The sequence below is a fragment of the Lissotriton helveticus genome, chromosome 7, assembly GCF_964261635.1.
Source record: "Lissotriton helveticus chromosome 7, aLisHel1.1, whole genome shotgun sequence".
Taxonomy (NCBI): domain Eukaryota; kingdom Metazoa; phylum Chordata; class Amphibia; order Caudata; family Salamandridae; genus Lissotriton; species Lissotriton helveticus.
The window spans coordinates 159,938,736-160,515,451 of NC_136068.1; the positions used below are offsets into that span (position 1 = coordinate 159,938,736).

Sequence of the window (576,716 nt, forward strand, 5' to 3'; positions counted from 1 at the left end):
ATTTAGTTAGTGGCAAGCAACAAGTAATGACTCTTGGATTCAAAGACAGGATAAAAGATTGAACCTGAGTAGCAGAAGCCTTGCCGAAAAAAAAGGGGGCCCAGGAGAGCAACAAAGCTAAAGTGGGCAGCAAACGACATAATATATTTTCATGGAACATTGCAGGGTAGCTTTGCCATTATTATTACCTGGGTCCTAGAATCCCTACTATTTACGGGGTTTCAGGAGTTTGCAATTCCCACCAAACGTTTCTGCAATTATGGCCAGCCTGCTGATGGGCTACTGATTTATACGAATGCATCTTTAAAACCCAAAATACTCCAGATCACTCAATACCCGATAACGTGCGTGTGGTACTTATTGAGAACTGACCAAAATTGTCCAGTTTAATTCTGACTGATAAATGACTCTTCTACTGACGAACTGTCATTTGGCCATGATCATCACCAGAGATTAAAACCTGCATTTGATGGCCTCTCAAATGGAGGACAGACACTTAGAACAAATTGATCTTTAACCCCTTCGGGGCTGATGACGAGCTGAGCTCGTCATGAGCGTAACGTGCCATGCGCTGATGACGAGCTGAGCTCGTCATGTAACGCGGTAATTTGAAAAACGCAGCGCGCAGCTGGAAAACCGCTAGCGCGCATGCGGTTAATGAAACATAACACACAGTTTACCAGCATTTCAAAGTCTTGACAGTGAAGGTGAAAGACTATTGGAGTTCTTGAAAGGGTATAACATAAGGTCTTTAAATGTATGCACCAATTCAGATACCCTCTGCCAATAGATGCCCATCTCCATTAATAGACAGGCGTTTTTGGATTATAGGTTTATTCTGTTGCCTTTATATACGCGAATTTGTGATTTTGTCATTGAGAAAAAGCTGTAAAGTGATCACTTCCCAAAGGTAATCCTTTTCAACCATACTTCTAACATACTAGACGACTTAAGAGTTGTAGGATATTTGTAATGGTTGATCCAAATGAAAAGCATAAAATGGAGGTCAAAGAAAGGTATTTTAAATGGTGAGGGGGTTGGAAAATCGACCTTGTCATGTCCTGCAAAACCTTGGATGGGGTTGTAATTTGCCCAGAAGTGAAGTGGTAAAAGACTGTTGCATTTATATAGCCAACTTCATCTCCTAGCGGAGTTCCTCTTTCAATAAGGCCATTACTCATAATAAAATTCACCCCTGTATTGATGGGACCTTAGATGCAAATGTAAAGCAAGGATTCTCCAATTCAGATGATTAGCAAAAGCCCGCTTGACATGTGAGACCTCGCCCCAGATAGGAGTTAAAAAAAAAAAAAGCTTATCGCAAACTAGTGTGGAAAGCATAGAATTATCACAGAGAGGAACAATAGAAAAAGGTACAATTAATGAGCAAAAAACGTGGCCTAAGGTGTATTTGGACGTTCATCGGTAATCTAGGTCGAGTTAACACACTGGGTCATTCAAATAATGTTGGAAAAAAACAAAAGGATTGCATATATAAATATGTTGTTTATGAATAACATGAGACCGGAAGAGTGTGAATTCCTTCCTACAAGGCCAAACAGTAGTGCTATACTTAAAACTGAGTGGGACATAACTCAAATCTGGAGAAGCTTTTAAAGAACAGCTTTATTCAAATATAATATTACATGGTGGGCAAGGATTTTGATGCGAGTCTATTCCGCAGTTTTTCAATCCACCCTGAACCCATACTCATGAAAGGGATCAATATTGCATCCACTCTACAAGAAGGGTGACCAGTATTTTATGATCAATTAGAGATTAATTGCTCTCTTGAATGTTGAAGCCAAGGTATACGCAAATATATTATTGAGTTAACTTTGGTTGTGGATGAGCGACACAGCACAAAAACCATTCTATCAAACAGGGTTTAGATCCCAATGTAGCACCATGAACAATATCATGGCAATGTCACTGCTAAATAACAATATGGCCCACATCATGGGGTATGACTTTATGCCTGTTCTGTTGACTACAGTTCCGTCTTTGATGGAATGAATCAAGGACTGCCATGGAGCAGCACTATTAAACACAAGGACTACTCCATCAAAAGTAGGCATAAACTAAATGTAGATCATCTAAAATGTGGATGACCCAATCATAATTGACCAGGGTCAGCTTAGCAAAAGCTCGATAAGTACATTGAAAAGGACCATCTGTCGGATAACCCTGGTAAAGAAAGATCATGCTTTATGGGATAAGGCCAAACATTGTCTTACAACCAGGTGTTATTTCCAATCAAAGGGATCTCTCTCTCTTCTAGCTAATCAACAGAGTGCCTTCCATCTGTCTGTTTGTCAAAGGCTTTGGCTTCATGACTTTCGTTGTGATGTCAGCCAAGCCAGACGTGCCACCTAGGATGGGCTGGGGAAACTTTGTTTGACCATGCTTTATGATCTCTTCTTCTGTCCTCAGACTGGAGCACTTTGCCACATGTTAGTGCTTATAGAAGTGCAAGGAATAGTCCTCCTTTACAGTAACCAGTCAGGCACAAATTAAAGGGAGAATGCGCCAGACCATCGATTACAGATCCTGTCAACTCTGAACATTCATCAAAATATAGAAAAGACCCCAAAAAAAGCATAGATCAAGTGTGGTCCTCTTGTTAGAATAAATTCGCCAATGTCAAGGGGCCAGTTTCAGAAATCTTTAGCATTCCTCAACAAGCTTAACAGGAGTCAATTTATTTTCATCCGGAAGAGCCTTCCAGTTGGTTAAACAAGTTATCTGTTTTATCAGCGATGCAAATGCTGCAGTCTGTCATGAGCAATATAAGGGCTTACTCATCAAAACGGACCCTAACCTCACGGAGATGGCGTCATCAGATGCAGGTCCTGCAGCACAAGGTCTCTTTTTGGTGAAGTTTTTGTCAAAGAAATATCCCCATACGTAAATTTCTTTATGTCAATTGATGAGGCTCAAATTTCTTTCAGGAAAATGTTCAGACAACATGCTTTTGCCTGGACTGGTAGAAGAGGAGTCTGTTTCTGGCGGTCATTTCACATTCAAAAACAGGGTGCTGTTCAATTGTAGTTACAAGAGACAGCTTAGGTATCAGTCTACCAGATTTACCTTCTTAACGCAAAGAGGTGGAGGATTTAGTTAAGGGTCCTACAGAGGACAAATAAGAGCTAACTGTAGCTCCAGTAGGTATCCAGCAGAATGGGAGGCAAACATCACTTCAATAAAACGGGCCATGTATTTCAACAGATCACTGAGTTTTACAGACAGCAAGGGGGTACTACATTGAATTATTCATCACTCAAAGCCAGTCTCTTTTTCCAAACTCGTTTCTTCCTTCACAAACAGATCACTCTCTGATTCATAAAAAAAACAATGTGTGATGTTCTGCAACACAGTACTATAGAACCCACTGTTCTGGCTCATTCTGGTTTTGAAAAAAATAATAATTTGAAGAACGAAAAAAAATGCCCAGTCATAAATCTAACCAATTTCAACAGTTTGTTATTTACCCTTATTTCAAGATGGAAATTATCAACCATCTCAGGGACAGTTCAATATTGCAACAAGTTCATTCATCTGGGCCTGAAAGAAGTTTATTTGTCAGTTCCGATATCAACCTAGGACATTTTTCCAATTAATTTGGTAGGACCAAACTTTTCGTTTTACCTCTCTTTAATTTGGTTTGTCTTCACCAAGTTGGTGTTCCACAATCTACTCAAACAGGTGGTTTCTCATCTCAGATCTCTGGGCGCATGTCATGTTATTTATTTATATAAATCAATAAAGGCTAGCTAGTTTAAGGGAAATATTAGGGAGACTCTGGTACGTCAGCAGTGACAATATGTGGGAAAAACACTGTTTTCCTTTGAAAGCCCTCACCCACCGACCTAGTCGGTGGCATGCTTCATCATCGGGCCCACCACAGTGGCACCGAATGTGCCCCGGGTGTGCTTCAACGCCAGGTGACTGCGGAGCTGGTATGTTGCTGAGTGTGCAGTGAAGGGGTGTGAAGGTGAGAAATTAAAATGCTATCCAGGAGGTCCCAGCACCCGAGGGTATTAGCAATATTTAATGAACTGGGCCTCTGTTAGCAGGTTAAAAAGGCAATAGGACGTTTTAAGGGAGAGTTACAATGACCTCCAGCGTCCAGTGTGGTCTACATGTTTCTGCCAGTGCCTTTGTTGTAAGCTGGCTTTCCTCAGGACCAAAAAGGGGTGAAAAGTGCAAATAATAATAAACTATATTAAGTGAGTGTTGTTATTTTCTCTATGTGTCGCGCACGCTAAGGCGCTGTAGCTGTTAGAGGGGGATTCCCTCAAGCTTTTTCTGTTATTTCAATGTAAAAAGCCTCATGGGTCGCCTGGCAGAGAAAGAGACCGAGTAGTTCGGTCTGGTTCCTCCTAGGACCTATTCATCCATCCGCGGCGCCCGAAATGCACTGCATTTCACTTAATATAGTTTATTATTACTTAATATAGTTTATTATTATTTGCACTTTTCACCCCTTTTTGGTCCTGAGGAAAGCCAGCTTACAACAAAGGCACTGGCAGAAACATGTAGACCACACTGGACGCTGGAGGTCATTGTAACTCTCCCTTAAAACGTCCTATTGCCTTTTTAACCTGCTAACAGAGGCCCAGTTCATTAAATATTGCTAATACCCTCGGGTGCTGGGACCTCCTGGATAGCATTTTAATTTCTCACCTTCACACCCCTTCACTGCACACTCAGCAACATACCAGCTCCGCAGTCACCTGGCGTTGAAGCACACCCGGGGCACATTCGGTGCCACTGTGGTGGGCCCGATGATGAAGCATGCCACCGACTAGGTCGGTGGGTGAGGGCTTTCAAAGGAAAACAGTGTTTTTCCCACATATTGTCACTGCTGACGTACCAGAGTCTCCCTAATATTTCCCTTAAACTAGCTAGCCTTTATTGATTTATATATATAAACTGGGGATACAGGCTAGCTTATCTAGTCCTCTCTCTCTTGTTGATCTGTATAATAATGTTATTTATTTAGACAACATCTTGACCATGCACTAAGAGAAGTCAGTTCTGCTCAGATGGCTCCAGTATTCCAATAGTCTACATCATGCAGTTCAATCCTTAGAATACTTGGGCTCTCAAATCAATTCAATTTCATCCTATCTTCAACTCTCAATATCAAAACTATTAGTGATTCACAGGAATTATCTCACTTCACAACCCTGTCCCACATTTCTTTGACACATTTGACCAGAACTGAGGGATTACTGGTGTCTAGATTTTCTAACCCCACACCATTATCAAGTACAACAACATCTGAAGATCTGACATCGAAGAAAAATCTTATTTAGACATGATTCAGTTGGATTTAGAAACAAAGGAGGAAGCTTCTTGGTGGCTGGAAAACCTTCAAACTTTGAACAGCAGAGCAATTTTCAGTCCTATTCAAGAATTGCTATTAGAATCAGATTAAACATTTGGGACGGTGAGTGGCATGCTGCAGTCAATTCTAAACTGGAGGTGCAAGGTTTCAGAAAGAGTCTGCAATGTATATTTATTCTTTAGAGCTGCTTGCTGGCTCCTTTACAATTCAAACATTCACAAAAGATTGGGTTCAATGTTCTCTCTTCCTTTGAAAACAGCATATAACTGCTATAAAATATTTCAATCTCCTAGTAGGGGCCCAATCAACAATTCTAGCAGAGTAAGTCGAACACCTCTAGAAGTATTGTCTTCATCACGTTTCAGTCACTGCAAAATACAGTCCAGGAACTACGAATTTGGTGGTAGATTAGTAATCAAATCATCTTAGAGATTCCAACGATTGTTGGATCCATCCGTAGTGCTTAAGAATTTCTGCATCTAGTCTGCTGCTTCAGGGAAAGCTAATGTACGGAATCTGCTAGGAGTGGCCATTAAAAATATAAACATAGATATAAGCACATAGCTTTCTTTGCAGAAAGATGTTAAACTGATCACTCAAAAAACATCTTTAATTATTGGGTTAACTTTATTGCCTTAAAGGATTACCAAGTCTTTTGGTCCTGGTCTTTAAGCATTTTCCTACGTGGGTCCCACAATTTCTGTTATAAGTCAGTGTTCCTCATTTTTTCCACGTAATGAGAAAATACAATATTTTCTGAATGTCTTCTACATATCGGGAAATGTTTTGTACTTCACGTCTTTTAAAAAATATATATATATTTGCACTATCATTTTTCACATGTTTTGACTTGTGTGAGCATCTTTTGTGCGAGGGAGCCACCAACAAAGCTGTGGAAGCATGTTGTATAGCTTATCAACAAGTGATCTACTTTAACTTTACACAAATCTTTAGTTAGTTTATTTTTAGATGCAATGTAGATATTGCACGGGCAGGTGACAGTCCGTGATTGTGTCACTATATATGGGATAAAGTACCACTCGCCATACGTGATAAGGATATTGGAAGTCACTGAGGAGTTCCATGACCGAAGGCAGAGTTTCTTCATATGGTTATGGAGCTACTTGGTGACTTGTAAAATCCTTATAATGTACAGCAGGGGGTACGTTATTCTTGGTAATAATCTTTTTAACAAACCACAAAAAATCTTGGTGCATAGCTCTGGCATATGAATGAGAGAGTATGCTTGCAAAGATAAATAAAAATAGAATTCCTCATTCAAAATTAAAGACACGAACAAAAGTGTTAGATGTCTGATGCAAAAATATATTAGAATAAGTGTAGGAGGTTGGTGTAGGAGCTCGGAATATGTAGAAACATAAAGGAACATTTGAACTTTTCTATAATTACTTAAGGAGTGCAAAAAATCATGTTGCCATGAAATATCTCCTTTCTGCTTGTCACTGTGCAGGTAGAAACACATAGTAAAAGATATAAAAGTCAGGCTTCCTTTTTTGAACAGCAGCTTTAATTATCCTCTGTGACCTCACTCTGGCTCTGTCAGCAGGCACTTTCACTTCCAAAATTAACTGTGAAAAGTTATTGTAGTTCACCGGCTAGTCATTTCTTTATAACAGGCAACTGGGGGTGTTACAAGCTGCTTATCATAAAGAATGTAGTGACCACTTTTTACACAGGGATTGCAGAATGTTATGTATTCTGAAATCACCTAGTAAGAATTCAAACTCAGTCATGAAGTTCTTCTTAGTAAGGAAGAAAAAAGTTGGTATCGGTATTCAGAATGGTCACATGCCCTCTCAACAGTACACCAAAACGGAATACTCAGAGTGAAAAAGAATAAGTATTGCAAGAGTTGACTGTTTTGAGTTCTATTAGAGTTATGAAGCTTGCAGGAACCACAAACTTAAAAACAACACCAACATGCCTGATAAAAAAAAGAGAAATGGATCATCTGCTGGTATAGAGTAAATATGAAAAGTTGAAATATAAATAACAATCAGAATAATTTATCCACTGAAATAAACTGATCTGAAAAGCTTGATTATTCACTCTCATTTAGGTAGCGACAGAGCAGAAGTACATGCAAAACAATGTAAACAAATATCTTTGAAAAATATGTTGCATATCTCATTTCCACTGAAACAAAACAATTTAACTTCATAAAAGGCAACAATTTTCCAATATTCCCGCATTAACACCCAGACCACTTAGCTCGTCAGCATTGGGTGGTTAAATATTTTCACATTCAAAGTGTCCTCTCATTTCAAGTATTAAGATAATTAACATAATGAAAATGCTTTCAACTGCTGGTGTAATAAAACGTTTAACACTAAGATATAATTTTATACCAACAAAAGCCTCTTCAACCTGCACTGTGTCAAGGTACGACAGTCATAGTGTAACACATACAGGCAGTGATGCAGACCATTTAAAAATTTAATCTGCAATTTTATCAAAAAGAGGGATATGTTTTGTGAGCAGACTGGAAGGAGCTTCATTTGAGAAGCTGTGAAAGAAATAAAAAAAATAAGGCTTTATAATGAATTTTGGCTGTGTCTCTGTATATGTGTGTGTGATATCCTCCACCAGAAGGCTGTTAGCTGTCTCTGATACTTTTGCCTTCGGTACCAGGGTAAAAGTTTTCACAAGAAAATTCCTGAAACATTTAAGAAAAAAGTGCTTCATGCGATCACAAAACAACTTTGGCCCATGGCTACAACAGCTCTGTCTCGTCATCTTCAGATCCCGATGGTCCTTGCCGAACCTCCTCATACCACTTATTGGTTAGGCTTTTCATTTGAATCCTTCCATGATGTAGATCCTGAAGCAGAAAGTTACAAAAATTAAAGAAGGAACATTGTTAGCAGCACAGATCGTTGAAACCAGTTAAACAGAAAAAAATAGTTGTGGCAAATCCATTAAATTCTCTTAGCAATGTGTGGTATTAGTAATATCCGCTTTAATCAATCAAGGCGCAAATACATTTAATTTATCTGACTTTATCAATTAGTTTTTAGTAGCAGAAGCAGTATTTGAACTTGTAAAGGGTGTGTATACCACTAGGATGTCCTCTGGACTTAATCCAAGCTTCAATATTGGAAAGAGAGAGGGAAAAAATAACAGTGCTCAGCAAATAGTCATTTTGAGAAGTTTGGAATTGTTGATAGATCTATTTACGTTGACTATAAGCTTTGTTTTGTTGCTTGGTATGATAAGTACCCATCATCTTAATGTCTGTTTCACAATACGAACAGTGTCAGTGTAAAGTCTGGCATAAGAGATTCTCGTGGAGCTGGTGAGTGTTAGTTGCTGAATTTGATGATTAGCAGTAGTCGGCCAAAACATGTTGTATAGCTTATCAACAAGTGATCTACTTTAACTTTACACAAATCTTTAGTTAGTTTATTTTTGGATGCAATGTAGATATTGCACGGGCAGGTGACAGTCCGTGATTGTGTCACTATATATGGGATAAAGTACCACTCGCCATACGTGATAAGGATATTGGAAGTCACTGAGGAGTTCCATGACCGAAGGCAGAGTTTCTTCATATGGTTATGGAGCTACTTGGTGACTTGTAAAATCCTTATAATGTACAGCAGGGGGTACGTTATTCTTGGTAATAATCTTTTCAACACAAACCACAAAAAATCTTGGTGCATAGCTCTGGCATATGAATGAGAGAGTATGCTTGCAAAGATAAATAAAAATAGAATTCCTCATTCAAAATTAAAGACACGAACAAAAGTGTTAGATATCTGATGCAAAAATATATTAGAATAAGTGTAGGAGGTTGGTGTAGGAGCTCGGAATATGTAGAAACATAAAGGAACATTTGAACTTTTCTATAATTACTTAAGGAGTGCAAAAAATCATGTTGCCATGAAATATCTCCTTTCTGCTTGTCACTATGCAGGTAGAAACACATAGTAAAAGATATAAAAGTCAGGCTTCCTATTTTGAACGGTAACTGCAAACACAACAATGATGGACAGAATGTGGATCAATGTCACACATTCACCCCAGTCCAAAGATCTGGGCCCAAATCCATCGTTTTTCCACTCCACACCACCCTGGGTTAGACAATGGCGATATGCAAATCAGCGCTGACCCTGTGCCCCATGGGAACAGTCCAGTCCGAACTACAAAAGCCATGTCCTTCCCAGAACGGAAACAAGCATCCGAGGACCGGCCCGGTTTCGAGGTAACACCTCTCTTCAGCCCGGCTAGCTTGATTCCAGTGGTGTGGAGTGCCTGGGACTCACGTCTGAGCATCCCCAGTACACTTAGAGCGGTAACTGCAAACACAACAATGATGGACAGAATGTGGATCAATGTCACACATTCACCCCAGTCCAAAGATCTGGGCCCAAATCCATCGTTTTTCCACTCCACACCACCCTGGGTTAGACAATGGCGATATGCAAATCAGCGCTGACCCTGTGCCCCATGGGAACAGTCCAGTCCAAACTACAAAAGCCATGTCCTTCCCAGAACGGAAACAAGCATCCGAGGACCGGCCCGGTTTCGAGGTAACACCTCTCTTCAGCCCGGCTAGCTTGATTCCAGTGGTGTGGAGTGCCTGGGACTCACGTCTGAGCATCCCCAGTACACTTAGAGCGGTAACTGCAAACACAACAATGATGGACAGAATGTGGATCAATGTCACACATTCACCCCAGTCCAAAGATCTGGGCCCAAATCCATCGTTTTTCCACTCCACACCACCCTGGGTTAGACAATGGCGATATGCAAATCAGCGCTGACCCTGTGCCCCATGGGAACAGTCCAGTCCGAACTACAAAAGCCATGTCCTTCCCAGAACGGAAACAAGCATCCGAGGACCGGCCCGGTTTCGAGGTAACACCTCTCTTCAGCCCGGCTAGCTTGATTCCAGTGGTGTGGAGTGCCTGGGACTCACGTCTGAGCATCCCCAGTACACTTAGAGCGGTAACTGCAAACACAACAATGATGGACAGAATGTGGATCAATGTCACACATTCACCCCAGTCCAAAGATCTGGGCCCAAATCCATCGTTTTTCCACTCCACACCACCCTGGGTTAGACAATGGCGATATGCAAATCAGCGCTGACCCTGTGCCCCATGGGAACAGTCCAGTCCGAACTACAAAAGCCATGTCCTTCCCAGAACGGAAACAAGCATCCGAGGACCGGCCCGGTTTCGAGGTAACACCTCTCTTCAGCCCGGCTAGCTTGATTCCAGTGGTGTGGAGTGCCTGGGACTCACGTCTGAGCATCCCCAGTACACTTAGAGCGGTAACTGCAAACACAACAATGATGGACAGAATGTGGATCAATGTCACACATTCACCCCAGTCCAAAGATCTGGGCCCAAATCCATCGTTTTTCCACTCCACACCACCCTGGGTTAGACAATGGCGATATGCAAATCAGCGCTGACCCTGTGCCCCATGGGAACAGTCCAGTCCGAACTACAAAAGCCATGTCCTTCCCAGAACGGAAACAAGCATCCGAGGACCGGCCCGGTTTCGAGGTAACACCTCTCTTCAGCCCGGCTAGCTTGATTCCAGTGGTGTGGAGTGCCTGGGACTCACGTCTGAGCATCCCCAGTACACTTAGAGCGGTAACTGCAAACACAACAATGATGGACAGAATGTGGATCAATGTCACACATTCACCCCAGTCCAAAGATCTGGGCCCAAATCCATCGTTTTTCCACTCCACACCACCCTGGGTTAGACAATGGCGATATGCAAATCAGCGCTGACCCTGTGCCCCATGGGAACAGTCCAGTTCGAACTACAAAAGCCATGTCCTTCCCAGAACGGAAACAAGCATCCGAGAACCGGCCCGGTTTCGAGGTAACACCTCTCTTCAGCCCGGCTAGCTTGATTCCAGTGGTGTGGAGTGCCTGGGACTCACGTCTGAGCATCCCCAGTACACTTAGAGCGATAACTGCAAACACAACAATGATGGACAGAATGTGGATCAATGTCACACATTCACCCCAGTCCAAAGATCTGGGCCCAAATCCATCGTTTTTCCACTCCACACCACCCTGGGTTAGACAATGGCGATATGCAAATCAGCGCTGACCCTGTGCCCCATGGGAACAGTCCAGTCCGAACTACAAAAGCCATGTCCTTCCCAGAACGGAAACAAGCATCCGAGGACCGGCCCGGTTTCGAGGTAACACCTCTCTTCAGCCCGGCTAGCTTGAACAGCAGCTTTAATTATCCTCTGTGACCTCACTCTGGCTCTGTCAACAGGCACTTTCACTTCCAAACTTAACTGTGATAAGTTATTGTAGTTCACCGGCTAGTCATTTCTTTATAACAGGCAACTGGGGGTGTTACAAGCTGCTTATCATAAAGAATGTAGTGACCACTTTTTACACAGGGATTGCAGAATGTTATGTATTCTGAAATCACCTAGTAAGAATTCAAACTCAGTCATGAAGTTCTTCTTAGTAAGGAAGAAAAAGGTTGGTATCGGTATTCATATAGAATAAAGAGAATTTCCTGTCAAATGTATGTCTACGGCTTTTGGTACATGGATTGCAAAACACTTAATTAAGCTCAATTGCACTTGAGTTCGTGAACAAGGTTGTGATATGGATAACTGAATCAAAAAGAAGACATGTTTAGAAAGCTGGCATCCCCAAAAAATAAGAGCGGTGTGCATGCGTATATACATTTATTTACAGCAAGGGAGGCAGTGAATGCAGTCTTGTGGCTGGTAAGAAAGGAAGGGTGGTTATTAGTGAGGCATTCAACTTATTTTTCTTCTTTAATGCAGTTTGCTTTTGTCACGTCATAGGCAAAAGTTGATAGCCCACATTTCTGGACACCTTCGGTAAGACAAAAGTTTACAACTAACAAATCTTTTATAGACCTGTCGCCAAATATGTGAATAAAAACAGCTTTGCAAATATAAAAACCATATGAGCTGGATCTTGAGCACTCAAAAGGGCCAGATGTATGAAGCCTTTTTCCCGTTCGCAAACGGGCCGATTCTCAGAATCGGCCCGTTTGCGAACGGGAAACAGCCTTTTGGATGTATCATCCCAAAAGGCCCTTGCAAAATAGGTAATCACAAAATTTGCGATTCCCTATTTTGCGAATGCATTTAAGGAATCGCAAATTGTGATTCCTTAAATGCAATTCTGGAAGCACCCTAGTTGTTCGAGTTTGCCTTAGGAAATCACAAAATTACGAATTCCTTGAAAAATACACTTTTTTAGCATTTTTCAAAGTGCCATGTGGCGTACATACATGTCCCTAGGGCATGTATGTGTGCCACATGTGCACACATGCATGTTTCAGGGGTACAACAGGGAATCCTTCTGGCACCATTGAAATTGCATTCGCAATTTGCGAGTACCTATTGGGTACTCGCAAATTGCTTATGTCTTTCCATTCATTCCTATGGGCCTCTAGGCCTGTAGGAATGAATGGGAAGGTATTACTTCATTGCGAATCGCATTTTGCGATTTGCAATTAAGATATCTGTAGGAATCACAATTATTATTGCGAAACCTGCACACATTGCATTTTGCGAGTCCTTAATAGCGAATGGCTTAAATTCGCTATTAAGAACTCGCAAACTGCAAAGATGATACAACTGCCCCAAAGTACTTTCGATATTGAAGCACGTGTTCTTCAAAAATTGCATTCCAAAGGAACCTACCTAAATGGTTGGGAGATCTGAATACCATAAGGAGCATTAGACAGAATGGAACGTAATCTTACATATACATTCTATACTTCTCTGCAAAATGAAGAACCTACCTCTTGGGTGAGCCGCCTCGTGAAGAAGGGGTTCAGATATCTGGCATCCAACCACATAAATCCTTTCAGATCCTGTCGCTTGATGAACTGGGCTTCATACTCCTCCTCCGTGAGTTCAGACAAATGTTCGGATTCAATGGTATTTCCCTATAAAATATTCAAACTTTATCAATGAGCTGCTTTATGAAACATGTACTATTCCTCAATTTCACAGTTGTAATAGAGACCTGTTGTGAAACTCAGAATTCAACAATGTACAAAATAGGCACTTATCCATAGATTGAAAGACTCTCTTGAGGTAAACCTCGAAGCATAAAATGCAATTAAAACACAAACATGAGCAAATCCAAAATGATGGTATTGGCGGCCAGCCCTGGCTTTGCCAATGTTTTTAAAAAATATTTTTGTGAATCTTTACCACAAAAACATTTTTAAAAATGGATGACTGGGCATGCACATGCAAAGGCAGCCATATATATTTTCTTAATTACGTTTTAGAGCAACATTCAAAGATTGCTGCACACATGCAGGCATCTTTGAATGCATTTTGGAATAAAGTTTTAAAAAACATCCCAAGATAGCCACATATACTTTTATGCATGCATGAGCAAACGTGGGCATGCCAACTTGAAATGGCTTAAAAGTCAATTCACATACATGGCGAGACAAGCAGCGCACGTGGGGAAGCAGTGCACTGTACTCAGTGGCGAGGACCGAGCAGCAGTATATGGAGAGCTGTCTGGACCTTGTAAAGTTTAAAATAAGTTAACAAAAAAAAAAGAAACGTGCAAAAAAATTAAAGTACACAATGACCACAAGTCCCTGCCACTGAACGGGACCTTTTTCTTTGTTACTGACAACTTTGTGCTTCAGTGGAATGCCGTCACTCATAGAGTAGGAAACCAATAGCAGAGGTGGTTGACTCATTGATCATTGTTGTATGGTTTGGTGAGCAGAAGCAAATTGTGAATTACAGTTGAGAAGGCCAATGAATGAATGGGGCTGGCTGAAACTGTATAAGAAGCTGTATGATGTATTTTGTATAAAATCAAATAGTCTTGGCTAATGCCAGACATAAGAAGATACAAACAGTGGCATGGACTGTTGGAAAAAGGATCTTGAGCAAGACCGTAATTAAAAAAATAAACTTTTGTCAATATTCTTTTTCTGTTAATACCTCACTGTTCACTAATTATTCACTCTCCAAATATAAATTGTATGGTCGGATGTTGTAAATGGAATGCATGGTTTATGCAAAGTCTTAAGAGCTGAGAGTTTACCCCTCGTGCGGATGCCTTTTGTGCTTTAATTGGAGCAGTGTGTGCTTAAGCCTTAATAAAGTTTTACCACAAAATAGAAATGGGTCCTCTTTTCCCATATGTTGTGGCAACATGTAGGAAAAGATACACTGAGTTTGACGTTGCCAGGGAGGAGGCCCGGGAAAATAGCCAAGTGTGGTGCCAGAATGTGTATTGTTACAACAATGGCACCAACAAAAGGTTTGTTGCAAAAGATTGCTCTCTTTCCAACATTCAGAAACAGGCTGAGTTGAAAACATTTCAATGTCTTCACCACAGTTTTTGCAACAGTTTAAATGGTGGTAAATATGTTAAGGTTTGTAGTTTCCACATCCTTGGAGTTTGTGAGGGAAAGTAGTATGAAACCCGTGGATGAAACCAGAAAGCTATGAATTTCTGAAAACTTGATACAATTCTGAATTTAGTAAAATGTCATCTGCGCAGATTGCGCAAGGTTTTTACAAAGAAACAAATCGCTGCATTAAAACAGTAGTGAAAATAAATTGAAAATTATAAACATAAATGGCAAGATTTTCACTTATAGTTTCTTGCACTGAAGGCTGGTGGATAAAAGATATATACTAGTACACCTGTTTGACTCGTCCGGTCACAGGTATATACAGGTTTTGTCAGTTGTCGAAATAATCTGCAATACCCAGAGGCATAAACTAATCTGCAATTTACGATGATTTTTCATTGTGTAACAACTACCTTTTTGCACAGGGGAAAAAAACATGAATAAACAAGCATTGGCAAAGCCAAGAGGTGTGGCCTTGGCAAGTATCTAAGCATTCAATGTTTTTATTTATTTCCTGACAACATATGCAATATTCAAAAAATATTTCGCAAATATATAAAAAAAAATATAAAAATATAGGCATGACCTAACAGTCCAGGCACAACAGTCAAAGCAGTAAAGTTAACTCCTTTTCAGACACATATCAGGAAATATGCCATTACTCACAGTGCAAGGCAGCTACCTGCTCAAAACCAAGCATTCCTGTATATATGTAAGTATTTTTAATATGAGTGTTTTAAAAAATAAAAGGCTGTAAAAACAGCTAAAGCGGTCTCTAGGTGAGACCAAATAAAATGGCTATGAAGAAAGGCTACTCATTTTCGTAATGCACGAAAGAGTCTGAGTTTGGGTATATGTGTTATTCGTTGCACTTCAGATTAGGGGTAATCCATTATGCCATACTATTTTGAGAGTGTTTTTTTGTGCACACTGACTAACAATTGGAAACCAAAAATAGAGAGACATGCAATAACAATGGAACCCCAGGTGTGTGGGCAGGCCTACTGAATAGGACAGGAAAGCCATGTGAAGAGATGAAATGATGATTGCCTGACCCCATTTCTTTTTATCCAGAATGTACTCACTTGCAATGCTATATAGCGAGGCCTGAACCTGATGGGTATCAGAGTATTTTACATAAGAACAGTTCCAAATCACTAGAACCTTTATTACAGTACATTTTTCTGAAAATAAGTTACATGTTACAAGGAAACAAAATAGGCAGTTTGCTTTCTGTATTTTGGGCCAAATGTGGGCTGGGAACTGTAGGATAAGGACGCAGACACAAGCCTTGCAAAAATCAAACGATGGTTTAAATCACATTATTGTCTCACATTTATGTAAGGCTAAGTTACAGCAACTGCAAGGAATAACCACATTCCTCACTCACTTCTCCTGATACCAAAACTGAAACCCACTTGTTTAGGGAGGTCTTTAGACTGAGTCAGGAAAAGGAGTGTCGAAACATCAAGAATTTTGATTCAAACTTACATTTATTCTTGGGATGGGTGTAGCTGCTTTACCTGGGCATGGAGTCGGCCAAAGCCCATGGACAATTAACCCCAGGCATTTCTGAAAACTAGATATCTTGTAGAATGCAGGGTGGTGAGGCTTGCATGGATCTCACTACTTTTTCTTCCCAGAATGCCATGCGAACGCCAAACGTATTGCATTCATGTGAGGTAAAGATTTGAAATCTGCAGGGCACAACACAATTCCTACCACAGGGGAATCATATTCGTCTGTGTGGGTGAACCTAAGGCCCTGGGCATGGTATTCCCAAAAAGTACACAGGATATATCAAGGACTTTTCTATGAACCTAATTTGATTATTCAGATATATCGAACAGTGATAATTGGAGATAGGTCGTCCGGCACCAAGAAAACACTACCAGTCCCAGACAATTCTGAAAAATGGAGACCAAGAGGAATTCAGAGTGTGTGGCTTGTGTGGATCCCAATTAGTTTTCTTTTTTCATCAGAATTTCCTGCAAGCATCATAGATATGCCTAAAAGCAACCACTCCCCTCTCATTGTTCATGGGAGATGATTGCAATATTTTGGCCAGGTAGTCAACAGGCACCAGGGAAGTGATTCCAACCCCTGACATTTCGGAAAAGCACAGACTAGAGGAATCCACAATGACGTGACCCACAAGGATCCCAGTGCGTCAATGTATGTCACTGTAAACAAAGAAATAACGTAAATTACCACAATAGGAAAAATTAAACGTACAAAAATAATTCTGCCTGAAGATAAAAGTGTAGCACTGCCTTTTAAAAAGAAAGCAGAATATGCTACTGGTACATTTACATTGGAAAAGAGTGGGGATTGATTCTACCAAGAACTCTAGATGCTGCCCTATCTCATAACTCTCAGAAAAGAGTCTATCAAGCAGTTTCATTTTGAATAAGAGGATCAAAAAGGTTGTGATAGAACCACTATTCATAACTATATTCTGGAGCGGAGCGCGAGTACTATTGTTAATTATTTGAGCCCTTGTTGGAGGTAAGTCTACTTAAAAGTATATTTTTCTTATCTATCACAGTTGTCGGTCTCTCTTTCTCCCTCTCTCTTAAACTCAAATTGTAGAATAGAATAACAAGCTCACGCCAACCTCACAGGTGCATATCCTAAGGTATCCATCTGGAGATCTTGTGAGAGCACATCTTCAGATCCATAACATCTTCCTTTGAGGTAATTGAAAAATGTGGAAGAATTCGATGCAAAAATTGGATAAGCACCTCCCTCTTCTGGAGTCCATGAGGTGACACCTATTTGAAGGAGCATGTCCATGTCATCTTCAAATGTAGGTAAGAAGAAGTCTCTGGAGATTGACCGTACCTCAACATCGATCTAAAGCATATCAATCTTCCTGACGGTGAGCTATAGAAAGTATTAACATTGAGATCTTACTGGTTGACCAGGAGCAGTTGTTACTATGACATTTTGCTTACTCTAAGCAGGTGTCTGACCGGGACCTTTGGGGCAAAACGTATTGCAAATCAAATATTTTGTGAGAAGACAGTGCATCGTAGAGTGACGAAATGTATAGTTGAATAAATTGTTATAAATTGTAGTGGCACTATGTACAGTACAGCGGAGTGGTGTGTCGGAGTGTGTTGGAAAGGGTCATAGAATGGAGTAGAGTGTTGCACAACGGGGTATGGGTATAGAGAGTTGTGCAGTGTAGGGGCACAGAGTGGAGCACAGTGTTGTATAACGGCAAAGTGTAGTAGAGTCTTGCAGAGTAGAGTGGAGTACATTCTGGTACATTGGGGTGTAGAGTTGAGTGTTGTACAGTGCCATAGAGCAGATAGAGTGTTGAGCAGGAGAGTGGCATTGTATAGAGTGGAGATGCTGTTCTAGAGTACAGAGGCATGGAATCGAATACAGTGGAGTGGTGTAGAATACAATGGAGTAAATGTTGTAGCGTGGTGTGGTATGTGGTTAGTGGATTGGACTGCTGAATGTTGGACAGAGTGGTAAAATGGAGTAGAGTACAGTGTCAGAGTGAATTAAAGTGTTGTACAGTGGAGTGGGGTCGAGTAGAATGCAGTACAGGATGATACAGTGTAGTGGGATAGACTGTCGTACAGTTGAGCGGCACAGAGTAGCGTACAGTAGAGTGCCATAGAGTCCAGTAGTGGAGTAGTATCTGATAAAAAAGTATATTAACTGGATGGAAGTGGCGTAAAGGGAGTGCAGTGGCGTAGATTGGAGTGGCATACAGTGAAGTGAGGTACAGCAGAGTGGCATACAGTACAATAGCGTACAGTGAGTGTGGTAGAGTGTAGTAGCGTAGAGTAGAATAGCGTTTAGTGGAGTGGCGAGAGTGGAGCTGGGTACAGTGGAACAGCATAGAGTGGAGTAGTGTAGAGTGAACTAGTATACAGTGCAGTGGGGTAGACTAGAGTGGCAGAGTGGCGTGGCAGATTAGAATGGAGTAGAATACCGTATATTAGAGTGATGCAGAGTGGCACAGAAGAACAAGTTACTTACCTTCGGTAACAATATATCTGTAAGAAACATTAGTTATTTATAGATTCCTTACCTTAGAATTACCCCCAGGCATCAGACTAGATCAGGAAAGTTTTTCGTCAGCAGTACCTCTGCACATCGGAAGGTGGCGTCAGTCGGCTCCGCGTTCGTCGTTGACATCGTGTCGCCGGGATGACTTCACTGTAGCTACTTAGACGCTGACATCAGTTCTATACATTACTTTACGCGCCAGAAACGCATAGCCATGCAAGACACTGACCACTGGTGCACAAAACTAGGGCCCTGAAATGATGACCTTAATCCTAGAAATCAGTTTGCAGAACGGGGAGGATGGGTGGGGTGGTAACAAATCTATAACTAACTAATGTGTCTTACAGATATATCGTTACCGAAGGTAAGTAACTTGTTCATCTGAAAGAAACACATTAGTTATAGATTTCTTACCTTAGAATAGATACGCCAGCAATACCAATCCCGGAAGTGGGTCTGTAAACCAAGATCACATCAAGTCCTGGAGAACAGAACGGCCAAAGAAGCCATCTCTACGGACTTGACTGTCAAGACAGTAGTGCTTCGTAAAAGTGTGCACTGAAGCCCATGTAGCCGCCTGACAGATGATATGCAGAGGAACGCCTCGTCCCAGAGCAGTGGTTGTTGCTTTTGCCCTGGTGGAATGGGTACGCAGCCCCACTGGAGGCTCCTTCTTTGCCAAAGAATAGGAGACTTTGATACACAAAACGAGCCACTGGGAGATAGTTCATTTGTGTACGACCTGACCTTTCTTGCGCCCACGTACCCAACAAAGAGCTGGTCATCCACCCGCTACTGTTTGGTGCGATCCAAATAAAAGGAAAGCGCATGTTTTGGGTCCAGACGGTGGAGCCTCTCTTCCTCCTTTGAAGGATGCGGAGGCGGAAAGAAGGTGGGCTAGGTGATAGTCTGCCCAATGTGGAATGCAGTGACTACCTAGGTTAGAAAGGAAGGACGAGTCATGAGGACAACTTTGTCCGGATGCACAGAGAGAAAAGTAGGCTTAGAAGAAAGCGCCTGGAGCTTACTCACCCGTCTGGCAGAGGGGATGGCCACCAGGAAAGCAGTTTTGAGAGTTAAGAGTCTCAGAGGGCAGTTGTGAAGCGACTCAAAAGGAGCATACATTAAATAAGTTAAAACTAGGTTCAAGTCCCACTGAGGCATAACGAAAGGAATAAGGAGGAAAGAGATGAGTTATGCCTTTCAAGAAATTATTTACCACCGGGGACTTGAAAAGGGAAGACTGATCTGGGAGCCGAGAAAGGCAGAGAAGGCAGAGAGATAGCCCTTGACAGTGCCCAGAGGAGAGCCCTGTTGGGCCAAAGAAAGAAGGAACAAAAGAACCTCTGAAACAGGGGCAGAGAGAGGATCCACAGCCTTTGCTGTGTACCATGCCACAAATTTGTTCCACCGGCAGGCGTATACCGTCTTAGTGGAGGGACGTCTGGCTGCCAGAATTACATCGCATACGTCGGGAGGCAGGTTGAATGACGTCAACTGCCGCCGCTAAATCTCCACGCAAATAGGTGGAGGCTGGACAGGTTTGGGTGGAGGACTGTTCCCTGTTGCTGCGACAGAAGATCCTCCCGAAGAGGCAGACGGGTTGGAGGATCGATGGCCTTGTTGAGCAGCTCAGGATACCAAACACTCTGTGCCCAATCCGGAGCTACAAGAATGACTTGGGCCCGGTCGTGCCTTATCTTCTTCAGCACTCTGGGCAGAAGTGGTATAGGCGGAAAGGCGTACAAGAGACCGCAAATACACTTGCGACGAAAAGCGTCGCCTAGCAAGAGCCGCCTTGGAAATTACAACGCACAGAATTGCTGATGTGCGTTCTCTTCGGTGGCGAATAGATCTAACCAAGGCTCTCCCCACTGTTGAAAGAGACCTTGCACCACCTCCGAGTGAAGACGCCATTCGTGATCCATCATGCACCTGCAACTGAGTTTGTTGGCCCTGGCATTCAGTGAACCTGCCTGGTGTTGAACCATCAGGGATATGCCCTGATGTTCCAGCCATTTCCAGAGGCGTAGAGCCCCCTGGTATAGGGTCCACGACCCCACCCCGCCCTGTTTGTTGCAGTACCACATGGCAGTGGTGTTGTCTGTGAACACCTGCACTACTCTTCCCCGGACAGAGGGATGGAATGCTTTGAGTGCAAGATGAATCGCCGAAGCGCCGAAGCGCCAGAAGGTTGATATGGAGCTCGGACTCCGCCGGAGACCAGAGGCCTCTGATCTCTGCCTCTCCCATGTGGCCGCCCCATCCCAGAAGGGACGCGTCCATCACCACTGTGTGGTCTGGCTGGGGAAGGGAGAGGGATCTGCTGTTGACCCAATCCTGGTTCGTGAGCCACCACTGCAATTGTCGTGCAGTGCCCTCCGAGATCTAAACACAATCTGACAGATTCCCCTGATGCTGCGCCCACAGGAACTTCAGGTCCCATTGCAGAGCCCGCATATGCCACCTGGCATGATCGACTAGCAGGATGCAGGAGGCCATGAGGCCCAGCAGCCTCAGGGCCATTCTGACAGAAACCCGGGATGGAGGCTGAAAGATCGGAATCATAGCCTAAATATCCCAGACTCGCTGTTCGGGAGGATAGATCCAAAACCGAGTCATGTCCAGAACCGCTCCAATGAAGAGGAGCTTTTGAGAGGGAATCAGGTGTGACTTTCGCACATTGATGGAGAACCCCAGCGAATGCAGGTGGTCAGCCGTAGCCTGGATGTGGGAGACGACTGCTGGGTGAAGACTGAATCTCTTGATCTGCGCAGATGAGCTGCGACCACCGCCATCACTTTTGTGAACACCCGAGGGGCGCTGGTAAGGCCAAAGGGGAGCACGGTACACTGAAAATGCTCGTGGCCTACCGTGAACCGCAGATAACGTCGGTGGGCTGGCAGAACGGGGATGTGAAAATAAGCATCCTGCAAGTCCAACGCTACCATCCAGTCTTCTTGCTCGAGGGCAGACAAGACCTGAGCAAGCATCAAAATCTTGAACTTCTCCTTCCGGAGGAAGCGGTTGACGTTCCTGAGATCCAAGATTGGACGCAGGCCCTTGTCCATCTTCGGGACCAGAAAGGAACGCGCTCGATAGCTCCCTTGGCCAAAAGAGCCATAATTTCCTGCTGGAGAAGGGCCAAATGGTCCTACGACATGTAGTGGTATTGTGGTGGCATGGCTGGAGGGGTAGCCTCAAAGGTAGGGAGTAGCCCCTTCGGATTATATGCAAAACCCACCTGTCCGACGTGATGGTGCGCCAGTGGAGGAGGTGATGGCGAATCCTGCCGCCTACTGGCATTTGATGGGCCTGAAATGTCGAACTAGGAAGGTTAGGAGGCTGCTGCAGAGGGGCGGTTGGTGGACTGGCCCGTCCGCTGGCCCCCGGAACCACGACTGTTGTTCCCATGTCCCCGGCCACGCAAAGGTTGGGTAACTTGCTGCGGCTTGTGGCTCTGGGTGGGACGTAGCGGGGCACCCCTTCCGTAGCCACGAAAGGGCCGAAAAGCAGACTGCGCACGGCGGGTGGAGAGGCTCAAGGACTTGGCTGTAGCCCGTGAGTCCTAGAAATGCATTGTCTGCTTTGTCTCGAAAAAGGCGACAGCCATCAAGGGGCCTGTCCATCAAGGTGTTCTGGCCAATCCCCGAAAAGCCAGTCAATCTCATCCAGGCGTAGCAACGAACTGCTACTGATGTTGAAATGGTCCTGCCAGAGAGTGGGCGGTGTCCAGCCCGCAACGGCTGGTAAACTTCACTGCATCCCTCCCGACAGGCAACAGCATGGGAGGGTACAGTCCGGGCATCCTCCAGACACTGAGACAGAACCTGCGCAACCGTATCCCACACAGAGTGGGAATAACGGCCCATGAGACATGCAGTGTTTACCGACCGCAGTCCTAAGCTGGCGGAAGAGAAAATCTTCTTCCCAAGATGGTCCGGCTTCTTGGATTCCCTTTCCGGTGGAGCGGTAGAGAATGTGCTCTCGGAAGGGGAGGCTTGGACCACCAAGCTCTCCGGGGTGGGGCGTTGGGAGAGGAAATTATGCAAATTCACGACTGTTTGATATACCTGCCTCTGTACTAAACTAGCTTCACTGGACTCAGAAACAGGAAGTTAATATTAGTTGTACACGTAAGCCAAGAGCCCGGGCCACTGATGATATTACCCACCTTGACTGTCTTCCAATGAAATATAACGTGGCCAGAATGACATGCAAAGCAAGATGTTGTATAACGTAAAAATCACCTTTAAAGAATATGTGCCTTCCTGATGAATCACGTGGGGATGGGCTCCATTATCCAATCCTCAACTCTGCAAAAGCAAGTCTGGTGGAATCGCAATGGGTGCTCCTTTGTGGAGACTGTGGAGGGCACAATGAGTGGATCTGCGATTTGAAAGTGATATTACTTGGAGGAAATACCTGAAAATGATGCTGTTCTTCGAGTAGTGCTAAGAAGCCATCCTACAGGCTGAGCTAGAGATGCTGGTCTTGTCTAGTTGTAACATGTGCATTTCATCTGCGCCCCCAACACTTATGTAGCATTTTGTGTCATGTCCGCAACACACACATAACACGATATAACAAGTAATATAACATTACATAATTTTGACTTTTCCTACAGTGTACATGTTCTTATTTCTCAGGTGAACACTGGTTCAGAAATGTGCACAAACCGTCTGCTTGTCAGCCACTAGATGTTAGGGATTATTTGCCACCAATGAGCACCCTAGATGTGAAATGATCCCCAAGGCGGTTCCAAACCTGTTAAACCACTCCGTCAAGGCACGTAACAACAATACATTAGGGTGTTTTACCTGGTTAAATCAAAGGTGCTACGTGTTTACTATTCAGAAGGGTAGTTATATCAAATGAAAGTCTGAGAAATATAGTCTATACTCTTTATCCAATATTAGAACATTGGACTGTTGAGCGCTCCATGGAAGACAATGGCGTAGCTCCGGGCTTAAAATGGCCGGTATAAGACTGGAGCATCAACTTTCCAATGTTTGTTCAACCCCCTTGGGCTCTTTGAGTTCTTTGTTTTACAAATTAGAACATTCTGCCCTCTAGGGGCGGAATGTTTAAATAGCCTTAGAGACCTCCGTAGCGGGCTCTACGGGTCATTAAAGGCCCACTCCCTTGTTAAAGGCCCAAGCTGAGCTGGAGCAGGCCTTTAATGGCCAGTCTAAGGCTATATTCGAACATTAGAATGTTGAGCGCCCCATTGAAGACCATGGTGCTGGTCCGGCCTTATAATGGCCGGTATAAGCCTGGAACTCCAACATTACAATATTTGTCTTCATTTTTCTTCCCTTTTTATTTTAGAACATTCTACCCCTAGTGGGTATAATGTTCCAATAGCCTTATAGCCTTTCTGCCTCGGGCTATAGTGGTTGTTAAAGGCCTTCCCCCTGTTATGGGCCCTCGTCTGCGGCTCGGGTCCCTAACTCGGTTTAGGGCACTTAACAACCAGCCCTCGGCAGCGGGATATAATTTCATGCTTCTAGCAAAATGTATGTTGCAGCCATTCAACAATATTTGAAAATATGAAAGAACACTTTAGGTGGCTGTATCTAAATACGTCACATTTTGCATGTTTGCCTAGCACGACCCCAGGAAGCTTTACCCAGAATGAATGCAGTTATTATCCATAGCTTCATCCATTCATAAATTGACTCAGAACCCAAAACAAAAATGTGTACGCCAAACACGACATTATGGCTCCCTCGGGGTCTGGTCAAGTACGTTTTTGTAGTGCAGAGAGTTACAAATAATTCTTTAGACAGAAGTATCATGTCATATGCGGCGCTCTGAATTGCCTTTGGGTTCTTCTGTCATTTCCGTTCCATCAGCAGAGTCTAGCTTGCTGCTGAGAGATTACGTTTGTGATCGTGAATTAATATTTTCTACCACCGGCTACTCCAAGAGAATAAAAATAACCATCCCTATCAAAACCTGAGTTAAAAGCATACTGACCTCACAGTGAGCTAGTCCAAATAGTGAGCATGCAACTACGTTGATCACTGTCCCATTCAGCATTGCTCTGCACGTAGGATAACTTAAACAACCAACCTGGTTCGCTGTTTACGTGGTCACATCTGGTGATCATTTGATAATATTAAGCGACAGGTATGGCTGCAGGGTAAAAAGTAGGACCAGTTTGACCGGACCTTTGCTAGATTTGCATGCGCTCACTGACAACATAAATAAGGACCAGCTAGATGTATTTGTGTGCATTTATTGTATGTGATACATGCATATGCATTTATTTTTTGTTGATTTACTGATAATCTGGGTTGCAATAGCCAGCCATGATGGACCCTCGCAGGACCTCCCAGAGTTATGACGAAATACATCAGGGCAATCAAATTTGGAACAATGACTCAAGTCAACACAAAGTGGCCCCACAGTGTATGGAGAGAGCAACTTCAAGGCTAAATACTCTTTAGCAGTGTAAGCTCAATATTTCTGCCATTCCCAGGCCACCCAGTGGGTGCAGCCAGGCATTCAAGGTGAAGTCACTGCTCTTGCCCATCCCTCCACTTGGCCGGCCTGCCTTCGATTAATTTGCAGCTTCACCTCCTGGAATAGGCGAGGTCTCGCCGTGTGTAGAATGCTGCTGGCCGGCTCATACTGCGTGTGTAGTGCAGACCGAGGACAGTAGATCTGGGCTGTGTGTTCTGTTCAGCAGCAGCAGCGAAGCATAGCATTTCTTGGGCTCATATAGGCAAGGAAGGTACTAAGGACGATTTTGCCAGCTGAGCTACCAGAGTCCTGAGCCTCCATCACAGACCGCAGTGAGGCGAGGAGTTAGAAGCATGGTCAGAAAGAGACTTCCAGACCCCATGCAGAGCAGGCTTGGTGCCAGTGCCAGGGATGCAATTAGACTCCAACAGAGGTAGAGCAAAACATTCTATTGGATCTGTCAGCAGAATTTGATACCATGCCCAACCCTATTCTTCTACATCGTTTAGAGAACATTGTAGTCGGAGACTGGCGCTGGCTGGGATTCGATACTTCTTAGAAAATAGGAGAGGCAGTTTGGATGGCTCCCTACTCTTCCACCTCCAAAGTTCTTAATTTTAGGGTACCCCAGGGCTCTGCTTTGAGGCTTGCTTTGTTTAATATCTGCATGTCCCTTTGGATTCTTGATGGAGTCTTTTGGAGTGAAGATAATCTCTTAAGTAGATGACACGCAGTTGCTCCTGTCCTTTGAGAATGGGGTCTTCGCTGCAAAGGAAGCCTTCAAGGGATTTTTGGGGGCTGTGTTTAAGTGGATGGGGCTGTTCTTAAGTGGATGTGGGCCAGCAATCTTCAATGGAATTCAGATAAGACAGATCTTGCTTCTTGGATTCCCCTATCCTCAGCCTAGGGAAGATTGTTGGCCGACTCTCATGACTCACCTTCCCCGGGCTACAGTAGGCAGAAATTTGTGAGTCAAGATAGTCCAGCAACTGTCCTTTGAGCTGCAGGCGGACTCTTTGGAGGGCTCAATTTTGTGCTGGTTCTCTACTTCCAGGAATTCAGTTTGTTTTCTTCTGCCATTTCAGCCTCAGAAAATGGAAATCTAATTACATCTAGAGTAGACTCTGCAACGTTCTTTATTTGGGCCTACAAGGTCGCCTGCTCAATCGGCTACAGGTAGTCCAGAATGCATCTGCACAGGTGCTGTTCAGGATCCCTCGTCGTACTCTGATCCCTCCCTACTTGACTGCTCTTCATTGGGTACAGTTCAAGGAAAGGATTATGTTTAATAACACTGGTATTGGCACACCAACCCTTTCATGGCTGTGGTCCAAGGTATTTAAACAATAGACTTATGCACTACTGACCCTTGCGGGCTCTTCGCTCTGCTGATGTGATACTGTTACACAACCCGAAGATCAAATGTGTGACAAATAAGGGGGGCTCTTCCAACATCCAACCCCACTCTGTGCAAGGCCATCCCCCGGTGTCAAAAGGTATTTGCAAAAGGGGGGGGGGGGGCACGGGCCTCCCCGAGCCATAAGGAACCCAGGGGACTCCAACCTTTAAGGGGAGCCGGCATTGCTCAGCTACTGCTGCATACCAGTGGGAGCTTTTTTAAATCTCCCGCCCAGTGGGAACAGACTTGCCTTCCTGCGCTTTTGTTTTTATTTTACTGTGGACTCGCGAATCATCTGCGAATTTGATGCAAAAAACCCACGCGATACCCACCATCAGCCCTAGGACTGCCTTTTGATGTGGTAGATGGTAACTCCCTGAATACCTCCCATTATAATAAGCAAGTACCAAACGGTTGTATTCGTTGATATCATTAGCTATATCAATGTCATCAGTGATAGTATAAATGATGTCATTGAACAATTCATGATTGATGTGATATGTGAAGTCATAAGCAGTGCATGGCGGGGGCGCTAGTTTTAGTCCGTTCGCTGAACTACAACAAGCGAATTTCAGTGCTGGTTCATGGCCAAAAATGTAACGTTGTGACTGACAATGTCACCTAACTATAAATTCCCTTTAACATTTATTTTATGGTGTGAAAAAATAAATATGTATGGCACACACGCATATTCTTGGAAGATCCTAGCTATATTAAACACACGGCAGAACAGTGCACTATTTCATCATGAATAAAATATCATCAGGAAAGAATCTGTTAGCGATGTCATCACACTGGAAACTTAGAGTGATTACATACGTAGACTGGTGCAAACTTATAGGTAGAGAGTAAAAAAAGACTATGTTCCAACTGCTCAAGGTCCTTCATTCGGTTCCTTACTGTAGCTAAGGTCCCATGGGCCTGTAACAGCTGGAGTGCATTAATAAAGTTAAAATACAAATTCCAGGACATTATGTTGATACAATTGCTAAACTAGTAAGCATGCATAAACAAAATACATTTTGATAGGATAGAAGCGGAGTAAGATGCTTGTGCTTACAGCTTGAAGTTCAGGCAGTTCTGTCAAAGGCATCAAGTGTATGCAAGGTCATATATAACTTACACTACAGCAGTTATTGCTGAGCTCCACAAATATTATCAGAAACGCTATTTTAGCAAGAAAGAGCCAACATAAAATCCTAGACCTTTCAACATATGATGGTTCATTTGTGACATTTCAAACATTAAACCTTTGTCAGAAGATGATGAGCTTGTTGGATCAGACCATTTTTACAGGTCGGCCCCCGGATTTTGCCTTCTGTTGCTGAACCCTTTTTTGTTGGCATTAGCACTTTTTCCCTGTTAACCAGCGTAAGTAAGCAAAACTTTATACAATATTTGAAGAAAATCACAGAAGTATACATAATGAAATACACAGAAAATATGCTCTGAATCACTTCCACTACAAATTACAAATAGCAGGCATAAAAGGAGCAAGTAGTAGACTGTGAAAATCTAAAAACAAATTCACAGCATAAAATCAAGCTAAAAATGGGGTTAACCGGCGGTTAAATGCTTGCGGTCTCTCCCCTAAACACTGTACAACTGGCCTACATCTGGTATATTTACTTGCAAGTCTCTAGTGAATGGTGCTACCTGTCTTCAGGGCCTGTAAATTAAATGCTACTAGTTGGCAGGAGAACTCATTGTGCCATCCACTAAAGTAGCCTTTTAAAACAAGCCTCAAGCCTGCCACTGCAGCCTGTAGTGCAGTTTTAAACTGGAATTTTGACCTGCCAAAATAAATCTTTTGCCAAGCCTAAACCTTCCTTGTTAATACCTATAAGTAACCCTTAACTTAGACCCTAAAGGCTCATAGGGCAGGGAGCCCTGTATTTAGAAAGTAGGACACGTGTACTTAAGTTTCACATGTCCTAGCAGTGAAAACTCACAAAATCTTTTTCACTGTAGTAAGGCCTATCTCTCCCATTGACTAATACTGGGTTACCTTATTACATTTAATAAGTGCTAACTTTGGATTTGGAGCAGGTAGACAAATGATGTTTACACTCTAATTATAATTTAAAATTCTCTTTATTATTAACATCGGATTTTATGTTACAATTTTGAAAACACCACTTTTAGAACACTGGTATTTTTTTGTCGCAACCATCTGTGACATCTGCCAGTGTCCTGGGTCACAAGACTGCGAGTGGCTATTCTGTTGGGGTTTCCTTCCAGACTGTCACAAAAACGGGGGTGAGGCGAGGACTGGATGGGCCATCCTGATGGGTTGACTGAGGAAGGGCTGTACCCAGATCCACTTACACTTCAAAGGACTTTGTCTTCTGCACACACAAAGGAACATGACACCAGATCTGCCCTGCGCTTTGTCACCCCAGACAGTTTGAAGCCTTGACAGGGGAAGAACCTTTCAAAACCAAATGTGTGGGTACATCAGGGAGTCTCCTCCCCACATACACAAAGGCTGGCACCCGATATAAATATTGGACCTCCAGTGTCACTCTTCAGAACTCTCCTGGGCTTGTGGAAGTTACAGAGAAGGACTGCCATGATGCCTGGGACAGTCTTAAATCTGGAAAGGGAGACTGGGCCTGCTTACCTTCGTCCCAGGCTAACCAGAGTGACTCCCAGGGTCAGTTGGCTAACCTGTAAAAATAGTAAATTGATACTTGTATAGCGCACTACTCACCCGCAAGGGTCTCAAGGCGCTTGTACGAATACCGCTGTGGAACCCATCCTGGCTTTCCCTGTGAGGTGTCCACTCCTGGGCACCCCCAAGGTGGAGGCCAGGCATCTTTAGCGTTGTGGGGGCTGTTGTGGAGATTAAGCAAGCTATTGACCAGAGTTGCAGAGTGGGACTCCATGATTGAAATAGGCACCGAGGCGAGAATTATCAGGTCCGTGGAATTTTTGAGCCCAAGACCCGCCGAGGCGGGGAATTGAACCCTGGTCCCGGGCTAGACCTCTGCATCAGGGTCTGCCGCTCTAACCATTGAGCCACACTTCTCCAACCTGTGTGAGCTAAAAGGAAATAACAAGCTTCAGAGGTCTTCCTGCAACTACCCAGCTGATCGGCTGCAGCTGGATCTGCCTGAGCTCTGCTGGAGTGAGTCCCTGATTCCCAAGAAGTACCACCCCAGATCATGGACCCTTCAAAGTGTACTTCTGTGCAGGAAAAGGTGAAAATCCTGAAGTATGGGCTTCTCACAACGCCCGACTGGCTCTTCGCAAACCTGCGACGACTACCTGTGACACTCTCCCTGCTCCATTCGCCCTCATCCAATGCGCATAAAAGTGTTTGCACCGGATTTTGAAGGTAACCTTTCAGCGGCGCTAACCTGGACCCTGGATTCAACCCACGCTCCATCACAGTCGGCCTAAACTTGTGACATTCCCAGGGCTTGTGCAACTAGATGACCAAGAGTAGGGCTTTTTGGTTTTAGGCGCTATTTTTACCTAAACCTTTAAAATTGAATATCTCCTGTTATACTGATTGGATTTTAGTCGTTCTGGTATTATTTTATTTATTTAAATGTATTCTTGTCTTCTAAATTGTTTGGGATTTATGTTGTGTTTACACTTTCCGTTTAATTGTGCTGCATTCATATTTTACACATTGCCTCTGAGTTAAGCTTGACTGATGTTGTGCCAGGCTACCAGAGGGGTGAGCACAGGTTAATTTAGTGACTTTTGTGGTTCATCCTGACCAGGATTGTGGTTGTTGTCAGAGTGAGGCCCACTCCGCCCTCTCCCCCGCCCCTCAACCCATAACCCAATTTCTCAAAGAGCCTCATATTGAGTGGCATGGAAAATGAGCCAGATTTTACCCAACCCAAGATGTTACTGATAAGTCTGGATGTAAGGACATCTGTGTGTGAGACCCAAGAGATATGCATTGTTCCAGCAGTTCTATAAATTCAGGAAGGGAAAGTAAATTCTATGATGAAAGAATATGGTTTATTAAATAATGCAGAAATATTGAGTTGCTGCTATACACTCCACAGGATCACTATATTTTCTTCATCCACCAGACAGCTCTGCCTTTGGAAAGATACAATTATACAATTTTTACTATAGAAATGTTCACCATGTATAGATAAGAAAATGAAGCCATAAATACAAACCATTTTTTCAGTTTTGCTGAGGTTAATATCCTTCTTGCTTCGCCGACGAGCTTTGGAATCTTCAATATCAATCAATCGTATCAGTGGCATTGTTCCTCCTCCCAAAAGCAATATTGTGAAGAGCACAATGATTATTGTGGTTGTCCCAATGAGCTGTCGTTTTTCTATTGGCTCCAAACCCAAATGGAGGCTCAAGGCATATGGAATGGCTCCACGCAAACCTAATGAGAACCAAGATTATTGATGTCAGGGAGAGCAATGCACCAACAATACTGAAGCATGACAAAGAGAATACTGACAGTATAATCACTTCCAAATGCACTTCATTTGAGGGGAATAATTTGACATATTAATGAAGATGATTAGCTGCTTGCACTTAGTGACAAACCTACCTTTTTTCACTACCGTCAAGTTCCAAGTGAGATGAGCCCCAAGAGCCAAGCGAGATTAGACACAAATATGTGTGCCTTTGCCGACATGAGCATGATGTTAGCTAGATAAGCATGTATATCCATGACCTTACATTTATTTGGGACTATACCTAAAGCACATTGAATAGACAACTGCCAAGTGTCCCCACAGGCGCCAAGTCATTAGTGACAACCAAAAGGAGTACTAAAAGTTTAGCCACCAAAACTTTACATTTTAGAGTCTTTCATTGTGCTTTTTCTTAAGATGTATGGGCCATTAGTGTGAAAATACAAAGAGTTGTTTGGTAAAAGTTGGGAGCAGGTATGACATATGACATTTAGTGGCTATGAATGCCAATATATTTCTGAAAAACACTGCTCTACAGAAAACAAAAAAACACTTAATATTCCAGAAAGGTAACAAATTGATCAGTTTAGTAAAATATGGGTTAGATAAGCACAGGACGTTGGTAACGAAATCTGATGCAAAGTTCTGTAATGTGATTTTCATCATGACCAGGAACCAAAGGATGTTTTCTGTACTCGTGAGAAATCCAATAAGTAATCTAAACATGACCCTCATCTATTTATAGTTACAAATACAGAGGAACAAAGAACATCATACCAAAAGTGGGGGGGCGGAGCTAGCCTGCGACGAAGATGGCCGGCTAAGCCTAAGCCATCGGCTCCTCCGTCTTGGCATTATCCTGGTAATTTATCCTGTGTGTAGCAGTGATTTTTCCGAACCCCATAGACACGTTTGAGCTCCGTGTCTGGTGGGGAACGATCGTGGGGATTTTTGAGCCCCGCGGACGTCGAGGATCGTCCCTGGTCGACCCGGCGGGCTGGAAGCCGCGCGGAGGAGTGCTGAGGCCTGGGCCTCACCGGGGCCGAGGCGCAATTGGACACGCACCTAACGCCCGCGCGGAGAGTGAGAGGGCAGCAGAGGCGAGAGTCGCTGGGAAGGTGGTGACGGAGCGGTGCTACGTTCATCGGAGCGGCGGGAGAGCATCGCGGAGAGCCACGCGGCCAGTGGAAAGCTCCCCGGAATCGGCGCAGAGTGAAGTAGGTGGTGAGCGGCGTGACCTCCCGGCTGCATCTGGTCCTGCGGGCCAAACACAGACACATTTCCCGGGGATCCTCCCGAGCGGAACATACCGCCTACCCCTGCCGCCTTTGCCTGCCGTGTCAGCCCCTGAAGGAACCAGCCGGCGTGGGGAGACCGAGGGCGGAAACGGGAACATCGGAGGCCGGCAGGGCCGCAGCGGGACCGCTCAGTCATCCGCGCGGCCAGGGAGGAGCGCCCGGCGCCAGTGGAGGGGTGCTGCAGGGGAGAGAGACGCTACCTCCCGGCTTCTGTCGGGCCTGCGGGCCGCACACTTGGACAGTACCCGGCGATCCCCTGGCAGCGTACGCCACTATAGCCTGCCATAACACACACTGGGGGATCCTGTCAGTGCAAGAGGTGAGATAGAGGGGCGCCATCACAGAAGACAGAGGCCGATATACTACTGCAGGTCCCAGAAGCCGTTATTCATGAGGCCGGTCGTCGTGCAGAGGCAGGGCTGAGAGTGAGGCCTGCACAGGGGCTGACTCCTCGGGGCATATTGAGAGCCGCGCGGTGTGTGGTGCCCCCACACATTGGATGTTCCACTGCTCACGGACCTGCCACAGCAACAGGGTCTGCGTGGGCTGTGCTGGGGCCAATCCCATCGCTTAGACAGTAAATTTACTTGGAGTGGGAATCGACGAGCGGGACGGAGGAGTACCTGGGGGACTGCAAGTGCCGAGCCTGCCGCCATTTCTCTCTGGGCACCAGTCCGCTCGCACTTGAAGGCGGAACGCTAATAAGGCAAAATGGGGCGCCCTGACCGATCGCAACCCAAACTCAGTTTTGAGCAGCACAAGAAACCTAAAGCTCTGGATCCCCCCTCTGGCGACATGACTAGAGGAGCAGAGGGCTCGTGGATGGTGGCACAACGGATACAGATATTCGTAGTATTCTCCTGACGATGGAAAAGAACTTGCAAGGTGGCCTCACCTCACTAGGTGTAAAGATGGATGCTCTTACTTATAGAATGGACCGGATGGCAGAGCGGCTGGACAAACATGCGGAGCGCTTAGATATGACAGAACGCAGAATAGTAGAAGTGGAGGAATCGCAGACAACGCTCGACTCGGAACACAAGCAGCTGGGCAAGGTGGTCCAGCTCCAACAGGACAAGACCGAGGATCTTGAAGCGCGGTCGCGCAGATACAACATACGCATCACAAGTCTGCCGGAGAATACACAAACGGGCAATATGGAACTTTTTATTGAGTCGTTGTTGAAAAAACTACTGGGAGACACTGTTGTTTCCGCCTATGTTTGTAATAGAACGTGCCCACCGCACTCTGGGCCCGAGACCCAAACCTGGGGCGCCGCCGCGACCCATCGTGGCCAAACTCTTAAACTATAGGGATCGAGACACTGCTTTGCGATTGGCAAGGGAAAAGCAGCCGTTGCAATACGAGGGCAGCACGCTGTCTTTGTTCCCTGATTGCGCGGCCCGGGTGCAGGAGGCTAGGCGCCAATTTGTCCCCATGAAACGGCAGCAGCGAGAACTTGGTATAGATTACATGTGCTCTATCCAGCGAAGTTAAGGGTCAACAGACAGGGACGTTTAACTATATTCACGGACCCGAAGGCATTGCTGAGAGCTATGAAGACCTGGCGTAAAGATAAACAGAGACCGACGAGGGACGGAGCTGCTGAGGCGGAGACTGGGAAATCTCTGGAAGAACAGGATTGAGTGGGCCGACTTTCAACTGGTGAGGTGCCTGATCTTTGAGAACTGTTTCACTTAAGAACTATTATGGGACTCCCACTGGCGCTGCTGAGACTCTTTACATGTTTGATAGCCTTTATGGGCTTTGTCAGAACTCACGAATCAGCGTAGAAAGCGTAATTCGCAGTATGCTACCTTAATACATGAGTAGACGGGGGGCTAGGCACAGAGGCGACAGCAATGTTGGATATCATTATAAATTTGCTATGTGCATGCTACCTTTGCCCCGAAGTGTGAACCGCATCTCTCTACACTACTCTTCTTACTGGGGAACTTTTGTGTTGTTCTGCTTTACTCTTTGTCTTCTATTCTGGGAGATAGGAGTGGGGATGGAGGGGAGGGGGGGTTACAGTAGTTCAGTTTTGAGGGAAGGGGGGTGGTATGGGATGGGACAGTAAGGGGCGCGGCCTAGTTGGGGATGGGCAAGCGTGGGTAGGGGGACTGTACGACATTTTCTATTGCATGCTTTTGCTAAGGGTGGGGCTTTGGTTATTGTTTTACTTGATGTTGTATCATTCAGATGAGTACGCAATGCAGTGCTTGGAGTGGAACATGACAGAGGACTGGTACGTTATCAGGTGTGCGAACTATTTATTGATTCCCAACGATACCTCTGCTAGTACTGTAAAGAGGTCCCTTTACTATGTCTGCACACCCCAGAAACAATGATACATACCCCACGCACTGTGCACCCCCCCCCTCTGATGGAGCAGACACACGATGGTGACAATATTACTTTTCTGACTTGGAATGTCAGGGGTTTAAACGACCACAGAAAAGTTAGACGTGTACTTCAATACCTAATGCGTCATGCGATTGACATAGCGATACTCCAAGAGACCCACCTCAGACCGGACAGCCCGACGCTGCGTTATAGAGGTTTTCATGGTCACATACACGCGGCTGGTTTCACGTCCAGCGCCAGAGGAGTGCTAAACTGGGTGAACCCACGATCCTCTATACAATTCACGCAGACAGACACTGATTCGGAAGAGAGATATACCATTACTAAATGTACGGGGAAGGGGATGACATTTCATGTAATCAATGTGTATGGCCCCAACTATGACTGCCCTACGTTTTATGTGGCGCTTGCCAATAAGATCAGGGATCTGAGGGGGGGCATGTCCTGTGGGGGGGCGATTTTAACTTGACTCTTCTACCAACACTGGGTCTCTCTCATGGACCCTGTAGGCGTCCTTCAATGTCGTCATGTGCTCTTAGCACAGAGATGACCAGACTGGACTTGCTAGACGTCTGGAGGTCCAAACACCCGACTCAGGGGGGGTACACACATTACTCCTCACAATATGACATACACACGCGCATTGACTATTGGCTCCTCTCCACACATCTCCTCTCCAATGTACGGGCGTGCGCAATTCTACCGCGCACATATTCTGATCATTCCCCAGTGCTGATTACTCTGCGGGCACCCGCGCGTCACCCCCCCTTTCTCATGGCGCTTTCCCCCTTATGCGCTTTTAGATGACGCGTTCCGCGAAGAGCTAGCTACGGACATAGAGGACTTTTTTAATCGGAATGAGGGCACGGCAGATTCCTTTTTTACTGTGTGGGAATCCTTTAAAGCATATTTGCGCGGAGTTATTATATCTAAACATGCAGGGGTTCTTAGATCTATCAGGGATAGTCTAATGTTACTGGAGAATAGACTGAAAGGTATTGAAGCTCGTCTTACTCGGAATCGGGACGAGGATCTGACACAAGAATTAGCACAGACGCTTTGGGAATACCACGAGGAGGCGGACACCGAGGTGAAATATCTTGCCAAGTATGCCGTCGCTCGCTTGTACGGTGAGGGTGAGCGTCCTGGCACAGTGTTGGCTGGAATGGCTAAGCAACGCCGGCAGCGCATGTCTGCTCCCACTATGTACTCGCCTCTTACGGGTGCGGAATTAACCGATGATCAGGTTGCGGATATGTTTCGAGGATAATATGCCAAACTTTACGCATCTAGGGGTCCGGTGTCTGAGGAACAAATACTAGACTATATCACGCATATACAACTTCCATGGTTAACGAACACACACCGGGATTTCCTGGCACGTCCGTTCGAGAGGGAAGAAGTAGTATGGGCACTAACATCCATGAAGGTAGGTAGCGCCCCGGGTAGCGACGGATTCCCGGCCTCTTTTTACAAAGCTTTCTCAGAGTTATTGATTCCGAAGTTATTGAAACTTGTTGAACAAATGGCGGAGAGTGGGGAAATGCCCCCCACTATGAGGGAAGCAATTATTGTGACTTTACTGATGCCCGGTAAGCCACCAGAGACTGTGCATCTTACCGCCCACTGTCACTGTTGAATGTTGACGCAAAAATCTTTGCGAAAATTATCGCCAATCGTATCAGTCCCCTTATACCTACACTTGATGTACAATCTGCATACGGTCTTCGCCGCCTTTCAACACACTAGACAGGAGGTCCCAGCAGTGGCGGTCTTCCTGGATACGGAAAAGGCGTTCGCTTCCGTGGAGTGGCCATTCCTCCGTGAGCTCTTGCAGCGTATGGGGGTTGGTGATCTTTTTATATGGCTTATAAATACTCTCTATTCATCACCCACTGCAAGGGTCCGCATTGGAGCGTTGACAACTGAGCCCCTATCCATAGGGCGCGGCACCAGACAGGGTTGCCCCCTCTCTCCATTGCTGTATGCTTTAGTTGCAGAGCCCCTAGCTTGCGCATTGCGAGAGTATCATGGGCATCACGGCATCAATTTCCCCGGATATAATTTGATTGTGTCCAGATATGCGGACGATACATTACTTTACGTGCGCGACCCCGAAGCTAATCTCTCGAGAGTACTGAGAGAAGGAGTACTGTTCAGCTCTCTCTCTGGTATACACGTTAACTGGGGTAAAACAGTGATGCTTCCTCTCACGCCAGCTACATCCAGGGTTGAATCGGAGTATCCTATTCAATGGACCACGGACTCGGTTCGTTACCTGGGCATACGGATGCAGAAGTGGTTCTTAGGGAGAACTATGGAGTGGCAGATTCTAAACTGGAGGAGGATGTAGAAAAATGGATCAGCCTTCCCCTCTCCCTTATGGGTCGTATCTCCTTATTAAAAATAGTGGTACTGCCCCGTAATATTCCGATGGTACTATCGAATACCTTTTTTAAACACCTACATTCCATAATACTGCGACTGGTTTGGGCTGGCAAGCAGCCCAGAGTGGCCTGGGACATCCTAACCCGTCCTTACGAGGATGGGGGACTGCAAGCTCCAGATCTGGAGTTATACTATCGTTCCGCCCAAGGGGCCAATGCTTACAGCTGGATACACGGACCAATCGATGCTCCGCACGTCCGTATCGAACGGATAGTAGCAGACCCCACACCATTGCCTGCTTTATTGGCCCAACCTCGAGATCGACGTACGGGACTATTGGACTCGCTGAACGCTGTCACACATGCCTGGCACCATCTAAAGGATGCGCAGGCTTGCTCGCTGTTATATTGCCCAAGTGCCAAGCTGGATTGGTGCTCATGGCTGGGCCCATGTAGGGATCGAGGAGTGTTGTTGGCCCTTATGAAACTAAATATATGTACAATGAGGGATCTGTTTTTCAATGGCGCAGCCCGACAATGGGACGATATAGACGTAGGGGAAGGACTTATTGTTCCCCCCTTGTCGCGTTTCCAGTTCCACAGGGTGAGGCTAGCTCTCAGAGAGTTACTGGGCGAGGATATGTTGGAACCCCCTACAGTGTCGGTTTATGAATATATTGTCACGGCTAAATCTCCGTTGCGACTTATATCACGGCTTTACCACGATACATTGGCAGAGAAGAAGTCGCATTACGCTAAGCCCAGGCTGGCGTGGCAAATAGATTTAGAGACTGATCTCCCCGAGGATAAATGGAGGTACTGTTGCGCAGGCGTTAGGAGAATTTCCCTTAATGGACGTCATAGGTTATTACATTTTGAATTCCTCAATAGGGTATACTACACCCCTGAGCGTTTAAAGAGGTATGGCTTGCGTGATTCCTCCCGGTGTGAAAGGTGCCGGGCGCAAATTGCGAATTTTTTGCACCTGGCATGGCTATGCCCTAGGATTGCGGAATTCTGGGGAGCGGTATTCACAGAGATAAATAGGGTGACTGATTTGGCATTGTCCCCCTCCCAATTGCTCGTGCTACTGGGGTACTCTAAGGACATTGTACCAGATAAGAAAACAAGTTACTTACCTGTAACTTTGGTTCCCCAGTATTGGTAACTTTCATAGATTCCCATGCTTTGTATCATTCCCCGTCGTCGGAATGGGAGCCTCGGTAGTATAAAAACTATAGAAACAAAAGAGAAACCTAGGCCTAGGCCTCATCTCATTTTGTATTCTATCCACCTCTTTTTGTGAAAAAGAGACCAAACTTTTGCCAGGACCAATCAGAGCAGCCTCACCCTCTAGAACCTTCCTGAGAGAGCTCAGAGCCTCAGATTTTCATAGCCGTTGTGCAAACTGCCACTAACTCTGTAAAAGGATGAGCTTTCCCAGGGGAGGTGGGCGGGCGCATGGGAATCTATGAAAGTTACCAATACTGGGGAACCAAAGTTACAGGTAAGTAACTTCTTTTCTTGCCCCAGTATTGGAACTTTCATAGATTCCCATGCTTTGTATCAGAATAGCTAGCAGTAAAGAACCCAGAACACATTTTGTAACTACATGGCATCACATAACCATAGAAAGAATACATGAAGTATAGTAAACCAAACAAAATGTGCTCACCAGGATGGAGGGATCGTAGGGAAAGCTCACCTCTCAATGAAACAGATTCCGCAGGACTGCCTGCCCCACAGCCGCATCATCTCGTCCTGCAGACTCCAGGCAGTAGTGTTTCGTGAAGGTATGAGTACTGCTCCACGTTGTTGCCCTGCAGATGTCCTTAATGGCAACTCCTGAAAAGAGAGCCACCGATGAAGCCATGGACCTCGTGGAATGAGCACGGACTCTGCCGTCCAGTGGCTTGCCCGCTTCCTGATGACAGAACTGAATCGCACTGGAGATCCAGCGTGAAATGCCACTCTTTGTCAAAGGCAACCCTTTACGAGGTGCGCTGTAGGACACAAACATCTGAGTCGACTTCCGAAAGGGACGTGTGCGCTCCAAGTAAAACTTTAAGCACCGTTGAACGTCCAAAGAATGGAGCGTACGCTCCGCTGGTGTAGAAGGATGTGGAAAGAAGGTTTTCAGAATCACTGGTTCGTTCAAGTGGAACTCAGATGGCACTTTCGGGATGAATTTGGGATTTGTCCGAAGAACCAGGCCTTGCTTTGTAAATTGAAGGAATGGATGTACTATGGATAGCGCCTGAAGTTCACCCACTCGCCTTGCTGACGTGAGGGCTAGAAGGAGGGCTAGCTTCCAAGATAGGAACTTCAAGTCCGCTTTGTGTACAGGCTCAAACGGAGCCTTCATGAGTTGCGCCAAGACGAGATTGAGCTGCCACACCGGAGGAGGAGGGCGGACTGGCGGATACATCCTGAATAAACCTTTTAAGAATTGTTTAACAACCCTAGAGGACCATAAGGAAGGACCTGAGGAACTGCGCCGGTACCTTGATATGGCCGCCAGATGCACCTTGACCGATGAATGTGCCAAGCCAGACTTAGTCAGATACAGCAAATACGGCAACAACTGATGAGGTTGGGAAGTGTAAGGATGGAGACCTTCCCGTTGACACCACAAGCAGAATCTCTTCCACTTCGCCGTGTAAGTCTCATTGGTACTTGGTGCTCGGGCTTGAGCCAAGACCTCTCTGCATTCTCGAGACAATGCTAGATGACTGAATTCTCTGTGTTCAGGAGCCACGCTGTCAAGTGGAGGGATCTCGGATCCTGGTGGAAAACTTGCCCCTGACTCCTGGACAAGAGGGACGGAAAGGGCTGCAATTGAATCGGAGGCGCTTGGGAGAGCCGCAGTAGTTCCGTGTACCAGAATTGCCTGGGCCACGCCGGAGCAATTAGAATCATCCTGCAGGGTTCCGCCTTCATTTTCTTGAGAACTCGAGGAATGAGGGGAATGGGAGGAAAAGCGTAAAAGAACGCGCTGTACCATGCCATCGAAAGAGCGTTCCCTAGGGACCCCTGATGGTGAACCTTGCTTGTGTAGAACCGGCATTTGGCGTTCTCCGGCGAAGCAAAGAGGTCGATGGCCGGCGTCCCCCAAACTGAGAATACTTCGTCGAGAATGGATTGATTCAACTCCCACTCGTGAGTCACTTCCGTCTGGCGACTTAAGGCGTCCGCCTTGACATTGAGAGTTCCCGCCAAGTGCTCGGCTCTCAGAGTGATGTTGTTGTGAATCGCGAAATCCCAAATCCGTTGAGCTTCTGCGGACAGAGTCTGTGATTTGGTGCCTCCTTGTTTGTTTACATAGTGCATGGCCGTCGTATTGTCCGTCCGGACCAGCACTGAACGGTTGCCTACTCTGGGTAGAAAAGCTTGTAAGGCCAACCGAATGGCTGTCAGCTCCAGGAAATTGATGTGGCATTGGCGCTGTTTTGGACTCCAATGGCCACTGACTTGAAGCTCTCGGAGCACTGCACCCCAGCCTTCCAACGAGGCGTCCGTGGTCATGATCATGGGTGAAGGAGAAATCCTGAACGTTAGGCCTTGAGCGAGATTGCTTTTCCGAAGCCACCATTCGCTCGCTGTTCTCATTGCTGATGTGACGAGAACCCTGTCGTTGAACGACCCCTCTGCTTGGCGCCATTGCTTGTCCAGCTCCTCCTGTAGAGCCTGCAATGCGGTATTAATGGTATGCAGGATGACATCGATCCGAGAAGGGATTTGTATTGGCGGACCGACAGGACCTTGCTGTTGCAGAGTAGTTGGGCAGAAACCATCAATTTTTGTTGTCGCTCTTCTGAGGGACGAGCCGTACAATGCGTGGTGTCCAGCACGGACCCCAGGAACCTGGCAGTCTGGGAAGGCAGGAGGACTGACTTGTGTTCGTTCAACTGAAGGCCCAGGCAGCGGAACAAATGGAGGCAAGTCGACACGGCTTGCGAAGCTTCCTGGAACGATGGTGCTTTGACGAGCCAGTCGTCCAAGTAAGGGAAAACTTCGAGAGATTGTCGTCGAAGAAAAGCAGCCACCGGTGCCAGTACCTTGGTGAACACTCTCGGTGCCGACCGAAGGCCGAATGGAAGCACTTTGAACTGGAAATGGCTCTTTCCCACTGTAAAGCGAAGGTATTGTCTGTGAGCTGGGTGTATTGGAATATGGAAATATGCGTCTTCTAAATCCAGCGACGCCAAGTAGTCGCCCGGATTTAAGAGAGGAAGAATTTCCTGGAGAGTGACCATCCTGAAGGAGAGCTTTACGAGATAGGTGTTGAGCTCCCGAAGATCGAGGATGGGACGCCAAGTGTCTTTCGTCTTCCGCACTAGGAAGAATCTTGAATAGAACCCCCGGCCCCTCTGAGAGAGCGGGACCGGTTCTATCGCTCCTTTGAGGAACAACTGGTGGGCTTCTAGATGTAGTAATCCTAGATGTCCTGAGCGGATGGCGCCCGGAGCTCGTGTTGGAGGAAAGTTGTGAAACTCCAACGTATGGCCACTCTTCACGATGTTGAGGACCCATTGGTCCGATGTTATTGACATCCAACTGTCCAGACAAAGGGATATCCTGCCCCCCACTGATGTGATCGGGAGGGGAGGAACAGTAGGTAGAGCCGGGAGGCCGCTATTGTCGTTTGGTGTTGTCACGACCCTGACGCTGCTGACGGCCTCGCGGAGGGTTGCGAGAGAAAGATGCTGATTGCCCTTGTCGTTGATTCGAGTATTGGGGTTTATATGACTGGGAAGACTGCGAGGAATAACGTTGTTGGTTTCCTCTGTAAGACGCAAATCCTCTACCTTGTGCGCCCCTAAAGGGGACCTTGCGATAGGTGAGAGAGCCCAAGGACTTGGCTGTGTCTGTGTCCTTCTTTATATTCTGTAGGGTATCATCCACATGTTTCCCGAACAGCATCTCCCCATCAAATGGGAGGTCTAGGACTCTGTTCTGGACCTCCTGACGAAACCAGGTGGCCTTCAGCCAACCCTGACGCCGCAGCACAGCAGAGCCGGCCAAGGCCCGGAAGGCCGTGGAAGCAATATCCATTGCACAATCGATCACTTCTGCAGAAGATTTCTCTCCTTCTGCCAGTACCTTCTTGGCGTCCTCCTTAGCGTGTTCAGGTAATAGGTCCACGAAGGGTTCCATGTCACACCACATCTGGCGGTCGTAACGGCCTAAGATGGCAAGGGCATTTGCCGCTCGAACCAGCAAGCTGGCCATAGAGGAAAACCGTTTTCCAACATTATCCAGACGTCTGCCCTCCTTGTCAGGAGGAGTGGTCAACGGTGTGGACGGATTCTTTGATTTACTTTGTGCCGCCTGAGAAATCACCGAGTCAGGCTTCGGTTGACCAATAAGGCAAGCTGGACTGCCTTCCGGAGCTTTATATTTCTTCTCCAGTCTGGGAAGCACTGGAATCACCGTGGCCGGACTCTGCATGATCTTCATGCCTTCCTCCCATACATGCTCAATAATGGGAATAGATTTTACAGACCGTTGGTATTGTTCCTTAAAGTCATACAGGAAACATTCCGATTCCTCTCTTGAAACAAGTAGGCCAAATCTCTTAGCAGCCCGCTCCATCAGATGATGAAAACCTCCAATATCCACCGGAGGGGAGATGGAAGAGTCGCGACCAGCAGCATTTGGGTCTTGCGGGTCATTGTCCCCCTGATCCGGGTCAGGGTCCTGTAAAGGATCTATCAAGGGATCCACTGGAACAACCTCCTCATCCGAAGAGGTATCCTGATGGACATCGGGAACTGGTGCGGGATCTGGTGTGGGAACCAGGGTCAGCGGTGTCACCTGCGGTGGAGGGGAGGGTACCACCGGAACAGTAGTAGCTGGCGGTGGTGGGGAGGGTACCACCGGAACACTAGTAGCCGGCTGCACATGCGGCTGTACTGGAAGTGGAAAAGCCGTAGTTTGTCCAGAAGGTTCTGATGGAAACCTCTTACGGTAATCCTGAAGCATGTCCTGAAGATCCGAAATGAGAGAGGAGGGCATGGCTACCATGCCTTGACCCAAACTCGGTGGAAGTCGCTCTCCCACAACATAAGGCTGTAATTGTTGGCCCCCTGCCTGGTCGAAATACTCCTCTGTGTCCGTCTCCTGTAACTTAACGTTCAGGTCAGAAGGACTATAGGCAGGTCCATAAGTGCCATCATCCTGAAACTCATCCTCATCAGACTCATCATCCAAAAGCATTGTTGGTAGATGGGAAGAGACTCGTCGTGGAGATGTCATCTCCGGCGTGATTTTCATTCTCTGAACCGGAAAATGCAATTTTTGGCCCGTCGACGGTCTCGTCGACGACGCCGTCGTCGTCGGAGCATCCGGCAATGTAATCGTCGACGGCACCACAGTCTTCGTCGACACAATCTTCGTCGTCGATGGGACCACCGTCGACGGTCTCGTCGACGAACTCGTCGTCATTATCATCGTCGTCGACGTGGAAGCTGTCGTCGTCGAAGTCGTCGACGTAGTCTTCGTCGTCATTGCGGCCGTCGTCAGCGGCTTACTAGTCGTCGTCGACGTGGAAGCCATCATCGTCGACGAGCTCGGAACCTTGAACGTCGACGAAGTCGTCGTCGTGGACACCGCTACCGTCGACGAGCCCGTCGACGGAGCCACAGAAACAGCGGGAACTTTAGCCAAAGTCACAGTCGTCGACGTACCTGGTGTTTTCGTCGTCGACGGACGCTGTTTTTTCTCCGGCCCAGATCCTGAAGAGCCAGTAGAATGTTTGTCACTGGGCTTGATCTTTTTGGACGGAGGAGAAAGGATCACAACCTCCTTTTTGTCCTTAAAGGCAGGTACCACTGCCGTAGCCTGTCCCTGCCTCTCCTTTACACTTCCGTGAGGAGATTGAAGGGGACCAGCCCTCTCAGACCTGTCAGAGATCTTGTGAGGGGCTTGAAGAGGGGGCTTAGATGTCGAAGAACCAGGGGGAGACCTACCCCTCTTCCTTGATCTTTGCGAGGAAGCAGCAGACACGGAATCCTCCTCATCCGAAGAGAGCACCTCCTTGCATGTCTTCATCTTCTGAAGCCAGGTCAGAAGCCGGCCTTCTCTGTCCCGAAGAGTCTTGTTCGAGAAAGTCCTGCAGATCTTGCAGTCTGTGGCCTTGTGGTCGGGATATAAGCAATAAATGCAATTATCATGCTTGTCCTCCACAAACAGATGTTTTTTGCCACAAGAGGCACAGGACCTGAATAAGGCCTTCTTCTCCCTGTCAGACATGTCGAATTTGAAGTAGAAACTTGAAGAAAGAAGTAGAAAATAGTGAAAACTGAGCAGAGCTCAGTGGAGACTCCCTAGCACAACGTGCGGTAGAAAAATCTGAGGCTCTGAGCTCTCTCAGGAAGGTTCTAGAGGGTGAGGCTGCTCTGATTCGTCCTGGCAAAAGTTTGGTCTCTTTTTCACAAAAAGAGGTGGATAGAATACAAAATGAGATGAGGCCTAGGCCTAGGTTTCTCTTTTGTTTCTATAGTTTTTATACTACCGAGGCTCCCATTCCGACGACGGGGAATGATACAAAGCATGGGAATCTATGAAAGTTCCAATACTGGGGCAAACGTAGATTGGTAGACCTGGGTTGCTTGGTAGCAAAACGATGTGTGGCGCTCACATGGATGAGAGGTCCGACCCCTACATTGTCCAGGTGGTCCCGGGACATTATGTACTGCTGTACGCAGACGGGACTTTACAGCGAGCTATTTCCCCCCCCCCCCGTAACAGGCCGAAAAATTACTGGTCACTTTACATGGAGAGGAGACCTGCGATGGAGGACAGAGACACTGGTGCTGCGGATTCGGACCCGGAGACGGCACACACGACACAGACTACGTAGATGGGACATTCCTTGAAACCTGATGGACTTATACCTCGCTATGTAAGGGTGCGGCGCAGGTCAGCTTGCCTATGAGGCGATTGCCCAAAGTGCACGGTGCGCGATGCGGGGGCGGGGGGGGTGGTATCTTCTTGATTTCTTTTTGATTAATTGTTTGTACCCCACAGGTATCGGGGAGATGTGAAGTGCGGAGAGTGGCTATTTCCACACAATGATGATGCTCAATGATGGGATTGATAAGGCACACGGACCGTACTGTATTGTTTCTCACTCTGCCGTAACTGATTATCTAAACTTTGTCAATGTTTGTACTCTTGATTGTTCCTTTCTCATTGAAATGTCAATAAACAAATAAAAAAAAAAGATTTTTTTTTTTTAAACATCATACCAAAAGCAAGACTCGAGCCACATCATACTCACAAAGCTTCAAAGGTTAGACATAGAACACATGGCATCTCCCTCCTGAAGGGACCAAACTCAAGAAAGCACACATGATAACATATCACTGTGTTGCATGCACACATATAAAACAGACAAAACACTACAATCCTGTATACACCACAAACAGCAAATGAGAACTAAGACTCATGATGACTGGGAACATACATCACACTGATTGGGAACACAGGGCAATTTAAGCCACACTACAGATGAACCAGTCAGAAAAGAGTGACCCACATAAAATACACCGAGGTAAATAGATCCCTCACCAGAGTATTGTGCAACCCATTAGCAGGCACAAGAATGTATGTGAATCTAGCCACCCAAAGCTAAGACGCAGAGTATTAGAGGCACAGAGTAAAATAAAAGGAACTCACACACAAAAACCACCCCTGTGCTCAACTCAACTTTTGCACTGTATTGGTAACATTCTGGTATGGAACAGTGATAAGCAGTCAAATCAAGATGACAAATAGATCTGTGATGCAGACTTCCTATTCTGCTACACTGTGGCATAACCAACATTTCTTCATACCTGCAAAGCTGAACCGGATATATAGATACACTCTCAGAAAAACAAATACATCACTTTGTAGTATTCCTGGGTTATGATTCTTTCTCTATGTTACCATGTCGTAGCTGCTCAGCCTGTGTGTCTGTGTTCTTTATGGAATGTTGGTGAATGGGCCATGAGTGGAATGCCTGAGTGACTGGATGAGTGATGACAGTTGGTGGATGGAGCTGTTGATGAGGACTTACTGAGGATTTATACTCCCTGTTTATTTACCTGAATAAACCTACCTGGATTACATCTTACAAGCGTGGTCTTGATTACTACACACTTGTCCTTCCGATTGACAAACACCAGTTAGAACATTACATACAAGGAGACACACATGATAATATTATTTTCAGGAAAGAAGCATATATATAAAAAAAAGAGTGTTTGAACTGGTCTATTAGACAAACACAACGTATTCCTTTTACAAGTAGATCTTGTATACTAGTGTATTTTGCTTTACTTACCACTAAACCACATGATGAACATCATTTTTGGATTTATTTTATGATCACGGAAAAAGTTTATAAGGAAGGAAAGTGGAAAAATGTTCACTGCTCTGCCCAAAAGAACCAGTACCTGAAACAGCAAAAGATTTAAATTTTTACCTAAAACAGAAAAAATAGACTGCATTTCTGTATTTCACATTTCTTAAGATGGAATTCATCCTTCCAAAATATTAATTCGTTTAGGTTGGCTAAACTAGGAAAAACAAAACCTCATAATAAAGTAGTAATTGACAACGTAAACTGAAATCATTTTCACTTATTAAACAAATTATGAAACTCTTTGACCATGCAAAAGTGGCAAGGTTACAGTTGTTCACTTCCTTAAAAGACCAATGTCTAAAAATAAACTGTGAAAAAACACCATAACTGGTAAAGTATCATGAGGACTTAGGGACAGATTCATAAAATTAACTGAAAAGTAGGTATACAAATAGAACCTGTGCTCACCAATCGCAGACACTGAGCCCTTGAAACACTCTTTGCAAAATTTTGTGAAGACAGATTACAACTACCACAAGGGGAAAACCACCTTATTTGAGTTGACTTCCAGGTGTGGGAACACGAGCAGTGCTTGAAATGGAAAAATACAAGAGCTGGTACCACGTACCAGAGTACCTGCTTCTTCCTGAAAAGTGTCAGTACTCTCCAATTAAAAGTACTCTCCCTTTCCCAAAGAAAAAGTGTTGGTACCCAGTATCGGCCCATTGAAAGCACTGAACACAGGTATTCCGAGTGAATGTGAGGAAATGGCCACACTGAAAATGTTGTGAAGACCCAGAAAGCCGTAACCTTATAAGTATTCTCAAATAATTGCAATTCATTTACCACCTAAACTGGACTTCTAGACGCACACCAAAACTTAGGTTTAAGTAGACTACTTACAGGTGAATGACACCATTTTACAACATGGGAATGCGGGAGGTGCCGATTTCGAAAAGACAACATGTGCAGGGATAGATTTCCCTCACCGTTTCTTTGAGACTTTGTCATAAGACAAAGAGGCAATACAATATATGGAATAGCTCTTTAATCTAATCCCGCCACCAGCAGTAAAAGATGAAAACAGAAAGATAATATGTCTTCAGTGGCAGTGTGAAACAACTACCCCCAGAGCAGATACCCTCTCCTATTGCTGACTCAGGTCCTCCCTTGATTTCCTTTCTTGGTCTCTTCTACTTTCCTCGAGGTTCCTCTTACAAGCCGTCTCAACAATCTGATTATCTGGCCTCTCCTCCTTTCAATTATCTATTATCTGTTCTCTTCTTCTCCTTTTCCTTCCTGCCCTTGTCATTCAGATTATGCTTTCCATGGTGCCTAAAGTGAGTTTTTGCGGTTCCATCGTTATTATTATGCACTTACCTGTTAAACTCTGTTAAAGTGCTCCCCTTTTCAATCAGACGGTAGACCTTCTCAACATTTTTTTTACTTTTTCTACTGTGAGCAGTCGAGAGCTCCTTCAGGTGCTGCTCTAACTTCGATTGCATGATTAAAAATGAGTGCTGCTTTCTTGTGTCCCCAGCTTCCCTGCCCCAATGCTTACCAGGCACCTTCAGACACATTAGTGACAACATTCTCAATTCTTCAACGACCCCTAGTTGAGATGTGGATGGCATCCGTTCAGACACAATGTAATTTTGATACTTGACATGGCAGCCATTTTAGCGGCCAGTCTCCTTGGCAGCCAACCAGTCTTGCTCACTGGATGGCGATCAGGATGTGATGTACTCGCCTAATTGGCTTAAAAAAAACAAAAATTGGCAAAGCCAACAGGTCTCGCATACGCAAGAGCTAGTGCCAATGTGTTTTACCATGTTGAACACAATGAAGTCTGTATAACAACTCTCCAACCCGTCCCTCAGGTTTTCTCCAGTCCAGGGTTAACATACCTGTTTTGTATGTGTTAGGCATTATAATATATTTAATATTGGTTGGTTGCCTTTATATATATTTTTTTATATTGTAGAGCTTCTTAGTACCTTGCTCTATATTGCGCTCCTTCTTGTGCATGTTTCCTTAAAGGGTTTAGCGCAAGATCCTCCCGTCAACAGATGCCTCAAGTGCATCTCGCCTGGGGTCTGTTTGTTGCCTGAACGAAGCGTGTTTCTTCCCGAGTTTAACTGCTTCCAGCATCTTTTATCTGTGTCAAGCAGCAGCCCCCACAGTACAGGTGCCTTACTGCTATACGAAACTATAAGAGGACTGTGACCTTATAGTACATATGTTTCATTACCTCTTACTGCTGCTGCTAGGAACAGAACAAAGGATACTGCATCTTATACATTAAATAAAAGCTTGCACTTTCTTTTCAGTGAAGCTAGAAAAATACCCATTGTCCATCCTTCAGACAATATACACGCATAAGGTGAGGGAAAATGGATGTGAACCTAAGATTCTAGGAAATTTTGTCCAATTCCAAGGAGTGAGACTGAGAAGGCACAAACAAGAAGGAAGGCTGCAAAAAATCACAGGTCTACACCTACGACTGACTGGTATTCTTCGTATTTGTTCAACCAGTCATTAGTTTGGTCACTTTGATATATTGTTCAAGGATCTAAACTTCTGAATCGGCAGCCATGTATGTCCATGAACCAAGTAAAATGTTTTAATTCAAACCTGGACATAGTGCACAGGAACACACCATCCCATGCATAGGGTGGTGCTCATATCATGCAGTACTTTAACCACAACGTATTTATTTCTGCTGGGGTATAGGTACACTAAATAACCTACCTGAAGAGCAGGTGGTTCTGCACATGCCCACACCCACCGCAACAAGGGCAGCACGCCACGGCAGACAGCGCTGTAATGTCTTATCCTACTTTCAATGTCATAATGGAAGAAGAACTTTGGACTCTGCCTGATCCTCAGTGTGCTTATGTCATCTGATTCACAATTCCTTATCTAGGTACATTCGCTTTGCTGGTGTTTGTTATTTACCCAAGCTACATCCGAAGTAGATAATGTTTCCAAGTGTCGTCCAACACACTTAATTTAGTTTTTTTTGTCATTTTAAAGAAACTTTTCCCCAGAATACTCAGAACCAGTTTGTAAAAGAAGGCTAGTGAAAGATTTTGTATCTCATGTCTAACTAGAAAAAACCAATAGAAGGACTGCTTATATGATGTTTACTTACTCATGAAATTCTCCCTGTCCACTCTCAACATCATTTGATGACAATAAAGAAAAGAAAATCTGTCTGCCACAAATGTACTTACATCTATGCCAATCCATCGACCCCCACATGATAATTATTTCAAACCTATTGTCACACACTAGTGTTTTTCGTCAGCTCTTTGTAGGATAGTACCGTTGTAGATGTTATATTGTGCTGATAATTGCTTTGTCATCCTCATTTATGTATTTTTTTAAATACAACTCTATGTTAGCCTTTAAACTTGAATTCTTGTTAGCAGTGCAATAAGTCAGTGGAAGCATTTTCCTAAAATCGTATGCCTACTGTCCAGACTTTGGTCAGCTAGATATCGAGGTGGTTGTTCGTCCTACGGAGTCTATAAAGTCCTAATTAAGTGCCCCAGAAAATGGTTTGTAAAATTCCAAACTGTGCGACAGGGCTGCCAATAGGCTATCGCGGATAACCAATACAGGGAAAGCAGTAGAAAGTAGAAAGGTGATAAACCTGAGAGCTCACCTGTAGTAAAAGTGTCCCTCATAACTCCAATGCCACTGTGAAGAGCTTTAAACTACACAAAATACAGGCATGTGCACATCTTAACTTTGATATTATAAATCTTTTACCAAAAATGGAAATGGTAAGACATGTTATTGTCTTCGGCTTGGTTTTATTTTTCATTCTGTCCGTCTGTAGTGCCTGTAATAATATTCATACTATGGGTGTGGATGCTCAAATGAGCTCCCTGCATCCATGACTGTCTTAGAATGGTTTCATCTGGAGTGTCCCGTTGCCATGGTGTGCCTGGCTAGGGCAGATAAGAGAGCTAGTGTGTGTCCTTGCTCAAGATGGGGTGTCACTTTACCTTCAACTTATCAATCTACTACTACAAGTCTTATCTTTTTTATCTAACACAGAACCGACAGAGGATCTGCAGTCGCCAGTGTGTTTGTACAGCATGTGGCTTCTCCTGTGGATTTCAACACAATCCAATGATATTCTAGTAGGCATCACCCACAGTAGTAATGGATCTTTTATGTTATCCTGGCTCATGTCATGTTGCACTGTGCTTTTTTACACTTCACTTGTATATCTGTAGTTTTCGCACTTTAAACTCAACATCCCCCTTTCTATTTATTTTTATGTACATGTATGAGGACTCTTTTTAAGTGTGATGTGAAAAACACATTTTAGTATGCAAGGCAGGGTGGCTCAGCTTGGCCTAGTGAAAGAAATATATAAGCACCTGCAAACAGCAGTCCGAATACCTCAACAAAGATAAAGCAATGGGCCTCCCCTCCCCTTGGCTACAGTTTATATCCGCAGCTCTGCTGCTCTCTTGGAAGTGTTAGATGGAATCATAAAAGTGTAATTAGGGAGTATGGAGCCAAAGAGCTGCAGAATAAACACAGCCATGATATCATGTCTTCTGAAACGGGGACGCTGACTCAGCTTTAGAAAATGCGTTCCTGTTGGAGATAATGTGGCCCGCAGTGAACATCTGCGAAGCTATTTATTTGTCGTGGGTTGTCTGGGAGTAATTAAGCCTATAGAACGCGAACCGTTCTGCGGCATCATTAGAAACAACTTCTCAGAGTTTGTTTAGAAATGAGGACTGCTTTCAGAACCATACCTAGACAACAGACTTATACAGAAAGATGGCACGCATCCCCTACAATCAATGCTATTTAAATGGAAATCAAGACAGAGAAAACAAATACAGCATTTGTTTTTCTTTTCTGATACTTCTATACAACACAAAAACTCTGTTCTATTCAATGTTTAACTTTCTATTCAGCTTTAGCATGGCGATTATGGCATAATTGTTTTGGTAAGTTTTCGAAACAACCTTATTCTGATCAAACAGAGATGGGCGGCTGAACAGAGAATACTGAATCTCAAAGAGCTTCCATTCTAAAAGTAAGGCTTTTCCAAAGCATTTATAGTGAGCCGCGCACACACATCTCGATAAACTTCAACACGAGTCCCATCCCCAACCTTAAACTACAAGGCGACACAGAATTTTCACCAGAGATAAACAACTGTGCTATAGAAACAAAAAACATCCAAATGTCAAACCTCAAAGTTTATTCACAGTAGCCACCATTAGACACGAAATAGAGGACATTTAGAGAAACATATTCGAGTATACATGAAAGGGATGTGATTATATATATATATTTTTTTTTTTTAGTGTTTTATATTGCGCGTTCTAGACCCGAACTGAATCAAGTATCAGAGCGCTTTACATAGCACCAGTTACGTTACATTACATGAGGACAAGCATTCATTTTAGGCACGGGGAGATTAAGTGATTTGGCCAGAATAACAGGAGGTTTTTTTGGCGTCGTTACCGAGACTCGAACCCAGATCCCCAGGTCCGAGGTCGAGCGCCCTAGCCGTTAGGCCAACTCTTCTCCCCCTTTTATTCATCATACATAAAGTGGATAGCTTCTTCAATTAAAATGACATAATTTTACTGATAAAAAGGACCTTTAGCCAAGCCCGAACAATTATCTAGGTCCAGAGTTTCAATTCCTGCCTTTATAGTGGCCAAGACGCACAGATATGGATTGTTAGAAATGTTGGGTCTCTAGCTGGCAACGGTTAAGGGGGATACACTACTGAAATAACCCCTGCTCACACTCTTTGTAGCTTGGCATGAGCAGTCAGGCTTATCACAGAGACTGTGTAAAGCATGTGCACATAACCAACAGTAATACAGTGAAAACACTACCACACCAGTTTTAGAAAAATAACCAATATTTATCTGTGCGAACAAGACCAAAATGATAAAAAGGCAACATAAAGTAATCCAAAATATGCACTTTGCAAGAATAACTCTAAAATGCAGTTCCTTAAAGCCGGTAGCTCTGTCCGGGGCTACTCTGGTGCTGAAAACAACAGAATCCAACAGTTCTGACCAACTGAGTCGGTTTGGACCGGCAATAATGTCAGCAGACTCGTAAACAGTACCTTTGGTTCCAGCTGACGCGTGGGTGCGGGCTGGTCGTGGCAACCGTCGCAGTTGTGATGTGAAGTGTAGCAGTGCAGCGTGTGGTGCCCTCAAGTCGCGGTGCAGGCAATGGCTCGGTGACTGTCGTCCAGCAGTGTCAGTGAAACCAGGGCTGCGGTGAGGAGTGAGGGAGTGCTTGTGGCAGTGCTGACAGGTCACGGTGCAAGCGACAGTGCCGGTTGATGTGAGCCGGCGTCGGTCGGCTCAGACTGGGATGGGGCGGTGCGTCATGTGACTTAAGAGAGGTGCCCACAAACCACGGTGTGGTCACGGTCTGCGTCGTCGTCAGTAAGAACAGGGCAGCGGAGTGATGCGAGGCAGTGCGGAGTGTAGTGCTCACAGGTCAAGTTGCGAGCAGCGGCTCAGTGGCGGAGGTGAGACCAGTGTTTGTTGTGCAAAGTGCGGCCTTCAGGACACAGAGTCTGCAGTGGTGTCGGCTGCTTTCCCCATCTGTGGTAACTGAAACCCGCGGTACCCAGAGGTAAGTGAAGTCTTTGCAGTCCCTGAGACTTCATGAACAGGAGGCATGCTTTATTTCAAGACCTTGGAGATACTCAGCAACAAGTGAAAAAAGTTCAGTCCAGTCCTTTCACTGCCCAAGGCAGAAAGCAGCACCTGCAGGCCAACCCAGCAAAGCAACACAGCAAAGGGGCAGTACTCCTGGCAGTTCTTCCCGCTCTTCTTCCTGGGAGGTTCCTTGATCCAAACTAGTTGTAAAGTTCTGGGGTCTGGGGCCCAATATTTATACTGCATTTTTCTTGGTTCTCTTGGGCAGAGTGTCTGTGCTCAGTCCAAACCATTTTGGTCTTTTCTGGCCCAGGTTCCCGGCCGGAGGTGGAGACAGCATTGTCCAAGGCAGACCAGGCCCATTTAGGGGCAAGGAAATCTCCCGCCACTACTCTAAATGCGGCCCAGGACTAATCAGCCCAGCCCTGACTCATCCAGGAAAGGCACGACACACCTCGACCTTCTCAGTGGCTGTCTGAAGAGAATGCACATCCTCAACCCCTGTCACTCCAAAGCCAGACAGTCAGTCCGCAACCTAGCAGAGGCACACAGGATGGCTAAGCGAGAAAATACATACTTTCTAAAAGTGGTATTTTCAAACATAGAAAATAAAAATCATCTTTCATAAAAGATGCTTTTCTACATTCTGAGTTCAAGCATACTAAATTCCATTTTTGTCTATCTTGTCCCAATGGGAAGATATACTGGTAAAATGATACAGAGTATTCCCCATTCTATCCTATGGGACAGATTCCCTTTCAACAGAGAAAAACGAATTACATTGTAGTTCACCATCAGGACATGTCACACACACCAGGACATTTCCTACCTTTCATATACACTGCACCCTGCCCATAGGAGTAGCTTGGGTCGACCTTAGGGGCGACTCACGTGTAATAAGAGGGAAGGTTAGGGCTTGGCAAGTGGGTGGACTTGCCAAGTGGGCAAGGCTATAAAAACTGCGCGCAGTGGCAGGTCTGAGAACCCTTTGAAAGGCTGTTCGTGTAGGTGGCACAATCCGTGCCGCAGGCCCACTAGCAGAATCTGATGTACAGGCCTTGGCACTCTCAGTGCACTTTATTAGGGACTTACCAGTAAATCAAATATGCCAATCATGGAAACACAAATCCATAATCCAATTTACAATAGGAGCACTTGCACTTTACCACTGAACAGCAGTGAAAAAGTGCGCAGAGACACTAAACCAGCAAAAACAGAGTCAAAACCGGAAGGTCAGAAAGCAAAAAGACAGGGGAAACATGGCAAAAGATGCCAGGTCTAACAAGGATTCAGCCTTCTGTAGAATGATTGAGATATTATCTCTGTTACGAGCTAAGGCAATGACATAAGGGGCTACAAAGTGGCCACAGAGATACAAGTAGTTGAAAACTAATTTATGAGACGCTTACTCTCGGTACCTCAATCTTTGACCTTTTATTTTGCATGAAGAACTAGGGCTAGGTTACATCTCCGATTTGTTAACATTACGACTCTTGCTTAGATGGACCTCACTATGGCTAAATACAGAGCTGTGACTGAACCAGGCCATAATAAAGGAGTATATGAAACTTGAGAGGGCCGGTTAGTGTCTCTTAGCTTAGTTAAATCAAATCCTCATTTGCAGATTTGGGTCACCCTGATTTATACTGGTTGCCAGAAAGGACTGTCAGTGGGGACATATTGTGAGTCAATTGACAATTCATATCGGCAGTACAAGTAAAGAGAGAAAGGATGGAGATGAGTAAAGCATCTGTGAGAGCATATGCTACTTATAGTGTTTACACATTCTCTTTATCCCTTCCTACTAATAAGATTCAATTTAAATCTATTGCACTGCAGAGCCTCTGGCTGGAATTAAGTTGTAAATCTAGGGCCGTGCAGTTATGATCTCTTTTTAGACCAAGATACCATGCAGGGTTTTGTGAACACTATAGATTTATTCGAAAACAGTATCTTATACCTCTGCTGAGAGGGCAGCAATTTATTCAAGCTAGACCTGCACTAACCTTTTTACAACTGCTGCCTAATGAAGTCTTGTGTTAATGTTGCCAATTTCTTAGAAGGTGCTGTAAGACTTCGACAGAAATGAGAATTATAGCCACAACGAAATTAGAGAATTCTTTGTCACAAATGGAGAATGACTTATAGATTTAAAACAAGATTTAAGTAAATTTTTGTTATTGTCTATTTGAGTATATTTATGAAGGAAGTGCTAACATGAATCATGGACGGTATTATGTTACTATGGAATGAGAAATATTGTACTATTTTACTCTGCAAATGATTTTCTTTTAAATGGGTGTATCTTTTATGGTTTTAAGTAACCAGAAAAATAATTTTGATGATGATGATTGAGATAGGTGATCCAAAAAATGTAGAATCCTCATATGTTCAGCTACTGATAGAATATAGATCTACTGCTTGCCTGATCGCAGAGCCTACAGTCCCTCATGATTACCAGACTGCCCCTGATGCTTATGGCACAGTGCAGACAATGTTGGGGGCAATAAAGATACTGCTCCAAACAAAGAGACCTATGGGCAGCCTTCTAGGAATGCCTGTCACTTGAGCAGAAGAACTAAACATATTTGGAAGGCCTACAACACCCGGCCAGATAGGCTCTGCTGGAACATCAAGAACATATGGCATGACTTGCATCTTCATGACCATTCTTTTCTCAAATTCTCAGTCATCTCACCACACTGAAACACACATCTCATAATTGTAAAGAAGGGATCAAAACGTTGGAGGTCATATTTTGTATGTTGATAGCAAGCAGAAAAATAAGCATGTTAGGTGGTCTACATTTGGCAATGGAGGGTGGGCAACTGATTTGCATGGAGTAGGGAAAGGGGAGGATTCAGATATGAAAGTGACAATTAACCAGATACATTTCAATTCCCATGGTGGAAGGCGAAAGAGTAATAGGAATCACCATTTCACAGTAGTCACTAAAAGACATCGATAGTATTATCTTCCATTGCTTCAGGTTTGTAAATTATATGTAGGGTCAAAATGCTGATAAACATTTAAGTTCAAAGAGACAAGTGATTGGGTCAAGTGGGTGAGAAAATCAGGAACTAGGATGCACTTAATGTGGATGTAGGAACGGAGAATGAAGTAAGTTGTGGTTCTCCGTGTGCTGGAATTGCCTACCTGTTGTCAAATTGCTTACCAACAATCCTTCCAAAACTTATTTCTGGATCAGTTTCTAAGTTGCCATGTACCAACAGACATGTTTTGTTTATTTTCCAACTTGTCTGTAATACTGCTGACTATTTGAAAGGGCATAAATAAGTGTACAATAACATTACCCATACTGTATATTTATGTCACCTTTTCCGAACTTTCTGTGATATTCCAGGTTTGATAACGGGTAAGGGGTCATCATTGCATGTGTGCCTGTATTTGGAGCATGTCTAAGGGCATGCCTAAGGGCATGTCTGTGTGTCACATGGCATAGGTGTGCATGCACAGCTGAATTCGGTATTTTACCACCCAATTGGATTGGGTGGTAAAATACCGAATTCTGAAGGCCTGTAGCACTGTAAACAGTGCTACCTACATCTGGGTTTTACAGAATCGGTAAAATTACCGATTCGGTATTTTACAGAATCGGTAAATTTACCAAATCTGTAAAATATTGCCACCTACATCTCGAAAACCAATTACTGGTCGGTAACGGCCGAAATCGGCCGTTACCGACCGGTAATTGGCGACCTACATCTGGCCCTAAATGTTAAAAGGAATCCATATTTCAGCCCATCAGCGGTATTAGTTGTGATGTGCTTCTTTCAGCCAGTCTAACCACTAATATGACTTTACTGTTCTCAAAAATGTCACAGTACTGGAGAGATCCAGAAATCTTTCTTTGCTATTCTGGATATACATTAAATTGAGTATGAGAATGATTGAGAACTGAAGGAGTCTCGTGATTAATAACGATGGGAGATATTCAAGTATTATTCAATATAAGCATTAGGAATCATGAACGTGGTTTTATTCATAACAAAACCATTTGAATAAATAAAAAAAGGTCTGCATGCTAATACAGACTGAGTTACTCTGGCTATCATAGGCGGGAGTGGGTATTAACACAAGCCTTGGCATTGTTTAAGCGAATTTCATGATCTAGAATTAAGTCAGCCTAACTTTAATAAAAGTGAGTCTAGCCATTATCAATAATTCACCCGATGTGAGTAGTTAGGAAAATGAATTGTGACCCTCAAAAAATTCATAAATTGGGGCGTGCAATAAAAGAAATTCCTAATCCATATTAATGAGCACAACTGTAGCTAACTTAAACAGGGACAAATAAAAATAAAAAAGTGAACAGTACTAGTGCTACCCTAAGAATATTATTAATACTGGGGCTGGCACACAGGGTGCCATCAAAAAGGAGAACCAACCTTTGCTGGAGGTACCGAATGCCTAGAGATGCAAAAATGCTTCTGTGGTTTCAGGAACTCAGCAGATTTAGTTGTTAATAAGGCAGAGAGACATTCAGCAGTACCCAAAACGGAGTTCTTCATAGTATTAAACATTAAATATGCTTCGGTTTGTACATTACTAAAAGTGGCTCTGGACATTCTCAGCAGCTGATTTACTATTAATAACACTCATCCTATATTTTATCAGCAAGTGAATGGGTATTGGCATTATGCTGCGTTAGTTAGCACTTCATCAGCAGCTGAATCATTGCAAAATTTAATAAAACTAAACATTAACAGCGTGGGGATTCAGTGGTCTGAGGCCTCATCAGGATGCTGTAGATTATACGTGGTTACCAGTGAGTGTCACATTCTACGATTAATTACTGAGACACTGTCGGAACCGAGAATCGTAATTTAGGTCAGGACTCCCATAGAAGGTGAGGTGCATGACTGGTGCAAGCAAATTTGATAATCCACAGGTGGATCTGAACAGAAAAATGCGTCCTGAGCATTTTCATAGCAATGGAATAAGGCAGCACACACTATGACTAAAAACAAAGAAACAATAGTACGAGAAGCATGCACACCTCAAAATAGTACAACATGGCTCTAAGGTGTATTACTGAAGCAAACCTCATGCCAAGCCCATGTAATTTCACCAAGAATCTTTTGCAGTGCATGAGAAGACACCTCACACAAGCACTTTTAAATGTGTTTCTCTCTTACATTCAACCCTCTCCAACCCATTCTAGCCCCTGCTGTTTTATTTATGTGGTGGCAGCTCTGTTCCAGACAGGCCAACCTCATCTCCTTGCCCATTTTTACCTGCAACTGTTGCTGCCAAATGTTAATACTGTGGCAATTAGATTGTCACAACCGGTCACAATCAACTCCTTGTATAGTCCCCTCGCATGCATGTCAACTTCGCCAGTGCACAGGGGAATTGCTACAGAAGCGTTAAGAGATGGGAATCAAAACACGACCTAAATGTTTTGCACATTTTCTTCAGGTAGAGGTTCTGGGCCTACACTGGCAGTCATCTCAGGGCAACACAGAACCAAGCACTCTGGTGGAGTTTGGAAATACTCCTACATATGCCCATATAGGAAAGATTGGAACCACAGTGGTAAAGATGCACTGAGTATACATTTTGTCCGGTTTTAAGTTTAACAATAAGGGAATTGACCCTGTGGTGGACCTTTGCAACACCAAGTACAAAATCAACAATTGTGAGCGGCAGGGTACTGAATTTGGTATCTCACTCATTTGTACTCCAATAAGTATTGCTGGGTCTCTTCACTCTGTGCAGGACTCTTGAATAGACATTCTTTAACTCCACAAACAGGATCATCTTCATGAGCTTTAAGGCTCCTGTTAACCAATTACATAACAGGATTGCTTTATACTTTACTGAACAAGGCATTTGAGCTTATGTTGGGTTCTATAGCTCAGTAATCCGTACATCCCAGCTTCCACTCCTTTTACCTTCTTTTGTACTGATAAAGACCTCTGCAAGCTCTGAAAAGACTGAAGCATTTTTAACTAAGACTGAATTGAATATATATGAAAAAAAGGAGTACCTGTCTAGTTCAACATGTACTGTAAGATGTGAGGTAATGGACCAATTCAATCTAAATATCACTTGTATCTTGTTTTTACCAGATTTACATGACTAGTGAATCACCTCAAACACAATAAAATGTCCTCTCTTCCCTTACTGCATAGAGAATAGTATATGTTACAACGCTAATCATCCTTTCTGACCATAAGTGTGTATTGTTTTCAACCATGTACTCATATCTTGTTATTTGCTAGATTTTCTACTACATTATGGACTTGTTTAAAATTATGAAAATGAGTTTGCAACCTTACATAAGAACAAGAGATTTATATTTATCATCTATTCAAATAACTTGCAAAAACAGTATTTCAAACAATCATTCTTTACTCAGAATGATATAAATGAGAGCCAAAAATTAACACATAAAAAATGCCACTGTTCTCATAGGACGATTGGGTTGTTACTAATTGTTAAAATACATACCAATGTTAGCAACATCCTATATGTTTTTTTGTCAAAGGTGTTTTTATTAAGGATGTAAAGAAAGAACAGAAAAAGGAAAAAAACATGCGACAATCCCGCACGAATTCCCACGCAGGGGGCAGTCATAGAAGCAAATGACAAAGAGGCATGTAGCATGGAAAGTCACCTACATTTAGTCCGTAAGGCTCAGTCCGTAGGAGGCGCATGAGACACCCCCAAGCAGAGATATAGAGTCCCCACAGAGTCGGGAACCGAGTCAGGGTATGTGGCTTTGCGAATGCAGAAATCAGTGAAAAGGTGAGCATTCTAGATTGCGTTAGACCTCTTATTGCCTCAGCTATTGGCAGGGTGTCACAAAACACAAACCAGGAAACACCCCCCCCCCTCCAACTCCCTCCCCCCCCAGTGGTGGTGGCAACATCCGCGCTTATTCATTCATCCAGTTACCACACTCAGACCTGAAACAAATGGAGAGCCCGTACCGTGGATGGGCATACTGCTGATGGCAATCTTTTAGAAACAAAGCGGACCAAAGGGCCCCAGCGGAACATGAAGTTCTTGAAATTACCCAAGAAGATATCCGCCATGCGTTCCATGCTCAACAGCTTCCATAATCTCGCATGCCACTGGGAAGTCGCCGGGGCCTCTGGTTTCTTCCAAGCCGCTGCTAGAGTGAGCTTGGCAGCTCCAATACACAGCCATAGTATCTTTTTGTCAGCCCTAGTCTGATGTTCGAGATCTGGGTCCCGAAGGCCCAGCAGAATATGAGCCATCGAGTCCGCAATCGGGTACCCCAGAAGCTCCTTGATATGGGATAGGATCTCCTCCCAATATGGGCGGATGATCGGGCAGTCCCACCAGATGTGGCGGAAGTCGCCCAAAAGGCCGCACCCCCTCCAGCATCTATCCGAAGAGTTCGGGAAGATCCGATGCAACTTGGCGGGGTACAAGTACCAGTCCATGAGAGTCTTAATATGTGCTTCCCGGAGTTCCGCCGAATGATTGAGTGCAGCGATGTCGCGCCATAGGTGCGACCATTCCACATCCGAAATATCGCGCCCGAGGAGTTCCTCCCAGAGTCCCATATAGCGCGGCCTTGGCGCTACGGCGGAAGAGAGAAGAAGGTTATAAATGAATGAGATGACGCCCTCCATAGTGGATGTCCGGGAGAGGAAAGCCTCGAATGGGGTGGGCGGACTCGTGGCCGCCTCACCGACCGCGGGTGACGTATCCCAATGGAGCAGCTGGATGTAGTGGAACCGTTCAGATATTGGGACACCGTAGTCCCTCATGCAGTTTTCAAAGGTGAGTGGGGTACAGCCATGACACAAGTGCGTGAGCGCATGGCAGCCCCCTTCCCTCCAAGCAACGAAGGGGCCCTCCCGCAGGGCTGGTGGAAAAGCTGGGTTGAAGTGTATAGGCGTGAAGGGGGACGGGAATGATGTCCATCGTTCATCACCAGATACCGTATCCCACACTTTCAAGGTAGTGCTAGTGGGAGTACTAATGTACGCGTTCTTGGGCCTATCCCCCTTGGGTCTCCACACTAGGTCCCATATCGTTCTCCCCGCCACACTCCTGTCCATATGCAGCCAATGTTTCTCCGAGGTCTGTTGGGACCATTCCACTAAAAACACGTAGCTGCGCTGCCTTGTAGTATAAGTGCATATCGGGGAGGCCCACTCCACCCTCCTTCCGCGACCGACGGAGAGTGGTGAAAGAAAAACACGCCCGTCCCCCCTGCCAAATGATACGAAGCATTTGCATTTTGAGACGACGGAAGAAGTTCCTCTCCAGTGGGATAGGAAGTGCCTGAAAAAGGTATAAGAACTTGGGGAGGAGGGTCATCTTGAGCTCGTGGATTCTCTCCAACCATGATATGTACATCGGGATCCATCGGCTGAGGTCGCCCTGTACCTTTGCCAGTAGCGGGGGAAAGTTCGCGGAGTACAATTTCCCTATCGTGGGAGTCAAATGGATCTCCAAGTACAGGATAGAGTTGGAAGCCCACGACAGCGGCGTGAGCGGCCGCAGTCGGTCCACCTCTGCCAAGGGAAGCGTGAGATTGAGAATATAGGACTTATCACAGTTAATCCTAAAGCCTGCCTCCTCCTCGTAGCGCGACAAAGCGTCCTGGACGTGCGGAAGGGATTGCGCTGGGTCCACAAGGGAAAGGAGAACGTCATCAGCGAACAAGGTAATCTTGTGTTGCTCCCCCGTGAAGGGAATGCCATGAATCTCCTGGTGCTCCCGTATGGCTAATGCTAACGGCTCAATGCTCAGGGCGAAGAGCAGGGGGGAGAGGGGGCAGCCCTGCCTGGTGCCTCGTGAATGCGAGAAAAATGCCGACAGGTGGCCATTAACCGCTACTCTAGAGCGGGGGCTGCTATAGTTTGCCCGGACCATCGATAGGAGTTTAGCTGAGAAGCCAAAGGCCGACAGGGTGTGGAACAAGAAGCCCCAGTCCACCCGGTCGAAGGCCTTTTCTGCATCAAGGCCCTCCAGGACCGCCGGAATCTTGAATCTATTAGCCTTCTCTATTAGGTGTATCACCCTTCTGGTATTATCGTGAGTCTGGCATCCCTTAATGAACCCAGACTGGTCAGGGTGAATGAGTGCTGGCATCAGGTCATGGAGCCTATTCGCAATGATGGAGGAATACAGCTTGGCATCAAGATTGAGAAGGGCTATTGGTCTATATGAGGAGCATTTAGATGGGTCCTTCCCCGGGTTGGGAATAACCGAAATTAAGGCCTCAGCCATGGATCCCGACGTTTCCCTGGCCTCAGCCATGCCATTAAAAAGGTGCACCAGAAAGTCGCCTAACTCTGTGGCAAAGGCCTGATAGAAAAGAGCCGTATAGCCATCCGTCCCAGGCGCATTATGGGGTTTCAAAGCCTTAATGGCTCCCAAGACCTCTTCTCTAGTGAAAGGGGCCGCGAGTAACTCATTCCACTCTGTGAAGACCTGGGGGAGTGGGAGGGCGCTTAGGAAGCCTCGTTGTTTCTCGGGGTCAAGGGCATCTCCCGCATAGAGCGAGGCGTAGAAGTCACCGAAAAGGTCAGCCTTGTCCTTGTCGCAGTGCTGCACAGTCCCTGTTGTATCTCGGATACCCCCTATGTATTCCTTCACTCTTTTGTCTCGGAGTTGTCGAGCTAAGTGTTTCCCTACTTTGTTCCCTTGGGAATAGGAGAGGTGGCGCAATTTCAGCAGGGTAAACTCCGCTCTGTTATTATAGTGAGCCCTCAGTTTCCCCCTGACTGCCGTCAGAGGGCGAAGTGTCAGCCTGGTAGGGTTTTGTTTATGTGCCTGTTCAAGAGCGAAGAGCTCCCTTTCCAATTCCTCACGTTCCTTCCTCCGCAATTTATTAAGGTTAGCATTGAGGGCTAAGCAGGTGCCCCTCAGAGTCGCCTTAAAGGAGTCCCACGTGTTAAATACTGACATATCTTGCACTGGGTTGAGAACAAAGAACTCACGAATGGCCTTGCGTAGTTCCTTACATGAGGACTCATCTCGGACAAGAGAGGCCGGGAAGTACCACTTGCATTGGCCGTCACCCCCTGCCGACCAGTGGAGGCAAAGAGCGAGCAAGCTGTGTTCAGAAACCGAAAGCGGGAAGATTCTGGCTTCGCGGACGTCTCCTCTAAGGAATCGACTTAAAAAAATAAGAGTGGTGGACATGGGAGAAGAAGGTAAAGTCCCGAGAATGGGGATGGACAAAACGCCAGCCGTCCACTAGTCCCATGTCACCGATCAGCCGCTGCGTCTCAGCGGAGAACAGACCAGTATCGGACCTCTGGTGGTGAGAGCTATCCAACTCCCTATTCCAGACCAGATTAAAGTCCCCCATCACAAATAGGGCCCTCTCGACAAAGTCCTCCAACTTTTGCAACAGGTACTGAATATATCCATTTTGGCCCACATTCGGAGCATACAAAACTAAAAACTTGCACAATTTGCCATGAAGCAGGCCTTTAACCATGAGCCAGCGGCCCTCCTTATCGCCACGCACACCCAAGGGCTGGAAGTGGAGGACAGAGCGGAAGAGAAGGGCCACTCCTCTATGCTTGGTGGGGGCAGACGATCTGTAAATAAGGGGAAACTGCTTATGTTTAAGGCGGGTCTCGTCCCTGCGCGCTAGGTGGGTCTCCTGAAGGCCCACCACATCTAACTGATGATCATTTATATATGTCCAGACTTTCTGGCGTTTCTGTGGGGAATTCAAACCCTTCACATTCCAAGTTTCTATAGTGATCGGCATTACAAAGCAGTGACCCCCTCTCTCTCCACCAGCAGGCACATACCAAGTGGCTCAACTCCCTCCCTCCAGCCACGCTATCGTCCGGATTGCAGTAGTGCACAACAATAAGCACCCTTACACAGAATAGGATCCAGGACTTCGTACCTCGTCCAACAACATGGTCCCCTCCTCATCCTTCCCCCAGCCTCCCCACCCCCCACAATCCGACCCCCCGCAGCCATGACTCCAGCCCACGTCTCCTCCCCCACCCGCACCAGGACAACAGCACCACGCAGTCATCAAAGCAGCAGTCTCGTCACAGCCGTCCCTCAGTGCCCCAGAACTCCACCCTAGTCGGTCAGAACGCATACGCCCATCATACTGCAAACTGGAAACTGTATACACCCACACACCTTGGCCACCACCACTGCCCCCCCAACCCCCAATCCCCCTCCCCCCAACAAACCACCCAAGCCCCCTCCCCCTTCCCCGACCCAAGAGACTTAACAGCAAAACATCACGGCTAAACAAAGCAATGAAGAGTCTCAAAAAGAAGCAAACAGTGCAGATCTGAGGGATTGATAGTCCCAAATTATGGACGACCGTTGATACCCTCAGAGAACAGTTATTGTCCCCCTAGAACTCCGGACGGGGGTGTCTTCCCAAAAGTACATAAATACCCACGGTACCTGAAAGGGAGTTGCCCCTCCGACGCCAGCCCATCTTCCTCCCCGGGCTCAGGCCGCTCCAGAGCTATCTTGCGAAGGCATCACCGTCACCGTTGCCACAGAGGCAACAGCTGCACCCCTCTCCTGCAGGCTGACCGATGGGTCCGGTCCCCCCGATGTAGCAGGCCGACCTATTCTTCGCCAGGATGGGGAGCGCCGTCGCCGTCTCGATGGAGAGTCCCCTCCACTCGGGGCAGGGGCATCATCATTCAGGCCCAGGAGGTCTTTAGCATCCTTCAGGGATCTGACTTGAACCAACCTATTCTGCCATCTGAAGATAAGGCAAAAAGGATGGCCCCAGGACTAGGCCACATTCTGGTCGCGCAAGAAGGCCGTCACTGGCCTAAAGTCCCACCTCTTCTGGAGCGTCGAGGCCGCCAGGTCCTGGAACAGTTGGGGACGATGGTCCCGAAATTGCACAGAAGAAATCACTCGGGCTTTCCGAAGAATGCGCTCCTTCAGTTGGAAGTCGTGGACGCACACCAGGATGTCAGGTGGTGGAGCCCCCGTGCCCCTCGGCAGACCAACTCTATGGACCCAGTCCATACGGATTTCATGAAGGTCATCCTCTCCCAGGATCTGTAGGAAGCAGCCCCGTAAGATCTCCAGCTTCACCGTCCCAGGGCACGGCTCGGATGCGGATGTTGTTCAGGCGGGATCTATTCTCCAAGTCCTCTGCGTGGGCCTGGAGGTCCAGATTCTGCTCTGTGAGCCGGAGTACATCTTACTGGAGTTGGTGCACTTCGCCGGCCATCCCTAGATCATGATCCTCCAGTGTGGCCACTCGCTCGCCAATGCCATCTACATCCCTCCTCACCTCACGGAGATCGGAAGCGAGCTGGGAGCGGAGTTCGGAGATGTCCTCCTTTATGGCAGAAGAAAGTTCCAACATGAAAGCCTTAGTGGCGGGTGCGTCATCGTCCTTTTGTCTGGGCGAGGCACTGGGACCCGGCGATGCTGTCTGCTGGGCCCCCCTCGGCGGGCCGTCCCTGCCTGGCTTTTCCTTACGGGGTTTGGAGGACATCGCGCCGTCCCTGTCGTACCACTCCAGCCAGGCAGAGTGTCAGATCAGCCGATTCCTTGCTGCTGGTGCAGATCCCCCAGAGCCGCCACGGGGCGTCGCTTTTTTCCCAGTCTCAAGGTAGCACAGTGGGGTCCTCAAGGCAACCCTCCGCCGCCCAAGCGATCCCGCCCAGGCGATCGCGGCTACCGTCTGCAGGAGGGGGGGGGGGCACCACAGGCCACCGCCCGCAGGACCCAGGTGGCGATGCTGTGGCTCACGCAGGTGGCGGTATGAAGCTAGCCCCGGGGGCAGGGGGGCGCCAAGGGCAACACAGGGGCCCCCAGCCGACTCTCTCTCCAACAGTTCGCACTCTGGGTCTATAAGGGGGAGGCCTCGCCAGGCCGGGGAACCCCCGGCTCGATTAGTGCGGAAGTCCGGGTCGCGACAAGGCCCATCTCCACCTGGCCCCTCACGCACATTCCGCCGGTCCTCTCGCAGTGGTCTCACCCTCCGATGAGCCCCGCGTCCTAGCTGCGTCTTCGATGGGGCCCTCTCAAGGTACAAATCGGCACTCCGGCCCCCCCAGATTCCTCCACGCAACCGGAGGCGCCGCACCAAGCGCCCGAGTCACCGCCACCACCTTCAGATGCGGTGAAAAGGACCTCTCTCAGATAGGCCCCCGGGGAGCGGGTCGCTTAGGCCTATAATCGGGCCAGGCCGCTTGTGGGGTTTATGCTCCAAGTTGCTCACAGTTCTCAGGAGGCGGCCCAAGGTGGTAGATGCCCCTGGGGGGGGGGGGCGGTCTTCCGTTCCACTCTCTGCACTCAGCAGACTCCAAGCGGCAACGCCCAGCGGGGGGCTCCAGCAGTGTCCCGCCCCGCCGCCACCTCTCCGTACAGGCCTCAAAGCCTCGGGCTCAGGTAGAGTCTGCCTCCATCTCCTCTCGTCCTCGGCTGCAGAGCCGGTCCTCCAGGCGGGGCGCCCCAGCCGCGGCCGGCACGGCACCAGCGCCGCACCCCCTCCGTCCGAATCCAACAGCCACGGAACCACACCAGGCACTGGTAGCAGAACCCAGGCGGCAAAGCCGGGCAGATGCTCCCACCGCCGCACCACGCGCCCAATAGACAGGCCGCAGCACCGATCTCCACGCTCCGAGCACCGGGAGAGATCGGAGAATCGCCAATCGGGTCCCCGCTGCAGCGCGCAGCTTCCTCAAGTCGTCCCACAGGAGGGCAAGGCCCAGGGAGGTGCTTCACAATGCTATTAGGGCCAAGGCGTCGGAGGGACTCGGAGACACGTCCTACTCCGCCGCCATCTTGGCCACGCCCCCAACAACCTATATTTTAATATGTGTTATGGGCACAACTGCAACACAGTTGTGCCCAAGCAATAGATCATGGTTCGTTTTATTTTTAACACTGAGAAAAGATAAATTGTTTCATAATTCTACATATAGTTGTAATGGCAATAATGGTAGCGGATCACAGTGAAGACATTCAAACCATGTGCTACTTTTTAAAAATGTTTTCCGGTAAATAACTTAGTAGTGGTTGCAGTAACAGTCTCATAAATAGTTTAGGCAAACGACATTAACATTTCTATCTGAAAAACATTCGTAGGACATTTTTTAAATTTCAGTGAACTACATTTGCTTTAGCCAAACAAGGTAATAGACATACTTTTATAAAATCTATGATTCTACATGTTAATGTTTGTTATTTTAAACTTGTTTAACTTGAGAAAAATACTCACAATGCACCAGATGACAAAGGAAATTTCAAACTTATGGGGAAAGCTAAAAATCGAGAGGCCGAGAAATGCGAACACACAAGTTTCTGGAGAGAAAAACACAGATAAACATTGTTTATTATACATATAATCACTGGTGTATAGAGGTTGCACAGACTTATATAACATCAACTTCAACAAACTCTTTGGTGGACTCGGGCTGTCCTATGCATGAATATGTGTGATGAACAAAGTCCACAAATAGAAGCTAAATATTAGGCAGCTAAAGCAAAATAGGAAGTAGTGGAACATTGTACTTGATGAGGATAAATGATCAAGACGACAGGGGAAACTAAAAGGTAAATGTCAGACTTCAGAAGGCACATCTAGAATCAATATGGACATTACAATGCTCCATCTAATTATTTTATTTTGTGTGCAGCAGTGCAGAGTCTGTGTATATATTTTTCTGAGTATAAATAAAATGTATAAATAAAATTGATCAGTAGTCACAATGCGACTGTGGAAGTGTCACTTCTTCTAAGGTTGACCACGTGGCAGCAATGCTTTCATTTTTTTAAAAATAAATTGGCTAAAAAAGTAAATATGTAAATAATATTATTCCACCTACGTAGGGTTACACCACTTCTGGAGAGGATTGCGTCGTTTATGAAATAATGCACTATTTCAAGATAAGCCATTACATCCAGAAATATTGATGGTCTAAGGTAATAAACATCTTTATATAGCTTTTGATTCTTTATTTGTAGAGTGCAAATGCTGCTCAGATGTAAAGTTGTACAAAAGGGGGTGGTGATGGACGGAGCATCTGAACCAATCAAACACTCACACCCAGTCAAAAGATCTGGGTTTAATCCATCACCGTTCTTTAGCCCACTCTGCCACCCCAGTTCAGACATGGCCATATGCAAATCAGTCGGACCCTGTGCCTCATGGGAAACAGTCCAGCCCGAACTGCCAAGCCATGCCTTCCCGGACCGGAAACAAGCTTCCCAGGACCGGTTTCTGGCATTAAAGCCGTCTTCAGCCAGGCTTGCCTGAATCCAGTGGCAAAGCAAGCAAGGGACTCACGTCTGAGCATACCCTGCCACACTTATGGCGGCCAAAAGCGGTACAAAAGGGGGTGGTGATGGACGGAGCATCTGAACCAATCAAACACTCACACCCAGTCAAAAGATCTGGGTTTAATCCATCACCGTTCTTTAGCCCACTCTGCCACCCCAGTTCAGACATGGCCATATGCAAATCAGTCTGACCCTGTGCCTCATGGGAACAGTCCTGTGGCAAAGCGAGCAAGGGACTCACGTCTGAGCATACCCTGCCAAACTTGTGGATTCAAGCAAGCCGGGTAGAAGACGGCTGTAATGCCAGAAACCGGTCCTCGGAAGCTTGTTTCCGGTCCAGGGAAGGCATGGCTTGGCAGTTCGGGCTGGACTGTTCCCATGAGGCACAGGGTCAGACTGATTTGCATATGGCCATGTCTGAACTGGGGTGGCAGAGTGGGCTAAAGAACGGTGATGGATTAAACCCAGATCTTTTGACTGGGTGTGAGTGTTTGATTGGTTCAGATGCTCCGTCCATCACCATCCCCTTTTGTACCGCTTTGGCCGCCATAAGTGTGGCAGGGTATGCTCAGACGTGAGTCCCTTGCTCACTTTGCCACTAGATTCAAGCAAGCCGGGCTGAAGACGGCTGTAATGCCAGAAACCGGCCCTCAGAAGCTTGTTTCTGGTCCAGGGAAGGCATGGCTTGGCAGTTCGGGCTGGACTGTTCCCATGAGGCACAGGGTCAGACTGATTTGCATATGGCCATGTCTGAACTGGGGTGGCAGAGTGGGCTAAAGAACGGTGATGGATTAAACCCAGATCTTTTGACTGGGTGTGAGTGTTTGATTGGTTCAGATGCTCCGTCCATCACCACCCCCTTTTGTACCGCTTTGGCCGCCATAAGTGTGGCAGGGTATGTTCAGACGTGAGTCCCTTGCTCACTTTGCCGCTGGATTCAAGCAAGCTGGGCTGAAGACGGCTGTAATGCCAGAAACCGGTCCTGGGAAGCTTGTTTCCGGTCCAGGGAAGGCATGGCTTGGCAGTTCGGCAGGACTGTTCCCATGAGGCACAGGGTCAGACTGATTTGCATATGGCCATGTCTGAACTGGGGTGGCAGAGTGGGCTAAAGAACGTGATGGATTAAACCCAGATCTTTTGACTGGGTGTGAGTGTTTGATTGGTTCAGATGCTCCGTCCATCACCACCCCCTTTTGTACCGCTTTGGCCGCCATAAGTGTGGCAGGGTATGCTCAGACGTGAGTCCCTTGCTCATTTTGCCACTGGATTCAAGCAAGCCGGGCTGAAGACGGCTGTAATGCCAGAAACCGGTCCTGGGAAGCTTGTTTCCGGTCCAGGAAAGGCATGGCTTGGCAGTTCGGCAGGACTGTTCCCATGAGGCACAGGGTCAGACTGATTTGCATATGGCCATGTCTGAACTGGGGTGGCAGAGTGGGCTAAAGAACGGTGATGGATTAAACCCAGATCTTTTGACTGGGTGTGAGTGTTTGATTGGTTCAGATGCTCCGTCCATCACCACCCCCTTTTGTACCGCTTTGGCCGCCATAAGTGTGGCAGGGTATGCTCAGACTTGAGTCCCTTGCTCACTTTGCCACTGGATTCAAGCAAGCCGGGCTGAAGACGGCTGTAATGCCAGAAACCGGTCCTCGGAAGCTTGTTTCCGGTCCAGGGAAGGCATGGCTTGGCAGTTCGGGCTGGACTGTTCCCATGAGGCACAGGGTCAGACTGATTTGCATAAGGCCATGTCTGAACTGGGGTGGCAGAGTGGGCTAAAGAACGGTGATGGATTAAACCCAGATCTTTTGACTGGGTGTGAGTGTTTGATTGGTTCAGATGCTCCGTCCATCACCACCCCCTTTTGTACCAGATGTAAAGTTGAACATGTTTGTGGCACAGGACAAATCATGCATTTCTGGGACATTACGCCATGGCTAAAAATCAAGAGAAATATCATCCATCAAATATGTTGTGACTGGCGATGTAATGGCTATCAAATGGATTATGCCAAAGAAAGTGTTCATCAGAATTAATTTAGTAGGAAAATGCATCCATCAGAAATACTACCAAGTAATTTCCGGCACATTGGAATTTCTGTGCACTTAAATGTTACAGTGTCGATTGAACAGTGAAGAGAAACAACTTGCTGTTGGCAGTAAAAACTACCTAACAAATAAAACAAAACAGGCCATACAGAGCTACCAGGATTACAACCATTCAGTTACTATTCCTAGAGACGCAGAGCAAGTAAAGTGTGCTAAACAACATAATTCTCTCAATCTCACCCATCAATATCTTAATCGCTGTGTTCCAGTCTCATACACAGTGTCTTCAGTACAGCACTCAGACTGAGGTCATTGTTGCCTCATTACCAGTAACAGTCAATAGATGTTTAATACTGAGAGTCCAGTAGCAGATCCAAGGAGACTGAAGCTATGTTATCAGGTTTTTGCCTCCATGCACTGCAATCTGTCCCTAGCCCACTGACTCTGAGTTCAGTCGTATCCCGAGAGCAGTCTCAGCCTCTTGTTAGGCTACACTCCTACTCCCAAACAAGTTGTTGCGGATAGCCATCTCCATCATGCGAACTTAAGGTTGAAAGCAGTTTTTCATTGCTAAACCAACTTTTCAAAACTGGTGGAGTTGCTCCTGTTTACACTGTTGAGACATCTGTGCTCTTAACCACTCTCAGGCATCATGCCTATCAAATTTACTCCCTCCCTCAAACTTACTCTTTCACTCATGTTAAGACTCTCTTACTCACTTTCTGACTTATCACTAACACTCTTAAGCTTTCACATGCACTCTTTGCCTTTAACCTACTAGCTCTATCGAGTCTTGAAGACAACTGGTTTGTTTATTCCCCTTCAAGTGTAGGATTTTACATCAACAGAGCTCAGAATCCATCAAAACAGGCATCTAGGATAACAGATTTTTTATCAGACATACAAGGACACAATTGTACCCTATGGAAGGGGCTGAGCTCAGGTTTTGCCTCACCTGCCCATGTTGCCTAGAAAAAGAACACATTTCTTCCCTTCAGTGACACTTTCTGGTCAATACTCTCATGTAATCACAGATTCGTCACCGTTTGAATCCTCCCATTGGAGGAAGGTGACACCTTTGGAATATTCATCCACTCTGCACGGCCTCCTAATGTGATGACACAAAGCCGCCACCCCTGCGTGCTGATGTCAGTTTATCACCATTTTTTCCACACCACTGGATGAAGAGAGGCTGACAACAGTGCCCACAGAAAGACTTTGCTGGACCGAAAACAGAACAAACAGGAGTACATCCGACTCCCGAGTAGTTCTCCCCAGTTAGTTTGAACAAAGGGATTCCTTTTGGCCTAGCATAAGATCTGTAAGGGAGCACCAATCAGACCCAAGAATAAAGCAGTCCATCGCAATGCCCACTTTCGCTAAGCATACATTTTTATGGAGATAACGCACACCTGGACAAATAATCACCTTGTTGTCAATATTCTGTAATGGTAAGGCAACACACTAAATGCTAAATAACCGTTGCTATTGCTGTAAGGTGCATACCCTGTTTGAATATTAAAAGAAACAGGAGTACATCTGACAATTTAGTCCGAAGCGGATCAATGTGTCAGTTCTTGCACAAGAAGATGCTCTTTCCCAAACACATGGGTGTGATTAGCATATCCTTTCACTAGAGAGGCCCCCCTCATATATATATAGGTTTCTCTCCTGTTCTGTCCCTGATTGTGGACATAGGGCATAGACCATCCATATTGACTACTGGATGGTCCACTGGAGTATTTTTTGTGATATATAAGTTCTTGCACAAGGCCACAAGCTCAATTTGATAACCCAAATAGACAGATTTGTTGATAGGACAGCAAGCCACCACGATCACATTCATAACTTCTGGTAACGAATCAAGTCCACACAGAAAATCTGCCCAATATCCACGCATGGCGGCATATAGTGCAAAGGTTTGAGTGCAGGACTCTGCTTTTCTATTGGAGCAACAGATCCTCTCAAAGAGGGAACTGCCGTGGAGAGCATATGCTCTGTTTCAGCAAATTGGAATACCAGACAATCCAGGTCCAATGCGGGGCTAACAGCAATAGCTGCAAACTGTCCATGTTGAATTTCTTCAGGACCCAAAGGTTCAGGGGCATCAGAAGGAAAGCTCAGAGAAGGCCCAAATTCCACCATAAGCAGAACATGTTCCAGAGAAAACTTCAGAACCTCAAAACCCCAAGACACAAAAGGCAAAACAATCTTTGTTATCGCTCTGAACCAGAACCAGACGTCACCTGCAAGTTTGTCTGCCCTAATGCTAACGGAATGCATCAGGTCACTGGCCGTCAAGAAAATCCCAAGAGGGACCAGCCACCAGCAAACGGAGGCCTTTCAGCCAGAGAATACAGATCCCAACATATCCATGCTTCTGGCAATATAACATGGTCATGTCTGTCAGGATCAGAACAGATATGTCCTTGAATACAGAGCTTTGAGGCTTAGAAGACTGGCATACAGGTCTAGAAGACTGATGTAATGCTGCTGCTACATCAAAGATTAGAGCCCTAGAATCTCCATATCATCAAGGTGACAGCCACAGCTCAGAGATGATGCATCTGTCACAACTGTGAGCTCTGGAAGGGGCAAGAAACAGTCTTCCACACACCGGATTGGCATTCACCAATGAAGATCTTTGGCTACTTCATCCAAGACAAGCCTATTGTTTGACAGGCACCACCAGTGTTGGGTCCACTGAGGCCAAACATTCCACTGCAGAGCCCACACGTAGCAACAAGCATGAGGCACTAACAGTAATCCCGTGGCCAAAGGACCGATAAGCTTCAGAACCACCCATGCCTGAAACATTGGGGTTCCAGAAAGAATGTCCTGCACTCAATGCTGCAGTGGAAATGCCATCTCTGACACTGTATACAGGGTGGTCCCTATGAAGGGAATCAGCGCTACAGGTTGACGGAGATTCTGTGGTTTGTTGATGGAAAATCCCAGAGTGAAAAGTAATAAAAAAGACGTACGCAGGTGGACCTACACCAGCTACTAGGATGGTGCTTTCAGGTACGACATTGTGTGTATCACCAACGTGCTGACGATGACTGCAAGCACTTGCATAACTTTCCTGAATACATGTGGGACAGCAGGATGGGGACATGAAAATATGTGTCATCCAAGAACACCATAAAGCCCCCTGGATCCTGTGGCAACAGAACTTGGTCCAGTGTAAGTACTTCAAACCTGTCCTTCGGCATTCACACGCCTGAGGCTTAAGATAGGTCTCAATCCCCAGTCTACCTTGGGACGCAGAAAGTAAATGGAACTAACATACTCTGTTCATCTGTCATCATTTGAATTGCACAGTTGGTCTTGAAGGAACAAATGGGCATTGAGGAACAGTTCTCATCTGGGTCTTGTCCTATTTAGTGAAATCCTCTCATGTAGTTAAAATAGAGGTCTCAGTTTCTAGCATGGTTAGCCTCTCACAAGGGTTTCCACAGAACTCTAATCTGTCCCTGCTCTTCTTTAACTCTATGTGACAGCACTTGGAGAGATCCTCAAATTATCTGGTATACACTATCACCAACATGCAAATTGTACCCAGATTTATCTGAAGATGTCCTTCCTGAGTGGCATCTACCTACCCGCCAACAACCAGGTCCAAAAAACCATAAGTGGATGTCAAAGCAACATCTAAAACTAAACCCCACCAATTCCATCTAATCTCATAAAATAAATGTGTCCTTCTTGTCCAAGCTTGGATTGACTAATGTTATCACCTAGACATCAAACATGACATTGTAAATAATGCCAAAACCAGATGTGTATTTCCAAAAATCCACTGTAACTATGAAGACAAATCTCTGCTAGGGCCATGAACACATAGCTAATGTTGGACATCAGGCATTTCAATCCTGATAGAGACTTAAAGCCTCTAGTGTAGGCACGAGTTATCCTCAAAGTGGGCTACAAAAATGCCCCTGTACCTGGTCTATCATCAATTCAGCTGTCCGCCCTTAGATCTGTGCTTCACATGGCCACCTGATTTGTTTCTGGGTAAAAGAGACATGACTACACCTCCCGTGTCCTTTTAACAATTCAATAGCTCCCCATTCAAGCAAGAGCACAATGTAAGATTGATTGTTTCACTCACACATATATATGTCCACACCTGCCTACATGTCTGATAAACTGAAAAACTCAGCTTGCCAATAGGGGCAAAGGAATTTAGAAATCGTCCTAGTTGAGCCATCCACTTCCAAGCAAGAGCGCTCCTATCCTACTATGGCAGTGCAACAAGAATCTGGAACAAACAGTCCAGCTCTACACATGTAGGTGTACTTACTTATATAGCGCAAACCTGTCACCCAAAGGGCATCCTGGCGCTTGCTTAGGGAACCCGTCCTGGTATTCCGTGAGAAACCTAGGCAGGGTGTCCACAAGGTGAAAGCCAGGCATCCCGCCGCGAGGGGCCGTAGTGGAGATTAAGCAAGCTATTGCCCAGAGTTGCAGAGTGTGACCCCGTGATTCGAGTAGGCACCGGAGCGAGAATTGTCAAGTCCGTGGAATTTTTTAGCCCGAGACCCGCCGAGGCGGGGAATCGAACCCTGGTCCACGGTTGATCTCAGCTTCCGGGTCTGCCGCCTCTAACCACTGAGCCACGCTTCTCCACCTATGACCCCAGCTCGTGCTACCTTTTAGTGGAATGCAAATCTCTCATATTCCAAAGGCACTTTGGTTAATGACTGTTCCAATCTACATAACCTAAGCTGCACTGCAGTAACCTGACTGTACTGATTATGTTCATACAGTTTCTAATGCTCAATAGTCTTTCGTTACAATCTTCCATTCTCATGTAAAGTGTTCTAATGCCCTGGTTTATGCGGTATAAAACTGCAAAAACAAATCCAAAATAAATCCATAAATAAAAAAGTGCAGAAAACCTGGTTGTTCAACTAAACCCAGACACGGTAAAGAGGACAAGTCTTCAGTACTGATGTCTGATGGCGAGGCACATTTTACAGTGCTTTAACCGAGTTTTTATGATGGTTTGTGTTCAGAAAGGCTATCCCTCATAAAAGAATATTTACCATTCACATGTCAATTTGCTAAAATAGATTAAAAAAGAAGAAGGGAAGTACCATACCTGTGTACAGGTATATTGCTAGAGTGAAAAGACCAGTCCCCCTTTACCATGTGTAAAAGCAAAACACTATAACATCAGTGGAAACTCAAAATGTCTCTGTACATGTAGAAAGATTCTATACCAAAAACCAGGTAAAGAGAAGTGGGAGGCAGAAGCAATCTAGGCCTGATAACAGGCAAGATGCCACAACAGAATTTTGCGTTAGAGTACCTGCTGAAGTCCTAAGTAACCCTGGGCATAGTTCACGTACTAGCGCTACGCGTAGGTACGCGAAGTGCATAGTGCACTGTGCAAAATGCTGTTCGCACTGATTGAACAGTGCCAGATGCTTGTCGCTCTGTGCAATCAGTGCAAACCGCATCTTGCACAGTGCAAGCAGTCGTTTTCTGCCACTCGAGTAGATTTCTACTCGAGCGGCAGCTTTCTCAACGCACACTAGTAGTTTCTCATCACTAACGGTCGCAAGCATACGAGACCACTCGCAATGAGAAACCTGACCTCCCCGCGTTGAGAATCTCACCGGGAGGTTTATTTTCCACGCTCGCGATCGCCAACTTGATGTTGCTGATCGCGAACGAGTAAAAAGTCTCACCGGGATGTCTTTTGGCTTGCTCGTGGTCACCAACTTGCCGTTGAGGACCGCAAGCAAGCAAAAAATGACCGCTGGACTACACTACGCGTGTTTGCACTGTGCTACGTGCAATTCGTGTAGTGCAAAGTAGCTCAAACTTTGCAAACTATGCAAGCGTAGTGCAGTACTTCACCCAGGGTTAGTCCTAAGGCATCGATGCTGAAGTTTAGCCCTCGCTCACATACTGGCCAGTGCTGCTATAACTATGAGAAACACATCCAGCGACATACAGGATCACTTTTTGGGACTGCTCTTGCCAAGTCTCAAAGTAGAAAAAATCTCTTGGCTTAACCTTTCTATGAAAGCTGAACAGTCACACATAGCAAATGCACACATTTACATTTTTTCAGCTCCAGCAAGAAGCACATTTATTATAAGAGCACATTATTAGCAAAGGAACTGGCTTACAGAATAACACAGCACTATTTCCTAAACCCTGTTTGGGTTGGTTTAGTAATTTTACTTGCCTTCACCGTTTCAGACAAAGAGTGCAATGACAACTTTGGAAACAACTGTGCGCCTGCATCTACAAACGGTACTGATTACTTTTTAAACATTCTTTTACCAATTCTGAAACACCATTCTTGAAATTCGAGGTTGCCATATGCCGGCATGTTTTCTAAACAAAGGAGGTGATATCCTGTCCCAGCCAGCCACACTGCATGGTTTTTAAACTTCCAGGGCTTTTCAACCGCATTGCCTTATACCAAGCTCTATTTTTCCAAGTCTGATAAGGTCTCTACATTTAATGAAACTCCATACAATGTTTTTTATATATATTGAGACTCTGTCCACATCAATGTTTTTGCCCTTTATCCTCATATCTTACAGCTAATCATCCTTTGCCAAAACCCTAGAAGACCCTTGACATGCAATGCAATACACCAACCATAACCCACTTTAATTAAAGCTATTTTTTCTTATATTTAATAACATTTTGTACCACTGTCATGGGTTTTACGATTACCTACTTCTTTTGTCCAGAACTATGTGTACAATATTTGACCTTCTTTCTGGAAGCAGGACTATAAACAGAACAATTCCCTATCATCCCACTCCGTTCCAGGTGAGGTTTCTTCCGGACCCTAACACCCCCATTAGACTTTAACTTAGAAATGTCACTGACTTGCCATACACCAAACTAATTAAATCCATATATATAAAATATGTTTTCAACAAAGCACACGTCGTTCAACAGTACTGTTCTTGCGACAACAGACGAATTCTACTATTCAGTGTTCAGGAATTTGAACTAAGACCATTTACATAGGTAATGGCAATGCACGGGCTAAAAGCCGATAAACTTTACATGCCTGTACCTTATTCCTGTCTCCTACATTGGGGACACATTCCAAGAAGACACCAGAGCTTTGTACAACAGGAGCCAATAAAGCTCAAAACAACGGTGCTGTCTTCTTTAGGTAAGTGCTAAAACCCGAGGTTCGTCTGAAAAGGCTAGAAGTGTGAGAAAAACTTGGTGACTGACTGGAGACTGGAGTGTCTACCTGAGAATTCACAAGCAGTTCCTGTGACTAGTTAAATCTGTGCCATGATCAAGAAACACACATTACATCTATAGTAGACTTGCAAACAAATACATAATATACAATATAGAAATAGGTGTTTCCACTCTCCAATGAGGCTACCGCAAGAGAAGATCATTTAGACAGTGATACACCACCCCTGCTACAGGACCATTGAAAAATAATTCTGTAAAATGTGAGGGCGGGATAGAGTGGGACACATCTTCATAATACATATTTCCTATTTCAGTGAAATGCGTTGCTGCCCTGAAACTGATTTTCCACAACGTAGGCTACAATATGTTGAGAATTCACTTTACTATGTTGAGCCATTGCCTTTAAAGGCAGATAGAAGCAGCTTCGAGCAAAGATAAGATAAAAGTAGATGGCTTCCAAAAAAGCTTCCACCTCTTTCATTGCTACGTTAGTTCTTGTTCGTGAATCAGGGTAATTCAGTACTGTGAGTAAAACATAAGTAGCACTGATGATGCTTGCAAGCACAGGAAGTGGCAGTCCAGCCTTCTCACCTTATCAACGTAAACATGCTTGAAAGATGTCCACTTGGGCATGTTGCTCCTTTCTGTTGCCCTTCCAGACATAAAGCTAGCATAACTGTTATCGCAACAACCTCAAAATATGTGGAATCCACTTGGAATCCAGTTTATTTACCATGAATTGAAAAAGGATTTGCTCTGTCCTTCCAGTTACAAACATGATGAGTAAAATCACATACAGAAGTCATAGGACCAAACACCTACTTTCTTATCAACAATACTTTCCACCTTACATGCGGCCATGTTGGTCACATTCACAAGATGCACTCCTAGAACAGCCGCAGCAACTACCCGAAACAGAGAGGCATGACTAGCATTCAAATTACAACCCTGCTTCTTAAAGAAAGTCATTCATGAACTGCAGAGGTTAACATTAAGCAGTGCCAAGAAGCCAAGTAATTGGCAAAAGCTGTGGGGCAGCGTTACTCTTATTGTCTTTGGCTTGTAAACATTACATCGGGAAAGAAAACATCCAATTTACGGAATATGAAATGCAAATAGCTTTGACAGATTTTCTCTGTACAGTTGTCTTCTGTCAGAACGACCATGATCTCGGTGTCTTGTCCTTAAATAGCAGTCACGCTCCTAGCAAAGCTTCGTATGATCAAACAAAACCCTTGTGAACAAATCATGTTGTGTTTCCAGTCTCTCTACACAAATAAATGCCTTCATATGCAACGCCTTCTGGAGTACTTCACAGAGGGGGCATTATAAAAGTACAAACTCTGTTAACAGATTGGCACAATAAAACAAAGGCGTAAGAAATCCAGTAAATGAACACCTTGAGTTGTGAAGCATTCTCAGATGACATTGGCATCACATGGATAGCTTGTGCGATTAGTGGACTAACAATATTTTCCATTGCGTTGACACCCCATATATGGTACACATCCAAGCCCTCTCAGCAGCTATAGACTCACATCTTTAAAAATGCCCAGTGACAGTGGCATCACATTTGGCAAAGAGGCTAAAGAGACAATCAGCCCAGTAACTGAACTTCGAAGGGCTGCTATATTTGTCCAAGGCACTTTAAATTAAATAGATTGTGAGCATGAGGCTTCTACGACCATTGCGCTCCTTCGTTCAAGCTTGGCCATGATACATACCGCACATGAATGCCACTGATCGCAGTGTTTGCTGCATGAGGATCTGGGTCACAGGAGAGAGGTTGTGATGTGTGTAGTGAGACATCACAATGCCGGAAAACAGAATGGCCATGATACCTGTTGAGACAGAGAACATTTAACAAAATTCGCATCAGCTCAAAGAGAGTTACAATCCAAAGAATAACAAATTGACAGTCAAACAGTAGTTACAGGTATCTGAAAAAATCGGAAACTGATGTGTTGTATTGTTCATTTTATTTCCATTGTACAAGATACTGTAAATAGGCATTGTCTCTTTAAGTACATTTAATTATATTTTAAGTGCGGGTGTTTGCTATGTTTACTTTTGTAAATCTCCTTCAGTTCCAACTGCTGTGTCCAAGGTTCTGGATTGTGCAGAACAGACAGAGGAGCTGGGCAGAAGGAGAGAGAGGACGTGTACCAGGACCTGTACCGATGGTGTTTCTACTTCACAATAAATACTCCTTTAAGAATGTCGTGTTGCGAAAAGTACTTTACAGAAACATTTCTTCGTTTTCAGAACATATTTTCTTCTGGTCATTTATTTGGTTTTCCTGCTAGCACCAGAAAATATTTTTTTTTTAGATCTCTCTCTAGTCTGACATACTTTAAATTTCTATATATATTGTTACTGATTCTTAAAAATATACATACAGGAGGCTTTGGGTTCAACCCATAGTGATATCACTCTCTCACTTTATGTTACTGTTATTTGGTGTATCATTCTGCCTCCTATGCATTGCAATACCTGATGGACTACTTTACTACTATTGAGGCAACGCTCACAGAGTGAACATGCCCAGGTGCTCCTCCCCCCAACTGACGGGCGCTCTCAGGAAAGCATTCCATGCTGCTTATGACCTTACTCTCCTGGCCCAATCGGAGGCTTTTAGGACAAGGGCCCAGTCTGTCTCAACTTTCAGCAGAATTCAAAGCAGGAAAAGGCAGTGGTGGAACACAAAGGTGACGTGCTATCACAACCAAAATGAGTCTCCATGGTGATTTTCCAGCAGGACATTCAAGTGCTGGGTACAGTTGACTTTGCGCATTAATGCCTGTGGTGAGTATCTGTAACCAGGGAATAACTCTCTGGTCCAGGACAAGGACAGCCATTATTATGTCAAGAACAACCACAAAATGTCACAGTTGGGTAACGCTATGCCAGGAGGATTAAGAATTAGGTGAAGTATATCCACAATGTATCAAGGATGAACACCATCATGCCAGGGCCACAAATTTAACATTAATGGCTACTAAAATGTTAGAATTGGTTTGCACAGTTCTGACAGAATCTCTGCTCAACTCCAGGTAGTTGTGGCACAAGCAGCAAACAACCCTAGAGAAATCTGTGTTAGGTTAGTAATAATAATTGCAAAGTCAAGAAAACAAAACCATATCCCCAAATCGATTTAGGAAAACACAGAAAACTTTAATGAACAAAAAGACACATATAATTAAAATTGAAAAAGGTGAACCAGCCATGTGAACTTTTAGAGTTTTAAGCCAAAAGCAAATATTCTCTGAAATGTCAGCCAAAATCTTCTAGTGGAGCAAGGTCACAAGCTGTAGCAGGTTAGGTTCCAACAAAAATGGATAAGTCATTATTGAGCGCCTGGTACAGCTGTTGCCTTTGGCACCAAAAGCTTCAAGTAAAACAAAGTTAAATTCCGTGGCCCCCAAGGGTGGTTCAAGGGTTAGACATACTGTCCGCAATGCCACGTTTCAAGGTGTTACCGTCAACTTAAGCCACTATTTTGGAAGTCAAAATAATCGAGTTAGGCAAGGCTAGAAGCTGTAGCCAGGCATGGCCCCAATGAGGCACTCGTACCTTACCTGCATGGTTCTGCTGAACCTGGTTTGACTGGAGGAAGAAGTTCAGTACCATTTTTGTTTTCTACTGTATAGGGTACAACCTTCCTGGGCAACCCTCAGCTCTTTGTCACAGCCCTCCACTGGTGGAAAAAATGACTAAGGGCCTGATTACAACTTCAGCAGTATGGGAACCGCCGTCGCTTTTCGGCACTCCGACCACCCCCATCCTTGGCGGTCGGACCACCAGATTATGAAGTAAGCAGGAACAATGACTCCAAACCGCCGATATCCGAGCTCCTGCAGTGGTGGCGGGAGAGGCAGAGGTGGCCCATGGAGGCGGTGCAGGCATTTTCCCAGTCCTCCAAATTATGACCTGCTTTTTCACCCACCTTTTCCTGGTGGGGACACCGGCATGCCAGAGTCAGCGGAAAGACAGGTTATGAGGGGAAAAACTGCCTCCAGGGCAAATGTAAGTGGTGCTCATATTTTGACCTCCAATGCATTCGGATTGGGTGCACGCACTGTTTCTCTTGCACAGCGTAAAACAAGGAAGCAGTGCACCCGACTGGCTTGAGGCAGGGTCGCATGGCCGGCAAAGGCTTCAGGCTCATTACCAGAGCCGAAGCATACTGACGCCATGACTCCTCCGCCCACAAACCATCAGCCACGCGATAAAGTCATAATACGACGGGCGGGATTTAGTCACCTTGGTGGCGTTTTCTGAACCACCACTAGGGCGAGCTGGCGCTAAAACTGCCAAAGTCTTAATCGGCCCCTTAGTCTCACTTTTCTCCAACTGTTGGGAGAATTACTTCTGGTCGGTTCTCTATCCCGTGGCTCCTCAGGTCATGCTTATACATACGTCTCTCTACAGCCAGGTCTCCTAAAAGGTCCAGCACTCTGTGGTTAGTAGGCTCCTTTTAGAATCTAGAGCCTGTCTTTATTTTGTTCCCCTGATGCAGACAAACAGATGGCCAAGCACTTGAGCCCCGGAGAGCAGTTCCAGTTCCTGTGTAATAGCAGAAGTCAAGAGTCCTTAAAGTAAATCGTCTCCTTCCAACAGGAGTCTTCTTCCAGCAGGGACTACTCCACCAGGTGGAGTCTTCCCAGGTCAAGGAATGTATTGATGAGATGGTGTGTAAGGTGCTAGGTTGAACATATGTACTAGCCAGTTATAGCAGAATTTCTCCCATCAAGTTCAAAATATTAATTTTCAGTACCCTCCGTATTGCATTTGCCTTACTGTAAAAAGTCCCAGAAGACCATATGGCAGGAGCCGTTGTGACAATGCAGTGCTTTCTACCAAGTTAAGGAAGACATTTGTTGATTTGAAATGCAAATGACATAGTGGCATATCAGGTACGAGGAAGAAGATCAATTCATATTTTTGGGAGACTGGTGATGGATGCCAATATTGAGAGATGGGTGAGTCGATGTCAAGTGCATGGCAATAGTTATAAAAACAGCTTGGGTGTGTCATGGCCTGTTGTGTTTGTTGAAAGGGGCTGAACGGCCATGGAAGAAAGTGGCAATTGACGTTATGGGTCCATATGCCTTTTTATATCGGGAAATGTCTGATTTGGTTCTCCTAGATTATATAGTCCTGGCCCCTTGATATGCGTCTTTAAAAAAAAATTGTTGTCCAGAAATTTTTGTATCATTGGATAAGTAATTTAGTTTGGGTAGACATTGCTAATCTGGGCCAATTTTTTCTGGACGGCATTTAAAAAAAATGGTGGATATGTTACTGTGATGATGTAATATTTCAGGAACAATGAGATTTATATACTTCATTTTGGTGTCAAAACATAGGTTTTGGAGGTCAAGTAGTCTTATAGAGACAGAAAGTAACACCTCAGAGCAACGCTTCCACCATTTTCTAAAATGGCAGCTATAATAGAGGAAGACGAGACATATCTAGAAATAAAACAAATAATAATGTTTTTTGATATTTTTATGTATACACCAACCAATGTTTATGATCTGAATATGGAAAAAAAATCATCACTCCTGTTTTAGACACATTATCATAGTTCCCTTTATTTATTTGTATCGGCAATCACTTGTTGTACATTTGCAGAATGTTGATCATTGGAGAAGAGCATATCGACAGGAACATCTTTTTGTAGCACAGGTTTTAAAAGTACATGTACGTGTAAGTTCTGTGGGTAAAGGCTTTAGAAAGGTTATAGGTTTTAGCACCCCATCAATATATTCCCAAACAAATTCACAAACTTCGATACATATGCATGATCCAAACATTTACACATCTTCTGATCAAGTATAACGCTCATTTTATATGTCCGCGCACAGATTATGACGTCAATGGGAGTTCCCTTAGCTGGGTTGATCTCCCTGTACCCAAGATCGTCAAATATGTGAGAGTCAGAACTCATTTTCCAGTCACGCACAATGTATTTTTCTACATCTTTAAAGTCACATTCTTCTTCTGTCTCAGCAAATCATTTTAGAAAATTAACAGGTTCAGAAGTTAAAGCTCAAATCTTTGTTCCGATTTTGCTCATATGTCATCACCCGTAAGAATATGTGCCTTGCTAAGAACACTGGGCATCTCTGGGTCAAATTTCTTGTACAGAATATGAAGTGGGATTAAGTGTCTTTTCTCCCTGTTCCATAATCTATCCATAACTTTGACAATCCTTGACTTATGAACATTGCAACAAATCTAAGTAGCACAATAATAACATCTGTGTCATTTGACAGTAAAATGACTCGGTTGGAACCATTTTGAAGAGTCCACTCAACATGAGGCACAACACGAAGGTCAGCTTCCTCCACTTTACTGTTAAATTCTTGAACATTATGGCCTGTATTGTTTTCAAAAGTATTTGTGCTGTCAATACCGTGTTTATTAAGATAGTTGCGAAACTTTTTGCTTTTTAATTATCTTTATATAACTTCACATATTATATATAGTTTGTATGATGGTTGTTAATGTTTTTAAAATGTAGTTTGTAATTTTATGTTATTTAACATTTTAATGTAAATGTTAATAGTAACTTATAGTGTCATAGCAGGTTGTGAAGTTTGCAGGGGTACAGGGTGGGAAGTTAGGTATGATGAATTCATAATTTTAATCAATGATAATTATTTAATGGATAAGTATGTAAATAGTGTACATTCTTTTCTTATATTGTATGTGCAGGTTGTTGGGTTTGGGAAGGTAATTACATAATTGATTAATAATTAATTGATTTATTGTTAATTATTTAATTGAAAATTATGTAAATTGTGTAGTTATAAATATGTCTATTTTTTTGTCGTTAATTTCTGTTTTATGCTTTGGTCTATAAACCGTTTACAGTACAAAAAAATTGGGTGATTTTTGCATACTCTATAAACAAAATTTGATTTGAATGCGGATGCAAATTAGCACATTCCAGAAACACAGCCAATCAATGCATCCATTTACCTTGTAAGGTAGTATAGAGACAAGGCATACCATTTCTGAGATCACATCAATAGATAGAATAAATACATATTTTATTTGAAGCCTGATGAGCCACAGGCACACATCTCTTGCATACTATAACATCTACAAAATGTTAAATGCACTAGTGTAATTATATTTTTAAGTTATATTTTAGGTGTGGGTTGTTGGGTTTGTAGGCGTATAGGGTGGGATATTATTACGCAACAATTAGTTAACAATGAATTGATAATTTATTATTAATTATTTAGTTGATAATTATGTAAATATTAGCCAATTAAAAAAAGAAAATATAAATGTAATATTTTTAATAATAGTGTTACACTATATATGAGAACATAAACATGCACATATATGTTTGTGTGTTTGTTTATATAAGTATAGATTTATATAAAGTTTGAAATATGATTATGAATATGCAATTTATATAATAATCTTACAAGTTAAAATATTTAATATTTACTATTTCTAATTATATATTAAAAAATTACTTTTCTGTATACATTTATTCGATATAAGTGTAAAACGATATTTTTTATATTATTGTACTTAAATTTATAAGTATAGGGAGACAATATTTTTAACATCAATATTTAGATGCTCAATATTTCTGTAGGTCGATATTTGTGGTTTAGAAATGTCATAGATCCAAAGGAGTCCTATGAACTTGAAGTGAAGTCATTATTCTGCTGGAGGTAAACTTTATATGTGACTTCTCGTTGTACAGGTTGACTCCCGATGCAATGACTGTTAAGTCACAGTTTGAAATGTTGAGGGGCTGGAAACCCATGATGTACTTACTTGTACGTAGGTGGTTGATCCACCAGGAAGAGAGGAGCATGACATTTGTCACGGATGAAGAGATAAAAGAAAATGTGAATTAGTAGCATGTTCGGTTGAAGAGGTAGTGTGCGAGAGACATGGGTGAAGTTGTGAGGAGTCTGCTCGGTCAAGAGTGTGGGTCATTGGGTGAGGAGTGAGAAACCTGGGTTCAGTGGAAAAGGGTGTGCAAGGTGGTCAGTCTCTCAAGAATAGGTGAACCAATGAAGTTGGTGGTGAGTGTCCAGCATGATCGGATTTGGAATTTGTTGGGGGTTTCCTTGTGCTGTGATTGTGTAACCAGTTGCCGGTCAGACAGAAGGTGGTGGTGTGTTCGTGGATAACCTGTTCCTATGGGTTGCAGACAAGGAGTTATGGTTGGATGATGATGGGTACTGAGGAGAAGGGTGGGTGCATGTGAATCTACAGCCCTACAAGCCACAAACAGATGCTTACAAGGTACGTAACAGATTCCATTGGTGATATGGGTGCTGTAGATACACCTTTACAGACTGTAAATCAGTTCTCCCATAAGCAGTGGCTAACAGGAGAATGTTGCAGAAGAACTGCAAAAGGGTCCACAAGAGAGCCTGGCCAACCTTTGCTTTTTGGTGTGCCAAGACATCCACACAGTAGTGCTTGGTGAATTTGGGTGGCGTGGACCACGTTGCTGCTTTACGTACATCAGTTATGGGGATGTTGCCATGGAAGGCCAAAGAAGTTTCCTTTTTGCAGGTAGAATGGGGGCTGGGTGAAGCAGGCAATTGCTGTTTGACTTTAGCTTAGCACGTTTGACAGCACTTGACAAGCCATCTTACTATTATACAACTTAGAGCATGCACAGCATTTGTGTGGATTAGTGAAGGCGACAAACAGTTGTTTACTTTGGTGAAATGGCTTTGCTCTGACAGTGTAATACATGAGGGCCCTATTGACATCTGGTGTATGGATGCCCTGCAGGCTACAGAGTCTGGCTGTGGAAGAACACTTGAAGCTCAATGTCTGTTAAAGGTGAATGGAGATACCACTTTGGGCAGGAGCTTTGGGTTAGTCTGAAGGATGACTTGGTCGTTGTGTACTTGGAAAAGGGTTCTTCTAAGTTAAGAGCTTAAAGATTGTTGCACGCCTTAAAGATGTAATGGCAAAGAGGAAGGCAACATTCCATAAGAGAAACTGGAGAGGCAGGTGTGGAGGGGCTCAAAAGGAGGGCAGATGAGCTGAGTGAGGACTATGTTCAGGTTCCACACAGGGTCCAGTAGGACCTTGTGTGGAATAACTTGTTTGAGCCTGTCCATGAAGCTTTGATGACGGGCACTCTGAATACAGAAGAGTGTTCCCTGTTTCTTAAGAGGAGGCTAATAGAAGCGTAGACAAGGTCTGCCGTTTGAAGATGAAGCAAGTAACAGACTATGTCTTGTGCTGTTGGTGTCAGTGGTTCAATGTGTTTGGGAAGGTATTAGTGGGCAAACCTTTTCTAACTGCCCTCCTAACAGGCCTTCTTGGTGGGCCTATGGGCCTCTTTTAGGATGGACAATCATTCTGGAAGCAGTTTGAGACAACCAAACTCTAGGACTTCTGGAGCAAAATTGCAAGATTGAGCAGCCTGGGGTTAGGATGTCTGATCGAACCTAGGTTCTGCGTTAAAAGGTCTGGCCAGTTGTGCAGTTTCACATGATGAACTACATGTAGGTCAAAAAAGATGGTGAACCAGGGTTGTCTGGTCTAGCTGGGAGTCACACAGGTTATAGTGAGGGAGGTTTGCCAAAGCTTCCGAACCAGGTACAGAAGGAGTGGGAGAGGCAGAAAAGCATAGACCAATATTCCTGCCTAGTTCATCTATAGTGATTTGCCCCTGGACTGTGATTGTGGGTACCTGGAGGCGAAGCTTTGCTATTTGGTGTTTTCAACAGTTGTGGAAACGTCTAGGTCAGGGAACCCCCAACAACGGAAGAACTGCAGTAGGACTTGGGGGTGTAGTTCACACTCCTGAACTTATTGCCGCATCCTGCTGGGCAGGCCCGCAAAGTTGTTGCCCACTCACAGAAGGTACTCAGCTAGTAGGTGTATGTTTTGGTGGAGTGCCCAATGCCAATTGCTCCGTGCTAGCCGAGACAGCTGCAGAGAATGTGTACCCCCTTGGTTCTGGATGTAAAACGTGGCCGTCATGTTGTCTGTCCTGATGAGGACTACTTTGAGTTGGACCTGGCAGAGAAAGTTCTTGAGTGCTAGCTAAATGGCCAGCAACTCTAAGCAGTTCATGTGGAAGCCGTGTTGATGAGGATGCCACATGCCCTGAACAGTCATGTCTTGCAGATTAACCCCCCAGCAGGTGAGGGATGCATCTGTTGTGATGGTCACCTGCGGAACTGGGTCTAGAAAGCACAGGCCCTGCCACCAATTGTTGCTGTTCCACCACTGCAAAGAGTGACAGTTGTTGACTAACACCAACACTAGATCTTCACACTGAGACTCTGCTTGTGACCGTCATGCTGCCAGCATTCTTGTAGTGGGTGCATGTGTAACCTAGCATGGGGAACAATGGTGATACAGGAGTCATCATGCCAAGGAAAAGCATGGCAGTTGTGACCATTGCATGGTGATCTGACTACAAAAGAGGCAGCAACTGCTGGATTTCTTAGACCCTTGCCTAGCTGCATAAGCTTCCCTGATGATCGTGTTGTGAACCGCTCCCAAGAATGGCGGGATCTAAAGGGATTAAAGATGGGACATGATAGTGTCAATGGTGAACTCCAGATTGTGTAATAGATTAATGGTGGCTTGAGTGTGTGGGAAGCACTGTTGTCTGTATGAGCTCTTGATCAGCCAGCCCTCCAAGTAAAGGAGCACATGTATGCTGCTCAGTTTGAGATGAGCGGTGCCACAGCAAGGCACTTTGTAAACACCCTGAGCTGTAGTCATCCCAAAGGGAAGGAAAGTAAAATTACAACTGTCTAGGGCACAATGCTTTTAAGTAAATGTATTTATGGATGCAATTTAAATCACTGTATGCTGGTGTTACCCATCGTTCTGGTAATTAATATAAGATTTGAAAAGGGCTTCCAGGATGCCATCAGGACCAGGAACTCCCTTTAGCTTGCACTTTTCTAGTGTCAGCTTTGTACACTTGGTACTGATTTACTTAGCCCTTCATTGTAATCGGTAGTATTACTGAAAATAGCTAATATGAGAGTGTTTATGTTACCAACTTAATTTGAGTAATAAAAACAAGTGATAAAGTTCTGCTATTCTAGAATGCCACTCCAATGTTCATGGCAGGATCATCTTTAACCTCTAAGTGATTGATAAAGTGCCAAACCCTGCTTTGATCCTGAGGCCTGGCGCGCCCACGGCCTATCAAACTGCGTTCTCTTTGCATCCCACAGCATATTTTTAAGATTTTTTTTAATGTGACAGCTCAGTTAAAATCTCTATCTTGTGGTGCTTTGATAACACAATCTCTTCAATGCTCTTAAATACTGTTTCTGTTGCTTTAGGGTGTTTTAGAGGATCTTTGGATTTGATAAGGCGATGAGTCAGGACTTAAAATGTATCTTCTTGTTTTTTGCGAACTTCACACTTAAACAGTGGGTCACTAAAGGCCAGAGTATCAGGGGAAATAAAGAATCCTGAGAATTGTCTAAGATGTCTTGTATGTCTAAAATATTCGCAGAGGCTTGCGTCTCTTTTAAATATTTCTTGGATAAATGCTACTCCATGTTAACCTTTTACCTGAAGCACGTACTCCAGAACACCAATGGGAACAAAGTTATTGACTCCTTCAATGCAAAAGTCAACTATTGGGAAATTATAATTGTAAATTTCTCTCCTTTTAATTATTTTTAAAGGTTTACAGACTGAAATTAATTGAGGCAAGACAAGTGTGTAGCTAGTCCAATACAGCCCATCTTCCTGGAGAACAATATGTGAAAGCACAGGAGGAAAAAAAAATTTGCAACTGAAAAGCTGAAAAGTAGAACTATTCAAACAAATTAAACTGAAGTGGTTATGTGACTTAAATATTATTTTTATACGGTCTTCCTTAACACCCATCCCCCCATATAGCTTTAAATGGAGTGATACTGGAGAGGGATGCATGGTTATTCTCAAGCAAGTTCTGGTTAAAGTCACTAGTGATGACCACCTTGAAACTTGGATGAGAATATATTATTTTCAATCTCTTAGCAAAACGTTTAAAGAACATTTTTAACCAGTATTAGCCAAATGTAAATAAACAATCAGTAAAATAATATTTTTTTCTTTGATGGGGGCATTTATCCCATATAATAGCTTGAAACGTTGATTACACCTGCCTAAGAAAAATATACTGGTTTTAAAGCTTGAGTAGCTACTTCCAGGTGGACCTTGTTTAGGGACTTTAATTAAAGGCAAAACATTTTCCTGATAGCCTCTAATGTCGAAAGATTGGGTCCTCCACGTTTCTTGTGATCATAATATGTCCCGTTTTGAAAAGCAGATGACCTTTCAGTCTTGTAACAGTTTTTTAAGACCTGCTGGGTTCCATGATAATAGGGAGCACATCGGTTGGGGACATCGAGAGGGTGGGTGAGTCCACTTGTCAGGTATATGCTTTTGGATGATCCCTTAGTGTTGCTGCAGGAATCCAAGTGCCTCAGTCATCATCCAACTTGATGGCTTAAAGAATGTTAAACAGCGGTGCCTGTGGTCGACTTTTCCTACAATAATACGTATCTGTTGACTAGTTCTCATTTACCGACCAGAACAGCCTTACGAGCACATCAATGAGGAAAGCGGGCCGTGCATTAGGCACACATTGAGGGGCTCAGTCACAAAGACAGTAGAATACGTTCAGCCCCTTTTTTGTATGTTTATCTCATAGTAGATCATGAGTTTTAATGAACAGCGAAAATAGACAAGAACCCCGCGTAATAAGAATATATTTTTTTTAAAACTGATTATTGACCTGTACAGATCTGTAATTGAGGGAGCAATTGGACTGTTGAAAGGATCATACTTTTAATTTCCAAAACAGATTGTTGTTGGTGCTACACCAGCTTGTGTGAATATCAATGGATTACTTACATGCTATTCTGCACTAGTAACCATACATGGCTTACAATGTTAATTAAAAATGTAAACAGACAAAAAATGTGAGAACATGTACAATCCCTTTATAAAACTGTCACTCAGCATAGGCAAAGGGTGAGAATCTAAAGGCACACCATATGAGACGCAAATGAAGTACATTCGGTTGCATTTAAATCTGTCAGAAGCTACAACTAACACTTGGGTTTTATACTTACCCGAGGCTACTGCATTAGTAAATTGTGAACCAAGATTCTGAGATTTACTTTACAATACTCTTCTTGCCAGGTAGACCTGGAATGTCGCTAGCTGATCTACGGGGATGAAGGGGTAAGTTAGGCGCCCCGTGTGTTCTGTCAGAGTACAAAGCAGTGCTCAAAAGAAGTGGCCTCACATCTCAAGGATGCATAGGGCATTTCCAGAGCCACCAACTTGAAGAACTAGGATCCTCGTTTTTCTTCTTGAAGAGCCTGTGTGCCCAGTAAAAGTGAGAAAGAACAATTCTGGTTGTAGGTGGGCCAAGGGAGGAAATAGTCAGAGGACAAACCAAAAACAAGAAGGGTGATACTTGCGCCAATCTCTTCTTTGAAGCCTCAAAGCACCCCTCTTAAGCCTGATGTCCTGACAGTTGTTTCAGGAGCAGCTAGGAGACTCTAGAGACACTTCTTATACCTACATCAGCCAGCGGGAGCTTTCATCTAGCCTACTTGTAAGGTGTGCCAACAGTGAGACTTTAGCAGAAGAATGAAGTTTAAGTTAAAGTGGGCCGACAGTGACTGTATATAAACTAATTAGTATGATAAAAAAGCGCTTTGTTTTATTGGAACACGACTATGTGAATTTCTTCGTACTCTCAAAGGATTATGTTCTCAGAAGGTATCAGTGATTGCTGGTCACTGGTGATTACCTGCTTATTAACCTACTTTGTAAGTAAGCACCAAGTAAAATGGAGAGCAGGTACACCTTCATGCAATGGTAGGCGATACCAATGAACATCTGCTATTTGCGGAAAGGGTTAGTCCGGGGTGATCTGTGACTCAACGTTTATCCTGCAGGAAGTACACAACTAAAAACAGTACATCTTCAAGGATGCACATTTTTAAAAGTTAACGTTTAAAATAGCTCAATCATTTACAGCATCCTCTGAAGCCTTATGTTAGTAATCTGACGTTCATACATTTGAAATGAGTTGGATGCTTTGTGTTTTAGATATTTTTATATTCACTTCTCATTTAAAATATATTTTCCCAGTATTCGCAACAAAAAGATAACTGCAATTATGAAGCTGGGGTTAATGTTTTTATTTCTCAACAGAATGTGTTCGTGAAGAAGTTCTAAAGAAGATTTGGTTTTACAAGCCCTGCATGAACTACTGCCGAAGTCGTCCATGCTGGATGTGCCAACAATGGTATTAACGGTATTACTCTAAGTAGTTAACTAAAAATACACTGGCAAAGCTAATGGGTCTCACCTACGCAGTTCATTATCTTTGTCAAGGTTTTTTTTAGCTATATTGCACAACAGCACACTTGCTGTGAAGTATGCTCAAAGATAAAAAAAAAAAACCTTGACCCAGCCAGCGCTGGCATGCCATATCGCTTTTTAATTGCTGGCGCAAGGCATGCATACCCTTGTATTGCACACCTCTCTGCCTCCCGCCAGCAGTGTAATAAAGTGCTAAGATGCGGCCAGCGCTGGCTGCATCATAGCACCATTTTCTTTTTATTTTGAGCAACGCTAGTGTGCAGGAAGCTGAAAACATTGACAAAGGCAATACATTGCATACATAAAAATGGCTTACACCTGATTGCATATTTAATTTACTTATAAGTCCCTTGTAAAGTGGTCCAGGGACTATCAATTAAATGTTTGGTGCAGACCTGCAGCACTTATTGTGCCATCCACTTAAGTAGTCCTTTAAAACATGTCTCAGGCCTGCCATTGCCACTTGCCAGACGTTTTTAACTGCTAATTTGACTTGGCAATATAACACCCTAGCCAAGTCTACAACTCCCTTTTTATTACATATAAGTCACCCAAAAGATAGGGCAGGGTACATTGTAATTAAGAAGTTGGACATGTATTTTTACGTTTGACATTTCTTGATAGCGTAAAACTTGCATATTCGTTTTTCAGTACTGTGAGGTCCACCTCTCCCTTAGGATAACATTAGGTTATCTTATTACATTTAATAAGTGCTAGGATTTGATTGGGAGCCAGTAGGAAGGTCAAGTTTGGTGTCTGAGGAATTGTAATTTAAGGTCAAATATATTATTACTGGCATTTTATGTCACTAAAAACAAGATAACAAAACAAAAAACCTGCCAACAACAAACCCACCCCTAGACCCAACCACTCTCCAAAACTCTAGAAAAGGAATAAGCAAGAGTCTATTGGCATTGCTACAAGTACAAAAGGACTGAAAGATGTGTGTAAGTAGTAAGAAGCGTCATTTGTATTAATGCGAATTGAGGAATTATAGGCATCAGGCTTGGAGTCTTGTAAGATTTTCAGGACCATGATCCTCTTAGGGCATGTCAATTCCTTGTAGTCCGAGGCAAAGGAGTTCAACATTAGGTGCCATTGTTTTGCGAACTCCTTGCCATTGCCGTTGGGTCCACTTAAAAGTTTTTCCATGCCCAGTAGCAACTATAGCCTTTCAATCCAAAGTAAATCTGTAGGAGGTTGATTGCTTGGCAGCAAGAAGTGCATGATCAAACTCCCTTTCCTCACCTATATGGGATTTATCTCATCAGCACGATGTTCCAAAATAGTAACCTTGGATATCTAGCTAAGTCCTACGCTGTGATCTGCATGATAAAAGTGAGAACTAAGTCACAAAATGGGAATAATTTTGGGCAGGACAACAACAAGTCTAGCAATGTACCCTGCTCCCGCCACCTCGACAGCAGTACAAGTCTCGTCCTGCTTTGATTTTAGCTAACGAACAGGTGTGTAGTGCCAATGGCATAAAATCTTTGCTGGCATTTCCCTACCCTCTATGTGATGGGTGACGCTATGCATGTGGAGAAGTATTATGTTCCATTGATCTTCGTCTAGTGTTATATGCATGTCTCTTTCCCAGGAACGGAGGAAGAGGAATTTGTTAGTATGCCCTTGGTGTTTAGCGGAGCATAAATCTAGGACGTGGCGTAGGTGTCGCCAGAGCAATGGAGTAGGTAGTTCTCAAATGGGGTGAGAGCTTGGTAGCAACCTGCCGGATGCCCAGGGAAAGTAGCCAATGTTTTCATTGAAGATAACAAAACTGCTCCTCCTCTAAGAGGCCATTGTTCACCTTAAGCTGTCCAAAAGATTTGATGGAGTCTTCCTCAAAAACATCACGCATTGTTTTACAACCTACATGCAACCAGGCCTGGAGAAAAGTATTCAATCCAACAGAGAGGGGTAATGGGCGATAGAAAGGACGTGAGCCCTTTTTTTCTATCATCACTCTGTCTCAGTCCTCCAGGGTAGCCCTTGTGATGGATGATCTTTAAAGGTTACCCGTTCTCCAAGGCCTGCATTTTCATGGACTATCCCATAGGGGTACAGCCATATCATAATCATCCATACACCACACTTTTTCAGTTTCTCGCCTGATGCAGTGGATGAGAAAACAAAGGTGTGCTACAGCGTAGTAGTGCGATAGGTTTGGGACGCCCATTCCCCCCCACCCCTCCGCGGTTTGAGAGTGCACTGTTGCCTAGACAGATGCCCGGCTTTCCCTTCCCAAAAACATCTGTAACTAACTGACTGAAGCTTTGCTATGTAATCATTAGGGATCAAGAGAGTCAGGGTCTGAAAGATGTAGAGGATCTTGGGGAGGATAGCCATCTTGATATTTGTACCCGGCCCAGAACAGACAGCATTTTATGTTTTCAGCTACCAGGCTCAGCTTTCACCAACCTTTTCGAGTGCTGATGGTTCATGGCTAATGGACAGGACAGGATAGGGGCCAGCGCCAATCTCAAGTCGTCAATGTGGGTCTCAGCACAGAGAAAGAAGAATGTCTGCTTAAAGCAGACTCAGAGGAGTGCCGGAGTAGAGAGATGAAGAATTGTAATTTTAAATCCCCATTAATGGTAAAGTTCTAACCATTTGGTGCCTGCAGCCTGTTCCTAGGTCACATAACTAGCTATAGTTGGTAGTTGGCCTTTGTGTATTCCTTCTCTTCTAGACAGCATCACAATAGAGGGTCTGAATGTTGGCAGGATGGGCCTTCTCTGACTGGATAGGGGGTGGAGCTGTCACATACCCTACTTGCACTTCAAAGGCACTGGCTCAGCTCACATACAAATGACTTCACACTAACCTATTGTACCCCCAGACAGATTGGGATCAGGGCAGAAAGGCAGGAAATTCCAGAAACCTCTATAGGGTGGAAACTCCAGAAGCTTCTCCCTCTTCTACCTGGCCACTAGGAATAAAGGACCAAATCCTCTACAAGTCAGACTAAGAAAATACTCTCCTGGCAGACCCCTCCGATCAGCTACATGTAACTATGTCCAAGAATATAAATTCAAAAGATTCCAACAAGGAGGACGCACCTTTACTGCAAAAGCAGCTCAGATATGGAATAAACTGCCAGCCCTATTAAGATCTCAAACTGACCTGCTGAAGATCAGAAAGTCTTTGAAAACCTGGCTCTTACCTCACTAACAGTAGGGCTCGGCCCCTTCAGACTTACCTCAGCCGCTTCATTCATATGGAGGTCTAATTAGTGCCAGGATACCATTTTGGTCACAGTGCACTTTACAAATACTAAATACAAATACTGTACACTCAGATCTACTCCTAAGATAACTACTGTACCTGTTAAATACTCAGGAGAAGGACTGCTCTGCTGTCCTGCTGCCTAAGTGAGATGGACTGGAACGGTACCTTGAGCCCAGGACCACCAGAATGACTCTAGGGGCTAGTTGGCTGGCCCCTGATCAGAGACTCAGGGACAGAAAAGGCTCCAACCATCTTGAACCCTGCACCTGGACTCTTCATGCTGTGAGTTCTAACTCCTAAAGTGGTGCCTCTACAGTCCAGGACTCTTGAAAGTGGAGATAATGGGGGTCATCATCGGAATCAACGCAGCGCAATGCAACTTGATGCAAACCTTGCATTATAGCCTTCGCAGCTCCTCATCGGAACCGACACAGCATGAAGCAACTCAAAGGAACCTCGCATCGCTCCTTGGAACAGCCGCTGCACAGTGCAAAATAGCCCACATCAAGGATCTAAGACACAATTCTCTGCGTGCCTAACCTCTTCCTTTTATGCAGCCCATGCTCCATCGTGGTTGGCCTGAACTTGTAACTTTGATCCTGTCCAAAGCGACCAGATAACCACAGTTGGGGCTTTGTTCTTTTGAGCATGAGTCTTACCTTAAACATTAAAATTGCATATCTCTGGTAATACTGATTGGATTGTTGATGTTATGGTCTTATTGTATTTATTAAAATATACTTCATTTTTCTTAATTGATGTGGGGTTTTCACCTGGGATTGCATTATCACTTTATTACTGTTTGTGTCTGCTTAATTACTTTATGCATTGCCTCCAAGTTAAGCCTGACAGCTTCTGTGCCAAACTACCATAGGGTTAAGCATAGGTTAATTTAGTGTTTTTAGTGGTTCACCCTGATGGGGATTGTGGCTGTTGCTTGAGAAGGGTTCACACCCTCCTCAACCGACAACCCAATTTCTCACATTATGCCACTGATCTATGCAGACACAATGACTATACACTGATCAATACGTTGTACGCACCTGTTTCCACTAGAAGACAAATAGCAAAGGGCGGTAAAAACAAGTTTCGTTATGCCATTGCCTAGGGCCTTTTCAAATGCTGCTTAAGATAGAACACAAAAGAAATAAAAGTCAGAACAACAAGTCACGTCGAGACAGGCAGGCAACAATGGAAGGTCACAGATATACTCAGTAAGTGTCAAGAAAGAATTACCATTTACCCGAGGTGAAGCATGATACTCACATAGAAACTACGCTACAGTTCATTACTATTCTTAAATTATAAGGAAATAACTTTAACAATTGGGAAATAATCCCGGTGTTGCTTAACAAACCCGCTGAGACTGAAATACGGCAATACATAAAAGGGTTTAACATCTGGCAGGGCAAACACGACGACTGCGAAGTAAACACCCGGGGTGAATCAGCGACAGCGGTAAATCTACACCTCAACCTAAAGCAACAGTTGCGCCTTGTTCTTAATCAGAAGACATTCAGAAAGGGAAAAAAAATGACACAAGCACGTCACACCTGATTCTCGTTACTCAACGATAAAAAGATCTCAATTATTCCTTGTCAAAGGATGACGATTTTGGAAGACACTCAGAAGTCACTGGGGAGAAAATGTAATCAAAGTAGCATACAGAGTAGTAATTGGTGAGCACTTCCCATCTCCACGCAGGAGTTGCTTGTTTCAAACAGTGTCTTGCAGCAGAGATGAAAACATTCTCAGTGACTGACATGGACATCCAATCTGCTAAACAAGACGGGAGGACACTTGGCCGGGTGGGTACCGGCATCTTTTGCCCTGATAACACTTCAAGGGTTTAAAATCAAAAAGTCCTTGGAGATTTGACAAAGAACAATAAGAACAGCAATTCACAGAATAAATGTTCCACGAGACGGCATAACTTCGTCATGCACGTGGACGGTCCCAGTCCTGTCAAGTATCACGCATCAGTTGTGATACTAACGCATTTCAGTGAGGTAATCCGCATTACCGCACTGAAATGCTTTGTCACGCATATTCATAGTGTCTCAGATGTTACTGCAAACTAATAAATGGGGCAGGAATCAGCGCGCCAGCAGCGCGTCATGCTCACGCAGCTCTCCCAGGCTTGGGGCTCCGTTCGCAGCGAGCTAAGGCTACTCAGCAGTCAGGCTCACACTCCATGTGCTACAATGTTTCAAAATCGCAATTTCCCCGTGGTGCGACTCTGGCTGTCAGCCTGACGTCACGGGGCCCAGTCAGGTTACGTGCCGGCGGGTGCCGCGGGGGACCGTCGTCACATCCTGATTTCTGAGCGGGGAGTCGGAAATCAATTTGTAGAGGGAGGTAGACAGCTGGTTGATGAATTTGGCGCGCTGCCCCGCCCGCAAGCAGTGGTTCTCGCAGCTTCCTGCTGCATCTCGCATCGGCCCGAGCCGGGCCACAGTGTGCTCTCAGCTGCTACACCCTCCCAAATTTAAGTGTTGCCGCAGCTGAGGGAAGGAGTCAGTCACCCGCGATGCAGCGGCCTCCAGGACTGTTTGGCACTGACTGGGCGGTCCCGCTCGGGTCTCACTGGACATCCTGGACGACACTTCTCCCTTAGGAAACGTGAGTGATAAAACAAAAACAAGCATTGGAAATGCAATAGGTCTCGCATTAGGAACGTTTGAGCTATTGGTCTTATAAATGACATTGTTTTTATTTATGTGTTGTTTTTTAAAATAGCTAAATTAATAGCTTTGTCATTTACAATGCCAATAGTTATATCTTTCGCAAATGTGACACCTATAGCATTTGTAATGCAACATGTTTGTATTTTCGTGACTTAGATGTAGGATGCAGCGTATCCAAAATGCGGCGGCCAGAGCCTTAGTAGGACTTCCTCGGTTCTGTTCCATCGCCGATACCATCCGGAGACTTCATTGGCTCCCTATGGCAGAACGGATTCAGTTTAAGACGTTGTGTCTTTCTTTTAAGATTCTGAAATTTGCCACACCCAATCTGCTCTGCAACTTGTTGACCCCGTATGTTCCTCCCCGTGCACTGCGTTCTCTCGGACAGCACCTGGTCACGGTTCCCCGGGTGAAACGCTGTCGAGCGGGAGGATGCTCCTTCCGCTACATGGCATCTAAATTGTGGAACTCGTTACCGGTCCACATACGGGATCTGGAATGTCTGCTGGACTTCAGGAAGGCTGTTAAAACACACCCTTTTCCTCTAAAATAGCTTATTCTGGCTGTTCTATGTTGAGCTTCCCGCCATAGCAATCTGTTCTTTTTCCGTTGCTGGAAGCGCCGGGACGTCCCTTTGCTGGGGCAGCTGAGCGCTATACAAGTTGCTATAACATAACATAACATAACATAAATAACAATGGTTTTTGATTTTTTTTAAATAATTCATACTTAAATAATTTATTTAATTTGTAATGGCAATAGCTTAAACTTTTGTAAATAACTTTTGTGAAGATTATGTTCAGTGTTTTTTACTGTGATGAAAATTCAAGAACAGAAGTGAAATATTAACATCTTTTTGTGATTTGTAATAAAGCTTGAAAACAGCTTGAAACATTGAAAGAACATATTTGAACCAGTGATGCTGTGGTGGTGCTGAGTGATGCTGTTGTTGCGCTGAGTTATGCTGTGGTTGCGCTGAGTGATGCTGTGGTTGCGCTGAGTGATGCTGTGGTTGCGCTGAGTGACGCTGTGGTTGCGCTGAGTGACGCTGTGGTTGCGCTGAGTGATGCTGTGGTTGCGCTGAGTGATGCTGTGGTTGCGTTGAGTGATGCTGTGGTGGTGCTGAGTGATGCTGGGGTGGCACTGAGTGATGCTGGGGTGGCGCTGAGTGATAATGTGGTGGTGCTGAGTGATAATGTGGTGGTGCTGAGTGATTTTGGGGTAGCGCTGAGTGATGATGTGGTGATGCTGAGTGGTGCTGTGGTGGTGCTGAGTGATGCTGGGGTGATGCTGAGTGATGATGTGGTGATGGTGACTGGTGCTGAGTGATGCTGGGGTGGTGCTGATTGATGCTGTGGTGGTGCTGAGTGATGCTGTGGTGGTGCTGAGTGATGCTGTGGTGTTGCTGAGTGGTGCTGTGGTGGTGCTGAGTGGTGCTGTGGTGGTTCTGTGGTGGCGCTGAGTGGTGCTGTGGTGGTTGTGAGAAGTTGGCCTGATGTATGATGTCTCCAGTTCTGGGGGCACCTTATATCAGTCCAAACAATCCCTTATGGTGGTGGTTGTAAGTCAAACTTATAGACAAGCTATCCTGGGGGTAGCATGGACTAAGCAGCCTTAAAGGCTTAACTTCAGAGGGCGAGTGAAGCAAGCTGTTTTACCATATACAGTCCTGTAATACCAAATGAAAGGACACCACACAAGTTATATATTATCAAAATATATGTATTTATTCTTAGAATAATCCCCACTACTCTTTATGAGCAATGAAGCACAAGCGCTTAAATAAAAGCACAGTATAACATAGACAAGTTGCACGTTTTGGATGAGGCCGGTGGCCACTCAAACCATATATCAATAAAGTGGTATAACAATCACTAATCGATCTAGGGTAAGGCCTAGGGCCTTGGGAATCGCTTGGACTACGATGCACTAACAGCAGTTAGGGCGGGAGTAGCCCGCGGGATTCGGGTGCAGTGCAGAAAGCACAGGCATGCACCAATGCAAAGTCAATGGTGCATAAAAGTTATCGAGTTACAGTTTTAAGAGTCTTCCGACTGGACTAGAAGGACAAAACTTTAGACTTAGACACTAGAGGTGTAAAACACTACAGGAGCACCGGCGTTCAAGAGTTACCTCACCCACAGGAAGCGGGTGCACAGGTGCAAAGGTGTGTCGGGTTTCGTCACGAAGATCTAGGGTGCCTGGAGATGAAGATGCTGCAGGCGTCCAGAAGAGAAGTGTCCGGTGCGATCCAAGGGTGGATCGAAGTTGTAGAGTACCTGAAAGCAGAGGGGACAGAGTCTGGGTCACTAGCCAGTGACCAGGTAGGAACCAGGAAGGAACCAGGCAATGTCGGGCGCAATCAGGTCGATGTTGTGTAGCTTCTCTCCGCTGCCACGTGGTCTCTGGGGCACCGAGGATGTCCTGGAGTGAATCACAAGCTGTCCCACGAAGGCTCTTGCTGTTGGCGGTGTCGGCTTCAAGATCGGAGTCAACAAGCCTTGGCAAAGGCAACCCACGCAAGATTCGAAGATGGCTTAACACTCGGAGCAGCAAGGTCTGAGCGGGTGCTCCTTTTCAGGGGAGCGAGTGCCAGTCTGGAGCAACCAGACTAGCTGTGTAAATTCAAGGTTTCGTCGGTACTGGGGCCACTAGCCAACAGGCAAGCGACCGGACCAACGCATCGAGCAGGAAAATGCAAAAGGGCCCCACGCAGCACTCGTCGAGTGTGGATGGGTGAGCTTCGGTGCACAAGCTGCTCGGGGCTGGAGCTTCTCAGACTCCAATGCACAGCTTCGAGGAGGCCTCGAATGCTGCAAGGTCAGCGCTTCGTAGTTTCTCCAAGATGGCCGCTCCCACGCTTCAGGTCGCCTCCACGGGTCTCAGCTCTGCAGGGACTGTGGATCGGGCTGTTAGAAGGCAGGCACGCTGGGTCTTGTCGATCTCTGTCGCTTGAATTCCGGCGGGAACTGCAAAAAAAAAAACATCGAGGTGCTGGATGGTGCCTGTTTGCACAGGGTGGTCATTGCTTGACCACAAGGGAGATTCTTCAGTCTTCCACAAGGAGTGGGATGTCGAAGGGTCCAGAGTTTCGTTTCATAAGTTTCAGTCAGGATAATCTGATGTGCATTGAAAGTTTGAAAGTTTAGTTTATTGTTCAGTTAATAAAAACTCACAATATTAACGTACAAATATTAAAAGTCAGTACTTCTTTTAAAACAAAAGGGAGCGGGGCTCCAGTCTATAAAGCATAAAAGTCTCAGATTAGGGTTCGGCTAGGTTTGCGTGGCCATAATGCTTCCTGTTTTCAAGGAGAGGATAAGCAGATGTACTTATTTTATGTTGTTTGGCCACTACTCTGAGTGATCCCTCTGTTTTTTTCATTTAGTCTTGTGGCCACTATGTGGAAGTATTTTGTTGTTCTACAATTCAGCTGAGTTTATTCTGGGTTAAAACAAAGCATCACGGCCTGCCTGCAACTCCTTATGCCCTTCTGGTTCCATGAGGCCCGGAGTAGAGAGCGCCTTATATCCCGGAGGTTAGTGCAGATGCAGATTATGTGTATGAGGTCCTCCTTCCCTGAAAGGCAGAGACGACAGGGATTTGCAGGATTTTCCCTTGTCCATGGTGCAAGGTGCGGAGCTATAGGGATTTTGCCCAGGTGCATGTTAATGAACTTGTTTTTTGTCTGCTGTCTAAGGCCCGTTGTTAGATACTCTTGTGGTTTTAGTGCACTGTAGGCTTTCAGCACGACCCATCCGTGCGCTCTCTTGGCTAAGGTGGCTTTGTCCTCAATTAATGAGACCATCTTGGTGACTTTCGACACCACTTTTTTGAAGGTGCCCAGGTCGGTTGCCGACTCCCATAGAGCTATTAGTCCTAAGGTCTTCAATGATTCCTCTAAATAGGTCCTTGCAGGTGAGTTGTCTCTGCCGATCAGTGCAGTCCAAAGATGGGCGTTTAGAGAGCCCTGATCGGCGTCTCTAATTTTCCACCAGCTTTTTATATATGCGCCTCTTCTCTCCACCGCTTGTTTCTGCAGGCCGAATTCAAGGCGGATTTGTGTGGGAGATGAGTGGGTGGGAAGATGAAATATTGCCCTGTATGCCCGGATGATGGTGTTGTCTAGTATTGTTGCATCCTTGCCTCTCATGGACTCACTGCCGTAGGTGAGCATGGGCTGTAAGCGAGCTCTTAGTACCTGTAGGAGAGGGCCCAATGACCGATCGGGGAGTACTTTCTGCAGAGGTTTTATCGATAGGTGAAATGTCGTGCCCTTTCGACGTATGGCCTCTAGTTGGTGTTTAGAGGAGCCATTACCGTCTATTATGACTCCTAGGTATTTGTAAGAGGCGACCTGGTCTAGCCTTTGCCCATCCAGGAACCATGCAGATTTCCGTTTTTTGTGATAGTTCATTGTCATGACTTTTGTTTTGTTTAAATTAATTGTTAATGAATTAGTTTTTGAAAATTCATTGGTTTGGTCGAGTAGATGTTGCAGACCGACGGGGGACCGGCTGATAAGGACTAGGTCGTCTGCGTAGAGGAGGTTTGAGAGCGTGATGGTGCCTAATCTGGGAGCGTGGGATTTTACTGTCTCTAATTCGCCAGGGAGGTCTGCAAGAAAGAGGTTGAACAACATGGGGGCTAGGACGCAGCCCTGTTTCAGACGCTTGCTGGTCTTGATTTGTCTCGAGAGGTGCGTGCCGGGTCCCAGTTTGATCCTGACCCAGGTGTCAGTATGTAGCATTACCAGCTGCTGTAGAAGTGGGCCTGGAATTCCCCATCTGTCCAATTTCTGCCACAGTTTGTGCCGAGCTACATGATCGAACGCGGCACTGTAGTCGATGAAGCACATAAAGAGGGAGCTCTTGGAGGCCTTTACTGCATCGGACAAAAGGGTTAGCGCCATGATGTTGGTCGTGGTGCCCTGACCGCTGCGGAATCCAGTTTGGGTTGCTGGGATGATGTTGTTTGCTGTTGCTCAAGATGTTAAATCCTCCAAGATGAGGCCCGCATAGTATTTTGCCTCTGTGTCAATTAAGGCTATTAGACGATAGCTTCTTGGGTCGTTCCTGGCGCCCTTTTTGTAGATCGGACTTATTATCGAGCCACTCCAGGATGTTGGTATTTTTACTGTTTCCCTTATTGCGTGGAATACTGGTGTCAGGATGTTGCTCCAGAAGGTAGGGTCTTGCTTGTATAGTATTGGCGGGATCCTGTTGGGACCGGGGGCCCCCTCGAGTTTCCCCTTTAGAATTAGTTTTCTTAGCCGGTTAGGTGTGTCCAGGAAGGAATTATCTTCTCCAGTTGCGGGTGGGTCGAATGTTGGTGGTGGGCCTTTGGCTTCAGTTGGAGTTTTGTCCTGGGTTGAGATCGACCTGTAAGCTTGGTTCTCTTTGTGGTTGGGTATGCCGAAGTTGTCAGAGCCCTGACACGCTCCTTCTGACCTGTCTCCCCCTGTTGTTTTGACCGTTGCTGTATCAGCTGTATTAAAGTGGTCTGATAAGTAGATAGCCCAGTCGGATTCTGATATGTTGGAGTTGATACCTTTATGACCTGACTGTTGGAGGCTGTGGATGATCTTCCAAAAGCCAAAGCTGTTCTTCGGTTTGGAGTTATAGAGGATTTTAATCCAGAGGTCCTCATTCAGTTGCCTTTTTCTTTCCCAGGTCTTCTTTTTTAACAGTGCTTTTAGTTTACGTAGGTTCATTTGGATATCCTCAGTGTTGGGGAGTATTCGGAGTTGTTTGAAAGTCTTTTTTATTTCTCGCTTTATGGTTTTTATCTCTGTGGTTGATAGTTTGCCATGTATGAACCCGGTGGTAGTGTTATCTTTTTGAATTTTTAACTCTGTAGCGTGTTTGGCTCCTAATTCCGTTACAAAGTCTACCCAAGCCTCAAATGGGTTATTATTTGAACTGGATGTCTGGTGTATGATTGTTTTTGCACTGTTTGATAACTTCTCAGGTTCAGTTGGGTTGCATCTTATTCTTCTATAGTTGATTGTGTGTTCTGTGGCAATGTATCTTCTTTCGAATACTTCGTTCACGCAGGTCAGTCCGAGATTGGCTTCTAGCGGAAAATGATCGCTTTGGGCACTTTCTCCTATCTTGAACGAGTTTATTTTCTCGCACAGTGGGAGTGACACGAGCATGTAATCAAGGTGTGAGGAAGTGCTTGGGGAGAAGTATGTTGGTGCTGGGGAGATATCCTCTATGAAGCGTCCGTTAAGCACTCTTAGGTTTAGTTGTTCAAGTTCCTTTATCAACTGGGTTGCGATTTTGGTGTGTTTGTGTCGGGAGGGGATGGATTGGCTTGGGATTTTCCAGATGGTGTCCATTTCCGTTGTCATATCGTCCTTAGTTTTGTCTCCATAAAGGGTAACGTTGAAATCTCCTGCCACTAGTGTGTTCTCCATGTCCCCTTCAACCATGAGCTTTGTCAATTCTTTGACAAGTTCCCTTGACCCAGTTTTCTTGTGCTTCGGATGTATGTATGTATTTATAACTTGTAACTGTTGAATGGCCTGGTTGTTTTTAACTGTAAAATATATAAGCTGTATTTCATTTGGTGAAGTAATGTTTGCTTTTTTTGCTTTCATTGTGCCAATAGTTGATATTGAGGCAAGTATTGCCAGACCACCCGAACTTCGACCATATTGAGAGCCTCTAGTTGCCGGATGGGTCAGGGTTGTGTAGCCTTGTAAGGAAATATCATTTGTTTCCCAGGTTTCCTGAAGGAGGATCAGGTCAAAACATTTTAGATAATTTAATGTGTCAGGGTCCTCCAGTTTGTCTGAAAGGCCGTTGATGTTCCAGCTACATATTTTGATGTTAGTGTGAGGAACCACAGTGTCGGGGATTGAGGCTGGCGCTGTTTGTCAGTTGAAGTCACCTCTAGGTATAGTACGTGTAATTGTTAAGCTGCTTGATAGTGGTTGCTGAGAGATGAGGTTGTGAGAAAACAATGAGTGTTTTTCCAGTCCTGGAGAGTAGCTAAGTGCTCCTTTAAGTATTGATTTTGCCAGTTGGGGGCGTTCTTGTTTGCTTTCTTCAAGTAGCAGAGTAGGATAGGCTAACCTTTTACCTGCTTCGAGCTTGATTCCCCACTGTGAAAATCTGGGAGATTCGTTCATGATTAAATTTGCTACCTCACTTGTTGTCCATGTGGTCTTTGTTGTTTCGTTTCCTTGTGGGTGAGGAGCTGGTTGAAACTCAAGTGTTATCAGATCAGAAGTTTTTATGTTTTTTAGTTTGTCTATTGAGTTGATTAACTTTAAAATGTTGCCCCTGTTTAGGGTGTCCACTCTCCCCCTGGATATAAATTCGGGAATGAATAAAATTATATCCGAGCCATGTTCCCCGGGAGGCGATGTTTGCTGGTGTATTTGTTGCTCGATATGGGTGTTCCCGTCCGTCTGGTGGATATGAAAAGCTACTGATCTGCAACTGGGAATCAGCCCCTCCGATTTCTCCTTCATCTGGCTACTTGCTGTATTGGCATCACTTGTTGTTCGGGAATTTTTTATTACTTCGCTAAATGTGGTCTCAGTTTTGTCGCAGGTGCATTTTTTGGAGAGATTTTTTAATGTGGGTTCTATTTGGATTGGTTTGGGCTCCTCTCGGGCCTGCTTACTGGCTTCCGAAATTGATTGCGTTGTTGCTGCTTGGCAGAGACGTTGCCCTTTTGGTTCCAGATCTAGATGGCTTCGGGTCGCTGGATTGTCTATTTGACCGTCAGGGTTCAGCTCTAGGTAGAAGCTGGGAGCCTCTTTTGAGGGTGTAGGGGTTCCTGTTCCTACTGCTGTTGACGTCAATGTGTTCAATGAGTTTGTAGGTGATGGTGAGGAGTTTATGAGTTCCCTTTGGTGCTTACGGTCGCCAAGCGACTCCCTGTCCCTCGGTGTGGTAAGAGGACTATTTTCGTCTCTGCTGTCCGCTTCTGCTATTTTCTTGTTCCGGCCCTTTCTTTTTTGTTTACGTCGGGCCCGGGCGTTTGATGGGTTCTCCGGAGGCTTGGTTTGTCCTCTTGTGAGGGTGTTCTTGGGAGGTTCTTCAGATGTACTTGAAATAGTTAGAGGCTGACACCACTGCGTGATGGTTTTTTGGGGGTCTTTGCTATTTCCTGATGCCCTTTTGTTAGAGGGGGTGTCGGGACTTGCCTCTGTTGGTGAGAGTTTTGTTTTAATTAATTCTGTATCGTTCTTTTCTGGCCTGTCATTTGTTGAAAGAGGCCTGGTGGTGTTTCTTTTAATGTCCTCTAGGAGGTTGCCCAGCATCGTGGGTAGAGATGATAATTTGTCGATGATTGGCAAGCAGATGCAATTGGCTCTTTCAGTTTGAATTAGTTTAGCTGAATCTTGTCCTCTTTTTATGAGGTCGTTAAGGTCGGCAAGTTTTCTATCAATCCCCATAGTGGTCTCTGCTAGCCTTTGTAGGACTGTCAGTTGAAGATCAAGCTTATCGGATTAGTACTGAAGTGCCGTTGATGATAGCTGTATTGTATTGAGTAGGGTCGCCCAAAAGGAGTTGACGGAGTCTCTGCTCCCCTCTATGGGCGGATGGGAGTTTTCTTCGCTGTTGCTGTTGGAAGGTTCCGTGACGTTGTATGCTGCCACTAATTCGCTCCATTCTTGGGATACCAGGAAGGTCATGTCCCTGTCTGGGGAACTTTGGTCCCCTCTTCCAGTGGTTGGTGAGGAATTTACGGGGTCGGGTTTTGGTCCCAGTATGTCACGAGCCTCAGTGTGGCCGTGAATTATTTGTTCTATGTTTTGGTGTGCGTCGGGTTCTTGATTTATTGCTGCTTCTGCCACCGCCTGCCGAGGGTGTGGAGAAGGAGTGGTTGAAGGTAAATGATAGTATTTTTTGGTGTTGTGAAGCCCCAGGGGCCCGTCCAGCTCTAGGGCGTGTTTTCTTGATATGTCCCACGTTAATGGAGGACTCGTTTGTTTTGTTTCCTCAATGCGTCCTGCAGTAAATCCCTCGGTGGGTCCCTCTACCGAGGGGGCTAGGCTGGTGACGTTTTCTGATGACTCTTGCCTTCTGGTGTCTTGTGCCCAGCGGTCCCCAACGCCTACCTTGCCTCCGGTGAGGTCCATTCTCTCCCTTGGTGTCGGTACCTTGTGTATTTCTACTGCTGTGTGGTTTTTAATTTGAGGCGAAACATTGTTAATACTGGCAGGTTGCAGTGGAGATTGAAGGCCTATGATGGAGTCGTTTGTGGAGTAGATGGCATTACCTGGGTTTTTAAAAAAAGCGAATTTTGTGTACATTTTCGGCTGAAAGTTGTGTTTTGATTTCGTTTGCTGTCCCTCTAAGTTAATTAGTTGGTGGATGTTTTTCCCTTTGCTGCTTCTGGGTTGTTCCGGTAGTGGAATAGAACTCCGGTCAGAGTCTTTGTCGGGTGATGGACCGTCAGTTCTGCTGATTTTGGTTTCGTTAATGCTAATTTCCGGGCTAATTTCCGGCAAGATAGTGTTACTAAATATTTTGTCTCTTTCTGTGGTGTGGTTGGATGTTCGCTTATTCTTTTCCTGTGACACTGAACTCGTGGTTGTGTTGTTTCTCTTTCGTTTGGCTGGTTGCTTTGTTGGAGGTCTTCTTTCTCTTCCCGACCTCATGGTGGTCCACTGAATCCCTTTCTGTGGCTCTTGTTGTCTCTCTGTGCCTCCGTATCTCCGCGTCTATGTTCCTCGCGGTAGTAGTGCTGCTCGCTGTTGTAGTGCTGCTCGCTGCTGTGGCCGCTGTCTTGATGCTCAGTTGCGTTGCGCTGCCGTGATTCGCAGCAACACGACTTCTCTCTGTTTGCCACACCCCAGTGCAGCCACTCACGGGCTAGGGGCTAGGGGCTGCGGGCTATGTCTCGCGTGTTACAGGCTGTCCGCGAGCGGCTGTGGGCTATCTCGCCGCGCTCGGCTTCGGAGAGGGCCCTCTGCCTGCCCACCCACCTTCGCTTTGCCTTCGCTTCTTGATGCTCCCGCTGCCCGCCTCTCACCTCTGGTCACCCTTTTCCGCAACCGCTGCCGCTGGCACAGGTGACAACAAGAATACAACAGCAAGAGTAGCAGCTGGTGGGTCTGGCCGCCTCTGTCGCCTCTGCCGCTAGATGTCCACTGATTGTCAGGGAGACTGCTGTCACTGCAACGTTCGCCGGGGCTCCGAGTCCTCTGACCCCTCTCTCCTGACTCTCGGCGCTCAGCGCTCGGCACGGCGCGGCATGGCCTCAGCTCCTCAACTCCTCACACGTGTGGTGAGGAGCGGCACAGACAGCAAGCACTTTCGGCACCCCGCACCTGACTCTCGGCTCGGCTCGGCTCGGCTCCTTGGCACCTCGCGGTGCGATGCAGAGCAGCTTAGGCTTTCGGTATTTTCAAGTCCGGGAGTCCCGAGAGTCTTGCATAGTCCGCCTCAATGATCCACTTGTTTCTTCTCGGGCGGTTACACCCCCGCTTCGTAGCCCTGTGGCTCTGCTCGCCTGCTCGCTTGTTAGCAGGCTTAAGCTCCGTCCACAGCCCGTCCTTGGTCCTCGGTCCTCTGCTGCTCTCTTGTCTCTCTGGCTTCTCTCTTCTTGGCACAGCTCCTACTTTTAAGTCGAATCAAGGGGCTGGATTACCTACTAGGTCCCTCCTATGGGTGGGACCTGGGAAGGGGGTGGTTACACCCCTTTCCCTTTGTCCAGGTCCGCGCCAGGACTGGGGCAGGATGGCCCCAGAACCGGTTTGAGTGGAATCTGCCCGGGGACACCTTGTGCGCCCCAGGCAGTGTCTAGTTTCATTCAACCCTCCCTGCTACAATCCACTATCTCCTGTCTGGGGTGGTGTGACACCTCCCTGTGACAGGAAACCCTTTGTCCAGGCGTCCTCTGCCGAGTTTCGGTCAGCAGCAGGAGGCCAGACATGTGTCTGTGGCAGCAGCATCCATTTTGTGATGCTGGGGCTCTGGTTAGGATTAACCGCGTTTTCAGTAAGTAACATGCCTGCACCCTCTAGAAGGGTGGGATGCTATCCCCATTACCAGGACTGGCAAGGGGATAGTATTCCAATGTGTATGACACCAAACACGACATGTTTTGATAAAGCCAAACCAGAGTTGCAATAACCGTAAGGATTATAATGCACTTAAGAGTATATGGTATGGCAGTATCACTGGAACAGCATTAAGGAATTGGTCCCAACACTGCAGACAGGCTCAGCTCATGCTAGAGCACCATCTCACATAAAACCATGCACTCTGCCTCCAGGACTGTCAAGGCCTGTCATAGGAGTGACTGATAGGTATAGATGTGTCCAGATATAGGTTTAGACATAGGTATACTACATCTAAGCAAGGGGTGAGTACACCACCTTGCCCCAGCTGTGGGAACAGCCAGTTGTGTCGATTTAAGTACCAGCCAGGGGTGGCAAAAGATATGCTGCAGCCCCTGGTAGGCCTTGGATGCACCTATGCCCTTGGCACCTAGTGTGCACTGGATAGGGGCTGACAAGGTGTCCAGTACCAAATTGGTTATATACCTACGGTACATGGAGTCCATTTAAAGTGAGAGCAGATAGCCTGGGGCCCTGATTAGCAGGAACCCAGACCAACTAAGTCTAAAACCAGCTAAACACAAGGCAAAAAATCTGGGGTAACCATAGTCAGGTATCCACCTTCCTACATAGCCGCCCCCCCCCCCCACCCCCACGAAAGGAGATAAGGCTATCCTTGACCAGGTAAGCCTATATTGCCTAAGTGGCCATATAAGGAAGTACCTGCACTAGCATGGTTACCCCCTGTCTCATGGTCCACTAAGCAATCCCTCACCCTAGGGGTATCAGAGGGTCTCCACCATAGGGAATCACTACCTTGGGTGTGTTTTGGCAAAGTAAAAGGCTGGTGCTGAGATGGAGTACTGAAGTGAGGCTCCACTAAGGTAGTGCTCAGCTTCCTCCAATCATCTTCCACCATGTGTGCCTTTCTTTCCTTGACTGAGTTGCACTGTGCTCTCAGGGTCGAACTCTGGCTGCCTACAGCTGGAGGCTGGGTCCCTTCTGTTGGCTTACTGGAGGGACAGGTCAGGTTTGGGGCCTTGGGGTCTCAGGTTTGGCTGTGCCCAACAGTGTCCATTTGGGGGAGGTCCCTAACTAGTTGTAAGGGGGAACTTTTAAAGTTTTTACCTTGCTAGGGCTGCTAGCTTTGGTACCCCTAATCTGCTGATGGGGGTGCTTTATTTGACAGGGGGCCCTTTGGGGCTCACTGACCTCCTTGACCTCTGTAGCCCTGGCTGACTGAGGCAGGGTAGAGAGGGGCAGGTTACCTGCTCCAGACTGGGTCCCACCTTGGAAGGGTCCACTGACATCAGGGGCTCTGCCAGGCTAGGCCTGACTACCTCTGGGGCAGTTTCTTCACAAGGGGTAAGATCAGTTCCCTGAGGAGGCTGATCCTTTCCTAATGTCTGGTGGGAGGGAGATTTCTCTTCCTCCTCAATGCTCTCTGTTTGTGTGGAGTGATCCATAGTTTCAGGCTTCACAACACATGAATCAGTTTGAGTTTGGGCTGTGGCCATCACAGCCCCACCAACTTTTTCAGGAAGGGACTCAGTTTGGGTATGGGCTGTTGCCATAACAGCTCTGCTAACCTGTTCAGGAAGGAATTCTGCTGAAGATGGGACTGAGTCTAGCACAGCCCTACCAACCTTTTCAGGAAGGACATCTTGGATTGGGGCTGTGGCCATCATAGCCCCACTAACCTTTCCATGGATATTTACCATTTTAGAATGGGTTTGTTGTTCAACCTCAGCCCAGGCTGAGATTTCCAAATCATTCCCCAGTAGACAATCTACAGGCAAGTTTGCTGACACTGCCACTCTCTTTGGGCCAGTGCCACCTCCCCATCTGAGATTTACTATTGCCATGGGATGATTTTTCTGAACTCCATCAATGTTAGTCACCTGATATGTGGCACCAGGTAAAAGTTGCCTTGAGGGGACTAGGTTCTCAGTCACCATAGTGATACTAGCCCCTGTGTTTCTGTAGGCCTCAACTTTTTGACCATTGATGGTGGGCTCCTGTCTATACTTGCTCAATGTGTTTGGGCAATCAGTGAAATTGGCAAACCCCATGCCATTTTCATAGACAAGAGTATCTGGAATAGGGGACCTGGTTATGCCAGAATCCACCTGAGCTCCAAAAGTAAACCCATCCAAATTCTTGGGGGTGCTCCCACCACCTGGGGGATTACTGCTGACAGTAACAGGAGGTGTTGGAGTTTTACTTGGAGGTATGTTTTCCTTATTGTTATTCCTGGGACAACTGCTATCAGTTGTCCAGTGGCCAGGCTGTTTACAGACATGGCAATAAGGTTTCTTCTGGTCAGAGGAAGTGTTTTGGGACCCACCCCCACCCTTGGAGTTTTGGGGCCCTGTGGGAGACTTTTCTTAAGATTTATCCCCACCCTTTTCTTGAGCCTTGGAAGTATCCTTCTTTTGGTCATTACCCCGATTCTTAGGCCTAATCCTGGTTCTGACCCATTTGTCTGCCCTCTTACCCAATTCTTGTGGAGAGGTCAGATCTGAGTCCACCAGGTGCTGGTATAAAAGCTGGTTCTGACAATTACTTAGGATCTGCTCCCTCATAATCAAATTATACAATCCTGTATAGTCATGTACTTTGCTGCCATGTAGCCAACCTTCCAGAGCCTTAGTAGCACAATCTACAAAATCAGTCCAGTCCCGAGTCTGAGCTCTTTGGGTGTCTCTGAACAACAACCTGTATTGTTCAGTGGTTAAGCCAAACCCATCAATAAGAGCACTCTTCAGGACTGTATAGTTTTTAGCATCCTCAGCTCTAACAGTGAGGAGCTTATCGCTCCCTTTCTCAGAAAAGGAGAGCCACAAGATTGCTGCCCGCTGATCTTGGGGGACCTGCTGTACCATGCAGGCCCTCTCCAGAGCAGTTATCCATTTGTGGATATCATCCCCATCTCTGTAGGGGGGCACAATCTTACTCAGGTTTCTATGGTCATAGGACCTGTCTTTATCCTTTGGGATATTGCTGCCACCAGTGGGGATCTCCCCACTTAACTTTTGCTCTCTTGCAAAAGCTAGTCTAGCTTGGGCCAGGGCTAATTCCTATCTTTCTATTTGGAGATTCACTGCTCTCATCCTGGCCTTATGCTCTCTTCTTTGAGGGGAAGTCATTCCTCTCTGTGATTCTCTTGAGGCACTAGAAATGTGAGAATCCCTGGAAGGGCTTCTCTCTCTCCTATTGCCTGGGAGAATCCGGTTATGTACTCTGGGGAGGTGCTGGCCCTCTCCATTTCCATGTAGGTCCCAGTTGGCTTGGCTAAGCCTTACCACTGGTACCTGGGTATCCCATAGACCATGATCTGACTCTTCACCTTCTGATTCAGGGTCTATCTCTTCATTTTCTACTTCTGGGGAGGTGTTCTCAGTATCTAGGGGGTTCACTCCATCTCCTGATCCTGAGGGAGCTACTCTAGCTTTCTCAAGGTCATCCTTTTCTAGGATGGCTATCATGATAGGAATGGTAGGGTTGTGACCCTTTCTCAGCTTCCTTGCAGTGCACAAGGCACTCAGGTCCCTGTGGCTGAATTTGTCATAGTTGGAGGTTGCCTGTGGAGGGTCAACCGTCACAGGTAGAGAGCCTGTAGCTTCCCCTGTGCCAGACATGACTCTAGTGTGGTGTAAGTGATGCACCTTCCTACACTAAGTGTTTCCCTACTGTACCTTGCTAGTGAGTTGTAGTCAGGGTGTGCTAAGCCCTTCTACCTACAACTACTAAGTTCAGAAGAACTTAAATATGCTAAGCTTTTATTTATATGTACCTATGGTACTTAATGTGATCTTTCAATTTGATATAAGATTGTAAAGGTAAAACAACAGCAAAGCTCGAATCCGTACCGCTGCTCACCAATGTGAGAAGTTGGCCTGATGTATGATGTCTCCAGTTCTGGGGGCACCTTATATCAGTCCAAACAAATCCTTATGGTGGTGGTTGTAAGTCAACCTTATAGACAAGCTATCCTAGGGGTAGCATGGAATAAGCACCCTTAAAGGCTTAACTTCAGAGGGCGAGTGAAGCGAGCTGTTTTACCATATACAATCCTGTAATACCAAATGAAAGGACACCACACAAGTTATATATTATCAAAATATATGTATTTATTCTTAGAATAATCCCCACTACTCTTTATGAGCAATGAAGCACAAGCGTTTAAATAAAAGCACAGTATAACATAGACAAGTTGCACGTTTTGGATGAGGCCGGTGGCCACTCAAACCATATATCAATAAAGTGGTATAACAATCACTAATCGATCGGGGGTAAGGCCTAGGGCCTTGGGAATCGCTTGGACTACGATGCACTAACAGCAATTAGGGCGGGAGTAGCCCGCGGAATTCGGGTGCAGTACAGAAAGCACAGGCATGCACCAATGCAAAGTCAATGGTGCGTAAAAGTTATCGAGTTACAGTTTTAAGAGTCTTCCGACTGGACTAGAAGGACAAAACTTTAGACTTAGACACTAGAGGGGTAAAACACTACAGGAGCACCGGTGTTCAAGAGTTACCTCACCCACAGGAAGCGGGTGCACAGGTGCAAAGGTGTGTCGGGTATCGTCACGAAGATCTAGGGTGCCTGGAGATGAAGATGCTGCAGGCGTCCAGAAGAGAAGTGTCCGGTGCGATCCAAGGGTGGATCGAAGTTGTAGAGTACCTGAAAGCAGAGGGGACAGAGTCTGGGTCACTAGCCAGTGACCAGGTAGGAACCAGGAAGGAACCAGGCAATGTCGGGCGCAATCAGGTCGATGTCGTGTAGCTTCTCTCCGCTGCCACATGGTCTCTGGGGCACAGAGGATGTCCTGGAGTGAATCACGAGCTGTCCCACGAAGGCTCTTGCTGTTGGCGGTGTCGGCTTCAAGATCGGAATCAACAAGCTTTGGCAAAGGCAACCCGCGCAGGATTCGAAGATGGCTTAACACTCGGACCAGCAAGGTCTGAGCGGGTGCTCCTTTTCAGGGGAGCGAGTGCCAGTCTGGAGCAACCAGACTAGCTGTGTAAATTCAAGGTTTCGTCGGTACTGGGGCCACTAGCCAACAGGCAAGCGACCGGACCAACGCGTCGAGCAGGAAAATGCAAAAGGGCCCCACGCAGCACTCGTCGAGTGTGGAGGGGTGAGCTTCGGTGCACAAGCTACTCGGGGCTGGAGCTTCTCAGACTCCAATGCACAGCTTCGAGGGGGCCTCGGATGCTGCACGGTCAGCGCTTCGTAGTTATTCCAAGATGGCCGCTCCCACGCTTCAGGTCGTCTCCACGGGTCTCAGCTCTGCAGGGACTGTGGATCTGGCTGTTAGAAGGCAGGCACGCTCGGTCTTGTCGATCTCTGTCGCTCGAGTTCCGGCGGGAACTGCAACAAAGCAAACGTCGAGGTGCTGGATGGTGCCTGTTTGCACAGGGTGGTCACTCCTTGACCACAAGGGAGATTCTTCAGTCTTCCACGAGGAGTGGGATGTCGAAGGGTCCAGAGTTTCGTTTCATAAGTTTCAGTCAGGATAATCTGATGTGCATTGGCACAGCTCCTACTTTTAAATCGAATCAAGGGGCTGGATTACCTGCTAGGTCCCTCCTATGGGTGGGACCTGGGAAGGGGGTGGTTACACCCCTTTCCCTTTGTCCAGTTTCGCGCCAGGACTGGGGCAGGATGTCCCCAGAACCGGTTTGACTGGAATCTGCCCAGGGACACCTTGTGCGCCCCAGGCAGTGTCTAGTTTCATTCAACCCTCCCTGCTACAATCCACTATCTCCTGTCTGGGCTGGTGTGACACCTGCCTGTGACAGGAAACCCTTTGTCCAGGCGTCCTCTGCCGAGTTTCGGTCAGCAGCAGGAGACCAGACATGTGTCTGTGGCAGCAGCATCCATTTTGTGATGCTGGGGCTCTGGTTAGGATTAACCGCGTTTTCAGTAAGTAACATGCCTGCACCCTCTAGAAGGGTGGGATGCTATCCCCATTACCAGGACTGGCAAGGGGATAGTATTCCAATGTGTATGACACCAAACACGACATGTTTTGATAAAGCCAAACCAGAGTTGCAATAACCGTAAGGATTATAATGCACTTAAGAGTATATGGTATGGCAGTATCATTGGAACAGCATTAAGGAATTGGTCCCAACACTGCAGACAGGCTCAGCTCATGCTAGAGCACCATCTCACATAAAACCATGCACTCTGCCTCCAGGACTGTCAAGGCCTGTCATAGGAGTGACTGATAGGTATAGATGTGTCCAGATATAGGTTTAGACATAGGTACACTACATCTAAGCAAGGGGTGGGTACACCACCTTGCCCCAGCTGTGGGAACAGCCAGTTGTGTCGATTTAAGTACCAGCCAGGGGTGGCAAAAGATATGCTGCAGCCCCTGGTAGGCCTTGGATGCACCTATGCCCTTGGCACCTAGTGTGCACTGGATAGGGGCTGACAAGGTGTCCAGTACCAAATTGGTTATGTACCTAGGGTACATGGAGTCCATTTAAAGAGAGAGCAGATAGCCTGGGGCCCCGATTAGCAGGAACCCAGGCCAACTAAGTCGAAAACCAGCTAAACACAAGGCAAAAAATCTGGGGTAACCATAGTCAGGTACCCACCTTCCTACAGTGGTGCTGAGTGGTGCTGTGGTGGTGCTGAGTGATGCTGTGGTGGTGCTGAGTTGTGCTGTGGTGGTGCTGAGTTGTGCTGTGGTGGTGCTGAGTGGTGCTGTGGTGGTGCTGAGTGATGCTGTGGTGGTGCTGAGTGATGCTGTGGTGGTGCTGAGTGGTAGATGGGGAGAGGGAGAAAAAGGAGAGGAGGGAGAGGGTAAAGAGAGGGAGAGAGGAGAGAGAGGGGGAGAGAGGAGAGAGAGAGGAGGAGAGAGAGAGAGAGGAGAGAGAGACGGAGACGGGGGGAGAGGAGAGGGAAGAGAGGGAGAGAGGGAGAGGGAAGTGAGGGAAAGGGAGAGAGGGAAAGGGAGAGAGGGTAGAGGGAGGGTAAGAAGAGAGGGGGAGGACGAGAGCGAAGGACGGAGGGGAGAGAGAGGGGAGGGAGAGAGGGGGAGAGAGAGGAGAGCAGGAAGAGGGGGAGAATGGGAGAGGGAGAAAAAGGAGAGCAGGGGGAAGGTAAAGAGTGGAAGAGAGGAGAGAGAGGGGGAGAGAGGAGAGAGGAGAGAGAGGAGGAGAGAGGAGAGAGAGAGGGAGAGGAAGAGGGTGAGAGGAGAGAGGAGAGAGAGAGGGAGAGGGTGAGAGAGGAGAGAAGAGAGAGGGAGAGGGAAGTGAGGGAAAGGGAGAGAGGTAGACGGAGAGAGGGAGAGTGAGAGAGTGAGGGGAGGGAGAGAGAGGGAGGACGAGAGGGAATGAGGGAGAGGAGAGGGAGTGGAGTGAGAGAGGGAGAGAGAGAGAGGAGAGCAGGGAGAGGGATAGAGGAGGAGAGAGTGAGAACCATGTTATCGACTCCAGCACCATGAAATACCAGGAAGACAAGTTTGGTTTAGGAGCTTGATGGATAATAAAAAAAAACAAGCAAATAAATGGAAGCACTCCTCATGGAAACGGGGAACCTTACAGGCTAGATTTTAATTGGGGTCAGGAACTGTGAATTAAGGGGATTCCGACACGCAACATTACACTGTAGAAATTATGAATACAACGTAACTGGGTGTAGGCAGAGAAATTAGGTCAAACAAATGATATTCCGGAATACACTTCAGTCTTAAATCCGAAAATTTACCATGCAGGTAGTATACTGTAAATAAACATTTAGGATAATGCTAAGTTTGGCAGGCACATTTTTTCTGAGCAGCCGAGTGCTTTGCAGTGGCATGCTCAGTGTGAGGCAGTACAATTTACACAGCGACTACAACAAGCATAGGGGTGTATTAGTCAAACAAAGGTGCAAGCACAGGGTGAGGGGGCAACGCAGGGGGGAGGATTACAAACGCCACGGGAGAGGGGACCAATTGGAGTGCGGCGGAGGAATTTAAGGGCTGGGAATGCGTGGGGGGAAGGGGCGCAACACGGTGAAATGGAGCAAGCTGTCCACGCGCACATGCACGCAAGCTTGCAGCCAGGGAAAACAGGGGTAGCAATTTGAAAAAAAGACCATTATGCTGCTTATATGGAGGGCTCTGGCTATCCAATCCGAGCATGCTGACTCCACCCGCATTTGTATTGGAATGCATGATTCTTACAGCCCTTTAAAACCTATCGTTTAGATGTTTGTTTAAAGGGACCTTTACCAATCAAGTTTGAAATAATGCAGTACGCGTGGTACTTTCAAACTGACAAATCATATGGCCAGGTCTTTTGTACAATATGGTTTAATGCATATACAGTCGAAAAAGTCTTGTAGACATTGTATTCAAGTTAAAATTACCTCTGTTTAAATGCACGCGCGGCACTGCATCCCCAGATGTTGATCGGAAATGATTTTTCGGCATGGCGTATGTTCAGCCCTCAGTTCCCTGCACAACAGTAGCGGAAGAAAGGAATGCTGCACTGAACTTTCCATGATAGCTAGCCCTGCAGTGTGTTTAAGACATTAACAGGGTGTTCATGTAACATATGATTCTCTGCTAAATTTTACATCGCGGCTGGCATTGCATCGTATGTGTGACGTTAACGTGACATGTAATACTGGTGAGCAATAGAAGGGAGCTGGTAAAGGAATTATCAGTAATATGCTCCTGCTCCTAGATTCACCTAATGGGCAACAATACTGGATGCGTGAAGTCGTGGTGCGGTAATGAAATACCCATTCCCGACCCTGATACAGCATATATGTAGCTGTAATATATAGTTATCATGGAGGTGATGGTGCAATCGGAAAATGGCTGCGAGGAAGACGGCCTCATGCTTTGTTAATATAGCGCTTTTATAGCCAACAATAGACTCATTCATTACGGAGAAGAGGGGCTGCGCGGCAAAAAAAAAGAAGTATTGGGCAGGCTGGTGGCCTGAGAAGCGTCCGTGAAGCAGGGGGCGGGGAGCCAGCCCTTTGATGTAGCTCACGGCCTGGCGGCCGTGAAAACAAGAAGCCATCAACACACGCGGTTATCGTGACTGTGAACAAATTCGGCCCAGCCAAGTAAACAGAGTCAGACAAGTCATTGGGCGACATTGCTCGTTTAGCTATAGAAAGTATTTCAAACATGCACCGTCTGCCTGTGTCAATGTTGCAGCCAATCAAACCCTAAACTCGGCCTGAAGGTGGCTTTCATAAACGCACAAACTTAAAATTTCGCTCACAGACACTGCTTGGAGCTGAATTCAACTGGCTCGGTGAAAGTCATTCTTTGAAGCTGAAACTCTTACCTCCAAAGTTAGCTTGAAAGTTGCAGTTAGCCATAATCAATTACAAAATGTAATCAAAATTGAAGAACGTGGGTGAAAGTACGGCTGGCCCACCGCTCGATGTTGTTTGGGAGGAGGGAGGGGTGAAAGTGAAACTACGGCCGGCAGGCCGTGGCAGTGAATAATTAGGGGAGGAGAGGCAGAGCGCCCGCTGGGGGAAGCTTGTGGGAGGGAGGCTGGTGGCTTTGATGTGCACGCGCTTTATGTCAATGCGCTTGCGCATTGAGCTTGCTTTTCACGGGCACTGGATGAAATCGCCAGTTTGGTTAACCTCTGGATAAGCCCCTATATTCTCGCAAGCGCATTGACAGGCGAGACCTGAAAAGTTTAGCATTTACTCTTTCATTTGTGATAAGTGCTGCACCATGTGTTGGTCGTTTGTTTTCTTAGTGCTAAATGTCAATACCAGCTTCAGTGAGGTAATGGTATCTCTCACTTCGCTCGTTTTTAATAAAATTAAGAATATGCCTTTAAATTATACCACACTTTCCTGTGCGTGGTGCTGGGCCGATCGGGATCATTGAGCCGCACTGTGACAAAGTTGTGGTGGCAATTAGCAGTGCTCGCACCACAGGGATTATTTAAAACATGTGAGCCCTGCCACCTGTGACCCTCCCGATCCCGAACCATAGACCATGAAGGCTGTGGAGCCCTGAGCACTCAGTTGTGCAGCTTTGGTGCTTAGCTATGTTTGAATCATGCCCAGCCCGCAGCGACATCACATTCTGGTAGTGGTGCCGGAGCTGGTGTTCCCTCCTGGTTGTGGCAAAATCATGGCAGCGCTGCTCAAACTGCCGCCTGGCTGCAGTGAATTAAAAATCGTAATCCTGATCATGACCATCCCCTCCACTCCCCCGTGAAGTGAGAGGGAATGACTGTGCAGGCCAGGACTGGAGTCTGAGGAAGCAGGCGGGACTCGGAATCTGAAGTAAATCAGATAAACACTGTGTTACCTACCTGCTTTTTTTGTGTAAACGGCAGCTGATCTTACCTATAATATGTGTTTTTAGTGTAAGCGGCAGCGCGTTATCAGCCGCCTGCAGTGTTGCTGAAGTTCTGCCCTGGGCATGGTTGCAGGCTCGAGGCTGCCTGTAGGCCACAACCAAGTGTGTGCTGCCTCACAGAGCCTGAGGCTGCCTTGCCCAACAAGCCCAGGTCGCATGCTGCTGTCTGCCGCCAACGTTTTAATTTCAGCCAACAGCACCAACTAAACAAGTTACTATAGGGTGCTTTTACTAACTTGTAATTTTGACAAGGAAGCAGTAAATTGTTAACATGAAATTAAACACAATTCACGCATTACTAGTGTGAACCAACGCACAAATATTTGTGCAGTTCTCTGCATTGCTTTGCTAAAGAGTCCAATCAAAGGAGATTATTATGCACACCCGAAAGCACGGGTTGAGATGTCAGACTCTTGGGGGTGGTTCTGGTTCCCCTTAACAGTAGCATTAGAAACTATATAAAGTGAAACTCTGAAAGGAACCCAAAGTTTTCTAAGTATGTGCATTCATGCTTTGCCTTCCCTGAACACTACTTCCAAGAATAACTGCAACATTTAAATCATTAAAGTGCTGATTCTATTATGGGAAGTGTTTCATCCAACATTTGGTTTACGAACATTTTAACAGAACAAAACTGAAAACGTTTTTATTACAACATGGTATCTATGTTAGTGTGCATTTCCACTTGAACTCAACTGTCCGGAATTACGATGACAGTTGACGTATGTTTATATATTTTTTTCTTCATGTGGTATTGTGAAGTTTGTGTTTTAAAACCGTGCCCCTCAGTCCACACCCATGGCTCTTCTTCTTTCGTTCCAGAGGTAGGTGCAAGTTACATTTTGCGAGTACCTATTGCTTTAGGTATTTTAGGGCTGTAGATTACTAATTGGACGAATAAAACTGTCTTGTATTGTATTGTATATTGCTCTTATATAGCGCAGACTGCCACCCTACGAGTATTCTGGCGCTTTGGAAAAAAACCTAATCTGATGGAAACGGCAGATAGAGAGGCTGGGTAGTGGTAGTGTATACTCTTCCTTGTGCACATAGTTTAGTCTTGCTCTAGCTGGTTGTAACCTATGTGAGCTTCAGCCTCACTCGCCTGATGCTTGCCCGATGCGGAGTGTCAGTGACTACTGTCTAATCAGGTTACAAGGCCACTTTCATTTCTGGTGCTATATAGCAATTTTAAGATCCTCTTAAGAGTTTACTGTTGCTCAAATAGGTGTAATTTCTGATAATTAAATGTTTCCCTGGTCTTCATTGCTTGCTTTTGCTTGCGAGAAAGTGTCACTAATAGTCATTGAAATGTCACTCATAATTACACTAAAATTATGAAAATGTCACACATAGCAATCTGAAACCTTGGCAGCTATGTGGACGGCTGCTGTTGAAGTTGGGTTTCTGGTTGGCAGAGGTATGCACTCTGACAAGCAATAACCCCAACCCTAGTCAGGGTAAGTAAAAAAACACATCCTAAATTAACCCGTACCCAACCAGAAAGGTCTGCGCAACCTCACACATAAGTGGCCATACAGTGTGTGTCTCTCATCCAATATTTAGACTACGCTTCACACTATCCAACCACATTCAGTCCGTTTACATGCATTGATTCCTTGTCCCAATGCTGGCCCTTGTTCGTACATACTTATTGCAAATTCACACCCACCTTTTATACTGTTCGGGTTTTGCAGGAATACATGTATTTTTATAAGTGACAATAAAGCTCTCCGTAAACTTATACTGCTGGGGCATCACATTATATTTGACATGGGACAATATCAGTGTGTTGGCTGTAAGTGGTGTATGATTGTAGGATTGCTTTTTGTGCTTCTGGTAGTATATAATATGAAGTCTCCAAAGAAAAACGATTTAACTTTTACAGCTGAACAAAAGTACCTTGATCCAGACTACGTCAAAGAAGATGCTGAAGCGATGCGGTCATCCTTGCAATGGTAGCAATGCAGTGGTCCTGGTCTGCGCAACAGTGGTAAAGCGTCGGCTCAGATGAGTGCAGGGGCTGCAATGCTGAGTTCCCATTTGCGTCAACGAGGCTGTCATCTTCAGAGATCCACAGACCTCGAGCTGGGGTGGGCGTCGCGCACAGCTGGTTCTGAAGGTGATGAACCAACTCCGATTTTCACAGCAGAGACAATGCGTCGGTTCTGGTCATGCAACAGAGGCAATGCGCTCGTTCTGACCCACGCTACATGCCGATGCGCCCATTCTGGAGAGAATGCGTGGAGTTTGTTGAAGCAAGCACATTGGCCTCACTTCCAAGGGTCCAGATCTGGGATGGCACCACTTGGGAGGGCAGACTCACAGATGGCAGAGTGCAGGTGGAGCCGCAGAAGAGTTGGAAGTGTTTTGTGTCCCTGAGACCTCAGATCAGCAGGCACGCCAGCAAGGTATTAGAGTCACCATGGGTTCAAGTGATGCAGGTCCAGTCCTTCTCATCCAGGCAGGGGAACAGCAGGTGGCAGGCAGCAGAGCAAGGCAGGAGTCCAGCAAAGCAGCAGTCTAGCAGGGTTGAAGTCCTTCAACAGCACAGCAGTCCTTCTTCCTGTCGAACAAGTTACTTACCTTCAGTAACGCTTTTTCTGGTAGATACAATATCTGCCTGTGGATTCCTCACCTTGTGAATATCCCCCTTGCGTCAGCAACATTCGGAATTTTTTCTTCGTAGCACGCCGGCGTGGACTACGTCACAGGAGCACGGCATCGCGCGCGACTCCGTCTGACGTCACCGACTCCTTATAAGACCCACGTCGGCGTGATGACGTCAGATCCGCCCTTTTTTCCGTGCCTTCGAGGCACCCGGACGGACCAACGACAGCAAATATGCATATATACAATGTACACAGTACATACAAACCAAAATAGCACACAGTGCATAGCAAAGGCATCAAAACCCAAAATATATACAAACAATACAACCAGGTATAGCAGAGTGGACAACGGGGAGGCGGGTGGGCATGTGAGGAATCCACAGGCAGATATTGTATCTACCAGAAAAAGCGTTACCGAAGGTAAGTAACTTGTTCTTCTGATAGATACATCTGCCGTGTGGATTCCTCACCTTGTGAATAGAGTCCCACAGCAGTCCCCACTCCCGGAGGAGGGTGACCACTCTGCTATACCAGGAAATCTTGGAGAACAGAGCGCGCGAAGTGGCCGTCCCTCCTCACCTCGGAATCCAAGCAGTAATGCTTCGCGAAAGTGTGGAGGGAGGCCCAAGTCGCAGCCCTGCAAATTTCCTCAACAGTAACACCTCTAGACAAAGCAGATGTTGCGGACTTTGCTCTAGTTGAATGTGCTCTAATACCCTCAGGGGGGTCCTTACCCGCCAGGGAGTAGCAAATCTTGATGCACAGGATTATCCACCTGGAAAGTGTGCGCTTGTGCACCGCTCTGCCCTTCTTGCAACCAGCAAAACCAACAAACAGCTGGTCATCCATCCGGAAGTCTTTTGTTCTGTCCAGAAAAAAAGACACCGCCCTCTTAGGGTCCAGACGGTGTAGTCTCTCTTCCTCCTTAGACGGGTGAGGGGGAGGATAGAAGGTAGGAAGGGTAATGGATTGTCCTAGATGGAAGGGAGTTACCACCTTAGGCAGAAAAGCAGCCCTGGTCCTAAGAACCAGTCTTTCAGCATGAATGATCAGGAATGGGGGTTTGGAACTAAGCCTGAAGCTCACTCACCCTCCTTGCCGAGGTGATTGCCACTAAGAAGACCGTCTTGAAAGACAAAAGCCTCATGGGACACTTGTGTAAAGGTTCTAAGGGAGAACCCATCAAATAGGTTAACACAAGATTCAAATCCCAATGAAGAACAACAAAAGGAGTAGGAGGGAATCTATTAGTGAGTCCCTTCAAATATCTTAAAACCACTGGAGACTTAAAAAGAGAAGGCTGATCCGGCAAACAGAGAAAAGCCGACAAAGCCGAAAGATACCCCTTGACCGTGGCAACAGCAAATCCTTGCTGCGCCAAAGAAAGAGCAAACTGCAAAATGTCAGACAAATGAGCCTTCAAAGGGTCAACATCTCTCTCCCTACACCAAGAGACAAATTTAGACCACCTATACGAATAAATGGACTTAGTGGAGTCACGCCTGGCAGAAAGAATGACATCCACCACATCGTGAGGGAGAGAAAAAGAATTCAAGTTGCCCCGTTCAATCTCCAGGCATGAAGGTGTAATGTCTGGAGGTGGGGGTGTAGAACCTGCCCCTCCATCTGAGAGAGGAGGTCTGCCCTGAGAGGGAGACGGAGCGGCGGGTGAGAGGAGAGGTGGAGAAGGTCTGTGTACCACACCCTTCTTGGCCAATCCGGGGCGACCAATATAACTTGGGCCCGGTCCTGGCGAATCTTCCTCAGAACCCGAGGAATCAAGGGTATGGGAGGAAACACGTAAAAGAGATGAACCTTCCAACTCAACTGAAACGCGTCCCCCAAAGCTCCTTGCATCGGAAACTGGAGACTGCAGAATGACAGGCAGTGAGCATTCTCGCGAGTGGCGAACAGGTCCACCCGAGGAATCCCCCACATCTGAAAGATGTCGTGAACCACCTCCGGATGGAGCCTCCACTCGTGGTTGGCAGAGAACTGCTGACTGAGACTGTCTGCACGAACGTTCAGAACTCCGGCCAGATGATTTGCCATCAGACAAATCTGATGGTCCTGAACCCAGGACCAGAGACGCAGAGCCTCTCTGCAGAGACACTGCGACCCAACTCCTCCCCGTTTGTTGATGTACCACATCACGGTCGTGTTGTCCGTCAGGACTTGAACTGACTGACCGCGAAGGGAAGGGAGGAAGGCCTTGAGCGCCAAACGTATCGCCCGCAATTCTAGAAGGTTGATATGAAGCAACCTTTCCTCTGGAGACCAAAGCCCTTTGACCTCCAGGTCCCCCAGATGAGCACCCCACCCGAGAGTGGATGCATCCGTTATCATTGTGGCCACTGATGGAGGAAGTTGAAAAGGCTTTCCTTGAGACAGATTGCCTTCCACGCCCCACCAAGACAGATCCGCTGCAGTTTCTCTGGAGATCCTCACTGACTCCCTGAGATCTCCGCTGTGCTGATACCACTGCCTGCGGAGGCACCGCTTGAGTGCCCTCATGTGCCAGCGTGCATGGTTGACCAACAGAATACAAGAAGCCATCAGACCGAGCAGACGAAGGACCTTCAGGACTGGAACAACCGCTCCATTGTAGAATAAAGGAATCATTTCCTGTATGTCGTGAATCCTTTGAGGTGGAGGGAATGCACGACATACAGTAATGTCCAGTACTGCACCTATGAACAGGTTGCGCTGGGAGGGTACCAGGTGAGACTTGGGTACATTTATCGAAAAACCCAACCTGTGCAACAACTGAGTTGTCTCTTGCAGATGATGAAACACATTCTCCGGCGACTCTGCTTTGATCAGCCAATCGTCCAGATAGGGGAACACAGGTATCCCCGATCTTCTGAGATGCGCAGCCACCACTGCCATCACCTTGGTGAAAACTCGAGGCGCAGTAGTAAGTCCAAAAGGAAGGACCGCAAACTGGTAGTGTTGCGATCCCACCGTAAAACGGAGATACTTCCTGTGCGACTTCAGGATTGGGATGTGAAAATACGCATCCTGCAAGTCGATCGACACCATCCAGTCTTCTTCCATCAGCGCCTGAAGAACCTGTGCAAGTGTGAGCATTTTGAACTTCTCCTGTTTGAGATAGAGGTTCAAAATCCTGAGGTCCAGGATTGGCCGAAATCTGGCATCCTTCTTGGGTATCAGGAAATACCGGGAGTAGCACCCCTGACCCCTTTCCTGCTCTGGAACCACCTCTATCGCACCTTTTCGGAACAGTGCCAGGACTTCTTCCTGCAGGAGAAGCAGGTGGTCCTCTGAACAATAACCTTGGCAAGGAGGGTAATTGGGAGGGAACTCCTGAAAAGGAAGTGCATACCCATTCTCTACGAGATTGAGAACCCAAAGATCTGATGTAACCGATTCCCAATCCCGTAGAAAATGAGTAAACCGACCCCCTACCGGACCCACATGATCCAGAATGGTGGATCTAGGGCTGCTTTGCTGATGTAGGTGGGGGTTGGGTATTATTGGAGGAAGTAGAGACTTGACGACCACGTCCACGACCCTTCTGTCTACCCCTATAAGACTTGCACAGAGGGTTTTGTTGCTGCTGCTGTTGTTGCTGGCCTTGTCTGAAGGGACGAAAAGAGGATCTACCAAACCCTCTAAACTTCTTAGTGGTAGAACCTCTTGTCTGGAGACCCAAAGATCTTGCAGTAGCACGGCTATCTTTGAATCTTTCCAAAGCCACATCCGCCTTCTTCCCAAAAAGGCCTGTCCCATCAAAAGGCAAGTCCAACAATGTGGATTGTACATCTGAAGAGAAATCGGAGGATTTCAGCCATGCTGCCCTTCTGGTGGCAACAGTAGAGCCCATAATCCTGGCAACAGAGTCTGCTGTGTCCATGCCACTCTGAATTACCAAGCGGGCTGCAGCTTGAGTATCAGAGACCACTTCATTAAAGTTTTTTCTATCATCCTCTGGAAGCTTAGATGACAACTGCTTCACAGAGTCCATCAATGCATGAACATATCTCCCCAAAAGGCAAGTAGCATTAGTAGATTTTAGAGCCATGCTACCCGAGGAGAAAATCTTCTTTGCAGACTGATCCAACTTTTTAGAGTCCTTGTCTGCTGGCACCTGAGGAAAAGAACCTGCAGACCTGTTGGAACAAGCGGCCTGTACCACTAGACTCTCTGGTGAAGGATGTGAAGAGAGAAACTCGGGGTCACCAGGTGCCACCCTGTAGCGTCTTGCCACAGACCTTGAAACAGCAGGAGCAGTCAACGGTCTCTTCCAGACCTCCATTATCGGTTCAGTTAAAGCCTCAGTAAATGGAAGTGTAGGCTCTATAATGGAAGAAGGAGAGTGTAAAACCTCTGTGAGGATGTTAGGTTTGTACTCAACAGTATGTAAGGTCAGATTGAGTAGATCTGCAGCCTTTCTAATAACAACATGGTAGGGTGCCACGTCCTTAGATGGTGCATCAGAAACAGATGGTAAACCCCACTCAGGAGATAGTTCCAGACCACAAGCACTATGTAGGTCTTCAAAACAGTCCCCTTGATCTAGAAGTTCACCTTCTTCAACATCAGAATCTTCATACCTCTTTTCCTCCAAGAGACGCTGAGCCCTGCGTCTCGACCATTCCATACGAACCTAAGTCGACGGATCCGGTAACGACTCCGACGGAGCCGGATGCGACGTCGAACGAGGAGCCGGGGCAGTTGGAGCATGAGACTCACGGACCGGCGTGGCACCTCGATCCAAATTACGAGGTCGATCCGGAGTCGGCGAAGCCGTATGCGGAGTCGATGACCTCGGTGGAGCCGTACCGAGCCAAGGTGTGTAAGGCGCCCGCATAAACGGCATAAAAGGAGCTGGGGCGTAACTTTGAGGAATGCCCAAGTTGAAAGACAATGGACCCATGGGACCAGCCGGTGCACCAGTGGGGTACATTGCTCTCGAATAAACTCCAAACATCGCATTAAGGAAATGCGCGGGGTCCTGTCCTGGACCAGGAAAGGGAGGGTACGAACCTACTGGTTGACCTGAAGGAGGTTGCTCCGACATCGGTTCATTCTGACCCTCTTGATCCACAGGGACCACCACCGGAGTCGGAGCTCGAGGAACTTCCTCTTCATCTTTGTGCTCGGAAGAATGGTGTGACTCCGGATTCGGTTCTTGTTCCGGAATCGGGGAACCTCCAAGAGACTGCAAGGGAGAAGGAGATACGAAGTCCTTGTGATGTTTACGAGACTTCTTCTTCGAATCCGAAGACTCCTTCCCAGAATGATGTCTGGAGCTGTGCTTTCTCCTCTTGTGCTTCCTCTTTGAAGAGCTCGACCTCGCTCTGAACCTTGACCTCGAAGCCGACTTCGATCTTGACTTCGAATGCGACTTCTGTCTCGACTTCGAGCGTCTCGACGTCGACCTCGAAGATCTCCCAGTCTCTCTACCCTTTACCTTTGCAAGAAGAAGTTTTGCTTCACGTTCTCGTAACGCCTTAGGATTCATCTTGAAGCAGGATCGACAGTTTTTAACATCGTGGTCCGATCCAAGACACCATAAGCAATCATTATGAGGATCAGTGATCGACATCATACGAGCGCAAGACCCACATTGCTTGAATCCAGTCTTCCTCGACGACATCCTCGACGAAGAAGGAGAAAATAAAGATGAAATAGGAATACTATAACTAGTAGAAGATACAAAGTATCGCAGAAGATCCCAGAAACCGTTAGCGTCGACGACGCGGAAAAAAGGGAACTGACGTCATCACGCCGACGTGGGTCTTATAAGGAGTCGGTGACGTCAGACGGAGTCGCGTTCGATGCCATGCTCCTGTGACGTCATCCACGCCGGCGTGCTACGAAGAAAAAATTCCGAATGTTGCTGACGCAAGGGGGATATTCACAAGGTGAGGAATCCACACGGCAGATGTATCTATCAGAAAGGGTCTTCTCAGGTTCAGTAGTGTACTGTCGTCATGGTGTCAGAGGTTCAATACTAATACCCAGTTGTGCCATTGAAGTGGGGGAAGACATTAAAGAAGGGTCTTTGAAGTGCACAGACGTACTCCCTTTCTGTCCTGGCTCCAGACTCACTGCAGCGGGGTATGCAGCCCCTTCTCTGTATACGTGACACAGCCTATTCCAGTGTAAATGTGAGGCTATGCCCAGCTGTCTACAGTAAATACACAAAGCTCAGCTGTCAGTCAACCCAGACTGAACAGTGACGGGCAACAGGCACCAAATGGCTAACGTAAGAAAATGCCAGCTTTCTAAAAGTGGCATTTTCACAATTGCAATTTAAAATCCAACTTCACTATAAGTTGTGATGTTTATTTGTGATTGCAGAGATCCCAGACCGGGGGGCCTGATCTCTTCCCAGTTGGAAATTACACTTATAAAATTTAATAAGGTAATGACAATGTTATCCAACGGGCGAGATAGGCCTTGCAGTGCTGAAAAGCAATTTTGGGAGTTTTCATAAATAAGACATGTAAAACTTAAAAGTACATGTCCTGCCTTTTAAATACACTGCACCCCACCCTGTGGGTTATACAGGCCCTACCTTAGGGGTTGCTTGTATGTATAAAAAGGGATGGCTTGGGTCTTGCAAAAGGGATGTTTTGCCAGGTCAGCATGGCAGTGTAAACTGCACATACAGGCTTTGCAGTGGCAGGTCTGAGACATGGTTTAAGGACTTCTTAACTGGGTGGCCCAATCAGTGCTACAAGCCTGCAAGTAGCATTTAATTTTCATTTAACATGCCCTGGGTACAAGGGGGCACCACTTTACTGGGGACTTTTAAGTAAATTAAATATACCCTGGGATGAATGAAACAATACTACCATGTATAGGGGAGATAGCACAAGTGCATAGAGTCCTAAAGCCAACAAAAACGAGGTCAGAAAAGTGTAGAAGGTAGGCAAAATCTTGGGGATGGGGGTACTGCCTTTAGGATGTCAGGTCTAACAGCTGCTTTCTCCAAGACCAAAAAGAGGTTTGTTTAAGACTTCCCTAAACTTAGCGCATGGTACCAGGCACTTCTCGATCTGGAATGTGGTATGCTGGAAAGCTGCAAGCATCTAGAATACCAGGGTATTGAAGGGGTAAACTTCTGGGATGAAAGGTGGGTACTCTGTTGCAAAGAGTTCAAGCAGGGCCCTGGTAGGCAGAGTATCTGTATCTGTGACAGATTGGGTCTGAGTATTCGGACCATTCCTGGTCCCTGGAAGGGGAATGATGCACCAAGTGCAGGGGGGCTCCTTGATCAGACGCTAGAATTCCGAATAATAGTTGGTCTCCCATGGAGGACTAGGCCTCTTTCTAGCAGAATCACAGACTCAACTGGAAAAGCCAATATACCTGGGGTGCATTGTGAGTTATAAGACGGATCTATTTGGTCTGCACCTCCCCTTTTAGACGCTAGTAGAACCTTCGGACTTGTAAAAAGCTTACGGTGGATGTCAAACGTAAGGTACAAGAGCTACGGTGTGCTGCGATGCTGAATTTAGGGGTTCATACTGAGAGCACAGCTACCAAGGATATATCAACAAGTTGAAGTACATAAAGAGTTTCTGGCACATGAAATTGGGTAGCTCGTTAGTCATGACTAAGGGCTGGGTGGATGGGTAAGCGATAGCAAAACACACCAAAAATAGAGCTCTGACCACACGCTATTGAGTCACACTGACCATGAGATCCAAGCTCCCTAAAATATGCTGCTATGCTGAGCACCTCCACAATTGTGCTCCATAATGAGGAGCGATAACTACCAGGTGAGACCACTACAGACAGGCAGATTATTAGGGTAACAATGTCCGGATGGAACATTCAAGTGGAGCCCAACAGCAGCCCTTTGAACTTTGCGAACAGAGGTTGTGTGGCTCAAAAGAAGGAAGAGCTGTTTAACAACAAGTTAAAAAGTGCTTCAGTGCATAAATAAAAGAATCTATTCTATAGGCGGGCATGCAGGATACAAGCACACGACAAAAAGTGAATGATCTTAAGGGAACATCAATAGAAGCCAACGGTTTGCGTTTGAAATAGGATCACTGCAGCCAGCAACAAATTAAGGCATTTCCAAAGTCCGGAACAAAACAAAAGGGACTAAAAACTGAACTCATTCATTTGGACGCTCTCTTTATATACTGTCTTACAAAGTGATAATTCCACCCAACCAGATTTCAGAGGGCTATACAGAGAAGGAGCGAAACACGAGCCATTAAGTCAACCGTGCATGGACTGACTACGGCACATACCAGACTGTTGCACTCTACAGCAGTCTACAACATTCTGAGAGATAAAGGGACTGTCAAAAGGGATTACAAAACATGTGGCAAACAACTTGAAGTACAAAATCAAAAGGATTTGCTTTGCACAGCACCTGTAAGAAACACATTAACAGTAGAGATCACATATTCAAGCAGCATTAAGAAATAGAAATGGGGCAGAAGTGGCAGGGATTGAGAAAAGTTGTAACAACAGCAAAGGGAAAGTAAATAAATACTACCATGGTTCAGCATCAGCAAGTTGTTCTTTCGAGGCAAGTACCAGGAAAATATGGATATAGTGGGGAAGTCATACTTCATACGTTAAAAGGTACAAAGTTATCAATGTGATAGTGAGCATGTGCGGTCTGAGGGTTAGTGAGAAACCACAAGGAGTAAACGGAAGGCGCTAAAGGGATCATAGCCATTTAGGCGCCTTGACATCTTCACTCTGCCCAATACAAAGATCAGATGAGAGATGTACCACAAATGTGGAGATCCCTGGGGCCACAGGCACCACTGCAGGGCCCTCATGTGTCAACATGCGTGCACTATCAGGAGAATGCAGGTAGCTAGCAGACCTTGGTCGGAATCTCAGGAGCCTCAAAACTAGAACTCTCACGCTTTCTTAAAAGGACCACAGCATTTTCTGGATTTCTGCAATCCTCTCTCTCTAAGTTGTATAAAAGGTGCAGAGGAGGGTGGTGTCCAGTACTGACCCAACGAATTGGAGCAGTTGGGAGGGCCTCAGGTGAGATTTGGGCATGTTGATCGAAAAAGCCAAGGTCCAAAAGCAGAGCTACTGCTGACTGTAGATTTGGAGAAACCACCTCCGGCGATCCAGCTTTGATCAGCCAGTTGTCCAGGTACAGGAAGAGAACTAAGGCTACTAGCAGATGGCAAGCCAGAAACTTCAAAGGGATTTGCTCCTGCATCATCCTCTTGAAAGTAAAGGTTCAGGGGATCAGAGTCCCAACCAAACAGGTTGTGGTTCCGTTGCCTGTATTCCACGTTTTACAGTGGTCTTTGAGCCTCCTTTCTAGACCTTTTAAGTGAAAGAAGTTCCAAAGATGGAGGAGGCGGCGTCAATGGTTCTGGATGTAACTCCGGATAACGCTCTGGTAAAGGTGAAGGCAGCGTCAAGTGTTTTTTTTGGCGTCTCTGTCCACAGCGTTGAAGACGAAACAGAGTACATGAAGGGTTAGGCCAGCATTATAGCACCTGCCCCGCGCCAAATGGTGCCATTGGCATAAACACTGACATGCCAAGTGTGGCTCTAGGTCCTAAGGGTACTCCAGATGCATTTGAAACTCTAGTGAAGATGCCAAACATCGCGTTGACATACGCTGCAAGGTCCTTACCCGGCATTGAAATCTCTGGGAAGAAAGTCTGCAGCACTGGGCAACCTGGAACAGACGTTGACGGCACCGATAGCTTCAACAGCAACTGCGTGGGCAGACTGAGGGTTGGGTCCTCCAGTGAAACAGGCTCAGAGAAGGCAGGAACAGGTTAAGGAAACTCCACTGTGACTAACTCCCCAGCTCAGAGGATAAAGATCCTGTTGGTGTCCAGGGCTGTTTAGGTCACTAACCTCGAGTTGCAGGAGTGTAAATCGTGGTCGGAGCCTAGACACCATAAGCAGATGGTACGGGGATCTGTGACAGACATTTGTCCCTCGCAGTCCCTATAGAGACTGAAGAATGAATGTTTAGAGGAAGACACAGCAATGCACTAAGGAAATTTGTTTGTGAGATAAACATAGCTCTCAAAGACGACAAGCTACGGATCCAAGTCAAAGGTGTGGGATAAAAGGAACTGATGTTGTTGTAACGGGGTGAGCGATATACGTCTTCAGTGACGTCATGTGATGCCACTTTTGTCCTTGATACCAAGCCAGCGCTCCGGACTAGCGATTTAAGAGCTTTGAAGTTTCTGGATCTAGTTGGACGACTGGGATTATTCTATAGGTGAGAAATCTATAGGTAGAAGTATCTACCAGAAGCATACAGATGTACAGCCATGATTTGAAAAATCCTATTTTGTGCACATTGGGGGGAGGAGCTTCGCGCGATTCCAAGATGGACGCGTGAGCTAAGGGCTCCCGATACCCCTTCCGCCTCCCGCGACTATCCTGTGCAAGATCCTGATTTTGACGATGGGTGCTCTTTATTGAAGCCCTGCTGATGCCAGCGTTCTTTTCAGAAATCGATTTGGCCGTCGGATACTGGACCTGCTGCGCTTTGAACTTTGAGGCCTATATCGTATGCCAGCCGGGGGCTTGAGTCCCCGAGGTACCCAGGTGGCAATCGAACAACAACGGCGGATAAGCCACGCCCGCTGCCCCTGGTGTACTTTCGGTTTCGTTTCTTCTCTTTGTTGTGAACGCTCACTTCCAGATCCGAGTTCCGATTCTGCTATCGCTGCCAGCCTGCTGCTTATGCTGCGCCCTTATCCACTCGCAGTTCAGAGCCTGCCACGACGAAGTTCGCTTTGCCTTGATTCTACAATTCCCGTTGGAGCTCCTTCCACGACATGACGGGAAGAACAGTCGTTGAGAGGGGCGGCAATAGAGGCTCGTCCCGAGGGGGGGTCACCCAATCTCAGACCATTGATCGATTTACTCGACCACGGGGCTCCCCGGGCGGATTGAGTGGTGCCCTGGAAGAAGCTGGGGATGGTGCTCCTGATGACGAGGAGCCAACGTTGAAGGACGTTATGGGCGCTATTGCGAGTGTCCAATCCGCCATGGGTCAGCAATATGAAACACTAGCGGCTAAGATTGATACGGTGGCGATTGATGTCACCCTCATCAGAGCGGACCTTGGGAAAACGAATGAGCGTGTCAAATCTCTCGATCTCAAGACTGCTAGTTTGACCACGGATGTCTCGGACCTTCAGACCACGGTCCGCCATCTTAGGACTACTTGTGACCTGTTTGCCAATCGGTTGGAAGATTTCGAGGGCCGGGCCAGGCGCAATAACATCCGCATTGTGGGTGTCCCGGAGAATTCTGCCGACATGCCTGTTGATATCCTGGTGGAGGACCTCGTGTTGAAGCATCTGGTGCCGAAAGGCCTCAGTAAATTCTTCGCTGTGGAGCGCGCCCACCGTGTTCCGGGTGGCAAGCCAAAGTCGGGAGCCGCTCCGCGGCCCATAATTGCTAGACTTTTCAACTTTCGTGATAGGGACGCTATCCTGCAAGCTTCGCGCACCAATGGGCCCACTAAATTTGAGAACGTTTCAATTAGTTTTTACCCTGACTTTACTCAGGCAGTTCAGAAACAGAGGATGGGCTTTACGGGTGTGAAAAGACGACTCAGGGACCTGGGACTGAAATATGCTATGCTCTTCCCGGCCCGCCTGAGAATCGAACATGCTGATCGTGCATTCTTCTTTGACCGCCCTGAGGTGGTTAGTGACTGGTTAGACACTTTGTCGACGCATCATGAGGGCCCGGAGGACTCGAGAGGCGCTGAGGGAGGCGTGGAGGGCCAGGAGCAGTGAGTCTACATCGGCGAGCCATCATCCGCTGCAGTGGCTTAGAGACTTTGTTTCAAGCATTGTGTGAATGCCCGGGGGTGGGGGGGGTTCGGGGATCTTCCTCCTCTGGGGACTTTTTCTCTCTTTCTGTAGGTTAGTTCAATGGGGCGACAGGCACACTGCAAGTTGGGGTGGCTATTAGGTCAACCGCAGGGGTGCAGGGAGGGGGGTTTGAATTTGATGGGTTCCTTGGGGGTGGTGGTGGGGTTCTTTTCTCTTTGTTGGTTTCGAGGCTGTGCTTTGCTTTACAATTGCTTTCATGTGTCTGTTTCGGGATGGGAGGGGTGGTCGGTCTTCTTCCGGGATGGGGGGTAGGGGACTCAGGGTGTTGAGCTGGAATGTTAACGGTCTTGGGGATAGGATAAAACGTGGGATTGTGCTACAATATTTGAAGAGACAAACCCCAGATGTGGTCTTGCTTCAGGAGACCCATTTGGTGGGCAATACATGTCATGCATTGGACAGAAGAGGCTATCGTTTGGTGGCACATTCCGGCTTTACTTCGGGATCAAGAGGGGTTGGTATCCTGGTCAGGAATTCCCTTCCCCTGGAGATAGATAGCACGGTGCTGGATGACAGGGGCCGCTATGCTGGCATTACGGGGAGATGGGAGGGGAAATTGATTTCCATACTGTCTATTTATGTCCCGCCTGGGCTGCAATCTACCACATTCACCGACTTGGGTGAGGTTGTCCTTGGTTTGCCCGATGGCTTGTTGGTGTTGGGTGGGGATTTTAACTCTGTGGCGAATGGAGAGAGTGATCGTAGCCCCCCCAGGCTCCTCCCTGCCTCGCAGTTATGGTTGGGGAAATTCTTGGATGCCTTTGGTTTGGCCGACTGCTGGAGGCAGCTGCACCCCGGCCGGCTTCAGTACACTTTCCACTCGGGGGCTCATGGCAGTCTCTCGAGAATTGACTATTTCCTCGTGCCGGTGGTGCAGTTGCTCTCTGTGCGTGAAATTAAACACTTGGCTAGAGGGATCTCAGACCACTCCCCGATATGGCTCCACTTGGATATCTGTTTGGGGAATGGGGGCCGAATTGCCCCGATAAATCCATGGCATTTTCAGGACCCTAAGATCAGAGCAGAGGTGGTCAAATGCATGAATTTTTATTTTGCTGAAAATGAGGGATCGGTGTCTTCCCCAGTCTCCTTATGGGAGGCCTATAAAACTGTTATCCGTGGTCAGACTTTATCCCTAATTGCTGACAAGAAGCGGCGCACACAAGAGGAGGTGGTAAGATTGGAGTCTGAGATTACTGTGTTGGAGGAGCGGTTGGAAGCTGAGGTTACGCCTGAGACGCTGCATGTTTTGGCTCTTAAGCAATCTGATTACAGAGCCTTGGTTACTACCTCGGCTGAGGCACTGCATCGTATGCAACAGGGGCGTCTGTACGACGTGGGTGACAAAGCGGGGAAGTTGATCGCATGGCTGGATAAGCGAGACAGACTGAATCGTGTGGTGCCTGTGGTTGAGAGAGTTGATGGAGTGCGAGTCGTGGACCCGGTTGAGATAGTTGAGGTGTTTGCCCAGCACTTTCGGGTTGTGTATGCGCCGGTTTCGGGCTTGCCGGAGGAGGACTCGCGCTTGCTACTTCGTGATCTTGAGCTGCCCAGTCTCTCGGAATCAGATGGGGTTTTAATGGAGGCTGATTTCTCCATCGATGAGGTTGCGCTCGCTATTCGCTCTCTTCGTTCAGGAAAGGCTTCGGGCCCTAACGGCATACCGGTCGAGCTGTATAAGCTATGCCCGGATAAAATGGCGCCGTATCTGCTGCGTATGTTTGCGGCGTCGCGTGACCTCGGCTGTCTTCCTAGAGACCAGAGGCTGGCCTCTATTGTGGTCATTCATAAAGACGGCAAACCCCGTGAGTGCTGTTCCTCGTATCGCCCGATTTCGCTTTTGAACGCGGAACCCAAGATATTGGCGAAACTACTGGCAAACCGACTAGCCACGGTGATTAGCGGACTGGTTCACCCTGATCAGTCCGGTTTTATCCCCCAGCGTAATACTGCACTCAATCTTCGTCGACTGCATGGCGTCATAGCGAGGGCGGGATCTCTTGGTGAGCCGGCCATCTTGGTTTCTCTTGATGCTTCGATGGCTTTTGATACGGTTGAGTGGCCATATTTGTGGGCTACTCTCGCCAAGTTTGGTTTTGGCCCGAAATTTATTGCATGGGTTAAACTCCTGTATGAGCAACCGTTGGCGCAGGTGGTGGTAAATGGTAGAGCTTCAAGGCCCTTCACTCTTGGGCGAGGCACGAGGCAGGGATGTCCTTTGTCACCGCTGTTGTTCGCCCTCGCGCTCGAGCCGCTGGCCGCCTGGCTCCGGTGGGAACCCTCCTTGAAGGGTATTCGGTGGTCCCCTGATTTTGAAGACCGTGTTTCATTATATGCCGACGACATTTTGTTGTATTTGACGTTCCCCCGTAAGTCATTGGGAGTCCTCTTTGATGTCCTGCGTTCCTTTGGACGTAACTCCGGGTTGGTTATCAATTGGTCCAAATCCTGTATTTTCCCGCTTACCGGTGACCCTCTCTCTTTGCCCCGAGTGTGCCCGATCCCGGTCCGCACCGAGGGTTTTAAGTATTTGGGTATTTATATTTCACTTGACCCTGTGTTGCGCTATGATCGGAATCTGTTGCCTCCACTCGCCCGACTTCGGTCGGACGTCGCGGCTTGGTGTAATCTGCCCTTATCCCCCCTGGGACGGGCGGCCCTGTTTAAAATGATGTCTCTTCCCCGGTTCTTATATGCTGTGCAAAATACACTTGATCTAGTGCCGGCTAGCTATTTCCGCGAAATTGAGGGCCTCCAAAGGAAGCTGGTATGGGCTGGCCGACCTCGTATTGCGTTGGCTAAGCTCACGTTACCCTGGTACGATGGGGGCATTGCGTTACCTGATATACGACGGTATTATTGGGCATCTCAACTGAGTGCTGTGAATCATGCTATGTATGGTCCAGTTCCGAATCCTGCTTACGAAATGGACCGGTGGCTCTTGCCCGGGGGAAACTATTACAGGGCGTTCTATTCTCGGGGTGCTAGGAAGAACTTGACAGGACCCACTGGAGTGGCGGTGCGGGTATGGGGCAGCGTGACCGCGGCTACCGGATGGACAGATAGGCTGACCAGAGCGACCCCTCTATTTGCCGCGGAGAGGCTGGGTGAGTTGTGGACCTCAAAAGGGTTTGATAGATGGGACCTCATCGGGATCAGTAAGTTGGATGACCTCTGGGTTAAGGACAGGGTTAAGTCCTTTGCTGAATTGCAACAGGAATATGGTTTGACTGATTGGGAGTTTTTCCGGTACCTTCAGGTTCGTCATGCCATTGGGTCGGTTTTTCCGGCTGGGTCTGCCATCCCGGAGAGCTCCCCCCTGGAAGACAGGGTGCTGGACGGACATGTGCCGGACAGCACTATCTCTCTTATATATAAGAAACTTATTAATACTCGGTCGGATTTGCTTCTTCATCTGCGTACTTCCTGGACTGATGACGGTCTGGAGCTGGATGATGAGGATTGGCAGGCCGCGATATCCTCTCCTAAGGAGGTTGCGATTCAGGCGCGTCTGCGACTCGTTCAGCTGAAAATTCTACACCGGGTCTATGTCACGGGTCCCAGACTGATGCATATGGGTTTTTCAGAGGATGGATTGTGTCGGCGGGGCTGTGGTATGCTTGCTACCTTCCTCCATATTATATGGGAGTGTCCGGAGGTTGTATTTTTTGGGAATGGAGTGTATGCGGTGATGAGTGAAGTTACGCATGTTCAGTTGCTGCCTGAAGCCCGGCGTTGTCTTTTGAATGTATGGGAGCCGACTGATTGTAATGTTGCTCAGACTCAATGGGTGACACTGGGGAACATGGTTGCAAAGAGGGACATTGCACAATTGTGGGGATCTCAGAGGGCTCCATCAGTCTCCGGGTGGGAAGATAGTATGGACTGGTGCATGTTCAAGGAAAAGATTGTGTATGTCTCCCGTGGCAGGCCCAAAAAATGGGGTAGGATATGGGGCCAATGGAACTCGTTCCATGGGGATGTCTGCGACCCCCCTTTCACTGATCCCCCTGATACTCCTTGTTCCCCTTAGCTGTGTGTTTCGGCTCTTTCCCGTGCTGTATTTTTGTTAGACCACTGGCGCTGGGTCCCCCCTCTCCCCCCTCCCTTTTTCTTTTATCCTCTGAAGATTCTCCTGTCTTTCCCTATTGTTCTAGGTCTGACTCGCCCCGCATCTTATGAAACGGACGTAACAACTCGGGCATAGCCTTGTCTTTTTCTTCTTCGTTTGTTTAGTTGTTTTAAAAAATGAAACCTCTTTATATCCTGTCGTTTTGTGATTGATCGATGTCATGCACCATGGCTGCCGGACCCCTGGTTGTCGGCTGATGAGCTGTGTACCTTAACGTTGTTTTGAGATGCTGCACCGGCCGGCCCAGAGGGTTGTAGGCACATCTTTGTTTCTATTTGTCTCTTGCAAATAAAGGTTTTAAAAAAAAAAAAATTGATTATACATTGAATAAAAGAAAGCCTGCAAAGCAAAAAAATAAATAAAAAATATTTTGTGCACATTAGAGGCAATACGCATGAAGTTTCTAAAACTGCTCTTTTCTTTGTGTATCTAAGCTTTTCTTTATGAGTTAGTATTCTGCATATTGACCTCTTTCAACAGTTAGTAAATAAAATGCTGTTTGCCTAAAATTAACAACAAATAACACTTCTCTGAAGAGTGATACAAGTCCTTATTATCTCAAATATTATCTTAATAGGTAAAAAATGCTGAAGTTACTCAAATTACAAAAATAAAACCTAGATGACAGACGATAAATTCAACAACACCTACCTGCTTTAAGATTTCTCACAACTGTGACTTGTGAATTTATACAAAAATGGCCAACTGGGAGCTTTGCAAATCTCTTTTTAAAAGGGATCTACCCATCAAACTTATATTTTTAGGACATAAAAGGCTGATCCCGCCTTCGAATAAGTCTTTCAAGCAGAGAAACACTTTCTGGTCAAAACAGACACTCAACAGCTCAACACAGGATTAAACACGTTTTTTAAATGTAAATTAAGATGATGAGGTATTCTTACGGAGATAAAAACACAGAGTAAGGATTTCATTGTTGAATATGAGAGACAAAACATCAAGCTATCAAAAAAGAGCAAGATAGTAATCATATTGGAACAATGAGGTCTGATAAAACCTTATAGGCTAACATAAGACAGGAATACCCACTGCTTGGAGTATAGTGCAGTTTCCCTTTTGTGAGTTTCCATCTGCGAGTATCTGGTAATCTGTTTACATCTGCCTCAGCCTCATACAAATTTGGTGAATGTGCACGGGCTTAGGCCTGTCACTTGACGTGAGAGATGTCCTGGACCAGGAGAGGTGCACAAAGTGGGGAGAAAATGTGGCCTAACAGGCTATGGCGGTCGATCTCAAATCAGGGGAACCGGGTTCGAGTCTCTGCAATGACGCTCACCATCTTGTGATTCTGGGCAAATCACTCAATCTCCCTGTGCCTAACAAAAATGAATGTGTTCTTGTGTAACGTAACTGGAGCTCGTGTAAAGCTCTCTAATACCCGATACCTTCAGTTCAAGTTTGCGCTATATAAACCTCTGGGAAAAAAAGTGGACTACCGTCTGTCAGGTGTGTAGCATGTACAGCAGTGGTGTCAATGCACCATGTTTTGTAAATCAGTAGCTGTGACCAGACCTTTTTCATCTGTGTCACAGGAGAGGAAGCCTACTGGCCACGCATGTAAAGTTCTGTTACTATGTCCTAACCTAGGTCCTAGCACCAACAACCCAGCGCATATTTACGTGTGTATATATATATGTAACCTTGTTGGTGCATTTGTGTGTATAAGTTAACCATAGAAATGTGGGTCTGTGGGCTTCATTTTGAAAGCTCCTGGCCTGTCCATTAGCACAAGATGGGGCTTCTTTTTCCTGTCTGTAGAAGTGTATTGCTGGCATTTCTAAAACGTCAGCCAGCTTTATGAGGTAGTTATTGACAGAACTGGTTTCAATAACTGAATATATCCTATAGAAGGCTTCTTGTTCACTCATGATCGGGTAGCTTATTTGTCTATTGTACTTTGCTGCCTCTGATTCAATGGCTGTGAGCTTCTTGTTGTGTTTTTATAGTCTGTGGAGAATTTCGGTTTCACTGTTGCATTTCATTGGTTGGTTGCATCGTTCCATTGCAGAAGTGTGGGAACTATTTATTAAGCCTAGGCGTAGTTCGCGAAGTGCAAAATAATACCTCAGCCCCGCTACGCGGAGCTCCGTGAGCACCTCAGTGTGTTAAATACTGTTTGCAGTGATTTTCAGTGCCAGGTGCTTGTCCGTACTGTGCAATCATCGCAAACAGCACCATGCACAGAGCAAGCGGGCGCTGCTTCCTTTATGCCGCTCCAATAGATTTGTACTCGAGTGGCAGCTTTCTCAACGCGAACGGACGGTTTCTCAATGCGAGCATATGCGACCACTCCAAATGAGAAATCTGAAACTCATGTTGAGAAATCTCGCCGGGAGGTTGATTTTCCTCGCACACGCTCACCAACTTGACGTTGATGAACGCGAGAGAGGAAAAAAACTCCGCCCTGCAGCAGAGTTTTTCGGAACTCTGCGAGCTCCGCGTAACAGGGAGTGTGGAAAACTCTGCAAACACGGCAAGCGGAGCGGAGTTCACCGCCCAGACTTACTATTTATCCCCATCATCTCTGATTTAGCACTCAATGGAAGTGCATGTCCTGTGGCTTCTTTCATTCTCTCTCTTTCACTCCCTTCCCAATCGAACTGGAGCTCTTTATATTGCCCCCCCAGTCAACTTTTCTCCTCACCCTAAAACCAAGCAGTACTGCAGCTCAGTATCACACCCTCTCTCGCTCTATTTCCTCTTGCATCGCCCCTCTCCCACCGTTTATCGTTCTAGGATTTGCCAATGATAGATGCTTTTAAAATTGTGCCTGCCTCGCAAAGCAAAAATGGAAGTCAGTCATCTTGGAAGAGTATTTTTTATACTTCCAAGATGACCACCAGGCTGACAAGCGACATTAGGGAGGCTGCATTAGGAGTGTATTTTTTATATTTCCATGAAGGCGACACACTGAGTGCTGCAATATGGTATGCCATAACATTAAGGCTATCTTGGAAACATAAAAAACAACATTCCAAAACAGCCGTCTCATGATGGCTGCCATGTTGCACTTACGTGATGTCTGTCTAAGAAGCATAGAAAATACACTTTGAAGATTGGCTTTGCCAACCAATGCCAGCTCAATTTAATAAGCACTGGCAAAGACAAAAGCATTTTTTTTTAGATCAATTGGTTTTGCCAATGCTTGATTTTATTTACTATCCATTTTAATTATTCCTTCTCCTGCATTTTTCATTTGTTGTCACAGTTTGCTTGTCTCATGACAATCTGTAATGACTATAAATTGCGGGCCTACAGGAGGAGCTTTAACCAAGTTATACATTGGACTGTAATTAAGTACTAGACTGCATTGTTATGTTGACTGTGCATTGCCGATTGTCTGCCAATGCTTTGACTTCTTGGTGCAGAGGGCTGGAAGAGTGTTGTTAGTTTGCTCATTAGTGTACCTTGTGATGGTGTTTGAGTCTATTTCATTCCAGGTCTCTCTATCCTGGTGTTTAAGCGCCTCTGTTTCAGTGTGTTCAAGCCTTTCTGTTCCTTTGATCAACATAGCTTTTTCCTGACTAAGTGTCTGTGACGCCCTCTCTCAATGTGAGCATCTCCCAGTGTCAGGATCCCCCCTCCACTAATATCAATGTATGGGGGGGGCTCTATCCCATTGAACACACTAAAGGTGATGGGCGGATGCTTGCAATAAGTGTAATAACTGCCAATTGCTCGGGGAAGCATTCCAAGCCTTTTTTCTTTTGCCCCCCATGCCACCGCAGATTAGACCTAGCTATATGCATATCAGTCATGGCCCGGCTTCAAAAGGAACAGTCCACCCCAAACTGTCAAGCCAGGTCCTCTCTGAACTGGAACACAAGCAACCTAAGACAGGTTTTGCCTCAGTCCAAACTGAGGTGGCATGGTGTGTAGAATAATGATGAATAGAGATGCGGTCCTGAGTAATTACCAGTGCCATAGATTCATTCAAGCATTCTATCCATAATTTTCTGTACACTTTAGTGTCTCTATCCTATTGACCATGTCAGTTTGCGTTTCGCTCTTTGCCAGAGTCTATAACAATTTCTCCCTATTGTTATGTCTGTTTTCCGGTCCCAGCATCCAAGAATCCCTACGCTGGTGTCCACGTTTCCTGTTCCATGATCTGTGATGATGAACATATATTCTTGATTCAGTGTCAATGCAGTTTCTCAGTACCAAAGTAATACCTAACGCTTTCTTAAGAAAATGGAATATAAACATAACAGATCATATAGGAAAAAAGAATAGACAGTGAAATTTGAAAGGGCAAAGAATAACCGCGGAAACCTTACAATGACTTACAACACTATCAATATCAAAGAGACACACCAGGTAAAGGCCAGTCCCTAACAATTAAGCCACATGCTCTCAAATAGAAAACATCAAGCCATTTTATCTAATGACGGCCTCCAAATACCTGTTCATTTGCACGTGGTATTCAGTCTACAAAATGCACACAGTAAAACGCAACTGAATATCCTGAAACCATCAAAGCATAATTTTACATTGGTGTGCTAACAGCACGTTTTCATTGTCCGGCTTACCTGAGAGCGAGATTCCCTCCGACAATCCATATGGAAGATATGCGAAAATTATCATCATGCCAAATTCCAAGGAAGGTGTTTTTCTTAAATCAATGTGCTTCAAAACGTAAAGGAATGTTAAGGAAAATGTGATTTTTCGAGGCTTCAGCTATTTTTAACTAGCAATCATTTTTTTAACTAGCAAAACCGGCCTTCACCCCCCCCACACACAACGTGTTGAGTTCTGTTGTACTAAAAAACCCAATTCTGTCTGTTAGACCAAAGCATTTCGTTAATTTTGAAGACAAGAGCAAAAGTAAAAGTTTTCCCTCGATTGATAGGACACGAGAGCGTGCCATGGCATTATAAGCAGGTCCGAGCCACATTTAATCCAACTTTCGAGGATGAAGTAAAATTATGCAACTGCACTGGCCTACAGTTATTAATACTGAGGTGGACCTCTGACACTTTTGATAATTCTACAGATGCGCGTAATATGCAATTCAAATTCATCCTCCAGAGCAGAGAGTGTGAGTTGAGTCCTGCTGAGTTTCACTGACACCTCCTTTGAGGGTCGATATGGGAAGAAACATGTCAACCTCTAACTGCGGGTAGATCTTTCCCACTTTTTAGGTCAAGCAAACAGCTAAGCTGTCTCTTTGAGACCTGCTCTAATTGGTCTGTGGGCATCAAGTCCATCCCCTTTTTTCATGTTGCTTTTCATTTGTTTATGTCAGTGTCCTTCAAAAATCCATGCTTGCTAGTGGTCAGTCCTGCCTCTTTGTCCCTCCTTTCTCTCTTCTGTTCATCCCAAAGAGTAGGGGCTTAGTACTGTCTCATTCCACTATGGTTCTTTATCTGTTCTTTGGGGGACAATTTTTTTGCTCGGATTCCTGCTCTGTTACTGTTTGTCTGTGTTCAACTTCAGCTCCCTGCCTGCTTACATTTAAATATAGGACTGTTACTCCCATCCCCTCCTAATGCGTTACTGCTGCCTCCCCTCCGTGCTTCCCACTCTGTTACTTGATTTTATTTAAGTTTACTTAGGCTTTTTGCACTTTTAGATATTTGCCGTCAGTTGGGCTTTTTTTGGTAGGATAGTTTAGTTTGTGCTTCCTTTTAAAGTGGGATTGGGCTTGTTTTTTTTCCTGGCTGCCTCTGCTCACTTCTCATTTGCCTGTCCACTTAATTATTCCTGTGCTCTCCACCCCCACCCCTCCGACAATAGTGTTTGTGTGGGCCCCAATCACCCCTCCAAAATTGATCGATACTCTTTAGTTATTTTTTTATGCATTTTAGGGTGAAGATGTGCCCACAATCATTTACAGGATGTGGAAATGACACTGAGGCTTGAACACGGATCCCCAGCTCCGAAGTCTGCAGCTCTGGCTGCTGAGCCACATTCTCTTGCTCTGTAGGCTGCTTGCAGTAGCAGCAGCTCGCGCTGCTGACTTTTTGTTTCATTTCGTAGTGCTTTCCACAAGCACCAGTTACATTACATAATTACAGTTTCGTATTCTTTGTAGACACAGGAAGATTAATCGGCATCTCAGGACATTACTTAAATGTCTTTGACAGAGCTGCAGATTAATCTCCCTGTGTCTACAAAAAATATGAATATGTCATTGTATAATGTAACTGGTGATTGTGGCAAGCGCTATGAAAGTGAAGGCTTTGCTATCACTCACTAATGCTGCTTGTTTGAAATGGTGACCAGCAGCACTTTCCACAAGCTTAGTAACATTACACAATGACATTCATATTTTTTGTAGACAAGGTGAGTGGTGCCCTAATTGTATTTCTATCTGCGCCCCCATTCTGCACATATCCCCGTTCACCCTGTGCTCCTCCGATGCACTAGAGCCTGTGCTCACCAAATGCAAAACAACTGGCTCTCCCCTGACCACAACGTTTATTCATCTTGCAGTCAACATCACCAATGCTCTTCTGAGGCACATCAGTCAATGCTACCCAGGGATGCATCCTCCAGTACTCATCTGAGATGCATGCTTGCCAGTGCTCTCCTGATGCACGTCACCATGGGCTTCTCACTTGAGCACCAGTTTGCTCCTCCTCTTACCATTACCTTTCGTCCTCTGCTGCACGCAATACTTTGGCTACAAAGAATAGTGTGTGCTTGATGACATGTGGGTGTTGGACTCAGCACATATTTTAGGCTTAATTCAGTTTTGTGTCTGAATCTTTGTGCGAAAGGCAAGTGCCTCCTTGTTCACGCACTAAACAAAAACTAAAGCTTGTTAGGTTTACGTTGGGTATGGCTCGCTTATTACTACTGCGAAATTACCTTGCAACTTGGCTGCCAGTCATCAGATCGCCTTCCTTCATCATTCGTCCATTGTAAAGTCTACAAGGAGAAAAAGTCACTCTTCAGGTCTGTTCACAGGCACAGCCCTGGTAAATTGGTTTTGTGTATGTTATATAGATTTATGGTAAAACATAAATAAAAATAAAAAACAGTCACTGACTCTTCCACTCTGTTCACAGGCACAGCCCAGCTGAACTTGTAGCATGTTTGTGAGTGCTATATACATACGTTTTGGATACACCGCCATGCACTCAATATTTATATCGGGCGTTTAATCAGAAATATGGCCTTGAATACATTTCTCTCAATCACTGTATATCACTGCGGGGAGTAAGACACGCATTTCTCAGTAAAGGGTCCACTGAAATTCTGGGCCTCAGAGTAGTGCCAAAAGCCAAGCGAAAGACAAAGTTAGGACCTGCAGTCCTGTTTAGTGTGGAGAGGGAGCACTGGATTAACGGAAACCTAGGAATACCACATGTTTCTTCTAAAGTAGGCATTCTGGGAAGACAACGGTGAAGTACTTAAGGTAAGGGCACTCCATCAGATACCTGCTCTTCACACCATGTACATGAGGGGTTCTACGGGTGGGCCTTACGCCTCAAAGTATTTGAAAGCCCATCCATGGTGAATGTGTTCCTCTTGGAAGTTGTTTGGATTGTCCATGATCTAACACGAGCCAGGGAACTATCCAATAACAGTCACATATACTGGGGCACCTAATATCTGACTACAAAAACAGCCGTCATCTACCTAAAGTGCTTAATTTGAGCCAGTGGTTGCAGGTGGGGTCCACCGGGACTCAGTTTTGGGGAATAGCTCTCATCAGACTTTGATCCAGAGCGAGAGAAAGAAAACAACACACAAAAGGAGGAAAGAAGAGGAAGACAAAGATGTAAAACAGTGAAAGCGCACATGGAAACAAACCTGCTCAAGTAAGACTTAAAAGGCAGGGAGTATCAATGGAATAAAGAGGCATGAGAGGGAATAAAGACCACGCAACCTTGGCATTTGGCACTGTGACAGTGGGCTTCTGAGTGAAACCGTGGACCCTGGCACTTATTTTTATTTCACATAAATTACTGCCACTTCACCTAGACTCTCATTCCATGATGACTTCACACAACAGAGACGTTGCTTTTCACAGGGCTACCGTATTCACCACATGATCATCCAACCCCACATGAGGATCAGTGACAAAGTCAAAACAACATGCTAGGGGCCAGCATCCCAATATTTAGGCCAATCCTGATTTGGGATTCCGAGCTGTGGGAAAACACTATATTACTGATTTTTTTCCAAGCAGTTTCGCAATGGAACATTTGAAAAGGGGAGCGGGCTAGGACAGAGGGAAACCTGCAAGAATAAGTGGACAAACACTAAATACCAAGGTTAATCCATCTATTCCCTAGTGCAAAAGGTATTGATACTTCAGCACCCTGTAATCACTGTACCCTACAGTACAGGAAGCCTGGGTGATGAATTACCGATGTGGTCTTCCTGCACCAATCATGTTGAGTGTCTAAGACTCTTTAAACCAGATTTGCCACATCCCAGTACTTGAACTTCTTCTCCCAATCTGCTATGTGTTCTTCAATAACATTTATTGTCTAGCTCTGATCTAATGACTAAACCTAAAAACTGGTCATGTTGTGACTTATTTGAGAAGAGAAAAGGAACTAGAAACAATCCTCATAAATTTACCAGGCTCCTTTTTAGGTTTCCGATCAACAGCTGATAGGGTTTTGAAGAAATTTCAGAAGATGGCGCTCTACCTAAAGTGTACGTTACACTATGTGGGGAAATGAATTCAATTGTGTGGTGCGTTAAGGGCGAACGGAATGACCCTAAAACCGTTCTTAGACAATCCAAAGATTACCATAAACTGTAAAACAGCAAAGCTCTCGCAACCACAAAAACAGTGTGACACATGAAATTACAAGTGGTAATACAGTAGCAGAAAGCAGCAGATCTCTATATCCAAGTTCTTTTTCAAAAGATGTTTAATTGGATCCACAATCAGCCGACACGTGTTTCATCGTGTTAAAGTGGAGTCAACACGACTCTTCAGGGCTGGTAAAGAGACCTAGGCATCTAAGTTCGATGCCCAACTGAAAATAGGTCGTTAGAGATATCCTGTAAAGAATATTGACAGTTATGTCAATATATTCAATATGCAGAGAACCCCAGTTCCGGGTCTATAGCTGTGTATCACACAGCTGTGTGGTTATATTAGGAAAATGTTGCTCGTTTGCTCCAAGCTGAAAACTAAACACGTGTGGGTGTCTAGCCGTACCGGGAGGGGATCCGAAATTTTAAGGTTTCAAAAATTATTAGTTCCTGTAACTCGGTATCCCTCCTCTGTGTGTTCCCGGTCGCCGTGTTCCAAAGACGGACAGTCCGTCTTTGGAACACGGCGACCGGGAACACACAGAGGAGGGATACCGAGTTACAGGAACTAATAATTTTTGAAACCTTAAAATTTCGGATCCCCTCCCGGTACGGCTAGACACCCACACGTGTTTAGTTTTCAGCTTGGAGCAAACGAGCAACATTTTCCTAATATAACCACACAGCTGTGTGATACACAGCTATAGACCCGGAACTGGGGTTCTCTGCATATTGAATATATTGACATACCTGTCAATATTCTTTACAGGATATCTCTAACGACCTATTTTCAGTTGGGCATCGAACTTAGATGCCTAGGTCTCTTTACCAGCCCTGAAGAGTCGTGTTGACTCCACTTTAACACGATGAAACACGTGTCGGCTGATTGTGGATCCAATTAAACATCTTTTGAAAAAGAACTTGGATATAGAGATCTGCTGCTTTCTGTTACTGTATTACCACTTGTAATTTCATGTGTCACACTGTTTTTGTGGTTGCGAGAGCTTTGCTGTTTTCCTTTTTAGGTTTCGACCTGGCGAAACGTTTCGCGCAAGGCGAAATCTTTTGTTTAGAGTATGTGGCTTGGGAATCCGCCCTCTGTTCCATTGGCTAGCTCCATAAATGGAGGCTAGCCATTGGAACAGACATCTGTCCGTCATGGCCGGAGCAGATTCGTGGGCGTTCCGGCCATTTTTACTCATCCCGCCCCCTTGCGATCGTCATGCGGCGGAGGGCGGTGTTTTAAAAAAAAAAATTTACAGCTTTGTTTTTAACCATTTCGGGTGTGTCCTTTGCAGGGGTGGGTTGCGCGATGTCCCGCTCTCCGTTCCCGCCCCCCCTCAAACTGTCCGTGTGCCTGTTCCTGCCCCCCCTCCCGCTGTTCGTGTCCCCGTTCCCGCCCCACCTCCCGCTGTCCGTTCCTGCCCCCCCTCCCGCTGTCCGTGTGCCCGTAGGTGCTTGTTTTAAACAGCAGTTTGCTAAATACTCTAGGAAGAATCTCAGTCATGCATCAAGCACCTAACTCCTCCGAAGCACCAAACACTCAACAGGGGCACCTATACACCAGCTGGGTGGCACAATGTAGGCTGCGCAGCAGGCTCCCCCTCTTCACCTCAGAGCCGCCCCCTGCAGTAGAGAGGTAAACACACCTCTCCTCTATCGGCACGGGCGGCCATGAGTTGTTGCACGCGTCACACACGGGCTGTAATGTGTACTTGACTCGCTCTGTGCAACAAATGCCTGTGGTGTCATGTGAGCTCCTGTTTAAAGGAAACCTGTGTCATCCTCCTCCTCCACTTTGCTTCATCTTACGGAGCACCCATGAGCTGGCTAAGATATTTCCTGCCTCGGTGCGGATTTCCGTTCTGGCAGATTAGCAACATCCGTCCGAGCACAGTTCTAAAGGCTCTCGAGTGACTGATTCGGGCATTAGATATGATCGTGTTAGACTGAGCTCCCCGACGCCAGCCGTCAGATGAGTGTGCGCCCTTTTCAGGTTGTCTCACTCTAGCGCTTTCTACAGGCTCAGGGCGGATGGAGGGTGTCCCTTCATAAATTTTCCTCTAGCGAGTCTCACTCGAGCGCTTGTTTTTTAAGCTCAGGAAAAAAACACAGTCGGCTCCTTCTGATCTGGCAGTCGGTGGCCGTACTAATGTGATTGCAGCTTCCTTGTTTGTGAGGAAAAGGTGCAAACGTTGTTGCTCCGTTCTTTTACCTTCCAACGAGGAGCCTGTCGTTTTCCACTCCCTGTTGTTTCTTCCGGTTTGAAGGTTATGAAACCCTGCGCTAACAGGCAGCAAGGCAGAGCTTGTGCGTTATACCTACCGTAATTGCGCCAATAAGGAAAGGGGCATGAAAGACATTGGATTGTGAATTAAAGCCATCCATATCTCTCCCAAAGTTCAAGTCGACCGGTGCATTGTTTAGTCATTTAAATGAAAAAAAATGTTGTGTTTTATTTTTCAGTTTTTAACTTCTCAAATGTATTTTTCCGATTTGGTTCACTGAGGTGGGTCAATAGATACCAGCTGCAGGCTCCGCAACATTTTAGATTTAATTCTGTCATTTCTACCTGCAGTGGCACAGCTTAAAATGACAGATCCTTTGCGAAATATACCGAGGTGTCCCTAAGATTCCCGTATGTCACTTACTTAGGTCTTGCGTACACACCAACATTTGAAAGCAGGGAACATGAATATTTTGAATACAATTGACTTGTTTTTTAAATCTCTACCTCTAGTGAACCATTCACTCTCCCCCAGCACCCTCCCCTCCCTCACAGACACACACACCAAGGTGCATGTAGGCAGAGTGCGGGCTATAGGCAAAACGCAGAGCCTGAAAAAAATGTATGAAATGGGACCACTTTCCGACAAGAAACTTCGGCCTCGAAGCTGAGGAACGGGGTTCGAGTCTCTGCACGGACACCCAACAACCTCACCTGTGATTCTGGGCAAATCATTTAATCTCTCCGTGCAGAACACAATGAATGGGTCCCTCTTTAACGCAACGGGTGCTCATATAAAGTGCTCTGATACCTTTGAGTTGAGTTCACGCTATATAAAACTCCCTCCATCCCCAAGAAAGACTGACAGAATGGGTGGGAATAGAAGGAGTGGTTGCGAGAAAGATGGAAGAAGGGGCGAAGGTAAAGTTTGAGAGGGCAAGGGATGAGAGAGTGAGGGGCAAGAAAATAGGAAAGACTGGGAGGGGAGAGATGTAGGAGGGGGAGGAGAAAGGAGATACGGTGAAGTGACAGGCAATGGGGGGTGAGAGCGTGTCTGTGTGCAGACACTGGGGAAGTGATTGAACAGCTATTGGTGTATTTACTTAACAGTCGTATATAGCGCCTATGCACCAACAGTTGCTAGGAGGCTTTACATATAACCCTGGAGTTACACACAATTACAAAAGACATGCCTGGAAACAAGCAAGCAAGTTGGGAGGTGGAACACAGACCAGGTCGTGGCTTCTGAGTGGGGAGAACATTTGTTGAACAATGGCAGTACCTACACAACTACTACTAATTAGCACACTGCAAGTGCGACAATTCAGTCTATTCCAGGCCCCCAAAGATATAAAAAATAGCTTGGGCAGCAGGTATTTGTTGTTTTTAAAGCGTACTGAATTAATAAACATTTGCTGTTTGCTCATCTCTAATTTATACAAACAGCATCATAATGTGGTGGCTGTCATAAGTGCCAGTGTCGGCAATTACATGTCGGTGCAGACAATTAAATGCTGGTGCCAAACATTAAGTGCCGTTGCCGAGCACCGGAAACCACTGGCTCAAATTACGCACTGGGGAACAGATGTGCTTCTAGGTGCTTCCCCGAAGCAGAGAAGGTGGGCTCAATTCTGGAGCCGAGAGGTGAAGTGTCCAAGCAACAGTAGGGCTGCACAGCGTCCCTCGAGTATACCAAGACACCCTCACCGCAGCACAGCACAGAGTGACAGTCATTGTTACTGCACTGGAGAGACCTCACTGCAGAACTGTAGAGCCTGACCCTCACTGCAGGGCTGAACAGCATCCCTCCAGTATACCAAGACACCCCCACAGCAGCACTGCACAGAGGGACCGCCATTATTACTGCACTGGAGAGACCTCACTGTAGAGCGTGACCCTCACTGCAGGGCTGCACAGAACAGCCCTCCGTGCAGTACTACACAAAGAAGTGCTTAATGGAGAAATGCACAGAATAATCCTCATTACCACACTACAAACAGTACCCCCCTCAGCAGCACTGCACTAGAGGGCAACACTGCAAGGTGATAATCATTACATCACTGCCCAGACCGACTCTAATTACAGCACTGCACACTGTGGCCTCCTCTGCAGCACTGCACACTGTGGCCTCCTCTGCAGCACTGCACACTGTCATCTCCTCTGCAGCACTGCACACTGTGGCCTCCTCTGCAGCACTGCACACTGTGGCCTCCTCTGCAGCACTGCACACTGTCTCCTCCTCTGCAGCACTGCACACTGTGGCCTCCTCTGCAGCACTGCACACTGTCTCCTCCTCTGCAGCACTGCACACTGTGGCCTCCTCTGCAGCACTGCACACTGTCTCCTCCTCTGCAGCACTGCACACTGTGGCCTCCTCTGCAGCACTGCACACGGTCTCCTCCTCTGCAGCACTGCACACTGTGGCCTCCTCTGCAGCACTGCACATTGTCTTCTCCTCTGCAGCACTGCACACTGTGGCCACCTCTGCAGCACTGCATATTCACCCTCACTGCAGAAATGTGTGTGTGTGGCTGGCTCTGGGTGTGTGTGTGTGTGGCTGGCTCTGGGTGTGTTTGTGTGGCTCTGGGTGTGTGTGTGTGTGTGCTAGTAATTGCTGTCTGCTGAGCTCGTCCGTAGGGTACAATAGGTCTCACATTTGCGAGAGATTAAGCTAATGGCAATGTAAATGACAATGCCATTTATTTATCTGTTTTCAAAACCAACACATAAATACAAATTTTGTCATTTACATTTACAATGCCAATAGCTCAAACTTTTCCAAAGGCGAAACCATTGCATTGTAAATGCTTGTTTATTCAGTGAACTAGCAGCCCGCCCCAGCGTTGCCCAGGGCAGAAGGGGGCTGGGGGCAGCATTTCAGGCTTGCGTGCACTCCCGCCCGGCCCCCGCCCACCACAACATTTCCACTCCTCCCCGCGCTTCACTCAGCCGCACACGTTCCGCCTCCTCCCAGCGCTCCCGCGCTTCACCTACCTCAGCCCGACTTCACCGCTCCTCGTTCCGCCTCCTCGCATCAGCCCGACTTCACCGCTCCTCGTTCCGCCTCCTCCCATCAGCCCGACTTCACCGCTCCTCGTTCCGCCTCCTCCCATTGCTTCTCTGAGCCGCACACGTTCCGCTCCTCCCCGCGCTTCATGTATCTCAGCCCGACTTCACCGCTGCTGTCCGCCGCTCCTCCCCGCGCTAGATGATGTCAGCACGCACATCCACGTTGTTAGCGCACACGGCCGGCGCTATTTTATTGTTTATTTTTTAAATAACGTTTATTTTTATTTTTTGTATAGCCTATGTCCATCTACAGGACCCCCCCTTTCCAACGCTGTATTGGGTGTTGCGATTGGTGGTGTACTTTTCGAGTTTACCTGGCTCAAAGGACACAGTTCTCTCTTTATAATAGTAGTATAGATAAATTAAAGCAGAAAATTGTGAAATCAAAAATATTCATTGACTCAATTAAACTACCACTCTTCGACAAATCCTGAACATATCCACCATCACCAAGGACCTGCCCAACCCTTGCACGCAACTGCACCTTGGCCCTTTATCCCATTTGCTAAAATACACTACTAGTCTTCACACCCAGATTTGACACATTTTTTAATCAAGTGTCAACTCTTATGTTCCCAGGCAAGACCATGTACAAAGCCATCACCCATCAGCTTCAACATCATAAAATGATTAACACTTATTTGATGACTGCTAAGTGGGCTTTGGCCAACTTAATATATTTATGACTAAGGGGAGAAAGGAAACTGAAAATTATTCTCCCTCAATTCTTAGAACCCTTACACACAACTGTTTCAGATATACATAAAATGTGCAGGACAAAAAGGAGAATTAGTGAACTGAGTCCAATCATACTTGCATGGTAGCTAGATCTTAACCTACTCAAAGAGCTCACCTTTACCTCCGATTCGCCATCAAGTATCTGATTTTCAGAATTCTATTAACCTTTCTAACAAATTGACCCTGAAAATGGGCATAACTGTACCAAGTAATTGACACCTCACATTTGCATCTGCAGCAAATAGTCATGACTGCCAAAAAAGGAAAATAAATGATAGGATATTTGGGGAAGCTTGGTTGACATTGGGCCAATGCATGTCAGCATGCCTGTTTTACACAGTGAAGGACTTTGTTATTTTAAGTGAACTTTGTATTTTTCTAGGGCCTTTTCCAAGTAGTCCACACTGAACAGAGATAGTGCCTTAAGTAATGTTTGAACTCCCAAATATTACAAAAGGAAGAAAAAAGAGAAGGGCAGGAGTCGAGCAAATGCTCACTTCATGTTAAGTATTTTTTAAGGATGTACTTACACCTGTAATGTGTACTAGAGAGTCAAAGATATGTGGTTATTAGGACAATAATTCATAAATCATCAGATATTTTAAGACTGCCCTCGGAGGAGGAGCTTGGCGGGCATCCGAGATGGCCGCGTGAGCACAGCGCTCCCCGGACCCCCGCCGCTCCCGGCATAATATCCTGCATAAATCCTGATTTTTCACGAGGATTTGTATAGAGGACGTTGGGCTGATCTACCTGGACCTTTCAGAAATTTATTTTGACACCGGGTGCCTGAGTTACGGTGATTCGAACTTTTGGGCTCCGCCCTTGAGGTGCGCCCGGGACTGGGTGAGGTTCAGTGGCCGTCTTGGAGTTGAACAACAACGGCAGGGGGATTGGACTTGTGGGTCCCCTTCTTAAGTTTCGGTTTCGATTCTGCCTCTGACTGGGGCATCGGCGAGAGGGTCGGGCCAGAGCTGGGTCCAGGGCACGAGTCGGCTGTCGGGCCTTTGGCTGGACTATTCTCCTATTTGGCTGCCCCTTTCCTGGTGGTACCTTTGTTGCGGTCCTTTGGTCCCGAGGCCTCCCTTTCTGGTGCCCGGTCCGTTGACCCTGGTGAATCTCCTTGTGACGCATCTCCAAAATGGCGGGCAGAGGGGACCGGGAGACGCGGAAGACGAAGACACCTCTGCGCGGGGGTCCGGTCCAATCTAACGTCATGGACCGTTATACCCACTCTAAGGGGTCCCCCGGGGCTGCCCTGCCCGGTCCCAGTGCGTCTGACCACGTCGTGGATGCGTCGACGGAGCCTTCCTTGCAGGACATCATGGGCGCCATTTCTGGCATGAGGGAGTCGATAGGCCAACAATATGAAACCTTGGCCCACAAAATTGACACCGTGGCCATCGATGTGAACTTAATTCGAGCCGATCTCTCGAAAACGAACGAAAAGGTGAAGTCATTGGACATCAAATCATCCAGCCTCACGGCGGACGTCTCTGAGATACAGACGGAGATTGGCAATCTCCGTAGGGTGAACGATTTCATGACCCGGCGCTTGGAAGATTTTGAGAACAGGGCACGTCGCTGTAATGTTCGCGTGGTTGGTGTTCCGGAGAATCCAGAACCCCACTCGGTTGATCTCCTGGTTGAAGACCTGATCCAAAACCACCTTTCTCCATCTGGCCTTAGTAAATTTTTTACAGTGGAGCGTGCACATCGTGTTCCGGGGGGCCAGGGTAAGCCAGGTGCCCCGCCGAGACCTATTGTTGCAAAACTTTTCCACTATAGGGATCGGGACGCTATCCTGCAGGCATCACGGTGAAGGGCCCGGTGGCCTTTGAGAATGCCACGGTGAACTTTTATCCGGACTTTTCCCAACAGGTCCAGAAGCAGCGGATGGGATTTCGTGGTGCCAAGAAGCGTCTTAGGGACATGGGGATGCGCTACGCTATGCTTTTTCCGACCAGGCTGCGGGTTGAGTATAATGACCGAACTTTCTTCTTTGATCGGCCGGATGCTGTGAATGACTGGCTGGACTCCTTGCCTGGCCGACCTCCTGAGACTGAGTCCGATATCCACCCGGGCGGTGCTGAAGGTGGTGTAGAGAGCTGAACATTTCGTCTTTGCCTGGTGCCTTGTTTTGAATAACTCTTTCCAGGAGTGTATGCCTACGTTCCTCTATTGTTTATATGATTTGATGTATGTTCTTTTCTCGTTATTGGTCTTGATCGGGGTGGCGGGTGGGACGGAGCCTTTCCTCCTCCGGGGTCTTTGTGTAGAATAGGGGTTCTTGGGCGACAGGCACACTGCAGGTTGGGGTGGCTTTTTAGCTTTTTGCAGGGGTGCAGGGTGGGGGGTGTTTTCTTGTTATTTGGGGGGTGGGTGGTTGGGAAGTTCGTTGTTTGTGTGTTCTGTTCTCAAGGCGACTTTATCCTGTATTTGAAGATGTTTCTTGTGTCATGCTCATTGGTGGGGGGTTTTGGCTTTGCTGGGTGGGATGGGGGGTAGCGAGTTGAGATTTGTTTCGTGGAACGTTAACGGTCTGGGGGATCGTATCAAAAGGAGTGTGGTGTTGAAATGTATATGACGTTTATCTCCTGATATTGTTTTCCTGCAGGAGACTCATTTGGTAGGCAATGTTTGTCATGCGATGAATAGGTGGGGCTATCGCCTCGTAGCACATTCGGGGTTTACCTCGGGTTCTAGGGGTGTGGGTATCCTTGTTCGGGCTTCCCTCCCCCTAGCTATTGATGATGTGATTCAGGATGATCGGGGGCGATATGCTGTCCTTGTGGGTCGCTATGAGGGTCGTGCCCTCTCCCTATTTACTGTTTACGTGCCCCCCGGCTTGCAGACTTCTACCTTTTCCGATTTGGGCCGTGTGTTGTTGGACCTCCCTGATAGTACTCTCTTTCTGGCTGGTGATTTTAATTCGGTGTTCTCCGGTCTCCACGATCGCCACCCCCCTAGAGATACTCCTGCGGCCCAACAGTGGTTGGGTGGGTTTTTGGATACCTTTGGCTTGGTGGATTGCTGGAGGCTTTTGCATCCTACTCAGCTTCAATACACCTTTCACTCTGGGGCCCATGGGAGTCTGTCTAGACTGGATTATTTCCTGATGCTTGCGGCTCAGTCGCCAGCGGTGCGTGAGATTGTACACCTGCCCAGGGGTATTTCTGACCACTCTCCGCTCTGGCTCCGTTTTGAGGTTGGAGTGGAGGCAGTGGGCCGGGTGGCTCCCATCAATCCGTGGTACCTTACCTCCCCCGAGACCCGCAGCCTTTTGCTTCAGTCTTTGGACGCATATTTTCTGGATAACGAGGGATCGGTTTCCTCAGCGGTGTCCCTGTGGGAGGCCTTTAAGACGGTGATTCGTGGGCAGGCCCTCTCCCTTTTTGTTGAAGCTAAGAGGGCGAGGAATGGGGAGGTGGTGGACCTTGAGGGAGAGATTTCTGCATTGGAGGATGCTTTGGAATCGGGTGTCACGTCTGCGAAACTCCACGCCCTGGGTCTGAAACAATTTGCCTATAAATCTATGGTCACGGATGCTGCTAAAGTGATGTTTCGGGAGCAACAGGGTCGTTTGTATGATGTGGGGGACAAAGCGGGTAAATTGCTGGCATGGCTGGATAAGAAGGAGAGAGCTAATCGTGTGGTGCCCGTGATTCAGTCTTCGAGTGGTGAGAGTGTGACGGACCCGATTGGAATAGTTGACTGTTTTGCTGAGTACTTCCGTGTGGTATATACCCCTGTGTCTGTGAGGGATGTGGCTGACTCTCGCCTTCTATTGCGTGATATAGCTCTGCCCAGTGTCTCCGATTTGGATCGTGTGGCGTTGGATTCCCCCTTTACTGTTGATGAGATAGCTACTGCCATCCGTTCACTCCGTTCGGGCAAAGCATTGGGCCCGAACGGGTTGCCAATTGAACTGTACAAGTTGCGTCCCGACAGAGTGGCGCCATATCTTCGCGCCATGTTTCTGGAGTCCCGGGAACGGGGTATTCTCCCATGTGATCAGCGACTGGCCACGATAGTTGTCATCCCCAAGGATGGTAAACCGCGGGACCTTTGTTCATCCTATAGGCCCATATCCCTGCTGAATGTTGAGCCCAAGGTATTGGCGAAACTCCTGGCGTCCCGCCTCCTGACGGTCATTAGTGGCTTGGTCCATCCAGATCAATCCGGATTTATCCCGCATCGCAACACGGCTCTTAACCTACGTCGTCTTCACGGTGCGATTGCGAGGGCGGGGCTTCTGACGGAGCCGGCCATTTTGGCATCGTTGGATGCCTCAATGGCTTTTGACACTGTGGAATTGCCTTATCTTTGGGCGGCTCTTGAGAAATTTGGTTTCGGACCTGAGTTTATTGGTTGGATTAAGTTATTATATGCTGAACCTCTGGCGCAAGTAGTGGTAAATGGTAGAGTTTCGACCCCTTTCACCCTTGGCAGGGGTACCCGTCAGGGCTGCCCCTTGTCTCCGTTGCTTTTTGCACTCGCCTTGGAACCATTAGCTGCATGGCTTCGGTGGGAGCCTTCGCTCAAGGGGATTCGCTGGTCACCGGACTTTGAGGACCGCGTCTCGCTTTACGCGGACGACATTCTTTTATATCTCACCTCCCCGCGTAAATCTCTGACTGTTTTATTTGATGTTCTCACTTCATTTGGTGCCAACTCAGGCCTCGTTATTAACTGGGCCAAGTCCTGCGTGTATGTTCTTTCGGGTGTTTTACCCCCATTGCCGAGCAGACTTCCTATCCAGGTGGTCCAGTCTGGCTTCAAATCTTTAGGGATTTTCATTACGCTGGACCCCTCGCTCCGATTTGAGCGTAATCTCCTCCCCCCGTTGCTTAGATTGCGACTGGACGTGGCCCGTTGGCGTAAGCTTCCTTTGTCTCCTCTGGGCAGGGCGGCTCTGTTTAAAATGATGTCCTTGCCGCGGTTCCTCTATGCGCTCCAGAATTCCTATGACGACATCCCCAAGACCTATTTCCGAGAGATCGAGAGTCTTCAAAGGCAATTGATTTGGGACGGGCGTCCACGTATTGCCCTCGCGAAACTCACCATCCCTTGGTACGACGGGGGCATGGCGCTCCCCGATATCAAGCGATATTATTGGGCTTCCCAGTTGTCTGCTATTAATCACGCGATGTTTTCACCGGGTCGAAATCCTGCATTCGAGATGGATAGACTCCAGCTGCCGGGTGGGGACTTTAATAGAGTGCTTTATTCTCGATCAGCCGGGCGCCATCTTGTGGGCCCGTCTAGGATTGCAGTAACTGTGTGGCGAGCCGCGAATGTGAGTTTGGGATGGGAGGATCGAATGACACTGGCGACGCCGCTTTATGCCTCGGAACGTTTGGGGTGTCTCTGGTCTACTAAGGGCTTCGACCGCTGGGATATGATTGGGATATGTAAGGTGGGTGATGTCTGTTCGAAAGGTAGTGTGAAGTCGTTCCAGGCCCTCCAGGCGGAATACGGTTTGAATGGTAGGGAATTTTTTCGTTATCTGCAGGTCCGACACGCCCTCGCCTCAGTCTTGACTCCTGATGAGGCCCTGCCCGAGTCTTCCCCCCTCGAAGATCGTGTCCTTGATGGGCACCTGCCTGATAGCACTATTTCCCTGATCTATAAGAAGCTGATCAATAATCGGGCGGACTTATTGGTCCGACTTCGGGAGATTTGGGTCGGCGATGGGTTGGAACTGGACGACGAGGATTGGCAATCGGCACTCTCTTCTCCCAAGGAGGTAGCCATTCCTGCCCGTCTCCGTTTGGTTCAACTTAAAATCCTTCATCGAGTGTATGTCACTGGTCCGCGTCTGGTGACAATGGGCTTTTCCCTGGATGGGTTATGTAAGCGTGGTTGTGGGTCGAGTGCTACTTTTTTACACATTCTTTGGGAGTGCCCAGTTGTGGCGGCCTACTGGACTGCCGTGCTTGAGGTGATGACTGCTGTGACTGGTGTTGCCCTGCGGCCGGAGCCACGACGGTGTCTGTTGAATGTGTGGGAGCCCACTGACTACTCTGTAGCCCAGACCAGATGGGCTAACTTGGGTTACATGATTGCGAAACGGGATATTGCGCAACTTTGGGGCGCATCCAGGCTCCCTGAGGTCTCGAAATGGGAGGACAACATGGACTGGTCCATGTTTCTTGAGAAGACTGTATATGTGGCCAGGGGCAGACCCAACGCGTGGACGAAGATTTGGGGCCAGTGGAATGAATATCGTGGGGATATCTGTACCCCTCCCCTTGTAGGCACTACTGATGTTGTCCTATCTCCCTAGGCGAGCGTTCCCGGAACCGTTTCATACTGTTTTGTGAATTGCCTATTCTCCCCGCTGCTCCCCCCCCCCCCCCGACCTTGTTGGAGCCTCAGGGCTCTTGGTATGTTCTCCTGAGTGTTGACCATCCCATCCGTTCTTTGGGCTGACCTTGATTACTGTGCATTCGCCTTTTTAGTGTTTGTTTTTCTTTTTGTATAAAACAAAAATTCAATATGCTCTGTGATATGTTGGGAGTAATGCTTGGTACTTGATTTGTGCCTGACCACGGGAGTACATTTCTAATTTATTCCTTGTGCCTTATTATTAGCGGCCAGCCCGTGAGGTTGTAGGCCCATTCTTGTATTTTTCTATGCTTGCTCAAATAAAGGTTTTTGAACAAAAAAAAAAAAAACAAAAAAAAAAGACTGCCCTCACTCGCTATGTAGTGGCATGCTTCATCATAGGGCCGCTATCAACACTCAAGTGCGGGACCAACACACTCCGCCATCTATACAATGAATAAAACAGCCATTGCTAAAATCATTTTTTAATGATCCAAAATTAAAGGCAATCAAGCAATAGGTATATAACATTCAATTTAACTATCAACCATATAAGGGCACAACCCATCAGTATTTTTGAATAAATCGTATTGAACAATGTATTGTTCATACTGGGTTTACAAGTATTCTCAATCACAAGATTTCATTACATATGTTTTGATCAGGAACAGAACATTTATGGATAATTATGCTCAATCCCCAACCCATTAAGCAATGGGGCAATGGAGCTTTTATTTATTAAATAATAAAAATCCGCCTTTATCTTTGCTTGTAGATTTAATTTCATGTTTTAGGTTGGTAACACTGACAGACACTTTGAACAAGTGTTCTTAAGGTTGTAGCAGTTGCAGATCCTCCAAAGAATAAAGCATGTCAGCAAACAATTGCAGATATTCCTAGGAATAAAGCATTCTGGCTAACAAAATAAACCTTTTCCAATTTTTGTGTGTATCCAAGCAAATATATATATATTAAGCACATGCTATTGCTGATAGATTCCATCTTAATAACTGAAGGTCCAGCCTTGGTGCTTGCATCACAGAATTTGATGAGAGATAAAATAATGTTGGCAAGCTATAGTTTTCAAAACCCTTCCAGTTACATCTGTCATCAGCAGAATAATCTTCCCCTCAATAGCTTTTAACAAGGTTTAGGAGGACTAACATCCTTATTTTCAATTACCAAACCTTCTAAGTGCATCGATTGCTATTTGAATTTTTTTGACATCACAATAGAAAGATTGAGATCCCATGACAAATTATATAAAAACAGAATATTAAGTTACTTACCTTCAGGAACTCCTTATCTAGTAGAGAATCTATCTAGCCACAGAAACCATACCTTAGACTATTCCACAGGTTTCAGACTGGATCTGGAAATTGTTCCCGAGCAGTCATGTTTGCGTGCCTGTATGTGGTGCTGATCGCGTTCACGTCAGCGTAGTCTTTACCCTACGTGACAAGCCGGCGCCATACCAGCGCGCTGACCTCAGTTTTGTGTCTACTTTCTGCAGCAGAAGCAAGCAGCCAAACTGAGGTAATCTGACCAGTGTGTTAAAGTGAGGTCCTCATGGACCTTTTTAGAAGACACCCACAATTTGCAGAGTGGGAAGGATGGGACGGTTGGTCAGGAATCTCCAGCTAGAGTCTCTACCAGATAAGGCTTTACTGAGGGTAAGTAACTTGTCCATCTGATAGAGACTTTTAGCCACGGATTCCTTACCTAAGAATAGATACCCAGAGGAGGGTCTGCGAACAGGTTAAGCAAGAAAGTTCTGCAGGACAGAATGGGAGAAATGCCCATCATGCTGGACCTGACTGTCAAGGCAGTAGTGCTTGGTAACCGTGCAGTGATTCCAACGTGGCTGTCTGGTAGCTATCCAGTACGGGGACTCTGCAAGGTAGCACAGTGTTCGCAGCCCTGGCTCTGGTAGAATGAGTTCTCAAGCCATCATGGTTATGCTTCTTGGTCAATGCGTAGTAGATCTTGATGCGGAGTACAATTCGTCTGGAGATGGTTCGTTTGTGCACTGCTTTCCCTATTTTAGCTCCAGCAAACCCAACAAAGAGTTGATCATCCACCGGATAGCTTTAGTGTGGTTGGGGGTCAATGTAAAAATAAAACCTTCTTTTGGGATCTAGATGGTAAAGTCTCTCCTCTTTCTTGCAAGGGTAAGGTGGAGCAAAGAAGGTTGGAGGTGTAATGTTCTGACCCATGTGGAAGGGTGTTAGCAGTTTTAAAAGAAGCAAAGGTATGAAGGACCAGTTTATCTGGTAAAAAGTTAGTGTACAGTGGAGGTTAACTGAGAGGGCCTGTAGTTTGCTAGCAATCGCAGCCAATATTATGAACACCAAGAAGACTGTTTTGATGGTAAGATGTCTTGCAGGACAGCTGTACATGGACTCAAAGGGTGAACATATAAGAAAAGTGAGGATTACATTTATGTCCCACTGGGGCATAAGAAACGGGGGCATAATAAACGGAAAAGGGGAAAACAAATGATGAAGGCCGAAAAGGTACCCTCTTAACTGTGCCCAAAGCAAGGCATTGCTGAGAGGAAGACAATGCAAACAAAAGGATTTTGGACAAGGAGTTCAGTACACCAAACCACAAATTTGTCTCATCAGCAGTTGTATACAGTCCTTGTCAAGGGATACCTGGCTGCCAAGATGACGTCACATACTTTGAGAGGCAGACTGAATACTCTAAGCTTGTTGCTGCCCAATCCCCATGCATGCTGATGGAGAATGTGCAGGTTCAAGTGCAGAACCCTGTACTGTTACTGCGAGAAGAAATACTCCTGAAGAGGCAGCCTGATCAGAGAACAGAGAATCATGTTCAAGAATGCGGGATACCATAAGCCCAATTCAGAGCCACCATGATGACTTGGGCCAGGTCGGTCCTGATCTTCTTCAGAACTCTGGGCAGGAGTGATATCCGCGGGAAGGCATACAGGCGTCACGTCCACCAATTGAGAAGAAATGAGTCTCCGAGCGACAGCCGCTTTGGAAATTACACAATGCAATAGTGCTGCCATTGCACATTCTTGACGGTGGTGAAGAGATCCAATGTTTTCCCCAATCATTCAAAAGGCCTTTGGTCACCACCAGGTGAAGACGCCTCTTGTGATCGGTGAGGCATCACCGGCTGAGTGCATCCACCCTGGTGTTTAGGAAATCCTGCCAGGTGCTGTACGACCAGGAAAATGTCCTTAAGTTACAGCCATGTCCAGAGGCATAGAGCCTCCTTGATCAGGGTCCAAGACCCAAATCTGCCCTGTTTGTTGCAGTACCACATGGCAGTGGTGTTGTCTTTGAACATCTGAGCCAGCCTCCCCTTGACAGTTGGGAAGAAGGCTGGCAATGCCAGCATATCGCTCTCAACTCCATCATGTTGATGTGGAGCTGAGCCTCCGCCACAGACCAGGGTTCCTCTTATCACCTCTGATCCCAACTCAGAAGTGACTCATCTGTTACTACTGTAACTTCCCGGTGGAGAAGAAAGAGGGGCCTGCTGCTGACCTGATGTCAGTTCCTCAGCAACCACTGCAGATCTTTTGCAGTTCCCTCCGATATCTGTACTAGATAGGAATGATTTCCCTGATGCTGAATCCACTGGAACTTGAGATCCTAGTGCAGATTCTGCATATGCCAAGGGGAATGCCTTACCAACAGGATGCTGAAGGCCTTGAAGTCCAGGATAGAGGCTGAAACACCAGAATCATAGCCTGAATATTCTAGACTTGCCGCTCTGGAGGACAGTCACAGAAAAGTACTGTGTCTACAATGGCTCCAATGTAAGGGAGCGTCTGAGAGCCATAGTCTTGAGGTGGGTGTCGACTGCCTGAAGTGAGCTTGGTTTTAACAGTCAGTCGTTGAGGCAGGGGGAAGATTAGAACCATTAAACTCGGCAGATGGACTGAAGCCACCCCCATCATTTTGTAAACACCAGGGGGTGCTGGTAAGTCCGAATGGCAGCAAAGAGAACTGGACATGCTCTTCACCCATCATGAACTGCAGGTAATGTGTGTGGGCTGGCAAAACATGAATATGGACATTTGCGTCCTGCAAAGCCAGCGAATCCAGCCAGTTTCTGAGATCCATGGTAGATAGGACCTGAGCTGGAGTGAGCATTTTGAACTTTTCCTTTTTCAAGAAGTAGTTGAGAAGGTCTAGGACTGGACAAAGGCATCCATCATTTTTTGGCACCAGAAAGTAGCAGGAATAGCACCACAAACTACTTTTGATGTTGGCACCCTTTCAGTGGCTCCTTTGTGTGGCCTGTACTTGCTGTCAAAAGCGCAAAAGTTAGTATTCCATTAGCCCATCGGAGGACAGTGACAAGGCTGGCTGAGTTTCTGTAAAAGGAAGGGCATAACAGCGCTGAACAATCTGGAGCAGCCTTTTGTCTGATGTTATTTTTTGCCACCGGGGCAGGTGATGACTGGTTCTGCTGTCAACCGGCTCTTCATGATGTTGTAAGGCCATATTAAAGGTGCTTTGAGGCAGTGGTTATCAGGTGCTGTGGTGGACAGGGTAAACATCTGCCCATGGATCCCACGAAGTCTATGGGAGGCCACAAATGGACTGGGGAGTCTGGTGGCCGTGGTGGCTCGGGTTGAAAGCATGTGATTGCTAGGCCCAGCTGCAGCCATGAAGCAAGGGTAAGGAGGAATGCAGTTGTCGCAGTGCCATGGAATACCCCAAAAACTTAGCGGTTGCTCTGTTATCCTTTAAACGTTCAAGCGCCAAATCCGCCTTGTCACCAAACAGGCGAGTGCAATCGAAGGGCATGTCCATAAGGAATGCTTGGACATCCCCGAAAATCCAGTCGATCTTAGCAAGGTGTGGTATCTAAGCAACACTAAGAAGCAATGGCTATGCCCAGCGAGTCTATCATATTCAGTCTGCAGTGCAGTTTGCAATGTCCATCATATTCAGTGCAGTTTGCAGTGTCTCTGTCATCAGCAATCGCTTGGGAAATTATGGTTCGGGCCTCATCTGAGACCGGGAGCAGTACTTGCGCAACCAAATCCCATACTTCTGGGAGTGTCGCCCCAAAGAAACACACAGTGTTCCCAAAACGCTGAGCAAGGCTGGTGGAAGAGAAAATCCTCTTTTCAAAGGTATCTAGCCACTTAGATTCCATATACGGAGGTACGGCAGGGAATGCATCAGGGTTAACTTTGGACCTAGAGGTCTGGACCACAGGCTCTCAGGGGTGATGTGCTGGGTGAGGAAGGCGGGTCCCCGAGAACGGGGTGATGGTAGTGGGCAATGGTCCTGAATACAGGATTCCTTGAGCAAGACTTGGCCTAAGCCCTAAACAGGACATCAGTGAGGGCTTCATTAAAGGAATTTAGGGGTTCTGAGGAAGATGACCAAGGTTGAAGCAACTCTATCAAGACGTTGGACTTGTCCAGGACCTCAGCAGCCTTCTGCACCACCATTACAAAGGAGGCTCCTTTCTCGGTATCTAGAGTAGGAGGGGAGAGGAGACCAGTATTTGGAGTCGGTGACCATGCAGATCTACGACCAGAGGAGTCACAGAGATCATGTGACTCAAAAAACGCCTTCGAAGAAAAACAGTCCAAGCCAAACACTAGATGGCAGGAGTATCTACAAAATGTGCATCTACATGCACACATGCTACAAAAATTAATTTAGACCTCTAGCTTATATGACTATCAGGTTAGAGCATTGGTGATAGCAATAAGAATACCATTTATGAAAGCTAATACAAAGCTACTACTAACTGAAAATACCACAAGTTCTCAGATGTTCTTCTGTTCAAACCAATCATGCCTTCAAGTTCAGTTTTTCCATTATTTGCACACCTGAGTTATTCAAAATCAAATTCACTTTCCCACGGGAAATGGAACACGAGGCATAACTTAAATTCATTTTCGGATTTTGATGGAGACTGAACAGGACATCTGAACGGTTGTACTTATTGCTGCACTCGTGTGGAGTTCCACCACTGTTGTAAAAGTAAACCCTTAGTAATAGAATAAGACTGTGGGGGGCTGGTTATGTATGCATTGGTAGTTATTCAGAATTTTTCAAGCAGCCCTGTGGGGAGTAAGTTAATTACCCAAGGATATGCTTGTGCCTCCAAGTGCTTTAATTTCTTTCCATGTACTTGGTCCCGTAAAGATGATTGTTTGAGGTATACTATTACTCGTTTGCCTGTTTCTTGATTTTCCTATGTTGAGGCCAAGAAAACAATAACTCCTTTGATGGATGCACTACTAGGACAGAAAATAATACAACTATGGTCATTCAGGAGCAAGAACAACTCCCTGACTTCTGTCTGGCTCTGCAGCCAAACGGAACAACAGCAATGCACTCAGCAGACTTTGTGTGCGCTGCCACCAACTAAGATTCCTTTTCAGATAATCATGCAAATGGATACTGAGATAGCAATCGAACGTGCAGGTGCACAGTAAAAAGTCAAGAATGATGCGCTGGAGAAAAATGTGCTAAAGCCATTGTTTTATAAACAAATAGAAAAGTGAGCAGCTTGATATAATTTAGCTTTTTCATTAATATCTTGAGAAGGGCCAATGAAAGAGATGGGTCAGCAGGCAAAAAGAAAAGGCCAAGAATGAATGATTGTGAAAAAAAGCTATATAGGGTTTAAAAATGCATATAATGTAGATTCCTACAGATTTTGGCTTCTTTTGCAAACGGTGATAACTCAGACCTTCCCCTATGACTTGTCTATCTGTACCTAGATCCCTGAACACTGCTGTCCTTAAAATGGAGGGTCCACTCAAACACTGGATGTGGTCTTGATAAGTTTATTGGTCAAGATGATCTGAAGTCAGAAACCTCTTGTGCAGGCAGAAGTATAGAGTTCTCAACTGCATGTGCCTTTAGGGCAGATGGTGGTAAGAGAGGGGTTTTAAAATTAACAAGTTTAGCGCAAGCAGTTAAGAGCAAATATTGAAACAAACCAGACAACCAAACTTTGAATACATTTTCATTTAAATTGTCCATGGTCAGGAACTTTTCTAGACTAGACGCAAAAATCATTAGAGACTCTTATCTATACCATTCATGAAACCCAAAACAGCTCACCCTGCTACTTTGTCATCAGCAAGCCCTGGTAAAGTGATAAGGAAATATACTCTGACTTAAGAGACAATGACAAAACAAATCAGAGATCAGCGCAGTTCGCACAAGCAGAACACATACAGAATACATTTATCAAAGTAGAAGTTCTTAAGGAAACTGAATAGCCAACACGTTCTGAAGGATAAATCTTAAAGCTCGACTGGATTACCAAAGGAACACCTCAAGTACCAAATCAAGAACAAAGTATGAATTTGCAATCCAAGAACGTAGAACAAAACTTGACAAGTCAATGTATTTATCCATTGAGCCATCTTATTTGTATGTTGATAAACATATTAGGAGAAAGACGAAAAACGCACTCCAGGATCATTATACTGCAATCTGGAGGAAATTGAGACTAGCATTTATACACCCTAAATACAAACCCAAATCTAGATCTGAACCTGCCAAGGCACGATTACAAAACTGCACTCATTCTGCTTAAGGAAACATTAAAAATAGGATTACTCTTATTATAGAGTTAATATATCAATTTATGAAAGGAAATAAAACACCACAAAGGATATCAGAGCTGAAATAAGTCCAGTTAGGGTTCCCAGGGCTGCAGAGCCAAAGAACATCTTCAGAAAGTACGTCAAAGCCTGAAGAAAGGTTTGCCATCCACTTACATCAGACTCACTTGTTAATCCTTCAGCAGTGCTGAAAACAAAAGAAATATGTTATAAATAATAATTTGAAGAGTACTTTTTCAAAGAGTACTGAGCCTCCGCAAATTTTGAGCAAAACACATAGGTATATTTTTACTTATGGTATAACAAAATATACTTGGGGTTATACATAAAGAAAACCATCCCCTTATCTTTGGAATGTGTTATTTCCAAGCCAATTGCACAGTAAAGATATAGTAATGACCAACAAATGTAATGCTATTCACAGTGGATAGTCTGCTACTTTCAGTCTTTACATTCCCTTTCATTAACAGCCCACTGAAACACAACAAAGAACTATCGCCTGAGTTAAAACATTAAGGAAAAAGATGGGTGAGGAAAAAGGGGAAGAACAAAAAGGAACGAGAGATAGGAGAAGGGGAAGTAGAGCTAGAGGTGCAGGATAAGGAGAGCAGAAGAGGAGGGATAGAGAGGAGAGCTAAAATACTGAAAAGAAGGTTCATATATAAGATCAGAGGCATTTAGAAATATGGCAAACCCCCTTGGAAAGGGAGATACATGCAGAAAAACTTAAATTTCGATTGTCAATGTCCCAAAGAAAAACATTAAGATGCATCACCATACAATTGCTACCTACTAAAGAGTTTATACTGTTCTCGTTTAACTGTCAGACTGTCTCCAAAGAGGTTAAATTAGAAATCAGAGGGGAGAAGTTTCCTCTATTGTGGTAGATATAGGACCCTTTGCTTATGTAAAGCCTGGAGAACAGTGAATGAAATGCTGCTAGTGGAAAATTAATCAAATGGCATAACTTCCTCCAAGAAGCTATGCCTTAACTTGTAGAATTTTAAGTGTGATTAAATTGCTGAGAGAAATCTATGTGAATGACACCAAGCCTTTTAAAAATAGTCCCGCAGGGCTCTCTTTCAGCAACTGATGTGGTGTTGGTCTGAAAATAGGTTGACAAAATAGGCTGTCAGAAAACTGGGTTGACAGTGAGTTTTAGCTCCCAACCATGAGAAGCATCATAAAGTCTCACGAGTTATTCTACATGGGCATTTATGGCATTCACCTAACTGCAACTACAGAGATGTCTTGGCTATACAGTCACTAACAAACGCCAATGGCATGTCAGTACAAATTTACCGACTGAGAAGCTCACTACTTTTTCTGCTATGTCATATAGTGGTGTTGTCTGAGTTAAGGTATATACAAGCAGATGGACAGTTATCTTTGAAACTAGCTCATACAATGGCCTGCTTGCTCTTATATACACTTTAATGGTCTATCCGATCAGAATTCTGCAAAAGCATGTATATTTAGCATCATTTATTAATCTACCCCAAAACTGGTTCTACCCCAAAATCAGAAAAATAATGATGTCATGAGAATGCACACTTGCATCATCAAAATCTCTGAAAGTGTACCACATATTCATAACAACCACTGCACTGAAACATTTTTTGTGATTAAAGTCCATTGCGTAACACTCTCCTTCTGTCTCTCTAAAGGAGTCACATATCCTAGGACCACAGTGAGTACAATGAGACTTCAGATCCCACTGCAAAGCCCCAATATGACATGTGGTGAAGTGAACAAGCAGGATACACAAGCCCAATACGCCAACAAGTGTCAGAGCTGCTCTCACCGAGGTCCAGGACTGAGGCCGAAACATCGGGAATGCCCTAGACTGGTTGCGGAAGAGAAAAGGCCCTGAACCTCACTGTGTCCAAGATAGCTCCGATAAAATGGAGCTTTTACGTAGAAGTCAGGAATTGCATCAGCTCATTTATCCAGAACTTCAATGATGTCAGGAGGTTCTCAGTTGTCTGGAGGTGGTCTTCTACTGACTGGGGAGCACCTTCCATCAACAGCCAGTTACAAAGGTAGGGTAAAACTGGTATCCAAAAACCTCCAAAGCATGTGCAGCGACCGCAGCCATCACTTCTGTGCACACTGTAGACTGTGCCTATAAAGCCGAAGAGGGGAGCACGGCAAACACGAAACGCTTTTGCCCCACATTGAACCGCTGGTAATGTCTGCCGTCCAGCTGGACGGGCACCTGAACGTAAAAGTGTGGCAGGTCTAGGGCTACTATCCATTTACTAGATCCAGGACAGACAGAACCTGGGCAAGCGTGAGCTTTCTAAATTTTCCTTCCGTAGGAAGATATTTAGAGAGCGAAGATCTGAAATAGAACAAAGGCCTCTGTCATTCTTTGGCAGACTGATATAGCAGTAGTAACAACCTGCCCCAATTCCAAGACTGGAACCCTCTTAATGGCCCTTTTTAACTGTTGGGTTCGCACCTGCTGCAGTAAAATGGATATGTGCTCCTCTGAGAGCTGCTCTCATTTGGGCAGAAGCTGTGGAGGGTAGGAAAGAAACAGAAGGGCACAGTGCTGCTGGACAATATGGAAGACGTATATATAGGATGTCATGGGCTGCCACCACAGAAGAAAATGCCAATTCCTGCGGCTGTATGCTGCTAGCGGCAAATCAAACTGGCTTGGAAGCTGATGCTGCAGGGGAGAGGGACTGTGGGAAGTTCGGTGCCGCTGGTGGCCTGCACAATGTCTGCCTGAACCCCGGCAATGAAAGGGCTGAGGTGACTGCAGCAGAGATGGGGGACTTGGGGTTGTCTATACGCCAAACCTCTTGATTAGCTCGGAAGGAACAAAAGCAAAGAGGGAACTATCTCTACTGGTCAAAAGGTCACCATGGCCCATTTTCCCCTGAGGCGCTCGAGGGCGGAATTAGTCCTTTCGCCAAATATGCATGATCCATCGAATGGCAGGTCCATGATGGAGGCCTGTACATCTACAGAGAAGCCTCTGGATCACCTTCATGAGTGGAAATAGAACATTAAACTAGTGCTGGCTGCTTGCCCTAAGCAATCGGTACCGTCCAAACCAGCACGAATCGCATAGTTAGTGGCATTCTGAACATCTTGAATACTTTGAGCCAACAAGACAAACTCTTATGTGCCACCATCAAGATCTCGCCGACCATCTCCAGTAGGTAGCTTTCATTAACCAACCTCTAGGCTAAGCTGGCCTAAGAGAACAAATGTTTCGCAAACAACTTAATACTGTTTGTTTGGAAAACAAATTAGGACTCACCTTGCTGATGGAACCATCAAATTCGAAGGGTTAGATTGCTGAATAAGAAAATGAGGTTCACGCCTTTCTGTGACCCCTGGCTATCTGCCTGTTAAATATTGGGCAAAAAGGATCGAGTACAAGTTCCCTAAGGGTGTCAGTTACGGCTTCATTGAATGGTATTTTGGCTCAGAAGAGTTTGGCCTAAGCTGAAGGACATCAGTAAGCACATCAATAGAGGGGTGATGTAAATTCTGAGGAAACATTCCTCACAAGAATTAGTCGTAACCCAAAAATCAGAGGCCCACATTGAGTGGGCATGCTGCCAACATCTGCTTATGATTTTCACGGCATATCAGAAAGCTAGTAGTCTTGGGTGGAGATATCATTCCCTTGCTCCCTGGAATTGGTTTGAAAAATCTGTCAAACCGTCAAGAACCGCAAGAGGTCCGGATCCGTGTTCAAAGGAAATGAAAGGAACTGACGTCTGTGTGGGGTTCTTCTGTGAAGCTCAACTTCAAGAATGGGACAAGACAAATTCTGAGTACTATGGTGCCACCTCGCAGCTTGAAGAATCAATGCTGTGAAAAATGTCCCGACCCAGTCTGGCATCTGGAGGACGTTCTATAAGTGAAAAGTACCCATTAGAACTATAATTATGCAAAACATGACGCAGCATTGCATACTTCCAGTGGTTCTGTCTTTATATACGAGTCTGTGAACACTTTTGATTAAATGTTCAGGGTCTCTCAGGACAAAATCATATCAAGTTGATAATTAAAGGAATGGTTCTCAAAAATCTAACTGAAGATTGGCCAGATGCAGTATTCCTTATTGTGGGCACCTTCATCTTAACCTTTTCTCAGCAGATACAAATTGATAACCTAACAATCCAGCAGGACTTTTACTTCAATGTTCCAAAACCGGACAATCCAAAACAGTAGAATTATTTAACAGGTAACCAACTGCTATCATTCCTCCATCTATTAAATTTGCACTGTTTTCCATCTGACCAGCCAATGAATTATATTGATCGCTCCAAGCAGAGGGATCCTGTGGTAAATTACAGTATTACCCAATTGGACTTTTTCCTTCAGGTAGAGTGCTACCGTTTTCTTTTGTCACTCATCACATTTGTTCATACAAGTACTAAAAACAACAATTTCTGTGCTAGGGGCTGCAATGGGTGTGTCTCAAAAGGAAATACTCTAATGGTCCTTTAACTTGTGTGGCCTTATTTCCAGTCTGAAAAACTCAAATGCCACATATTGTCAATGGTAGCACTTGGTCTAATGTTGATTCTACCTGAGGGCACATTACTTCTACTGTTTTGGAATCAGCCTTTGAATCCAAGGTAAGAACTTAACCATTGAGCTTTAGCTGGTTCACTAATGTTTCGAGAAAGAAACGAGCTAAGGCAGAGAGTTATAACAATCATGGGATTACTCTTTTTCTCATTTGCAGGTCTGGCACACCAAAAGGCTTTGTATGTTTATCATTTATCCCAATGTATAAGACTATGCAGCCCAGAAGGACGATGTATCTGTGTAATCAAGGATGTTGAACATATAAAACATATTCCCTGAAAAATATTTCAACAGTGCAATTTGTGCTGCGGTCCAATGTTATCCTTAGTTTTCCACTGGTCACTGCTAAAAATAAAGTTATTTAAAGAGAGTCCACTTAATGGAGCACCAGGCCCAGAGGTGCCTCCAACTCCCCAATTTAAAGGGGGTATTGCTTTTTGGTCTAAAATCATCTTGGCACTGTTATACAGATCTTGTTTGAATGCCTTCAACATCTCTGAATCTTCAAAAGGTTTGATCATATGTCTCTTTATAAACAGGTATTGGCAAAGGCAAAAGGTCTCACTTTTGGGTCCCAATAGTCCTTTTTGGTGATGCTAAGCAACATCGGTAAAAAGCAAAGCTTTTTCTTGCGCAGGTTAGTATCACCAAAACAGCTTGTGCTGTCTGGTATACTCAACTTAAAAGGGGGACAATTATTTCCCTAGTACCTATCACATGATAACCCTTCTAAAAGCCAAAGTATAATTTTATGCATACATGCTTCTGAAGACTAACAAGAAAGGTTGGACATAAATAAATGTGGTATGCATATTGTATTGGTTTTAAAGGGAAATTTGATTATGTTTGTAAGAACCTTCTTTGTTCATGGCTGTGCAAGTGTGGCATCCCACCAACTCTAATCAAAGGCCCTATGTGGATACTTGGCTTCAGCCTAATTTGGGGGTCTATGAATTATATATCACTTAAAATTCCTACTAACCATGGCATGAAACTGGGATGTGTTCTTGCCTCCAGTTAGTTAGTCAATTTTTTTGCAGAGTTTCATATAGCGCGAACTTGACCCGACTCGGGTATCAGAGCGATTTACATAGCACCAGTTACGTTACATGAGGACACACATTCATTTTTGTTAGGCACGGGGAGATTAAGTGATTTGCCCAGAATCACAGGAGGTTTAGCGTCATTACCGAGACTCTAACCCAGTTCCTAAGGTCTGAGGTCAAGCGCCCTAGCCGTTAGGCCAACTCCTCTCCCCATCAGATACCTCAAAGCTGTAAGCATATCACCACCACAATTACACTGAATTTCATTCTCATTCTTGCAGTAAGAAAGCGCGCTACTCAATCTCAGTTCCATTGGCCTTCGTAAGGATAATTTCAATTGTGTCCATAAACTGGTAGTCATTGGAGATAAAACAAACATAATGTTCTTTGGGCAAGAGCCACATCTGTTCCACAGCTGATAATTTAAAAGAAAGATTGTCATCTTACACCTATTTTGGAGTATGGGTGAACTCACAAGTAAGCATTAAATACCATCATGCTAAATTGAAAAGCGGAGCTTCTGTTCCTAGATTTTGGAAGAATACATTGTCAACTCTCCAGCTATTTAGCTGAAAGTATACTGAAAGGTATCCAAACTAGTTGGGACTCACCTAATGTCCCCTATTTAGGTACTTTTTCGTTTTGTCGCACTCATCGAGTCTATGTTGGCTAAAATTAGAATTGGTTTGACCAACCTAACGTTAGCGTTAATATTGTGACAGAGCTAGATTTGTCCCTCCAGCCACATTATAAACAGATATTTGGGGGTTACTCTACCGTCTCTACCTGCCCCTAGAATGACTACTTTATGAAAACTCTGGCAATGCTAAATTGAACTCTGTCTAGGTCCCCCATTTCAAATTATTTGGTTTTTAAACACATTACCTAAAGGAGGTTTCATCTATCCTCGAAAGTTGAAAATACCGCTTCACTACACAATTTTAATGAAGCTAAATACAATCTAGCAAGCTAAAGGATCAAAAAGTACAGGACTACCCTCCTCACACCACTCTCAAAACTTGCTTGGTATAAATTCCTTGTATTAAGCTGACGCTGACACTGCTGATGGAATTTAGAAAAGGGATGGGCAAAGGAATTTTGGCTCCGTGGCTGCAGGAGGCACAATTTACTTCATAGTCTGTGTCTTTGCCCACATTTCCTGAACAAATGTGGTCATTTACTAAAGCCTTTTCCTGCTATTAATGTTCACTTAATCTGCAATGCTAGTAGTAATTGCCTGATTAGCCTTTCTTCTCAGCTATTATGAAGGGAAACAACAGACTACCTTTTTTAAGACAGAGAAAAGAGGAGGCCAAAAAAAGAAACCTCCAAAGTGCAATTGACAGACAACATTCAGATACTAAATGTTTATACCCGACAGTTTTGTAGAATTTACAAAATAACAAAGTGGATCATTGATTGGGGAGATTACTCTTCACATGGGCAAAGAAGCATGGACTTTGAATCAAACTGTCCTTAGGGGAAACAGATAACTTCTGAGAGATCCCAGACAAAATTTAGTCAAAAGCACCCGCTCACAAATATTTTTCACAAGAGATAGATAAAGTTTGGGCCCCTGGTCAATTTGCTGTTTAAAAAGCACATTTTGGTTACTCCACATTGAGATCCAGAGTAGTAATGGAGCGAGCTCAACCTAGTCTTCAACATATGTCTGGCCCAGCTACTCATGTATGAAATAATGTGGACTACTTGGTCCGAATCCCACCAAATGCCTACAAAACTGCTTCTCCTGTTGTATATTAATACAATTGGCAAATCCCCATTTAGTAAGAACTGAACTGGTAAGCATTTCAGTTTGTAAATCTCTTAAATGGGAAGAACAGGTTTACTGCCAACAGTGAGTGAAACATCATACAGGGCCCCAAGGGGCTGGTGAAAGTGGAGACAGAAATTGGAGATGCAAGGTAGGAAACTGCTTCGGGAGTAAAATGGGACTCTCAGGTAAGAAAACTCAGAAACCTTGGAAGGAATATGCTACTTACCAGTATGCATCTGTTCTTGGCATAGAGGGCTGCAGAGTGGTACATTTATGAATAGATCGCCATCTGGTGTTGGGCTCGGATGATTGCACTTTGTTTTTCTTCTGGAGAAGTCTTTGTCGTCATAGGTGACTCCTCCTCTCGGTGTTAGTGCGCATGGGCATCGGCTCCATCCTTAGATTGTTTTGCCATAGTAGGGTTAGATGGAGTAGTGTAGTGTAGTACATAAAGATATGCCCATGTAAATGTATCTAAATAAGATAATGTTGGGACAGACACAGGTTTCCGGGGAGGCAGGGAGGGCATGTACCACTCTGCAGCCCTCTATGCCAAGAACAGATGCATACTGGTAAGTAGCATATTCCGTTCGAGGCATATGGGCTGCAGATGGTACATTTATGAATAGATTGTACAGCAGTTACCTCCCTAGCGGTGGTCACCAGTGTCTGTCGCAACTGTCTGAAATAGAGTTTTTAATACAGCTTGGCCCACTCTGGCTTGTTATGCAGCCTGTACATCAACACAGTAGTGCTTTGTGAATGTATGTGGTGTAGACCAAGTTGCTGCTCTACATATGTCATCTAGGGGAATGTTCCCTAAGAATGCCATAGATGCTCCTAGTTTTCTTGTGGAATGAGCTCTAGGAGGAACAGTTAATGTTCTCTTTGCTTTAATGTAACATATTTGTATACATCTTACAATCCATCTTGCGATGCCTGCTTTAGAGATAGGATTGCCCTTATGTGTTGGGGAAAATGCTACAAATAGTTGTTTAGTTTTCCTGAAGTCTTGTGTTTTTTCTATGTAGTACAAAATGGCTCTTTTAACATCTAGTGTATGTAGAGCCCTTTCTGCCACCGTCTGTGGCTTTGGAAAGAAGACTGGTAATTCCACTGGCTGATTGATGTGGAATGCTGAAATTACTTTAGGCAAGAACTTTGGGTTTGTTCTAAGAACCACTTTATTCTGGTGTATCTGTAGGAATGGTTCTTGTATTGTTAATGCCTGTAACTCGCTTACTCTTCTGAGTGAGGTAATGGCTATAAGGAATGCCACCTTCCATGTAAGGAATTGTATTTCGCACCTATGCATAGGTTCGAAGGGTGGCCCCATTAGTCTGGTGAGTACTACGTTGAGGTTCCAGACTGGGGAAGGTGGTAATCTTGGTGGAATGACTCTTTTAAGACCTTCCATGAATGCTTTTATCGCTGGTACTCTGAACAGTGATATGCGCTGCCTGTTTTGTAGGTATGCTGCTATAGCTGCTAGATGTACTCTGATAGATGTGTACGCTAGATTACATTGCTGTAAGTGTAACAAGTAGCAAATAATCTCCCTTGTTGATACGTCTAGAGGGTTGATATTGTTATTAGTACAGTGTATAGCAAACCTCTTCCACTTAGCTGCATAGCATGCTCTGGTGGTTGGACGTCTCGCTTGTTTAATTATTTCCATGCAATTTGGGGGGAGATCTAAGTACCCAAATTCTAGGATTTCAGGAGCCAGATCGCTAAGTTCAATTGAGTTGGATCTGGGTGCATTATTTCTCCATGGTTCTGTGTAAGGTGCATGGGTAGAATTCGTAGCTTTTGATGTGGCACTTGTGAGAGTTGCAGAAGCGTGGTGAACCACGGCTGTCTTGCCCACGTGGGTGCTACTAGTATCATGGTCATTGAATGTTGTTGCAGTTTCCTGACCACTAATGGGATTAGTGGGAGAGGGGGAAAAGCGTATGCAAATTTGTTGGACCAATTTATCCATAACGCATTGCCCTGCGACAGGTGATGTGGGTACCTGGACGCGAAGCTTTGGCATTTTGCGTTCTGATGAGTGGCAAATAGGTCTATCTCTGGTTGTCCCCATCTTTGGAAGAATGGCTGCAGTATTTGTTGGTGCAGTTCCCATTCGTGTATTTGTTCCGACTGTCTGCTTAAGATGTCTGCTATCTGGTTTTGAACTCCTGGTAGGTGTTCGGCTAACAGATAGATGTTTTGAGGAATGGCCCATCTCCAAATTTCCTGTGCTAGTCTGGATAATTGGAGAGAGTGCGTCCCCCCCTGTTTTTGAATATAATACATTGCTGTCATGTTGTCTGTTCTGATCAGGACTGCTTTGTGGATAACATGTATCTGAAAGGCTTTCAATGCTAGAAACACTGCCAGTAGTTCTAGATAGTTGATGTGCAGTGATCTTTCCTGCACACTCCACCTTCCTTGTACTGTGTATTTGTCCATATGTGCTCCCCATCCGGTGAGCGATGCGTCTGCTGTTATTGTCACCTGTGGAATTGGCTCTAGGAACGACCGCCCCTTAGTAATGTTTGTTCTGTTCCACCACTTCAGAGAGCGGTGTGTGCGGTCGTCTACCAACACCAGATCCGTAATCTGTCCTTGAGCCTGATTCCACTGTGTCGCTAAGCATTCTTGTAGCGGACGCATTTGTAGTTTTGCATATGGTATTAGCAGTATGCAGGATGACATCATGCCTAATAGCTGCATGAACACTCTTGCTGTTAGTGAGTGTTGTGGCTGAAATCTCTGAATGATTGTAAGCATTGCTTGGACTCTGATTGGGTTGGGGTACACTTTGGCTTTTTCTGTGTCTATGGTAGCCCCCAGATATTGTTGAACTTTGTTTGGTTGTAGGTGTGACTTTGTGTAGTTCACCGTGAACCCTAGCTGGTGTAGTAGCTGAATTGTCTTTTGTGTGTGTTGCAGACACTCCTCTTGCGACCTGGCTTTTATTAGCCAGTCGTCCAAGTATGGGAAGACATGAATTTGTTGTCTTCTTAGGTGAGCTGCTACCACTGCCAGGCATTTTGTGAACACCCTTGGTGCCGTCGTGACACCAAATGGGAGGACTTTGAACTGATAATGTTGTCCTTCTACCACAAACCTGAGGTATTTCCTGTGGGCTTTGTGAATAGGGATATGAAAGTAAGCGTCTTTTAGATCCAGTGTAGAAAGAAAGTCCCCTTTCTTCAGTAAAGGAAGTACTTGTTGGAGCGTGACCATGTGGAAATGTTCCGAATTTATGTATGCATTGAGAGGTCTTAGGTCCAGTATTGGCCTTAGAGACCCGTCCTTTTTGGGGATTAGGAAGTATAGGGAGTATACTCCTGTTCCCTGTTGGTGCTGTGGAACCTTCTCTATGGCATGCTTTTCTAGCAGTGATATTACTTCCTGTTTTAACAGTGTCAGGTGATCTTGTTTCATTGGACGCTGTTTGGGGGGGATGTTTGGTGGGGTAGCTGTGAGTTCTAGGCAATAACCATGTTGGATAATTTGTCTTACCCACTTGTCTGATGTGATGTTTTCCCAGACAGGTAGGAATTGTGATAGGCGTCCCCCTACCGGTGTTATATGGTCTGGGGGAAGCTCTATGAAGTCACTGTTTTGGGGTTGGAGAGTTGCGGTTGTTGTTGTTTCCGCGACCTCTACCCTTGTTGTTGTTACCCCTGTATCCACCTCTAGAATTACCTCTGGGTGATGTAGGTGTAAAAGAGGTTTGCTGTTGGTTTGTACCTGTACTTTTGGATCCTCCTCTATAGGTGGATCTACGAAAGGAACCTCTTTGTGTCGGCTGTTGCAATGCTCCCATTGATTTAGCCGTTTCTGTATCCTTTTTCATTTTTTCTAGGGCCTCATCTGTCCCTGTGCCAAAAAGTGTTTTCCCATCAAAAGGTTGGTTAAGTAACGAGGTTTGTACCTCTTGTTTGAATCCTGACACTCTGAGCCATGCATGTCTCCTTAACATGATGCTTGTATTTGTCGACCTTGCCGCAGTTTCTGCCGCGTCTAGGGCGCACTTTATTGAAGTGTTAGTAATTAACTTCCCTTCTTGTATAAGTTGATCAGCTCTCTTTTGATGTTCTTTAGGGAGATGTTTGATGAGTGTTTCTAACTCATCATAATGCGCTCTGTCATACCTTGCAAGTAGTGCTTGCGTATTAGCTATGCGCCAACTGTTTGCCGCTTGAGATGCTACTCTCTTGCCAGAGGCATCTATTAGTTTAGACTCTTTGTCAGGAGGTGGCGCTTCTCCTGTAGATAAAGAGTTTGCTCTCTTGCGAGCGTTTGTGACCACTAGTGAGTCTAGAGGAATTTGTCCCTTAATGTATATTGGGTCTTTTGGAGCTGCCCTATATTTTTTATCAATTCTTGGGTTCAATACCCTAGCCCTCACTGGGTCTTTGAATATCTCTGATGTATGACTGAGAAGGCCTTTTAGCATTGGTAGTGTTCCTGATGTTTTTTGTGCAGTAGGTAGTGTCTCTAATAAGAAGTCCTGTACTAGAGGTTCTGTATGTAGGTCTACCTTATGAAATGTTGCTGCTCTAGTAATGAGTTGTGCAAACCCAGTATTGTCATCAGGAGGTGAAGGTTTTGAGGGATATGACTCAAGGTCGGTATCATTACCTGATCCCACATTATACTCCTCCCATGGGTCTGCCTCCTCTGGGATTGTGTCCTCATCATCCCCAGGGTGTCCCCCCTCCCCTGTGTCACTCTCTCCATCCGTTGTAGGTGTAGATGGACGTGTGGGAGGAATATCTGGCCTATTGTGAGGAAGAGGCGAAGATGGTGTGTGAGGTTTGGGAGAAGGGGGAGGAGTTGTATTCGTCCCCATTGTTCTCTTCTTTGGATGAGCCTTGACGTCCAAATGTTCATGTTTCCTCTTTTTAGGTAGTTCTGTGACTACCTTGCCAGTCTTTGGGTCAATAAACAAAGTCTTTTGTTTAGGATCCGTTCCGTGTTCCTGTGTCGGTACCGCAGTTTTCGGTTCCGAAAGGTGTTTTTTCTTTGAAATGTCCATTTGTATTTTCGGTGCCGAAGTTTTGTTCGGATCCGACTTCTTCGGTATCGAAGATGTCCCCGGTGTCGAGGGTGTTTTCGGCGCCGAAGCGTGCTTCGGTGTCGACATGGACTGCTTCGACTTCGAGCTTTCCTTTACCTGGTGCTTCGGTGTCGATGTGGTCGGTTTATCGGAACCGGAACCACTATGATGGGGGACCGAGTGTTTCGGTTTCTGTTTCGTTGCCGGGCTCGAAGGCGGGGCATTGGAAACTTTTTTCGGTTGTCTGACCGGGCTCGAGGGCGGGGTCGACACCGTGCGGGGTCTGTTTTTCGGTAAAGGGACGTCGTCACTCACGGTTTGTTGGACGTCGATTTCCTCGACGTCGGACTCGTCCGCTTCTGACCCCGCCTCGTCGGCCTCTTCTTCCTCCTCTTCTGGGTGCTGGTCCTCGAACAGCTCCGGGATTGCTTGTGACTGCATTCTCGATACCTCGTGTCTTCGGGCTCGACGGTTTCTAATCGTCGACTTTGACGAGAACGCTGCACAGGCCTCACAGTCCCTGGATTCGTGTTCAGGGGACAAGCAGAGGTTGCACACTTCGTGTAGGTCCTTGTGTGGGAACTTAGCACCACACGTTGGACATTTTTTGAATGGAGTCCTTTCCATGGACCCCGGGCTGGACTACGTCGAGTTTCTCGTAGTCGTCGTCCTTCGAATCGCGTCGGTATGGAGTGAAGTCGCGTTCGATAACGATACCGTCGATTTGGAAAGGAATACGCGCCGGTTATAACCTTCTTTGTTGAAGTCGGTCCGGAGCGCTTCGATCCTCATCCGAACCCGATGGTGGAAAAAAACAATCTAAGGATGGAGCCGATGCCCATGCGCACTAACACCGAGAGGAGGAGTCACCTATGACGACAAAGACTTCTCCAGAAGAAAAACAAAGTGCAATCATCCGAGCCCAACACCAGATGGCGATCTATTCATAAATGTACCATCTGCAGCCCATATGCCTCGAACATAGGTTTGCCCTTAATGGAGATTGGTCTAACTTTGAGAGTATCCTTTGCAACCACATACTCTGTGAGAGCGAGCAACATAAAAAAAACAATGACACTTCCAAACATCAGCACAGCCCAATTGCAAAAACCTTTATTTGAGTTCAAACGTGGAACAAGAAGGAGTAGTTTCTTACCTGTAACTCTAGTTCTGTAGTAGGGGTATCTTTGTTATAGTCATAATCTTTGAATAGTCCTGCCCATGTGCGTGGACCCCGGAGCAATCAAAATTGTCTCTTAAGTTGTCCTCTTCTGCAGTCCTGCATAGACACTTAAAACAAAATCAAAGATACATCTTTCAACCTGACATTAGCAAAGCTACATTGGCCAGCACTTCATCCTGAAGTGAAAAAGGATAGCCAAATAATATTGAAATTTACACATTTTGCAGAGTTTCACACATAGAGAAACTCCACTTCACAAAAATCCTTTGTAATGATAGAGAGGAAGGGTTGGACAGACAAGCCCCATAGGCTGCCGTTATGTGTCTGGAAAAGGGATACCGTGCCTTTAACCGCATGCGCGCTAGCGGTTTTCCCGCTGCGCGCTGCGATTTAAAAAAAAACCACATTACATGACGAGCTCAGCTCGTCATCAGCGTAGCGCAGGTTACGCGAACGCCGAAGGGGTTAAGGAACCCTCTAGAGACCCTCGGTATCCCATGATGCACAGCCAAAGGCAAGTTACTTTCAGTTCTTTTTGAAGGTGTATAAAGCCAGGCCTGTAGCATTCAGGATATCAACGTTTCATCCACCGGGGAGGAGGGTGGGTCGCTTATGACTATAACAGAGATACTCCTACTACAGAACTCGAGTTACAGGTAAGAAACTACTCCTTCTGTAGTAGGGGATCTCTGTGTATAGTCATAATCTGTGAATAGAATCGCAAGCCCATCCCAAACAATCCAAACCCAGTAGTGGAAAAACATATAGAATCACTACTGAGCAAATAAATTCCTCAGCGAAGCCTGCCCAACTTGCGCATCTGTCCTGGCATCAGAGTCCACGTAGTAATGCTTGGCAAAGGTATGGACAGACTTCCAAGTAGCAGCCCTACAGATGTCTGCAATGGGAACATTACGCAGCAAAGCCGCTTTGCCTCTGGTCGAGTGAGCCGTAGGCTTACCCCCTAGAGTCTTGGTAGCTTTCTGGTAACACAGTTGTATACAGGACACAATCCACCTAGCTATGGACTGTTCGGAGGAGGCAAGACCAGTCCTGACCGATCCGTAATTAACAAACAACTGATCTGATCTATGATTCTCCTTGGTCTTCTCTAAGTAGAATTTTAACACCCGTCTCACATCAAGTGAATGACGGGACCTCTCCGCCGGAGAGGAAGGATGTTGAAAGAACGTTGGCAAAGTGATCGTCTGATTGACATGGAAATCAGATATCACCTTAGGGAGAAACTTCGGGTGAGTCCTCATGACAACCTTGGATGCATGAAATACAGTATAGGGCTCTTGGCAACACAGAGCCTGGATCTCACGCACCCTGCGAGCCCATGTTATAGCTACAAGGAAAGCTGCCTTCCAGGATAAATGCTGTAAAGAAGCCTTATGAATAGGCTCAAAAGGCTCCTTCATCAATCTAGACAGCACCACATTCAGCTCCCACGGAGGAGAAGGACGCCTAATGGGAGGAAAAACATTCTTCAAACCTTCCAGAAAATCTTTGATGACAGGGATTTGGAAAAAGGAAGTTTGTGAAGGGCATTTCTTATACGCAGTTAAAGCTGGGAGGTGAACCTTAATAGAATGAAAATTAAGGCCAGATCTCTTCCATTTGTATGCGTAGGAAGTCCTCATAGATGGTCTCTTTGCCTCTTTTAGTATCCCCATGCAGTTCTGTGGAAGATTTAAATGTCCATACTGCACTAGCTCAGGGGCCATGCTGCCAAACTCAACGACGAGAGGTTGGGATGCACCATCTGCCCTCCGAACTTCGTGAGAAGGTCCGGCCGATATGGAAGCCGAAGATGGGGCAGGAGAGACCGGTGAAGGAGGTCGGTGAACCACCACTGCCAAGGCCATTCCGGAGCAATGAGGATCATCCGGGCCCTGGATTGGGACAGCTTGATCAGCACTGCTGGGATCAGGGGAATGAGCGGAAAAGCGTATAGAAAGCTGTTAGACCAGTTGATCCACAGTGCATTCCCCAGAGTCCCCGGTTGGTAAAACTTGGAGGCGAAGTCTCGTCATTTGCTGTTGTCGGCGGTGGCGAACAGATCGAATTCTGGAGTGCCCCATCTTGCGAAGATGTTTCTTAACACCTCGTTGTTTAAGACCCACTCGTGATTTTCTTGAACGAGCCTGCTTAGCGTGTCTGCCTGAGCATTCTGCACACCTGGCAGATGGGTAGCCGTTACCGTCAGTCCCCTACCCAACAGCCAGTGCCAGATCGCTTGCGCTTCCTGAGACAGTGTGCAGGATGTCGAGCCCCCCTCCTTGTTGAGGTAATACATTGTTGTTGTGTTGTCCATCTGCACAAGCAAGCTGGCCCGGAAGGATGGGTGAAAAGCTTTCAGCGCCAGATGAACAGCTCTGAGTTCCAGAAATTGATGAGATACATGTATTCTGTCTGAGACCACGTGCCTTGGATCTGAAGGTGGTCCGAATGCGCACCCTAGCCCTGGAGAGGCGCATCTATTACATGGTCTGGGTGGGTATGTCCTTGTGGAACGGAACCCCCATGAGGAGATTCCCTGTTGAACACCACCACTTCAGGGATTGTAGAGCGTGTTGAGATAGTTGGATCCTGTCCTCCCAGCTCCCTCGTTTCTGGTCCCATTGATCCTCCAGACATTCCTGTAGCGGCCTCATGTGGAGGTGTGCATGTGAGGTGAGAAAGATACAAGAGGCATCGACCCCAGGAGAGAGGACACCGTCCTCACCGTCGGTGATGGAACGGACATGAAAGTCTGAGCCTTCCGAAGGATCAATAAGCGTCGCTCCTCCGAAGGACACACGCTTGGCTTGAGAGTATCGAAGGAGGCTCCCAATATTGCAGACACTGAACAGGAGTCGGGACAGACATGGACATGTTGATGTGCAGACCCAGTTGGTTCAACAGAACGGCCGTCCTATTAAAATGTAGCTGCGCTTCCTGGAACATGGGTGCCTTGATCAGCCAGTCGTCCGGGTACAGGAGCGGTCATAGGGCAGTCGAGCTTGCTGCCTTCATGGAAGTGGCTGCTGTACTGCAGACCTTCCTCCCCGCCGAGTCCAGTCTGCGGCTTTCTTTGTCTGGTGGTACCGTGGACGACAGAGCCATAGAGTGTTGTTTCTTAGCCACCAACACTATAACCGAATCCGGAGAAGGATCAGTTCGGAGGAATGCGGGATCCGAGTCCGGGGGCCTGTATTTCTTCTGAAGTCGTGATGGAGCTGACTTCACAGAGGCAGGCGTCAGGAACAGTTCCATAGCTGGTTCCTCCAAACTGGGCACTAGAGGAAGCAAGGGACGAGAGAGTTGCTTCCGTTGCAGTGTCTCGAAGATGACAAAAGTGGAAGGGGTAGGCGCAGCCAGCGCGATCCCTAGTTTAGCCGCTCCCCTTAACAGCACATCTTGAAAGGTGGCAATGTCATCGACTGGTGACACCCTCGTAGGAGGAGAGTCTGACAAGGTCGGCGAATATCTTCCACCACTAGAGGAATCGTGTCCCTAGTGTACCTGGACCGTGATCTCTCACGGCGGTGACGATGTTGAGACCTGGTAGAAGATCTGCGCCTGCTACGAAAAGTGATGCCCCATCCGGGAGCGAGATCTCGGCCTTCTGGGCAGAGGCGGAATCACCGGCACATGTGGTTGAGGCTGAGGCGGTGGTGGTGGCTTAGGCGGAGCCAGAGGCTGGGGCGGAGGAGGCGGAGGCGTTGGCATCCGAGGCCATGGAGGCGACAGACGAGGGACCACAGGCTGGGCCATTTCCGGAGACCTAGATGGTGAATAGGTCCTGGAGTATTCTGAGTCCGCGGAACGAATCACTCTCCACCTCTAAAGCTGGCATTTTGACAAAAAGAGGTGGCTTAGTTGCTCAAAAAAGACAGCAAATGGAAGATAAAGGACCAGACGTCGAGTGAAACACTGAAACTGTCAAAAAAGCTCCAAAAATTGAAGTTATACCAATAAAGGTAGAGCTCAATGCTCCAGGGTCCTGCTAGCAGGAGCCGGAAAGAAGAACTGAAAGTAACTTGCCTTTGGCTGTGCATCATGGGATACCGAGGGTCTCTACAGGGTTCCTTAAAGGCACGGTATCCTTTTTCCAGACACATAATGGCACCTTATGGGGCTTGTCTGTCCAACCCTTCCTCTCTTTCATGACAAAGGATTTTTGTGAAGGGGAGTTTCTCTATGTGTGAAACTCTGCAAAATGTGTAAATTTCAATATTATTTGACTATCCTTTTTCACTTCAGGATGAAGTGCTGGCCAATGTAGCCTTGTTAATGTCAGGCTGCATTATTTGTCTTTGATTTTCTCTTAAGTGTCTATGTAGGACTGCAGAAAAGGACAACTTAACAGACTATTTTGATTGCTCCGGGGTCCACGCACATGGGCGGGACTATTCACAGATTATGAGTATACACAGAGATCCCCTACTACAGAACTTAACACAACATACAATCTGGTGTTTAGCTCATGTGGTTTCCTATTATCCTGACAACAGATGCAGTGTCTGCCCAACAAAAGACATTGACTTGAGTTTGAGGTTTCTGTGGGACCACAGCAAGCATGCGAATTGCAATTTGGAGAAAGCCATTTATATATGCCATTTATATGATCACCTGCCATAGTCTTCAGTAAACAGGACTGACCACAAGGAAGGTTAGAGTAAGAATTGGTGAACAAGAAGCAACATTCAACATCAAACCACCAATCAAATGACCTGCCATTTTTCTAGAAACACAACGCAATGAAAATCATATAAAATATGCGATACTAGAGAAGCTGACTGACAATACGGATCAGAGGACAGCTAAAATACAGCTTCTATGAAAATAAGATGGATGTATAAATTCAGAACACATGTTAGTGGCATAAATGTAGATATGGCCTGGTCTCAATTAGGCCCTGATGCTGATGACAAACTGTCCACAAGGAAATAACAATATAAGATACTGCTATCTCAATTAGTAAGAACCGCGGTGACAAATGTACATCCTTATTGATTTAAATCATTGACTGACATTTCTTCCATAGTTTTTAAGTGGCCATATGGTTTTACAAATAAATATTGACTAGTACAACATAGTATTGGAAATGTAGCTCTTGCATAAAATCATTGATTTAACGCAATGTAAAAATACCAATGACTTAGGGACAGTCTGAATCCATATTAACATGTTTTTAGAAATGATAAATATTTAGTAATTTTGTCTTCATTAAATAAAAAGTATAATCTTACTATTTTGGGAGGTCAATCAACGATACATGACTTTTCAAAACCTTTAGTGGCCCTGCAAACCATAATATTCAGCTGGCAGCCTTTAAGTCAGCCTAAGTTCTGAGTAAGCTACACATAAAGATGCCGACACTTCTGCATTATCGAGAGTGTCCTGCATGCTTAAGTGTCTGATATAGTGACAGTTGAATCCAAAGAGACAGTGTCATAACAAATGCCTTTGGGGGGTTTCTAGCCAACATTCAGAAATAGGAAAGCTACCAGTGTAAATGCACAACCTGGGTAACCCCTCTTGATAAGGTAAGCAAGGTTTTCTATTTCTTGACCACACCAAGGCATGTAGTCAGCACAATATTCTTGTATTGGTTTTCCCAAGGTTTGACGTAGAGGATTACCTCAAAAGTGCACTCCCTGGAGCCCTCACATAGCTTAGGGTAAGCCACACACATATTGCTATATTATAGTATTGGGCGACTATAGTGTGATCCCATTGCAAATGTTTGCTGTGTGGACCTGCATTTCGGATGTACATTGATTCATACGGACACTCACAGTCATCACCGTAATGATCTGGGCAGCCCCCTGAGCGATTTTAGATTGGAGACAAACAAGTTTACCCAACTGTGCTATTGTTAGCCAAAAACGACGTCTATCTTTCCACGCAATTTCTGTCTGAAAAGTATATTTAGCAAAACCAATATTGTTTTCTGTAAACCCATTGGTTCAAATATATCCCTACTTCCATACAGGAATTAGGGAAAGAAATAGCAGTGTAGGAGTTGATGACTTCAGGGATCCATGGTCCTGACGAAAGCCACATACCATATGCGGCTTGAAGTGGTTGGTTGAAACAAGCTAATGAAATGATGAGTGGAACAAATGACATTCCCAATAAGTATCTGCATCTTTTTTTATCTTACTCTGGGAAACCCCAATAAAACACCTTTTTTTTACCTACAGCAATTTTAACAGTTTACAAGTAGCACTCTAACATATAGTACTACTCAACAGAATCATACATCTTTTGTTAATAATTTGACAAGTGTTCCTCATAAAAGCTCCCCACCTTGCAGTCCATCCAGCTAGAACTGGATATCTTGGCTGGGTGAGGCGCAGACCTTATTATGAGACCAGCCACCTCAGTGGGTGAGGGTCTGGCATCCCAATAACAAATGTCACCACAGCATAGGTCAATTGGGTCTCTAATTAAACAATAAACCTTTCTTGAAATCTCCTTGATCATAGGGCTTGCTATATGGTAGTATTCAGTTAGCCAAATATTTCGACCAGGGCACTAAATTGTTAAATGTCACTGATCGTTTTAATATTATATTTTCCAATCGAAAGTTCTCTTTTTTTATTCATTTTTGATATTTTAAATACTGAATTATGAAGTATGGTTTTGGGATGATAATTTTGCAATGATTTTAAGTAACTAAGCAATAAATTAATTCATTAATTTATGACGGTGCATAATACTTACAAATTTTATAGGGGAGAAGGTATTGTGCCCTTGAGAAAAAATAGAATGGAGCCAAATAGGGTATTTTACAGTAAACATCTTCACTTTAGTTTTAAAGACAGGGGCCTTCCCCAGTTTGGGCCTCACCCTCTGCACCATCCCCCAAAGCAGATGTGGTGTAGTGGCATTAGGACTGAAAGCCAGGTTGAACTGACACAGCAAACCACACTCTATCTTCCCTTATGCACTGCTCTAGGGAGGAAAGAAAGCATCACTTCAATGGAACTATGTAATGTCTGAAAAGGGGAACAATCTCCAGAGTGGCCTACACACCAATTATGGAATCACAGACACAAAAAACATTCAAGAGGTTGAGACAATTTCCAGTTTTCTTACACTGTCCAGGCCAAATCTTGTTGAAACCTAAAGTTCACATTGTGCTTTCTGTCTCAACATACCGTGAAACCCCTGAGGTTATCTTGAGTCCCCCAAATAATCCAAGGCACAGTTAAGTAGCCTGAACCATTTAATGGCCGTAGACATTTATTGTGGTATCCTCGATGAAGGAGAACCCAGGTTAATAGGGATAAGGGGAAAATTATTCTCAACACAAAAACGGAATACACGAACAAGCAAAACAAGTTCCTATGTTTGATAAAAGAGGGAGCAATGGTTAAAAAAAGTCATTACTAATGTCAGACATTAACAATCTCAGAAACATCTAACAATCCAAAATAGTGTAGAAGGTAACCTCACATGATCAATGAATGGACTTAGAACCACTGATCCAAACAAAAGAACTGTAAAAAATATGATATACTTCCATTATGAAAGCAAATGGCGAGCAGATTATAATCAGAATGGTTCAAAAAGGGGATCTATACAAAACTAGGGGCCATTCTGATCACCAGCCTTGTAAATAGGTACATTTGTTTGTGAGCTTATTGCAGAACTAGCACAAGATCACCTCCCTAGAACTCAGATGGTACATTGCCTGGGGCTGTGCATTTTACTGGCAGCCTGAGTTGTACGTGTCATAATGTCTCCATGCACAAAGAGAGCTCTGCAGCTGTCCTGTCATTTTTGCCACCTCCTTAAGCAGCTTTTGATAATCTCTAGGGTTTAGAAGCACGAGGTCAAGTGAGACTGTAACATAGGGACATTTAAGAGCTGCTCCTCAAGGTAGGATTCCATAGACCAGCACCAGCTGGTTTGCCGGTTCAGTATATTTACCGGCATTAACAAAGTCAGCATCTCTGACTGGCAGCACCCCTGAGCACAAAGGACAAAGATTTCTGCACCCTAGCAAAATATAGGTTAAAATAAACTTCTGTTACACGAGCCCATGCCCTGCTTACCCTGCTCACGTCCTCCAGACCAACCATATTATGAAAGCCAGTGTGGAACTTGGAGAGAGAGAAGAAACAAAGTTAGAAACCTGCAGAGCACGCCAATGCAGTGCCTAAGTTATTTTTTCTTGGTAGATCAGGCATGGTGACTGTGACAGAATGGAGGACACCTCCAGCAGTTAGTGGCAAGCCTCACTTCCCATGTGTGGAGGGCTTTTGTCAGGGCTCCAGCACAAACATTCGGCAGTGGAGAGGTCTGGGGGTGGAAACGCAGAGAATGTCCATCATTAAATCAGAACCATTGTAAACTAAGGACATGGAAGTCCAACTTATGCCAAGCATTAACCCCATCATTCCATGGGCAGCAATACTAACAGTGAATACTGCTATACCACAAGACGACCACCATATACCATAAATTGCCATCATACGTCAAAGCTAGCAATACCAAGGGTAGTCTCCACTGTGTCATGGAAGGTGACTTATGCATAAAATTACAGCAATCTGCCTGGGCTAGCAATTTACCAGAGCTGTACACCATCTTTCCATTGATGCCTTTGTCATCCCCAAAATTACCATCAATATGCCAGGGCCAGATCTTAGGCATGCACATGCTCAAACACACACAAAATTAGGTATGTGCACACTCAGGACGACCCAGTTACTTCTGACAGGACATGACTCGTTTCCATTGAAACCTGAGAAACAGGGATCTTAGGGCCCACTACTCACTGCAAAGTACAAAAATCACTCTACTTTGATAGATTCTTCAAGGGGTCAGCTAACAAAATGCTGCACGGCACGATAGTGAATGACCTCCTGTGATTTAACAAAGAGAAGCAATGGCTTCTCTGCACTGGTGCTACCCCTGTCACAAATGGGGGCTGGCGGCTCTCTAACTAAGTCTTAAAAAATCAGTTATGTGATTTTCAGTACTTAATTCCAGGTGGCCTTCTGGGCAGGTCACTCTGCCTGAAAGTGCCTAAGGTGAAATCTCACCCTAAGTGCAAATATGCTGTAATTCACACTTCGCCAAGGTATGTTAATGATGGTGCTAAGCAGAAGGGGAAATAAAACATTAATTTGGGTGTGTAGAACATCATTACACAACTGCTGTGTTCTTTTCTTTTTACATAACAGGCGTGCATTGAATGATTTAGAGCCCCAAAGCAAGTCAGTGTGATCTATGCATTCTAGGCCAATAAGACCACTCAAAAACACGCTAGAACACAAGCTTCACTGCATGATGTCAGTAAGAGGCTCCAGATACCGCACAACGGGGATGGTCGAAGTTCTCATTGGTTGCAAGTGCTCTGTACTTCAACAGAATCGCTTTAAACCTTTGCTCTCACTCCATGCCTGCCTGTCACAGCCATAATAGTTCAATCTCCCTCTTGCCTCCCACTACGCTTGTCTCCCGCTTAGTCTTTATGTGGGTCCAGCAGTTGTCCACTTCCATTCCTTTAAACCCATAAAAATAAGTCTGAAAAGTGAAATAAAATAAAAGCAGCGCACGCCCTGTGTATCTCCAGTGCTTCATTGCCTCCGCTCAGACTGATTCAGCAGCAGACACCTAGGTGCAGCCGTGGCTTTCCCACAGTCCTCGAGGTGGGAGGTAAAGGGGCGAGGACAGCCATCAGGCATTACTAGCAGCCAGAGGAGAGAGCGCAGCCATTACTGATCTGTTAATTATAGTTCTCTCACTTTGAAGTCACAGAAAGAAAAGTAAACAAGCACCCTCGAGGAAACAGATTTGAATTCACACACAGCAAATGTGAGGAGATAACAATAATTACAGCTCTGTTTACAGAAACGGAAGTGGGAGCTCGGAGACAATGAAAACATCTAGCACTCTTGTGAATGCTCTAAGACAAAGGAAAAAGTAGACCCTTTTACAGTTGCTATAAAGGGACAAGTGGAAGGCTTCAAGTAATGTGGTGCTGCTCCATGGGGGTGAACAACCCACAAAAAGGAGGGACAAATAGGAAAGATCACCCACTTGGAAGCAAGATTTTTTTAAAGAACACAAACAAACAAATGAAAAGCACTGGATGGACCTGAAGCCCACATACTATATACAACATTACTTGAAGATCGACCTAAAAAGAATGGGCTCCCCCCATACTCCTTGGTAGGTGACTAGATCATAGAAGGACGAGAACATGATTTTAGTATTCTCAATGACATAAAACTTCAAATGGAAAGAGTTTCCGATTAACAAACACACGTAAACCATTGAAGCACTGAGAATATCAGTCAAGCTGCACAACTTTGAAAAAGAGCTGCCAGGAAAAAAAACACTCAGATCTATATTGAAATGCACAAAATGCCTCAATGAAAATCTAAATATCTTGGTGGTTTCTATTTTTAGAAAATATTCATTTGCACTTATTTACTGACTGACAAAATTCAACTACCTAATAAAAATAAAGGAGTTTTAAATATTTCAATATTTGTAAAAATGAAAAAGCAATCAACGGAATTAACAAAATAAAATTGTCCTTTCATTTTCATGACAAATTCATTACTGCTACCAATTTTAATATAGATTCTTAAGAAAACAAACACAACTTACTTTGTTAGGACAATTGAGACGGCATCATTTAAAATACTTTCTCCAAACACCAACATGTTCAGTACAGGGTCAACATTTAGGGCATTAAAAATGGCAATAGTTGCAACTGGATCCACAGCTGAGATTAATGATCCAAATGCAAAGCTAAAGAAAAGGATGAAAAACATGCTTATCATGTGCAGCATTAATATGGGTGACTTCTTCATGTGTCACAAACATCATACATGATTCAATATTATTCCTGGTACAGGTTTAAGAAAATAAGATCAAAGTTTGCAAAATCTGAAAATATGTAGCATATTTATATTAAGACACAAGTATGTGTATTTAAGAGGGAACAATGTTTTTTTCTGGAAAAATCACTGTAAAATATACAAAAGTGAAATCTTATAACTGGATACGTTTTTATCCTTCCCATTTATTATTTGGTGGAAGCTCTTTTGGCAGAAAATGCAGCGAAGTTCCTGTCAAGCTTTCCATCCGGAAATGTTCCATCTGTCTGTCTGTCTGTCTCTCCGGGGATAGGAGGAAGACAGACAGAACATTTCCGGACGGAATGCTTGACAGGAATTCTGCGTACTTGGTTATCATACTTTTGCGCTACGATGAAATACACTTGGTCTGAATAAAATTCACCATATTGGGATAACGCAATGATGACTAGATGAAACTGTAAGAGATATTTTCCAATTTGAGCTGTGCCTCATCGTCGCCATATCGACCCAATATGTCTTCCAACCCTGGAGCTGCCTGGGTTATCACTACAGCCACCCTCCGATCTCTCACTTGGGTCTCACCTTCGCCATAGCAACTCGATACGTCTTCCAACCATGGAGTGGCCTGGGTGATTACTACAGTTACCTCCAGACCATTGACTTCTGTGGGTGTTCAACTTATTAGGTTTGGATCCCGTTCTTTTCTTGAGTTGCGGATTGGAAATTCCCTTCTATCCTAAACAGGATCAAATAGGAGTATATCGTTCTTTGTGAACGGCGACCGTTTTTAGACAACAAGCTCTTTCAACTTTTGCAGATACACTACATTTACATATGATACTTTGTTTGCCCAGAGGAAGTTCCCTATATGGGAATGAAACACGTTGGCTGGATTGTCTAAAGTCATTTTTTGGCTGCCAGAGCATTGCCATCCCAATGCACTGTCAAACATTAAGAATGATTTATGCAATATTTAGACTACGTTGAGGCTAGCAAAACAGAAAATTGTCCAATCACAGCAGTATATTCAAGAAGACCATTGAGGCTCATTTTTGTCTTTTTTATCCATACGGTAATTAGCCTTCTTTAATATGTATACTATCCAGCACATATTTTCAAAAACATTCAATTCTTAATCTCCATTTAACTTCACTGTTAACCTAAACCTCTGGGTTGCAGCTGCTTAGTTCCACAAAGTATAGTGCATTGTAATGGCATTTATATAGCTCTTACTACCCTACACTTTACGGTGAGTAGTACACTGCTCTGGAGCCCAAGGCTAGTGGTTAATCAAAGGGTTATTGTTTGTTCCTGTGATTAGTCTTGTGATTAAGGAAACCATTCATGCATTTGCTTCATAGTCCGTGTGGTAGACTAAATTAATAGGAGTTAGGTATGATCATTAGTGGGGACTATGTGAGCTCCAGGAAAGTTTAGTGAGATGAAGAGATAAGGTTCTCGTGAATAGGTACTTTCAGATTGCTGGATTATGGTTTCAAAGAAGGAGATGTTGTGATCTATAAAAAGAGGTGTGAGCAATTTGCAGAAATACAATAAAGAGATTAAGGCAGATGGGTATGCAACTTTAGAGGAGGCATGTCCTGCAGAATTATGATACAAATATCACATTGTGCTGTATTCAAATAATTAAAAAAAAGATTCTTGCTATCACAAAATATTATCAGCAAATAAACACATCAATATAAGTTTCCATACTTTGTAATATTTTTGTTTATTATAACTGCTTACCTTTCTGTCATGCTGAGTTTGTAAATGACATCAGCCTAGAATTAAAAAAAAACATATCCTAGAGATAAGGCAAACAACACCAAGTACATAAACACATATTTTTAAAATGTTCACTGCTTTATGCAGGGGCTTTAGAACTTTTTAGTTCAAGTTTGTGAGAGCATGCGTTCTCGCTTGCAAGACTCTTGTGTCTAATAATGGGGTTGGAACCTGCCCATAATTTACCATTTGTTGGAATCATTGTTGCTCTTTTTTGCTGCCTTCTCATTGGGCAGCCACGTGTGACTTCCGTGGTGCACAGGCCAAGTACGGATTAATTAGCTTTGATTAGTGTCCCTCCGCCTGCCATCTGCTCACGCCGTGATTGATGCACTATTTAACCATTTTTTATATAATGTGTGCTCAGTGTTTTATTTGTCTAGTGAATGGGTATTTTGCGCTCGCCAATTACACAGATTTAAATTAGCTTGCTGTTGTTCAAAATTTTCACTGCACAGGTAAATAAATTAAATCAGACTTGACTATTTGTTTAAGATCCATGCAGTGAGCTAGGTTACTCATTACTCCCCGTTGAGCACTGACTGGATCAGATCACCCCTCTCCTTCTTTCGCTCTGGATCCCCTTGCTTCGGTCTGTGCTCGCCCTCCCTTCCCCTTTCTGTGCCTGCTTTGTCTGCTTCCCAGCTCTGCGGGCTAGAACCCCTTAGACGTCTTGCATAATAACATCAATTATGAGCTGTTTGTTGCTTGTCACTATTGTCTGTCAGAGCTAGCGAGAAGTTATTAGCACTGGTGCCAGTTCCATCCTGTGCCATTGAGCTCCCTTTGTTGTAGACGAATCTAGGACCCTAGTTAATATTCCCGATGTATGCCCTTATGTGGTTATATCAAATCATATCCTTGTATAGGCATAAGAATCATACCCATATTAAGACATAGCCAATGCAGTCCAAATACGGCAAGGCTACTCCCATAGACTCCTAGAAAGCACAACGCGTTCTTAGATAAACCAAGCCTCCAGCAGCCCGGAAATTCCCCCTGCTTCTGTATTGATTTGTCCTAGAACTCCTGGAGTCCTGAAAGAACTCCGAGTTCTTAGTGACGTCTTATGTCCAACCTTACGTCACACTCGGCACCTTCCAGGTATAACTATACCAGCACCTGCCCTACCAAAACACACGGTCGTTTGGAGCAGATCGGCTATCTACTTGCCCGACGCCCTCCTGTAGCGAGTGCCGAAGGAATCCGACCCTCCCGATGACGCACTGAGAGAGACGCTGTCTTTTCTCCTGCCGAGAAATCCAGCTCCAGTGTTTCCCTGTCACCCTTGCGGGTTGCTGGGAGATCGAGTCCTGAGAGAGAGATACAAGACCTCCTTCATTCTATAACCAAGGTACGGAGCTGATTAGACCTTAGAGAATTCTTGATTTAGATTCTTGGCAGAAACTATCTTAACTCAAACAACATCTCACTTACTCCTTCCCATGTACTAGGCTTAGGTTAGGTACACCGGGGTAGCCGTATCTTTGAAGCACCAGTTGAGTATGTTTAGTCATCTTTTATCATTGTATGTATTTTATCCATTTTAAACACTGTATGACTTAGAAACCATACTATGCTTTTACAGTATTATTTAATAATACTCCTTTTACTGTACGCACTTTACTTTATGACAAGTATTGCGATTTTAGCAATTCACTTCTTTTGCATGAGAAAGAAGACTGTTCAATAAATAACCTCTTTTATTGAAAACGCCCGTCTCTCTGTTTCTCTGCACTTCTGGTGAAACTAAGCATGCACGATTGACTGAGTAAAATAGCTATCTATTGTTTCCGCGACTGGAGATATACTCCTTATTCTTGGGGGAGCAAAGTTGTCATGTTTATGCGGTTGTCAGAAACTAATCCCTTCTTGTGAATTCGAGAAAGTTTCTAGTGACCTCTGAGCTAGCTGGCATTCATAATTAAGTCTAACATATTCAATAGAGACCTAGTCAACCTAAGTCCTACGTCTAAAGTATCGTTTATTTTATTCCAATGCGCAGAGCCTACTGGGAATATAGGAACTACACTACATGGCGCCCAACGTTTGGTAAGGCGATAATTTAACGCTAGATACTAGAATAACTCAGTCATGCTTTTCACACAGACCCCTTTTTCCCGTAAAAACTCCAATAGACGTCTGGAGTGGGTGAAAGGTTAATATCTGCCAAAGCTTAGTAGGAGGAGAATCCTATGTATTAGTTTTTGGTTTAGTCAACGTTGAAGGATACAGTGTTCCAAAATATTGTGCACCTAATCTTTGTTTCCTTGAAACTTGTTCTGCAAACTTTCAGTCAGTAAAATGATGGGAAGTGAAGACGGAAGAGATGCTTTGGCAACTCAACTTTTAGCAGAGGACACAAGTCTCCAGCAAAATGACCCGGATGCAATAATCATCCCGATAAATATAAGAAGAAGTGTAACTTACAAACTTATAAATAATGGAGTATCATCAAGAGGTGGTACTGTCATATTTGTGGGAGAGGCACATGAAGATCGGCAGACAGAGGTATTCTATTCATGGATAACTTTTCCAGCAGCAAATGCTGTGACACACGAGTTCCACTACTACAAAGCAGAGGAACCTCCAACGGAATATGTACCTTTCGAGGACGTTGAAATTCCACTAACTTACCAGGAGCATCAGCTCTGGTTTAATGGCGCCCTAAAACATCAAAATCACATTACCAGGCTCGGTCCACTAGGTAGACCAGGAGCGACATGGCCGGTTCTAGCCAGCTATACACCACATCCTGACATTGAAGAAATGTCAGACAGAGAACTTTTAGTTCAGCTAAAACAATTAATTAAAATAAATACACAATTGGTCCAATATGTCATGCGGACTTTAACAGTCCAACCAACAATAAAAATTCCACAGCACACCCCTCACCAGGGGAACACAAATAAAATTACACCACAGACTATACAATCAGTCATTGGCAAATTACCTGCAAAACGGGAACAAATTCCGTTCTGGTTAGCTCAGAAAATTACTCAAATAGAGGCAGTATTTCCTGATAGTACACCTCATGAAAAACACAGAATTCTGACAATCTGTCTACCAATGGGGATCACACCACATGTGGAGGACTGTGACACTTGGGGAACAGTCTTTGCTTCAATATACACAAAAACACATGGTGTTCCGTCTATGGCGGTTATACCAGACGTACTAAGACAGATTCAAAATGGATACGGTTCGGAGCCTGCTTTAAATCTAGGTATGAAATTACTGAAAGACTTTAAGCAAGTCCCGGCTATTAGCCAACATAAAAGGAGAAGCAGCATCTGTGGCGATCCGCCAAAAATGAAAAGAAACAGAAATAACAGACCAACCTTTTGAACTTGCCAGAATAATTGAAAAGTGCTATGAAGAATTAGGTAGAGATAGTTTGGTTGGGAAACCACTAAAACCAGAACTAACTGAAAATCCTGAAAAAACCTTTATTAAGAATAATCTCAATACTGCAAAAAAGAAGTGGGAGGGTAATCAACAAATTACTCCCAGAGACAAACAGTTTCAATCCAGAGGAAGGTCCCCCCAACGGAGAGATAGATCTCCAGAATGGGGGGGGCAGGACTCCACAACGGGAGCCCTCTGAAAAAAGATACAACCTTAGAAATAGGGACAATTTAAGAAAACATGACAGATATCAAGATAATGATACACGTCTCTCTCGATCTTTTCAGACTTCCTCACAGAAATCGGAAAGAAGAGGACGGTCAGAACATAAAGAAGAGCGCGTCAAGTCCAAAGACAAGGAACCTGCTCATCAAAGTAAAAAATTACAATTTCCCAAAAAGAAGGTAGCTAGTATTAAAATAAAACATGCCGAGGATTCTGAGGACACAACTCAAGAACGGAGAGTGGGCCCAGACAATGCTAGACAGTGCAGCAGAAGTGACCATAGCTCGCAAGATCCTGATGAATCTTCTGGAGACAGTGAGCACGAATGAATACATTCAGGTGGAAACTGCAGACACCAGAGTTAGTGTACCCCATAAATTATATGAAATAACATTACGTATAGAAGGGGACAAAACTAGGAAAATAAGAGGTCTCTTTTGGGAGAATCTATCTAAAGGCTATGATATCCTTCTAGCAGAGAAAGACTGGCCACTAGAGTTTGTCAGAGAGTGCCCACATGGCGAAGAAATGATTATGCCTGCCTTCTCAAATCACATTCCAATTCATAAAAAATACACATATGCTAGAAAATGGGCAGTGGCCCAGGCCCCTGCATTATATAAAAATCATGTAGGATGGGATGAGGACTTTCCTCACCATAAAATTCAGTTAAAAAATCAACCTACTGCACAGAGGCAGTATCCTGTTAAGCAAGAAGCTAAAAAACAAGTCAGGGAGATCTTAGATCAACTTGAATACCAGAGGGTGATTGAAACATGCCCCTCACAAATGAACAATCCTTTGTTTCCTGCCTCCAAACCAGACGATTCATTTTGGACTACAGACACCTAAACTCTTGTTGCAAAACATTTTCAGTACAAAATTCACACAGTGCAGCACTAATGAATAACATCGAGCGCAAAAAATATAAAACAACATTAGATATTTCAAATGGTTTCTTCTGTCAAAACATTGCACCAGAAAGCAGGTATTTGACCGCTTTCTCCAGTATGGGGGCTCAAGTGCAATTTTGTCGTATCCCCCAGGGATTCAAGACCAGCCCAGGATTATTTTCAGCCAGGGTAACAGAGTTACTACAAATGTATGATGATGAGGCATTATCTTATGTCGATGACATCTATCTTACAGACGATGACCTGGAGACACACTTAAAAAGAGTGAACACCATTATACTTGGGGTCGCATCTGAAGGGTACAAATTCAACTTTAAAAAATCACGAATTACCCACCTCACTGTCCTATTTTTAGGATATGAGTTATCAAGTGAAGCCAAAAGCCTAGCAGACAACTTCTTAGAGAAGTGTGCAGTACTCCAAGCTCCAAAAACGCTGAAGAACTTACAATCAATTCTAGGTTTCCTGAATTTCGGAAGAACTTATATTCTAAACTACGCAGAGAGGGTTAAACCTCTCTACGAATTATTAAAACCTGATTTCAAACCAATTAATTGGACACAGAAACACACAGAAATTTTACGATCAATACAAACAGACATGTTAACTAAAGCAAAACTGCAAACACGCGCAAACGAACGCAACCTTGTAATCCGAGTCATCCCAGGAAGATGCGGATTTTAAGTACCTGACCTCTAATGAGGCAGAAACGGCACCAATAGCTTATAAATCACATTTGTACACACAAGCTGAAATGAAAATTCTGACTGCGGTGCAAACTGCTGTAGCAAATGAAAGAGCCCTCGCACAAGGTAAACGTATAATAATCGTTACACTGGTACCTGCCCTAGAGGCAGTAACAAAAGCCAGCATTCCGAATGCTAAAGCTTTACATCCGTGATGGATACAATGGGTTAATTCTCTTGCTGCATCAGACGTAGTATACGAATCAAAACGGGCCGACTGCCTTTATTGTAGCCTTTCTTAAATAACACATCAAGCCTATTGCCTTGACCACTGGCTTGCCACCGTAACAAACATAGCCATGCTTTACTGAGCATAAACGTTCTCACAAGACAAGAAGTGCAATCAAAACACTTGTTTTCAGTGGAAGCACATACCTCTGCCCAATCAAATGCTGCACTCAAGACAACCAACATGAGCTGAGATGTCTCTCAGTTGACTCCTGAAAGGTCTTTTTATGTTATCATATAGACCAGACACAAAAATGGAAGGTGCTTGGAAAACAATATCTATATGGTTGGCCCAGAAAGGGGCACCAAGCTATTTGGACGAGTCAAGGGACACATTAACAATTATGCAAAATGCTTAGAGTGAACATATTTAAATGTATGATTTTAGGTCTCAAGCTTGAATGCATCTTACCTGTCCTAAAAAAAAGATTCCTCCTCCAACAACAGAAGCTGATATTGCAGTTCCAAATACAGCAAATAGAGTAATAGAACCTATATTTTGAAAGAAGTTACCCTGTAAAGAAAAGCAAAACACATTTTGAGACTATGGAACATACTAATATCTGAAACAAGAACAAATTTGAACTTATGACAGATTTTACATCACTGCTATCTTGCCTACCCATCCTGGTTGCTTCTTTATCCACACAAAATATGAACTCATTTGTATTACTGGAGTGACTTCTGGTGTGCACCCCAGCTGGACACTGCTACCTGCACTGTTGCAATTCACCACCTACTTATGCATTATACATCTTCAGCGCAGTGGAAAACGTCCATCCATGTTCCTGTAGACCACACTTCAGCAGTGACCTGCGTAAAGTGATCCCCTGCGCTCTGGGCGAACCCTACAAAATCTCTATGAAAATAATGAATAAAATAATGCTAATTAAAAAAAAAACGTAAAGAGGTATCTATACACATTAACTATTAACTGACACATTTGGAATAAGCGGAGGACCAAGTTTTGCTTACTATCTGGGAGATGTTAACATTGTAAGATCTATGCCGATGAATCGCACATTTCTAAGTTCGTCAATTCAAGAAATATTAAATAGCACCCAAGTAGAAACTTTAAACAGGAGCTATTGGCGTTGGCAATGTGGTTTTGTCATGTTGTACACAAGTGTGTCGGCTGTTCAGCATGGCTAAATATTTGTGGCGTTGAGTGTCGTAGAGTTGAGCAGAGTAGAGTCGGTGTTTCAGTGGCAGAGAGTCTCATATAAGTGCAGTGTTGTAGCGAGGAATAGGGTAGAGTGGGTTGGAGTGAATTAGGGTAGAGTGGGTTGGAGTGAATTGACGTAGTGGGTTGGAGTGAATTGAGGTAGTGGGGTGGATTGGACAGCAGAAGATGGGGTTGATTGGATTAGGGCAGAGTGGGTTGGACTGGGTGGACTGGATGGGCTAGATTGGATGGGGTTGATTGAATGGTGTGAGGTGGATTGGGTTGGGGTGAGATGGGGTGGATTAGGGTGGGGTGAATTGAACTGGTGTATGGTGGATTGAATTAGAGTAGGTTAGTTTGAGTGGTGTGAACTAGAGTGAAGGGGTAGATTGGACTGGACTGAAGAGGATGGACTGGATTGGGGTGGATTGGACTCGAGTGGGGTGGATCGGATTGGACTGTGGTGGATCGGATTGGACTGTGGTGGATCGGAATGGACGGTGGTGGATTGGAGTGGGCGGATTTGAGTGGGGCAGATTGGAGTGGGGCAGATTGGATTGGGGCAGATTGGATTGGGGCAGATTGTTTTGGATTGGAGTGGGACGGATTGTTTTGGATCAGAATGGGGCAGACTGATTTGGATCGGAGTGGGGCAGACTGATTTGGATTGGAGTGGGGCAGAGTGTTTTAGAGTGGGGCAGGTTGTTTTAGAGTGGGGCAGGTTGTTTTGGATTGGAGCGGGGCAGACTGGAGCGCGGAAGACTGGATTTCGTAAGGTTGTTTTGGATTGGAGTGAGGCAGATTATTCTGGACTGGAGTGGGGCGAATTGGACTGGGGCAGATTGGAGTGGGGTGGGTTGAGTTGGGAGTATTGGAGTAGATTGGACCAGGGTGACTGGTTTGGATTGGAATGGGGTGGACTGGATTGGTCTTGGGTGGACTGGAGTGTATTGGAATGGGACATAGTGGGGTGTACAGCATGATGTGTTAAAGCATTATTTCAGAAATTACACATAAGAAAAAATACAATATCACTTTGTAATAACATAATACTCATCTTCTGAAAACAGCGCCCACGATAAAAAAAAAAAGAGAACATTAGTGCAAAGGGGAAAAGAAGACTTGGCAAAATAAAAGAAAGTTGACTGTAGAAAACAAATCTTTGAAACCCATGTCTAACAAAATTAATGTGTCCGTATGTAATGCAACTGGTGCTCATGTAAAGCACTGATACCTTAGGGTCAAGTTTGCGCCATATAAAACTAAAAAAAAGAAAAATTACTAGGGTGCACATTTTGTTTTTTTGTGGTTCAGTGTTTTTTATGCTTAAAAGTGAATGTATGTATCGGTGAATATAATTGTTAAAACTAGCTCATAAAGTACAACTGTTCTATATTCAGGCAATTAAGATATTCAATTTACTCCTAGAGTGAGGTCACATTTTACCATAAATCTAAGCTAATTCTTTGTTCGGCTGATTTATTTTGCCCTTTGTTTATAAATTTCATGCTGTAACTTTTGGTCTTTCATTTTCCAAAGCTGTCATTACAGAATGGATTACTTTGCTGCAGTGTAAAATGCATCCCTATGATACGAAATCTCTCTAGTAAAGCAGTCCACTGACTCCTGCTGTGCCTTCAGTGAAGGATTAAAGAGATTAAAAATGATGACGCGGTTTCTTATACAGATACAAGTTGATAGATGGAATGCTTGAAATAATCTCAGCCACTGGCAATCGCTCTGGCCACATCCAATCCATAGTTTTTCCCCCACCAGAGTTTGGACCTAACCAGATGCAAATCAGATTTCACCCTGCTCCTCATGGGAACAGTCCAGCCTGAACGGCGAGGCCACGTGGCATGATGGACAAAATACAATGGAGGGAAGCAGCCTGAGTGGCTACAATTGATTACCAGTGACAAAAATTAAATCAAGCATTACATTCATCTACTTGTTGTTTTTGGATTTGACGTCCTGAGTGTGCCAGGTATGCCCAGAGGTGGGTCCCGAGCTCACTGTGCCACTGGAACCAAGGTTCAGGCTGGACTGTTCCCATGAGGTACAGGGTCAGAACTGATTTGTATATGGCTGGGTCCAAACTGTGGTGGTAGGGTGGGCGAAAAACAATGGATAGGGATGCAGCGCAAGCAATTACCAGAGGCCGCGATTAATTCAAGGATTCCATCCATTACCTTGTGGTTTTTGCTATGTTTTATGACAACAATGTAAACACCAATATCTCACTCGCATAATTCTTATATGGACAAAAATGAAAGATATTCATAGCTACATTCAAAACCGATTAACACTACTGCTTTGAAAGAGAAGGTGTGGATCAATGTCCAAACATAGACATCGAATGATTATTGACTTACTGATGGTGCACTATGTAGTATTCTCTTTATATCTATTTTATGTCTGTACCTTGGAACCTAGAATATTTAGATGATGAATATTCTTGAAGTGATCAGTTGCTGCCTGGTAGCTGATGGTTAGGGTGTTTATGAATAAACCTTGTTATAACCTCCATCGTACTTATACATTTATTTACAACTTTTCATTGGCGACGAGGACAGGATGGATTGAAAGAAAAGAAGAAGAACACCTTAACATCAAGCTAAGTGGATTGACATATTTGTTGAGCTAAATTTTTAGACTTTATGGAAAATCGGTTTGAAAATTAACATTTTTAAAATTTACAAGAGGAGTTGGAGAACTACGTTTATTATTATCGTTTTCTATTTTGACTTTGAGCTTCCCCAGCGGCTGACGTTTTGAACGGGAGGTTAAAGATCTTCCCCAGCGGCAGTTGGTTAAATCTGAGGAAGCATTTTAAAGGTCGAAAGAGAGGTTACGATAATTTTGTTGTGGCAAACTCTATATCATTCCTTCTCCAGCGGCTGTAAAGAGCAAAGAGAAGTTTTTTTTTCATTTTTATTTAAAAAAAAATATCGTAATGGTGACTTCTCCCGCGGCAGTGTTGGGAAGGAATGGAAGTGAAGGAGTAACATTGCGGTATTATCGGAAAGATGAAAATTGTGTGGAGTTAAAGTGGAAGAAACATTGGTTTCTGTTACCGTTTACCTCTTGTTTTGAACTCGAAAATCTGCGAGTCGAGCTCTTCTCTGGTCGGTGTTTCTTCAGGAATGATGACGTCGTAGAACGTGAAACGTGAGATGGCGAAGGGCACGCACGAGACATCGTGAGATCTGGAGCGCCTGCTTTTCTTCGCGCATTCTAGGAAAAGTCATTTTTGAACTGCCTGAACCTGTCGTTTCTTTCATGTGTGTGGATTAACATTTGCGCGGCAGTCATTGTTTCAAAGTTGAAGAAATCTAATGGAAGTGATCAACCAAGAAGGAAAATTGTTGTGGTATTTTGGGAATAAGTTAATATTTTTTTTTTATTTTTTATTTCTTCGTGCTGTATGATTGTTTGCTCTCTTTTCAATTAAAGGAGAAGTATATATATATATATGTAATACAAACTAGAGTGTGATCTCTTATATATATATAGCTAAGGAAGATATCTATTTGATCTGGATTATAGGCATTTTGAGACAAAAAGTTATTAGCTATCTAGTGCTGTGCATTTAATTTTTGTATAAACTTAAAAATGCAGAATGTAACAACTCCATCGTTTTTTTTGAGTGATCCGGGAGAACCAAAGGTAAAATGGAGTAAATGGAAAAAGATTTTTGCACACTATGCAAGGGTTTGTGGCGCAAATTTAAGCGCAGAAAGAAAATATTCCTTGTTAATGCATTGTCTAGGTGGGGAGGGGCAAGAAGTTCTTGAAAATTTGCCTGCTTTGTCTCATCAAGAAGAGAGAGGTTTGGATGAATATGAGGTATGTTTGTTACAACTTGACAAACATTATTTACCTCGTGTAAGTACTATAATGGAAAGATATCATTTTGGTAGAAGGGAACAAGGTAAAGACGAGTCAGTTGAGGAGTATTTAACTGCGTTAAGAAAATTATCTTCTACTTGCAAGTTTGGTCCTGCAAATGAGGAACGTTTAAGGGATCAGCTTGCGTTGAAATGTAGAGAGGATAAAATTAGAGAAGAATTGTGGATCAAGGATGAACCACCTCTAGAGGAGGTTGTAAGTATAGCCAAGAGGGTTGAACACATGATCAAATGTGTTGATGAATTAAAGAATGACAAAGGGAGGTCTGAGGAGAAAGTAGAAAAGTTAGAAGTGAAGGAAGATGTTTCACAGATAAAGGAGGTAAAAGAAAGTAAGATCTCGGTAAATGATAAAAGTAAAGAGGAGACTTCTTTGTCAACTGTAACATGTTTTAGATGTGGAAAATCTGGTCATAAAGCTAATTCAAAGTTCTGTCCGGCAATGAGTTTTCTCTGTCATGGGTGTGGGAAAAAAGGTCATTTTGTAAAATTTTGCAAATCTAAGGGGAAAAAAAATACTTAATAAAGAAATAAAAGAAATTATATGTCAAGTGAAGGACAAAAATGAAAAGGATTATCCAACTGGAATAGTTAAGATTGAAGGTATTGAACTTGAAATGAAATTTGACTCTTGTGCACGTATAACAATTGTATCAAAAGAGTTTTATGAAAAATGTTTAAAGATGAAAAATAAGTTAATAAAGATGGATGTAAGTGCAGGAGGGTATGGTGGTGCCCCTATAAGCATGATGGGTTATTTCAATGCTTGCATTGAATTTAAGGAAAGGATTATTGTTGGAAAAGTGTATGTTTCCAAAGTTGGTGATTGTTTAATTGGGTGGCCGCATCAACGTTTACTGGGGGTTATACTGAATCCGAATTCTAATCCACAGATTAAAATTCAGGAAATTGTATCAAAAAATTACTCTTTTATGGAAGAGTTTCCAAAACTTTTTCAATCAGAATTGGGTTGTCTTAAAGGCTATAAACATTGTATAAAGTTAAGAAAGGATGCTGTACCAGTGGTTGCTAAAGTTAGGAGGATTCCAATAGCTATTCAGGAAAAAGTTGAACAGGAATTGAGGAAATTACAAGAACAAGATATAATTACTTCTGTTGAGGCAACTGAATGGTTGGCTCCAATTGTTGTCGCTAATAAACCTAATGGCGATATAAGATTATGTTGTTATTTAAGGTCACTCAATAAGGAAGTTGTAGTGGACAAATTCCCTTTGCCTAATATAGATGAATTATTATCGTCTTTAGGTGATGCTAGAATATTTACAACTCTTGATCTTGCTCAGGCATATCATCAAATTGAGTTGACGCAGGATTCACAAGACCTTACGGCTTTTATCACTCCGATGGGTGCATTCAAGTATAAGAGAATGCCGTTTGGTCTTGTGTCTGCTGCGTCAGTTCTCCAACGTGTTATGGCATCCATTTTGAAAGGTATAAAATCTGTGAAATGCTATCAAGATGATTTGTTGATCTATGGTGTGAATCAAGAAGAGCATGATAGAATTTTGAGGACAGTTCTTAAAAGACTAGAAAATGCTGGTTTGACTTTAAAATATGAGAAATGTACATTTTCTGTCACTGAAGTGAATTATTTAGGTCATTGTATATCAGCGGTTGGTATTTCACCAAAGAAAGAATTGGTTGATACCATTTAAAATCTGGTCTCACCAAAAAATAAGGAGGAGGTTGTTTCTTTTCTTGGTATGGTGGAATATTATGGAAAGTTCATTAAAAATTTAGCAAGTAAATCCGGTGGTTTAAGAGATCTTTTAGGAAAAAACAAAGAATTTAAGTGGTCGGATGAATGTCAAAGGGAGTTTGATGATATAAAGAAAGATTTAGTTGCTGCTCCAGATTTGCAAGCAGTTGTTCCGTTTGAGGAGACTTATGTAATTACTGATGCAAGTTCAAAGGGATTGGGAGCAATTTTGAAACAAAGAAAAAATGGACAAGAGAAGCTTATTGCCTGTGCTTCAAGGAGTTTGAGAGGTGCAGAACTGAACTATTCGGTCATTGAGAAAGAAGCCTTGGCTATATTGTGGGCTTTAAGGAAGTTCAGGAATTTTCTGTGGGGTCTAAAATTTTAAGTTTGTACCGATCATAAACCCCTAAGAGAGATTTTCATGGTGAAAGGTTTGGATAATGTTTCTTCAAGAATCAGAAAATGGGTTATTAGTCTACACGAATTCAGTTTTGACATGAACTATATACCAGGTGTAGAGAATGTATCTGCGGATTGTCTTTCACGTTTGGTTGATGACTCTCAAGGTGTTGTTTATGAGGAAGTCGACTGTGAAGGTGAGGTAAATGTATGTGAAATTACTTCAGGTGTTATACTTAAAGAGGAATGGTTGGAAGAGAGTAGTAAAGATTGTGAGATAAAAAGTGTAATTTCTTCAGTTACATGTAATTCTGATTTTGAAAAAGATTTATCTAAAGTGTGGCATTTGATTAAAAATGAGTTGTCTGTGGAGAATGGTATCCTTTTAAGGGGCTCAAAGTTGATTCCACCGATCTCTTTGAGGAAAAGGTTGATTGAAGAGGCTCATCAAGGTCATATGGGAATTGTAAAAACTAAGGAAAGGATTTGTTGTTCTTTTTGGTGGCCAGGGATGGATTTGGAAATTGAAAGGGAGTTGAGGGAATGTTTACAATGTAAAATAAGTGATAAATCTTAGTTTCTCGCACTGCTCCCATGATTTGTCGTAATCTTCCTAATGGACCTTGGGAAGACATTGCCATGGATATTGTGGGTCCACTTTCGGGTGAACATCGAACTCCTTATTTGATTGTTGTGATTGATCTTTACTCAAGATGGGTTGAGATTTCTTCTGTTTCAGAGGTAACATCTTCATGTGTCATAGACTTTTTTAAAGAAATTTTCAAAAGAGAAGGTTTTCCGAAAACTCTTTTGTCAGATAATGGTCCTCAGTTTTGCTCAGGTATGATGTCAGATTTTTTGTTATCGTGTGGAATACAACATAAAAGATCATCGGTTTATCACCCAGAGACCGATGGAACCGTGGAAAGGTTTAATAGGGTGATAAAGGAAAATATTCAACTTTCTAGGGTTAATGCGTTAGATTAGGAAGGAAGAATTACAAAAGTGTATTATGGCGCATAGGTTTTCTCCTCAGATGACTACCATGAAAACGCCATTTGAATTATTCAAAGGAAAAACTCCTAATACTAGTTTGAGTCCGGCATGGATGTTCTGGGGCAAAGGGGTTAAGGATAATAGTATTGGTGATTGGAGACTTAGAGAGTTAAAATTGCGTTTAAAAAATAAGTTGTGTTTTGATGAAAGAAAAAGGGTAAAAGAAGGAAAAGTTGCAGTTGGAGATGAAGTAAAGGTCAGAGCACCAGTAGGTTCTTTGTCCTGGTCTAAATACTCTTCTCCCATGAAGGTTATCAAATGTTTTAGTAATTCTCTGAAATTGGAAAATGGAAAGATTTGGAATTTAAATCGTGTTGCTATTGTTAAAAAATGCAATCCTAATATGAATTCTAGTGTACAACATTCTATCTCTTCTAATAGTTCTGTGGTATCTCGAAATAGATCTAGCACACGTGTAAAGAAAATTCCATCTTATCTTAAGGATTATGCTTTATGAAAGTTTCATTACATGTTCTTGTGCTATGTACATTACTCTGCATTAAGTTTTATTCTGTTATACTGATACTTGCTTTGTGAAGCTGTTTTTATTTGTATTTTATTTGCAAGTTCTATCTTGTTATAACAAAGAAGATGTGTAGTATTCTCTTTATATGTATTGTATGTCTGTACCTTGGAACCTAGAATGTTTAGATGATGAATATTCTTGAAGTGATCAGTTGCTGCCTGGTAGCTGATGGTTAGGGTGTTTATGAATAAACCTTGTTTTAACCTCCATTGTACTTATACATTTATTTACAACTTTTCACACTATACAATTATTCTCTCTAGAGGATATAAAAATGTACTTACCAACTGAAGCTAAAACTTGAAATTGATTATTTTTTAGCAAACTGTTCCGGTAAAGGCCATCATATAGGTATACTTTCTAACTTTGAGGACCATTTTCCAACCTTCTTGTTTTAACCTACCACTGACTTTGGAAATTTGAAAACCAAACATGCATTTAGGTTGTTTGTACCTGTACTGTATCATTGATAATTAACCTACAGCTGATTTGTCACTTCAATAAACGTGTGCTGTGTATCCAAATATTTTTGGAGAAGCTCAATAGAGTATCCATGACTACTAGGGCCATGAGTGTAGCCAGTCACCATGCAGACTTATAAGAACAACCTGACATCTCACAAACTCTCCTCTGGTCTGTACTCACTACATATAAGTGTTGGAGGAGTGACAGAACCTGACAGAACTTACCAGAGGGTTTTATGTAGGCGTGAGCAGAACTCATGAAATTTGACTCCCTGGAATTACGCAGAGTTACATAAAAACTTTGCGAGTTTATTCGGAGTTCCGCCAACGACGGATATACGCACGCTGCTCTGCTGGCATTGTGATTTAGAGCTGGGAGCGCATTCCACGCTGAAAAGTCAGTGCAAACTGCACCACACGGCGCAGCTACTTACGTTCATTTTGCTGCTGCTCGAGTAGATTTTCTTTAAAAGGACGTTATAGGTGTCTATCGGAAGAACAAGTTACTTACCTTCGGTAATGCTCTTTTGGTAGAAACTATCTAGCCACAGATTCCCCATTGATCCTCCCATTCTGCCCGTTCTGTGATTGGAATTTATCCATTTAGATGATCCCAAGTCTAAGAATATGCACATTGGTCACAATCAATTTTCTCCTGGGGCTCTGTATTCGGGGGTGCAGACTGCTCCACAACCAACTGACGTCAGTACACAGAGGTGGCACCTATATAGGATCCAGACATCACTTCCGGTCCTAAACAGCGCCAGCGCCAGCGTAGAGCTGCACAGCTCCACCTGATGGCCCGCCGAGTTACTGCTGAAATGTTTCCGTATCCAGTCTGACACCCAGGAAATTTTCAAAAGGTGAGAAATGTGCAGCTAGAAAAGTGAATGCATTAAGCTTGACAGTCCTTTTCAATATATTGCTCTAACTATCATTAAATGGACACAAGGTAAGCAGGATCTATAAACTATTTATGAAAACGAACTCCACAATTATTAAAACAGTAAAACAGAAACAAAATGGAACTAGGTGGGAGCAAAACATAACTACCAAGTTCTCAGGACTCCTGGACAAATACATGGAAATCAACTAATACTGCTAAACTGCTCCACCATATTCAAATGTAAATTTTGAAGTATGCACTACTCCTTATGGATTTCCAATAAGCTTTTCAATGTGGGTATGATCTGTAAGAATAATTGCTGGAACTATATTGATGCAAACAGAGATACTGAACACATTCTTTAATTGCAAACTTACACAGGTGTTTCAGAAAGATATTGAGCTGACTAGCAATACCATTTTCAGAGTAGTAATCAGCTAAACATTATTAATGTATCTATTGGAGTTATGAGTCTAAATCCCCTACCGACCTGCAACGTCCGGGTGCTATCCCTCCTTGATGTACTGTCCAACTTGGGTTTTAAGTGCATCTTGTGAATGAAAAAGCTCTGAAAAAAGTATTCTACGACATGTGGTATGCCTGGGTTTGCTTCACAAGGAGCAAAGACAACACAGTATTTACTAAAGCCTTTGACTTGGTCTTAACTCAGCAAGACAGCTTTGGTCTAAGCTCTCAATATATAAAAGTGGAAGCCCGCTTAAATCTAATACTAGAAGAAACTAGCTATTCAAACTCAGCATGTCTGCAATTGTTTTATCCAAGTCAGACTTACCTTTTCCTACAGATGGATAGGCAAAGCTTCCACAGTTTCGACCCTTTCTCCATGTGCACCCTATGCTTCTCACTTCTCATCATATATCCTTCTTTTTCATTATTTTGACTCTTGGGTCACTGATTCTCCACTGCGAGTAACTAAAAACCCTACTTAACTAGAAAAAGTATTCTACGTGACAAACCAAAACTCACACATCTAATGGTCAATCTAATTATAACCAGTCTTAACTGTAATGACCTGATTAAATTATTGTGGTGCCCATGTTTTGTGATTCCTTGCTTTTTACTTTTATATACTTCAATATTTGAACTAAAACCCTTTTTTTTTAACAAGCTTGGCAGAACCAATAGTACCCACCTATGTCACTGGGAAACAAAAATGCTGGGCATGTCAAAACTTATACTTTCTTGTTTTTCCAATTGGCAAAAAAAACCATTGCAAAATGGCCACTGTGTGTACGCGCATAAGCACAGTGGTTCTCTTATTTTTCTTTCTGCTTTATCAATAACCATTTCAGGGTGGAGGCCATGCATGCAATTTCCATGCACTGTGACTGTTTTGCAATGCTAGTAATTTCATAAGATAAAACATTACACAATGACCAACGCATACACGCACCTAATGAAAGCCATCTTGCATTTGTTTAAAAAACATTTAAAAAATGGCCACCTGACACTGTATCAGTGGTGGACGGCAGCGCTGGAGGTGGGTGGGAGTGGAAGGAGTAGTTTCTGTCCTGTAACTCCAGTTCTGTAGTAGGGGTATCTCTGTTATAGTCATAATCTAGTGAATAGTCCCGCCCATGTGCGAGGACCACGGCAATCAAAAATAATCTCTTAAGTTGTCAGAAAATTGCAGAACTGCAAAGACACTTAAGAGAAAATTTAAAGACAAATAATGCAGCCTATATCCACAGGCTACACTGTCCAGTACTTCAACTAGAAAACTCCACCAAAAATCCACAAACAGCAAAGCCTGTCCAGATTTCCCTTGCTTTAACTGCAAAACCCCTCAGAAATGATAGAGAGGAAGGCATGGACAGACAAGCCCCATAGGCTGCCATTATGTGGCTTAAATAGGATACTGTGCCTTTAAGAGAACCTTCCAGAACTTTCTCCCAGTATCCCAGAATGCATAGCAGGTCCAACTTACTTTCAGTTCTTTTTGAAGGCGTAATACGCCAGACCTGTCGCATTCCTTAAAGGAACATTTCTCTCCACCGGGGAGGCGGGAGGGCGCTTATGACTATAACAGAGATACCCCTACTACAGAACTGGAGTTACAGGACAGAAACTACTCCTTCTGTAGTAGGGGATCTCTGTGTATAGTCATAATCTAGTGAATAGAATGGCAAGCCCATCCCCACACCAAAGCGGCGGTGGAGAAAAGATAATTAACACCACTATTGTGCGAACAGATTTCGCAGTGAAGCCTGTCCAACCTGAGCGTCTGCTCTGGCATCAGTGTCCAGGCAGTAATGCTTAGCAAAGGTATGAACCGACTTCCAAGTGGCCGCCTTGCAGATTTCTGCAATCGGAACATTACGGAGCAAGGCTGTCGTGGCAGCTTTGCCCCTGGTGGAATGAGCCTTAGGCTTACCTCCTAAGGTCTTATTAGCTTTTTGGTAACATAGCTGTATGCAGGACACAATCCACCTAGAGATAGACTGCTTAGAGGTCGCAAGACCCGTCCTGACTGATCCATAATTGATAAACAATTGGTCAGACCTACGAATATCTTTGGTCTTATCCAGATAAAATTTCAATACCCTCCTAACATCCAGGGAATGTAACGACCTTTCCGCTGGAGACGAAGGATTCTGAAAAAACGTAGGCAAAGTTATGGTCTGGTTAACATGAAAATCAGAAATAACCTTGGGAAGAAATTTAGGGTGAGAACGCATAACAACCTTAGCAGCATGAAATACAGTATAAGGTTCTTGGCAACACAACGCCGATGTAATGGCCACGAGGAACGCCGCCTTCCAGGACAGGTGCTGCAACGAAGCCTTATGAATAGGTTCAAAAGGTTCCTTCATCAATCTGGACAGCACCACATTCAATTCCCATGAAGACGAAGGAAGCCTGACAGGAGGGAAAACTTTCTTCAAGCCTTCCAAAAAGTCTTTGATCACAGGGATCTGGAAGAAGGAAGTCTGTGAAGGGCATTTCCTGTAGGCAGTCAAAGCAGCAAGATGAACCTTAATAGAATGGACATTAAGGCCAGACTGCGCCAACTGATGAGTATAAGGAAGGATGACATCTTCCTTACATGTCGTCGGGTCATAGTTCTTGGATTTGCACCAGATACAAAACCTCTTCCACTTGTACGCATAAGAAGTCCTAGTGGAAGGTCTCTTAGACTCCTTCAGTATGTCCATACAATCTGCAGGAAGATTCAAATGGCCATGCTGCCAAACTCAAAGACGAGAGGTTGGGGTGCAACATCAGCCCCCCGAACTTCGTGAGAAGGTCCGGCCTGCACGGCAGCCGCATGTGAGGAAGGAGAGACCGGTGAAGCAGGTCCGTGAACCACCACTGTCTGGGCCATTCCGGGGCAATCAGTATCATCCGCGCCCTGGACTGGGACAGCTTGATGAGAACCGTCGGAATCAGGGGAATGGGTGGAAAAGCGTACAGAAAGCTGTTCGACCAGTTGATCCATAATGCATTCCCCAGCGTCCCCGGCTGGTAGTACCTGGAGGCGAAGTCTCGGCATTTGCTGTTTTCGGCGGTAGGGAACAGATCTACGTCTGGAGTCCCCCACCTTGCGAAGACTTCTCCTAGTACTTCGTCGTTTATGACCCATTCGTGGTTTTCCTGAATCAGTCTGCCCAGTGCGTCTGCCTGAACATTCTGCACACCTGGCAGATGGGTAGCCGTTATCGTCAGCCCTCGAGCCAGAAGCCAGTGCCAGATCGCCTGCGCCTCCTGCGACAGGGTGCGCGATCTCGAGCCCCCCTGCTTGTTGAGGTAATACATCGTGGTCGTATTGTCCGTCTGTACAAGCAGAGAGTCGGTCTGGAAGGACGGGTGAAAAGCCTTCAGTGCCAAGTGAACAGCTCTGAGTTCCAGGAAATTGATGTGGTACGTGGACTCCGTCGGGGACCACGTTCCCTGTATCTGTAAGTCTCCGGAGTGCGCTCCCCAGCCCTGGAGAGAAGCATCCGTCACGATAGTCTGAGTGGGAATGTCCTTGTGGAAGGGAACCCCTCTGAGGAGATTCTCCGCTGAACACCACCACTTCAGAGACTGAATAGCATGCAGAGACAGTCGTATCTTGTCGTCCCAAGATCCTCTCTTCTGATCCCACCGATCCTCCAAGCACTCCTGCAGCGGTCTCATGTGCAGCCGCGCATGTGGCGTCAGGAAGATGCAAGAGGCCATCGATCCCAGTAGAGAAGACACCGTCCTCACTGTCGTGGACGGAGAGGTCATAAGAGCCTGAGCCTTCCGAAGCAGTGATAACCGTCGCTCTTCCGAAGGAGACACGCTTGCCGACAGTGTATCGATGGAGGCCCCCCAAGTACTGAATGCACTGGACCGGAGTCGGGACAGACTTGGATATGTTGATGTGCAACCCCAGCTTGTTCATTAAAACGCACGTCTTCTGGAAGTGTGCTTGCGCTTCCGTGAAGGAGGAGGCCTTGATCAACCAGTCGTCCAGGTACGAGTAGACAAACACCTTGTTCTTTCTTAGGTGTGCGGCTACCACTGCCATGCACTTTGAGAATGTCCTCGGCGCAGACTTCAGTCCGAATGGCAGTACTGTGTATTGATAGTGATTGGCGCCGACTTGGAACGGCAGGAACTTCCTGTGTTTGTGTGCAATGGGCACATGGAAGTACGCATCCTGGAGGTCTATGGCACACAGCCAGTCTCCCCGTTGCAGCTGAGGATAAATCTGATGCAATGACAGCATGCGAAATTTTTCTCTGCGAATCCATTTGTTCGCTTGTCGCAAATCCAGAATGGGCCTGAACTCGTTCTTGTCCTTTTTTCGAACCAGAAAGAACCTGGAGTACAGACCTCTTCCTCTTTGAGACAGAAGTACGTCTTCTATCGCCCTTTTCCTTAACAGGATATCGGCCTCCGCCTGGAGCTCTCGCAGTTGATACTGTGAGCCGACCGGAGGAATCGATGGAGGCGGGCTGGTGAACCGAAGACTGTATCCATTGCAAAAAATATTCAGCACCCACTTGTCCTGAGTAATTTTTCTCCACTCTGCCAGAAAAAATTGGATGCTTCCCCCCACCGGAGCGGGTAACAGTTGTAGGGGAAGTAAGTGCTCAGGGCCTAGACCCGGCCTGGCCCTTAGTCGCTGGGGCCGACTGATGGCCGCCTCTGCCTCTCTGGCGCTTCTGGAATGGTCTTCTGAACTGCTGCTGTTGTTGTTGCTGCTGTTGTCCAGAAGACTGGCCACGCCCTCTGCCTTGACCACCGAACCGACGTTGGAACGGACGGTACGACTTCTTGGTCTCCTTGGGCTTCTCCAAACCCACCGCTGTGAGCGTTTCGGCCTCCGCCTTCATGCGGGCCATTTCATCATCAGCGTGCTTCCCGAACAGGGTTTCGCCAGAGAATGGCAGATTGGCAACCCTTTGCTGAGCGTCCGGTTTCAGAGACGTAAGGCGGAGCCATGCATGTCGTCGCTGGTTAATTCCGTGGCAGAAACCATGCGCCGCCAGTAGAGAAGAGTCGGCTGCAGCGCTGATGACTTGATTCGCCACCAACATCCCTTCGTTTAGCACCTCTTGGAAGTCTTCCCGCTTGTCCCGTGGTAGGAGATCCACAAACTGTTGAAGGGATTCCAAGAGGGCTCTGTCATACCGACCCAACAAGGCAGTGGCACTAGCTGCCTTCATTGAGGTCGCCAAGGTCCCACAAACTCTTCTCCCAGACGAATCCAACCACCTAGATTCCTTATCTGGTGGAACTGTGGAGGAAGGTGTGGTGGCATCCTGTTTGCGCGCCGCCGTCACAATCACCGAGTCTGGAGGGGGCTCCATCCTTAGAAAGGCCGGGTCCGAGTCCGGAGCCCGGTACTTCTTCTGCAGTCTGGAAGGTGCCGCCTTAGTCACCGCTGGAGTGAGGAAAAGATCCATGGCCGGTTCTTCCAGACCCGGCACCAGTGGCAGTAACGGCCGAGACAAATGCTTCTGGTGGAGCGTCTCGAAGATGACTGATGTCTTGGGAGTGGGCACCGTCAAAGTAATGCCCAATTTCGCCGCACCACGTAACAGTACGTCCTGGAAGGACACCAGATCATCGATCGGTGAAACCCTCGTGTCCGGCGAATCCGACAAGGTCGGGGAGTAGTCCCTGGTCCCAGACGACCGGGTCCGTGAACGAGACCTGTGTCTCCTGTGGCGCCGTCTAGATCGTGTGGAAGACCTGTGACGCGAACGTTCCCTTCTCCGGAGCGGGAGCGCGACCTCCCAGCACGTGGGCGCTCCACCGGTTTCCGTGGAGGCGTCTTCCGTGGCCTATCCTGGGGCTTCGGAGTAGGCGTACCCTTAGGAGGTGTCGGAAGCAGAGGCAGCGACACCGACCTCGGTGGCCTATGAGGAGGGACCGACGGCGGAGGTTGCCCCGCAGGGGGTAGCGGAGGAAGGGAAGGGAGCGGCGGATTAGCCGGAGGGGCCTCCTTCGGTAGAGGTGGAGGGGTTGCAGGCCTTGGCGGTGTATATACCACCGAGTACACCGTGCCCGTTGACTTCTTTGAGGGAGGGGCCTGTGATCCAGACCCTCCAGAGCGTGAGCGACGTCTCCGACGTCCTTCACCAGATCCAGCGTGACTTTTGGCGCCAGAATCCCTCCTGCGCCGCTTAGAGGAGGTTGAGATCCTCGGTGACGCTGATCTCTTCCTGCTCGACGTCGAGCGTCGTTTTCCAGGCGTGGAACGGCGATCCCTCGAATCCGGCGTCGAACGCCGTCTCCTCGACGTCGAGTGTTTCTTCCTCGACGACGAGCGTCGCCCCCTCGACGACGAGCGGTCAGACCTCGATGGCGAGCGTCGACTCTTCCTCCTCGATGACCGTTTCCTCACAGTCCTCGACGCCGAGGATCCCCCCGACGGCGAACTGGTCGACGGCGACCGGCGGTGTCGCTTCGACGGCGAGCGCCTGTGCCTTCGTCGACGGCGATGCCTCGACTTTGACACCGACGTCGACGACGCCGTCGGCGGTGACCTCGACAGCAGCCTAGCCAGGCCTCTCGACGTCGATCTTCCACGCTGTCTCGACCCGGAGCCCCGGGGAGAAGGGGAACACACCGTCGTCATCCCTCTCGACGTCCTCGTCGATGCTATCGACATCGACGGAGACCGGGACCTTTTGCTGGTCTTCCTGCCTCTGGGGAGCCCCCCAGAGGCCTCAGCAGGGGCAGAGGGAGCCTTCCCAGCCTGCCCAGACCCACCTGCAGCCTGCAGTCGCCTCTCTTCCAGGCCTTGGAGCCTAATTTTTAGCCTTTCCCTCAGGGTCCTTGTAGAAAAGGTCTGGCAGATGTCACAATCTTCAGGGACATGCTCTTCAGGGAGGCAAAGAATGCAGACGTCGTGTGGATCAGTCTTGGCCTTCTTCCTTCCACATGCTGGGCACTTGTCGAAATAAGCAGGCATTTTAGATCCCTAAAAGCCTGAACAAACACACAGAAGTGAAAAGGAATTACCAAGAATCAACTGAGAACACTTTTAAATCCAAAAAGTGAACAAAAAAACTCCAATAAACCCTTGAAAAGGGAGAGCTCAATGCACCAGGGTCCTGTAAGCAGGAGCCGGAAAAAAGAACTGAAAGTAAGTTAGACCTGCTATGCATTCTGGGATACTGGGAGAAAGTTCTGGAAGGTTCTCTTAAAGGCACAGTATCCTATTTAAGCCACATAATGGCAGCCTATGGGGCTTGTCTGTCCATGCCTTCCTCTCTATCATTTCTGAGGGGTTTTGCAGTTAAAGCTAGGGAAATCTGGACAGGCTTTGCTGTTTGTGGATTTTTGGTGGAATTTTCTAGTTGAAGTACTGGACAGTGTAGCCTGTGGATATAGGCTGCATTATTTGTCTTTACATTTTCTCTTAAGTGTCTTTGCAGTTCTGCAATTTTCTGACAACTTAAGAGATTATTTTTGATTGCCGGGGTCCTCGCACATGGGCGGGACTATTCACTAGATTATGACTATACACAGAGATCCCCTACTACAGAAGCAGAGGTTACGTGTCTTTGATTCAGATAATGAAGACTTCCTATTAAACAAAGGCATGAAACTAATGAAGAAGGCAACCTACAAATCTTCCCACGACAGGCCGCATTATTCAATAGAGCTTAACAAAAAATAGTTTACTATGCAACCCCACTTGTATTCTTGTATTGAAGTTGTGCAATAAATACAAACAGCAGTGGGCATGATCTCATTATGGGGTTGGAGTCTTTTTGTGCTCACGGACAATTAGCAGAGAAAAGATCAGGAGTAAGTGTGAAAATTAGAGGATTCTCTTTGGCAGGCACAAATAGCGGAACGTGAAAATTTAACTTTTCTGTAATTCAAGATCATTTCAATCACTTGGCAACATGAACGTTTAGGGAATACAATCCAGAACAGGGTAGCTGCCTAGATGCCTAAAGCTTGATATAGAAGCAGATATTAGCATTGGCATCAAAAATTAAACACCATCTCCATATCCACAATATTCACTAGGAGCCCTTTACAGTCAGATACTCACTATTTGAAAGTGTGCTTCCTTACCCAGGATGTATTTTATTTAACCAAAACGAACTGCACCATAACACTATATCAGCTGTTAATCAATTATGTTGTCTGTCTAATGGTTGGACAACACTCTCATTCTAGTTTAACCTAAGTAAAGAGAAGTCTTAGCTACAGCACTAGCCAAAAAGACACAAGCAGGGAACTAAGAAACCTAACACCTACAATTGACTGAGTTTCAAATCACCCCGTCTACATGATATCATGTATCAACGCAACAAGACTAAGTGTAAGATCTCGGATAATGTGGCCTCTAAAGGCTGCAAAAAAAATTAAAAAGCAAAAAAAGGGAAAATTAAGCAGCCAAATAATACTCAAAAGATCCCAATGAAGAAAGAAAAACCTTCTGAACCACATAACAAATCACTTTCTGGAGAACCTAACGGTCGGATACCTTGAAAGGAATAAATACAAAACGCAAATCTTCAAAGCCAAATTCACCTTCATAAGAACAGACACAGACCAAACCAAAACCAAACGAACAAAGCTATTTCAATTGGTTAAGCCTGTTACTGTTCTACCCTCGCTGTGGAACATACAAACGTCCAAAGTAAATGTATGTGGCACTCCGCTTTCTTCCAAGAGAAAGTGAAATAGATCAAACGTTACCTCCATCCATAAACAATTACAAAGAAATCTAAGTCATCCTGGGCCTCGTTTTGAGAAATAACCCATTCATATCTGATCAATCCCATTTCAAAGACCAAACTAATTTCATTTCTCTGAACTTATCCTCTCTTCTCTACTCAAAGAGATCAATTGGCTGGTGGTAGCCTATTAGCTGAAACTTACCAAACTCCTTAATAAATATAACCAGCAAAACCAAAATACATTTGAACTTTATCTTGGACACACTTACCTTGTGTAGTGAATATCCAGATTCAAAGATAATGGGAGGTAGCAAAAGTAGAAAAAACATGTTTGGCCGAAACATTTCTTCCTCCTAAAACATAGAACAGAAAGAATTCTTAGAGTACAAGAATTAACTGTTCTTTACGATCTACAAAAGCCATTTTATACTGCATTAAACATAAAGCAAAGTGACTGGTCAAAAATTAGGTCGCTAATGATATTACCTATAACATTGGTTTTTAGGAGGAAAATTATTAAGCAAAAATATGAAAAAGATTAAACTAACATTGTCAAATAATTTGCAAGCATCCCATTCCAATGCACTCCATTAAGTCACAGATATAATTTTCATTTATTAAGTTTGATTTTCTGGTGAACGAGTTACTTACCGTTAGTAACGCTTTGTCTGGTAGAGATTATCGAACCGCAGATTCCTCACATTAAAATAATCACCAGGCACCAGATTGAATCTGGAAAATCTTAAACAGTACCTCGGTGTACCGTTAGGTGACATTGATAAGCTCTGCAGTGGTGTCATCTGCGTGGGCAGTGACGTCCCGGTGCCTATATAAGCACCAACCCAACATCAATTTCTTTCGTGACTATTTACACGCAAAAAAGCGGGACAACATAAAACCAATACGTGACCAGTGTGCAGATTCCAAAGGAAGCTTTAGGGTAAGGAGCCCTGTTCGGAAGGATGAGAGGGTCGATGAGGAATCTGTGATTAGAAGATAGAGTCTGCAACAGGGAAAGTGTTAAAGAAGGTAAGTAACTTGTTCTTTTGATAAACACATCTAACAGCAAACTCCTCACCTCAGAATAGATACCCTAGCAACATCTCCCAGGAGGTGGGTCTGGAAAGTGGCTCAAACTAAAAAGTCCTGGTGGACCGACTGAGCAAAATGCCCGGCTCAACGGATCTGACAATCCAAGCAGTAGTGCTTCATGAATGTATGAAGTGACACCCACGTAGTGACGTGGCAGATGTCCGGTACAGGTACCCCGCGTGCCAATACAGTATCAGCGGCCATAGACATGGTGAAATGGGCCCGCAAACCCTCAGGAGGGTGGTTTGTAGCTAGTGCACAATAGCTCTTATTGCTCAGTGAAATCCATCAAGAGATGGTCCACTTCTGCACAGCCTTGCCTTTTTTCATTCCAGTGAACTTGATGAAGAGCCGAGTGTACACCTGATGGTCTTTGACGTGATCAGTGTAGAACAAACAAGCTCTCTACAGGTCCAGGTGATGGAGTCTCTCCTCTTCCTTCGAAGGATGAGGCAAGGCTAAAAAGGTAGGCAGAGTGATGCTAAAAAGGTAGGCAGAGTGATGCTCTGGCCACCATGAAAGGGGGTAACAACCTTAGGAAGGGAGAAGACAAACTTCCAAAGGACTAGTTTGTCAGGGAAAAAGCTAGTCTAAGGAGGGTGGAAAGACAGAGCTTGATGCTCACTGACCCTCCTGGTTGATGTAATGAGCACTTAAATGACTGTTTTGTGAGTCAAGAGCCACAGAGGACAGCTGTGTACTGTCCTGAAAGGAGAAAACTTCAGAAATATGAGGGCCAGGTGGGGTCCCACTGGAGCATCAGAAAGGCAGTAGGAGGAAACAAGTGCTGTAAACTTTTCAGGAACAGAGTCAAAATAGGTGACTTGAACAGACAAGGTAGGTGCGGCAACTGCAGGAAATGCAAAATGGCTGACACGTAACCCGTAACAGTGCCCCGGGCAAGTCCTTGCTGGGCTAGAGATAAAACGAACAGCAACACCTCCAACAGTGACGCAGAAAGGGGGTTCACATGACGAGAGGTACACCAGGCCACAAACTTATCCCAATGGCAGGAGTATAACATTTTAGTGGAGGGACATCTGGCTGTTAAGATGACATCAGAGACCTCAGGAGTAAGACTGAAAACTCTCAACTACTGCCACTCAATCTCCATGCACAGATCCCTGCCCTCCTGCTGCGGCAGGAGAGCCTCCCGAATGGGTATCCTGGTTAGAGGAATAATGCTCATACTCAGGGAGTTCGGGACATCATACTGTCCCACCCCAATCCAGTCACCAAGATGGCCAGTGGGATGCAGGAGGGCAGCAGATTCAGTGAGTCTCGCCGAAATCCAGCATTGAGGCTGAACCATCAGGATCATAGTCCGAATATCGTGGACTCTCTGCTCTGGGTGGTAGGCATGAAAATGACCTATAAGCAGAATTACTCAGACGAAAGGGAGTGTCTGAGAAAGAGTCAAGTGCAACTTTGGCATGCTGATAGTAAACCCCACTGAGTGCAAAAGGTTTGCCATAGTCTGGAGGTGGATGTCAATTGCAAGAAGCGAGCCAACACTCAACAGCCAGTCATCGAGATAGGGGAAGACTGGAACCCCATCCCTATGCCCCGAGCTCTAAAAATGAACTGCAACCACCACATCACTTTCATGAACACTCAAGGAACACTGGTGAGTACGAAGTTGAAAACAACAAACTGAACATGCTCTTGGCCAGAGGTGAACTGCAGATAATGGCTGTGGGCTCGCCAGGCATAGATTGTGAAAATAAGAATCCCGAAAATCCAACGTTACCATACAGTCTCGAGGGTCCAGGCTAGACAAGACCTGAGCCAGGGTGTGTATCTTGAATTTCTCTTTCCGTAGAAAGGTGTTGAGAGGGAACAAATCTGGGATAGGACGAAGTCCTTCGTCCTTTTTCAGCACCAGAAAGTATCAGAAATAGCATTCACAACCTACTTTTGATGCAGGAACCCTCTCAATTGGTCCTTTGGCCAAAACAGCTTGCTCTTCGCGGAGAAGGGAGAGGCAGCACTCTGAGGGTGTTCACAAATGGGAGGGCGTACCCCTTTGACACAACTGGAAGCAACCACTTGTCAGAGGTAAATGCAGACCATTGGGGCAGGTGGTGCCTGATCCTGCCACAAATGAGACATCTGTGATGGATGGAGGGTGTATTAAACAGGCTTAAAAGCTGCGGCTTGGGGTGTGGTACTGGACAGCTCGCCGGGCCTGGCACCAGCATTTTCTGTGGGATCCACAGCCCCTTCCATGAAAGTACTGGACAGGTTGCTGTACCAGTGGGAGCAAACACCCGTAGGTGCCCCAACGATGTCCACGGTAGGAGCGGAAGGTCTGCTGCTGAGGCCGGGCAGACAGAGAAATCTCAAGAGACCTGGTGGTGACCTGGCTCTTTCTCATAATAGCTTGAGCGGCGTGTCTGCTTTGTCACCAAATAGGCAGAAAAGACAGAAGGGCATGTTAATCAGGTATGCCTGGACATCGCCCAAGAACCCAGTGGACCGCAACCAGGCATGACAACTCAGTGCCACCGTAGATGCCATAGTATTCTACCTAGGGAGTCTGTTGTCCCCAGCCTGCACCCGATGATCATCCAAAAGGGCCTGGTTGAGGATAGTGTGTCCCTTCTCGAGAAGCAAGGGAAGCAGCTGTGCAACAGAGTCCCACCCTCCATGGGAGTAACGGCCCAAGAGGCATGCAGTGTTCACCGAATGCAAGGTTAGGCTGGTGGATGAAAAGAATGTACTTCCCACAGGTATCTAGCCTCTTGGGTTCTTGAATTGGATTCCCTGGCCGGTGGGGTGGAAGGGAAAGCATTTGGGTTGACCTCAGATGTTGAGGTGGGTCTCCTAGGATAGGCAATGGTGTCACACAATCCTGCAGTGCACAGGATCACAGGTGGAAGGTTTGGCCTAGGCCCTGAGGAGAACATTGGTGAGGGCTTCATTGAAGGGGAGCAAGAGCTCACCCAAAACCAGCTCCTGTGTGAAACAACTCAGTCAGGAGGTCTTGACCTTAATCGCCAGCAGCTGTAGGTCAAGGACCTCCACTGCCCAGTGGCATCACAGTGGCAAAGGATGCACCTTTTTTGGGAACTGGGCCAGAAGGGGAAGCATGTCAGACTTTGGGGTAGTTTCTAAACTATTGGCATCACAAAGCTCCTCGTACCAGTTTTCAGTTTGATATGGGTCCTTCTCTATTGGACCAAACTCTTCCTACTCATCTGCCCCTTTAGGGAGGGAGAGACTATCTAGTGGCGGGAAGTCCAGGGCTTGGGTAGAGCCTGATCTGTGCCGCCAATTACGTCGAACAGCGCCAGCTCTGAGTCAGGGATGAGGATAGGCTCTTCGTTGAGTGGCGCCAGAGGGGAGGGAGTTGGGGTGGAGAAGCCTGTGCAGGCGTCGGTCTGGATCTGGGGACAAATCCATAGTGCCGGGCTGGAGTCGGGGCAGACCCCCAAGCGATAACCCAGCAGGGGTACCTTGTGGCTCCGTGGGGCCCGAAGACACCCCGAGGGAGATGATGAACCAAAGATGGTATTCATAGTGTTGTAAAATTCTTTGAACTTGCCAAGTGTCACTGTGGGCAACTCAGAATAAAGTGGCGTGGGTCTTGATGTCGGCTTCGCAGGTGGAGTGAGGTCTAGCTGCATAGTGTTTGGGTGGCAAATCCAAAGAACACTTCAGATTCTTTTTGCGTTGCGTTTCTTGGACCTACAATACTTGGAGGAAGAGATCTTACCATGCAAAGATGAACATCTGAAGGAACGGCTCAGAGAGCAGGCCGAGATCTTCCATGGGAACAGGGCTGGGAACAGTGTGGAGCTTTCTTCTGCCATGCTGCCAGGAGCTTCATTGCTCACTCGAGAATCACCTTGGGATGCATCGACCTGCACTTGGCTCAGGCCTTGGAGTGGTGACCTGAACCCCGGCACCAGAAATAAACCAAGTGGAGAACAGAAACAGACATCTGCCTGTGACATAGCTCTCCGGATCCACACAGTTGGTGTGGAAAGGAACTGATGTCAGAGTGCCGGGATGGCACTTATATGGCACCATGACATCACTTCTGACACGGGTGATGCCAAAGGGGAGCCAATCAACGCTACCCACCGGCACCTAGAGGTACTGCTCAAGATGTTCAAGATTCTTTCTGACATCTACAGAATATTCTAAGACAAATAATCTACAGCTAGGTGTTTCTATCAGAAAAACCTTTTACTCAGTGCAAGCAGGTAAAGAGGAACAGACAGGTCAGGCAGGTTTATCATGATGGTCAAGAACCATTTCACTTTAGACAGCAACTCAATCAAGGTTGTGCTTTCCGATGAATTCTGCGATTTGAAATCACGACAGTGATTTAAAGGTAGTACATTCAATTCAGAATTGAAGTGCTCGCCGGAAGACTGTGTTTGTTAGGAAGTGACAAGAGAGCTTGTGTTCCCCTGACGGTTCACTGGTTGTGGCTAGACAACAGGAGGAGAGTAATGGTAACAAGAGGTTTCAGTCTTGATGTCTCAATTATCACTTACGTCAGCAACACAATATAGCCTTAAAGCCTGCCGTAGAGGGCTATACAGGCTATTAAAGGCCCTCTCCAGCGTTAAAGGCCCAAGCCGAAGGCAAGGGCCTTTAACAAGGGAGAGGAACTTTAATAGCCGGTACAGCCCAGCTACGAAGGGCTGTAAGGCTATTAGAACATTCTGCCACTAGAGGGCTGAATGTTCTAATAAAAAAAAACAAAGCCTTATGGGAGCGTGAGGGGATTGGAATCCCCTCTGGCTCCCTGAAGCCTTTGTTCACAGCCAGAACTGTGAACAAAGAAACATTGGAATGTTGGAGCTCCAGGCTTATACCAGCCATTATAAGACCGGCGCACTCCATTGTTTTCAATGGAGCTCCCAACTTTCCAATGTTTTAATTGTATTTAAGTGTTATACACTATGGAATACGACCCGGAATCCCGATTCTCCCTTTCACCAGCCACTGAACTCTTTTGATCTGATATGATGTGCTGCCCATAAAACCCAACACCGACTTAACATTTCTGAAAAACACAATACCAAGTTCATAAATTGAATCGCAAACATATGTTCTTGGAAAAGAACACCAAAAAACAATCACCACCTTAACTAAAAAAAATGTATTATAATTGTTGGAAAGTGAATTATTATGTGGTATGGCTGGGTAGCCTTAGTATGTAATATAACAATACCCCAAAGATGGTCCTTGGGTTCACACTAGTAAGTCCTTAGCTCTGTCCTGGTAGAAAAAGAGCAGTCAGGCTTTACTAGAGGAACATGTGTTAAGCATTGATGAGTACCAACACGGACGATAAGTAACTGACACAATTCGAGAGAAATCCGACACCAATTTATAAAAATATGTGTATTATTATCTTAATTTAGGCACCAAAATGAACGGAATAGCATACATATCACAGGAGGTCGAGATATTTTGAGCAATATTAAAACAATGCAGTAAAATACATGGATAAGATATTATCGCAGTCAATGGCAAAAACAACTGGTGATGTGGAACCCTTACAGGGTTAAGGTCATGCAGGCCTCAGACCAGGCCACAACAGTCGGATCAATTTTGCCTAGCTCGTGGAGTCGGGTGCAGAGTTGTTCTGGCTATCCTTGGTGCTGAACGGGAGTCGCGCTGGTGCGGATTTGACCTCTTACACAGTGTTGAAAGAAACATAATGCAAAAATACAACCGATACACAGCTGCTGACATCGTTTAATAGCTGCACGGTGTTCCCTGTAGATGCAGCGTCGAATGTGCGTATTGGTTACAGGAATGGTGATCAACAAGCCTTGGCAGTTGTAAGCACAGCAAAAAGGTACTAGAACTTTACTAGATCCGGGGGAGGGACATAGCTGCCTGAAACTTCAGGGAAGGCGAGACTACAACTCTCACAATGCACTGGACTACCTGGATTTGGTCGATCCAATGGAGGGCCCGATAGTCAGCAATTCTTTGGAACCCAGCAAGTGTTTTTACCTGCAGATTGCATGGGACTAGTTCCAATAGTCCTGGAAAGTCTGAGGGTGCTTCTGGCTTCCACAGGGGTTCCTCTATTCGAGAGTGCAGAGTTTTAGCCAAGGGCAAGGGTCATTCACTCAGTTCTAAGTCCGTTGACACAGGAACAGCGAATCCTTCTTTAGCTTTGGTACTGTGGGCTGTTGTCGGTGACTTGGGTCTCCTCTTGGTTCTTTCGTGATGCAAGTTGTTCAGATCTGAGGATCTGGTGTCAGGGGAGTCCCTTAATTCACAGATTTAAGGGAGTCAGAGATGTGGGAACTAGTAGCCAATGGGCTGCTAGTCCGCCCTGGAGGTGATCACATCCAGGGGTGTAGGTCACCTTTTCTACCCAGGACCCTCCATTCTGCCACTCCTAACGATGGCAGCAACCAACCTGTTGTGTACAGACAAGCGCTCACCCTGGAGGTGTGGCCAGCATTCTGGGGGTGTACACCTCCTTGCATGGCTAAATTCCTGCCTTCCCAGGTGCAACTGTGCCTGGGGCAGAGGGAGGGCTGGTTCCTTTCCTGTCGCCTTTGAAGTGCACTACCTTGATGTACCACTTCACTAGCTTGCGTGGGGTGTAGGGAGGCATGAGCTCCTTCCTGCCCAAGTCTTTGTTCTTGACTTCTGGGAGCACTCACACTGTCGAGCAGGAGGTCAGAATCGTGTTTTGGTGGCAGCAGGTGCGGAAAAGCATGGGCTGGCCAGCCAGAACACAGTACAGGTGGTGCAACCAGGTGGGCAACATCTAAGGTTGTCACCTGGGAGCATGCCACGTCACCCTGGGAGGGTCAGAGGTGAAAAGGTTTGTTGCTTGATACCAAACATGACATATTTCAGCAGTACCATAGGTGCTGCCAACTTCGAGAATCCCCTGAATCCCCTGTTATCCTATGGCCCGCTGACACTTACAGTAGTTTCCAATGGGGAATAACACTATAAGGACATATAGGCTTGCCCTTATATGTCCTCACCTTTAATACACTGCGCCTTGCCTCCTGGGCTGAGGAGGCCTACCTTAAGGGTGCCTGGCATATATTAAAGATGGTGCATTTGACTGTGCCACACATCATGAGGGCACAGTCGAGTTGAGCAGTTTGAACTGCTCCTGCATTCTTCAATGAGGCAGGCCTGTAAGCCTTCCTGTAGCCCTAGGAACCCCTTTACCACCCATGCCATGGGTACCACTGGTACTATGAACTAGGCACTTATAAGTGTGAATTGGGATTACTAATTCACACATAACAGTTTTAGGGCGAGAGCACTGGCACTGGAGTCTGGTTAGCAGGCTTCAGTGCCCCAAAAAAGTCGAAAACAAGCATCCAGCAGTTCAAATTGTAGCAAAAGGTGTGGGGGGGAGGTACCTCAAAGAGCCTTGTTTCTTACACTAATTGAAATACATTTTTGAAAATACACCTTAAAATTCCTCTTTTTGATTTTATGTACATATATATGTATGTTTGTATATGTATATATATCTATACATATATATACATATATATTCCTTACCAATATGATTTAAATAACCCTTGGAGAAACAAGCACTGGCGTTGCCAATAGGTTTCGCATTTGGAAAGTTGGAGCTATTGGTTTTGTAAATGACATTTTATATTTATATATTGTTATTGACAATGCCAATAACGATATATAAATATAAAATGTCATTTACAAAACCAATAGCTCCAACTTTCCAAATGCGAAACCTATTGGCAACGCCAGTGCTTGTTAATGCTTGTTTCAGTAGTTTCAGCTCTCTCCAAGAGTGCATGTTGTCTCCCTTCCTCCACCTAGCGCTATGTTCCTCTCTCCCATATATGCCTTTACCGAGGGCAATGTACGCACGAAGGTCTGTAAATGTACAAAAATGAAACACTATCAGTTTTGAAAATTTGTCCCCACTGTGATTCGTGTGTCAAGGATGTCTCAGTGTTACATAAACAGCCCCTCTCTGCTAACCCTTCACAGACTGCGGTGCCCCCTGGGCCCACCTCCATGTAATGAAGAAATACCCTCCCCCTCTTTCAAATGAGCCAGGGTGAGGCTGTAAGCCGGTCACTTTAGGCTGCAGAAGTGGCACTACCAGAAGCCCCCCGCCACACACGAGAGCACCCTGGTATTCTCACAGCGGGATGTTATTTGTCACAGAGAACACGGCTCCATGCTGGCGCCGCTCGGATAACAATCCGCAGTGACAGCACTAAAAGCGTTGTGTGTGTTTGTGCTGGGAGGCGGCGGGCTGGGGGCGGGAGGAGTGTTTCACCAGTGGATGGCTGGGGAAGCTTTAGTAAGCACAGTAAATGGGAGGCATGTCGCAGAGAGCGCACACCAGCCATCTCAAAATGAAGACACGACCAGGAGGAAGCAGCTTTAATGAAACTTTAAACTGGCAGCAGCAAATGCGTCTCAAAGCACACAAAACATGCTGCATTCTAAACAAATAATTAAATTAAAAAAACATATTGCCAACCGATGAAATAAAGGAAGCAAAAAACAGATGAAGCACTGTGTCCGGAGGAGTGTTTCACCAGTGGACGGCTGGGGAAGCTTCAGTAAGCGCGAAAGTGAAAGCATTTTGCTCGCGCTTGGAGATGAATGCCAAAGAAAAACAAGCCGAGCCACAGAAATGAAAGGAGCCTCAGCCATTGTTAAAGATAAACGCGTGGCAGGCGGATTAGGGAGATGTGCGGAGGGAAGCCGGATGGGGGTGGGAGAGCCTGGTGGGGAGCCACGTGACTCACATGCACTGTGGAAAAACCGCAGTGGTTTGACGAGTCGATCGAGCACTTGAATTTTCGCCTATTACATTCGCAAGCGAATGATAATAGGCGAAACCTAAAAAACAACACCACAATAACATTTTACCTGAAGGGGACACCCATATTTATAAAATAATACACATATCTAACACATCTGGCCTAAAAAGATGGCCTGTCAGAGGTAAACTTGCAAAACTCTAATGGTCTCAGGATAATCCTGCAACACCCTGGGATGCCACAGACCCAAAATACCATTGTGGAGCGTGCCACCATTGACGCATTACTGGTGCATGTCTTAGAGTACATCTTTTACCAGAAAGAATCAGGGGTGCTGTGCTGTAAGCAGCAGAGCGCTGGAGAGAGAGGTGTAGAAGGCGGCTTTATGGGGAAAATGTTTGACGCAGGTGAACAGTGTGCGCAGACAAATTGAGGGTGATCTGACTGACTTAGAAAGCAAATTGGCACACCTGGACAAACAGATCACGCAGCTTTCCCATAATATGGAGGAGGTCACTGTAGGGAAAAGACAGTTAGGAGACACGTGGCCGAGGATAGATAAATGTGTTCACATGCAATACGAACAAAGCCTGTTCCGGGAAGACGACACATCCGGGAAGCTGCTGGCCTGGCTGCTATAGAGAGACAACCCACACAGACATTTCGTCGCTACGCACGAAAGGAAGCCTGGATGCCATAGATAAAGAAGGCATAAAAGCAGCTAGCTCGACATATCCGCAGCTGGGGTTTGCCCATACGGGGGTGGGGCTCCCATCTGAGGGGAACTGAAGTGCTACCTCTCCGAGGTGAAGCTGTTTTGCCTTCACAATAGAGTAGCACCAGTCCTTAGAGAAACCACTAGAGCTGGAAGAACTTAAAGAGGCGTTCACATAACAGCCCCGGGGCAGAACTCGGAGTACGGATGGGCTACCTCTGGAGGTGCATCACGTACTGCCTCTCTATACTGCGGATGCTGCTGACAGGGTTCCTGGAAGCAAAAGAGAGAGAGGGGCGCTGCTGCCATCTACGAGAGAGAGAGTGATGGTCCTCTTCCCGTAAGAGGGCAGGGACCCATCGGCGCTGGTCTCCTAGAGGTAATGTTGATGCTAAATATCAATCTCAAATTACTGTGCAAGGTCCTGGCCACCAGACTCTTGAAGGTGGTAAGGAATTTGGTGCAGCTAACCCAACGGGATTTACTTCAACTAAGATACATAATATTCAGTGCCTCAACCATGTGATACTTGAGCTACCATCCTCAGTCTATGCCTATATAATCCTGGATTTTGATTGCACATTAGATACAGGTGGTGGGCAATACCTGGGGGAGGTTCTCCGTAGCCTGGGCTTCAGAGTGGAGTTCATTCAGTAGGTGCAGACTCTATACACGAATCCTATGGCTAGAGTGCGCACAGACTGCATGGTCTTCAATTCCTGGAGGCTCGGCAGAGTTACCAAGTAGGGGTGTGCTAGCCTGAAGACGAGACTAGCGCCCAGGGGAATCAGACTGGCGGAATCATCACATGTTGAGTCGATGTACGTGGATGGCACTGTGGTTGTACCTGCAGGTCCCAGCGCTGTCCACCCCCCTCCTGCTGGAAGAGCTGGAAACTTTTGCTCGATGTCAGGGTAGTGCACCAATAAGGTCAAATCAAGATCATTCTACCTTGGGCGATTGAGACGCCCTGAGGCAGATCTCTCCCAAGGATTAGGACTGCAGGGGGAAAAGCAAACATTCTAATACCTGGCGGACCAATTGACCTTAATGAGGGGGAAAATGCAGATTGGCCTTGACAGCTCTGTTGCACTCTGGACAAGTTTGCCTCTCTCAGTGGTGGGTCGAGTGGTGCTGGCCAAAATTGTGTTCTTCCCTCGCTGCCTGTATGTGCTGCAGCACGTACTGTGCCCTGTGCCAAGTACTACGTTACCCCACTTGATCAGAAAACTGGGAACCCTGGTGTGTGCTGGTAACCATAGCTGAGCGCAACTAGGAATTTTGAAGCTCCACTGGCTAGAAGGTTGGCTTGGACTTCCAGACCTGATTCCATAATATACGGTTGCCCAACTCCAGCATGCTGTGAGCAGGTGTGATGACGGAACAAGCTGGGAATGTCCTTCTAGCAGGCACCCACGGCGGACACACCCTACAGGAGCTCTTCATGATGGGAGAGGAAGCCCCCAAGGATTTCCCACACATCCTCCACTTAATGGTGGGCGTGTGGCATAGGGTGTAGCATAGACTCTTCCGGAGGCCTCCATTTGTAGAAGGCCTGCCCCTGAAGTCACGGAGACAGTTTTATCCACTACTAAAAGACATTTACAAAGCAAGCTAGCTAGAGGGGGGGCTGCCTAAAAGTGGGAGACCTATATTTGACTAAGAGATTAATTTTGATCATGCAAGTGAAGGAACAGTTTGTTTGGAGTCTGGCCAAGTTTCTACACAAGATTAGTCCACACAGCCCGAGGGATCTTGCAATCTGTCCCAGATGAGCGAGAGGGAAAAACACCCAATTGCCAAATTTTCAGGATGCCGGCGCCTGATACTCTACTTACATGCAGCGCTGGTAGCGGACAGAATTAGTGCGACGGACCAAGCTAGGGACATATGGAACGCAGACTTTAGAGATGATCCAACTGTGACTGAATGGAAGAAAGCATGTGAACAGGTTAAATTGGTATCCCTAAACGCGAGCTTTAAGCTCATACAATTCCACTATCTGCACAGCACATAAATGACAACCTACAAACTGACCAGGTGTCAAGTATACACTGTAAAGAACCAAAGGACCAGGAAGTGGCGGAGGATCTACTACACTGAGGGGTTATTGTGGGCAGGATCACTGAGACATCTAGAGACCCTGCTGGGACTATCCGCAGTGACTCGCCTGAATGATTAAGATGGGAAAGTATATGAAAGTGCAAGCATGGGGGAGAAAACAGTGGCTGAAACTAGGAAGCTGTGGGAAGTGTTAGGCGCTTTTGCTTATATGGCATCATTAATGTGGGAGTGGAGGGTACAAGGCACTACAGATCTATAAGATTGTCGCATATATGTAAAAATATCAATAAACATGTTTAAGAAACATTTTATATATATACATATATATACATACACACATTATATATATATATATATATATATATATATATCTCAAGTGGGTGGTTCCTTTTTCCCCCGTACGGCGCTTCACAGTGGGTGCGTAGCTCTTGCGGTTGAACCCTGCCGCTTCCAATTCCAACAACTTTTTTTAACGGTAGCCGAAACGCGTTGGTTTAAGTCTGTGCTGAATATGGAATAAACAAATTTGTCTGAACAGAAAGTGGCTGGAGTTGCGGCTCATTCGTTTTTTTCGTTAAAAAAACGATGTTGGAAATATATTTATCTATATATATAACAACGAATGTATGTCTGTCTGTCTGTTTGTCCTTTATGCATTACTATACCATTCATCCGATCGCCATGAAACTTTGGGAAGTTGTTCAGTACACTCCCGCGATGGTTTCTGGCAAAAAATAAAAAAATACATTTAAAAATGTGGTAAAAGTTGTTGAGTACACTCCTGCGAAGGTTTCTGGCAAAACAATTGTTAAATATCGCCCCCCCCGGCCCCTCATAATCTTTCCAATACTGAAAATTTACAGTTTCCGGTGCGACTCGCTTCTGCAATGACCATCAACAAAGCACCAGGACAATCGCTGCAAGTGTGTGGACTAGATTTGGAGAATCCGTGCTTTGCTTCTCACATGGACAACTGTATGCGGCCAGCTTACGCGTCGGAAAACCTTCTGATTTATTTGTGTATGCACCAGACGGAAAATCTAAAAATACTTTGTATCCACAAGCACTCGAATAAATGAACAGAATTAAAACAACACTTTAAAATATTTTCCATATTAAAATGAATAAGTTTCAATAAAAATGACACAATGTAAATTGAATGTTATCGTAACAAGTCTCCTTAAATTTCCTTTCTTCTGAGATCGTAGCAACGCACGACGGGTAAGCTAATATATATATCTATATCAGACACACACGTTCTCCAAGAACGGAGTCCAGGCCAGCATTAGTGTTCAAAACCGGATTTATTCCAAAGCTTTCACTCGACGCGTTTCGGGAATAGCCTTCCCTTTCTCACGAGAGATAGATAGATATATATATATATATATATATATATATATATATATATATATATATATATATATATATATATATATATATATATATATATATATATATATATATATATATATATATATATATATATATATATATATATATATATATATATATATATATATATATATATATAATTGCACCTCCATTTTACCGGGGGCCTCCGGACCTGCAGGGCGAACTCAGGCCAGGAATGGAGGTCCTGGAAGAAAGCGGTTATGCCACAGAAAGAAAAGAGTCCAACAGCGTCTTGTGAGGCAGCAGACTTTATTCGTCTTCCATCGTGTGCAACAGAGCTCAAATATCCTTACGCGTTTCGGCGTTCCCTGACGCCTTGATCACAGGTGAGCTTGTTATCCAATCCCAGTGGTCACGTACATGAGGCAGGAGTACTACTTCACGTTCCATAATGCACCATTCAGTTAATTTTCAACGTGCACTGAAAGTTACATTTGTGCTTGATAGCGTCATTTATTATCATGCTGCACTGTTTTTTTCTGTTTGGTGCCGAGTATAATTGCAAAGTGCAAGAGTGTTGCTTCACGATGATACCATTAGCGCTGACCTCTGCGTTGTTCCCCGAGAGAAGGGTGGTCTTCTCTCATCTCCCTTTCTCGCCACACTGTCAAATCGCTACGGAAGTCCAAAGAGCTGGCAGACAGTGACGAGCGGTCCATGCCCCCTCAAGCCATATTCAAAATTGCACCTCCATTTTACCGGGGGCCTCCGGTCCTGCAGGGCGAACTCAGGCCAGGAATGGAGATCCTGGAAGAAAGCGGTTATGCCACAGAAAGAAAAGAGTCCAACAGCGTCTTGTGAGGCAGCAGACTTTATTCATCTTCCATCGTGTGCAACAGAGCAATATATATATATGACACATCTGAAACTTAAACGTGCTGGCAGCTGTAAATTCTGAAAGAGTAATCATTCTTTCCAACAGATGCGCCTATATAAGTAGGAATAGCGATCCATCATCCCTGGAACAGTTATACACCGTAGGCCTCAGAAGTGAAGAGAGGCAAGTATTAATCTGTAACTTTCAACAGATGCTAAATAATAGTACTTCAGTGTGGGAAAATGCAGTCAGCCTTACCTGTGAGGTTATCCACTTCTAATAAGGACTGAATTTGAGATACGCTTGTGCCAAAACCATTGGTTGTAGGCAGGATGATGCAATGTGCGCCTATTACCATGAGTTGAATATGTTCGTTAAATCTAAAAGGTGTCCAATACGTCAAGCTGAATATAGGATTGATCAATTGGAGAATGCTACCACAGCGCATATGGCTGATAGGGGAAGACAGCACCTAAGCGCTATCAAAAGAGGAAGCCTCAAGAGGAATAATAGGCAGCATGCCCTCTTCAGAGAAAAGGTGAACTGGCAAGCACCTTTTTCTTTTAAATAGTCTCATGTCATAACAATTGTTTTATGTGTGATGTAACACTTAAATAAGCTTTGGCATAAAAAGTACTGTAACTTTAAAGTCAAAATGTCCTTTATAAAAGCTGTAAATCAAAGAAAGCCTTTTTACTATGTCTATGACTATGCACTTGAGCACCTATATAAATGTATGCATTTGGAGACGTAGGTCATGTGACCAAGACCACGGACGTGGTCGAAACGCGTCGTCCTATCTGCCAAGAAAAATAAAAATTTAACTTACTGCAACTGCTGTGGGCTCGCCTGAATTCCATTGTGTTTGGAATCCTTGGATCAGAATATATTAGCGGCGGCGTCCGCTGGCGAAGCCCCGACTCGTCTGGAAGGGGTCTCCATTTCCGCCCACCTCGCATCTGGCTTCCTTGTCGTACCGAGTACCCGCCGGGCAGCCACAAACACATGAGGTCAAAAGAAACGAAAACCGGAAAGAACGGCATTCTTCAAGCATCCAGGTCGCAACTGTGAAGCCACAAGTGCGGAGCGTCCTTTGGACGATTACTGTATTTTGCGGCATCATCGGCGCGCCTGAATCAGACGAAGCGCCAGGTAAAAACTGACCCAGAACTGAAACAGGAACGCGGAAGCCGAGCACAAGGGCAATTCCGCCTGACCTGTCTGCATCCAGGAAGAGAACAACGACCGGAGTGTGTGGCATCCCAGAGTTCGTGTGAGCCAGGCGGCTCTAGACGCGAGCAGCATAAGACAGTACAGAGTGCAAACAAGCACTGCACAAACCAAACGGAAACCTTCTAAAACAATGTCAGAATATGTTAAAGGACGGGAGGAATCGGCGAAAGCGATTTTTTCAAAAGCACAGAGAAACCCCCAACAAACAGGGGCAGCAACTACAAGTGCACCAACATCCAATTTGCGCCAAAAAGGAAATAACCTGGAGCGCCTGAGGCGCAGGGAGATTAGCAGATGGTGGGAGGCGACGTCACTGGCTAACTACTTGGAGGTGAACCGCATCCCAAGAGGACTACGTATCTTTGTCACCCCCACATTGGCAAGACCAAGTCAAAAGGTACTACAGGACTGGGTAGAAAACACAACAGCATGCTCCAAACGCATGTTAGAGAACCTAATTAACAATGCATGGGAAGAACAGAAACTTCTCATTACTCAAATACAAGATGTCCTAGATGACCTGAAACAAGAGAAAGACCAATAGGAAGTAACAAGAATAATCAAAAATGTGGAGGACAAAATGCTGGCCTTCGAGAAAGATGTGGTAGCCAGAAAGCAAAGAAAATTCTTGCGAGATGAACGTGATTATGCAGCAGGGCGCATTCTAACTTTCGCCAGAAAATATGATAAAGTCAGAACAGATCTCAAAAAGGATAAAACTTTGGAATTACTCGAACCAAACAAAGACGGATCAGCAACTGATGCAAGTTCTGACCAGGACTCACTGGACAGTGTAACATCGGGAACCCCAGAGCAGCAGTCTTTTTCTCGGGAGCACCTCCTAATACAAAAAGAGAGAGAACATTCTGGGAGAGGGCGGCCGAAAGGAAAAGGAGCAGCAAACGCAAGCAAAACTGGAGAAGAAACACAAGGCGCAGGCAGCTTAAGAACAACTGGCATGGGAACCAGAGGCCAGACAGCGAAAAGACAATGATGGAGTCCAACACCCAGAAACTCACGGTAATAAATCTCAGTAATAGAACATTGTCTAATGCTGAACAAGAAGTACTTGAACTAGGCCTATCATTCTGCCCAGACAAAGGCATAGACTATGCACAAGTAAGGGTTGATTTGTATAAATTCGAGCGGAAATTAAAACTGTGTAAAATGCAAGCTTGCAAAAAGAAAAGAATAGAATCCACCGCACAGCCCACCCCCACTCAAAGAACAGGCATAAATATTAGGGATGTCCCGGCACTGCAAGCAATTACCGACTTAGCTGCACAAATACCACATGACACTGCCAGCTATGACATAGACCCATTAGATCCCATGATGTCAAGAGACATCCCAGACAATCTAGGGGTGGAGACAGGGGAAACCCCCCACACTAACTTTAGAGGTAAATCCAAATACATCCCGGTACTACCCAGGGACAACATAGACATCTTCAGTGAATTAGTCGCCAACGACCTACTCACCCTGATAGGGAATTCACCTAAGAGTAAGAATCTGACCAAGGCCCAATGGGAAGCGATCAATGACCTTCAGAAAGATAGTAACACAATCATAAAACCCTCAGACAAGGGGGGTAACATTGTCTTACTGACGAAAGAGATGTATCTCAAAGAAGCCAACCGCCAACTGACTGACCCTACCTGTTACACTAATATAGATAGGAAATACCTCCTTTCACTGAAAGATACCTACCATGACAAACTTAAAACCTGGCATGAACAGGGGCTCCTGAGCTGGGACGAAAAACAATTCCTCACCAACAATACACCAACCACACCCACCCTGTACCTCCTACCCAAAATCCACAAAAATGACACCAACCCACCAGGACGACCCATAGTGTCCTCAAAGAATAGTCTGATGGAAAAAACAGTATTTTTGTGGATCATTTCTTATTTCCGTATGTTAAGGGTCTCAACTCATACTTACAGGATACGACAGATTTTTTACAAAAAATCAGAAACACGACAATGGGGAGGGTGATTGGCTTGTTTGCTTAGACGTGGAAGCATTATATACGAGCATAAGACATGAAGATGGGATCAAAGCCTGCAAATATTTCCTTAGGGACCGCGAAGTGGAGTATCTCCAACATACAATGATGTTACTTGACATGATTTCTGTATGTCTCAAAGAGAATGTATTTATGTTTGAAAATGCGCACTATAAACAACTACAGGGAACTTCCATGGGCACCTGCTTTGCCCCCAGCTACGCCAATCTCTTGGTAGGCTGGTGGGAGAAGCAGGTGCTCTGGAACGACCACACAGAAAAATGGGCACTGAACGTCAAACAATGGCTGCGCTATATAGACAACATTTTCTTTGTGTGGATTGGATCAGAAAACAAATTGAATCTATTTATTGATTGTATCAATGTTAACAATGTGAACCTGCGTTTTACCAGACACTACAGCCAATCCCAGATTGATTTCCTCGATCTCAGACTCAACATAGAAGGAGGGAAAATCAGTACCAATCTTTTCCGAAAAGCCACAGCAGGGAATTCCATCCTGCACTCTACGAGTGCACATCCTCCTAGTTTCAGATGGGGTATCCCCTACAGCGAGTTCCTCAGAGCAAAAAGGAACAGTAGCTCTGAGGGGGCATACAAACAGACCGTTAGTGAAATGAAACTCAGATTTAAAGAAAGAGGATACTCCAGCAAAGCATTGCACCAAGCAGAGAGAAGAGTAGAAACCCAAAATAGGGAGCAGGCACTGGGAGGTAACACCACCCACACCAACGACACACAAGGACAAAACACCAAACAAATTAGATTCATCACAAAATTTTGTAGCCATTCCAACCAGATACGCAACATCCTCAGAAATAGGTGGGACATCCTCAGGCAAGACCCTATTCTAAGAAATGAGATAGGGGCAAGACCTTCAGTTACATATGAAAGAAATGAGTCCCTAAAAGATATGCTGGTACAAAGCCACTTCCAGAACAAAAAGCCGAATTGGTTTCAAATAACCAAAGGCTTTTACAAATGTGGAAATTGCAAGGCGTGCAAACACAGCTCCAATGTCAAGGAGGTCACCCTAGAAAGAACTAAAACCACATGGAAAATTCCAACTCTCATTAATTGCAACACTGAGTATGTAATTTACGTGATCGCATGCCCTTGTGGCTTATGGTACATTGGGTCAACCACATTTGCTGTTAAGAAACGCATTCTCGAGCACTGGCGAGCGATTACAAACAGAGATAACAGCTATAGCACAGCCAGACACTTCGCTAGGGAACATGATGCAGACTGGACCAAAGCAAAATTCTTTGCCTTGGACAGTATCAGCGTGAATCCAAGAGGTGGCAATCGCCTAGCAGCACTGAGAAAGCGTGAATCGCACTTTATATTAAAGGCAGGCACCAAATTTCCTTTTGGTTTGAATCAGGATGAGGAGATGTACAGTCATCTGTAGAATACCTATGTTCTTAGTACTGATACACTTTTTATGCATCGCATGAAACTTACCGATTTCTCCTCCACTCCTTTCTTTTAATCAAACACACCCCTCACCTCTCCCTCACTGCACACCTTTTAAACTTAGGTACTGTTTTCTAAACTAGCATATCAAAAACTGAAATGTGTTTTATCAATATGTTCCTAAGTACTAATGATTTGTCTCTAATTTCGCAGGATCACACCACCTGCATGGGGCTGCGCAAATTTCACCATTCCTGGCAAACATAAGAGCACTGGAGTCATGGACAACAGTCCAAACTCTTAGTCACTGCAATGAATTAAGATATCCGGGTACTACACCGGCACTTTAAGGTACTATACCTGAACCATATTGCACCCCCTATTGATGCAAACGACCGATGGAACTACTCATGTTTGTGAATCAACAAATATGATGATTGAAAAAATGTACTGAACATATAAATACATTCAAACAGCACCTTTTTCTTTTAAATAGTCTCATGTCATAACAATTGTTCTATGTGTGATGTAACACTCAACTAAGCTTTGGCATAAAAAAGTACTGTAACTTTAAAGTCAAAATGTCCTTTATAAAAGCTGTAAATCAAAGAAAGCCTTTTTACTATGTCTATGACTATTCACTTGAGCACCTATATAAATGTATGCATTTGGAGACGTAGGTCATGTGACCAAGACCACGGACGTGGTCGAAACGCGTCATCCTATCTGCCAAGAAAAATTAAAATTGAACTTACTGCAACTGCTGTGGGCTCGCCTGAATATCCCTTGTGTTTGGAATCCTTGGATCAGAATATATATATATATATATATATATATATATATATTACCTACTGGCGGTCGCCAGTAGGTATATATAGTTAGGATTTTTTCTCTATGGGATTTTTGAAAATTCTATGTCTAATAACTTTGGCGTTTGTGGACGGAATTGGCTGAAATTTTCAGGAAAATGGCACATTTTGTTTCTGAGCAGCCCCTGAAAATTTGGGGGGGGTTCGTCAAGGGGGGGCCGAGAAAAAAGGGGGGTCCCAAAACGCGTTTTTCCCATGTTAATTTCCATAGGGCGGTTGGCCTCACTTTTAGCCCGAACGGCTGAATGGATTTGCACGAAACTTGGCACAATTGTAGGGACTGGTAGCCCGATGTGCCTTTTGTAGGTCTCAATATATGTGCTCCAGTGGATTTTGAGAAATTAACGTTTAAAAAAAGATATATATCTGTAACAGCGGACCGGGCAGCGCTCCAGGACGCGTACTTTTCGCGCAACGGAGCTTTGTGAAGCGAAGCTGATTGGTTCTCCGGCGTCTGTCAACATTCCAAACAGTCCGTAGCGGCCGCCATCTTGTCTCTCGGTAGGATCGAGAGACAAGAGGAGGCCAAAGCGAAGGGGCAAATGACCATAAGGGGGCATAGTACATTGTCGCTGACCCCCTAGGTTTGATGTGGAGGTTTTAAAAGGGCCCCGCGGGGCAAAAAAAAAAAAAATAATAATAATCGAACGGCTGAATGGATTTGCACGAAACTTGGCAAAATTGTAGGGACTGGTAGCCCGATGTGCCTTTGCTAGGTCTCAATATATGTGCTCCAGTGGATTTTGAGAAATTAACGTTCAAAAAAAGATATATATCTGTAACAGCGCTCCGCTTCGCGTACTTTTCGCGTTACGGAGGTTTGCGAAGCTGATTTGTTTTTCGGCGTCTGTAAACATTCCAAACAGTCCGTAGCGGCCACCATCTTGTCTCTCGGTAGGATCGAGAGACAAGAGGAGGCCAAAGCGAAGGGGCAAATGACCATAAGGGGGCATAGTAGATCGTCCCTGACCCCCTAGGTTTGATGTGGAGGCTTTGAAAGGGTCTCGCAGGGCAAAAAAAAATATACCGTTTTTTTTAGTTTTTTTGCGTGGAGTGCGCCCGGTTCGCGAACCGGGAAGCGTTCTGGGGAGCGTACTTTCTTGAAAATTAGTGAAAAAAGTTAGAGTAAAATAATAATTGTGAGTGATCAGATGTAGGGTAGCTCTGAGAAGAGCTTTTGGGTTTATGGTACATTTAGGTACTTATAAGTAGGTACCAATGCACAGTCTTAAATTCAGAGTGAAAACTCTGTTGCCCTCATCTGAGAAGTGAACTCCATCTCCTCTGTAGATATCTTGCATGTAGTAACGCAAGTTATTGTTGTACAGGGAGCCCATTCCATGGTCTCTCATGTAAGCTGAAACAGATTTGTTTACATGCTTCCTCGATTTCTCAATTTGTGGACAAAATTGGTTCGACCACCTCCATTTCTGTCTTTGGCATATATTTGAATATACCAAGGCAGTCTGAGGAAAAAGTGCCATCAATTGCTCAAAGGTGTCCTTTAAAAGCATTTCCAGACCTACCCCAGTCAAAGTGCCCAAATCATTACCTCCACAGTGCACAATTAACAGGTCAGGTTTTGGCAAATGCATAAAGGTTTTCACCAATGGTATCAATTGGTGACATTTTAATCCTCTGTGGCCAAACCACTTAATTTCCACATCTTGTAAATTGAGGTTAGGTAAATTCCTGTTTTCAGCGTACCTTTGAGCCCAATAGATGTAACTATGTCCAACAATCCAGACAGAAAACATGGTGAGAGAAGGTTCTGCTGCAGTCAGATGAAGTGTGGCAATGAAATGGCAGTTGAAAAAATGAGAGTGTAAAATGAAAAAACTGAGGAGTTTCTGTGTTAATGAAGCAGTAAGAGTGATTGGTGGATTTTGATTGCTGAAAACAGAAAGTTAGTGTGCATGGATGAGTTCGTTGAAAGATGTATTTTGAGTGGCGAAGAAAAAATCATTAAATGAAAGAATGCTCTGGATATGCAGGTGCACTGAGAGTTCAGAGTTCAATTGCAACATTGTTGTGTGAGAGGTCTTGCAAGAGGTGGTTGCTATGCAGAAAAAGCAGAGAGGGGGCAGAGGGGGGAAGGGTTTTGCTTTGAAAAAAAGTGAGGGAAGAGTTTTCTTTGGGTGACATGAGAGATATGTGTGAGGAATTACAGCATTTCTGTGCTTTTGATAGCTGCAGACTCTGGAGTGCATACCTTTTGCTCTGCTGAAGACAAATTGGTGTGTTTCTGAGACTGTTTTGAAACTCAAAGTATTTGCTAAGGTGAGAAAAGATTTCTTTAATTTAGATAGAAAATAGTGTGCTTTAAGGAGAAAATTATGAAGAAAGTTGTGTTTTTCAAATGTTGCTTTGTCTCAAGTGTTTCACAAATAGATTTTGTTTCTTTGAGAAATTGTAATTGGAGAAAATGTGAAGTATTAGTACTGACAGGGCTTTTATGTGCATAGGAGCTGTGGAGTGTTTTCAAATTATGACTGGTAAATCGTTTTTGAGAAAAAGCAATGGTTTTAATATTGATGAGAAGGACATAATGGTGTCTGCTTCTTTATAAGGTAATTGAGAGTCTCTGATGTTATTTTTCCCATTTCAATGTAAGAAGTTTGTCTGTGGAGCAAATTGCTTGTAAATATGCTCCCACCTGTGCATGGCAAATTTAGATTTTGAATGTTTCCGTTACATAGGCATGTTAAAGGTGACTGAAACATGCTGCAAAGGCAATCAAAAAATGCTTTTATGTGTCTTAAGGACATTTTAAGTCATTTCCCCATGTGCAGTGTTTTCAAATTATGAGTTGAAAATCGTTTTTGAGGTAAAGGAATGTTTTCAAAATTTATGTGCGCCATATGACCCCAAATTTCTTTTTCAGGGGTGCAGCAGGGTGTTCTTGAGACACCCCTGCACCGTCGGAAAAATTCGTAATTTGCGATGAGGTAATTGCTAATCGCAAATTGCACCTTCATTCCTATGGGCCTCCTGCTGCATGGAAATGAATGGGTAATTTGTAATTAGCAAATAGGTCATCGCAAACTAGGAATGGTAAAGAATCGCTATTTCTTCCTTAAAGTTCGCTATTTAGGAAATGCAAAAAACTTTGATGATACATATGGCGGTTCATCTCTAACAAGATAAGAAGCATAGGGATAGATTTATGATGACTGGCGCATCACCAGGGATGTGTTAGTCATTCTGTGCCGCTGTTCCGTCACCTATGGTGTGCTGCATTTACAATGCGGCGCATCATGGGGCAAAAACAGCACAGATGCGTGACGTATTTGTGCCGTAAAGTTGGCGCATTGCTGGAGTTGTAACGCAAGTGTGATGAAGCTCCAGTAAGGCTGAGGGGTGGCCCTGTCGCAGGGTTTCTGTTCTGACACAGAACTGTGGACAGAGGATTGGAACCTCGGCGAATTAGGGTGTCCCAAAACTCACCTTAGTAATCAAAACCCCTTAGCAAGCTAGGTACAGTGTCACATTGGATATAACAAACTCTCAATGTTTAGACAATCCAGAATATGAACTTATAGTACCTCAGGATACGTGGAACTCATGAACAGTCGGTCGTTATATATTTCTTAGAAACCAGAACATGGAGTTAAGAAGAACACATGTGTATTTGAAATGTTTATTTACTAATGCCGTCTTCTCAGGCGTAGTATCTTAGATTATACAAGTACACATATTATCAGTAGCAAAATTACCAGCATAGTCAATAGTACATAAAAAGCGAATGGTGACAGTATGTTAACATGCTGTAAATGAATAAGAGTTAGCAACACTTATAAGCAGCCGCGGGCCGTGGAGGGAGTTACGGTGGGGCAGGGAGGCGGGGAGGGGGAGGGGCAGGGTGGAGAGGGTCCACCCTGCCCCTCCCCCTCCCCGCCTCCCTGCCCCACCGTAACTCCCTCCACGGCCCGCGGCTGCTTATATCTCACCCTCCCTAATACACATAATATATTATTTGCTAAGAAGGTCTCTTTGTGTTGGTTTAGGGCGTGCCGATACTTTAGTGTCTTAGATTTGAAGGAATCACATCAGCATACACCAGCTCTCTCTTCATGTGAACCGCATCAAGTGTTGTGTATGTGTGTTCGGCAAAGCAATATAAAACCCGCCTCATGCTCAGAATTGGGAGAAGCTGCACTTATGTTATGAGTATGAAGTCGTGGAGATCAGACCAGATAACAATTCTGTTTCGTGTTGTTCTTGAAACTTCAGCACTCGCTGTACAGATATAGTTTAAGAAGTAAAGCAGATAGTAGAGCAATAACATATTATTCTCATGTAAATCACGATGAACTATTAGGTTGAAAGCTAAAGCAAAAACTAAGTGTCGTGTGCAGAAGTTGCAAAAAAGGAAAAAATGGCGTTTAAACCGGTAATGAGTCCATGCTAACTTAACACGGTGTAAAGATATCCAGGACCTAGATGACACCTCCCCATGATCCGGAAACGAACTGAATAAGATAATAGAAGTGCCATCTCATGAGAGCAGATTGCAACTTTATATGTGGACGGTCCGCAAGGTAAAACATTAAAAACTAGGAAAATTTAATGCTAAAGAAAAATAAAACAGCCAAGTACTTTATCGAGTCTTAAGCCAATAGGCAAGCTAAATAATAAAAACTTGACAAATAAGTTAATGAATTGTCAATGAAATGCTAGTACTCGGCATATCAAACATGAAAAAGGTCTATGACATAACTGTGTATGCAAAATAAGCTGCAACAGCCTCCAATAGGAAGTTACCGTCTTCATCCGAAAAGAGTTCAGCCATCCAATTTAAAAGCGGAAAAGAACATAAGTGCTCTCCCAGCACCGGATCCTCTATCAACATCAGAGGACAGCTCGGTGGGTTTTCAAGAAAGCTCTGTTCCAAGAAAGACTGTGTTGCCGCCAGTAAATTCCAGGGACCAATTAGTCCATGCATCAATGCCACAGCCATAATCCTTTCGCCAGGACAAACCAACTCGTGAGTAATGATAGGAGTCATCAGCTGATTAAAGTCGACGTCAGGAGAAACCGGTCCGCAGAGACACAAATCAATGGCCCAATCGAAATCACAGGTCAGGCAGTGAAATACAGGCTGGACACAGGTGAAGTAGGAGAATCGAAAAGATAATCCATATGCCGTGCTTAATATCGCCAACGGCATTGTGCCATAATATTCTAGCATGCGATTGCGGAACAGTGTCAGCAGCTGCAGGGCGGGAGCTTGCACAGGAGGGACATCCATATTTAAAAATGTAAAAAAGCACAAGAGCGTCCGCTGGTAATGCAAGTAAAAATGGGAATCCACGAAGCAGAGTGGAAAAAATAGAATGAAAGAAAGCAGGGATGACTCCAAAGATTTTCTCAAATGAAGTCACGAGACCACTGGTAACAAAGGGCGCCAGGCCCTTTGTGGAGGACGCGTTAGAGATAGTCCGAACCATCTTGCTGAAATGGAAAGGCGAATCTGTATTTAAAAGGGTCTGCACCTCTGTACGGGTGTTCGCTGTGTGAAGCACGAAAGTTTCACGGGCCGAACTCAAGGCCACCTCTCTCTGAGACAAAAGAGCTCTTATTCTTGCCATGCCGTTGAAATGTGCTCCCAAGGTTGGTATTTGTGGCCAGATTGAAAACTCCCTATGTTCATGTGTGGGAGGAAATAGAACATTTCTGCAGCAAATAATCCGTTCATTTACTGTTACGATAAAATGAATACTTTTAATTAACCCAGAACAATCTTCATTATTGAGCATCAAATAACTACCATTTTCCAAGAACTTGAACGTGGGGATGATAGCAGGAACTGGTGTGCCTTGCAACACGCAAGCCATATTTGGTCGGTGTTTGTTGCATGAACCGTGTAACTGTATGTGCCTACACATTAGTGAATGATCTGGCGTCTCAGTGCATTCCTCTCCATTCAGATAAAGTTCTTGATCATCTTTGAAAATCTGTATGTGTATGGAAGCGACCAGACCTCATGAAGAAAACCACTACCTAAAGGTTAATAACGACCTATTGGTATATATTTCATACAATTTGAAAACTTATATAAAGCAAAAGGCAGCGTTATTAAACCGTGGATAAGGCACGTTGCCAAAGCAGTCAACCTTTTGGATTTATACTGGAAATGTTAAAGGAAGAATTACGGAGTAGGGCCTGTAAATCTTTAATGGACAACGAGTAAAATTACTCCAACCATCATATTCCTCTAACTCCGGGATAGTAGGGGTGTTTAATTTTTTAGAAGTAGCCAATCCAAAGCATTTGGTCTGGGAAATTGTTTCATTCACAAACAACATATGATTTGGGATGAGACATGCACGGTGGAAAGCCTCAGTGCCTTGTACCTGCCAGGTTCGTGAACCCCAAACTGATGTAGATCCTGGATATTTTTACTCTGTGTTACGTTAGCATGGTCTCATTACTGGTTTAAACGCCATTTTTCCTTTTTTGTAACTTCTGCACACGACACTTAGTTGTTGCTTTAGCTTTCAGCCTACCTGCGTCAAGATCTATGCCTGCTTCAAGCAGGCGCAGGGTTTTGATGTAGCTTTGTCCTATCTGATTGTAAATGCGGCACACCGTGGGTGGCAGAGCAGCGGTGCACGTTAACTGGTGCATCCCTGGGGATGTGCTAGTTAATATAAATCTGCCCCTTTACATTTAATTATGTGCAGGGGACACAGAGTAGGTGAGGTTTATCCAAGGTTAAGAAGAGATGAGTCCTGTTCAGTGAAAAATTGGAGATAGGCTTCAGTATATTATATACTTAAGTAGTGTGTTAAGTTTTTGATGACTGTTATTAATTTACTGTTGGGTAATAGTGGTTAATAACATTTTTTATTATATTTTACCACAGATTCAACTGCAGATTATTTCAAGATTTTAGGATGCCTAGCAAAGAAAGAGTAAGAAAGGCTGCAAAACGTCAAAGACAGCAGGACCATGGAATAATGCAGCAGTCCTCTAACAAAAAGATTTGTCAAGTCACCAAGAAAGCACCGGGTAAGAGTCCAAAAACAGTCATAAGAAATATGTGTAGTAAAAAAAATATTACTACAGAAAATGTTTCAGTCCAGAAAAGGAGAAAGAATTCAAATGGTAAGGAAAGGCCAATGAGAAATGTTACTGCTAGAGTAAGAGATAACTCTATGCATGAAAGTAGAAGGAAACAACAGTTTAGGGATATTCGTAAACGAATGTTCCGCAACAGGATAATTGGGAATTTGTTAAAAAATATTAAGAAAGGTCAGCAGAAAGTGGTTTTTTATAAGAGAAAAAAAATAGTTGAGAAAGTTATTGATCAGGCATTTGAAATTAAACGTACGTTATTTATTTTGACAATCAATAGAATTAGGAAGCTAAACAAGGTAATTTATGATTTCAAAAGAAATAGTAGATGGAAGAGAATAGTTAATCGTAGTAATTTTTGTGAAGTTTTTTCTGGAGAATGGATGCATAGTTCAAGCTCTGAGGCATTTTTTAATGAGGAGAGTTATTTCCAGGATAATGATTTGGTGCATGCAGTTGACACCAGTGGTCGAGCTTATGAAGTGAAAGATGGTTGTCCAGTTGAAAAAGAAAAAGTTGTGAGAACAGAGATAGAAGAGGTGTTAGGTAATGAGGTTTTAGGGAGATATCCTAAGGGTCCTGTGTACACCTGGAAGTGTAGTAGTATTTGCAGTGTACGACAGGATTCCATCAATTTGCTTTGTGATTTTATACGGTCATTTAATAAGAAAAGTTTGAAGCAGAAAATTAAGTTGTTGCAAGAATTAGATCCTTGCAGAGTGAGAGAAGTGATAGGTTTGCTTGGTCATTCACTGGCTTGTCTTTCCAGGAGAGTATGCCAGAGTGTTTTTCATCATTTCAGGATGCTAGCAGTGCATCATAATAAAGTGAGGAAATTAGTTAGAATGTTGTATTATGCTAAGAGTCCAGCAATTATGCTTAAACAATTATGTGCTGCTCTTTTGCATGGTTCTGAAATAGATGTGAAGAATATATGTGAAGAAATTGAGTTTTGTTACTTTGGAAGTAAAGAGGAGAATGTTGAAATTGACCAAGAAGAAGAGAGTAATGTGGAAGATAGTGTACAGGTTTCCAGTACAGATAATTTCCAGAGGGAAATTGCGACGTTTGAGGTGAAATCAAGTGAGAGGCCAAATTTCACTTGTGTGTGTTGTCGACGCACTTATTATAAGAATCAGACTAAGTTAGTGGATTTATATGGAAAAAGGGAAAGGGAAAATAATAGTGAATGGAAGGATTTTACAACATACTTGATGGTAGAAAATTGTTTTGATTTGGGATTGGATCAACGTGTGTGTACTTATTGTTGTAACAAATTAAATCAAAACCAGATGAGAGCAGTTCATAATAATCTGGAATTGGTTGAGATTCCTTCTGAATTGAAGGATTTAAATACTTATGAATCTATTTTGATTCAAAGTATCCATCCCTTTCAGGCTATTGTAAGAATGGAGCCAAAGACAGGGAAATTGCCTCCATCAGATTTACAGAGAGGATTAAAGGGAAGAGTTGTTTATTTGCCTCTAGATTTGAAGAAAAACATTAACACAATTGGAGTAGAAAAAGTGGAAGAGGAACCTCTTGTTATCTTAGTTAATGGGGTTCCGACAAAGAATAAGAAAATATGGCAAGATTTAGTAGATGTTAGGAAAGTGAAAAGGGCAACATTGTATTTGAAAAAAAATAATAAATACTATAAAAATGTATATGTTGCAGAAGAGGAAGTAAGTGAGGAAGAGGATAGCGATTTGTGTGCTGGTCAAATTGAGAAAGTAGAACCCTGTACTAGTGAAGAAATATATGAACATTATAGTGTTCATCCTTTGCATTCCAAGGAAGTCATGGGGAATGCTATTGAGTTGTTTCAAATGAAACAAGCGAAAGGGAGTCCCATTAGTGTTTGGGAGGAAAGTTTGGAAGCTCGGTGTTTCCCACAGCTTTTTCCAACAGGTCAGAGAGGAAGATATGATGAGCGACCTCATCAAATTCCTGCTTCTGAATACCGGACTTTGCGATTGTATGCAGGAGATCCTAGGTTTCGACAATGCATTCCTTATTTGTTTCATCTCCTGTTTGAAAGCGATCTGTCTGGACTGTCATATGCAGTGAACCACATCTTGAAAAGTGGTATACACATGCAAAACATCTCGGCAAGTGACTTTATGGATAAAGTCAATGTCCAAGACAGTATTTTGGATTCTCACCTGATTAATCTCATGGCGTGTCAGCGTGCTACTAATGAGTACTGGTACCGTCGTCATGGTGATTTAAAATGTATGCTGAGGAACTTAGGAACTCCCACATGGTTCCTCACTTTGAGCTGTGCTGAGTATGGCTGGGAAGACTTACTTTAATTTCTACGAGAGGCAAATGCTAACGTACAAAACATCGAATTCAAGACACCCGGAGAACTGTGCTCTTTGGATCCAGTCAATGTATGTAGGTACTTCAATCATAGATTTGAAGGTATGATGTCTTTCATCATGAATAAGAAGAATCCACCTCTTGGAGAGGTGTTGGATTTCTTCTGGAGGAAGGAGTACCAAGCAAGAGGTGCTCCTCATATACATATGTTGCTGTGGATCAAGGATGCACCTAAATTTGGAACGGATGCAGAAGACTCAGTGATGAGTTTCATAGAACAGTATTCTACGTGTGCTGTTCCAAACGCAAAGGAGAAAAAAAGCCTAAGAGAAAAAGTTCTACGTTTCCAAAGCCATCGATGTGGAAAGTACTGTCGTCGTAAATTCCGGAACAAAGACAAGTTCTACACCAAATGTCTTTTCGGCTTTCCACGACTGGTGATTTCTAAAGGAAGAGTGAACAGTTTGATGTCTTCGCTGCGACATAATGTGATGAAGAAATCACCTAAAAACACATACAATTTGAAGAGGAACGAAGAGTCTAAGTACATCAACGACTACAACCCGGTGATTTTGTCCATGTGGAATGCTAACATGGATATACAGTTTGTGGCTGATAACTGTATGGCTGTGGCTCGGTATGTGACATCTTACATCACCAAAAAAGAGAAGACAGAATTGAAGGATATGTGGGAGGACATTTCCCATGAAAAGAGCCTCAGCAAGAAGTTGTACAGTTTCAGTCTGAAGATGTTGTCGCATCGAGAAATCGGAGCTTACGAATGTTCTGATCGGTTGTCTTCAGCAAGTCTCTATGCCAAGTCCAGGAGTATCGTTTGGGCGAGTGTTGGTCTTGCTGCAACGCGTAATCGAGTTCTGAAACCTGTGCGGGAAATTGAGTATTTGGCGGAAAAGGAGCCAAACAGTACCGACATTTTGAAGAGCAACATGTTGGATACATACTATCCAAATCGAAGCAGTCATCTCGAGAATGTTTGTCTGTATGAGGTTCTGCAAAATTACATATTCAAGAGGAACATCAAAGAAGATACTGAGAAAGGAGTGTATGCTGTAATAGGAAGTGAGGGATGTCTGGTCAAGCAAAGAAAATGCCACTTGATAAACCATCGAAAATTGAGTGGCGAATCTCCTGAAAAAAAGGAGTTTTTCTATTTAGCACTTTTGCAACTTTTTAAGCCTTGGCGTGCAGAAGTGGAACTGCTTGGAGATTTCCTTTGTTACGAAGACTCATTCAATGCTGCCAAGGAGACCATAGAATGTCCTGCTTTTCCTAAATATGTAGAAATGTTGAATGTGGAAATTGAGCAGGAAGCAACGATTGCAGCCGAGATTGCCAGAGACAGTTCTCAGGACAGTCAGAGTTCTGCTTCATTGAGTCAGGATCCACTAGGAGGACCTCTTATCGAAAATGAAGCTGCCACTGCTATGAATGAAGTGGAAAGAGCCATGGCACATGCTCAGGAGGATGCGGTTAACTTAGAAGAGTTGGAAAGACAACTCAACGTTGAGCAGAGGAAAATATATGACGAACTTACCATGCAAATTGATCATGGATTACGTCATGACAAGAAAGAGTGCTCATGTACGTCGTTGAAGCCTGTCCGACTGTATGTGAGTGGAGAAGCGGGAACTGGAAAAAGTTTCCTTATTAAAGCAATTTCGTGTTATTTGCAGGAAAGGACAGAGTCATCGCTGTCTTGTGTTGTCACCGCTCCAACTGGACTGGCAGCACATAACATTAAAGGGATTACTTTACATCGTTTACTGATGCTGCCAGTGGAGCATGACAACAAATTAGAATATCACAAGCTATCTGGAGATGCTTGTTTTGAAGTTTCAAGAGTCTTGAGGAAAATGAAACTTCTTATCATTGATGAAGTAAGCATGGTTTCCAATGTCATGCTTGCCTTTGTGCATTTGAGAATGCAAGAAGTTCTCAAAACAGAGTATGATGTGTTATTTGGTGGCAAACACATCATTGTTTTCGGAGATCTTCTGCAGCTGACACCAGTGAAAGGGCAACCTGTGTTCAAAATGCTCACGCATGAAGATACCAGGAAGTGCTTAGGGAGCATTGGCAACGTCAATATATGGTTAAACTTCAATTATGCTGAACTGCATGAAAATATGCGTCAGGCAAAGGATGAAGTTTACAAGACTATTCTACAAGATGTTAGAATTGGGAAAGTGACCGAGCATGGGAAAGAAGCTTTACATGCACGATTACTGACAAATTTATATCCAGACGAAGATGTTGTGCCTGAGAATATTTTTCAGAAAGTTACTGAGAAAAAATCTGGAATATGTTTGATGCCAACTCTTGCAGAATGTGCCAAATTCAACAACAAAATGTTGCATTTAGAAAAGCAAGAGATTGTGAAACTGTAAGCTATTGACAGAGTAGAGCATATGGGATCAACAATTATTTTGTCTGAGAATCTGAAAACAAAATTGGATTCATTAGAGAAGAGTATATCTAAAACTGCGGGTTTTGAAAAGACTCTGAATGTGTGCTTGAACTGCCGTATAATTTTAAGAAGGAATTTACATGTTGAAAGAGGTCTGGTAAATGGATCAATGGGTAATGTTGTTGATTTTGTGAAATACAGAAATAGAGATGGAATTGAATTTTTAAAAGTTAAATTTGATGGCATTGAGGAAGTACAGCTAATTGCTCGTTGTTCTGCTAGATTTTTGCTTGTAAAAGACTTATATGTTCGTCGTAAGCAGTTTCCTGTTTGCTTGGCATATGCGGTGACAATCCATAAATCGCAAGGTTTAAGTGTAGACTGTGCATTGGTGAATATTGGCAGTTCTGTGTTCAAGGAGGGTATGGCATATGTGGCATTGTCACGAGTTAGGACTTTATTGGGATTGTACTTGATTGAGTGTGATGTCACAAACATTTGTGCGGATCTAGATTGTGTTAAGGAATACAATAGGTTGAGAAGAGAGTATGCGCCACATTTGCCTCAGTATCCTTTGTTTGAGAAACGTGTGGTAGGCCGGAAACGAAGAAATGTGACCAATACTGGGGAGGTTGTAGCAAAAAGACGAAAAGTCGATGAACCTGAAATTATAAGCAGAAACAAAAAGGATTCTGTTGAAGATGTTGTTGGTTTTCAATTTGAAAACAGTTCTGGTGTCAACTGCTATGCTAATGTAGTGGTTAATGTTTTGTTTTCTCTAGAAAATGTAAAAGAAGAGATTGTGGTCAATTCTGATCAAAGATTTTGCAGTTTGTTAAATTCTGTGTTAGAGAAATGTAGCACTGATAGAACAAACATAGAAAGTGCGTCTGAAATTCAAAATCTGTTAGACAGATGTTCAGGCCAAACACAATTCTCTCAAAATAGTCAGCAAGATTGTCAGGAGTTTTTAATGTATATGCTTGATGTATTGCATGATGAAGGTGTAGATGTAGATCACCTGTTTGGGCTTTCTTATCAATGGCAGCATGACTGCGAGAACTGTAGGGTATCAAGTACTACTAGTGTAGACTCAGAAAGATTTATATATTTAACTTTGCCAGACAGTAAATCAGTCTCTTTTAATAAGCTAGTAAAAGCAGCTGATCACAATATGGAGTGTAGGCAATGTAAATCTGAAATGATGTCCACATTATTTATACGAACATATGGCCAGTATGTCATTTTAATGTTCCAACGATGTAGGCCTGATGGAACAAAATTGACAACTTTAATTAAAAATTTTGTGGCTTCACAGTTGTCAATATCAGGAAGGACTTTTGTAACTGTAGCAATTATATATCATGATGGTCCTTCAATAACATCAGGACATTATACAGCTTATTTAAAGTGTAGAAATGGCTGGTCATTCTGCAATGATTCTGTTTTAATTTTCCAAAAAAAATTGCCATATGACCTTAAAAACTCTTACCTGGTGTTTTTAAAACCAAAATTTTAGGGAAAGAATCTCGGGATGTGCTCTGAGGAATTTCAAGAAGTTCTCATGGCTCCTACACTATTTGGCCTTGAGGATAAGTGTAGTACAGAGACATAACTTTTTACCATAACACTGGACGTCATTGAGAAATACGTGCACTTTGAATGAGTTCAGAAAAACTATTTCTTTTTATAAGCTAATTGAAGCAGCCAATCAAAACATGGAGTAGAGGGAATGTAAGTCTGCAATGCTGTCTACTGTTTTACATTGCTTTGTGATTAAAAGTGATGTAGAGAATTAAATAATTGTACTAGTCATAAAGGTAGTGTAAGTCTGCTTCATAGTAAGCAGTATCAGTGTGATAGGAAATGTAGAACATGATTGAGCAAGAAGGGGAAGATATTACTAGTCCAGGATTGTGTAAATGATCTTCAACATTTTAATTCTGAAAGTTGCGGAAATGCGAAAAGACGGGATTGGCTTACAAGAAATCCAAGAGTTATAAATGGCTTTGACAAGATTTGGCCTTGTGGAAACTTGTGGTAGAGAGCAAGAAGTCATTTATTGTATGTAACATGTTTTTGAAAACGATGGAGGTTTTCTTTCAGAAAGTGGCGGGTTGAAAGTAATAACAGCACAACAGAGTGTAAGCTGTTCATAGGACATCCTTGGCCGTCATGGAAAGTAAGTTAACTTTAAGGAGTTCTGAATTCTGATTTGTTATGTTGTATGGGTTTTTTAAACACAATCATTTTGATTGTGTTTTTTTTTCCCCGCTGTTATATGATGAATACCTTCAAGTCACTGTTTTTAGTGAAATTTGATACATTCTGAGAACAGCAAAAATAAACCATTTAACATGTATAATTAATTCTGTTCTGTTTGCATTTATGATGTACATGTAGAACTGTGTAGGAGGCATGGAGAAGGTGAGGCTTCTGTAAGTGTCAAAGTTGTTGCATACAGTGAACACATTCACACATCGGTCCACTCTTCCTTGGATGTGGTGGAGGTGGTGGGGAAGCACCAGCTGAAGCTACTAAAGAAGCCATTGCTCACTGGTAACAAAGGGTCTTTCTCTCACAATGATGAAAGTCAGAGTGAGGAAAGAAAGAGGGATTTTCATCATTTGGGAAAAACAATAGTTCTCAACCAATGAAAAGTGTTCATTTTAGATTATATGACCTAGTCTTACATCATTAGGAAACCAAAAGTGAAATGAACCAATGAAAAGTGTTATTACCAAGTCACATGACCTGCTGTGTTTATGTTACACGCTTTGCAGGGCCTTCCGGTTTGCTTCCAGAAACCTTTGCTTTGCGACTCGGTAAGCGTACCAGTTCGCTAACGTAGTACGTCATATGACGTATCACGCGACAACGCGAAACGTCATGCGGACGGGAGGCGTCACGATGTTGTTTTCTAACGCTGCAGTTGCGGTAAAGAAACGTTTACTGGCTCGCGGTCTATTTCGCGGCATCAAGGTCAGCTAACGGGAAGCTTCCCGATTCGCGAAGTGGGAACGAAGAAATTTTTTTTTTTTTTTTAAAGTTATTAATAAACATATAAAATATATTTTGGGATTTAAAGAAGAATACATTTTACAGCTACAGATATTTGCTATTAAAAAACCATTGAAATTCACTGAAAAAACCATAGGTTATAGATTATATATAGTTAGGAATTAGCATTTACAAAACCTTGAAAATTCACTGAAAAAACCATAGGTTATAGACCATATATAGTTAGGAATTAGCATTTAAAAAACCTTATTTTACTCACACAAAACCATTGAAATTCCATATATAGTTAGTTGCACTAACTATATATCGCGCACCCGCAATCCACTGCTGATGATGTCACATATTACATCATTCATGACATGGTCAGTGACATCACTGATGACATCACTGATGACATCTCAAATGACATCACTGATGACAACATCCAGTGATTATGTGTTTCTGTAAAGTTTAAATATGTTTTACATATTGAAGAATGAGTGGATGTATAAGTGTCTGAATGAAGGTTTTAGTAGGTGCGTGATTGACTGTATGAGTGAGTGATTAAATGCGTCTTACTAAATGCACGGGTTAGTGACTAAACTGTCTGAAAGTGTGCATCAGTATGTCTGTTGTTGTGCAAGCTGCTGCATGTGTTGATCAGTAGCTATATAAGTAGCTATATGGGTTATTGATTGGTTGCACAAGTATTTGTATGGGAGACTGAGTGTGTGTATGGCTGGCTGGGAGGTGTGTGACTCTGTGCAGATCAATGTGTACTTGTATCAGTGATTCTATAAGAGAGTAAGTATGTGTTAGTATATGTTTGAAAATGTAAGGTACTCTATGTTTAACTGTGTAGATTAGAAAATGGAAGTGTGATTGATTCTTTACAGGACTGACTAGGTGTGTGAGTAACTCCATGGATGAGTGGCAGAGTGTGAGTGTCTGTATAGGTGTATGAGTGCATATGATAGTGTTGTAAAGATGAGTGATTGTATGTATGAATGATTGTATGGGTGAATGAGTGAATGTGTGTGTAGACGTAGGAATCAGTGAGTGCGTATGTAGTAACTAGTATTGGTGTGTCAATGGTTTCAAAAATTATACTCTGTATTTAACACTGGGTTGTAACAGAGGTTATATTAAAGTGTGAGGAGATGCATTGTATTGTCACATTAATGATATCATCATTGATGTGACCATTGATGTCAAATGAGATATCATCAGTGATGTCATTTGAGATGTCATCAGTGATGTCATCAGTGATGTCACTGACCATGTCATGAATGATGTAATATGTGACATCATCAGCAGTGGATTGCGGGTGCGCGATATATAGTTAGTGCAACTAACTATATATGGAATTTCAATGGTTTTGTGTGAGTAAAATAAGGTTTTTTAAATGCTAATTCCTAACTATATATGGTCTATAACCTATGGTTTTTTCAGTGAATATATATATATATATATATATATACATATATATGAATGACACATCTGAAACTTAAATGTGCTGGCAGCTGTAAATTCTGAAAGAGTAATCATTTTTTCCAACAGATGCGCCTATATAAGTAGGAATAGCGATCCATCATCCCTCGAACAGGTATACACTGTAGGCCTCAGAAGTGAAGAGAGGCAAGTATTAATCTGTAACTTTCAACAGATGCTACATAATAGTACTTCAGTGTGGGAAAATGCAGTCAGCCTTACCTGTGAGGTTATCCACTTCTAATAAGGACTGAATTTGAGATACGCTTGTGCCAAAACCATTGGTTGTAGGCAGGATGATGCAATGTGCGCCTATTACCATGAGTTGAATATGTTCGTTAAAACTAAAAGGTGTCCAATACGTCAAGCTGAATATAGGATTGATCAATTGGAGAATACTACCACAGCGCATATGGCTGATAGGGGAAGACAGCACCTAAGCGCTATCAAAAGAGGAAGCCTCAAGAGGAATAATAGGAAGCATGCCCTCTTCAGAGAAAAGGTGAACTGGCAAGTGCCTTTCACTCTTCATTGCATATATATATATATGCAGCTTCCCACCCAGCCCTACAGAAATAGTAGACACAAACTGCTGTTGGTATTTTACAACATACACAAGTGTTATTGGATAATAAGTGCATCAGAATGATGTATTTATTTGGTAAATTCATCAGTCATAATATAAAACGAAAGGAACATTAGAAAAATCCAAAGCATAGTTCAACACACGTCCCTACATTGCCTATGCAATTAATCTAGACACTACCTAATATCTAAGGGTGTTTTCAGCCTGATGACCATTATATTATCTGATCAAATATTAGAACTCCCTAAATAGGTCTATGCCTAGCCGTGTAAGTATCCCTGTATACCTTCTAAAGCCAATGGATCCCAAAACCTTGCATCCCTTTATATTTTCCTCTCCAATAATTTTCTGTAGGGAGGGTGAATTGCTCTGGAACACTAGCAATAGCTTTGCTGCACAAACACACAGAATACAGGAAAACGCAGCCTTTTCTATTCCCTTTCAAGACTAATTTGAACATGGTAGGATGGCCTTGTAGCTGTAATCACTGTTTGTAGCCCTGATCACTACACGTAGCTCTGCAGTACTCAAAGAGCAGAACATTTTCTGAACATAGCTCTGAAAATAATATGGCAATCTTTTACAGATGTTCAGCATGTCCACTAGGAGTATTAGAGACAGACAGACAGACAGACAGACAGACAGACAGAGAGACAGAGAGACAGACAGACAGACACATACACACACACACACACACACACGTTCATGCTGGCCTGGCTTCTATTTAACATGCATATAATGTGGGGGAAAACTGCCACACACAACAGAGGTATGGGGCAAAAGGACAAGTTTAGAGCCAGCTGAAGATACTGAAGAATAAACACAGAGGTCATAGTTAACTAGGATTGTTAAGACTGGAAGAGGCGAAGGCAAATCAGCCATTGGGGCATATGAGTCAGTCACAAATCACAATCAGAAAATGGAGTAGGAAACACTATTATGGATCAAACATACAAAATGTTAACGAGGCATCATCACACAATAAAAGCAGCAGAATATCCAACAAGGATCAGTTATATGAAAGAGTCTGAGAGGACCAGTGAGTATCAGGCACACAGGGATGGAGCTGAGAAGAAATGGGAGAGGGGCATAAATGGGTGATATGGTTGCTGAGTGTCTACAGCCACCTGAGACTCCAGGCATGTTCTGCTCTCTTCGTGTCTGAAAAGACTAGGTTGAAATCACGTGCAGCCATTTCTTGTGATGAGCACAATATAGATTTGAGTTCTTTTTTACAATTGTTAATAATAATCAAGGTTATACTTATAGCTGCTGGTGGATTGATTGAGAGACCAGTTGAAAACGGCCATCCAATGCTTCAAAACTTCTCCCAGATTTCCAAAAACATTTTAACTTGGGATCCGAGTCTGACAAGACTCATATGAAATGACGATATCAATAGCTGCCAGGTGCTTCAAAATAACAGAAGCAGCAGTTCCCAATCGCCCTAAACTTTTGCCCTAAACAATATCCGGTGAGATTAGAGCCATTAGAGTAAACTAAATGTGGTTTTACTAACTTTCTACTGTTCAGTCACTATCAAGCCTCTTGGGCAAGCGCCTGAAAAGTGTACCACTGTCAAAATAAAATATGTCTTCAACTCAATAAAGTCTTTAATATTGCACAATCAAAAATACGAAGTCTAGCAAGGTGCAAACACTTACACTACTACATATAAGGTAAAGAAGTAGAAACGGACATCTTCTCCATCACCACAATATGGAGCTTCCACCATCCTTCAAAACAACTAAATGATGCTGCCAGCATAACTCAAAAGTCAACAATCGATCTCTATATCTCTAGCAGATAAACCAGTGATGAAAAACAGGATTGCCATATTTTCATGGCACTGAAACAAAGAATATAGCTATCAGCACTCAGGCAGCTGCATGGATTGAAGGACAGTTGATTTAGCTTAATTCACAAAGATTGCTTTAATAACAAGCATTTGCAATGCATAAGGTCTCGCATTAGGAAAGTTTGAGCTATTGGTATTGTAAATGACACATTTTTAGGGCTCGGCCTACGCCCACGAAGTGGGTGGAGTTTCGAGCTCCTAATGTTAAAGAGAAAAAAAAGTATCTCTCTAGGGCTCTGGCCAGACACATTCCAGACACATTCCTTATTGTTTTCTGGCATCTGCCTAGTGATTCGTCTTCGCTGTGCTGTGTATTTAGTAGCGTTGAGGTGATAGGCTGTATGTAATGTACGCGTAGCCGATGTGGCATATTGTGTGCGCGAACGAGCACGGCAGAGTGATTAATCTTACTTATGAGCTGTCAGAGTGCCCGTGTAATGCAATCCAGATGGTGTGCGCGCGTTCACCATCTAGCAGTGCGTTTGTAGATTAGCTGAGTCAGACCGTCTTCACATAGTTTCTAAAAACGTTAGACAAATGTGGGCTTATATACCAGCGACGTGCATCATTCCTTTGGGACGTAAATACACTCTAAAAGCGCCTGTGGTCCAGCGGACACCCACAGCAAATATACGGCTGACTACAGATGAAGACAAGACGTCTAAAGCCAGCTTTTTTGTTTTGTTTTCAAGGAGGGTTTTAAAGGGTATGCAGGGAGTCTCTGATTAATTGATATGCCCAGACAGCCAAGACAGCCGCTAGTCCTGGCTCCGTGCCTAGAACACGCAGATAACCCCCCCCCCCCCGGAGCACTCACCTTCCACTTGCCCACCCGCCCACAGACTGCTGCTCCCTTACTCTCCCTCCAGCCCCCCCCCCCCTCACCGTGTAGCTGTCTCAGTACAGCCGTGTTGCTGAGAGGTCGAGGCCAGGCCAGACTGCAAGACCGGCCACAGTTCGGATCAGCAACGGGAGAGCAGCGGGAGAGCTGCGGGAGAGCAGGCGGACGTGGCGGAGGTGGTGGCTGTTTTTTTGAGCACCTCGTCCTCGCACTCACACTCGCACCTATGTTCCGTGCGGTCCAGTCCGACCGATGCTGTGTGGTACTTAGGTCCTTTCACGGACCTACGGGTGCGATTACGGAGCAGGCTGCAGCCTCCTTGCAACTGTAAAGATGGGGTTCTGGCGTCTCGAACAACAAAAGTTCTGTGAGACTAAAGGCGCCTTCGAGGTACCGAGCTGCCGGTAATGCTGTGCTGATAGTGCCGGTTAGTTGCTTTGTTGGCTCGAGGTATTTAAATCGGCAGATGGAGATGAGCGGAGAGCCGGCGGCCGACCGGCAGCCTGCTTTCCTTCTCCTTTCTCGCTACGGTGGCTATTCCGCTTCCCTCTGTGGCAGCAGCACCGCACTCTCCTCGAGGCAATGGCGTTTCTGGCGTGCTGTCAATTTCTGCTCTCTGGCTCCCTGTATCGATTCACTCTCAATCTGGCATCCATCCAGGGCCGAGTACTGGTGTCATGCTAGTATTTGTTATAAAAGTCCTGGCAACGTCCCAAAATAACATCGTCATCTTCAGCACAAACAAATGCCCTTGAATCCCATATGTTTCAGCAAACACATTTGCTCAATCGTTTCTTACACGCATTCTCGTTTTGTGAAGCCCACCTAAATCATGTGTATCGTAATATTAGCTAAAACAATTAATTACCATAACAGCATCAGTCATCCGAGATATAAAAAGCACAACGTGATTAGAAGCATTCGGTGTAACAGCCTTATAGACCAGTTATTCTTAGCCTGTGGTCCGCAGGCCCCTGGAGGTTTAAAAACATACGTTTGAGAGTCCGCAGCTCTTTAAAAAATGAAATAACCGCAAAAAAATGAAGTATAAGTAAATACAAAAGGAAAATTGAATATGCTAACACGCTCTGTAAACGCGGAGGAATCTGATGATGCTAAAAATGAAGTTGGTATCCGTATCTTGATTGTGGGAGCAGCGCAGGTACAGCAGCACATGGAATCTACTATGGCCGCCGGGTGACTCAAAGGAAGCACTATCAGATGACCACAAAAAGAGAGGACGCATTGGAGCACAAACAGCAAAATGTTATGCTAAGGAACAACAGATTGTTTGCTCTTTTAGAAACTAAACTTGTTAGGCATTCCAACCTTCCGATTCAAATTCCAAGTTATGCATGTTTTGGTTTGTGAATTATATCAGATTACAAAATGTGTGTATTTGTTTGATGCAGCCTTGCGTCTGTGTTTTGTCTATTGTTCTGACGTTCGTATCAGTGAAAACTCTTAGGTCGAAGCCCCTGGCTAAGAGTAGTGATTCACTGGGGGCCCACGGAAGACAACAGTATAAGAACCGCTGTAGACTATTGTTCAACGTGCTGATTCTAGGCAGTTAGAACCACTGTTGGAATTCAAAACCCGCTCCAAGTCAGACCAAGCAGCAGACTATCACAGCAACAAAAGATTTGAAGAAAAGTTGTTTTCTCAACCGTTACAAAGAACAGATTCCTCTTGCCTTGCAGGGGCGATGCCCGCAGCACAACCGCACTAACAAAGTATATATACAGCATGAAGCTCTGACAAAAATGTGAACTTAATACTTCAGTACCAAGAGTAGGAGCACTGAAAATCGGCAATAATGACCAAACTTGCACGTTATTTCAAACTAAAATAGTGAGAGTGACAGCATGAGAGACAGCAGAGTGAGAGTGACAGCATGAGAGACAGCAGAGTGAGCGTGACAGCATGAGTGAGCGTGACAGCATGAGTGAGAGTGACAGCATGAGTGAGAGTGACAGCATGAGTGAGAGTGACAGCATGAGTGAGTGACAGCATGAGTGACAGCATGAGTGACAGCAGAGTGAGAGTGACAGCAGAGTGAGAGTGACAGGAGAGTGACAGCAGAGTGAGAGTGACAGCATGAGTGACAGCATGAGAGGCAGCAGAGTGAGAGAGACAGCAGAGTGAGAGTGACAGCATGAGTGACAGCATGAGTGAGAGTGCCAGCTTGAAACAGCAGAGTGAGAGTGACAGCATGAGTGACAGCAGAGTGAGAGTGACAGCATGAGTGAGAGTGACAGCATGAGAGGCATGAGTGACAGCATGAGAGGCATGAGTGACAGCATGAGTGAGAGTGACAGCATGAGTGGGAGTGACAGCATGAGTGAGAGTGACAGCATGAGTGAGAGTGACAGCATGAGTGGGAGTGACAGCATGAGTGAGTGACAGCATGAGTGACAGCATGAGTGACAGCAGAGTGAGAGTGACAGCAGAGTGAGAGTGACAGCATGAGACAGGAGAGAGAGTGACAGCATGAGAGGCAGCAGAGTGAGAGAGACAGCAGAGTGAGAGTGACAGCATGAGTGACAGCATGAGTGAGAGTGACAGCATGAGTGAGAGTGACAGCATCTGTTTTGTCTATTGTTCTGACGTTCGTATCAGTGAAAACTCTTAGGTCGAAGCCCCTGGCTAAGAGTAGTGATTCACTGGGGGCCCACGGAAGACAACAGTATAAGAACCGCTGTAGACTATTGTTCAACGTGCTGATTCTAGGCAGTTATAACCACTGTTGGAATTCAAAACCCGCTCCAAGTCAGACCAAGCAGCAGACTATCACAGCAACAAAAGATTTGAAGAAAAGTTGTTTTCTCAACCGTTACAAAGAACAGATTCCTCTTGCCTTGCAGGGGCGATGCCCGCAGCACAACCGCACTAACAAAGTATATATACAGCATGAAGCTCTGACAAAAATGTGAACTTAATACTTCAGTACCAAGAGTAGGAGCACTGAAAATCGGCAATAATGACCAAACTTGCACGTTATTTCAAACTAAAATAGTGAGAGTGACAGCATGAGAGACAGCAGAGTGAGAGTGACAGCATGAGAGACAGCAGAGTGAGCGTGACAGCATGAGTGAGCGTGACAGCATGAGTGAGAGTGACAGCATGAGTGAGAGTGACAGCATGAGTGAGAGTGACAGCATGAGTGAGTGACAGCATGAGTGACAGCATGAGTGACAGCAGAGTGAGAGTGACAGCAGAGTGAGAGTAACAGGAGAGTGACAGCAGAGTGAGAGTGACAGCATGAGTGACAGCATGAGAGGCAGCAGAGTGAGAGAGACAGCAGAGTGAGAGTGACAGCATGAGTGACAGCATGAGTGAGAGTGCCAGCTTGAAACAGCAGAGTGAGAGTGACAGCATGAGTGACAGCAGAGTGACAGCATGAGTGAGAGTGACAGCATGAGAGGCATGAGTGACAGCATGAGTGAGAGTGACAGCATGAGTGGGAGTGACAGCATGAGTGAGTGACAGCATGAGTGACAGCATGAGTGACAGCAGAGTGAGAGTGACAGCAGAGTGAGAGTGACAGCATGAGACAGGAGAGAGAGTGACAGCATGAGAGGCAGCAGAGTGAGAGAGACAGCAGAGTGAGAGTGACAGCATGAGTGACAGCATGAGTGAGAGTGACAGCATGAGTGAGAGTGACAGCATGAGAGGCATGAGTGACAGCAGAGTGAGAGTGACAGCATGAGAGGCATGAGTGACAGCAGAGTGAGAGTGACAGCAGAGTGAGAGTGACAGCAGAGTGAGAGTGACAGCAGAGTGAGAGTGACCGCATGAGAGACAGCGACCGCATGAGAGACAGCAGAGTGAGAGTGACAGCAGAGTGAGAGTGACAGCAGAGTGAGAGTGACAGCAGAGTGAGAGTGACAGCAGAGTGAGAGTGACAGCAGAGTGAGAGTGACAGCAGAGTGAGTGACCGCATGAGAGACAGCAGAGTGAGAGTGACAGCATGAGAGACATGAGTGACAGCAGAGTGAGTGACAGCAGAGTGAGAGTGACAGCAGAGTGAGAGTGACAGCATGAGAGACAGCAAAGTGAGGGTGACAGCATGAGAGACAGCAAAGTGAGAGTGACAGCATGAGTGACAGCAGAGTGAGAGTGACAGCATGAGTGACAGCAGAGTGAAATTGACAGCAGAGTGAGAGTGACAGCAGAGTGAGAGTGCCAGCTTGAGACAGCAGAGTGAGAGTGACAGCATGAGTGACAGCAGAGTGAGAGTGACAGCATGAGACATCCAATCCAACCCACATAATTCCACTACACACCACATGCATACACTCCATAACACATGGCTAAAAGACATTGCCATTTACAATGCCATTAGCTCAAACTCAAATAAATCCGAGCCCGATTGCATTCCTAATGCTTGTTTATATATGTGTTGGTTTTGAAAATAGCAAAAATAATAGCTTTGTCATTTACAATGCCAATAGTTATAACTTGTGACACCTATAGCATTTGTAATGCAATATGTGTTGTATTCACATGACTTAGATGTATTGATATTACAAATAACAATGGCTTTGAATTTTTTTAATAATTAATACTTAAATAAAAGTTATTGTAATTTATAATAGCAATAGCTTAAACTTTTGTAAATAACTTTTGTGAAGAATATGTTCAGTGTATTTTATTGTGACGAAAATCCAAGAACAGAAGTGAAATACTAACCTCTTTTTGTGACATTTGTAATAAAGCTTGAAACATTGAGAGATCATATTTGACCCAGTTGTTGTTGAATGGTTGCACAGATTGATGCTGTGGTGGCGCTGAGTGATGTTGTGGTGGCGACTAGTGATGCTGTGGCATTCAATGATCCTGTGGTAGCGCATAGTGATGTTGTTGTGCCCCTTAGTGATGCTGTGGTGGTGCTGAGTGATGCTGTGGTGATGCGATAGATAGAGTGAGTGGGATAGATAGATAGAGTGAGGGCGATAGATTGATAGAGGGAGGGCGATATATAGGAGTGAGGGCGATAGATAGCTAGACAGATAGATAGAGTGATGGCGATCAGTATCTAAATAAATAGATAGAATGAGGGCGATAGATAGATAGATAGAGTGAGGGCGATAGGTAGATAGATAGATAGAGTGAGGGTGATAGATAGATAGCGTGAGGGCGATAGATAGAGTGAGGGCGATAGATAGAGTGAGGGCGATAGATAGAGTGAGGGCGATAGATAGAGTGAGGGCGATAGATTGATAGATTGATAGATAGAGTGAGGGCGATTAGATAGATAGAGTGAGGGCAATAGATAGATAGAGTTAGGGCGATAGATAGATAGAGTGAGGGCGATAGATAGAGTGAGGGCGATAGAGTGAGGGCGATAGATAGAGTGAGGGCGATAGATAGAGTGAAGGCGATAGATAGATAGAGTGAGGGCGATAGATAGATAGAGTGAGGGCGATAGATAGAGTGAGGGCGATAGAGTGAGGGCGATAGATAGAGTGAGGGCGATAGATAGAGTGAGGGCGATTAGATAGATAGAGTGAGGCGGATAGATAGAGTGAGGGCGATAGATAGACAGAGTGAGGGCGATAGATAGATAGATAGACAGATAGAGTGAGGACGATAGATAGATAGATAGTTGTGTGTGGTTGTGGTTGTGTGTGCGTGGTTGTGTGTTGTGTGTTATGCTTTGTTTTGCTATGTTTTGTTATGCTATGCTATGTTTTGTTGTGTTTGGTATGCTATGCTATGTTTTGCTAGGCTATGATATGTTTTGTTTTGTTATGCTATGTTTTGTTTTGTTTTGTTATGCTGTGTTTTGTTAAGCTATGCTATGTTTTGTTATGTTATGCTATGTTTTGTTATGTTTTGTTAAGCTATGCTATGCTTGATTAGGCTATGCTATGCTTGGTTAGGCTATGCTCTATGCTTGGTTAGGCTATGCTCTATGCTTGGTTAGGCTATGCTCTATGCTTGGTTAGGCTATGCTCTATGCTTGGTTAGGCTATGCTCTATGCTTGGTTAGGCTATGCTCTATGCTTGGTTAGGTTATGCTCTATGCTCTATGCTTGGTTAGGTTATGCTCTATGCTTGGTTAGGTTATGCTCTATGCTTGGTTAGGTTATGCTCTATGCTTGGTTAGGTTATGCTCTATGCTTGGTTAGGTTATGCTCCATGCTTGGTTAGGTTAGGCGCTATGCTTGGTTAGGTTAGGTTATGCGCTATGCGCTATGGTATGCGCTATGTTATGCGCTATGCGCTATGTTATGCGCTATGCGCTATGTTATGCGCTATGTTATGCGCTATGCGCTATGTTATGCGCTATGCGCTATGCTATGCGCTATGTTATGCGCTATGTTATGCGCTATGTTATGCGCTATGTTATGCGCTATTTTATGCGCTATGTTATGCGCTATGCGTTATGTTATGCGCTATGTTATGCGCTATGCGTTATGTTATGCGCTAAGTTATGCGCTATGTTATGCGCTATGTTATGCACTATGCGCTATGTTGTGCGCTATGTTATGCGCTATGCGCTATGTTATGCGCTATGTTATGCGCTGTGTTATGCGCTATGTTATGCGCTATGTTATGCGCTATGTTATGCGCTATGCGCTATGTTATGTGCTATGTTATGCGCTATGCGCTATGTTATGCGCTATGTTATGCGCTATGTTATGCGCTATGTTGTGCGCTATGTTATGCGCTATGCGCTATATGCGCTATGCTATGCGCTATGTTATGCGCTATGTTATGCGCTGTGTTATGCGCTATGTTATGCACTATGTTATGCGCTATGCTATGCGCTATGTTATGCGCTATGTTATGCGCTATGTTATGCGCTATGTTATGCGCTATGCGCTATGTTGTGCGCTATCTTATGCGCTATGCGCTATATGCGCTACGCTATGCGCTATGTTATGCGCTATGTTATGCGCTATGCTATGCGCTATGCTATGCACTATGTTATGCGCTATGTTATGCGCTATGTTATGCGCTATGCTATGCAATGCGCTATGCGCTATGTTATGCGCTATGCGCTATGTTATGCGCTATGCGCTATGTTATGCGCTATGCACTATGTTATGCGCTATGCACTATGTGTTGCGCTATGTTATGCACTATGTTATGCGCTGTGCGCTATGTTATGCGCTATGTTATGCGTTATGCACTATGTTATGCGCTATGTTATGCGCTATGCTATGCGCTATGTTATGCGCTATGCTATGCGCTATGCTATGCGCTATGTTATGCGCTATGTTATGCGCTATGCGCTATGTTATGCGCTATGCTATGCGCTATGTTATGCGCTATGTTATGTGCTGTGCGCTGCGCTATGTTATGCGCTATGTAATGCGCTATGTTATGCGCTATGCGCTATGTTATGCGCTATGCTATGCGCTGTTATGCGCTATGTTATGCGATATGCGCTATGTTATGCGCTATGCTATGTGCTATGTTATGCGCTATGCGCTATACTATGCGCTATGTTATGCGCTATGTAATGCGCTATGTAATGCGCTATGTAATGCGCTATGTAATGCGCTATGTTACGCGCTATGCTATGCGCTATGTTATGCGCTATGCTATGCGCTATGTTATGCGCTATGTTATGCGCTATGTTACGCGCTATGTTACGCGCTATGTTATGCGCTATGTTACGCGCTATGTTATGCGCTATGCTATGCGCTATGTTATGCGCTATGCGCTATGTTATGCGCTATGCTATGCACTGTTATGCGCTATGCTATGCGCTGTTATGCGCTATGTTATGCGCTATGCTATGCGCTATGTTATGCGATATGCGCTATGCTATGCGCTATGTTATGCGCTATGCGCTATGTTATGCGCTATGTTATGCGCTATGTTATGCGCTATGTTATGCGCTATGCGCTATGTTATGCGCTATGTTATGCGCTATGTTATGCGCTATGTTATGCGCTATGTTATGCGCTATGCGCTATGTCATGCGCTATGTTATGCGCTATGTTATGCGCTATGTTATGCGCTATGTTATGCGCTATGCTATGCGCTATGCTATGCGCTATGTTATGCGCTATGTTATGCGTTATATTATGCGCTATGCTATGCGCTATGCGCTATGTTATGCGCTATGTTATGCGCTATGTTATGCGCTATGTTATGCGCTATGTTCTGCGCTATGTTCTGCGCTATGCGCTATGTTATGCGCTATGTTATGCGCTATGTTATGCGCTATGTTATGCGCTATGTGTTGCGCTATGCGCTATGTTATGCGCTATGTTATGCGCTATGTTATGCGCTATGTTGCGCTATTTTATGCGCTATGTTATGCGCTATGTTGCGCTATGTTATGCGCTATGTTGCGCTATGTTATGCTGTGTTTTGCTATCCTATGCTTTGCTGTGTTTTGCTATCCTATGCTTTGCTGTGTTTTGCTATCCTATGCTTTGCTGTGTTATGCTTTGCTGTGTTTTGCTATGCTATGTTTTGTTGTTTTACTATGATATGCTATGTTTTGCTATGCTATGTTTTGTTTTGCTATCCTATGCTTTGTTTTGCTGTTTTGTTATGTTCTGCTGTTTTGTTCTGCTGTTTTGTTGTGTTATGTTATGCTATGCTATGTTTTGTTTTGTTATGCTATTCTATGTTTTGCTATGCTATACTATTCTATGTTTTGCTATGCTATGTTTTGTTTTAAGTTATGTCATGCTATGTTTTGCTATGCTATCCTATGCTTTGTTTTGCTATGTTTTGTTATGTTCTGCTGTTTTGTTCTGCTGTTTTGTTGTGTTATGTTATGCTATGCTATGGTTTGTTTTGTTTTACTATGCTATGTTTTGTTTTGCTATTCTTTGTTATGTTATGCTATGTTTTGTTTTGTTATGCTATTCTATGTTATGCTATGGTTTGTTTTGTTATGCTATTCTATGTTTTTCTGTGTTATGCTATGTTTTGTTATGCTATGTTTTGTTATGCTATATTTTGTTATGCTATGTTTTGTTATGCTATGTTTTGTTATGCTATGTTTTGTTCTGCTATGGTTTGTTCTGCTATGGTTTGTTGTGTTATGTTATGCTATGTTTTGTTGTTTTACTATGATATGCTATGTTTTGCTATGCTATGTTTTGTTTTACTATCCTATGCTTTGTTTTGCTATGTTTTGTTATGTTCTGCTGTTTTGTTCTGCTGTTTTGTTGTGTTATGTTATGCTATGCTATGTTTTGTTTTGTTTTACTATGCTATATTTTGTTTTGCTATTCTTTGTTATGTTATGCTATGGTTTGTTTTGTTTTACTATGCTATGTTTTGTTTTGCTATTCTTTGTTATGTTATGGTTTGCTTTGTTATGCTATTCTATGTTTTGCTGTGTTATGCTATGTTTTGTTATGCTATGTTTTGTTATGCTATGTTTTGTTATGCTATGATTTGTTATGCTATGTTTTGTTCTGCTATGTTTTGTTGTGTTATGTTATGCTATGTTTTGTTGTTTTACTATGATATGCTTTGTTTTGCTTTGTTTTGTTATGCTATGGTGTTTTGTTGTGTTTTGTTATGCTATGCTTTGTTGTGCTATGGTTTGTTCTGCTATGGTTTGTTGTGTTATGTTATGCTATGTTTTGTTGTTTTACTATGATATGCTATGTTTTGCTATGCTATGTTTTGTTTTACTATCCTATGCTTTGTTTTGCTATGTTTTATGTTCTGCTGTTTTGTTCTGCTGTTTTGTTGTGTTATGTTATGCTATGCTATGTTTTGTTTTGTTTTACTATGCTATATTTTGTTTTGCTATTCTTTGTTATGTTATGCTATGGTTTGTTTTGTTTTACTATGCTATGTTTTGTTTTGCTATTCTTTGTTATGTTATGGTTTGCTTTGTTATGCTATTCTATGTTTTGCTGTGTTATGCTATGTTTTGTTATGCTATGTTTTGTTATGCTATGTTTTGTTATGCTATGATTTGTTATGCTATGTTTTGTTCTGCTATGTTTTGTTGTGTTATGTTATGCTATGTTTTGTTGTTTTACTATGATATGCTTTGTTTTGCTTTGTTTTGTTATGCTATGGTGTTTTGTTGTGTTTTGTTATGCTATGCTTTGTTGTGTTTTGCTATGCTATGTTTTGTTGTGTTTTGCTATCCTATGCTTTGTTTTGTTATGCTGTGCTTTTGCTATCCTATGCTTTTGTTTGTTATGCTATGCTATGCTGTGTTTCGTTATGCTATGCTATGTTTTGTTATGCTATGCTGGTAAGGGTATGTGAGGGTGTGTGTGTGAGTGTGTGTGAGGGTGAGTGAGGGGGGTGAGGGTGTGTGAGGGTGAGGGGGTGTGAGGGTGGGGGGGTGTGAGGGTGAGGGTGAGGGGGTGTGAGGGTGAGGGGGTGTGAGGGTGAGGGTGTGTGAGGGTGTGTGAGGGTGTGTGAGGGTGAGTGAGGGTGTGTGAGGGGTGTGAGGGTGAGTGTGTGAGGGTGAGAGGGGTGTGAGGGTGTGAGGGGTGTGAGGGGTGTGAGGGTGAGGGGTGTGAGGGTGAGGCAGTGTGAGGGTGAGGGGGTGTGAGGGTGAGTGAGGGTGAGGGGGTGTGAGGGGGTGTGAGGGTGAGAGGGTGTGTGAGGGTGAGAGGGTGAGTGAGGGTGAGGGTGTGTGAGTGAGGGGGTGTGAGGGGTCACAGGGAGTGAGGGCGAGTGAGGGGGGTGAGGGCATGAGGGTATGAGGGTGAGTGTCTCCAATGAATGTCGCTGCTTCGCCTTCTTTGAAAATGTTCAGTGCTGCAAATAGAGCATGCCGCCCTAATTATCACAGCATGAGGCCCCAAAGTGATAATTATCACAGCATGCAGAGAGGCGCCCCACGCTGCTGGAGCACTCAACTGTGCATTAATTATAGTTGAGTGCTCCAGAAGCCTGAGGCGCGTGTTGACATGCTGTGATAAGTGAGTCTCATGCTGTGATAATTGTTGCGGCGCCTGAGGAAGTGGAGACTCCTGCTGGGATAATTGGTCTTGTGGGCCTCGGGAAGTAGAGTTTCATGCTGGGATAATTGGTCTGGCGGCGCTTGCGGTGCCTGACGTCCAACAAACGTGCACAAGCTGCTCAACCTTGAAGTGCGTTCACAGACCTGGGTCGGCTCGTGCCCAGGTCTGTATCGGGCTCGTTCACAGCTGTTACTCCCTTGACAGGGATGAAGGCGGCTATAAGTCTCTTTGGCGGCAGCGCTTCGCGCTGCAACGCCAGCGAGACCTAAAAAGTTGACTCAGTTGCTCTGCGAATGCATGTATCCATGAGCCATGTGTTCCTGACTGTTTTCCATGGTTCTTTATTAATGGAAATCAGTGCTTTTGACACATAGGTAGGGATAGCCACTTTCATTATACCTTCATGTACAACACACACATTTGAAATTGTCAACGGTGAAGCTAAGGCAAATTTGACTTCCTACCAAAAAAGGAAAGTTGACCTGGATGCAAGTTCAAAGTCACACGTTTGATGGAAAACGACGCATACTCTATTATCTAACATGTTACCTTTGACACACTCCTGTATCTACAGTTTGCAAAAGGATTTTGTGATTGACTGTACACATCTTCCAAGGTTTCAGATTAGGACAGATATTTCCACTGACATTCTGTTTAAATCCACTGTCACTGCTTCCGATCTGAGTAACTAACATTAATCCTGTTTGGGTTTGAAACGTGTCACAATAACACTATAGTACTAAAACCCTTTCAATAACTGCAAATAAAGTTGGAATATTTGATACTTCATATACTGTTATTTATCCCGCAAAAAATAAATACTGAGATCGGAATATAGAATATAGAAGACTACAAAATCAATCAAATATTGTAAAGTTGAAATAAATTGAGCTAAATAAATGTATTTTATATTAATTGAAACAGGGAAAACAAGTCAGGGGATATTGCTTACCACTAAACTCTCCATTTAATATACAGATTACACCCTAGTGGGTTCCACTGCAAGGGACATAGACTTCTAATCGCCTACATGGAGAACTTCCTTGATATAGTACAGAACCGGATGCCTTCAACACTCCTCAAACTCAGTGCATCTTAGATGGAATTATTATTTCTATCTTCTTTCTACTCTCACTCTGCCATTCATCACTCGCTTTCTCTTGTTTCTCAATTATAGCTTCTACTTAATTTATAAACTATTGCAAATCCCTTTATATAACTTTAACCATTAATGAACTTCATGCTGTTCGGCCGTAGACGTCACCTTTGACTCAAATTGCACATCACTGAAGAGGCCAGCAATGCTAAATCATGACATAGTTTGCTATTGTTCTTGTTAAGAGAGGATATTTTCTAGCAAGTTTCATTAGACTGCCCCTTTCAGTGGGGAAAAAACTTGCACTTGCAAGGAATGATTTCATACTTCAAGGGCTTTTGAGGCAACATCGGTCATTTAGGAGGTATCCCATGCTTATGTCGGGAGCAACTATTAATTGAGGGGGCACTTTCATGAAAATGTTGAGCTAAGATTATTTTTAATAGGGACAACTGCAAGTGTATTTGCAGCAGTGATGTGGTCTCCTCGATTCATGCTTGAAACACACCTAGGATAGGCATTTTGGATTTTTAGAGTTGTTGATTACTTGGTAAGCTGATGTAAAAGCAATTGACAATCTGTATGTGACAACAAGAAGGAAGATGAAGTCTGTAACCGCATGGGGTAGCCCGGGTGGAGACAATCTAACATAATGTTCTCATAGTTCAGAAGGGAACAAGATGGAGGAAAATGGATATTGGAAGATGCTTTCCACCTGCTTATAACAGCTGAACCATGACTCTCCACCTAAACTGCATCAGAGTTTGATTTTGCAGAGGCAGGGAGCATCCACAGCAAATCGAAGTAAGCCCCTATATTTGACTCTTGTGGGATTATAAGGAGGCATTTTTTTTAATAGCACGCATTTGGCCACTGCCCTTCAAGGCATTTGTTAGCAAGGTAGAGATTCTAGGAGCCAGTGCACGTTTTTGAGATGTGCCGCAATATGCAGTTTTATTCCGGCCAAGTATCAACCTTTGAGCTCCAATTTCAATCGTTTAAAGCCTTTTATTATACTATGTAGGTAGACAATAGTATACAGTGCTATGGTAGGCATCTTGAGACAACTAAGGAACCAATGATTTTGTTGTGGGACTGAGTGGGAATGATCAGAAGAGCATTCTTTATGAGCTTGAGTTGGTGAAATGAGGTTTGGAAAAGGGCTCCCATTTGTGAGTTGAGGCAGGGTCAGTATTCAAATTGTGCTTTTGTTTTGTTGGGTATGGGCTTTCCAAAGAAGAAGGGCAATGAACACAAGGTACATGTTTTTGAATAGGTTTGCAGGGAACAGCACCAGAAGTTCGTTTTTTATGATATGATGCTTACTTGGGGACAATCACATTTATAAGCTTATTTTGTATTTAATGCAATAAGGATGGAGAATAATTGGGAATCTTATTTAGGAAGAAAATTCATGTTTATTTTGGGCAATCTCGTTTTATTTGACAATCACAAGCAACATTTATTACATTTGTGACAATCTTATACCAGGTGGTTAAAATCAAATGCTTATACGGAGACCGTAACATGATTATATTTTAGGAAAACTCAATAATTTATTTGGGGACACCAACATTCTTCTCTGTGGGGATCGATCTGATCTGATTCATTTGAAAATGTTGTTATCTATCTGAGAATAATGATATGCTTGTTCGTGGCAAGTGCATAGTTTTTCTTCAATCAGGCTAATTGGGTTTAATTTTACAGTTGTTGTGGGGGCATATATATATATGCTTATTTTTGCGAATAGCATACTTTCTTGAGACAATAATGGATATTAAGGGTCAAATGGCTCCATATACTAATACCTATTTGTTCATTCAATACTGATCATCATTAAAGACTGCATGCCTTCCTTTGAACACAACCTAACAACAGAAAAGCTCTTGACATAGAACATTTCAATAGACCGTTTTAAGCTTTAAGTTAATGCAAACTGTAAATGATAGTATGACCGGGTGACTTCTTTCCCCTTGAAACAAGCAACACCAACGCTACATAATCAACAACAGCTTAATGGGATGTTTTTCACCGAGCAAGGTGTGGCCAAGTGAATCTTCAAAATAATCAATGTTTGAACAATGGCAGAACTCTCTGTATTTAAAACGTTGAGTTCCTCAAGGTTGTTCAATTTGTTCAACTGGAAATCAGCCATCAGACAATTCAGGTGCTGCTTTCGCACGCGAGCTCCATTAATGTTTTACAATATTCATACAATGATGTTCCAAGGTAAACAAGCTTCTTATACTAAGAGTAAATGAGCAATGTAATAATCTCGAAAAACAGTTAATTACAGCTTTGAATCTGTGCATTTATTTAGATCTAAAACTGGTACAGCTACTACTGCTATAGCAGTGAGTGAATGCCTCTTCGTGCGTTTAAGCTACACAACATTTTTCCTTTTTAACTGTGCCCACTGTCCCAATTATTGAGGGCATGTTTTACAGCATACACCATAGGTCGATCTCAAAAGGTAGGAGGATAGAACCTAAGTGAAGGATCTCTTTTCATGTGTCATCTTTCTAAAGCTAAGTAGCAATAAAAACACTAAGGTGAAGAGTCATTTACATTTTGTGTATAACGAGTATGGGCAGAGAACACAGTGCAGCACTGAAATTTACTCATCATGTCACAACGCTCAAACACAATGTTCTCCGGTCGATCATTTTATGATTGTTACAGATCCTGCTCTCTGTAGACAAATAGCAACCAGAAATATTTCATATATGTGCAGTTGATAGTCAGAACTTTCATTTTAAACTACTATACATTTTTAGATGGTGGAAGCTCAGAGGTGTAAAAACTCAATGATCCTTAACATAGTCAAAAACGAATTTTGAACAGCTTCTCAATCCCCAATAAATTAGCCTCACGACAAAAATATAAATAAAGGACCTTTAACTCGAATACTGAAAAGCACTCGATAACGTCTGCATAAGGGATGAAACAAAAGACAAAAATACTACTTCATTTAGTCAATAAACAGTATACAGATAAAAGAATATGAAAAACATGCAAATTATAACGTAAACCTCATTTCAATGAACTGCAGATTCTGATGGCAGAGATGGAAATGATACCAATGTGTGGAATTAATGCAGCTACATATCGGAAAAAGTCAAAATATTTAATTTAAAAAATCACATTTGGATACAGATTGGATCTTAATTACTTGCGAGTTATGTTATAGGGATTCAAATGCAAAGTGTTTCATTACAAGCTAATTACAGGGATTCACATGTGAGCAATGTGACATAATTAGTGGGTTTTAATGCTCCATTGTGTTCTGTTTTTAGCAAGTATTATATAGAAGTGTTTATGTAACTCTACATAAATAGATGCTAATAATGTCCCTATCCTATTTTGTTAGGTGATAGTCTACTTCATTATTCATCATTTTAATTATTTTTGAAGATTTACAGGTCTTGCCAATCCCCACTTGCCCAATTAATTGTGCTTCGTGTGCATTAATTCCCCTTCTAAACAGAAATAGCCAAGAGGATGTAACCTCACGAGTGACTTTCTAAACCCTCCCAAGGTGTTTAAAGAAATAAGGGCGTCTGAAAAACATCCTGGTACCACAGAATAAAAGGCAAATAAATGCCATGCATGCTAGCGCTAAAAATGCAATACTGCCCTAATTAGACACTGACCGTTTTATCTGCTTTGATGAATGGGTGAATGCCTGGGGCATCACCTTTCCCTTTCATATTTGGCCATCAGACTCAGAACAGTGCACGATGCTCACCGATTTGCCCAAATATGGTATTACCATTGAAGAGGATTTGTTTACATGAGAAATTTGCATACCTATCTGAACAATAACAAGGTTTGTAGGAGTGGCTAGATCATCTGCAGTGAATAAAAAACATTGCCTTTTTTCTACACCTACAAAGCCACACGATCTACAAAAGAGACGTGGGGAGGAGAACAGTTAACAGGCTGTTTTAATAGGCTGCTAGACCTGCGAAGCTAAACATAAACAATGAACCAAACTTACTTGTAACTTGCTTGGAAACTGAATGCTAGACTGTGATACCCTGGACTTGAACCGGACCGGTCTTTTTGTCTGGATTTATGCCTAAATCTCGCCCTGGAAACTTTGTATGGCATCATTCACCCTCCTCTACAACTGTAGCTGACTTCTTAATGCATGTGAGAAAACTACCATATTCATCAAAAGGTGTGCATGCCACCTTTGACTGAAGGTTCACAATCACCTACCAATTAATCTTTACCTGGAACTCTACCACAAACTTTTTCTTACTTTATTCAGCCATGAAAAGGAAAAAGCACTAAAACGACGGTGGATTTTAGTAACACGTCAGTGTGGTTTGTGTTAAAGCGAAATATAAGCCCCGATTACGAGTTTGGTGGTTCGAACCCCATAAGACGGCAGGCATTACAATCCTACTGCTGGGCTGGCGGTTTTGTGGCAGTGATGCCACGGTGGCAGCTTGCTTCGTCTCAAAGAAAGAGCTTGAATCACATGCCTCTACAGTGCACCAAGTTGTGCATGATACACCGTGTACGCACGACAGTGCAAACAGAAGGGGGCATAACATTTGCCCCCATGCACAGTCGCCAATGGGCAAAATTGCCCTGCTTGGTGCCCCTTTCCTGCCTTTCTGCCAACCTTTTCATGGCAGGGTGCCCGCCATGGAAAGTCGGTGGGAATGCAAGTCGTAATCAGCACGGGGTGTCGGCATCGGCACCTCCTCCATGGACCGCTGCTTTCCCTACCGCCGCGGGATCCATAATCCTGGTGGTGGCAGTGGTCTTATGGTGGTCCGACTGCCGTGCTCATAGTCGGTACAAAAGGGGGTGGTGGTGATGGACGGAGCATCTGAATCAATCAAACACTCACACCCAGTCAAAAGATCTGGGTTTAATCCATCACCGTTCTTTAGCCCACTCTGCCACCCCAGTTCAGACATGGCTATATGCAAATCAGTCTGACCCTGTGCCTCATGGGAACAGTCCAGGGAAGACATGGCTTGGCAGTTCGGGCTGGACTGTTCCCATGAGGCACAGGGTCAGACTGATTTGCATATAGCCATGTCTGAACTGGGGTGGCAGAGTGGGCTAAAGAACGGTGATGGATTAAACCCAGATCTTTTGACTGGCTTCCGAGGACCGGTTTCTGGCATTACAGCAATCTTCAGCCCGGCTTGCTTGAATCCAGTGGCAAAGTGAGCAAGGGACTCACATCTGAGCATACCCTGCCACACTTATGGCGGCCAAAAGCGGTACAAAAGGGGGTGGTGATGGTGCTCATAGTCGGGCTGTCGGACTGTCGAGAAGACGGTAGTCTTGGGACCGCCATACTCAAAATCAGCCCCATACTTTTGTAAATTACACATATGCAAAATAATCTATGCCACACACATATAGTAAAGATAAACGAAGTGCAGCATAGTGTTAAAAAAACAAAAGAAAGATATATTCATTGCTTCCCTCAGCTTAAATGATGCCACCAAGAAATCAGAAAGACAGTCTGTTTGAAAAGCAGAAAACAAAAGCACGGCAGGAAATGGGCGATGTTCTGCACGAGACGACAAAACATGTCACCCTCCATAACATCCTTTCTGAAGAGTATCTCAAGTCGCAGTCACCAATCTGGATCCGTTAACATTTTCTTAGAAATGTGTCACTGGCATCAGGTGGCGCTGTGAGACTCTAATCATCAGTGCCATCATTGTCACCAATTTTTGTACACGTCCAAAAAAGAGGCTTAGGACACAGATGGCAGAGCCAAATCAAAATACAAATAATAATACCTACAAATGAGAAATGTAAGACTAATCATTAGAAGCAAGATATGTATTCAAACCTTTGTTAACATTGATTCCTTGCATAAACCACGGCTGCCTTCGAAAAACGGCGAGCTGAGGACCAAGGTCAAGATATGAAACAATTAAGTCGGCTCTGCAGTATTGCGACCCTGCTTTTGTATTAAACAGTATTTTGAAAAGGAGCTCAGAGGTCTCAGCTAGCTGTTAGGAAAATAAACAGAATCTGAAGAAGCAGCTTTTCATCTAATACAATAGATGAACTGATTCTGCGAGGCTTACCTGCGAGCTCATAGAAATGATGGACATGCAGACACTTCTAGCCTTACCCAGTTTACGTCACTGCTAACATCACCCTGCCTTTAAACTATATTCGTGCGAACTTAGTGGTTAAGTTCTCTTTTGCAGTCTTATCTGTAGTAACATGGGCTACTGGTTGACTGCGGTGTGAGCCCTGTTCAACCTGCAACCACAATCCTCGTCCTCTGCAGCTTCGAAAGCACCCAGGCTCCCAGCCTCTCCCAGCCAAACATGATGCTGCATGAGCAGCGTCGTGATTGGTCCGAGCGGCCTGTTTGACTGCTCAGGCAGTGCCTGGGCATGTTCTCCACAGGGTTGTGCAACACAGCCCTGTGGACAACATGCTAAATGTGCATGATTCTTTGGACGGCCCAAGATACGTAGAGCCCAAAAGCTGAATTTAAGCTTGCAGGCCACACCCAGGGTCCAGGCCCTGAAGAGCACCACTTGGGGGTCAGGAACTCACAGCAGCTGGGTCCAGGAGCTGGTTGGTGACACTGTTATGTCCTTGAGGCTTAGCTCAGGAGGCCAGACCACTAGCCCTTGGAGTCACTCTGATAGCCCTGGGTTCAAGATAAAGTTACAGGTACAGGTCTATCTCCCGAGGCAAGAAGAAATCATGGCAGTAGCTCCTTCACAGTAGCTTTCTAGCAGAGTGGCAGTACTTTCAGCAGCAGTCCTTCTTCCTAGCAGAGTATCCAATTGTCCAGAAGGGTACTGCAATTGTGATGTCTGAGGTCCAGAATTTATACACAGTTGTGCCCTTTAAGTGAGAAGAAGCTTCTAGAGGCAGGCCTTTGAGGGGCACATATGCCCTGCTTCCTGGTCCTTGCTCCAAACTAACTACAGGGGGTATTCTGCCTTTTGTGTGGAGACAGGACACAGCCCATTCAAGTGTAAGTGGGGCTGGGCCATGCTTCTCCCACCGATCGTGGCGGTGAAGGCCCAATGCCCGTTCAGTCACATCTAAGCTCCCTATTGTGCATGGCTGTCTAGGAGAAATTCACAAAGCCCAACAGTCAGCTACACCCAGTCATGGGACTCAAAAACAATCTGCAGGCACAAAATGGCTAAGGCAAGAAAATGCCAACTTTCTAAAGTGTCAATTTAAAAATTGCAATTTAAAATTTGACTTTACCATAAATTAGGATTTTACATTGTCGTTCCAGAGAACCCAAACATAAAGTGGTTACCTATTCCCATTTGGAAATTAAACTTATACTATGTAATCATGCAATTCCAATGTTATCCTATGGGAGAGGTATGCCTTGCTTTAGTGACAATCGAATTTAAGAGTTTTTCACTATCAGAACATGTAAAACTTATAAGCACACATCCTACTTTTTAAATACATTGCACCCTGCCTGTTGGACTGTACAGGGGTTACCCCTGGGTGACTTATATGTATTAAAAAGGAAGGTTTGGGCCTGGCAAGAGGTTCATTTTAGCAGGTCAAATTGGCAGTTTAAAATTGTTCACACACAGGCTGTAATGGCATGCCTTAGCAAAGTTTTGAGTGCTACATATGTGGGTGGCACAATCAGTGCTGCAGGCCCACTAGTAGCATTTAATTTACAAGTCCTTGGCACAGGTAGTATCACTCGACTAGGGACAAGTAAATTAAATATGACAATTGGGTATAAGCCAGGTCTACCACATTTTAAGGAGATAGCACAAGCACCTTTGACTGGTTAGCAGTGGTAAAGTGTGCAGACTCTAAGGCCAGCAAAAACAAATTCAGCAAAAAGTGGAGTGAGAAAGACAAAATGTTTGGAGATGACCCTGCAGAAAGGGCAAAGTCTAACACTAGCTATGAGGTAAATTCGGAATAGGTGGAAGAAAGAACTGTTTGTTTTAAAGCAATCATCTGGGGCACAAGAGACTACCTCAAGTAATAAATATGGTTTTCCTGTCAAAAACATACGTCACGCAAAAGTAAGTGGGACAAAGGAGCCTGTAGTTTAGAAATGTTGACTAAACAATATTTCAATTTTGCTATTTATTACACCAATTGTGCAAAAAGTAATTTCCACTAGTAAATCACATCATAAGTATTTAGAAAAACCCAGATCTACATCGGTGTCACTTTCATCTAAACTGGTTGCACCAAAAATATGGGAATTCATCGATCAGTGCTCTTGCGGCAAGAGAAACTAGAAAAAAGCTGTGGAATTCAACTGGACATATCTATTATGTTCCATTGGTGGGCATGTAGGTCCAGGGATGCAGTGTGAGGGGGTATTTTGTAGTGTGGATAACATGCAGGCATCACTTGTGCTGTCTTACATGAGGGTGAGACTGGACCTAGATGTCCATCTCACTGGATGTTGTGAGTGTAACCTACTCTATAATGGAGGCTAAGGAAGTAGGTAGCTTCATTAAAACTCGTATATAAAGTACATTTCGCTCAAAACTTTCATCCTAAGTTTTTGGAAATACTATTTAAACTTCTGTCTCGTGTGAGTGTGATACACCGAATAGCTATCCTCAGTTCTTGGAAGATGCACTTGTGACTTTTCTTGTACACAGTGCACTGAAGTTCTGGATCTCTTGGTTTCATGCCCTGAAATAGCATTGTACCTCAAACAGTTCTTGTCCTTGAATAGCTCGTGCAGTGCACATAACCAGAAGTCTACAGAATGAGTCTTGATCTCATGGTTTTCTTTGTTATTCCCTCTCTTGTGGGTCCCTCGCAGATTTTAGGAAACTGGAAAATTTAAGATTCGCAATAAGGAACTTTCCAGACTGCTAGTTCAAACAGAACCCTTAAAGATTCTTGCTGAGAATCATACGAGCAGTATGGGCTTAACTTTAGTACTCACATTATATCCATGCAGTGGTTAATTTGTGAAAACAAATAGGAGCAGAGGGCTCTTGTCAGGAGGCAGCTTGCACCAGCCCACATCTCCTGTTAGTGCTGCATGCCTAAATAGGAACCACCTTCTAACCAGGAAAGTGGGGAGAGGATGTGGCGTAATGATCGGAGCTGGGGATCCAGGTTCAAGTCTCTGCGTCGGCTCAATATCCTGTGATTCTGGACAAATCACTTAATCTCCCCGTAAATGAATGTGTCCTTAAATAGTGCTCATGAAAAGCACCAGTGTTGATGATTAAGTGCCAGTGCTGAGCGCCTGAAACCACTGGCTCAAATTAAGCACTGTATCCATGCTGCAAAACAATCGCAAGGCACAGTGGGCCTTCCCAAAATGCAGTGCTGACATCGCTGTTGCCACGGATACTACTTTGGATGGAAGGGCTAAGGCTGAAAGGAGTAAACCTGTTAAGGACGAATTAAAACAAGGAAAGTTTGAGATAAGTAAGCGTATTCAAGACTGTTACTGTTGGTGTATCTGACCTAAAGTGTTAAAGAGACCATGCTCTCCCTAACTAGAGCAAGTAATGATGAGCCATGCCAGTGTTTAGTTATGAGGAGAAGATTCCAATGGACCTGCTGGCTGAGGCTCTGGTGGAGCAGACTACTGATCCACCCCTAAGGCTTGGAGGACCCTGACATACTCTTGAGGTATACCTTTTGTTTGCAGGTCACTATTCCACCTTGCATCCTGCATTCATTTAACTCATGAGGTATTACTTCTTAATGCATGTTAAGAGATGCCTCTTCCACTACACTGATATAAATGGGTGTTGGCGTATTTCTGACTTTATGAGCAGCCTCTTGTGTGTGATTTTTAGCTTCAGGGTAGGATATTTAACATATTTGGACCGAATCCTTTGTATCATTCATATGTCTCAGAAATTTGATTTTTTTTTGCTAGTACGCTGCACATCATCATGTTCTGTATGTAAAGGTGTAATTGGATTTAGGGCATACACTGCAAATTGCATTTAATGATTGTCACTTCCAGCCCTAGGTTCATCATGTTTAATTTACACAACAAGCTCTCTCCCCAACCCCCCAGTTTGGAGTTCCTCCTGTTTGGAAAGAGGAGGTCAATCAATCAGACATTTGTAAAGCATGGCAAATCGCATGTGAGGGACTCGAGGCGCTGGAGATGTTGATCTGGCTGCCCTCCTTCTCTAGGGTCATAAGTGGGCTGCTCTTCCCATTGTCAGAACTTTGCTTTCCTGTTGTAACCAGCTTGTCATGGATGTGCAGTTTATGTTCTGTGACTACGGAGGCTGAATTATTTATTGATAGATAAAATCATTCTATAACACATTGGACCCTACAATCCCTACGAAAAAGCACATCTCTAATTTCCTTATAGCAGGCAACTTTTGAGGTCTCTTGTGGTCAGAAGTAGCAATGCCTGCTGCCAGAGCCAGCAGCCACCACGGAGAAAGGAGGTCACGAATAATAAAGCTGCAAAGTAAGGAAAATAAACATAGCTTTTTCTTCTTCGCTTTCTTTTTCTAGATGATGAGTGATAGGTGGAAAGAAAATATTCCTAATAATGTTTATTTTTGCATGTTTAAGCTAATTATAACAAATAAAGAATCCCTAAGTGTTCCTACACATTCTGAGCTACAGTATTTGTATTTTTTTTTTTTAATCGGACCTACATTAAACTGATCTACATTAAACTGATATTAATATCCGTTTGCAACAAATATCTAACTGCTTTTGGGTTTGTTTAGTTTTGCTCTAAAGAATCTACTTTTCTTCTTGTGTTTGCAAACATCCTACCGCTTTCATTTGAAAGAGAAGCACACCAAGGATTTTAGCAGTCTGTGAGAAGGGCTACTGTGTGACCATGTATTATAAGGAATAAAGTACCCACTGCCATACATTATAACGATATTGTAAGCCACTGAGGAGTTCTGTGAACATATAGAGCAACAATGTCAAAGGATGGATAAATCAACCTGCAGATTTCTCACATTCTGAATAGATTCCCAGGCAGCACATTACTTGGAAGAGGGGCTTAAAGGGATGGTTATACCAGGGAGCCCTGGAAAAAATAATGATAAAAATGGCCATACCTTTGCACTTCGGAGTCCAAGCAGTAGTGCTATACAAAAGTTTGAAGGGACGCCAATGTTGCTGTCCTGCAGATATCAGCTACAAAAACTCACCGGGCCAATGCAAAGGTGGAGGACTTGCCCCTGGTGGAATGAGCCCTCATACCCTCTACAGGTTCTTTATGGACCACAGCATGGAACATCTTAATGCACCTTGACGCAACAGAATGTTCTATCTATGTAGATTTATCTTCTGTACAGCTTTCACCTTTCTTTTGGTGGAATACCCAAAGAAAAACTTGTCACCCTTTCTGAATTCGTTATGGCGGTCAATGCCAAAGTTGCTCGCCCTCTTCGGATTCAGCCTGTACTGCTTCTCCACCTCATTGGTGGAATATGGATGTGTGTAAAAGGGAAAAATGTATGGACTGATGTAGGTCTAATGCGATTACTACTTTGAGCAGGAAAGAAGCTCTGGGCCAAATCAGTAGACCAAATATTTAGGTTCTGCTGCTTATGCTGGAAATATGTTAATCTGCGGAAGGGCCATTTGTATGTGGAATTTGTTGACCTTAGAGCCGCATTCGACCTCATCCCCAGACACTTGTTGTGGAAAGCGCTTGCCAAGCAGGGAGTACCAATAAACATCTTGGAGCAAGTACAAAGACTCCACCCTAATAACTTTGCCAAAGTGAGGTGGGGTCCAGGTGGCAAACTTACTAAAGCAATACCAATAAAAAGGGGGGTTCGCCAAGGCTGTGTCCTTGCCCCAACCCTCTTCCCTCTGTTTGTCAATGACATACCCACTTTCCTAAGCAAGTGTAAAAATGATTCACCTAAATTGGGGGGTGAAACAGTGTCAGCTACTATTTGCGGATGATACCATTTCGATGTCCCAAACGTCGAGAGGGTTACAATGCTTGCTTAATACTTTTCATTCTCATTGTAATGCAAAAGGCCTCGAGATAAATACCAGCAAAACTAAGTACATGGCAATAAACCCACATAGCTCCTTCAAGGGAAACCTTGTCTTAGAAAACCAAAAGTTGGAATATGTAAAAACCTTTATATACTTGGGTGTTTCCTTCGACTCTAAAATGTAGTGGAAATCTCAAATTGAAAAAAGTAAGCTGCTTTTAACACAGAATAGTCGCCCTATACTAAAAAGACCAAGGGATAGCTGGAACAAAGCTGTGCTACCAGCACTTGAAGTTTTTACGGGCAAAAGCGCAATCGGCAGCCCTATATGGGGCTGGGCTATGGGGACCTCTTTGTAGAAAATCCTTTGAGGTCAAAGAGAATGAATTTTATAGAGCACTTTTAAAATTGCCAGTGTGTACCCCAACAATACCAATGCTTCTTGATCTAAACATGAAGCGGACAGATCACCATGCTATATTAAGACCGTTAATACTATGGGTTAGGCTATGGACCACACCTGAGCTAATACACTATAGAGCAGCCCTAGTTGAGCTAAAAGACTTGAATGTTTTTAGCCGTATTGCATGGTTTGACCATATCAGAGTATGGTTAGTGAGGGTTGGATTAACACAATTTTGGGCTAATCCATCTGCACTAACTCCATGGTCAAAAAGGATTCTAAAAACCTCCTTTTGGGCTTATATGAACGAATGGAGAACTAATGACATGACTAACGGCTCTCTAACTAAAGAATTTTACTTGTTTAAAATAGAGCCTAGCTTCGAGTCCCTTTTGAATGAAGTAAATCCTCCCTTAGCCAAAACACTATACCTAAAGCTTAGATATGGAATGTCGATGACAAAAAGTCGTTCAGCAAGGTGGAGTACAAATGGCAACGATAAATGCGCTATGTGTAGCGAAGGTATGAAGGAGGATAACGCACACGTACTATTTTTTTGCCCCGCATATTTGGTAGCCAGGAAAAAATGGATCAAACCCCTTTGTATAAATATTGGTGCTACGATGTATAGAGTCGCAGAAAGAATTTTAACAACTGATACGCGACAAGTTATAGTTTTTTGTATTAGTAGGTACCTGCTTGCTGTATATTTTATTAGGAAAAAAGCAGGAGAAAAACTGTAAAAGATGTAAAGATAGTGAAAATCTCTGGTGTGATTTTATGGAGCTGATTTTATGAGCCTTTTTAATTATTTAAATATTTTAAATATAATATGCACTCCCTCCAATAGATATTTTATCTGTACAGCTATTTACAATTGGATCAAGTAAAATGAAATGTTTTATTTGTACCTGTACCTTTCATGATATTTTATCGAAATAAAGGATATATAAATAAATAAATAAATCAGTAGATCACAGTACCGAAACAAAATTCATTAGGAGTAAGACGATTCACTTTAAACTCTTTCACAAAGAAAATACGTACATTCTAAAGTTACTTTACACACCCTCAGTATTTAAAACAGTTGATCATGTCCAACTCCTCCTTTCTAATCAACTATATGCATTTTCAAGAAACTGTCCTAAACAGATTCTAATCCTATCATACAAACTCATTTCAAGAAGTAACAAGCATTTGCGATGCAATAGGTCTCGCCTTTGGAACCTTAGAAGGATTTAGTAATGCAGCATATTGTGCGGCCCAGAACTTTCAGGGTGCTGAGTCGCTCATGAGCAAGCGGTCTCCTGTGATTTTGGGCAAACCACTTACAATACAAGCAGCGATCTCGGAGGGGTGGTGGGTGCAGAGTGAAGGGGTAGGGAAAGATGGCACAGGGCGAGCAGGAAACAAGATGCAATGGTGAACATTATAAAAAAATACAGCAATGAAACAGCATCAAACATGCTGTGAAGGGAGGGCTGTCAGAGCTGCAGACTCAGGCGTTCCAGTCTTGGCATTGGCACAACATCCTGTGATTTTGGGCAAACCACTTAAAATACAAGCAGCGGTCTCAGAGGGGTGGTGGGGGCGGGGTGAAGGGGTAGGGAGATATGGCATAAGGCGAGCAGGCTGCCACAAGCAGGAAACAGGACGCAATGGTGAAAATGATAGCAGTGTCCTGTAATTTGGGGAAAATCAATTAAAATACAAGCAGCGATCCCGGAGGAGTGGTGGGTGCGGGGTAAAGGGGTAGGGAAAGACCGCACAGGCGAGCTAGAAACTAGACGCAATGGTGAAAATGATAGCAGTGAGGGGGTGGGGAGAAACAGCACGCAATATGACTTGAAAAGTATTTGAGCTTATAAATGACTCCATCTGGCAACATTTAAAAAACAGCAACGAAACGGCATCAAACATGCTGTGAAGGGCATGCAGTCAGAGCTGCCGACTCAAGAGTTCGAGTCTCGGCGACAGCTCAACATCCTGTGAATTTGGGCAAATCACTTAAAATGCGAGGAGGGGTGAAGGGAGAGACGGCACAGGGTGAGCAGGCTGCCATGAGCAGGAAACAAATGGAGTGGGTACGTCTTTAAGAGGCGCCCTGCTTCAAAAGTAAAACAATAATTAAACCTGCGATGCAAATGCTGACCGAAACATGAAGCACAGCGTCCGTGAAGCGCACGCTGTGCTGATATACAAGCCGAGGCAAACAAGAAAAAATATTGCTCAGAGTGGAACGTATGTAAAAAAAAAGCTTAAGACCACATGTAGCAGGGGCAGTCTCCTGGGAGGGTTTGAAACACAAGAAGGCGGGACTAATTAAGCATGCTGACCAACCAAAAGCATGCATTTATGAAAGGCACAAACAGGAACGAATGAAAAAGATGGGAGGTACTTCAAGCCACTGTCTAGATTACAGCATGCCTCGCAGAGCAGCGCATGCGGTACCCAGGCTCGACCTAAAGCACAAGTTACTTACCTTCGGTAACAATATATCCATAAGAAACATTCATAAGTGATAGATTCCTTTCCTTAGAATTACCCCCAGGCGTCAGACTGGATCCGGGAAGTTTTCGTCAGCAGTACCCTTGCACGTCGGAAGGTGGCGTCGTGCAACTCCGCATCCGTCATTGACGTTGTGGACGCCGGGATGCGCCACGGCAGCTACTTAGACGCCGCCCTCGCGATGACGTCAGTTCAGTACATGACTTTCCGCGCCAGGAAAGCAGAGCCATGCAAGAAACTGACCACTGGTGCAATGAAACTAGGGCCCTTAACCCTAGAAATCAGTCCGCAGAAAGGGAAGGATGGGTGGGGCAGTAAGGAATCTATCACTACCTAATCTTGCTTACAGATATATTGTTACCGAAGGTAAGTAACTTGTGCATCTGAAAGAAACACGTTAGTGATAGATTCCTTACCATAGAATAGATACCCGAGCAATACCAACCCCGGTGGTAGGTCTGCAAACCAAGATCATACCAGAAAGTCCTGGACAACAGAGTGGCCATAGAAGACGTCTCTCCGAACTTGGCTGTCCAGGCAGTAGTGCTTGGTAAACGTGTGCAGCGAGGCCCACATAGCTGCCTGACAAATGTCATGGAAAGGAACGCCCTGTCCCAAAGCAGTAGTGGCGGCCGTCGCCCTGGTAGAATGAGCGCGTAGTCCTACTGGAGGCTCCTTCCTAGCCAAGGAGTAGCTTTCTTTGAAGCACAGAACGACCCACCGAGAGATGGTTCGCTTGTGCACGGCCGACCTTTCTTGGCGCCCACATAGCCAACAAAGAGCTGATCATCCACCCTGAACAGTTGTGTGCAGTTCAGATAGAATGAGAGCGCACGTTTTGGGTCCAGACGGTGGAGCATCCGTTCCTCTTTTGAGGGATGCGGAGGCGGAAAGAAGGTGGTCAAAGTGATGGTCTGCCCGATGTAAAAGCCAGTGACAACCTTTGGCAGAAAAGATGGACGTGTTCTTAGGACAACTTTGTCCGGTTAGACAGAAAGAAAGGGAGGTTCAGAAGAAAGAGCCTGGAGCTCACTCACTGTTCTGGCAGGTGATGCCAACCAGGAAAGCAGTCTTTAAAGTGAGAAGACAAAGAGGACAGTTGTTAAGTGGCTCAAAAGGAGATCACATCAGATAGGTCAGAACAAGATTCAAGTCCCACTGAGGCATCACGAAAGGAACAGGAGGAAACATGTGCATAATGCCTTTCAAGAATCTATTTACAACCAGGACTTGAAAAGAGCAGGCTGATTAGGAAGCCTTATACAGGCAGAAATGGCCGAAAGATAGCCCTTGCTAGTGCCTAGAGCAGAGCCCTGCTGGGCCAAAGAAAGAAGGAACACAAGAACCTCCGAAAGAGGGGCAGAAAGAGGATCCACCGCCTTTGCTGTGCACCATGCCACACATTTGTTCCACCTGCAGGAGTATACTGTTTTAGTGGAGGGACGCCTGGCTGCCTAGATGGCATCACAGACTTCGGGAGGAAGGTCGAAAGACGTCAGCTGCCACCGCTCTATCTCCACGCATGGAGGTGGAGGCTGGACAGGTTTGAGTGGAGGAACATCCCCTGCTGCTGGGACAAAAGATCCTCCAAAGAGGTAGTCGGATTGGGGGATCAATGGCCATGCTGAGTAGTTCGGGATCCCAGAATCTTCGTGCCCAATCCGGAGCCACAAGGATGACTTGGCCCGGTCGCGCCTGATCTTCTTCAGCACTCTGAGCAGAAGTGGTATAGGCGGAAAGGTGTACAACAGATCGCAACTCCACTCATGATGAAAAGGGTCGCCAAGCGAGTGCTGCCTTGGAATTTCCAACACACAGAACTGCTGACATTGCGCGTCCTCTTTGGTGGTGAATAGATCTAACCAAGGCTCTCCCCACTGCTAAGAGACCTTGTGCCACTTCCGAGTGCAGACGCCATTCGTGATCCATCATGCACCGACGGCTGAGTTCGTCCGCCCTGGCGTTCAGAGAACCTGCTAGATGTTGAACCACCAAGGAAATGCCCTGATGTTCCAGCCATTTCAAAATGCGCAGAGCCTTCTGACATAGGGTCCACGGCCCCACCCACCCCGTTTGTTGCAGTACCATATGGTAGTGGTGTTGTCCTTGAACACCTGCCCCACACTTCCCCGGACAGAGGGAAGGAATGCCTTCAGTGCAAGTCGGATCGCCCGAAGCTCCAAAAGCTTGATGTGGAGCCTGGACTCCGCCGGAGACCAGAGGCCTCTGATCTCCGCCTCTCCCATGTGGCCACCCCATCCCAGGAGGGATGCATCCGTCACTACTGTGTGCTCCGGTTGGGGAAGGGAGAGGGATCTACCATTGACCCAATCGCAATTTGTGAGCCACCACTGCAATTGTCGTGCAGTGCCCTCCGAGATCTGGACGAGATCGGACAGGTTGCCCTGATGCTGTGCCCACTGGGACTTCAGATCCCACTGCAGAGACAGCATATGCCAACTAGCATGATTTACCAACAGGATGCAGGAGGCCATCAGGCCCGGTAGCCGGAGGATCATCCTGACCGAAACCCGGGATAGAGGTTGATAGATCGGAATCATAGCCTGAATATCCCGGACTCACTGCTCGGGAGGATAAACCCAAAACTGCGTCGAGTTCAGAACCGCCTGATGAAAGGGAGCTTCTGGGAGGGACTGAGGTGCAACTTCGGCACGTTGATGGAGAACCCCAGCAAATGCAGGAGGTCACCATAGTCTGGAGGTGGGAGACAACTGTCTGGGACGAGCCCGCCTTCAACAACCAGTCGTCGAAATAGGGGAAGACTGGAACCCCTGATCTGCGCAGATGGGCTGCGACCACCGCCATCACTTTCGTGAACACCTGAGGGGCACTGGTAAGGCCAAAGGGGAGCACCTTTAACTGAAAATGCTTGTGGCCTACCGTGAACTGCAGGTAACGCCGGTGGGCCGGTAGGACGGGAATGTGGAAATATGCGTCCTACAAGACCAACGCTACCATCCAGTCTCCAGGGTCTAGAGCAGATAAGACCAGAGCCAGCGTCAACATCTTTAACTTCTCCTCCCGAAGGATGCGGTTGACATTCCTGAGGTCCAAGATAGGACGCAGGCCCTTGTCCTTCTTGGGTACCAGAAAGTAGTGAGAATAGCAACCACAACCTACTTCAGGCAGAGGAACGCGTTCGATGTTCCCCTTTGCCAAGAGGGCCATACCTTCCTCTTGCAAAAGTTGCAGATGATTCCCCGACATGCGGTGGTACTGGGGTGGCATGGCTGGAGGGGTAGTCTCGAAGGGGAGGGAGTAGTCCCTTTGGACAATCTGCAGCACCCACCTGTCCGCTGTGATGGTGCGCCAGTGGGGGAGGTGATGGCGAATCCTGCCGCCCACTGGCGTTTGATGGGCCTGAAACCTCGGAAGGCTTTAGGGCGGATGCTGCGGGCGTGGAGGTGGACTGACCCGCCCGCTGGCCCCCTGCCCCGCTACGGCAGGGCCCACGTCCGCGGCCGCCAATAGGCTAGTTCTGCGGCTTGTGGCTGAAAGAATGTGTCAGGGCGCCCCTTCCTTGGCCACAAAAGGGACGAAAAGCAGAAGTGGCCGTGAGCGTGGTGGAAAGGCCCAAGGACTTGGCTAAAGCCCAGGAGCCCTTAAAGCACTCCAGTGCATGATCTGCTTTTTCGCCAAAAAGGCAATGGCCATCAAAGGGCATGTCCATAAGGGAGTTTTGGACAACATCCCTCGAAAAGCCAGTGGACCGCAGCCAGGCGTGACGGCGGACCGCCACCATCGTGGATATCGCTCTGCCCAGCGAGTCTGCGGTATCCAGTCCACACCATATGGTGAACTTCGCGGCATCCCTCCCTTCAGCAACAGCCTGGGAGAGCAGTGTCCGGGCCCCCTCCGGACACTGAGGCAGCACTCGTGCAACCATATGCCACACAGAGTGGGAATAACGGCCCAAGAGGCATGCGGTGTTCACCAACCGCCGCGCTAAGCTGGCAGATGAAAACAGTTTCTTACCAGACTGCTCCAGCTTCTTGGATTCCATATCCGGAGGAGCGGTAGGGAATGCGCTCTGAGAAGTAGAGGCCTGGATAACCAGACTCTCAGGGTGGGGTGGGTGGACAGAAAAGCAGGGTCGCCCGTAGCCGGGCGGTGGGGTCTGGTCACGATCCTATCCACAGAAGCCCCTGTGGTGGGCCTGGACCAAGTGCCTATAAGAACGTAAGTCAGTGCTTCATTGAACGGCAGCAGAGGCTCCGAAGAGCTTACTGCCGGCTGGAGCACCTCAGTGAGGAGGTTAGTCCTCAGGGCCACAAAAGGGAGTTCGAGGTCAGGGGCCTCGGTTGCCCTACGCAAAACCACACTAAAGCTCGCTCCCTCCTCCGAAGCTACAGAAGGAGGCGAAAGGAAGCCAAGGTCAGGCGATTGGTCAAGACCACTGGCATCCCCTAACTCTTCTCCCTAGTCCTGATCCAAATCACACTGCTGTGTGAGAGGGTCCTCAGACCACTCCCAGTACTCCCCTTACTCCATGGCCTGAGGAACAGGTCAAAAAGATGGGAGGCTGAACATAGGGATAGAAATGCCCCATCGGCGCCGGAATAGGCGTCGAACGAAGCCGGACCGGCGCTGTGTTCAGTTCGGGGCTGAAACCGGGGCCAACGTCGTCACAGGGACCGGAAGGCCGGTACACGCAGTACCGGGGGAGTCTACTCCGGAGCCGCGGGGTGGTACACCCACACCCTCAGCCGCGTTGCATGACCGGTGAGGGGAAGTCGGAGAACATGGACGCTTCTTCGACTTCTTCTTCGTCTTCTTCTTCGAGTGCCTCGACTTACCTGACCCGAGAGCGAGGACTTGGAACCCGAAAAACGGTGATGGTAGCTCTGCGACCAGTCCCTTTTCTTCCTCCTCAAACGGCACAGAGCCGTCTGCCGGGCTTCCAGCAACTTTCGGGATTGCTCCCACAAAGTCTTCGGTGCCATGGCCCGACAGTCGGAGCACGACCTGAGGTCATATGGTCGCGCTTCAAGCAGTAGAGACACACGTCGTGTGGGTCGGTCACCGACATCATGTGGCCACAGGCTCCGCGGGACTTAAAACCGGGCATCCCTACTCGCCACCAGGAGTCGATAGACTCGAAAAATGGAGACAAACAATCTCCAAAAAACTCAGTCAAAAAGTGGATGGGGTACTTGCTCTTCTGGCGCGGAAAAAGAATGAACTGACGTCAGTGCGCGAGGGCGACGTCTAACTAGCTGCCACGATGTCATTCCGGCGACCACGACGCCAACAACGGAACGCGCAGGGGACTGCTGACGAAAACTTTCTGGATCCAGTCTAATACCTGGGGGTAATTCTAAGGTAAGGAATCTATCAGTAACATGTTTCTTTCAGATGATAGGACATAAAAAATCATCATCTCACTGTTAGGTGTGCTGAAAGGCTCTATATTGGCTTTGTTATAGTTCAACATTTATAGAAAACCAATAAGTGAACATGGTGTCTCAATCCGAAAACATAGCCATAAAACCCAGATGTACGTGGAAATGCACTGTCCTAACAGCTTTTTGCGGTTAACAAACTGCATATCTAAGATAAAGTCCTGGATGAAAAATATGAAGGTTGAGTGATTCTGCCAGAGCTGTGAACAAAGAAACATTGGAATGTTGGAGCTGCAGGATTATACCAGCCATTATAAGCCCAGAGCACTCCATTGTTTTCAATGGAGCTCCCAACATTCCAATGTTCTAATTTGTTTCAATTCACATGTTTTTGCTTTATAACGATAAGCGTAGTGTAATCAACTTCACTGTAATACATATATCTATGATATATCTACAAACTCTTTTGCGCTCAAATGTGGCTCTCATGCTTAAGGGTCAAAATAGCTGTTAAAAAACCACCAACAATACACATTCTAGAATATTCTACTGTTTGATGGTGTCATCGTGGTTGAGAGACGTTGTGACATCAGTATCCGGATAATCACTTTAACTTAAATATTCAAGCATACTTTTTTCCACAACATACCAGCGTTTCAAATATTTATGCACACGAAACAAGGCAACCCATATGAGTTCACATTCTCATCTTTGTCTTTCATATCACATTACCGAGTGTTAGTAAAAAGCAAATTTTTAACTTGATATTAAGTTACAACCTATGCATCATGAATTCTTAATGAAGTGAGCAGAAGCTTCGCCGCTAGGATGAAAAGAAGAAAAAATGATTCTGTTCCCTTTGCCTGCCCTTCTCATTTCATAAACTATTATAGCCTGGGGTATCTGATGAATCAACCATGACCCATGACCAATGAGAAATCGAATTCATGCATTGGTGTCATCTGTTGCACTTATGCTCATATATTTCAAATAACCAATGCAATTCACATTTGCTTATATCATGTTAACAGTGGAATTTACAAGAAATCTACCAGGTCCTTCCAACTGAAGAGCAATCAAATTGTCACTATGGTCTTTATTTCAAGTGACCGTGTTTTACTGATAGTGATAATTTGGGAGTGGGCCTGGAATCATCAGGCTCGTAACCTCTGAACCCAATAATACTAGGCCATGCGACACAGCAGCAGCTTGGGTAGCAGGCAGCAGTACAGTCTAGTTCCAGGGTGGCAGACAAATCTGCCCCAAGCAGTGTGAACTCTGACCTCCTAGGGGTGCCAAGCACCCCCCACACCTTCCACCAGCCCTCTCGCTGAAGCTTTCTGCCTGCTCAGAGCAGTCAGAAAATGTCAGTGTTTTTCTCCCTGTGGGGAACAATGTACAGTAAAGGGCCTGGTACCTTCCAGCCTGTCTTGTAATTTCCTATCACACTAGGAAACGTGTTGGGTTTTGATGTAGGAAAACCAGGAGTCAGGAATTCCAGACTCCAGGTAGTTCTACACCAAAATCAGCCGAACTTGTAATGAGGTCCAATAGGATTTATAGTATTAACCATTTCACATCCAGGACGTCTGCACACTTCATTGGCAGAGAACCGCACTAGGTTGTGCAAGCATTCTTACTTACCATTTAAAACTAGGCATTGCGGCAAATACAATAGGTTCTATCTTTATGACCTGTTGGTTTTGCCAATGCTTTCTGGCAATACTGAACAGCATCACCAACATTAATTTCCTGCAGATGCTGTGCAGCAAATTCAAAAGTAATAAAAAGAAGAAAAAAGTGTCAAGATGAAACGTGTTCTTCAGTCTTCCTCTTTAAGAGCCCTTCCTATATTCCTTTTAACAAAACGTTTTTGTGTCAGAACCCTCCACTCCTGGAATATTTGTTATTTTGATATTGTTTGATATTGTTCCTCCTCGCCTGTTTTTCTCATCTCTCGAGGGACTCCTGTGTTGCTTTTTCCTTTGATCTTAGGGTCGCCAATAACCTCAGGTATCTGATAGTTTCTCTTCGAGCACAGACGTTCTTAAAGCCAAATCAAGTAACTGTTTTCCCAAAACCTGACATAATTCTCGAATTTCTTTCTGACTGGATTCCGAAATTAGAAATATGTTTTTTATATCGTTGGAGATGCTTCTCAATAGGTCACCTATCCCTGCCTAATTTGACCTGGAGCTTTGCTGCAAAAATGTAGGATTGCTAGAAGCTCCTCCCCCTTCTTCGGGGGGGCGTTGCTCTATGGTTTCTCCAGTGAGCACCACAATCCTCCACTTCCACTTGCAACAGTATTTCAAACTTACTGGTGAGTAGAATTTCAATGGAATTGTTTAACAACTCTGCAAACCTGTTACTCCTTATTACTGTCTTATTAACCGTTTCACCTATACTTTGCAAGTTAAAGCTCTGTGGGTCTTGGAGTGACAGGCATCCGCTCTCTTCTACCTTCGCCCCTCAAGCTACCTAAGCTCTAATTTTTGTTAGAGGGCCCACTATAACATTAGGAAATAGGGCTTGTAAATTTTCAATAGGGACTTTAGGAGACTGGAGGTGCCTATTAAGCTTGAAAAATTATAGTAAAGAAGATGTAGGTCTGTTCTATCTTTGCCCTCCTTCCTTACTAGTTACCATGTTGGCTACAAGAGTGTTTCTGCCTTCCTAGCAGGTCTATTTTCCTATAAAAGTGGGTTTTTAAGGAGTAGGGTTGTCCTTTGCTAACATTTGCCTTCCTGATATGGAGCAATGATTTTTTGGGTTGGCCTAGTGTCACCCCTCTCAGGCCAGTAGGCAACCTGCCGCCACCATGTAAACCGATCTCAATTCTTCAAAAGTAACACCAAAGAACATCAATTGGACTTGATTTTAGAGATTCATAGGATCCACAGGGTTCCTTTCCGACTCAATACGAACAGGACTCGACTAAGACAAGATTTGGGTGAATTTCCATCCTGTCTTTGTGAAGGATAGAATTCTCTCTTTAATCTTAAAAATTGAAGTCTTCTCGTATAAGGAGTTTTCTTGACCCCTGCTCCTATAGTTCAGGATACACTGTTTTTTTCATCTGAACAACTTATTTCCTGGCGCCCCCCGATTCAAAAAGGATGCATAGTACTCGAAGCTCATTTGGCTAAGACTGAAAGTTGTCCAAACTGCAAATTATCACTCTTAAACTTTCAGCCTTACCCGCCCATTGACATAAATCAGACACTACACGAGCCCTACACTTCAAATACTACAGAGATTTTTCGGTTATATAGTCTAAATTGTAGCTCTCTACCGAAACATAAACTGGATATTTTTAACCTTCTTTGGGACGAGCAGCCAGATGCTCTTTTCTTGACAGAAACATGGTTACATGATGGCGCCGGTCCCGACATAGCATCAGCGCTTCCCACGAATTACACTATTGTACAGAGAGATAGAACCTCGAAAAACTGGTGGAGGTATAGCTATTATTTTTAAACATCAACTGAAGTGTTGCTTTGAACCTGTAAATATTCCTGATTGCGAAGCAGCCACTTTTAAACTAACTCTAACACCTAATTTTACTTTATCTGGCCTACTGATCTACAGGCCTCCAGGAATTTCTACCCAATGGGCAAATACTCTAGCAAACTATGTTACCCCACTTCACATGGGCTCCAGAAATTTCTCTCTTATGGGAGATTTTAATCTACATTTAGATAATTCACTAAATACTACTTGCAGAAATCTGATTGAGGATTTGTCTGTTATGAATATCAAGCTACTAAATTCTGGTCCTACTCATACAGCAGGACACCTATTGGACCCTATTTTTTCCAGCCTTACAGGACTAATATGTCATCCAGCAATTCCTCTATGCTGGTCAGATCATTTTTTATGTCCTTTTACTCTTGAACTGCCTGTCCCATTAACGCCATTTCTCGTTGCACAAACTATACCAAGAAAAAACTGGAAAAAGCTGGATCTCTCACCTCTAAATAAAGCACTTTGTGTTAACCCTCCCTTAAATGGGTTAAATGTGGAAAGGGCAGCTAAGACCATGCATACTTGGTTATCCGACGCTGCTAATGTATGTCTGCCTACACCGCATATAAAATCAAAGAACCATCGTCCCCCTGCTCCATGGTACAATGATGTATTAAAAAACGGAAAAATCTAAATGTAAAGCATTGGAGAGACAATGGCGAAAAAACTATGCACCAGATAAAAAGATCACATACACAAAAGCACGACATTTGTACCATACGTCCTGTATAAAAACTAAAGCTCTGTATGTTTCCAAAACCATACAAGAAGCAACAAATAAACCTAAGACATTATTCAATATGGTTAAGGAATTAGCAGGCTCACAATCAGTTGCTACTCCCCAATTGCTTACCGAACAACAGTGCAATAATCTGGCACAATTTTTTACTGGTAAGATTGACAGGTTAGTTAAAGAATTGAATATCTCAGATCCCGAAATTTGTGACATAGATGAAACGGAAAGTGTCCCTGGTATTATTAATACTATAGATCATTGGCCTCCCATCAATATGGAAGAGTTTAAGATTTCTCTAAATGGTATAAAATCAGGTTCACCTATGGATCCAGTGCCAATTAATATTTTAAAGAAATTGGATTCTTCCCACTTGGAAGTGATCCTTAATATCCTTAACTTTTCCCTTCTGCAATCTTTGGTACCCGCTTCATGGAAGCACGCAATGGTGAATCCCCTATTAAAAAAAACCTATGGCTGACCCTGAGGTACTGTCCAACTATAGACCTATCTCTTTGTTGCCAGTATTCTCAAAGATATTAGAAAGACATGTCCATTCCCTTCTTACTAAATTTGTAGAAACTAATAATTACTTACACTCTTCCCAATCCGGTTTTAGAGCTGGATATTCCACCGAAACAGCACTCCTAGGAGTTACGGAAAAGTTCCGTATGCTCCTGGACGATGGCCAAACAGTCACCCTTATTCTTTTGGACCTTAGTGTGGCCTTTGATACCATCTCACACAAAAGGCTGATGAACTCCTTGAAGAATACGGGCGTAGGTGGCGCAGCTCTAAAATGGATAAGTTCCTTTTTGGAAAGTCGCACTTTTCAAATCATGTCAGGATCGGCCGTTTCTAAAACTTGTTTCTCACCACATGGAGTACCACAGGGCTCAATCCTTAGTCCTTTGTTTTTTAATCTTTATGTTAAACCCTTAGCAGACATAGCGGACAAAGCAGGCCTTACACTTATGACCTATGCAGATGATTCTCAAATCATCTTCTCCCTCTCGGATTCCAGCTTACTTTCTCCTTCAAATCTTAAATTGGGTCCCACGGATATTTTTGACTGGATGACTGAAAACCAGTTGAAATTGAATGGAGACAAGACAGAGGTGCTTGTTTTAGGGCAGCAAAATGATCTTTGGAACTCTTCACATTGGCCCACTCAAATGGGTACTCTTCCAGTTCCAGCTAGCCATGTACGTCACCTGGGTGTGATTGTGGATAACACTTTATCCATGAATCAACAATCCAGTAAAGTAGCAGCCTTGTGTTTTACTATACTGAAATGGCTGAAAAAAATCCTGTGGATGCTACCGGCTGATACCCAAAAGACCATAGTCAATGCGTTAGTAACATCTAGACTTGACTACGGAAACATTCTATATCTTGGGTCAAATAAGGCTGTGATATGTAGACTGCAGTTGATACAAAATTCTGCAGCCAGACTTCTTTGTAAGGTACCCAAATCATCTAGCATTTCTGGCCATCTACGAGACCTGCATTGGCTCAGGGTAGAGAATCGTATTAGATTCAAAGCCCTAAACTACATGTTCAAGATAAAAGCTGGTACCGCTCCCAAATATCTGCAAGCACTAGTGCATCCCTATGTACCAACCCGTCATGTTAGATCCCAAACTACAGCTAATTTCTGTGTACCAAGGTTCAGACTATCCAGAATGGGCGGGAGATACAGGTCAGTGAACACGACTCATAACTCAAAATGTAAACAACACGAAAAATCAATCAAGGTCCAGCCAAATTCTTGCTTTTATAAGAAAAAGTAATATTATATTTCTAACTCTACACATCTAAAAAAAAAAAAGAAACATTAAAATGCAAATAAAATCCCCCTTGAGGTCGGGGCTCTAGTAGTTGTCAGGCAAATCTCGGTCCCACCCTCATTCATTTAACATGTTCAGGGTTATTCTCCCTTCACAGGTGGGAGCATCCAAGGAAAGCACACTATTGTCTCTTCAGAGTTTCAGTCAAAAGTGCTGCAGCAACTTCAGCAGTGAATCCAGCAGGGCCCACAGGCACAGTTCAAGTCTTACCCGCACCTGCATCACAGAAGTGTTTGGCGTTAGAGCAGGCGCCCTCAGCACGGACACGGACGAGATCAGATCCTGCTTGGAGAAGTCGGGCTACTTGCAGTACACGTGGAGGCAACAGGCAGGCGCAAGTTCACTCTCAAGTATGCCCAGACATGGGTCCCTTGCTCACTGTCCCATTGGATTCAAGCAAGTCTGGCTGAAGAAGGGTGACACACCCTGAAACCAGTCCCAGGATGCTTGTTTCCGTTCCAGGGAGGACCTGGCATGGCAGTTCGGTCTGGACTGTTCCCATGCGGCACAGGGTCAAGACTGATTTTCATATGACTGGGTCCAAACTCGGGTGGGGTAGTGGGCAAAAGAACAATGGATTTAACCCAGATCTTTTGACTGGGGGAGAATATTTGCATTGTCAGCATTCCGTCCATCATCTGTTTGTTTGCTGTAACACTTTTAGCCCTAAGTGGGGTGGGTATGCCCAGATGTGGGTCCCTTGCTCACTGTGCCACTGAATTCACCCTAGCCTGGCTGAAGAAGGGTGACATACCCGGATACCGGTCCCAGGATGCTTGTTTCCGGTCCAGGGAGGACCTGGCCTGGCAGTTCAGTCTGGGCTGTTCCCATGGAGCACTGGGTCAAGATTGATTTGCATATGGCTGGGTCCAAACTGGAGTGGCGTAGTGGACAAAAGAACAATGGATTTAACCCAGATCTTTTGACTGCGGAAGAATGTTTGCATTGTCAGCATTCCGTCCATCATTTGTTTGCTGTAACGCTAGACCAACTGGTTGCAGCATCACTACAGTCCCGAGCAATGGCAGTAAGTCTTTGGTAGTTTGGGCCCGGCAGCCTTTTCTGGCACACTGGGTTCCCAAAGTACCTTTCAAACGCAACGTAGAAGCCTCAGATGTAATTGCCAACACCATGAAGGCCCCGCCTCACCACAAAGGCATTCACAAGCCCAGGCATGCTGATACACAACTACTTCAATGGTGGCCCCCTCTGGCATACGTCGTCACCGCAACTAGGACATGTGGGCACAGCCTCCTCCGCACAGCATTCAACAACTGGCTAAGACTATGGCAGCTCTCACCTGGCATACGGGGGTCTTGAAAGCAGTCCTATACATGGGATAAGGTCCGATCTATGCACAACTGAATCCTCACACCTCGCACAGGGAGTCCTCACGGTAGAGCTCCGTAAGAGACCTCGCTCTCTTCAATACTCTACTCTTCCTCACAGGGCACACTGGTCTTGGCTATCTGGCAGGCACTAGTGTTCCAGGCTTCAGGGCAGGTGATTTTGGTTTCCCTGGGTGATGTCCCCTCACCCAGCATAGACACTAGAGGCCCTGGCCCCTATTCCTTGGCACCAGCAGAACATTTGCAGAGCTTCCTCTTCTCACACAACTAATATGTCTAGTTGGCAGATGCCAGCATTTTAGGTACTCAACCCCTTCCCCTTCTTATAATCCTTTTCCAGACACCAAAAGTGATTTAGGGTCTGAGTCTTCTAAATTTTAGTTTGGTGTTCTGCTTTTTGTTTGGGATATTTATCCCTTTCTTGTCTCCTCATGAAAGATGTCAGTCACAGAAGGCAGGACTCCGAAGCTGATTATCTCACAACACCGCTCATGAGAGTAATAGAGTTGAAACCAGGATTTCAGCCACAGTGATATGTGCAGCAAAAGGTTAATACCAGACTCCAAGCCATATTATAAATGATTACCTTATCAGCCTCATCTATCTTCCTGAGAAGTGTCTGGGCCGCTTCCTTGTGGTCTATCGCTGAATCAAAGAGCAGTTTATTGAAGCGTAAAGGGAGTTTCTTGGGATTGCGTTGGTCCAGGTCTCTGTGAAGAAGGCGATGTCGGGCGAGAGAGAGAGAGTCGAGCAGGTTCCAGATTTCCATGGTGTTTTTGTGTACGGAGCGTACGTAGAGGAGGATGCATTTTAGGGTGTCACCGGTGCTGGCATCGCCGGTGTTGGAGGCCGGGGTGGCGGTGAAGGTCTGGCAGCAGTGGAGGCAGGAGAACTGGCTGTGGGTCATGTTCGGCGAGGCCTGTTGGCATTCTGTAAGTCATCCAGGGTTGAGTGCGAGTAGGGTGGTGTTGTCGTAGCGATGGGTAGAGGGAGGCCCAGGGTTCCTGGCGCTGGCAGGTCGCGGATGGGCGCAGACGGGATTGCCTTTGGCGTACCTTTGGCGTGCAACAGCCGCCATTAAGTAGGGGAGGTGGGAGGGAGGAAAGGCGGGAGCGGGGGAATTCCGGGGGGAGGGGCCACAGGGGCAGCAACGTCGAGAGGCGAAAGGAACAGGCAGGCACAAGAAAATAAAAACAGTGATGGAATTAGAGCAAGACACAGATGGGCACAATACCAGTGGCACAACAGGGAAAAAATTAAGAAAAAACACGACTGAGAAAGGTTACAGTGGTTGCAGGCAGTCTGATCCCAGTTGGAGCAGGCAGCAGCCTCGAAACTCCCAAGGAGGAGGTCGGGTCTGGAGGCAAGAGACAGCAAAGCGGAGCGGCGGGGAGAGAGTGGAACTAGACAGAGAACCGAGCTTACGAGGAAGATGACTTTCCTCTTAAGCATGGCAGAAGTCATGTGACCTCCAAACTTTGGAATCCTGAAGGTTTCTGTAAGATTATAAAACATCATATCTTTAATGTTTCTCTGTTTGTTCCTTGCGCAGCCGTACTCATTTTTGTGTTTTCATTGATACTCCTGGTGGACAAACGATGGCCTACCCTCCACCTCTCTATCTATGGGCTAGAGGTTGTTGGTGCAGCTGTGTTGGATGTAAGAGGTTTTATAAACATCTTTTGATTAATCCTCAGTGACCCTGTGCTCACAATTGATGAGTCCTTATGAAAACCAATGGAGGGGATTTAATTTGTCGATGGGGTGGCGTCACTAATTCTGTCTGCACCTTCCTTGTTGAGAGACAGGACAGTATCAGAAATCATTGCCCAGTTAGGAGACTGCAACATTCGTAGAAATAAAAAAAGGTTGGGCTAAAACACTGCTTCATGGGGCAGTGATGACAGTGTACCTGCGGGTAAATGCTGCCCCCAGCGGGCTAATAGTAACAAATAAGCCCAGAATCTTTCAGGACGATAAGGAGTTCAAAAAGGACTGGTCACTCATTGCATGGAAATACACGGGAGACTGGCTGGTCCTAATCATAAGAACAGCACTTGAAGTCTTAATGATGGAAATCGAAGCCAATGAGAATAATCTGAAGGCAGGTCCAAGTATGACCGTTCATCTGAATGCAAGATATTATATATCTGTGTATGGGAGCCCTGTTATGTGCCACAGCCTACCCACAATAGTTCTTTAAAATAACCTTGTTAAACTTAAGTAGAGTTAGCCAGATGTTGTCTATTTGGCAAAGTTTATAGAATGCATCCAAGAAGATTTGGTGATGTAACGTGACACCACATTGGCCATCACCACAAGCCAAGTCAGCAGATCTATCAAACGGAATCCAGAGGCTGTTTAGCTCACCTACATGGGTGAAGATCAGGGAATTATCCAGCAATGTGAGCACCCTGAGTTTTGAATGCCACTTTATACACAACACAAACACAAAGATCGAGGATTTGCACTTACAAGAGTCACAGAGACTCACACCCATTAAAATAAATCAGTAGTGACCGGCATCGGAGGGCTGTAGGAGGAAAGGGAGGGCAAACAATAAGGGAGGGCAAACAATGAGGGTGGTGTTCTGACCTCACCTAATGTGTCATCTTGCTATTGTATTTCGTCTCCATATTTATATGCCTAAATGTGGCTTCAGCTCTTGGCATGGCTGCTGCAATGCACTTTGTAATCTGCATGAATTTTTCAAAAGAGGCAAGACTTACTGAGGTCCCAAAGTCTTATCCGAGAGTAAAGGAAAATTATAAATACCCATTGCATTTCAAGCAGGATTAGAGACATAACTTAGACCTGGAAGTCATCAGTCCTCTAGCCGCCACATAGTGAATGATGGTTGTTATGGAAAAGGATCCAAGTGTCATGCAATAAAGGGATCGCACCGAAAGAAGGAAAACGCTACCCTCAACCACTAAATGGGGAATGTGTAACAACTGCTGACAGGCAGAGCTGTAAAAAAAAAAAAGATGCAAAATTCCTGCAAATTGTTTAAAGCTGCCTCAGTAACCTGGCAACTAGGAGGAGTAAATATATCAATCCACCCCCCTACCACAGCTGAGATGACGCTGTGGAATCCAGTGATTTCACCTTGTTACTTGTTACTGTTAGTGGAGAAGTGTGGCTCAATGGTTAGAGCGGCAGACCCTGATGCAGAGGTCTAGCCCGGGACCAGGGTTCAATTCCCCGCCTCGGCGGGTCTTGGGCTCAAAAATTCCACGGACCTGATAATTCTCGCCTCGGTGCCTATTCCAATCATGGAGTCCCACTCTGAAACTCTGGGCAATAGCTTGCTTAATCTCCACAACGGCCCCCACAACGCTAAGGATGCCTGGCCTCCACCTTGGGGGTTGCCCAGGAGTGGACACCTCACAGGGAAAGCCAGGATGGGTTCCACAGCGGTATTCGTACAAGCGCCTTGAGACCCTTGCGGGTGAGTAGTGCGCTATACAAGTATCAATTTACAATTTACAATTTTTGTTACAGGCAGGCCTTAACTCAAATAGATCTAGTATAATAGCTAAACTCCTTTCTATGTTACACCAAGGATGATTTTGCTCCCGTTTGTGATGGCACAATGCTGCTTAATTTCCACCACAGATGATTTTGCATCTGGAGGTAATTTTATACCTAAATATTTTTGTGTTCTTAAAATGCATTCTACGGGCATGCTCATGATGCACCATACCCACTTTTCTTGCTGTATTGAATGATTTTGCATTTAAATGTGTTACTACATTCCTGCTAAACTTGCACAAAGAGTGATGCTGCCCCTAAATATGCTTGTACGTCTAAAAGTATTTTGTCAGCTGTATTTTTGGACTAAAAGGATTCTCCACACTACTGCTAAGTCCATTTTTTGCACCTAAATGCCTATTGAAGGAAAAGGTGTTTCCACACTCCTGCAGATGCTGCACCATATGATTTTGAGACCTAAATGTGAATAAGCTTAAAAGATACACAATATGCATTTGGATGCAAACAGAAATTGCATGTAACGGAGAAATAACTCCTAATAAATGGTTCAGTTCTTACCTTCCAGTTTGCTAGCTGTTGGGATTCTATAATTTTTATTACTGCTCCCATCAAGATGCCTGAAAGAAAAAAAATAAGGCATCTTTCTCTCTTATTCCATGTATTTGAAGGGAGACTTTGAAAAGTGAATACACAACCAAACCTTTAACAGATAATTCCTGAAGGATCAGGCTCCCCAGGCCTGCATTATAAAAATACATATTAGATTCATAGAGCAGTCATCGGCAAACATGCATCTATAACCTTTTTTAATTTCCTGAGCAAATAAGTGGCTAATTGGTTCACATTTTAGAAAGGAAAAAAAATATCAAAAGTAATGTAAAAAATGTCAAAGAGAGAGAAATATACGCAGGTAGCGAGAGACTTAAGCATTTAAAGTCAAGAGTAAATCATCCTGGTGGTAAGCACATATAGGTTTAACTAGGACCCTTCGTCAGCGGGTAATTAGCAAGTGGTTGTTATGGTTATTGTTGAACAAGTAAAGAAAGTGCCATGCAAATCTTTGCTGACAGGGAGCTGTAGCATAGTAAGCACTGGCCAATAGAGCGCTCTCTGTTGTGGAGCTGACCATGGAAGTTTCAGGTGTCTTGTAGCTTCCCCACTTAGGTATTCGTTTAATCTAACTGGGCTCAGTTATTGTTGGCTATTCAAATGCACAGCCTTGAAAGTGATGTTAAGTGGTTTTGGAAGAGCTCCATGCGTCTGGAGGCAAACAACTGAATGAGGACAGGACTGAGAAAAATAACCGAATGTCATGCACTGGAGAGGAGAGGAGACTAGCTGGAGAGTGGAGGACCATGTGAGAAAGGTTTGATCCTTGACTGTCAGTAGGGTATTTGTGTATTCCACGGTAGCAATGGCTTGGGCTAAATTCTTCAGGGTGGATCCGGGCAAGAAATGTTAGATGAGATCTATATTTCTATATTTTGAGGTGAGAATTGCTGCAATGTGCTATTGTACTAATGTAGGGTGTACAAGTTGAACTGTGAATCTAGCAAGACAAAGCTGGGGGGAGGGTGACTGCAGATGATAACATTTTAAGATTTTAGCCTTATATTCATATGTCCAATCCAATCAATATGTAGGTATTTTGGGAGAGAGAACAGTGACCTGTTTACTAGTGATTCATTTTTACTTTCTCATTTTTGTTCCAATTTTGCATTTCGATTATGCTGGCGGAGACGGTTAGAATGGTTTTAGTGAGGTCCAAATGAATGCACATCTTGGTGTCATTCGAGTACTGGTAAAAGAAGATACAGTGTTTCTGCAGACATTCTTTTAGTGGTTCTATGCAAAAGCAGAGCAGAAAAGTAGCCAATACAGAGCCTTCTGCTATCCCAACAGGATGTTAAAATGTAGTTGTGCTAACATTTAACTACACAACCTGCAGTAGACATTTTTTAATTAGGCCATGCTGATGCACTAACTTGAAGGTCTTGATTTGCAGCAAGACATGGTTCATCCTTGCGAAAATAGAACTTGTGGCATTGATACATAATTTACTCCAATAAGAGATTATTTAAATCATTCAAATATCTAAGGCAAAAGTGGTCATTTTCATATATATAGAGACTATTGATGGACACACAAGCTCAGTTTTGCATGCTCTTGTTTCAGAACCTCCAGCTTTTAGTAACTAAAATTTAGTGATGTGACTCCCATTGAAGACATTTCTGATAACAGCTGTATATGTGGTGCTGCTGAAGCGTATGGAAGCACAATTCCTTGATGTCTGCAGAGGGATGGGTCCCAATTTTTGTGATCACAGCATTTTAATAAATTACTTTTACAGACTGAACCCAGATTACTAAAGCTTTCTTTGACAATCCTTGTACCATTACACCGGATTTGCAACCACTTGATTGGGAGACACTGCTGGGGTTCGTCCAGACCTCCTCTCTATGACGCAAGATGCATCGAAGGCAACATGGAGATTTGGTGTATTTGGGTGGAAGACAGCCCAACACTCTGTTTGTCAACCAGATCAAACAGTTTTCGTGATTCAAATTTTTAATGAAAGTCTGCATTTCCATCTTTGTTATAAAGTAAGTACCTGTTTTGCCTATCTTTAATGCCTTGGTATAAGGTGTCAAAACGATGAACAGAATAAGCAACAGATAGGAACAGGAGTGGGGACATTTGGATGTACATTGACAGCGGGATCTAAGGGAAGAGCAGGCAAAATGGGAGGAACATTTTGTACTTCTTTATACCAAGAATTGACCTTATTAGATGAATGCTGTTGACCACTGGTATCTAGTCCCGGACCACCTCTGGAGCTATACAAACATCATCTGGTCTTGACCAGAGATTTCTCAAACACAAGATGGCTAGTGTAACAAAGTGGCTGACAGACGTGATTAGTGTACTGTCACTCCTCACTGCATCCCAAGGTAGGATACAACATTTGTTCCTTCCTCCGAGGGTATGAACTGCCTTTAGCTGGCAGGCAACCGAATTCCTTTTCCCTGGTATGACTGAGAATTAAGTAGGTTTAAATGGGAACTGGAAGCACAAAATGAATTGCAGTTCCAGAGTTGAAGACACTCCACTTTAACTCCAACCAGTATAGAAAAAGCATATGCAATTATTTAAAGGCTTGGGGAAAAGTGAAAAAAGAGCAAGAGCTTTTCTGTGGGAGGTGCTTTCGGCATGGGGCGGATCACTGTAAGAAAACGGGCAATTAGTTGTGTGGCCTGCACTAGTAACGGACCCACATTTGCCCTCCACTAGGAAGCAAACACCCTGTGGTAACACTTCGCTCTCTCATCGGAGCTGAGCAGTCCAAGTCATTCTCAAGGAGGTGGTCTGGGCTAGTAATCGCCATTCGCTGGCAAGCAGCTCAAAAATAATTATCCAGCCGGTGCTTTTTCTTTTGAAAAGGGAAAAGTACATTTATCACACGATACTAAAGACTACAAATTAATTTTAAAATATGCACTAGCCAGATGGAAAGTACCCTCTAAAGGGTCATACAAGCACATCAGGTAAGTCTATTAACTTGGTTCAGGATCAATAAACCACGTGTCAAAACCTCATCATTTTAGGCGAAAAAGCAATAATCATGCCTAAATGCACTTATCAATATTAATAAAGCATATGCACTTTGATCAGTAACCACTGTTATAAGTAGTATATCAATAAAGCATTTAAAAACGAACACCACGTGTCTGTGTGCTTTTTATACCCTTTCAAATTAGGAAAATGTAATTATAAAAACAGCCCCTAGAGGGAATCACATTTTGATTACACAACATGTAACCACAGACTTGGCCCCTAGAAGGCACTGTACTTCTTTGGGCGATTGGGGGCTAGGGGAGAGCAGAAGGGAGCGGTCATGCTTCTGCAACCCCCCTGCATTCTTTTTTAGGTTATTGGTGGGGGCCCCACCGTCCTAGGGCCACCACAACCAGCAGAAAAGGTTTGGTCAACTTCAGCCTGGCAGGGCATTATGGGGCATCTCAGTCAGAAGTAGTGAATATCTTATGAGCGACTCTCCCGCAGTGTCGGGGAGAGATGCTTCTATTTTTCTTTGTGTGCAGGCTTGTGCTGCGCGCCTCCTTGGAAGGGTATAGTTTCTTACCTGTAATTCTAGTTCTCTTGTAGGGGTATTTCCATGATAGTCATAACCGATGAATAGTCCCGCCCGTGTGCGGGGACCCCAGAGCACTATATCCAGATATGTTCTTAAGTGATGAAGTTCGTCTTTCTTCAGGAAGGCCTTGAAAACGTCACTTATGAATGTCATAATGCAGCCTAGGGTAAGGCTCCAGAGGTCAAAGTTCTTCATCTTGTAATGGCAAAAGAAGGGACTGTGAGAATATATGCTCCCAGAATATGTATTTTTTGTAATAGTAAAGAAAAAGAACCTTCACAAAGCCTTTTGCTATGAATAGAAAGATATGAAGCAATACCTGACTCTGTAGCCCGTAGGCTACCATTGTAAGTATAGAAAAAGAAAACATGTGCCTTTTAGAGCAGAGCGACGACCAATATCCCATCATGCTCTGCCAGAGGCCGTTATCTCAGTTCTTTTTTAAGGCTATAGATACCTAATAATAGATGGAGCATGAGATAATGTGTTCACTCCACCGGGGTGGAGGGAGGGCTGCTTATGACTATCATGGAAATACCACTAAACACAACAGAGGGATATAGGGTCCAAGGGATATTTTTAAGACCTGCCCAGATTCACTTCCCCATATGCTACAATACAAAAAACCTAAAGAACCGGGGGTCTAATGTCAACAATTTTGTCAACTGGCTTCAACTCCTAAAACTAGTGAGTCGGTACACAAGTCACATAAAAGCCCAAAAGGAAGGAAACAATAAAAATAGAGAGCAAACATAGAGTGATCAGTGATCAGATCACTCAGGCCTGAGTTTAGAAGTTATTTGTTGAAACTGCCCCTTGCACTGTTCTGGTTTTAATCAGGAGATGAGTCGATATCTATAATAAAATGTCTTGCCTTTTTCGCCTCATTATCCTATTTTAATCATCACATTTTACGTGTTGCACTGCACTTTATTTCTCTTGTGATCTCGTATTTAGAAACACTTTATAGGTTTCTCTTTTCAAGTGATTTTGGAGTTGATCCAATCAAGCTATTTTCCTTTTGTGTGGTAGAGAGTCTCTATGATCAAGAGACACACCATGTTGAGAGGTGGATGACAAAATTATAAGATTGATCACTTCGAGAAATTGATGGGAATCCGTCTAGCGTTCTTTGGATCTAACCACTGATCACTCTATTTTTGCTCTCTATTTTTATTGTTTCCTTCCTTTTGGGCTTTTAGTTGACATGTGTACCGACTCACTAGTTTTAGGAGTTGAAGCCAGTTGACAAAATTGTTGACATTAGACCCCCGGTTCTTTAGGTGTTTTGTATCATGGAAATACCCCTACGAGAGAACTAAAATTACAGGTAAGAAACTATAGCTTGTCTTGTAGGGGATTTCCATGTATAGTCATAGGCGATGAATAGAGTAGCAAGCTCATCCCCCCTAAGGCGGTGTAGACAAAAAATACCAAATGTGAAGCCCCGTTAAGAAAAAAGATTCCTGAGGAATGCCTGACCTATTTGTACATCCACTCTGGCATCTGTGTCAAGGCAGTAATGCTTAGTGAATGTATGGATAGACCTCCATGTCGCTGCCCTACAGATATCTGCTTAAGGAATATTCTTCATAAGGGCAGCAGTAGCTGCCTTACCCCTGGTAGAGTGAGCTTTGGGCCTACCAGAAAGGGATTTATTGGCTAGTTGATAGCAACAGAGAATGCAAGAAACAATCCACCGAGAGATTCGTTGTTTAGAAGTCGCTAACCATGTGCGGACTAGACCATAATTGATGAACAATTGTTGAGACCTACAGATGGGTTTAGGCTTGTCCAAACAGAATTCTAATACCCTCTTAATGCCCAGCGAATGGAGAGACCTCTCCGCTGGAGAAGAAGGGTTTAGAAAGAACGTGGGCAAAGCAATTGTTTAATTTCATGTGGAAATCTGAGACCACTTTCAGGAGAAACTTAGGATGTAGGCCTAACACTTCCTTAGAGGAATGGAACACCGTGTAAAGTTCATGAGTGCAAAGAGTCTGAATCTCACTAACTCTCCTTGCTAATGTAATGGCCACTAGGAAAGTGGTTTTCCATGTGAGATGCTGTAATGAAGCTTTGTGGATGGGCTCAAAGGGAGGAAGCATGAGACGAGACAGTACTATGTTCGGCTCCCATGGAGGGGAGGGTGTCTAAAGGGAGGAAAAACCTTTCACCCCTCTAGGAAGTCCTTAATGACTGGAAGTGTAAAGAAAGATTTGTGAAGGACTTTGCCTATATGCTGTAAGAGCAGAAAGATGGACTCTTATTGAAGAGTATTGAAGGCCCGATTTGGCGAGAGACAATAAATAGCTTCTTCCTGGCAGGAAGTCGGATCAAACTGGTTAGAAGAGCACCAACTACAGAATCATTTCTATTTAAGGGTATAAGCTGTTTGTGTAGATGGTCGCTTGGCTTCCTTTAGGATGTTCATACAATCATGAGACAAGTTTAAATGACCATACTGAATTATCTCTGGAGCCATGCTGCCAAACTCAAGGAGGACCGGCTGGGGTGTAGTAGTTGGCCTTTGAACGTTGTGAGGAGATCCAGTCTGCAAGGTAGCCTGAGATGTGGACAGATAGACCGGTGAAGGAGGTCCGGGAACCACAGTTGTTTCGGCCATTCTGGGGCAATGAGTTTCATCTGGGCTGTTGAGGACGCCAGTTTCTGCAGGACTATCGGTATTAATGGTATTGGAGAAAAAGCAAAAAGTAATTTGTTCGACCAGTCGATCCATAGGGCATTCCCCAGCGACTGTGGATGGTAAAACCTGGAGGCGAAGTCGTGGTATTTTTTGTTTTCTTTTGTGGCGAACAGATCTATAGCAGGTGTTCCCCACAAATTGAAAATACTTTACGGGACTTCTTCGTTCAGAACCCACTCGTGGTTGTCGAAGAGAACCCTGCTGAGTGCATCTGCCTGGACGTTCTGGTCCCCTGGAAGGTGAGCCGCCACCAGTGTTAGATTCCTGGGGGACCAAAGACTCTGTACTTGTAAGTGATCCAAATGGGCTCCCCAGCCGAGTAGTGAAGCATCTGTGACTACTGTCTGTGTCGGCGGACGTGAGTGGAAGGGCATTCCACATAGGATATTTTTCTGGGAGCACCACCACTGAAGATATTCCACTGCATGCTTTGATAGTGTGATCTTGCCCTCCCAGTTTCCCGAGATTTGGTTCCATTGGTCCTCTACACATTCCCGGAGAGGCGAGCATTGGGTGTCAGGAATATGCAGGAGGCCATAGAGCCGAGGAGAGCGGCGACTATGTGTACTGATGGTCGGGTTATCCGCTGAAGGTTGTAACATTTTTGGAGAATGAATAACCGTCTTTCCTCCATTTCCTGTAGTGTGTCGATGGTAGCTCCTAAGTAATGTAGAGTCTGAACAGGCGTTGCAGTTGACTTTTGCATATTGACATATAAACCCAAGCGATGAAGCAGATCGCATGTCCTTAGGAAGTGTTTTTGGGCTTCCGAAAATGTGGCTGCTTTGATCAGCCAGTCATCCAGGTAAGGATATACAAAGATTTTTTGTTTCCGAAGGTGTGCTGCTACCACTGCCATGCACTGGGAGAATGTCCTTGGCGCTGACTTGAGGCCGAATGGGAGAATCGTATATTGGTAGTGATTGTGTCCCTCGACAAACCTGAGAAACTTCTGATGAGACTTTGTTATTGGAATGTGAAAATAGGCATTGTGTAGATCTATCGCACAGAGTCAGTCTCCCTTTTGAAGTTGTGGATAAATCTGATGTGTAGCCAACATTCAGAATGTTTCTTTTTTGATTCACTTGTTTAAAACGCGAAGGTCGAGGATCGGTCTGAACTCAAGTCTGCCTTTCTTTTGCACTAGGAAGTATCGGGGGTAGATACCTTGACCGCGTTGGTTCAGCAAGAAACGTTCGAACGCTTTCTTGCGGCACAGGATGTTGACTTCTTCCGGTAAGAGCTTTAGACGAGACGTGGATGCCTTCATAGGAATAGAAGGAGGTGGGGGAGTGAACCTGAGACTATAGCTGCTATGTTTGACAATATTCAACACCCAGGCGTCTGTTGTGATGCTTTCCACTCTGTCAGATAATTTACAATGCTTCCCCCTACCGGAGTGGGTAACAGAAGAGGGGGAATTGAAGATTCATGGTTTTGGTGCAGCGGGCTGTCATCCTCCTTGATTTGTTTGTAGCGAGTTACGACCTCTCTGCGGTTTGCGCTCTTGGTACGGCCATTGGTATTGCTGTGATCTGTTTCATTGCCATTGAGGGGTTTGAACCCTCTGAGCGGATTTATTTCATATTTCATTTAATTTCCATACGTGACATCTCGTAGTCAGCATGTGAACCGAAAAGAGTGGAGCAGAAAATGGTAGGTTCTGTAGCCGCAATTGGGCGTCGGGTTTCAGAAACAATAAGCGCAGCCATGCATGCCGATGTAGGGATATTCCATGGCAGTAGCCATGAGCAGCCAGGAGCGAGGAGTCTGCAGCCGTGCTGATTATTTGGTTGGAGACCATCGCACCCTCTTGAAGTAGCGTGAAACTTTCGTGCAGCCAGAATTACCACTGAATCAGGAGGAGGATCAGACCTTAAGAACAGAGGATCCTGTTCAGGTGGGTTGTACTTTTTGATGAGCCCTGGCGGTGCAGGTTTTGCCACTGCCAGCGTGAGGAACAACTCCATGGCTGGCTCGAGCAGGCCTGGCACTAGAGGAAGTAGTGGTCTAGACGCTATGCATTGATGAAGTGTTTAAAAAATAACAGACGTTGATGGAGTAGGTATTTCAATAGGAATGTTCAGTTTAGTTGCACCAGGAACCAGTACCTCTTGAAAGGTATTAATGTCATCAATCGGAGAGGACCATGGTTGTGGTGAATCTGACAATGTAGGAGAGTAGTCTCTGGTAGAGGAGGACGTGTCTCTATGGTGGTGACGGCGTGAACGCGATCTGGACCTTCCGTAAGAGTGGCGCCATGAATGTCGTGATCTAGTGGAGGATCGTGAATGCCCATGTCTTGATCGACGGCGCAATCTTGACGTGATCTTCTAGGAGCGGGTGTGGTCCGAGGTACCGCAAGAGGAACCGGTGCTGGTATTATTGGAGTCACCAGAAGCTGGGGTACTGGAAGCTGAGGAAGAGGCGGAATCCACCTTTTTGCATGGATACCCTGTATTTTTCACCTTTTGCAAGACCCTATAATTTTACTGGAATTAGACCTCTGTGCACTTTAACCCTTCTAACCAATGGTAAACTGACTGTACTCCCAACATGGTTGAATTGGCATATTCCTAAATGGTATATTTAACTTACATGCAAGTCCCTAGTATATGTTACAAAATGTACCCAGGGACTGCAAGTTAAATGTCACTAGCAAATGGCAGTATATATTGTGCCATCCACTACAGCGACAGCATAATGCATGGAATCAGCCTTACCAGTGTAGCTGGACCATATCAGTGCAATAACGGCAATTCGACCTTTCAAGATAACATTTATGACAGGTCAAAACCTCCTTTTTAAGTATTTATAGGTCTCTCCAACGAAGGCTTATAGGCCACAAAGAGGAATACATGGTATGTAAAAGTAGGACATATGGAAGTGTAATGTTACATTTCTTTTACAGTTACTAGTACACAAAAGCAATTTCCACGTTGGCAGGCCTAGCTGCTCTATGTAGAAAACCAGGTCCAGGATTAAAAATCCTAATACTGTATCTTGTGAATGGGACAAACGAGAAAAACAATTAAACAACTATTTTAATAGTTATTAAAAATCCAATTCAACGGTGAAGACTGATTTAATTTTTTTTTTTTTAATTAGGAAAAGAAATTTTTAGAAAGTTACCTTTCTCGTTTGAATTTTGTGGAGGCATTTGCTCTTCCACTTCTGTCAGCCATTAATTAGCATTTGAATAGGTGTGAAAAAGTATGAAACACTACCCAGGAGCAAACAATAGGATGACCACAATGGGCAGAGATGACTTCTCTGAACCTGACAGAATATGCAGGTGGGGCAGTGAGCACCCTTTTTGACATTACAAAACTTGCTTGAATGTCAAATCCTTCTGGACAGGTCTCCTGGATTGTGCATAGAATACTGGTTGCTCACTTGAAAGGTATGGAAACAAGATGCCAAAATACTCTATCAGACTTCTATCAATAGCATTATCGTGGGTACAGAAGCTAGCCCAAACTCGACTTTAGTGTTATATGTGGGAGGACACTATGATTACCTTAGAACACTTCCCACTCCCCTCCCCCTGCCCTCAGAGCCCAGGTTTAGTGTGGTCAAAGACTTTTGTCATCCTAAAAATGTCCAAAGTTGGTAGGTGTGGCCTCCAGAACTATTATCCCATTGGTAAGGGCATATCCAGGAATCTTTTCCATCCATTAGCTCATGCCAGAAATAAATGTGGCACCCACGGGCACCCACTTCATAACACTCCTGAACCGGAGGAAGATCAGAAGAGGAGTGAACATGTTGTCTGCGCCTGGAAAAGAGCCCTCTCTCACTGTACCCAGGACACAGATGTGGACACAAGGGGTCATTAGGGTTACCTGTTAAAACTACAGGGACATGACGAACTACAAAGTCTTTATCTGCAACTATCCAGCTGACCAGTGGCAACTGGACCCAGACTGGATCCTACTATTTGACCTCTGCCAACACCCACTAAGTTTCTAGGTGCCTCCCCAAAGATCCTGAGGGGCTTTAGAAGTGAACCCCTGTGGTGGATTGGGACTTAAAAGGCTAAAGTCAGTAGGTAAAATCTTTGACCATGACAGGCTTGGTTGGTGTATTCACCCCGTGCTCCATAATGGTCAGCATCAATTTGTGCTTAGGTACTAGTCTACAGAGACCATTGACTATCTTTGGTGCTTTGTGCTTCTTGGTGTTATTTCTACTTAAAGCTTTAAAAATCATCTCTCTGGTTCACCTTATTGCATTCTTGTCATTCTGTCTATTACACTTTACTCTATTTTTCTAATTTGGAGTTTTATTGTTTTACATTTTGACTTTATGACTGTTTTGGTATTGCATAAATACTTTAAACATTGCCCAAAGTTAAGCCTTTCTGCTCTGTGCCAAGCTACCAGGGGGTTAGGGGTTGAGATGAGGTTAATTTAGTAACTTTAGGGTTCACCCTGACATGGTTGGAGATTACGCCTTGAAGTGGGTAGTCTCCACCATGCCCCACATAATAATCCAGTATCTTATAACCTCATATTAAATCCAATTATTTCTGTAGTCAGATACCTGGGAAGCTTTTATACTATTTCCGCTAGTTTTGCCAGAGAGTTTTCAGCATTTTCAACAAAGACCAGAAGGCCAACAGAGTACTAACATTTATAAATCTATCTGCATAAAGAGACCCCTCCCACCCTACATGAAAAGCATGATATCAGTAAAAGTGAGAGTAGCAATACAACCTAAGGACATAACAGGGTTTATATTTTCCCCCAACAGGAGTCAAGCAACAGTGATCTATTTGCTGCTCAAGGGGTAGGGAAAGGACAAAGAATGAAAAGTATAGAAAGTAAACACATTCATTAGGGACCCATTTACTTTCTGTTAATGTTGTTTTCTTCCTGCCCCTTGATACCAGGTTTTGCAAGCGCAGTGACAAGGGTACCAAATGATAACCTAAATGCTAGCCAAGACTACCAAAAAGTTCTAAAAAACCTTGTGGAAGGTGAAACCTTTCCCAAAAACACTACTATCAAACTGAGTAGAGACAAAGTGTGGAAAGGTGAAGAGGCATTCACAACAATGACCAATATGCGTAGCCAGAGCTGGACAATTCACTGAAACTGAAAATGTAATTTGGGTGCTTCAGATAATGCACTACGAATTTGCTATGTTTAGCACAATGGAATCCTAATTCACATCAGCGTCAGCCCTGCCAAGAGTTACTCTGCAAGGGTTAGACTAACGCAAATTAGCAATTTCCCTGCATTACTGTATTGACATTACATCACTTTTTTCAAAGCACGTATGATCTCTGCCTTACAGTTACTGGTGATGTGCAGCACATATTAAATATTTAGCCTAGGTAAATTTTGAGCTGCCACTAAGACAGTCATCCCTTTCAGAATGAACTATCAGGGCCCAAGGAGAATCAATGGTGGTTAAGGTAAATGTACATGGTGCACAACTGGCTCTAACATGGTGTGTGTGTTTGCCATTAGCCCTACATGACTCTTTGTAAAATGGACATCAAGCGTGCCCTGAAGAAGGGCCAAGCTCACCTCCCTTAGTATGTCTCTTTGCACAGATAGGCACAAAAACCCAGTACAGCATGTACCTAAATCGCAGAACATCTCTAGCCTGGGCTTCAGGTGTCTTTCGGAGACTGTCCTAAAATCTGGAAAAGCATTGCATGAGCTGGTGAGCAGCACCTGGAGTTAAAGTCTGTGCCCCAAGGATCTACAAAGATTCTGAGATGAAAGTAAGAAATAAAGAAATATGTGGATCCTAGCATATGGAACAATCGGTTTCATGTTAAATAACTTGTGTAAACTGAACCCCTTGCACAAACACAGTGGCTTCTTTACAAAGAGCGAGGACAATTTAAATACACCACAAAACCAAGGAATGGGAGACGTGGGCATTAAGGTTTCACCTGCTGATCCCTTTTCACCTTACCCTGTCCCGGCCTGAAACTCTCTTTGACTGGACCCACAACTCTCAAACTAAGTCACTTCCCCTCTTATTCTTCATCTCATCTTCCAACTCTGCCATACTAACTTTCAACCCATTGGCTTTCTAATCCCAATTTTACTAACTTTCTATCTAACTCTACCTACATCCCTCTCCTGTCGACATTCAAGACAATCTTTCCCAGCCCTGTTACTTTTCCCTCTCACACTGTGCCTTTTCTGAAACGTTCGGTGTAACTGTTGCATGGCTCGGGTGTAGTCTCCATTTTAGATTCAACTCTTTAGGTTGACACCTCTCTCTCGTAGTGACTTTGTCCACACTTTTCTGCTAATGCTTGAATGTGCTGTATGTGCACCTCTAATAGGCATGCCCTGTAGTCTGTACAGATAGTTGCAGGGTTGTACATGTAGAAAGTGATGCAGTTGCTTTCCTTTCTTTCTGTTCTCGTTAGGAGACACTTAATTTTAGCTTGACAAAACCAAAGGAGCTGCTCTGCATCTCTGCCACTATGTGATAAAAACAGTACTGTGTTATATAAGCAGCTTCCGTGCTAGCGCTCAGTAAGAAGAGCACTTTCATGCTGGGATTATCACAGAACCACTGTGAGATGCAGTCTTGCTGACTCCGACCGCCATCCTGCTAAGGAATCACCCTATACACTGAGACCAGCTTCCTGAAACCTAAGACTAAGGTATGGGGTTGGACTATATACACAAAACTTAACCTAGTCCGTAATGATAGGCAATAATTCAATCACCTGTTGTGATGGCTACTACTACAGACTCAACGTAGTCTGTTTGTAATCCTAATCCTATCAACAACGTGTGCCTCTTCCATATCTTCTATGAACCCACTCTACATGTCTCTATGTGATTGCTTGTGTGTCAAGCAATCACTCTACTAAATATGTAGGAAAAGGTAGAGAAAGGTAGAAAAAGTTGATGATTGAATTATTGCCTATCATTACGGACTAGGTTAAGTTTTGTGTATATAGTGTGAGTGGAGGGCAACCTAGGTCCTATATTCTTTTCTCTTAGCTCCGTGTGTTCGAGTAATATGGGGTTGGACTATCCCAACTGATCTGGCATGCTCCTGCTATGCTCTCTTTAGTGCCGTATTAGATACGGATAGGAGTAAGATAACATTAGTAATAATTAACATGGCTGAATTGTTCATACTGGTTACCATTCTAATAATGCTGATTACAGTAACGTCATCTTTCTGGTAATCGCAGCTGATGCTTTCTTTGAAAGAATACGATCATTTCAATAAATATTTGGAAATGCATCGTCATATCTTTCTTGCCTTTACCTTGGGCATGCAAGAGTTACCAAACGAAAGGGTTAGATCGGTTTCCATGGATTCCTTTGGAATCTGAGTTTCATGTTCGAGTTTGCCAATACCATCTGTTACCCTGGTCAGTTTAGGGGTGAGATGTGGTACTGTGAGCTAGCTGAAACCAACCAACACTTACTGATGATATATGTGGACTGAGACCCTATATTGTGACATTTGTGTTGATCTAATCCACAGTTGTGCTACATTTGTAAGAACCGTATAAAATTGCCTCTACCTTCTTTTACTCCCTCCACTTATTTCTAACCCACCAATGATTGACCACCCATCCATGAAATGCTGACTGTCCTCCTTCCTGTGCCAAAGGTCCACCCACTCATTTCTTACCATTTTCTTCCTATTGATCTAGTTCAGTGACAGTCTCTACTCCCTACCTATCTGAAATACACTTCATTAGCAGTAGATGCTTCACAGGTGTTGTAACTGGTCACAGTATCGTACCCTCTTTGTCAATTTCACAGACCACACTAGATGCAAAGACGGGCCTGTCGGTCACCAAGTCACCCCCTTTCTTGTTCTCGGGTTGTACCACTCAATCACAATAGCTGCAGAACCTGACTGCAGTTCTGCCAAACTGTCTGTGCAGGTTGACCTCTCATCACAATGTCTGCAGACCTAGAATTTGGCTCACTTACTCTTGTTACACAGGTTGGCCTCTGCCCTGTTACTGTGGCTGATAACTTCTGCCACGGGACACTGGGACGAGTGTTTGTCTTTAACTGTGTCACACTTGTTGCATAGTCTGGTCTTCTAGTCTACGCCCTGTCACACGACTAAAGTCATTAGCAATCGGTCACGCTGTTTTTAGTGCCCAGCCTATTTGAGTCTATTTCCAGTCACATTGGCTGCTAAGCTTGGCTCAGCCTGGCCTCTCTTTTATTATACATGTTGCAGAGCCAAGCTTCAGCAGTTTCAGTGTCAGGTGCATAACTTAGCCAGTGATATTCAGAAAGTGTCAATCTGAAATTTCCCAACTAAAAAACTGTGGGGTGGAGGGTGAGATTACCAAGGTTCGGAATGAACTGTTTCCAAGAGGAATAGTGTCAGTACTGATTTGTATTGAGTGGGCTTCTGGCTAGAGTGGGACAGTTAACAAAAAAAGATGGGTTCTAATGGCACCCCAAGCGACTGCCGATGGTTAGTAAGCATTCATCCTATCACAATTTGGGTGTTTGTTTGCCAGTACTTTGTCTGGAATCTTGAGCCTGACGCAGTTTTCCAAGTCTACTACTGCTAATGTTTGCGAATTCCATAAATCAATCCATTTGAACCCACTGAAGGACTACTTCTATGGGTCCAGATATGTTACTTTTTATGTAAACAAGTCACTATATACATACATAGATACATATTATACAAATATGTATATATATTTTTTTTAAGATCCTGATTTAAAAAAAATAACAAGTGTAAACTTCTTAGTGAAATGAGAAAGATGAGGAAAATCAGCACAGACCAGATTCAGGGTCCCCTGACCAAACTACCAAAGCAAAAAAAAATGCATATAAAGAGTGTCACACCCCGATTGAAGCCTGTACGTCCCACATGGACCTCAAAGTTCTTCCTGAGAACTCTTGACTATGGTCACGTACAACACAAAGGCCTGAGGCCTGCCCTGGGATCACTTATTTTATATGTATTTTCACTGCATGCACTCTTCTTCATCTCTGCTACAAGAAGCCTTGATGGTAGAGTAGTCAAATCAGTGCATGTAGGCAGGGCTCCATGTTTCTAACCCTCGGCATTTACAAATAATTTTATCAAGTGACTGATGGACCCATGTACTACGCCAGAGTCGCAAATAGAGGATCGAATGAAGGCAAATTAATAGAGCTAGCCAATCCAGAGCCGAGCCATGGATCTGGCTTGGCTCCATTAATCCATGCACGAGCAGAGCCATGAAAACCTTTGGCATGTATATCGTCCAACAATGATAATGTAAAAATATGATACAATCACTTCAAATTAAAAGAAAGTGTGTTTCTTTAACATTATCATTCATTAATGTTAAAGAAACACACTTTCTTTTAATTTGAAGTGATTGGATCATATTTTTACATTATCATTGTTTTAAAACACATACACATGGTTCGCCCGTTGGCAACAATGCCATTTGTGAACGAAAAGGCAAGTCAGTAATCACCTAAAACCTAAACGTGGCCTAGATTCCTATTATATTATTATAGATAGAGCTACAGTACAGTCTATTAAATCAACTATAAGTGGTGCTAGCGGCGGCTTCTCCACTAAGGCGGAGGAGTGTGGCCCCACAGCTTTAAAGCAGTGCATGGGAAAAAATAAAATGATAATAACAGAAAATTATGATCATTTTATTTTTAGTATTACAGTTGCTGCCAGGTTAGGGCAGGGCTGGGCACCCGTGACCCAGAGTGAGGAGTGGTAGCTGCTGCACCTGAAGTGTGCATGACTGTTTGGCCGGCCGCCTCGGGCCAGCTAAACAGTCATGTGCCCCCTGCATGATCTCCACAGAGGCTGTATAACAGCCTGGGTGGAGAACACGCCCAGGCTCTCAGTCCCTATCTAAGCGTGAACCACAGTGCTCAGACCAATCACGACGCTGCTATCAGCAGCGTCGTGATTGGCTAGGGGTATCCGGAAGCCTGGGTGCTTCCTGATTCTTGCAGAGAAGAGGCAGATGCTGGCGAGGGCAACAAGCAGGCAAGTTTTATTGTTTATGTATGTCCTAACCCCCCCACACCTTCCTGTCCGCCCCCACACACAATCCGTCCCCTACCAGTCGCCACTGAGTGGTGCTTTTACAGCACCTATCCTGAACTCAAGTATTTAAAAGTGCAATCATATGAGATAATAAAGAAAGAGGAGGCTCTGTGAAATACAATATGATATTATCATTACACAATTTGGACAAGCAGGGAAGGGATAGCAGTCCAGACTCAGGGCCACCAGACACAACTATTAAGTATAGAATGGATTTATTTGGGGTTGTCACACCCCTTACAAAGCTATGCTCCTGTTCAGAGTGGCTTACAGCCTGGCCTCCTGTCACACTGGAAACTCAGTCTGGCCTCTTCATCTCACTGACTGGACAGCCTGGTTTGAAATGTAGGTTTCAGCGTAGAAATGTCAGTGTGAACTTGTTGGAAAAGGGAAGTAGGTTAGTATTTTTTCATAAGGACTGCAGGAGAGTTATACATGTTGCAAGGTTGTTTATAGGCCGTTAGATCGTCTAAAATGTGTCATTTATGTAATTTATCGCATTACATTGCTATAAATGCCTTGTTCCGTTTGTGATTGGTCACACAATGATTTGAAATGTCATACATGAGCACACTGCAGACATGGAAATGTCCCAAATATAAGCAAACTGAAGACCTAGCAACTATGTAGCATGCTTTTATCAAGAAAGGCGTTCAGATTTTAGGTTCATCCCAAGCAGATGCGTGTTACTTCCTCGCATGGAAAATTGAAAGATCGAATGTTGGCGTTCCCGGAATCCAATTCCCTGTGAAACACATTAAATCCAAAAGAAAAATTGCTTGTATGTGACCTTGATAGATTTTCTATATGGTCATCCTTTGCGAGTAAGAGGAGGCAGTAATCTTCAGGCACAGCTAGCAATAGAATGAATGGAGTATATGATATGGACAAGGCTGAAACTGAAAAGTCCTCTCTCCTATGCTCGGAAACAATAGAGGCCAGGTTTCATTCCTCAGAGGACGTAGGTAACTTAATCTTTGTCTAATAGGCAATCACCAGTGCATACATTCCATTCTGAAATTAGGAAAATCACTGTATCTTTCAGTAATGGTCTTCTTTTGGCCCTTATCTTAATTATTGTCAAAGATTATTTGTAGTGCAAGTTTCTATTCATGTGGATAGTCGTGTAGGGTTCGTTCAGCCTGGGGGTGCCGTACCGCACGGATCTTGGTTGTCTCAACAATCATGGACTTTGTGGAAAGGTTTTACTGTGCATCATCAGTGTAACGATGAACCTGCTCAGTGGTGTATTCAACTATGTTTCGGTGGTTTTAAAGACTAACCGGTGTGTGTCAGCATGGAAGATACAAGGGTGGGCTTGTGTTAGGGTGAGTTGGCCACAGGACTTTGCCATCAATTAAATTTCATGAGGGTGAAGGGTTGTGCAACCACCGGCTGGAATTACTGGGCTATGCTGTTAAGAGGCCTTTCATCGCCAGGGATATCATTTTGGCGTTGTGCTGTGTGCATGAGTGTGCAATACTCTCAATGACGGATTGCTGCATCAGTGGGTTGTACTCCTTGGACAGAATAACTTATTTTAAATTCATTTATTTGGGAATTCTATATCGCACAGAAAGATCCTGAGGAGGGTGGGGGAGGTTTGAATGCTGTATATGACAGTTAGTTGAACAAATTGTCGTGACTGAAAGAGCAAGATGAAAGTGAAACAGTAACTACAACAAGGGAAAATGCATAGGAGTAAAAAAAAAAAAGCAGCAGGTCAAACCTAGAGTAAGAGATCGCAGAGGCAGCGAAAAAGAAATAGACAAAAACAGGTCATAAACGTGCATAGGACATTGTTGTTATCTGTACACGCAATGCTCTTTCAGGGGCTTGGGGTCAGCAGTAAAGTCTTTAAGATGCAAAGCAGTAGTTTATCAGGTGGATTTTAGGGTATTTTTTGGTCTCATCTGAGCCAGCAGTAAAGTCTTTAAGATCCAAAGCAGTAGTTTATCAGGTGGATTTTAGGGTATTTTTTGGTCTCATCTGAGCCAGCAGTAAAGTCTTTAAGATCCAAAGCAGTAGTTTATCAGGTGGCTTTTAGGGTATTTTTTGGTCTCATCTGAGCCAGCAGTAAAGTCTTTAAGATCCAAAGCAGTAGTTTATCAGGTGGATTTTGGGGAACTGTCGTTCGCAAGACATTTTGTTAATTTACAAGCTTAGAGCCCACTTCATTGCTTACCACTGGGTAGCTTCAGAGTCACTCATTTCCTTGCTTTACTTTCCTTCTCTTTGTGCAATGCTTGCCAGTTTCACTTCTTCATGTGTTTGTCCCTCCCCTGGTGTAAGGCCAAAGTATTGCTTCCTTACCCAACGTCCTTCCAATGCTGGTGCTTTTGGAGATACTTTTTTATTTTAGTTGCAGCACTCCATAACAGTGCTTGCGTTTGCAACACTTTTCCCCACCTCCTGTCCTGCTGCGTTTCTTGCCACATCTCACCCCTTCTTCTTGATTTGCGTCCACCCTCTCTGCTGCAGTCTGTATTGCTTTGCCCCTACACCCGTGCCCCCGTCTGTGCTGCTTTGTCCCCCCTTCCCTTCCTGCCACTCGTGCTGCTTTGACCCCACCCTTCTGCCCCGTGTGTGCTGCTTTGCCCCACCCTCCCTTCCTTCCACGCGTGCTACTTTGATCCCACCCTCCCTGCCCCCCCGTCTGTGCTGCTTTGCCTATCTCTCCCTTCCTGCTCTCCGTGTTGCTTTGTCCCCTCCCCACTCATCTACACTGGCCACAAGACACGCTGCTTCTAACTAATGTTATGTATGAGCCAGAAATTCAAACCATACTCTGGTAGGTTGCCCACCTTTCTCCAGGGCAGTACTTTATTTAAGGTTTGCCTCAGCAGCCTGTACTCATTTTTAAAGAAAAGTCTTTTGTTACATTATTAAGACACTGCAGGATATTTCGCCTGTAATTATAGCAATCAAAGCAGCTGATCAGATGGGGTAAATATGTTAACCCGATACTTGATATGGGATCACTTTCGTGGGATTGGCGGTAGAGTACTTTTCAACTGCTCACTGGCTGTAAGGTTCGTGCCTACATTGTGGTCTTCGAATAGGTAGAGATGCTCACGTATGTATTTTTTTTGTTTTTTTCAACAGCCTTATGGGTCCATGATGTTCAATCGGCTGCTGCCTTTTCCATCATATTTGCAAATGTGCTTATTGAAAGCGACAATGTTCACCAGGGCCATCATGAGTCACTTGTTGCACTTTTGTCTTCATAGGGAATAAGGGGCTACTTATACATCCTGTAAAATCAAATAATTAACAAATATTGGCAAAGCCGACAGGTCTCGCCTACTGAGGGCATTTGGCTCTGTCATTTTTTTCTTTTTGAGACATGTAGTACAACAGAAAGGTTACCGTGCAGCATGGCAGAAAGTTTAAAAATAAAAAAAGCCCTATGACACAGTCGGCTCTGGCTGCATCAGAGCTTTTCTTTCTTTCAGGCTAAAAACAGTGACAAACTCATTAGATCTTATGTGAGACCAATGTGCTTTGCCAATGCTTGTATGACTTTGTATAAGGAAACAGTGCTTAATTTGAGCCAGTGGTTTCTGGTGCTCGGCACCGACCCTCAGTGCCGGCTCTAGGACGGTGCGACTGGTGCCACCGCACCGGGTGCTGACTTCCGTGGGCGCCGTGTTTGCAAGTTTATTATTATTTTAAAGCACCTGCTGCTGCTTTCGTTTCCTCCAGTAATTTCCAGCAAACAAACAAATGTCAAGATAACTCCTGTGATTAATGTTCTTCCTGAAGAAGATTTGGAGTTTTGTTTAGTTGGTGTTTTGACTTACTATAAAAGTAGCACATAGGGTTAATATGCCTGTTGCAGAAAACCAGTACCGAGCATATTACCAAGTGCATAGAAAGTAAATAGGTCAGTGGGTTACTGCTTTGCTTTTAAAAGAGGTACAAAGGGGGTGGTGATGGACGGAGCATCTGAACTAATCAAACACTCACATCCAGTCAAAAGATCTGGGTTTAATCCATCACCGTTCTTTAGCCCACTCTGCCACCCCAGTTCAGACATGGCCATATGCAAATCAGTCTGACCCTGTGCCTCATGGGAACAGTCCAGCCCGAACTGCCAAGCCATGCCTTCTCTGGACGGAAACAAGGTTCCTAGGACCGGTTTCTGGCATTTCAGCCGTCTTCAGCCAGGCTTGCTTGAATCCAGTGGCAAAGTGAGCAAGGGACTCACGTCTGAGCATACCCTGCCAACTTGTGGCGAACAAAGCGGTACAAAAGGGGGTGGTGATAGACGGAGCATCTGAACAAATCAAACACTCACACCCAGTCAAAAGATCTGGGTTTAATCCATCACCGTTCTTTAGCCCACTCTGCCACCCCAGTTCAGACATGGCCATATGCAAATCAGTCTGACCTTGTGCCTCATGGGAACAGTCCAGCCCGAACTGCCAAGCCATGCCTTCCCTGGACCGGAAACAAGGTTCCTAGGACCGGTTTCTGGCCTTTAAAAGAGACATCATTTTGTTACTTGCAATTTATAAATTCGAATCCTATATTAGGATTTTAATTTATAGATTGCATGTAACAAAATGATCATGATGTCTCTTTTAAAAGCAGCAAACCACGGGCCTATTTACATTCTATGCACTGTGTAATTGTAATGAACTATTAACTTTTATCAAAGAACTGAATGCAGGCTGCAAAGTATACATTTGAGAAAAGATTAATGTTGCAAAAAGGATTCATTTGAGCAGAAATCTATTGTCCTTATTAAAGTGAACCCCTAATTATGGTGTTTCTTTTTAAATTCTGAGTATGTGCTTCTCTAGACCAAGCACTATTTAACTATCCTGCCTACCAGTGTTGATGACATGTGAATCCTACACATTGGAGTCCTCTGTCTTATGTAACATTTGCTATATGCAGAGTTACACACGTACGATTTATTGTGTCTGTGTAATGTGCGTCTGATGCAAAGTGCTCTGACTCCCTACACTGGTGAGTGGAGCTATATATGCATCTGAGCAATAATGCTATATATACATCTGAGAGAGAGAGTGGTTATGGAGACTTGGGCACTGTTAAAGGGTGCTGTTGGAGGAATTCGTGGTGGAGGTGGACATTGGGGGGCGCCAACAAATATTGTCGCACCGGGCGCCACCAGTGCTAAGGCTGGCCCTGCCGGCACTTACTCGTCAGCACCAGCTCTAGTGACAACCCACCACACGTGGCGCTGTCTGAGATGTGCACAGGCGGGTTTATTAAGTCAAAAGGCATTGAAAATTAATAATGCCAGCCTCTCACGCAATTAAAGCTTTGTGTGGTCTGAAATAGCGTGAATTGTCTCACTTGTAGTGGTGCAATGGTTAGGTGTTATGTTGGTACAGTAATTGGCAACGCTGGCAGGAGCAATGCATGTTGCATACTGCAGTTGCCTTTCGAGCAGGGCCCTGGCACTTAATTTTTTACAAATTAAGCACTGTAAGGAGATCACTTAAAGTGTGTTTTCCATGTTTTTGCATAGCCGTAGAAGCTTTGAGTCACAGCTCACGATTTGTTGAACAAGGGGTTTCCCAAGCGTAAGGTTTCAGCGGTATTGATCGACAGACCGCCTCCTTGAAATGTTGAGCTTGCTTTACACGTACGTTTCCCTGAAGAGTGTTTTGTGGATCCGACAGTCTGACTTTTAAAAGGGGTAACTGTAGTGTCCTCAATGAAGTAATAATTAGTCTTAAATCAGTTAGGTTGAGATAGAGCTTTAATTAAAGCCTCAGCCACAGGAACAAGCTTCAACTGCAATGCGGAATCTCTACCTGTATTCTAGAATCTCACACGAGATCAGAATACAAGAGCAGGGAGTTCCATAACTTAAAGGTACAAGCAAGGAATATAAAGAATAACATCACACATCTCCCTTCTAATAAAAGGCATAGAACAACATATTAGAAAAAGGTAAATTCTCAATTGAACAGAAGATAAGGAGAGAAAATTATAACGAATAATCTCTTAAATACACAGGAAGTCTACGAACTCTCTGGCTCCTAGAAGAAGAAGAAGCAAAAGAATTGGAATCTTTAATTATATTAAAAGTAGAAAGATGAGAATTTTGTTTCCCATCAAGTTGAACAGGAATCCTTGACTTAACTACAACTACTCTGCTCTTGTTCCAAATTCTTCCATCTTCTGTTTTAATGGCATTTCTAAAGACTTTCACCACAGCTCTTACATCAGTATATTTTGACCAGGATCTGCAACCAACAGGAGCTTTTATCCGAACTAAATCACCCACTAAAACTTTCTGTACATTCACACGATTATTTTTATCATAATAAGATTTCCTTTCATCAAGTTTTCTTTCTTCCTTCTTACGCCAGTCACCAATCCCATTATCAACTAAACCTTTATTCAGATCCATCCATCCAGGACACATCCAAGTGTTGGGGACCCTCCCTTTAAACAGTTCAAATGGAGACCTACCAGTTGTGGAATGAGGTGCAAAACGATACGCACTTATTCTTTCTTGAAGAACAGACTTCCAATTTAAACCAGATGACCTAGCTAGTTGTATGGCCTCTTTTAAAGTTTTATTGACTCTCTCAACCGCACCATTTGTCTCTGGGTGGTATAAAGAACACTTCTTATGTATTACACCAGATTTCCTCAAATAATCCTCAAAGAGTCTAGAACAGAATTGTGGGCCGTTATCAGAAAGAAGACTATTTGGAAAACTTTCTTTTTTAAAGAGAGAATCTAGGAACTTTATCACCTCTTCTGAAGTAATCTCTCTCATGGCACACACCTCAATCCACCTTGAATAAAGATCAATTAGAACAAAGAGATAAGGTGTGTCACTTACACCTGATAGAGGACCAACTATACCTACAGCTACCTCATCCCAAGGATGTTTAGGTAACAACCTCTTAACCATTGGCATTTGTTTTGTTTTTAATATTTTATCACTAGCACAGCACTCTGGACAGTCTCTGACCAACCTCTCAATCTCTAGGTCCATCCCGGGCCACCAAAACTGTAAACGCAAAATTTCTTTTGTCTTCACAATTCCAAGATGACCAGAATGTGCATGAGATAACAGTTTCTTTCTGATTCCAAGAGGTGGTACCATTTTTGTTCCTCGAGTTAAGAAACCAGAGTTTATAGAAAGCTCATCAGAAACAAGAGTCCAAGGTTTCTCTAGGCGAGAATTAGTACTCAAAGAAAGCATAACTTTTTTGACTTCCACATCCTTTTCAAGCTCATCTCTCCATTCTTTTTCTTCAATAGCTCCTTCTGTAATCTCACAAACACTTATGGAATCATCACTAAAACTAAAGACATCCTCTTCATCAAAATTCTCTTTACCAACCATTCTTGAAAGACAGTCAGCAGATTTATTCGACACACCAGGAACATATTCAACAGAGAAATTAAATTCCTGTAAAGAAACTATCCATCTTCTGATTCTTGATGAAATAGCATCTAAGCCCTTTTTGTCAAAGATTTCTTTTAGGGGTTTATGATCCGAAAAAATGAGTAACTTCGTCCCCCAAATTAAATTCTTCAGTTTCTTCAGTGCCCAAAAAATGGCAAGAGCCTCTCTTTCTATAACAGAATAATTTAATTCCGACCCTCTTAAGCAACGTGAAGAACAACAGATCAAATAATCCTTTCCCTCTCTTTTCTGAACCAAGACAGCACCTAGACCTTTTTCACTTGCATCAGTGTAAAGAATGGTAGGCAGACCAGGTACAAATGCTTGGAGAGAGGGAGCCTTATTCAGTTCAGACTTAATTCCCTCAAATTCATTTTTACATACTTCAGACCATACATATTCAACATTTCTTGCTGTCAACTTCCTCAAGTTCTGAGTTTTATCTGCAAAATTGCAAATAAATTTTCCATAAAACTCCACCATGCCAAGGAAGGAAATTAGTTCTTCCTTGTTTTCTGGATCTTTTACTTTATTGATGGTATCCACCAACTCTTTTTTTGGAAAGATCCCTTGATCAGTTATCCTGTGACCTAAATAGTTCACCTCTCTCACACCAAATTTACACTTACTTTTCTTGAGAGTCATTCCTGCATCTTCCAAACGTTTAAGAACAGCACACACACGTAGATAATGTTCTTTCATACTATCACCATAGATTAATAAATCATCCTGATAGTATTTTACACCAGGCAAACTATTTAGAATTCTAGACATAATCCTCTGGAATACTGAAGCTGCAGACATAAGACCAAACGGCATTCTCTTATATTTATAAGTTCCCATGGGTGTAATAAATGCCGTTAAGTCTTGTGAAGAGTCGTCCAATACAATTTGGTGATATGCTGAGGCAAGATCTAGAGTGGTAAAGAACTTAGCCCCTTCTAATGTACTCACCATTTCATCAATATTTGGAAGTGGAAATCTATCAACCACCACTTCCTTATTTAACGCTCTAAGATCCACACAGAGTCTAATTTCTCCAGTTGGTTTCTTCACAATAACTACAGGAGCCAACCACTCAGTAGCCTCAACTTGCTCAATCACTCCATTCTTCATTAACTTATCTATTTCTTCCTTTACTTTTTCTTGTTCCATCAAAGGTATTCTTCTTACCTTCGCTACAATGGGTATAGCACTCTCTCTCAATCTAATATGATGTTTGTATCCTTTCAGACATCCTAAACTTTCCCTGAAAACATTAGGAAATTTATTAGCCAGATTCTCTCCCAAATCTTTTTCCCCATTATTTAAACAAACAGTATCAACTTGATGAATTTGTACTTGAGGATTGGCATTCGGATCTAGAGTAACGCCAAGTTGACCTTGATGTACCCAACCTAGTAATATATCTCCCTTCTTTGCAACATAAACTTTTCCTACTATTGTTCTTCTTCCAAGTTCTATTTCTGCCATGAAACATCCCACCATTTTAATAGGTTTATCAGAATACCCAAGTGGTCTCACATCACATTTCATTATCCTTACTTTTCCAGCAAAATGTTTGTCAAATAATTCTTCATCAATTAGGGTTATACGTGAACAAGAATTAAATTTAAAATTAATCATCACATTTCCTACTTTTACCAGGTGAGATGGATGATCAGTCACTTCACATTTTATCTCAAAAGTGACAGTTCTAACTTGTGGTTGTGACTGATTCCATCTTTTCCTTGTTAAATCAGGTCTAAATACTTTTGTTCTACAAAATTTCCCATAATGGCCTTTTTTTCCACACATATTACATAAAATTCTTAAAGCTGGACATATTTGAGAATTTGCTAAGTGACTTGTTTGTCCACATCTAAAACAGGCCAATTTGTTACTCTGTCCTGGTGAAAAATTTTGACTTGCTGAATAATTTCCCAAATTTTCTTTTTCTGAAGTATTTTGTGTTTCCTCTTTTCCACTCTTCTTAATTTGACAAACAATTTCTTCAATTTTTGTTTCATCTTTCTTCTCACTTGAGAGTCCTTTTTCTTTTTCTTTCTTTAACTCCCTAACACACTTGGTCATATGTTCTACCTGTTTTGCTATAGCTAATACTTCCTCAAGAGGTGGTTCATCTTTCAACCATAGTTCTTTTCTGATGTCATCATGTGCACATCTAAGTACGAACTGATCTCTGATCCTTTCATCGAGTGTCATGCCAAAATTACATGAAGAAGCCAACTTCCTCAATGAGGAAATATATTCCTCTACAGTTTCATCCCTCTTTTGCTCTCTCAGACCAAAATGATAACGTTCCATAATGGTACTAATCCTTGGTAGATAATGTTTGTCAAGTTGAGCAATTGCAATCTCGTATTCATTTAAATTACGTTGTTCTCCTGCAGATAAATCAGGTAAATGTTCTAAGACATCTTGTCCTTCTCCCCCCAAACAATGAAGAAGAAGAGCAAGTTTTCTTTCTGCACTGAGATTAGTGCCACACACTCTGGCATAATTTGCGAAAATTTTCTTCCACTTTTTCCACTTTATGTTCGGTTCCCCTGGAGTATTCAAGAAGAAAGCAGGTTGTGTTACGTTTTGCATCTTTTCCTTTCAATAAATTTGTCACTTTAAATTGTATTTTCCTTGTAAATTATGTAAATGACTTTATGTTTAAGAAGGTTATTATTTACTTATTTCATGAATGAAAGAGGATTCTCTGAGTATTATTTCCTTTGTTGAGGGTCTTTTATTGTCTGTATTATGATGTAAAAATAAGTCTGTGCTGAATGCTTTATGATGTAATTTAGAATCTGGATAGTCCAAGGATGATTGTCTAACGTTCTGTTTTTTTTTTTCTTTTTTTTAGTTGGAATTGTTTGATGGATTCTTCAACATAGAATATTCTAACATCTTTCTTCAAGAAATCTAGAATTCCTTTTACAGAGGCAGGTTCCAGACACAGTAGACACGTTTCCTTAATCAAGTGTTCTTTTTTTTTTTTTTTTTTTAGAATCTTTTCAGACGCGCGCAAAGAATACGTGTCATTTCATGAGCTCTTCAAAAGATGCATCACACGCGCTTCCCTTCTCGCGCTGAGCGCACGCGTTTAATCAGTGCAGGCGTTCTTTTCATAAGAATGCATCTTTCAACACGCTCGTGACGAAGTGCGCTCGAGACAAAATGTGCCCGTTACTTTTACTTTAAGCTCTTTTAATATATATTTCTCTCTATTTCCTCGAAACGAAGATAAACTTCACCGCCCACCAACTCCTCACCGTCTATTTTCTTTTAGTTTTATTGCCGCTGGGAAGACTTCGCTTCCTTTTTTGGTTATTTTCCAATGCAGCCGCTGGAGGAGTTGGGGAATCCTTCTTTCTGCTTGTCAAGTGTTGAGGCACGGAGCAGGGTTCACCCGATCGTCGCCAATTTATGTAGTGTCCTCAATGAAGTAATAATTAGTCTTAAATCAGTTAGGTTGAGATAGAGCTTTAATTAAAGCCTCAGCCACAGGAACAAGCTTCAACTGCAATGCGGAATCTCTACCTGTATTCTAGAATCTCACACGAGATCAGAATACAAGAGCAGGGAGTTCCATAACTTAAAGGTACAAGCAAGGAATATAAAGAATAACATCACAGTAACATTGAGAGGTAGTTAGTTGAGTGAAACCAGGTGGGCGGTGACGCGGTAACTGTATTTTATTACCTTTTCAGGGGGGCCAGCTGCTGCTAACAGGCCGCTCTTTTCTGAGAAGGCATTTTCACCTTTTAATTTTTTTTTATGTAAATCTCCAAGGGCATTCCGCAATCTGCACACTTACACGTCATAGTGACCCGCCAGCCCCCCATGTTAGTCAGCCTAACCACTTTTTTTCCGCAAATACTAGACCAAAAAGTGAAGACAAAGAAATTAGGTCTGCATTGGAAAACCGAAAAGTGGTGAGACTTATTCGCTTTGCCATATTTTTTTAACTTCGCAGAAAATAGTTTTTGCAAACTTGCGGATCACTAGACATCACTACTAAACGCAACTCTTACTTTTGAGCAATTCAAAATACTGTGTACTATAAACTCTTGAATTTGTAACATACTTTGTATATATTAGGACACCTTTATCTAATGACACGCTGCCTGCTGCTGGAGTGAACTTGGTGGATTTGCTGAACAAACAGGTGTGTTACGAGGTGGTGCACGCTTACGTTGGATGTTGATCTGCATATTTGATTATGTTTATAGGTTACCGACTGGGTCTGTCTGTCTGCCTTTTCCGAGACGCCATTATGTGTGCAACTATGTTGTGCAGTGCTTAATTTGAGCCAGCGATTGCAAATGGGGCCCTCAGGCAGTTATTTTTGGGTACCTGCACTTATTTTTCCTTAACAGACTTTCGTCCAGAGCCAGTGAGAGAGAACACAAAACGAAGCAGGAAGGGAAAGGCAAAAAACTGTGAAAAAGGACACAAGAAGGGAAGAAAAAATATCTGGATGAGTGAGATAAAGAGAAAGGGAATGCCCAGTGGTCAAATGAAGAGGTATCAGTTGGAATCAAGATTACGCAGCCTTGGTATTCTGCAACCTGTTCTTAGATAGAGCGGTCTGCGGGACACAGGGTCCCAGCAGTTATTTGTTTTCAAATTAAGCACGGTCGGGGTCTGTCTATTTCCAGAGCGGGAGTATGACGTGGGTTCTGTGTGGGATATTTATGAGTGTGTGCATGTGATAGTGGTGTTTGAGATAGTACTGTGTGAGAGATTAGTCTGTGAAAGGAAGAGGTCAGTAAGCAAGACATGTGGGAAGCTACATGACAGGTGTGAAGAACAAGTTACTTTCCTTCGGTAACGCTCTTTCTGGTTGACACTATACCTAACTGCAGGTTCCTCACCTTGTGAATACCCCCGGAGCAAGATCGGAACCAGTAGAAAATGTTCTCAGCATTGCTCCTGCGCCCCAGCCGGTAGTGTCGTGCAGCTCCACATCGACCCCATCCTACACTGAAAGTGACACTGGAGCTTCTTATGAGCATCAACCCTGCACTCTCATCAGTTTCTTTATTGACGCTGTCCCCACCATCAGACTCAGACCTCAATAAGCAATCAGATGTGGCTGTGTGCAGACCTTTAAATTGAGACCTTTTTACAGATGGATAAAGGGGTTCATACCACAGAATGGGGAGTGCCAGGGCAGTGAGGAATCCGAGGTTAGATACAGCATCCATCAAAAAGAGCTTTACTGAAGGTAAGTAACTTGTTCTACTGATGGATACTTGCAACCCCAGATTAATCACCTTGTTAATAGATACCGACTCATTACCTTTCAAGATGTTGGGTCTGTGGAATGCTTCGAACCATAAAATTTTACAAGTACAAAAGTGCAAGCCAGACTTTCCTATCAAAATCAAGGCAATAGTGCTTCATGAACGTATGAATTGATGTCTGCATTGCGACCCGATAGATGTCCAAGACATGTACTCCATGTGCAATGCAGTGGTAGCAGTCTTGACTGTGGTTGAATGAGCACTCGGGCATTCTGAAGGCAGCGTCATGACAAGAGCGTATTAGATGTTAAGACTGAGGACTATCCACCCTTATATGGTCCATTTGAGCACCACCCTACCCTTCTTTGCCCCCATGCCCCACAAAGAGCTGATCATTCCCTCGATGGTCTTTGGGGCGAAGTAATAGCAAAAGGCTATTTTGGGGTCCAGACTGTGACGCCTCTACTCCTCTTTCAAAGTGGGAGGTGGAGCAAAGAAATGCCAGAAAGGTGAAGAATTGTCTAACACAAAAAGACATTACAATGCGCTCTAGTTCGTAGCGCCAGTTTGACCGGACAGAATGCGGTATATGGTGGATGAATGGACAGAGCTTATAGCTTTCTACTACTCTTTTCAATGCACTACCCTATTTCTCACCGTATACCTCTATAAATATATCCTCTACATCCATATATCCTCTACATCCACTCTCATTCATCTCAAACCCCCTACCACTACTATGACCCCCAAAATAGCCCTTTCTAGACTCTCCCATACTCTACCCCTCCCTGCATCATCTGACACCTCATTTTACTATACTGATCCCCAAAACAAGCCTTTCTAAACTCTTCCCTCTGACTCTTCCCCTCCACATCCCTTTTTACTCATCCCAAGCCTCCCACTACTGCTAAGACGTCCAAAAAAAAAAAATCCAAGTGAAAGAGGTGTGGTGCAGCAGCCAGGGTGCCTGACTCCGGACCACGGGGTTCACGGTTCGATCCCAGGTGCAGGTGGCAGGTTAGCCCAGCACCATGTGACTCTGGGCAATAGCTAGTTTAATCTTCCCGACGGTCCCTAACGCGTTGACACCCTCTGGTAATTGTGCACTTTACAAATATTGGATTTCATTTCGTTTTCATTATATAAATCCTTTACTCTTCTATACCTCCACTATCCTTTTCAATCAAAATAACAGACTAACATGTCCACTTGTCAAATTTCAGATGTCACTATACTAATTCACCCCTAATACTGTATGGGTTCCGAGTACTGTGCTACTGGCCAAAAAAGCGTTTCAACACCTCATTAGGGGTAGCAAGCACTATATAAAAGCAACCCTTTTTCCCTCTTTTATCCCTCTGCTATCCTTCTCAATCCAAATAACTGACTAATTTCCACCACTCAAATTACTTTCATATTTCACTATACTAATTCAACACTAATCCTTTAATGGGTTCCAGAGTAGCGTGCTACGTGCAAAAAAAGCTCTTCAACACCCCATCAGGGGGTAACAAGCGCTATATAAATGTGAACCTTTTTCCCTCTTCTAGCCCTCCGCTATCCTTCTGAATCCAAATAACTGACTAACCTATCCACCACTCAAATTACTTTCATATTTCACTATATTAATTCAACACTAATCCTTCTTGGGTTCCGGAGTAGCGTGCTACTCGCCGAAAAAGAGCTTTGACGCCTCGCCAAGGGTAGTAAGCGCTAAATAAATGCATTTACAATACAATAGCTCACTAATGCAATTACCTGAAGTTATCGCTATAAGGAACACTGTTTTGCAAGTCAGTAGATGCAAAGCGCCACTGCATCAGCTCAAAAGCGGTACACATAAGAAAAGTGAGAACCAAATTAACTTCGTACTGTGGCATTACAAAAAGTTTGTGTGACAACACATGGACCAGACCTTTAAGAAAAACGCATTACAACAGGTGATATAAAAAAAAGACAGTTGGTCCAGTAAATACAAAAAGGCCGAAAATGTCCAGAAATAACTTTTAACTGTGCCCATGGCAAGTCCTTGATGGATTAAAGAGAGCACAACAAGCAGAATGTTGGTCAAATTTGCTTAAAATTGGTCAACTTATTCTAGCGCCAAAGTCAACTGATGTCGCTCAATCTTCTTGCATGGAGGAGTAGATTGCGCAGGCCCCGGCGCAGGACTCTGCACTGTTGTTGCTGATATTCTCGAAGCGGCTGCCTGACCAGAAGAGGCATGCCTATGCCCAGATGGCCCAGGTACCATGCTCTCCATCCTAATTCTGAGCCACTAAGATGACTTGTGCCTGGTCGTTACTCATCTTCTTCATAACTCGGCCTGGAGAGGTAGTGGCAGGAAGGTATACAGAACTTATTTCGTTGGCACCAAGAAATACCAGGAGTAACATCCAGTCTCTATTTCTAATGCTGGTACTTTCTCAATGGCTCCTTTGGCCAAAAGAGCCTGAACCTCCTGCTAGAAAATGGACTAACTGTCCTCTGTTAGACCTGGCATTTCTCGGCGTGGTTACCCCTGACACTTTGCCTCTACCTCCTCTATTTTTAATGCGGTGATGGATTTCGTTTTGATGGCTTAGATGCGTTGGACACTTTGCCACTGCTGATCAGTGTCAAAGTGCAAGTGTTCCCTGTATAAAGTGTTATGGTAATTGGTTGTCCATAATTTGTATGTTTGTCTTACTAGTAAAGTCCCTGGTAAAGTGCACTATGTGTGCCAGGGCTGGTAATACAAATGCTACTAGTGGGCCTGCAGCACTAATTGTGCCACCCACACAAGTAGCCCTAAAAAGAGATCTCAGGCCTGCAACTGCAGTGCCTGCGCGCAGTTTGTTAAGTGCCTTGTTGTCCTGACAAGTACAAGCCACTTGCCAGGCCTTACCTTCCCTTTTTATGCACATCAAACACCCCTATTGTAGGCCCAAGTTACCGCCCTGGCCAGAGTGCAGTGTATGTGAAATGTAGAACATGTACTGGGGTATGTACCATGTCCTGACAGTGAAATAATGCCAAATTCGTTTTTCACTGTTGCAAGGCCATCTTGCCCATAGGACAGAATGGGGAATACTTTGTCCCATGTTTCCAGCATATCTTCCCATAGGCATAAGATGGAGAGATGGAGTTTAGTGTGCCTGAACTCAGAATGTAATAACACATCTTTTTGTGAAGATGTTTTTTTAATTGTGTGCTTAGAAACAATGTTTATAGAAGTGGCTGGTTTCTTGTCTTAAACCATCCTGTGTGCCTCTGCCTGTTTGTATATTGACCATCTGGGTTTGGATGTGACAGGGTCTGGGAAGTGTCCTGACACCAGAGAAGGGTAGGCGAGACAGCAACAGGCTGGCCTGCATTTGGTGTGGGGGGTGTGGGAGGAGTAGCCCCCCTGGATGTGAAGAGGGCTGTGTGGTTGCCATAAAAGGATGGATCCAACTCTTCTGAGTGTCTGATGCCCAGACCTGCACTATGAAAGGAAGAGGGTGTGCACTGGCAGGAAGACACCCAGGTCTGGTTTGGACTGAAGTCAGAGGCCCCTGAACATTTAGGGGTATAAGTGTGAGAGCTTAAACCCCTGAACTCAAGACTGAAATCCAGATTGAAAAAGGATTGAAGCTACTTCGTGAGCCTAACACCGGAGCTGAAACGTTATCGAGGTCGCCCAGCAGGACGTCCGACGAGCGGGGAGAGAGAGAGAGTGAGGCAGCGCACCCCCACCAGGCAAGGCTTGGACTCTGGTCGGGAGCCGCAAGCATGTGTGCCCTGGGGAGGTGTACAGGAGGAGTACAGGAGTGCTCCTAGCTCTCTACCGCTGCACCGCGTTAAGCGCGCTGAGTCCCTGAGCAGCCTGTACCTGCCCAGCAGTACTGGGGCTGCCCTTTTTAAGTATATGACCGTTGTCTCTGTTGTTGGAGCCTAGTGGGGGCACGAGTTGACAGCGCAAATTGGTGTACAGCATTATTCCTTGCATTATGAACTGCCTGGTTCTTGCATTACGAATCACATTATTCCTTGCATTACGAACTGCCTGATTCTTGCATTACGAATCACATTATTCTTGCATTACGACCTGCATTATTCCTGTGTTATGAACTGTATTAGTACATGCACTAAGGACTGTGTTATTACTATATTACTAACTGCATTACAAACTGCATAGCATTGCATTAGGACAGCAGGAGATCATTGTGAACTGCTCATTAATACCGCAAATACCTACAAGTGATTGCGAGCCTAATAACCGGCAAAGTGAAATATTATGAATACGCGCATGTTAGATTTCTATCTTTTGGACTCATCGTATTCCTTATGGTAAAGATACCGCTATTTTTATAAAAACTAGTGTGGTGTCCATTTGTGGTGTTATCACTGTGTTACTGGGAGTGTGGTTGCAAATACTTTACACTGTCCCTTGGAGATAAGCCTGGCTGCTCATGCCAAGCTACCGGAGGGTGAGCAAGGGTTATCTAAAAGGGTGTCCCCCTTTCCCTGACTAAAAGCAAGGGTCCCTATTTGGACTAAGGTACCTACCTCAGCCAACTAGAGAGCCCCAGTTCTAACATCCTCTCACAGCCGCTGTCATGCAGGTGGGATATGCGGCAGAACCAAAGGGAATGGCAGGGTGCATACTTGTCGGACCATTTGGAGCTATCACCTGTCAAATGGAATACTCTGCCATTGATTGGAAGTTATACCTCATCCTGCCTCCAACAGGATGGCCATGTGACATCATGAGCAAGTTAAAGAGGTTTCGATGGTAGTGGTGGTAGTGGTGGTAGTGGTTGGAGACCAAGCAGATCACTGTTTCTGAGGACCTGGTCATTGTTGGCTGGATCCAGACACTAGTCTCGAAAGGACTGGGGCGGTCTACGTCTGTGGAAGGGGGCTTTGGCGTTGCCTTTGAGCCAACCCCTTCCTGAAGCCTTAAAAGTGCAGGAACTGATCGGGAATCGGCTGCATTTGTCTTATCACTGAAGAGACAGATGCTGTCAAAAGACATGCCTATTAGTGATGCCCGAACATTACTATAGAAGCCTGCGGATCTCATCCACATGTGACTTCAAAAAACCACACTGGCACCAACTGCCCTGCCCAAGCAGTCAGTGGTGTCCAGTCCTCAATGGATGGCGTACTTCACTGTATCCTGACCATCTTGAATGATATGAGCCAAATTAGGCCTGAACTACCAGCAAACTTTTAGTGACAGAGTCGCATAATACATGGGAGTAGCTTCCAAGAAAGCTGTTGGTGTTGACAGATCAAAAGGCAAGCCGGGCTAAGGAAAACATCTTTTTCCAAAACATCTCTATCCTCTTTGACTTCCTATCTGGATAGGTTGTAGGCAAGGAATTATAATCGACTTCGCTGGTGGATTGTTTGTACCATACTCCTCTCTGAAGTAGAGTGCTTCATAAGGAAGGGAGGATTTACCAGAAGCTGCTTCATGGTTACCTGCCACTTGTCTATTTACTGGTGGAGAAAAACAGGGTTTTGCCCAGTGGCCCATAAGGTTGTCTGTCAACGCCTCATTAAAGGGTAACAGAGAATCCATAGACGATTGTTCAGGTTGTAGAAACTCTGTCAGTACATTAGTGTTCAATTGAATACAGTCTACAGAATAAATCTAGGACTTCGGTTGCCCTTCTAATAAACATGGCGAGAAATGTCAACTCTTCCGTAGAAGGACCTGATGGGGACACCAACCCTGTGGCAGGGAACGAATCTAGACAATTGGCCTCTTGTAGCTCCATATAAAAAGTGTTCTCATCGTACTGTGGGGAACAATCATCCCCACCATCAACATCACCATCAAATGCCAGTTGGCTGCCATCAGAGTCTGACCCTAAAAGTTGCTGAGGTATTGGAGGGTGGCCTCTAGGTAAAGGCATTGTCTAGTCTGAATCAGAAGGAAATAGAGGATGGACGCTCAGGAACTGAACTTTTGTGGCTTCATTTGAAGCTGGACTGAACTATTGGCTCGACAAACTCCTTTCGAATCATTGGCGTTGATGAGCCAGGACCCAGCATGGATCGTGGCGCGCCAGAGTGGGAGCCGCGCCCGCAGTAGATAAAGGGGGCATAGCTGGCTCCAAGAGTGGCCCCACCAATGATAACCTCGCTAGAGGCCTTTGTGGATATGAGGGGTTCAAAGGGAGCAGTAAGGTGTCGAATATGAGATGGCTGGCCTCTTTAAATCCCTCAATTTGTTGTGGTGCAGCCAAAAGACCCAGGAACTCAGGTTGCATTAGAATAAGCTACGGAATCAGTTATTTGACCGAGGAAAGAAAACTATGGGCACCTTGACATCCTAGTGACTTCTCAGAATGAGTAGTGGGGCTGGGATGAGAGCCACTTGGACTTCTTGTGTTTTTTTTCTTCAATTTGGACACACCCGGACACCTGCAGAGTAATAAGGACCTGTTGTGGGACTGGCCATGAGAGCAAAAATGGGACAGAGTCCTCGGCTTCCAGCGGGAGCAGTGCTTTAATGATGTCCATTAATGTTCAACAATATATAGCTTGATTTCACGGATCGCCTTCAGATTCATCAGCACACACTCCCTGCACGACTTGGAGTCTTGGCCTGACACCAGAGACACATCTTGTGGGGATTTGTCACAGACATTTGTTTGCAAAAATCCCTATAGGGTTTGAAGCCTGTGGTTTTAGGAGGTGACATTTCCCTTGCAGACTAGAAAAATTTTGAGAAGAAAGAATTAGGCAACTGACACAAAAAAGAAGGAGGGAGCGCCAGATCCACATCTAAAGGCATGTTAATAAAGGAACTGACGTCAGCACACAGGGATGGCACTTATATGTGGCCCTACATCATTTCGGGGTGATGTGGAATAGGCGGCAAGTTGCATGATGCCACCTGTTGAATCGCATTAGCAATGCAGAGATAAATCTCAGGTCCAAGTCCAGCCAGGCGCTTGGGGGGTACTCAAAAGGTAAGGAATCTGCGGTCAGAAGTATCCATCAGAACACATGGTTTGTGTGAACACATGGGTCCATATGTGAAATGAGGATGTAGGAGTGTTTGAAACATGGCTCCATTTGTACAACTAGATATGGGAAAAATGTGAGTATGCACCCAAGACATGTGTGAAACGTGTGTTTGGAGAGCCTGGGTTTCTAACGGATTTGTGAAATGTGGGTTTCTAATATGAAAAGAGGATGAGTATGTGAGCATGTGCATGGTTTGTGATCTGCTTTTCCAGGAAATTACTTTACGCTTGCAACCTGTGAGCTTATCAAATATCCTTGCTGAAGTGGAGGTCTAGTGGCAGACTGACAGTGAACAGACTGCTCGCCTGATTCTAGTGCTATCAAAAGTATCTAATGTAGCATTACCGCACATGTAAATGATGTTCTTTCTACAGTATTGCATTCTCCATCCGCGTGCTATCGCAAAGCCTTCTATATATATTTTATAAAAGCCAGCATGAAAAATTAACCTTTACTGCAAAAATCTGATAGTCATCTCTTCTTTCTTCTTTTGACGGACCCTTTTCTTCACTTAAAATTTTAGCATGTATCCTCTTTTTGAGCACAGCCTAATCTAAGTCACCTTCACGTTTGCACATCAATATATTTCTGTAACAGCCCTTGCCTCATTTCAAAGTTCAGAATTTCACCTTCTTTGAAAGTCATACCCTTGAAACATAACAATACTTTATCTCCTTCAGCTCATCTATCAATCAAGCTAACCATCTGCAAAAACTCACATTTCTCCCAATTAATTATCACACGCAACTCCTATTACTGTAAGTAACCACAAACAATTGGAGTAAACGTATGGAATATTTTTCTTTAGACCACATGACTAATCCTCCACAGCCAACATTAACCAAAAGCCACTGGATTAACTACTAACCCTGGGTCCCTGGGCAGCGTGATGCGATGTACAGCACTTCAACACCTTCTCAGATGTAGTAAGCGCTATATAAATGCAATTACCATACTATAATATAATAAACTTGCTAAGACCAAATGCAGAACTGTAAAGACTCTGAAATACTTTGATTTGTTCAGTTCATATAATTCGGCAGGTAACTGTTAACCCCAAATACCAATAAAGGGATTTTAATGAGCTGCTCCTCTCTGGCCCTTTTCCAATGAGAGCTGTTTTGCTTTTCTATAGTGACGGAGTTGCTTTCTGGTTAATTAATGTCAGTGTTTGCATGCATTTGCATTGTATGTCTTTCCACTACACACTGTGATGTTATGTTAAAGTGTGTGTGTCCTTGCTCACTATCCAGCTCATGACCTCAGACACCAACTACCCCTGCTCAAGTCACCCCTGCCCAGCACTGTATTACAAAGTTGTTTCTGTTTAGCTGATTTGGAGCAGATTTACCTTGCTTTATTGTCTTTTAACCAGTTGCCACACTGCGCTTTCGCGTTTGTCAATCAAAAAATGTATGTAGGGTTCCTTGAGTTGTTTTAAACTTTAGACCATATGCACATTTCTATATATCATTAAATTCCTTCTTTCCTCACTAAACTGATATTGTTAGCAAAGATTTAGGATATTAACCTTAGAATGTGCACATTGCGTAGCTCTGCTCGCAGGCTAATTCTTTATTCTTGAAGTTTTTGAAGCCTTTATTCTTGAAGTTTTTTCACCACTTTGTTTATAGAAAAATAAAAACAACAAGTTGCCCTTAATCTGATATACCCGAAACTGGCACGTTTTCAAAAAGATGACACCAAGTAGGTTGAATTTGACATCTCCCAAGACAGGCTCGAAATAGACAATTTTAGAACTCTATCCAACAGTCAGTCACCGAAACATTTGAGTGGCCACTTCTGAAGTTTTTTTCTGCTCAATCAAGTTGGCATACTGAGATCCAGTACAAAGAAAATAGGGACTATTCACAAAGGCATTTTGGAGTATGTAAAGTAGAACCCCTGTAGTACTCGTTTACATACTCTTAATCGCCTTGGGAATTAGTCCCAAAACATCTAAAATGGGAATATTCTCACACAATTAGTACAAATAGAAAGGACTGGCCCCTCTTCGCACTCTTATTACGAAGGGGTGAAGACAGTTTGAGGCCAATTTACAAAGGAAGGTAAGAATAGGTAAAATGGATAGTGCTGTATTACTACTGTCTGTATATTCATAAAAAAAATCAGCTCCATTTTTATTGTGTCTCATATCACTGCAATTAGTATTTAATAACTTTCACTTCACTGCAGAATTCTCAAAAATATGTCCTCTTTTCTTATTTTTGTTTCTGATTTAGAGTTTGTTTGATCAATTTGGCCTTTGTCTCAGTTTTCAGCAACTTGTGAGTTTGGTAATTATTCTTAATTCTTGCTTTACAGTGGATTGTTTTTCTTCCCGACCCCTACCTTAGCTTTTAGTCAACATAATTCCACAATCGACCTACTGAAAGTTTTTACATTACATCAAAGATGATTTGTTTTGTAAAGAAACCACCTCTACTTTACCATACAATATTGTTCTGACTTGACCATGCTCTCAGCAACACTTTCTTGAGCCTGCGTGAAGATGAAAATGTGTCTTTAGTATTATGATACATCTTCTTTGTATCCATAGGGTCTTCTAATCCTATCTCCAAGCTACATTGAAGAAGAAAGTGAAACATTCAATTTTTAAGTCTGTTCAGCCAGTGGCGAAGAGCTCTGGATTCAAGCGTGGATCTGTGTCAGAGAAAATTATACAATCTGGTTGAAATGGAAAGTTGGTCTCTTCTCTTCACCTCTCTTCTCATGATCTGGGTCTTTACAAGCTAATTATTCAGTTCTTGCCTAGTGCTTTTGTACTACTGAAGGTACAGTTTCTCTCTAAAAAAGGACATAAGGCTTCACAATGGAGACATGATCTTCCACAGAATTATGCCTCTAGGGATGTTAAAAGCCTCCTGGGATAACAGCCATGGCTTGTTGGATTAAATTAGTAAACTAGTGAGAGGACTACATTCAGGCTATATTGACTCTGTGTACTCAGAAGGTGCACGTGGCAACATGCATGCATGAGCAGGGACTGCACCAGGGGTGGCATCTGTGGCGGATCGTCACCAAGCTTAGAGCATGGCATTAGGGAAATCGATGACTGTGTATATATTGTTTTGTGACTGATGTTTGGCTACTGCTGGGTCTCTGTACTATTAGAATTATTAGGCAATAATGTCCCTTTTAACTTTCTTTTGTTTGGTTGAATCTGGATTGCTCTTTAAGTTTCCCCAAGAGGTGGTGACAGTATTGTGACTGTTCCTCTTCTTTCTACATGTATCTATTGCAATGAGATTGACCTTCAAATGCTCTGTATACATTCCGGCAACTTTTGTGTCTCCATTGTATGCTTGAAGATCCGGTAAATTTAAGTAGGTGCTGACATGTGAGTTATTTTACATGTCTTTGATCTACATACATTTTCCAAATTTTGCTTTATGTCCCTCCTCTGCCTACATGTCAGTACTTTCCTTTAGATGGATCAGGCACAATAATGCTAGCACTGGGGATGGATTGGAGGTTAGTTACCTTCTACAAGACTCCTAAATTAGTGAAGCCTTGGCATTTGGAGATATGCATCTATAACACCTGAAGTTCAAGAGGAATTGCCATGGAGTTGGATGTTGAGGGTCACTGTAAACTCATTTGCAGTCACAAATTGGCAAATTGTGATGGTTTCAATGTTGTGCCTTAAAAGATTACTCAGGATATTTTCTCCCCAGTCTACAGGCTTGTTGAGTAGTCAAAATGACTGTTTGTGGAAGACTTGTCTATCCCTACTAGTTCATATACTGATAGGCAGAATGAACTGTGCAAATTCATATTCCATCATTAATACCAAAACTTAAAAATTCTACCTGCTGTGATGAAGAAAAGAAGTCGTCCCCATAAGCACTCTGACAATTCAAAGACCGCTAAGTTTTGAGGTGAAAGTTTCTGAAAATGTCAGGCTGCAGATATTAATTGGTTCATAGAATGGCATGGTTTGAATTTTTGAAATATTATTTTGATGATACACTTGCCACTTGAGAACTGCTTAACTGTTCAAGATGGACAGTCTGATCCTCCCATACGATGTGCATCTACCGATCTTAATTCTGCAGAAAGTCTGGAGTTTCAGTTTTTTGTGTATAAACAAGAGTGCAAATCTTAATGATTCTTCATGCTATAAAGTTTTCTAGAAATCTAAGCTAACTAAATTCGGAAGCATCTCGTTCCTCAATTTCTTTCCATGCTTGTCTCACCAATTTCCTTACATCAGATACCACTTTTAAAGCTTTATAAAGTAGACAAATAAAGCTTGGTACCAAACAGGTATTAACCCCACTTTTAGAACTTTAATAGTTTTTAACTTTCCTATCTAAAGATGAATTACTGTAGAACTCCTTTGGACGCGTCAAACTCCTATGTAAACTAGCATAAACTTTACTAAAATCCCTTACATAACTGTTTTGCACACATGGTGTGTATTTTATTAAGCCTTATATGTTTAGCATACCTTCATATGTACAATTGAAAGCATTAGCAATTTGAAGGGAACATGTAACCCGCTAATATATTCCTGTGATAACATACAGTTGTATTTGAGTCCATCAATTCAAGGTAGGAATCCTTGTCGGGCCCAAAAATGGGTGATCATTTTGGAGACAACAAAATGCAGTCTTACAAACAAAACCAATACACGTCTTTAAAGTTATGCTTTGAATCAAATTAAAAGGTCAGGAAGTCACTTACCTAAAGAAACAACAGCTACACTTTCTGGCATAAAATGCAATCTGTACTTAATCAATAAATGCACCAATATGATGCAGATGGCTGAAAAAAAAGCAGAAAAAAATATTACACATAAGCAATTAATTTCAAAATACAAATTGAAGGTGGAGTAAGATTGGGTACCTCAGAATAATCACCAAAATATTATTTACTAAACTCTTTAAATAAAGATTGTGCTTCTACAATAACGCTAGCACATGTATTATCCGACTAGGCATATCATGACATTTAAACTAAATAAGCATAAGGGGCCACATGTATTAAAGTTTTTCGCATTAGGAAACAGTGCAATTTGGTAAATTCGCCATTTGCAAATGCAAAATAGCTTTTCATGATGTATGAAAGGCTTTGTAGTCACAATTTTACGTAATCACATTAATTGTGATTACCTAAAATTGTAACAACAAATAGGGAATGGTAAACTGCGATTCCGTTATCACATGTATGAAACATTTTCCAAATGCAAACTGTGCATTTAGGAAAATGCAATTAGCATCGACTTCAAGTCGATGGTTACCATGTGCAAACTTTGAAAAATGCACAAAACTTCATTTTAACAAGGTGCCATGTGTGTGCTTTACATGTGCGCATTTATTTTTTGGGGTGCTTCGGGGGGGCCTTTGGTCTCCGGGGCATCCTTGGCTTTGCATGACCTAATTTGTGATTACCAATTAGGTAATCGCAAATTAGATAATGTAAAACCATTCACACCTAAGGGGCTTTAGGCTATTTACTGAATCGCTATTTGGTAATATTAAGGAATTGCAAAATCTTTGGCGATTCCTTACATACATAGCATTATGCGATTACCAAATAGCGAGTCGGTAAGAATCGCTATTTGGTAATCGCAAATGCTTATTTGATATATATGGCCCATAGCCCCTTGCCCTCAGAAAGTGCATATGAACAGCTTGCGGTGGTTAGTGCCACCGGCAAAGAGATTTACCAAAGTAGCGCTACTGGTCTAATAGCAAGAAGTAAGGTCAAAGGGTAGAATGGCATGTCATGTTTTCTATGATGGGCCTTCTTATATTATATAAAATACATCATCAATCGGTTAAGTCATAAAGTGCCTCTATAGTAAGATAGTCTTTTGAATATGGGCATGAGAAAAAGAAAACAGAGGGTGACTAAAATACGGGTAAGTGTAGATCCAAAGAAAAATTCGATCATGCTTCTATTGGCAGATACAGTGGATAAAACAGTGTGCAAGGAGGAAGAAAAATGGAAATGGTAGAAATCATTACGTTTCAGCAATCTTTGCTGGTGCCTGGTTAATGATATTTTTAACGATGCCACGCCACAAGATTGAGTACTTGGGAACATATACTTGCAGAAACTTTATTCAGTATGCTAGCGCTTTATGTTTTCTTTGTACGGCTGTAATTAGGACTACTGCTAATCTCAGACACCGGGGAACTATATGTCCCCCAGCCATGTGATTTATTTCTCGATAGTCCTATATGTGGGATGATTGTATGATCCGTAACAGGCCTGTGTTTGTTAGTTCTCTATAATGTTTGAAAAAAAAGAAAGAAAAAAAGAACAATAGATCCCGCGACATATGAAAAGTACAAATGCTTATCTCCGAGAAAGACTGATCATCTTTGCCATGGGCGTCAGCATTTCTATGGCCCTCATCTAATCAGTGCTTAATTTAAGCCAGTGGGTTCCAATACCCAGCACCAGCACTTAACCATCACCACCAGCGCATAACCACCATCGCCAGCGCTTTTCATACACCAGTTAAGGACACATTAATTTATGGGGAGATTAAGGGATTTGCCCAGAAACCTTGTTCCCCAGCTCCAAAGTCGTCAGCTCTTGACATTATGCCACATCCTCTCCCAACTTTCATGGTTAGTAGTAGGTTCCGTTTTAGGCAGCACTCACAGGAGAAATAGACTAGTGTAAGCTACATCCTGACAAGAGCCCCACCACTTATTATATTTTATAAATTAACCACTGCATCTCATCAGTGGCCCCACCTTCTCTGAATACTTATACAGGTCTCATTCATCCTCTGCAATTTTCAGGGATACATTTTCAGTTCATACATTAAATAAATTGGCATGTGTAAACACACCTATACACTCAGTCACTCAGAAAACATTATCCATCTTTCACCCACTAGTTTTTGTTTGCTTTTATTTGACATATAAATTAATATATGTAAATACGGTAAACATTGTAGTCTCTGAATTCACAATAAATGATGATCATGCAGCATAAAAACATTCAACATTAAAGAAGAGGAACCAGATACATTAACTGTCAGTCAATTCTCTAGAAGCAGTTAGTAAGAAAATATAGAAAGATAGACAGACAGACAGAATATCACGTTCTGGGCCATGGTGAAGTAATGTAAATCTTATTTAATTTCATTACTCATGTAGGGTCCTATATTCCCTTCAAGATTTGTTATGCTTTTGGGTACGCCAACAAAAAAATAACAGAAGTTCAATCATTTCTAATTGTTTATTACAGGATCAACCAAGGAAAGCCATACCATTCTCCTGTATTAAGAAATTGCTGTTGCATATACTTCCTTCTGTTATTAAGTTTCATAAGGAGCTTAGGACAGTAGGGAATGCATCAAAATTCAGAACCACTAATACAGAATGTACTTGTATTTCTTGTATCAGGAAACTACTACTATACATTAAGTGTTTCCACCAATTTTCAAGGAAAACACAGACTAGACTGGTCCAATGGTATACTAGCATCTACGCGTAATACCATGATGATACCACCTCAGGCTTGTAGCCATACAAGGTGCCCACCTGAGTTTCAATTTGTGTCCAAACATATTGCCTCAAAGGGCACCAGTCCCAATGTGACACTTCAAAAATCTGCCCCTACTAAACCGGAATTTAACTTCTTAGGCCGAATCAAATCGGTACTTAATGAGTTTGTATTGTTTTAATTTATTGAGATGAACTTTCCATGCTCTTTTAATGGAGGGAATACAATACATATAGAGCTCATAATGCCTGCTGTTACCAATATTTCTAGCCAAGCTATGTTGAAATTCATTCACACGGTGCCAAAATAGAGAACTGTCAGAGGTCAATCTCAAATACTTGTAGTTCTTCACAACCTCCAATCTCACTCCCACACACCAACAGGTACAATTAGGGACATTGGGTATCTGTAACACATGTAAGTACCTGGGATTTCTTGGGATTAAGATAGTTCTGCCAGCGACAGACCTTTAAAATATCAAGACCACTTTGCAGACCCACTATTATTGCGTCAAGCATTAAGATATTGTCAGTGCAATTTTAGCGATCACATCAATTTGCCTGTAATTGATAGGGTAGGTGGGTTTAAAGAAACTAGACGGTGGCTTTCATATTGCTCATGTAAATGAAGAGTCAAAGCCACATCAGCGTCTCTTGGGCCCCTCTCTGACATTCAGTTCTTCTAGTGCACCTTCCCTAACCATTCATATTTACATTGACCTAAGTATTTGTAAAGCGATCACTAGGAGCATTATTCAAACATTTTTGGGCACCCACAGTAAAGACTTTTCAATGACTTCAAAGGATGTTAAGACGACGACAACTGCACAATGCAGCCATGAAGAGGCTTTCCAACTGCCTGTCCTGTGCAGGTGAGTGTGCTAGTCTTGTCAGTTCAAAACATAAGGGAGCCCATTGGCATTTGGGCAAACTTTTTAGCACATGGGAATAGCACAGGAAATAATCTTTTTTTTTTTCCGATGGGGTCCAAATATAACACCTCCACTCTTCAGTCTTGTATTAAAAACTAAAAGAGGGTGCTCCCAACCTTGGTTTGTATTAAAAACTGTATGAACGACTGTGGAGACCAGGAACGCATCCATTCTAGGTTGGACATATATTTGTGCATTAGATGCCACATCAGGTCCTGATGCTGTAGATCACTTGAGGAAACATTTGGATCTGCAAATTCCAGTAACATAGATTCAACCATTACAGATATAGAGGATCAGTAATTTTGGAAATCAGCTCCTATTAGGGGATTAAATTGATCAAGATAACCACATTCTCTACCGGTCTGAACTTAACTACTGCTTACCATCACAGATGATACGTTTTATAGTGAAGCTCCCGGCGAGAGGATAGAATAGGACAGGCAGTCAATACCACTGAGACTATCGTCCGCCCCATGACAGATCACTCACTCCCCATCCCGGGTCGCACGCGACCCCACCCCCCAGGCCAGTACCCGGCTCACACACCGCCCGCCACGGCCACTTGTCCTCACCCACCCCTTGTACTCCCCCTCCGCTCTCTTTTGGGAGACGTTTCTTCCCACAGTTTCCAGTTAAGTTCCAGGCGGCGATTCGGAAGCTGACCTATTCACAGAGTACTACTGATTGGACATGCAGTAAAGGGAGATCATACACAGGTAGAGGGGAGGAAGTTACACCAGTCCTCGCCATTATACAACACAAGGGACCGGACGCAACACGGAACGGCATCATGTAACGAGACAATCTACTAACAGATACCTGAGAGATGATGTGTAACCATATTTGGAGGAAAGGAACCCGAATGATAATGATGTGCTATAACTGTAGATGATGTGTAATCAATAACGTATGTGATGATTGGCCTGTGACCTGTCGGACGTCCCACATGGGAAACTGTAAAGTAAAACCCTAATAAAAAGATTTAAACAAAAAAAAATCACAGATGATACGTTTTATAGTATTGACAATTCTTTTGGGTGGTTTCATTGTTTCTTGTATTTAATTATGTTCTTGTATTGCTGTTTTAATAATAATAATAATAATCCACATTTGTATAGCGCACAATCACCCGTTAGGGTCTCTAGGCGCTGGGGGGCCGTCGGGAAGATTAAGCAAGCTATTGCCCAGAGTCGCATGGTGCCGGGCTAACCTGCCGCCGGAGCCGGGGATCGAACCCTGATCCCCAGATTCCAGCGTCAGTCGCCCTGGCCGCGGCGCCACACCTCTCCCATAGATTCAATAGAATTGAAACTTTCCGATATGATCGCTAGGAACATTTTCATTGTTGTCCTTCATCAGTATAGAGTAACAAGTGAAATTGGGGGTGCTGGCAATGCTGCTCACAGGCTTCTTAGGTTTAGTATCACTCCCAGAGCACAGTTGCATCCCAAAGCTCATCCACCCAATAACTCAGCAAAGAGACAATCACAAAAGGAGGAGGGAGCACACTGCCTGGCATACCAGCACACAAATAGCTCAGATGTGTTGTGGTAGATGCATTGCATGATAACACTTCTGTTGAAAGTTTTTAGCATTCACCATTGTTGGTGCAGCCAGTGCTGTGTATCTGTAGACACGTTTTACAGGACTGTTGTCCTCCTTCCGTAGAGAGTAACTAGTAAAATCTGTTGGTCCTGGCAATGCTGCTCACAGTCTTCTCAGGTTTAGTACCACTCCCAGAGCACAGGTGGGTGTTATCATGACTTGCATTTACCACAATACATATGGGCTAATAGTGGACCGGTATGCCAAGCAGTGTGCTCCCTCCCCCTTTTGTAGCTACATAATGTTAATACACAGAAACTAAATTTGGGGCACTTAGGGTATCTATTTAATGTTAAGGCATGGAATCTAGATTGGGGCCACTTAGGAACTTCTAATCTGTCAAAAGTGACAAAGATAAACAATTTAAGTGTCTGCACAGGTTATACATCATCCCAGCCACACTTTGTAAATATCATAATACCCAAATTGTGACAGCCTCCTGTGCCTAACTGTGCCGTATGCAGATGTCCATATATAAAGGGGACTGACCACTGATTAGTTCTGTGATTGAAAAGCTATTTCCTCGAATTGGCTCGTCTGCAGAACCAGTATCAAATGAACGTCATCTATGATGGAAGCAGACATGCAGATTACATTTTGAAAATAATTGAGCAGAAACGTGAAAGGTATGATTGTTTCTTCAGTATTGAATATGGCTTGTCACTGGTGTAGCGGAGGGATGAGATTTTTAAAAGCAAGTTGCAAAAATGTCAACAAAACATTTGAAAAATCTTTAATAGTAGAAAACAATGCTAAAAATATTGCCACAAGTTGTCTTTACTCACATAATATGTAACATAAACAATGGTTTACATTCAGGAAAGAAATCTGACAAGGGCCTATTGCTTAATTTGATCCGGTCATATTTCTTGGCAAGAAAGCTAACCCTCAGAGTCATATTAGGGTTCTGTAAAACCCTTTGGCAGCATTACTAACCTTGGAATTTCTTGTGTCCGTGCCTAAGATGAAGACACTGCCAAGGTAAAGCAGAATACAGAGATACTTCATTGTTCCCACGACAAAGGCCGTATGTATAAACAATGGGCTGATTCTCACTGCGCCAAATATCAAGAAAGCATGCAATTCCCTCAATACTGAGATTACATGATCAAAACTGACTTCCAAGCCTTACTTCCACTTTTACATTTTGGACAAAATGCCTTATGGTAATCAGAACGGAAAACCAAGATAATGTTTCTTATTACAATTCTACTCCGACTCAAAACTACTGATCAAGAGAGACGGTAACATAATCGTTTGCACTGTTCATGGATTTCATGCCCAGGTTAAGCCTGCAGACAAAAAGCGCAAGCGGCAAACAGATTATCTGCCGCAGGGCAGTGTGTTTAATCAAACAGCAGAAAAGCCTTTTATGACAGGTTACAGCCGTGGCCAACTATCTCCCGGAAACAACAGATTCTACTGATGGGTGACTACTGGGCTAGATGTTTCTCCATTTAAATGCTTTTGACTCATAGAGTTTGGAGAGCTACATTTTCGGAAATAATTCTAACAAAACCAGTGCGCATTTTATTTGGGCTAGATTTCACCTTTTTTGCTGAGTGAGAAGGCGATAGGTGTATTTCCAATGGCACAGCAAGGCTTTACAGTTAATCTTAGTGCAAAGAATAATGCATCATAAAATTCTGATTACATTTTACAAAGGCTGTGGAAGTTATCCGATGTTTATTTACACAACTGCGAACCCAAAATGGACCGCCAGATCAACGCCATCTCGCCCTCCTGCTTCCACACCCTCTGCCTCCTACGCAAGACCTTCAAATGGATCCCCCTCGAACACAGAAAGGCCGTCACTCACGCCCTGGTCACCAGCAGACTCGACTACGGCAACACACTCTACGCCAGAATGAACAAAAACCTCACACGCAACCTACATTACATCCAGAACGCCCCGCAAGACTGGTCCTCAACCTGCCAAGACACTGCCACATCTCCCAGCATCTGCACACACTCCACTGGCTTCCCATCGAAGCTAGAGTCACCTTCCAGATGCTCAACCACGCTCACAAGGCCCTCCACGACACCGGACCAGCATACCTGAACAGCCGACTCAAATTCCACACACCCCAAGGGACCCGACGATCAGCCCAGCTCTCCTATGCTGTGGACCCCCGCACCATTACGACCAGATGAGGCTGCCGCTCCTTCTCCATCCTCGCGGCCAGAGCCTGCAACGCCCTGCCTCTCCACCTCAGACAGACAACATCTCTCCCCATCTTCACAAGAAACCTCAAAACCTGGCTCTTCGACAGACCCCCTCCTTGATGGAATGGAACCTGCGAAACCATCCCCCCCCCCCCCAGGTCCTTGAGACCCTCACGGGTGAGTAGTAGCGCTTAACAAACATATGATTGATTGATTGAACTAGAAATCTGCACAATTTGTACGCATGAAACGGCAAACCATGGCAAGCCACGCTGTTTTTAGCAAAATAATAATCGCCAGTGCTAACTCCCAAGATCGGAGTTTTTGCACTGAAAGTTTGACCTCAACAACAGGAATCCCTCTGACTTCTTCAAAGAAAATGTAGCTGACAAGGTACAAAACATTATGAAATACCTTTTTCGAATACATATTTAAATATGAATGCTATTTTCTCTCGATTCTTCTTGCTATGAGAGGGGACCTGCCATCTCAAAAACTGTGAACACTCAAATGTCATGGGAGTCTCTAGTACTTTAAAAAAATAAAAGAACATTGTTTTCTTCACAAAATAGAAAACATCTGAAACAAGAACTTTATTTTTGTTTTTTTATTATTTGTAGAAAGAACATATGGGAGTATTAAAGACTAACATTTATTATGACAATAAATGATAAAAATATTTATAATGTTTCATAAAACATAATTTAATATGGTTGTTTGGTAACTAGATAGCGTTTCCAACCACTTATATATGTTTAAGGTATGCATTGACAAGTAGTGAGGCCTTTCAGGGGCTTCCAATTTACTCATTTCAGGCTACCAGATTTATATTGTTGCAATCATTGCTGCATGCACAGCAAAAGTGCTAGACATGGTCGCCAATGATGTTCTGTCATTTCAGTTTGTAGATGTTCTAATCCATCATTAACAGGGGAGAAGCCATGGCTCGTAGATATTGCTAACCTTATCGAACTCCCTTATCACTTCAGAATCTGTGATATCAACTTCAGAGGATTCGGACATTCAGTGGATCGGCCCTTTCTCACTAGTCAACCCTTAATACAAGTCGTGAATGGCTTCCAAATTAATTCAAATCTAAGACTTTTGTCTGCTAATATCGCAGGCAGTTTCTCCACTGTGTAGATGTGCCCAATATTTGTCCACAATAAACCTAGCAGGAGGGGAGCCTTTTGCTGCTAGCAGTTGGTAGCATCCTTCCACCTGTTAGAAGAAAATGTGTAATTAGTCTCCCTGTAGGTTAGTGCATAGGATACACTATATCCTCCCCAAGGTGATCCACCCATATTACTGGATTGAGTGGAATATCGATACCTATTCTTTCCTTTATGATGTTTATCAAAGAGGCCAAAAAGGACTGAATCGGAGGATAAAATAAATCAAGAATGGGCCATCGAGTCCGTCATCTGACAGTGCCTCCATCACAGGTCAGAGCCTCCAAATATAGCCTTGATTCTGACAAGAGTCACACAGCACCTGGTAAGAGCCTTATATGCATTCTCTTTGTATTCATTGCAGATAGAAGATGTCACTACCCTAAGCCAGATGGGCCTCCCACTCTTCATCGTCTCACCTCCTTGCTGTCTCCTATCTCCTAACTTTCCATATAGTAATGTAATATCAGTTTTGGGCCTGCATACAAAGCCTGGTACAAGTGAGAGGTGCCCTATTAACCAGAGACTTGATAGAACATTGTTTCTAAAGGAATTAACTTGCCTCTCCACTGACCCTAACTAATATTGGGCCTGCAATAGTTTAAACCTGTCCCTTCCATGAATTTGGTATAAAGCTTCACAATCATCTTGAGTTTTTAGGGTTCCGTTTTCAAACACATATTTTAATCTACATGGGCCAGACACTTCCATTAAAAAATGGGGATTGTTGTGTCCAGTAGTAAAGACAGTGTTGTATGTTAGGGATTGTTGGAGGTGGGGTAAGAGGAAACACTTTTTTTTTGTTTTATATAGCATAAACTTTACAAGAGCACCAGTTGCGTTACAGACGGACACATTCATTTTTGTTAGGCACGGGGAGATTACGTGATTTTCCCTGAATCACAGAATGTTGAGTGCCCCTGTCGAGACTCGAACCCGGTTCACCAGTTGCGAGGTCGACCGCTCAAGCCGGCAGGCCATCCTACCCGCGTCAAATTAAGTCCTTCCAGTAGTCTAGTAATGTGAGAATGGTAAACAGGTGTGTAGTTCTATCTGGTCTATGAAGTGTGGAGAGATATAACAGGTACAGCAGTGGGATGGAGGAGAGTGCTTTTCAACTATTAACCTGGATTTCGTCCTGGTTGGTCTCACTTATCCAAGTGCCAGCTGAAACTGGCATTTGTCATTTTTGCATATTGCTGAAATATGTTACGGTAGCATTTTGCAAAAAATGTTCCCCAGTACTCATCCACGATCAGATACTTAAGAATTTCACGAGACTCTATATCTAAGAAGGATTATATTTTGCTATTATCCAAACACCAGTGCAACAATTGCTAGAAAGCAAATGCTTTTTTGCAAACAGATACATGTGGGACGCAAACTAAGACATCATTTTTCATGACAGTAATGTACGCTTTTCAATGAGAGCTTCTTTGTTGCACAACACACAAGCTCACTGAGAATTAACTGGGGAGGTGGGTTAGCACCAGTGTGCTGAACAGCATCACAGACTTACTATCAACCTAAAGATCCTCAAGCAGGTCCAACTCCAAGGCCACTAAAAGACCGACCTCTTGCTTGTTGTTACAATAACTACACTATATTTAATTGAATAGTACATAAATTAGGTTAGTTTCTATGCACATATGAAAATAAATATTGGGTTATTCTCTATGCACACATTTAAAGAAATAAAATTGTGGTTTAAAATTCGTTTTTTAACTTTTCCTTTGCTACTCCAAAGAGTAAGATTATAAATACATCTTGTTGGCCATCTATCACAAAGGTCTTTGATCATTATTAGAAAGAAAGAATGTCATGAACATGTGTGGAGCAGCATTGTCCCAGTCTTGCAAAACCTTTTTGCCAAGAAACTTCAACATTTAGATTATCATATTATGTATTATTACAAGTAGTCTGCAATGTATCACAAAGATATGGCCAAACCATTGGTCTTGATAAGTTTATAACTAGATGCCGGGCCATAAAATGGCAACACATATAGAAATATCCAAGTAGAGATATAAAACAACACTAACTAGCTGGATTCTATGGCAGGACCCAAAGGCGAGGATTAGGCTCGTCCTTCTTTGCTTTTTATTACCAGCAGCCTTTGCAAAGCAACATTTTATAATAAACAAATGAATATGCTACTTACCAGTATGCATCTGTTCTTGGCATGTAGGGCTGCTGACATTCATATCTATAGCATAGATCGCCGCCTAGTGTTGGGTCCAGATGATTGCACATTGTTGTCCTGGAAGAGTCTTTGAAGTATCACGAGATAGGTGGCTCCTCCCCTGGACTACAGTGCGCATGGGCATCGACTCCATCCCCAGATTGTTTTTAGCCATTGTGGCGAAGATGGAGTGTAACAGAGTGAGCGATGATCATGCTAAGAGTAAGTGTAAATTCTGCAGCCGCTACAGGCGCCGGGGAGGAGGGTGGGCGATATGAATGTCAGCAGCCCTACATGCCAAGAACAGATGCATACTGGTAAGTAGCATATTCAGTTTGAGGCATGTGGGCTGCTGAATTCATATCTATAGCATAGAATATACAGCAGTCCCTCTATTAGCGGCGGCCGCCTGTGCCAGCTGCAGACGTGTGAAAAAGTGTTTTTAGAACAGCCTGCCCTACAGCTGCCTGCTGCTTGGAGTGCACATCTACACAGTAGTGTTTTGTAAATGTGTGTGGGGTAGACCATGTGGCTGCTCTACAAATGTCTTCTAAAGGGATATTTCCAAGGAAAGCCATGGAGGCCCCCAACTTGCGGGTGGAGTGGGGCCCTTGGGGGGATCGTTAAAGTGCGCTTAGCCTTGTGATAGCAAATTTGAATACACTTAACGATCCACCTGGCTATACCTGCTTTGGAAATGGGGTTGCCCTTGTGTTGTGCGGAAAAGGCAACAAAAAGTTGTTTAGTCTTCCTAAAATCTTTGGTCCTATCAATGTAGTACATCAAAGCCCTTTTGACGTCAAGAGTGTGGAGCATTCTTTCTGCCACCGACTCAGGATTTTGGAAGAACACAGGCAGTTCAATAGTTTGATTGACATGGAACTGTGAAACCACCTTTGGAAGTAATTTAGGGTTAATGCGCAGCACCACCCGGTTGGAGTGAATTTGAATGAATGGCTCCTGTACAGTGAGCGCCTGGAGCTCACTAACACGTCGCAGTGACGTAATGGCTATCAAGAAAGCCACTTTCCATGTTAAGAACTGAATTTCGCAAGAATGTAGAGGCTCAAAAGGTGGACCCATCAGTCGGGTGAGGACTACATTAAGATTCCCTTCAGGAGCAGGCGGGGTCCTGGGAGGAATGACTCGTTTGAGTCCCTCAAGAAAAGCTTTAATGGCAGGCACTCTGAAAAGGGAGAGATGCTGCCTGTTTTGCAGATAAGCCGCTATGGCGGATAAATGAATTAGAATGAAAGCATATGCCAGATTGCATTTGTAAAGATGTAACAGATAACAAATGATGTTGTGCGTGGACGCGTCAAGCGGGTCAATGTTGTGGTCTACGCAATAAATGACAAACCGCTTCCATCTGGCTGCGTAGCATGCTCTGGTGGTGGGCTTTCTTGCCTCCCGTATGATATCCATGCAGTCAGGAGGCAAGTTGAGGTAGCCAAACTCTAAGACCTCAGGAGCCAGATCGCCAGGTTGAGCTGTTGCGGATCTGGGTGCTGAATGTCGCCATGGCTCTGCGTCAAAAGTCTGGGTGTGAGGTGCAGCCTTTGATGCGGTACCACGGAAAGTTCTAGAAACGTGGTGTACCATGGTTGGCGTGCCCACGTTGGAGCAACCAGGATAAGCGTCATCGAGTGTTGCTTTAGCTTTCGTGCCACAAGCGGTATTAGAGGTGCTGGGGGAAAAGCGTTCGCAAATTTGCCTGACCAGTTCATCCATATCGCATTGCCCTGCGACTGTGGGTGCGGGAACCTGGCGGCAAAGCTTTGGCATTTTGCGTTTTCCCTTGTGGCGAACAGGTCGATCTCTGGATGACCCCACTGCTGGAAGTACGGGCGGAGTACTGATGGATGTATCTCCCACTCGTGCATTTGGTGGCTGTACCTGCTGAGCAGATCCGCCATCTGATTGTCCTTGCCGGGGTGGTGTTCCGCCAAGAGGAAGATGTTCCTCTGTAAGGCCCACTTCCACATGCTCTGAGCCAGATGAGACAACTGTGGAGAGTGTGTACCTCCCTGCTTCTGAATGTAGTACATGGCCGTCATGTTGTCCGTCCGGATCAACACGACCTTGTTGCACAGATGTACCGTGAATGCCTTCATTGCCATGAAGATTGCCATCAGCTCTAGGTGGTTGATGTGCATCCTCTTTTGCTGCGTTGTCCATAGTCCCTGCACTGTGTAGTGGAGCACATGAGCTCCCCAACCCTGGAGAGATGCGTCCGTCTTTAGTATGATCTGTGGCACAGGCTCCTGGAACGGTCGTCCCTTGCAAAGGTTGTGTGGATTCCACCAATGCAGAGAGTTGTATGCACGACCGGTCACCAACACTAGGTCTTTTAACTGTCCGTGAGCCTGATTCCACTGACGTGCTAAGCACTCTTGAAGCGGACGCATATGTAGTCTCGCGTGCGGGACTATGAAGATGCAGGAGGCCATCATGCCTATCAACTGCATGAACACTCGAGCGGGGAGCGAGTGTTGCGGCCTGAATTTCTGTATCAGCAATTGAATGCTGTTGATCCTCACAGAATTTGGCTGTGCTGTGGCTGCCAGAGTGTTTATTGTTGTGCCTAGATACTGCCGCACATGGGTGGGCTGAAGGTGCGACTTTGGGTAATTCAGTGAGAATCCCAGATCGTGAAGAAGGTGAATGGTGTGGGACATGCTGGCAGCGCACTGCTGGGCCGACTTCGCTTGGACAAGCCAGTCGTCCAAATAAGGGTAGACGTGAAAGTTTTGCCTCCTGAGGTGCGCAGCCACTGTCGCCAGGCACTTTGTGAACACCCTGGGCGCTGTAGTCACTCCGAATGGGAGGACTTTGAATTGGTAATGCTGATTCTGAATGGTGAATCTGAGGTATTTTCTGTGTGATGGATGTAGCGGAATGTGAAAATATGCATCTTTTAGATCTAATGTGGTGAGGAAATCCCCCTGATTGAGCAACGGAAGAACCTGCTGCAGTGTGAGCATATGAAAGTGTTCTGATAGAATGTATAGGTTTGGGGGTCTGAGGTCCAGAATGGGTCTGAGGGACCCGTCTTTCTTTGGGTTTAAGAAGTACAGGGAGTACACTCCTGTGCCTCTTTGTTCCACTGGAACGATCTCGATTGCCCCTTTTTGCAGCATGACGAGTACTTCTTGCTACAATAAGTGCAAATGCTCTGTGAACATAGGACGGTGTTTTGGGGGTATGTTGGGTGGAGTGGATGTCAACTCCAGACAATAACCGTACTGGATAAGCTTTCTGACCCACCTGTCTGTGGTGATGGATTTCCAGACTGGCAGGAACTGTTGGAGTCTCCCCCCGACTGGTGTTGTATGGTCGGGGGCAGTGACAAGGCGTCACTGTTTGTTCGCGGCGGAGGATCGGGAGCTGTTGTTTCCACGACCTCTGCCCTTGGCGCTGTTTACGCGATAGCCACCTCTACTCTGTTTGTTGTATGAGGTTTGTGCACCACTCTTGGTGTACTGTGTTTGCTGGGACATCTGGCCTCTGGAAACACCTCTATTGCTTGAGCGACAAAAAGTACTACCCCTGAACTGCTGGGACTGGAGAGCCCCCATAGACTTTGCAGTCTCGGTGTCTTTTTTGATTTTTTCCAGGGTGGTGTCCACCTCAGGTCCAAATAAGTGATCAGGGTTTACAGGCTGATTCAGGATGGTGGTTTGTATCTCCGGTGTGAACCCGGAGATTCTGAGCCAGGCTTGACGCTGCAACATTACACTGGTGTTAATGGCCCTGGCCGCGGTGTCCGCAGCGTCCAGTGCACACTTAATAGAAGCATTTGAGATGAGTTTCCCTTCCTGAATGAGCATCTCTGCTGCCTCCTTATATTCGTCTGGCAAGTGTTGTAACAGGGTTTCAAGTGTATCATAATGTGCCCTGTCGTATCTGGCCAAGAGTGCCTGCGTGTTAGAAATGCGCCAGATATTGGCCGCTTGAGCCGCCACCCTCTTCCCTGATGCTTCCAGCACCTTAGATTCCTTGTCAGGGGGAGGAGCATCACCAGTAGTTTGTGAATTTGCCCTCTTCCGGGCATTAGAAACAACTAGCGAGTCCAACGGCAACTGGCCCTTGATGTAGGTAGGGTCGCCAGGTGCCGGCTTGTATTTTTTTTTCAATTCTGGGGTTTATAACCCTGGCACGTGTGGGTTCTTTAAAAATGTCTGCAGCATGTTTCAAGACACCCTTCAGCATTGAGTCTTAACGGTCTTTTCAGAGGTGGAAAAGGTGTCAAACAGAAAGTCTACTTCAATAGGGTCAGCGTGAAGCTGGACATCATGATTCTTGGCTGCCCTCTCAATAAGCGCAGAATCCTCAGTAGGGGAGGTTTTGACAGTATACACTTGAGTGTCCGGGGCAGTTTGTGGATCCCCTGGGTCCGCAACATCTGCCCATGTGTCATGCTGATCTTCAGGATCAGTGTCGGCAGGGTAGTTGTATTCATCATAGGCACCTTCCCCAGCCTCCACATCCGAGTAAGTGGGCGAGAGTGGAGCAGAGTCCTGAGCACGTGGATTAAGCAGTTCAACAAGAACTGGGGAATCTGTGGAATCCTTTTTCTTCTTCAAAGGAATCGTGTATGACTCCATAGGCTGTGCCGGAGTGATCTTTCGCTTATAGATGGAAAGTTTACCGGTGTCGGCGTCGATAAATTGTTCCGACTGCTCCTCCAGTAGGGGTTGTCGATGTTTTGTGCCTACAACTGCAGGGGTAGGCTTCGGCCCCGTGGATACCGTCATGGACGCCTCGACGACCTTCCTGGGCGCGAACGCCTTCGGCGCCACTTTTGGCGGCAGCGTGAACTGAATCGGTGCCATCGACTCTTGCGGTTTAGCGGCTGGCTTCGGGGTGGAAGTATCCTTCGGATCGACCGCGGAAGCCTTGTCCTTAATGCGCTGCAACGAGTCCGACACCTGCTTCGAGAAGGATGCGGACGGTGTCGTCGACTGAACAGGTGCTCTTGAGCCACTACCATGTGCGGACTCGAGGGGAGCAGTACTGTTGGCCTTGTCGGGCCGACGTGCAGGATCGACAGCTTTTGGAGCTCCGAGTCCTTTGACAGTGTCGACGGCCTTAGGCGTAGACGTCTTCGGGACGCCGGCCTTGACAAGCGCTTTCGGTGCCCCAGCCTTCGGCTGGACGCCCTTGAGCGACTTCACCTGTTCGACAACCTTCTTTGGCTTCGTCTGCATCGACAGGTCCGAAGACGTGGAGCCGACCAAGGCGACAGGCGCTTTCTGTTTCGACGGCGCCTCTATCACTTTCGGTTTTGTCGAGACCGAAGCGTGTACCTTTGATTTCGATTTGACCAATGGTGGCTCCGTAGAAGCGTCTTTCGAGACCGCAGCTTTCTCTTTCGGTTTCGATTTGACTAATGGCGGCTCCGCAGAAGTGTCCGTAGCCGGGCCCGGAGGCGAGACCGTGGATCTAGGTGTAAGATCTTGGGTAAGGCCATGTGGTGATCCCTCGACCTGAGCCTTAGTTAATATCCGAACGGGGCATAGCTCTTCGCCTAAGCTATCTTCCGTGGCCCCATAGGCCTCATCGTCGTCTCCTACCTTGTCGACGACGTCTTCTGTATCGAGCATTTGTACGTCTGCGTCGTAGTTGAAGTCGATCTCTGCCGCTGGAATGGAAATTGGCTCACGAACTTCCTGCTTGTCTGCTTCTTCTCCCTCAGTACCGAAAATGTTCACCGGGTCAGGTGCCGTCTGCTGGGCCTCCTGGCGCGCCACGCGCCGAAGTTGAATCGTCTTCTTAGAGCGAAAACGAGAACAAGCCATACAGTTGGCTTCATCGTGATCCGGCGACAGGCACTTGTTGCACACCGGGTGAACGTCGATGTGGGGATACTTGGAGTTGCACACGGGGCACCTCTTGAAAGGGCTCCGTTCCATGATGCGTTGTCGAATAAGTCTTGCTGCGTTGACTGGGCCTTGAGCACCGAAGAGCCACGCGACTCCTCTGGATGTCCGACTCGGGAACTGAGCCGGAACAGAGCTGGACACCGAACGCAAGACAATACCGACGATGTAGGAAAGGCCTTTGGGCCGAAAAGAAAGTTTTTATCGAATCCGAACTTGAGTGATCAAATATGCATCCGAACCCAATGGCGGAAAAAAACAATCTGGGGATGGAGTCGATGCCCATGCGCACTGTAGTCCAGGGGAGGAGCCACCTATCTCGTGATACTTCGAAGACTCTTCCAGGACAACAATGTGCAGTCATCCGGACCCAACACTAGGCGGCGATCTATGCTATAGATATGAATTCAGCAGCCCACATGCCTCGAACCTACATTTCCCATGACACATTGGTAAAAATAACAAACAGTCAATCCAATCAGAGGACCGCAGTGGATATACCGGTCCCTGTAGACTCTCTATCCCCCACTTTCTTTGCTGCTCCAGCAGCACACATATAAGTGTTTTGGTCTCTTGACCTCTATTTCTTATATTTTGTTGATTTAACATTGTTAAACCACATTAACAATGTACTTCCCGCATTGTGAATTGTTCGGCACAGTCTAAGCGCGCTCACTGTTGTAATCATTGTGTATTTTCTAGCTCTTTCCATGACCACGGGAGCGTTCGCTCGTACGCAGTCGCATTGATATTGCCGGCTTGCGTGTGCTGTGTGGTCATCCGACGGCCAGGGGGTATGCGCACCCGTCAGACTAGTGCTCAGCGCTTCTATACCCCCAGGCAGCTAGTGCACCTCAATTTCACTATCATCTCCAGTGAAGCGCGTCCGGCTGCGGCGAGTAACACAGGGGAAGGTTTTTCTCTTTGCCTGGCTTACTAGGCAATATCAGTTTTGGTGTTAGATGCCAAAGCGAGCCACCACCTAGAGGCTTGACACCCATTATGGGTAAGACTCGTCCTTTTAGCACTAATCAGTGGACCAGTCCAGGCATCAGAATCTCCCTCTTTAAAGTAAGAGTGCACGTCCCACTTGCCACATTGGCCAGTGACGGATTATTTCTTGAGTGAGGTATTTAATATCTGTGTCACGGCTTGGTATAATTCAGGGATTATATATCCCACCATTCTGCCCCATCTATTACCATACTCTGGGTATTATGGAGGACTATGAAGGTCCTGAGAAGTATATGGAGGAGGTTACCTACCTGCCTATTGATGATAACTTCTGTCAAATGAACCACACTTCCATCTTTAAGGCGGTGACTCAAGTGGTAGACCCCTGAGGAAGAAAATCATGACTCTTCAGGGGCAATGCCAAAAACCCCTCCACCAGCGGGAAGACAACTCAAGGCATGAGCCCCCCTACCGCCAGGGAAGGCGCCTACCCCTAATCCTGATAAGCGCAAAGGTGTGGACAATCCAGGTCTTTACACGCCTGAAGAAGGCACTTTTGGATCCTCAACCTCACAGGAATCTCCAATTCAGGGCACCTCAAGGGAGATCCCAACCACCCCCCCCCACAAGATAATCCAGGGGAAGGGGATGATTCCCCCAACAACTCCGACGGTGATTGGAACTAATCCAGACCCTGGTGCCCATCCTCTCTTCCCCTAGCAGAGACGGACCCCGACAATGACCCGGCGGACTTGTTGGACCTGGATGACCTGCTGCACCCGTGATTGGCGGAGTGGTACCCAGCGCCCATGGTGGCAGCCTATATGGCGGGTAGGCTATGGAAGCCCCTAGACAAGGAAGTGAGGAACTGCCTCAAAGCAGAGTGCCGTCAGCCTTCTTTGGAGAGTAAAGTGGCCCTCACCCCAGAGACAGACGATGATCACCTTCCTCGCTAAGTTCGTCCGAGAGCCCAAGAAGAGTATAGACCGGTCCTGGCGCTCTGGATGGATGTGGCAGGACCCCTAGTGAAGATCAGGGATATAGCAGAGGACGCAAAAGCCTCCGGCTCACTGATCTCCCTTAACACCCTGTCAAGTTGGACTTAGAAAGCAATTATTGTTCTGGGAAACGCGAATTGCGCAATTTCTACCGAACAACGCAGGTCGTTACTAAATAAGATCCACATTAAGATCCACCCCAAGCTTGGGGACCTCTCTACCCCAGAGGTGGGTACAGTCGCCCAGGGCAACCTTTTAGGGACCCTTTCATTCAGGAGCTGGGAAAATGTGTCATCATCTTTAAATTCTTGGACAAAGCCCACACCTCTATAAAGAGAATATTTACCCCCGTGTTTCTGCCAATGCCTCCAGAGGGGAAGACTCCCGTTGGGCCAGTATCAGAACTCCACCAAGTTTGGAAACTTCTACCCAACCCTACGCCTGCTGCAGAAAATCCAGGGGAGGTGCCAGAGGCCACAAGAAATAAGGCAATTCACAAGGTGAGCACACAAGTAATTGGGGCCGTTTGGCGGCATTCTTGGTGAACTGGGAGGCACTTTTCGCAGATGCGTGGGTCCTTCAGACTGTAAGAAGGTTTCACATTGGAAATTTATGGGACCCCCGTCCAGCTCTACAATCCCAGACCCCTGGCCATCTCACAAGAGAAACAAGCCCTAAAAAAACATGGAGATAGCAAGTCTTTTAGGGAAAAGGGCCATCATTCCCATGATGGTGCACCCCAATGGTTTCCTCAGCAACCTCTTCCTGGTGGAGAAGAGGGATGGTGGTCAACATCTGGTTATCAACCTGAAGGAACTCTACCACCATTTCAAAAAGAAGGACATTCATCTCCTCCGAGATCTCCTCTTGAAGTCAGATTGGATGGTTTGTCTGGACCTCAAAGATGCCCATCTGGCAGTTCCGATCTTGAAATTCCGTTGCAAAATTATTCCTCAATCTTCCAGTTGTTCCATTGAGATATGGTTAATAGTAACCAACATTTTACTAGTTAAAAGCACATTCACATCAGCAGTACATAATCAATCAACTCAATGGCTCCTGGTTTTCAGGAACGATAAGGAAAAATGATAAAAGAACATGTCAAACGTAATACACAGCTTGCTTTCAATCGCTGGTAAATTTGCTCTGAAAAAGGTTTCTGATCTCTCACTGATTCACTGTATTAATATGGGAGTTCTACTAACAACAATACACCATGCTGAATTAGATTGGCACAGCATGAAAGTATTGGAAATTTCATGAGTCCCTGTAGGTATTACCCATACAAATGTTTAGCAAATATGAAAGGAACTGTGAAGTAAATGAACTATTTACTTTCATTGTTAAGTCTTAGCTACAAACGCATTTACCTGTTTGTTGGTGACCTATTGTTTCCAACATATTAACATATGCCCGTGCTTATGATTAGGTGGCTTCGATGTCCATCTCACTTCTATGCTTGCAGTTAGAAAGCTTTCCACCCTATTCTTGTTTTTGTCTCATACAGGAGGATTTACAACTCACTGTGGTTTGTTTAAATGCATCCACAGCGGCCTTCTTTAAACGAGTTTCTCACAAAATATCAAATGCATTTAAAGATGGCCACAGTTGGCACATGCACATTTGCGGTGGCCATTGAGGAGGGAGAACAAAGCACTGGCAAAGCCAACAAGTTTCAGAGCGGAGTCCTTTTGGCTTTACCAATGCAGGTTTTTAATTTTGTCAAGATGAAGAACCTCCTTCGGTCCCCAATGGAGTGAACTGGGATTGCTCACTATTTTTTAAGTGCTAGTCCCCAGAGACACTTATGATGGGCGACACTCCAATGTTTTTTAGGATAGCAGTATGTCTATGAGTGAAATTCCCACTGTTGTAGCACATCGGTGCGTGTCATTCCCACATTTCAGTTGGCTGATGAGCGTTACCTTCAATGTTGCAGTATGCTGATGGGATGCCTCACCATGTCGGCCGTATTCAGATGTTTGTCTTCATAAGGTTTGCATTATAAACATATTTGTTTTAATGTTACTGCACCTTTAACAACAATATCTACTTTAAAGCATGTGACATAATGTCTAATTTTGTTTTCAAAACGTATTGAAGAACAAAATGTAGAAAAGGTTGTGCAGAAAGCAGTTCTGTCAAGGTTCACTGGTTGGAAAGAACCTTTTATGGGCCTGCCATGGCAAGATGAAACAATGCTGGTAGTTTTTCTGAAATATTAGGGAATATATCACGAGTTCCTTATGAAGTCCCTATGAAGAGTTGTTGTGGTACCACTAACCTGAATTTAAAGAACTATTCCACCCACCAATTTGGCAATACATTCTTCTATATATCTGAAGAGCTATGGCATTCATTTCTTCCAATACACCTTCCTTGTTCAAAGATGCCTACTTGTCACATCTCAGTAAATAGCAGGGATCTTACTACTGGTCTGTCTTAAATTATTTCTATATTTGTTGTCATATTTCCTGACAATTGGGGAAGTTTCTCTCAAGATTTTTAATCACTTAAGAAAATCTTTGTAAGACGCATTTCAAGCTTTCAGTTTAGGAAGACATTAGAGATGGCCAGCATTGGATAGAGGACGACAGCTCCATGCTTTTGGATCTTTCAACTGCCATCAACCTCACTGACCAGGGTACACCGCTGAGACACTCAAGGAGAGAGCGGATTCAAAACATGCGCACTCCTGAATTGCATCATTCCTGGAGGGAAATACAGATTGAGCGGAGCTGGCTTCATTGTTGTCAAATTGGAAACATCTTTTCGGCAGCGTTTCACAAAGTTAGACATCATTGTTCAACATCTACCATAGTCCTCTGAAGGGTGCTATTCTGTCCTTTCAGCATTACATAACAGAAGTACACAGATGGCTCAAGGTTGCTTCGCCAAAGGAAAAGGCTACATTTACATTTTATTTGCAGTGTATTTATATATGGATAGCCACCAATCACCTCAAATGTAACACTAGTAAAACTGACAAAAGGTGACTGGGGCCCCTCCTACTGCTACACAAAATTCCTAGAACTTGAGCTACCAAGAGACAACAATGGCTTGTCATCATTCAGTTGACGAAATCTGGTCAGAATTCTCAGGGAAAATTAAGTGCTTAGGCAAGCCGTTGGACATAGAGCTTGCTTTACGTCATTAAGTTGCACATCAGGTAAACACTGGATTTTACCACCTGTATTGCGGAGGAAGATCATTAAATTCTCTAGGTTTCCATTGCATGTCCAGGCTCTTATGACTATTATACCAGCCTAAATGAATGTTCAAACAGATCTTGGGGTCCTAAAATGGAGTTTTTTACTGGAGATAAATGCCTACTTAGTAATAGCAGGTTACACAGAGTGAATTAGGGGAAGCACTCCTTTTCAGTAAATGCAGCAAACATGTACAGTACAGTAACACTGGAACTAAGACAAAAGGAAAACAATCATAGCATCCGGTGAAACAAACGTGTCTTTAAAAAACCATATCCAGAGATGTGAGGCACATTAATAGTCCTAAGTGCCAAGAACCCACTTCCCTGCAGTGGATGCCTGGCTTTACAAATACAGTATATCATATCATATTATAGTGCAGTGCAGTGCAGTGCAGTTAAAGCTGGCTAACAAACCACGTGCTTCAATGAATGTCGCATATTCTGTACATGCAGCACTTACATAAAACCAGCAAACTGAAGAAAATGGACATGCCACTGGATTGCTCCTCTTGTTGAGCTTCAACTCCAGTCTGCACTGGGAGGATGGGCTTTGCAGGAGTTGGAAGCACAAGTTTCGTAGTAATAGCCAGGGTGGTGAGCAGTGTGAGGTTCGCATCTCCATGGGTGTCATTTTGGAACCTGCACAAAAAAAAATATCAAAACTGTCACAGAAACAGAGACTTTAACAGAATGATGGTAATACATGGTAATACATGTCCGAAGGGAGAAACTACCTAAGTTTAACAGGACAGGGACACAATTTAAATTAAACATTGACTTTGTGTGATAAATCAGAATGATTTGCACTTGGATCAACAAATGTAAGGTAAGTGGCAAGATAGACAAGTTAGAATCCTCTTTCAGATATTCAATTTCTAAAAAAATATCTAGAGTAAAATTATCTGAAATTAATCTCTAGAAATGTAGATTCCTAAATAATATTCTTTATGTTTTAATAATTATGTTGCTGAACGTTTACTAGGTGCACAACTGTTCAAGCAACTCAATGGAAAAATGTAGACCAAGCCCTTTTCTATACGTATGTATGCAGTCTAATTCCAAATACATGCCACCAACACCGTCATCTTTAAACAAAAGAGAGCAGGTTGCAATTAAAAACCTAAACACACTCCAAATTAATACACATATAAAAGGAACTACCAGAACCATTGTTCAAGCTCTCAATGTCCTCAGATGGTGATGCTAAGTATCAAAGTGAGACTGGGACACAATCACCGCGTCCACTTCTTGCAGATTTATACCCCGCGTGATTACTCTAGATAGAAAGTGCAATGGGCTAAATGGGGAATGTGGGGCTTAAAGGGGAATACGAGGTATTCTGTGGAAAATGAGCTCACTCACTTACCGGCCTGCCTATGAGAGCATCAGGCTAACTTCCCCATTCAAACCAAGGTCAACCAAGATAAAAGAAGATCAGCATGGTTTAACATAGCAGCAGAGACGTTGTTTGCTGACCTCATTGCTGTTATCTTCTCCCCCAGTGCCTGGGAAACTTAAAGAAGTAGGGGGGTCAGCCTTAAAGTGTAATGTCTAATGCGTTACAACATGGACACAATTATTACTTTTCCACTTCATACATGGGGGTTTAGAGAATTAGAGATCATAAAGTATTGTATACGTATTCTCCAAATAATTTAGTTTCTGTTGAAAATCCATTTTGACCTTAACAGAGAGCTAGATCTGTTAAAAGTACAATCAGGTATATTTGTTTCAGTAGCAAATTTCTCTAAGCATTAAACATGACCTCTCACAAACCAAAGACTCCAAAATCGGTTTGCATATTTCACGACAAGTTGAAGAGTATACGCACCACAGGTAACATGTGGTGATACCAACACATTTACATTATAAATTATGCGCCACTACTAAATCATGATAGTGGAGCATGCAACTTTTCACCAAGTCAGCCTTATAACCTGTATTTCTCAGTCAATCAACAGGGAACTTAAATTTGAAATAATTCTTTCCCCACTTAAAATGGGAAAACATCAGTGTCCACTCAAGAAAAATGTCCTTAGCATACTCAGAGAGCTCGCTCAGTACAACCTCATTCAGCTGCCATGACCCTCTATTGACTTTATAGTATTAATTACTTACTAGGATTAATCTTTTGTGCCAATAGTGTGCTGCAACTTTGATTTATCGTTGGGTAGCTGACAACCTTGTTTAAAAGGTAGTGATTTAATAAGACAGGCTTTTCTCCTGGGTGTCTCCTAGAAACAATGTAACCTACATCTACGGCAGACTAAGTTGGGGATTAATTCTACCCAATGGATGTCGTAAACTAACTCATCAAACTAGTGTCTGGGTCATAGGCAGTACTCTACCCATGCAGATCATGAAACTGACATGACTTCCCGGACATAATTATGGGCTGCTATGGAAAGTCCTATTACAAGGCTTCAATAAGACTGAAACAAAAATATCAACGGCTGTATCACTGTTGACCAGGCATAGTTGGCTCCAGGTATCTCACTTTCAAGACATTATGATTAATTGACAGGGTCTTTAAGAGAAGTGTTATGTATATGTGTTATTTATTTACTGTTTTACAGTTCAAATCATCAAAAAGGCTTAGCTGGTGTCCCTGTCTTCCAATAATGACTCAGTGGGGGTCCCTGGATTCCAGTGATGCTTTAGAGGGGGTCCCGGGGTTCCAGTAACAATTAAATGAAGGTGCACAGAAGTTAAAAGGTTAGTAACTGCTGCTGTAGTACATTTTCTCGATAGGCTCCTGTGGGGTGGGAGATGGTTCTGACTTGAATAAAGTTGTTTTCAGACCAGCTCCCAAAAATGCCCCCAATAGGCCAGTGGCCTTTTTCACTCCAACGGATAAAGACATGCTTAAAGACGGTTTTGACACATTTACATTAGTCAAATTCAAAATTCCCTAGATAACTGTAGCGTGGAAAATTGATTTGACACAGGAGCTCACTTCACCAATAACTGCTAAATTGTTCAAGTTTTTGTTTGCAAAAAAGAGACTTTAAAAAGCCACACAGGACCGATCTGAATGTATTTTCCACAATTTAACAACAATTAAAAATAGTTTGAAAATATCACAGTTCAGATAAAGACCTTCGCAAAAAGGGATCAGTCTCGCACTCTTTATTTATCTGAAGTGGGAACAATCTACATTTGACAACAACCGACCTGGAAAATATGCTGTAAATGTAAAGATTTCCTCCACCACATTAGGTTCTGGGTACCCTAAAAAAGAATTGTGGTAAATTACCATCTATCGGATTTTCAGCCAACTGATAACCAAATTATATCTATCTGGTGCCGATTCTTTCAATATTTTTTGACAAGGTCACGCTGCACACCCATGGATGCTTGCTTGTGGGATAGTAAATACAAAATCAGCTGTTCCTTTCCTACTATGAAGCTGGAATTACCCAATCATTGCCGTCCGTTTAACAGTACAAAAGTAGACAGCATATAAGTCCATATTGGTAAATATCCAGTTGAGAAGAAACTGTAAATGCAACCACGTGACAGGGTAAATTCATCCATTTCCCATGCCTCAAAACGAACAGTAAAAGGGGGTTGTTGGCTAGCGTTGATTCCTGGCACGTGAAACACTTTTATTTTTCATTTTACAGTTAACATACACTTCTAGATTTTAGCAAATGTATAAAATGCAGGCGCATAAAATCTTGACAACTCCTATTAATAGTCCAGAAAATAGAGGGGGATAACACAACTGGTTTGAACTAATCCTAATGTGGAATTTGTATCCCAGCAAAGTACACTACTGCTCCATTTAAACACCTACCTTTGTTCCGAACGTGTTATACTATTATGTGTACATCCACTTGCTTGACTGACTGTGCATTGGCAGTGAAAGATGAGAAAATACGGTACCCATATATCTAAGGGGAATGTTTAAGGATCCAACCATGTCCTTGCTAGCATGAATCTTTCAAGTCTCACACAAAACAGAATAAAAGAGAGAATGATGTATTTCATTTAACCCTGGGGCATACAAAAATACAAGACAATGAAACTTAAAACATTATAATTAACCAGTGCAAGTATAGCAAAGTGCAAATTTAACAAGCATTGGCAATGCCAATAAATCTGGCTTTAAACGCATGTTGTACAGTCATTTAAAGCATTACAAGTAAATAGTTTGGAAATTAATATGTATTGTGTAGATGCAAATAAACTGTAAAATAATATTGATGTACGTTAATAGTTCCAATGTCAAGCTAGACCTAAAAGTCCATGTAGGTTAATGACTGCCTTCCTCCCATCTATGCTGCTGCAAGAGAAAAACAACAAACTAGTTATCTAAGATATTTAACAGCCTTACAGTGTCAAATGTGTGCCCCTGAAAGTCCAACTCACGCAGCTGGATAACCAAATTCATCACAGCTGCGCGGAGGGCAAGAATATTTTTGTGGAAGCACACAACTCCCCAAACAAAATATATGCGCCTGGTTCCCAACACATGGGCAGAGTCAAAGCACCTCTTTAGTAATGCTCATATTTTAGTCCGGCAACAGCTGTGCTGTCATGCAAGACCATAAAAGCACTAGCATGCAAGTTTTGATTAATATCTATTAGTACTGCCCAGGTCTCATGACGAGTAAAGATTAAGACGGACAGTTAGATCTAGTGAATTTCCATGACAGATAGATGTAGGTAGGAGTTATATGCCAGTTCGAAGAAAGAGGGATCATGCCTTCCTAACATTATAGGGCAAAAGCAGTGGACAAGGAATCTGCCTTTTTATCTCTAGTGTATGGAAACATAAAAGCATAAAATGGTGAGCAGTCTATTGAACTCCCATCTTACATGGTCACCGCTCCATACTAGTTGGGCCATTGGTTCATTTGCTAGTGTACGCCAGTAATGGCAAGGTCCCCAGTTGAAATTACAGAGAGGATTGAATTGTCAGCGAAAAGTAATATTGGCAGTTTCACACCACCTCATTTCGGAATATCAAGATTCCTATCAATGAGGGTAAAGCCCATATTGTTAATGAAGAAATTAAAAAGCAAGGGTGCAAGTACGCAACCTTGCACTCCTTGATCAACTTCATCTAGGGAGAATACTCATCTCTTTTGCCACAGCAAACTCTTGTTGTATTCCTTTAGTATAGGCACCGTAAGGCAGATGTTTTTTCAGGAGCCCCCTACTCTCTTAATGATGCCAATAGAAAGGACCTGTCCACTAAGTCAAAGTGATTTGAGGTAAATAAAGACAATATATAGATGGGAATTCCTAATCAAAGTGAATTATATGCACACAAGGTAAAGAATCACTGCCCTGCCAATTGTAACTAGACTCTTTTGAAAACTAGGTTAACAGTAAGATGGCACCTCACTGTGTTCCACCCAATACAACAAGTGATTTAACAGCAGTTTCCCATAAATATTGCCAGCAGCGCCTACCAAAGAAATTGGCCTGCAATTTACGGGATCGCAGTCTAGGCATTTTTTATGGATTGGAATTATGATGGCATTTGGCCATGATGCTGTGGTTTCATGATGTCCCAAACGGCATTGAATCCAGTCATTAGCACAAAGACCCAGGTGAATAGATCGTTCCTGAAGACATGGGAGGACAGGTTGTCTGTGCTGGGAGCCTTTCTGGGATACTTGCTTTGACTCATCCCTTGAACAACTTCTTCAGTAAATTCAGGAGATTCGTGGCAGGAAAGAATTAAAGCTTGTTCATGAGATTAGAGGCAGGGGCAAAGCGAGGAGAGTTGCGCAGCCTCTGTGTTGAATTGAAATTATTTGGGGGAGACACCGCTCTATACTCCGTTGCCATCGCATGGATGTCCCTTTGTTGGTACATGGAGGAAAAATTATGTGCTTAGGCCACACAATTTATCCTCGATTACACGTTACTTTTGGGGGGCCTCATAGGCCCACCTTCCCAAATCCCAGAATCTGGTAGTGTTTTTCTCCTTAATGGCTAACTCCTTGAGGTATTTTTTAGTCGGGCCTTATTTTACAAGTAATTAGGTGCTTGTATTCTGTACCTATACCGAAGTACACAAGAAAGCAGCTTCTTCTGAGGAAGGCATTCGAGTGTGAGCGTCGTCTCGGCAATTCTACTGTTTAGATTAGCTTTTAATTTGATGCTTGGACTAGCGCTTAATTTGCATCCCATTTTGGAAGTTAGTGCTAGCATTTGCTCGAACCCCTAAACCGTTCCTTCTGTCTTACTGTCTGCCCAGTTCTAAGTTCACAGTTCTTCAGGTTCCAAAGCTCAAGCTTTTTGTTCTTGGGTGCCATCTCCCACTGCACCATTACGGTGCTCTCGCAGGAGGATAAACAGTTTGGTTTAAGTTTTAATCTGCCTCTCTTTGGGGCCCAAGTCGTTTTCAGAATGCTTTGGTTTCAGTAGGGAATATGGAGAGCTGCTACAAAGTGGTCATGGCCACTTTCGATTAACTTACTGATTCTCATGTCTGTGATGATATGGCATGCTTCCAGGTTGATTATGATATAATCAATTAGACTAGAAGTTCTCTCTGTGGGAGAGTTTAGGAGGAGATCCCTATACATCCAAGACTATACACTCCTAAAAACCCTGTATCGGTGGAGTAAGACATGTTTGTTGGAAAACCAGAAATTGTGATGCCATTTACGGTCTGAAGGGCATTTTACCCAGCCATATACACGTTGGGCACAAGACCCCTACACTCATAAAAGCCATATACTCTTAACAACCATTTCTCTGTGCAGTAAGACATGGCCGGCGGAGTAACAGAAATCTTGTGCTTGTTTAAGGTACGAAGAGCATTTGATGACATTAGGATAGCCAGTCTTTAGCCCAATACGTATCTTTGTAGCAATTTATCACTATTCCCGGCACGTTCCATAAGACATCTTCGGACATTATTTCTTACTCTGGAATTTGTTGGGAGGGGTGGGGGGAAGGGGAGGAAAATATTTAGGTCACCACAAATCAATATTATCTTGAGTTTATTGTTTAATGCTCCTTACTGGACAGAGGTGGTTTCATACCTAACTGATCTCGTGGTCTCCTTGAGTGAGTAGATCATTAAATGTTGGGAGTACCATAAACAGGTGGAAAGTACACATAAAAAATATCCAGTATAAAGTATTCCCTTATCAATGCTGAATGTTGCATGTTATCATCAAATATTTTATGCTTGTATCTTAAAATATCGAAGGTTTTAGAAAGCCAGACTGTTAGACACCCCTTTGTCTCCCTCTTTGTGATTTGATCACAGGAAACAAATAGGTTGCTAGTTTCAATTACTAGTATCCGTCAAAGTGGAGAGAATATAGCAGATTGGTGTATATTTGATGACACTGGTAGCTATAAATCCCCAGAAATTAGATGAACACCTGAGTGTTCTTACCTTTATTAATATATGTTGGGAGTCTAAATTTAAATAGAATATGTTTCTTGAAAGCGTAAGATTGAGTATTACGCTAATAAAAGTCGAAAAGAATTCTAGTACTTAAAGATGCTGAGTAACACAATTTGATGTCAAGGAATTCCATGGTCTTGGCCATAGAGGAGTGAGCATATGGAATGTTTGCTACCGCAAATAATTTTGACAGAGATGGGCGTAATTTGCAAATAAAAATAAAATCAGCACATAAGAGGTTACAGAACTTCTCTGATGTTGAATTCGAGGGAAGGACTTTTATCTTAATTACAAGGATTCAACAAAGAGAGTGAGAGATAGCAATATCTCACCAGGACTACACTGGGTTGCCTTAATATGATAGTCCCAAGCTCAACAGAACACAAACCATGCTGCGTAGATAATTTTAAGCATAAACAGCAAGTTACAACACACCTATCTATAAACCTGACACTGAACACAATTCATGACTGTATCCCAAATCTAAAGGCAAGCCAACACTTTATACCTTCAGTTCGCTCGGTAAACCACATGCTTGAGGTTGAACTACCTTTACTTAATGTCCTTGTACCCAGCCATATATACAGGTTTGGCATGAGATCCCTATATATCCAAGTCTCTACACTCATAAAAACCCTTCCACTTACATCCCAGACTTAAAGGAGACATATGTCAATTGCATATGGAACTGGAGTGTCACTTTTTGCTTTTGAAGCTTAGAGACAGCAAGCTGCAGTAAAAAACACAATATAAAACAAATTAAATGTATTCTCATTTTAACCCATGCCACCCAGGGGTGGTAAATTCCTGAGTGCGACTCCCTGGACATATTGTTTGGGGGTCAAAGACAATAGATTTTCAAGTTTATTTTGTCCTTGGGAAAAGTAGGCCCAACCCCCTGCAGCACAAACCCTCTGGCTGCCAGTTTATAGTACCACATTATGAATCAGGGAAGGGCATTGTCTGCAGTTAAGGTAATATTTGTGTCTATATGTTAAAGTTGTTCGAACTTGTATTTATGGTTCATTAATACAAAGCGTTTCTTATTAGGGTGAGTGTTCTAAGAAAATATTGTAAGCTCAGACTGACTTTTGATATAACAATATGAGGCTACAAACAATGCTACTAGAATGCTATATTATTAAATGCAAATATCTGCAAAAACTTGAAAGAAAGATAGATGATCATTTGCTTTCAAAATAAAATGTTTAAAAGAAAAATACAACTAGGAAAAAAAACATTTGCTACACCACAGCAGAATTGTAGGTTACATTTCTTTGAAGCATCATTTAGTAAAAGCTGTTGATGCATGCTAGTATTTCCAAAAGAACATTCATAATGGAAAATCAGTGGAACAGTTTTCAACAAGTTAATGGGAAACAAGAAAATAAGCCAGCATTGGCAAAGCCAACAGGTCTGATATTGGTGGTCAGCCTTTTGGTTTTGTCGATGAGTGTTTTTTTAATATGGTTATTGTAAAACTTTGTGGGAGGAGCCAGGCTCTCACCATTATAACAAACATTGGCAAAAAGGAATATTATACTTTGATCTCAAAAACACACATTGACACAGTAGTCCCTGACATAGAACAAAACTACTGTGTGGCAATATGCTCCTTGTGAATGAGCAGAAACCTGTTGATGGATAGAGATAGAGAATTTTACTAAAAACAAAAGGTCTTGGTTAACTCCAGACCTAATTAGAGGCCCAAATCTTAAAGAAAGTCACAAAATTGCACCTATGGTATATGTTCTTGCATTAGTGCATATTTATGACTTCCATGAATTCACAAGGCTTTTCAGAAGTAGGTCAAGAAATAGTAGCCCTAGGAAATATTTCTGTACTACTTTTTAGCACAAGTAAGTGTGCAGGTGTAGATTTCCTCATGCAATAATCTGTTCAGCATTTACAAGTTCACTTTCCCTCCAATTACTTTTTCCCCAAATACTGGACAAAGTTGTACTTCTGCCACTGTCAGGAGTACATTTCCAACCTTCCTCAGTATGGGAAAACATTAGAGAAGAGCTGGCGAAAATCATCCCTAAACATGCAATTTATTAGGTTTGCACAGACCCAAAAGGGCATTCCAACCCTGGAACTATTGCTTAACGCTACCTCCAGGACCAGTATGTAGCACTGCGGAAAGGTGTAAAATAAGGAAATTACTAGAATTCAAACCCTACTCTAGTATGAGTCCCTGCCTAATCAGAAAGGCTAATATCTGAGCTTTTATATAATGAAATTGCTGCCATAATTTGTTGCTGCACTATGTGGCACCAAAGGGACAAGTGGACGTTTTTACAGGACAAGTAGATTTATGAAGTAACCTGTCCCATGGGCAAGTAGATACTTTATTAAATTCCACACCCTTCACCCTCCTCAGATCCTGCTGTTCAAAGACAGAAGGTGCATCTAAACAATCTCTGTACAGGAGCACTGATCTGGTAAACGAGCAGTAACAAATTACAGAGTATTCAAAAAGCAGTTTAGCTCTCAGGTATTTACCCTGCAATGCTGGATCTCAAAACTGCTAATATCTGCCCATTTTCCTTTTCAATGGTGTCTCTAAATTTATGCTTTGGATTTAAGATCTTCCATCTTAGTTAGGAGCAGGATTACATTTATAAGACTTTGTTAACTCAAAATCTGAGGACATGTATTTAAGCACAGTTCAAGGCGTTGTGAAACTGGTTTTTCGGGGGAGGGGTGTGGGGGTGGGGGGGAGAGCACACCTGGACAGATCGCCTTAGCCCAAGAAGGCTTCTAAGTAACATACTCTCACTGGAGAAAGGCAGATCTACCCAGGTGTACTTCTGGTGTTATCACTCTGGAACAACCTCCATTCCTCTTGTTAGAAAGACATACGGAAGGCTGGTAAATATTGCCATTAGATTTCCTTCCACACCAGATTTGTGCGAGACCAGATGGCCTTGCAGTTCTAATCATTATATGGTTGCTGCAGTTTTCATTGAACATAACATTTCAGTTCTCTATATTGTGAACACGACCAATGGCAACTTGTAAATCTGAAAATAACATTGCGATCTTAAAAACACACAATTGGCATTACTATTCAGAAGATTAGTTTTCTAGGAGCTAAGCCTGACAAACCTATGCACTCTAAAGAGTTAATACTCTTATGTCTGCATGCAATCAGGCCTGACTTGTATGCAACATTTATGTATTACCAGGAAAGCTCTGCCACACACACAACACAGGATTTTTTCATACCTGTAGTGGCTAATAAATATAACCAAGCACTCCAACAAGACTGAAGCAAAGTTCCTGACTAGATAGATTTACTATATCATATAATAGTGAAATAATATTACACGTAGGATTCCTCCTACCTACAGGTAGATCCTATGATCAGCCTATTCTATGGACTGTGAGGGGCCATGCGTGAATGCTGTATGTCTCGGGTACAACCCTATTACAACAATATCCTTGGCACAATCCTTCAGCACATGTTAAAACTAGATCATAACTGTTGATTGCAAACCTTCCTTTTTTTTATTTTATTTTTTATTGAATTGTTATCCCATTTTATGCAAGAAGAGCAGAGCAGAACATAACAACTATGACATAAGAAGATAACATACTACAATTACAGATCAAGACAGAAATAAAAAGAACACATTTGGAAACATAAAGTTACAAACAAGTAATTTCTCCTGATATCCAGTCCGCAACCGGAGCCCAGATCTTCATTCCCATGGATCTTTTTTTCCGACCCTTAGTCCTATATATAGCCACTTCCAAATTATATATGGCTAATAAGCGAGCACGCCATGTCTCAAAAGACGGGGGAACAGGACTAATCCAGTCATGCGTGATACAAGCGAGCACTAGCGCCATGCAAATGAACAGAAATCTTTTTCTAGCTTCGGAAAGTGTTTCTGAAGTTATACCTATCAATACCAATTCCCCCGTTATAATGATCGTTGACCCCAGTAAAGTGCCCAGGAATTGTTCAATAGAAGAAAATAAATCAGATAATTTTGGACACAAAAAGAACATATGTAATGCATCGGCCGCAAATTCTCCACATCTACTGCAAGCGGTCCCAACAGTCGTCCCCCATTTAGATATCTTACCAGGCGTATACTAGAGATCATATAAAGCCATATAATGCTGTGAACGCGACCTTCCTGTAATTAAAATTCTGTTTGCTAAGCTAATTGAGTCCTCTATATTAATTGAATTCCTACCTAGCTTTATTGACCATTTGGTTTGACAAGCCTCTACATCATCCGGACATGAAGAAATAAGAAGTTTATAATATTGTCCAATCGATGTTTTCCTAAACATGCTATCAATAAGAGGGATTCTTCGCAATTGAAATTCCGCTTGAGAACCTAGTGCATTAATATAGCTACGGATCTGTAAGTATTTAAAGAGGTCACTTTCTACTAGGTTAAATTTATTTGGAGCTCAGCAAAAGGAACAAGGCATCCATCAAGCATTGCATCGCCCAAGTACTGAATTCCCTTCCTACGCCATCTATTAATTACATGGTCATAAAAAATTGGTGAAGAAGGCCTGGTGCTGCAAGAGGTGTATAAGCAGTAACCTTAGCAATGCCAAGCTGTCGCATAATTAATCTCCACGCCAAATAGGTTGATTTCAGAATCTTAAATTTAGGTTTTTTGTAATAGCTGGGTTCTATCACTTTAAGTAAGCAGCCTCGACATTCCTCCCCCAATGCGAATTCATAAATAGAAGGGGAGTGGCACACTAGAATCCGTGTCCTTTCACCGATCACCAATGGGTTAATAAACTGCAGGATAGATGCTAGATAATAAAACAAAAAATGTGGAATACCCCAACCTCCCCGATCTTTAGACAGTACCATCTTTTTATATGCCCATCTCTGACGCCTGTAACCCCATAAAAATCGTGCAGACATCCTTTCTAGTTGCTTAAAACGTTTAAGAGGGAATTCGAGCGGTATAGCACGGAACATATATAAAAATTTGGGGAGCACCGACATTTTTAAGACATTGGCACGACCATATAAAGATAGATGGAAATGGTCTCTTCTCTCCAGCATTGAATTTACTTTTTTCAGAACCGTGTTTATATTTAATTCCGGAATAGTGGAAAGTGGCAATGCAATTTTAATGCCTAAATATGTGACTTCTTTCTCAATTCTGATATCGGCCGGGGGGTCTTGGCCAACATATAATATTTGAGTCTTGGAAATATTCAATTTGTACCCTGAAAAGGATCCAAATTGAGTTGCCAAATCCTTTATTATTGGTATTGCTCGCTGAATATCCATAGTTACTACTATTATATCATTCGCATAAGCGAAGGCCCTATAATTCATACGAGCGACTTGAACTGGCTTGATATTCTCAGCTTGATTTAGCTTGTTCAGAAATACATAAATGTAAAGAGCAAATAGTAATGGGGAACACGGACACCCTTGCCGTGTTTCACGAGAAATAGAGAACAGAGCAGATTCCTGCCCCGCCAGCTTGACAGAGGCTGTTGGAGAAGCATAGAGAACCTTTAACGCAGAGATCATCTTTGGGCCAAAACCCTTCTGATAAAGTAAATCCCATAAATACGGCCCGACTACCCTCTCGAATGCCTTTTCGGCATCCAACAGGGTAATCCCCATTGCCGTCTCGGTAGCCTGAGCCCAATCCACAAGAGCTATTAAGCGACGAATATGATCGGTGGTATCGCGGTTTGGAATAAATCCATGCTGGAAATGAGAAACAATAGATGGAATCATTGCTGATATTCCAGAGGGTAATATCTTTGAATAGACCTTACTATCAATATTAATTAAAGATATAGGTCTATAGGAGGCAGGCAAAGAAGGTATTTTATCTTTTTTCAGAAAGGCCAGAATTGTTGACTGGCGCCATGATTCCGGTGCCGTGCCCCTTTGTGCTGCTTGGAAAGTTATCAACTGATCTTCCTTCAAAAGGTGGCAAAACATCCTGTAAAATTCTAACGGAATACTATCCGGACCCACGGACTTTCTTAATGCAAGAGAAAGAATAGCCGCCTCCGTTTCTTCCCATGTTAAATCTTTCTCTAGGTCCGCAGCCTTGTCTAACGTTATTTTGGATATCTCAGCAGTACCAGTGAAATCGAAAAGAGAATCTGAGGAACAGAGTGTAGCTTCATCCTTATATAATTTGCTATAGTATTGTCTGAAAACCTCTAAAATTTCATCAAGTTTTTCATGGGTTTGTCCTGTCTTGTCCTGTATACTATCTATAGAGTTAAGAGCCTCTCTTTGCCGATTTATTTTTGCTAATATACAACCCGCATTTTCCCCCGTCTCATAAATTTGCGAGCGGTGAACTGCTATCTGTGCCGCTAATTTTCTTGCAAAGCTCTCATAAAGCTTTGATTTATGGATGGCCAGATCCACCTTTATTTGTTCTGTATCTTGAAAAGACTTAATAGCTACTATTAGTTTAGATTCTAGTTCCTGTAGTTTCATAAACTGATCTGCTGATTGCTTATGTGATTTCCTTTGGCAATTAATTGAATAAGACAATGTCTCCCCCCCGCACCCCCGACTTAAAAGCATCCCAGACCATCTGTACAGAAGTGATTCCACAATTGATCTCCAGAAATTCGGTGATCCACCTCCCCATGTGTTCAATACAAAGTGGATCAGCTAATAGTTTACGTTCAAACGTCCACGGACGAATAATAGGAGTACCACTTCGTTCCAATTCTATCTCCAACATAATAGGGTTGTGGTCCGAAATTATTTTAGGAAAGATGTTGAACCTAGAATTCTTAAGCAATCTGGAGGAAATTAAAAAATAATCTAAACTGACAAATTTCTGGTCGGGAGCTGAGAAAAACGTATAAACAGGAACACCCGTACCTTTAAAATGACCTACATCTGATAACCCAAACTCCTTAACTAACCCTCTCATAGCTTTATATACCTTCTTTTTTTTACCTGGGTACAATGAATCACTAGCTATATCAAAGTGCTCCTCAAGATGGATGTTAAAATCTCCACATAGAATTAATGGAGCAGACCATCCAGCAAGCTCAATGCTAAGGTGGTTCAGCATCTCTGGTTCGTCTAAATTAGAACCATAAATAGCACAAATAGTCCATGACAAACCACCAATAAGAATTTCAGTAATCACCCATCGACCATAAGAATCAGCTTTTACATGTTTGCAAATCCCTCCTCCCCGCTTTTTCATAATTGCCACCGCTCTTGTGGTAGTACCTTGTCGGGTGCAACCCACAATTTCCAAACCTAACTCATTAAGACAATGTCTGTTATTCCAGGGTAGATGTCTTTCTTGTAAACACAAGAAATCAACCCTCATAGATTGGAGAATATGGGCCGCTATTCCTCTTTTCTTTTTATCATTCAACGCACATATGTTCCAAGAACAAACCCTCAGTTTAACCCTTATCTTGTATTAGGTAGTTTCCTATCAATAATTTGTAGTATGTAAAGCCTTCAGTTAAATCCAAAACACTGATCTCAGTGGTGAAAGAAAATTTAATTAACAAATCACAACAATTTCTTGCATTTAAAGAGCCTGCTCTGCTCCTACTTGCCCCTCTCGGTGCCCACCCAAAAGCCCACCCTAGTCCCTCCCTCACCCAGCCCTCCCCCACCCTAGCTCCCACCCAAAAAAGGCAAAAGGACAGGATAGTCCCTCTCAGTGATGGAAAGAGGGGCATGGTGCGTCTCGCCGATTGCACCTAGCCCCTTGACGGCAAAACATCAACAAGAGTCACCAGGTAAAAAGCGCCATCAAGATAAGAAATCTATACCAAAAAAGAGGAAAAAGAGATCTAACAGTATATATTTACATTACTAATTCACTGAATAGAGGCCAAGAACTCTTTGGCACTACTCTCCGAGGTCAAAAAATTTGCTTTTTCCCTTGTGTATTACCTTAAGTTTAGAGGGATTAAAGAGATATGCCTGTGCGCCTTTAGCCTGAAAGAGGGGTATAAGCTGACGAAGTTGCCATCTCAGCTGCACCGTAGCCTGACAATAGTCAGGCCGAACAAAAAATTCAAACCTTTTCCCCTTGCACTTCCGGTCAGGCCTAGCTAAATCATATAATGCTTCATGTGAAAGGAAGTTATTCAAACATATTAATATAGCTCTTGGCTTGACATTTACAATCCCTCTAGTGTTCTTCTGTAGGAAGGGGAATCGGTGAGCCCTTTGCAGTTCTGTTTCCCACTGCCACTGGGTTAACTCAGGAAAGGCTTCTGAAAACAGTTCTGAAACAAATTTACAGATATTGCTTCCCTCACTTCCTTCCGGTATGCCCAGGACTCGCAGATTATTCCTCCTAGATCTGTTTTCTAAATCGATTAGTTTCCAATTTATGTCTTCGCGCAAAGTCACTAGGGAGGAAATCTGTGATTTGTGATGAACCATTTCGTCTTCAATTGCAGAGATTCTTCCTTCTGCCTCCACTACCCTTGATACCATCTCATTACAAGTCTTAACAACTCCTCGAACAGTATTTTAGAGCCTGCGTACCCCTCCGCCTTAGTCTCTTCACGATGCTGTAGCATTGCTTGATAAATGGTATTTAGGGTAACCTCAGAATCAAAATGCCCCTCTGGCATATCTTTACTGGGTGAGACGGAGTGGCCCAATATTGGAGATCCTTGATTTTCACGTCCATCTCCATCAACAAATGAAGGATTGGAATTTCCACTATCCTCTATAATTTTGCGCACAGTGCTCCTCTCTGCGCCCCACTCTTCCCTGCTTGACGGTGTGGCGTCATCTTTCTCCAACTGCTCTGAGCTCACCACACTAGTCACACTTCTGTCATCACTCCAATCCCCCTCCAGGCTCTCAGACTCCAAAGCGTTAGAGAGGTCTGACATGGAGTAAAAATTACCAGCAGAGTCAATAGAATCCGCATCACCGGGTAGTTCTAATAAATCATTAGAGGGTGCCACTGTGCCCCTCTTTTTAGTTGTACCCATGCCTCCAGCACCTCCAGGTAATTCTTCTAAGTTCAGCTGTTCTACAGAAGTTAATACTTTTTCCGGGGACAGCGTTATAGGCAGCCCCTCACCAGACTGTACAAGTGGTGTTTCTCCTTCCACTTGAGTTACAGACGCCATAGCAGCCGCTACTAGAATCGTGTCACCATTAGTGCTCTAAAGGGAATTTATCCTATCAAAAGATTGCTGCTTTTCCCTTGATTGATTCTTTTTTTTAAACATCCCCGGAATTTTAGGTGTTCCTCCAGTCTCATTTACCTTTTCTAGTTGCAATGGAGTGGCAGCATTATCCGCTCTGGTATCGCCGGTCTCGAGGTTCTTACTACTACCCTGGTGTTTCAGATGCTCCCCCTGTGGCGGCAGCCGCCGCGCGCGTCTTTGGTCTTGCTCCTCTCTGCAAAGTACTTGGATTTTTAGGCGCCATCTCTTTTGGGAGTCTTTTCCCCCACCGGCCAGTCCGCCTCTTCGTGGTAATCCAATAGGAGCCGGGAGCCGCCTCCACGCCGTGCGGGCCAGGAACAGCCCACCGTGGTCCGCTGACCAGAGCTGGAGATCGCTGAGAGAATGAGCCCGGAAATCGCCAAGAGCTGCGGGAGACCCAACGATAGCAGCAAAACCAATCGAGGAGCATTCCTGGGACAGGCACAGCAATCGCCCGAGTATCAGGAATCCGTCCAAATCATCCGAAAAGAAGCCGTCAGGTATGGTAGGTGTAGGTAGCGGCAAGCAGCATCTCGCACCGCTCACTCGGATGCGCGAGCACCGCCATCTTCAGCAAACCTTCTTCCTAAGTGATACTTTCACAAGACTCTTTGCTATAATTCAAACCCTCATTTGTGGAAAAGCATGTTTACTAACATGTGGCACTTCACTGAGTGCTCAGATTCAGAAATGCCACTGCACAGGAGCAATTCTTCTACAGCGTTTTCACCACAGCTTGGGTCTCACCACCCGCAGAGCAAATAAAATGATCCATGAGAACCCCCCTCAGGAAACATCTTAAGACGCAACTAGTCAGACAATTTCTAAATTAAAAAGAGCTAGGTGGTGCTGGCATAGTTCAGCACCCTTACAGTCCCCAAGACCCAAGAAACAGTCACTATACACAACCCTATTTGCTCTTCCAGACTGGTGAACCCACTGTTCCCTGTAATGGAAATACTCGGTCTCTCATGCTTTCTCTCATACTCCACGCCACTTAACATCGCAGGGTCCAGATACTCTCTATAGACAGTTTAAATAAATTGCTTAAATAAAGCGTGTATATAACATACTGTACACAGTGTACACATTGAGCTATTGCTGGTGTCAAAAACTACATAAACAGAACCAAATATATTTGCTGTGGATTCAGGTGATTAGATTTTATAACCCTTCAAATAACAAAATGCTGATGCAGCTTGGTGCCTTCTGCTTCTCCCAATGATTTGTGGTTAAGATTAAATAAGTAGCCCAGATTTTGAACTTCCTGACTAAGCCACTATAATTATGTTGTTCAACTATTTCTGTTAACCATAACTGAACTTTAAATATCCCAATCCAAGTGGTCTAAATTACTAAAACTAAATGAACTCCCCGACTAGTAAATGACAGCTGCTTTGACAGTGACAATACTGTGGAGATGAATTATGAGAACCTGAGTGGTCAAATTATCAATGCACTAGATTAGGTAGCGCCGCTGGAAAAAAACAAAAATAAAAAGAAGTAATCGGCTCCCTGGTATAGTGAGGAGTTGAGGCGGATGAAATCTGAATGTAAACAGGCAGAAAGGAGAAGGAACTATGGGGAAGCAGATGAAGCTGCGCTGAAAAAACTGTTACGCATTTACGAAGATATGGTGGGCAAGACTAAAGCCAAATATTTTGAGGAAACTATCCTAAATGCACCCAATACGTCGAAAATGTTATTAAATATAGTAAAAGACATGTCTAACCCTGACTGCGGAAAGAACAAGATATCGGACTCACAAGAACTGTGTAACAACTTGGCCGAGAGGAGGATAATGCACTTGATGATGAGATAGTGGCTAGGAATAGTCCCCTCCAGGAGGGACCCACAAGAGAAGTTGCGTCGACCTTGGAGATCTTTCAGATTCCGACTCAAGAGGAGTTTAATATAATATTTGCCGGTATCTCCTCTGGTTCTCCCTCGGACCCGCTACCACACAAGCTCTTGTAAGTGTTTGGAATGGAGCTTTTTCCGTACTTACATCAGCTGTGCCATCAATCTCTAACCCATGGCATAGTTCCAGAATGCTGGAAAAAGGTGGTTGTGTCCCCTTTGTTAAAGAAAACTTCACTGGACCCATTGTGTCCTTCTAACTACAGACCAATCTCCTTGTTACCATATCCAATAAAAGTCCTGGAAAGAATAGTAAGTAAGGTTGTCTCGAAATTTGCAGAAGTGAATGAACTTCTAGATAAAGTTTAATTTGGGTTAAGCCCGGGCACAGTACTGAAACTGCTCTGGTGACAGTTCTTGATGACCTTCGAATGCGGGTCAAAATGGCAAGAATGCTATTTTAGTACTTCTGGACATGGCGGCCGCATTCGACACAGTTAATCACAAGATTCTAATTAAAAGGCTTAAAGAGAATGGCATTAGAGGCAAGGCATTTGCCTGGCTGCAGTCTTATCTTTCTGGCAGGCAGCAGGCAATAACCATGTTGTCATTCTTTTCTCAGAACTGCCCTGTAAAACATGGAGTATCACAGGGCTCGACAATCAGCCCTATTCTCTTCAATTTGTATCTGTATCCACTCATATCCCTTATAAAAATCTTTTGGTATTGAAGTCATCAACTATGCTGATGATACTCAACTTGTCTTTTCCTTGTAGGGTAAGAAGGCTATTCCCCTGGAAAGATTTCACAGCTGTATGCAGGAAACAGCAGGCTGGTTTAGAGCCAACTCTTTACAATTTAACGGAGAGAAGACGGAAATACTCTACTGCTCCACAAATAAAATTCCCCGTCCTCTCCTGCTGGAATTTTGGCCAACCTCTGTAAACAACCCTCCAGTGCCTGTTAAGGGCGTTCACAACCTGGGAGTCTTATTAGACAGTAACTTTCAACTGTACTCCCAAGTGGATAAAACAGTGAGTACCTGTCTATCACTGCTTCGAGCCCTGCAAAAAATTCTCCCCTTCTTGCCAAGCTCGGCTAGGCCACAAGTGGTAAAATGCATTATCATCAGCAGATTAGATTACTGCAACGCGCTACTACTGAGAGCTCCTGACTCCTTGCTAAAAAAGCTACAAAGGATTTAAGTGATTGCAGCTAAGCTGGCATTAAACAGACAGCGCAGAGCTTCTGCCTCGCTTGCCTTGAAGGACCTCCACTGGCTACCACTGGCACAGAGAGTCCAGTTTAAGGCACTTTGCATTGTTTATAGGGCAGCTCATGCAATGGGGCCTAAGCCTTTTCAGAGGAAATTCTGTTGGTACTCTCCTACTAGAAATCTCCGCTCTTCCTCGGCCAATTTGATGTGTATTTCACATTTTAATAAGGCCCGACTAGGAGGAAGATCATTTAGTCTGGCAGCATCTTGGCTTTGGAATACATTACCTATTGAGATTAGACAAAGCGACACCTTACTGAAGTTTAAAAAGACCTTGAAAACCAGAATCTTTCCTGGAAACAAATCTCTAGCATTTCTTAGATTTTCAGTTACGCACATTGCATTTTTTACTGGTAATCTTAGCGCCAGAATACCCGTTGGGTGGCAGCTTCGCTATATAAGTGTACCATATAATACAATCTATGAGTCACATTAATTTAAATGATTCCATTTTGCTTTGTTGCTCCTATGAAAGGGTAGTTACTGTTTGAAAATGGTGGCAATTCAGTGATTGCAATCATATTTTCTAGCTCAGAGAAATATTGCAATCACGTATTGAAAACAGCAGCAATACATTGATTGTATTTTGTTTATTTAACTATCATTTAAATTCCCAATTTTTACTCTCATATGACCAAACCAATGTTTGAAGATGGTGAAAATATAGTGATTGCAGTCTTTTAGAAAAAGGCACACAAATTAACCCCTTGGGCGCGGCCGCGATTCTGCGCCTGTGCGGCGTTTTTCGAAGTGGGCGGGATCATGACGGCCCCCAGCCGTCATCAGCACACGAGCCCTGTGATGCATGACGGCTGGGGGCCGTCATCAGCATCGATGGGGTTAAACAAGTGTATGGAAGACAAAGAAGATAAATTAGAAGAATAAAAGTTGACAAAAGAAAATATGCCAGCACCTAGACTTGGCCGGGATATGCCTGTAACACAAAGAAAATGTTTTGCAGTCAGACTATTCATAGTGTATTGTGCTTTGAAGTTCCAACATAGCCTAGAAGCAACTTGTTGGTCATTTTAGGGGGTGGGGGGGATGATACACGATTCCATTCCAATAGAACCGCTGAGTAAACACTGCACATTCCAAATATATACAAATTTACAGTTGACAAAAGAATAGCCACACCCTCCAAAAAGGTCTCTTCTAAGAATACCACACTACAAATCTCAAACTCCAAGGGTTTTTCAGAGGAGGTAATCCATATAAAAACCCCTTCGTACTACGATATTGTTGCAGATTCCATGCAATAAAATATCATTCTACTACCTCCAACTCAGGCCTATTGAACTCTGCCTAAGCTTTCCCTTAAGGCAGCCCTGAGACATACAGTTATCAAAGTGCAAATCTTCTACCCACAGGGGTTTGTCAGAGAGGGAAACCAACAACAAAACCCTTGCCTACTGCACTAATCTGTGAAAAACCATATAATGAAATATTATTTTGCTGGCTTTAACACTGTTTTATAGCAATCCACCCTTAACGGTCAATTTGTTTCATCATACGATTTTTACAACAAAGGAATCAGGCCTATTTCATGACAAGTATGGTTTCACAATAAAAATATTGGACCTATGTGTTCGGACATAGCTTTTTTCAAAACAACCAATCAAGCCTATAACATTTAGCACTGACTTATCACTATATCCAAGTCAGGTCTTCTGTTGCCAGCATAACCTTTCCCCAAGGCAACTACTCCTCCAACAAGCATTCTCGAAGCACAACTATTCCACACTGAGAGCTTCACAGGAGGGTAAGGAACACCAAAACTCTTGCCTACAACGGTAACCTGTGAGATTGCCTGTAAAAAGATAACTGAATTATATATTACAATGTGCCAAGTAAAGGCTTATCCGCTTTAAAACTCGGTTTTCACAATAAATAATCAAACATACTGCCTTTCTTTCAGTGGAAGCATACAACCTCAACTCAATCAAAATGTGTACGCAAGGTAATTAACATTTCGGCAGCGCCAAAGCCCCTCTCATAAAACTGCAAATATGTACAAAATTACAGTTGGCAAAACAATAAACAACCCTTCCTAACGCGGAATAACAAGGATTGTCAAAGTGCTAATCTTCCACCACAAGGTTTTGTCAAAGGTGGAGACACACAACAAAATGTCTGTCTACTAAGGTAATCTGTGAGAGTCCCTGTAACAAAGTATATGTCTAAAAGCTTTAGCACAGTGTTATGACCAACCACCCATACAAGAATATTGGCTCTAACATATGCTTTTCAAAATAAATAAGTCTGGCCTACTGCCTTTTTAGCTACTTTTCATAATAAACAGATTGGGGATATAGCCTTGATTAATTGCTTGTCATCGCAAACAACTCAGTGCTGTTGCACTGACTATAAACTGTTTCACAAGGCAAAAAGTACAGTACTTACTTTTTTCCAGTGAAAGCACAAGTTCTGCCCCATCAAAATCTGTTCTCAAGGAAATCAACATTTGGGAACAACTGAAACCCCCTCTCTCACTAATGCTTAAAGCTCTTTTTGAGTTTATCAAATAGGAGCAAGGGGCAGCGGCACTGTCAAGTCAGACCAAAAAAGATGCTAAATCAGCAGAAGACTATGAAATGAGCCGAGCACAATAAGCTTGATAAATCTGGTGGACCTTTCCTTTAGATTTGCCTTTTTTTTTTAAAGTAGAAAGCTCCCTCCCTATATGAGCACCTATGAATAACAGGTCTTTTCTGACCCCTAATTGTTGTGCATTAAATTTGGGAATGTCAAACTACCTGCAATAAACACATTTTTTAAAACATGCGCAGATTGGTCGAGAGGGGTGTTGACACTACCTCAGGTAATCTGTTAAAATAGAGATAAAGCCCCTAAGCAGGAAAGGGGACAGTTTTGTCCTCAAAAACATATGATGAAATGTGCTCCTAAAGATAAGATTCAAAACAGCATTTCAAATAGTAATCAATTAACAGTTGCCTCATTAAAAAAAAAAGAATGTGCAATACAGAAGGAAAATATAGTTAGCCAAAATGGATATAAGAATCAGCCATATCTTCTGTACAGCTGTATATCTCTCAAGCTCCTAATAAAAAACTTTCGAACACAAAAAAAAAAAAGAATCAGTCATAGGTAATTAGCAAAGGCTCAGAAATGATTTGCCATTAAGGCCAGTAACATTTAGAAAAAAAGATCAGCATGAGCAATATCTGAAAAATAGTCAAAGTCCAGAGTGTGCAGCAAATCAGTAAGACACCGTTCAGCATACCTGGAGGCCTGGAAGATCAAGACAATAGAGCTAGGAAGCCTCATAGTCACTTTTTTTATAAACATATTAATAATGGAAGCTAATCGAAACCAATATGATTCACACAAGCGGCATAAGATGAGCAAATGTATTACATGCTAATAAATCAAAATACAGAATGTATACGATGTCATACAATGTTATATGTTATGTTATAAATCATTTATAAAAGCGCAACATACGCCGGATAGGTTTCTTGGCGCTAGGGAGCGGGGCACTACGAAAAGGATGAATTAGGTGAGGTAGGCGGACGTGAATAGCCATGTTTTAAGCTGTTTCCTAAATTGGATATGACTATCAATGAGTCGAATAGAGAGGGGGAGCGAGTTCAACAGTTTGGGAGCCAAAGTCGTGAAGCACAGCCCACCGCCGTGTTTGATTCGTTTGAATCTTGGAGTGCTCAAGAGACGTTGGCTAGATGACCGGAGATTGCGAGAAGGAATGTATTTCTTGATCTTGTTAGATATGAACTCCGGAACGGAATCCATCAAAGCTTTATGTACAATACAACCCAATTTAAATGCACTGCGTTGCCTCACAGGGAGCCAGTGAAGCCGCCATTCTACCACTATCTCCCTAATGAACATTACTGAACTCCACTCTAACCTAATGTAATTGAAAGCAACAGTCCACAGTCCAAAACTAGTTACATAAACAATGAGTCTCATGAATGAATAAATCTATAGTGAGCAAGGTAGGAAGAAACGTTGGAGAGAAACAAATTAACAAAATTGAGTCCTCCAAGGCTCCCCGAGAACAGTTTGTCATCCCAAAGCATCAGTGCATATTTTGCAGCATGTGTTGTTAATGGAAATATGATTAAAACATGCTTATTCTGAAATCCAATATGAAGTTGAGGCCTAGATCTCCCTATGCCAAGAAACCATGGTTCTGCATACTGAAGCGTTGTCGTTTTAAATGCAATAGTCTCATGTTGCTAAGCAAAAAATGATTTTAAGCAAAAATGACTTCAACAATTCCCCCATGGATAATTAATAATCATCGTCAATATCCCACTACTAGGTCTTATAATAAGGTCTCCATCGTCTCGATTCTTCCAAAGCCTTGATGTCACATAGGCTCACGCTTTAATATCTTCCATCTTCGATTCATCTCTCTTCTTTTTACTTGCGGGCGTTGCAGGCACCTTCTTTTCACATCCACAATTTAGTCGATCATGACACCAAATTGCTTTCAAAATTTTCAGCAAAGGAATGAGATCAATTACCCAAATTAACACCATAGTTAATGGGATTAGAACTGTAAGAAATGTACTCCTGCCTAAACTGTCAAACCACTCACCAACCTTTGCAAATCACTTTCCCCTCTCACTAAACCAAGAAACAACTGATTCCAACTGTCCATACTCCAAGAAGTTTAGCCTCAAGTAAAACATTAGTTATATCACATAAAATCACTAATAAGCTTGCTTTTATCAGAAATTAAAGTACAGCATTGTTCTACACTCAACACTAGTAAGACTCCACCCTCCTTTGCGAGAATTTTGCATGATTATATCACTCATAGCCATTAATTTGTGTTAATGTTCAGCCGTGTTAGAAACCAAACAACCTACACTAGTCAACAACTACTTAATTTTCACTTCATTCAAAGTCACACCAACAGATGAGATCATACCACCAAGAACACCTGGTGAAGAACGGTCGCACTCCTCTACATATATGTGAAGTGTAGTGAAAAGTATCACGGTGGGTTGGTGCTATTGAAAATGAAAGAAGGTGAACGATGTGCGATATAGAAATAGTAATGGAACCAATTATGAGCAGGAACCCTAAATCATGCGTAAGCGTAAAGTAGAAAAGTGTCACAAAAATTCACCCAACTTCATGTATCAAACACGTTGATAACTTACATGTGCAATCAGAGATATGTGCACGATAAACATAAAAAAATATCAAGCTGGCGTGTAGCCTGAAAGTGAATGTGAAAGGGAGTTAGCCCAGTTAACATGGCGAAAGACGCGCGAACTATTCTATGAGGTGAAAGCGAAAAACACTCACTAGTTCGCACTTATGCGTTGTTTAGACTTTGCATTCTTTAATGCAGTGTAGCTTGAGCTGAAACGACAGAAGGTCGTTAGAAAATCAATTAAACGTGAGTCTCCACCAAAAAGTGGTAACCATAAGACAATGAAAATGTCTTCTTACCCCGAGTGTACGAATGCCGGAGTCCTCGGAAGATTCCTTTGAGTGCACTAGAGCGAGTTTGTACGGCATATGTCAGCGTGACGTCGTCACGTGAGCGTGCAAGTGGACTGAAAGAAAAACTGTGGCGAGTGAAGGCAGAGTGAAAAAAGACCCCCGAAAAAACTTTATTAAAAACCGCCTGAGTTTATGTTTGATGTCAAACGTAATGTATAAAATTCGGAGCATGTGTAAAAGATATATGAACATACCATACTTATACTTAGAATAAAATACAACAACTATTACATGCGACTTTAAACATATTGTCACATTACTACCATAACTTTTTGTGATATCCTTAACGTTCGATGTATTTACAAAAAACAATTTAGGTCCACACGATCATTCAGTCCTTTGGTATATGCAGTATTAAGGAACTTAATCCAAAATATCTCTCTCCGTAGTAGATGTTGGGTATTGTATCTTCCTGGGAGAATCTGGGCTTGTTCCAATACTAAAAACCTTAACTGACTAGGATTATGGTTGTGATTATTGCAATGTGTTGCCAAAGGTGAATTGGAACTCCTCGTACGAATATTGCTTTTGTGTTCAATCAGCCTGGTCTTTATTTTTCGCTCTGTTTTTCCCACATAGGCCAAGCCGCATGGGCATTGAATAATGTAAATCAAATTACTACTGTTGCACGTCACTGTCACTCTTAGTTTCATTTTCGTTCCTTGATTAGGATGTTGAAATTCTTTACTCTTTATTTTGGCATTGCAATTCCCACAATTGTGGCATGGTAAAGTGCTCTTGTACGTGAGATTTTCTCATTCCTGCTTTTGATTTAGTAGTTCCTTGATGTTTTTGGTTCGTTGGTATGCAAACCTGGGTGAATTAGAAAATATTTCATTTAAATCATCCTCAAGGGTCAATAAAGACCAGTATTTTAAGATTATCCTTTTGATGTATTGACTTTCAGTAGAGTATTTAGAGACAAAAACCATTCTGCTGTCCTCCTTTAACTTGACTTGTGATTTCAACAAGGTAGCACGGTTTAATTTAATCATACCACCAAGCACATCTAATATAGCTTATCCAAAACCATGTTTCACCCTCTTAAAACAGCATCACTCATTTCAATCACATGCTAAACCTGAGGGAATATCAATGCAAGATACAGATTCCTACCCTATTACATGGTAGGTTAAAATTAACACAACCATAATAAATTCCTTTAAGTTTAGGTTCTTCAGCAATCAAACACCTATCATCAATCACATTACTCCTTTCAGACTCACTCTATCCAACGATCTTTATCGAAGTACTACTCCGAGAACTCTGATGCACCATGCACAACACTCTCCTTCTTGTTTGCTCTATTCTCAGTCTATGATACACATATGAATTTCAGAATTTCTCATCAGCCTCTATTTGCATCTTAACCTCTTGCTTATTCCAAGTTTCTGATGCTTTTTCCCTTTCTGTCATTGTACTCTATAATCATCTCACACTCTTCTTCACTCAAACTACATACACTTATTTTTAGCAAATTTAGTATTTGGGTTATGTTGCACAATCAATTTTAAATGACTGGAAAACGTTTCATGATTGCCACAGTTCTTAGTTTCAGTAAGTTCCATTAAAGTCCAAATTATTTGGGGGAGGGAACTCACAACCATAATAAAACATTAACAAAAATTTTGCATGCACGTTATTAGGTCTGGGGCAATTGTAAATATGTAGCCTCCTCAGAAACAGAAGTACATATATAGCAATTCCTCATCCTCATCATATGGGCATAGCCATCCAACTAATCTGAAAATAGGTTCTCACTAAAATTGCCTACAGACCTAGCTCTAGGCATTAATTCCATGTTTACCTAATCCTAGCGTGCAGTGGCAAATGCAACTTGTGGTGTCAAAACATATCCAATTGGAGAAGTTAAACACAATAGGCCAAATAAAATTATGATTATCATGGTCAATAAGAACATACTTAAAAGAGTATGCAGCCTCTTTCCTTGCTCTTTGTCAAACTTCCACTAAGCAAAACAATAATAAGACAAAAATCTAATTTAAAATGTGCAATATTGGGAATAAAGCTTCAACTCATTTAAATGTTCACTTTACAGCTTTAGTTCATAGAGTTCAAACAATCCCTAATATCCTTGACTGGCTAGCTAAGGTAAAATACCTAAAAACAAACTCTAACTATGAAGTTCTTGTGCACACAGTTCAAAAATCCATCAAACCTCTTTTTTATAAAAGCAAGTTCAGGATAAATATTCTTCAAAAATAAACTGGTAGCATCTTTTTAAATCATAAAATTTTACATCTGAACCTTCATTTACTTCTCCAAAGAAAAACCAATCAGGTGATCCATATTTTCTACTCAGCACTCTTACTCTTGTTATCTTTTACCAGAGGGCAATGTTCACTTCAATGTTTCTCCACTATGTGCAGCAGTATAAGGTCTCTGTGCACTGCAGACACGGATATGTGCAACTCCCAAAATCAGTGGTAATTTCCTTGGCATTGACTGAATAATTAAAGTACATAAAGACAGAAAGGACATGTTTCAAATTATTACAGACTTTTTTATATTTATAGTCCTGTTTAGGTATTACATCTAGGGATTTACACACTCCTAAAACATGATCAAATGGCAGGTATTTTTTCTCATGGAAAGGTGGCTTCCCAGCCTTTCAACAGGAGAGGGGAAAATAAAAAGTTACAAAGGAAGGAGTGTGTTTACACATAGGTTTGTCATCTTTCCGGGGGAAAAATACAGGCCTTTTGTTTCCAAAGGCCCAAACAATATGCAAAAAGACTGAATATAAAATTATCACAAATCATTTGTAATATTATCTTTCTGTCTGTATTTATTTTCAGCATTAGTCCGGGATTATCAACGTAGCCCTAGAACAATAAGAAGAAAAATATGGGCAAAGAATATTTAAATGTATTCTAGAGCTGCGTTAATGATTCCCGAGTAAAACATAAGGTAGACAAAGGCAGAAGAGTCATGTTAACACATCTGTTAAGTTTATCACCTATCTAAGAGAAAAATATCAGTCATTGGTATGCAAAAGGCCAGTAATATCTCGATAAGCATTTGTAACATTAAGATTCTGCCTGGGTTTACTTTAACTATTAGTCAGGGATCACTAACATAGCTTAAGAGCAATACATGATAGGAAATATTACTAGAAAGCACATTTAAATGTATTCTAGAGCGGTGTTAATAAACTCTAATAATGAAACATTTCCTAGCTATCGAAACAGAAAGTTTCAATTCTATTAAGGACTAGGAGGCGAGGATTATGCTTTCACTTTCTTCGTTTATTTTAACAGCAGCCATTTCATTATGCTTAACCACAACTACAATTCCCATGAACAACAGTGAATTTTAGTGGAAATTAACAATAGACAACAGTGCAGACACAGTCCATCGGCATCCAATCACAAGCCAGCACTCCTATGAAGACCATCCTCCTGCGACCTCACAGCCTCTTTTGTTGCGTGAGCCATGCCATAGCTCAGTTCTCACATCTCCTGCTCCCCCGAATCTGAGCCTGGGAAAAAGGAAAATTGGATACCAGTGTTCCTCAGGTATATGCTTCAACCTATATACACAGGTAACACATTTGCTGGTACAACGACTAACAAGTGCATCTTATCAAGAAACAATACCCATCAAGGGAACAAAGTCATCAAGATAAACAACACCCCAAGAGAATATGGAACAAAGAATTACTGGTCACGGGGAGGGTGAACCACTCAATGCTACCTGGGGAGGGATAATCCTGGCCTCCTAGTCCTTAATAGAATTGAAACTTTCCGTTACGATACCTAGGAAACTTTTCATTCTATGGCAGGACTGGAGGCAAGGATTCTGCTAGTTCAAAGCTTGCTCACCACAAGTCGAGCTACATCCACCACAGGTTTGAAATAAAGCCTCTTGAATGTAGATTGAGAAGATGAGTCTGCTATGTTCATAATGTCTTCCGGCTATGCCCCCAGACTCAACGCTTTCAAGGCCATCGCTCCTAGTGCAGATGGGGTTCATAGGGGGTAGTTGTGCTTAAGCATAATGAAAAAGCTACTGTCAAAATAAACTAAGAAAGTGAAAGCATAATCCACACCTCCAGTCCTGCCATAGAATTCAAGTAAACAAGTCATAAAAGTAATGGTACACAATATGACACATGTTACAAAATTAGATGACCCATAGTTGGTAACACAGCTGAGCCAGCAAGTATCGGCTGGCAAGATAAGAAGTCATTAACAGTGATTGATTGTCTATAAAACAGACTCTTCCCTGAAGGCCGCTGCCAACCTGGATAATAACAGAGCAAGCAGCTTTTGTGGACCCGCCTGCACTGAACTTCGTGACCCTTCTGAAACTCAGAGGACTAGAATAACACTTACCTGCTGCGTTGTCCTCTTAGGTGATCTGTTTTTTTTCACGCTGCTTATTTTTTAAATTCAGTACTGACGAACGCATTCACACTCTCGTCTGATGCAGGCAGTGACGTGCGCTTAGAAGTAGTGTCTGAGCGCTAGGGAAAGGTTGGGTATGCTAGCACCCTACAGGGAACACTGCCTGCAGGTGGTTCTCTTTCACTGTCATCACAGTCTACTTCTATTGCCTCCTCTTGGATTGGCTCTGGCCTTTGATTTTCCGGATACAGTCTTTTGTTTCCTCTCACAGGTTCAGGCGACTTGTCTCTTTGATGCAGTTGCTCATTTTCGGATTCTCTTGTTACTACTGCTGAATCTTTTGCACTTGCAACTTAGTGTGTGCATCTGCATCAGTTATGGAACAATTACAAAAAAAAAACACCTGGCCATAAATCAAAAATGTGTTTAAAGAAACACAACATATACATGAATCTAGTGCGTTTTAGCATAATTCATGTTCCAATTTAAAAGATTTATTCACAATCACCTTCCTTATTTTTCAAACAACCTTATCTTTACTAAATAACCAGAAACAAACTTTTGATACATGTGAGAAAATATATATATATATATATATATATATATATATATATATATATATATATATATATATATATATATATATATATATATATATATATATATATATATATACACACAACATCTACATCAGTTGCTTGTCTCACTATTAATTGTTTTATTTTGGAGGCTCTTGTGACTTGAATTTTCAGCTTCATTTTCTCATGAACTGAAGTCTCTGTTTCTTGTTCTTCCTGATCTTGCTGTTTGTGATATACTTCTGTATCTTCCTGGTTTTAATTTCCGTCTTTTTCACACACCCTCTGGATCCATGTAGAGAATTCAAGCTTGGCACTGTGAATCAGTAGTTGGTGTCACCACTTCCTCATTGGCAGTTTTCACTCTCTTTGTGTGAGATGAATGGATCCAGTGTGGCAGACCAGTACATTTCACAGCAGTGTTAGTCACAAGAATCACTTGGTGGGGGTCTTTAAACATTGGCTCCAAGCAGGATTTGTGAAAGTACTTCTTCATCAGCACCCAGTCCCCCAGTCTTCAGGCTGGAGCAAATGGCACAGACCGTTTTTTTGGTCAATGTGTTGCCAAAATTCCCTGAGGAGCGACAGATCGCACAACATCACCTGCTAGACCATTGCTGTAAACCAACACAGCATCCTCACTTATTGACAAGTGCGGCTGAGGAGATACAAAGGATTCTAATAGTCCCCCCACTACCATCCCCATGAGCCCCTCGTGTATAGAGAGGCAACATGTTAGTCAATGTGTTGCCAAAATTCCCTGAGGAGCGACAGATCGCACAACATCACCTGCTAGACCATTGCTGTAAACCAACACAGCAGCCTCACTTATTGACAAGTGCGGCTGAGGAGATACAAAGGATTCCAATAGTCCCCCCACTACCATCCCCATGAGCCCCTCGTGTATAGAGAGGCAACATTTTATATTTCTTATTGACAAGTGCGGCTGAGGAGATACACAGGATTCTAATAGTCCCCCCACTACCATCCCCATAAGCCCCTCGTGTATAGAGAGGCAAGACTTTCTATTTGGAGTTCTCCTAATGCTCATTAGAACCCGTAGACCTGTGTCTGGCCATTTCTTGCGCTTTGAAGCACACACCTTGGTCAGCTTTGATTTTAGAGTGTTGCTAATAATGTCAACCATTCCTGATGCTTCTGGTCTGTAACTGCAATGAAAGTTCTGTTCAATTTGTTAACTTTTGCACAATAACATTAGAAACACATTTCAAAAAATTAGTTCCTCTGTCTCAATAGAAGTAGACATACCAAATCTAGGGATTAACACCTTCAGTAGTAGTTTGGCCATGGTCATGCAGTCACATCTCCTAGTTGCACAGGCTTCCATTGACCATGAGAACAAGCAAATCATGCTTAACATGTACCTAAGGCCATTGTGAACAGACAGCTCAATGTAATCAGACTGAATTCTGGTAAATTGATTCTCAGACTTTCCTGAGTGACTCTTTGTCACCATTGTTCTTTCCTGAACTGATCTTTTGACAAGTAGTTTAATGCTGATATCAATCTTCGACTATGACTCTGAAATGAGGATTGTCCCAATATTTCTTTTAAGATCCTCTTGTGGCATTAGTTGTTCCATGGATAAACCTACCCATCGATGGTAACACTGAGTTAGCAAGAACACATTGATTATTGGCAGTTACACAGACTTCAATGCAATCCGTTCTACAACCAGCTACTTCTCATTTCTTTCTTTCATCTTTCGATACCTCTTCCTGAAGCTCTTTGAGCTCACTAAATGTTGTCGGTACTGGATTCAACAAAAAACAGTTTACATTGTCAGTCTCTTCAGGTCCAGTTTCACATTGTTCTCGCCAATTTTGAATTGACTGTTACAGTTTCAAGAGGACAATACTTTGCAACCTCATCAGCATAGTGGTTACCCATGGTAATCATCTCATCAACACTTTAATGGGCAACACACTTTACAAATGGAATTTTTTTAGGTTGCTGCAAGACTTCCAACAGGTTCAAAATGTATCTACCATTACATACAAGGGGCACCAGAAAATTGTATAAAACCCCTTTATGACCACAACTGCCCAAAATCATGTATCACACCAAAACCATATGGGCTGTCTGTGTAAATTAACACACAAATTATTGGCTAGACAGAATGCTCTTGTAACGGCAATCAGTTCTATAACAGGTGCTGAAGTTACATTACACAAGTCTGATGCTTCAACAATTTCTGAAATGGAGCAGACTGCATTTGCTTCTCTCAATGTTCCATGATGGTCTCTCAGACAATAACCATCTGCAAAGTAGGTTAAATCAGCCAGTTTAAGTGGGGTATCTTTATGCCTGGTCTTGGTTTGGTAAACAATTCAGTCACATCAATGCAGTCATGATCATAACCATCATCTTTGTTTGATGTCAGCAGCAGTAATGCCGGATTCAAAGTAAGGCACTTTCTGACTGAAACTTTGTCAGCTACCAATATTGTTTCATCACATTTTTCCAGTTGGCGTTTTCCATGTGCACAGTTTGTTTACTAATCAGCAGATTTCAACGGAATTAATGACTAACACAATAAGTATGTAACCCACACATTTTCCTCACCGTTCAACTGAAAGGCCAACTGCTGATAGTGACTTCAAACAGCCCGGAAGCGCTGTGGCTACTCAATCTACTTTAGCAGAGAAGTAAGCAAGAGGCAGTGTTACGTTATCATGGTTGTATGAGAACATAAAGCACACATCTTTCTCTATGTTAAAAAAAGAAGTAAAAATCTTTTATTTGGCATTGCTAGAGCTTGTGCACTACAGGATTGGTTTATCTCTAAAATCATGGAAGGTATTCTTGCATTTGTCAAGAATTTGGACAGGATCCTCTATATTGCTGTGAGTAAGCCACAGGAAAGGCTTGAAATTAGGGAAACGTTTGGAATCAATGGTCTACAATTATCGACCATTTCTATAAACATCCTTACTTCTCTTTGGGTAGTTGGAAGATTCATTCTCAGGTTTGCAGAATACTTTTTTTTACACCATTTCCTTGCCCCGTTCTCAATATTCTCTCACAAGTAAATTACGCCTTTCCTACAGTTCTGCACTTTTGTGAGTGACACCTTTTGTCCATTATTTGCAAGATGGTTTAAGAGTGCCAATGTATCCAGCTTCCAATCTTCTGTTTTGGAAGAAGCCATCATGTTACAGAACAGAAACAAAAGCAGCTGCTTCAATAATGGGAACAAATGTATCAGCATTAACTGTGGGCGTGGTCATATTGGTAATAGTAATGCCTTTTGGACCAGCTTCAGTATCAGATGGTGCACTTCACACTCCTATTGCATGTATACTCATGCTCGGTTCTCCTGCTGATGGTCTTGGTGCTTGTGATTCATCGGTATATGGAAGAGGTCTCAACTCTGATAAGTGATCTATGAAATTATCCTCCTCATCGGAATCACTTTATCGGTCTTTTCTTTCTTATTTAAGTTTAATTCATTTTATTCTCGAATTTCTTTTTGTCTGCCGCTTTAACAATTGCAGGAAACACACCCAAAGCCAACATTGTATCCCCTGACTATGCTTTTCTTTGCATACCCCATCTTGTTCCTAATCATTGGTTTACAGGATTTCTAACCTGGATTCCCTTTTAATTTCCACAATTCCCCTCGTTCTGTGCTTCAAGCTGCACAGGTCTAAGTGGCAGCGTTGACTCATACATCCTCAACTAATCAAGCGTTCTCATAGTAAAGGTAAATTGTAAGTTGTTGTCACTTATTCCATTCTCTTAACCGCATACTCGTCTAAAAACCTGTGTTTAACACCATCTTGTATGGAGGCAAATATTCTGGTGGAATATTTTCTCTGTCAACTGAAACCTTAGGTTTTTTCAATGTAGCACCCATTTTCATTTGATCAGGCAATACATAAAACGCACAACTAACCAATCACTGCATAGCTATGGCAAAGGTCAACCAATGACAGCGCTGCCTACAACAGCAACTGACCAATAACAGCACAACTCACTGAGACGTTTTACCAATTCCAGCATGTGCACTCAGTGGCAGTCAACCAATTGCAGGAGAGTACAGTGATTTACCACAATACACCATCTCGTATGCAGGCAAATCTTCTGGGGGAATATTTTCTCGTCAACTGAAACCTTAGGCTTTTTCAATGTAGCACCCATTTTCATCTGATCGGGCAATACACAAACCCCATAAAACACACATCTAACCAACCACTGCATGGCTATGGCAAAGGTCAACCAATGACAGCACTGCCTACAACAGCAACTGACCAATGACAGCGCAACTCATTATGACGTTTCACCAATTCCAGCGCGTGCACTCAGTGACAGTCAACCAATTGCACAAGAGTACCGTGATTTACCACAATACAGTGCTTTTCAGACCGCGAACAGAAATATACCAACAACAAAATCAATTGGCTACTTCATCTAAATAAGAAGGAAGGAAAGGGTTGGCAGTCTCACTTCAGTACTCCTACGCCACTATCAATCACACTAAAGCATATTCTTGACCAGCAGTAACCCACCCTTGATGGGGATTGCATAAATGCTTCTTAGATCTCTACGTATCCACTTTCACAGTCAACCTTCTATCTAAACAATGAACGCTGTTGTATGTAAAGATGTCACATTTATTAAAAATATTTTCTTTTACAAAATGTTCTCACTGTGGTTCTTGTTGTAAGACAAATCACTTCAACAATATATATATAACATGACAAATAAACGTCATCAAACAATGAAGTTAAAAATGCACCTCATCAAATAGATAAAATACCAATATCATTGAATTCACTAATCCATTAAGCTTTAAAATCAAAAATCGCAAATTGTCAATCTATTATACTTAAAAACCAAAAATTGTCATGAACGACTAACCAAAAGGGACCATTTACTGTTTTTACTATATTCTGACTCCGTCCCTTTTATTGGTTAAGGTTGCCTCCCCCATTTTGTGGAGTAACCTACCCTTGACCAGCACATTTACTCCTGTGCACCAATGAATAAACAAACAATAATCCTGGTATGCATGCATTCAACTAAACATTTAGTTACTTGGAATTTCCCCCTTACAGAGTGTATGTGGCGCCTCACAACACACACTAACACTTTGCAGACAAATTCAACAATATACTTTCGGATTTTGGATTTTAACAAATTCATTTACCTAAACCAATAAACTCAACATTCAATATTTTTGATGCAGTTCATGAATTTCAATCTTATAACACACAAAATAAACACAAAATTGAAAATCAGCAGTAGCTAACAAATATGATAAAGTTATCAAAATCACAGTACCTTAACTTTGATCAACCCACAAATCAAAACTGCATAAACAAAAAGCTCACACCACTATCATTCATGTCACCACAAAAACCTGCACTCACAAACTACAAATTCCACGCTGCACGAGCCGGGACCCACAGCCGGTCACAATTCAAAAATCATCCAGCCCTAATAATACTCAAACTCCTAGGTTCAGCAGCAGTTTAGGAACACTGTAAATAATCTGATATGCACAGACTATGGTAACAACGGCTTCAAACAGATCGCAGAATGGGGAAAAAAATCTCTCTAGATAAATCTCTTTAATCTGCCCACACTCTCCAACAAACGTTTGACGCTCTGTTGGGTAATCTGCTAAAACGAAGCGCCTAAAATAATATTCAAAACAGCATTTCAAATAGCAATTAATAAGCTTTGGGGCAAAAAAATAAAAGCTTGTGATCAGTAAGCTAAAAACCATAAAGGCTTATTGAAAATATTAAAAATACAATACAGAAGGCATAAATATAATTAGTCAAAATGTATAATAAATCTGTCATAGGGAATTAGAAAAAGGCTCAGAAATCGTTTACCACTAAGGCTAGTAGCATTTAGAAAAATAGATTCAACATGAGCAAAATATGGAAAAAAATGTAAGACCAGAGTATGCGGCAAATCAATAAGAAATCAAGCAGCATCAGTAGAGGCTGAAGACAAGAGAACTAGAGAACTTCACAATCATGCTTTTATACACCAATTCATACTGGAAACAAATGGAAATAGCAGTCAGCATAAGATAAGCAAATGTATTACATGTTGACAGATCAAAATACAGAATTAATACATCAGAGTAGCAGTATCCCCCTAAATGAAAATGAATTGGGTTTGATAACCTAATGTCATCAAACGTGACAGTACAACTCTAGCTACGTAAACAATAAAAGCCTTATAATGACTAAATCCACATTGAACAGGGCAGGTAGTGACTTTGGAGAGAAACAAATCTACAAAAGAACTTCCACCGAGGCTCTCCAAGAACAGGGTGTTATCACATACCAACAGTGCACATTTTGCTGCATGCGATGTCAGTGAGTCACCAGGGGTGTGAAATTTAATCAAATATTTACTTGTCTATGGGGAAGGTTGCTTCATAAATCTACTTGTCCTGTAACAAAATCAGCTTGTCCCTTTTGTGCCATGTAATGCGACGACATAATATGACAGCAATCTCATTATATAAGAACTCAAATAGCCTCTCTGATTAAGTCAAGGCTCCTTCCGTAGTATGGTTTGAATACTAGCAATTCCTTTATGTTGCCACGTTTCCGCAGATCTACATACAGGGGGATGAAGGTAATGGTAAGCAAAAGTTCCAGGGTTGGAATGCCCTTTTGAGTCTGAGCAAACCTACTAACTTGTATGTTTTAAGGGTTTTCTCCAACCTTTCTCTGATCTTTTTCCCTACTGAGAAAGGTTGCAAATGTACTGCTAACAATCGTAGACATAAAACTCCTTCCAGGGTTGGGGAAAAAGTGGTTGGAGGGAAAGTGAACTTGCAAACACTCATTTTGTTTGCATGGGCAAGTCTACACCTGCATATTTGCTCATGCTAAAATGCAGTTCATAAATATTTTCAAGGAGTACTATTTCTTGGCCATCCGGTGGTACAATCACGAAGGAAAAAGACTCGTACCCCTACTTGGTACACCACTTCTTGTAGGAAAATTAAGTCCGAGCTAATTGCTACCATCAAGGAGGGCACTGATAAGGTTAAGGTTGCAGATCTCAGGAGGGAGTATAAAGCAGCAATGGCCAATGCTAGGGCAGAGTGGGATTGGAACCACTGGCATGATCTGTCTGAAGCCCTAAAAGCTAAAGACTCTAGGAAATTTTGGGCCCTGGTAAACAACGGGACGGGGGAACTCAAATCCGCAGTAGAACCTAACATCGCCCCCTCTGTCTGGGAGGCCCATTTTGGGGCACTTTACCAAGATATTATTCTATGGCCTGATGGAGTGGCGGCTGAGCCCCCCTGTACCCCGGATATGGCCCTGGAATTTTCCCTAGGTGAGGTGGTGACTGCATTGGAGCGCTTAGCGCTGGGAAAGGCGCCGGGGTTGGATAAGCTACCGGGGGATCTCTTTAGACATCACCCTGACATTTGGGGTCTGTACCTACTTATTCTTTTTAACGCTATCTTAGGAGGTATGGCGGTCCCCTGCTCTTGGTTAGGGGCAGAGATTGTCCTGATATACAAGAAAGGGTCTCCCCTGCTTCCGGCCAATTACAGGCCGATTAGCCTTATAGATGTTCCCCAAAAGCTTTTTGCGCGCCTTATCCTGAACCATCTGCTTGACTGGGTGGAGGACAATGATATCATGAGCCCCCTGCAGGCTGGCTTTAGAAAAAACACGTCGACCATGGACCAGATTTTCCGCCTCGTCCTCCTTTATTGGAAGACGGTGAGGTTAGAGGGGGGAAGGCTGTACATGGTCTTCGTGGATCTGAGGTCAGCCTTTGACCTAGTTCCGCGTAGGAAACTCTGGGAGGTCATGGAAAAGTTAGGAGTACCCCCCCAGCTACTCAGTATTATAACCAGGCTGCACGAGAACAACTATGCGCAGGTCAGGTGCGGGAGGGATGGCAACCTCTCGTCCAGGTTCCCTGTTCGTCGAGGGGTGAGGCAGGGATGTGTCCTGGCACCGACACTGTTCTGTCTTTTCATTAATAACGTTATATCACATCTAGAAAACGTTAAGGACATTGACGCCCCACTTTTGGCAGGCAGGAGGGTTCCGGCAATCATGTTTGCCGATGATACCCTCCTGCTTTCCAAATCCCCTATGGGGATCCAGAGGATCCTGGATGGATTTGGTCTCTTCTGTCGGCAGCATGGTCTGGAGCTGAACATAGAGAAGACCAAGTTCATGATCTTCAATCCTCCAAGCAAAGTCAGGCCAAATCCCATGCTGGGTACGGTTAGCCTTGAGAGGGTTTCTACCTTCATATATCTGGGGGTAACATTACAGGAAAACCTGTCATGGGACCGTCAGATAGCAAGATCAAGGGTTAAATTGTCCCAGCTCTCGGGTGCAATTTTGAAGGTGGCCAACACCTCCACCATCAAGCCCATAAGTCCGGCTCTTGAAACCTACAGGACGCAAGCCAAGGCAGAGGCCATGTATGGCAGCGAGCTATGGGGGCACAAAGCAGGTAAGGATTTGGCAAGAGTGGAAAACAGCTTCTTAAGGCGCCTACTAGTTCTTCCACGCGGCACGCCACTCTTGCCATTGAGACTAGACATGGGTCTTCCCCCTATTGCGGAGGAGCTCGTGTCAAGGCCAGTGAAGTTCTGGCACAGGCTTTGGTCCACAAACGAACTGCACCATTATAGACAGGACCTTATCCATGTCATGAGCCTGAACCGCAATAGCAAAATCCCCTGGCTTGCTTTTGTAAAAAAATGAATTGCTCACTATGAACCTATCGGAGCTATGGGAGGATCCCGTGCGAGGTTGCCAGAGGATCTCACGTAAAGCCTTGACCAAAATCTATAAAGACAGGAGCCTCTCACTTCTGATGAATGCTCAAAATAGCGGCACCCTTACTGCGCGATTCCTGGAATCCAAAAATTCTTATGCATTTGAATCTTATATGGATTTTATTTTCCCTATCCTGGCGAGGAAATTGTTTGTACAATGGAGGCTAGGCACACTCCCCACTAAAACATTTACCCACAAATGGACCAAGGGAGGTGACAAAATGTGTCCATGTTGTAACATCTATGAGGAAGATGACCTCCACATCATGTTTGTATGCCCCGCCTATCAAAGACCTAGAAAATATTGGATAGCGCCGCTCTGTAGAAACCTGGGGTTTAGAAAGTACACCCAGGCATTCAGAGTAATGAAAACCAGCACTTTGGGTTACATTGTGTTCGCTATATCCAAATTTTTAATGGCAGTATGGCTAATCAGAAAGAAAAAAGCCCTTTGAACCTTGGTACTGTTATGACACTCCTTACTCCTCGCTGGATGAGAAGAGAATTTTATATAATGTATTTTCTTAATAATGTATTTTAAATCTGTTTATTGTGTTTTATATTGTATCTTTTATGGTCTATATGGCCGAAATAAAGAATTTTTGGATTGGATTGGATTGGTATAATAAATCTGTCATAGGGAATTAGAAAAAGGCTCAGAAATCGTTTACCACTAAGGCTAGTAGCATTTAGAAAAATAGATTCAGCATGAGCAAAATATGGAAAAAATGTAAGACCAGAGTATGCGGCAAATCAATAAGAAATCAAGCAGCATCAGTAGAGGCTGAAGACAAGAGAACTAGAGAACTTCACAATCATGCTTTTATACACCAATTCATACTGGAAACGAATGGAAATAGCAGTCAGCATAAGATAAGCAAATGTATTACATGTTGACAGATCAAAATACAGAATTAATACATCAGAGTAGCAGTATCCCCCTAAATGAAAATGAATTGGGTTTGATAACCTAATGTCATCAAACGTGACAGTACAACTCTAGCTACGTAAACAATAAAAGCCTTATAATGACTAAATCCACATTGAACAGGGCAGGTAGTGACTTTGGAGAGAAACAAATCTACAAAAGAACTTCCACCGAGGCTCTCCAAGAACAGGGTGTTATCACATACCAACAGTGCACATTTTGCTGCATGCGATGTCAGTGAGTCACCAGGGGTGTGAAATTTAATCAAATATTTACTTGTCTATGGGGAAGGTTGCTTCATAAATCTACTTGTCCTGTAACAAAATCAACTTGTCCCTTTTGTGCCATGTAATGCGACGACATAATATGACAGCAATCTCATTATATAAGAACTCAAATAGCCTCTCTGATTAAGTCAAGGCTCCTTCCGTAGTATGGTTTGAATACTAGCAATTCCTTTATGTTGCCACGTTTCCGCAGATCTACATACTGGGGGATGAAGGTAATGGTAAGCAAAAGTTCCAGGGTTGGAATGCCCTTTTGAGTCTGTGCAAACCTACTAACTTGTATGTTTTAAGGGTTTTCTCCAACCTTTCTCTGATCTTTTTCCCTACTGAGAAAGGTTGCAAATGTACTGCTAACAATCGTAGACATAAAACTCCTTCCAGGGTTGGGGAAAAAGTGGTTGGAGGGAAAGTGAACTTGCAAACACTCATTTTGTTTGCATGGGCAAGTCTACACCTGCATATTTGCTCATGCTAAAATGCAGTTCATAAATATTTTCAAGGAGTACTATTTCTTGGCCTACTTCTGTAAAGTCTTGTGAATTCATGAAAGCCGTATATCTGCACTTAATGCAAGCACATGCGTGCACTTTTGAGACTTTATTTAATAATTTGGCCCCTAATTAGGTCTGGTGTTAACCACTACCTTTTGTGTTTATTAAAATTCTGTCTCTCTCTGTCCATCGGCTAGCTTCACTGTGAGTGGCAGCATTCTGATCTTTCATAAGGAGCTTACTGACGCAGTCGTTTTGTTCAGTGCCAGGAATTACTGTGATAATGTTTTCATTTTAAGACCAAAACAACTTTTGCTTTTTCCAATGTTTGTTATAATAGTGAGGGCCCGGCAGTTGCCACACCAATAAGGTTTTACAAAAACCATGCCAGACAAGTCACGCATTGACAAAACCAAAAGGCTCCCCAACAATTTCAGACCTATTGGCTTTACCATAGCTTGTTTATTTTTTATGTTTCCCATATCCTTATTCAAACTGGTTACACTGATTGTCCATTATGACTATTTGTGGGAAATACTTGCATACATCAACACATGTTACTAAATGATGCTGCAAAGAAAAGGTACCTGACATTTTACAGTAGTTTAACTAAATGTTTTTGCCTTTTTTTGTGAACATTTTATTTTGAAAGCAAAGAATCATCAATCTTGGTTTCAAGCTTCTGCAAATATTTGCATTTAATCAGAAAGCATTCTGGGAGCATTATACATAGCCTCATATTGCTAAACATTGAAAGCGTGTGTACACATTTTTATACTGGAGCCACTGTCAGTATTGGTGCAGTCTGAGCTTAGAACGTTTACTTGGAGCGCTCACCCTGATAATAAAAGCTTTGCATTAACTCGTTTAGTGCGTCGAACATTCAGCGCCAGTGCTGAACGTTCTAAGAAACGGGTGGGGCCGTGTCGGCCGTTGGACGTGCGCAGCACAACGGAGGTAGTGCTCGCAACGTCCAACGGCCGACGGCAGCAATAAAGGGGTTACTGAACTAAACATACAAGTATGAACAGCATTAACACAGACACAAATATTACTTTAACTGCAGGCAATGCCTTTCCCTGATCCATAATGTGGTACTGTAAACTAAACTGGCAGCCAAAGGGTTTGTTCTGTAGAGGGATGGGCGTACTTGTTCCAAGGACAAAATACACATAAAAACATCTTGCCCTTGACCCCAAACAATATGTCCCGGGGCGTCAGGCTATAGGAATTCCACATCCCTGCAGTGAGAAATAAAGACATGGCCTCTGAGAAATGGATTGGAGGCTAATTAAGGCCTAGTTTGGCCTGCTTTAATAAAACATAGTTCTGCACATTGCAGTGTTGTAATTTCAAATGTAAAATGTTCATTTTACTAAGTAAACGTGAGTTTAACCAAAAAAAACTCAACAGTGATAAAGTTATGAGCAAAGCAAAAAATGGATTTCCTAAATAATGTTGTATTACCTTGGCTACAGCCCTTATAACACATAAATATATACGTTGTAAGAGTACTGAATGGGGTTACTAGGGATCTAAATTTTACATGGTTGAGTATGGGGTAAGTGCATTAAGGAAAGTCCTAAATGGGTATTGGGTCGTGCACTGCTTGGTTTTGACGTGGTCGAGTGGTTGAGCGTGCTCCTGAGAATCATTCCCCACTCGTGAGCGTAAATGTACAATGATTGGGTTGCAACCCCACCCATGTGGGGTGTCTCTCTAGGCACAGTTGAAGAAGTGCTGTAAAACTACATACAGAATGAAAAAATACTCTTGACAAAGTTATTCTTCTGTATTCTTTTAGTTTTCAAATATGTTCATTCCACATATATCTTCAATAATGTTCCATAATGCATCATTTCTGCATGCTGGATGATCACAATTAGACCTTTCCCCTATGCATTTCTGCATAAAGCCTTCATCAAGGGAATGTCTGAAATAAACAACAATAATGTATTTTAGTCATAAGGATTCTCCTCCTTGTATTTATCCATCACCGTATTACTCTGTGATTGTTTTAAAAGTGAATTTGTGCTCGTGGTTGCTCCGTACATATAATCGTAAATCCCGGGTGAAAACTAAAACTGAAACTGAAAAAGTGAAACACGCACGATTCTGACCTTCTTAGTGAGCCTCAATGGAACGTGGGTCTTAAATTGGATTAAAAAAAAGATTAAAAAGGTTCCATTCATGCTTGAAAAACGCCTATGCAAAACATTATTCACTCGCATTTGTGTGTTACTGGTTTCCGTGCTTGCTTGCTAACCGGTTTAAAGTAGGTTGACGCTCTTCTACGGACGCTGTCTCGTGCATACTAACTCGCGTCTTCAATATATGTCTAAGCTACGTCTGACGTCAGTATGTGATGTGTATTACATTGCGCGTTACTAGCGGTCTTTAAAGTTATAGTATACAAAAAATTAGAGTAGTTTAAAAAAATGACAGTGATGATGAAAAAAAAATCTATACCTATGATGATGGTATATAATTATGTGTGTGTAGTGTAACCATGTTCAGTTCACGTTCTGCATGTGATACAATAGTTTGTAAGCTACATGGGTTAGACATTATAAACAATATGAAAAATTTCAATTATTATATATGAAAAAAAGGCAATATCGGGTGACTGTGTTATTCTAGTTCAGCCTGCTTCACAGGCTTAATTCAATCCTGGCTGGCAGTCTGATAGCGATACCAAATGTATGCTCCCTGCAGTGCTGGTTTCAGCATGTTGTCATCAGGATTTGATGATGACTCTGTATTTCTGTATTTAGAGGTAGCATAGAAATTCTACTCTTTCATTCATTCCATTAGTCTTGAGGGTGTTCAAATGATAAATCCAGAAGTTTTCTCTCTTCAATAGCGTGTTTCTATTGTCTTTGCCTTCTCTCTTCTCTACTATTTCTAATATACAAGCTTTCATTTGCCTAATATGATGTTGTGCTTCAATGAAATGAGAAGCTACTACGGATTTGGTTCTGATGTTACTTTTATGTTCATTCAGGCGTGTCTTTAATTTTCGTTCCGTTTGCCCTAGGTAGGCTCTCCCACATGGGTACTTAAGCATGTATATAATGTTTGAAGTGTCACATGTCGCATCCACTTGTAACTTGATTTTATATCCATTCATGGGGTGAGTAATGTATCCTCCTCTGATTATGTTGTGGCAGTTCCAACACGGGATTGTGCCATTATGATTCCTTCTCAATGAGTTTTGTCGGATGTTTAATTATTTCCCCAATGTTTTTTGATCTTGTATATGGGAAAATTGGTTCTTCATCAAAGATATTTCTGAAATCCTGTTCCATTTTCAGTAAAGTCCAGTGTTTTTTGATGACTTTTTTATAATGCTGGCTCATTGTGGAATACTTACATACACATGTTATTTTTTCTTACTTAGTGGAAGCTTGTGTTGTGAGAAGTTCTGATCTATTTTAATTGGTCGCTCGATTAAGAGCTTTTGTGAGTAGATCTTCCTGATACCCTCTTTGTTTGAAACGTTGTATCATGTTCATTGACTGTTCTGTGGCCTTAAAGGGGAGGAACCATTAGTACTGTGCACCATAGATGTCAAGTCCCTTTAGACATCTATACCACACCAACAGGGGATAGAGGCAGTAGAGAAAGCCTTACTGCATACAGACTACGAAGAAAACATAAAGGTGTTCGTAATAGAATTACTAGAATTTACTCTGATGCACAGCTATTTTAAATGGCAGGACAACTGGTATTTACAGAAGAGGGAAACATCTATGGGCAATTGCGCAGCACCCACATATGCGAATATTTTCATGAATTACTATGAGGAGCAACACATCCTGAACTCACCACTATGGAAGGATAACATACGATTATATTTGCGCTTCATTGATGATATTTTTATCTTATGGAGAGGCACATCGGAAACTTTGGAGGCACAGATAAGAGATCTAAATACAATCAATGAGAGAATACAGTTTACATTCGAAATACAGAACCACTTCATCAACTTTCTGGACGTTGCAATATCTAAAACCCCGACAGGCTTCAAAACTAACATTTACAGAAAACCTACAGATAGAAACAATTCTTTAGTGTATGATAGCTTTCATCCACAACCATTGAAGCAACATCTCCCATATTCTCAATTGCTGAGAGTTAAGAGGATCGTCTCAGACCCCATTAAGGCCACAGAACAGTCAATGACAATGAACATGATACAACGTTTCAAACAAAGAGGGTATCCAGAAGATCGACTCACACAAGCTCTTAATCGAGCGACCAATAAAAATAGATGAGAACTTCTCACAGCACAAGCTTCCACTAAGATAGAAAAAATAACGTGTATGTAAGTATTCCAGCATTATAAAAAAGTCATGAAAAAACACTGGACTTTACTGAAAATGGAACAGGATTTCAGAAATATCTTTGATGAAGAACCAATTTTCGCATACACAAGATCGAAAAACATTGGGGGAATAATTAAACATCCGACAAAACTCATTGAGAAGGAATCATATAATGTCAGAATCCCATGTTGGAACTGCAACAACTGCCACAACATAATCAGAGAAGGATACATTACTCACCCCATGAAAGGATATAAAATCAAGTTACAAGTGGATGCGACATGAGACACTTCAAACATTATATACATGCTCAAGTGCCCATGTGGGAAAGCCTACATCAGAAGCAAGTCCATTAAGTCCGTAGTAGCTTCTCATTTCATTGAAGCACAACATCATATTAGCCAAATGAAAGCTTGTATATTGGAAACAGTAGAGAAGAGAGAAGGCAAAGACAATAGAAACATGCTATTGAAGAGAGAAAACTTCTGGATTTATCATTTGAACACTCTCAAGCCTAATGGAATGAATGAAAGAGTAGAATTTCTAGGCTACCTCTAAATACAGAGTCATCATCAAATCCTGATGACAACATGCTGAAACCAGCACTGCAGGGAGCATACGTTTGGTATCCCTATCAGACTGCCAGCCAGGATTGAATTAAGCCTGTGAAGTAGGCTGGACTAGAATAACACAGTCACCCGATGTTGCCTTTCTTCATATATAATAATTGACATTTTTCATATTGTTTATAATGTCTAACCCGTGTAGCTTACGAAATATTGTATCACTTGCAGAATGTGAACTGAACATGGTTACACTACGCACACATAATTATATACCATCAGCATAGGTATAGATATTTTTTTCATCATCACTGTCACTTTTTTAAACTTCCGTAATTTTTTTGTATACCATAACTTTAAAGACCACTAGTAACGCGCAGCGTAACACACGTACTAATTCACGGCATCATGTACCGACATCAGACGTCGCTTAGACATATATGGAAGACGCGAGTTAGTATGCATGAGACAGCGTCCATAGAAGAGCGTCAACATACATTAACCCGGTAAGCGAGCACGCACAGAAACCAGTAACACACAAATGCGAATGAATAATGTTTTGCATAGGCGTTTTTCGAGCACGAATGGAACCTTTTTAAATCTTTTTTAATGCAATTTAAGACTGCACGTTCCATTGAGGCTCACTAAGAAGGTCAGAATCGTGCATGTTTCACTTTCGTTAACAATTACCGAACTGCACTTTTTTTCAGTTTCAATTTTAGTTTTCACCCACGATTCACGATTATATGTACGGAGCAACCACGAACACAAATTCACTTTTAAAACAATCATGGAGTAATACGGTGATGGATAAATACGAGGAGGAGAATCCTTATGACTAAAAGACATTATTGTTGTTTATTTCAGACATTCCCCTGATGAAGGGTTTATGCCAAAATGCATAGGGAAAAGGTCTAATTGTGATCATCCAGCATGCAGAAATGATGCATTATGGAACATTTCTGAACATTATTGAAGATATATGTGGAATGAACATATTTGAAAACTAAAAGAATACAGAAGAATAACTTTGTCAAGAGTATTTTCTTCATTCTGGCTGTAGTTTTACAGCACTTCTTCAACTGTGCCCAGTGAGACACCCCACATGGGTGGGGTTGCAACACAATCATTGTAAGTGCATTAAGAACATGCTCACTTTGCCACTGGATTCAAGCTAGCCTGGCTGCTGAGGAGTGTTAACCCGAAACCGGTCCCAGGATGCTTGTTTCCGGTTCAGGGAAGACCTGACTTGGCAGTCCAGACTGGACTGTTCCCATGAGGCACAGGGTCAAAACTGATTTGCATATAGCTGGGTCTGAACTAGCTGGCGATGTGAGATAAAGAATGATGATGGATTAGACCCAGATCTGTGACTGGGGGTGAGAGTCTGAAAAGTTTCAGCACTCTGCCCATCATCTCCTTGTGTTTGCATAAAGAAATAAGCTCACATCTTCTCTATCCTGAACTTTACTCTGTCCACTTGTCGGTCTTCAAAATCTTCAAAACCAGCAGCATATTTACAAAGCCATCACGATCAGTAACCTTTTCTACCAGGCTGCAAACCTCACCATCTGTAGTGTCTCAGTAAAAAGAAAACAGGCCTTCCCCAATCTATATACCCATGCTCTGAAAGAAGATTCTGGTACCCATCAGGATCATCCCAATCCTGTTCCAAGTTAAGAAGGAGCTCAAAACACACCACTTTAAAGTGCACTACATCAAGATGGATTAACCGTCCAATTTTGCTCTCTTAACACAGCTGCATCTTCAAAATCATTTTTGGCTGTATCTTAGCCTTTGACCCTAAAGAGTTCTCTGCTGCCTTTTGGCAAGGTGTGAGCTACACATGCATACAACACACCACACACAAGCACTTTGGCATGCCAGTTAACAGGACCTAACAGTGGCACTGCCCAAACATAACCTCTGGCATTAGCAGCATTGAAAGGATAAAGGACTACTTAAGTTGTTCCTTTTAACAGTTTTTGTAGTAGTCTTCAATTCTAAATTCGTACTAATTTGAATCCTTTTACTTTCAGCTCAAGAGAAACCATCTTGGAAGGATGTGTTAAAACACTCTATACATAGACTCTTGTCTAGCTTATGTCACACCTCCCTGAAAGCTAGTCTCATAGTCACCTTTAGCCTAATATCCTTAATACTAGAACCTTTTGATTAAAAAAAGAAAATTCCCCCAAAAATCTTTAATTGCCACCCAAATGGCAGTCACCTTTGGTTCTGGTTTACTAGTTTTGTAGTCTATTTCTGAAAACTCACAGCAAATTTACCAAGATATACTCGGAATATAACTCCTGGGAGTAACTGGCAGAATCAATGTAATTAGCATTTCACCTCCTTCTTCTTTATGATCGAGAACTGAAAGATGGAGAAGCCTTAGGTAGACAGTAATTCAAAACCTCTTGAGAAAATTACTTTTAAATGAAAGCACCACTTGATCTTAGTCATCATGCACTCAGTATTTTAATGTTCCAGCGTCAAATTTGTATAGACACCTCAAATAAATTAACTTGAAACGCACCTTTTTGGTTCAAAGTCTACTATAATCGCCCAATTACTGATCCTATTCTTTCTAATTCACCCTATTTTTTTAAGTCTTCATTAGATTGAAGCAACAGGCCTTAAAATAAAACTGCATAAATGTTACCCGATGTCTAAAATATTAATCTCAATCGACATGACCACTGTCTATTGATAGCATTAAATAATAATGAAGGTAACCTGGCCCAGGAAATGTTATATTGCATTTATTGGCAACATTTAGGCTTTGGTAAACACTCTGTGCACTAATAACTTGCTCTTTTTAGATTACCGTAATACACAATTTTTTACATTAACAGCATCACATTATCAGCCTTCTCTTTAACATCTCCCTTCCTTTCCAAAACATGGTATTATGATGCACTGGGATGAGCACTGAATTCACATTCCAGATGACTTTAGAATAACCATTGCAAACTACCACAGAAGCAACCATTGCAAATAGCCACCGAAATATAAAAGCCATCATAAAACCAATCTTCTTTGACTATCACCGCTTTTCAATAACTGGCAAGCCAACTCAAGCCTCATTCAAGTATCCACGAGTTCATTTTCATTTGTAAAACTTCCCTATTATCATAAATGCCAACATTTACCTCCCCTAAACAAGCTATCTAAAGACCCACTGTTCACACAGCTTTTTGGAAATGTACCTTGAAACAACATCAGCCCTCTTTAGATGGATCTTTATCCCTCAATGGTTAGACGCCCGAGACAGGCAAAGTAAATACCTTATTGTTTCATTAATTAAATCATTACAATCCATATAAAAGAGAAAAAGCTTAAAACATTATTGCAATGTTTTTCACTGGACTGCTCCCATCATTCTCAATAAAAGTAAGACATTAAAATTATTAATATAAAAGTTCTCTTCTAGAACAGGATGACCTTCGCTTAAGTACAACCACAAGGCGACATAGTATCGATAAATACTATTAATAAAAGTAGAGGTATCATTTAAAAACAACAGGTAAGCCACCAAACTGGAGACAGGCTGATTACTTCCTTTATCCACCTGGCCACAAGAAGGATCCTATTTTCTCCTCCATCAGGCCCTTAGGACTTACTTTTCAAGGCTTTGTCATCTTTTTTAGTATTGTGTGAGAGGTACACTGGCACTGCCCTCGTTGCACACATTCGAGGGGCTCTCCACCTTGGTCACAAAACTCATGCAGTAGATACCCTATTAAGTATTCATTTACCCATAGTGTGCTCCAAAGCCACCAAAAGGTGGAGAGAAGAGTATTATAAAAAAAATTTATTATTTTATATTCAGTACTGGAAACACTGCTAGCAGGTTGTTTCATCAGATGGGCCAACAACCCCTTCAACAATAGGCTTCTTCCTTTCAGAATTAGGGGCCAGATGTACAAACCATCATTAGCGAGTCGCAAATTGCTTCGCATTTGCGACTCGCAATTTGCGACTCGCTCATTCGGATGCACAAGTGTCTGAGACACCGTTTGTGATTCCCAATGGGGTCGCAAATTGCATGCCTCATGAGGCTGTCGCAATTTGCGACCCCATTGGGAATGGCTGGCACTCCCAGGCATAGTGGCCTGCTGGGGTCAGCAGACCTCCATGTCTGGGACTGCTTTTAAATAAAGCAGTTTTAAAAAAAAAAAATGTATGCAGCCTGTTTTCCTTAAAGGGAAACGGGATGCATTTTATTTTTTCTTAAACGTTTTTGACCAATTTTTAATGGCAGCAGTGGTCCCTGGGACCACTGCCTGCTCTGAAAAAATGCCTAGGACCCCTTCCCGTTTGCGAATGGTTTACCACCGTTTTGAATAGGGTGGTAAACTGTGAGTGTTTTGCGACCGCATTTGCGGTCGTAAAACATTCGTACATAGGTGTTGAACTCCTGTTAGGAAGGGACGCCCTTGGAACGCCCCTTCCTAATAGAGAAGTCGCTAACCCTATTTTGTGAGTCGCTATTTAATTAGCGACTCACAAAATAGGGTTAGTACATGGGCCACAAGTTTTTTACGTGCGCAAACGGATCAAAAACCAATTTGCGCACACAAAACACCGTTGTACATCTGGCCCTTGATTTTTGCTAAAAGCCTGGCCAATCTCTACATATACCCAATGCTCTTTAAGGGTCATATTGTCTATGTGATATTGTTACAACATGGTCGCCTTTTCTCTAATTATATTTCTACTTGTGACATGGAAAGTTAGCTAATTTCACTACACCTACTTTGTAAGATATCTTTGCAGAACTAGAAACTGGGTACCCACCTCAAACCATATCATCAAGGACACTGTTTCCATTACTGGGTTTTCTTCTGACAATCCAATGTATTCTGGATGTCGCAGTCTTGTGGTGCTTCCACTACACTTAGACTAGCACACCTTGTAGCAATGATTTGTAGGTGAAAAGACCTGAGCTGGAAAAGATATACGTGATGACATGCAATAAGGTGGTAACCCTAACAAGGAGATCCAAGCTTCTTCAAATTGGCATGTGTATCCTTTAGACCAAAGAGACTACAGGGTTGACATCGCTCAGTCTGGAATGTGCACCCATTTAATGACTGTGCCATACTATTTTCTACAATATAGTGGGCAACTTACTTGTCAGCATTGGTTCTATTTGTCAATGGTCATTGTTGGCACAATACAGCTTGGCAAAGGGGTAAAAGGAGCCATTTTTAGTTTTACTGGAAGCTGCAAAAACTGTCCCACTTACATGAGTGCATAATATTCCAGTGCAATCTCTCTTCCTCACCAGTGTACTAAATTAATCACTTTTATTTGGTGCAGAGCTCGGTGGTCCCAATAACAGCCTGCCAGATAAGAAATGGCTAAAAGTAGCAAAAGGGCTATTTCTGTCACTAAGGCCCAAAAGATTCAGGGCGGTAAGAAATTTAAAAAAAAAGCTTCTTCTATATTAGGCTTTGCCAACAAGTAGTTCGTGAGCTACTGGTAACTCTTCAGCTAGCTGTCAGTAGCTTTCCTGTGTGCATCCCAGCCTTCTAAATTGGAACTTTTTTTTTTACTTGGTTAAATTGACAAAAGTATGAAAAAGTTGTGTATTCCAAGATGAAAACGTGTGTATTTTCAGAACTCACAAGCTGATGTTTGTAGAAAAATAGGTGCGTTTCCAAAATACATTTAAAGGTGATTATTGAGTGACACATCAAGAGCGGAGACCTATTAGTACTATGATTACGATTGTGCCAGGGACACTGCACCTGTGGCTGGCATATATTACCTACCTATAGGCATTCCAAATTGACAAAGCCTTTTTCCGCATTACTGCTGGCAACACACATGATGCACTGAGGTGATCACTGCTAGAAATCTTGGACATGGTGGTCACTAATATAATCTTGAGTGATGTGTTCACTATCACAACACTAATAATATCAGTATACCTCTCGATGATTTTCGTTTAACATAAGGAGCTCTTATTTCACAAAAGGCGGAAGAACCCTTCTCAAAATGATAAGTATGGCACTCCCAACTCTTGCTTTGGGACAAAAGTTGGGAACGCTCTCAGAATTCTGAACACAAGTGGAAGGGAAAGGTTCTCATTTTAAGCTTAAATTACAGCTTTCCGGCTATATTCATCACCAGGGTAACTACATGGTGTTGTCTGTTGAATGCTGCTATAAGTATTTTAATCGCAACGCTTATACATTTAAAAATCATAGGAACACGTGCCTGATTTGGTATTGTCAGTAATCTTAAATCCAAAACAGTCGTAAAATGAAACGTGCTGTTTGTTATGAACCGACACTGCCTGTAGAGCAGAAACACGAATGGAGATACTTGGTAGCACCATAGCGATACATTCGAAACACAACTACCGACATTCTGGCAGCCTCTTAGAACTCTTGTTTTGAACATACATACAAAATGTATAAAATAAAAAAAATCACCCTTCAAAGATTTCTCACTCCTATCTCTTTAAAGACTACAAAAGGACGCGAGGTGAGGATCGGACATGAATTGGGATTATAAAGGGACTTGATGATGCTGGCTATTTTACAAGTGTTCGTTAGGTGTCATGTTTTAATTTCATCCCTGGAGGTGTCAGGACAGCGCTGCAGCCCCTCACATCCCAAGCCTTTACAGTTCACCACCGCTCTGCAGCATGCCTCGCTGGGACAATCCCTCCTCCCTGCCGCTGTCACTTTTGAGACAGAAGCAGCGCCCATCAAATGAACACTCACTCTGCTTCCGACATTTTTTCTCTCTCGCTTCAAGGCGCCGCCGTCATACCACAGCTGCGTACCACCGAGCGCAGAGGAGGATAAACAGTCTCACTGCTACAGGTGTAATACAACAGTGCGTTGCCTGATCAATAAACAGCGAAAATGGACAACAACTAGAGGCTACAGGGCAGACTTCCTAACGTTTACGTGCAGGAGGAAGCCATATTGGAACGGCAACATTTTCATGATGGAGGTAAAATTAATTGAACATATAGCATAAAGTCAGTGATTTTTATTTATAACCACATTATAAATAGAACTTTGTTATTTTTAAATACGTTTTTCGATTTGAATGTAAAATAATTTTTATAGCGCATATCGATATTTTAATTTACCAAACCTGCTTAGGATTGTACTATGTAGTCACGATCCAAGTTTCTATTGCTTAGGTGAATACACAAGAAAGTAAAAAAATATGACATTTTTGACAAATGAATAGTGTACTTGGTATCAGGAGCGACATATGAAACGCGGAAGTAATTACGCGATCGTCGTAGTGTTTAGGTCTCGACTGTTCTATTCCGCAGGGATAAATAGACGAGAGTATAGTTGGCAAATCAAACTCCGAAACCATTGCGGATTTCAAACAGTTCATGTGGTGCACTCGTGCGAAACGCGCGTCCACATCAAACCCATCAGCCTCACTCCCACAGGCATCTGAAGCTTCCCCAGCGTGCGCTCGGCCTCAGGCATTCACCCCAGCGAGCGCTCAGCCACACTTCTCCTCCCCCTAAATTCACCCCTGCTGTTTCACTTTCACGGCCGCGAGGCTGTGCTCTAGCTCATTACACTTCCTAGGAATGAGCACCCCGCCCCCGCAATGCCGACAGCATTTCCCGGCCGCTTTTAATTCGGCCGCTTTTAATTACATTTTTTTTTCTTTCGGCGATGTTCTTGTTTTCTTGGTTTGCCTCCAAAGCAGACCCCTGCCACCTCCAACAAAGAATTGAGCGGCGCCCGTCGTGCATCTTTATTTATATATTAATGGCTCCTGTGTGCTTTGATTTTTCTTGGCTTACCACGGAAGCACACCCCTCCCACCTCCAACACAGCATTGAGCAGCACTCCCCGTGTGCCTTTATTTATATATTAATGGCTCCTGTGTGCTTTTATTTTTCTTGGCTTACCTTGGAAGCACACCCCTCCCACCTCTGACACAACATCAAACAGCGACGTGCACCTTTATTTATTTATTAATTGGCACCCGTATGCATCCGCTCCCCCGCCCCCTGCTTCACACTTCCGAGGAATGCGCACCCCGCCCCGCAATGCCGAGAGCATTTCCCCCGCTGCTTTTAATTACATTTTTTTTTCTTTAGGCGATGTTCTTGTTTTCTTGGTTTGCCTCCAAAGCAGACCCCTCCCACCTCCAACAAAGCATTGAGCGGCGCCCGTCGTGCATCTTTATTTATATATTAATGCCTCCTGTGTGCTTTGATTTTTCTTGGCTTACCACGGAAGCACACCCCTCCAACCTCCGACACAGCATTGAGCAGCGCTCCCCGTGTGCCTTTATTTATATATTAATGGCTCCTGTGTGCTTTTATTTTTCTTGGCTTACCTTGGAAGCACACCCCTCCCACCTCCGACACAGCATTGAGCAGCGCTCCCCGTGTGCCTTTATTTATATATTAATGGCTCCTGTGTGCTTTTATTTTTCTTGGCTTACCTTGGAAGCACACCCCTCCCACCTCTGCCACAACAGCGAACAGCGACGTGCACCTTTAGTTATTTATTAATGGCACCGATATGCATCCGCTCCCCCCGCCCCCTGCTTCACACTTCCTAGGAATGCGCACCCCGCCCCCGCAATGCCGAGAGCATTTCCCCGCTGCTTTTAATTACATTTTTTTTTCTTTCGGGCGAGGTTCTTGTTTTCTTGGTTTGCCTCCAAAGCAGACCCCTCCCACCTCCAACAAAGCATTGAGCGGCGCCCGTCGTGCATCTTTATTTATATATTAATGCCTCCTGTGTGCTTTGATTTTTCTTGGCTTACCACGGAAGCACACCCCTCCCACCACCAACACAGCAATGAGCAGCGCTCCCCGTGTGCCTTTATTTATATATTAATGGCTCCTGTGTGCTTTTATTTTTCATGGCTTACCATGGAAGCACACCCCTCCCACCTCCGACGCAGCATTGAGCAGCGCTCCCCGTGTGCCTTTATTTATATATTAATGGCTCCTGTGTGCTTTTATTTTTCTTGGCTTACCTTGGAAGCACACCCCTCCCACCTCTGCCACAACATCGAACAGCGACGTGCACCTTTATGTATTTATTAATGGCACCCGTATGCATCCGCTCCCCCCGCCCCCTGCTTCACACTTCCTAGGAATGCGCACCCTGCCCCCGCAATGCCGAGAGCATTTCCCGGCCACTTTTAATTAAAAAATGTTTTTATTTCGGCGATGTTCTTGTTTTCTTGGTTTGCCTCCAAAGCAGACCCTCCCACCTGCAACAAAGCATTGAGCGGCGCCCGTCGTGCATCTTTATTTATATATTAATGGCTCCTGTGTGCTTTGATTTTTCTTGGCTTACCACGGAAGCACACCCCTCCAACCTCCGACACAGCATTGAGCAGCGCTCCACGTATGCCTTTATTTATATATTAATGGCTCCTGTGTGCTTTTATTTTTCTTGGCTTACCTTGGAAGCACACCCCTCCCACCTCAGACACAACATCGAACAGCGACGTGCACCTTTATTTATTTATTAATGGCACCCGTATGCCACCACAGCACCACTCAGCACCCCCACAGCACCACTCAGCACCACCACAGCATCACTCAGCACCACCACATTATCACTCAGCACCACCACAGCACCACTCAGCACCACCAGAGCACCACTCAGCACCACCACAGCATCACTCAGCACCACCACAGCATCACTCAGCACCACCACAGCACCACTCAGCACCACCACAGCATAACTCAGCACCACCACAGCACCACTCAGCGCCACTCCAGCATCACTCAGCACCACCACATTATCACTCGGCACCACCACAGCACCACTCAGCACCACCACGCCCGGCCACACTTCTCCTCCCCCTAAATTCACCCCTGCTGTTTCACTTTCACAGCCGCGAGGCCGTGCTCTAGCTCATTACACTTCCTAGGAATGCGCACCCCGCCCCCGCAATGCCGAGAGCATTTCCCGGCCGCTTTTAATTCGTCCGCTTTTAATTACATTTTTTTTATCTTTCGGCGATGTTCTTGTTTTCTTGGTTTGCCTCCAAAGCAGACCCTCCCACCTGCAACAAAGCATTGAGCGGCGCCCGTCGTGCATCTTTATTTATATATTAATGGCTCCTGTGTGCTTTGATTTTTCTTGGCTTACCACGGAAGCACACCCCTCCAACCTCCGACACAGCATTGAGCAGCGCTCCACGTATGCCTTTATTTATATATTAATGGCTCCTGTGTGCTTTTATTTTTCTTGGCTTACCTTGGAAGCACACCCCTCCCACCTCAGACACAACATCGAACAGCGACGTGCACCTTTATTTATTTATTAATGGCACCCGTATGCCACCACAGCACCACTCAGCACCCCCACAGCACCACTCAGCACCACCACAGCATCACTCAGCACCACCACATTATCACTCAGCACCACCACAGCACCACTCAGCACCACCAGAGCACCACTCAGCACCACCACAGCATCACTCAGCACCACCACAGCATCACTCAGCACCACCACAGCACCACTCAGCACCACCACAGCATAACTCAGCACCACCACAGCACCACTCAGCGCCACTCCAGCATCACTCAGCACCACCACATTATCACTCGGCACCACCACAGCACCACTCAGCACCACCACGCCCGGCCACACTTCTCCTCCCCCTAAATTCACCCCTGCTGTTTCACTTTCACAGCCGCGAGGCCGTGCTCTAGCTCATTACACTTCCTAGGAATGCGCACCCCGCCCCCGCAATGCCGAGAGCATTTCCCGGCCGCTTTTAATTCGTCCGCTTTTAATTACATTTTTTTTATCTTTCGGCGATGTTCTTGTTTTCTTGGTTTGCCTCCAAAGCAGAACCCTGCCACCTCCAACAAAGAATTGAGTGGCGCCCGTCGTGCATCTTTATTTATATATTAATGGCTCCTGTGTGCTTTGATTTTTCTTGGCTTACCACGGAAGCACACCCCTCCCACCTCCAACACAGCATTGAGCAGCGCTCCCGTATGCCTTTATTTATATATTAATGGCTCCTGTGTGCTTTTATTTTTCTTGGCTTACCTTGGAAGCACACCCCTCCCACCTCTGACACAACATCGAACAGCGACGTGCACCTTTATTTATTTATTAATTGGCACCCGTATGCATCCGCTCCCCCGCCCCCTGCTTCACACTTCCTAGGAATGCGCACCCCGCCCCTGCAATGCTGAGACCATTTCCCCGCTGCTTTTAATTACATTTTTTTTTTCTTTCGGCGATGTTCTTATTTTCTTGGTTTGCCTCCAAAGCAGACCCCTCCCACCTCCAACAAAGCATTGAGCGGCGCCCGTCGTGCATCTTTATTTATATATTAATGCCTCCTGTGTGCTTTGATTTTTCTTGGCTTACCACAGAAGCACACCCCTCCAACCTCCGACACAGCATTGAGCAGCGCTCCCCGTGTGCCTTTATTTATATATTAATGGCTCCTGTGTGCTTTTATTTTTCTTGGCTTACCTTGGAAGCACACCGCTCCCACCTCCAACACAGCATTGAGCAGCGCTCCCCGTGTGCCTTCATTTATATATTAATGGCTCCTGTGTGCTTTTATTTTTCTTGGCTTACCTTGGAAGCACACCCCTCCCACCTCTGCCACAACATCGAACAGCGACGTGCACCTTTAGTTATTTATTAATGGCACCCATATGCATCCGCTCCCCCCGCCCCCTGCTTCACACTTCCTAGGAATGCGCACCCCGCCCCCGCAATGCCGAGAGCATTTCCCGGCCGCTTTTAATTACATTTTTTTTTCTTTCGGCGAGGTTCTTGTTTTCTTGGTTTGCCTCCAAAGCAGACCCCTCCCACCTCCAACAAAGCATTGAGCGGCGCCCGTCGTGCATCTTTATTTATATATTAATGCCTCCTGTGTGTTTTGATTTTTCTTGGCTTACCACGGAAGCACACCCCTCCCACCTGCAACACAGCATTGAGCAGCGCTCCCCGTGTGCCTTTATTTATATATTAATGGCTCCTATGTGCTTTTATTTTTCTTGGCTTACCATGGAAGCACACCCCTCCCACCTGCAACACAGCATTGAGCAGCGCTCCCCGTGTGCCTTTATTTATATATTAATGGCTCCTGTGTGCTTTTATTTTTCTTGGCTTACCTTGGAAGCACACCCCTCCCACCTCTGCCACAACATCGAACAGCGACGTGCACCTTTATGTATTTATTAATGGCACCCGTATGCATCCGCTCCCCCCGCCCCCTGCTTCACACGTCCTAGGAATGCGCACCCTGCCCCCGCAATGCCGAGAGCATTTCCCGGCCGCTTTTAATTAAACATTTTTTTATTTCGGCGATGTTCTTGTTTTCTTGGTTTGCCTCCAAAGCAGACCCCTCCCACCTCCAACAAAGCATTGAGCGGCGCCCGTCGTGCATCTTTATTTATATATTAATGGCTCCTGTGTGCTTTGATTTTTCTTGGCTTACCACGGAAGCACATCCCTCCAACCCCCGACACAGCATTGAGCAGCGCTCCACGTGTGCCTTTATTTATATATTAATGGCTCCTGTGTGCTTTTATTTTTCTTGGCTTACCTTGGAAGCACACCCCTCCCACCTCAGACACAACATCGAACAGCGACGTGCACCTTTATTTATTTATTAATGTCACCCGTATGCCACCACAGCACCACTCAACACCCCCACAGCACCAGTCAGCACCACTCAGCACCACCACAGCATAACTCAGCACCACCACATTATCACTCAGCACCACCACAGCACCACTCAGCACCACCACAGCATCACTCAGCACCACCACAGCATCACTCAGCACCACCACAGCACCACTCAGCACGACCACAGCATAACTCAGCACCACCACAGCACCACTCAGCGCCACCCCAGCATCACTCAGCACCACCACAGCATCACTCAGCACCACCACATTATCACTCAGCACCACCACAGCACCACTCAGCACCACCACAGCATCACTCAGCACCACCACAGCATCACTCAGCACCACCACAGCACCACTCAGCACCACCACAGCATCACTCAGCGCCACCACATTATCACTCAGCACCACCTCAGCACCACTCAGCACCACCACAGCACCACTCAGCACCACCACAGCACCACTCAGCACCACCACAGCACCACTCAGCACCACCACAGCACCACTCAGCACCACCACAGCATCACTCAGCACCACCACAGCATCACTCAACACCACCACAGCATCACTCTGGAACACTGCAGCATCACTCTGGAACACCACAGCATCACTATGCGCTACCACAGCATTATTATGCGCCACCTCAGCATCACTCAGGGCCTCCACAGCATCACTCAGGGCCTCCACAGCATCACTCAGGGCCTCAACAGCATCGCTCAGGCCCACCACAGCATCACTCACGGCCTCCACAGCATCACTCACGGCCTCCACAGCATCACTCACGGCCTCCACAGCATCACTCACGGCCTCCACAGCATCACTCAGGGCCACCACAGCATCACTCAGGGGCACCACAACATCACTATGCGCTACCACAGCATCACTCGTCGCCACCACAACATCACTCCGCGCCATCACAGCATCAATCTGTGCAACCATTCAACAACAACTGGTTCAAATATGTTCTCTCAATGTTTCAAGCTTTATTACAAATGTCACAAAAAGATGTTAATATTTCACTTCTGTTCTTGGATTTTCGTCACAACAAAATACACTGAACATAATCTTCACAAAAGTTATTTACAAAAGTTTAAGCTATTGCCATTATAAATTACAATAACTTTTATTTAAGTATTAATTATTTAAAAAAATTAAAAGCCATTGTTATTTGTAATATCAATACATCTAAGTCACATAAATACAAAACATGTTGCATTACAAATGCTATAGGTGTCACATTTGCGAAAGTTATAACTATTGGCATTGTAAATGACAAAGCTAGTAATTTAGCTATTTTCAAAACCAACACATAAATAAAAAAAATTGTCATTTACAAGACCAATAGCTCAAACCTTCCTAATGCGAGATCTATTGCATTGCAAATGCTTGTTTTAGAGGAAACTCACTTCTGAAAGAACACACTGATACGAATGAAGTGGGTAGGAGGCTGTATTCCTAGTTTTTGGCCGTCATCTGCGCCCTAAGGGAAGCACTTTCTCCAATTCAAAATTATAACTTTTCAGCCCTTCTTAAAAATACGTGGGGAATTTATAATGTTCCCCAAAATATTCCACGACTGGAGTAACAATAGAAAAGAAACCTCCTCGAATAGTTGGGGAAAAGCTTCTCTTTTCCCAAAAAATCTACGACTGGAGTTAGAATAGGAAATGTAAACATTCCAGTTTCCACGCCCACTCCTGCCCTGAGGGCACACTGCAAAACATCTAAAAGTCAAAACATCTAAAATGTCTTGCATGTTCTATTTACTACTAGATGGTTAGTGTAATTTATTTACACAAATTAATTCAAGAGAGTGCTAAGTTAAGACGCATAGCTGCCAAGTTTTACCCAATGTTATGAATGACCAGGGGGGACTGGTAATATGAAAGTGGTGGAGCGAGTGAAGTGCCACTCCACTTCCCAAAACTGACAATAACACAAGCATGCAACAAAAAAAAACCACTGGCATACATTATAATAAGATTTTTTTTAAAATTACTTACCTGGGCTGTGTCCTCCGTGTCCTGTCCAGCTCCGAGCACAATTCAAAGTGCAAAATACCCTAAGCAATCCTGACGCTGTTCATGAGAGCAGCGCCAGAATTGGATGGAGCGGGTTGGCTAGACACTCCATGAGGCGGTGGAGACCTGCAAAGTGCGCATGTCAGGATGGCTGTCCAAGACAGCCTACAAAACTGACATGCGTACTTTGCAGTGTCTGGCCGGCGTTCATCTAATCCTCCATGCTGCCAATCAGCAGCAGCGGACATGACACACACCCTTTTCTCCAGCTCCCTTCTAAGGAAGGCTGAATGACGGCTGCAGCGTGTGTCGTGATACATCTATTAAGGAGTCACCTCATTTAGAGATGTGGAAAAAGAAATTAAGTGCTACTTTATTAATTCTTGAGTTGTTATCCCTCAAGCGCTATAGGGACTACCTTAAAGCATATCACTCTGAATCAAGAGTGTATGCTGTGTTTGTTTTATTGGCAATAGGGGAACTAATTTTTAATCCTTTACTAATTTTTGATCCTTTACTATTTTTTTGATATCTGTATATGTTGTATGTTGTATATGGTGTATATATTGTGGATATGTAATGTATCATATATATGAGTGTGAGTGATTGATATATTTGAGTAGAGATGTACATATCGTGTATATATTTGTTTTCTTTATATGTAGTAATTTGTTGTGACTTTATTGTGCCCTTTTCCCTTCATCTGAAACGTACATAAGTTGTAAATATAGAAAAGAATTGGTGATAAACAAAAAAATGGAATAAGCAGGGTAATTAATTGTACTCTGGCTGAAAATAAATGTTTTTTTGATTAATCCCTAAATACCGTCTTTCTGTTAATTATACATCGCTGATGTTTTGTGCTCAGGTATTTGAGGGTTAGCTGGGCGCGACCCCTTGTTTATACATATATACCTGAAATAAAATGGCAATGTTTCATTGCCATTTTATTGGTAACATTTACAGCAGCTCACAGCGGGCAGGGGGCGACGCTCCCCTGCCCTCAAGAAGAAACCGCTGCTGTGAATGACATATTCAGTTAGGTACTGGAGGGTTTAACAATTTGGTTTCAATCTCGGCATCCAAGTTTGAACAAACTGTGTAATCTTGAGCAATTTCTTTTCTTTACACTTCCTCCGTTTCCACGATCAAGATATTTTTGACTAGTAATAGTTCAGTTCAGGATGTGCTAGGGTGACCACCTACAATGGTGGCAAATTCTGGACAGTGACTTTAAAAATTAATTTAAGGTTTAGGGGTGTGGCTTGATTAGCCAAGATGGCTACCCCGTAAATCCATCCACTATCCTGCCGTCCATCGCCCATTTGCAGCAGTCAGACCACCCCGGCTGATGCCCTGACACTGCAGCATGATGGGGGTGCTGTTTCTGGCCCTGAAGATTGCCGCCGCAAGCTGGGGCTGAATGGGATCGGCCTAGGACGTTCCGTGCATTGGATCCTGTGGCTTGGTTTGGCGGTCCCGGCCAGAGCGGAAGAAACTGTGACCTGGTTGCTGACCTGCCCGGGGGACCTGCGGTGGGAACTGGTGACTGTTGCCTCTAGGTCTGAGTTTGTAGGGCTGACCTGGGTGCGGCGGTGAGGCTGGGGAGCGCGAGGAGGGCTTCGGCGACCCATTGCGATCTACTTCTTCCTTGTGAGTCGGGTCTACCCGTCAGAGAGAAAGGAGAGATGGTCTTAATATATGGCTGCACCCCCGCGGTGAGATGTGCTGGTCAGCTGCCCCCGGGGGAACTGCAGGCTCACTGAGAGAGCAGCAACGCCCGACCTGAACTCGGAGGCCTGCAGAGAAGTATGTTAATAGAAAAAACAGTTGTGGTATGTGATCACCGCACACTGTTGTTCCTATGAGTATTAATCTATGCTCACTCTTCAGGTCAACCGTTCAGAAAAACCCGGACACAGAAAATAAAAAAATAAAAAATAAAGGAGCACAGATTTTTTACGAGTAACAGTTCCGTAGAACACTAATGTCTCTAATCACCCAGAACACACTATAAGAGAACAATCATACACTTCTTGAGTTAAAAAAACACCAAGAAAATTATTTTGTATATTGAGTTTGTATCTTCTTTTCTTTGTTTTCTTTGTTTTATTTTGTTCGTAAATCCTCTTCACATAACATATGTTAAAAGGTACAGCCTATACGTTTCATCCAAAACTCAGGGGACTTCTTCAGGGTTGTTGAAAAACACACATAAGACATAACTATAGTGACACAACAGCATAAAGTGAACTTAATATTCTTAAATTACAAAGTGCAAATCCATTATAAACTCACATAAGTGAAAATTACTCACTTACAGACAATGAAAACACTAACAAAGTCTCTAAAATGTTTGTACAAAAGAAACATATTTATATTTACAAGCAATCAATTCATCATATTCTACATATTCCATCTGGCAGTGTGCAAAGTTAAAAATAATATATCCTTCTTTGAGGCAGCTTCTCTCAAATTACACAATTGAGGATCATTTGAGAGAAGCTACAACCACTTTGTGGCAGCAAATAGTTGTGAAAGACCATAGCAGTTGTGCATGGGGAGCACTCAAGCATCAAAACGCTACATTGACCGAAATGTAGAATCAAACATACTAACAAGCATTGGTAAACGCAATAGGTTTCGCCTATGTGATTAATAAAAATCATTTTTTTTTGTTTGAAGTTGTAGCTTGGTGAGCAGTTGTGCACTATAGGTTACTGAAACCTAAAAACAGTTTTGCTGTGTTTACTGCATCTCCAGTTGTTTGTAACTGACATTTTGTATGTGCTATGCATCTACAATTACCTCTTTAAAATAAAGAATTGCAAGATGTTAGGGTAGTTGAAGTCACGTCACACACCAATAAACTGTCCATGACATTGCAAAAATGAACTCTTGCCCCACCCCAAAATACTCTTATTGCATGGATACCAAAGGTTGTGCCAAGGTACTATACGTCAAGCCAGGGTTAACATAGCACAGGGCATCCCTTCGGATTTAAGCATTCAAACCAGCATGCCACCTTGCTATGCTAGGCTCTCTACAAAACGTACAGTGGTCTTGCTTGATACATACTTTGTTTAAGTGCAGTTAATTCAAGGGAAAGAGTCTTCTTGTGGACAACAACACATGCATCAGGCCTGTATTATGAACCATCCTCTTTTATGTATTTTACTTTTCAGTTTGGTGACATAAACAACTGTGCAAAACGTCATCGTAAGTACGTCGATCGCACTCAGGATTCAGCACCTGTGACTGGGATTATCGACAGCTCTTAGAAGCTCCTGTCAACTTTAACTTTATGTAGTGCTTTGCATATCATTTGTAATGGCTTCTAGTTGTTATTCAGTATGTGCTCAAGGACAATTCTATTGCAAGCAATTACTGCGAACCGTGAGGCTGCTTGGAAACAAATGTTTCTCATGCATGCCAAAATTGTGTTTTCTACTGTCAAAGAAGAGGCTATCTCATTTGTAATCATTTCAGAAAGTCGGCCATTAATTGTTTGTGAATGTGATGGGCAACAGGGTGTATGAGCACATGTGCTGCTGGTGCACACCAGCCTCGTATAGATATTCCTGCAACCCTGTTTGGGTGTTAGTCATGCATCTGTGTGACAGCCATACGTGTGGGTCTCAGCCATACGAGTGTGTCAGCTGTGTATGTGTTGGTCATGCATGTGCATGTCTGTGTCAACTAGGCATTTGTGTATATCAGTCATGCATTTGTTTCATACCATCCAGCACAAGAGTTCCTGCAGTACCTCCGGGTTAAAGCGTCCCTGGCTTTAAGTGAGAATACTAGTCTACGGAGAGCTTCAGAACTAGAACAAGGAGAAATTTCTCTCTTGGCCCACATACCTTATACATTATGACATGGTTCATATCAATGTTCTGTGTCCTTCAAGATATGCCAATAACACTTTTTTTGTTTATATTTTCCAAACTTTATTTCTTTTTTTGGAGTGTATATATATCAAAAACATTTTTTGTTACTTTTTTTGCATTGTTTTCTTTCAAATTCATTATATTTTTCTTAATCAATTTAAACAGACATAAAAGCCTAATTCATCATTTTGATACATTTCAAATTTTTATACACAAAAATAAAACCACCCTGATACCAGCACACAAATCACACACACCACCTACTCATACATACACTTACACCCAATTCATTTCTTATCCAAACAGTCTTTTCTGTATATAAGGTTTAGCAGAGAATAACTCTGTCTGAGTAAAGGCCACAGAATGTTATGTGGAATTCCACGCCAGGTCGACGCGCGTTTCAGTGGGTTTGTACCACCTTCCGCAGGACCTCAACAGAATCACTTTCTTCTTATCGGGTGGATACAGGGTATCTTTCAAGGGATGTAATTGTAGATCAAGGAGCCTATCGATATCCTCATGGACACTTGTGTTGTTTTTTAGCTCCCAATGCAGCAATCTTTATTGCAGTAATCTTTATTCAAACTTTTTTTCCCAGAATGGCTTCACTTGTCCAAATAATTTACAACTGTTGTCTTCAGCGGGAGTTTCTTGTTTTCTTTATTTTTCCACAGTCACTTCTTATGTCTCTGTTTTCATATGTTTAGGTTATTTTGATGGCCATAACCGAAGTTTTTTATATATAAGACAACACTTCTCAAAATGTCATGTGTTGTAGAAGAGTTATTTGTAACCGTCCGCCCGAGAGACAACAACCCTATCACTTCACTTTATCACTTCAGAACTAGACTTGCTTGATTCACTTTAGTGTTTTCATAAACAAGGGAACCCAAAGGTGTCTAAGGGACCATGGATACAGTTAATTATAGAAGAACACGCTGCCCCCTCTTACAGATACATTAGGTTTTCAATAATTTCTGTGGCAACAGAAATGCCTGCATAAGAGCTGACCTGGGTTTTTCTACGCAGCCCTCCGGAATCTAACCCGCTTCACCAGCAGCTGTGTCCACTTTGATCACCACCACCCAGCTTGCTGGCCAGCCGGCCCTATTTTCATCAACAATCTTCTGTTGTTAGGACGTATCCATGTCAGGGATTGGTTGCTACTGCAAGTCAGCCCTTATGCAGCTATTTCTTGTTTCAGGCATATACAATTAAGTCCTGATGATGATCCCCAGATCCTAAAGAGGGATCAAAACGTCGTCGACATGGTGTACCATGACTATCGCACATGTTCTTTATTTCAATAAGGATAGCATTGGTACCTTAAAATAGATTTGACATTATTTGTTCATTATTTGTGTAGTCACTTTTAAAATGTCTGAGCTTTGTTGATTTTTTGTTTGTTGTCTTGTGTGTCCATCTTTTTATGTTTTTATTGCTTCAAGATTTAATAAATACATTTCCGTTGCCATAGAAATTATTGAACGTCTATGTGTATTGTCTAATGTATCTGTAGGAAGGACCACATGTTCCTCATTTGCTTTAGGGCGCAGTGTTGGGGCTTTGAGTGTGATTATGTATGAGCCAGCAGCGTGCAGACGGGTAGGGGGTTTAGGTCATACGTCACTTAAAAGAAAAGCCCTTCGGCATCGGCGCAAATGAATTCCCGCTGCTAGGGTGTCAATCACTTTTCCACTGGGTTATTTTACGCTATTCCAAATGCATTAAGAGGCTGGACGTGGACATTTAAGCAGTAATGTGTAGAAAGAGAAGTAAACATGCACCCACAAATACTCAAAATCAATGGAAAAGTAGTACTAAAGCGAGGGGAGACACAGAGAAATAACCATTGTAAGAGTGGGTGCCTGCTTCGGCCTCGGGGGTACTGGTGAGTGCATACCTCAAAAGGGTGCACTAGAGTGGGTCCCTGCTTCAGCCCCAGGGAGACTGGGGAGTGCATTGCTCAAAGGGGAGCACTAGATTGGGTCCCTGCTTCCGCCCAGGGGGGACTGGTGAGTGTGTGTGAGTGAGCATATGGCTTCTCCAAAGCACACAGAGGTGCTTAAAAGAAGTCCCACCAAAGCGGATGAAAACAGTACTTGGGTCATGAGATACTGATAATAGAAACACATGACGAACAACAGGAAATAGTATGCTGCAGCTGCTACAGGGATTCTGCTCTGGAACAGAACTTTGCTTGGAACTATAGAACATCAGCATGTAGGGTCTGAGTCACCATACTTACTCAGTATCTTTGAGCCACAGACGACTAGCTATAGTGCCGCACTTGCCTTTCTAACCTTTCCTTAGAAACAAGTGAGCTGGCACCCCAGAAGCCAACACTCTCATTCCCCTCAGGGATCGTGGTAACAGGACACACCCTTTCGCTCTCTCACTCATACTTGTCCACAATAAGATAAACAAGAGACACAAAGGAGATTTATAACATTTATTTAAACTATTGTGCTCTAAGTTGCAGTAGTTGTGCCACAATTAGACAACAAATGCATATGAAAAATATCACTAGCATGGTTAACAAATCATATACCATAAAAAGTCCTGTCATTGTATAAGACAGGTTAGCGAAACCCCCCTCTTCTACTCAAGCTAAATGATTATATATCAATTATCTGTGGGATTAGTGGAGGACCCCATTCGTCAGCATACATAGGTGGATGTTCTACATCTCAACTGATGCAGTAGTCTTGCTTCAGGACCTTCGCTCAGTGGTGTATTTTAAGAACCCCTGTCCTCGGTTATATGACAAGACGTGTGCTCTTAACCCCTTCCATGTAGCCGTCGGACCTGCCCAGTGCTGCCGTCGGCCAATGGCCGACGCGGCCCCGCCCGTTTTGAAGAAGTGCCGCACTTCCGCAAAATCGCGGGCGCATGAAACGGGTTGAACAGCAGCTGCATTCATTTGTTATGTCTAGGTGAGAATGTCTGACCAGAGAAATAACAAGGGGCATTATTGTTTGACGTTGTCCAGGGTACCCAGACTAAATCCCAGTAAAAGAACATAACACGAAAACACACATAGATTCTGTGGTGAAAATACAATGTTACACAAAGGCAACTTTGCTATGAAGCAATGTGTGCAAAAGAAATGCTGCCAACAACGTGCACCATTAGGCTAAAATAGGGAAAACAACAATGGGACATGCGAGAAACACACGACACAGCCAACAGTAACAAAGGAAAAGTTAGTGTCAAGCACACAACCTACTTGAAAAGCAAGGGCAGGATGTAAGCCCCTTTTAATATTTATATTAAATAAAATAGATTTCACAAGCACAGCGCAAACGTTGTGCAGGCAAAACCTAAATAGGGCAGAATACAAAAGGATTTTGGATGTGGAGGGAGTTAATATGAAGAGGCTAGCAGAAATGTGTCAATGTACTGTATTTAGAGCAGAGCAGAGGCTTGCAAAATGTTAATGTGCCAATCAAGTCCCTATACAGCAATCTAAGGGAGCTTCTAGAACATTGAGCAGTGTACTTGAGGCAAGGCATAAGGCGATGTGGGCAACTACGGCTTGATTGTGCCAAGAAGGTGTGAAATGCTTGAAATATTGTCTTTTTCTTATTACATTGAAAGTAGTCCAGCAGTACAATGTGATTTTGAGTGAACTAGTACATTCTTAAACAGGGCACGGCATTGCAAAATGAAGTTAGAAAAAGTGCCTCTTGGTGCCTACTGAATGATCTAAGAACCCTATAGTGCCCACATGTCTAACTCCTGGCCAGGTTTAGGATAGGTTCCCATAGGGTTAGTATGTGGCATCCGACAATGGGGGATATCCTTGAGTTAAAAGAATGTTGGATGTGAACAACTTTAACTTGGGGATGTTAGTAGACATGCACCAATGTATTGCATTTAGAGCAAACTGGAGATTTTCCTGATTTCCATTTGTACTGATCATGCCACTTTACCGTCATCTAAGGCTGTATTGAGAGCAGGGTGTGGTGAATTCAGAAGCATTGCTCTGCATCTGTGTAGGGGGAAATACCACTGGTTTTTGATAAGTGCTCTCTGCTATCGCTATATAGTGAATTGCCATATCTTCGCTTCATGTATAATTGAGTGCAGTACAAAAATGGCTCATTATTGACACACACAGATGAAGATGGAAGGATGATGTTGAAATCCAAAAATGGTGATCCTGATCTATAATGTTTCTCCATCTATAACAATAAAGGCTGATATAGGAGAAACAAAATAGCTGACTTGCCTCTAGAGTCACTAACTAAAATAAGTCGGGGCAGAAGAGGTGATGCTCATTAATTCTAGTAAAGGCCACTTGATATAATCTAATGTGCTAACGTTAAACAATCCCCCAAAACCTTTTACATTTAACAGTTTAGACCTCAGCTTTAAAAAAAGTGGCAGGCAGTGACATTTGCAGCAGGGAGGGAGATACTGGCTGAGCTAAGAGCTGTTGGCCTCAGCTTCCACTTCGCTGCTTTTGTAGATAGGATGCAACAGAGGCAGGGGCGGAGAGAATTTTGAGACCCAGCCATCACAGCTTCACTATCACTAACCTACGGGCGATTGTAGCAAGGGAGGAAATGCTGGAGTTTTGGGTGTGTGGCTTGTGGTCTCAAGTCCTAGACACTTCCAACAACCATACTAACAGCTAAGGGCATGACTAGGCAGCTTGGGCATGGCCTGCTTCATAGAAATATGATTACAGTGACCTGCTCTGTAAAACATGCCAACAGCTTTGCAAAAAGCGTGTGTGGGGCCTCTTTAAAGAGTGGGTCATGGGGAAATGTCCTATATCTGCTCTCCTCTCCCTTCTGAAGCAGCTGAACATACCCTTTGTACCAGGAACCATTTCACAAAGATTTGATGTGAGATACATATAGTTGTGTGAAAGACGCCCAACCCTAGGGCAATATTAAAGCACTGAAGCACAGAAGCATGGTCCGTTGCTCCACCCTCCTATTTTCATCTTGTGGTATGAGACACCAATAAAAAAACTAAGCTCAACTACAAACATTTAATATAGGTCTGACAGTTTCATGTAGGGAGAACGTAAATGTCGACAAAAGAAACACAGCCTCTAACTAACTAGGAAACCTATGTATATGGTATTTATATAGTGCAAACCTAGTCAAAAGGCAATGGAGCACTATACAGGGTCCAAGACAACCATAAAGTCAATAAGTTATAGGAGAGGTAGCTTGGTTGTGGATGGTTAATGCATTTTGATGTAGTGTTCTTTAAAGAGATGAATCTCTTTCTTAAATTGGAGCAGCATCGGGGTGGTCTTGGTTGATATGGGGATGTTGTTACATTTCCTGGGTGCATAGATGGAAAAGGCTTATAGCTAGGAGACCATAGTAGTACCAGGTGTTACCCACTGCTAATTGTGGAACCCACGGATGAGGCATACCACATTAGGTAGGTGAGAGCCTATCATCCTATATGAGTACATGAATGTATGGTAATTCCCTAAGAAGTTTGGTTGTTTTTTCCTTTAACACTATCATTCTCTCTTTAGCCTGTAAGCTACCTTTTATCTTTTTGTTCAATTCATAGAGCAAGAGACCTTAAAATATACATATATTAAAATGTATTAAAATAACTTTTTCACTGTACAAACTAAATGTCCTTATACACGAACCACATCAAAGTATTTAATTAGCAGCCCCTGTTGTTCCTATCCTGCTTGTGTGAGATAATTATATGATGTTCCATCTGCTACTGTCAGCTCTCCTTTCCTTATTCTTTGTGTTAGGAAGGTTGCTCTGCTGCCGTCTATGCTGTACATTTATTGCGTTCTGAAACTTGGTAAAAAACTTTCTAGTGTATACAAGACAAAACTATTCACATTGCTAATGTTTTTTTTAACACTGATGCGAGTGGAAGAGTGAATTCTCACAAAGGTGTGAGAAGCGTTCGCTTTTGGTTTCACATGTGAAACAAGCAGTCATTGAAATGGACTAGACAACATTGTAAAACTTTAAAACCACCAGGCCTGTGGTGGCGTGTCGATGGTGGTCCAGCCACCACTGCACCCGCGGTCTGCCACCCCATCACGAGGTGGCGCGGCGGTCAGAGGCCGCAATATGCTTTGTGGGACCACCGCTGTCTCGCCAAGCATATTACGAGTTTCCTCTCCACCAGCGTTGACATGGAGGTTTCTACTCCATGTCAACCCTGGCAGACAGGAAACAAAGGAGGCCCTAGAGGGCCCACTGTGCCTCCTCCGCTTGTGCATGCACACAGGAGGGCATAGCATGTGTCCCCCTATGTGAATGCACAAGAGTTCCTGCACGGCATGGACTTTCCAGTCCATGCCGTGCAAGAACCTTGGTGAGGTGTTCCTATTCTGGTGCCTTTGAAAAAGGCACCGCCCTGGGAATGCCACACTGCTCGCCCACCAGACTAAAAATAACTTGTAATCTGGCAGGTGGGAGGTGGCGAGTCTCAGCAGTGCGGAGGTCCAGCAGTAAAATACTGCCCTCACCACCGAAACTCATGACCGGGCCCTAAATCTTTAAACTCCACATTTCATCAGGTAAAAACATATTTCCCATAAGTCAATACAGAAAGATAAATGGTGCATGAAAAAGAAAGAGCAGTCTCTGTGAATATGTAACCTCATTCCGCAATGATGACGGTATATTTGTACACAGCCAACAAATTCCAAATGCTCATAATACAATAATAAGTTTGAACCAGACCAACGTAAGTACTGTCTCGATATTCGTTCTGGCGGTGCATACTCTCTTTTCCTCAGTCTCCATTATCCTACTGAGGATTGCTTGGGTGGAGAACCTGTCATGTTCTATAACTTGATTTATTTATTAAAATGTAATCAGTTTCTCTAAATTGGTGTGGAATTTTTCATGTGTTGTGTTTTCACTCTATTACTGTTTGAAGTTCTGTATAAATACTTTGCACATTGCCTCTAAGTTAGGCCTGACTGCTTCATGCCAAGCTACCAGAGGATTGAGCACAAGTCAATTTGGGGTTTGGTTGTGACTTCACCGTGACAAGGATTGTGGTTGCTGCTTGAGTAGGGTTTAACTCTTCTCAAACAGTAGCCCATTCTCTTGCAGTTACAAATCGCGAATGTTTTTTTATATGTAAAATCATGTTTATTATAAAACCACATTCTTGTTTACAAAATTATATTTATATGGACAGAAATATAATTTACAAGCTCACCCTTGTAATTAATATTAATCCATTTTAATAAGTGGTGGAGAGGGGATAATATTTTATAAAAATCTTTTAAAATAATACGTTTACGAGTTCTTTACATAAAAAAGGAATTTATTTGAATCTTTTAAGGTTTCGATGCACACTGTTTGTAATTGATAAACTATTAGATTAATCAGTAGTGGCACATTAGGTATTTATTCAGAGAACTAGGTTTCATTTAACTATCAGCAATGAACTAAATAATCAGTGGAAGTAGAAGGAAACAATCACACTACGTCACAAGGTTAGATGAATTAGTATATATTAAATGAAATCATCTTTCTTTCTATCATCATTCTCCATGCATGCCAGTATTTAACCGTATCACTATAAATAAAATGGTGTCTCATTAAATAAATATTTGGCTTCATGTCTAAGACCTAAAGTAACCAAAAAATACATCACAAACGTATATATTGATATGATTCAAGCATCCAAACTGAATGAATCTACCCATATTTCTGGAAATAAAACAAGAGCGCTCCCTCGATAAACTACCTCCCTCAAACTCTCCCCCATTGTGTATTTTGGGGAGGAAGGCTGTTTTTTTTGTAGGTTCCGCCTCTGCTACGCGGCCCTCCTGACCTTTACATGCCTGCAGAACAACAGCATGGCAGGCGCGGCCCATGCAGGTAAGGGCGGTGAGGTGGGGGGGGGTTCGAGAGACGACAAGGGGAAAATTAATTATTCCTTTAATTTTTCCTCACTGTCGTCTGTCGAATCCCCCCATCCCACCGCACTTACCTGCACAGGCCGCTCCTGCAGCACTGGGCTGATGTAATGTAATTACTTGAAAGAGCACTTACATTCAGAAAGATGTTAAATACACAGTTGAGCATTCATTTACACCTAAATGGAGTAAAAGAAAAGAAGCAAATAATGGGTCCTGAACTACTGACTTTAGCAACACATTTACTTTTAAGACATCTAGCAACAAATATGTACAAATATACTTAAAGCCTATTCAAAAGTCATAAAAGTGTACTTTATGAACATGCTGAAGCGTTTCACCTTAGTGCATCAGATTATAGCAGTGCATTAAGAACATTTTTGTAAAGAGATAGTTTTAAAAACTGAACGTACAAACGTTCATGTCTTCCCCCGACAACAATGCTAACAGTGAACTAAGAAGCAAGTCAGTTGTCGTGTATGGACCCCTCGGGTTGGCTCGTGTTGTTATTTTTAGGGCTGGGCATAGTTCGCGAAGTAGAGCTACACATAGCTACGCGAAGTGCACTTCCCACTACGCGACCTACGCGTAGCACTAGGCGAAATGCGTAGTAGCATGTTCGCACTGTGCAAGATGCCGTTTTCACTGATTGCACAGTGCAGACAAGCATCCGGCACTGTGCAATCATTGAAAACGGCATCTTGCACAGTGCGAGCTGTAGTTTTCTTGCTCGCGGTCGCCAACTTGACGTTGAGGACCGCGAGCAAGCAAAAAATTACCGCTGCACTAGGCTACGCGTGTTCGCACTGTGCTATGTGCAGTTCGCGTAGTGCGAAGTTGCGAAAACTTCGCGAGCACAGCGTAGTGCTTCGCCCAGGGTTAGTTATTATGCATGGACAACATTATAGTTTATTAAATCAAAACAAGGAAATGTTTTATACAGCGCCCATCCAGAACTCATGTATTTCAAGGTGCTCTTATATGTGATGATGAGTAAAAAAGAGGAAAAGTGAAATAAAACTGTAGCCTAGGATCACACAATTTGGCGAAGTGGGGAAGCCAGGATTGATCCCAGGTTTTCTAGTTTCCCATTGTACAATTCTATGTCATTCCAATTTAGTAATCAAGTTTAAATTTGACTGTCCCAAGGTAGCGTTAGAAAGCAAAGAATGTTTACCCCAAGATGAGGTGCAGGGATAGTAGATACATCATACCACAGTACTAGCAAACCTATGACTCGCCTAGAGACTTGGGGCTGAATTTAAAGGGCAGTAGGGAATGAAACCCTCAAAATAACTCCATGAATCACTGACCACACCATGTACACTCTACGCTTTCCCTATGCCCACCTTATCTCGTTCCCCGCAAAAGCCCTCTCCCACCCCACTGGTATTAATGCGCCCCTTCGGCACACCACAGACAACACTTTGTGGCCCCTGGGAAGATGTTTGTGAGTACCCATGATTTAAACTTTTAACTATAATTGAATATTTATGATTTTGCCATGGCAGAAGGGGAAGTTTTATTTATAGTGATATTTTTGATGTTTATAGAGAAACAAAGTCAATATTGGGAGTTCTCTGAATGATGATGAATGAGGCTGGTTTAATGTTTACAGGCGGGTCAAAGATTTAGCAAGAAAAAGGGAACTTTGTATAACCGGTCATGTTCTAATAATCAGATACTGATCAATTAAGAGTTACATATTTTTGAAAGGTGATAGGCGTTTGTGTGTTAGTGTTCACAGGCTCTGATTGGGTCTGTGGACGCACACAGAGCATTTAACCAAATTCAAATATACACAGCAAGTTGGTTACTTCAAGTAAGGAGATGGGCTTTGAAGAATTCTAGAACAATGTTAAGTCGGGGATCCTCATTGAGAGTGGTTAAGAAGCCAAAGAGTCTGAGCAATATATATTTTAGTCCATTGTGTGTATAGAGAGAGTGAATTTATACTTACGAAAGGAATGCGAGTGGAGGAACTTATCAGTGTGGAGTAATAGCAGCTTATCTATGTGAGGTAATGTTACAGTAAATTTGTCTTTAACCCCTTCGACGCTCATGACGAGCTCAGCTCGTCATGGATTTTCCATTGATTTCAATGGAAATTCAATGGTCCTCCTAGCACACCCCTTAGCATCCAAGTGGTTAAACTTAAGACTGCAGGCATTTTTTCCTGGAAAATAAGAAAGGATAATAAATCATGATATCATATGGGTATTTGTTGTATTGAGACATTGGACATTGTTCACCACTTATTATGTACTTTTGAATGTGAACATGATGTAAAAACTGTTTCTGAGACCCTATCAATTAACCTTATAAGTATTTGACCAGAATGAGGGACTTTAAAATCTTTAAAATGCTTCAAATAAATTCACTTTTATATGAAAAGAATTCATAAGCATATTAGCCTTTAGATTATTTAAAAAAAATGTTTTTTTGATAATTCCTCCATTTCAACATTTATCTATTAAAATGGATGTTCATTAACTAATCAACGGGATGAGCTTGTAAATTTATTTCTGTATATGTAAATATAATTTAGTAAACCCGAATGCATGTTTTATAATTAAAATATGATTTTCATATTGAAGATCACTGTCAGTTAATGGCAATGAAAGAAAATAAGTTTTCTTAAATGCAATAAACTTCTAACAACTATTGGCAAAGTTTTTTGATTATGTATGAATAGTTTAAACTTTTTTAAATTAGGGAAGCCATCATGAATAATTATGTTTGTTGTTTCAGATGTGGTATCTCTAACATTAGGAAGTTGGACAGTCAGCAACTTAAAAGTAGGTGTCTTAAAAACATAAGCTCTAGAAATAGTGTGCTCTCTGCATTAAATGTGTTGTATCTAGGATTGTGTATTAGGAACATGAGCAATTTAAATGAGATGTCAAAAACATTGGGTTGTCATGATTTAAAAAATTGAAAACATGTTGTGTTGAGAGGTGCCTGATTTTCCTAATCAACACCTCTGAATTCAGACTCAATCTATTTAAGGTATTAGAAATCATTTGTTTCCAATTAGTTTTATAAATCTGGAAATGGCTTTTTCACCCCCAAAAGTTTTGGACTGATGCTGCTACTTTTTCGACTCTGAGAGTGCACCGATGCCTCCTAACAGAACCTCAGTGCAAGTGTTCTAACCCTTATAAAATGTATGTTGAATTGGCTAGCCCCAATTTTCATAAGCTGACTTACTTATAAGTCTCTAGTATATGGAACCTATGGTACCCAGGGCATGTAAGTTAGAGTGTCCATCCAGGGCTGCAGCACTGATGGTGCCACCCTGTGTCTCCAACATGCAAAATGGCTCCCAGCCTGCCACTGCAGCCACAAATAGCAGTTTTAAAACTGTAAGTTTGACTTTGCCATTTAAACCAATGGCAAAGCCCCCACTTCCCTTAACAATATTTGTGAGTCTCTCATAAGGAAAGCCTTTACAGCCCTAAGGCAGGGAGCAGTATATTATTAAGCAGGACATGTACTTCAATGTGTCTTAACAGCAAATCTTCCAAATGTCATTTTGCTGTTAGTAGCCCATTTGGCTAACACAGAGTTACTGGCTGCCCCTCCGTCCGGCTAACTTCTGAATGGGACTACTAAGGTGGGTATTTCAAGGTATCAAGTTAATCGTGGCATTAAACCCGGCTTGATGCACGAATCGAATTTACTTTTAATGAAAGACAACTTTTAGAAAGTTGCCACTCTGTTGCCAAGTTTGTTCAGTGGCCACGCACAGTTACTGGCCACCAGATAGCCTTCTGCCCTTCTGGGGAGTAGTATGAATGACTCCCAGGCTCAGGAACAATGAAGGACAGCTACAAGGGAGGTGTTATCTCCTCCTTGCAAGAAGCCACACAGGATGCGTTCCCAAAAGGCAAGTTTCAAGGAGGGAAGCTTCCTTTGATGGGCAAGTGGTGATCACACTCATGTAGTGCTGGCCCTTTGTTCAGGTAGACAGGCTGGTGGCGGGAACAGAGAGGGTAAACTAGTGGCCAAACTGGTTTTCCCATGGGAGTGTAGCCCACAGGTAGCCACACCTCAATGGTGGGCTACCAAGCTCTTAACATCCAAGGCTGGGTTTATACATGTTTAGAGTGGGCAGGATAATGCACCCTGGGATTGCTTGATGTAACACATAGCTGGAAGTCATCACAGGGTGGGAGGGTGCTGGTAGCTCATTGACTAGTAAACTCATCATCCCCCTGGGTCACTTTCTGCGCATAAATGTGGCACCCTGAACCTTTGATCACGTAGGAACTGGAGAAAGGATCAAAAAAGGACTGTCCTCCTGACTCCCGTACCTGGCAAGACAGGCTGCACCACCTGCTGGACTGCACCTACCTCCATCTTGGGCTGGCAAAAAGAGGATTGTTCCTGTGACTCCTGGCTGATTGAAACGATGCTCTTGAGCCCCAGACTAAGGAAGTGACTCCAATGGTCAGTCGGCTGACCTCTGGAACCAGGGCCTTTAAAGCTGAAGTAACCCACTCTAGCAAGTCAATAGCCATATTCTTCGAATCACCGCTAGCTTCAGCTGGGCAACCCAAGAGGCCGATCCTTGATGGGCTAAAGTTGCACCTGAGTCTGTTGGATCCGGGATTGTCTCCTGAGTCCAGATTGGTTGCAAAACAGGCACCATCCTTCACCAAAGGACACTTACTCCTGGACCTTCTGTGTACAGAGATCGGTAGCCCAGCTGCAGCTCAGCTGGCCTTCTACTGGCTCAAAGAGACTTCGAAGGACACAGACCCCTATGACTAAAGTTGTCCCACCTTATCCGTGGACCAAGGAATAACCCCAAGGAAACCTCCAGTGACCACCCAGCACCCAGGACATTTTTTAGCATCCTCAGAATCCTGCTTCCCCTACATCAGGCCCACTCCATTGAAGTCTATGGTTGTCTTGATGTAAAGTGTGGAACTGGACTTGAGACTGCTTTGGTTATCCTGACAATTGAATCACCTTGGAACGAAAGATTCTGGCCCAAAGACCTGTGCCCTACTCCCAAGCCTAGTTCTACCGTAAAAAGTCTGGGTATAAAAATCGACGATAGACTGACGATGGCAAACCAGATCTCAACAGTGGTTGGCACTTGCACAGGTTTAATCAGACAACTGCGTAAATTGGTTCCCTTACTCTCCACCTCCACGCTTCGTACGATCGTGTCAGCCATCATAATCTCACGGCTAGATTATGGTAATGCTCTCTACCTGGGCCTTCCTCAATATCTGATAAATAGATTGCAGGTAGTCCTAAATGATGCAGCGAGATTGATTTTCAGACTGCCCAGGAAAACCCATGCTACCCCACTGTTGCGCAAGCTGCATTGGTTACCAATAAAACAAAGAGTGGAATTTAAGAGCCTTTGCATAGCACATAAAGCCATATATGGTCTAGCCCCGGTTTATATAAAAGAACGCTTGGAGGTTTATACTCCAGGACGCTGTACAATATTTGGCATGCTCTCGATATAAACTTTCCTCGAAAGGTGGTAGAGCCTTTTCAGTTCTTGTTCCGCAACTCTGGAATAGGTTACCTGTTCTCCTGCGTAGAGAATCTAACCTGCTCCATTTCCGGAAACTACTTAAAACTGATCTTTTTAAAGAAGCCTTAAACACTGAATAATTCCTCCAGTTATGTGTACCACCCACGCAGTGAACTGTCTATCTTGTTCAAGCGCTAAGAGATCTGGCGGTGATTTAGCGCTATAAAAATCGCAAATAACATAACATAACATTTGGTGACCAGGTAATTGTCCAAATATTCCTTAGTGGCCCCTTGATATTCTTTCTATCAGATTTGGTCGCCTGACTCAGGCTGGAGAAGCCAAACATAAATCTTTCAAACCTCTCAAAGGTTTTTTTACTTTATGGTTGCCAATGCTTATTTGCATTTTGGACTAAAACTCTATATCTCCGGAATCCTCTGGTGGATTTGGATCACCTTTGTGTCTAAACATTTATAAAAATATAATCTATTTTTATAAATTGGTATCAGATTTTTTTTTTGTTGTGTGACTTTCTTATTTCGTTGTTTGGTTCTTCTAAATTCTTTACACTAGTTCCTTTGTATAAGCCCTGCTGCACCAAGCCTCAGCTACCCAGGGTTAAGCTAAAAGTTTTATAAATGAACCTGACTGTACCCAAGACAGTTTTACAAGTGTATTGCACGGTAAGGCCACTTAACCATACTGTATAATTCACCACAATCCTAACAAAAATGTATTAGAAAACATCTGCTCCAAAAGGGATTTTTTGGGAAAATTATTCCTTGATTTTAACATAAGGTGATAGTTATATTTGATATATTTTTGAGATTTATATTGTTTTGATTTTCATCCAACAGTCCTGAAGAAACGGAATTGCTAACGAGAAAAATACGAGTTTGGTGTGTGCTTCTTAGATTCATTCATTTCATCCCATGCACTAATTTGTATAAGGAAAAATGTTAATTTCTTAAGAGCCTATACAGAAGAGAGTATTTACAATTATATCATCAAACAGCCCAGTAGTCTGTGACATGTCTGCCATTGAACTGAATACAACACAGTTTCTATACTCATCAAAAAACATTTTAGCTTTCAGATTGTTTGTGTGTATAACATTTATTGTTGACTATTATGTAATGGTCATAGGTTTGATATGATATTGGATAAAACTAAAATGAATTGGAATTTGGAAATGTTTTAATTGAATAGTCATCGCAATACTGCTTTGTTTAGTAATACAATGCAAATATTTGACTTGATAGAATTGTTTATTTTGGGGTATATACAGCCTGGTGGGTATTATGCCACTGTTCTTATTTAAACCTTTGAACTTTCCATAATACACCCTGTTTATTAAATATTTATATTTTTGTTAGTACATGTTTATTATTTTTTATCTTTATGTTAATGTTTATATTATATTGTATGTTTTAAATTGTTTAAATACTGTGGCTATATATATATATATATATATATATATATATATATATATATATATATATATATATATATATATATGTTAAATTTTATCTTTATGTTATTGTTAATATTATATTGTATGTTTTAAATTGTTTAAATACTGTGGCTATATATATATATATATATATATATATATATATATATATATATATATATATATATATATATATATATATATATGTTACATTTTATCTTTATGTTATTGTTAATATTATATTGTATGTTTTAAATTGTTTAAATACTGTGGCTATATATATATATATATATATATATATAGCCACAGTATTTAAACAATTTACGACATATATTATAATATTAACAATAACATGAAGATAAAAATTAACATATATATATATATATATATATATATATATATATATATATATATATATATATATACACACACAAAACAGGTTCCTGACCGCCAAAATCCGTGATGGCGGGCAAATGCAGGTGCAGACCTCTTTCACACTCCTTAAAATCACGGACCTCTACACGAAACCAAGGTGCAAGCAGTGCAGTGAGTTTATTTAGCATAAACAGACAAATGTCTTTCCATGACGCGTTTCGCTCCACGAAGGAGCTTGATCACATATATATATATATATATATATATATATATATATATATATATATATATATAGTTTACAGGAAGCTCCTTCCGAGATACTGGGACCCTTGAAGGTTGGCGCACACTCCGGCGGAGCGTGCCAGCATTTTTCTTCCAACTTATGTGGAATAAACCTGGACTATAAATTACTTGTTGCCTACTATCTTGCTAAGAGCGCATGGTCATTGGTATTCGTTGTTGGATATATGTTTATATATATATATATATATATATATCTATGTATGTACCAATAATCTTCACCACCTCCGCTGTCGCAGCGAAATGAAGACACGGACCCCAGGCTGTCGGCAAGGTAGATTTTATTTGAAACCTCTCAATGGGCGACGCGTTTCGAGCAACAAGTGCTCTTGTTCACATGCCTTGCACCCGGTCAGCAGACTTAATATATACTTTTTTTCTAAAGTGATGCTCCACCTCTCAAGTGTATCACATGGTCACATGGTAAACATAAAGAAAATACTTTACATTACCCCAGGCCCATTACATATATAAACATATATAAAGCCTAGAACATTCAGAGATTGATATGAAAAATTATTTCAATCAAACTAATATGGAAAAAATATATATGGAAAAAGTGTTATTTCTGCATGAATGCAGTATCAAAACATTGTGATTGATAATTAGCAGTTGATCACTGGCACCGATCTGTAAATTTAGAGAAATATCTTACATTAATCATAAATTAATAGTGTATGCAAATATATTTACACTAATCTACACTATTTACATGGAATAAAATATACATTAATAATAAACAGAATCTAAACAATCATTTACATAATACTGCTTAAAATGCACTATAGTTCAAATAGGATTGATTACTTAATCCCCAGATTGCTTTTCTCTAAACCATACAGATTTCCCCATTAATCGGGATATCACTGTATATTGGCCCCCTGTGAAATACTACTAATTCATGTCTTGCCAATGAATGTATCTTATCCAATACGATTATTGCTAATAGACAGACCTTACATGACCTATGTAGAATAATTATTAGTGATTTTGAAAAACATACCCTCTTTTGATGCACTACAGGAGGATACCTTCATACCATGAAATTTAATGATTTCACCCTTTGCAACGTTTCAAACCCCAATAATAATAATTTAACCAAAAATATATTAATTCCTAAAAAATGTATAGATACATAAGAAAATAGTGAAAAATACTATAATCAATACATAAAATGACAATTACATTTATTAACAATATTTACATTGTGCGGTCTGATTTGTTGTTTTTGGGTTAATCCATTCAGCTTTACATTCTCATTTGGTTGCATATATGCAACCTACTTTTCAGTGATGCACTAGAACGCACAGCAATCCTCCTATGACCTCACGTATTGTTCAGTTGGACACATCCCTAATGATGGAAACACAAGTTGAATAATTCGATCAGAAATAGGCCTAGAAAACATGTGCTCACACCTAAAGGTCAAGGTTCTACAGAAAATTGTGCAAATCCTCTGTTGTGTTGAGCCCATTTGGATATTTACTGTCCAGCTCGACTATATATTGTGTCTCCTTCCTTCTCAGGGTCTTTTCTCTATCTCCTCCTCGTCTGGGAGGGGCCACTGTGTCGATGACAAAATACGAAAGACAACTCAGATCATTATTATGAGTAGATCTAAAGTGGCGGGCTACGGGGTATGTTCTGTCATTGTTGACTATTGCTCGTAGGTGTTGTAAAATCCTGACGTGCACCTGTAATTTGGTACTACCTATGTACCGTAAGCCACAGGTGCACGTCAGAACATATATGGCATAATCACTGTGGCAATTGTAATTTCCCCTGCTAGCTATACTGACCTTGTTGAAGGGAGTGTTGTAATGCGTGGTGTTAATACCAAATTTACAGGCCCGACACGTCGAGCATTTAAAAAAAATGTCTTTGGATTTGAGCCAGGTGCTGCCACCACCTAGCTCAGGGCTTGATTTGCCCAAACTATTGTGCATGCTTCTAGCCTTTCTATATGTGATGGTAGGGATTTCAGGAAGTATGTCATTTAAAAATCCATCAGTCATTAAGATTGGCCAATGTCGTTTGACAATCGATTTTATTTCCCTGTCCTGTCTGCTGAAAGATAAAATCAAACGTGGGGTGTCGTTGTCGTTGGTTTTCGTTGGAACCTCAGATTGTAACAAAGACTCCCTGGATCTTTCGCGACTTTGAATTAAGGCCCTTTGTAGTGTTGCATTGCTGTATCCCCTAGCTTTTAGTCTGGACAGCAGGGATTTATCTTCTTGTTCAAATATTTCCGGAGTGCTGTTGATTGTTTTTAAACGCAGCAGCTCCCCATAAGGGATATTCTCAACAACATGCCTGGGATGTCCACTGCTGGCATGCAAAATGCTATTGCCTGCAGTGGGTTTGCGGAAAAGTGATGTAACTATGGTGCTGTTCTCTACTGTGATGTGTGCATATAAAAATTCTGCATTCACTTTACTAATGCTGGAGGTAAAGAATAGATTTTCTTGATTAAGATTTAATGCATTGACGAATTCCAGAGCACTTAGTTCGTCACCCTCCCATATACAGAACACATCATCCCTAAATCGCATCCAGTATTTGACACAATTAAAACCGGGTGTGGCGATGAGACTCCGCTCCTCCCACCAGCCTACGTGTAAACACGCATAGCTGGGGGAGAAGCATGATCCCATCGCCACACCCCTAACTTGTTTCCAAATGTCCTTCCCAAACATGAAAAAATTGTTGTGGAGACACCAATTAACCAACTCACATAGCATTTAATTGTGCCCATAGTACTCGCATGTTCTCTGTCCCAAGTAGTGTTTGACTGCTTCAACACCCTTAGAATCGTCTATGCAAGTATATAACGACTCGATGTCTAGAGTCACAAAACACCAATTTTCCTGCCACTGAATCAAATTCAACTTGTTCAGAAAGTCACCTGTATCTTTCAAATAGCTAGGTAAACTTTTGACCATGTCCTGAAGGAAAAAATCAATCAATATAGCGAGAAATATTCTCCCCAATGCTATTAATGGCTGATATTATTGGCCTACCCAGCGTGGGAACCTTCATTTTATGCACTTTTTGGAATTAGATATAATATTGGTATAACCGGATGTTCCACGTGCAAAAAGTCAAATTCCGTAGATGAAATGGAATTGAGTCTTTTATATGAAGATAACATTTTTTTGAGTTCCTCTTTTGCTTTTTTGTAGGCTAAGCCATTAGATCTTATATAGCAATTGGTGTCATTTAATTGTCTCATGGCTTCAGTAATGTAATCCTTTTTGTGCCACAAGACAATATTGCCGCCTTTGTCTGACTTATTTATTACCACTTCGTGGTTTTGACTCAGTTTCTTCATTAGCGTTGTGTATTGATCATGCTGACTAGAACGCTTTTGATTTTGTCCCTGTATTTTGCGGTAACGTTTTTTTAAATCTTCCACTACCCATTCATGGTAAATGTCTACTGCGTCTTTGGGCATAACAGGCAAAAATGTGCTTACCGGCTTGAATGGACTGTCGCCAGCTCCCTTCTGTTTGATGGCAATGTTGTATAATTCCTGTTGTGTGTTGGGAATTTCCGTGTTGTCCACACTCCTTATGGGGTTGTATGCTTCACCCAAATCACAAAGTGTTGATAGAAGTTTTGCATCTCTCGCGGCTGGAACTGTGGTTGTACGACTTCTCATTGGCTATTGATCGCTTATTCGTTCACTCGTTTTTGAGGAAGATTTGGTAGAGAAAAACTTTTTTAGTTTGAGTTTACGAATGAAACGGAACACATCTGCCCTCATGTTTGTGTAGCTAAAACTACTTTCAGGGCAATAATTTAACCCTAAGGCTAGAAGTTGTTCCTCCGCTGCAGTTAACACCTTCCATGCTGCGCAGATTTACAACCTGTGCTGGGCCCCAATGTTAATGGGTGTGGTCATGACGGAACGGTTCCGTCATGAGCACAGCTCAACCGATGCTCATGACGGAACCGTTCCCTCATGAGCATCGAAGGGGTTAATGTGACATTCGATAAATTTGTGATGGTGCAATCTTGAATTACTTTTTCTTGTTGTACCACGGTTTTTTCTTTTGTGTTTGTTTCTGCTGCGGTTTTGCGTTTCTTTCTTTCTTGCATTGTGCTTTTTGCGTTGTTGTTCTTTCGTAACCTGGGGCATAATGTTTGTAGCCGCGCCTCCACTAAAAAATCAATCTCTTCGCCAAGGTCGAGTATTTTGCTGACTGTTCTTCCATCGGTACTGCTTGTTTCTGAAAAAGACGCACTGGAGGCACTTGTTACTGAGACAGAATCGGCATCCGAATCTACATTGCTCGCAGCTTGACCGGTACTTCTCATGGGTTCCCCCACATTTGCACTACTGTGTGTTAGTTTGGACTGCTTAGCTTTGTCGTATTTGCGAGAAAAGGTGTACATTTGACCGAGTTCATAATCCTTAAGTTCTCTCGCAAATTTATGAACCTTCCTGATTTTGATTCTCTCTTCGTGTTTGCGGAGCCGCTCACTAATCTCTTTGCGTGTTGCAGTTACAATTGACTTGATGTCTGGATCGGTTATACTATCGAGCTCCTCATTAAGTTTTTTTATGTCTTCCAGCAGCTTTTCACGATCGATCACAGCATACTTTATGAGCATTTTGACTAAGTTCATTGACGCCAATAAATTGCTCTCCCCCACTCCTTCAACATCGCGGGGTTGGGGTCCTTGAAACTTGGGGCCAATAATATTCGTAGGCCTCGTGGCACTCTACCTGCTTCCACATACTTGGTGAGCGACTTGTGTTCCCACCATTTTGTAATCTCGGACTTAGTTTTTTTCTCGAGTAATCTGAGTAATTGCTTAGCGTCTTGTTGTGCACCACTGGATTGGCTGACTTGCGTAACGGTGCTGGTACTGCCCTGTTGAATATTACTAAACAGCGCCTCCGCAGCATCCTCACACTCCCTTTCCAGACTTGCTGACAAAGTGCTTGTAAGAGGATTTAATATGTGAACCGTCGGCAGAACGCCGCTTGCGGTCTTCTTGCCCTTTAAGCATTGACCTCCTCACCTGGATACTGTCGAATAACACCACCAGCCATTGGATGTTCACGTTTTCGGCTAGTCTTCCGACCCGCTGATTGCGTGTCCCACAACGGTTTCCGTGGAATAATTACCAATCCAGGGGGCCTCGCATTGTATCATATATATATATATATATATATATATATACCACATGGAGCTATACAAATGGAAAGGAAAAGGACTACTAAACAAAAAAGAGTTTGAGTTCCTGAAAAATGATTACCCAGTGACGGCTCAAATGTACCTAATTCCTAAAATCCACAAAAACGATAAAACACCACCAGGAAGGCCGATTATATCGGCAATGGGCAGCTTATTTGAAAACACAAGCATTTTCATTGATCATTTTCTGCAACCTGAAGTCCGGAAATTACCAGCATACATAAAAGACACGGGAGATTTTTTGACCAAAGTATATGATGTCACATGGAAAAAAGACTATCTATTTCTAACACTGGATGTCCAATCGTTGTACACGAGTATCAGACATAAAGATGGCCTCAATGCCATGAAACATTTTTTGGGGAAAAGACCAATAACACTATTTGAGCACACCAAAATGCTTTTGGAAATGACGGAATGGTGTTTGACCAATAACACGTTCATTTTTGACAGACTGTTTTACCAACAGGTTCAAGGATCGGCCATGGGTACTTGCTTCTCTCCCAGCTATGCGAATTTACACATGGGCTGGTGGGAGGAGCAAGTACTCATGAAAGGGTACCAAGACATTATGACCAAAAATGTAATTATCTATAAACGTTATATAGATGACATTTTCATTTTGTGGGAGGGCAGTGTGGAAAGTGTATTGTTGTTTACAGAAAAGCTGAATGAAAATGCTGTAAATTTGAAGTTTACCTGCAACACAAGTAGGGAAAACATTCAATTTCTGGATGTAGAACTTTTCATTCAAAACAGTAAAATACAAACATGCACATACCGCAAACCAACTGCTGGTAACTCGATCCTTCATGCCAATAGCTTTCATCCCACACCATTAAAACAGGCAATTCCCTACGCTGAATGTCTCAGGATGACACGCAACTGCAGCACCACAGAAGGACTAACTGATGCCAAACTGAATCTCTTTACGAGACTCAAAAGATGGGGATATTCTGAGAAAACATGTAACATTGCTGAAGCCAAATGCAGTACCAAAAACAGACACGACCTACTGTTCCCTCAGGTAACAGAAGGTGAGACAGCCACACAACCAAGACAACCTCCTAGACTAATCACGGGGTACAATCGCCACCATGCTAACCTTCGAAAGATCCTTAGAAGGCACTGGCCGTTAATCAGCAATGATACAACAATAGGAAACCTAATGGGCAATCACCCATTAGTGTCTTTTAGGAAGGCCAAATCCATGCGGGCTGAATTAGTGTGCAATGCCCCGGCTGTCAAAAAGAAGAAAAACTGGCTACAGTCCCAAACCGGCTTCAAAAAATGCAGCAAATGCAAGGCATGCACCCACGGCGTCAACACAACAAGTGTAGTGACACCATTCAGAAAAAAACCTCTTACCATCAGAGATCAGTTTACCTGCAAGACAGAATTCGCGGTGTATGTACTCACCTGCGAATGCGGGAAACGGTATGTAGGATCAACCATTCACCAAGCACACGTCAGAATCCTACAGCACTTGCGGGCCATTACCAACAAAGACCAAACCTACCCAGTAGCGCGTCACATTCACGAAGCGCATGGTGGAGACTCTTCAGGTCTGACATACTTTGTCATCGACAATATCCCTAAAAAAGTGAGAGGCGGGAATCGTAAATTGGCCTTACGCCGATTGGAATCAAGATACATTATTCTCTTGAATTCCAAGATCCCGTCAGGGCTGAACGCTGATGAAGCCCTTACAGTCCACATTTAGCTGCCTTAGTTCCCTTCCCCGAGTACCCAGTTAAAACATCCACCATCCAGAACTTTCACCTTACTCATTCACTCCGTGTCGGCAAAGGGCATCGCAATTCACTACAAACATTGAGGCACACCTACACGTAGCTAATTCTCCGTGGCTGAATCCTTCATCCTACCCACTACACACAGCGAAGTAACGCTCCACTAGGGTATACACATAGCCAGAACACAAGGACTCACCGGCACTATGCTGCGATCAGGAGCTCAGATCTCCGACTGACACGACTAACGTGTGTGAGGGCTCCGCACATCAGGTAGCAAACCAGGTTTGACTGCGTGGTTACTATGGTTATACAGATAACAATAGCCCTCAGCCAATCAGGGACACACTTTCATCCCAGCCTAGTTCAACCAACGTATCAGAACTCAAGACACGGTCTCGTGGGCTGACATGGGAGGGACAATTTGGATGACCTTAAATCACGGAGATTCTTAGCATATATTCTATATGTAGCCTCGATGTACGATTAACTTTTGTATACATCCTTGCACAGAACATATAATGTAATATGTTAATATTTTGAACATGACGCAATGTTTTAAAATTATGTACGAGTGTTTAAACAGTGAAAATACAATACGGCCATGTAATTAATGTGCTGAGTTAAGTAAACTGTGACGTCACTCGCCAGGATGTAATTTAGTCACCTTAGCAACCAAAGAACGCTAATTAAGTGTGTGATTTGTTGGCCCCTGACACAGTATGTATATATAAGTGCACCTAGAGATGGTCAGATGTTAGTGAGCAAGGCGGGAGTGAGCCGCCGAAACGCGTCTGAGCAGAAGCTGATACTGAAAATAAACGCTTGAATTTTGATACACGGAGTCAGCGCCTTCTTTGATGGAAAGTTTGGTATGATGAAAATATATATATATATATATATATATATCGTCACAATGTGATCCAGCAGATCTTGAGAGCGCTCACCAGTGTGTGCTCAGCCCAGGGGTCGGATCCTGACCCAATAATCACTTTTTTCATACAAAAGGAGCGGCACAACCAGATAGTTTTTTAAAGCCTTTTAATCAGCGCTTCACATCACACCAGTCTTTCTTTTCTTTTAAACAATTGTGTGTATACTGTTTTCAAACTACATATCCCACAATGCCTCCTAATGGCTAATATGGGCCAGTATAAAAAAGAAATAGTAGAAGGACCAACTAACCGTAAGCAAAGCCTTGTGTGGCTGAAACGCGTTGGTGGGGTGAAGCGCTGATTAAAAGGCTTAAAAAAACTATCTGGTTGTACCGCTCCTTTTGTATGAAAAAAAAAATATATATATATATATATGTGTGTGTGTGTGTATAATTTACAGTTTTAATGAAAACTATTTTACATTTTGAGTTTTAAATTTGGTTATGTAGATATTTTAGTTATATATGTTTGTTAATTTTAACTTTGAAGTTGTTTTCAGTACTTTCAATTTAACATATTTTAATATTTTAAAGAATATTTATTTTTATATTTGTAAATATAAATATACATACACATATATATATATATATATATATATATATATATATATATATATATATATATATATATATATATATATATATATATATATATATATATATATATATATATATATATATATATGTATATGTGTGAATAGTGTACATCATATGTTAAAATTATTTAATATATTGTAGTTTGGTTGGGCATACCAATATGACTCAATCTAATTTACAAGTACCTGACATTAATACACTCAGGCTGTTAAACCCATTGGCCAAAAATGACGATACAACACCCAGCTCTACACAAAACGACCTGTTGGAAGTTGGCATCAACTGCAGCAGCTCTATCAAAAGCCCCTTTCATCCGGCCTCTACGTTCATCCCAGTTATGCTCAAGGATGTGATTGACGTGTTCAGTGACTGTGTCACTGAGGAACCAAAAAAATTGAACATAACCGTCATTCGTAAGAACTATCAAAGAAAGCATTTGGATGTTCAGTATTCCAATCTCAGACATAAGCTTAGAGACAATAAGAATGTAATCATCAACCAGGTGGACAAAGGGGGCAGCATTGTGCTGTGGCCCAGAGATCTATACATGCAGGAGGCCCTACGCCACATGAATGATGCTGCATGCTACAGGAAAGCTCCACTTCTCAGATCTCAGACAAGTCAAGGACACAGTCTTCAAGGATTTAGCCCAGTGGAAGCGAATGGGCCTCCTCAGCAAAAATGAATTCTGCTTTTTAAAAAATGAACACTTTGTAACCCCTGTGTTATATTTCATTCCTATGGTTCTTAAAGATGTAACTCCTGTCCCAGGGAGACCGATAATATGTGCTCAGATTAGTCTCTTAGAGCCCATGTCTAAATATGTAGATTATTTTTTACGTGAATATGTAGAAGGTCTCCCTTCTTTTATCAAAGACACTGGCCACTTTTTAACTAAACTATAAAAAAAATCAAGTGGGAGAAGGATTATCTATTCATTGTTATGGACATAAGCTCATTAGATACGCGCATACACCACTCTGATGGTATTGAGGCGGTCAGATACTTTTTGGGCAAGCGCAGGATCCATTTGTATGAGCACAATGTTATGATTTTGAAAATGATTGATACTTGTCTAATGAACAACTACTTCTTGTTCAACAAGGAGGTTTACCAACAGCTCCGCGGATGCCGAAGGGGGCTTGCTTCTCTCCCAGCTATGTGTGTTTACACGTTGGCTGGTGGGAGGAGCATGTCCTCAGAAACGACCATAAACTCATGTATGATGTCCATGTTCGCCACTGATGGAGGTTCATAGATGATGTCTGTGTGGTGTGTAATTGTCTGTAGAGTGAGCTGAGTTGTTTGTCAATGCTATTAACATCAATATGCTGAACTTAAACTTTACTGTACATATTAGCAGTAATCGTGTGCAATTTTTAGATGTGGAACTGTATATCGAGGGTAATACAGTACAAACTAAACTGTATAGAAAGAGTACTGCTGGCAATTCTGTTCTGCATGCCAGAAGCTCCCACCCAGCCATCTTATCCGGAGTATTTCCTATGGGGAATTTCTGAGAATCCTGAGGATTTGTAGTTTAGAGAGTGATTTAAATGAATGCCAGACTGAAACCCTCCAGCATTTCCTGAAACGGGGTTATAATATCAAGGAGTTGAAAATATCCTTGAATAAGGCAAATAGCCACAGTAGGGAAATATGCATCCAGGGTAATACTGTAAACATCACCCCCACACCCGATGTTCCAACTCAGGACACAGGCCCATCAAACAAAGTTAGACTAATAACCACCTATAGTCTTTAAGAGAAACAGATCAGGAAAATGATTTACTCCAACTGGCCCATAGTTCAGTCAGACATGACTTTGTCCCAGAACCTACCCAAACTTCCTTCTCTTACATTCAGGTACGCACCCTCTATGCAGGACGCTCTTGTTAAAAGCAGTCCTGAAGTTAGCTCTTCAGCTACGTGGGTATCATCCAGGACAGGTTTCTTCAAATGCAATTCCTGTCGAGCATGTAAATTCATGGTCAATACAATAGAATACACCACAGCTTTTGACCCCAATCCTGTAATGATCCAGGGCCACTACACCTGCAGGACTGACTATGCAGTCTACTTCCTGGAATGTTTCACTTTGTTGCAGACTGGGCACAAGCTATTTTTATATCCTTAGTTGTAGTTTTGTTGTGTGCCACGGAGGTATCACCTGGTCGGTCAAGAGGTGTGGCGTATGAATCAATAATAGCGTTCCCTAACAGTAGGGAACGGCCCTCTGGGCACAACGTAAAGTATCAAATTGACTTTCTAATGGTGATCCAAAGTTCAAACTTCAATAGTTAAATGACACTCTTGTAGTTTGTATATTCATCTGATAGTTTTATTTATTTTCCAAGTATTTTCCGATGTTTCAAATCACATCCAAAAACATTTTGTCAGCAAACGTTGCATTTAAATCCATATATACATTCCTTTACGCAGCATCTTCCCAATGCATTTCGCGCCTATTACAGGCGCTTCGTCAGGGGAATCTGTAAACATATAATTAACCGTAATGAGGGTCCAAACAATCTACTCAAAATCCTTACATTAATAAACAGTTCCTGTATCTATATATCGTACATGCCAAGATCACCGTTTCTAAGCATCTCATATTCTGTGTTGATGCTCTAACAGTATTATGTGAAATCCCAATCTAACACCATGATTACCAAAAATATTCTGTCATGCCTTACAAAGCTTATATAAAAGAATAAGTAAAAAATGAGTAAAAAATGAAAGTCATGTATTAATTCAAAACATTGCTGAGCTATACATACACATACGTGAAAAACATGTTGCATCCATAGACAAACTCTGTGCAAGTCTCTTTAGTTAAACCCTTGTTATACACATATATATGTACCGTTTTTACTGCATGTTTAGTTCTATCAAACATTGCACCCAAACCGCATTAGGCATGCTGCATCAGTGTTCCTGTCCCAATAATGCCGCTTTACTCACATATCTATATCCAGCTTTTACTGCGTATTCTCGTTCTACCAAACATTGTAACCACACTACATAAAGCATGCTGCATCAATGTTCCTGTCCCTATAATGCCGCTTCACTCACCGCTTTTTTCAATGGTCTACTTTCACAGCGTTTCTACATGAACTGGGTAAAGTTTAACTTTTACCGCGCTGACAAGTTAAATGTTCACTCTCTTCGGTGATTTCCTGTTATCAAACATAGAAAGAGGACTGTGCGTGTAGGCTCAACAAGCGTTCGGCCATTTTGGATTGGGAATCTTACCATTATGCTCGTGGACTAAGGGTGTAAGTTCACAAAACGTTCGGACATTTTAGATCAGGAAGTTTTTAACATCATATCCATCTATCGGGTTACCCCTATTGATTATTGTATTTAGACTTGGGTTGTCCGCATATCACATAAATATACTGCGATGCTCTGAATTCAAAAAGTTGGAGGATACATAACTGAAAAATAACTTAATGTGCTTTCAACATAATTAAAAAAATGATGATGATGAAAAAAATGAAAAACATTTTTTCACACATAATTCACGGGAATTCACATTGAAGACTGATATAATTCAGTTCATTTTAGAGGTAACAAGAGAGTTCCAAACGGTCGTTAAGCCCATGTGGCTTCAGTGAATCCAATTTAAAAATCCAATATGTTTCTTTTTGAAGTAAAGTTTTGTTGACATCTTGGTTGTCGGTGCTCTCCATGATTTCTAACACCATAAATTTAAGTTGTGAGATATTGTGTCTTGCTTGGTTGAAATGGGTTGCAACCGTTGATTTCTCATTTTTGGTCCGTATGTTACTTTTATGTTCAGTGACCCTTGTTTTAATTTTCCTCATGGTTTTTCCTACATAGAGTAGTCCGCATGGGCATTTTAGTGCATAGACTAAGTTCATAGAGTCACAGGTGGCTGTTACTTTCAAACGTATAGGAGTACCCCGTCTAGGATGGTTGATCGTGGTTCCCTTGATTATGGCATGGCAATTACTGCAGTTGTGACACGGTATAGTGCCCTTATGGGATTGTGGCTCCCTTTTACTACCAGTGTTTTTCAACATATCTTGGATGTTTCTACTGCGTGTATATGCAAACCTCGGGTTGTTGTGAAAAATATCTTTAAAATCTGGTTCATTAGCCAAAATACACCAATGTCTCAAAATTGACTGTTTGTAAGCACGGCTTTTCGTAGAAAAAGTTGAAACAACGACTGACCGTTGTTCAGTGGTTTTTGGTCTAGTATTCAGAAGCTCATTGCGTGTTTTTTGTGTGCATTTATTCTCTGCAAGTTCCAGAACTTTTGGAGGATATCCCCTCTCTTTAAATCTTTGAATCATGCTGTGTATTTGTGTTTTTGATTCATCTGGTTCAGAAACAATACGTTTCACTCTGTATAATTGTGATAATGGTAGGTTGTTTTTAAGCGAATTTTGATGAAAACTGCCATAGTGTAACAAGTTGTTTCGATCTGTCACTTTCTTGTGTAGAGTGGTTTTTATTTCATTATTTTCAATGTAGACAAGTACATCCAAATATGCAATAGATTTCTGTTCTATTTGATGTGTAAATTGTATTCGATCATTGATTTTATTCAAATCTTCCAATTCCTGTAGTAAGCTCTGCTTCGGACCTTGCCATAAGACGAATATATCGTCCATATATCTATAGAAAATCACAGCGTGTTTCTTCCATGGCTCTTTACTCAGAATGTGGTCTGTCTCAAAATTAATCATAAAGATATTTGCATAGCACGGTGCTGCACAATTTCCCATGCTGGTCCCCGTAAGTTGTAGGTAGTGTCCCTCTTGCCACTTAAAGTAACTTTGGTACAACGAGAAGTTGAGAAGTTCCATTAAAAACACCTGAAACTTTTGATTGTACGATGATTGTAGAAGTATAGTTTCTACAGCTTCTAGTCCCAGATTATTGTTAGAGACAATAAGAATTTAATCATCAACCAGGTGGACAAAGGGGGCAGCATTGTGCTGTGGCCCAGAGATCTATACATGCAGGAGGCCCTACGCCACATGAATGATGCTGCATGCTACAGGAAAGCTCCACTTCTCAGATCTCAGACAAGTCAAGGACACAGTCTTCAAGGATTTAGCCCAGTGGAAGCGAATGGGCCTCCTCAGCAAAAATGAATTCTGCTTTTTAAAAAATGAACACTTTGTAACCCCTGTGTTATATTTCATTCCTATGGTTCTTAAAGATGTAACTCCTGTCCCAGGGAGACCGATAATATGTGCTCAGATTAGTCTCTTAGAGCCCATGTCTAAATATGTAGATTATTTTTTACGTGAATATGTAGAAGGTCTCCCTTCTTTTATCAAAGACACTGGCCACTTTTTAACTAAACTATAAAAAAAATCAAGTGGGAGAAGGATTATCTATTCATTGTTATGGACATAAGCTCATTAGATACGCGCATACACCACTCTGATGGTATTGAGGCGGTCAGATACTTTTTGGGCAAGCGCAGGATCCATTTGTATGAGCACAATGTTATGATTTTGAAAATGATTGATACTTGTCTAATGAACAACTACTTCTTGTTCAACAAGGAGGTTTACCAACAGCTCCGCGGATGCCGAAGGGGGCTTGCTTCTCTCCCAGCTATGTGTGTTTACACGTTGGCTGGTGGGAGGAGCATGTCCTCAGAAACGACCATAAACTCATGTATGATGTCCATGTTCGCCACTGATGGAGGTTCATAGATGATGTCTGTGTGGTGTGTAATTGTCTGTAGAGTGAGCTGAGTTGTTTGTCAATGCTATTAACATCAATATGCTGAACTTAAACTTTACTGTACATATTAGCAGTAATCGTGTGCAATTTTTAGATGTGGAACTGTATATCGAGGGTAATACAGTACAAACTAAACTGTATAGAAAGAGTACTGCTGGCAATTCTGTTCTGCATGCCAGAAGCTCCCACCCAGCCATCTTATCCGGAGTATTTCCTATGGGGAATTTCTGAGAATCCTGAGGATTTGTAGTTTAGAGAGTGATTTAAATGAATGCCAGACTGAAACCCTCCAGCATTTCCTGAAACGGGGTTATAATATCAAGGAGTTGAAAATATCCTTGAATAAGGCAAATAGCCACAGTAGGGAAATATGCATCCAGGGTAATACTGTAAACATCACCCCCACACCCGATGTTCCAACTCAGGACACAGGCCCATCAAACAAAGTTAGACTAATAACCACCTATAGTCTTTAAGAGAAACAGATCAGGAAAATGATTTACTCCAACTGGCCCATAGTTCAGTCAGACATGACTTTGTCCCAGAACCTACCCAAACTTCCTTCTCTTACATTCAGGTACGCACCCTCTATGCAGGACGCTCTTGTTAAAAGCAGTCCTGAAGTTAGCTCTTCAGCTACGTGGGTATCATCCAGGACAGGTTTCTTCAAATGCAATTCCTGTCGAGCATGTAAATTCATGGTCAATACAATAGAATACACCACAGCTTTTGACCCCAATCCTGTAATGATCCAGGGCCACTACACCTGCAGGACTGACTATGCAGTCTACTTCCTGGAATGTACCTGCCAATTGCTTGAACTAAGGCACTCGAACCGCGCTCCACGGAGATTTAGGCGCGCTCACAGGATATTTGTCAGCGCTCTCGCGCTCTTAAAATTGTCACCTTTAAAATAGTGTAATTGCACTTTTTGTCTCTACTTCTGGCAGCGCTTCGCGCTTTTTAATATTGTTTCGTTTTTATTGTGTAAATAGCATTTTTGGGACCTGACATATAGCGCTTACCTCACATAAAAGGCAATACGCACCGCTGTTGGGAGCGGACTCACTTAGACCTCTTGACACACTGGGGAACTGCGACCGCCATCTTGGGTGAGGCAGGGATTCCTCGTGGCGACATTCGGCCAGCGCACTAGCCTCGTAGACCGGACTCCACGCCCTACTTAAAGCTCGCCATGACGACGCGCAGCGGAGACGCGCAGCGGAGTCGCCGGACTCACGCCGGAGTCCAGCCAGAGTCCTGCCCGTCTGGGCTCGTCCGGGCTCAGACGGGCTTAGGGCCTGGTACTATGCCAAAATCATCGCCACTGCGCCGCACCTATTCACGAGAAGAGCTATTTGCACTACGCACTAACCCCCCTGAAAACTACCCTGTCAGCAACATGGGTGCTCGGGGATCACCCCTACGAGGATTGGACGCATTGCTTCCTCCTCACCTAGATAAAAGCACCTTGCTCTGGGGCCTGCTTAATTGCAGGTCACTTCCGCGTCACGCTGTGGAACTTAATATTCTTATTCAAGAGCAAGAACTGGATATCTTGTTTCTGTCCGAAACGTGGATTACCTCCAGTTCTGATGCTGACATCGTACTTGCCCTCCCCCCAGGCTACCTCATATGTCATCTGGATAGACCTGAGGGACGAGGAGGTGGACTCGCTGTTATCTATCGAGATAACCTTAATTGCAGGGTTTGGAAGGGTCTTGTGGCAGATTGTGAGAGTTGCCACTTCTCTATACAGATATCGCCAACGGTTACACTGGCTGGCCTGCTGATCTACCGACCCCCTGGTAGGGTCGGCAACTTTGTAAGTTCTGTGATGGAAACGGTAACACTCTTGGCCACATCCACATCTTCCTTCATTGTGTTAGGGGATCTGAATCTGCATTTTGAGGACACTGCAGACAGGATTGCTGCAGATCTTAAAGGAGATCTGACTGCTTGTGAGCTCCGGTTAGTCAACACAGGAGCCACCCACGCGAAGGGCCATTTGTTGGATCCTGTCTTTTCGAACATCCCTCGGCTGAGGGCCAGACCAGCCCTTCCGCTTCCATGGTCAGATCACTCCTTAGTGTCGGTGGAATGGCAAATCAATCTGCCCTTAAAACCGACATTTCAAGAGGTCGTGGTGGACCGCATATGGTCCAGACTACCGATTGGTGACTGGACCCACGACTTGGCAAATTCACAACCTACATCTGAGTCAGACCCGATTAAAGGAGATGCTGACCTCAACAGATGGTTGAACGCCTCGCTTGATGTCTTCATCCCGGTGAAAACCTTACAGAAGAGGGAGAAACGAATTGGTTCCGCCCCCTGGTTCACGGTTGAGCTCCGCCTGCTTAAGAAAGGATGTAAGAAACTGGAAAGGGCTTGGAGGAAGAAATTTGATGCTGCCAAGCGTAAGGACTACTGGACAGCGATTAGAGCCTATAAAGCAGCCCTCCGCTTGGCAAAAGCACATTTCTTTGAGGAGCGAATACAACTTGCCTCAAACTCCTCCAGGGAAACCTTTAAGGTGGTGCAAGAACTGCTCAAAGTTCCCGAACCAGCAGTCACCCATGACCCTGAGAGGTGCAAGGAGTTGGCCGATTTTTTTCATATTAAAATTGTAAAGATACTGGACTCTTTACCCCAGATCGCTATACCTCATGGGACCCAAGAAGAATTTACCCCGATTCGGGTGAAAGAGTGCCCTATCTCCTTGGACACGTTCGGCCCAGTTTCAGAAAGTGAAACGTTAAAAGCTATAGCTTCCATAAAAAGCGGCTCCCCTACGGACCCAGTCCCTTTTAAAATTTTAAAGCAAGCAGCAACCGCGGTGGTAGGGCCCATAACGGACCTGATTAACGCCTCTTTCTCTCGTGGTTTGGTGCCACCCACCTGGAAAAAAGCCGTGGTCAAGGCACTTTTAAAAAAATCTAACCTTGACACGGCCGAGTTGGCCAATTCTAGGCCCATTTCTCTGCTGCCAGGCCTCAGCAAAATTGCTGAGAAGCTTGCTAACCATCGACTGTCCAACTTTCTAGAGTCGAACGGTCTGCTCCGAGACTCGCAGACCGGCTTCCGTCCCGGCCAAGGCACCGACACGGCTCTCCTGGCTATCGTTGAGGAATCGAGGCGCATCTTAGATTCGGGAGGATCAGTGGCAGTGATCCTCCTGGATCTGAGTGCTGCATTCGACACCGTCAACCACCAGGTGTTGACCCAACGGCTTTCAAAGGTGGGTGTGGCAGGAGCCGCGTTGAAATGGCTTTGTTCATTTCTGGAAGACCGGTCCTACCAGGTCTGGGAAGGAAGCAACAAGTCTCCATCTATTTCTCTCCAGTGGGGGGTGCCGCAGGGCTCGTCTTTGAGCCCGACATTATTCAATGTCTACATGGCCCCCCTGGAGGATGTGGTGACCCCTTATAACATCAAAATCATCAGCTATGCTGATGATACTCAGCTGGTGGTCGCCCTTCCTCAACTGGTGGAGAATCCTGACTTGTTGCACTCATGTCTGGCGGACGTCCACACCTGGATGAGCAGCTCAGCCTTGAAGCTGAACGGCTCTAAAACAGAGATTATGCTGCTTGGAAACAAAGCGCCGCCACTGCCACCATCATGTTGGCCAAGCTGTATGGGTGACCTCCCAACCATGAAAGAGGAGATTAAGAGCCTGGGAGTCTGGCTGGAGCAAGACCTCTCCCTCAGAACTCACGCTAAAAGAACTGCGGGAGTCTGTTTTGCCCTGCTGCGGGCCGCGCGTAAAATTCTCCCGCTCCTTCCCTTTCCATCGAGGAAGTTGTTGATTCAGGGTTTGATAACATCTCGCCTAGACTACAGCAATGGTCTGTTTCTGGGCGCCCCTGAATCTACTTTTAACAAACTTCAGCAGGTGCAAAACGCGGCGGCCAGACTCCTTATGGGAATTCCTCGAACAGAATCTGCCAGACCCGCTCTCAAGGCCCTGCACTGGTTACCAGTGCGGGAGAGAGTGAAGTTTAAAGCACTATCCATCGCTCACAAAATTCTTCAGGGCAGTGGGCCTCCTATCCTGGGGAGTTTGGTAGTGCCTTACAAAGCGAACAGAGCGCTGAGGTCTGACCAGAGGTGTCTGCTCCAGGTCCCGAGAGTAAAAAGATCACGCACGGGCGGGAGACGATTCTCTGTGCACACAGCAACGCTCTGGAACTCCCTCCCCTTAAAACTTCGCGCTGAGACCTGCACCCTGCGTTTTCGCAAAGGTTTGAAAACACATCTGTTTCCCTTGTGAGTCGTTACTACTACTTCATGGTCCCACGGTTGACGCACTGTTCATAGCGCCGGGATGCCTCAGGGTAGCTGTGCGCTATATAAGTTTTAATAATAATAATAATAATAATAATAATAATAATTGAAATATGTTGGGAGCACTAAGCTCCAAGTGTACAACGGGATACTCCAGCACTTGAGAGCTGTGGTTAATTCGGACCCGAACTACCCAGTTGCCCGACATTTGAAACGTGTTCACAATAATAATTCTGTGCCAGTATCCGGACGTCCTCCGAGGGAACACGACGCTGAGATACCCGATGCCACAGTCCTGGAGGACTGTGGCTCAAGGCAAGTGTCTTGGGCAGAGGGGTGGAGGAGGAGGTGGCGGGGAAGGGCTTAATGGGGCTCTGGCACAAATAGGGCACTACAGTTGCGGAGTGACAGCCCTTGTTGCACGGACACCTTTTCACTTTCCCCTCCCCTTTAGACATATTCTTCCATACCTCTCACTGTCGGTGACCTGTGAATAATGGTGATGGGGAGCACACTATAGAGTACTAAGGCTGTAGTTCAGACAGTGACGGTAGTGTTGTGTTTCTGTTTTCTTTTGGGGAAGTGGCGGCCCTGATTGAAGTATTGAAGGACTACGTCAGGAAGAAGAAGGTCTTCACTTACAAGACTACACTCCAGGACTGCGATATCCCTTCTTTATGTTGATACTTTTTTATGGTGCACTTATACTGTTGGACAGACCGTCTTAATAAAAGCCTCATATTGTTATAGTCTCAAGGACCACGTGCCATATCCTTAGGGCTGTACCACCTGACCAAAAAGGCAAAAACCATCACATCTATATTCACATACAAATGTATATTTTACGTTTAGCACTCAGTCGTATGTTTATAGTGCACTTGCCATATATATGAATTGGGCGTACCGTTGGCCTCACAACTTTTTACATTTTCGCACATTCTTGTTTGCACAATTTTGCACTTGCACTTGACTTTTAGCACATTTTTAGGGCATGTGCAATAGAGGTGCAACAGTACTTGACAAACTTCGTGGCAATATAATACGCGTAATATTATTAGATATAACTGTTTTTCATTTCCAAGATGAGGCACATTTTACCAGTATGGTCAGATTTTAAATAGATTTGTATTTATTTTGCGTTTACAGTTTTACTCCAATTTTTAAACTCATGAATTCACACTTGTGGTTACTTTTAAGTTATTGTATTTATCATTTGTAAGTCAAAGAGTGTTTTGCCGTGAAGTCTTTTATCCATTTCGATTGCCTAGAGGTGTGGTTGAGAATTATCAACCGAGCATGTGGTCACTATTTAAGGGTTGTAATTGGTCCAACGCGTCATGTGATCAAGACCGGATATAGTCTTTCTGATCGAGACCTGGTCGGACGAGTCCTCGGAGCCTGATTGCAACATGGCCCTCCCTCCTGGCTACATAGCGACTAGACAGGACAGGATTGGGAATAAAGGAGGATGTTTCGCTTTAATACATCGTGAGCACCTTAAGGTGCGAGTAGAACAAATCGCACTGCTTCCAGCAGAGGTGATGCGCTTTTCTTTTAAGCTTAATAGCACCTCCACATTCCAAGGCCTACTGGTCTATAGCCTCCCGGGCCCTAGAGCAGCTTTTTCCCAAGCCCTTCAGAATCATGCTTGGACTTGCACACAATTACGATATTGGGGGATTTCAACGATCATCTAGAGATAAGTAGTAACTCAGACACTGCTAGTCTTCTGGATATTGCAGCAGCAAATAGTCTTATTCAATTAGTGTCGGAACCCACCCATTCAGCTGACCATACGCTAGATGGAATTTTTACTAATATCCCAGATCCCTTTCCCAGTCCTGAGGCAAAGTAGCTGGGAGCTGGAGGTACTTTTGTAAAGCATTACTTGCACTTTGATTTTAAAAACTGCTTTTAATCTGTGTGGTGTCACTCGCCCTTTACCTGTGTTCTCACGCGCATATGTAGTAAAGTCTTCAAGCGCACAGCAGATCTGAACGCTGCTCGCGCTCTTCCTCACCCAGCGGCCGCCATCAGCACAGGCGTGCGCGCTGGCCACGCCCCTTTAGGCCACGCCCCCTGCCTTGACTATAAAACGCTGCATCTACAAGCGCCCGACAGATCCCTTTCCCAGTCCTGAGGCAAAGTAGCCGGGAGCTGGAGGTACTTTTGTAAAGCATTACTTGCACTTTGATTTTAAAAACTGCTTTTAATCTGTGTGGTGTCACTCGCCCTTTACCTGTGTTCTCACGCGCATATGTAGTAAAGTCTTCAAGCGCACAGCCGATCTGAACGCTGCTCGCGCTCTTCCTCACCCAGCGGCCGCCATCAGCACAGGCGTGCGCGCTGGCCACGCCCCTTTAGGCCACGCCCCCTCTCTATAAACATGTGCATGCACAGGAAGCGCAGCGGACGAGCGCAGCGGGAGCGCCGTTTGCGCGCCGAAGGCGCGCCTAAGGCAAGCCCGTCTGCGCCAAGACCGCGACAGGCGCAGGAAACTCTGCCCTAACCACCCCTCATATCAGGTACCTCTCTAGTGATCTCCACCGTCTACGAGGTAACCAGACCTGTCCCTGTCAACTTGACCTATCAGAGGTATCCGGCCCATCTTGCTGCATCCACTGCCGATGGCTTCTCACTTTCCTGCCGGCCCACCCATCCCCTACCCTCTCCCCCCCCAAGGTCCCTCTGCCCCCCTTCAAAGGCGGGTTGATCAACGCACGGTCCATGTGTAAACACAGCCAAGATATTTACGACCTCATCATAGACTCCGATTTGGACTGTCTTATGATCACAGAAACTTGGCTCACAAAAGACAGCAACCCAGTTATTGCTATAGCCCTCCCCCAAGGGTACTCCTTTTATAGACAGGATAGAATTAAAGGTAGAGGTGGTGGCGTCGCTATCATCCTAAGAAGCACCTTCAACTGCCATACTTTCAGCTTAGATCCCCTAACTGACACAGAAGGTATGGGTTTTTCCATCAAACTCAGCCAATCCCTCTCTTTCACAGGAGGCCTGATTTACCGTCCTCCCGGCAATACTTCCAAATTCCTTGACTCCCTCAGCGACGCCCTAGGACTCTTCCTTCTCCGTTACCCTCACTTTACTCTTTTAGGAGATTTTAACCTGCACCTGGAGTCCTCATCTGACTCACAAACTCACAATTTCTCACAGATACTTGATATTTTCAATCTACAACAAACTGTCACTTTACCTACCCATTCTTTAGGACACACTCTTGATGGTGTCTGTACTAACCTGCTCGCCCTCTCTACTCTACCTCCCCTTCCACAGATATGGACGGATCACAGCCTGGTCCCATTCCACATCACTAATTGTCACTCTCAAACTGCCAAAAAAAACAATCCCCACTGTGACTACTCTGTAAACTGGAAAACCGTCCAGGAAAACCTCACTAGTAACCCCATTTCTCACTCCCTGCTTCCCGCTCTATCCGGCGACATCGAAAGGGATGCAGACCTTTTTCATAAGTGGGTCACACAAGAAATTAAAACCCGGACCCCCACAATTCGCCCCGGCAGAACCCACAAGAAATCAAATAATGCCCCTTGGTTCACTCCTGACCTAGCTACCTCTCACCTGCTATGCAGGAAAGCTGAGCGTAAATGGCGGCGTTCCTACAACACTGACGACCGTCTAGCCTATATACTATTGAGGAAAAACTATCTCTCCAACATCAAATCGGCCAAGAGAACCTATTACGTAAAGGCTATCAAAGAAGCTAGCCAGAAACAAAAAACCCTGTTTTCCATTGTAAAAACCTTCACTCAGCCAAAAGCCCTCCAACCTGAAATTCCCCCTTCTCAAGATCTGTGCGATAAAATCTCTGAGTACTTTGATGACAAAATCGCCTCCATACAAAGAAATTTCCCCCCTCCCCCTACCCCCCATGGGCACCCTAGTCCTGTGCAACTTGAATCCTCAGGTGGCAGTCTCAAAAGCTTCACTCCTGTCACTTTGGCCCAGACTAGAGAAGCTATTCTATCTTGCAAATCCGGTTCCCCGTCCGATCCCTGTCCTCCCAAGATCCTCCACCAAATCATAGATGTCGTCAACCCTATCATCAACAACATAGTCAATCTGTCACTCAGTTCCGGATCTGTCCCTCACATCTGGAAAAAGGGTGTCGTCAAACCACTTATGAAGAAGGCCAACAAATCCCCTACGGACCTAACCAATCTCCGTCCCATCACTCTTCTTCCGACCCTGGGAAAAATTACTGAACAGTTAGTTTACAAAGAGCTCAAATCCTACCTAGATATCCACAATATACTCCATCCACAACAATCTGGTTTCCGTCCTAAACATTCAACAGAAACAGCTCTGATTGAACTAACTGAAACAATCAAAACGCTGCAAGACCAGAGGAAGAGAGCCATTCTTATACTCCTCGACCTCACAGCAGCGTTTGATACCATATCCCACTCTATCCTGATTAACAGATTGCTAGGTATAGGGATCTCAGACTCTGCCATATCATGGATAAAGTCATTCCTCAGCGACAGGTCCCAGACCGTCGCCCTTGGCCCTTTCTTATCTAGGGAAAAAAAGGTCACCTCTGGAGTGCCACAAGGGTCCATCCTCAGTCCCCTTCTTTTTAATGTGTACCTCATCCCTCTTCTAGCATTGATTGAATCATTCGGCATACCTGTCACCTCGTATGCCGATGATACCCAGCTGATCGTACCCCTAGAAAACAATTCTAACACAGCTGAGCTCAATCTCAAGAACTGCCTCACTGCAGTCTTCCAGTGGATGGACACTAACCACCTCCGTTGCAACTCTAGCAAAACAGAGATCCTCCCCATTGGGAAGAACACCTTCTTTTGCCCAGCCCTCTGGTGGCCGGATAACTCTGTTGCCCCTCCCCAGACCGTCTCCACGGCTAGAAACCTAGGCGTCTTATTTGATTCAGACTTATCGTTCGATCAACACGCCAATAATGTCGCCGGGAGATGCTTTGGGATCATTAAATCTCTTAGGAAATTTTTTGACTTCCTCCCTCTGGAGGCGAGAAAAACGGTAACAGTAGCCCTCATAATCTCCCGCATCGACTACAGCAACGGTCTCCTGGCCGGGACTAAAAAATCCACTCAGACCAAACTCCAAAGCGTCCTTCACACGGCCGCCCGCCTGGTTCTCAAACTGCCCCGCAGATCTTCAATCTCTGCAGCCCTTAAAACCCTACACTGGCTACCCCTGCATAAGAGAATTCTCTTCAAAATTCTTACTGTTGCCTTTCGGGCGTTCTACAATACCGGCCCTAAATACTTAACCAGACGCTTCCCTCACTATCATCCGACTCGTTCTCTTCGTTCTGCCCAAGACAAACTCATGACCTCGGCCAGGTTCAACTTGAAGTTAAAAGGTGGTAAAACTTTAAGCTACCTGGCCATCAAGGCCTGGAACAGCATGCCCAGTCATTTGAGAAAACAGACTTCAGAAAAGCCCTTCAGAAAACTTCTTAAAACGTGGATCTTTAACCTCCCCGACGACTGGACCAGAGCTGCCATCTAGCCTTCTTCTTACCTCTTGAGGCTGGGTTTCAAGGATCCTTAGCGCCATGATGCTCCCTCCGGAGCGAACGCCGCGCTCTATAAATACCCCCTCAAATATCAAATATCAAATATCAAAATTAGTCTGACCAATACCTCACCACTACCCTGGACAGACCATAGAGCGATCCATTTTGAGATGAAGAATATAAAGTCCATCCCCCCGATCCCTACTAGATCTTCTAGGGTAAGGACCCGCCAGTGGAATAAGATTCAAGGGAGTGACTTAGATCGTGCCCTTAATTTCAGCCCCCCTGGATTGGTTAAGGACAGCCATGAAGCTGCGCAACAGTTTGACAACTAGATTCGCTCTGCAATTAATTGTCTAGCACCTGAAACAACCATCGTAGTTAAGATAGGCTCAGCAACGGCGCCTTGGTATGGGCCAGACCTCAAATGTATAAAGATTAATTGTAGGAGAAGTGTACGAATCTGGAGATCAAACTACAGCAAGGAGCATAAAGTGGCCTACAATCTACAGCTAGAACAATATAAGGAGGCAATTATTGAGGCAAAGCATGCCCATTTCACAACCAAAATCGAGGCTGCTGACAATTCCTCTAAGGGACTGTTTAAATCCATCAAAAAATTAGCCAAATCACAACTGGCTAATCAGTTCAGATCGGATCAAGCATTCTGCAACAAACTGGCTATTTTCTTTCAAGACAAGATGCAAACAATCTATAATGATCTCCTTAACATAGCCGATGTTACAGATGGAGGCAACACTCCACACACGGAGAAGAAGGTAGCTCACTGCCAGCTGACCCGTTTCCGGCCGCTCTCCTATGAGGAGGTTAACAACCTCCTCTTATCCATAAAATCGGGCTCGCCCAATGACCCCTGTCCTCTGGCCACCATGCACCTAGTGTCCAGAAACATTAGCACACACCTAACCCCTTTGCTAAACCAAGTCCTAGGGTCTGGTATCTACCCCTGTACTTGGAAAACGCATGCATCAGGCCGATCCTCACAAAGCAGGTCCTTGATCCACTTGAGATAAAAAACTAGCGTCCAATTTCAGGGCTGCCGGTGGCTAAAATACTTGAAAAAGCAGTAAACAATGAGTTAACCCACTATCTTGAACTCAATGCTCTGCTTGCCTCCACACCGCACGGCTTCAGGCCATGTCACTCCACCGAGACGGCCTTGATAATGGCAACGGAGGAGATACGGAAAGTGATGGATGGGGGGCAGAGCGGTTCTCATTCTCTTGGACCTATCAGCAGCCTTTGACACTGTGAACCACACGGTGTTAGTGCAGCGGCTGAGGGACATGGGGATTGAGTATGTGGCTCTGGCCCTTCTCTCCTCCTTCCTTGAAGCAAGGAAGCAAACTATACACTGGGACAGTTCACAGTCCGACTCCTTTCATCTCCCATGTGGAGTACCGCAAGGCTCGGCCCTGTCCCCAACGCTTTTTTAAAATATCTATCCTAGCTTATCCTATCGTAAGACCGTGGAAACGCAGTCGAAACGCGTCATGCTGGGCACTTGCTTTCTATTGAATGGATGCCATTGATTTTTTTATTTTCTGCAAATAAAGCACTGCAATTTTACAAATCTGCACGCTGTGGTTCGTACCTGATCTTCAATATGGTGAGCCAGGAGTGTGTTTCTTTATATCATCACAAGCAGCCTGCAGGTAGTGTTCTGCGATTGGTACTCACCTGGAGGGGCGGAGCTACGTGTCCAGCAGCAGGAGGAGGCAGGACATTTAAGGACAAACAGATGCCTGAACCGTGCACATACCCCTGGCGCTGAGGAAGGCAAATTCAATGCCGAAATGCATTCGCCATTGTGGGTGTTTTCTACTGAATAAAGAAGCCTTCGCTATTTCCCCTGGTGTGTCCTCTCTTCTTTCTACGGAGGAGTTCTTGGTGATATTTCAGCGCGTGCACCAGAAGTCGCGCTTTGAGAGGCCCCCGCAGTTCAAGTTGGCCCTGGCAACGCTGGTCTTCGTCTTGGGGAAATTCTCATTGTCCCTGGTAAGGGAATGACCAGGGCCCACCTTCGGACCCGGGAGGAGACCGGGCGGTGTTGCAATCGGCTAGATTGCGCGTTGGGCGTGGAGGACTTCCTACCTTGCCCCCGCCGATATTTCCTCCCGTGGTGTGTGGGTTGCTGCTGTCTGGGGAGCAGAGGAGGCAGCTGATGTTCAGCGGACGCCGAAAGGGGGGCACAACAATTGGCTGGCACAAGACTTACCCCCGCAAAACACAGAGAACTGCTGAGAATGGTGCATTCTGGGTCCTGTAGGCAAGGCATCACAAGCAGCCTGCAGGTAGTGTTCTGCGATTGGTACTCACCTGGAGGGGCGGGGCTACGTGCCCAGCAGCAGGAGGAGGCAGGACATTTAAGGACAAACAGATGCCTGAACCGTGCACATACCCCTGGCGCTGAGGAAGGCAAATTCAACGCCGAAATGCATTCGCCATTGTGGGTGTTTTCTACTGAATAAAGAAGCCTTCGCTATTTCCCCTGGTGTGGCCTCTCTTCTTTCTACTGAGGAGTTCTTGGTGATATATATATATATATATATATATATATATATATATATATATATATATATATATATATATATATATATATATATATATATATATGTATGTATTACCTACTGGCGGTCGCCAGTAGGTAGTTATAGTTAGGATTATTTTCCATAGGGAAATCGCAACATTCTATTGGGAATAACTTTGGCGCCGGTTGAGGAATCTGCCTGAAATTTTCCTCAAATTTGCCTCGCGGCTCTCCGCTCCTTCCCCGAAAGTTTGGAGGGGATTCGTCAATCGGGGGCCGAGATAAAAGTGGGGGTCCCAAAACGTGTTTTCCCCATGTTAATTTCCATAGGGCGGGGGGACTCACTTTTAGCTCGAATGGCTGAATGGATTTTCACCAAACTTGGCAAAATTGTAGGGACTGGTAGCCCGATGTGCCTATGCTATGTCTCAAGATATGTGCTCCAGTGGTTTTTACGAAAATTAACTTTGAAAAAATATATATTGGGCTACATTGGGCTATATATATATGTTAGAGCCCAAATGTAGCCCAATGTAGCCCAATGTAGCCCAAAGATGGCCACCAGAGACAAAAAAAAACAAATGTAGCCCAAATATCAGCCAGATGTAGCCCAACTATAGCCCAATGACAGAATGTCCCAGAGTGTTCTAAAGAACAACTAGAGCGCTAACAGTCTTACTTATGACAAAAGTATGGCACACCTGAAGTCATCTTGATTGGAATAAAGTGTTAACACTTAAAACATTTAATTTGCAAAGGAACAAAATGAGGGGGTTCATTTTGCCATAGAAATTATGATTAGTGCTGAAGAAAGAAAAATTAGGGCACATTTTGAGTGACTTCTCAAATTCTATGTCAGGATGGAGGCGAGGATTATGCAGTCCTTTCTTCTCTTTATTACAATAGCAATTTTAAAGTGGACCAATAAGAAAACTTTTCAGAAACTACAACTCCCATGAACACATGGGCTACAGTGTCCATAACAACCGCCATCCAATCACGAGGGCTTCCACTGTATAACTGGTCCTGACGTCCATTCCTCTTCCTCTTTCTTCTCTGCTTGTCAGATAAGTCAATTTCATTTTTCTGACGTTCTGTGCTTTGTCGTTATTTATCTTGCCTGTGCATTGTTCTGCTTCTGTTGTGGTCGCGCCCTAGAGCGCCATACTAGTATTGTGCTTTTAGCATCTACGCGGCAGTCCGCCGAGCGACAGGCGCTGCTTGCGCCGTCTCTGCCGCGGTATCGCGGAACGGGTGGAGCGCGCTTTGGCGCTTCCCTGGCTCTGTGGGGCGTCCGCCTCGGGCGAAGGGCTGCGCTCGCGGCTCTTGTCCTGTTAGTCGGACGTATTGAGGCAGGAGTGTTCTCCGGCCCCACCAACCCTCGCACGAGACACCGGCTTCGGTGATTCTACTCGCGCTTGTGCGCAGCGCCACCTGGTGGCCGGAAACAGGCACCGCACCTGATTTTAGGCGGATTTCGGCCTGAGCACGGCGAGGGGGCTGCCTCACTGTAATTCTTGAGGTGTAAGGTGCTCACACCCTCTAACAATGCAATCCAGCCAACCTAATACCTCCATTCAGGAGGCAGAGGAGATCTGTGTCTCTCAGCCCTTGCCACCGGCGGTTGGTCGCGCGCTTTCGCAGGCCCTGGACTCTGTCCTTGCGCCGCTGAGGGAGAGAGTGGACGCACTCGCCCAGAGCATCCCCGGGGTGTTTGGGGGCTCAGCGCCTGTCGACCGTGGCCCCAAAGGTGGGCAGGGCGGTGGCAAAGTCTCTGGGAAACATCACGCGGGGCACCTGGAGGAGTCGATCGACTGAGAGACTCTTTCCGTAAGAGTGCGCGGACGTTGAAACACATACCCTGCCGGGAGGGCTTTTACCCCGGAGATGATGGCGACGAGGTCGCCCCGGAATCGTACCAGGAGGATGGTTTCCCCATGGAGGGAGAGGGTGTTTCCGATGACGAGGCCTCCTCGGGGGAAGAGGATGATTACACGGGTCGACCTTGGCGCCCGGAGTCTCACTCCTCGGAGTCCCAGGAGGGAGAGGATAGACTCTTGGATATGTTTGACCCGACAAAGATTTACCACCCTAGGTCATCAGAATGGATCCCTGATCCCAAGGAGGCAAAGTACGTTGCTAGTAAGGTCCGCCAACCTCTTGAGAAGGAGGTGAGGACCCGCATGCGGGGTGAATGCCCTCGCCCGAAACTGGAAGGCAGGGTGGCGGTCACTCCAGATATCGACGAAAAGCTTTGCGCATTCTTCTCGAAATTCATGAAGGATCCTAAGAAGGGCATAGACCGCTCCTGGCGTAACTGCCAGGATAAGCTCCTCGACGCAGTGGGGCCTGTGACTCAAATCATCCAGTTGGCCGAGAGGGCCAAGGAGTCGGGGACCGCGATGTCCACGGAGATCGACGCTGGTTGGGCCCAGCGGGCGCTGTGCTTCTTGGGCAATGCGAACTGCGCCTTGGCAGATGAACGTAGGAGGTCACTCCTCATCAAGATTGACCCCAAGCTCGGGGACCTGGCCACCTCAGAAGCAGGGCCTATTGCGCAGGGCAAGCTGTTCGGCGAACCCTTAATTAAGGAGTTAAACAAGTTCGTCACAACTTCTTCGACCCTAGACAAGGCTCAAACGTCGATTAAAAAGATTTTTCCTGGACGGGTTTTTGCTGGGGCCGGAAGAGGTAGGGGCCGCTCCTCCAGCCGGCAATTCCAGCAGGGCCCCAACAACAATAAAAATCAACAACGCCGTAACAACGGCTGGAACGACGGCCGACAGGGATCTTTCTATCCAGGTAGAGGCACCGGGAAGGGGCGCGGCAGAGGCTACCGTGGCGGAGCCAACGCACCAGGAGGCCCTTCCAGTGAGTGTTACCCTTTTTTCCCCGTCCGTACTTGGGGGGAGGTTGCAATACCACCTTCACAATTGGAGCAGAATCACTTCAGACCCTTGGGTTCTACAGACAGTGCGGGGTTTCCGGATAGAATTCTACGGTACTCCCAGGAACAGGTGGCGGATCTCCTCAGGAAGGGGGCGATCTGCAGGGCACATCTACACCCTGCGGGGTTCTTGAGCAACATCTTTCTGGTCCAGAAAAAGGACAGAGGTTTCCGCCCAGTGATAAATTTGCGGGAATTCAATGAGTGGTTGGTATACCACCACTTCAAGATGGAGGGGATCCATCTGCTCCGCGACCTTCTCCTCCAGGGGGACTGGATGGTGCGCCTGGACTTGAAGGACGCTTACCTCACGGTACCGATCTTCCCTCCGCACCGGAGGTTCCTTCAGTTTCTATGGAACAAAACGGTCTTCGAGTTTCAAGCCCTGCCCTTCGGCCTTTCATCGGCCCCATGGTGCTTTACGAAACTCCTTCGACCGGTGGTGGAGACCCTACGTGAGAGAGGTGTTCGCCTGATCATATATCTCGACGATATATTGATTATGAATCAGTCGAAGGAGCGTCTTCGTCTGGATTTGAACATGACTATTGCGCTCCTCCAACACTTGGCCTTTGTAATCAATGCCCTGAAGCCCGATCTCCAACCATCGACTCAGATCACGTTTCTGGGATTCCTGATCGACTCGGTAGCAGCCTCACTCAGTCTTCCCCCTCAGAAGGTAACCAAAATCCGCAAGGAACTCTCCCAAGTCCTCCGGAAGGACAGGATATCGCTTCGGCAGCTGGCTCGAATCGTAGGTCTCCTCTCCTCATCGATTCAAGCGGTATTCCCTGGCCCTTTGCATTACAGGGCCCTACAGCGACTGAAGGCGCAACACCTCAGGAAGGGGCTCACATACTCCGAACTCATCTCCCTCACGGAGGAGACGAGAACGGAACTGCGTTGGTGGATCGAGCACATGAGTGCGTGGAACGGGAGAGCGATATTCGGTTCCAGCCCGGACCTCATCATCGAATCGGATGCCAGCAGGTCGGGCTGGGGAGCACGCTGCGGCGACATTACGATGGGAGGTCGATGGTCGGAGGAGGAGCTCCAGCTTCATATCAATTGTTTGGAGCTCCTGGCAGGCTCTTTCGCGGTGAGATCCCTGACCCAGGATCAGGTGTCGTGCTGCATTCTGCTACGCATGGACAATGTGTCAGCGGTACAGTATATAAATCGCCTGGGCGGCCCTCGGTCTCGGGCCTTGGCGAACTTGGCGAAGGACTTTTGCCATTATTGCCTGGAGAAACAGATATCTGTATCAGCGGAGTATCTTCCCGGCAAGCAGAACTCGATTGCGGACTGGCACTCCAGGCACTTCCAAGACTTCAGCGACTGGCGACTGGACCTTTCGGTATTCCAGGCCCTAATGGCCAGGTGGGGTCCATGCTCAATAGACCTGTTTGCGTCTCGACTCAACCGACAGCTCCTGAGGTTCGTGAGTTGGAGACCGGACCCGGAGGCCTCGGCGGTCGACGCGTTCCTACAGGATTGGGCTCGGGAACAAGCTTACGCATTTCCCCCGTTTCTCATGATTCCACGAGTAGCGGCTCAGGTTCGCCGGCAACGAGCTTCCATAGTCCTGGTGACCCCTTTCTGGAGGGCTCAGGCATGGTTTCCCTCTCTGTTGGAACTGTCATGGGACTGTCCGATTCGACTGCCGTTGTTCCCTTCGTTGCTGTCGGGCCCCCAGGGAGAACCTCACCCGCTGGTGGTTCAGGAGACCTTGCACCTCATGGCATGGAGAATTTCAGGGTACGCTGGTAAGACGGACGCCTTTCGGCAGACGCTGAGTACCTCATTCGCAGGGCCTGGGCTCCAGGAACTGTCAAGAAGTACCGCTCGGCTTGGCAGCAGTGGCGTCGTTTGGGAAGACACGCCGATCCCGTGGGGGCGGACGTTAGCCACGTCTTGAATTTTCTGGCTGAATTGGCTCAATCAGGTTTGGCTTACCGGTCTATCAACTCTTTCAGATCCGCCATTTCGGCAGGGCATGCCCACGTGGATGGGAAGCCCGTGGGGGAGCACCCGTGGGTCTGCAAACTGATGAAAGGGGCTAGACTGTCTAGGCCCCCGGAACCCAGATATGACTGTCTCTGGGATGTCAACATTGTTCTCTGTCTACTCCGCTCCTGGGGGGATAATCAGTCCCTCTCTGGAAGGAGTTGTCCGCCAAGTTGGCGATCTTATGTCTGGTCTCGTGCAAACGCGTCTCGACGTGAGAGCCCTGGACATTTCCGCTCGGGCGTACACCCCGGATGGCGTCACTTTTACGGTGGCTAGGAGAACCAAGACTAACATCAGGTCGGTATCGTACCCTACCCCTCCGGATCGACCCAAGCTCTGTGTTGTAAGGTGCCTTAAGTCATACGAGTTTTGGAAAAGGGGGAAAGTGAAGTCAACAGACTCTAATAGCCAAATTCGATATAGAAAGAATTTTTCTTCGTTTTCTGCAATTTGCAGAAAAGGACTTGTGTTTTGGGTTAAAACTACGAACCCCAGAATGCATTACACTAAACCAACAGCACCTGATTGGCTGTGAACAGACCATGTGACATCGCCTTGGTTTAGTAGACCACCCCGCAAGTTTGAACTCGCTGCAACAAACAATTGTGCGAGTGGAACACAACCTTTGATGCTAGTTATAGACAAACAAGAAGGTGAGAGCTGAAGACGGCGGCTGCGGTATGTTTTATTCGAGACGCACACATGCGAGCGAGTAATTACTTTTTTGCCGATTGTAGGTCCAGAGACCACGGTAGAAGTGACGAATAGCGGCATTCAATACTGCCTTCCCCGGTCCACCGGATGAAGTAAGTTCCCTCACTGCATGTTCCCTAGGGCTCTTTACACAGCCCGCGTACACGATTATCACAGACTCATGACCCCTTGTTTTCCCTGCATTGTTACAGAAACGCATTCTTTTCGAACAAATACTCGAAGTCCATTTGAACACGCGTCGGCCAAACAACAAGCCGCTGATACAAAACCGCAAAGGTACAGAATTCTTTGCTTATTGGTGCTGGGGCTCAGTCCATGTAATTAATATTGGGACTAAAACACCCGGTTTACTCTTTTTGCAGAGTGACACCCACCGTGTATACGGCATTTTAAAGACAAGTGCAACCGTGGTATCAAATAAGGTATGCTGCATCGTCAGATGTTTTATGTTTGGAGTTAAATGAACATGAATGGGTTGAGGAATTATTTCTAAAAAAAAATCCTCGTTTTTGTTATAAACAGTTTCCTATGGAATCGACTCATCCAGCCCTGATGAGAATCCTGTGACTCATTACGCAGGATTTGAAACGCGTCAGCATCCACGCTCTGATTTACTCGGCATCTATGCTCTGATTCATTTGAATTAAATGTGATATCGTTCAGAGCTCAGGGGCATCGTCTATATGTTTAAAAAGTGTTTTATGCCCCTCAATAGTGAATGGTCATTGATTTGCCAATGCACATTGATTTTGTTTATTTGCTCCTTGGTAACTGTATCAAGTTTGATTTTTTCGTTCACAATCTGTATATATTGAGTATGTTTTTGTGTATCTCACTGTAATGTCTAATTTTGTGTTCAATTTCTAAATTGTATGGCAACACGTTCAGTTGATATTGCTCTTTCTCCGATCAACTACAAAAAATTAATGATATTCAAATAAAATGACATAAAAATATGTCAGGATAACTAATTGATGTTTGGTTCATCCTTACAATTGAGTAAATGGTCAAAATAAATATAGAGGCATAGGTAAAATTCCCCTTGTTTTAAGTCATACGAGGACATGACGCTCGAATATCGCCCTCCGGGGGAACGTCAGCTCCTCATCGCTTTACAGAAACCGTTTAAAGCGATTTCCTCTCCAACCATCGCCAGGTGGGTCCGTTGGATCATGACCGAGGCGGGGGTGGATGTGACCAGATTTGGAGCCCATTCCACGAGGGGAGCAATGGCTTCTAAGGCCATTCAGGTCGGCGGCAGGCTGGAGGATATTATGGCCACGGCGGACTGGTCCGCCGAATCCACGTTTAAGAAATTCTATTTCAAACCCATTTATGGTACCGCAGAATTGGTGGTTGAAAGGCTTTAAACCTGCATAATCCTCGCCTCCGTCCTGACATAGAATGAAAAATGTCCTAGCTAACGTAACGGAAAGTTTCAATTCTATTAAGGACAAGGAGGCGAGGATTATCCCCCCGAGACCTGCTGGTCTCTCCCTACCCAAGTTCTCCGTAATTCCGGTAAGTAAAGGTTCCAAGGGGGTTTGAATGTTTAAGCGGCTATATCTGATTTGGCAGTATTCGTACTACTTATTTGGTTCATGTCACGCCTGTTTGCTCATGTTTGCTGTTGAAATGTCTATGATATGCTTATTCAAATGTTATTTCTCTACGAGTTATCATGTATTGCGTTTCCATGCTTCCGTACACGGATAGGGGAACACGATAACGGTTTGTCTTGTGTTGGTTTAGGACAAGACCAGAAGGAGTGATGAACGTCCTCGGGATCTTTCCTCGCAGAGAAGATGAGGAAGAGGAAGGGACGTCAGGACCAGTTATACAGTGGAAGCCCTCGTGATTGGATGGCGGTTGTTATGGACACTGTAGCCCATGTGTTCATGGGAGTTGTAGTTTCTGAAAAGTTTTCTTATTGGTCCACTTTAAAATTGCTATTGTAATAAAGAGAAGAAAGGACTGCATCATCCTCGCCTCCTTGTCCTTAATAGAATTGAAACTTTCCGTTACGTTAGCTAGGAAATTTTTCATCCTCTTATATTTCATTAAAAAAATTCTGATATGCAGTCTCCCAAGATGGCCACCAGAGACAAAAGAGCCCAAATGTAGCCCAAATATCAGCCAGATGTAGCCCAACTATAGCCCAATGACAGAATGTCCCAGAGTGTTCTAAAGAACAACTAGAACGCTAACAGTCTTACTTATGACAAAAGTATGGCACACCTGAAGTCATCTTGATTGGAATAAAGTGGTAACACTTAATACATTTAATTTGAAAAGGAACAAAATGAGGGGTTTCATTTTGCCATAGAAATTTTATATATATATATATTCACTGAAAACCATAGGTTACACACCAGTTATAGTTAGGAATTAGCATTTAAAAAACCTTTGAAATTCACTGAAAAAACCATAGGTTTCACACCAGTTATAGTTAGGAATTAGCATTTAAAAAACCTATCAGTGATGTCATGAGTGATGTCACTGACCATGTCATGAGTGATGTAATATGTGACGTCATCAGCAGTGCATTGCACGCGCAAGTTATAGTGAGTCCAACTAACTATAACGTGGGAATTTCAATGCGTTTAGCGAGTAAAACTTCCAGCTAACTATAACTGGTGTGAAACCTATGGTTTTTTCAGTGAATATATATATATATATATATATATATATATATATATATATATATGCTTTCTTGCGCCCAAAGTCCATAAAGCACGCTCTCAGGACAACCAGAAAGTCACACAATCTCCATAGTGCTGTTTATTTCACAACGCGTTTCGCCGAGAAACGGCTTGATCACGTGAAAGAATGCAACAAAAACATTGGCTTTTAGCTTTGTAAACGCATGGACATAGACAGAGGACTCACATAATCGTAAGTTAATTACATTTGTAAACGTCTGCAACATGCAAGATTACCTCATGTCTTGCACGAATAATAATAATTAATGATGTCTCTGTTCTTTTCAACACAAGAAAAATAGTAATAAAATAATAAACTCATGTTCAAAACATACTAGTAAGTGTCTCTCGAAAATTACCGAAGTCCACAAAATAAAGTCTGTTACATCTGTAACGTGTGAAATGTGTGAAACTCATTGTATCGAACCACATTAACATAGTATGGAACATATCGTGCAACCCGACCTGGTTGTCAGGCATCCCGTAACCCCTCCCATTCTCACACAAGATGCGTGTGGAACTGAGTGTCGGCTCCCATTGTCAATCATGTTCTGGAATTAAGCCTCAATGCGGGAAAACAAAATGATAATAATAATACCAAAACATCTTATTGGCCAGTGCCCAAAGATTCCAAATAAGTTCATCATCACAGAGACACGCACAAGTGCAAAAAACGGGTAATGGCAAGTGCCCAAATACCGAGCAAGTGAATGATACAATATCGTCCATCAGAGTGCCAAGTTTTCCAGCATAAAGTGCCCTTGTGTTTAAGGAGACAGAGAAGGGGAGAAGTCCCGTGAAGTGAAGTGCAGGTAGAAAGGGCCCCCTCTCTTACTCCTGAAATATAAACAAATACATCAAATAATTAAAAACACATAATTGATGCCATAATACACCAATACCTTTATTCATTAAACATAGTATTAAAAGACACCTGAACATGTCAGCCTCCTCCATGGTGCCTCTCCATACAATGAAGAGGTCATCAATGTACCTCAGCCACATTGATACCTTTTCAAAATCTTGTTGGAGAGTAGGATCTGAACGTATGTCTTTTTCCCACTTACCGAGAAACAGATTAGCAAAACTCGGCGAAAAGCACGTATCAATGTGGCTGAGGTACATTGATAACCTCTTCATTGTATGGAGAGGCACCATGGAGGAGGCTGACATGTTCATTGACAGACTCAACCATAATGTTTTGAGTATAGTCCTCAGTGGCACCAAAAGCAGAACAGACATAGAATATCTAGATGTCAAAATTGAGATTGTGAGCAATAAGGTGCAGACAAAACTATTCCGTAAAGCCACTGCTGGGAACAGCATATTGCATGCCCTCAGCAGTCATCCAGACAATCTCAAATGGAGCATTCCGTTTGGGGAACTGCTGAGGGCCAAACGCAATTGCAACAATGAAAGTGCATACACGGAAGAAACTGAAACTATTTTAAGTAGGTTTAAAACTAGAGGATATCCTAACTGGGTGCTCAAAAAAGCAAGGGAGAGAGCGAATGCGATCAAAAGATCTGACACTATCTGTGACAAACCTAATGAAACTGAGGAAGGAGAGGATGTTACGAGACTCATCCTCACCTACAGTACGGATTCCCAAGCTATCAAGAAAATCATAACTAAAAAGTGGGACGTACTTAAAACTGACAATGTCATTGGGAGGGAGTTACCCGATAGACCTAGCATTACATACAGACGTGGGAGGAGCATTAGGGACATGCTGGTCCGCAGTGATATTACAACGTATCCCCCTACCAATATGCCGGGCCTAGAGGGTTTCTTTCCCTGTGGGCATTGCAAGGCCTGATCCAATAGTAAATCATGCAAAGAAGTCACGTACAATGGAGTTAACAAAACAATCAGGTCTTTTCTCACATGCAGTTCTACGTTTGTTGTGTATGCAATTGTGTGCACATGCAACAAATGGTACATTGGCAGCACTACCTGCATGGCCAAAAAACGAATTCTGGAACATACTAGAGCCATCATCAATTTTGACCCCAAATACCCTGTTGCACGACATTTTAGAGAACAACATTTCTCTAATGTTAAAAATTTGAGTTTCATTATTTTGGAACAGATAACAAAGACCCCAAGGGGAGGCAATAGGGTTTTGAAACTACGTCAGAGGGAGTCGAGACTCATTATCGAGTTCCAGAGTAAGGCCCCTGGAGGCCTGAATCAAGATGAGGAATTAGCCGTGCATTTAAAGAACTAATCTGTATAACATGTATAACATGCATATGTCTCTCCGTTTCTTCCATACCTTATAGGTGTTTTTTAGTCCTATGTTTAATGAATATAGGTATTGGTGTATTATGGCATCAATTATGTGTTTTTAATTATTTGATGTATTTGTTTATATTTCAGGAGTAAGAGAGGGGGCCCTTTCTACCTGCACTTCACTTCACGGGACTTCTCCCCTTCTCTGTCTCCTTAAACACAAGGGCACTTTATGCTGGAAAACTTGGCACTCTGATGGACGATATTGTATAATTCACTTGCTCGGTATTTGGGCACTTGCCATTACCCGTTTTTTGCACTTGTGCGTGTCTCTGTGATGATGAACTTATTTGGAATCTTTGGGCACTGGCCAATAAGATGTTTTGTTATTATTATTATCATTTTGTTTTCCCGCATTGAGGCTTAATTCCAGAACATGATTGACAATGGGAGCCGACACTCAGTTCCACACGCATCTTGTGTGAGAATGGGAGGGGTTACGGGATGCCTGACAACCAGGTCGGGTTGCACGATATGTTCCATACTATGTTAATGTGGTTCGATACAATGAGTTTCACACATTTCACACGTTACAGATGTAACAGACTTTATTTTGTGGACTTCGGTAATTTTCGAGAGACACTTACTAGTATGTTTTGAACATGAGTTTATTATTTTATTACTATTTTTCTTGTGTTGAAAAGAACAGAGCCATCATTAATTATTATTATTCGTGCAAGACATGAGGTAATCTTGCATGTTGCAGACGTTTACAAATGTAATTAACTTACGATTATGTGAGTCCTCTGTCTATGTCCATGCGTTTACAAAGCTAAAAGCCAATGTTTTTGTTGCATTCTTTCACGTGATCAAGCCGTTTCTCGGCGAAACGCGTTGTGAAATAAACAGCACTATGGAGATTGTGTGACTTTCTGTTTGTCCTGAGAGCGTGCTTTATGGACTTTGGGCGCAAGAAAGCATAATTGTGTCGGCATTACTCCGCCGGCGTGCACGCCACCTCTCACGGGTCGCGGGGATCCAGAAGGAGTTGGAATTTTGTGGATATATATATATATATATATATATATATATATATATATATATATATATATATATATATATATATTTATATATATAAACGATAACCTTCCTCCACAAGAACGAAGCAGGAGCCCAGGAGAACAGGTAAGACGGGTTTTATTAACAAATTGGCAGTCCCAGTGGCGGCAGATGCATTTCGGCGTGGAGCCTTCTTCGGTACCCAACACCGGGAGCCCTCATCTGTGTTGTTTTGTTCCTGCTGCTTCTGATGTGATGTTAGCGTGATCCGCTCCTCCCCCTGGCAATACGGCACACCTGTCGTAGTCCGTTTTAACTTCAGGGACTACAACTCCCAAAAAGCCATGTAATAGCGGCAATTCGGGTCGGTGAAATGGGGAGGGTGTGTAGATAGTCTTCACCGCGGTCACACAGCAGGACACGATGATTAAGTCTTCCACTGCCATAGAGCGAACAAGTCCGTCCACATGTTCCCCTATAACGCCACAGCCTCGCACACAGAATATCCAATATGCAGGGATCAAGTATGCTAATAGCACAATGTCCAAATCGAGGTAGAATACCTCACTGCGCCGGGTCCTCTGTTAGCGAAGCGGGAACTGGAATATCCCTCCCGGGAAAACGTAGATGCCGTGAGGCGGAAGCCAGCAGTTATCCAGATCCCAAACGTGGCGGGGCTCCTGAATTGTGCAACTGGCAAGCACAAGATATATAAACGAAAACCATATATATATTTATATATATATATATATATATTAATTACACAAGTTTGCCCAGAAGCGTGAGGCCGCACACCACTACAGGAAGGTTAACAATCCTTTATTATCAAAACGAGCAGGTAGTTTCCATCCCGTATCTCGTCCCTGGCATTACGCGTTTCAGAGATATTCTTTTCCTTCCTCAGAGGCCGTTTGAACCAAGACTGGCAAATCACGTACTGCCCCTTCTCCCCTGCATGCTATTTAATTACTCTGATTGGCCTCTGGTGTGCCGCAATGTATGCAAGTCATTCACAATGCATGCTGAGATACACAGTCTTTTCTGTACCTTTTTGTACCTTTTTGACCCTCCAGTGGGTTCCAGCCTTGCAAACTATTCTGGGACCATTTCAGCAGCCCTTAATTGGGCCTCGAATGAGACTCTGCCCGCTCGACTATTATTTTCTGCAGTGCCAACCTGGATGAAAAATTGTTGTTTTCTTCCGTTGCAGTTTCCATCCTGTATCTCGTCTCTGGCCTGCTCGTTTTGATAATAAAGGATTGTTAACTTACCTGTAGTGGTGTGCGGCCTCACGCTTCTGGGCAAACTTGTGTAATCTGTAATTGCGGCGGTTCCAGGCCGCAGAGAGAACGCACCACCCTCGAACCATCGGAATGGGTGCAACGGAAGAAAACAACAATTTTTCATCCAGGTTGGCACTGCAGAAAATAGCTTTGCCACAGTTATTGCATCACATTGTGCGTTTGACAGGCCTCTACCCATGTTTAAAATATGCACACCATAACCAGAACCAGAACACAGTGGTTTCAAAGATAAGGGGTAGCTAGATAAAATCAAGTGTCAGTTAAAAAAAAGATCCATACGCTAGAGGAGAATGGCTCATTGTAACAATAGTTTACAATTGTTTATTTCCCTATATTCTTCTTCTGGCACAATAAACATTGTAAACAATAGTCTTGAGCAACTTTCTGGAACTTTTCGTTTTACCATATACTCTAAAAGCTATCCTTCATAGCAGCTCTTGCTAAGTGGGTGGGCCCGTGAAACAACTTAGTCATCTGTGTCAATAAGGCATTTGGTAGTACCCCCATCCTCTTGTGTCAATCCACACTCCCACTTAATTACGTCTGCAGTCATCCTGCTCCACATTCTCTAGTATGTTCCTTATCTCCTCAAAATGTTGTGCTGACACATGAGTGGCTGTCACTGCTGCAAATAAAGCTGCTTGCCCCACTGTAGCATTCAGTGCATGATAGCATGCCACAGACACTCACAAATATTACCTCTTGAAATTTCATCTGCCCCTCCCCAAAGTGCTGCACATTGCACAACAGTTATTTGGACTGGTTTATGCAGAGGAACTGCACTCATGGGACATTGCTATTAGGATACTAGAAGATGCCACAAACCCTCTCTGTGATCATAACTGGATGGATCAGGCATGGTTTGGAATACAAATAAGATGGCTGCATTGTTATCAAGCTCTGGGCAAAAAACAGCTACTGAGCTTATTCCTGCATCTTATTTCGGTGTCCCCACAGCGACCCGGTAATTCTAATTTGTAGATTAATAAAGCCTCGTTTATCATCCGTGACGGTATCCAGGCGCTGTCCTTGGGCACGGGACAGATTAAGTGATTTGCCCAGAATCACAGGATGTTGAGCCAATGCCGAGCTGCGAACACGGATCCCTAGCTTCTGAGTCAGCAGCTCTGACCACTGCACCACACCATCTCCCATCCTTCGACCCCCGCTGTGTCTACATGCAGCACCAGTGCGAGGGACGCTGGAGGAAGAGGCACCCACTGCCTAGTCCGTGACTGCCTAGCCTCGATGCTATGCACGGGCCACATGACGAGGGGCAAACTGCTGATGTGGCGGCACAGGGGACCGGTTGGCAGGGACAGCAGGTGTCGACACCCTTCTAGCCCCCAGCAGTCGAGGTAAGATAGGGGTCAGCATATCCCCCGAGATGGCAATGAGAGGAAGGGAGTGACAACACAGGTGCTGACTGCAAGCAACAGATGAGTCCTTCACAGTGCTTTGAGGACACACTGCTGGGAGCTCACATTGGGTGGGCAGCTGAGACTCAAAGCAGTTTACCTTAGGGACTAGGGACTTGAATATTGATCACATTTTGATGCTTGGCTGCTACGAAATATCTCTACGTGATCTATGGGCCGCCTAAATTAACTTTGCTGACCGGCAACCATGTGTATTGGTGGGAAAAAACCTTTACAAAACAACCATTACATGGCGGGCTTCTCTCGGACTGACAGTTGGTGTGGGTACCCCCTGCTCATGATCTATGTGAGAATAGCCTTATGCACCCCTATGAGAACTGGGCCATCCTCGATGGGCATGTGGATTAGAGCTATAAGCTACTCGTGCAGACCACGCCACCTCCTGTTACCCCTCTCGCTGGCTACGACTCCTAATTCGACCAGGAAATGTCTACTTGCAGTGCAAACCTTACACAGTGCCACTACAATTTGAATCTAAAAAGGTGACCTGCTCTCAGGAGAAATACACGACTCCTGACCCTACCATGGCAACAGACTCACCAGTAGAACCAAACACTGTCGAGGATGTGAAGATACTGTTGGTAGGGATGCAAGTGTCAGGCTCCACCTTCGTATTCCTTCGGGATTGTGCTGAAGTACCTATACCATCCCCCTCACGACGTCCCCAGGAGTCTGGAAATAGAACACAGACTACTAGGATAGTCACGTGAGGGAAGGAAAGGAAGGGGGCGGCAGGGAAGGAGACCTGAAACGACAAGAGCTGACACTTAACACCTGTTCTCCTATGCTACGAGTACAATATCATTAAGAACACAATATCACAGAACCATGTACTATCCTATTCCCTACCTGTAAAGAAAAAGGTGAATGCTGTAAAGCAGGGGTGAAGAATGAGGTGAGACCAGAGATTCATCGACTGAAACAGAAGAACATACAATAGGTGATGAAACTCCTATACCTTGGATACTAAACCAGTTCTTGTTAAAGCGCCCACAACATACCTATACATCTAGGTATTCATAGCTTGAAGTTCGATAAATCCCTTTGTATCTCTCCCAGTCTGTCACTCCTGTGTGAGTAAATAAAGATGTGCATATAAGGAAATAATAATCACTGCAGGCAAAGGTTAATAAATTCTTACACCTCCCGCTTTTTTCAGTAAATAGTACAGACAAGTTTACGAGTTAGCACACTCTTCTCTGTGAATCCAAGTACTCTGTTCGTAGAAATAGCAGACTGGCCGGGTTCCCGACCAACACGGATTCTACACACTCAAAGTTACTGTTTATGTTCAAATCGGATTCCCCCCTCGGGGAACCGCTATGCTCCCGTTCTTTCAGCCGAAAGAGCACAGATAGGGAAAACAACTCCCACGCAGATACAATACCTCATAGGAGGATTAGTCTCTGAACCCGATCCAGTTCGGGGTTCTCAGCTCGCCACTCCTATACACGGAGACGATCTTACCGGTAATCAAGAAACGCTAGCAACACAGCTTCAGGGAATCCCATAGAATTATCGGCCCGCCTTCTCTTCGGGAGCCGCTTTTGCTTCCTGGAACCTGCGTGCTTCACGTCAGGCATGCAACAAACGTCCCAAGCATGCTGGGAACTGTAGTTCACGGCATACGCCGATGCCGATCAGCGATCCCACCGTTCCAATCCTGACAGTACACCCCCCTTCACAAGGGGCGCTGACCGGCAGCAGGCTTGTCCGGATACAGACGGTGGAACCGCGCCACCAAACCAGGTGCATGGACGGCCCGGGCGGGCTACCACGAGTTCTGCTCAGGCCTGTAGCCCTTCCATGACAGCAGGTACAACAAGCGCCCCCGCACCCACTTAGAATCAAGAATTCCCGAACCTCATACTCCTGATCCTGATGGACCCAGACGGGCAAGGGAGCCCTACGAACAGGACAGCGAGAGGGTTTCAACAGGGACGGGATGAATCCAAAAATGAGCAGGCAAACGCAGCCTCAAAGCCACCGGATTGACATGCTTCACCACCCTATAAGGCCCTATAAACCTAGGGTTAAACACACTGTGTTTCTTAAACGTAGTGTGTTTCGAGGATAACCACACCAGGTCACCCTTCTTGTAGGTGGGACAAGGTCTGCGCCTTTTATCAGCCTGCTTCTTATACCTGGCTTTAGCACGCAGAAGATTTCTGCGAGTGGCAAGGAGCACCCTGCGCACACGCAGCAACCTCTCCTTAACCTCTGGCATCTTATTGCTGGTGTTTGGGAGCAACAGGGGGTTAAACATGGGATGATGTCCGTAGGAACTAAAGAAAGGGGAGTGAAGCGTGGAAGAGTGTTGCGTGCTATTATAAGCTACTTCCGCAACCCAAAGCCATTTAACCCATGAATCAGAAGTCTCCTGCACATAGCAGCGCAGGTATTGCTTGAGAGTCTGATTCAGCCGTTCGGTCTGGCCGTCCGTTTGTGGGTGAAAGGCTGTGGATAGAGACGATGTTATGTGCAGCTCTGAACACCAAGTTTTCCAAAACCTAGCGGTAAATTGGGCACCTCTATCAGACACTATCACCCTCGGGAGTCCGTGCAGTCTGACTACATGAATCAAAAGGAGATGAGCTAACTGTCCTGCTGTGGGGACTCTGCTACAGGCGATAAAGTTGCCCATTTTCGTAAGATAATCAATGACTACGATAATGGCAGTATTCCCCTGTTCTTTGGGGAGGCCCACTATGAAATCCACCGAGAACCTCTCCCAAGGGGTTTCTGGCGTGGGCATAGGCTGAAGCAGTCCCTGTGGTTGCTGACGATCCGACTTCATCCGGGCACATTGGGAACACTCTGTCACCCATCTCGAAAGATCCGGACGTATGGAAGGCCACCAGAACTGTCTCAGCGCCTTTTCGAGAGTTTTTGCATATCCCGTGTGCCCCGCACAAGGGGATTCATGACACCAACAAATTACAATCCTCCTTAAGGCGTTCGTAGGTACGAGCACTTGTGTTCCCTTCATAGGCACTCCTTGCTTCACTTTCCATTCCTGGTGATGCCTCAACCAAGTTCTCCATACACACGATTGCGCTCCAGTCTTCACACCCAACAAGAAATCGTCTGTTCTGGTGACACACAACACCATAGAGGAATCGATGATAGTCCTAACAGGTTTGATGGTATGCATCTCTGGGTTTTCCTGTCTGGTCAGTGCGTCCGCCTTTTTGTTCTGAACCTCTGGTTTGAAAGTGATGATAAACCGAAATTCCTCAAAAAATAACATCCACCTCAGTTGACGAGGAGTCAAATGATGAGCCGCACGCATGAATTGTAGGTATCGGTGGTCGCTATATACCATCACTTGATGTTTTGCTCCTAACAGCCAATGTCTCCTTTCTAGGAATGCTTCCCGTATCGCCAGCAACTCCTTTTCCGCGATGGTATAATTGGTTTCTGCAGGGGTCAATTTCCGTGATAGAAAAGCTACAGGATGGAGTTGTCCCGAGTTCTCCTGTCTTTGAGATAGCACAGCTCCGATGGCGACTTCTGAGGCGTCTGCTTCTACTATAAACGGAAGGTCAGGATTTGGATGCCTGAGGACCGGAGCTGTGGAGAAAGCGACCTTCATCTGATCGAAGGCTTGTTGAGCAGCTTGATCCCATAAGAACGGAACACCTTTTCATGTGAGTCTGGTCAAAGGCGTTACCATAGCTGAAAATCCTTGAATGAAACGCCTGTAAAAGTTCGCAAATCCCAACAGGCTCTGAATGTCCTTGATGTTGCAGGGGCGGGGCCACTCCATCACTGCTTTGACCTTCCTTTCCGCCATTATTTGCCCAAACGGAGTGAGCATCACGTCCAGAAATTCTACCATGGTAACATGAAACTCACACTTCGTGATTTTGCAAAACAGATGGTTAGTCATCAATGCCTGTAACACCCGACTCACGTGCTCTGTGTGCTCTTCTGTGGTATCGGAATAGACTAAAATGTCGTCAATATAGACCATGACATATCGGTCCAGAAAGTCCCTCAGTACTTCGTTTAAGAAGAACTGGATTGCGGCCGGGGCATTACAGAGCCCGAAGGGCATCACCAGATATTCAAAAAGCCCGTACCGCGTTTTAAAGGCCGTTTTCCATTCGTCTCCCTGACGAATGCGAACGAGATGGTAAGCGCCTTTAAGATCCAATTTGGTGTAGATTCGGGCAGATCGCACCTGTTCCAGCAGTACTGGGATTAACGGCAGTGGGTATTGATTCTTCACCGTAACAGTGTTGAGAGCTCTGTAATCAATACAACACCTTTTCTCCCCGTTAGCTTTTGGTATAAAGAACAGAGCAGATGCTGCCGGGGATCTGGAGGGTCGGATGAATCCCAAAGCCGGGTATTTATCCAGGTAAGTCCGCAGGATTTCGTTCTCAGGTATAGTGAGCGCATAAATTCTTCCATTTGGAACCACTGCCCCCAGAACAAGATCTATTCGGCAGTCATACTCCCGATGTGGTGGGAGCTCCTCGGCCTGAACATCACTAAACACCGCTTCATACTTCATGTAACAAGATTGTAGTACCACGTCTTTTTCGGCTGCAGTGGCTACATGTTGGACTGAGGCCAGAGCTCTTGAGGGACCATCAAACTGCGAAACACAGCGTTCCATACAATAGTTAGATGTAAACTGGACCGTTCCCGAGGACCAATGTATGGTGGGTTTGTGTTTTTTCAACCAGGGGAGTCCCAGTATCACCCCGTATTGTGGGGCATGGATGATATTAAAGGACAGATATTCCCTATGAGTGGTAGTACAAATGAGTTCATATTCTGGCGTATGGTATTTGATGGGACCGGCTTCCAATTCTTTTCCGTCCACTGCGTACACTGTTTCGGGATGTTTCTTAGTTATAAGCCTCAATCCTAATCGTTCAGCTTCTACGTAGTCCATGAAGCATCCTGTTGCGCCGGAATCAACCATAGCACTGATATTAGTTTCTTTGGATTCAATGACCATAATCAAGTCAAGAAACATATGGCTCTTCTCCTGCACCTCTCCTGGCGTTATGAAAGGGATAACATGTTTACTTGAAGGCACCCCTACGTTCACCCTCAAGCTTGGTAGTTTTCCGACCCCTTGTCAATCGTTCCTGCCGCAGCTTGACCAGCTCTGTATCTTCCTGTTTTAGGCTTTATCGGACAATCACGGAGATAGTGCCCCTTTTTTCCACAATAAAGGCATAGGCCCTGTTTTCTCCTATGCTCTCTTTCGCTCACAGTCAAAGAAGCCCTCACTGCCCCTATATCCATAGGTTCAGTCGCCCCGGAAGGTTTCTCCCCTGCTCCTCCACGCTCCAAAGGTACCACAGAACGGTCTTTTGCTTTATGATCCCCTTTCCGCTCCTTCATTCTGTGGTCTAGGCGTAGAGTTAGTTCGATGAGAGCAGTACATGTCCGGGGTTGCAGATCGATGTGTGCCAATACATCTTTTATTCATCAGTTAAGCCCTGATAAAACAGAGCAGATTGCTTGACTTCGGGCCAGTCAGTCTCTGCCACTAATCGGCGGAAATGATTGAGATATGTTACTAGGTCCATATTGCCTTGTTTCAGGACTAGTAATTCCCGATCTGTAGAAAAAGTCTCAGTTCTCCGGTCAAAAGTTTTCTCGAATTCGGCCCGAAACTCATCCCAATCATACAGTAGAGGGTCATCACGTCGAACCACAGGAACTGCCCACTGTGCTGCCTCACCCCCTAAATAGGAAATCAGAAAAGCCACCCGAGCCTGATTGGTGAAGAACATCTTTGGCTTGCACATAAAGTGCAGCATTACTTGTGTCATAAACACTTGAACCTTCTTGTTGTCCCCATAAAACCTTTCAGGGGGGGCCAACGGCATTTGATTGGGCATTTCAACGATGACAGAGGGTGTTTGAGCAGTGCTACCTCCCGCATCAAAAGGATTGGACTGAAGCCTGTCCATTCTAGCCCGTAATTGGGCAGTTTCTGCTCTAGATGCAGCAACTTCCCTATTGGATGCAGCCAATTCCATTTGGACCAATGCTAGAGCCGCAATAACATCGTCTAAAGTAGCCATGGTATAGTTCAGCACAACCAAGAAGGGGTTATAGTCGTGGGCCGATAATTCTGTCAGGCTCCACCTTCGTATTCCTTCGGGATTGTGCTGAAGTACCTATACCATCCCCCTCACGACGTCCCCAGGAGTCTGGAAATAGAACACAGACTACTAGGTGAGTCACGTGAGGGAAGGAAAGGAAGGGGGCGGCAGGGAAGGAGACCTGAAACGACAAGAGCTGACACTTAACACCTGTTCGCCTATGCTACGAGTACAATATCATTAAGAACACAATATCACAGAACCATGTACTATCCTATTCCCTACCTGTAAAGAAAAAGGTGAATGCTGTAAAGCAGGGATCAAGAATGAGGTGAGACCAGAGATTCATCGACTGAAACAGAAGAACATACAATAGGTGATGAAACTCCTATACCTTGGATACTAAACCAGTTCTTGTTAAAGCTCCCACAACATACCTATACATCTAGGTATTCATAGCTTGAAGTTCGATAAATCCCTTTGTATCTCCCCCAGTCTGTCACTCCTGTGCGAGTAAATAAAGATGTGCATATAAGGAAATAATAATCACTGCAGGCAAAGGTTAATAAATTCTTACACCTCCCGCTTTTTTCAGTAAATAGTACAGACAAGTTTACGAGTTAGCACACTCTTCTCTGTGAATTCAAGTACTCTGTTCGTAGAAATAGCAGACTGGCCGGGTCCCCGACCAACACGGATTATACACACTCACAGTTACTGTTTATGTTCAAATCCGATTCCGCCCTCGGGGAACCGCTATGCTCCCGTTCTTTCAGCCGAAAGAGCACAGATAGGGAAAACAACTCCCACGCAGATACAATACCTCATAGGAGGATTAGTCTCTGAACCCGATCCAGTTCGGGGTTCTCAGCTCGCCACTCCTATACATGGAGACGATCTTACCGGTAATCAAGAAACGCTAGCAACACAGCTTCAGGGAATCCCATAGAATTATCGGCCCCGCCTTCTCTTCGGGAGCCGCTTTTGCTTCCTGGAACCTGCGTGCTTCACGTCAGGCACGCAACAAACGTCCCAAGCATGCTGGGAACTGTAGTTTCAATTCTGCCTGTGCCCGTCTGCTGCTGGGTCCTTAAGCTCTTTTTCCTCGCCGGAGTTGTGACTCGGGTGCCTTCGCCCTCCTAAGGTCGTGACAGCTCGGAGCCTGGCCGCCCCGCCGCAGAGAGCCCCACTCAAGCTTGAGTCGCTCTCCGCATCCGTGCCGCCCGCTCTCCTGACACCTCACCTGCCACGGAGCGCATTGTGCGCCTCTCATCTTCTCCCGCCGGAATCTGCACGGAGCGCATCTGATAGCCTCGGACGGTCCGTACGTTGAAACGTAACCGACTGTCTCGCTTTGCCCTCCTGCATACCAAGGCCCGTGCCGCACCTCAAGAAGGCCTTCTGTACGTTGGTACCGGAGGCCCGGTGCTGCACCCGTCTGCCCAGGAACGCGACGACTCACACAGATCCACAGGTACTAAGAGGAAGTACGTCCCGCAGCTTGAACGGCGCCTCGCCCCGTGAGTTGCTACAGACCCCGGATAGCCGCAACCCTCCACCATCCCGCTCACCCGCCTCGCACCTCGAGGGGGCTTCGAGCCAGATAAATCCCCGGAGAACCGCCGGCCTCGTCCCGAGACCGGCCTCGTCCCGAGACCGGCCTCGCCTGAGGCCGCGCCTGAAACGCCTCGGACACTCGCAACAAGGTGCACTTGAGCTCGATTCCGAGTTCACATCGGATCCAGGGTCCACAACGTTTGTTTTCCCTGTCGTCCATCACGCATCAACGGGTCGCTTCACCAGCACGAAGCGCGCATCGGCCCACAGCGTACCTTGCTGAAAAGAACCCTAAGAACTATTGCCTATTTAAATCTGGTGGCCTCAATCGCTAAACGTGGTCTTGTGATAACTCTGCAACTAAGTATTTTTATATAAAGTCTACGTATTTTTGATACAACCTTACGACTGGTGTCCGTTTGTGGTGGGCCATTATATTTACTGTGGGTGATCATAAATGCTTAACCAACTATCGCCCTGAAGATTAGCCTTGTCTCCTCGCGCCACACTACCTAGAGGGTGAGCAAGGGTTATTCCCAAGGAGTAGTTCTCTTACCCTGACTAGAAGAGAGGGTCCCTGTTTGTCACAAGTGCCTACCTGTGCCAACCAGAGACCCCCAAATCTAACACTCCTAGAACAAGAAACCCATATCTTGCTAACATGTGGGAGGCCCCATAGATTTTTTGCTACATGTTCTGCTTACTCCAGAGTGTTCGCCATCCTTATTAGATGTGTCAAAAATGTCTGACCCCTTCATGTGGTGGTGTCTGATCGAGTGGGGCATTACCTGATAGTTCAGGGAATACTGCTGCAAACAAAAATCACTATCATCAACACCTATGTTCCCAATCTTGATGAGGCCAACCTTTATCACACAATTGTGGCTCGTTGCCTCCGCCTTAAACTGGGTACAATATTATGGGAATGGGACTTTAATTTAACATTACATGACACTCTAGCTAGCTTGAGCATTAGACTTGGTGGTGCCCGAACTGTGTTACTAGATATAATGCAGGCCCACAAATTAGTTGATATCTGGAAAACATTTGCTGGCATAAAACGAGAATACACATTTTGCTCGGTGGTCCATGGTTCGGCCTCCAGACTGGATTTCTGGCTGGGGACCAAGAAAGTACCGGGGTGGACACAGGATATCACACATATGCCACAAACACTAACAGACCACTCCCTGGTGATACTCACAAGAAGGGGATGAGGAGAGACGAGAGGGATAAGGGGGGTTTTAAAAAAAAATAACACTTACCTGCTGACTGCCCTGCTGGCCAGCCGGCGCTGCTTCTCCTGTGTCCTATTCATGGCTTCTTCTCTGCAAAGGAAGCAGGAAGCACCTGCCTCCCAGCCTCCTAATAGCCAATCACAACGCTGCAATGTGATTGGTCTGAGCGCTGTTGATCGGCACTCAGCAAGAGAATGGGGGGCTGGGCATGTTCTTCATGCAGGCTGTAATGCAGCCTGCATGGAGAGCATGCAAAATGCCCATGAATGTTTGGCCAGCCCACCATTCCTTCCCCTGCTCTGAGAGCAGAGCAGATCTGCCTCTTCCGCCAAGATGCAGCAGCAGGAAAAGTACTTTTATCATTCTGTTTTTCCTTTTTTTCCACTGCAAAAAGCAGTATGGTGACTCTCCTTCACCTTAGTGGAGGAGCCGCCACTGCAGGTGCAGGTAAGAGTAGTGTGATGGTGAGGCGGGTATTTTGAGAAACGATGATGAGGGAAAGTTAAATAAATAATAAATTTTCTCTCGTCATCGTCCGACGAAATCCACCCCCGCTCAACCCAGCCCCACCAACTCTTACCAGCATGAGCCGCGGCTGCTGCAACCTGTCATCCTTATAAAGGGACACTTCATTACCTAAAGCTTGACTGGCACAATACTTTCAAATCTTTAGGAATTACCCATGACTCACTAGATAAGATTTATCGCTTTCAATGGAGTCATCATTTTAAAATGCACATCAGGATGTACTGTCCGTACTAAGGCATGTTCAGGGGGGAAACGACCTTAACAACGCTGTCAAAACACCGCAATACATTTAGATCGCTGCTTTTACAACGCAAGTCGTTACCACGACTTGCACTGGAGGGCGCTCTAGACTAAGAAATAGAGTGATTTACTATTCCAACACCTTCCCTACTGTACGTAGGCTGGAGTTGGAATAGTAAATCAAACTATTCCTAAGTCCAGCACCCTACAGCGCAAGTCGTTGTAACGACTTGCGTTGTAAAAACAGCAATGTAATGTACCGCGATCTAAATGATCGCGTTGTAACAGCATACATCCATTCAGGGGTACACTGCACAATACAGTTCAATTTATGTAGGAGATCTCCCAACAGCAGATTTACAGGTTTGGTATGACTGATCAAAAATTCATGTTGTTCCAGGTAAAAGGCCAACAATTAAGGGGATAGGGTAGAAACTGGATGTTTAATGGCAGATTTTGAAATACCGCCTGCAAGCAGTCGTCCCCTCCTGACCAGCCCTATTGGTTGTAGCTAGGGCCCATTCAAAGCACTGTAAGTGCGGCAAAATGGGGGAACCACATTACCCAAAAAAGGCACTGGCTGTTTCAGAAACAGCATGGTTGGGGGAGGATTTGGCGGATAGAACTGAGGTGATGACACTACTGATGGGGTAGTGGCAATAGGTTGGGCATTTAACATCCTAGAGGGAGTAGGCAGAATAAGCGATACTCCATCCAGGACTCCCTCCCTTCCTAGTTCAGGACAATCGTTCTTCCAGTGTCTAAAGCAAACATTTTGTTGATTTCCCATGTCACCCTGCCCCTTTTCTCTCTTCCCTTAACTCTTCCACCCAGCACCTCTCAATAGTCCCTGTAATGTTGCCACCTGCAGGGCAGGGTGACCTTGTTGGTAAAATTCAGTTTTTACTATCAGTTTATGTTTGGTTTTCTTTTGTTTCCAATCAATATAGTTTTTTCAATTGTCTTAGCTTGCCAACACTTCCCAGGCTGTTGTACCTAGTTACTAATATGCCCCAGTACAAAGGCTGATACTAGTGCTGGCATCTGCCACTGGGTAGCATCTTCTATTCTGCTATGCTACCTGTAACAGTCTTTCATAATTTATTTTCTTGTTGAATTTATTAATTAGTTTTTGTATATTTTTTCTGTCCAGTATACATTACAAATTAAAATGCATTCGAAGAGTAAAGCAATACATTCTACTTATCTATAGAAACATTTCTGGGCAGCAGGTACCAACAAGAGGTAGAGTGTGCCTAGGATTTAGTGTAAGCAAAGGAAGAGTCTACGCATCACTCCTCTGTAGACACCAACAGTCCCATCATTCTCAGCCAAGAAAAACATTAGGAAATAATAAAAGGAGTCTGATTGTTACCCAACACCTTAGGGTGGTACGACTGCCAACAGGAAAAGCCAGTACAGATTTATTTTTAGAAAACAATATGTAACAGCAAACAAGGTAAAAACAACTCAGTGGATTGCACATATCGAGACCCAACCCTCTCCCACCTCGAACATCGCAATAACTAAGGATTCTGGACCCATCACTGTGTGTACACAAATATAGTAGCTTCCCATGGCACATCTGCAAGGAAAGGCTGATAGACAGTAGCAGCTGATAAAGTACTGACAGGGATGGTATATAAGTGATATGTGCCCTCCTAAAGGAGTGATGTAGATCAGCCGTATCAGAGTGTATATCCGTCTGGATTGTTATCAGAATGGTGCCCTGTTATATTTGACTTGTGTCTTTCCTTTCCCTGGCTGTGACTTCCCTGCTGCTCATCTTGTCTGAGTGTTAGAATGCCTGTTGACCTCATGGATTGTTTGAGTGCCTGGCTGGTGTGTGAAGTGGCAGTTGATGGCAGGCAGGCTGAGCCGCAGGGAGGCTGCTCCTGGAGGGGTTTACTTTCCATCTACTTATCTTCTTCTAATGAACTTAACCTGGAACTAAGCTTTAATAAATCCAACCTATTTTATACACCTGACTCCAAGGACTTTCAATTACCACATGCCCCAATAGTTAGCTATGGGATATTTACATAAGCCAAGATTGTCTTCTCTGTGCAGGGCAAGTGATAAGGCGTTGGGCCACTATGAAACCCAGATCCAGAAAACGAGAAGTAGCTTTGTGTTTTTTATGTAACAGTCTTTCATAATAAGCATGTACACTTCCTTTTCCTACAAGTACCCCATTACCTCCCTGTACTTATCCATGATGACGGGCGAAACAGACCTTTTGGAGCTACCCATTTACGCTTTGCCTATGGCCATCTCACTGCACCTTAAAAGCATCCCATTGATCCATAGGTATCACAATGGAAAACAAAGCATCCAAATCTACCGCAGCAATTTAAAAAAATGTATATTTTATTGATGTTCCATCATAAAAAACAATAGGAACCAACCAGCCAGCAGAATTGTACATTTCCGTTATCCATGCATTAATATCCCATTGCCATACACAACATTCCCAGATTCCATGTCGAGTCCTGTGGAGTGTCAACAGTTAACATGACAGAGCAATCAGAATTATGTGGAAGAAAAGTCTGGTAAGGAGGACACATCCAACCATCATAATCCCAGGGTTGAGAGAACCATCTTAATCCCTGGGGGGAAGGGTCAGGCATATTTATTGTGTCCCAATGTGGCCTGCAGGGTTAATCACTAATTATGTTCCCACTTCTCCATCCATCCTCCTCATGACTGTATTACATTAACATGCAATTATCCATGCGTTTTCTCCAGTTCCGGGCATTGGGATGTCCCGCACTTCCCAATTTCTCAGCTATATCTTCCGTGGCTACTGCAAAGCAGGGCTGATCAGTGTCTGAATGTGGTGTGTTGGTCTCCCGAAGATTAGGAGACTCTTTAGATCCTATCTTGCCAGTACCCATGAATATGCACATATGCACATGGTTGCTCACCTTGCCCTGGAACCTCTTATTACAGGTATTCTAGTTCCACCCTAGTGAGCAGTTACATCTCCAGGATGTCATCGTCATCTTCATATGCTATCGCCTGATCTGCAGATGCCTCTTTAACCCATTGTTTCTTCAATCCTTCAATATCCTCCCATTTCATATTCATTTCTAATACATTGTCAAACCAGTGCCGCAACAACATCTAACTTTATTTTTTTAGATGCAATTTACGTGACTTATGCATTTTTGTCCTCTGCAAATCCACTCCCATTTCACCTGTACTCTAACAACCAAGCCATTTGCGGCCCTTGTTCCACCACCTGTTTCTACTATTATTTTGATCAATACATTTCCACCCAAATATCCCATGCCAGCCCTGCTTTCAATGTAAAATTCCAATGGGACACCCTTCTCTTCTGGTCCGGTGTAAAATTCTAAGGGGTTCCCTTTCTCTACTGGTAAATGTTCAAGTTATTTCCTAGGTACATGCTGAGGAGGCAGGCGAACATTCAACAAATCTTCCCCCAGACGTTTACATCATCCTACAGTCCTCACGGGCATGAAGGAACCACAAGTGGAGGTACAGTCTCTTTCACAACATTCTCTCACCAAAATTCCTTTTACTTCTGTACCACCTCTTGTCATACCACCCAGCACCTTGCAATCCTGACCCTATAACTTAATCTCATTTGCTTTGTTCATCGTTCACTGATCCCATTCATTAAGTACCTTCAAATCCGCAGGTCGGTGTGGTTTCTTTCGCTCATTCATAACCTTCCAAAAATAATTCAAACGTTTCAATTATCCAAAAACATTTTCAGGAGATTGCAAATAAATGTGGCTCCCTTTTCATAAACTTGTTCCATTGTTTCAACCACAAACAGGTGTGCATGACAAACTTTATGCATTCCAAACTTTATCAACATTGGCATTCCTTTGGTGGGGCGTATGTGGCTCGTCTAAGGAATATGCTACTTACCAGTATGCATCTGTTCTTGGCATGTAGGGCTGCTGACAATCATATCTGTGCATAGATCGCCGCCTAGTGTTGGGTCCGGATGATTGCACATTGTTGTCCTGGAAGAGTCTTCGAAGTATCACGAGATAGGTGGCTCCTCCCTCGGACTACAGTGCGCATGGGCATCCTCTCCATCCTCAGATTGTTTTTTGCCATTGTGGCAGAGATGGAGTATAGTAAAGTAGGAGATGTCCATGCAAGAAAGAATGAGTGCTACAGCTGCAACAGGCACCGGGGAGGAGGGTGGGCGATATGAATGTCAACAGCCCTACATGCCAAGAACAGATGCATACTGGTAAGTAGCATATTCCGTTAGAGGCATGTGGGCTGCTGAATTCATATCTGTGCATAGAATGTATAGCAGTCTCTCCCTTAGCGTATTAATTAGATAATTCTCGTTCCGGTGCCTACTCGACTCACGGGGTCACACTCTGCGACTCTGGGCAATAGCTTGCTTAATCTCCACTACGGCCCCTCGCGGCGGGATGCCTGGCTTTCACCTTGTGGACACCCTGCCGGGGTATCTCACAGGGGAATACCAGGACGGGTTCCCTAAGCAAGCGCTTAGATACCGTGTCGGTGATTTGCGCTATATAAATACATGTACTACTACTACCTGTGCCAGCTGCAGCAGTCTGAAAAAGAGTTTTTAGAACAGCCTGTCCTACAGCAGCTTGCTGTTTTGAATGTACATCTACACAGTAGTGTTTTGTGAAGGTATGTATGGCAGACCATGTGGCTGCTCTACATATTTCCTCTAGAGGAATGTTTCCCAGGAAAGCCATAGATGCCCCTAGTTTGCGTGTAGAATGCGCTCTTGGGGTAACTGTTAAGGTGCGTTTTGCTTTTTGATAACATATTTGAATGCACTTAACGATCCATCTGGCTAACCCGGATTTTGAAATTGGGTTGCCTTTGTGTTGTGGTGAAAAGGCAACAAACAATTGTTTAGTTTTCCTAAAATCCTTAGTTCTGTCAATGTAGTAAAGAAGAGCTCTTTTGACATCTAGTGTATGTTCTGCTCTTTCAGGTACTGACTGTGGATTTGGAAAGAACACTGGCAGTTCTATTGTCTGATTGATATGAAAGTGGGATACCACCTTTGGCATGAATTTAGGGTTTGTTCTAAGCACCACCCTATTTCCATGTACTTGGATAAATGGCTCTTGAATAGTTCGGGCTTGCAGCTCGCTAACTCTTCTAAGCGAAGTAATCGCTACCAGAAAAGGCACCTTCCATGTTAGAAATTGTAATTCACATGAATGTAACCGCTCAAATGGTGGTCCCATTAGTCTGGTTAAAACAATGTTTAGGTTCCAGACTGGTGAAGGTGGGTGTTTTGGAGGAATGATTCGTTTGAGTCTGTCCATAAATGCTTTAATTGCCGGCACTCGAAACAGCGAAAGATGCTGTCTGTTTTGAAGATAAGCTGCTATGGCAGCTAAGTGTATTCGTATAGATGAATAAGCTAAATTGCAATGATGTAAGTGCAAAAGATAGCAAATGATGTTTTGTGTTGAAGCATCCAATGGGTTTATGTCATTATTATTACAATAAATGACAAAACGCTTCCACTTTGAAGCGTAACATGCTCTGGTAGCAGGTTTTCTTGTCTCTTTGATAATATTCATGCAGTCTGGAGGTAAGTTTAGGTACCCAAACTCTAGGATTTCAGGAGCCAGATTGCAAGGTTCAGCTGTTGCTGATCTGGGTGCTGTATGTCTCCATGGCTCTGCGTTAGAAGAGCGGGTGTTAGATGGAGTCTTTGATGATGCACCACGGAGAGTTCTAGAAATGTTGTGTACCACGGCTGCCTCGCCCATGTTGGAGCAACTAGGATCAGTGTCATTGGATGCTGGCGTAGTTTGCGTGCCACCAGCGGTATTAGTGGTGCTGGGGGAAAAGCGTACGCAAATCTGCCTGACCAGTTCATCCATATCGCATTTCCCTGCGACTGCGGATGTGGGAACCTGGCGGCAAAGTACTGGCATTTTGCGTTTTCCTTTGTGTCTATGTCTGGTTGTCCCCGCTGTTGGAAGTATGGTTGTAGCACTTTGGGATGAATCTCCCACTCGTGCATCTGTTGACTGTGTCTGCTGAGCAGATCCGCTATTTGATTGTGTTTGCCTGGGAGGTGTTCCGCCATGAGAAAAATGTTTCTTTGAATGGCCCACTTCCACATGCTTTGAGCTAGGTGTGATAGTTGTGGAGAGTGTGTTCCTCCCCGCTTCTGTATGTAATACATTGCTGTCATGTTGTCCGTCCGGATCAACACAGTCTTGTTGCACAAATGTATTTTGAATGCTTTCAGTGCTAGAAAAACTGCCATCAGTTCTAGTAAGTTGATGTGCATTTTCTTTTGTGTGTTGTCCATAGGCCTTGCACTGTGTACTGAAGGACATGGGCTCCCCATCCCAACACGGATGCGTCCGCCGTCATGAGTATCTGTGGTACAGGCTCTTAGAACAGTCGACCTTTGCAAAGGTTTTGTGGATTTCACCAATGCAGAGAGTTGTGTGCACAACTGGTTACCAACACTAGGTCTTTCAATTGTCCTTGAGCCTGGTTCCATTGTTGTGCTAGGCACTGTTGTAGCGGGCGCATATGTAGTCGTGCGTGAGGGACTATGAATATGCACGAAGCCATCATGCCTATGAGTTGCATAAACACTCGTGCAGGGAGCGAGTGTCGTGGCTTGAACTTTTGGATGAGCAGTTGCATACTGTTGATCCTTGCCGTGCTTGGGTATGCTTTTGCTGCTAGAGTATCTACTGTTGCTCCCAGGTATTGCTGTACATGGGCTGGCTGTAGGTGAGATTTTGGGTAGTTCAGCGAGAACCCTAGAATGTGTAGGAGATGAATGGTGCGAGACATGTGGCTGGCACATTGCTGGGCCGACTTTGCTTGTATTAGCCAGTCGTCCAGGTACGGGTAGACATGAATATGCTGTCTTCCTAGATGTGCAGCTACTGTCGCTAGGCATTTTGTGAACACCCGTGGGGCTGTTGTCACACCAAAAGGAAGGACTTTGAATTGGTAGTGCTGACCTTGTATTGTGAATCTGAGATACTTCCTGTGAGCTGGGTGTATAGGTATATGGAAGTATGCATCTTTGAGGACTAAAGTTGCGAGGAAGTCTCCCTGCTGTAGCAGTGGTAAGACCTGTTGTAGAGTGAGCATATGGAAATGCTCTGATAGAATGTATTGATTTAGGGGCCTGAGGTCCAATATTGGTCTGAGAGACCTGTCTTTTTTGGGGATTAGGAAGTATAGAGAGTATACCCCTGTACCCTGATGTTGTATTGGTACTGGTTCTATGGCTCCTTTTTGCAGCATACTGATAACCTCTTGCTGCAATAGGTTGAGATGTTCGGTGGACATAGAACGGTGTACGGGTGGTATGTTGGGTGGTGTGGAGATGAGCTCTAGGCAATAGCCATTTTGGATAATTTGTATTACCCACTTGTCTGTGGTGATGTTTTGCCAGGCAGGTAGGAACCGTCCCCCGACCGGTGTTGCATGGTCTGGGGGTAGCGACAAGAATTCACTGCTTGATGTTGGTAGAGGATTTGGTGGTATTACCTCCTCTCCCTCTGCCCTTGTTGCTATTGCCTCGGTAACCACCTCTATTATTGTTTTTGTTGTAGGTGGTTTGCGTGTTCCCCTTGTAGTTTGAGCTGTGCTGTGACAAGGTACCTCTTGCAGCTCCTCTGTAATTGGAGCGACGAAAGGAGCCCCTATGTTGTTGGGACTGTAAGGCTCCCATCGACTTAGCAGTCTGAGTGTCCTTCTTCATTTTGTCCAGAATGTTGTCGACAGCTGGACCAAACAAGAAGTCTGGATTCACTGGCTGATTTAATACAGTGGACTGAACTTCATTTTTTAAGCCTGAGATGCGAAGCCACGCATGTCTTCTGAGCATGACGCTGGTGTTAATTGACCTGGCAGCTGTGTCTGCAACGTCTAAGGCACATTTAATGGAGGCATTAGTTATTATTTTCCCTCCTCTACTAGGTCCTCAGCCTGTTCTTTGTAAGGGTCAGGTAAATGCTGTAGAAGTGTTTCTAAGGTGTCATAGTGTGCCCTGTCGTACCTAGCTAGCAGGGCATGCATATTTGCAATACGCCATGTGTTTGCTGCTTGTGCAGCTACCCTTTTGCCTGAAGCCTCAAGAATGTTCGACTCTTTGTCTGGAGGAGGAGCTTCTCCTGTTGTTTGAGAGTTTGCGCGTTTACGTGTATTGGATACAACCAATTAATCCAGAGGCAGTTGCCCCTTAATATATGTGGGGTCTAATGGTGCTGGTCTGTATTTTCTCTCTATTCTAGGGTTAATTACCCTCGCTCTAGTTGTTCCCTTGAATATGTCTCCTGCATGTTTAAGTACCCCTTTCAACATAGGTAATGTTTTTAGAACCTTTCTGATGTAGCAAAGGTGTCAAAAAGGAAATCTTCCTCAATGGGGTCTGCGTGCATCTCTACATTGTGATGGAGGGCTGCTCTTTCTATTAGTGCATTAAATGCAGCTGTATCCTCTGTAGGGGAAGGCTTAGCAGGGTATGCAGGTGTATCTGGAATGGGTGTAGAGCTATGTTATGTTATGTTATGTTATGTTATGTTATTTATTCTTTTATATAGCGCACGGATACTCAAAAAGAGTGTCCCGGCGCTTTAATGGAAAAGGAAGGCTGCAACACAATAACATAACACCGATAAAAGAACAACAGAATGCCAAACACAAACATGCAGGAAAATAGGCTACTGGGTAAACAGCCAGGTTTTAAGGCCTTTTCTAAAAGCTAGTAGGCTGGTAGCTCCCCGCAGTCTACTGAGTCCACCCATGGTTGTGGCTGGGTGTCTGGGTCAGGGTCTACTGGGTAATTGTATTCCTCATTGTATTCCTGAAGTACCTCTTCATCTGAGTGCGTAGGTGAATATGTGTATGGGTTAGGCATATCTGGGTGGATAGGCTCAAATAGAATAGGGGAAGTAGCACAGTCCCTTTTCTTCTTTAGTGGGATAGTATAGGAGTCTTTACTGGATACTGGTCTGACTTTCCTTTTGTAGACAGTAACTTTGCCAGTATTAGGGTCAATATAGAGTTTTGACTGTTCCTCTGCTGTGGGGTCTGGGTATAAGATCTCCTCTTCAGCAGTTTTTGTCTTTTGTACTGATGCCTTTGTTTTTAATTGTTTCGGTCCGACACTGTTCTTCGGGTCGGCCAGTTTTGACGTCACAAGAGTTTTTTGCATTTTGTCAATGTGAGTTGGAAGCCCAAATTTAATTGGTCCCAAAGGCTTTGGCAGTCCAACTGTGTGTTTGGGCTGTGTTGGTTTTTTCAGAGCTGACGTTTTGATCGGTTCGATGTTTCTAGTCGGCTTGATCGTCCCCTTTTGAAGTTGAGGCGTCTTCGAAAGCTACTGTTTCGGAACGATGCCTTGACTTTTCGGCTTGATGCCCTTCTTTGCATTGATTGGCTTCGGCTCGATATTTTTCGATGGAACTACTTTTGGCTTGTCGACTTTCTGTTTGGGTTCGACAGCCCTTTTGGGATCGAGGCCTTCTTGAAGAACCCCTTTCGTTTTATTTGCAGTCAGAGCCGATTTGTTCGGCTCGACGGCCTTCGGTTTCGGAGTTTGTATAGGCACGTTGGCTTTCGGCTCGGTGACCTTTCTGTTCGACTCTGATGGGTCTACGTAGTTCGGTCCGAAGACTCTATTGTCTATCAGTTTCGGTTTTGGTTTCGGTTCCACTGTTTTTGGTTTCGATACCAACAGTTTTTGCTGTTGTTTATGAGATGGCTCTTTTTTAATATTCTTAGCCAAGCTGGAGTGCGGGGCTATAGAATCTGTATTGAGATCTTGGCTAAGGCCTTCCGGCGATGTCGCGATCTGAGCCTTTGGAACCGATGCAATGTTTTTGTTGGGCGGTGTACTCACGATTCGCCCGCTTCGTCACTGGAGTCGTCCTCTACAGCTCCAATCCCTTGATCGTCATCTCCTACCTCGACGATGTCTTCTTCGTCGTCGACGTAGTAATCGGATTCATGCTCGAAGTCTTGATCGTACTGTCCCTCCGATTCTTCGGCTTCGACAAGTTCTTCTTCGTCGTCGTCGAAGATATTTTCAGGCTCCGGCGCTGATTGCTGCATTATTAACCTAGCGGCCCTTCGAGTCCTGATCGTCTTCTTGGATCGAAACTGGGCACAGTCGTCTTCGTTATGATCTGGGGATAGACATCTATTACATACAGGGTGTCTGTCTGTATGTGGGAATTTAGCGTACATTGAGGGCATCTTTTGAAAGGAGTCCGTTCCATCGACGACCGGTCCACATGGCGTCGAGAAGGCCCTGCGGCCCGATTTGACGTCCGTAGCTGGATAACTCAAACAAAGTTTCTCGACACCGATCGAAACAATACCGACGAACGCGAAGGCCTTTTAGAATAACATTTTTCGATTCCGAACTTCGAGTAAAGGAAAGTAAATCTGAACCCAATGGCGGAAAAAAACAATCTGAGGATGGAGAGGATGCCCATGCGCACTGTAGTCCGAGGGAGGAGCCACCTATCTCGTGATACTTCGAAGACTCTTCCAGGACAACAATGTGCAATCATCCAGACCCAACACTATCTATGCACAGATATGAATTCAGCAACCCACATGCCTCGAACCTTATCTTTACTATTAGACTTACCAATAGCTTTAAGTGAGGGGGCTACCAATCATTCACCTTCACGTCGAGCCTGGGGAATTATCAAATACCACAGCTCTCTGTGTCACACTCACATTCACACCTTTCTAAGAGTAAAGCCTGGCCCAGTTCACCTATTTCCTTTGCCTGTGAGTTAGCCTTGGTAAGGAGAAGGTTCTCAATCACATACCTGCCTATTACCTCTGCCCAACAATCATAACTGCAGGGTTTTCCCTTTGGCAGACTCATTCAACCACCTGAAGAGGAACCAACCTCTTCTCCTGTATCCACCCATGCACCTAGAGCAGAACCAGCCCTACTTTTAGTCTCTCTCCTTCAATCATTCCATTGGGATGAGGAAAAGAATCCTTTGAATGCATTTTTCTTGACAGGCAACCTCATTGCTAATTATTTATCGGTTAACCTTAACTCTCTGTCCACCACCAGTGCCTGGATAGCTTTCAGAGATTTACCAGGGTTACATGAATGTCACTTACCAATCCAGCCAAATTCGGGTCAACAAACAGAGGTCTGAAATTTTGTGAAATATCCCTCGGTTTGGAGCGCCTTTTGTGTCTGACAGAATCATCACAACTTGGCTCTCGTGGATGCTCTGATCAGACAATAAATATCGACGTCTTACCCGTGCTTCTCTACTAGACTGTTAAAGTGTAATTCAATACACAATCTTAGACAAGAGATTCTTTGACATCGAAACATTTTTTCAAGCTGAAAGGACATTATAAGCCAGTCCTCACTAATCATAGGCAGATATATCTTCCAAGAGCAATGGAAATTTCAGACAGCACATACAGAGAAACAATACAATAAGCATTCTTTAGAAATGTGATAGTTCATTCTGGCACAGATGATAAGACTAACAAGAAAGAAACATTCTTTCCACCATGGGTTTGACCTTGAAATGCACCTACGAGTTTGAGAACAGAACACTGTGAGCATGTTCCTTAGTAATTCTCACAGCACAGGAAAATTGAGCTCTGAAAAATACCATTTTAATCTAATGTTAACCCTGCTGTGTGCTTGGGTACTGTATGGTTAGGATACGTGATCTAAATTGTTCCAAGTTGGTTAGGTTTCTAAAATGCTGCCTAGATGTTTACAAAATTAACATTTGGTCTTACAATGCCGATGTTAGAAATTGGGTCTCTAGTTGGCAGATGTATGCACCCTGTCCAAGTAGGGACCACAATCCTAGTTAGGGCTAATGTCAGAATTTGAAATACCGACTGCAAGCACTTGACCCCTCCTGCTAGAAACACACTAAAAGATAACCTGTTCTCACCTTCTGGTAGCTTGGCACAGAGCAGTCAGGCATATCTAAAGTGGCAATGTGTAAAGTATTTGTGCAACACACACACACACTGTAACACAATGAATACACCACAAAAAGACTCCACACAGGTTTAGAAACATAGGGAATATTTATCTTAGTAAAACAAGACCAAAACAACAAAAATCCAATAAGTAGAACCGGAGTTATGAAATTTGTAAAGAATAAACCAAAAATAGCGCTTAGAAGTCAACAGCGCTAAAAGGTTACTTAATGTCGTGCTAGACCGGGGTTAATCCAAAGTTCAGGCCAACCGCGATGGAGGGCAGGCCGGCTACAGGAACAAGTATCTTGGATGGAGTAAAGCATCGATGTCGACCAGGAAGGCTGTCAGAATGCAGATGAGTCCTCTGTCACAGCCACCTTTCCTGTATTTGTGGCTATCTATAGGGAATACACAGAGTATAGCAGTCACCCAGACCAGATGTGTATTGAAGACAGGATACAAGGCACATAGAGCAGTAAGAGCACAGAAATGTCGACTTTCTAAGAGTAGCATTTTTAAAATTGCAATGTTAAATCCAACTTTACCATAAAAAAGTATTTATTATTACTATTCCAATTATATAAAACATGATGCAGCGACTCCTTTCTAATCAGGACTTACGGCTTAAAAGTGTTTTAAGGAATTCTCAATAATATCCTATGAGTAGTAGGGCTCACAGGAGTGAAAAACTAATGTAGCTGTTTTTCACCACCTGGACTCGCAACGAACCCAATCGACACCCAAATCACCAGCATCCTGACACCTCCATCTCCACAGCAATCTTCCTGAACAGATGTAAAATCACGTACATCAGACCTCTCCTAAAGAAAGCATCCTCCAACCCCAGTGATCTCAACAATTATAATCTGATCTCCCTGCCTAGCTAAAAGACTAACAACACAGCAGGAAGGAGAAAACACAGAAACGAGCCCTCTCAGCCAATGACCCTTGAATATGGAATAACATCCCCTCTGACATCAGAAGAGCAGCAACCCTCATAGAATTTAAGATGAAATTGAAAACTCTTCTCTTCAAAGAATAGTACCTCAGACAAGCTGGCGTCTCACTCCTTCCCCTAGCTCTTACTCCCACCTCTGGACCCTGCCCCTCCATGCATCTTCACTGAGGCTTTCCCTTGTACAGGGTTGCTAACCAGCTAGCAGGAGTTGCTAGCTTGCACATAAATAGTGTTAATATATTTATTACTAGTGCTGTTTCTCCCAATACAAGACCTTCTTTGAAGTTCAGTTAACAATAGGCACTAATTGAAAGTAGAATCTTTAGATTTTGCTTACCTTTCATGTACAAATTGTTTGCAAAGCAATAGTGTTGAGTGAGTGCCAGTGGGTTTATGTCCATCTGAGGCCGCAGCTTTTATCACATAATAAAACATTTACTAATTGTGCAACATAATTTTCTGTATAATTTGCAGATTTCACAAAAATGCTTCTAGCTAAAATGGCTGAAAATAATATTACCAGAGGATAGGGTGCATATTTTTTTTTTTTATAATTCAGATACCTTTGCTGCACAATTTGGCCCTTACCCTTACAATGGTAAAGGTCTGCAGATTAGTCTGGGGCTGTCAACATGATTATGAAATTGATATTTCACAGGGAACCATAAAATATTTTCCATACTTTCTTGTTTCATGGTGTGTGTGTTGTGTGTGTGGCTGTAAATAATTTATCAAAGTTGGGAGAGGACCTCGGCTGGTGCTTCCAGAAGAAACATATGACCCTTCTGGCACCTAAACCTGCCGCTGCCACTGTCTGGCAGTGCCACTAGGTAATAAGCTGGTATTATTTAGTTCTCTTAATTGCGACAAATTACGACCACTGGAACCGATACTATTCTAGTAAAAGATAGAGTTTAGTAGACGTTGAATCTCCTCATCCAGACTGAACTACGCATGCACCCTTGTGTGCATAAAGGCACGTGTGATATGTACACCATCAGCATGTCCAAGCTTTTCCATGTTGCCCCATTGCTTCAGGCACCATTTTGAAGTGAGCAATAAGAGGTGGGAGTCACCCATTCCTATGCTATTCCAATTTCTATATAATGATGGATGCTTGTATCTGTAGTCTGCACTTGAAAAGTGGAGATTGGGCATGCTGATGGAACAGAATACACTTGAACAATCATAGCCGTTGCATTCCCACTCAGCCTGAACGAAGACACACCTAACACAACTCTATTTATTTTCTGTAGGAGCCTTGAGACCAATTCATACAACGCTTTGAGTTAAATGGCCATAATTGGTATTTCATACTTAACTTATTTAACAGAAATTACACAAAAAGTAATAGAAATTCTGGTTATGTCCAGCTCAGTGTATCAAGCAACCTCACCATCAAATGCCTATGAAAAATGCAGTTCACTAGTTTGAGAGCCTACCCATAACCACTCCATGCCTACCATAACTATGTTGCTGTCAGGAAGCACAGGCAATACCAATTGATTAGAAGCAGTGGTGACCAGAACCCCTGAACTGGCAAAAATGCTTATGTGACCCCCATCCCCTCCTCTGGAAACCACATGGTAAATTCCTGTGTGACTATTGACATTCAGCTGTTGTGTATGTGGTATTTCTACAGCGTAAACCTAGCTAAAAAGCAGCAGAGTGCTGTACAGGATCAAAGACAATCATAAAGTCAATGAGTGATAAGAGAGGTAGCTGGTTTGTGGACGGGTAATGCATTATGATGTGGTGTTCCTCAAAGATGTGCATCCTCAAAGATGGGGCAGTCCTGAAGGATACGTGAATGATGATTGAGAACCCTTCCCTGGTGCATATCTGAACACGCATTTACAATGCAATGGTCTCGGCATTATTAAAGGTAGAGCTATTGGCATTGCTCATGACATTTTTTTTCATTTTATTTTTTAAAACATAAATAAATGGTATTGTCATTTACAACGGCAATAGGTGAGCATTAGAGAGTAGTAGAGAGTATTCGCGGAGACAGAGCCACACACACACAGAGAGACACACACACACAGAGAGCCACACACAGAGCCCCACACACATACACAGAGCCCCACACACACACACACAGCGAGCCCCACACACACACACACACAGCGAGCCCCACACGCGCACACACAGCAAGCCACACACACACACAGCGAGCCTCACACACAGAGCCCCCCCCACACACACACACAGAGCCCCCCACACACACACACAGAGCCCCACACACACACACAGAGCCCCACACACACACACACACAGAGCCCCACACACACACAGCCCCACACACAGAGCCCCACACACACACACAGAGCCCCACACACACAGAGCCCCACACACACACAGAGCCCCACACACACACAGAGCAGTCGCGACTAGGACAACGCAGGCGCCGGTCACAAATCAGAACCAGATAACAGAAAGCAAATGGCATTGGTTGGTTAGAAGCACAAGTACAAAGTCAAATTCAAAGGTCGGAGCCTAAAGGATAAAAACATAGGTCAAAGGTCAGGACAAATTAACATAAACTTATACCACAGATAAAATAGAACGTGGGAGGCCCAAACCGAAAGAATCAAAATCCAAAATTTTTCCCAAACAAAGGTGACTGCTGAAACATTGGTAAAGGCAGCGAGTGTGGTGGGAGAGACATGGGAGCGGCGCGTCTGGGAGCCCGGGAGGGGCTGGCACAGCGCTGATGTAATTGTCATCTCGGAGCTGCGCGGGCAGCCGCTGCCTCCACCTCCGACCCCAGGAAGATGCAGAGAGGGCATTATTGGCAACTGGGAGCGGCACCATTAAAGGGAGACGGTGGCAGTCCTGGCTGGTACCAGGCTCTACCCACACACACCCTCCGCTCGGGGGGGCAAGGTCCGCCCAAGACGTGCAGCGGCGCCGCTCCCTGCTGCAGCAGTGCCATGTGTCCCGATGCACCCGGGCACCGAGACATGCAAACAGGAGACACTAGATGCACACATGGTGGGTGGGGGCAGGTGACACACATGGGCCCTGGTTAACACAAAGACAGGACGAGGGAGGAGGAACAGTCAGGGAGCTCGCGGACTAAAACACGAGGAGGGGGGTGCAGGAGAGAGCAGACAGAAGATTCGAAGACTGCATAGACAATGAGTGACAGCAGTGACATCAGGCGTGAGTGTCCACACATGAGGCTTCAAGGATGAGGGAAGAGACAGGAGGCATGAGGGCACAGACAGGAGGAATGAAGTCAACAAGAGGCATGAGGGCACAGACAGGAGGCATGAGGGCACAGACAGGAGGCATGAGGGCACAAACAAGAAGCATGAGAGCACAGACAGGAGGCATGGGGACACAGACAGGAGGCATGAGGACACAAACAAGAAGCATGAGAGCACAGACAGGAGGCATGGGGACACAAACAGGAGGGATGGCGCACAGACTGGAGGCATGGCGGCATAGACTGGAGGCATGGCGGCACAGACTGGAGGCATGGCGGCACAGACTGGAGGCATGAGGGCACAGACAGGAAGCATGAGGGCACAGAAAGGAAGCATAAGGGCACAGACAGGAAGCATGAGGGCACATACAGTAGGCATGAGGGCACAGACAGGAGGCATGAGGGCACAGACAGGAAGCATGAGGGCACAGACAGCAAGCATGAGGGCACAGACAGGAGGCATGAGGGCACAGCCAGCGGGCATGAGGGCACAGACAGCGGGCATGAGAGCACAGATGTACACAAAACACACTGCCAAAGAGGACAGAGTTAAAAGGAAGCAAGTCAGAGGAGGGTTTACACTTACAGGTAGACAACAGGGAGGAGGTGACAGGACAGACAGTGAGCCACAGGACGGACAAGCAGCAAACACCAGGAAAGACGGAAGGAGGCAGGGTGCCCGCTCCCCAGAAGCACCCACAGGGGTCGTGCCAGGACACACACACCAGCAGGGGCATCGGCCGGACACAAGGCCGGGAAGAGCAGGGCACACACCCGGGCAGGTGCAGCGGGACCCTCCCCAGACAGTGGCAGCTCAGCCATCCGCAGGACACGCCCAGGCAGGAGCAGCAGATCACACAGTCAGGACGCCCCGGCCGGGCACGCCGGGAGTGGGTGAGTTACTGGGGGCTTGGCAGTCGGCGCACACGTTGGTCCCCGGCCTGCCATCTTGTTCCAGGATCCGGAAGTGTTTATAATCGAGCACAGGGGTCCCTGCGTGCCCTGGGTGGGGTTGTAACTGATCTGGTCGTCGTTCGAGCTGTTATGTCCACACAGGGCCACTGTAGTTAACCTGCACTGCAAGAGGCCTTGGACTTTACACCAGGTTTCAGAGCGAGGCCTACCCGGGGCTAGGCGTTAGGCCCATCGCTTCCCGTGAAAGGCCTTGTGCGATGGGGAGAGCGCCAGAGTATGGGGGAGCCCCCCCCCCATTAGCATTCATCAAATAAAAAGCCCCCATGGTGGGCAGCCTTTCTTTCATCTCTTAGGCTGCTAATTCACGAGCCCCGGGCCCCCTGCTGCTAAAGCCCTCCCCAGCCACACAAAAAACAGCCCTTTCACGCCGCGCGACCTCCCACGCCCACACCGTGTTTTCGTAAAATCGCCTGTTATTAATCGTACCCCCCACTCTGCTAGCCTTGGAAGCAAGCAAGGCACGCGGCCGTCCTTTCAAATAATGAGGCATAATTAGGCCTGACAGCTTTTATCTCCTTCTCCCGCTGAATTAGATTTCACAATAATAACAATGATTACTCGGGAAAAAAATCAGGTTTGTGTGCCCAGCGCCTTTCACATCAGTCTGGGACCCCAAGTGCTGTTCAAGGGCATACGCGTGGAGGGAGGAGGCGGACGGTAGGTGTGCGTGTGTTAACGAGTTCGCCGTGCAGTTTTCGACTGCCTGTGAGCACACAAGCCGTTCGCTTGCTGGTAATCTGCTGGGGTCAGGACAGGCCGACAGCCCGGAGGCTCGGCTCTCACGGGAAGGCAGTCAGCCTGGTAATCGGCACTCCTGGGGTCGCGGCAGATCCTGCCCGTTCTTCCAGGACACTGATGAGGTCCACCCTAAGGTCAGCCTGGATCCGGGGGAAGCAATGGCTCTCTTTCGTCCTGCATTACCTGCATTACTTCCTGTAAACCCTCGGCGGACCGGAGGCCTTTAAAGGCCTCCTTGGCCGGAAGGGCTCAGATGTGAACACTGCCGACCTCTCTGCTGCCGCTTGAAAGGGAGCAGCAAGCCCCGGCCACTTTGGGGCCGTTTGATGCCTGCTATCTGCCCCTCAGCTATGTGTGGGCCCAGCACCGGCAGACAGAGCACACTGCAGTCTTCTGGCAGGCGGCGGCGGGGATGCAAGGGCCGGACGCGGTCAGGCAGAAATGGCTGTCGCAAAGCTCCGACATTTTTGCGATTCGGGGGCCTGTTTTTTGCTGAGTGACGGATGACGTCACGGGTAGAAAGAAGGCAAAAAACACGCCCCCGAATCGCAAAAAGACGGGGCTTGATCAGAGTGACGCCCCTCTCCTCCAATGGCTGGCCAGCATTTACAAGGCCAGCCAATGGAGAAGAGGGGCGGGTTCAAGCCCCGTACTAAGAATCATTAAATCTCTGACCAAGACTGCGCAAGCGCAGCCTACGGTCCTCGACATAAAAAGGCTTGTTTCATAGTTTTTTGTACCCCTATTGGTCTTTAGTCTAATGGTATCCTGGCTGCAGGTATACTGAGAGCCACCACAAATGGTGAGCTTGTCTGCATGATAAGTGGCGGGGCTGGTTGTGATGGTTTTGTAAATAATACAGCTGATTTAGAAGTTGGTCCAGGCTAGCAAATGAAGTTCCATCTGGATGGCGATAATGTGATCATATTTCTTCATGCCCTAGATGAGACATGCTGCAGTGTGTATGATGCCCTTAAGGGTGCCAGCATGGAGTCCGGCAAACCATACAGCAGAGCAATGCCACCACAGGCAAGAGTATTAGGGCTTTGTGAGGATTCCCTTACTTGCTTGTGGCCAAGACGTCCTGTTGTTGGGATCCCACAAGGCCAAACCTGGAAAAGAGAAGGGAAAAGTATTACCCTTACGGACACCGTATTGAAGAAAGCCTGTCGGAGAAAACCGACGCGGAGGAGGTGAGAAGGAAGAAACCGAAGATTAACAAACCAAAAGAGAATCGGCAGGAAATTTCCAGCTAGCATGGAAGGGGAACGAGGAACAGTTGGAGACCAACAATGAACTCACTGAGTCAACAAGCGACAGCCGGCCCTAGCAGGGGACAAAGACACTGAGACCGGATTCGAAGAGTGATGCTTGGCCCTGGAGGACGCCTAATGACCAACGCAACTCTGGAGAGTTGCGGCTGAGTCGGTGACTGGCGAAAACGGGAATCTAGAAGGAGGAGGGAGGGGGGCTATCATGGGCACAAGCAGTGAGTGGTGAAGGAAAGGTGTCACAATTTCAAACGTACACCTGCTCGTCTAAGCCTAAAGCACCATCTGCATTATAAAGCATTACCCCAATTACCTGCTCTGAGAGAAAAGAGGTTTCCTCCTCTAATTTCCTTTTCTTTTTTTACTTCTTCCAGATTAATTCCTTTATTTAATAAATTTTGGGGGGGGGCACATCTGTGTTTTATTATTTTAGGCAAAGCTAAAGAAATAAACACACAAATTGGGTATATTTTCTTTCTGAAGAACGTAAAAACGTACCTACTCTTCTCACTAGAGGTGTGGAGAACAGGAAGAAAAACCCTAAATTCGAACTTGTACTTACCGCTCACTTGCCGTTGTTCTTTTTTTTTCCTCGAGACGCTGGGGCGTCTAACTTGCTAAGTGCTCTGAAGAGATGAAAAGAAGACCCTTAGTTATTTCTGAAAGAAGTTTCCTATGAGTTCATAATTATTTCTGTATCCTACAACTTCAATAAAAAAACATCACTGAGAAATCAACCACGCCTCCTTGCTTTTATCACCGATCCAGTGTTTTCAAACTCCCACAGGCTTGAACAGAACTTCTGAGGTCACCTTCCAGAAGAAACTGTTTCACTTTCTTTAGAACAGAGAGCTGGTGCCAGGCAGTCTTTGTTTTTTGATTGTGTTCCCTGAGGGTGAAGTTGTCGTCCAGGGTAAATCCAGTGACTTGACGTTAGGTGAAAGATGAGGTTCGAAGACTGCAAGGTTCGTATTATTGAGCCAGGTTTGTACTGTTTCTAGTTTGCTGTTCTCAGAAATTATGCGTTGGTTGGGTTGAGCTACAGGGAGGTGCTGGACATTATGGTTTGAGTGATGTTCAGTCAGTGTTTGAGCCGTTGGATGTCTGAAGCAGAGGCGTTCTTGGTCTGCAATACTATTTGGAAACCTATAAAGCAAGCCTACCATTTCCTTTTTCATAAATGATGAAGCAGCTAAATATGCTAAGTTATTATATGGAGTCAGGTGCCCTAAATGCATTTTCTACTTTTCCTCAATACATTTATTATATTCATTTTAGTTTATAATCAAGCCACCAAGCATATACAACCCTGGCCCGCAAACATTCCTGGCTTAGGATTTCAGCTCTCATCACCTAAGCTGAACCCTGACAAGGATTGTCAGAGATGTTATGCTTTGAGGATTTTTCTCTTTGGATATTAGAAATCTCTGACCTGCAGGATTCGGGAACCCCCGAATTGTGGCGGAGATTGTTAAAAACCTTGATGTTATATTTGATAAGGCCTTATCTTTTAAGCCACAAATACGGGCCCTGATGGGAACCTACTCCTTGGTGCTTACATCTCTGAAAAATACTATCAAATTCCTGACAGTGCATGCACACAAAGATATTGACTATGCCCTCATAACGGCTAGACTTGAATATGCTAATGTGCTGTGTTTTGGGTGCTCCAGATTAATTGCTAGACTCCGACTGGAGCAAAAGGCTGCAGCACAGCTAATCCTGAATGTCCACAAAAGAAAGTCCATGTGTGATGGCTTAAGAGCTTTACACTGGTTCCCTATCAGGTAACAATTCAATTTAAAGTCTTAATGATTACTTTTAAAGCTCTATAAACAAGCATTTACAATGCAACGGTTTCGCCTTTGCAAAAGTTAGAGCTATTGGCATTGTAAATGACAAAAATGTTATTTATGTGTTGGTTTTGAAAACAGATAAATAAATGGCATTGTCATTTACATTGCCAATAGCTTAATCTCTCGCAAATGTGAGACCTATTGTACCCTACTGGACGAGCTCAGCAGACAGCAATTACTACCACACGCACACACCCAGAGCCAGCCACACACACCCAGAGCCAGCCACACACACCCAGAGCCAGCCACACACACCCAGAGCCACACACACACACACACACAGAGCCAGCCACACCCAGAGCCACACACACCCACCCAGAGCCACACACACCCACCCAGAGCCACACACACCCACCCAGAGCCACACACACCCACCCAGAGCCACACACACACACATAGAGCAAGCACAGCGAGGGGGCAGGGAAGCAAGCACAGCCAGGGGGCAGGGAAGCAAGCACAGCCAGGGGGCAGGGAAGCAAGCACAGCCAGGGGGCAGGGAAGCAAGCCCAGCCAGGGGGCATGGAAGCAAGCACAGCCAGGTGGCAGGGAAGCAAGCACAGCCAGGTGGCAGGGAAGCAAGCACAGCCAGGTGGCAGGGAAGCAAGCACAGCCAGGGGGCAGGGGAACCAGGGGGTGGGGGAGCAAGCACAGCCAGGGGGCGGGGGAGCAAGCACAACCAGGGGGCGGGGGAGCAAGCACAGCTAGGGGACAGGGAAGCAAGCACAGCCAGGGGGCAGAGAAGAAAGCACAGCCAGGGGGCAGGGAAGCAAGCACGGACAGGGAAGCAAGCACAGCCAGGGGGCAGGGAAGCAAGCACAGCCAGGGGGCAGGGAAGCAAGCACAGCCAGGGCAGGGAAACAAGCACAGCCAGGGGGCAGAGAAGCAAGCATAGCCAGGGGGCAGGGAAGCAAGCACAGCCATGTTTCCAGTGCTTGGCTATTCTGAACAAACCATTGGTATCCGGCCTGCCACTCAAATGAAAACAACTTTCAGAATACCTTAAATAGCTAAATGAAACCTCAGAAGTAGAAACATTATGTCCTGACTACACGAGAGAGGCTGCAATTGTAACTGCGAGGGACAAATACCACTGAACTGGGAAGAAGACGGCATACAACTATAGTGGAGGAATAACAACCTCGTACACTACAGCATACCACTGTGCTTTGGATCCAGGAACACCACAGGCCCAGGTTTGGCGCTACTTCAGAAATGCCACAGCACAAAAAGAATAACATCACCTATTCGTTTTACATCAGTTATTAAAATCAAGAAGTCCACATTGTTCACAATATCGGCATCATTTTCGGGGAGAGTAGTTTCCAAATCGACAACATTATGCCTCGGTACAAAGAGCCTCCCGGTGCCCCAGCAGACGGCGTCCCCTACCAGGCAGCATGCTCCTCCGCCCCCTTCGCTCACCTGGTGAACCTCGTCATGACTCCCACGTCCTCGGAATGGTTGTGTCCAGAGAGCTAAAGCTCTCATGTCCCGCGGGGCTTCGGCGGCTGGTGACTGCGGCAGGCTCCCGCCTCCTTTTCATCACTGTCCCGGTCAAAACACACAGAAACAAGGAGGCTGGCGGGGCTGGGCCGGATACAGTCTTCGAAGCCAGGGCAAGCCCGGAGGCCATGCTTGGGGCAGCGTGTGCAGGGTAAATACATCCCGGCAACTTAAATCGCGCACCGGGGCGGAGAAGAGCTGCGGCAGAGGGAAGGGGGGGGCGAAGCGAGAGCGGGACAGAGAAGAGCTGCGGGGAGGAGAGCTGCGGGCAGAGGGAATGGGTGAGGCGAGAGCGGGGGGGAGGCGAGGCAAGAGCGGAAAGGAGGAGGGCTGCGGGAAGGGGGAAACGGAGGACAGGACGTAAAAAGAAAATTATAACAAAATGCTGCTTACCTGCTCGTAAATAAAGAAATACATCCCGGCAACTTAAATCGGGCAACCCACCACTGCAAAACACCCGTTCAAAATGGCCAAAACATGCCGAGGGAAAAAAAACAAAAACATCCGCCCACCGCCGCATGACGCTGTAAAAGGGGCGGAGAGAGAAAAAATCAGCGTACGCCCACGAATCAGCTCGGACAATTACGGACAGATCTCTCTTCCAATGGCTAGCCTCCATTTATGGAGCTAGCCAATGGAAGAGATAGGCGGAAGAAAGCCCCGTACTGCTAAACAAAAGATTTCACCTGCGCGACACTGCTGTGCAGTGGACGCCAGGCGAAACCTAAAAATGGCACTATCTACCTTCTAGTCAGAGTCAAAGTGTATGTTCCATATAAGGCACTCTGAGCAGCTACCCAGCACTTGTTATGCATCCCTAAGGGCTCGCAAAGCCAGACTAGGAGCTAGATCTTTTCCATATGGGCAGCCAGCTTCTGGAATGCCTTGCCAATGCACTCATGAGAGACTAAACTCTAATCAACCTTTTCACAAGCATTTGCAATCGTTCTCTCGTTTGTTAAAGTTAGAGGTTTTGGGGTTGAGATTGATTTAGTTTTTTGATTTATGTTTAGTTGTTTGTAGTGAAGTGGATGCAGGATGTTTGAGAATCCCGCCACACTGGCTCCCCAGCTTCAAAGTCGCTGATCTAGCCATTAAGCCACACCCTTGTCATGTGACATGAGATCCCTGACGGTCGTATACAGAAGCAGTATGGCTGCAGGTTAAGGGTAAGAAGATGAATGAAGTTGGATAGAAAACAGGATAGCGAGAGCCAGCAGAATGCTTAAGTGAACACTAAAGATAGAAAGCAAAGGAGTACTGCGAATGGGAGGTTTGTGTCGTCATGCGCATCTGGGTGCAAATGAGTAAGTTCCGCCTGCCGCAGAAGAGCAGGCCTGGAGTATCACAGCAGCTCTGCCTACAGAGGTACCACTTTATCTGAACCCGGACCATCTCCTCTCTATACCATGGCAACTGAGCACAGTTCGGGTATTTTTCCCGTCCAGGCAGGAATTCTGAAGCCAATATTCCTGCTCCTAGCCTGCTGCTGGCTGAACCTTGAGGGTGCTCACCCTACTATGACCACTCAGCCCACGCCCTGCCTCAAGCCGCTGCAGTGGGAGGGGTGGACAGTGCAATAGATCACACCGCAGGAAGGAATGTCAGAGCATCCTTAACATATGGCACGGTTAATTGTAGTATCAGGGTCTTCGAGGCGAAGAAGGGGCTTGCATTCTGCAAAAAGTAGGTCGTTGGTAATCATTGATGTGTTGTTGCTGGATTGGAGGTGGAATGCTGTATCCAGAACTGAAGTTATGTGCCAAGGCTGCTCCCACCCCCTACTCTGTGGGAGCAATGTCACATTAATCGTGCTTGATGTGGGCACAAGGTTCTAAGCAGTGCTTTAAATGGGCCGGATTTGTCCGGTACGGAGTACTGGCACTTTTTTATTTTGAGAGGGAGAGTACCAGCACTTCTCAAAAGAAATGCTATACTTTTAATTGGAGAGTACCGGCACTTCTCAGAAACAAGCAGCCACTCTGGTACAGAGTACCTGCACTTCTATTTTTCCAATTCAAGCACTGGTTCTAAGTGGTATGAAAAACAGGGGGGAGCAAGAGGGGCTGGTGAGACACAGTAAAAAGAAAGGATGCCAACAATGCCTCCTTTCGGGACAGCTTAGGGCTGGAAGCCCCTCAAAACCGGCGGGGTGGAGCCAGAGACGGCTCACAGTCGGGGAGAAGTGAAGGTCCCCTTGGGCTGGGGTTGTTGGACACAGTGAAGTGGGCTTTTGGGGGGGGTTCGGATGAAGGATCATTTGAAGTAAACTAACTAGCCTCCTAGCTTCCGCTGTTCGCCATGTCTGCCGAGGCTCTAGGGATCTAGGAGCTACGTCCAGTCGCACAGACCTCAGCAACAGAACAGCACCAACGAGCTCCAAGAGAGAAAAAATACATTTAGAAAGATGCAGCTAAGCACACTGACGCCATTGCCCAGCAGGAAATGGGTTGTTGCGTAACCTATACAGCTGTTGATTTTGGAACTGGGGAACCGAGTTTGAGTCCCCGTGTTGATAAAACTGTGCTTAAAAAATTGAATGTAAATAAATAAAGTTTGTTACAAAAAAATACATGAGGATCGTTACTAAAAAAATTAGGAATGCTGATAAGAAAATGCAACTGCAAACAACAAGCTGATTAAGCAAACTGTAAACACAATCTAAAGCAAACTAAAAAAAAAAAAGAGTGTGACAAAACAACCAAATAGGCGAGGAAGCAGTAATGCATGTAACAGAGGCAGTCTCCAGGGCATCAATAAAACAGCAGAAGGAGGGACAATTGAGAAGGATTCACCAAACAAAACACAGAGATTCGACAAGCACACTTTAGAACAAATTAAATGCATGGGTGTGCCCAAAGCCACAGAATAGATAACAGCATGTCTTTAAGAGACAGCGCGTGCGCTGCCTAGGCGACACCTCAAAACAGCCTGGAGACCTTTCTCTTTAGGTAGTTATAGTTATATGGCAGTTACCTTTATTGTCTTAGCGCCGGGACGCTCCTCTCTAGATCAGCCTCTCATGCTTTATTAATGGATTTTGATTCATTCATTCATGACCAACTATACAAAGTGTGTTGCAAATAATGCTGTTCCCCTGTCCTAACCTGACCTCCACACAAAGCTCAGCACAACCCTTCCATGATGAAGAAACGTCTCTGAGAACAATTTGTCTAGAGTGAGGGTAATCAAAAAGGGACATATCATATCATAAATATGAGTATGTTGACAAATCATCTGATATGTCTGACCTAAAATGCTTTCAAGAAACTCCCACACTGAATTTTATTTAAAACACTCGATCTATTCCTTTTCTGGAAAGCTATTAAAAGCAACATGGCGCAGAAATGCTTTTGAAAGGGACAGAGCGCTCCAAAATGCAACCTCAAAAGAAAAATGTGGACTTTGGGCGGGGCTACAGGCAGTGCTAAGGGGCCTGGCCAGGGGCACACATTTAATTTGATTGAGATTTAATTGGTGTGCTGATGTGCATAATGATACTAAAGCTTTTCTAGTATATTTTGAGTATTCGTTTCCCCTCATACGTACAAAAGGGTACATTTAATATTAAAGTGGGCTTCTCGTGGTGCCACACCTAGATCACATATGACTCGCACAAGATATTTTCCTTTACATTTTTTGGAAACATTTAACTGTGGCTAACCCTCTTGTCTCATTGCCACCTAACAGACATCACCGCCCCTCCTAGATGGCACAACTTTTCCTCAAAGCTCCTTACCTGCTGCAAAGTCTGATTCCCTCTTTCTGGGGATGGGCAAGCTGCTGAAATCTTCAGCCAGGATGCCTGGCTCTGGCTCAGTTCCAGGTCCTCCTGCACCCTCAAGCCAAAAATGAACTGAACTTTGATGGTGCATCTGCCTGCCAACCAAACTCTATTCTCATGTGCACATAATAAAGACAAAATAGTGACCTTTATTGAAATACAGAAGAGAAAAAAATATATAGCCATCTAGAGGCTGAATTGAACAATGTGAAAGCAAAACATCTGGGATCAATCCCAACTTCCCCACATGACCCAATTGTGTGATCGTAGACAAATATTTTATCTTACCAACCTTCTTTTTCTTCATGAGCACATATGATAGTATATTCAAATGCACGAGTTCAGGGTGTGTGCTGTACAATCACATCTTGTGTTAGATTTAATACACTTTACTGTTGCTTCATTCATGAAAATAAAATAGGCCATATATAATGTACACTTGAAAAATGACTTGCTTCCTAGTTCACTATTAGCATTATCGTCATGGTGGGAGCACAAACTCCTCTCAATGCTGTGATATAAGCTTATGTACCAAGGTGAAATGCTTCCACATAAAAGAAAGACACTTTAATTTCAATGGTAATATTTTCAAGGCTCGACTTATGCACAGGCTTTTAAGGAAAAGCCAGACTTCCTTGGTAGGCTCTGGCTGGGCTCTCCTTGTTAATTTGTGGTTCAGCCACCTCTACCCCTCCCAGAGCACCTCCATTAGCCCAAGAGAAAACGGCCTCTAAAAAACAAAATTAAAATGTGTTAAAACACTGCAGAGAATGCAGATCTACACTGGAGAGAGAGTGGCCTAGCACTTGCTACAAGCAAACCCTTTCATGCGTGCTTCATGGGCAGAGTGTGGGAATGCAAGGCTTGTGGGGCTTGCAACTACATATCTGCTGTGCTACACACTGCAGACAACACTCACTCATGCAAGACCACGCACAGGGTCATAGAACCGTTTGTGTATGCAGGCAGGGCATTTAGTACATGAGTTTTAGAAACGCTTACATTCGCTGCTGCCCACATTACTAAACCTTGATTCCCACAGGCTGTGCTACCTTCCTCCTCAATCTGACTCAAAAGAAGTGCTGCCCTACTCTGCTAGGCCCAGATCTCTGTACTGGGGTGAATGTATGACATTGTTCTGCATTCTGTCCATCAATTGTTCTTTTTGCACTACTCTGCTATGCCATCAGGAAGCCTTCTCTTAGATTTCCCGGGAGCCACGAGATATGCCTCTTAGCTGGCCCTGCTCACACATCTACAGAACTATTGACTCCACACAGCCTGAGTGGACACTGTGTCAAATATCATAGTTTGACTCAGGCCCTCTCAAACTTCCTGCCAGCTGTGAATGAATGCATAGGTGCCGCTGCTCAATTAGCACATTGTAAGGGAATATTAGTACTCGCTCGTCAGAGTGCTTCATGAAAACAGACCGACTCCGACTCTGCATATGTGTTGCGCTTCTTTTTGCACATGCCAAATTTCACTGAGCTTGGCTGACTGCTTCATGAGTCACGGTACTCTCTTTGGACAAGGAGAAGTTCTGGTGCTCTGATCACCATCAGTTTTCAGTGGGTGTCCCATTACCTACCACCTCTAAATGATGGCTTTCTGCTGTTTGGCGTCCTCCTGTAATTGCCCTATAGGTAAGCAATCACCAGTGAGCATTATGGAGGTCCTCACATACCTCTTCAGGTTACAAGGGCACTAGGTTAGTGGCTTTCCATGTCTGGTACTTTGCCGCAGTCTAGTTGCTCAAATGGGTGTAATTTATGATTAAGGCTCCCAGTTTTCCGTTTTTACTGATTCTTACAGGTAAATGCAGACATAAAACAATGTGTTTCTTATCTGTATTTAATTTTTAAAAGCAGAAAAAATACAGCAAATTGTGCTTTATGTGAGTGATTTTTGACACTTTCTTTTATGAATTCCAAGCCAACATCTGAACAGAGCAACAACATGGGGAGTTAAAAACAGGATGGGATTTCCTTAAATGTAGGCAGATGTTAACATATATTTGTAAGTATTGCTAATATTTACATGTGGGTGTTGGGATCTGCTATATTGGCTGCTTAATTTGCTAAAACGCAGCAGGCATTCAAGTATGAGTGCATATTTATCAGTTAAATAAATGTAGAAAGACACCATATTACAACTCCATTTATTATTAAAAAACAAAATTAATATGGATAAATACCAATAAGATGGCTGAAAAATAAATATGGATAAACAGAGACGGAAATGTTGAAAAAATAAATACCATAAAACAAGGAGCGCTATTTATGCTATATGTTTCTCTTGTCTTTATTGCTTGATTTTTTTCGCAAGAAAGTGTCACTCACAGTAGTTGAAATGTCACTCATAATTACACTGAAATTATGAAAATGTCAAACATAGCAATCTGAAAACTTGGCAGCTATATACTCAAGCGCAGAAAATTTTAAAGTGCCGGTGAGTAGCGGTCCATTTAAAGAACTGGATGCAGTACCAAGTTCCACTCATCGCTTTCAAAATTATGCCCCTTTTATCTGTTTCTGAGGTCTGTAACAGATTAACATGTGGAAAACCTATATGTGATTTACACACACAAAAAAAATCACATTTCTTTGTGATTTTGCTAAATAGCGTATTTTGTAAAATGAGCCCATTCATGTTTAAGTAAATAATGTAAGGGTACTGCGGCTTCGCTATCCGTTATGTAATTGAGAATTAATTATGCAAATAAGCCGACTTCCCCTATTTTTTGGTCTCGCTGTCCAGCGAAAGACCTATTGCTGCCTGCTTGCCGGAAATGTGAGACAGGCGATGTGCAAGCGATTTCCCTCGGCGATTTCATCTCTAGGACGCGCACGCCCAGCCCGGCGCCGTGCACATCCCCTGTCACACATTCAGAGCAAGTCACCCTTTCGAAATCGCGCGCACACGCACACAGAGACACACACACGCACAGCTACACACACGCGCGCGCACACTCACACGGTGTGTTTGTTCATATTACCGGCCCTTTTCAGCCCGCACATTGTCTGAAGAAGTGCACTCAGGGAGTAAGACTCACGCAGTACTCTCCAGCGCCGTGTACAGTGTGGGCGCCTCTGAGCCATAGGGCAGGTAGTTGGCATATCCCTGGCTGGCGGCTGCCGTGTAGGGGCCCTGAACCTGCCCAGGGTGGTGCTGAGCTCCGTCCTGGTGCCGGCCAACAGCTGGATCTCATAGGGCGAGCAGCAGAGTGTGGCAGCCGGGCTGGGGCCCGATGAACTGTCCGGAAGCGACCTGGAGGCAGACTCACAGCAGCTTGTGCTGGGGTTGGTAGCTACAAAAAACTATAATGAAAAATGTTAGCTATGGCTTTTGCAGTGTATTTCGTAATAAAACAGAAATGGGGCAACTACTGTGAAACAATAAAGTGAAACATGCATTTATTTTATTTTTTTTAAGTTTGGACTTATAATAGATAGTGCTGCCCCTGGATCCCGGTTGCACCTGCTTATCAAGCGATGTAATAGTTATCATTCTCCGATTTTGTTGTTTGAATCGGTCTCTATTTCGCTGTGAAGTATTTTGTGCTGCTCACTGTGCACTCGTACCAGTGCTCCTGTTGATGCGGCAGGGTCTCTTCTCAAGGCGGCCATTACCCACCCAAGCAGCTGTTCTGAAGTAGACATGTCGAGGGGGCACCATTCACAAAACCGAGAGACGCCGCATCAGAGAACTGCACTGGTAGTTAAACCATGGCATTGCAACGCTGGGGCATGGCAAATGTCCCTCCTCTGTCTCTCACCACTTCTGCCTACATTTACATAGGTCTCTTCAAATTCACAAAATCATATGGATTACTTCCAGGCATACTACTTTCTCACCCTCACAAACAGTCTCACCCTCACCCTCACACACCCCCTCACCCACCCTCACCCTCACATCCCCTCCCCCTCACACACCCACACCCTCAAACCCCCTCACCCTCACACACACCCTCATCCACCCTCACACCCTCACACACCCTCCCACACCCTCTCACACCCGCTCACCCTCACACACCCTCTCACCCTCACACACACTCTCACCCTCACACCCATCCTCACACACCCTCACTCACCCTCACGCACACTTACCCTCAATCACCCTCACACCCTCACACACCCCCTCACCCTCACACACCCTCACCCTCACACCCCTCAACCCAACACCCCCTCACACCCTCAAACACCCCCTCAAACAACCTCTCACCCTCACATCCCCTCACCCTCACACCTCCTCACTCCCACACACTCACATCCCCTCACCCTCACACCCCCTCACCCTCACACACCCTCACCCCCGTCACCTACACCCCGTCACCCTCCCCCTCACACCCTCTCACCCTCACTCACACTCACACTCACCCTTACCCTCACTCACCATCTCACCCCCTCACACACCTTCTCACCCTCACACACCCTCACCCCCACACCCCCTCACCTCCACACCCTCACATCCCCTCACACCCCCTCACACCCCCTCACCCTCACACACCATCACCCCATCACCTACACCCTGTCACCCTCACACCCCCTCACACTCACAACCCCTCACCACCCCACACCCTCACCCCATCACCCTCACCCCCGTCACCCCCTCACCCTCACACCCCTCACCCTCACACCCCCTCACCCTCACAACCCCTCACCCACATACACCCTCACTCTCACACACCCTCACCCTCACTCCCCCTCACACACCCTCTCCCTCAAACCCCCTCACTCACACCCTCACACCCCCTCTCCCTCACACCCCCTCACCCACTCACCCCCTCGCCCTCACAACCCCACACCCTCACCCTCACACCCCCTCACCCACACTACCTCTCACCCTCACACACCCCTCACCCTCACAACCCCTCACCGTCACTCCCCCTCCCCCTCACACCCCCTCGCCCTCACACCCCCTCACCCTCACACCCCCTCACCCTCATAACCCTCTCACCCTCACACACCCTCACTCACCAACATACCCCCTCAACCTCACACCCCCTCACACACCCTCACACCCCACCCTCACACACCCTCACACACCCTCACTCCCACACCCCCTCTCACCCTCACACCCTCACTCTCACACGTCCCCACTCTCACACCCCCCACTCACCCCCACCCCCTCACCCCACCCTCACACACCCTCATCCTCGCCCTAACATACCCTCACCCACCCTCACCCTCACACACCCTCACCCCCTCAAACACCCTCACCCTCACCCCCTCACTCACCTCACACCCTTCACACACCCTCACACGCCCTCGCCCCTACAACCCTCACCCTCACACCCCCACACCGTCACACACCCTTACCCTCACATCCCTCACCCTCCCACCCCTTACCCTCACACACCCCCACTCACCCTCACACACCCTCACTCACCCTCATACCCCCTCATCCTCACACACCCTCACCCTCACAGCCCCTCACTTTCACATCCCCTCACTCTCACACACCCTCACCCTCACAACCCTCACCCTCACAACCCTCTCACCCACCCTCACCCCCCTCACCCCCCTCACCCTCACACACCCTCATCCTCAAACACCCTCTCACCCTCACACACCCTCACCCTAACACACCCTCACACACCCCTCACCCTCAAACCCCTCACCCTCAAACCCCTCACCCTCTCACCCACACACCGCCTCACCCTCACACCCCCTCACTAACCTCGCCCCCACAATCCTCTCACCCTCACATTCCCTCACCCTCACACCCTTTACCCACCCTCACACCCCCTCACTCACACTCTCACACACCCTCACCAGCATAGCATAACAAAACATAGCATGGCATAACAAAACACAGCATAGCATAACAAAAAAAAGCATAGGTTAGCAAAACATAGCATAGCATAACAAAACAACGCATAGGATGGCAAAACAAAACATAGCATAACAAAACAAAATGTAGCATAGCAAAACACAACAAAGCATAGCATAGCATACCACAACACAACAAAAAATAGCATAGCATAACAAAATATAGCATAACAAAACAAAGCATAGCATAACATAACAAAGCATAGCTAAATAAAATATAACATAGCATATAATAACAAAACACAACAAAACATAGCAGAACAAAACATAGCATAAGATAACAAAACATAGCACAGCATAACAAAGCATAGTATAGCAAAATACAACAAAACATAGCATAGCATAACAATACACAACAAAGCATAGCATAACAAAACAAAGCATAGGATAGAAAAAATAAACATAGCATAGCATAACAAAAACATAGCATAACAAAAAATAGCATAGCATAACATAGCATAACATAACAAAACATAGCATAACAAAACACAACACATAGCATAACAAAACATAGCAAAACACAACAAAGCATAGCATAGAAAAACAAAACATATAGTAGCATCGCAAAACATAGCATAGCATACCAAACACAACAAAACATAGCATGGCATAACAAAACATAGCAGAGCTAAACAAAGCATAGCATAATAAAACACAACAAAACATAGCATATCATAGCAAAACAGCATATCATAACAAAGCATAGCATAGCATAACATAACAAAGCATAGCATAGCAAAACATAGCATAACAAAACATAGCATAGCATAACAAAAAACAGCACAGCATAGCATAACAAATAAAAGCATAGGATAGCAAAACAAAACATAGCATAGCATACAGCATCACTCAGCACCACCACAGCATCACTCAGGGGCACCACAACATCACGATATGCTACCACAGCATCACAGAACGCCACAGCATCACTCGTTCGCCATCACAACATCACTCAGCGCCACCACTGCATCAATCTGTGCAACCATTCAACAACAACTGGTTCAAATATGTTCTCTCAATGTTTCAAGCTTTATTTCAAATGTAACAAAAAGATGTTAATATTTCACTTCTGTTCTTGGATTTTCGTAACAATAAAATACACTGAACATAATCTTCACAACAGTTATTTACAAAAGTTTAAGCTATTGCCATTATAAATTACAATAACTTTTATTTAAGTATTAATTATTAAAAAAATTAAAAGCCATTGTTACTTGTAATATCAATACATGTAAGTCACGTAAATACGACACATATTGCATTACAAATGCTAAAGGTGTCACATTTGCGAAAATTATAACTATTGGCATTTTAAATAACAAAGCTATTAATTTCGCTATTTTCAAAAACAAAACATAAATAAAAAATGTGTCATTTACAATACCAATAGCTCTAACTTTCCTAATGCGAGACCTATTGCATTGCAAATGCTTGTTTTCCAAGGACTCGCGCCCCCGAGTAGAATCACCGAAACGCAAGGTGGAATACATTGTTCATATATCAGAGGAAACACAATTCATTCCCAGTACCGCTAATATCCGGCAGATGGCATACATGAACGCTGCTGTTACATTAAGGGTGCCCAATGACAGGCTAAGCTAATAATGAGCCTAACCAGTTGTCAGATCATGAGGTGCCAGCCAGTGCCACCTGAAAATAATGTTCAGAAAAACTGATCGCCCACTTGGTTTCATTTTTTTCCAGCGACCTTGCAGGCTTCGCGGATCCACGAGCACTGGACACCACGTGACTTGCACGGTTTGTATTTGCAGGATAAATGTCGAAGCTAGCCTGCCGGGATTCGAACTTGTGACCTTCAGATGACACCATCTGACATCCGCGAGGTGCGCTCGACTCTGCGGGTCTTGCTGCACGTCACCAACACAACCCTTTGGCATTCTCCAGGCTGTAGGTGGCAAACAAATACTGTAAATGAATAAAACAAGTACGGGACAGCTTAGGGTGCAGTCTTGGGCAAGACTTATCTGCAGTTTCTGTCGGATAAATATGAAAAGGCAACTTCCGGAATCTCATAAATAAAGGGAGCAATACCCAGACTGTTGCCGCCACCTTTCTTTGTGAGGGGTAGGGCAGATGTTACGTCAGGGCAGGACACCACCTGCAGGGTATCAATTAGGCAATCTGAGTGGCGCTGCCAACAATAACAGCAGCGTGCATTAACCGCGAATAACACATATTTGAGAGACTTTCATTGGCTCTCCCAGGGCCACGGCCTTAAATGACTCTGTGAGGAGTTAAAGACGCTGCTCTTTGTTTACTCACGAGGTTGTAAAAATGAGAGGGGTTTTCCCCTAAATGTTTCATCAGGAACTATGTGAATTATTAAATAAAGTAACCTTTTTATAAACAGCTTCGATACTACTGGTTAAGAATTATAGTACTTTGTATATTCCAGCTTATTTTGTCGGTTATTCATATTTCACTAGAGACAGAGGCAAGTCAGGTGGGGAGAAAAGATGCGGCCTGCCTTTCTCCATTCCTACAGCTGTCACTCATGCTCGCCTCTCTGGCCTTTTTAATATATCCCGGCCAGAGCATGTGCTATTTTAGCGCCAAGAAAAGCACCTGGCCTGATTGAAGTGGATCCCAAGACACCCCCTAGTGAATGCCCAGTTCTGTTTGCAGTTTCTTTCCATAAAGGTCTCTTTTATCTTGCAACACTGCAGCTATAGTTTGTCTAAGCCTGCTTGTTAGATTTAGAGAACTGAACCACAGCTACTGGGTAAACCGATTAGACTTGGAATTTGACATGCACCCCAAGACATTTGAACAATGACTCCTCCCCACCTGAGGTTAGCCCCACCCCAACTGTAGGTCAACAAAGGAATTAAAACCCACTTATTGATGCCAGCTTTCATCAGATCCCTAACAGCTTGCGATTGTGTTCAGTAGACTTCTGCCCATACTTCAGCAGTTAGTACCCCATCAATATCTTGGAGAAACCAACCTTGGGCAGGAAGAGCAAGAGCAAGTGGCGAACCACCTGCCCGGTGTGTGACTCCCACAGCTTCCAGGTCAGCGGTGCTGCAGGAGCCAGAAACCGGTCCTCGGAAGCTTGTTTCCGGTCCAGGGAAGGCATGGCTTGGCAGTTCAGGCTGGACTGTTCCCATGAGGCACAGGGTCAGACTGATTTGCATATGGCCATGTCTGAACTGGGGTGGCAGAGTGGGCTAAAGAACGGTGATGGATTAAACCCAGATCTGTTGACTGGGTGTGAGTGTTTGATTGGTTCAGAAGCTCCGTCCATCACCACCCCCTTTTGTACCACTTTGTTCGCCATAAGTTGTCAGGGTATGCTCAGACGTGAGTCCTTTGCTCACTTTGCCACTGGATTCAAGCAAGCTGGGCTGAAGACGGCTGAAATGCCAAAAACCGGTCCACGGAAGCTTGTTTCCGGTCCAGGGAAGGCATGGCTTGGCAGTTCGGGCTGGACTGTTCCCATGAGGCACAGGGTGAAACTGATTTGCATATTGCCATTTCTGAACTGGGATGGCAGAGTGGGCTAAAAAACGGTGATGGATTAAACCCAGATCTGTTGACTTGGTATGAGTGTTTGATTGGTTCAGATGATCCGTCCATCACCACCCCCTTTTGTACCACGCAGGAGCCAGAGGCAGCATTTTCTGAAACATTGTGAACACAGGACCCCAACTTGCCAAAGACGGTCTACCAAGTTTCCAAGGTCCATGTGGGTCAGTTGGCTCTATCTACTCCTGTGGCTACGTAGGGAGGGTACCGGATTAGCAGGGACCACATCAAAGCCTCACAGGATGGGCTTTTTCTTCACTGCTGTCTGGCTGAGCAGCATAGAAGGATACTACATTGAAATGTTGACTCTAGTGCTGTGTCTTGGACTAGGGCAGACCAGGAACCATTTTGTTTTGTTATTAGTTTCTGACTTATTGAAGTGAACACTTAATGTTTCAAATTTCAACACAGGTGCTGCCCTGTGCTGAAAACCCTTCCTGTAAGAGGGTGGACCCATCATGGTGATGGGGGCTCATTGTCTCCTGCATACAGTGCAATACTCCAGTGGCGCGGCAGAGAGTGCATCAACTGTGTCAAAAAAGGAGAAAAAAATTCGACCTCATCTAAACCTTCTGTATATCTATGTCAATTCTTGCCTCAAAAAAGGGTCGATGCTTTCACGTAGGAAAAGAGGATGATGGCAGGTGCAACTTTAAAAAATAGAGGGATAATATTTGTCTCGTGGAACGTTAATGGTTTAAGGTGCCCTCGGAGGCAGAGGCTAATCCTTAAACATTTAGAATTATCAACTGCACACATATCTCTGTTACAGGAGACACACCTGAGCCATGAAGAAAGCACCTCAATTTTTTCAAAGACTACGTGGGTAAAGTGCTTTGGTGCCTCAAAACAAACAGCCCAAAATAGAGGGGTCGCCATATTAATTAAACAAGGGACGCCCTGCAATATAAAAAAAGCACAGTCAGACTCCTCTGGTAGATGGTTGACCGTTACATTAGCATTTGAAAATCATGATATGGTCTGTGCCTCTTTTTACGGTCCAAACTCGGACGATCTAGTCTATATCCATAAACTACAATCTGTGCTGATGCTGGAACCTCCACCATACGTGATAGGGGGAGATTTTAATGTCCTGATAGACCCCCTCAAGGATAGATCTAATTTAAGTCACTACAAAGGTGCAGTGAAGGTACGTCGGGCATTAGTTAACATGATCCACGATATGGACCTAGTTGATCTATGGAGGGAAATAAAAGGAGACGAGAAGGGTTTTACCTTTTATAGCAAAAAGCACTGTCATTCCTCTAGGATTGACTATATTTTTTTAGATAGAGGCTCAATAGCCAATCTAGGGGAGGTTTCAGTTCTCCCGAGTCACTTGTCCGACCACGCACCCCTACATATTGTATATCAGATCAAGGAGGTACAGCGGCAAGCATCAAGGTGGACCCTTAACAGGGCCAAGTTGCTGGACCCCGAGGTGATTGCCGCTGTGCAGGCCCCGTCCTTGGAGTTTTTCTTGCTGAACTCAGGCTCTACAACACCCGATGTAGTTTGGGACGCCTATAAGACCTGGCTTAGGGGGAAACTCCACGGAATTATCTGTTATAAAAATAAGATCGAAGCTGGAGCACTAAAGGGTATTGAAGGGAAGATAAGTGGCTTGGAGAGAGAAAGAGATGGTGTTAGTAACGGGGACCGGGAGCAACTCACTCAGATTTTGAGGAAGTTGGAAGAGGCAAGATCAGAATATAGAGGGAAACTAGAAGCTAAATGTAGGGTGCAGTGGGATACCAGAAGAATGCAGAATTACGAATATGGGAATAAGGCCGGCGCCTTATTAGCATGGAAAGCCAGGTCTGACCGAGCTAGGAATGATATAAAAGAACTTAAAATCAACACCAGCGGGGACATTTCAAATAAGACCGAAGATATACAGACCTGTCTGCTTTCCATGTTCTCAGAGCTGTATAGAGAAGACCTGGTTCCCCTGCCAAGTTCGATTCAGTCATTCCTCAGCAATAAACAACTCCCCGTACTTTCAGAAGAAAGCAAAAACAACTTAGATGCCCCCTTTACGTCAGAGGAGATTGCAGCTCAGATGAATAAATCTAAGAACAATAAAGCTGCTGGTTCAGATGCACTCCAGAGTGAAATATATAAACACCTTAAAGTGGAGCTCTTAGAAGCATTGGGAGATACCTTTAATTCAATCTATAGTTTAACTGGAAAGGTCCCTAACACTTGGAAAGAGGCAATAATAGTTCTGATATTAAAACCTGGCAAGGATCCAAAAATGGCAGACTCTTATCGTCCAATCTCCCTGTTGAATGCCGATTATAAGATCTTCATGGGCATTTTAGCAGGGAGATTGGCCAAACTGATACCAAAGTTAATACATCCAGATCAGAAAGGGTTTGTCGCAGATAGATATATCCAGGAACAAACCCAGCTCCTTATTGGTAACATCGATATGGCCATCCAGAGGACAGAACCCTTGGCCGTCGTCGCAGTCGACGCGGCCAAGGCTTTTGTTAGAGTCTGCTGGGTATATCTATGGGAGGTTCTGAAGGCTATGGGTTTCGGCCCAATCTTTATACAAACCCTGCAGAACTGCTACCAGGGTGCCTCTGCCCGAATATTTCTAAATGGGTTCCTTAAGGCGAGTTTTAACATTCAGAGAGGAACCAGGCAGGGGTGCCCGATATCACCTCTTTTGTTTAATTAGCTCAGATGCTCAGACTGGATGATACAATCTATCCATTTAGATCAGAACAATATAGCTCAAAAATAGCTCTGCATGCCGACGATTTAATACTGTACACAAGTGTCCCAGATACAGCTATCACGAGGGTGGAAGAGTGTATGTGTGAGTTTGGATCGCTCTCCGGGTTTCTTGTTAATAAAACTAAGACAGAGGTGATGTGTTGGAATCTGGAGTTGCCATGGACAGTAACTGAAGAGATGAGATAGTTGGGGATCTATGTAGTGAAGGAAGTTGAAAAGATACCCGAGTTGAACCTCAAGAGGGTGGTAAAGGAAATAGATAGTCTATTTAGCAGATGGAGGAATCTCCCCCTGACCATCTATGGGAAAACCAACTTAGTAAAGATGGTCATCCTTCCTAAGTTGTCCTAACTCTTCTCTTCAATCCCATTAACATTTCCTAGCAAAAGTCTGATGAAAGTACAGAGTAAGATCAACAGTTTCATCTGGGGCAATAAAGGGGTTCGCCTGGCGTGGAAAAAACTCAGACGCAGATTAAAAAAAGGTGGGTTAGCCCTCCCAGATGTAAGGCTGTACGCAGCAACATTCCAGTTTAAAAGCATACGGATGCTGCTAGTGAAACCTGGGGAATCAGCCTGGGGAGGCTGCTGGGCGAAATGGTGCGGGTGGAAGGGGGAGGAGATGGCGAGGCGTTTCTGTACAAGTTTGGGTCATCTAGGTTCTTCAAGAGGGTGCGTCTGAAAGTTTTAAGGGCAGCTTTGGAGTTATGGTGCAGGCTCAGGCGCAGCTGGGGCATTGGTTACTACTCTGAAAATGCCCCCGTGTGGGATGCACCAGGAACACCGGACTGCTTGCAGGATAGTTTGGCATTGCCGATAAAGAGGGCAGGTATCAGAATCTGGTCCGAATTGTTGGACTCTGGGGGGATATATCCCTGGGAGTACCTGAGGGCAAAGATCGGCCTGGGGCTCTCAAGATTTAAATACATACAGCTAACATCATGGTATGAGGCAGAAAAGTGGGAGACCAGCGGAAATAGAGAGATTGAAGATCTGTTGCAAGGGATATGCCCATTAAACAAGGAAATTTCTCTGTGGTACAACAGCTTGTTGGAGGTCGAGGACCATGAGACACCTGCCTTCGCTGCAGTATGGACGGAAACCCCACTTGGGCCATCAGCAGACTCTCTGTATGAATCTTCATTAAAGACCCTGTACAGATCTGTTAAGCCTGCCTGTTTAAAAAAAACATTTCTTCGTCATCAATAGACTCTATTACACCCCTGTAAAAATTGCAAAGTTCGCCCCTGACCCTGCCCCCAAATGCCCCAGGTGTGCGGCACCTCTAGCCAATGACCTACATATCTTCTTTGAGTGTCTAACACTTGCAAGATTCTGGGCTGGGGTGGGTGACAATTTACGGGACATTTTTAATACCATCATATAGATTAATATGCAACTGGTGTTCTTTGGAGACGATGGTCGCCTCAGCCAGAACCTCTCGCAGAAAGATAAGGGTCTATTATTGTATTTGATATTGTTGGCTAGAAGGGAAGTGTGTGAGAGGTGGGAAGTGTGTGAGATATGGAAAGATCCCCTACCCTCGCAAAGGGAAGACTGGCTTAAAGCTGCATTCTCTATGGCACGATTAGAGTACGAGGGCATGGAGGACAAGATATCGAACATTTGGCACCCCCTCATGAGCTGGGGTAAAAAGTTAAGATTATTGTAAACATCATTGGTCTTATGATTACACCAGGGTCCCTAACAAAATAAAGGGACTGGTCGGATGACCCAAGCGAGTGCGGTAAGCCGTAGGGGCGACAGATCACGAAGGCGGCTTCATAAGACCCGCAGAGGCTAGAAAGGTGAGATGAGGACCAAAAACAAAAAAAAAATGTTTCAAATTCCAACACAGGTGCTGCCCTGTGCCAAAAACGCTTCCTGTAAGAGAGTGGATCCATCATGGTGATGGGGGCTCATTGTCTCCTGCATACAGTGCAATACTCCAGTGGCACGACAGAGAGTGCATCAACTGTGTCATGCTGCAGAACCGGTTTGGTTCCTTTTCAAGTGTCCTTCTCAGGCTCTCTACCTGTGAGCAGAGTGATGTTTCTCACAGCTGGTAGCACCGGGGTTGGCTGGGGTTGGCCCCCAATATGAGCACATTGAAGAGTGAGAGCTCTGCACCTGCTGATCGCTCACCTGTCTGAAGGGCAGGCCTGGCCAAGAAACTTTGTCATTTTAAACAGAAACTACAGTCTCCTCCTTTAACCCGATCGTCTACCAAATAGCAGTGCTCAGGAAGAACTAATCAGCTCCCCTTACCAATAAAGTTAATGGAATTGACAAATATAGCTCTGTCTTCACACTTCTTACCTCATAGTCTGAGAACAAGAAGTAGAAAGAACTGTCATGTGGCCACAGCAGCCAGACACCCACAAAAACTTTGATTGTCTTCCATGGTCTCTGGGTATCATTGTTACCTTACTCGAGTCACACTATTCTCTGGTAGTGTCACCATACATATATAGACAGAACACTTCTGCCTATAGACTGATTACTAAATGTGTCTGTACTATCACTGCTAAGGGAATGAGACATACCCATAGACTCCTCTGCCCATGTTGCCACCAGCAAAAACTCTGCTGTTGCATCACTTCATGCATTTCCTCCAACACCTGGAGACTTTTATTTTCATTCCAACTTTGTATTCAATGCAAAAGTACTGAAATCATATTGACCCTGTCAGCAATAAGAGCTCATGCCTAATGTCCTTTTCGCCCGCCTATGCACCTAGTGTCTGTGCCCACTCTTAAACATGCAAGTCTAATTTCCAGTATGAGATTCCTCCTAAGACCTGGGTGTCTGCATCTTCATGTCAGCTGATGTGGTGCTAAGGAATGCAGATTGTTTCCTTATGGCTAGAGCAAAGTTGTTTCTTCCTCTGTGTTCGACAGTAAAACTAAGTAAGATACTACAGCCAAAGGTCAGAAGAACAAGGTGCGCAATGGATATTGTTGGTTGATTAATAATCTTTATGTAATTATACATACATCATCACAAAAGAATACATAGAAAAAAGAAATACACATTACATTGACATACAGGGATTACATAAAAATCATTTTGGCTGAAAAATGCTGTAAAACATCTTTTAAAAAGTATGTCAACTATCAGATATACCATCAGATTTAGATACACAATATAATAAAAAGTCTGGGGTGATATTAAATGCATAACAAGCATACAAAGACTAGTTAAAAACACTCAGACTAAAAAACACGGATCATACTTTTATTTTCCTAAAATGAGTTTGCTGCCTTCCGTAATGGCTGTGTTGCCTGCTGTTCCCGTAGGGGAAAAAAGTGCAATCGTAAGTAAACTAAGTCTACAAATCAATGTAAAGCACTTTTCAGAAGGCCTCCTACTGCAAGGCAGACAGATGGGTTCATCAGCACACAGAGAAAATAAAGTGGGGGGTTGTATTGATGGAATCTGCACAATTTCAAAATGGGTACTAAATGTTTATACCTTACCGTTTTGTAGAAGTTACAAAATAAAAAGTTGGACCATTGATTGGGAAGATTACTCTTAACATGGGCAAAGCAGCATGGACTTTGAATCAAACTGTCCTTAGGGGAAACAGATAACTTCTTAGAGATCCCAGAAAAAATGTAGTCAAGAGCACCGGCTCGCAAAGATTTTTCACAAGGGATAGATAAGGGTGGGGCCCCTGGTCAATTTGATGTCTTGGTCAGCACTCTGTTGGATGCTGCAAAACTCATGTACAGCTCACTCATCTTTGTGACTTCTCATCCTGTTATAGACCAAGGTGAAGGAAATAGATCAAGTCGACCCAGGAATGCCGCGGTTTTCTTTGCATAGGCTAACCATGGAATCCTTAGCCCTAAGTCACAGGTAAGACAATCAGCAATTTGCTGTTTAAAAAACACTTTCTGGTTACACCACATTGAGATCCAGAGTAGTAGTGGAGGAAGCCCTACCTGGTCCTCAACATATGTCTGGCCCAGCTACTCATGTATGAAATAATGTGGACTACTTGGTCCGAGTCCCAGCAAATGCCTACAAAACTGGTTCTCTTGTTGTATATTAATACAATTGGCAAATCCCCATTTAGTAAGAACTGAAACTGGTAAGGATTTCAGTTTGTATATCTCTGAAAGGGAGAGAACAGGTTTACTGCCAACCTTGAGTGAAACATCATACAGGGCCTCAAGGGACTGGTGAAAGTGGAGACAACAATTGGAGGTGCAAGGGAGGAAACTGCTTTGGGAGTGAAATGTGACTCTGAGGTAAGAAAAGTCAGACACCCTGGAATTTTTTTGCCCATAATGGAGATTAGTCTAACTTTGAGAGTTTGACGCCCACAGACCATGAAAAAGTTTTTAGATGTATTGATTTCAAGATCCAGCTTTTCCATAAACCAGACAAAATTCTTGATAAGGTATCGTAGGCCATTGGGCGTGCGTGAAAGAAGAATGTCGTCATCCGTATAATGCAGTATCGGTACGGGGGCCGAGTTTACCTTGGGTAGACCTTTCCACTTCACTGTCAGTAATCTGTGTAGGCTGTTGATATATCAAAGTAATAAAATAGGTGCCAGAACACAGCCCAGTCGCACACCTCAAGATAATCCAAAGGTAATACAACATCGGACCCAAATACCTCAACGAGAGAGTATCCTTCCAAGCACCCAAGATGAACCTCCGCTCCGCCGACCTCGCCCTGGTAGAGGTCCCCCGCATCCGCAGAAACAGAACCAGCAGGAGAGCTTTCTCCTACATCGCAGCCAAAACTTGGAACGAGCTCCCTGTGAACATCAGATGCTCCCCGACCCTGCACACGTTAAGGAAGGACCTCAAGATCTGATTCTTCTACTGATCCGGAGCCCCACCCCCCCCGGAGCCTTGAGACCCTCACGGGTGAGTAGGACGCTATATAAACCCCTGATTGATTGATTGATTGTATCAATCAGTACATTCCGCTTTGGTACCATGCCTGACCATAGCTGGGACCCCACAGTCTAGTGCCTGTAAAATATTAAGCAGTGGGTTGGGCATACTCATCTTACTTAAACTAACCCACAATTTAGATTGATTTACCTGGTTGAAGAGGTTCCTTAAATCTATGAATGCAAGAAAAAGAGAGCCCTTTCTAGCATCCATGTTTTTACCTATCAAAAGACTGAGGTTTAAGCACTGTTCCTGCATTTCCAGCCCCTCTCTAAAGCCATATTCCACCCTACGGATGGCATCTGCCTGCTGGACCCAGGACTCTCTCTTTTGCAGCATAATCCTGCCTACTTCTTTTACCCCTGAGTTTTAAATCAATACGGGTCGATAGCAACGGGGATCCTGTCTATTGTCTTTCTTATAAATAGGCACTCTGACAACAAACTGCCAAGAGGTGGGAATCCTATGGAGCACAACAGCATTCAGAGGACTGGCACAGATGGGGGCCCATAAGGCAATATTTTCTTTATAGAAATTCGTCGGCACCCAATCAGGGCCAGGTGCCTTTCTGTATGGACTACTGAAGATGGTGGAGGTCACTTCTTCTGTGGTAAATCTGATATCTAAAGGGTATGAAGGAGGCTCGTCAACCAAATCCTTGCTCTGGATATGTTCGAAGGAGTAAAAACATTTAAAATGGCTCGTCCGGCAGAAATACAGACAGACTGTATTAGAGGACCTTAGAACCTGGAAGCCTCTTTCCCTCTCGTGGCTGGGCCGCCTGCATGCAATTAAAATGTCCATACTGCCTAACATTTTTTACTAATTCCAATCACTCCCCACACATATCCCGCAACATCAGATTCAAATCCTGCAACGAGATATTACCAGGTTCATCTAGGGAGGTCGTCGACCTAGTTTTTCTAATAAAATTCTTATGCTACCTCGGGACAGGGGATGTCTGGCTTTCCCCAATCTGGTAGAATATTACTGGGCCTCGCAACTACGCTTCATCTCGGAATGGATGGCATAGGAAAGTGAGTAGGTGTGGTTCCACATGGACAGGGCGGTGACTGGGCACTTTATATGGGACCTCCCATGGCAGCCCCGGGCCTCACACTCCCGCAGCGCTTATATAGCTCTCCCCACCAAGACTGTCCTCGACATTTGGGACAAAGTAGCCGTACTCAAAGGCCTCACCTCCTTTCCGTCCCCCACACTCCCATTGCTGGCAATTCTCACTTTCCACCTTCTTTACACCCTCCCGCATTTTCTGAATGGCTAGATGGCGGGTGTCGAACAATGAGGGACCTCTTCATAGGAGACACTTTTAAATCTTTTGAACACTGCAAACAGGAGTTCCAACTCTCGGAGGGTGCTCGACTACAATATTTGCAACTTCAGCACTGGATATACACCGCGTCTTTGACACAGACGGCCACACATGACTTTACTCCCTTTGAGCGGCTGGTTCGCTCTTTTGATAATTCCAAGGGCTTCATATCTCATACATATCATGTTCGTCAGCACCCTCCGTGGATCGCTCTACACCCCTACCAGTCCAGATGGCAGTCTGACTTGTCCATAGACATTACATCCGCGCAATGGGACCGCCTTTGGCGCGATATCCCGAAAGTCTACTGATGCATCTCCCAGCGGGAAACTGTGCACAAGGTAAAGACCCAATGGTACTACACCCCTCACAGGCTACATAAAATGTTTCCTACATCCTCTCCTCTCTGTTGGCGATGCTTGATCTCCCCTGGAGACTTCCTTCATGTTTGGTGGACCTGCCTGCTTCTGGCCACATACTGGAAAGAGAGCCTTAGCCATATCAAATTGGTTCTTGGCTTCCCCCTGCCTGAAACTCCAGCCACGGTTCTATTAGGTATCAAGCCAGACAATTTTCGCACACTGACACATAGAGACTGGCATATCTGCCTTCATATGCTGGGAACGGCTAAACAACTCATAGCCCTATACTGGAAAAAAGCTGAGACCCCACAGTCACTATCTGGTTCACTCGCCTATGGCATACCATTGCGACGGAATTGCTCACGGCTCGCTGACAGTCCTGAGACACCCATTTCACCAAACTCAGGCAACCGCTAATTACTCATTTTTGTAAACTAGAACATGTCCGTCTTTAACCCCCGCAACTTCGAGCCTTACACCTTTTCGAAGATGCCGTATACCCTCCGATTCCGACACATCCCCCTGACATCAACACCAACACTCTGTACATTGCCATCTGCTTGCCCAATCAAATGGAACTACCCTTACACATTCCTCATCCCCCTCCCTTTCCCTAGTCTTTATAGCCACGCTCTTTGAAGTAATCATATACCGTGCTCTATCCTCCCGTTCTCTTCTCAATCTCTTACTTGCTCTCCTCTCTTGCCTATTTTATTTCTCCACTTTCTTCTCCTAAAGGGTTATTGGAGAGCTCTTCCCCTCATACTTCTCTTCTTTGCTCTTCTCTTGTTTATCGTTCTACGTTAGAGTTTATTTGTTCTATACTGATCTTACCACTTGAAGGAGCTCTAAAATTGCATCTACCACATATGATTGCCACTCTACGCAGCCAGCCCAGTCTGAGTTGTAGGTGACTTGCTGTGTAATCTAATGTACATGCATAGTTTTATAATGTTTCACTCTTGCATACCAATTAATAGTTCAATCACGTGGCCGGCCCGCCAAAGGGTGTAGGTGACTTGCTGTGTACATGATGAGTCTTCTTTTCTATAATAAAAATAGATTTAAACCATGTCCAGTTTTCAGCAGTTATACCGTCGGAGAAATCAAGACTGATGGCTGGAGTCGAAGCAAAAAAACGACGAACGACAGGTAGGCCCGAGCCATGGCTTCAAAGACAGAACAGCTTGATGGTAGCTGCGGGCACAGTGCATGAGCTGTTCCGGCCTGTTACGGCTGACTCGCATTGGCCTCCTTTTGAGGGGATGGCATGGTGGTGGCAGCAGAAATCAAGAGATCTGTCTCCCAGCTCCAGCGCGTGGCTGTCGGTGGGCTGGTGGCCCAAAGAGTGGAGTATGTTTAGACCGGAGTGACCCAGTGGTTGATGACGTTCATGGAAGGTCCACTGTGAGACATAGAGTGGGGCCCCCTGGGCAGTTGAAAAGCCTCACACACTGTATCTGGTGCTGGACTGACTGGATGAAGCGGAAGTACGAGACTCTGATATTTCCCAAGCATTACACATATCGATTTGGGGAGATCCTGGGGTCATGCTTGTGGGGCCTTGAGAAATATTGTTGCTGGAGAACCACTGCCGATATAGGTGGCTTGCGGGCCAGCGAGAGCCCCTACTCATGAGACCAAGGACTGGGGGCCAAGAGATTGCTTGGGAGCACATGTAATCTAGCACGGGACCCGGTTTGGAGGCCGTGCTGCAGCCGGTCCCCTGGTTGCGGAGGCGGTCAGGCCAGGTCCTGGTGAGGCTTGTGGCTGGGGACTGGCTAAGGCTGTTGCATCTGCATTCACCGATTCCCCTCTTTAGCCCCCCTGTCGGGGACCCCATTTGATCCTGTCACAATGGAGAGACATTGTGGCACCCTAAATTGCCGACTGCTCGTACCGCCCCTCGGAGCCACATTTATGGGGTCTGGAAGGTTGGGCTCACCTGGGACACTAGGAGAATCACCCTAGTTGAATTGGCAGGAGTGAGGCTTCAGCATGACCAAAGATAAATTACCTAGGGCAACGGCCAAGCAGAGTAACATGGATAAATCTACTAGGCCAATGCCACAACTCTGGATTCGGGGGGCCTTTGGGGTCCAGCCTCTACAATGCAGCGCTGTTGGCAGCCATTACGCAATCTTGAGACATGTTTGATGCTGAAATAGGCGCAGTTGGCTCTGATGTTACCCTTTTGCGTCAAGATCTCCGGAAAGTAGTGGAGAGGATCACAGAGGCTAAGACTAGACTGTCAGGTGTAGAAGATTTGGTGGTTTCTTTTGAACAGAAAATTAACACACTCCTGGTCGTGACTAAGGAATTGGCAGCACAAGTGGAAGATTTGAAGGTTTGTGCCCATTGCAGTAACTTATGGTTTATGGTCTTCCCTGAAAGGCATGAGGGGGCCTCTTTGGATACATTTCTAATACAATGACTCCGATCAATCGTGCTAGCAAAGTCCCTCTCGCTGTGTTTCGTGATAGAAAGGGCTCATAGGGCATTGGTAAAAAAAAAACCTCTGAGTGGAAGGCCATGGCCGCTGATCGTCAAAATACTAAATTTTGTTGACAGGGACATAATCCCGACCTATGCACAGAGCCAAGATAAGATCCTATATGAATCACACCACATCATGTTATTCCCAGATTATACAAAAATGGTTCAACAGCGACATCAATAATACATTGCAACAAAGTGGAGCCTCAAGACCTCAAAATACAATACATGTTGCTGTACCCTGCTCACTTATGGGTCGCTTTTAACTCTCAAACCTTATTCTTCGATACTCCAGAAGAAGTCTTTATATGGACAGATGAGAGTAAAATTGAAGCCTCATACTCTGCCGCGATTACACTCAGACTAGTCCCTAAGTGATAGACGCACTCATCCTACTAAGTCTTTAGTGAAGAATCAGAACCAGTCCCGCTCATCTTGGAGGAACACGCCCTGGAATGATGAACATTAGTTGCCCTTCATCGATACAATGTACCAAGTCAAAATTCCAAAAGCATGCATGGCCCAGTGCTAACTACTGTGCCTGAACATTAGATGTTTCACGTATGATCGTCATGTGGATATTGTATGTTTGATTGACTGAAACCCTAGAGCAGAGGTCTTCAAACTTTTTGATGCCGAGACCCCCTTGTAAAACCTTTTTAGGCGTAAGGACCCCCTTCCGACAAATGTTTCTAGAAACTGGTACTCCTCTTCATCAACTTTTGACAACCATAAATGCGCCTTTTAGACCTCATCACATCCATCCATCCATCATTCATCCACCCACACTTTCACACATCCATCCATCCACCCTTTCATCCTTCCAGCCATACATCCATCCTTCATCCATCCACCCTTTCATCCTTCCATCCATATATCCATCTTTTACGCATCCACCATCCATCCACCCACCTTTTCACACATCCAACCATGATTCATCCATGCAACCTTTCATCCATCCATACAACCATCATTCACCCCCCCCCACCTTTTCACACATCCATCCATGCATCATTCATCCATGCAGCCTTTTATCCATCCATACATCAACCCTTCATCCATCCACCCTTTCATCTTTGCATCCATCCTTCATCCATCCACCCTTTCATCCTTCCATCCATACATCTATCCTTCATCCATCCACCCTTTCATCCATCCATCCATACATCCACCCATCATTCATCCCCCCATCTTTTCACACATCCATCCATGCATCATTCATCCATGCAACCTTTTATCCATTCATACATCCATCCATAATCCATCCATCCTTTCATCCATCCATCATCCGTCCAGCCTTTCATCCTTCCATCCATACATCTATCCTTCATCCATCCACCCTTTCATCCTTCCATCCATACATCCATCCACCCTTTCATCCATCCATTCACCCATCATTCATCCACCCATCTTTTCACACATCCATCTATCCATCCAACCTGTAATCCTTTTGATGAATAAAAACGTATTTAAATCTAAAAACAAAAAAAGGAAATGTATAGGCACTAGATATCACAGGCTCTTAGGCCCAGAGTTCCAAATATTAAATATACAATGGAATCTTCAAACTCCTATACTGTGGCTCACCTAAAAAATAGCCTTTAGAGGTCTTGCATAACGGATCTGTCCAAGATAAAATAACAATAAGTTAGATGTATAAACAAGTGATTAACAGCAAAATAGAAGTCTGGGAAAGAAAATAGCAAGAATTGGAGATTCACAAATCTAAAACCCATCTATTTCTTTACAGAACAACATATTGAAATGAATGAAATGAAATGAAAAGGGGTTTTGTAAAGCGCAACTGCTGCCCTAAGGCGTCCAGGCGCTGAGAAGAGAGGATAGTGCCCTATGAGGTCATTGCTTTGAAAGACGTTTAAGTGGAGAAAAGAAACGTTTTTAGCTGTTTACGGAAGGATAATAGGTTGGGATTGGATCGTAGGTGTATAGGGAGTGAGTTCCATAACTTGGCCGCATTGAGCGTAAAGGATCTACCTCCTGCTCTAGACCTTTTGATCCTGGGAACTGCCGCCAAGAAGGCTTGAGCGGAGCGGAGCTGTCTGTTGGGGCAGTAGGGAGAGAGAAGGGAGTGGTTGATCTTGGGTACAGTCCTCCAAAAGGCTTGATGAGACAGGCACATAGCCTTACATTTTATTCTCTCCCTGACTGGGAGCCAGTGAAGAGTTCGTAGTCCTGGTTCTATTGAGGTTCTGCGTGGGATCTGAAGCAACGTGCGTGCAGCGCAATCCTGAACTCGCTGGAGTTTTTGCAGCACGTATTCAGGTGCCCCTACATACACTGCATTGCTGAAGTCAATTCGAGATTGTATTCAGTCCTCAATCGATAGTAAAGAAGCAGGAAAAGCTGTAAACAAGGAATTCTCATTACAGGGAGCCTCTCTTGAAAAAGCGAAAGAATTCTAATACCTACTGTACTCCTGGCTCTCAAAATGTGGGCGGGGCCAAAACCTCTGTAGAGCTGCTCACATATTTGTCTGGCGACAGCTGCGCTGCGCTGTGAAGTGAAGCCCGCTCATAAAAAGCAGCATATAACAAACTTCCTATTAAATGAGCAGTATGCAATTGTAACGAAAGCAGTGATCATCTTCCTCAAGACGTGAATACATTTAAAAGAAATGCAGGAAAAACAGAATGGTCCCGAATAAGCCATATGTCAGCCTATTTTTCTTCAAAACGTTTGCTGCCTAAAAGGACACCAGAAGGTGCTTTAGACGAACACATACTACCACTAACTGCAAATATTAGCTACCCTAAACACTGGGAGTTCGCATGCTACGATAGACCAAAGATGAACTAATATGAGTTTCCATAATTTCCAACTTCCTGAGAGGTGTGTTTTCCATTTTGGGAGCAGCAGAAATGGAGAAACCATCTTTAATTAATCTCAACTTCTATTTGTCAACCTTTCCTTTCCAGAACGAAACGAAACCCGATGTGACTAAATTGTGAATTATTTCATTAATATAATTTCAAAATGAGGACTAAAAGTAAAATGTGTGCTTTTACTGCATATCTAATGTAGGTAGCACATGTGAATTGTGATTTTGTTTCACAAAATAATCAATAATTAGTCACACCCTTTCTGCTCTTGATACTGTCATGCAGACAATGAACTGCTATTCTGTGAAGCAATTGTGTTTAAAATTAACCCTGGGTGAAGCACTACGCTACGCTCGCGGAGTTTGCGAAGTTTTCGCAACTTCGCACTACGCGAGCTGCACGTAGCACAGTGCGAACATGCGTAGTACAGCGTAGCGTAGTGCAGCGGTCATTTTTTGCTTGTTTGAGGTCCTGAACGTCATGTTCGCGACCGCGAGCAAGCAAAATGACATCCCGGCGAGATTCTCAACGCGAGGAGGTCAGGTTTCTCATTTTTGAGTGGTTGCGCATGCTCGCGACCGCTCTCAATGAGAAACTACCTGTTCGCGTTGAGAAAGCTGCAGCTCGAGTAATAATCTACTCGAGCAGCAGAAAACTACAGCTCGCACTGTGCAAGATGCCGTTTTCAAAGCGTGCACAGTGCCGGATGCTTGTCCGCGCTGTGCAATCATTGAAAACGCATCTTGCTCAGTGCGAACATGCTACTACGCAGCTTGCGTAGTGCTACGTGAAGTTCGCGTAGTGCGAAGTGCACTTCGCGTAGCTTCGCGTAGAGCTACTTCGCGAACTACGCCCACCCTTATTTAAAATCCTAATTTACCCTTCCTGCAGGCCCGAAGGGCAGCAGATTCCTTGTGATAGTTCCTAGCATGTAAGCCTGGTATGAGGTAGATGACAGGATTGTACACACACACAGCACACCCGAGTACTTGACAGCTCTTTAAAAGACCTTTTACTTGTTAATGAGGCTTTGATGTTTTACACCCTTCGGTGTGAACCCGGCCTCCGCCGTGATCACCCTCAATCAGCGAACGCCAGGAACTGCATGCTCTGACAGAATCTGCGACCCCCTTCCAAGGACTCCACGACCCCCCTGGGGGTCGCGCCCCACAGATTGAAGACCTCTGCCCTAGAGTAAAGCAAGTTAAGTTTCTCTAGTGAAGACACTTAGTTTTGTATAAGGGACATGGGGATTCATTGGCGGGGTCCTCCCCCCATTCCCCGTTAGGGTCAGGAGACGGTCTCTTCCGCGACAGATACTTCTTCATTTTTGACGTATGGGGGAGGGTGAATGGGGATTGTTTGACTGCTTTATTTGTTGTTGTAATGCAAAAGCCCAGTGTATACCCGCTCATAGTTTCATATGCAGTAGCCCACTACTTGTCTACATTAGAAGTCGATGACTGACAGAAACCCCATAGATTCCACAGGACATCTCTATGTCCGCACATGGAATGTTCAGGAGTTTTGGACAAGATCAATCGAAGTGCGGTTCTAAAACAAGCCAAAAGATTATGAGCAGACATTCTCCTTTTACAAGCGATGCATCTCTTTGGATCCAATGTCCCGTGCTTGATGAGATATGTATACACGCAGACCTTCCACTCTGGGTTCGTGAGGGGATCTCGAGGTACTGGTATTCTCATTCATCGCAGAGTGCCCTTTGAGCCCACCAGAGTGTGTGTGGATCATCAAGGTAGATATGTGCTAGTGACCCGTAGACTGTATGGGGAGTCTCTCAAACTCGAAAGTGTGTATGGAAACCCACCATTGGGACAGACCTTTGTTGACTGTATAATTGGTTTATGGGGAGAACTGCCAGGTGCTTTCTCAGTAATAACTGGCGATTGGAATGAGGTCGTACATCCTGAGGCTTACAGATGGCACAATCAAGAAGGTGACTTGGGAACTCAGGGGTCCACGTTGGCGTCCCTGGTTCCACACTGTGTTGGGCGGATGCCTGGAGGGCATATCATCCAGCTGAAGTTGGATACACATACTATTTGGTGGTTCATTGCTCCTTCTATTGGCTTGATTATTTGAGGGTACCCGCGGGTTTTACGCATAGGGTATCTGAGGTTTACATAATGTCCAGAGTGTTTTCCGACCACTCCCCAGTGGCTCTTACGCTTTATATGGGTCCGAAGCGCCCTCCTTTTCTGATGTTGATTATCAGCCTGGCGTCTTTTGAACTCATCATGTAAGGTGCTCCTATACTGGTCCATCACAGAATATTGTTATCACAATATAGAGATGGCGTCCCCCAAGACAATACTATGGGAAGCCCTGAAACCAGCACTTTGGTTGTAAATATTAGCTTTTGCATGGGAGCGCAGATCCCTCACATTGCCAGAACTTGAGGGGCAAATGCATACACTTAAAGAACATAGCTATGAGAGGGGTGGTGGTGGTGTGGCATGGGGGCAACTAAGCCATATTCAAAAGCAATACCAACAACTACTTCTAGATAATGGCAAACAAGCATGGAAGGCTTCACAGAGCCACATATATCAATGTGGTGACAAATCGAGTAAGATGCAGCATAGGCGTTGCCAGGGTGTGGATTCAGCCTCCCCGGGTGCCAGGGCTACGGAATGCACAGGGAGGGGTGCTGTCGGGCCCCAAGGAAGTGGCTCAAAACTTTGCTGAGTTTTTTGGGGAGATGTACACCCAAAAAGATGTAGTAGACATAGAACAAATAATCAAATTCATTGAGGCACTATCCCCAAGATCTCCAACAGATGCCGCCTGTGCACAAATCGATGAGCTGATTACTCAGGAGGTGCTGTATACTGCCCTAGCAGAGCTGTAGTCCAGAAAGGCCCTGGGCCCAATTGCTTCCCCTATGAGTTTCTTAAATCATATGTGCCCCAATTGGGGAAACATTTGTTAGAGGTGATTCATGCAGTGCTTCAGAAATCACTGCTTCCACCAGATTGGAGACATGCTGAAATAGTCGTATTCCTTAAGCCGGGCCGTCCACCAGAAGTTCCTTCATCATACCGCCCGATCTCTCTCCTAAATATTGAGGTAATACTTCTCGCAAAGACCTTAGCCAATAGGTTAATAAAATATATGCCTGAATTTGTTCATCCTGATCAGGCTGGCTTTATGCCTCACATGCCAAATGTAACAATATTAGACATGCTTATAATTCAGGGTGGGCGGAGCAGGTGTAGTGCCTCTACACAAAGTTCCACGGAGTTGGTAAACAACTCCGTGGAACTCCGCTCCACACCCTCCCCCCTCCTAAAGAAATTATAAAGCAATTAAAATGGCCCTTACCTGCTGTGGCTGCCTCCTTCTTGGCATGGCCACTCTCATTTTTCATCCTCGCCGTCCTTCTTCTTAGATAACCCCTACGTTGTACATCTTGCGCATGCTCGCTAGACGTACAATGTAGGGGTTATCAGAGAAGAAGGACAGCGAGGAGGAGGAAGGAGAGCGACTATGGCGAGGAGGAGGCAGCCACGGCAGGTAAATGCCTTTTTTATTACCTTATAATTACTTTGGGAAGGTGGAGGGGCCGGCTAACTCCGCTCCGCTGCGGAGTCGTAATTTTGCCTAAACTCTGCGTTCGCAACGGAACATGGAGTATACAAAACTGCGTAAACTATACTGTCGGAGCTTAGTTATCCGCCCGGGCTTACCTATAATGCCCTGACCTTGGCGGATTGACTGGGGCGGCCGTTGGTGACACTATTAGCTGTCCTTGATAGAGCCTTCAATTCCGTTAGTTGAGAGTACCTCTTTGCTCTTCTTCAGGGCATTGATCTAGGATCAAGGTTCCTTTTCATACATTAGACATTTGTACACTGATTAACCACCTCAGTCTGAGTAACTGACACGATCTCTGATCCTTTTCTTATTCGCAGGGGTACCAGACAGGGGGGCCTATTGTCCTGGCCTTGGAGCCTCTGGCCGCATGGGTTTTGAACGACTCTCAAGATTGAGGATTTGAATGGTCTGCAGGGCTGTCAGATAAGATAGTACTATCTGCTGATGATGTTCTAACTTTCTCCATGGATCCAGTGACCTCTGGACCTCGCATCTTACAAATTATGTAGGTCTTTGGTGAGGCCTTCGGGCTTATTGTGAACGTTGGGAAGTCAGTGATTCCGATAGGCGAGGACACTGAAGACATGGAATGGGTGTCAAGATTAAAATCAGCTGTTCATGGGTTTAAGTACCTAAGGGAGTTTGTTTCTCCCTCCCAACCGTTTTGTGGACCCAAAATATGGCCCCACTGCTATTGCATGTTGAGGAAGAGGTCCCCGCTGCCATTATCCCTGCTGGGCAGATCGGCCATTTTCAAAATGTTTTCCCTGCCCAATTTGGTATACCAGCTCCAGAACAACCCCTACACTATACCCTCCATCATGGTTCTGGCAGGTCAATGCAGTACTGTTTCAATTCTTATGGGGGGTGTAGCTTCCTGTATAGCGCTCCCGACCTGTTTTCAGTCCATGTATTGCTGTGGCATTGCCGCTACCGATGTGCAGTCTTACTATGCAACCTGCCAGTTACCGATTATTAATGACTGATGGTATAGTGCTCAGGATGATCCTGCATACTCCACAGAGAGATGGGCGATGGGCGACATCTCTGTGCTTGACTTCTTCTATAACGGGATGGAGATGAGACATCTTCCCCGGCAATTAGGGTTGTGATACACATTTGGAGAAGGTCCCTCGAAAGGATGGGTTAGTGGAGGAGACTGACACAAGAGACACCGTTATGGCAGGGCATATTTCTACAACAAGTGGCCCAGCGGAGAGGGTTTCAAGAGTTGTACACCATAGGCATCTCTACGCCAGGGAACAACACGCATGGCACAGTGCTCAAATTGTTTCAAGATATGCCAACTGATTACCAATTGCACCGTAGCCAGTTTTACAAGTATCTACAGTTGCGGCATGCCATATTCCAGTAACTGCAAGATCTCCAAGACCTGCCAGAATGTACCCCGCTAGTAGGCAAATTGTTAATTTGTGATCTTGATACCCACAAGATCACAAAAATGTATCAGTGCCTGGTCACAAATAGCTCCACTATGCTGCCAGCCCTTTGTGCGGCACTAGGGGAGGACATTGGAAATATAGACAAAGATGACTGGCCTGAAGCTCCAGAAGCACCCCTTGGAGCGGCAATATCTTCCTGGCTCCGATTAATCCATCTGAAATATTTTTACAAAGCTGTTTATACTAAGAACCGCCTATGGCGCAAAGCACTAATTAGATCTCCCATATGTATTCGTAGCGAGGCAGAGGGGGGTACCTTCCTCCATACGGTATTAAGTTGTGCAGCATTTACACACTGGTGAGGAGTGACATCCTCCTTGGAGAGGTTCTCGCCTAAGATTTTCCAATTGACCCTAAATTGCTCCTTCTTCATAGCACGGAGGGTATAGGCTGGAACCGCTACAAGCGGCATTTGTTATTTCTGAGGCTTACACTGGCGAAGAGGGACATTGCCAAGCAGTGGAAAGTGGTGGCACCACCATCAGTATGGGCCTGGAGGAGAGGGATGGACTACTGTATGGGGCTGGAGGTGGCGGTGCTCCAAGCTAGGGGATGCCCACAAAAACATCAGAAGATATGGCAACTATGGGCAGATATGCTACTGTCCCCTGTCCATACTATGGAATCGCAACTACATTCAAAATACAACACTATCATCACGCATAATAGGGTGCTGAGATGGGTGTGAGGCTACATCTGAATAGGGGCATTGCTAATGATTTGTGGAGGTTGGGTTGGTCAGGGATACACTGTGCATGTTCTTGTGTTCTAGTTGTTCATGGAATTTCACATTTCACAGTCCTGTATCTGTATGTGGGCCAGCTTGGCCCTGATATGAGGCTAAAACCCAGTAAAATTTGTTTTAAGAAAAAAATAGTTGTACATTTATTCTTGAGATTTTGACGGGTATATTGTGTATTATGTAAACTTAACCTGCCTGCTAGTTTTCGATTCCTAGAATTAATCACCACATAGTCCATGTTAAACTGTTTAATAAGGGGGCCGATCCTGTTGACTCTCCTAACTAGAAGAATATATAATATCCTTGTATTCTGAAAGACTAAAATTAGAATTACTGGTCAACACGTGGCACACAGTGTGTTTCAAGTTGCTGTGGCTCTCTGATCTGGTTTATGGCAAGCGAGGAACATTAACCAAATAGCTACACAAGGGCACCATTTAGGCAGAAGATTTAAAAGGGCCATCGGAAGCATCCTCAAAGGCTACTTGATTCCGCAGCCTGTAGAAAAGGTTCACCCCCCCTCCCCCCCACCACCACTAGGTGGTGCTCTAAGTAGAAGAAGTATAGGAATCAGCTGGCAGATGTCTCAGCGGAATAGTTATGAGCCCCAGGATGCAATTCTTAGTATGCTCAGCTGATGGCAGGCAATGGCGGTGTTTATGTCTAAGTACCTTAACCCCTCCGACAATATTTAAGCAGGTGTTTATCTCATGGATTAATTTGATAATGGCCTGATCGAGGGTTTCAATTTTCTCCATTAACCTTTTTGCCACGGCGTGAATTCGGCTGCAGTGCGGGCGGGGCTACGGGGTGGGTGTGGCGCTCCCTTACTTATGACGGCTCCACGCCGTCATGAGTCACCGGCGGCGTGTGCTCATGACGGCGTGGAGCCGTCATGACCAAGCCCACTCATTAATTCGCCCTCACAGGTGGGGAATTAGTGCCACGTGGGCGGAGCGGCAGTTGAATGACGGCTCCACGCCGTCATGAGCACACGCTGCCCGTGACTCATGACGGCGTGGAGATGTCATGAGCACGGAAGTGGTTAAAGGAGCAATGCAAGAGGTGAGCTTGGATTCAAACTTCTCTAGAAATAATGTTATCACGGGGTTGAGGGTTGTAATGGATGGGGCAACAGCCAATAAATCGCCTTGATCGAGGAACCACCATCTTTCAGCCAAATCACACTCTTCACTGATCACCCCAACTGTTCTGGCCAGAAAACCATCCAGTGCTGAACCTCCAGAAGCAGAAGAAAGTTTGATTTTACCCTCCTCTCCTGGAGCTTCCGCTTCCCCATGTTGTCAGGTGCAAGAAAGGGTTTTACTTGTTGAGGAGGGTGAACCCCTTCTCAAGCAGCAGCCACAATTCTTCTTATTGTGAAGTCACAAGCAAACCCTAAATTAACTTGTGCTTAACCCTCTGGTTGCTTGGCACAGAGCCGTCTGGCTTAACTCAGAGGCATTGTGTAAAGTATTTGTGTAACAATTCAAACAGTAACACTATGAAAACACACCTCAAACGTAGCCCACAAAAGAGTTTAATAAATAAAACAAGACCAAAATGACAAAAAAACAATCAGTAGTCTGGAGATTTTCAGGTTTAAAGGTTTTAGAAAAATAGCGCCAAAAGACATAAAATGCCAACTGGCGATATCTGGTTACACCAGACCGAGTCAAAATCACAAATGAAGACGGACCGGGATGGAGCATGGGCCAGCTAGAGGTACCCAGTTAGGCCCGCTGACCAAAGTGCCTGAAATCCTGGTTTGCAAAGCAGTGCGGGGTTCCATATCGAAGATGTATCTTGCAGCCGAAGTGATGCATTGGTTCCGAGATGCTGTGAGGCTGCAGTGTAAGGGCCTGCTGTGTTGTCATTGAAGCTCCTGTAGACGAGGAATTGTGATGCAAAAACTGAAGTTGGGGATGAGTCATGCAGTCGGGGCAATGCATTGCTTACAAGGAGCTGTGATGCAGAGTCTGGTGTTGTCGTCTAGGCTGCCATCAATGAGGGATGCGAGAGCCTGCAACAGCTGCAATGCGAGCAGGATCTATGCAGTGGATCTGATCCACGTGGCGCTGCAGAGGAGATGCATCAGTTCCACTGGGTCTACAGAGGCTGGCAGACCACCTTAAGCCCACTTCCAAGGGTCCAGGACTGAGGTGGCACCACTTGGCAGGTTAGACTCACAGATATCAGAGTCTAGGTGTAGGAGCAAGGTAGTTGGAGCCTTCTGTCCTTGAGGCTGATGTCAGGAGTCCAGCCAACTAGCCCTTGGAGTCACTCTGAGGTTCTGGTTTCAACAGATGCCGGTCCAGTTATGCTCCCCCAGGCAAGAGGGCAGCAGGCAGCAGGTCAGAACTAAAAGGCAGAAGTCCCACAAGGAAACAAGACAGTTGTTCAGTAGGGCCCCAGTCGAGTAGAGGGGCAGTTCTTCGGCAGCACAACAGTAGTTCTCCCTGGCAGAGTATCCACAGGTCCAAAAGTGTACTTAAGAGCTGGTGTCTGTAGTCCAGTATTTACACTCAATTGTGCCTTTAGTGTGGAGGAGAAGCTACTGGAGATTTCCCTTTGAAGTCCCCAGGCACCCCCCTTCCCTGTTCTGGCTCCAAAGTAAATACAGGGGTTATGCTGCCCTTTGTGTGGAAGCAGGGCACAGCTTTTTTCAGGTGTAAGTGCAGCTGTGCCCAGCTCCTCTCTGCCATCCTGCCAGTGACGGCCTATCGTGGCACATCTAAGCTCTCTACTGTGCGTGGCTATCTAGGATGAATACACAAAGCCCATCTTCCCACTACACACAGTCATGTGACCCAGGTAAACATTACAGGTACTAAGTGGCTAATGCAGGAAAACACCAACTTTCTAAAAGTGGCATTTTCAACATTTTAATTTAAAATTAGATTTTACCAAAGTTAGGATGTTTCATTACAGTTACAAAAACACCAAAGATTAACTGATTATCTGTTTAGTTTAGTTTAGTGGAGAGTCACAAAGGCATGTAAGTGTACATAAACCGGTACTCCTAAGGTACCAGTTCCTGTCCTCATAAATGCTTATGGGAGTCAGCACCCTAAACTTTAAGCCTGGCAGCTTTTAGATCATGTAATCTATAGTAATTTATTAAGTATAATCCAGTGTTATGGTGCACAAGGGATGTGTCCCTTGCGCCATTTCCTTTCAATCCTCATTGAGTGCCTGATACACGCGCATCAGCAATGCCAACAATATGACTGACTGCTAATCTCTGCTGTGATCTGCTTGTAACATGTTTGAGCCCAGGCAAGGCCACTCTTCCATCTACCCTTTTAGAATTGGAAGTGGAACCATTTAATGGTGTTATAGTAGCCCCAGTTTGCTGTTTGAATCATGATATAAAAAATATTCTTATTATAAATAGTGGCTGCAAGTTTGTTGTGGTAGAGTGGCATGCAGAATTCTTACTCACACATGAGATGTCTACTATCTGAGTGGTAGGGGAGAGATAAAGGCTTTAGGGGCAGTGGGTCTTCACTGTGCAGTTTGGCACTGTGATGTACTGCACATACTTTGGCCTTTCAGCACCGTTTGTAAGGTTTTCATGAAGAGAGCTCCTCAGAATCCAGGCGATGCACAAACATGTCCATCTCTCGACATCCCCAACTCTGATACAAATAACACAGAGTATTAGGGTGATCAAGCGAGGGAAGGGAATTAGGGTAGGAACAGCTGGGAAAGGTATACCTGTAGAGAGGGAACACACTGTTACATATACATCCACGAATACTGTCTACTCTCTAAAGTCTCACTAAGGCTGCAAATTCTTTAATCCAAGCCAACATGGCCTTTGATTGAATCAAGTGAATCTGAAGTGAGTATTCTTCTCAGATGCACACACCTAGAGAAACAAAGCACAACCACGTTATAGCCCCTTCCTCCACATGTTCACAATACCTGAAGCCCCTCCTGCATCACTCATACATATCGTTGTCTTTCATTCATTGCCACCAAAGAAATTAAAACAAATAATATGGACTGGTTCTTCTCTCTGAAGAGAGTGTGGAAAGGCATGTGGCTGAATATTATATAGTCTGTTCCCAATGTCTCCAAATGTTGACAGAGTATGAGGTCCATGAAATAGAAATTAGAATCAAAAGAGAAAATGTGCCACTGAACTAAAACTGTGAAGGCAATAAAGTACTGAGGTTCAAAAAATATATATGGAAATTAGACCATCATTTTTAACTCTGTAACAAAAAGGAGTATTAAATGGAACCTGCAAAAGTCACAAACTAATCCTGGAAGATTTCCTACCTTCTCGGAGAAACATACACAGAAGCGGAGTCAATGCCTTACTTTCCGCTTTTCTGAACTCCGTCATCCGAAGAAACTCGAATAGCACAGAGCCACCCAAGCCTGGGTAGCGTCGGAGAAGGCTTCCACCAGCCAAGGAATACCAACGCCTTCTCACTGAAATCACAGGACGCGCGAATACTGACTCCTGGACCGGCGGCATGACAGCCACCCACCGCAGGAATTCCGAACCTGAAACAGGAGACCTGAGCAATGGATGCTGCTCCGCCCGACCTCCCGAATCACCAAAGTACCTCACGAACCAATCCTGTCGAGAGGCCTTCTCCAAAACAATTACCAAGAAGAAAACCCATGCCGGCCGGCGTGCCTCATTGCCTCAAGTACCTCGATCTATTTCCTCCATCAGCCCAAGCATTCTGGGAGTTGTAGTTCTTCCCGTCCAACTCCATACTGAAACCAAGGAAGGTGCAATGCAACCTAGATCTTGACAGCGTTAAGTACAAGAATAATCACCTGCTGGCCACAGTATGTCTCAGTTCCTGTTAGAATGCTCTCACACAAAATTGCACAGAGCAGTACGACGATAGTCCCAGTGCCGCCGCCTGGTTCACCACCAACCCCCAAGAATCCAGGTGCTCCTGCAGTCGCCTCGAGAAACTCTGGTAGAACTGGAAAACCACCGAAGACCAGAACAACTACAGAACGGCATGAATGAGTAACACCAGTGCATAAGGGGACCTTTATCGGGAACAAAACCCACACTAACACAAGTAACGCAAAAGAGCTCTTCAAACTCATACAGCAGTTCACCAAACCCCCAAGTGAAGCCAAGGACATCTCACCATCTCAGGGCCTCTGCAACAAGCTCAGCTCCTACTTCCACTTGAAAATCAAGGCCCTTTACAAAAACTTAAGCGAACAGACTCTGGATACCACCCCCCTCTCCACGACTGCTAACCAGCCAACCATCACCGCCTGGAAACCCGCCACCACTGAAGACACTGCCACGACCAGGAAGAACACCCACTCATGACCTCCCACTGACTCTTGCCCACTGCACATCTACCACAGAGCAGCCGCCCACAGCAGGAAATCCGAACCTGAAACAGGAGACCTAAGCAATGGATGCTGCTCCGCTCGACCTCCCGAATCACCAAAGTACTTCACAAACCGATCCTGTCGAGAGGCCTTCTCCAAAACAATTACCAAGAAGAATTACCCATGCCGGCCGGCGTGCCTCATTGCCTTAAGTACCTCGATCTATTTCCTCCATCAGCCCAAGCATTCTGGGAGTTGTAGTTCTTCCCGTCCAACTCCATACTGAAACCAAGGAAGGTGTAATGCAACCTAGATCTTGACAGCGTTAGATTCAGGAATAATCACCTGCTGGCCACAGTATGTCTCAGTTCCTGTTAGAATGCTCTCACACAAATTTGCACAGGAGCAGTACGACGTTAGTCCCAGTGCCGCCGCCTGGTTCACCACCAACCTCCAATAATCCAGGTGCTCCTGCAGTCGTCTAGAGAAACTCTGGCGGAACTGGAAAACCACAGAAGACCAGAACAACTACAGGAATGACATGAATGAGTACCAGCAATGGACAAGGGGACCTTTATCAGGAACAAAATCCACACTAACACAAATAACGCAAAAGAGCTCTTCAACGTCATAGAGCAGTTCACCAAACCACCCAGGTAAGCCAAGGACATCTCACCATCTCAGAACCTCTACAACAAGCTCAGCTCCTACTTCCACTTGAAAATCAAGGCCCTCTACAACAACTTAAGCCAACAGACTCTGGACGTCACCCCCCTCTCCAAGACCGCCAACCAGCCAACCATCACGGCCTGGAAACCCGCTACCACTGAAGACACTGCCAAGACCAGGAGGAACACCCACTCAGGAGCCCCCACTGACTCCTGCTCACTGCACAACTACCACAGAGCTGCTGCCACCATAGCACCCGACCTAGGCTGGATCATCAACGCCTCCATCGGATCCGGCATCTTCCCTGATGACTGGAAGTGGGTAGAGGTCAAGCACCTCCTCAAGAAACCATCGGGCAACCCGACGGACCTAAAAAACTACCAGCCCATCTCTCTCCATCCCAGCCAAAGTCACAGAGAGAATTATCAACGCCAAGCTGACCACCTTCATCGAAGAGAACGCCATCCTCGACTCCTCCCTGTCTAGATTCCAAAGCAACCGCAGCCCTGAGACCACCCTCCTCACTGCCACCGACGACATCTGCATGCTATTCGACCAGGTCCATACTGTGGCCCTCATCCTACTAGACCTCTCCGCAGACTTCGACACTGTCTCACACTGCACCCTTGCTGCTAGACTCCATGATGCTGGTATATGAGGAACCGCCCTCGACTGCATCCGCTCCTTTCTCTCTGGCAGAACCCAAAGGATCAGACTCCCCCTTCCTCTCTGAACCTACAGAGATCAACTGTGGAGTACCCCAAGGATCCTCGCTCAGCCCCACGCTCTTCAACATCTACATGGCCCTCCTCACCGCCATCGGCAAACAGCATGGGCTCAGCATAGTATCTTACGCCGGCGACACCCAGCTCATCTTCTCTCTCACGAAGAACCCTGAAGACACCAGACTCAGCTTCCAAGAAGGAATGAAAGACGTTGCAGCCTAGATGAGTGACAGCTGCCTAAAACTAAACTCGGAGAAGACAGAGGTCCTCGTCCTCGGACCCTCCCCCACTGCGTGGGACAGCTCCTGGTGGCCCCCTGCCCTCAGAATCAAACCCACCCAAACCAACCACGCCCAGAACCTTGGCATAATTCTAGACTCCTCTCTGACCTTGATCCGCCAGATGAACGACATCGCCTCCACCTGGTTCAACTCCCTCCGCATCCTCCGCATCCTCCACAAGACCTTCAAGTGGATCCCCCCAAATGCAGAAAGACCATCACCCACGCACTCATAGCCAGCAGACTGGACTACAGCAACGCCATCTACGCTGGAATCAACAAAACCCTGCTACATAAGCTTCAAACCATTCAGAACACCTCAGCCAGACTCGTCCTCGGAACCCCACGACACGAGTACATGACCCAGCACCTACGAGACCTCCGCTGGCTCCCCATCTAGAAGAGAGTAACTTTCAAGCTACTCACCCACGCCTACAAAAACCCTCAACCACATTGGATCCAAATACCTCCACGAATCTCCTTTCACGTACCCAAAAGGAACCTCCGCTCTACCAACCTTGCTCTGGCAGAGACCCCACGCATCTGCAGAACCAGAGCAGGCAGAAGAACCTTTTCCTACATCGAAGCAAAGACCTGAAATGAGCTCCTAGTCAACATCAGATGCTCCCCCACTCTGCACACCTTCAGGAACAGCCTCAAGACCTGGCTCTTTGACTGATCCGGAGCTGCCCCTCCACCCACAGCGCCTTGACACCCTCACGGGTGAGTAACATGCTTTGTAAACCCCTGATTGAATGATTGAATGCCCCTCTCAGAACCTCCCTGCCAGTAAAAACTCTAGACTGCCAGCCCAGCCCCAAAGGGGGAAAGGGGAATGGGAGAGAGAAGAGACAGTCACGTCTGGTTGTATTCCTTCCTGAATCACTCCTCTGTCTTTCTTCCTTCTGTGTCTTCCTGTACTATTCTGCTGTTTTTCTCAGGAGGGAATCTGCATTAAGAGATACAGACACAATACAACATTATCTCCTACAACTACTCTATCTGCTAATTCATTCTTAATCCTAGTTTATTATTTACCCATTTTGTTTGTGTGACTGTTGCCCATCTTCTTTTAGCTTAACTTTGCTACTTATTTAATTATTTTCTTGTCAAATCCTAAATCCTTTATATGTTGATGTGCTAGTACTTTCCTTAAATTTATGTAGACCTTTTCACTTATGACTGTTCGTTTTTTCAATGTCAACATATTGTAATCTTGTGTATTTTTCCTCTAGGGTACTTGCCAGTCTCGTTTTCTTTTTGTTTGTTTCTTTCTTTTGTAATCTTATATTTCCAGGTTCGGTGTATGGAAATTCCTGCAAGCCCAGTCCACAAGCTATTTGTGGAAAGATTTACCAGACTTTCTGCAGGATTAAATTTTAATGCCACCTCAGAAAATGACTAGAAAACTAACAGGTATTTAATATCTGAGTGGATTCAGAGAATACGTTCAAGCTCTGTGAGGAATGCAAATTGTATTCTTCAAGATACGTGTACTCCATTCCTAGCAGTTCTTACTCTATGTAAATTGCAAGGAAAAAACAATAAAGACAAAAACTATTCGTCATTACTCACAGCGACGCCGCTTCCCTGACTAAACTTTCATGGAGCACACAGGGATTTCACCTGACTCTGTAGAATACTTCAGTGAAGTGCGCTGCTCTGGGCCAGTGCACGCAAGGCATTTCAAACCTGTCTTTAGAGTGACAACGCTAAAATGTAAAGATGATTGTGGTCTTCCGGCAGCCATCTTTGAGTTTCTGACTTTTTTCCTAAAACTCCTGCAGACGCTCATATGTCTACCTTTTGGCAAATATACTATTTTCCTTCTATTTTACTCTGTAACTGTGTGGTTCTGAAAGTTCCTCCAGTATGAGCAGCTAAATCCCACATATGGACATTAGTTGGAAAGTCCTCAGGTTCTCGATGCATACGTTTATCAAACATTTATGTTGACCCATTTCCAAGGGTGATAAAATGGTGGTCCAGAGCTCATGCACCAGGTCATAAGCACATGCCCACTGCCGGAGAGCTCACAAGGGCCTGTCACTTATGAATGAACATGAAGCATTTTGGTCAGTGCTAAAACGATCTCCAGTATACTGTTTGCTAAAGCTAGATGTTGACATAAGTACATCAGCGAAATGTCAGTTGGCAGTGACCGCCACTTGTGAAGAAGGAATGCTCTGACATTGAGATATACCGTGCCCCTATCGCCCATTCGTGTGCACAGGCACGCCATTCATAAATTTCACTGCATTTGCACAGTTTACATTTTGTATCTGCTTAAATGTATTCTCGTACCAATTTCTCTCTGGCATAGTGCATATAAACACTTTTAATCACGAGTCAGCTCACATGTGTAAAGCAGTGTCCTGCCTATTTGTTATTATGCACCTTGTTGAATGACAGCAAATTTAACCTTTTACTAAATATTTGTAAAATAAGGTTGCTTGTGTGTTGCTTAAAATGGCAGTGGCTTGTGCTCCACCGCGGTATACGACAGCCAACTCCCACTGACTTGTGAGCATGTTTAGTACACAATAAGTGATTGCAGAAATCTGAGTCACATCACTCCTGTAGTTATTGGGAATATACCAACAGTTACAAACATTTCACTGGCATATTATTTCCTGTTGGGGATATCCTTGTAGTAAAACATTTTATCTCCAATCATCTCATTGTTCTCAATTTAGGGAATAAATACATTTATCATATATACAGGCATATGTATTTTAAAACAAACATGATTAATTGGTTGGAATAGTGGGATTATTTTAAAGGGTGATTAATCAGGTGTTTTTATAAGAATTGAATACAACATAAGGAGGGGCAGGTATCTTCCAAGGTATGTAAAGAAAACCATTTAATTTAGTTAGTTTAAATAATGATTTAATTGATAAAATACTTAATTAAAGGAATAAAAACCTTCCTTTAAAAGTAAATTATTTAGGACAAAAAGGGGTAACCTTGTGGGTCTCCTGGATTACCAATAAAGTTATTTATGTATGTTTAAATTACATGTAAACTGATCTGTGTCCATTTAAATAAACAGATAATTAAAATTCAATATAATTAACAAATAAAAATGCATTAAATTTCAATTAACATCAATTGTGTTCTAAACCGCAGCCTTTGCCATGTCTTTCCTGTTTTGGTCATCGAATGTTGGGGTATCACTGTGGGATGTTCTCCAGGATGCTGTTAACTAAGTTACTCATAACGTACCTTTTACAATAAACATGTTTGTTTACGTGAGCTGGCTACCTGACTCCAGCCTACTCTGGGACTGATTCACAAAAGTAATCTGAGACAAAATCCTAACTTTACGACTTTCGGTTTTCACTAAGAGCATTTAGGAGTAGTAAAGTTATGATTTTGTCTCAGTTATACTTAAGTTTTGGTCTTAAGTTTAAATAAAGTAAAACTTAAGTTTACCTGAGACAAAATCCTAACTTTACTACTCCTAAATGCCATTTGTGAATGCTGAAAGTCGTAAAGTTAGGATTTGTCTTAGATTACTTTTGTGAATCGGGCTCTAAGACATTGTCTTCCATTTAAAAGAATTATATTTATTTAAAAGTAAGACATGATTGTACAGTTAGTAAGAGGGAAAAAAGTATAAGAATGTATTAAACACAACAATGATGCAAAGAAATATTAGAAGTAAGAGTTACAGTTAGGGTTAGTAAAAAGGGTAATGCAATTAAACTTTACATGATTTGAAAATAAAATATTTTACGGAAACACATAAGGTATGAGGAAACCAAATGAGATAGAGCTAAATAAATGGTCTTAAAAAGGAAATTCATTCTTCCATGAAGATTTGGCAGATGTTGAAATGTCCCGAAATAAAATGGCAAGATGTGGTACAAGAATATTGCAAAATATCGTCTGACAGAAATATTGTGTTTTAAACATAATCTACAAAAATATTACCCATTGGAGTGAAAATAGAAAATCTACCTCCTAAAGGAGGATGTTTTTGTAAACAATATTTAGGACACACTATTTATATCATCCGATATTATTGTATACAGTATTCTGAGATACAGCTTTTAATTGGTATTTTTCCACAAAATTGTGGTGAAAATATATTCAGTGTCACAGTTGGCCCCTCTGCCAAAGGCTAACAACTGCTAAGAAAGTCTGTCTAAGAAAATGTGATTGGTAAAATTGATTCAGATTCAACTACCTGTCCGGTTCACTGAAGGTCAAAAGCTGGAAGCAGTTTCCCACTAAGCCCTTACCCATTACATAGAAAAAACGTTAAGTGATACTTTTTTGATGCTCCTATGAAACAGGGGAGACGATGGGAAAGGAGCAGAAAGAAACAAAGAACCCGAGCCCAACAACAAAGACCTGAAATCTCACAAACAGTAAGGAAATGTTCACATAGTCTGCTGAATATATATAAATTGATATCTGGAGACATACGAAAGAAGTCAAAGGAAGTGGAAGGGGAGTGAGAAGTGGAAGGGGAGTAAGGAATAAGAGAACACCAAGTATGTCTTACTGCGACAAAGACGAAACCCATCTATATTTAATGCTGCTGGAAGAAACAACAAGAAACTGGAAAGCTGAGAACAGGTTAGTATCAGAAATTGGTCACATTTGGATGCACCCCTTCCAACTTCGCCTTCTTCCCTTCGGGTCTCCGTATAAATATTTTGTACTATGTTTCAAATGACAGAAAGGGGAAGCAAAAATGACTGGTTTCTTTCTCTTCCTGTGTTTTGGAACTCCTTCAGCCTCCCCACATGGAGAAACTTCATATTGACTCCAATGGTGACCTTTTAGGAAAAAGGAATAGTAGCAGGATTAACTTTCCTGCAGACTCAAGGCCACCTATTTTTTAGGTCGAGCAACCTATCTCAATGCGCATGCGCATTGAGCGGGAGCTCGATATATAGGGGCTTAAATAAGCTTTACCTAGACTGGCGATTGACTGGCGATTTGGTGCTGTGCCCGTGCGCTTTTAGGTCAATGAGCAAGCGCATTGACCTAAAATGCGCGTGCACATCATCAAATCGCCAGTCAATCACCAGCAGCACTCCTCCCACACCTTTGAAGTGAAGCTTAGCTTAGCTTCACTTCAAAGGCCCCTGCTGCTTCACACCCTCATGCCGCTCTCCCCGCTCCGCCCCCTCCCGCCGTGTCGCATTTCTCCTCCCCCACTTTCACTTTGACGGCCGCAGGCCGTCTCTCGTGTTTCTTTTAAGAAATGCCTACACTGACCGTGATTGTTTTTAATGTGCGCCGGGGAAGGGGGCAATGTAGTGCATTTGTATCCCAAGCGGCTCGCTGAGTCGGAGGTTTGCTTACTAAGGAAGTCGCTTTCTTATGCATTCTTTCTTAGAGGAAGTTTGTTGTTTTTGGTGCATTGCCGGAAACAGCTTTCCAGCACGTCTGTTGTCAGAAAGGGCTCGCTGAGTCAAGGGTTTGCTAACTTAGCACGTCATTTCAAAGAATGCTTTTTCCTGTGGGAGCACGTTAATTTTTGTCACATGCAACTTACAGAGGCAGTTCTGCTGTCTTCATGTGTATCTGGTTCTGCTCTTCTAGAAAAGGACACACAGTTGCATGTGCTTCTACAGAAGCATAAACTTGTCCTTCTGGGGTGGCCATTAAAAAAAAAAAACATTTGCAATGAAATAGGTCTCGCATTAGTTAAATGCAAGCTATTGGCTTTGCAAACGTAAAAGTAATACGGCGGACAAACCACTTTTTTTTCTATTTATTCACTTTTGTAATAATGGCAGCACACTGCGCGGCATGCTGCAGTTACTACAAAAGTCAATAAATAAAAAATAAAGTATTACTTTTCCATTTGGAAAGGCAATAGCTCTGCATTTAACTGATGCGAGACCTATTGCATTGCAAATGCTTGTTTTAATCTGACAATCATTAAAGATGGGTGATATCGCTACAGGACCATTGGCGCCCGTCATCCACTCCTTCCCCGAAGTACTGCTTTCTTCGCAAGAAACCCAGGATTCAGAAGGTTTGAAACCTCCATACTGGAATGTTACCATAAGGGCATCATGTGCAAGCTTAGCACTTGAGAAATGTTCATAACAAAGAATAGCGTAACATTGCATAGCTTATATGCAGCTGCTGGTGTTTTGATTCTAGTCGAATAAATCCCCAAGTACCCAACTTCCTAAGTAATTTCTATGCTTACAGCCATGGATGTCAATTTGGTGTTGGCAGAATTAATAGCTGCTACCCATGCCCTTGCTTATCTTGTCACAGCATTTGCTTTTCTTTATATAGTCTTTGCTGTCCATGGCCTCAGAGGTGAAGAAATCAGCACAGAATATAGAAGGTGAAGAGCCTCATTGAGCCTTCTATATTTGCAGTAGATTCCTCTCCTTGTTCTTTCCTAAGCATGTACTCGAATACTATTGGGTGGACAAAAGTGAGTCATGAAGTGAATTATATGATGATATTGATGGTCAAAGGGTATGTGGTGTCACTACTGCCAGGCATGCCAATTCTGTTTAATTGACTTATTTGTTTACATTCCATGACAATCTTGGTGTCTCTCTCCTTCCCCTGTTGTTTTCACATTTTGAGCTCCCCTTCAGCAATATTCTTTCCCATTTGCCATTGCACCATTAGTGCAAATTCCATCTCTAATAACTTCTAATGTGTGGTTTTGCTGTGCTTTTATTTCCTCCCATTCTTCACGTTGAGCTGCTTTGTCTCCCTGTTGAAGTTATTTTTGGTTAAAATCATATTTGCTTAATAACACGAACATGTTGCATTTGAAATGATAATACTGCAATGTACAGAACTACGTTTTCTTGGCATAGGCCAAACTAGGCCTCACATAGGCCTCGACTTCTTACTGGATTTCAGAATAGCTTTGTGATGACACGCTGTTCTTAGACAACCTCAGAGGAAGTTCTTTTGCTAATTTGTTTTACTCCAAGGTCTCTTCCTGCCTCCTGTGGATTCATTCATTTATGTGACTTTCATTGTTTATCTAAGCAGATTTGTACGCTTGTTTCTGATGATATTGCGTCAGAGTTGAGTTTATTCATATCTAATCAGATGAATAGTGCTAGGTCAGTGGTGTTTTATGATGTTGAATTACTTCTGTATTGTGACTCACCAACTTGTGGTACCTTTTCTCACCTTCTGCTGACTGTGTGATTTTCATTGGTTTCCATCATGAATTTGTCAATAAAAAGCCATGCAAGTGAGGCTCTGTGTGCCCTTTTTCTGTACCACTAGGGATTCTGCCCGATGTGTTAATGATTTACTGCATATTCTGGATTTTTTGCTCATGCTGCATCTATTTAAATACTGACAGCCTTTATGGAAAATAATTTATGAGCCTTATTGGTGGAGAAGTGTGGCTCAATGGCTAGAGCGGCAGACCCTGAGGCAGAGGTGTGTCCCGGGACCAGGGTTCAATTCCCGCCTCGGCAGCTCTTGGACTCAATTTCCCCAGATCTGATAATTCTTGTCTCAGTGCCTAGTCTAATCATGGGTCCCACTCTGTGACTCTGGGCAATAGCTTGCTTAATCTCCACAACGGCCCCAGAAGCGCTTGGATGCCTGGCTTCACCTTGGGGGTGCCCAGGAGTGGACATTTCACAGGAAGCCAGGATGGGTTCCACAGCGGTATGAATACAGCGCTATGAGGTCTTCGGGTAGAAGTGCGCTATATAAATACAATACATTTACATTGGTAATTCCCTATGACCGATTATTAAGCATTTTGACTCATTTTGAGATTAACTATATTTTTGCCTTCTGTATTGCACTTTATAATCAACCTATGTGATTTCTACCTTACTGAGCTCAAGCCTTTTTGAGTAGCAATGGTTATTAATTGATTGCTATTTGAAATGCTGTTTTGAACATTATCTTTAGGAACATATTCCCTTTTCAATTCTTGAAGACAACAGCCTCTGTGAACTAGATTATCTGAGGTAGATTTGTGAGACTAAACAATTGATTAGTGTTTATATTTGTGTGTGTTAAAAAGTCACCTGTTAAGAAGAAATCTGCTTTGGTGGTGCAACCAAGACAATGACTGTAGGGTGTAGGCAGGGCACCGTCACTTGATGTGGTAGGTCTACCGATTTTTAGTGTAAACCCTCTCTTACACAGGGCACAATGATCCAATAATTATTCAGAAAAGGGGACACATGCTCTTCTCTTTACTCTATGCTCAGGAGGAGTGAGGAAATTGTATCTTCTCAGGAAGAGGTATGGCGCTTTCTGCATCTAGAGTCATGTCGAAGTTGAAGAAGTATGATTTTTCTTTTCATGTTGTGGGAAAGGGAGTCAAGCGTCTTTACTGAGGGCAGCGCATACTACCTTCTTAAAGGACCAATACAGCTTTTAGGGGCAACTAAGCTGCATGGGCAAAAAATAGAATCCAAGAAGAGCCGTCTTGCCTGACTATGTAGTGGGTGTGGAGAAAAAGTCAGAAGCGAGGTGCCATGTTCCCTGCCACCATGGAGAGGGTGTGGACCTGCTTTACTTTTGCACCCAACCAGCCGATCCTGCAATTCATTTCAGAAGACCATCCCTGGCCTGATACTAGCTCCCACACCGGCACTTTCAATGATAATGTGAATCAAAGAGAAGCTACTCACCCATCTCCTCCTACTCTTGAGCCGAAAAGGCCCAGGACCTCGGTATGAGCCCGGGCCTGAGTATTTCTTTCTCATGCTGCCTGTCAAAGTTCTCATTGCGTGCTAAATTATCGCCCACCAGTAGTGCTTGACTGTGGTTAGCTGTGTTGTACACTGTCAACATTAAAGCTAGAAACAGGAATCTATGCAGCCGGTACACCTGCTCTTGTAATTCCATAGAGGCCAGCAAGTACAGTTACTGGTCCAATCTCTATTACAAGTCTTGGGGCAATGAAGAGGGTTTGTTATTTTTCACCCAGACGCTCTAACCGACCCTTGGGGAGAAACGAGGAACAACCACCAGAATGCTTACTTTAGCTGTAGAGCCCACTCTTTTGAATAGATAACTTCTCGGGTGTATAATCTATGCATCTTCTGAATCCATGGGGAGACTGTGGAATTTACATCACTGATGTTGCTACTAAGGTGGAAATAAAAGTAGAGTCAGTTCAACGAAACAACCTATCTATGAATGTTGGTTGGGTCTGACTCACAAGGCTATTTCCCTGTTCCTGTCACACCTGTAATATCAGCAGTGAGACACACCTAGGTCAGTTGTAAATGTCACCCACTCACAGAAAAAGTGTTGTGCTCTCAATCCTGAAAGAAATCATTAACATGGAGCGAGATAAGGAGGTTTAACTGTACATGATCAAAATCTAGCAGGAAAGACTGATGATTGAATGGTTACCTTTGAATGCCACCTTTATGATGAAACATCTCTAGACACTGACCTGGAGAATCAATGACAAGCTTTGCAAAACACCTGAAAACATATGGGCTTTCAGCAGTGGCCCAAATTTACTTGAAGCTTATCTAGCCTTAAGTTGGACACAGGTTGACTTTCGGAGCTTGTGATACCAAAAGCTGATTTTTTTATTTCCCACCCCCAAACACAATTTGATGCCTACGTTCAATTCCTTTAATACCCCCACATTGGTTGGCAAACAATTATATGGTGGCTTCAGCACTAATGATTTTTCCTGCAGGGAAAGGAGAGTTGTTTGGTTAAAACATAGTGTATAATGAAATGACACTGGACCTGAATCTTCAGGTTAATTAAATCTTTATAAAAAAACAGTTTTGGACAGAGGCTGTTTCCAGAACGATACATGTGAAAAAAGCTAAATCAACAAGATAGTACCGAAGTTAAGAATCAGAATGACACAACATGGTAGTTTACAAGCATAGGACAGTTCGATGGTGAGTGATAGTAATTTCCATTTTCTATTCACTTTTTCTGCCAAACTGTGCTCCTCTTTCCAACCTTCAGATGCTTAATATAAGAAGTGAAATGGGTTATTCATAGAACAAGGAGAACAGATAATCTATTGTTTTCATACTGACAAAACAACTTATTTTCTAACTCATTAGGATCTTGAATAATATTATCTATTCCAATGTGAAGGCAAGCATCATGACTATCAATTTTTAAAAATCTTTCTTAAACATGAATATATTCCACATTAAAGGACAATCTGTGAATACTTACAAGAAACAATATCAATTTTTACTTATTTATATTATAGATATATAAAGATGGCAAACAGTATGCATTCTAACTGGCCCTGATATACCACTAAAACCCAATAAAATGTGTTATGAAAAAAAAAATAGTGACAAGTTTTCTCTGGATATTCCGATAAGCATATTGTGTGAAATTAACTGGCCTGCTATTTATGAATTCCTGCAAGTAATCACCATGCTATCCCTGTTAAACGGATTAATAAGGGGGCCAGTTCTGTTGACTGTCCTAACTAGAAGAATATCCTTGTATTCTTAAAGGCTAAAATTAGGATTACTGGTCAACATGTTGCACACAGTGTGTTTCAAGTTGCTATGGGTTTCTGACCTGGTATCTGGCATTAACCAAACAGCTATATAAAGGCAACCTTTGGGCGGAATATTTATATGGGGGGTGGCGGTTGAAGGCATCCTGATAAGCTAGTTGATTCCAGAGCCTGTAGCAGGGGTTTACCCCTCCCCACACAAGGTGGTGCTGAAAGTAGAAGAAGTACAGGAATCAGCTGGCAGAGGTATCAGCGGAATAGGTATGTGTCCCTGATGTGATTCTTAGAATGCTCAGCTGAAGGGTGGTGTTTACTTCCATCTACCATCCCCCCAGACAATATTTGGGCATGTGGTTATCTAATGGGTTAATTTGATAATGGCCTGGTACGGGGTTGCAATTTTCTCCATTAAAGGAGATATGTAAGAGGTGAGCTTGAATTTAAGCTTCTCTAGAAATAATGTGTCCCAATTTGGATTAACAGAAGGGGTAAGTTCTGTATTGCGTGCCCCCAACGCAGGGAATCACAATGCGGTCGTTACAACGACCGCAATGTGATTCCGCATACCATTACTCCACAAGTCGGAACAATGACTTGCGGAGGGGGGGGGGGAGGTGTTGGATTTAAAATCCAACACCTTCCCTAGTGTCCGCACTGACTGGAGTTAGAATAGTAAATTATACTATTCCAACATCCAGCGCCCCCCCTCCGCAAGTCGTTCTTCCGACTTGCGGAGTAATGGTATGCGGAATCACAACACGGTCGTTGTAACAACCACGTTGTGATTGCCTGCGGGGATAAATACAGGGCATTACGTCTCACATTCACCCCCAACCCCTCTCAGAGCTCAGAATTGGGTTGTGTGAGCAAATGTGTTTCTTTGGACTTGTTTTGGTACTTAGAGGTTCCAGCGCTGCCTGTCGGGCTTGCTCCGCCCTCGATCATGTGTGCGTGAGGGGTGGAGCAAGACAGGAACAAAAGAGACTGAAGGGGACGGAAGAGCGCTTGGCAGTCTAGTCAACGCTTGCGGGTCATCCGTCCTGCCCCTCTCCACTTACCTAAATTCCTTCCGGGTTGCTACGACATTCATCAGTGTCTCTCTTTGGACTCCTATTCCTGACCGCTGCTGTTGACTGGCACAGCGGCGACCTTCTTGTTGCTCTTGACATGCCATCGGTGTTCTCTCTTCAAGCACCACTACCTGACTTCTGCTGTTCGTCCGGCGCCATGGGGGCCTTCACGATGTTTCCTGACTTCCGCTGTCAGTCTGACCCCACGGGGGCATTCACGAGGTTTCCTGAAAGATCAGAGAAAATGATTTAATTACTCACAAAGAATTCAGGCTCTTCAAGGTGGTAACATTTATTTTTATTTGCATGATTTACGTAAAAAACCTATATGATATGGTCTTTAAGGTGCATGGAGATTCTGCTCCCTTGCTCACAGTGCTAGATACAATTAGTGTCCTGATAATCTAATGGTTTGATTTATTTTCTTTGCACTTGAGTCCTGCACATATTTTCCTATCCTTATCCATTTCCGGGATAATGTGTTTTTTGGGTTTTTCCTGGTTTTATTGATTGTATATGAACAAGTTGGGGCTTGATTGCATTAATCTCTTAGGTTAGTTATACCATATACATCCTTGATTACTCTGTCTTGCTGTTATAAGTAGAAAGCACCTAATAAACTATTCTTCCATATATATATATATACCACTGACTCTGCTTACTGATACTGACAGATTTAAGAGTTAGAGGGATCTTTTACAGGTAGTTATATCCTATAGCAACACACTAATTGTGCATGAGTTTTATCTCCCTAATGCAAGCACATTGTACATATAGCTTTATCTCCACTACAGAAATCACACCAGGGCCACTCAACGAGGATATCGATACTTGATGCGCACTGGTGACGTGTCTCCCCTTTTTCCTTTTCTTGTTTTGTTTCCCTCTTTCCCCATTTCTACTGTCTTAGCTTTGACACTGTTGGGCTGGCATTGTTGGGTGTGGGAAGTTAGAACCCTGCTTTATATCTTGCATCTCACCCTTGCAGAAACAATAGGTGATAATTACACTGCCATTGCCACCATCCTTACCCTTAACAGAGCGTCCCTGCTCACTAATATGGCAGGAATCAAGGTTAGTAATTGCCTGTACAGAACTCACAATCCTCCTAAGGGAGTTGTCCTATGTTTCAAAATGTTGGATGTCTTGTTTATCATGGGGTTGGGGATGTGATGGATGGGGAAACAGCCAATAATTTGCCTTGATCAAGGGACAACCATCGTTCAGCCAAATCCAACTCTTTACTGCTCACCCCAACTGTTCTGGCCAGGAAACGACCCAGTGCTGCACCTCCAGAAGTAGTAGATGGTTTGGTTTTATCCTCCTCTTCCGGAGCTTCCGCTACCCCATGTTATCAGGTGTAAGAAAGTGGGTTACTTGTTGAGGAGGGCAAGACCCTTCTCAAGCAGCAGCCACAATTCCTTTCGTTGTGAAGTCACAAGCAAACCCTAAATTAACCTGTGTGCAACCTTAAGGTAGCTTGGCCCAGAGCCACCCGGCTTAACTCAGAGGCAAAGTGTAAAGTATTTGTGCAACACTTCAAACACTAACACAGTGAACACACACTTCAAAAGTAGCCCACACAAGACTTATATATACAGAGTAATTTTTTAGAAATAAAAAAGACCAAAATGACAAAAATCCAATCAGTAGACCGGAGATATTCAGTTTTGAAACTTTTAGAAAAATAGTTCCAAAAGACATAAAAAGCCAACTGTGGATATCTACTCACGGTAGACCGGGGGAAAGTCACATGTTCAGGCAGGCCGGTATGGAGCATAAACTAGCTAGTGGTACCCAGTTAGGCCTGCTGAACAAATATCTTAAATCCTGGTTTGCAAAGTGGTGCGAGGTTCCGCATAGAAGATGTATCATGCAGCCAAAGCAATACATTGGTTCCGAGATGCTGTGAGGCTGCAATGCAAGGTTCTGCTGTGTCATCATTGAAGATCCTGTCGACAAGGGCTTGCAATGTGAAAATTAGGGTCAGGATGAGTCTCGGAGTTGGGGCAATGCGTTGGTTACATAGAGCTGCTATCTGCAATGCGGAGCGTAAGTGTAAGAGCAAGGTTGTTTGAGCCTTCTGTCCCTGAGGCTCAAGTCAGGTGGCGATCCAAATAGCCCTTGGAGCCACTATGAGGTTCTGGGTTCAAAAGATGCAGGTTCAGCCCTTCTACCCCAAGCAAGAGGGCAGCAAGCAGCAGGTCAGCACAGTATGGCCGAAGTCCAACAAGCAGTGTAACAGTCCTTTAGCAGCACACAGTTTCTCTTCCTGGCAGAGTATCCACAGGTCCAGGAGTGTACTTAAGAGCTGGTGCCTATAGTCCTGTATTTACACCCGGAGGTGCCTTTAAAGTGGAGGATAAGCGTCTAAAGGTTTCCATTTGAAGACCCAAGGCATCCCCCCGTCCTTGTCATGGCTCCAAACTAACTACAGGGGTTATGCTGCTCTTTTTGTTGAGCCAGGACACAGCCTATTCAGATGTAAGTGCAGCTGTGCCCAGCTCCTCCCTATCATCCTGCCAGTGACGGCCTATCCTGGCACGTCTAAGCTCCTTATTGTGTGTGTGGCTTTCTAGGAGGACTACACAAAGCCCAACTGCCAGCTACACCTAGTCATGTGACCCAGGTACACATTACAGGCACTAAGTGGCTAATGCAGGAAAATGGAAACTTTCTAAAAATGGCATTTTCAACATTGTAATTTAAAATTCGATTTCACCATAAGTTACTATTTTTTATTACAGTTCCAAAGACACCACAGATGAACTTAATACCTGTTTCCATTTGAAAATTACAGCTTATTAAATGTAATAAAGTAACTTAAATGTTAGTCTAAGGGAGAGGTAGCCTTTCAGCAGTAAAAAGTGAATTTAAGACTATTTCGCTACCAGGACATGTATAAAAAGTGCACCTTACCTTATAAATGCACTGCACCCTGCTCTCTGGGCTGTCCAGGGCATTCCCTGGGATGAATTATTTGTATTAAAAAGGGAAGATTTGGGCCTGAAAAAAGGATTATTTTGCCAGATCGACATGGCAGTTAAAAATGGCAGAAGTACGCTGCAATGGCAGGCCTAAGACACGTCTGAAGGGCTCCTTAAGTGGTTGGCACAATCAGGGCTGCATGCCCATAGTAGCATTTAATTTACAGGTACTGGACACAGGTAGTGCCACTTTATTAAGGTCTTACAAGTAAATAAAATATGCCAATTGGGTATAAGCCTCTTCTACCATGTTTTTTTTTTTTTGAAAACCTTTATTCGAAAAAACAAAGAGATACATGCGCAGGCCCACAACCATCATGGCCGGCCGCAAAACAGTCGATCATAAACAGGAGAAAGGCATACCAATCGGCAAACAGGATACGTGAAAAAACACCAAATCCGGTCGTGGGGATTAAAACAAAGGATATTAGGTTTTCATTTTTAAATTACAAAGGAGAGTAGGGGCTGTCACAACAAGGATATTGCACCTCACGGAAAAAGGAGAAAAACCAAAAGACATGGGGGACATACCCCGATGGCGAACTGAGGCAGGCAATGACTATAACTACCAAATAAGCAAGACAACCGAGACGGTAATATCAATTAACAGGTCACAATACAATAAACAACATTCCCAGATATCACCCCAGAAGTCCCACCCCAGTAAGAGAAAGACAGGGGCTTAAGAAGACGCCCGAGAAAGAAAGAAGGCACAAAACCAAGGGACAGCCAGCCCTACAAAAGAGGAAAGAACCCTCCCAAGCTAGAAAAGAGCGAAAGGGACCATAGAACAAAAAAAAAACTAAAATAACAAACCCCCCCCACACCCGCCACCCTGCACCCCTGTGATGGCTACAGCCTAGCCCATAAACAGCGTGCCTGTCGCCCCGGAACTGCCCCAAAGAAGGGAAAAAGTACAACAAGTACAAAGAATGGAGGAGAAGAGAATGAGACAACGAAGGTGGTAAGGATCAGCAGAAGAAGAAGAAGACCACCAACAAATATGTACCCGGCCGCCCGCTACCGGCTCCCACACCCGACAGGATACCAACGGCCGGTGTAATCAATGTCCCGCTCACGCAATACAGTCCCAGCAACGGAAGGAATAGCGACCCAAAAAAGCTGTCTTAACCTTGCCCCTTGCGATCATGTTGGTTGATGGAGTCCAGCCGTCCGGCCAGTGCCGCGGATAAGAGAGAATCCCGGAACAGCCAGCAGAGGATAGGAGGTCGCCCACAAAAGTCCACGCCAAACACAGTCACATGTCCGGGAGTGGTACAAACAAAAACAGGGCAGTGCAACTGTAAGTCGGAAGCAGCCGGCCAGAGCGACAACAACAGTCCCAGGAATGGATGTAAAGTCACGCCACCAGCACACAAAGGAGATGACGAAAATGGCGCCCAGGGACGACATCCCAGCCAGCGTACGAAACCACAAGTTCCAGATCTCCTCCGGATCATCGTGGTCGGCACCTCAGCAAAATCAGATCCATAATCCGCCAAACTCTCAATAGGCACCTCGGCATGGAGATCAACAGGAATCGGCTCAGGGTGTGGCGCAGTGTGCAGCACTGGGGGGCAACCACAGCCCACAGGAGAAATAGCATCAAGCCTGCACCCCAGATCTCGGGCATGGATACGAAGAGCAGCCCCAACCGCCTCCAGAGCACACAGGACAGCACCGGTCCCCAGCGGCTTCACAGGCAGAGAGAGTAGAGCAGCTTCTACCACACCAGGCTCACTAATGAAAGGCAGCCCGGGAAGCCGAGCGCCATCGTCACTCGCCGCCCACAGATCACTGCGCCGACTTTTCGCCAGTGGCCACCGGGCCAGAGACATGGGGGCGACTGTGGGCATCGCAGTACAGGCTCAGTCGTTTTCAGGCAACATCAGGACCCCCAAATGAGCTCCGAGGACTCCACTGTCGGAAGCCGAGGGGCTGTGCAGAAAATGGCGTCCGTTACCGGCCGAGGAAACAAAGAAACTGTTCCGTCATCTTCCAAGCCAGGCAATGGCATAGATACAATGTATCTAGGAGCACAGGATCACAGAGCGGGACGAGGCGCTGCAGCGACGAGTACAACTCGGCAGCCTCCCACCAGCCGACCGGCTCCTCCTCCTCCGCGCTGACCGCCACCGCTGTGGCCGAGGCCGGCCGAACCAACAAACAAAGCCCCGGTCCCCCAGCTGCGCCGGGCCGGGAAAGGAGCAAGGGCGGGTCACCGCCAATACGACTCGGATTTCGCCGGGAGACACACCGGCGTAGTCAGGATAGTATCCCCGTTGCAGTCGCTGGGTAGAAGGACAGGATAGAGAACAGGATAATAAAGAAAAGCGCTAGGGTCGGCGGAGCCGATATCCTAGGCGGCCATCTCCGTCGCAGGCTAGGCTCCTCCTCCTTCTACCATGTTTTAAAAGAACAAGTACATGCACTTTAGAACTGGTCGCGGCGATACACTGTGCAGAGTCCTAAGGCCAGCAAAATTAAGATCAGCAAAACTAAGAGGGGGAAGGCAAAAACTTTGAGGAAGACCACTCTAAGGTTGACAGGTCTAACAAGGCCTAGTTAACAAATGTAAAGAAAACACAATTAGGAATGTCATAGAACACTTCTTTTAAAGAAATCTGTACTATATTAGTGTCCGTATAGAATCGACCGTAAAACCACATTTTGCAAAATGTTAATAATGCACAAAAATGCAAATGCATAAAAAATCATCCACAGCTGCAAGTGAATGACATTTCAGTGTGTTCTTCTAAGGGTAGGTGAGTCTTAAGTAGCCTCCAAGTGTCAAGTCAAATTTCTTTATTCGGTTTTGATGAATACAAAAACCATAAAAGTGCATAGAACAATTTTGAGCAGCAATAAATAATATAGATACAAAATTCAATAAAACATAGGATTAAAGACAATTCATAATTAAGATATTGCAGTACATACAATACATTTATATAATCCTTTTAAAAAACAATAAAAAGTTCATGTAATAGGAAAAGGTTACATCCTATTTGGTTAAAATAAGTGCTACTCTAGGTTTGATCTATGTCTGACAATAAAAGTGTCTTTAGATCTTGTGGGGGTGAATAGGTGCGGACACTGTATTACTTAAGGGTGTGACCGTAATCATTCTCAAGTTTCCTTTTGTATTTTATTTTTACATTTGAAGGTAATGTAATGTGCTTTTACTGAACAGGTTTCACTGGTAGCTGCAGCGAGGTTTCCCACTTATGATTCTGATGAGAAAAATGTATTCTTCTCAGATGTTTCCTAAGTCTAAACTTGGAATCTCTTTTCACACAATGCCTTATGTTAAACCACTCCCTACGTACATAGATGCAATATTACATTCAGGTGCAGCCGGCACAGGTAACAGCGTGGGGCGAGGCAGGGTGGTGGGGGAGGAAATGGACAGATGAAGGGATAGGGAAAGTAAAATATAAAAACTCAATAAAACCACTTACCTTGCACTCGCCGAATCACCAAGATGGCGATGGGGCAAGCGCGAGGTAAATGGTTTTATTTATTTTACTTTCCTTATCCCATTGTCTGTCCACTTTCCCCTCACCTGCCCTGCCTCCGCCCTGCCCCACCGGCCCACCGCTGTTACCTGTGCCGGCAGCACCTGATTACTTTCCCAGCTGTAATGTTTGGAGCTAAAAATGTATATATGGAAATGATTCAGTGAATTTTATATAGTAGTGACCATTCTGTGTGTGTTCTGTCCAACTGTGATTTTGTAGATGCCTGTGACATTGTAGATCACCAAAAGCAAGTCAGTTCGGTCCTTTTCCAAAGGCACAGTCCACAAATAACTTTTAATCTATGCTCTCTCTGAAAAGGAACGCAAGTTTACTACTTCATAGCAACAAAAGCTGCACACATCAGATGAAGCCCAATAAAGCAGACACATGTCGGCTGTTAGTGTTGTCATTAATGTGCTCTTCTACAGCGTAATTGTATAGGGTTACTAACTTTTAAATGAAGTTGTGGCAGTTTGCAAACCTTTGGGAGGTTTCTTTTAAAGATTTGGCACTATGTAAATTACACAAGGTTGGCAAAGCTTAACATGCATTGATCAAAAATACTGCAACAATAAAAATGCTAGTTTATCATGAAAAATGTGTGAAAACATTTGTTTTGTGGGACAAATTCATCACAGGCAAAGTTAACATAATTTCAACTTTAAAAACGTTTAACTTCAGGGGGTTGTCAACTTTATGCACTATTGCTGCAATAATTTGTACTGCAGTTCTTCTTTATTGTTGAATACCTGGCCCATAAAATGCTTCCAGTGCTAATAGACTCCTGAGCTCCAAATTTAATTTACCTTAGCTACCTTGTATGTAATAGAAGCTATTTATATTGTCACTTTCGATACACCTAATAGTAAAATTCAAAAGGCCCAATTCACAAAGTCATTTTAGATTGTGTAACGTAGCACCCCTATAGTACTATTTTACGTTCTCTTATAAGCCTTTGTGAATTGTCCCCAAAACATCTCAAATTCAAATAAAATTGGACTAGTCAAGCTATATTCGTATAAGATTTAATACAAATATCTATGCCCACTTTGCACTTTTACTAATACGAAGTTGAAAGTTTAGTGGATAGTCACAAAGGCATTTAAGTGTACGCAAAACAGTACTCCTAAGGTACCAGTTCCTGTCCTCATAAATGCTTTTGGGAATCCGCACCCTAAACTTTAAGCCTGGCAG

At 44.2% G+C, this 576,716-nt stretch overlaps 1 protein-coding gene across 1 annotated transcript; it reads right to left on the reverse strand.

Moving 5' to 3' along the window:
• Nucleotides 1-7,411: 7,411 nt before the first annotated feature.
• SLC9A8 (solute carrier family 9 member A8) lies at nucleotides 7,412-416,482 on the reverse strand. Its single transcript, XM_078651847.1, has 16 exons — nucleotides 416,333-416,482; nucleotides 364,473-364,651; nucleotides 342,125-342,205; nucleotides 301,410-301,468; nucleotides 217,920-218,003; nucleotides 198,790-198,891; nucleotides 192,818-192,852; nucleotides 190,854-190,997; nucleotides 166,657-166,789; nucleotides 142,453-142,558; nucleotides 79,354-79,470; nucleotides 67,330-67,412; nucleotides 46,435-46,546; nucleotides 30,794-31,014; nucleotides 13,148-13,294; nucleotides 7,412-8,195 (listed from the first exon to the last, which is right to left on the reverse strand). Exons 1-16 carry the CDS (start codon nucleotides 416,344-416,346, stop codon nucleotides 8,088-8,090), a joined length of 1,725 nt encoding a protein of 574 aa, XP_078507973.1. The 5' UTR covers nucleotides 416,347-416,482; the 3' UTR covers nucleotides 7,412-8,087.
• Between the last annotated feature and the right edge of the window lie 160,234 nt (nucleotides 416,483-576,716).

What these genes read in the sequence shown, in the direction of transcription:
- SLC9A8 (XM_078651847.1), bottom strand. An exon ending in GAATCTTTTTTTTAGGACAG is followed by an intron (nt 192,853 to 198,789) that starts GTAAGATGCATT and finishes TTTTAATTCTAG; the next exon opens with GCTGATGTCATTTACAAACT. An exon ending in GTTCATCATGTGGTTTAGTG is followed by an intron (nt 31,015 to 46,434) that starts GTAAGTAAAGCA and finishes GGTTCTCATTAG; the next exon opens with GTTTGCGTGGAGCCATTCCA.